The following is a 576,716-nucleotide window of genomic DNA, read 5'->3' as shown; positions in this document are numbered from 1 at the left end:
AGGAGAAGTACTAGCTAAGCACTTCTTTAACAACCTGTTTGTGCTACGCAGTCAGTTTCATTGTCCCCGTTGTGTTGCATGTCAGCTGGCTGGTTGCAGCTCATTACCCTCCTGCAAGTCCACTTGCTCTGTACAGACAAGCCTCTGTGATTTGGGATCCACAATAACTGCCCTATACTTGACATATTTGTGGATGAAGGACCTCGCTAGCCAAGCCCACTCGGGTATTTGAACTACTCAAGCTCTTTTAACTTTCTAAAAACAATCCAGTACTCTTTGAAGCATGCTGCATTTGAGAGCAGGTCTCTCTGAAATTCAGGAGCGTGAAGGGCGAATATAATAGGAAAGAACGAAAACCTAACTTCACAAAACATGTCACAAAAGCTCAGCACCAGCCTATTAGTGCTGATTCTGAGGGAGCTTCTGAACACTCTTTTCTTTCTTTCAACAAAAGGGCATTTTGGCAAACGTACAGGACGTATGAATCAAAAGTGTAAGTTCGCAATGTTCTGAATCTTTTAGCTCACATCTTTTTATGAAACTTTTACAATATGTCAAGAAAAGCAAGTGAGAAAAGATTCCAAATCATAAATCCCCTAAATTTGAATGAATCAAAAGTGTAAGTTCGCAATGTTCTGAATCTTTTAGCTCACATCTTTTTATGAAACTTTTACAATACGTCAAGAAAACCAAGTGAGAAAAGTTTCCACATTATAAATCCCCTAAACTGCCGATTCGAAATCCTCACACCACACAAACACTCTAAACCACAGAAATATATCAACTTAAAAAAATACAGGTGCAGAAAGCAACAGGCAGAAGGCAGGGTACACCCTGGACAGCACACCAGTCCATCACAGGGCACACACTGGCACAAACACACACACAAGGGCCTGTTTCCCCAGAGGCCAATTATCTCACCAGCATGTCTTTGGACTGTGGGAGGAAACCAGAGCACCTGGAGGAAACTCACAGGAATACAGGAAGAACATACAAACTCCATAAAGACAGCACCCAGATCTGGAATTGAACCCAGTGCCCCTGCTCTGGGAGACAGCAATGCTGTGCCACTATGCCACATTTAAGCAAACGTGAAGAAAACACAATTTAGAGGGGAAAAAGGTACCAATATGTCAAAGGCGATGATCGTGATTCCACTGTAAAGGGGATAGCACCCAACATTACTAAATAACTTATGCAAAAATGACCCGTCCAGCAATGCCTGGTCAATCATATGACATCACTGACCAGATCTTTGACCAACAAGTGCTAAAGTCTCCCATTAGTCTACTGCCTGTGACTTCCTTCAGGTTTCTGTCCTGGAAAGGAGCTGCACTAGGAATGCTGGTGGCGTATTCACACTTTATAAGCATATCACTGCCTGGCATAAGGGAAATTCAGCAATCACAGACTGTGAACTCCACACTCATTTTGGGACTGCAATATATTTTGACTAATGCGAAAGGGCACGCATTCATGCATGACTACATTAAATTAATTTTACACTTTGAACTGTCAAAACGTATCATTTAAAGTTACAATAAAACCATGATATTATATGAGACCTTTAAACAGAAAAAGGTCCATTTCCGATTCCTAGCAAGTAGTTTTATTGGTTATGTTATTAGATAACATAATTCTACAGCCTTTTGTCGGTAAAGAGAAAACACAACATATTTGAAAGAATGTGTCTAACTACAGTTATTTTGGGTATGATAAATCAGTAATGTTCAATGATATGTAGGGGATGAAAGAGGTAACAGCGAAGTACAGAGAAGGTTTAAGATGAGTTTGCTTGTGATGAAAAAGAACCTTTCTGGAAAACACTGAAGGAGACATGCACAAGGTGTATCTCCCAAGAGGTATAACCATGTTATTACCATGAATGGGAGTTGAGTATGACCATTCCACTTATGACTCGATGGCTATTCCTGATGATATTATTCCCACCTTTCAGCTATTCCTGAGATGTCATGTACAACAACAGGTGTCTGATGAAAATTCACTCAAGCCAGGTCAAAACTCACTCAAGTCTGGTCAATAGTAATGAACCCACCAGAGTCAGGATTTCTACAGATATTACAACTTCTTCAGTACATTACTAAAAGTCCTAAATCTCCCTTTCGGCACAAACAAATACAACTCTAATGCCAGTGTTCAGTTAATCCACAGATTTAACTTTAATTCCCCATACTATTTTAAACTAAAACCCTCCATTGTAACTAGAAATCCTTCGTTTCCTCTTTTAATCCACAAATCTGCTTCTTCTCTCTGACACAGAGGAACATTTACAAATTTGAATATAATACGCATTGTTAACATCTTTAACAGGTTCCAGGTGCTGAAACCGAAGGTGCTGCCTCGCTTCAATTTTCTTCCTTGCGTTGGACGAGGGCAGGTAGCGAAGGCAGACCTGGGCCTTTGGTTTAGCAGACTTAGCTACTGTCTAGGGAGTGTCTCGTCTAAGCCCACAAAGAGATGGGATGAAATCCCAGAAGAAGCATAGCTGCTTGTCACATATGGGGCATCATATGGAGATGCATATCTTTGGACCACAAGAGGAAGCCATCAGACGGAGAGCTGCAAACTCCCAATATAAAGTGCAATAGACCAGCATCAAACCCTGGACTCAAGAACTTCGACACAGCAACACTGTCTGTCATGCTATGTGCTGCCCTATAAAAATGCTATTATGAAATTACTTACGAAAATGAAAGATACAGTTATTAAAAAAGTGTCTCAGTGCTTTACTGTTTCCATAATAGGTATACAGTACACAAAGATACATTCTTCGCTAAAGCATTCCTGAGTACAACTTTATCATTAGCTCTTGTGTTAATATTGCCTTGCCACAACAGCTGGTGTATTAGAAATATACTGCAAATAGTAATATTTCATTCCTGCGTGCCACTGCTAAATTACTAATCAGCACCTAAGGACTGACAGAAACAAAGACAAATTGCTTAGCAGGCTATTCAGACACAGATGCAATTTGAAACCTGCCTTAATTGGCTACAGCACTCCTTTAAGACATAATTAAGAAGTAAGGACTGCTCTGTAATTACACGATACACCATGAACACAAACTCACCACCCTGCTCAGAATAAATAATGATATAATAAAGAGTCCTGCATAGACAGATACAAGGAATCATAAAATTTACAGTACATCCACAGTGCCAGGTGCACCTCATCACAATTAAATTATTTGTGTTTAGCTATAACTTTGGGTACAGTACATTCTTTCCCATTTATACTGTAGGTTGATTTAATATAAAAGTGTGGAGAATAACAAGGTGCAGAGATGCTATTTATAAGCGTATGCTTTTTAAAGTTTCTTGTTCCTGAAACAGACCTGATGCCATCAAAACAGGAAGGGCTCATACTGTCCAAAAATCTTTCCAAGGTGCTAATAAACTCTGTTTCTGATACTTTTCTTTTACCCCTTCTGGTTCAATCTGCAAACTGCATCTAAAACATCATAATCAAGCCCTTTCGGGAAAGCTTCAACTTGATGACATTTAATTACGAAGGTAAAGGTCCGTGAGCCTTTAGGACAAGGTTCATGGGGTTCATTTAGGTTCACAAGGCTTTTCATCAGGATGAGGCTTCCGTTAAACCCCTCAAACAAAATGTGTTTGAATTTGCTGGTGTGTTTAAATTAATTGTGTACATAATAATGTACATTTATTATGAAGCCAGCAAGAGAACGCCATTTGGCCCACTGTGGTCCTTTTGGCTGCTGAGAGATATGTGATCAACACATCTCATCCAGGCACATATATGAAAAGCAGCAAGAGTTTCATTTTCAACATTTTCACCAAGGAAGCTGGTACAGACTCCTTCACCCATTGGTGTGAAGTCTCTCCTGCGTACTTGTGTCCATTGGTTCGCTTTTCACTGTTGAATAAGAAGTAGCCAACTGGGCTGGCCTTGCCAGGGCCTTTGAGGACACTGAATCCTTAAGTATCCAGGTTTGAGTCTAAACAGATTCAGTGTGTAAAGTCCCTTCAGACTACAATATTCCTTTAAAACCCAGGAACTGATATCACTGTCCTACTCTAATGATTGCAGTGCAACAAAATGTTTTTGTATCGAGATGGCCAAAATTGTACACAGTGTTTTTACAGTGGTATATACAATGCATTGTACTATTTTAATATAGCATTGTAACATTATAATATAACTGACAGTCTTTTTCAGTAGCCCCTTCTAGCTCAGCGTTTCCTGCATTACACCTAAAGTTCACCTGAAAACTTACCTGAATGATGAAAAAACTCTGGCCACCGATTTTTTAGCCTTCAATTGACTTACTCTTGGGATGTGCCTTGGGCAGAATATATTTAAACCTTTTCCAGCCCTCCTCCGCTGATTCTGTATCTATCCAGTCCCATTCCACTTTTCTTAAGCATTGTCTCATGAGCAAGGATCCCATGTGCACAAAAACTAAACAATACACAATCTATAATTTGCTCTTTTTTGTGGAAATTTCCAGTATTCTTTTGTAGGTCAAGAAAACTATCGTTTATGTAATGGGATCAACCTGGGACTTAATTATCATCATTTTCACAGCTGTCCTCTCCAGAAAAGAAGTTCATCAGTCTCTTACTAGCATGCTGACTGGTAAACGTGTGAAAGATAATGTTCTAATTGTTCACCATACCTATTACCAAGTGTTACCAAGCGTTAATGAAAACAGCCCAAGGGCTTCAACAGATAACATATTCCCTATGTTTTTTTTTCATTTACAAGACAATGGAGCCTTTTGAGCGCCACGTTTTTACAACACTACATAATAAAGCAAAATAAAAGCAGACAACAAAAGTTGAGTAACAGCTGCTTCTTTATGACAAGTCTTTAAAGTTTGAAGACGACATTTCATTCCACATCCTGACCACATTCTAGCCTGATGGTGCCAGAACCTGGAAATGCATCCAAAAAGGATATCAAGAGGCGTCTCTTTATGGAAAGGCTCTTGGGATTACTGAACAAGTGACCCAGCAAAGATGTTGAAGTCTATACCTTGGCTTCCATCAATAGTTAGATGAAATCCTTTGGTTTTTGAGACATTCAGGCATTTGACATGAAAGGGTGGCCTTTAATTTCAGGAAGAACTCTCAAGTCTCCCACTCCAACCTGAACCAGAGGTGAATCAGTGGATCTGGGAGATAAATATAATATTTGAGAACTCCTAAATTGTGAGGCAAACCTTGATTTTATTTTCAAAAAAGGGCAACAGCATTTATTTTTCCTAAGGTCAAACGTTTTAAGGTCGATATGTATAAATGGATCATGTTTTAGTGGTCTTCTATTGAATCGGTTTGAACTTGCACCCTGATTTTCTGGTCTGGGAATGTGAAACTGAGGAGAACCAACTGCGGAGGATGGTCAAACCATGTCAGAAAGAAAGATCTTTCGGCCCAATCCCATGTCTGTCACAGGTGAGTTTCAACTGAAGCACATTCTGTTGTAAAGGACCCTTAACATCCTTTGTTTACTGCATTCCAATTACTCCACTTACTGTAGAATGCACTACATATTTCCCAGTTTAAAAACAAATAGGTTTGAGTTATCATTTACACCTGTGGCTATAACCGAGCTGAAATTATTTTATTCCATATGCGTATGTTTATTGTTTCTGGGTCTTCTTTATATTATCTGGTGCTGCAAAACAAACTGCCCCTCTTTTTCTAAGGATCAGTTGGCCACAAATTACCAAAAGGGCTAGATCCCAAAAGGTGTGAAAATCACTATATTAACAAAATTCTATGCATTATACACAGTACAGCATATGCAAAAAACATGTAATGGAAAAAAACAGTGCTAAATTGTGTTTGTCATACACGCAATGCTTCAAATATGTCTGAAAGCTTTCAAAATTAAGAATTATGGATTCAACTTTTGGTGCCATTTTGAGTCTAAGATTTACTAATGAAAATAACGCAGGAAAGGGCATGTGGTTTTCACCATGTTCACACAGACTGGCGCTTGAAGATTTGCTAAAACGTAAAACCAATTCCCTTGCAGAGATGGGTTATCTTTTTTACCTGTCCACAGTTTTCTGTAAAAGAGCCCTATTTCAATATTAATTCAATTAGCTCTACCGACACCCAGCCCTGGGAAGCAACACAGAGGATTTAGTTTGGGAAAATCTGGAAATTATCTCATGTTGATGCTGCTGGTGTTCTGCTGGACATGTGCAGTAATTAGTTAAGAAGAGCTTCGTGATTAATGAGCATTAAAGTTGTGCTGCTGTACTACAGTAGCAAGGCTCATCCTTCTATTTCACATAAAGACATCCCCTCAGCAAAAATATCATCCCTAGTCTGAATCTAAAGCTTTTTCACAAATAAACATGTGTCGGCTACACTTAGATTGGTAAATGAAGAGCTACTAAAGAATGCTGAAAAATTACTGTGACACTTTTCAAAACTAAAACATGCCACTTGTTTCAGCACTTGTTAGTCATTTCTTATCTTCCTAAATGGCATAAGTTTTATAAGCAGATAAAGATAAAGAGCAAACCTGTATGCATAAATGATGATCACACAATATAGCCACACAGAGTTGTCTTAGACCAGTGTCAACACTCGGGCAATGAAAGTGTGTTTGCCTCATGCCTCACAGCACACAGAAGATGTGATAACATCCCTTAGGGTCATCCAAAACATTTTGCCATATTACCCTAGAGTGTAACAGGTCTCATAACGCGAGAACAGAAAGCGACATCACCTCCCAGGAGTCGACACATTTTTATTTGGCTGCCACTTTTAATTCTAAGCGATTTACTTTTGCACCCATTTATAGAGCAGGGAATTTCACTGGAGCACTTTGCCCATGGAGACAACAACAGGATCACTCTGGGATTTGATCCTGCAACCTTCCAGGGAAGAGTCCAGATCCCACATCGCTGCTCCACACTGCTGCAAAGAGGATTTGACTCCACCGGGACATGTGGAGCAGTCAGTCTTTTGGTGCGTCGGGCTTATCTGCTACACAAGTGGGCTGTGGGACTCACAGGCTGGGAGATGCTTCAGAGAGAAAAATCCTTTTTAGGGAAGAGCTCTGCTCTCCACAGCGGTGCCATGACTTAGACCACTGAGTTGTGCCTTTCAGCCTCGGAGGGCGGTGCCGAGTTAAGAAGTTGAGAGGGAGTCAGTGTAACGTGCCTCCTGGCCTTAAAAGAGACTGGCATGGAGACGTCACTCGCCTGGGACTCCCAGCAACATTCGAGCCCTCTGTGATGAGAGGTCGGTCTTTCCGCACAGAGCGTTTATCTACTGCGTTGCTATTGGGCTGTCCTGCTCTGTTCAGACACTTCCAGAGGCCTGACAGACAGCAGAGTTGAGTCAGATACAGGCCAGATACAGGAGGAGCAGTACACAGAACCCGCAAGCATACAACAGACACAGGTATTATAATGATGATTCTAATGATACAAATCAACATCTGATGCATGATGGCGAGTCTTCCAGTTGTTGCACGTTTCTTTTTCAGAAAACGAATATGAAGGAACTTGCCGGATTGACTTAGTTGCATATTAGTGTGTCTAAAGATTTTTTTAACAGTTTGAAAAAGGTAACACGACTTAATGAAGAATACACGGGATCCCCTGGGGCAACAACAGTTTGCATCTCTTCCAACATCTCTGTGCATCACAATAGCTTTACATTTACGGTAAATGGGAGCGGCAAGCGTAAGCAGGACTAAAAAGAAACGCGGCACACCGGTTACTAAAATCAGACTTACCGTGAGCATCCCGGTAGTAGGCATGGGTGACACTGCGAAACCGTTCTTGTCCTGCAGTATCCCAGATCTGCACAAGAAATCAAAATAAAAGTGGAAGTCGTACAGTAACTTCCGAGCTGCAAACCGTAATTTCTTAGGACGCATTTACGGTCTGTAATGAACAGGCAGTGGTTCCCCTACAAAACTACAGAACTCCTGCCCTGCAACATAAGTGGAGCAAGTGCAAACTGACATATTCGGTGTCGTGTTCCATGAACATGTGGAGGGATTGTTTATCACGGGAAGTTACACTATTCTAATTGTTCACTTTCACCAATGACTTCTAAAAGAGTCAAAAGTATGAAATAAACGCACATTCAGCACTCAAGGAGATGCTGAACAGGACAGACGGTCGCCATTAAAGCTTAATATTTTAATTAGCGGGTAACTACATCTGCGTAAACTTGCCACAGGTGTTCCACGTACAGTGCTAACAGAAGGCACGTATTCATCAGCGTGTCTTTAATAAGGTCATTTAAAGGAATGCCAGTGCAATCGAACCCAAGTAACCGCAGATCTAAAGATATGGAAAGAAAAATAAAGATCTAAGCATTCAGATTAAATTGAGACACGTGTGATATGCAAATCCGCGTTTCCCAGTATCAATACACGTTATACATTTATTCAAGATCCATGCTACAGTATAATAACATGCCAAGTCTGAAATCTGAACTAGCGTTGAATATAAAGTAACTGCACGACTACTCCAAGACGCAGAACTACAAATCAGGTCAGCAGGACATTTGATTTAACTGTTTTTCATTTCTTATTTCTCCGGTAAGACACATGATTTTACACATAGGGAAGTGTTGGACGTCTGCAGCCAACTTCTCATTTGTCATTGGGATCCTTTATTTATAGCCCACGGGAGTTTATCTGAGTAAACGTGTATTTGCTTTTTATTTCTAAAAACAACATTTTTAATCGTCTCTCAAAATACTGCAAATACATGTTGCAGTGAAACTGTTTTGTAATAAACAATGTAACGCAATCAACAGCACTTTGGCCAAAAACTGCACAACAGGTGAAAAATATTTATACCAGCAAGATCAAAACACAACACTACTGACTATGACAAAACACGCATCTCCAATCTTATTTAAACACGGCCATTAAATTTGTTTTCACTGCAGTGAAACTGCTTTCTAATAAACAAATAGTGTAATGCTGACAACAGCAGTTGAAACAGAACCTGCACAACCGGTGAATAATATACAGTATATTTTTACCAGCAAAATCAAAACGCAACTCCACAGACTATAAAAATCATGCCGTTTTTTTTTATATTTGTTCAACAACTTCCAAATTGCTATCCAAGGTAGTACACATTTTAGAGAAGACCTAGAAAAAGAATTTCACATCCTGGGTGTGCCACAACGTGCGAAATGGACTTTTGATGAAAGACCATAAAATACACCTGTGTTTTCCTGACGTGTTTGTTCTGAATATTTCTTTCTAATGTGTGTATCCTTTCCAGGATCGCATTGAGCTAGACTTCTATTTGGGATAGGGGATGGATAAGAAATCAGACTGTGGCATACTTGGATCGTTAAGTTTCCAATTAAGGTTTAACAAGATGGGCCATGTAAAGAAAAGCTAGGTTTTAAGAACAATTTCCAAGTCTTCTTCCACAAATGCAGTTTGAGTTTTTTTTCCTGCTCAACTCCAGAACCATAAATACACATTTATCTATTTTTTATAAGTACCCATCCTTTATAAAAATGAATAAAAACCACACAGGCAGTATGTAGGCAGATATTTTGACGTCTGCATTTTTCACCCACTCAAATCAGGTTGGAATAAGCACTACAGATCTCTATGGCAGTGATACTCACACAGCTGATCAGACAGAGGCAACTGCCAGGCAGAACTACCGGGAGTTGAAATTTAATGGGCAAAGACTTGCAAAGAGTATGAATTTAGATCAGCATAAGCAATACTCCAGTCGATTAATAATCAAGAGGAATGCTGGCAATTAAAACTTCCAAACCGGGAGAGAGCCCTACTGCACTCCCCTCATAATTACATGATGCACCATACAGTGGTAAACGAGCAAGATGTCTTTTTGTATAATTTAAGCCTAGAAGGCTGAACTTTCTGCACCTTTGATTGCGATTCAGAATTATTACTTACAGCCATCAGACAACAATGAAGCAGCAGAGTGCCTGCACAAGCAGATTAATTATATGTAGAACTATTTTTGTGAGGCACCATGGACCGGTGACCTACTGTGCCCAGTATTGAATGTCTGATTACATTAATATGGAGTTTAGCTTGTGAGAAATTATGCATCATCTTTAGAAAACAGATTTTAAGTGGGACTCAAGTAAAAACACACTGGGAAGGCCTGAGCTCTTCATCCAGACATGGCAGGCGTGAGTCTGTGTTATGTCTCTGGCTTAATGTCACTGGGTTTGCCCGTGCCAGGTGGTGGCACACTGTTAGGATTAGAATGCCAAGGCACTCTTGAATCCCACTCAAGCAGTGACCCTTGTGCCTTCTGGGCACTTCTGGACACCTGCAGGAGCTCAGCAACACCACTGACCGACACATTTATCCTCTGATCTGTGCTCACCCCCTGATTGGTCATTTCAGAGTTTGCACTGTGACAAAAGATAAGGAGTCAATTAAGAGTCTGTTTGTAATTCCTCGTGGACCCCGTGTGGATAGGAGGGCTGTTACAACATCCCCAGGCATTGAAACACAATTTGTCGATTCTACAAAGAAGAACATGCAAACTCCAGAACTCAGAAACCCACCCATGACCAAACTGAAGAGAAGCAGTTACAATTAATTCAATCCAAAAGCTCACAAAATAAAAAGGTACTGTTCTCAATCGGCCCTAAAAGCCTTAAAAGAGAGTCAATCTAATTCTTGTTGAGCTCATTGTAGTCACTGACTAAATTACTGCTTCTTGAAAACAAAAGAAGTTGTGCAAGTCTTACCTGTAGCTTCACCTTCACCCCATCGATGTTCAACACCTTGTTCTGAAAAATAAAGGTTGAATTAATGCACTGAATGCAAAGGAACCATGAGATTCACGAGGATTCAGCAGTGAGCATACAACCAGACTGGTCTGGTCCCCAAGGACAGGCAGCCTGGTCATTAATAATATAAAAAATGTACATTTTCAAACTTACAATTGCCTATTTGTTTCTACTGGTTTATGAAAGTGTTCAGTAATGTCTGCCTGAAATTACCCACATTCTATAATAATGGCTTTTCCAGTCTCAGTCGTTACCTGTTAATTCCTCAAGGGAACAAGAAATAAATTCTGGGTCAAAAAAGAAAAGGATATGAATGCCCTTACAAAGGAGTCTTTCTGCCAGGATGCGTTTTGTCATGTTACACTGGCCAGCTCAGCTACCTCTGAACAAAAGAAAAAAACTCTAGACATTTGTATCACTACATTAAACTGCAGACTTAGAAATAAAAAGGAACACCTTCACACCATTTCAAGGGGCACATTAAGTTTGTATTTTAAAAAGAAAAATGTATAAGCATCAGTAGACTGCTCACCAGTTTGTGTTAAGTGCATCGTTTTTCACTTGTGTGCTTGACAAAGGACCAGATACTGTGTTATATCCGAGATACTGGGGTGATAATCACTATTGTAACTAATGTGTGAAGATAAATTATACTATTAGGCAAGTTACACATTCAAAATGTACACAACAGTTTCAGTATACTGTGATGAACAGAACAATGGGAGAGCTAGACTTTTGACAACACACAGTTTTGCCATTCCCAGCAAAGAAATTACTATATGCCTGACCTAGACTTCAGCAACATTTTTGCTCAAAGCTGTAATGTACTGCTCCCAAAACATCCTACCCTACCTTTCACTTTCTACCAATAATTTCTCTCTCTCTGGTGCTTTACCCAAGTGTCTAAGTACAATTTTTTTTTGTTTTGAATTCAAGTAAAATTAAAGTGCAAAGCTAGCAAAAGGTCTTAAGTTTTGTCAAGTTCTGCAAATAGAGTATGCTCCGGCTTCCCTGCACACCGTATGGTATAAAGTAGTTTGGCGAATGACATGACTTTAGGTCAGTTGAGAGCAGATCTCTTTCCAGTAAAGTTTTGTAGAGGATCCATTTGTATATCAGGGCATCTAATGATAATTTCTTTATTAGCCCTATACAATTTCTTGCATTAGGAATGCGTCTTTTCGCATACCCCAGCTTTTTTTCTCCATGGAGACACAGACACAGAGACAGGGAGAGAAGCTTGGGGTCAGAGCGCAGGGTCTGCCATTGTACAACGCCCCTGGAGCAGTTAGGGTTAAGGGCCTTGCTCAGGGGCCCAACGGAGTAGGATTCCTCTGCCGGCCGCGGGATTTGAACCGGCAACCTTCCAGTCACAGGCGCAGATCCTTAGCCACAGAGCCACCGCTCCGCCCAAGCGGAGCAATATCTACTGGGGCAATATCAGTTAAGTACTCTACCCCAGGGTACAACAGCAGTGCCCTTCTTGTACACAGGAGCCTCAGCACTCTCTGTGAGGAGTTTGCATACACTGGTTGGGTAACTGGCGTCTAGGAAATTTGGCCCTGGTGTGAGTGTGTGTCTCTGTCTGTCCCATGCGGGGTGTCCCCCACTTTGTGCCCATTGCTTGCCAGGATTAGCTCTGGTTCACTGAACTGGGACCCTGAATTGGAAGAAGCAGCTAGAAAATGGAACGATGAATAATCAACTACAGTAAAAAGTTACTGAAGGTTATTTGAAAAAAAAAACTTTGCATCTAGACTGCTTTTGAACACCATGCCCACACATGCACATCCCACTAAAAATCCAGGTCCATCACACACTAATTTAACCTAGTTCTGACTATGAAATTGATTAATTTAGGAATTTCTGCATTGTCAGCAATGAGTCAGTCCTGAGTTTTCACAACTATTTAGCATCAAAGAATGCTGAATTAAAGGAACACGAGCAAGCCTGTGCTTCTTCACTCTGGGGCTTGCATTGAAGCCAAGCTGTCCGCTTACAGCTTTTATTTTTCTAGAACAAGGAAGAAGCCAAAGTCGCTGTTTCTATGTAGATATTCCCATATTCCCAATTTAGGTTTTTATATTTTTTAGAGATTTCTCAAAAGGCCTGTTTCCGGAAACAAACAAAAGTTATTTTGGAGCCTGAATACCAATAACTAAGAGAACAAAAATGCGTGTGTGACTATTAATCAACACTGTGATGATTGTCGGAGTGCATTGCATCTGATGTAATTACTGCCCAAGACCTGTGTCGAATAAGGTCGTCTCATCTCAAGCAAAAAGTTTCACATGTAATTACCGGGAACATGGTAGGGCTTGCAATAAATAAATGCCTGATAAAAAATAAAATGATAAATGTCAAAAGACAATCAAGCCCAGTTCAAGTAAACAGAGTTTAAATTAGTTCAAAACACTTATACTGCAATGTGTCTAAACACTGGTAGACAAATAGAGATACCTTTTGCAGAGTCAAAATGTATGTTTCACCAATAACCCAGACATTTGTCCATTCATAATTATATACAAACACACCCTGAGATAGGCCTAATATAACTTCATTATTTTAATCAAGCCTGACAATGCACTCTGTGAAAGGAATAAAAATGTCCCATTCCAAATCGAAATAAATGTCCCCATTTGTTTTTGTTTTTCATTTGTTTGCTTACTTCTGGTTTTGTTCTTTATTTTGATGTTATTTGAAATGCAATAGTTCCAGTCTGTCAATGTTCAATAACTGTCTGCAGCTGAGATTCTGCAGTAGGTCTGTGCATTAAAAGAAGAAAACAGGACTGTTTGCTTTCATTTGATACAAGGAAACCCCCCCAAAAAACTTACTTCACATTTTGTACAAATAATTGGCCACATCTGATTCAGGTGATCTTCCCATCTCACTGCCCAGAGATCTGTTTGATTTTTGGTTCTTTTCAAACAAGTGAATAAAAACTTCATACATCCATGTACTGTAAAACCAGAAAGCAACAAGCTGCAAGCAGCATTTGTGCATTTTACATTTCATCACCTTTCATACACTCAAGACGTATTGTGATTAAAAGTTAAGCAATGTTTAAAAACAAGAATCATGACTTAATGACATGAAACACCTCTCAAAATTAAATCTTTAACATCCTATAATTACTAATTACTATACATGTCCATTACAGGCAATGTTTGTATAAAACTGTAAGGAAACAGCCTTAACAATATTCAGCACTTATTCTATCCTTTCTGCCAGACCCATGCATATAACCTGAAAGATAAATATATTAGATATATTAGACCAGCTTTTTTTCCTTTATCAGAGGGTACCTAGTAAATAGATTAATTCCATCCTAAGCCAGTATCTTCTGTCATTTCTGTCCTTTTTTAAAGCTACGATAACAGTGCCATTTTACTGTCCCTGAAGTAGCTGTACTAGCTGCCTTAAGGTACTATCCTTAGAACAGCGAGAGAAAAGACCTTATGCATGACAGGTCTGCAAAACACATTTTCACTATATCGGTTTTACTGCTTATCCCAAAGTTCACCTTCACTGACAAATTGCATCGTGGCATTTTATGACCAGCTTCTACAGTCAAAGACAGAAAGCATCCATTCTCCAGCATAAAATACGTAAAACAGGGAAAATGAGTGCAAGATGGGTTGCATTCAGGTTTTAGAAAAGATCAACGTACAGAAAATGCAAGCCTATGAATATAATGTTCTTCTTGAAAAACTACAATGCTAACCCAAGGCACAAATTCACCACAACCTATAGACTTCAGTAATGAGCTAATACAAGAAGCTAAGCTTATAAGACACACAATACACAAAACAAAAGATGTCACATTCTAGTTGTCAATTATATTTGCATTTATATAGGGAGGAATTTTTGAGTAGGGACTAAAGGCTGTTTTATTCCACAATCAGTTTAGAATGTAAGCGTAGCTGTGAAGGACTCTTTATTTTATCAGTACCTAATGCTTACCACATCAGGGTAGCCCACCATTGGTAATTATGTGTGCCGTGTTGTATAAAATGGTTTGAATTCTGGAACTCATTCCAGCCGTAGTAGTCTGGAAATACTAGTTTGTATGAGCTACTGTACGTCTTGCATGCTTATCCATCCATTTTCTAACCACTTCATCCAATTTAGGGGTATGGGGGAACCAGAGCTTATTTCGGTAAGCATCGGGCACAGGGCAGGGTACACCCTAGGTGAGACACCCCTCCATCACAGGGCAGACACACAGATACACACACTCACGCCAAGGGCCATTCTTCCACAATCTACCAGTGTGCCTTTGGACTGTGGGAGGAAACTGGAGCACCCAGACCAGTCATGACCTGCAGGGTCTCCTGGTCCTGTTATGGTAACTTTCAATGCTCAGTGATTATAAGGTGTATTAAGTCAAAATTGGGTTAAAGTGGATAAGAAATTAACCTTAATTAGTACAAATCTGCATGTCTGTTTTCTAATGTTTAAAAAGGAATGCTTCCTGTAAGGACTAAAGGTTATATCTGCTGGATATGAGCAGGATTTAATATCTGTACAAGTGGATACTTTCTCTCCTCTAGGCGTGGCTGTCCTTGGGGGCTTTAGGGCCCAGGTTATAGAAAAACTCTGAGGCACCCTAACTGAAGAAATTTAAGCAGTTCAGAATTAGAAACCTATAAATTAAGCTGACCTGAGGCCAGGTGAGTTGTTCACTCCTTTTTAGGGTATGTTAATATTCTTTTTAAAACTTGTTGTCAAATTTTAGACCCTATAGTAGCCAACCACCTAATGCTTTTCAAATAACCCATTTTGATAGCTTGAAAGTTTTCAAGACATACCCAACTGACTGGGTCACGTGACACATGTAACCAAAGGGGAACATGTGAATAACACATTTTCACAGTACAGTGTCAGGAGGTTTGAGCAACATGTGTTTTTTATTCTTTTTACCTTTAATAAATATCTACTTTGAGCTCAGAGCAACTCGAATCAATAATGTGCCTCTTCTTCATTTCTTAGAAGCTTGCCCTTATTGATCCTGTAAGGTCTTCTGAGACATTTAACTTTGGTTTTGTCTTCTTCAACACAGAATCTGTCAGCGTGATCTGTCTCCGAGATCACTGCTTGGAGAGCGATGTTAGAATCTGTGCTTGGCAGGGACTTTGATTTAAAGATGCTTGAGGATGTGGCCTCTGTGGGGGTGTGAATTAAGAGGTCTTTATGAAATTAGTACACAACATCATGGCTGCTGGAATGACTATTGACTAACAATCTTCCTTAGAATTAACAGTGCTCATTCATTATTGATAATGTCTGAAGGGGACAGGTCTTATCCAGAATGGAAAAAAAACATTGATTGAGACTAGGAACAAAGGAACTTCATTGATATTTTATATATGTGCATGTAAGGGAAAAGTGCAGGTATTCAGTGTAGCAGATATCCTTACATCAATTACACTAGAAGGACAAATGTCCAATGAGATGCTATATACTGTATAGAATCAGAATTCCTATCCAAACTGCAAATATGTAAGAAAAAGACTTCCACAGCCACAGAAACAATTTAAGAAAGAGGTGTACCAGTAGGCTGCATGGTTTTTTCACTGAACAGTGAAAACCTGGATAACATACTGTTGAGGAAACAAAGGTTAAGCAAAAGGTTTCAGTGGGACAGTCACATGAAATAAGTCCCAAGTCTGTAAAAGGTTCAGATTCATGGGCAGGGGTCTATTCACTGTTCGGTATACCAGCATTTCTAAATTTCCATCACTTTACTGCAACAGGCAGCCTACTGCAAGCAACAGGAGGTTACTTTCCCTGAATAATGTAATCATTCCAATAGCTGCTGCATTCATCACGAGAGGTTTTATCAGGAATGCGGGCACTGAAGTTCTATCACAGGTCTTCAGCAATACAAACGAGAAAGTTAAAATCACTGTATCATAGAAGGCAGGGAATCACTGGAGAAAAGACCACTAGATTTTGTCCTTATTTTGCAACCTGGATGCTGTACCACCTCCAACCAGCAGAGATCGCTCTAGCCATGGTTCCTCCCATCCCTACGGATGAAGCCATGGACAGCTCTCTCTCACAGCAGTCCAGACACACTCCCAAGCACACTCACAACCCACAAAAAAACTTAGGAAACTGTGCGTAAACAATGGGTGCATTCCCAACTTTAGCATAATTTGTCATCAGAATGAAGGCTGAGTCACAATGGCTGAAGTCACTAAGATAAAATATAGAAAAAGTTCAAATAAATGTCACCCCTTGGCTTGAGTCGCACTTGAACAGTTTGGAGCTCAAGCTGTCGTTTTTCTTTTATTTTAGCAATTATTTTTAGCAAGATAGTGCAAGCTCGTATCTGCTGTAAACCACTTCTCTCCGTGAAACAGTCATTGCAGGAGGTAAAATCTAACTGACATCCTGAGCTCATCTGTAGCCTTTTACATTTCTTGCAGCAAACTACAACAGCTACAAAAGCCTCAGATCAAAAAGCGGATAGAGCAGAATAAAGTACAGCTGTGTTACTGCAATGGAAATGCCTATAATCCTATTTACTACACATCTAAGCCTTTCAAACATTTAACGCTCACACAGAGACATGGACACCAGCACAGCAGAAATGCATGTTGCAAACAGCTGAGCTCAGAGGTACTGTACTGCAATCAAAGTACCTGAAAGCATAAAGGCTCAAGCACCTAAAGGAGAGTGATGACCACAATTACAGGAATTTAAAAGGTACAATACCCATATCTCTCTGGGGCTAAAACATCGCGATTCCATTGTAAGCCATGAGTCTCCAACCCTGGTCCTGGAGAGCCCCAGTCCAGCAGGTTTTATAGATAGTCCTTTAAATCATCGATTTCTAAAGGCCTGGAACAATTTAGCTACGAGAAACATGTGGAGTGCTCAACAAAGTATTCTAAAGATCGTTTGGGACAAAACATCAGCATATCCTTCAGATCTCAAAGACCAGTGTTTACCCTTAATTGAAGCATTACTTGTTTATTGATCAATGACACAAAGAACATTCCTAATCTTTAAAGAGCAGCTGATTTAGGGTGACCCATGAGAATGACCAGATTGGTGCTCTCTGTGTCCGGGGCTGCAGTCATAAAACCAGTATGGCGAAAGAGGAAAAAAGAGGGAAAGAGAGAGTGGATTAACTATTAATCGTTCCCAATGGAAAATCACTCCTACCTCCAAAAAGTCAGGACTGGCTATGGAGGTTTTACACTAGCTTGCTATAACAAAACCCACATGCCTGAAAAAACACAGGTGTGTTTGTTAATCCATAGTAATTCCAGGTTTTATTTTTAACTAATACCTGCCCGTGAAATCAGTATTGTGTTTACACACTAATGTTATCACTGCTTTTTAAAAAGGGGGTTTAGGGAACCTAGGGGAAAACTAAGTAATCCCCTCGATATCCAGGGAGACCTCAAAATTTGCTTTAGTTCACACATTGTTTCAGGAGATTTGTCGGGTCAATTTTACTTTTGGGTGACATTGGTAAGGAGGGTAGTGCTCCTGCCCCACCACAGTTCCAGACTGTGGCTCCTTCTGTATGGAGTATGCACATTCTGCCCACAGCAGGCTCTTCCTCCAATTTAAACACGTTGTCTAGGTTTATGGGCCTCTCCTACCATCTCTGCGAACGCGTGCCTTAGCCCTGTCATGAACTGGCATCGCGTCCAGGGTGTAGTCCTGGGCCTTCCAGGTTAGGTCCCACTGTCCTACGAACCTCTGAGAAACGAAATTACGCACGGATTGACTTGCTACCCCTTCTTCAGAATCTTTCAATCTTTCATGCATCATTGACAGCTCCCTCACTTCTCATCCATGACCGAACTGCTGCGATGACCTGACCTTTGAGCACAATAGATATACTGCTTGACAGCTTTAAATGTTACACAGGGACTGTACGTAGAGTGATATGCTTAAACCGCATCGCCTTGGCAGTAAAATACGAAATCTTGATTCAGGAAAGCTGCCATTGTACTTCTTAGCACAGGTAGGTCTAAGAAGAAGAGTGTGCGTGCCCAGCCGCTGGATTTCAGTATTTTAATTAGCTTATCGAACTAATTCTCCACATGACTGTTCCATAAGATATGTCTTCCCATCAACCTATTCAGCTACTAACTAAACATTACCTATAAAACCCACTAATGTGCCCCCTATGGGTTGGAGTTAATAACCATTCACTCATTTACATTCATTAGTTGATACAGTAGGAGGATTCTGATTAGCAGAACTTTTATAAATTACCTCTTTTTGTATACAGAGGTTAAAGATTTCTGCTAGAGCAAGCATCTCTTGGTGTTGGACTCCAATGAGCTGAGGAAGCAAATTTTAGAGGAGGCATTGTTGCAACAACAAAAGACCACAATATTAACTTTCTAATGCTTCTGAGGGGGCATTTTTTTTCTTCGTTTCTGCTGGGAGTTACAGTGTTGCATAAAAACGAATGATCGGGCCAGAAAATGCAAAAAGTGGAAGTGTGTAAGGATACTTAATGAGAGAGAAAAAATCATTTAAAAATGAAGATCCTATAAGCCAGTGCTTTATGGAAATGCAATTTCTGTTGTAATTCATCATGCTTGTATAAGAAGAACAACCAAAAATAAGACCTGTCACAGATATTTCAAGCTCCAGATTAAGTAATCAATGTTCTCACAATCATTAGCCAAACTGCCACATTATAAATAGATAAGGCTGTTTTTCTGAAACTCATCTCTGGTCTTCTTTCTCTTCAGGGTTCAGTTCAGATTCATCTCTCTTTACTTCATAGATATAATTATTTGCTTAATTAGATCTTTCAAATTGTCTTGAGCTCTTTCAACAGTTGTAGACTTCACACTATCTTTCTTTGAACACCCAACTTCTTCAGATCAGACAACAATTAAATTACATCGTTTTAATAAGGAAGAGTAGTAGTTCCATTACGGGTTTAAATAAGTAATTAAGGTTAAATAATTAAGAGAGAACGAATGATCGTTGAGAGCATCCTGAGCACAGTGTTTGAAAAACAATTCACACAGGTTCTCAGCAATATGTAAGCAATTGCATAACTTCTAAACCCAAGCTTCAAAACAAGTAGTAATAATAATAAAATAATAATAATAATAATGCAATTTTTTGAGTGTTTCAATCAACTTGAATGTGTGAAAGAGAGCCCACATTATGTAACAACAAGGTTAGCGGCAAAGCAAGCTGACAACATTCAGGATCTCACACATGTAAAACTAAACTGCACTAGATTGTTGTCCACAATTAAAGGATGGAGGTCCTGATCCTGTTAACTTGCTTATTAACGTCTTTTGTATATGATATTCAACATCCAGGTTATAGACATGCAGAAATCTGGCCTGAAAGAATTTTCAACAGACACCTGCGGTTGTATGTGACACCTCAAAAGTAGCTGAAAAGCAGGATAACATCATCAGGAATAGCCACTGGACCATAAGTAGAATGTGGAATCTTAAACCCACATTCATGGAAATAACATGGCTGGATCCAATGTAACACTCCTGCAATTCAGGGCACTTTGGGAAATACACTTTGTGTCTGTCTCCTTCAGTGTTCTCCGGAAGTGGACATTTTCATGACTATTAAACTCATCTCAAACCTTCACTGGACTGCACTGTGGTTCCTTGCATCCCTACGGGCCGACACCATGCCACGAGATGCCACTTTTTTCCTGAAAACTCTTGTTACTAACTGGCAGATTAATGTCAGCCTTCCAACTTTGACTTAGAACGTTCAGTCCAATAAAAAAGATCTCTGTTTTCACAGGGCCACAGATAAAGGGGGCCTTTTCAGAAAAGTTCTTGCTCCAAATATTAAATGCTTCTGAACCAATGCAATCAACTCACTTCAGCCCTTGAAAGTGCATGGTTTCTGAGCTTAAGCAATTGTCCACACCTGAAGCTTTTGAAAAAGCACAATAAAATTGTCAGACCTGAGCAGTTGGGGTCTAGCTGGGGTGTGGTGAGGTTTGCCGTTATCGCTGGGCTATTCTGTGTGAGGTAACTGGGAGTTGGGTGGTTGTCCAATGAGTAATCTCCATTCTTGTGAAGTCTCCCATGAAGTAAACGCTGGTCCGAGGAGCTTAAAAGCATCTTTTTTTTCTTAAAGCACAACATCTCCAGACATACTGTGGCAATCCCCCAGAGTAGGACTGTCCCTACTACCTCTCCCCTTTCACCCCAAGTTCACACTTTCTTGCCATTTCCCTCTTAAAACCAGGAAAACCTTCCTCTTCTCTGAGTCCAGAAGACGCCTGCTCTCTCTGCCTTCTTAGCTTTACTGGCTCCGTGACCAGCAGACCAGCACTTTCTGCTGTGATGTAAAGGGCAATAAAACTGTCAGTAAGCTTGTGTACGTCTCCAGCCTGTCTTTCCTAATGCCATGAAATGGGAGTAATTTGAAGTGGAGAATCTCTCTTTACAAAACGGAACTTTTTTTTCTGGTAGCGATGAGAATACTTCTTTCGCATCTGTTATCAACAGGGTGATTTTCTTCAATTCAGGCACTGATCTAAAAAAAAACACACCATGACATTCTGCATGATAGATACTGTACCTACTGAGTGTTTCACCATATGACAGCTTCAACCCACAATGAGATGAACAACAGCAGCCTGGGGATGACAAGTAATCAGGTATAGACGGATATTTGCATACAATCAGTCGACAGCTGATTGTGGTGGGCAGAATATTGAATCACCCTTATTTCTTTGGAAGAGCAGGAATCTAAGTCCATCTGAAAGTCACTCATACTTCCTAAAAGACCCCATAAATCCTGAGATGCACATCCTGAAGAGCGCATAAAGGTTGATAACCCAAGATCCCGATGGGAACAAAGCTGAATGTATCTTCCAGGTCTTAAATTAGGAGAGCGCAGGATCTCACCCGATTTCCATATTGATCCTTAAGGCCCCCTTATGCTCTAATTTTCCTGGGACCAGGGCTGTTCTGGAATATATCGACAAAATGACTTTGGCTATCAATAAGATCCATATGTTCCAATTTGGATCTCTTTATCCTAAAAATGCTTATATTCAGACTATTATGATCATCCGGAAAATGTGAATATCTGCAGTATATTCAGTAGAAAAAAATTGTGATTCAAATCATGGCTTGGAGAATATGGGATATGTAAATCATTACAGAAGGTCAAAATGAGTTCATGTGGAAAGAATTTGTTAGCCCTCCCCTTTATTATTAGAGAATCAATATTTAGATGTTTTTATTAGACTTCTGTAACCAGAGCCATACATACTCTGTATTCTACTGTCATATAGCTGAGATATTGTTAATAGGATAAAGTTACTTCTAATTAAATTGCTCCCTGCAGTAAATCAGAGAATACTACATTTTATTTTATTTTTTTATTACAGCATATATGGCCAATTCACATTCACTGAACAGAAGAGGACAACGGATTACTGCTGATTGCCTGCTAATGAAGACCAAATGAAGTAGAGCACTCTACGGAGGAAATATTGACTGGAATTAATGAGTTATTTCCAGCGCTTCAAAATGCCCATCAAATTATATGAAGTTACCTCCTGCACCACAACTGTAAAGGAATCAAAGGTTTGAACGTCCTTTGATTTTACACAAACACAGCGGCCTCCCACAAATATACTGGAATCGTAGTATAAAGACTTTATATTGTGTGTTCTGCAGAGAGCAATACACAGACTCAGCTTGGTATTAGTAAAAGACGTTTTTTCTTTCCACAAAGCAAAGTAATGCAGCTTATTGAGGGGATCTCAAAACAGAAAAGAAAATATTTAGAACATCCCAATAACATACATAGGCAGCGCAGATAGGGATGTGAGGTTTTTGTAAATACGAAACTTGTTTTCTGTATTTATAAAACCACTGCCCCCCCCCAAGAGGCAGTAATACCCATTGTTTCACAGAGCCTTACCATCTGAACTTAATTTGTGACCTGAAACAAAGGTGAGCTGACCAGCAATACCCCTGACTTTTCTGAAACATTAAATAAGACATGGCTGGAATATTCACTAATAGTCCTGCATATAAAATCAATGAAAGCCAACCAAGAGCAGCTCTTGAAAGGACATTTCCTGCTTTAAAGAATCAGTGGAAAGAATTCAAGCACAGAAAGGAAATGATGTCCAAAACGCGACCTAGTTGTGCTTACAACAAAGCCCCCCTGATCCTCCAGGAACTGTTTTTTTTGCTTCAGTCGTCCCTGTGTACCGATCTTCAAAACTAAAACCCTGTGACCTTTAAAGCGACTGTACAGGGGACAAAGTACAGGGCATTAAGCAGATGAGAAAACTCTTCTGCATCCAAAGGAGCAGGAGTAAATCAAAAGAACTGTCCCTCCCCCGCCCAAGAAAATGAAATAGTCACAGCCACACTTCAAGGTTGCACATCCATCATCCTGATGACTTTGAAGCTAAGGTAATATGCTTAACAATAAGTGCTGTTCCGTTAATTAAGAAACATCATCTCTGGTCTTCCCGTTTCAACAGGAAACTGTAACAGTTATGTATTGTTGATGGAAAGACATCATAGAACCCAGTTACCAAACAAAATGATTTCTGATGCGCAATAGAAGATAGCTGGATGCTTTTTTAAAATAAGTACTATATCTTTAATACCAGGCTTTCCTGTCCCTTGTACGGTAGATAAAAGTGGAGTACAGAGGTTCTTTTTTATTCGATTGCTTCTGGAACCCACAGGCATGATGACTCAAGGCAGACAGTGCAATGCCACAGAATGGAGGCTATCATTCTGCTTGAACTCTCAAAGGTACATTGAATAATAAAAGGGAATAGGACCCACTGTAACACTGGCTGCATTCCCAAGGCTATCATAACAAATTGGACCTTGCTTATTAGAGTTCAGTTCGGTCAGCACCGAGAGTGGTCCTCACAGCAGAACTGTGATTTCTGCAGGAACAATGTCTCCCTGGTGCTCTGCCGGTATAGAACTGAATTTGACCCTGGAGTCTCGTGGATGTCCACAGCTTGGGCCCTGCAGTGAAGAGGAGCTTTCAATTGAAACTGATATACCAATGGTTTGTGTTGGCCTGCTGGCTATTTGTATGGAGATGTGGGTGTTTGGATCTAACTGCATGTTGCTAGCTTGGAACGGTCAGAAAGCAAAGCTGTCTGCTGCACTTATAAACTACAGGCAAAGACAATGCCTGCTTTTCATCTGTAAACCTTTCTTGCGTTTAACTGCGAGATTGCAAAAGCAAATATATTAATCATTGACCATCTGTTTTTACGAGATAATACCACTCTCTTGGCCTCCTTAGAGAAAATGCCCTTATAAGAAAGACTACAATACTGCAGTAAAACGTGGGCGAAACTAAAATGTGCTGCAAAAAAGGAGCTGGTTTTTAACACAACAGCAATAACACGTAATCCAATTTGTAAAGATTGAATATTTAATACAACAGGTTGTGCACTGCAACCAGGATGTGCATGTTTTTGTGCTCCATACTGTGGAACAACTGTATGAAGCCAAGAATCCCTTGATCTGACTCATCAGAAATGAGAGTCGATAAAGCTGTGGAACTATTCCTAAAACGATTCATCTGAACTCTTCATAAGCAAGGCTGCTTTTTCGTTGGATACAATGTGCAAATCATACATTTCAATCGTTACCAAACTTCTCCCATCGCTTCTTCTTGCTACCTGTTCTTTGGCCACTCTGCTAAGAATGATGCAATGAATTAGAAAATATGTTCTCTGCGTCGCCCTGAAAAAAAAGCTGCCAAATTACGATGACATGTTTCTTTCTTTCAAAAAAAGAGTATTAGGAGGAAGGCTATCCTAAGAGAAAAATGTTCAGCTGAAAAGAAAAACATTTACACTACAGAGAAGTTATTTTTCTGTTGTATTTCTCCCCATCACCACTACTTCCAATCTCCCTATAAATATTATGAGCTATTCCCCACCCCCAAAACAGCTATTCGAACTCAAGAATGTGATTGGATCCACAGTCAATAGTTTAAGCCCTTGCTTTCATTTTTGGTCCTTATTTTACTTTTAATAGTCCCACTTTAATGACTGGGCAAGGCCAATGCTGGAAAACAGTTTTGTAAGCCTACAGTATGCTGTGAGAGAAAACAAAGGCCTTTTCATTGATTTTTTGTTTTCTTTGAATCAAGCAGAATCCTATTTGAAAGATTCTCATTTTATTGCTCAGGCATTGTGATTTCCTGCTTTAGATCCCGCTGCTTCCAATAGGAATAGAAGTTTATAACACTTTCAAGTAAGGTTGAACACTTTTCAGTCCCTAGTGGCTGCTATCTGAAATCCAGATCATCATCCCCTATGTCTCTTTGAATCGCCAGTTTAAGGTCAGAGTATAAGGCCTGAAATTGGTCTCATTAAACCTAAGATGAACTCATTCAGCAAATGTCCTTGATCTATAGCCATTGAGGATCTAAGCTGAAAAGCCCAGATCTAATTAATTTGTTAAGTGCCCATTTTAACTAATTATTAAATAAAATCTTTTTAAAAATTGTTTTCAGCTTTTAAAGAAAAGATTTTATATAATGAGTGCTTGCATCTGTATAGCATTTTTCCTCCAGTAATATATCAATTTGCTTTACATGTAAACGGGCAGGGACCCAACCGTGGAGCGTGGTACCCACAATGAGTGTAGTACTTCTTCTGCAGCAGACGTTCACCTGACAGCAGGTGAGAAAGTGAGTTCTCCCTTCACCCAATCAAACAAGGGGCAAACCGCTTCCTTATTCTTACAATGTTAAACCAAGGTCCTGACTATTCTAATGCTCGCAGTTAGTAGATTCAATGTCTCATCTGATCTAGGAAGGTGTCCCTATATGTCCCTTATGTTCTGATTTTATGATCCAGAGGGAACCGAACCGAACCACCTACTGGTGCACCACCGGTTCCAGAGGCAGCAACCTGATTTTCCTATAGAAAAACTTGATTATGGAATCTAGTTTTTCAATAATTGAAACAGAAAAACCTATTACCTTTAACTTAATTACTTCAATAATAAGATTCAGTCTGGTTGCTACACACACCCAAGTAGCGACCAGCCTGAGAATTTATTTTTGAACTAATTAAGTTAAAGGTAATAGGAAATCTCCATGCAAAAGCAGACATTTTATAAAACAGTAAATAAGTAGCTTGAGGAACTGAGAAGGAGAGAAGAGGAGGCAAACTCTTCATTCCAGGATTTCCAGGTGGCTTTTCAATTGTCACCTGTTGACGTCCTGGGGGGTAGTATTACAGTAGCCAGTGGAGCAGACAGGAAAGAGAGCTCGGTAATTGTGTGTTGTGAAACACAGCTGGGCATCCCTGGGGTACAGTAAAGCAATTGGCAACACAATCTTCTAAACCTCACTGGTTTCAATATGGTTTTTCCCTGGTTGTTCCTTTCATAAGAATATCGGCCTTGGAAACCAAGCTGCTGCTGTAAATGGGGTTTAGGACAACAGTCCCCTTTCCCGGGACTGTTCTGGTCCAGGCTAGCATAGCTTCTGAGCCCTGACAAGGAGGCAATGAGCCCTGACTGAATCAAGCTCATCTGCCTTGTCTGGAGGTTTTGTAGCTAAGTGATTCTAAACCTTTGTCCAGCAGTATGCTAAACATGTCTCAACCATCCAGGTGGGAAGATTTAGTTCCCTCAACTGTCTCAAACTGAGATCTTTTGTTGCTCATCTATGGGTATAATAAATATAATACATTTATGGCGACCAAATCTAAACACAGTATTTTAGATGATGTCGTATACTTCCTAGGATTTAGTTTACTTTCTTATTGTTTCCTCACATTTCCATTCCATGAGGACAAAATTTGGACAAAATAAATAATATCACATTAAGTACAGAAATGTCTGCTAATTAGCATATGTACCTTTTCTATATACTTTTGGTTTTTAATTGCTTTTTATGAAAAGAGCCCTTAACAGAAATTTAAAAAGTATGAAATAAGCAGGAAAGCACACAGGATAAAGCCTGCTTGATCACGATTTGTAACTAGTTACTACTATGCATTTCTTTCTAACAAATATTGGAGGTATTAAATGAAACAGTCCTGAAAGTTTTCCTAATTAGGGTGCTTTTATGTACATTTTTAAGTGGAACATACTGGATGTATTTTCTAGAGCTTGATTAAGTGGCACTGGCTTCTAGTTTGCCTATAATGGAGTATGGCTCTTGTTAGAGCCCTTCAACTGTGAGATTGCAGCTCTCACTTATGGTCAGTGCCTTTCAATCTCTTGTAAAGTGCACTGACATCCTTTCTCCCGAGGTCAGATTTTAATGCAGTACTTTCATTCAGACCGGTCATGCTGCTCTTTCATGTTGTTTTCGCAGTCTTTAATATGCCTGGCTGGAAACTGCAGGCCGGAAAAAAAGGAAGAAATCTAAATAAGGCTAGTGCTTACACAGTAGGTTTTGAAAGTAAAATTATAGTTGCTGCAGAAAAAAAGGTTCAGGAATGACCTACTTTGAAAGGCCTGCACCTGTTGGCAAAGGCACAGTGATAACTTTAAGGTAAACAGCCACGACTTGGCAGCTAGTAAGTTATAATGAACACACGTCTCTTTACTTGGCAAAGATCCGAAAGATTTCCAGCTACTGTGTGGGTTACTCCTTCAGGCAGTTATTTATTAATGAAATTCTTGGGGTTGGATATATGTCTTCAGCGGTGAAATGCACTTGATACCCATTTGCCCTCTGGGAGGTGAAAAGACAATGGCCTCACATGCTCTTGGACCAGTGTCAAAGCCAGGTGTGGCAACTGTTTGCTTAACACTCTACCAACAGACCCCAAGGAAATAAACAATTACTTCAGTCAGCACATGTAATGTGTCACACACATAAAGAACAGTAAGTACAGCATTACATTATTAGGAAAGATACAACATACTGTCGCATATCCAACTGCTCAAACTAGATGTAAGATTAAAGACAAGCATGGACAATGACTAAATATTTACATCTGTTATATTAAAGATTGAAATTAATAACCGATTTCATCGAATTTAACAAGACGGCTTCTGTAGTGTCCTGTAGTGGGTTCTGGGCTGTTTTTGTAACCTTTCCTCCAGGCAGAACTGATTTTGGATCCTATGGTTTTGATTTGTAGACTCCCGTCTAGAGTTTGAACCACAAATCCTCAATGTGATTGAGACCTGGAGATTTAGCCAGACAGTCGAGAACATTTCTTTTCTGTGCAATCAGCCATGTCTTTGTCCATAGGGATGCATCCTTTGAATCACGGTCACGCTGGAACATCAGTTTTTCACGTTGGAGCTTTTTGATAGAGGGATCCAGGGGTTTGGCCAAAAACGTCCTGGTACATATCTCACGATGGGCACGGGTGTTTTCTCAACATGAGCTTCACGTTTTGAAAAAAAGTCGCCTCTTTTTTAAGGTTGTGTGGGCATACCACCCACGTCATTCAGCAAATCCATCTTAGATGAGGTTGTATTTCGCCAAATCAGTGTTCAACCCAGGAGAACGAAGCTCATGAGAGATTGATGCCTGGACTTGTCAGACCCCAGGGAACCTTCAAATTATTGTCTGGCCTGCGAACCACCTTTGATTCTTCATTCTCTCCAGAATGATGCAGTGTAAGCTGTATATCATCATATGTTCCAATGTTAATCTCAGCAATAATTCGGAACGGGTACCTACTGAAGAGGTAAGATTATCCTGCAGGCAAACAGAATGAAATGCATGGAGCTGTTGATACAGACTACAACAAAACCCAGTTTCAAAGATGGTTAAATTCATTGCTCAAAGCTCGGATTCCCGAAGGTTTTATGGGTTTCCTTAAATAACTCCAGTCTGCAAAAGACATTAAATTTGACAAGTTAAATGAAAAATTAGTTCAATTTAGTAATTACTGTGTCAGCTGGAACATGATCCAGGAGTCTATGGCCTATCAATATCTGCCACCTCTGGCTTACCTGACATAAATATTGTTACAAAATAGAGGGGTCAGGAAATAACTGGATCAAGCGTTAGGTAAAATATGAGGCGCATGTGATATCTTTATTCTCTGACACAGCTCTGGTGAAAGAGCAATTAATCAAACTTAGTCAAGACCAACACATATTCATTAATAACGTTTTAGACGTCTACACCAGACATACTGTTACACATTATGTGCAAATCAGTTTTTTCCAGAAGCCTACAGACCTAGAAAACATTGAAATTTTAGCCTGGGAATCTAAAAACAATATGCAAGACCTCAACAGGCCAAAAAGAGAAACAAAAACCTGCATCCTAATAAATGAGGGCGAGAGAGAACTACATCTGCCTGCCTACAACACGGATGCCAGAAACTGAAGGGCAATCAATCTCCCTGTCCCAACGATTCCTCACCAAACTAGAAGAGAATGATTGAAGACTTCATAATGAAGTTGTGACAACCAGTGCCGCCCCCTAGGAGATGGGGGCGAGGCCATAGGTGTTACAGACCCAAGAGCTAGGGCACAACAGTCCAGGGGTCGGGGGTCAGAGGCCGGCTCACTGAACCCTGGGTGCAAGGCAGGCTGGCGATACGGTCTGCTCACATCTGCATGAGGGTCTGGAAGCAAGGGACGCACGAGGAGTCGGCCCCATCAGGATCGGTCGGGACTCCTGCAGCCAGAGAAGGGGCCGGGTGGGGTGGTGGACAGCCCATCTGGGACGCAGGCAAGGGGGGACTGGACACTGAAACTAAGGAGAGGGAAGAGCCACCAGAGCCGTGCTTACACAGGTTATGCCCAGTGGGGAGGTCATCCTCTTGACTGTCTCTGGGCCGAACGAAGCACTGGCTCATTGGGGGGGGGGCTTCTCTGGAGACTGGGCCGAGGGAGTCGGCTGCTGAGGTCAGCAGCCTGGTGAAGCCCTGGACAGCACAGCCATGGACAGAGCTCCCTGGCAGAGCCCAGGAGAACTGGAAACAAGGGACAAGAAGAGCTCTGCTGGGACACAGGACGGCAGCTCAGGAGGGACATATAGTCGTCAGCGCCGGGTCCGGATTTCAATGCTGGGCAGGGTCTGAATACCCACTGAGCACCTGCTACCGAGAGAGCTCCCACTAGAGCCAAGTGCTCTGTATCCGCCGTCTCCGTGGCGACCAGCGCAGAGCGGATGTCGCGGCCACCAGCCTCTGCGACTGCGACACGCCCTCTACGGGGCAGCTGGGTGAGCATACATGCTTTTGCAGTTTCTTTACCTCCCTGTCTTTCTTTCTTGCCTCTGCATTTACGCTGTGCTCTACGGCTGCTGAATGTTTATGCTTTGTTATGGTTCTAATGATTCACCATGAAGTTAATCAACCGGAGCACATCACCAGAAACACGCTTTGATCGTTTGTGTTTACCTGCCTCTTAAGCCACCTACTCCTAGGAAAACAGCCTACATCTTTTGAGGTTTCTGAGCAAGACCCTGAGCAGTGCAATCAAGATGAGAACTCAAGTAATGCAAATGTTATTAGATTTTACGCCCCCTGGATCATAACAATATTCAACAACAATAATGATAAAGAACACACAAGAGCAGAATATAGCAGAAGCTCATTTTGAATTCTTTGTTCATTTCAACAAACGTTTTTGACTCTACAGAAGAATGAAAAAATAAGCCTGAAAGTATAGAAATGAGATAGTAGAAATGATGAGAGAGTTCTGATGATGCACAGGAGCTCATTAGCACTAATGATTTAATTTTGAGTTGATACAATGGATATGGGGTGCTCACAAATGCATCCATCTGTTATAGTCACAACAAAAGGTAGAAAATGAAAGAGGGTATGAGGATATCTGTTACAGTGCTAAAGATAAATGCCTCACAAAGCAAGATTTGTATCTGTTGTGTCTTGTAGAGATCTGATATTCCTACATAAAACCCCTATTAATTTCATAGTTCACAATATAAAAATATAGCACAAGAAATTGCACAACATGATTAAACTTGTTTAGTACATTTGTTTGTTGTTAAAGTCCAATATTTTATAAATCACATGAAATAAAGCTTTATAGCTGGAGTATAAAGGTGATACACCCAGTGTGACTTCTTTAGCAACTGTGCATTCTCCCACAGTCAATCTTTATTTCTGCAGATCGCAGCATCCTTGATAATATTGACCATAAGGAGAATTTCTTACATACCATTCAGCTGCTGAGCTATTAGAAACTCCATTGATTTACAGTACTCCTGTCCACTCCCTGGATATACTGCATGAGAGAGGTTTTCATTTCTGTGCACTGCAAACACAGCCTGTGATTAGTTTTTTTGAGCACTAATGTTAAGTGGAAGTTACAGGGAGAGTCAAAAAATCTCCTTTTTGAGCGTAGCTGAAAATCGACAGCATTACCAGCAAACCTTTCAGTTTTGGGGCACATCTAGCTGTGTCAATTACCTTTCCAAAGGCACCAAAATAAGGAATTAACCACTTCAACCTAAGACTCAAAAACGAATCCAGGTACTTAGTTACAGACTTGGAAACCACTCATGGAATATGACAGCAGGACTCCCAGTTGTTTGGGAAGCAACACTGGGTGTGAGACGAAAGTGCCTTGTCAAATCAGAGCTGTAAGACAGATCTGAGGGACTGATACCTACAGTATCAGTCACTAAGATTGGTGGGGAGGAGAGGAAGAGAATGTAACGGGGCTCATTAGGCACTTAAGAACATAAGAATGATGAAAAAGGAAGAGACCGTCCGGCCCGTGTACTGTATTCTGTCTGGTAGTTAGAAGTTAATTGATCCAAGGACCTCTACCACAGTACATGAAAGATTATTGAGTATTGGCTAAAACAACATCACTAGGTAGCTTGTTCCATACTCTCAGTACCTCTTGGGTAAAGAAGTGCCTCCAGTTCAATGCAATTTCACGTACAGGTAGGCCCTTTGGTGTAGAGAAGTTCACTGTAGTCCAGGGAAAGACGCAATGAAGGAGATGTACTTGAATTCTGGTGTGTGTGTGTGTGTGTGTGTGTGTGTGTGTGTGTGTGAATTCAAAACTACCCCCGTCGGACCTCTATTGTGATGCCTCTGTGTTTTAAACCACGTGTACCACTAGCATTCCCACTCTGGAAGCACACATTCTTCTGTTCCATCGAGTCAGAGAAACCATTCATCCTCTGTAAACAACACCACTCAAAAGTTTCAGCTTTTCCATCCAACTCCAGTGACACCTTTGCCAGGAACTAAAACTACACCTCCCTGTCACATATTCCTTAAAGGGTGATGCCACTATATCAAAAGTTTATCATATATTATATATAAAATTAACAGCAATAAAAACAGGCTGTGAAAAGTAAAACACTGCCATTCCACTTTCAGACATTTTTTAATATACCAAGGATTCAGAAGTGCTTTTTCCCTCCTGGTGTTAGAGTGGTATAGACGTCAATTAAGAGTTTAAAGCGGTCTTGGCACAAACCTTCTTTATGGACTCTATTAATGAAGTACAGCACATGTCCTGAATACAGAGATACAGTAGTCTCCTGTTAGCAAACTCACAGAACCTATACTGCCATGGGCTTAGACACGTTGATTTACTGCGATACCAACCTACAGTATAGAGCCTATAAATACTGGAGGACTCATCAGGGATCCTATCTGTACCAGGCGAAGGTGAAAAACTGGAATTACTACTCTAAAAACACAACACGTGTCTAAGAACATGGTGTACTGAACAGATGTCTTGGCCACTGGACCATTTTCTACAGTATGCCAATGGCCATCAGTACAGAATAGGTGGATTATCAGCTTAGGCCAAAGATCTACAGTGAATTTCACTGCACAGGGAGGAGACTAAAAAAAAAGAGAACCCAAGAGAAATCGAACATGTCAAGGACCAGGTAATTAAATGCAAGAAAAGAGAATTCATGCCTGCAAACTTTTACTATAACGTAAAATAATCACCTACAGTGTAACAAAGAACCTTGTAATAAATTGCTTATTTTGTTTGCATTCAACCCTTTGAAAGATGCCGAGTTAACACTTTTTAGAACAAGAGGAAAAGAAGCAATGGACAAGTTAATATCCATTATTCAGTTTTCCTCCAGTCAGCAACAAACTTAACTTAACGGACATTGCAAACTTCAGGAGGCATGCACAGGATGTATTCAAGATTATTTCTAGACACAACACAGTGATTGAGCAGACGCACTTAAATGTGTTTTCACCCTTACGCAAGTAAAACAATGGCTAAAAAGATCCATTCAATAAATTGCACAATGTGAGAAATTTTTACAGATTGCAAGAAGCGAGTATGTTACAAGAAACAACTAGAATTCAACACATTAGCAAAATAAATGTATATCATATAAGGAACTGTCCAACAGTTTCTTTCTATGACAGCAAACCTGTGCAATTTGTCACCCCATAACAGATGTATGCACAACAAAAAGGTACAAACGGGAAAATAATATTCCAATAATTGACAATTTTGGGGAAAACATTAATTCTGTACGTCCACACATTTTCATTTAATAATGTTGTGCATGGCTTTTTCTAGTAAATTCCTAATGTTACTAAACACTGAATTTCTCCAGTAATATTTTCAATAAACAATGCTGCTTAATAGGTGATTTTACTTGGTCAGTTCAAACTCGAATAAATTGAGCAGGATTTGTTTTAAATAGCAAAGAGGTTATGATTTGGGGAAAAAAGTGGAAAAAAGTGCAAAGTGGTAGACACAGGAAACAGGCATGAATTGTTGCAGCAATTGCTGCAGATCTCTGTGCTGTACAGGGGCCACCTCAGGTCCATGTGAGCTCGGCACACATGGCCACACCTATGCCATAGGAAACCGCTTATCTGAGGGATATACTGTACAAGCATTCAGCAACAGCCATTACATTGTGCACCACTGGGAACATCTATTTATTTTCCTGCCATGCAATTTCAGTATTTCATAATGCAGGGGTGTCCTGTAGGAAATAAGTTCTTGGTTGCAGGTGTGGTCAATTTGATGTGCCTGGAAAATAAGCTATCGGGCACGAGCAGATAATTGCACTGCCATCTCAGCACAGAACAGCCTCATTCAGGGCTCATGTTCTCACTATACAAACCCGTGCAGCTTTACACTGCGTTTCTGCAGAGCAGCAGTGCACCTCTCCAGTCTACTAGAACCACACAGTCCTCTGCTGTTCATGCCAGCTAAATCCTAAAGGACTTAACTGGATCAATCACTGGGCAAATCAGTACAAATTAACACGTGCTCCAGACCTTTTCTCATTGATCAAATAATCTGTCCATAAACTGGCAAGACAGTGGTTCACTGAGACAACAATAAAACAAAGTGCTAAATCATTGCCTTACAGCACCTTTGTGCCTCCTCCTATTTACCCCATGCCCTGCTTATACACTAGGCTGCTTCCACAATATTTTAGTCTTTGTGAGATACCACACAGCATGTCCTGTAAAGTCACGTCAGCTTCCTGTCAGTATTCCAAATTGTTTTGGAGCTAAGCTACTTACTGTAAATTTATCAAAGAAGAAAAAAAAGCGTTTTTTAAAACACTTTTGGGGATTTTTCATTTTACTACCTAGAATTTCGATTAATTTTGTCCCGTTAGTTAAAAATAATACAATGGTGAAAGGCTCACTGGCGGAAAGGAATTCATCTTTATTGCTAATAGCAGTGCCGTGCATCTCATTTATTCCATAAGCATTGTTTTACAGCTCTCTAATGCTTCTGTTCATCATCTTGCAACAGAGGTTCTTTGCCAAAACCTAACAAAATACCAATGCAAATCCTGCAATTACAGAAGGAAAATAAAGAGTAAGAAAATGCCTGGGGTTAAGATACTAGGAGAAAAACTGAATTTAGCATTTGCAGCTGAACCCAAGAGCTTTCTGAGGCTGGCCACAAAGAAGCTGTCATGCTTATAAAGACTTAAGTTAAATTCCAGCTCTGGGTAAATGCACAGCAGCAAACATTCAGAATAAAGTTAAGTGCAAGAAGAGAAAGAAGCACACATCTAAACTAAAAACGTGCCTAAAATAACACTGTTTCGTGGGTTGCACAAGTGCAAAAAGCTTAATTAGTAATTAGCCATATTAAAGCTGAGGTTTTACTTAAACTGAGCAATTATGATATTTATTTATCAAGAGTCCACATGAGTATAATGTTCCTTGCAAATGAATATACAGTATGTGGTAATGTGTGTGCAGGTTTAATGAATGAGATGCAAACTCTTCAGGTAACAACACGAGGCATTTGTCTTCATTCTTTGAACATATACAGTACTATAAAGAGCAATCATAGGTATCGAGTGTTCTATATGTACAGCTATAAAATAAAAATGGCAGAAGGTTTGATCTGATTCTAACTACTGTCGCATTAGGGAAGGTTAACATATATCCTATTGCAGCCTTTCCTGAAAGCATGACAATAGATCAGCACGTCTGGATAATGCTGGTAGCAATAGTAGTCAAGGTCACTTATTCCTGATTGTTATCAGGCCTTGACTCAGACGTTTACAGTGATTACAGTCTAATCATCACATTCAAATAGAAAATAATTTGAACCATAATAATCAGGGAACATTTTGATTTTAATGTCATATTCACAGTCACAGCTTGTGGTAACTGCCGTGAATCTGAGCACAGTGGCAAACTCCGGCCCTAGGCAAATCCTGACAAGATCTTGGAAAAAGAGCAGCACCATCCAATATATGCAGGAGGCTGGATTAACTAAAGGATGTGAGAAATTTCAGGAGTATTTGGAGATGTGTGGCCAAACAATTAGATGTTATCTCTGCGTACTGTGGTCAATCTGACTGTGACCTTGATGTTTTCCTCCACATTATACATTTAGTGTAATTCTTAGGTTGCTTATTCACTTGTACTCCTATAGATTATCTGATGTATTGTATTTTGTTGCGTTCAGTTGTTTTTACTGCACAGTACGGTCTTGATTTTATTTTAGAGCACAATTCTCAATTCCTGAAATTTGTTGATGAATGACAGTACAAGGTTATTACTGTGGCACAGTGTAATAAGGCACAATGGAATCTTGCTTAAACACTAGTTAAGGAGCTTAGACTGAACTGCGGAAGGAAACGATGGTTAAGGTGTTACATTCTAATCTACTCCACAGTATTCTTTAAAAAAAGGGCACACACATCCTTTAAACTCGTCACTTGGCCAGAGATGGTGCAAAAGCCTCTTCAACCTAATCTTCACACCTTGCATGATCTTTATTTGCCCTAAGTCAGACAGTCCATCAGCCAGAGAGACAGTCGGCATCCGGATCAAAGCCGAGTTTGTTTCCAGTTCCTCAAGAGCGGAAAGCCAGTGGCCAGTATGACCCCCTGGGCACGCCAAGGAGGGGCCAGTCAGGAAGTGCCAGTGACCTGGACGTGGGGTTCAGTCTTACACATCATGCGAGGTGCTTCTTTGTGCAACAAGCAGGGCCTGAAAACTCCAACACTTTACAATCCTTAACGGATTTTAATAAAACACTTGGAGGTCTGTCACTCTCTCTCCTCCACAGGAACCCAGAAAACCTTAAAACTCATTCATACTTTTGTCAGGAGAGATCTAAAGATCTTATCACATGCTTTCACTTTATGATACTGAGCAGTAAACCAACACTTGTGAAGCAGTTTTATTGTAACATTTTGCATAGAAGAAGTGTAATATCATGCATACATGCCTATAGTGCTGACACGGTTTCCTTGTCACAGCAAGCATCTCTCAAGTGTTTAAATGCCAGCAAAACATGTTATGCAGACCACAAAAAAGTACCCAGGGATAAATATGTTTAAGGATACACACCAATGTGTCACAGTTAATTTCTTCTCAAAGTTGATTTGGAAACTAATTCAGACTACATGTATTTTATGTTCAAGATTAAAATAGACACAAACTCTGTGTATAACACCGAATATGAACAAACCACCCACAACATATGCAACACAGTCATGCTCGTTGGAGCCTGAATCCAAGTGAAGAGAGTTTTATGCAATCATCTGTTTAGATTTCTTTATTGGTTTCTTAGTAAAACTGATTTTCCGACAGGAATTTCTCAAGAAGCAGATAAGGTGTGCATGGATATCAGCTAATTAAAGCTTTTTAAAAAATTTTTATATTTTAATTGATTGCTGCTTAAATCCTTCATTTCTAATCTGCATTGTGTGGCAGAAATGCTGTACCTGAGAAATGTTTTCACTAAAACAAAACAATTGCCATAAGAAGAATACATTTCCCAAAGCACTAGAAACAGTAAATTTAGAGATGATAATGTATAGAATGTATAATAGTGCCTTTTTGTAAGATAGATGCATTGGAATGTTTTTATAGATAACTTTGAAGTTTACATTGGACTTGAACAACACTGCAATCCTGTTCAGGATAATATGGAAAAGAATTTCAAATTTTGTGCCCAATTTCTGTCCAATAGTTTCTTAAAAAGAAGATGCAAATAATAGAAAGTATGAATGACAAGAACTGCAATTATTCTGTAGAAATGACTTTTTGTCAGAACGAATCAAAAAATGACTTGTATATAATATAAATCTAATTCAGGTTACATTCAAGGTACACTTCACCTACATAATTAGTACAAAAAGTTGTGGGTTGGTCATATCACAGCAATTATGCACATAACAAACTGGAAAGGTTAATAAGACAAGACCACTTTATCAGCCATATACAATTTCTTGTATTAGGAATTTGTCATTTCACATACTCCAGCTTGCTCTCCATGAGACACACAGACAGGGAGAGAACCTGTGGGTCAGAGCGCAGAGTCAGCCGTTTATATGGCGCCCCTGGAGCAGCTGGGGTTAAGGGCCTTGCTCAGGGGCCCAACAGAGTAGTACATTAAAAATCAAATTTTGACATAATAGTTTCTACACAACAGTAACCCCTTCATGATATAATGGATGTGACCACTGACCATTTACAATAAGTATTATTGTACTGAGAAATTTGGATATTGTATGTAGTAAAATCACACAACAACACACATCATGGCTCAAACTATTTAAAAAATAAATATTTTCCACTTTTTAGCCTTTACAAGCCTTTTAGTTACAGCTGGATAAGTTCTTTTGTTAAGATGAGCACGAGGGATTAAGGCACCGCAAATATTTTCATACCTAAAACTTTCAAGTACTGTACATCAATTTCACTGCTCAATTTGAGCACCCAAACCGAGAAAAGTAATCTTGTGTCAGTGGGGTGAACGATCTCTCATTATTGATCATATCTGTATGGCAAAGACTTCAATAAAAATGGCATTACTACTGAATTACCCCTACTGATAGCCAAGCAATAAAATGACCTCAGCTTAAGTTCTCTAATGTTTCCCAGCAGGTAAATGCTTTTCCATTGTGAAGAGCTGCCTGGGTCCATTGTTAGCTCATCAATCAGTCTTATCGAGGCACTGCACAGCCTCTTGTCATCTGAGCTTCATCGGCTACTTTCATTAGGCAAGACCACCTCGTTTCTTTCTCATTCGTTTTGTTTGGTTGATAAGTGAGCCTTGGCGCTTGGGATAGTCATTAAAACATCCCTTCAAAAGGTTCACAAGTGAAGCAATGCTTAGCTCTGGAATAGCAGTAATTTGGCTAAAAATGGTCGGGCAAAGGGAGGGTTTTTAAAAATAAAGCAAGTCCTCTGCATTTAGACGCTGAGCGTCAAAAGAAACCCATTGCTCTACTGATGTATGCATGGTTGTAAAAAAAAAATCTGGACTTTGGATATTGATGCAGTCCTGACTAATTGATCATTCATGATTGTGATGCACTCGAGGGGCTATTGCACAAGCACAGAATACATTCGGTATAGGTGATTTAACCAAGAAAATCAAGAAAGAAAAACACAGAAAAGAGGGAATGTCCCTCCTTAAATCGAGAGAGCAATACTATGTTGCCATCTCTGTGTTGGAGACAGGATGAAATCAGTACACATGCGGGATACAGCCAGCCAGCAATTTCTAACCTGGCAAAGCATTACAGCTAGACGCAGATTGTCAATGATCAGCCACGATCTGGAGCAAGGACACATCAAGATAAATGGCAATTTCTGTAAAAGTACTGTACAACGTCCTGGCCAAGAGTCCCACAGCTGTAGTGATTGATGTCAGTGCTGGGACTTCACTCGCTGCCCTTCCTGTAGGCTCATCCTGACGTGGCAGCCGTCCAGAAGGGCAACACGTCCTCATGCTGCTTGCGGGACGACCTTCTTGCAAGACCATTCCGCCTAGAATATCACTCATAGTCTATTCGCCTGATTTGAGCATCATTTAACACGTCTAACAAGCTGCAATGAAGTGTGGCGTCCAGGGCTCGGAGACCAGTGAGCAGGCACGCGTTTTGTCCTAGCTGCCTGAGAAGCATGGGACAGAAACGCACAGCACTGCATCTGCAACCTAGTGCAAAGCATTTGTCACAGAGGCACAGCTTGTACTGATTCCAGCAGTGGCCACACCTGGTACCAGCTGGGAGTTTTCACATTGGAGCTCCTGTTGAGGGAAAAAAGTTAACCGGAATAATAACTTTACCTGTGTCACATCTGTCCAATGCAATGTCAGTGCACCCGTTACAAAAGGATTGCCATTTTCTAGATAATGACTTTGTGACTTTGTTGCAGTTTTCAGTGCTAAGCGTCGTTTAACGCTCACTATGCAATGAGGTCAGGTCACAGCATTAAGGTGTGTCACATGTACACAAAGACAACACACAATTAATCAAAGCTTGGCATTCTAGCATGAAAGAAACAGTAGGCTGAATAAAATAAGCTGTTCAAACGAGGCTTGATAAGCTCACCTGGGAAATCTATAAATGCCGAACCTAGAGATTACCGATACAGAACTGAGCAGAACAGGGAGTTCTATCACAGCCACTGAAATTGTAGTGAACTACATATTTTCTCATTTATCAGAAAAAAATGTTGCCTCTTATTTTGCCAGCATCAGAGTACAGTATTTATTGATAAATTGCTTGAATGTACTATGTTTGGGTAAATGAAGAGCCCTCTCTGTCAACATCTTTTAATACACAGACTAATCTTACTAATTTGGAGTTCTGGTTCTGCAACTGAGAAATAAAATCTGGAATAACATAAAACAGGCTTAGATTAAAATGCATCATGGCTTATCACAGAAGCCAGATGCATTACACAGTGAAAACTGACTTGCTATCTTTTAACACCATGCCAGTTACTAAACTGAAAGTTAAAAAAAAATAGTGTCACATTGATAATGCTAATAAATGCACAATATTACATAATAAATGGAATCCCATGGCTCTCGCTAATCTTTGCATTATCTTAAAGTACAGATCAGAAAAAAAACAGCTGTACTGAAACTGTACAGGTCTCAATGCACTGGCGTCCAGCACTGACCATGTGTTCATGAATATGTAAAGACGTTTAGAGCCACTTGCCTGCAGCTAAATTCTTCCTCTTGTCCTGTCTTAGCATGACAGATGCTAAGAACACACAGGAATTAGAAGGCATGGCCAACAGGCCGTTGCACAAATGACAAAATAATAATCAGCACTAACTGTGCCATAATTTAGGGAAAAGGGAATAAAAAGATAGAAGGGCCTTTATTTTTAGTCAAGACTAATGCAGGTCTTACAGTATAGATGTTGGCACAGAAAATAAAGGAATCGGATGCAGAACTTTTTGCACCTTGCTTTGCTTTTTTTTAAATGTAATTTAATTTAGAGGCCTGCTCGAACATGGGAGTGTGTCTGTTCCGTTTATCGTCCCCAAATGTGGATTTCTGCCCAAACAGGATCTACCCAGTTTCTGCAAATCTGTAATTCCATCTTTATCATGAAATAAATTGCAGTAGTACCATCTGTTCCCGTTTCTCCTTGCCATCAAAACACTTTAAAAGGTACATGAAAGTGATCGCAAAAATAGAACAGTTTGAGTGAAAGGTGAACTGCAATCCCATTTTCTCAGACTGGTTATTAGATCGCAGTAACAAATTCATTGACAGTATTGTAAAATTTTAAATACTTTGAATTAGGCACAAAATTGTGAACTTTGCGAAAGTACTGTATGGTCTCTATTTTGTCACAAACCCGTGGTTTCACGCATATTGTGACATGAAACAGCCCTTCTCGCTCACTAGTCACTCTTTTAACTAATGTAGGGGGATGGAGGAGCGAATAACTACAGGTCGTGCAGCAGATACCACAGAAATGTTCCAATGTGATCTGCATGCAGAGTTAACAAGTAGTATTTGTCGGAAAAACCGTCTCAAATTGAGAGCAATATTTCTACTGGATTAAAAGAGATGTCTTCACAAGCCTGCTCATTTAATAAGGCCGCTTCACCTCACTGGAAGTTTGGTTGCCTCCATCTGAATGACAGAATACGGCACTGCACATACCTGGAAATGTAATGTTTTGTGATGTACAGTAAATTGAAGGCTTCACATTTTACTGTGTTCATGACACACGACCTTAATTGTGGTTTGAAATGCACTCATCAATTCTTTCTTACACCAAAATATGAAAAAGCATTGCAGCTCCCCTTAAATTATTTGAAATAAAAATGAACATTTAGCAATACCCCAAAAAGTTCATGAGCAGTGGTGTAATTTATATATATAAAGGAATACAGAAGGAATGTAATTAATCTGCCTGTTGATGTGGGCATAGGAACAGCCACCTAAACTCTGAAGCAGACTTTCTCCTTCATAAAGGGATTTATTTCTACCCTAAGAACATTATGCACTGACGCTGGCGCATTTGATTTTAAATCAAAGCTAGACCACGCAACTGCCCCTCCAATGAGAAAATAAATGAACAAAATTAAACTTAAAAACTATCATCCATCTATTTTAAAGATGAGCATTTGCCAAAATATTTGGCATTGTTTCAGAAAGACAAAGTGTTTGGCAGTCTGAGCTGCAATCCATCTCATCGGGTTGAGAAGGGCTTTTATCTCATCCCTGGTGAAACTAATTTAAAAGCAAAACCCACTATTAAGCATTAGAATTCTAATGTTTTTCCCCCCCTATGTACAGTACGTAACAAATGCCTCATTCTAAAAATTATTACATCCAAATTTAGATCATTCCCAGGAATTGCTTAGACCTTCTATTAAACGCCACTGCTTAAAGAGCAGACCGTCCCGGACTGCAAAAGTTACACGTTTGGATCCAGGCAGTCCACCATCGTGTGTGGGTGCTGGGTCAATTCTGCATCTGGCACAAAAGCTCCCCTGACATACACTCTTGATTGGAAACCAAGCACATTTTAGAGAATGTGTAACTACTTTATAGTAAGCTGCCTTCATTTCTTTCAGGCCAGTGCAGAGACTACTGAAATTAGGTAGAAGAATGATCAACAAAAACACTGGCTTTTGACGAGGTCAACCGTTGTTCACCAACAAACAGGGTGGCACGGTGGTGCTGTGCTTAGCATTCCTGCCTTGTGGCACTGGGGCACTGGGCTCAATTACTGGGGTGCTATCTGTATGGAATTTGTATCTTCTCCCCAGGTTTGCATGGGTTTTCTCTGTGTGCTCCGGTGTCCTCTCACAGTCCAGAGAGCTGCTGGTAGGTTAAATGCTTTCTGAGAAAATGGGCCTTGATGGGACTCTGTGCGTTTGTTTCTGTACGTGCCCTGCGATGGACTGGCATCCCATCCAGAGCGTATCCTGCCTTGTGGCCATTGCCTGCAGGGTTAGGATCCGGCTCCTCGGCGACTCTGTATTAGATAAGGCCGTTAGAAAACGGATGGATGTTCACCAGCATTTTCAGGATACTGGCATGAGACTCCCACCTCACACATCGCCCACAATACCATAGAGGAAGTACTGTAGAAGTCTGAGTAGCAACATTACAAACACACCCTGCTTGTGCAAAGCTTTTGTACACTGAAAACACAATAATCAAATGCCATTCTTTTCTGCTTTTAATGCAGCAAATCTAAATTCTTCTTCCATGTCAAAATCTTTTTTTTTTTTACAAAAGAAAGAAAATGCAACATAACCTCAAAAAGTTGAGCATTGGCAGAACCATTTATGAGAGCAAAACTGTGCCTGAAGGCACATCAAGCATTGTGGAAACTAATTTCCAGATTATCAATCCATTTTTGGTTTATAATCTTCAACGATAATCCCTCATTCGGGGGCCCCACACACAACGTGAAGAATGATTTGGATTGTCTTTTTTTAACCCGAATGTTTTTGTTTTATTTCTGTGGGGGGGAGCAGTACTTTGCGTAAGAGTGGAAAGAAACAGATTTCTTCCAAGCGTCGGCAATCAACTGGTCCACACCATTCCTTTGGGGTTAACAAAGCGTTGTCGAATGAGCACGCGGAAGGGAGAAAAATGTAGAGGCATCATATAGTGTTGAGTAATGACGCACAGCTCCATTGATTCTCCCTTGGTGATCACACAGAATGAATTATCGCACAGCCTGGGGGGAGAGAAGATGGAAGGAAGGGTATCACCGGAGGTCAAGAACGTGTTTGCATTTTAATTTGCTGCATCTTCACCGGAAAGCTTGAGTTTGCACAAAATCGAAATATGCCCCCCCCCAAAAAAAAAGACGTCCAGTCAGAAACCTTGCAGAAAACCATGCTCAGGGAGGGGTAATTGTGTATATTTCCAAGACTGATATACACCTCATACTAATTTAAAAATCTTTCCAGCCTCCAAATCAGAGGTTAGGATGGGAAGGAGACTGAGGGTTTCAGTACTGTCAGGGTGGCTCAATGGAATGGCTGTCACAGATCTGATTAATCCGTGGGATCCTGATGATTGGGGAAAACGGGTGCGATGTTCTTGCTTATTTTCTGATGTTCTGATGCTTTGTTGATCTCCAAACAAAGAAATTGTCAAGGGCACTCCAAACCAACTCCTCAAACACACACAGGTTTGAGACCAGTTAAATAAAGAAGGAGAAACTGAGGCACTTTGCTCAGTGCGGTGAGGACAGAGATACAGCTACCAAATTATATTGTGGACATCAGATCTTTAAGATGAAACATCCCGATTCAAATCCCGGAAATTACATTTTGGAGATCGGAAACAACAGTTCGTGGAACGGATCCGTGATGTATGAGAATTGCAAAGCCCGCTGCAGTGCTTTATAAAATAAAAGATAACTGCAGCAAAGTTCACTACAAATCGATCTCATGTTATAAGCCTAAGACCTGGGGAAGAAAGAATAGGGAGTGTGAAGGATTACACAAGCAACAGCAGCAGAAGTGAGAAAATTACAAAATGTGCATAATGGCATTTAAAAATTTTACATTTGAAACAGGAAATGTGCAGCGGGTTAAATAAAACTGAATTTGAGCTGTGAATGAAAAAAAAAAAACATGACTAAGGATTTTGATGACAGTGTTGTTTTGCAGCCAAGATTATTTCCCATTGTATTTCACTCTCTATCAAGTTAAAACCTAGTTATTGCCAAGGATATTCTATTTTACGGCTATAGAAACAACCAAAACATTTAGTTGGCAGATGATTTAAAAAAATAAATAGAAATAGGATTTGTTGGTTTTTTTTAGATTTGTTTTCGTGATGTAGCAAAAATATAAAAATGAAAATCATGCTACCATCTGCCACTGTGGCTGGATTCGATTGTGAATGGGAAATTAACAAATGTTCAATTCAATGCTGGAAGCAAAGGTCCACAGAAGAAGAAAAAAAACAGTGGCAAATTCAAGACCCACTGACTGCAGTGTCCACAGGTTCAAATCCTGGGAGAGACACAGATATTCTACCCCTGAGCGAGGTAGCTAGGACCAATCATCACCACAGGGCCACAGATTCAAATTTGAATCTGTTCTCTATCGACTTACCTAGCAAAATAAACACATTTTAAAAGAAGCTGAAGTAGTTCAGGTGGGGAGCTGCGTCAGCATGCGTAGGCTATAAAGGAAACAGTAATCGTTTCAGCTGTGGAGCTTTCTTCGGGTGTAAGGAAGAAGGCTCCACAGCTGAAACGTTGTTTTCTTTCTTCTCTTTTCAGCATGGGATAAACCTATTACTTACACATTTTTTCAAATATAAAATATTCTTTTAAGCATGAACTGTAAGAGCAAAAAGGTCTTAGAAGACATTAGAGCTTTTTTTTTTTGTTAAGATGGCTTTTCTGTAGCGAATTCAGACAAGCGTACACCAAATTGTATTCTGGTTCAGATTCCCCTTGGGGAATCTTATTTCGTTATTTAGTTTTTAACTGATCAAAGTGTCTTTTGTCTAAAAAGAAAATATCACTGTGACGGTTTTTAAACCAGGATTTTGACCAGAGTCACTGGAAAACAAGCAGTGCGCGAAAAAGTGTTCAATTGTGATCAAAACATCTGGGGCTTTGCACAGCAGACTGGCATACTGAAAGTTATTGAGATTCTATTCAGGTCTTGAAATGTGAAGTGAATAACATACAGTTTATTTAGATATTCTGCATGATGTACCGTATGATTTCCAGGATTCGTGTCTAGCAGAGGTCTCACTGCAGAGTTAAAGGAACTGATTTTTAGCTGGTTTTTCAGCAGTTTACATTGGCATCCAAACTACAACCATGACCCAGAATTGCGTGAAGCATATAGAGAATGAACGGATGGGAGATAGGTTTTAATACTATGTAAGACGGCGCACAATTTTAGAGGCTGCATTTGTGAATCAATTCATGCAAAAACAATATCGATAAATGGAAATCAATGACTCCCCCCCGTTCAACCCATGAAACAGATTACTCTGCGTCACAATGACCACCAGCACAAAATCACCTTAACAATAGCCTTTGTACAGCACGAAGAAAACCAATACTGCAGATTGCTGCTGGCAGTACATGAATAAGTCATATGAATCATTTGCCAATACTGGTAAATAAAAAGCCCATATGTTGTCTCTGCTGGGGTTCTTCTGTACTATAGCACTTTGCAGACGTCAGCAGGTGCTCAAGTGCTTTTAGTCCACTCTCAGCATTTAGGTTTGCCTATTTTCATTTTGGCCAACTTTATCCCTCATCAATATCTATTAATCCGATTGTGCTGTGAGGATACGTTTGGATTTTGGCGGCCCATACTGCTCAGCAGTTTTTGGGGCAAAGAAAAGACAGCTCCTGCGAAGGAGTCTGAAGAGAAGCCGATACATCTTACTCTTGGGTGGGTGGGGAGGAGGGGTCTTCATTTCACACATGGGCATGCTGAGAGGGCCCAGATTTCTTCAAGATAAAAAAGAAACAGACCCCAGGGAACCGAGACCAAAATTTCTCAAATCCTAAAAGAGGCCAGACAAAGTCAATTGCAAGCCATAAATCAAAACCAGCTGGAACGCGAATCGGGACTCTCAGTCAGAGAAAGTAATCGTCTGCCACATGGAATTCACAAATGATTATCTACCATGGTAAGAGTCAGTCACATGCTAAACGTACAAATTGAATGTTTAGGTAATGATGAAGAAATGAAAAGGGAACATTAAAACAGACCTTTTTGCCCTAACACATTACTGAAGAATACTGTGCACTTACGTTCACCTGCACAATTTTAATCCATTACCTTCTATTTTAGAGCTTTGCTTCTGTAAATGGTATTTAATTTTCTCTGTAACCATTTTTGGTTTTCAAGTGCTGTTTTTGCAACTGGGCTCTGTGAAACAATGCTTCACTGCTTCTGGAATTGTAAGAGGATATTTCTCTAAAAGCGTTTTTCATGCATTTTCTATTAAGAGCCTGGGATCCACATGTACCATTAGCACACTCAAAGTCCTACAGCTCTGATGGCGATAAATGTGTTGCAACAGCAGCAAACCCGTCTGTTCACACTTTACCAGTGAGAGACCACTATAATAATGTACCCAGCCTCAACTGTTCCCTTTACACCTCCTGAATAGAGGAAAAAAAATGTTTTTTCCTTCTATTAAAAGACATCTGTGAGACAATTTCCAGGATCTTGTCCATTTTAAAATCATTGCAAATCACTTTTCAAAGCATGATAAACGTCTGATTGTGCTTTTCATGTGTACGTCACTTGCGAAATGAAATGCCACAAGGAGCTTGTGCATAAATAAAAAAAAATGAATTGTTTACAGGCTCAATTCAAAGCTCTGATTACTTGTCAAATGACACTGGGGTGGCTCAGCCAGTGACCCAGATGCCTTTGTCACATCACTAGTTATATACTGACACACAAATGGCCGAATTCAACCAGGAGGATTGGGAGAAGTCACCCAGGGATCTTTCGACTTTCCAGCAAACAGCAACTCCAGCGACTCGCCAATCACTTGCAGGCTTCAGTGACATGATTCTCCACCAATTGGATTTGATTCTCCTGTCAGGCACTGTGGAGGGCATGGTGTGTCAAACAGTATGTACAGGCCATGATAGTAAAGCAAGCCTACTGTACGTGATTTACTCTCTGCGGAGATTCCAAATTTATTTTAAAAAAAGACAACTGCACGTGTGTGGCGGAGAAGGGGTGGCTGTGATTCATGAACTACTGACATATGCATATGCATAACAATACTCATAAAGAGTATAAATAGATCATAAAAGAAGAGCTTAAACATTGGTAAGATGTTAATCAAGATTACAAAAACCCAAGACAAAAACTAAAAGTCCATGTGTGCAAAATAATTAAAGGAGCTAATGCTAAAACTTGTAATGAATACGTTGAATTATGTTTAGAATGCAGGGTTAAATTCTGGCTGTCACTCTGAGAAAAAGAATATCAATTCGTTATAAATAGATCAAAGACCAGTACAGTTTAGGATGAACAGATGGGCTTCACACTGACAGATTTCTTTCCATTTCAATGGGCTATTGTTCTAAATGCCTCGTGCAAGAGTGATTTATTTTAATTGAACATTCACCTTACCAGAGAATAGTTTAAAAGTTCCCTTTGTTAAAAGTCAAGTGCCCTTCAAACATACGAATAGATTTTTTTTACCCGATTTCTTAGAGATGACAAAAAAGCTCTCAAATTACATAAAAATGTAATTGTAAAATGGCTTGACACATTTTGTGGTTTAGTGACTACTTGCTAATGCTATTCTTTTGCACATTAACAGCTTCAAAAAGAATAAGTGACACATACCCTGCTTTGAATAATGATTTTTTTAAATATATCACAGTGCTGTCAATGTAATCTCAGAGTGTGCTTTAGCCTTCTGGAGGATGTATATATATGTGCATGCCTGCTTCTCTGAATGGACATCCTGGACTCCTGCTGACTGCTAAAGCCACATTACTTTCAAGAAATGCCCTTATTTTAACACATCCCAAAATTACAACAGATAAGAACAATAAAAAGCTATACTATAAACCTGATGATGACTTTCAACGAGTAAAAATATTGAAAATTATTTGTAAAAATGACCACTGATACAGCAGGGTGAATGGATTTGAACCCTCGAACCCACTTTTCCACCCTGTAGCCTAATGTAACTAATGGTAATCAAAGTAGGACGGCGTCTTTTTTACAGAAAGTTTGTTCTTCAATCCAGGCTGTGACACTGCAGTACACAATTAGCTGAATGAAGATCCAAGACAACAAGGGCATTTTGGCTTAGCAGGTGCAAAACTAACCATTGGGCTTTGAAGAGGAAGCAGGTGTATCGCCTTCATCCCTCTTGGGCAGTCGCAAGTGAGAGAGAACTCGGTTTGCGGCGGATTTTGATTAAGAACAAAGCAGAAGTCGTCTATTCATGAGTCAGACTAATCTTGGCGAGACTCCCCTAAGAGTTACCAGCCAGACCAAGGAGGGGGAAAAATACTGGTTTTGTATTTGATTTGTTGCAGCCATAAAATTAAGGGCACTAACAAACATGCTCACCACAAAGAAGTCATTACTGTCCTTCTAGAAGACCCATTGGCCAGCTCCTTCCTTTTCCCACATTCTCCCAGCTTGTGCAACAGTAGCACCACTGTTTGAAAAAGAGGGCACTGCAGATTAGAAGGTGGCAAGTCAAAGGCTGGCAAATAACTGTAATTTTCAGCACTCCTATGAAATCATATCTCAGCAGACAGCTAATGGAGTCATCATAACAGTAAGGTGTTATTACACCCATCCCTCAGCCCATTACGATATTATTCCGCAGCAGTTTGGATGCCTCTGTGAATGTCAGTTGCCTGGGCTATGCTTTCTTCTCATTCGTCTTAAGGAACGGGTGCTTTATTGTACTGGCTAAGGCAGGATTGAGGCCTTATGTAGGAAGTCAATGACCGCATCTTCCTGTGTGCCAGATGCTACACTCGCATTACTGACGGGGTGGATAAGTAACGTCGTTACGATGTTCCAGGGTGGTGGAAATATCTGATTGCATTATCGGAGGACATTCCCCAGCCTACAACAGTTGCAGCTCCATCATCTGTGGTGAGTGTATTCAACAAAATCAAAGTCACACTTTTTTCAAGAAGTGTAGCTATCTGATAGTGAATTAGAAAAAAAAAAACGAATTATAGAGGCTGATATTAAAAGTCGACAAGCTAAAGAATACTTCAAGCAGGTGTTTCATCACCTTTGTTCCACTGTTCTCTTATGCAATAACAACAACATACTGTAAAGCACTCAATAGGTTTAGGTCAACGGCACCAATTTTTCATTTCAAACAACAATCGACAGTACTTTGTAAATGTTGGAGCCATGTGGACAGGCATTATCTTCATCCATTCAGCTGTGACAATCCAGCTGTCAAAGAGGTGTTTACATAGCATCCACAGATAATGGGACTCATCTACAGTATAATCAGGCGCACTTAAGTCTTCTCGTAATGATTTAATATCCAAGGACCCTAGTATGCAAAGAAAAGCTATGCTTCCCTTAAAATGTCCAAAGTAGCTGTTATTTCTTAAGATTCTGTCTATATAGAACAAACAAATTGTTGATGCGTTAATGCACGCAGTTTGAAAGGAAAATTGTAGGTGTTGTCAAATTAAATTTGCAATGCTGCGACGACATCCCAATTTTACGGAATTAAGAGGAGGGATATCAGCACCAAGTTCCTTGCACCAGAATCATCAACACCTAATCAACAGCTTCACTGAGCACACATCGGCTGAAGCTGCAGGAGCGTGCTGCACCATCTTGCTTCCCAGCAAATGAATGCTCCCGGGTATTGAGGATGCACCTGACATATGGCCATCGCATTCCTCTCCAGATCTCCAGGGCGCAGTTTGACAGAAAGCGACAGATCTTTGCCAGGCTTCTGAAAGGCCCGCACCAGGTGGAAGAAACACAAGAGGAACATACTTGATTGTACTGGCTTATTAGTGGCAGTGTGTTCACAGAACCTTTGAAGTTAATGTAATATTAAAAAACACATTTTGCATCTCTTAGTTTAAACCGATGCATGCAAGAGTGGTCTTTGATCGCTTTTGAACCCTGTGTAACCTTGTGCGTTTCCAGAAGTTCAAATCTGGCGTAGAATCAACCTATTAAAGCTGGCCTTTGTGGTTTCCAAGTACAGCTCAAACAGGAGATCTCTTTGTTGGGAGCTCTGATATCACCTTGGCTTGCAAGCTAATTTCTGGGTTACAGAGACGGTGAGTGGAGAGGTCCAGTAACCCAGAGGGCTGTGGAATTAATCAAGTACCTTCATATTCAGTTAGTATTTCCTCCTTTCACCTCAAAACCAGTACTACTGATGACTGCTAGGTACCTGTAGGTAAATTTGGCAGTGCACATTTTGATGGTCCTGCTCTCTGGCAACAACTGTGCTGTTTTCACTCCAAAATGTCCTGCCTTGCCCAGAGTCCACCTGTCACATAATCACGAAATATCTGGCACTCTGGACTGGGGTCCCATCCAGGGAGTACCAGGGCTTCCTCCCATTGCTTGCCAGGATAGGCTCCAGCTCCCCTGCGACTGTGTGTGGGATAAAAAAAGATGGAGAGATCCATCTGCACCCATCAAACCATGATGTCATCAAACAAATGCAGCTTCCCCAGGGAATCCAAGGCAAACACATCTGTCGGGCTTCTGTTCTGTGGTGATGTGTTAATTGCAGAGTTGTTTTTTTTTGCCACATCAGCTCAGCTGTTCTTTGATCTTCTATCATCTCTTTAATCTTTCTCTTTAAGTCTTTACAATTACACCTCACCTTTCTGCAAGCTGAGAACCTCTTAACTACATATTTTTGCCATTTAAACTGTACTTTGCCAACTGAAGAATAAACAACAAATGTTGAGCCCAAAATCCTTACTGGTAACAAAAACAAATTGTTAATGTATAAATGAAGTTCATGATCTACAGACAGAAGAGTGCTTATTTTATTTCGTAATTTTTGTTTGGTATACCCCTTAACGAGTATTTATGCGAGTTGTGTGTTTATTATTGTAGTCTCCATATACATCTTGCGAGGAACACTTCAGGTTTATGGAGCGTTACCAGACCATGCCCTAACTATGAATTATGGGAATGAATATTAATTCGCTCTCATCGTTTCGCACCAGCGAAGAGGGCAGAGCCTTCTGAAGAGACTTAGGATTCTCCCTTCTGCATATATAAAACCAAAATTATCAGTCACAGACAAGTCTTACAGTACATCCTTGTTTTATAACTCAGAGTAAAACAGCAAACTATATATCCATATACAGAATATATACACAAGAAGCCATGCTGGGTCATTAAGAGAATTTGTTGTGGACTATAGCCCCTGTTGCTTGTGTTGATGTACTGAAGGCTAGTGAGGAAAAAGCAATTAATAACGGCACATCTGTGTTTCTGAAACTCTGAGTCCTGAGCTGTCAGTAAGCCCCACCATGTGTGTAATTGTGAATAGCCATGGACTGCCACATTCGTTGTCCTAAAGAGTGAAAAAGGAGATCACTGCTCTTCCTTATCCAAGAGGAAGGATATTTGCTGGGTCCGACTGACCGCTCTCACAGAGCTCAGTCACAGCACACTCTCATACTCATTGTAAAACTGAGTGCCCTGCTTGAGTATGGAGAGGTAATTACAGCGTTTCTGACGCTGAAGTGACTCCTGCATTTTAATATCGCGCCTATGGAAAGTGTTCTTTTCATCTCGGTGCCAGTCAACCATACAAAAGAAAGCATAATTGTTCCAAATCAAACTTTCAGTGCTGGAATGAGCTGCTTTGCCACCACATGCATCAAACCCCATTCAGCATTGTACAGTAGACCTGTCTGTCAACTGTAAAGACATGGCATCAAACCTCTCCTTCTCAAAATACATTTCTGCATTTTCACCTGTCTTAAAACTACCTTGCATGTGCCTTTTATCCTAAAAAGAACAGAATGCTCAAACAATTTTATGCGTGCGTGCCCCAGTGCAAGTCATAAAGACAACGTTGATGTTTTTTAACAGTAGGTTATTTTCACTTCCAAAAAGATTGCCAAAATTTAATGTCACAAAATGTTTGATGAATACTGAGTGTCCTCTGTAGCACAAGGGCATGTGTTGCCAAATTGGAGCTTCCTCTCTAGGACGATGAATTTAAATGTTGGGCATTATCATAGGAGTTTTTTTAAAAAGGTATAATTCACTGTTCCATACTACAAAGCACATGTGGGAATTAAGGGAGGGAGAACTTGGCAAAATCGTTCAAGTTAACACGCAACGCTCATTGACATTCTAACGCAGTTCTAACAGGAATTCTCTCTTCTGCTGTTAAATTGCTCTTCGTCCTCGAAAACAGCCCGAACCAAACATTAGCTGAACATTAAAAGCACAAAGACCGAGAGACGCAGCATATGCAAGGCAAGCCTGCTGCTTTGTTCAGTGTAATGCGCACAGCTGCCGTGAACGGAATGTGGCAATGGGGTTGCCATAGCGACGAACGCCAGGGCAGGCAGAAGGAAGAGTATTAACATCCATTTCTCCGACGGACTCCTATGGCACGCGACAAGGCCGGGTTTTATTAGAGGAAGATGAGGCACACGTTGCTGGGTGGGGGGGAATCCCTAACCCTAACCCCCTAAAAATGTTATCTTCTGTTAAAATATACCAGAGCTTGTGTGCTGTGCCTATTACAGAGGAAAAAACCAACGTGACACACAGCCCTGACAGTTATTGAGGATAACAAGACATATAACTGAGGTACCGCAAAGTAGGCAGCAGTGTCTGCTTTGATTGCCTCTTTATAACTTCAATACACAGCATGACGTGCCCCCTGCTACGTGCTCACTTTCAAAGTTATCTTCTGCATAGCAAACATCCGCCTGCACGAGCGATTCTGGAGACGACGAGCTGGCCCTCGCTCAGAATTGACACAAATATACCACATTAAAATGCAGACCGGATCTCATCGTGGGATCACCCCAAGTGGATACGACCATACCCCAGCCGTCACGGGGTGGGGTCAAATCACAAATTCCTTAGACTTGAACAGTGCTTTGCATCTGAAAGGGCTTCAGAGAGCACTTCACACACTGCTTAAGTTCAGCAGCCATCGGAAAGACACATAGCAGCCATGATGGGCCGAGAGATAACAGAAAAGGTAGAAAAGTGAACAAGGGTCCCATCTAAAGCACACCCCCCCCTACACTCCAGTGTCCCTACTCAAGTGCACCACCTACTGGTCTTTCTGGTGCCAATTATAGCAGCCAGCTGGTCTTCCTTGGAGGTCTGCCATCCCAGCACTGACCAGGCACAGGTGGTAATTCTAGATATCACGTCTTGGGAATGTTTAGGTTTATAAAACCTTTATTAATCACAGCTAGAAGTAAGGATTGAACTGATCCAAAAGATAATGGGTAAGGATCTACTTTAACAGCTCCAGAGACGTTTGCCACCTCTTAATTGGACAAAGATTTACAGTCACTAGCCTTAGTGACTCATATGATTTTAAGTCTCCTCAGCTTGTACATCATTGAGCACTCAGCAATCTCAAAATCCTGTATGTACCTGCCCCTGGATGGGACACAGGATCATTAAAGGTTAATGGTATCCCTTTACAAAGATATGACCTAATCTATGGGATGTAACTGGGTTAAACAGAAACTGAACTGTAGTATGACTTCTGACCATTGCCTAGAGTCTTAATTGCAACTCCACACATCTAAAATCTAGCAAATTGCCTCAAAGCAATTTTTCTTTCTATCAGAGAAATGAAGTTTTGAACTTCAGTTGCAGTGTTAATTTTAGTACTTTCATTTCAATTACAAAATTACCTCCCTCCTATCAAAAACGTACGCAGGTACAGTATGAGGTGAGGAGGCCATAATCTCACCAATAGCCCGGAGGTTCATTTTATTGACTGTTTATCTGAGTGTCAGGAAAATCGCAGCTAGGAGACAGCTCCATCTCGGGCTCCCCCAGGAATACCTCTGAACAAAGTCAAGTGATTGCTGGAATAACACACAGCAGGCACAGACAGTGGTATTGGCAAACAGTGGCATGCTGGTGAGCACAAAACAATTACTGCTGTCTTTCTAAACTGTACTTCCAAATTGTTCTTAATCCTCCCAAGACAAGCCATCTTAACAAGCCTCAGAACGCTATCAATCTAATAAGAGGAACTGTGGAAAACACAAGTGACTGAAAGAGTAAGTTTGGCGTATGTTACCGTCTCCCAGTGGGAGCAACTCAAAGGCTTATTGAAAACAAATTCACTTTCTGCTTTCATTTTTTACTCTGTCCTGAGGGCATGTTGAAAAAAGCCCTACACTTCCATTTGGAGTGTTAACTGTACTGAAAGATTTGTGACAATGGAAAATATATTTACAAGCCCAGAACTCTGGGAGTCTGGCTGATCTTGCAGAACCAAAGTCTTTTTAACAACTAAAATCTAGTCAGAATGCCAGCACTGCTTACTGTATATACACACTGAGAAAGGTTGGTTTTTAAACAAGTCTCACTGCTGATTTAAACAGATAATGGATGCTGCTCCAATTTCTTGGGAACGTGCTAAATGTGAATACAGCATTCAACACTTTTGAAAGGGAAGAAAATGGAACACCATACTTGATGAATTTTCATTTGTTAACATTTGGGACAAGCAAAGGAACACAGCGTACTATATTACTGTGCCACGCAGATGTTTCAATTTCAGCTGACTTTTCAGAGCATTCTTCAAAATGATTAGTTATTAGAAGCTATGTCTTCTGTTGTCACAGCCAGAAACCCAAACCCTTTCTTGTGTGTTGCTGGTCACTGCACAAAATCCAAGACCAGTCCATATGAACATATTTGTCCTGGTCTTTAGTCAAACCATTTCTTGAAGGGTTCCAGAGAACTGGCTTGAACAACGTGGCCGGGCAGTTTCAGACCCCCACAACTCTTCTTCACTTCTTAAGTGTCCCCTTGTGTCCTCAGGTTTTACTTCCATTGATAGCCCTGAATTTGACCTCCGTTTTCACACTGTCGATACCTTTCTGGATTGTGAACACTTCTACCAAACCCATCATAGCCTCCAGCACTCAAGGCTAAAGAGTTTAATTTCCTTTATCCTGTCTCTACACGCCGTACTTTTAAAATTAGGAGTTAACTGACACCAAACTGCAATGTCCTTTTTGTAACATGGGAATTTTAAGAAAAAACAACACCAGGACACCTGTGCACCAGACACATCTTTTTTCTTAGAAATTAAGTTTCTTAGAAACTGATATCCATGTTGAAACGAAAGCTAACAGATGGACTAACCAGAGCCAATCAAGTTAATGCTAATATGTAGTGGACTCTATCACAAGGATGAGGCATTTTTTGGGCAGTCAGAATGTAGGCTGAGCCTTACAGTTCATCACAAGTTGAAGTCAGAGCTAGAGAAAGTCACCGAATGACTCAAGTCCCCAAGCGTCATGCCAACATTGGCAGTGGTATGAGTTGGACAAGCAGGAGTTGGTAAAGGATATCGCTGGCCTGCTGTTTGGGGATGCTGTGAGTTTTCAGAACTGTCTGACAGATCTTTATCACTCCTGAAATCCATGGTTACCGTACTGGGAATGAAAAACGTCCCGGAATGGACGTTTCAGAGGAGAGTGTGCATGGCAATTAACATGTGGAAAATCCAAACTGGGAAAAAGAATGAAGTTTACTCAAAATTTTAAGACAAAAATAAAAAGATAAATACTGCATGACCTTATTTTTCATTTTTTGGGAAGAAAACCTACTGATAATGGATATTAACATAACCAACGTACAATTTACATAACTATTCCCACTGCATCATTAAGGCACACACGAGAACCATTAAACTAAATCCCGTATCTTCAAGCACAAAATGGAAAGAGCACTTCAAAGAGAAGCAAAAGCTGCTTTTTATCTTTTTGTTCTACTGTATGGCACAAAGGGCAGAAAAATAAAATGAAGAAAATATGTTCTTTCTAGGCTTTTAATTCCAACACCAAGGCTGACCCTCAACTGGGACAATCCTCCAAGTTTGTAGGCATATTCCAATAAGAAATGTTTTAAATGAAAAAATACTAACATTTATACATAACATCATAATCATTTGACTGGGCTCTCTATTTTATTTGGTCTACTTTTCAGAAAATAATTTCTCTCAGCCGTTAGAATAACAGGAAGAAAAAACAAGATTGTCCTCCACTTTGATTATGTGCTATGATAACATTTATATTTTAGACCTTAATGTGTCCTTTTTTCAAACATTTTATGGAGCGGAATGAACAGTTTTGGCTTAAAGGGATTGTGGCTGTAAAGATAAAAATCATAGATCAAAGGATAAAATAAATTACAGGTCAAAAGTCAAACACAGGGTGTGGGGGCTTAAGTCTGTGCTTGGTTTATCATGGACTATTAATGCCTTAGTATTTCTGAAAATGCTCATTTTTAAACAGACCATGGAAAAACTTTACAGGAGCAGCTTGGCTCCTGGATGATGTGTGTCTAGTCTGACAAATTAAATTAGGATCCCTGCACATTTCTGAACAGAGAAATCTTTCCTATTTCATGTCACGGAAATGTTTTTAATGAACAATCTGCCTCACAGTATCAAGCCAAAATGCAGTTCACATAAACAATTACCCTTTACATTTCTTATTAAATTTTCTAGATCAAATGCATTGAAAATACTTCCATGAACAAAAAAAATGGCACTGCGACTTTGGCAGACATACCGAAAGAGAGTGAATTTGCCACCTAGTATTACTGCATTGGAACCAAAAGTAGGCTTGAGATTCTGTCTGAATTCTGTGAAAGACTATGCTTTTCTGATAATTCAAACAGCCTGCTCTGTGAAAACAAGATATTTATTGAGCAAGTACTGTTGCCAAAGTTGATTTCTCAGGCAGCATACACACATACACACACACCTTCTGCACGTTTACAGCTTTTCTAGCAAAAGCAGGACATAACAGGGAGGCATATTTTCAGGCAGCTTCCTGGAGATGGGAATCTAGTCATATACGGTCATATCTTAATAAAAATGTTAGAAGATAAACTCACAGAGGGGACATAAGTAAAGTACATCAAGAAGGCTTCCTTGTCAAAACTCAAACCCAGTGCCCAAGAACTAATAGTAAACAGCCCTAACTATGAACAATATCATGCACAGTTAACTGTTAACCTGGGAAATCATATGACATCAAAAGAGCGCACAGGAAGATGAACTTCAAACTACTCATGTCCCTCAGCACAAGGTACTTAAAATGTACAGGATGATTCAGAAGTCCGCATAAAAGACCCCTCAAGAATGAGTGCTAGCAAAAAAATTACTACACTTGCAAATCGATGTATGACGGCTGTCATCAGGCATAAATGAAAGCATTCTGGACAGCATTTCATTTCCAGAACAAAAGGCAGATCTCAGCTCCATCACAGCTGTTCAGCCTGTGACACAGTAGCTACTGCAAAGTTTGGGACATCTCAAAGGCAACATTAGCAATTAAGTCCAATTCATCAATAGCCTGAAATGGCTTCAATCCAAGCCGGGTTACAAATGACAACGACCCCCTTCTCCGGCAAAGTTCTAACTTCAGGATGCTGGCGTGTCAAAAGATTACTGAGATTATTGCCAAAGATTCCTTAAAGTCCTTAAAACCAATCTTCATGTGTATATTTATACACTACAAATGTCATTTAGCATCTTTGGATGGCTACTAGCAATTTTGTTTTAATCAAATGGACCCAAAAAAGTGAAAAGTCCGAGTTGGTCACTGGAAGAAAAGATGACCTTGGGAATGCTGTCTTACCAACCAGCAGCCATCCTCTCATACGTCCGACGTCATAATAGAAGATGACTAAACAAAGTGCTTTATCACTCTCTTATTATTTTATTATTTATTATGTATTATCTATTCACAGCACAGAAACAGCAGACGGGTCATTAAATCTGGGGTATATTCTAACCAAACTAAAGTGCATTAAAAGTGCTGCAAATACATTTTCAAAATTATTATTTGCTGTAGTCTGTTATGGCAGCTGTTTAATTCCTGGTGACTTGAATTCTCTTTAGACATACAGCTATTTCCTCTAATCAGCTGGCCTGATCGCTTATTGGTCATTGCTGCTGGTACTGGTACCACACAGCACCTGATGCTTCCATGCCCTTTCAATACCACAGCTGATGAACATAAAACTGCATTTATTCAAACACAGGGAAAATGAAAGAGGGGGGAGAATGTTTGGAAGTCGTAAAGTCTTGCACATCCGATTGTCGCTGTAACAGGAAAATGGCTGCATGTTGCTGGTTAAGGAGGACAGATGGTTCTTTTTGCAAATGAAAAAAAGTGGATCAACCAAAGCCTAAACGCCCAAACCACAGGGCAAAAATGGCATTTAAGTGCAATCCATTTCAAGACTTATGACTCGTTGCACGCAGGGCAATTAGTACTCAGGAGGTAGCTGAAAGGTCAGGTTGTGGCTGTGACATCACAGGGGTGTCCACAAAAATGGAGTTCAGGGGTCATCAGGCAACTGACAGCCATATAAGCAAGATGGGCTTAACAGTCTGTCATCCCTGCCTTCCTTACGGTCTCCCATGCCAAGACCAGCCTTTTTCTAACATCTTTCGCCAAGGCAGCATCCACATGGATACAGTGTGTCTCAACCATTGTCATTTCTGTGAAGCCAATTAATAGAAATATTTTAATACCTTCCCTCGATGCTGAGAGGAATAATACTGTATATATCCACCAAACGGTCAGGCGTATTATTAAATCCCTTGTGACAGGAGAGTGTCTGAACAGTATTTAACGTGGCTCAATACCACGTTTTGTTAGCCTTCTTATTAGGTCAAAATGTTAAAATAAGCAGTTGCAACTTCACTATTTCATTCTTAAATATGTTCTGTTTGGAAATGCATAGGGGAGCAGTGTTTTTTTATCAAAGCAGCTGAGCAGATAGCAAGTCGCCGTTAAGCTCTTCTTCTCTGAAATTTGATTTTTTCTGAAGTATTCTTGAGCTATGCCATTTGTGCTAAAACACGGTCAGTCGGTCGGTCAGTCAGTCAGTCAGTCAGTCTCAAGCAAGCCCAAATGTGTAATTTCAAAAGCATTTGAGTGATTGAGAGAATGACAGAAGGGTACCCACAGTAGCTGTTTGGTGTGTTCTCAAGTCTGCTTTCCTATGCTCCTATTTTAAGAAACCATTTTGTAACCAAAGTTGGTCATGTGTTGGTTTATAGCATTGTGCTGCTAGCTGGCTAGCACAGTCTTTCAAAGAAGGCTTATACAGCACATCACCGTATACGTCAAATTAAAAAAACACACAAACAGATGGCTAGGTATGTTCAGATCAGACAAGTACAGTAACATTTCTTTAATAAGCACAAAGGTCGCTCAGCTGTCGACGATATCAGAGTGGCTCCGAGCTGAAGCAATTAGATTCGACTGAGTTAGGAGACCCACTTCAAAATAGATCTTGTTAACACGTTGAACTGGCTGATCCTTAAAGTCTGAAATGAAGCAATTAAGCACACCGCAGGAGATATCCAAAATTCGATTATGTGACTCAACTGGCTGCCTGATCTTATTCTGGTGAATACTATAACTCAGTTAAAAAGTGAGAGCTGCACAAGGATCAAGTCAGATTCATTCTTAAAAATTAGGTTGGAAAACAACATCAAATCACAAAAAATGATGAAAATTGGAAAGTTGAATCTTTGAAGAGAGTATTCAGATTAAAACTGTTCTGCTTATAAAGAACTTAGTCCAGTTTCTTGATGAGGGCTAAAGATGTACAAGGACCGTTAAAGATATACCTATAAATAACCATCAAGTCGCTAATTCCTGTTAAAGGTCATGACATTCCAGCTCCTGCCCTGGGGAGTTTATGCTCAAGGAGGGACAAGACCACCAGTTACACCAATTCAATGCAGGACACCCGCATAATTTACAGACGCCAATTAAGCTAGACACACATCCCGTTATTTTTCAGCTCACAAAGCATCCTTCTTTTAAATTGGCAGTCCAGCATACATTTGTTAAAAGTTAATCATAAGAAACAGAACAAGAATTCAGCTTCGACAGAAGCAGTTGGAGACTGAAATTTAATAAGAACCACTCTCTGTGGGTCTAATAAAATGTTTAAGTGCTAGAACTAAATCTGATTAGCACCCTATTTAAAAGTGTTTGAATGTTCATGTTGTGATAATTCCTTTGAAACCCATTACACACAAATGGGGGGAATTCCATGAAATCTAATAAAAAATGACCTGTTTAGTCAGCATAAATTAAGATATCATTGCGGCTAATAAATCACCTCAGATGGATTTTGAGCTCCAGCTTATTCTATCCAATCTACAACTTAATTATCAACAGCAGAGATTCAAAGAGTCTCTTCGGGTAGATCTATATCACATTTAATTTAATCATCATGTCCCCTGTTTCTTCGTTAGATGTTTTGACTCGTTATCATTACATTTTACTTTAGACTTCTGTGATTAAAAGATGCAGGTTGTAGTCAGGAGTTTACACGAAGACAACCCACCCAGTTTTGAGTCTAGTCGTCGAATATCAATAAAACTTATTTTTACACTGGGAATGCCAGTAAAAGATGCAAAAATACAAACCTTCCAGGGAAGGAGGTCAATCTTCCAGATTATACAAAATTTAAAAACAAATGCCACTTTCATTTGACATTCTGGGGCATATTCAATCAAAGTAGTCAGGCCATGGATTGTACAACTAGGTTATAAAGAATAGCGATCAATCAGATCTTTATCCGTTTCCTCAAGAGAGACTTGTTAGGAAGTGAGGCTATAAAAATAAAAGTAGGAATGAAGAAGATTATAGAAGGAGGTCAGATTTTACATGGGCCATTGCTTGCTTGTATCTGATTTAACACCTCGATTTTAACATTTTTACTGGTCTATAAAGGAGCCCACTGAATTACATTCAGCAATGACTTCTCTTACCATTTAAAGTGCATGGTTTTACAAAAGAGTAGACAACGTTTTGTGAGACCTGGCACTTTGAAAATGATCCTGGCCATACTGTGTGGAATTCACAAGACTTTATGAATATTGAGACTGATGCAAAAGCTTTATTTGAAAACACATTAAAGCAATAAAATAGCCCATACAGGCCAGGCCACCTTTAGTTTGGTGTGGTTGAACTACAAGGCTATTTCTGGGGATCAGTATGGTATGATCCTACTTGAATTCTGATTTCATGTCACCACGATCTCTGCAAGTTCCCCAGTTTCTAAAAATCAGTACTTTTTATCATTTCTTTTTTTGACTCCTTTTGGGTCAAAGATTTACAGATAGATCTCATCTCCACAGCCCACATTTTACCCTCACGTGAAATAGAACTTGACATAGCTAAGCAAACAGAACACAAACGTGGAAATACTTCGATTTTAAGCGAGAGAGTGCTGCTGCCCTTTCACTAGGCAACTTAGTTGGAAGGGTCCTAATTTTTTCCGACTTTTTCCCTCTCTGAAAGACGAATTCTCTCGCGCTTTCAAACTGTCTTTGGACATGGACTTCTCAAGGCTGTCTGTAGTAAATTTGCTGCCAGCTAAAACCTGACAGTATTAGATGTTCACAAAAAGAGTAATTCTTTTAATTTGGCGATCTTCTCTTGCCCCTGCAAGTACAATGGATGCCCCACCTCTGGCAAATATTTGCTCAATTAAATTATGTGTTCAATTCTGCAATTAAGGAATCTGAAACCCCTGAGCTCCAAAAAGGTCAACATTTGCCCACTCCCCCTTTAGTGTAACATATTTCTTCAAATTAAATTCAATTGAGAGGAAACTGATAATAGAAAGGTGCTCAATCCTGTGCCTTTCTAAGGTAGTGGATTAAACACTACAAAGAGAGGACTCTGCAAGGTTTAGAGAGATCTTTGCATCAGATGCATGGCAACTCAGGGTTTCAAAGCGACCTAAACGCAAGAAAATGCGTGCAACATAGTTTGATGGATCAAATTTTTCTTCTGAATTCTTCCCTCTCCTTCTTTCTCTGAAAGACAAAATTCTCTTCCTCTTTTCCAGATGTCTTTGGAAATGGACTTTTCAAGGCAGTCCGTGCTGAATTGCTGCCAGCTAAGATCTGATGGTATTAGATATTCTCAAAAAGGGTCATTTTTAATTAGACATATACAGTATTTATAAGAAATATATTGCACTACTATTAATCGTGGAAGTGGACTGGCCTTATAGCACTTTATTACGAGATATTAGCTTTTCATTTTAACAGCTGCAGATGCATAAGGACTTAAGCCTAGACCTGCCAAATTTGAGTGTTTCAATGAGAACAGTGCAAAAAGAAAAAGACACATATATTCCATCTATAATTTCATACATGATTCTCTTTATATAGGAGTGCGGTGCTTCTCTCTCATGAGCACAGCACGTGATTATATTGCTATTCAGGTCCTCAAACTGTTTTAATGAACAACTGCTATTGCCGAACAAAGGGAAAATGAAGAAAACACTCCTTTGAAGTGGATGAGCTAGAAGACTTTCAAATCCCATTTGTGGCAAATTGCTTTCCCGTCCTGAACCCTGATAGAATCAGAATAGTTCTTCCTATAAATGTGCTCACAGCGGGGAGTGGCTACATTGTGGCTATGGTGGCTATACTGCATTCGGACCATCACCTACTAATGGAGTCTCGCTCAACCTCAAAGGCAGCTCCCTGGAAACAGGATTTGACTGACGGACACAATGCTCTTTCTAGATTTCACAGCCTGGCCCTTTCTTTCAACAGCAGAATCTTACTCACCAGGCTCCAAATACAACTGCACCATATACACAGCCTTCACGAGCAGTCTAGTCACTGCTGTTGTTCCCAGTACCAGCTTTCAGAACAGGTTCTGCTGGCTGCAGTCTGGACCACACAGGTCATTTTGGTTAATTTTATGAAAGTGAGGTTGTGGGATCTAAAATGCATTTCAACCTGTACATATTTTGTCGCATGAAGAAATCACAGGGCCTCCAATTCCTGGAACTATACTGTATGGCAGAAGATGAGGCTACACCCATGGATGGGACGCCAGATCACTGCAAGCAGGACACACATATGCCGACACACAAAGACAATTAAGAAACCCCAATTAATCCCTCCAGTTTGTCTTCAGAAGCTGGAGGAGGAAGGCTTGGAGAAAACCAACATGAACATGGTGAGAACATGCAAAATCCACACAGAAGGTGCTCCAGGCCAGAAGTGAATCAAGGACCCAGGAGCTATCTGCCTATACACCATGCTCCCCTGTATACAAAGGTGTCAAAGAAAATCACCAGCATTTTGATGCCACATCTTTAAAAATGTGAAATTGAAAACTACTCTTATTAACCAAGAGACGTTGAGGTTTATTAACACCTGCAGGATGTAAACGTACTAGTTCTGTGCAATCAAAAGGAGGTTTATGGAAAATACTGCGGGGAATTCATTAAGAGGTTCAAACACTTTTCATGTAACAGAAGGGACTGAAACACTACTTAGATACCAGAAACTCCACATACAAAGGCTGAAAAGGCATGTCAATAGAGTACATCTACCACTCAAAATATCCTGAGCTGTCATTCTCTCACTTTATTCTCAACAACCGTCGGCTTTGAGGTCTCCCTCAGTTTGTAGCTCTATTTATGCATCTTTCAGGTTAGAAAAGCAAGGCACACTGCAGTGTGTTTAGACGTCTGTAGGAAATCATTTGCCCTTTATCAGAAAGCCACTTATTCCGGGCAAGAATCACAGCAGCCCAAAATGCTATCTTAGGAGCATATGGGACAAGGGCACTAGTCAGAGGCTCAACAGAGGCTATTTCAAACAGTTAACCGAGTCATCCAAATGATTCAGATTGCAGCATCTGAATTTACAGATCAAACTAATATTTCACTTACTGTACACTTGGATCTCTGCCTTTCAACGAAAAAGCAACCCGGTGGAGCATTTTTTCAGAATATCCAGACTAGACTAAATGAGCACGCTAGTTAGTCCCACTGTAAAGAGCATAATTTTTCAAAACAATCCCCAGACTTGCAAAGAAAGTGTTTAATAGTAGCAAACTCTAAAGATCACAGCTGCCTCTACATGTTACTGATATGGTTGACTACATAAAACCAGCTAACAATTTGGACTGCATACTAGAACGAACTCCACAAGGTTAAAGCACTGAGGCATTACAGTGAGCAAGATACTTGAAGAATATTTTAACATATGCCCGACGGTGTGCAAATGAATGGCACTGCACCAAGTGGAAATTAAGTAAAAAGTTAATCACAATCCCAAGGTCCTTCTAAGGACATATTTTAATATAAAATACACTGAAATTGTTTCAATGCTCATGTGTAGACAATAAAAATCTGTCCTTCACATGGCTTTGCATCTTTTTTGTGTGTCCTCACGATTCTTAACTGTGCCTGCAATCATGTGGTGAAAAGTTAAATTATGTTGTAAGAAGTTAAACTTAGCTTTTTGACAAAGTATATGGTATATCTACAGTATACACAATATTAGTATCCTTATATATATATAGGAAGAAAGTTTTTCAATACCTTGACTGTCTCTTTTTATCAAACCAGAAAGTCTGAAGGATTTTACTCTACAATGTGTACAAGTCTGTTTCCCTCTTGCCGACAGTTGTCCCCTCACGAGCTGTGACAAACGTGGTTTCACAGAGGTGTGTATGTTTAAAATGTCTGCGTGTATCTCCAACAAAAGCAGAAAATGAGGTATTATTCCTGGTATTATTACTGGAGTGAATCCACTCCAGTAATGTCAATGCAGCCAACCTCTTTGATACAAAACAGGTAACTGGAATCAGTCGGGATGTACAGGAGAGGGATCACTGTCCCATCAGCTTTATAATCACAGAGCAAGTATCCATGTGCTATAACACATCCTTCTCACTTGCTACAATACAGACTTCCAGTGGTCTTGCAGATTCTGATTTGGTAGCGGTCTGATCCTGAGGGAGTCAGACGAGCAGAGCAACCAGCACATTTTAATTTGAATTAATGAACAATCCAACAGAGATTGTCTTAGCATTTTTACAGACTTGTTAACAGTAAATTAGTTAACTCAAGCCGTTGCTAAAAATAAATCACTATTCTTAAACGGACTGACCAAGAGATCACGTTTTGGCCTGAACACAGTGCAGTACGCACAAGGAGGGTTGCTACAACCACCACAATGGGACATATCCAAAAACAAAAAGTGGAAAGCAGCTTGTTCCTAAAATGTTGGAAGCTAAAGTACTGTACTACAAAAGGGAGAGGTTGAATTTGATCCGGGTTAGTTCTAAACGTGCTCTTTTAAGGCATTTGTTTTGACATTTCGGAATAATTGGAAGGCAGAGAGGGGAGTCATTGCTCCCAAGCAGCACCAGGGTCCTTGGCTGGTTCCTGGTAACTGGCCTTTGGGAAACCTGGCCTTGGCGTGAGTGTTTGCGTGCGCCTTTGTATGTGTGTGTCCTGGAATGGACTGGCATCTCACCCAGGGTGTATCCTGCCTTGATTCCAATGCTTGCCAAGATAGGCTCTGACTCCCCTGCATCCCTGAACTGGATGAAGCAGTTGGATAAACGGAAGAATAAAAGTCGGAGTAACCACTGTCAGAAACCGCTGTTGTGCCAGAAGTTGAAATCTTTGTATAGGCGCATAAAATTATCACATCTGGACATTTTCACAATAATATCAGAGTGAGACCATTTCTATACTCAGACTATAAGGCCCCTTCAAAATGGCTCAATGCAGAGCATAACAAGAAGACAAAGTTTGTGTGTGTTTCAGTGTGTTCTCTGGAACACGGCCAGTTCAAACCTTTGCTGAAATAGGTTGCAGTGGAGAAGAAAGTACTGAAAGCATATTGTTGTCTATCCATAGGATGTGTAGAACGTGTCCCTAGTGTGCTTTACCCTCTATTCTTCTACTCTTATTAAGTGGAATACTAGTGTGTCTTGTCACTTGGTAGCCAGTTTGTCAGCTGCGGCATTTACATCACCAAAAGTTTGTGGGGTTCTGCCCTGTTCCTTCCTGTGATCCCTTGTAGAGAGGCATTCGATTTAAAGGCAAATTCATCAGGCGCTGCCACTCCAGGCTCACCTCCTGAGCTCCCTCCCCCCCCAGGAAGAAGCGCTGGAGAGAGGAGAATCCGAAATCGGGCCTCCTGGCAATGATACAAATGTTGTGATGGTTGTGTCACTTACCCTGAAGTCGATGCCCACAGTCGAAATGAAGCTCCCCGCCAGAAAGGCGCCATCTTTAAAACGGACCAGCAAGCACGTCTTTCCAACACCAGAGTCCCCAACTAACATCACCTAGAGACAAGTAGAACCAGAACTTTACTGGCTGACTGAACATGCATGGCACACTGCTCACTCTCATGTGTACTGAAATGACCCGGCAGACCACAGAGATATGAACCCATTTTTACCTGAGGAGGGACAGTTTGCAAATGCATACAGTATTTGCAATGCATGCCTTTGTATACAGAGGAATAGCTTGTGAGATATTCAAACACACTTTAGAAATGAAACAGCCTTTGGAATTAACCGGCAGGGTAATTCCCATGTCATTCAATTTTACAAACACAACAGAATTCTCATATTCTGCTATAACAAACTTGGAAAAACAAGGACATTTGCACTTTCAGGACTTTGCTCTAGATGTGATCGGTTTCCTCCTGCTTGCTGGGCAGACAAAGGAAAAGCACATCACAAGTGATAGTTTCTTTAATTGAGTCCCGGTTGAATTTAGTCACATAGAGAGCATCTGGTCTGCGGGCTTGGAGCTGGTATCCCTGCTGTTTGGGGACAGTGCATGATTTGAAGAAGTTAAAAAAAAATGTTGTTTTTTTAACCAAAAGATCAATCCTGGGTTCCATTCATTCGTCTTGTCAAGAGAGTAGTAAGTCTCACTTGCGATGACACAGACTTCCAATGGTTGGGCAAATTCTGATTCAGTACCAGTCTGATCCTGAGGGACCCGGATAAGATGTTCTTCCTGGATCTTTAAAATCGGAATCACTGAACAACCCGAGAATGCTTCACCATGTTTAGGGACTTTGTCGTCATTCTTTGTCGTGCTCAAATATTTTGCCTCAGCAGCCAGGACCAGAGACAGTGCCTCCAAATCTGGGGTCATGGGCCTCTCCTTAAAAACAATCGGCTCGATCTCTCCAGGTAAAAGCGGAGGGGGCGCCCCTTGAGGAGGGGGCTCAAGCACCACGGGGTGTTGCGACAATGACGGGCAGACCTGAGTGGTGGTGCTGTAGAGATGCCCAGGGGAGGTGAAGCAAGAGCTCGACTTTCAGCACAAGCTCTTGGTTCGCAAGTCGTTCTTGCCCCTCGTCCTCACCCGAGGGTTCTGGGTAATCCTGGAATTCTGGGTAACGACCAAGGAAGGACCAGATTATGGGTACAAGCAGGGCAAGAAGCTCAGCTATACAGGAGAGTCTCGGAATAGCTGGCACTTAGCAGAAATCACTTGAGATTCATTTTAGCTGACAATGGACCGAAGTGACTTGACAATCAGTGGTATGTTGTGCCTCTAAACCACAGCTGAGATCTGAAACAGTTCAACTTCAGGTTATTTCTTTACGGGGAAGGTGTGTTGGTAGACTGAATGAAAGTTAAATTTGACACAGATTAACAAGGAAGATTTCAACTAGCTGGAATTCCAAACGCTGCAATAAAACAGGAGTACTGGCGGACAACATCTGCTTAATTGCGAAAATATTGTATTTCACCACACCACACTGCTTAAATAAATCAGTTCATTCCTGTAACAGACTTTACCACACAAGGATGTATGGTATTTACTTTTTTACAAGTCAGTTAACTGAGACTGATTTCATAACTGCATTTCTCAATAGAAGATAACAAGTTAAATGTGAATTCAAAATTGAAGTACGTTGAAATAATCGAAGATTTGTCTCTTAAACTACCAGGATATTTTAAAGTTGTTACAGGTAAAAAAAGGAGATTTAATATACTCCATGGCAAAAGTCAAAGTCGGGTACAGGCATATTAAGTGTTAATATTTGTTGAAATCTATGACGTATGTGTAATGAATTAAGTAAGACCTGGATATTCTCAGTTCTTGCAGTATGTTTTATAAATAGCATTACGAGTGACAAATTGTAAGAGTAAAAGGTAAACAGAATCTAAAGTAGGCCATTCTACCTGACTTGCTTGCCTCACAGCAAAAAGCTTAGTGTTGCAAAACTGACATCAAGGAGCTTTTGAGTGATGCTTGAGAAACAGCACACACAAAAGATCTGGCAGTTTGATCTGTACACCCACAATGGACAAGATCTACCACCTCATCTTCTTTCGAAGTGATTGTGTCGGCTACCCTAGTCAATCCTTTTCAAGACGGAGACAGATGGCAGGTTTCCTCATAGGACGTCTTTACGCCACGTTTAGGAGATCCAATTCTTTCAAACCGTCCCAGGAAAACAAATCCAGTTCCCAAGGAGTGACATTTTGATCCGTTTGCTAGAGGCAGCTCTCGTCCAAATTCTCCTGACAAAATGGAAGAGCGATAACTTTACTTCTTATTTTACCATCATCTGTCCTACCAAGCAAATTGACCTCGGTATATTGTCAAACTTCCAAATTCCAAGAATCAGCTGAAGTAGGAGCCTGAGTGGCGAGAGCAGCTCTGCTTGTTGGGATTCGATCCCGATCTCTCGCGGGCTCCCAGCATGCATAGCACCACTCCCTAGACCAAGGGTGACTCTGCTGCTCCCAACGACCAGTCTACTGCCACCACAGAGTTGTACACTGGCTAGATTTTAGAGGTGGGGGACATCACTGCAGGAATTCCCTCAGAGCACGCCTGCAGCTTATAAGTCACAAGAAAACTGTTGATCTGTCTTCCTCTTCCAGTAAACAAAAAAAGCTAAAGGAGGCCACTCAGCCCTTTTATGTTCATTTGGCAAGCAGCATCTTAAAAAACTAAGGGCACCACAGTGCTGCACTCAAATTCAAGACTTTAAGCAGGACTCAATCTTTTTTTCCTATCCTCCCCAGTTTTTAAACCGACTTGTTGATCCTCACTCTCCCAGAGGGTGGCCTGGGTGGAGGACAAGCAGCCAGCTGGATGCTGCTGAAAGACGCTGAGCCCCTGCCCCCTCAACCTCAGTGATGCTCCTCCAGTTGTGCGCCACCACCTGGAGAAACCCAGTCACGACAGGCCACTGACATGATTCCCCAATTCCTGAATCGACCGGGATCTTTGTCAAGGGGTCCACCAGTACATTCTCTCACCACTTCATCCAATTCAAGGTCACGGGGGAAGTGGAGCAAATTGACAAGCAACAGGCGCAAGGCCAGACACACCCTGGACAGGACACCAGTTCAACACCGGGTACACACAGACACACACTCACACCAGGGCCAGTTTTCCCAGGAGCCAATTAACCTACTAGTACATCTTCGGACAGTGGGAGGCAACAGTTGCACCCAGAGGAAACTCAAGCAAACATGGAAAGACAAACTCCACACAGATAGCACCCCAAAAAGTGAACCTCATAAATCTCAGATTTACAAAGATCTAAACCGTTCCCTTGCCAAGGTATCTGCATTCTTTCTCTGCCCTAGGAAAACAACATCATTGCACAACTTCAACATCCAAGTCAGTTTGTGTTTTGGAATCACACAAAGGGGTAACAGAGTTCTAAAAGTGGCAGTTTCTAGGGGATTTTTTTGTTTAAACACAGATGAAAGGTTATAGCGACCAAGCACTTTTAAAGGCTAAAGCAAACAGATCTCCCCGAAAAATAAACATTTTCATAAGTGCTTGCAAACAGGAACATGACAGATTAGGGCTCATATACCACAAAAGGGGAATGAAGGAGCCTTTTCACTCCATCAAAGAGAAAACAAGAAGAGGTTGGGTAATGATACCATGTTAGAAGGCAGCAGGAAATTTCCTAGGCCCCGAGTAATCTGCTGCCAGCTCCTCACAGGTTTCTAATTCCAAAACAAGCCAAAAAGCCAACTGTTCAGGGCGTCTTTTTTAACCAAAGCCAACAGAGCAGACAATTCACACTGGCAAGAGGGCCGACAACATTAAACCCTGGCAAACCACAGAAAGCAGTGCAGAACGCCTGCAGGCGTCTTGGGAAAAAAAAGCTTCGAACACCATGTCTCCAGCATGGAACCAGCGCTGACCAGTCCTCGACACGTAAACTGGCAGCCACAGACCGCAAAGGGCAGGTTGCGCTGTAGTGCTATGCCAACACCCCTGTAGAGAAACCACAGCTTTCGGTCCAGCTACTGGCACTTTGCAGATAAAGCTGGCGTTTACATACAGTGTTACATAAGAAAGGTTACAAACGACAGGAGGCCATTCAGAGCAACTTGTCTGGCTGCTAGTTAGTAGTTATTCTGATCCAAGAATCTCATCTAACCGTTTCTTGTATGAAACTGACGTACCTAAAAGACGGTGTTCTGCAATCCCACAGTGCTGGGTGAAGAAGTGCCTCCTATTGCTGGTTTAAGATGCAGTTCCAAGTAGTTGGCACTTGTCCGAGTCACGTTTACCTGTTCATTTTGAAGACGTCCTCCTGGTTGACACTGACGATGGCTTCCAGGTCTTCAAAACAAACGAACTGTACAAAAGTTTTGACCGGGTCAAACACAAGCCATGGTAAAATGTTGCCGTCTGTCATGTTGCTAAATATTACTGCTCTTCTGTTGCTGAACTTCTGTTCAGTAAAGGTTGAGGGCATTACAAATGTGCGATAGCTTAATCAAGGGTTTTGTTTCTTGATTAAGCAACCGAACGATCAAAACCAGTTCCTAGTGTTTCTAGTTCAAGAAAGCTTGTCAAGTTTATCAATAACTAAACCCCCCATAACGAAAAGCTTGATAGCTAAAATTCAAAACGACCATTATAACTGTAAATCTGTTATAGATGACCAGAAGGGCATAGAAGACAATACTGTCTTTTATCATCATTCACGATAAATCGCATTATTGTAAATTGAATCATTATTAGATACCATTAGATTAAAGATTCTTTCATCACAACGTAAACATCTGGCCACATCTCCTTTTACATAACCATTTAGAGGCTGTTTAGATTGGTGAATATAACAAGCACGTTGCGTTGAAATCTCTTATCGACATCCTACGACGTTCTCCTGGGGTTAAACGGGGCAGGAAGCGCTTGACATCGTTATGTGCAGGAAATAGTGTATAAACGGACAAAGACAAGTGAAATGGGTCTAAATAAATCATACTGTGGAAGAACAGGACGAAACTCATGTTGAACCTTCAGACGTGGGAATTGCTTCACATACCACTTCGTCATGAGCTGCACCGACAGTACGCAGGTATTTCTCATACACATTTCTCAACTTTATTCGACAAATGCACTAGTATTTTTAGTTCACTCGTTTCCACACCGTGCCGGTAATCTCTTTTCACTTGATTCATACTGCCATTGTTTCTGCGCTACATGTGCTTGCTGCTTGAGACCATCAGATTATTTGCACAGCGGTGCCAGATCCGGCTGTAGTGATACTGTGTTTCGATACAGACTCGCACCTTTGTACGTGTCTGCTGCTATGTATATAAACTTAATTCTACCCGCTTGAATGCAGTATATCCATAATATCAGAGAGCAAATGAATAATTTAAGGGCATTTATAATTAAAAAGAATCACGCGAAGAGTTCAAGCGGAATACCGAGTTTTCTACTATTATCACTACACCGAAATATGATTAATCATGAGACCGCTTTAATAAAAACAACCGAATCAAATTCACGTGAATCAGAAGACTTTTCAAATGCAAGTGCATTACGCTTAAAACGTGCAGAGCACATTTTATTCGTGCATTACAAACAACGTGTCCAGTTGGTTGCACCCGCAATCGTTTATCTGACGTACAGTACATCAGAACAGTGTTTAAACGGAAGTCTTTATCCGTTGTGCCCTATATCATCAATAGGGGGGAAAAAACTGTCTAGTAACTTTACTTGCCGGAAAGCGCAACACTTGTTACTGTTTGCTAAGAGCGCAACAACGCTTTGTTTACAAACAGCAGTATCCGTGCGGTGTAACATACAATATAAAGGGCTCACCTTAAAGGCAATATCATAAAACTCGCTGCTGTTGCTCAAAGAAGGTCTGCTCGGATACACCACGCCGTTTAGGGGAGCGTCCGATCCAGCGGTACCCTTTCCAGCGTTCCCGTTCTCTTTGCTATGCAGGGCGGCTGTTGGGGCGGCGGTGCTAGTCTTGCTTTTTACGGCCCTTTTCCTGGACATGTTTTTTTCAGCCAGGCACACAAGATTAATGCTTGCAGTTTTTGTACCAGTAAACCCCCCCCCCACCCCACCTCCTCCTCCCAGACCGTACGGTACCTTCGGCAGGAAAAAATGTAACAACAATGCAACTAAGTACGGAATCAGCCTTTTCTCCTTGGCAGGTACTTCTTAGTTTTAAATGTCCGACTCAGACGGATGAGTTTTGCATTTGATTTTCACCTGTATGTCAGTATCATGACTGTCAGGGGTTTATTCATTTTGTTTTCCGAGAGCCCTCCACTTTCTTTACGCCTCACAACACCGTCCCTATCGGTTCTCTCTCTTCTCTCCCAGTTGATAATGAGTAGGTTGGGTTGGCGTGCTATTGACAGCTTGCTTGGCTCTTGGAGCAAAAAATGTCTTCCAATCGCCGCGCAGGTTGGGCGCAGGGCAGCCAATACTGAAATAACATTACTAATAAGGGGACGGCGGCAGGCGATAGCTTCAATGCAAAACAAAAGCTACACCTTGCAGCATGAGACCGCTAGCTGGAGAACTGCGAAGAGTCCACTTGTAACGCTGGAAATTAAAGGCGCAGAAATATATTTTTTTTTATTTGGGCTTTCGTTTTTTTTTTTGCGCTTCAGAAATTCGGCATATAAAGTATATGGAGCTTTCCTCAAAGTTCTTTTCTTAAAACTCCAGCTACCACTTAGCTCTGTACGCCGGCAGCAGCAGTCCTGAGATAGCCAACCTGCAAACTCGCTAAGCACGCGGCCGAGGTACAGTACCTGCTAAAATCACTGGAAGATCACGCGGACCGTCGATGAGACAGGACGGACCTCGCTTGTCGCATCGAAATGGGACCACATAAACGTGTACATTAACTAGAATTACACAACTGGTTTATTTTCTTTTGCCACCCAGAGTTTACACCGATGAAATGCTCCGAGCAGCATTCGTGTCTTTGCTAATTAAGAAGATGCGTGACTGGGCAAAAGCAAAAATCATAATACGCGTTACCAACAAAGGTAAGAGTAGCAAATACAACATGATCAAGATACCCTCTTTCTGCCATTCTACAGTGCCGAGTCGCAGTTAGCATTGCTGCTTCACAGCCCGCCAGTCATAAAATCCTTCTGTGTGGAGGCTGCATGTTGTTCTCGTGTTTGTATGGGGTTTTGCCAGATGCTCTGGTTTTCGTCCCTCTTTCCAAAGACGTGCTGGCTAGTTTAACAGCTTCCTCTAAATTGTTTCTGTATGCGTGTGGCCAGCGATGCCATTTGGCTGTTGGCTACCACCTGTGCAAACCAGTTCGGAGACGGTAGAAACACAGAACCACACCGGACAACTGATGGCTGGGATACCACTCCCACAAGGAGGTAAAAGCACCTATTTTACATTCTTCTTGGATAAAGTCCCAACACCCTTCTCACTGGACCAGGATCAATTACAAGTCCCGTCCTATTGTTCATCGACAGTGAACCCTAAACCAAGATTGCTGTCCTATTCTCTACCGGCTCACAATGTCCCCTGCACCAGCTCAGCCAAAGCCAGCTTTCCCCCGCAGCTCTGAGCCCTGGCACTGTGTGATGCTCCTGTATCCCAGACGGGAGTCTGGTCTGATGGTTGTTACGCAGACTGCTGGGTGCCAGTGTGCCGCTGCTGGGGTTCACCCCTTCAACCACGGGGAGATATGTCAAGCTTTCCACAGCTACAGCTCTCTCAGACGCAAGGAAGCACTGTAGCTCCCCAAAGGTGAAAGGTTATTCAGCCCATGTGGTCCATTTGGTAGTGGGGGGGGGGTTCACGCGGCTTTAGATCCGGCAGAGACATTGTGGGTTTTCCATTGCCGTAATTTTCCTGCCATCTTTGGAACACAGGCTTCATCCCCTATTCCGGAATCCTGGATCTTGACCGGTCCTTCCCGTTTTTCCCTTCACAGCCCATCTGTGGGGAAATGGGGGATTGGTGCTGGAGCTGCTAGGGAGGTCTAAACTCCGCAGGACTCCGCTCCCACTGGATCTTGGGTTCTTCGGGTCTCGGGAGCGATATCCCACAGCCGTTCCCAGATTTCCTTTGGCTTTTCCGCGATTGAACTGGTAACTCAGAGAGAGGCGGGTACCTGGTTTCCTTGTGTGGCTTCATGGCAGGTGGTCATTCTCGGTATTGCCATCTTTAACGCCGGGGTGGGGTCAGCCCCCCCACCCACACACACATACAAGGGATCCAGTTCCTCACCAACAGCCCAAGTCAACCATTCCCAGTACTACCATAGACCCCCCCCCTGGGAACTGCCCACAGAGCACTTAAACGCTCACTTTTCTTTCTCAAAGATTCTCATTCGTTTTCATGTTTTAAATTGGACTTCGTTGTATTGTGGAAAACATCTATTAAGAGGACTCTATAATGATCAATCTTACAAAACAGAACATATGAGTCAGACTGGTTCAGAGTGGACAATTTTTTTTGTTTTATTAAACTGCTTTAATGGCCTGACATGAAATGCATTATGTAACTAATGCATTCCACCAGCCCATTATTTTTTTCAAAAGCACTAGAAAATGCACACAGGAATGTTCGCCCTTGAGTGTGATGAGTTTTCAATTTTCTTAGTATTTTAACCTTTTCTAAACCTCAAATAATGAGCTTTCATGGAAAATGAAATAGTCTTGTTCAACAGTTTACTACCTCAATAATTTAATCGAGGTTAAGTAGTTTATAAAGCTGTTTTCTGAGGCAGTGTTTAATTTAAAGGTGGGGGTTGCCACCTTTAAATCTTAAGTGCAGTTTGGTTTTTACTGATAAAAGCTGTTTAAAATATCTTTATATTATATATAATGTGATGTTGAGTTTAAAATTACAAGCTTTGCAAACTTCATCCAGTCTCGACTTAACCCTCAAATGTTTGCAGGTTGGAAAGTTTGTTTTTCCATTTCAACAAATCGTTCAAAAAGTCACTCAAGTACATTTTAATGAATCTATCATCCTGGTCAGCACAACCATCTAAAGAGGACTAAGATTAAGTTTTCTGTAATTGGCAACTAGCATTCTGAATTAAATATTTCTCCCTGCTGTGGTTATGCAACACTGTCACAGTTAGTTAGCCCATTTTATCAGGATTAAATATCTCTGCCCAAGAAGCAGGATCCGAAGATTAAGGTTCAGAGATAAAACAATGGAAAAAAGCAGTGAGTGTTCTGTAGGATGTGAAAAAACTTTCCTGGTACTCTACTAGAGATGAACTACAGTCACACTGTTTTCTAAAAAAATCCTAAAAACGCTCCTGAATCCCTTTCCTTTGTGACAGAAATGATTCTGAGCCAGAGGCTTTGTTCTAAATTAAGCTCTTAGTTAACATCATTAATTATTGAAAATGGATCTCCCTAGAACTTGTAATGTTTTTTTCTTTTTCTGGTTATGATTCCCTGGCATCCAATAGCATTTTGACTTTCTTATAATATCACCCTGCAACTCACAACTAGCACCCCACTGAAGCTCAGCAGGTGTGAGCCTGGCCAGTACCTGGATGGGAGACCTCCTGGTGAAGCTAAGGTTGCAGCTGGAAGAGGTGTTAGTGGGGCCAGCAGGGAGTGCTCACCCTGCTGTTTGTGTGGGTCCTAATGCCCCAGTATAGTGACGGGGACACTTTACTGTAAAAAGGTGCCATCCTTTGGATGAGACATAAAACTGAGGTGCTGACTCTCTGTGATCATCACAAATCCCAGGACGTTTCTCAAAAAGAGTAGGGGTGTTACCTTGGCATCCTGGCCAAATTTCCCTTTACCAATCACAGCCTCCTAATAATCCCCATCTCTGAACTGGCTTCATCACTCTGCTCTCCTCCCCACTAATAGCTGGTGTGTGGGGAGTGTACTGGTGCACTATGGCTGCCGTTGCATCATGCAGGTGGGGCTGCACACTGGTGGTGGTGGAGGGGAATCACCATTACCTGTAAAGCACTTTGAGTGGAGTGTCCAAAAAAGTGCTATATAAGTATGGGCAATTAATATAGTAATAATTATCATTATTAAATATAGTTATTATCAATTATGAGATTTCTATTAAAATATCTGTTTAACCACTTTGGCTAATGTTATTCTTAATATATTCTTAACTGTGGCATTATTTGTATTTCTACAGCCTGTGTTTTTCTCTTGAACTTTCAAACTCCACTTCATAGTTATACACAGCAGGCATACAGTACAGCCCTTGAAGTGGCAAATGTTTTAAATACACACACAGACTATCCAATTAAAGATACTGACAAGCCTTAATAAGCTCAGCAATTGTCATCTCAGGCTGCCAGCCAAAAGTACAAGCAGTAGAGTTAAGCATTGTGTGGTGGACTGTTGCATGGAAAACACTGCAAGAGTACTGGCCACTGCCAAGCTACAGGTCATTGCTAATCCTACCCTACCTCACCAATTTCTAGCCAGTGAGGATAACCCTCATCAAGGCCAGCAATCTCTAAACCAGAGGAGAAAGACCCAGACAAGACTGATGTTTTTCCTTCACAGAGTACAGACCTCTTTCAGGTTAAGAGCAAAGACTGCTCTGGGAGGCCACGTTACCCAAATCCACAGACATCACAACAGTCTCAACACAGCAAGCAGAACCATAGAAAACCTTAAAACAAAAGAGCACATTCATTCCTGACCTAAGAATGGCAAGCACTTATTCACAAAGAGCTGTGGGTGTACAGAGCAAACTACAGAGCAGTGTTATTGAAGCTCCTTCAATGAGCTCTTAGAAGAAACGGTTTAGCAAGGTTATCAGAAAGTTACTAGAATCCAAGAGAGAAGGATGAGCTGGTTAATTTCTTCTTCTTTAAATTCCTTTTTTTTGTTTCATCAGATTTCAAATGATTAATAAAGTGGTTTAGGATAAAGATGCTAAGGAGTTCACACATTGTTTTATGGTGCAATGATGTAGCCTTCACATTCCTGCGAGTGATTTAATTAAAGAATGTTCTATTCAGTATCCAACAAAAGGGACAAAATCATATACAGTGTGACGGTATATTGAAGTTTAAACTTGCAAAATTGAGGAACATCTCTTCATCTTCAAATTTTGCTCTGTCCTTTGAGGATGAGAGAGAGCCCACTGCAGGGTGTGGATACAGGGAATTTCTGCCTATATCAGCCTGAACATTGCGTTAAAGGAAACCTTAAAACATGCAAACTCCACATAGCAGGTGCTCCAGACTAAGACTGACACCAGGACCCCAGAGGAAGCCTCACTAACAGCCAGGCCTTGATGCTGACCAACATCAGGAACAAAGAACTGAACATACACTTTAGAAAATGAAAACTGTTCAAAACTACAAAGCACGCAGTGATATCACATTTGATCATTTTTCTTCTGACTGATCATTCAGTTTACTGCACCAAAAAGAATGACACTGAACTGATGAACTTGTGAATTTCTTGTGTGAAGACAACCGTCCAAAGACGCCTTACGCACAGACAAGTCTTGTTCAGCGATTGTTTTATTCAGGGAATGTCAGGGTGAGGCCAGTGTCGAGCCTCAAAGTACTTCCTAAGCCCGGCTAGACTGACAGGAGGGAAATACGGGCCGATTCTCTTCCGGATCCACCATTTGCCTTGTGCTGCATGGATCCCTCCTGGATCACTAAACTTGTAGCGGAAATGTTCTCCTCTGATCCACCTGAAAAGAACAGAGAAACAAGGAGCTGAATTAGAAGAACATACTTTCCTAGTTATGTGTTGCCAGTAAGGCTGTAAACACAATGAACTTTTGTTGAAAGCCTGCAGAGCAGTGTTCCCCTGTCAATGGTAGGACAATCAATCAACTGTAGCTTAAAAATGACAAAAACACCATTATGTTTCTCTAGCAAGATATGCAGGTTTCCTAAGAACTAACTGTGTAAAATGCTAAATAATCCTATAAGAAATCACAGGTATTCTGCGGCACTCCAGTCATGAAGACTGTGAACAGGTTTGGAGTACGCTTGAGTGTGTCGGTGGTCCATAATAGATAGGAGGCAAAAAAGGGAAAACTGATGAAAGCATGGAAGCACACATTATAATTTTCATTCTACTTTTTGGATTTATATTAACAATATTAGTACATTATTCACAACATGATCATATAATTAGATGTAGCTTTGACCAGGTTCATTTACTGGTGTGATTTAGGAAACAACACATCCTGGAAATGGGTGAGAAAGCAGTAGCCACAAGGGGGAGCTAAAGACCAAGTAAAAATGTTCTTTATAATGAAGGATAAATACAACAGATGTAAAAAAATAATACTCTATTCCTAAGTGCTTTTTGTTTAATCTAATTACTACACAATATTACATGTAACAGAAGAGCAAAAACATAGAGCACAGTAAGTCTCCCTTATAACATAACATCACTTTATTAGCCAAATACAATTTCATGCATTTGGAATTTGTCCTAAATCCATGAGTAAAACTACATTGTATAATAATAACACTGTAAATGATTTATTAATCCGGTCAAATAAGCAGGTTTTAAAGATAACGACAAATGCTGATTATCAGATAGATCTGGACAAGGACTTCTACAGACAGACATGGCTCTACACACGGGAAGGTTTTACAACCCAGTGTGTGCATCCTGTTTGGCAGAGCAAAAAGGCAAACTGTTCATATGTGAGCAGAAGAACCTATAAGTCCACTGTCAATCTCAAAGGGAGCCAGCAAAATTCATAGAGCACAGGAGCTATGTTCTAGTGCAGAGCATTTTTAACATGTGAACAAGCCGAAGAGTTCTGGACATAATGAAGCTTGTTTGGCACCTTAGAAGACACCTCAGTAATAAGGTATTACACTAGAGTCCAATTTGATGGAATTAAGGCATCCATCATTTTTTCATCATCAGATGGGCAGAGGAAGGATTTCACAACTTTACAAAGCTGATGTTTTGCCCTGGGTTCTCCCCAGCTCTCAAAAACCTGCTGGTTAAGCTAATTTGTGTCTTGCGTGGACCCAACTATAGACTGGCGTACCATCCAGGGTGTGGTCCTGACTTGTCCTGACACCTTTAGCTTCTGGGGTAGGTTTGTAGTTGCCGTAATTCTGAACTAACAATAATAAGTGGCTTTCTGATAACTGATAGATGGTTGAAGGTAGCCTATGACCTTGGCCCTCAGTCTTGTCACAGTTTAGCTTAAAGGGGAACTGAAGTCCCAATTTCTCAGACCGGTTATTAAATCGCAGTGAAATAAATTCATTGGCGGCACAGAAAGAAAATTGACAAATTTCAAATTCAGCACAAAATTGTGAACTTTGAGGAAGTACTGTAAGTCACCATGTTGTCGCCATTTATTTTCAAATGAACACAGTAACATGTAAAACCTCCAATTTACATCACAAAATAGATTAAATTTCCAGGTATGCGCAGCTCAATATTCTGCGATTCAGACTGGAGCAACCAAATTTCCAGCTAGGTGAAGCAGCTCTATCACATTGTTAACAAGCAGGCTAGTGAATACATCCCGTCTAATCCAAGAGAAATATTGCTCTAGACTTTGTTTTGCCGGCAAATACAACTTAACTCTGTTAACTCTGCATGCAGATCATGTTGACACATTTCTGTGGTGAAATGTCTGCTGCTGTATGAGTACTGAATTTCTCGTACATCACATTACATTAGTCATTAGAGGGACTATTGAGCAGGAAGGGCCGCTTCACATCACAATTCGGGCAAACTCTCACTCTGCCTGTGGTTTCAGTCTCAGGGGTTTGCAACAACAGGGCGACTTACAGTACTTTCACAAAGTTCACAGTTTTGTGCTGAATTTGGATTTTGTCAAATTTCACAGAGCGTCAATAACTTTATTTTGTTACCGAGATTTAATAACCAGTCTTAGAAATCTGGACCTGTTCCCCCTTAACCTACCAGCATGTCTTTGGACTCTGGAAGGAACCCAGAGCATCTGGAGGAAACCCATACAAACACCGAGAGAACATACAAACTCCACGCAGACAGCAAAACAGGAACAGAACCCAGGGACCCAGTGCTACAGTATATATTACATAAAACTGGGAAAGTGACTGGAACAGGTGTTGTACATGTTGTTCATGTTAATATATTCTACAGCTATATTCTAGTCCTGACCTTAAAATGACAAATTGGACAAATACTAAGGATAATTCCTCACGGGTGTAGCTGACTTCAGGTGCTATGTAATGCCAAACAACAAATCAACAGTTAAGGCCAGAACATTTAGCTGTGGTGCACACAGCCTCTCTCATGAAACAAAAAGTGTGGTGAAAACCAAACTAAAGCACCAAACAATGTCATTTCCAGTAGTGGAAATGCCAAAGTTTATAGGTCTATTATTTTAGAGATACGGCTCTTGAAATTATTGAGCGTTCCCCAATCAAAATAGAATAAATGGATACAACTGCTCTATCTGTGAATGTAAGAAAACAAAATCTTCCAAAACCCTCAGAAAGTTGGAAGAAGTATTTTTAGTTGTAACCACTACCATAAAAGTTATGATAATAAATCTTCATAAGAATGTGGTTTTAATGCATTATTTCTTTTTAGAATGAACCCCTTGACTTGTAGACTAACAGAGGAGCTCAGTTTAATGCCATGCAAGGGATTTCTTTTCTTGCCGCTTCAATCGGCTCTGAATGATCGGCACTTTTAACACCCCTTTTATTTATATCAGAATATTTCATTTTAGCACCAAGATTTTTAAATGCAATACCAACCAATGACACTGAAGCTCCTGGTGAAAACCCACACAAACATGAGAAGAACATGCAACCTCTGCAGTAGATGTTGCCATATTCCTGACCTGAACCGATGAAAATATAAGAGCACAGCTACAAACTTCACTACTGAGGAGAAACCCTCTTCATTCTACACAACATTCTATGTTATTTCTGTGAAAACAATTTTCACCATTGATCAAAATGCTGACACTCTGTAGCATCGAACATGTGTCAGATGAAATATCTGAATATAAATTAGAAACACATTCGTAAGAGCATCATTGAAAATAGAAACCAATATTTTGTGCAAATGAGTTGTGTCAATAGACTCAATCAAAACATTGTTACTGATGGCAAAAAAAACTCAGCGGCAGTATGGAGCAGTAGTTAGGACTCTGGACTCATAACGCGAAGGTTATGGGTTCAAATCCCGAGTGCAACAATACTGCTGAACTGAGCACCCAAATTTCACCATTAAAACTCCCTTTTCCTCCCATTTATCGTGTCATTCTGGATAAAAGCATCGGCCAAATAAATCACAGGTTTGCAAAATTTAAATTAAAACGTCTACTGATTGACCAAGCTGTACAACTACAACTCCCTCTCAGGTACTGCAGGGATGGATCTGAGAGACCGTTCCTCAGAAGATGGGTTCAAGTGCCTTCTTCCATCTGTCACCTATACATGTGCCCCTTTCTACAACCTCTCCTCACCCCAGAATGTCACTGTGAGGCCGTGGACAAAAGAAGTTCATGTTGCCAAATACCTAGTAGCAGCTGACCCCTGACACCTTTCCCATGTTGCTGTGCGTCAGCATATTATGACATCCACAACTGAACGAACCAATACTAAGTAGCTATATTCGTGTCACTGGTTCAAGCCTTAAATCTCCCGGACAGCTGTAATTAGTTCCAGAGGAGAGCAGCTGTCTCCGGGGCAACAGCTGGAAATTTTAGAGGGAAAAACAGGAATTCCTTTTTGTCCAAATTAACAGCCTGTCTGGGAAGCTATATGATATAAGAGCACAACACACAGGCTGGAAAGAGGGTGGGATATTTGTCTCATTACTTCTTGATCAAAAACTATTATATATCTAACCCTGCATGGAAAACCCAGACTTTGTTAAATGGCACCGTTCTACTGCAAGTCAGTGGAATGACCAGTGGAATTATTTCAAAATTTGACTTTGCTTTAAATCTGCCTGTGTTCGGTTTCTCATTAAATCTCCGTATTTTGTGGTGTGAACTGGCCCAGATAACTGTGGCAGTAAGCTTTATTTATTCTTTGCAATATTGTACTTTGTAGAGCTCATAAACTCTCCAGCTCTGCTGTCATTTACTGAACTTTAGAAAGATTTAGTTCCCTTCCTCTGCCACCCAAAGCCATCAGTTCAGGAATGGGTCTAGTTGTCAATCTCTAGACCTTCTCTAAGTTATTTCCTTTTTATGATGTTATAAAAAGAACTGTAAGTAATATCCCAAAGGCCATCTTAGTGAAGCACTGAGCCTCTCTTAGTTACAAGCCTAAGCCCCTATTTTGTCTTGAATTGCTTCTCCCCAGTGCATATACATACCGACAATTATGAAAGCAGCAAATCTGGCTGTCATTGCACCCAAAAATGTAAGTTCCCTGCCACAATAATTCAGCCATCACCATAAATTTCAAGCATGTGAGCACTATTAAGGCTTTTCAGTGGTTATCATATCTACAGGAAGCCTGGGCAGTTTTAGAATCTGTGTGCTACAACCATTGTGGCTCATCATGTGTTCCTGTAGAGTTCATCAAGTGCATGACCCAGTGCGAATGACAGATTGCACATGACAAATCAGATTCAGAGCCTGCAGCAGAAAATGGATTACCAACTAAGCGAGTGAGTTCCGAGGCCTGCTGGTGTTCTGGGATTACAACGCCTCATTCAGCTGTTTTTTAAAGGAAGCCAGGTCTTCAGCAGCACAGCTGGTTCCATGCTCCCACAACCCGTAGGGTAAAGAGGTGCATCTTGTTCTTGTGTTTTAATGTACATGGCTAAGTAGCTTGTTCTATCCTCTCACAAACCCTCTCATACAGCCAATGCAATGTGGGGTAGAAATGAATTATGAGTCATGCACAGTTAAAATGAACATACTATCATTCGTAATGGCGGCTGAAATACCAGGGCGGAGTTCTACACAAAAACATGAAGACGTGAATGAAAAGACGCCCGAGAAAAACACTGTCATTACAGCGGTCTTCGCTTTAAGCCTTCTGGTTCCATGATCTGGCAACACTGCAGCCTTTTCGTCATCAGCTCTTAGTGCAAATGTCGCCCAAACAATCGAAAACCAGTTGGATGGAAGCCTTAGTCACAGAGGATCAATACGTACAATCCTTCCCTGAATAATTCATTACACCAGAGAAAAGGTGCACATTGATCTCACATTTATTTTTTCTTCTTTGTTCCTTTCACTGCTTATATTAATATTTCTTTAAGTATTCCATTAATATTAATATTAAAATACAGAAGACTGTATATAGGTGCATGTTTTGGGGCGATGGACTGGAGAAATTTAATTAAGAAAATAGCCATTCATTTTCTCTATTTTCTACACTGCTATTACACCGAGCTGTTCCTCGTTCCAGTGCTGAGCACCGAGACACAGCCTTTTTAGTTCTACATGAGGATTCTACCAAAGCTTACCTTGGGGGTTTTCTGCCCTCAAATGGATTGTGTGCAAGCAGCGATAAAGCTATGGAGTCATTCGCCAGCAGTCTTCCCGCCAGATGGATCACCCATTCATTCTGCTCGTATGTCTGCAAGGGGAAAGGTGTTGAGATGGTCAGACTCCTGGCTTCGCCTGATGTGACCTCCCCCCTGCAGGACTTCTGTTGGTCAACCTTTTACTCGTATTCCGAAACGGATGAAAAGTGATCGTCTGTATTATACACTTGAAAATTTACAGGAATGGTGCAGTAGTTCCATAACATGAATAATAGATTAACTTATGCCTTTGTTCTGCACAAGTTTAGCTTATGGATGCTTATTTCAATAAAACATACAACAAGCTATAAATACTGTAATATACAGCATTACACTTATGAACAAGACCAAAGATTAGCTCTTACTAGGTTACTGACACTTTGTTAGCACACGTTACAGGTTAAAAACAGCTTATAAAAGACTTTGAGTCCTTACATTGAACAACCTGTAATTTGCACAATTATTGTTGCATCAACTTCAATGAAAATGTACCTTTAATACTGTAACTGTTGCTATAGTTTCTTCTAAAATGTCATAAAATGTTCAATGAGGTTATTATACAGGTATAAACCTGAATACTATTCAATTTTCAAGCGTAATACTAATGGTCTATCATATCTGCAGCCAGTTTCAGGCTACAAGGTGGCAGAATTCACAGCAATTACTGAAGCTCTGTCACCACTGTCAGGTGCTGCTTTGTTTAGGACCTGTGCTTACTTTACTATTTTCTGCATTTCAGTGCCTAAGAGAGTGTCATATTATCTCAGTGATCATTGTAAGCTAATATGTAAGCTTGTGAGGTGCTCCTATAGAAATAAAACTTTATTTTAACAAGAATCTCTGCACGGATGTTCATCTGGCATCCCAGAAACCCATATTTCCAGTTTGACGATATGAAACACAGCACCTTCCTCACGCCTTTATGTTGTAAGCCGAGCATTACCTTTATGAAACCTGGCCAGAGAAGGTACTCAAGAACAGAAATCTGTGATCATCACGGACAGGAAGATATGTGTCATCCACAGTTTGTTTTTATTCCACTCTATCAAGCATATTCAATTTCATGGTCACTTGACGCTTCAGGCATTGGGCATAGGTGCTTGTAACATCACTGTATGATCCAATGAATCATACCTTGACCACTCAGTAACACAAAAGCACCTCCAAAATCAAGTGTTTGCATCTCACTTGAAACTCTAGACCTGCAACTGGCCCCACAGTATATTGTGGCCAAGTTGCTTTGACTAGCTTACAGTGATACTTTATAAATCTTCCTGTATCGTACCCAAACAGGATATATTTTTAGCTTACATTTCTGAATAAAACAGCAGGGGGCAGACCACAACTGCAAAAAGCGTGTAACTGCTTCTTAATTATGCCTTGGAGAGTAATACTCAGGTTTAATTTGAAGTGTTTATAATAATAATTTGCTCATTGGGCTCTTAGAGGAAATTACTTTTGTAAAGGTATTTCTGCTAGTGTTAGCAGCTGAATCATAGTAAAGAATGAGACAATGGAAAACTAGTAATTATGCCGTGACAAGCCCCTTTAAATCTCATTTTTCTTTCCATACTCTGACTTGTGTAATCAAAGCATAAATCAATTTAATTCGTTAGGAGTTTATTTGCCTAACTGCAACATTTTAAATTGGGCTTCATAATGATGATGTTTTGCAATGTGGACAATGAACAGGGACCTAGAACCAGGAGCCTGGAGTATGCACTCTTGTTATCTTAAGTAAGAATTATCATATTACATCGTTGCAATTTTTACTGTGTGAGCTTCCACGCTTTTTAATATTTAAAAAAAAAACAGATGTAGTCTTCATAAGGAAAATATGCCTTTTAATTGTAATTTCTTTCCAACTGTAATTCTGTTAATTATTACATTATTTTTTTACAATAAAATTGAATCGATTAAGTTTTATTTTATAAGCACTGACTAAAATTTAAAATTTTAATGTAGTCCAAACATAAGAGCAGAATTGAATCTCTCTTCACAGCAGATATACAAGAACCTCCTGGAATCTTATGAAACCTGGAGACCACTTTGTCATGACAGCCTTGAATTTCTCTGGGCCAGGAAAATCCAGTGGCGCTGATGGACATCACTAGTCTGAGCATTCATGGCTTGTTTAATAATACTGAATTTAACAAAATGTGTTATACCTCATTTGTTATTCAACAAAATGGGATATGACTGGAAGAAAACGAATACTTTTGCAAGGCACGGTATCTATGGGAAGAGATATTTTGGAGAAACAGGGGCCAAATTCAAGACCCTCCGTATACTATATAAGAACAGAAGACAAGTTCCAAGCAAGTTAGTAGCTCATAGATTCCAGGATCCCATTCAGCTTTTTCTTGAAAATTGACAGGCTTCAAGAACTAGGTACCTTGTTTCCACAACCCTTTGGATTAAGAGCGGTCCTCAGTTTAGGAGGCTGTCATCAGCTATATTAGGCCACTTGCCTGAAAGGCAGCAAACCACATCAGCCAATCCAGCCGATAGTGGTATGGTGAGATTAGACACGGACGCCTCCTCAGATCGCCTGGCTTGCATTTGAACTCGTACTCTTCCCAGATAGCTGTGGGCTCGGCGTGGTCAGGACTATGTGTGCCTTGGAAGACGACTTCTGTCCTTTCTTTCGTAATGCTGGCAAGAGAGAGAGAAGCAATGCAAGGCACATCACGCTTTGTAACTTTTTCAAAACCTACCAGGGACTCATCTAGATGAAATTAAGATGTAAGACGGATGTGTTTCTGACACACTCTGTCTGAAATACAAGTGCAACACTATCAGGTCAATCTATGACCTGAACAGACTTCCATATTATTTCATATCGATTACATTGATGAACAATTGCAATACAACATCCTTCTCTCAATTATCACAGCTCTGGAATCGAACCCAGGGCCCTAGCGTGGCAATCAACCTTCACAATATATCACTGTGTCAGTACAGAATGTCTTGAGAGTAAGTAGTACCTTCCAAACGCGCCGTATGTATTTACTATTCTTAATGGGTTGAAGGAGGTGTTCATAATTTGTCTGGAGCTTAACAGGTTTAGCACCACTGGTAAACTGAGGTAGGCTATCAGGAGGCCCAGAGAGATATTCACCACTCGTCGGACTAGGGTGCCTTGGGAAAACACAAAGAAAAAGTCAGTCAGCAAGACTATGGAACCAGTCATTTAGCAGATGGACGACGGTCTATATGACAACTGGGGGTCTCATTGTTGACTGAGCATTCTTCTAATGTTGCCAAAATCCTGGAAACTTCCAAGTTTTCCTTCTTTTCCAGATGAGGTTCACCAAACACACACTTCATGCATATGCTTTTAATCAGCGCTTAAGACTAGATAAGGCAATGTCTCCTGGGCAAAACAAAACATTTTGGTGAAAACACCTTAAAATAGGATTGTAACAACAGTGGGAAAGAGTGGAAAATTTTTTTATTTAAAAAGACAAAAAAATTCACATCTATTAAGAAATAGCTATTGCTCATTTCTTGGTAGACATCTATGGGCTATTTGAGGCAATAGATCAGCAACTTTCAAGAGTGGGTCTACAGCCCATTTCAGCACTTTTATTATTATTTATTATACTCAATTTGCTGACATATTCATTTCCATATTATGGATGATACAATCACCAAAGTAAAAGGTGATGCATATTCAATACATATACAAAATAGAAGGATTCTGTTCCTCTTTTTCACAAAGAGAAACTATTTCTGTTAGCGCAAAGCCATCTGCAGTTCCAGACTACACAATCAAACTAAGACTCATGTATATAAATATATATTTTGTGTGAAAAAAAAAATCCTCTTTGTCTTTAATTGCCGGTAAGACCCAATGTTTGAGTACCGTAAAAAACAGTCCTGCACAATTTTCATGCCCAGTTAATATAAAGATCCTTCACATAAAACTGAAAGTGTTAGTTGGTCCTCAGAGACCAATTACTGAATGCAAAATAAAACTGGGCTCCTGTTTTACTACATTTTTCAATGCTAAGCACCCATTTAATTTTTAGGGGCTTTGGCCCTGAATGCATTAATAACAAGTGATTAATTTGCACCAGCCTAAAAGCCCTCACTCTGTAACAATGGAAGCTCCTTTGCTCCTTGGCTGCCAAAACTAGGACTGGGTGAAGTCTTCCAGATGTGTGTCTGCTGGCTTAATTATGGGGGAAAATATTGATTTCTTGAGCTCTAATTATCCCTCTTGGCTCTTTTTGTAACAAGGTGTAATGAAGAGATGTGGCCAGCATTGCGAGAGAATATTATGAGAACTCTGGATACAGCTACTACTAGACAGTTAGCCCCTCATAAGTTCTTTGCAATCGTTTTCAATGGTTTCAATTGCAGTTCGGGTCCTAGAGACCCTCAGTTTTCACAGATCACTCTGATCTGGAATACGTGTTAACTTGTACGAGTAAAGAAATTATTAATCCTATCCTGTCATGCAGAATGAGGCTAAAGAAAACAATAAAAACTATGCCTGACTGAAGGTCCCCAGGCTAAAGGCGTGTTCTAGATTGATGTTCTACATTTGTAAAGCAAAACAACAGTACAAGACTTTACTGCCTACAAGTAATAATTGTGTAACAAGTAATAATTACCCTCCAGAGGAACACTCAAAGAGTATCCATCTACATCCAAGTTATTTTTTAAACACTCATAAAACCTACAAAGGGATAGGACGGCACCTAGTAAATGAACTAATGTAAGTGAAAGGTTTTTAATAACTCCCACACACCTTCATAAGAGTTCGAAGAATCAGTTCTGGAAGCTTGATTCACTCCTTTCAAATCCTTTTGTGTAGTGAGTCAGGACTGCTCAGGGGTCTCATGTCAGACGGAGGACAGACACCCTCCACTAAAATTAAAATTACCCCCCCGTCCAAATGTGCAGGCTATGCAACATGGACTGTTGGCATAGGAGAGGTCAAGAATCACTAAGCTCAATCTTCACCTGAGCTATGCTTAGCCTGCTCAGATCACTGGGCCTACAGCTGCCTACTGGCAAAACTCAATTTTCAGGCACCCAGGACCATTTTGCACGTTACCTTCAATTAAGTTACAAATTGGGAGCTTCCCCAATCCGATAAAATCCAGAACAGCACTTTGCACAGCAAGGATTTCAGCTGTAATACCTAAAGTCGGGACTGGCTTCTGCCCAGATGCATCTTGTGCCTGAATCGTGGTCACCAGCTCCTTAGCTCTGCCTCCTCTGGAACTGAAGAAGAAGCCCAAGCTTGCGTCATCAAAACAGGCGATGCTGGGGACAATGGTCAGCCAGTTCAGGAAGCTAAGGTTCCCACTCAGGATAAGCGCCACCTTGAGGAAGACAGTGAATACACAGGTCACAAGAGACCATAAGACGACTAAAAAAGTGCAGAACTCCTGTAGTGTTTTAAATGACATGTGTGCACAGTGATAGGACTGAACTAGCAAAAGTTATCTACAAAACATGCATTCTAGCAAAACAAAAGCAATTTTAATTTCCAATTGTAAACAGGATAATGCTTTGAAAGGGAAAAAATGAAAATGTACAGGCAGGATAGATGACTGAAACACAACTTAACAGCTTACATGAACTGTACAATGTGTACTTAGAACCACAAGATGGTAGTATAACTACAGAGCACCAGATCGTAACCACCTTAATAAATGCCAGATTGATATCATATTCCAAATGTCACACTGGGAAAAGGCTTGGTGTCATAATCTGTGCTGTTTATTTTCACCATTATTTTCCTAAAGTCCAGGTAGACTGGATTGAATTACTTAAACCTTCACATTAAGAAAAATATATTAACAGAGCTATTTATACTAAGGTCTCTTTTTAAATATTAATTTCAACGAGGCGGGCTCTCTTAATGCACAGCTTGGCAAAATTAATCTGTGCCTGTCTGAAAAGCATTCAGAACCACGTGACTGCCTGAGAATGACTGAGTACAATCAAATTCAATGAGCAGTGTCCTCTACCCATGGTAACATTAATATAATTAAATTTGAATCCTGCTCATTAATCCAGTGCAGGTTATGCAACTAACATTTCTAGGCGCTAAAATGAATTAAGAATTGCAGCTATTTTATCACAGATGGCATACTCCACTAAGCTCCATGCCTTAGACTGCTGTTATCACCCCTGCAATAGCCTATGCTTCTACATACGAACCTCCTAAGCTCTCAGAATGGTTTGATATCCAGGGATGGCATCTTTGAAGACGTACGGCACAATAAGCAGCTTCATTGGAAACCACAGGTGCAGAGAAGCATTTTCATACTGTACGAAGGATGTACCCTTTCCATACTTCCTCAAGGCAACAGAAAATACTCTTGATTAAGCAAAACCTGCCATATTTATATATACAGTATGCACATACAGTATATAGTATATTCATGTGCAAATTAATAAAACCGTAACAAATTAAAAATAAACTAAGAATAGCATCTCTTGATTCGCGACTATGTTTATTTACCCAGTGCAGTACAACATATATCTGTGATAGCGTAGCTGCTGTTCTGAATGGATTCGCAATCTACATCTGTATTTGTGTGTAGACACAGACACAAACAGGCCACAGTGAAGCGCATCAATAGAAATGTGTTTATTTGAAGAAAACTGGAGGGCAATAGATTCCAGGAGCCTCAGCTGTGACTTGGTTTGAGGGTGACAGCTTTGCATTTGAAGCGCGATCAGAATGCCAGGCTTTACTCCAATTTATAACCCCAAATTGATCCAATTAATTTACTGTAAATACTGCCCGAACCAGACTTTTGGTATTTCATATTTTTTTAAATCATCAGCTTACAAAGATTTTAAAAGATCATCTTGAGTCAATGCAGTTAGCTATGCAAATATTTTTCTGTGGGCTTGGATTGCAGCATTTGAGTTTTTCAGTGTAACGGCGAAGAAAGAATGAAATAAACCACTTAAGTGTGTGAAGAGTTGGATGTAGTACAAGCAAGAGGAGCCAGCAGCGTTTCAGGAACCCCGTTAATCACCCCTAATTCCGACTGTTGATGACGTTACTTAACGATCACAAGAATTTGACAACATTTCTGTTCTCAGCAAGCTTTAACACAACTTGTGAGTGAATTATTAATGTATTATCAAGTTTTCCCGTCTACTCTGAGCATCTGAGCATAAATTCCCATACAGACAGGCTACTGCTTCTGTGCCATTGCTTTCTCTGGTGATAAAAATCAGTTTTTAACAATCCCAGTCTTACTGGACCCTGGATCTTTATACCAGCTGAACTGTTAATCACCAATTAATTGGTGCCTTCAACTGATCTGCTGTTAGTTAAGACTTTTGTATACTAGTTTCTGCAAGGCAAGCAATACTTGGTTTGACGTATTGTTCTAACAACTTCAGCATTCAATTGTTAATTAAGAGTTTGCTCCGATTTCTGACTAAAAGGCTCCTTAACAGATGACTGATTTCCGATGAACAGACACAAGGCAGGATGATAACGTATCAAATTCTCCCACAGTAAGAACTTTTAACTTGAAAATATGCCTGGAATAGAAAATGTAAATCAATTGTCCTGCAATTAAGAAGTCAGCTGGGACTTCAATCAACAACCAAAATGGCAGATACAGGGGTCACCCAGGTCCCTAGTCGGGACCAGCTAGGATAAAGGACAAGCGATGTGACTACAGTAAGTTAACTGCATGAAGCGCTTCACACGGACAGAACATACCTGGAAGAGAATCTGCAGAACACCATGAATGATGCACATGCGACGTCCCAGAAAAATGAAGAAGGGGACGATGAGCTCGATGAAGTGATTGACCAAGGTTTCAAAGTGATGGAACCACCAGGGGGATCGGTGCACATAGTAAGAGATGGGACTGGGCACCGGCTGGGTCTGGATTAGCAGGAAAGGAATGAACAAATCCGTGGAAAGATTAGAAACAGAATTACTTTGATTCACCAAGTGCACTTCATGCACAAGGGATTTACTCTGGTGTACTTGGTGCTGCACAAACCTTCCACGTGGACCATATGCAAACAAGACAGTAGACATCATTCAGACGTGCACGTTTCACTAGGATGTCTGGCGAAGCATAAAGACAGCCATAAGAAAGAAGCTGTTCAAATACCAGGTGGTCCTGGTTTTAATAGACCAGTAGCATCTTCCTGAGGGAAGTTTATGAAACAGGTGGTAACCTGGGAGGGAGGGGTCATCAGCAATCTTTCCTGCCTGCTTCTTTGTTCTGGAATTGTACACATCATCAACGGAGGGCAGATGACAGCCAATGACCCTCTCAGCAGGGCAAACAACATACTGCAGTTTACACCATATGCTGGCAGTTTTTGGGAAGCCTGTAGATAACCCCCAAAATAAACACAAAGGAGGATACACTAACAGCTGTTGAAACAGTATTCTGTAAAAAAGAGTTCTTTATACCTAATCAGATAAAATGCTTAATACATCCAATTGTAACTGAAAAACACCGCTCTCACTTGACATACACATATTTTCAGGTCAAAGATTCTTAATGACCATTATTGCGCTGTCAGCTTCTACCAATATGGTGATCTGTGTGCAACAACATTGTCACCTCTGGAGCATAATTTTAACATTAGCAATAACCCTTAATCAGAAACAAAAATTAAGACTTTTCAGGAACACAAAACCGTAGTTAAAATAAAAGTAATCCAACGTCAACAGTACAGACTGAACTATTTTCACCTGAATCCAAAATGAATCTTTCCTACTGGCAGAGCCTCAGAGCCTCACTGGACAAACAAAGCCAACACAAGCATCTCTTATTTCTGACCTGGTGTTTTTTTACACCAGGCCATTGATTATTAGAGAACCAGGGGTGCTTATTTTATTAAGGCAGGGCTCCACATGTTGTTATAATTCCCCACACTTATTTGTTGATATGAAGTTCTAGTGAACATTTCGGCTGTTTTTCCATTTATAACTGCATCAGTTTCTTTCAATGACAATATAGAAATAAAGAGAACATCCTGGTAAGAGCTATTCACATAATAGGCATTCTTTAACCAGATAAGACAGGTTTTAGCCATAGAAAAGTTAACCTTTGGTATAGGGGATAAACACTTCCCATTTCGGACAATTGTCTCTCTTTTGTTATTGACAATCATGGCACTCCTCTGTATAAAGGCAATGACATCCCCTTTAACTCTAAAACTGCTCTCTTACATGCATTTAAATACAAGTGCTCCCTGCTAAATTTGTAAAAATAATTGTTCTGTATAAACGCTCAGGATGAGTGGGCTATTTTATAATTTTAAGTCTTTGTCACACAAAATCATTTTTAGCCTTTACTTTGACATATGAACTAACAATTTGCATTAGCATAATTTTAAAATGGCCTATTGTCTTGGCAAAGTGTTCTGCATGAAACAAAGGGCACAAATTCAGACTAACCTGGCCTAATAAAGAATAAAATGATGAATAAATCATATCACTCAAAATCTTCATCACAAATGCTTTTAATCCATAGGCAAATGACAGCTTTTAAAACTGGAAAATATTACACTCAATAGTTTTAACAAATGTGGTGCAATATTGTAAAATAATCTGAAATCCACAGCTTGAGATGCCCTATGTATATGTTGCAACAGACGCACATAAATTTGTTTCCAGCAATTTCTACACATCTATTTTTATCTTCCTAGATTCATGATTAAAAACGTTCACATGCTTCAGATTAGTTACCGACTGCAGTACCTGTTCATCCTCCATTCAACCTTGGAAAGAAAAGAAACAAATAAGATAGAAGCTGCTTTAAGAATCTTCTCTCTGTACATTTAAAAAAACTCAGAAAGACATCTAAACTGTACATGACTCAACATCACTTTGCATTACTTGTAACGAAACAACTAACGCAAAAGAAACAAGATTGTCCCTAAATCCATGGCAAGCAATGATATTGTGGTTGCCAACATCCACAATGTTTTCTTATGTCTCACAAGACGGCCTGGAATTAATAAAGCTGTTTCTTTATTTGGGATGAACTACGGCGCCTGAGGACAGTAAACCGCATCCTTCCTTCCTGTAACACTGGGACAGGAAGAAAAGTACCAAAAGGTCAAACAACCACAGCCGAACGCGTTTCCGCCTGGGACAGGTCACAGGCTAAGTACTTCCGAGGTCAGCAAGGTGCAATCTGTCTCAAATGTTTCCCTCCAGGAATGTGGAGAAATGCAAGCGTCGCTCGATACAGGATCAGGTTACTGTTGAGGATCCCAAGCAGACCGACCTGAACCACTCCGCCTGTATTAAAATACTCATCACAGCAATCCTAGACTGTTATAGTCCCTTTTCTTGGCCCCTAAGAGTTTAATCAGAAAATGTATCACAACCTTTTACTCCATTCTCACTTGAACAAAGTCTCCTTTGTGCCACTTTAACACTGTTGAGATGCAATGACTCTTCAACTGATGCATTGCTGTTCGTAGGCCATAAAAGTACTGTGAATGTGTATTGAAGGGTGCATGGCCAATATTACAGGTGCACAGGGTGTAGTTGTTAGAGTGAATTGGGCTGTATACATCAGCATCCACTGCACATCCCTGACATAATGAGCAATCAAAATCACAGGCCATAATCCTGTACAGTAATCCCTGCGTTTCTGATCTTCAAGCTATATGGTTGCCCATGGTCACACAACATTATTGAAATAATGATCACTATGCCTTAGTATCCACGTTCTTAATCGATTATCCAGTATTCTTTTTCCTGACTCTTTGCAACCACTTCCAATTGACGTAATCATGAAAGAATCTCACAAAGAAAAGGAGAGCATAGCAGTTAGCAGTCCATAATGTGTCCACCATCACGTTTCTCATGTTTCAGTGTCTTTCACTGCTGAGTGGAGGAGCAGTTAAGAGGAATGGACTCATACTAAGAAAGGCTGTGGGTTTAAATCCTGCATGGGGTGATACTATTTTACTCTAATGCGTCGCTTTCATTTCACTGAAACTATCAATGTAAAATGCCCAGCTCTAAAGACAGGTACAAATCTAAGCCGCTTTGCTCAAAAGTGCCAGATCAGACAATTAATAACATCTCTACTCTCTCAGGACATAAAGGCAGAGTGATTGTTTCTGCAGAGGCTTTGATCTGGCTTGTGGAGGGTGTTTTGCTTTTCACTGGTGAACATCCCATAATAGACCTGGCATGAAGTTTGTGTCTGACTGTAATGAGTCTAGACATCAGCCAGTTTTTGACCTTACACTGCCATATTTCTTTACTCTCTGGACAACGCAATGATCTGTTGCACTGCTCATAGCTCCAGGGAATCCTCCTCCTCCTTTTCTGCTAGCAGCAGTCCCCACTGCAATGTCTTTTGCAATTACTCTGCCAGATGATTGGTGCTTCACCAAGGGATCATCAAAGGTTTGTAACATCTGGATGATCAGATTGCTTCTTCTTGGTTTTCCTGTTTCATACTGATTCCAGCAAAACCCAGGGAAGGTTGCCTGTTTAATGTGACAAACTCCAGCGCTCACTCATTCCCTCATAATCTCCCATCAAAACGAATGAGTTGCACATTTTTTAAATAAAAAACGAGAAGAGAACATAAAGAATTATGATATTAATTATATGATACATTCTAAAAGATCTTGTAAAAATCCCAATAGCTCAAGAAAGCATTACCTTAAACAAATTATGGCGACCTGAACATTATGATTGGAAATTTGCCACAACCATGGCTTAAAAGTTGATAGTCTGAGCTATTCAAGAAATACAGGCAGGATTGCTAAGACTTCTAGAAATGAGGCTTTTCTCCAAAATAATAACCATGTACCATTGTTCTTAAAGGAGATGTCAGTAGGTTTTTTTTAATCAGTTACAACTTGTCTCCTGACATTTTCTCATAAAGCTGCCTGTGCAATTACCTTCCCACCAGTGACTTTCATATTTTGACTGCGTAATTACAGTCATGGGGAAAAATACCAAAGTCTGCAATTGCACATGGTTTGAGTAGTGTGGGGTAGTGTCCATGGTTGCAAAACAGGGCTGTCAGCATTAGTTAACTTCGCATAGAACATCCAAATAAAGAGACTGCAATACGGTGCCTTAGGCTCCTCTCCTTTCAGCTCACAAGGCCTCAAAGACAGGCAGTGCCATTTCCTTCTCCTATGATGGCATGACTACAATATTTCACTTCCAAACCTATAGGATCAAGACGGAAGCCCTTTTTCAGTTACGACTCAGACTTACTTTCTAGATCTACAGTACATCTGCATGCAGATGTTATATTTGAATTGGGAAACACCAGATTTTCTTTATTTTATACCCTCTCAGTTTGGATTTGCCTAAAAAGCAGCTGACGAACCCCAGAAACTAAAAAAAAAAACCAAACCAGCTCTGAAACCAGCACAACAAGGGGAAATGAGAGCATGTATACACTTGTTCAATCGGACAAACTATACAATGTTGCCTAAATATCGACTTGCCTGGAGTAACAAAGCATCTGCTACTGATGTCACTATAAGCTCACAAACATTCAACACTTCTCTCCTGTTTTGCTCTTTTGGGCTGGCTTCCGCGCAGGCTATGTTTACAAGTTAGTCGCCGTTTGGAGAATCCCAGTTACAGCTGAAGGCTTAAACCTGATGATGTCCAGACTTTACACAAGAACAGAAGCATTGTTACAAATGAAGGGAGACCATTCAGCTCTACCTGCGCTCAGAGCACGGGTCTTTAATGGCTGAGCCCCTCGTGAGGCCAAAATCTCATGCTTTTCAGAAAAGAATGAAATTGATCTATTTGTGCTAATTAAGAGGTCAGTTTATTAAGAACCTAAGGCTCTAAGGCCCTAGGGTTCAGGTTTGGAAAGCCCCCACTAGTCAATTCAAGTAATAAACTAGTAAGTAATAGTTCAGCACATTATCACTGAGTTCACAGGGCACTGACGATTGTGTGTCATACAGCTGTCAATAAATCAATTGGTCATATAGCAAGCACACACAACTTCTCATATAAAGACATTTTTGCTGACCAAATCTCATGAATATTAGCATTCCTTAAACTTACTGCTGACTGGTGCATTGTTTATCAACTCCTCAACAGACATGAGACTGAAAAATAATATATATATCTACCAGTTTATTTATTCTGTTTTTAGAGGTCTCGTTACAGTATGTCACTAAAACTGTTTAGCCTGTATAAAACACTACAAAGTTCTCAAAGAGAGCCATACCCAATGTGTTGTGTTTTTGACACAATGCCAGGTTAACCATCAAATGCTGGCAATTTACTAGAGACACTGTGCCGCGCCACACTCCCTAGAGAGGTCAAATAAACTTCAGATGTACACTATGTATTTCTGTTGCAGAAAAGCAATTTTTGCCATTTCATTTTTAACTCCTTACTATGTCATCTGTCAAATGCTTCTCTCTTGTTCAAAAGTATAGTTTAAGTGTAGAAAACAGTTAGAAGTCATTGTCCTAAAAGAAATCAATGAACAGAACGTCTATTTACCGTATAAGTGAAAACAGAAAGAGATATTGGGGTTGAAATAGTGCTGAAAGCTACTGTACACCTGCTGTGATATTCCAAAAACCACAGACATCAAAAGTTCTAGTGGTTGTGTTGCAGTGATTGAAGACAAATAGGTAGAAATCTATCAGCCCACCTACATATAATTTCATACTTCAGCCCTAAAACTAATTAAAGGTCTTATATTAAAAGACAATTGCTTGATTCTTAGAGCTCAGGCAGATTTGGTCATTTTTATGCAGTTTACGGTAACAAATACAGGGACTCTACATGACAAATAAAAAAAATACTAATATTAATATCTGCTCAGGGATACAGGGAGTCTGGAACTATACTTTTTTTGCTGCAACTTGTCGTCAATGTGCTCTTCTATATAAAACTCACACACTAAGCTGGACTGAAACAAAATAAAAATATTGACAGGTAAAGCAGAAAGTCTCTCAGTTACTTCATGCCACAAAGTCGTTGCAAAAAATGCTGAGTGTACTTTTTTCCCCCAAATTGAACAGTCTCTCACTGTGCTGTGCTTTTGAATTTAAGGCCACATTGTGATGTACAGGATATTGATCATGAAATGAAACGTTCCAGCTACAATTCAGCAAAAACTAAAAACATAATATGCATAAGATTTGATGATACAATTGACACGATTGTTCATTTAGAATTCATCGCTACATGGAATGAATGATATGATTTACCATAAAAGATACTGTATAAAATTTGGATTATATTATATAGTTTGCTACATATAGAACATTCACTCCCATTGCTTTTGTGTTAATATTGAACATCCGTAAACATGTTGAGCAAATACTCTGTTTATTTGCCTATAAATCATGAACAAAGTATCTTTGGATTGTAATTCATGTGACCGCAAATAAAATTTATGTTTATTGTATTCATGATAAAAGGATGAAGTCAGAGCATTGTGTATTTGTGCATAATGACATTCACCTGGAAGACACATGCAGAAATCCCTCTGCTACACCCCTACTTTACAGTACATGGGACAGATTAGATTTCATTTTTGGTTTGGCTAAAAGGAATTTATTTTCTTAGATAATTCAGAAGAATTATACAAATTGTACATCTATCCAGAAAGCCACTCATTCCAGTTAAGGCTAATCTCAAAGTATAGTCTAATTCAAAAGGACAAGAAGGGCGCAAGGCTGGATTAATTAAAAACGTTTAGCTGGTTTTGAGGCTGAATGTTGTTTGGGCCCAGCTGAGGATAGCATTGTGGACAAATCAAGTCTGCTGTTGATTTGAAGTCAAGTGGCTGTGTACTGAGCCTTCTCTGAACAACTCCAGGGTCTTTTGAAAAACTCCAAGTTTCCCTTCCTAAATGTAAAGTTAGATCCAGCTTTTCTCTGCTCTTCCCGCTACAAGATTACAAAGAAGGCATGATCATATACTCCTAACCTCTGAAACTCGCCACCTTGGGTGCTTTTAAATAATGCAAAAGGTAAATGCACATGTTTAAAATGACATTCTCTAAGACATCATTTCATTTTAGTTTATTATATTTTACTATGCATTTCTGTTTTGTTTTCTACATGCAGCACTTTGTAACGTGGAGTATAAAATACAGTTTCTTACATATTTAGGATCATGGCATTTATCATAATTAAATTTAACTCCATTTTACAGTTAAACGGGAACATTTCAGTTTTCCTTTCATTCTCCTCAAACAGCCTTCTGCACCGTTTTTGGCATTGCTTTGCAAACTCAAAACTGCACCGTTCGATGTTTTCAATTAATCATCTTGAAACTTTCGTAAAAATGAAGATATTAATCTTTCAGATCATATAGTGCATGTGAATTATGTTGGCATGAATTACTTGTTCTCAATTATGTTTTTTTCCCATTTTTATTCTCTTTCAGTAATAATTATAAACACTTTAGGTGGTTTAGGTAGGATGAAATTATAATAAAATAATTATTTAAGAATGACTCCATTATTTGCAGTTTTTATAATAAAATCTGTCTATACTGCACAAAATAAAGACAACTGTTATTTTACTATTAATATTTTCTGAAACAATTATCTATTTCTAATCAAGAGTTCATCCGATAGGAGAAAACCCCAATAAATATTAAAATGAGCAAAGGCATTTTACAAGGACTTTATTTGGAAGCAATTAGAAATGTCCAGAGTAGTTTGATGTATCATGGATTGTAGTTTTTTAGTATAGGTGGGACCTAGTCTCCTGAAACTACCAACATCATATCTGGCGCCACAAATCTAGGTGAGGAATGCAAAAAAAATCTTTTTAAAAACAGTTTCTACTTTCTACAGGCCTAAAAAATCTTTTAACTCTAGAACAAAGAAACTCAAACTCTGTGGGCCTATTTTGCATTTTATCTGAATGGTTGCAGTGTTATGGCTGCTATAGGCAGATCTCAAGAGATTAAAACACAATTCCAGACGTCACAGGGGTGAGGACTGAAGATAACAGAAATCTAGCCTCCAAACAGCTCCCGATTACTCAGCACTGCTGAAGCTGTGTTTTCAGTACTTGAGCTACTGTTTGGCTATAGGGTTTCTGACATACAGTAACAGACTGACATGTTGTGTTCTACTCCTCACTGACAGCTGTGTGGGGAGAGTACTGGTGCACTTTGGCTGCTGTCACATCATCCAGGTCGGGGCTACACATTGGTAGAGGTGGAGGAGAGTCCCCATTAGCTGTCCTTTGAAAAGACTGTCCAGAAAAGTGCCTTATTATTATTATTATTATTATAATAATATGCAAACCCTGATGTTTGATAAATGTGAAGATTTGTCTTCACACCACCATTACAATTGGTGAAACTTTCATTCTTCTGCAGTAGTCAAATTTAACCGAGGGAAACCAAACGTTTATTCCCATAAAACTAAACACTGTGCAGTTCATTAACTGTTATCAGTGAAGCAACAGGAAGAAACCCCCATACTGAGATTTGTGAATAGTAAACATACAGGATTTGAGCAAGACACATCTTAGTCTCTCAACAAAATACTTTCAACATAAAAAAAGCCTTTACTAGTTTAATCACTCAGAATCCGTGTCAAGACTTTTTAAAAATGTGTTAAATTTAGCACTTTACAATAACTCCTGTATTTAATTATTGCAGCGCTTTATACATTTCATATGAAATTACCTGTAATTGTGTGATCAGGTCCATACAAATACCACAACATGACCACAAACACAAGACATCCAGTTATATTCCAGTTAGAGTCTTGTGTAACTTCACCCTGAGCAACAGAGAATTAAAGACCACATGACTGTGTCTGCTGCATTCCTGTAAAGAACAGATACAGCAGGATGCAGAAAAGGAAAAAAAGGACAGAATGGTGCAGAGAAAAGCCACAACTAATGACCGACTGCAGAAACATTCTGCAAGTGTGACTGAGCAGAAAAGCAAAGGGAATCACACTGTAAAGACCACCTTTCCACGGTCTAGCAGGGTACACAGGGAACTGCAGATGAATGACTGATTGATTAGGCAAATATGTATAGGAATCTATAGCTTTAACACTCAAGGAAAACTGATCAATCAATCAAAAATCCCAATGAGCCTTCAAGCTAATGTACCGGGCTGTTCAAAGGATAGGTATTTTCTTTAAAGGGTATTCTATATAATGTGACAGTCACCCATATAAGTGGACAGAAAATGGATAGGTGTATGGGTTTGTGTATAATCAATACAATTAACATGCTAAGAGTGCAATTTTATTGGATATTTTGCAATGAGAAAGCAAGGGAGGGCTTACTTTCAAGCATTACAGCATGTGATCTTTGAGTAAGAATTACAGTTAAACGGTATTATTTCCTTACTATGCTGGTACGGCTTCTTTTGGTCGCACTCTGCAAAGAGTTTATTTCAAATTGCAGGCGGTTTATTTTTTAACGCCTCGGCAAGGTACGACCCGTGGGCTTTTTAGCTTCCTACTTCAGCTGGGATCCAGAAGGCGCTGGCACAGGATCAACTGGTTCCAGATCGGTTGGACTCAATCCCTGGGGGAGGGGTGGGATCTATAAGAGTCAAGTTCTATGCTTCCAGAAGAAAAATTCCACATCAACACCACCAGAAGTCACACGTGGGGGATCCAGTTTTATTAAATCAACATTATAACGACAGCCGCAATGGCACACTGCCTTTTTTCCCCCCAAAACATACATAGGTACTGGCTCTGGGACACGAGGAACAAAGTGCTTATTGAGTACTGCGGTCTGGCACAAAACCAAATGGCTTTCCACACCTAGTACTTGGGGATACTTTATTAAATACAGGCTCAATCCACATTACCGTTGTGATTACACTCAACACATGGGTAACAGTTTTAATAGCTTCCCTGGTACCCAGATCAGCTAATGGAAGCGCTTATATTCAAAACACATTAGTCTTCCGGAAATTAGACTGAATAATAATGGCTATATTCAATATTGTTTTAATTATAAATAGAAATATCAAAAATGATAACTTACTATGTATTTAATGCCTTTCAGGAAGCTATATAATGGAGTCACTTGCACTAGTTCCTTCTGCAAATGCTCATAACACCCTTATCACCTGTAACAAGAACCACCAGCACCCTTCTAACAGCAGACAATCTAGGACAAGTTTAAATGGGTCGTGCAAAGGACATCGGATGACAAACCATGTTTCACGAACACAGGTTTCATATTTTAGGGAGAACCAGCAAGACTGGTGCTATAATCCACACCTGAGCTGACTGATGCTCCTGGAGGCACTTGAAACCACTGGAGCATACCAGCACACATGCTGTTTTTCATACTGACACAGGCCAGCCCTGAAGCCGAATTTGAATGCTACTCGAGGATTTTAATAGCATTACAAAGGAAGGCCATTGAACCATCTTTAGAGCTATATTTGTCAGTAACGGAACAGTTGCTTAGCTGCCGGGCATTTCTGAACCAAATGCTTTAGAGAGGGCAAAAGATTTTTTGTATGTATGGCAGCAAACTGACTGCCAGCAATGTGAAGTCAAACCAATGGCTTTGCAAAGTAAACACACTGAAGCCCAACAATACCATAGTAAATAAACGGAGACTAAGATGTTCTAGTGTTTCCATTTTGCAGTTCATTTAATTATTTTGAGGTATTCTAGGAGAAAAAATCATTTTAGTTATATATTAGGAATGCAATTTTTTTTTGTTTATGGCACACATTAAACAAGGTTAAATTTCCTCTCCCAAGCAATGATTCTATTTGAATCTGATGTGATGAGATTTTTGTTCTGTTTTCCGAACTCAGCCATTTAACCCCAGAGCACTTACGTTAGATACACGAATGTGGTTTCTAAAGACAACTTTAATGATCAAAATAATCACAATTAGGGTAACTGAAATAATAAAAAAGAAAACAGTCTCTCTGAAAAGCACAAAAATTCAGTTTGAAACGTTTATTGTATCTGGGGCACATTTTCATTGTTTTCAAGTATGTTTTCATGTTGTATGAAACATGACAGAAAAAGAAACAGACTAAAATGAAAGAAAGGATGATTTATAGTGTCCCTGTGTCTATATTGCTAATAATCCACCAGTCAGACACTACCCTAAAGGGCCTATTTCCCTTTTTAAAACTTTTACTCTACCTTACTCTATCTGAAAGTAAATAGGGAAAGTATAATTCCACATGGATTAATAGTGCTTGTTCATCTTCTTATTTTGGTATTGTCTGAAAATCTGACTAGTTAACTATACGTATAATGTATAATATAGATCAGGGGTCTCCAAACATTTTCTGGCATATTTTATCAACTGTCTTTAAATCATCAATTTGTAGAGGCCTGAAACAAACAATTGATTAAAAACAGGTGGTGTGTTGGATGAAGTAATATAATGATCATCTGGAACAATTAATCATTTGCTTAAAGTGTGTTTCTAATTTTTAGTACATGGCGATTTAGGAAGACCTATAAGAATAACTGGATTCAGGCTCTGCTGGACTAAGGTTGGAAACCCCTGATCTAGATCATTAATTGAAAGGAAGAACAGTGGTCCTAATACAGATCCCTGTGACTGTACAGATCACTTCTGACCTGTACTGTTTTCTATTTACTAACCAGGTCTCACTCCAAACACACACACAGTTCCTCAAAACCACAAAAGGCTGATTTCCCTCTTAACTAAACTAAAGAACTCATTTGAACTTGATTGGTATTGACAAGGTGGACTTTAAAATCAATCAATCAAGGGAGACATACATGGAGACAAAAAATAAAAACCTTAAAACCCATATATGTCAAGTGCTCAAATTGACACATTTATCACACCTCTGTCCCGTCTGAAATGATTATTCACTTTGCACTTTATTCTAATGGCTATACTATTGGTTTGGCACTCTGATTTCTACAGATAAAGCTCTCCAGCATTTCCAAAACTGAAATAGGTTTCCTGGTCATGTATTTAAATCTGTACCACAGACTTGTGGTACAGTAATTCAAATGTCTCCATTGCTTTTTTCCCCAGTGTTATTCTCTATGGATATTCTGCAACTAAGATGATATCAGAAATACTCACAAGTTCAGAAACACCTGTTATTTCCAACAAGGATGGGTAACGATTTGACTGAGGGGTCCCTTCACCTGAACTATGCCACTAAGCTACTTTATCTGACAAACCCCACTGACAGTCCTTAACTCTTATTATAACATTCCTTGATTTAAGATGATGGCATAACATCGTTGTGGTTGACTTACTTGAGTTCCTAGCTGGGTGTGTTATGAGTGAGTACATTACACTGTTGACATTCTGAACGTGAACTTTTTTCTTGTTAGTTTTTAAATTTAAAAACAACGCTCCGCTCAGGATGATGTTGGGTCCCCATATCCTTTATAAAACATGTGTCAATTAGGAACAGTTCGATCTGAAGCATCGAACAAAAGAATGACCCTCCCTCTGGGACAGTGGAGTGAATTTAAAATAAACTAATTTTACTGCTGGGTGTTTCAGAACGAGAGGTCCGACATCTAATATTTCAGGCCTTCCTGGAGGATTGAGCCATGACCCCCCCCCAGACAGAATTTGACCCCCCAGCAGGAAGTGGAGTGTCTGTCTGAGTGACCACAACAATCCAGAATCTCTTGCAGAGCAAGACACGTGCATGGTGAGAAACAAAGAACAGCACTCATAAATTAAGGAATATAGGATCCATCATTAAACATGTAACTAAAATACATACTGTACGTTCCGCCCCAGCTCAACACCTGATTTGCAAGTACAGTACTTACCAAACCTTCTTAGCTTGCAACACATTTTGTTCCTAAAAAAAATGTTTTGGCAGGATACCGAATGATTCTAAAATAATCAGCCCTAATTTTGCAAGAAGTAACATTCAAACCGAATCACAGTTAACAATTTAATGAGAAAAATTACTTTTTTTTCCTTACTTGAGCGCTCATGTGAGCTTGTTAACTTCATCAGTTTCAATAGTTGGTTTACTGCTAGAAAGAGCTATGAGAAGCTTCTGATCCACAGCTTTTAACACTTTTAAAGCTTGAAAAGAACTAGATTTACAAACTCAAAACCAAACTGTGGACCAGAAGCTTTATGAAGTAGCCTCAAATCCAATCCCTTGCGAAAAAACTTTTTTTTTTAAATCAAGCTTTGAGACCCTTGATTAATGCATTTAAATGTACTTTAACACCCACAGCAAACAAAGACCTCTGTACTTTTATTATCCAAGAGCAGAACACAGAAATTAGAGAGTGGGGGGAAACATTTAATTATGCTAATTAGACTCTCTGAATATAAATCTGACATTATATTTATGTATATGTATTTTCAATATGACAAGGACCGGGTCAGAGACCTGTATTATCCCACTCCATATCTCAACATGCGATATTAATTTAGCCATCCTTATGTTGGTACAGAAATAGAGAGATTTCTGCTGATCTCATCTTTGATGACAAGATTCATACTGTAGAATCTTTAGAAAACCCAGAAAAGGAAAAAGGATTATGAAATGCATCAGATTAAACCTTGGTGAAGCTCTGTTAAACTAAAGTTATAATACATTCAACTGCTATGCACTTTATATAAGTGTATAAATACCTGCTTTTAAACGCATTTAATAAGGTGTTGTGGTTAAGAGCTACTTCATAAAATTAACACAGAGTTAATTTTTATAGTTCATGAATCAGTTGAATAGTTATTCAGCTTGTGCACAAAATATACAACATAATTACTAAGGATTCCTGTGCGATGAAGTGTATGTTCATGCTTACTTGATGATGAAGAAAACCTAACAAATTTCAAGAGAGCAAAATTGAAACATTCTGAAAAATTGAAAAAAAAACTCAAATTTTGTGCAAAATTAAACCAAAAATAATAATAATACTAAACTCTTTCAAACATAGTTGCAAAGGCTTCTGTCAGCAATAGTCAGAGGCTTGCTTATTAATGTGAACATTATTTAGTGCTGAACATTAGGGTGAAAAATGTTTACAAAAACATGAGTATCTCCACCACTGTGAAATGCTTATACAGTGTTCCTGATGTTTTAACATTTCCAATGTTTGCTTTCAGGTACCTTTTTAGCAGTTATCAAATAGATTTTTTAAATCATTGTAAGGATGTGTGCTCTTTGAAAACACTAACTGAAAGTCATAAGATGGCCACAGTATGTTGATGTTTCTAGGACCAAAGCCAGGATTATCTATTTGAAATTCACAGTTAAAGAAGTAGTGGGAACTTGGCTCATTAGGAAATTGCCAGACAAAAACAGCACCATTATAAATGTTGCATTTCAGTTTGACATTTTTTAATGGTGCTCTCAAGTTAAATGATTAGGTTTTTAAGCAAATAATTTAGTCGGACAAAGGAGACTGAAACAATACAATCAAGTTATCTAGCTATTAATTAAAAATGTTTCCTGGCCAAACTGAATTCATTTGAAAAAATCAAAGCAACTTAACAGACACAATCTTCCTGTTTTTTTTTCAGACATGCAAATCTGTATCTGAAACTGTCTTCGTGAAGTACAGTATGATGACATAAATGTGTATTTATCGCCCAGCTGGAGCCCAGTTGTGAAGCACCACTCCTCTCGAATGGCAGTCTGGCTGATCCTTAGACTCAATGATTAAAGTCACATGCTTTTGCAGGATCTGACAGGATCCTACAAGACAGGATCTGGCAATTAATTACTTAACATACCCAGCCGTTCACATCTTTAAAGTACTCTGTGTGGGGGGAAAAAAAAATCCTCTATCTACCCATTCCTAATACCAGATGACTTCAGACATGTTCGTGATGGAGCCTGTAACATCAGAAAACCAACTAAAGAATTTCTTTCAATATCATGTCCTATAACCACTGTAATCTTCATTTTAAAAACGGATGGAGGTTTCTTAACCTCAATGCGTATCATTCACTTTGCATCTTTAGGCAGGGACTTCAACCAATACATATTCATTAGCACCCAAACCTTGAGCTCACTAATAACAGACCTCGATGAAACAGGTGTGCAGCAGTCTACATAAGTGACACTGCGTACCAAATCGTGTTGCTCAGCAGACAGCTTGAGCTGCATTTTCACCAATCTTAACTGTCCCACAATTGTTCCCTAAGTCACTAAGAACCTTCAAGAAATACCTTGGTGAGGTTCTTGAACCCGTGAGTGAACAGCAGTCGCACGAGCGAGCTCCTCCATTAAGATATATCCCCCATGCACGTGACCTCTGCTCTTTCTGTTTAAAACACACCCATCATGCAATTTTAATCATCATGCTTTTGCAAAAGCTTTTGTGATATTTACTGACTTAAATTCCTACCACCATCTTAACTCTCTAACACCTTCCTCCTGGTTTAAGTTCTAGTTTCCCTCTCTTCCTTAGCAAACGTCTTGCTGTTGCATCTTAATTCCATAATCTTTTTGGATTCTTGCATCAGTGACAATGCTTAATAGTACTTGATGGAAAATCTCCCTTACCTCAGTCCCTTTATAACTGCTACAACGTATCCTGCTCTCATGTCCACAGCTGGAGGCTGGACAGTGTTACAGATGGATTGCTTGCTCTGCCAAAAGCCATATGCAAATAAGTCTAACTACTCATGCAAATCTAGAAAAATGATAACAGACATTTCTTATTACTGTACTGGCTTACATCTCCACTGAAAAAACAAACACGCTGCACATTACATGCAGATCCTAACATCAATCCAACATATTGAACAGGAGCAGCCCAAATGAGTTTAACTTGACATGAAAACACGAAAACGATTCAATCATTAGTCATCAGCAATCTCTCAACTGTGCACCCTCAGATTAAATACGATCCTGTAAAGCGCTTTCAGAAGCCACCTTTAAAGGCGCTATATAAAATAAAGTTTATTATTATTATATTATTTGTAAATCAGCAATTTGATATTGCATAAGTAAACAAAAATAAACCGAAGGAAAAAAATAGTGTACAAATGTCAAATAAGGGATGATATTAACAAATAACTGACAAAACATTACTTTAAAACAGAGATATTTTAATAAGCTTGCATTAAAACAAATGTCCAAACAATACTTAAAAATGACTATTTTTTAACTTTATTTCTCTCTTAAGAATGGATTTGTTTTAGAAATGGGCCTGGTCATTGCTTCATATTCTGACTTTCTGCCAGCAATGGACCGCTGCCATATTGGCAAGACATTTTTTCCTTTACATACTACTTAGTGTGATATTTTCCTTTGGCACACTGCAAAATGCATAGAGGAGTGTGCTTTTCAATTTTAAAGCCAATTTAAAAAAGTACCTTTAGTACACAGTGTTTGCATGCAGTTCAAATGATCACATGTCACAGACAAGATAAACCAACAAAATATGACACACTATAGCCTAAGCAATATTTCATTTCCATAACCACCAGCTGCCCTTTAACAGGGCTCCGGGGAGACTGTACTTTTTGGGAAGAATGCAAATACAGTTTATTATTTGTATCTGTGCTAGAACTGAGGTTGCATTTAAGGTAACTGAAACATGTGTCATTTTTTAAAGTCCCCCAGAGTCTGTCTGTATTTTAGACGTGTTCATCATATCTTTTTCCTTGGTATTGTTCCTTGAATACAAACTGAAGGATAAATGTGGAGTACTGTAGGTCTCTGGAGAAACTCCAAGTATCAGTCACTATGTGATTGTATCACCATTTTGTTTTATTTGCACGGCATTCTTTACAGATAAGGTTCATAAAATATCGTTCTTCTTCTTCCGAGGAATGCCATCAGAGGTCTTTTTAAAACTTTCTTTTGGAATACCATGGAATATACAAGGAACTGAACCTTTTCAGTCATGCCCTGAGAAGATTACAGTGAGACCTGATACAAGTATTCAAAATCCTCAGGATTGTGGATTTTTTTTTCAAAATGAGCAGTGAAAAATGAACCAGAGAGCACAAATGGAAACTATGCTGAGGTACATTTAAGACTGAGAACAGTCCATTTCTCAAGCCGATACCCTGGTACCCTGGTTTATTTTAAGAAATATCTGAATGAGTTTCTCGGCTAAACAACCAACTGCCAAACAGGCTAGATGGGTTGGGTGTCTCCTCTTGCTCTTATATTCTTAAATGAAACGAAGCCCTGTGGATTTTAATATTAAGATGCTTTTTAGTCGAATGTGAAATTTTGCACACTTAAAAATAAATAAACTTTTGTTAAGACTTAGCTCTTCAGTGAACTGGAACCACCTCATTAAAATGTCTTTTTGCTCTCAGGACTCCGCTGTCCATAGAGTCATTACAGTGTAATGATCTTAGAACAAGGAAGACATCAGCACATCAATACCTGGCTAATTATAAACCTGTGTCTAAGGACAAAGCCTCACTGCATGAGACGAGAGGAAAACTGTTCTTTTTTTCTCACGTGAAAAAAGAAAAGCTCAGTCCTTTGCTTGCCGTTCATCTCGGAGCCACACGGACGTCTTCCTTAACAAATTCTAGGTGTTGATGAACAGAAGCAAAATACGGCCCCCAAAAAATGGAAATAAAGTTGAAAACACACAAAAGGAATCAGTGCGATGATGTTACCCTGAGAACGGGCACTCTTGACCTCTTGCAAACCACACAGGGGCAATTGGAGGTGGGGGGGTTCTGCCTTGAGGAACTTCATGTGCAATGCTGCAAAACAGCCCCCCCAAGACATCGCAGAACAAAGGGACTCTTCTCCCTCACAAAAGACAGAGCCACGCAAATTCTCCCCATGACCAATGAATTACGGACTGTCAGCTTGCAACCAGAACCTTATGACGGGAACGAAATAAATTCTTGTCATTTCTTTGGCCAAATCAGGCAAAAGACCCATAAGATAGGTTATATTCTTCCCCACACGCCAACTCGGAAGGAATCAGATCGACTGATTAAACTGTTTTCGTTTCAAAACGCAACGAACAACTATTCATTAGTCGAGTGTTAGTCTGCATTTACTGCTTAACAAGACTGATCTAATTCTTACGGGTCCAGTGCACGAATATACTGTTAATATATGTGGTCCAGGCGGGTAAAAGGGATGAAAAAGCAGGATTCATCAAAGCCAAGCATGTAAGAGACTTTGCAACTTGCTAGTAATCATAATTCTATATACAAAGTGCATATTCTATTGTGCAGCAAAACAATTGTTCAAATGGATCAGTATCTACCTCAGAAGATTAGCCATATTTATATATATTAAGATATATTAATATATTCATATATTGTCAGATAAACACAAAGTCCTTTACAACTGCAATGTAAGTGAAGCAACCTTTAGTTCAGATATCATTAAGGACTTGACAGTAAAGTATGGGAAATAAAATTAGATATTAATTTCCTTACATTAACAGTCATAAAACACTGTTAAACAGTTAATATAAGCAGTCTCTCCCCATAAACAGTTTTGCAGTTTAGATCACCACATTGTGTCAAGACTGATTTAATCATAGAGACTGCTTGGGAGACTGTGGTAGAGCTGCCTGAAGGGTGTGAGACCTCAAGCAAAGACAAACACCTTCAAATAAGGAGTCCCACTGAGAGCAACTGCATTTAAACCCAGAGCAGAATTTAGAAAGCTATGGACAGTGCAATGCGATCATCAATTTCCAAGTAGTAAGGACCTCTGCCTGTTTGAAGGAGGGGGCGATTTACCGAACCATTCACTTGTGACGCATTTTTACATGAAACGTTGCTACATCATAAAAAATACTGGCTTTAAAACTGAAACAAAAACCTGGAAGGCAGGTGCAGGAACGGGACGGCGGAGCTATAAAAACCACACAGAACCGTGCCCTGCTGAACACTTCCAACGAGCACCAGACGCACTGGAAAGCAGAATCCCGGGGCGCCGCAGAGCAGATGTGCGCTTGGCCGCGGATGTGTCCGTAACCAGGCGCACCGCAGCTGGGGTCACTGGCGGCCGCAGAGCTAGCAGGGGTGAAATTCTACTTAAGAGCACCTGGGTCACGTGTGCATTGCAGAAGAAAGCGAGGCAAGACGCTCAAAGGGGCAGCAACACACCAGAAGCACAACTGGGCTCTCCAGTGTGTGCCTCGCCATAGATTGCTTATCTTTGGAGGACAGCCTTGCCTGAGCTTAAAAGATGCAAGTCAGACAAAGCATGTGGCCAATCCAAGCACATGGTGATGCAAGCTTTGCCATTATTTTGGCATGGGCTGCTTCTGTCAGAGTTCTCTTACTTCATAGTTTACCCTGTGGACATTGCTGCTTGATTGGGACCAGACCTGAGTAAACGTATGCAGCTTTTCCATTCTCTCCTCCCCCCTCTTCAGGAATATTGCGCAATTAAATTTTAGAACCCCCTTAAAGCCACCCTAATTACTAGTTAAAATGCCAGTATGTTCTGTGAGCCTCTCAGTAAGTGCTAATGATTACAATTTGTTCTGCGTGCTGATTGAGGAAGTAGCCATTATTGCATTACCGTGATGAGACGGAGCTGCTCGCCAAGCTCAAAAGGTTTTATTTGTTAATGGAAGGTGGAAGGTCAGAATGGAAATGCTGTTTTTCCAGCTCTTAAAAAATACATCAGTGTTTTACTGAGGTGGTAGCAGCAGCCCCTGCTTAAAAGTAATACAAACCACAAGGTGCTGCAGTGTAAGCACAGACTCTCAGAAGTCTTGAACTTTTTCATTCCTTTGGAAAAACAGGAAACCAAACCTTGCAGACATATAGCTGAAGAATTGTAAAATGAAAAAGGTTGTGTTATTATCTTCATCGTAAACTAGGGGAAAAGGGTTAATTTGTTACAGATATGTTAGTGGGCTGTGGCAACCATAATTACTCTTGTGATGAGTGCTTTTGCTTATTACGAATCATTCCAGTCACCTGATCGTTCTGGCTCTAAGAAACCCAACACATGAGCTACTTGACGGCTCTTGGCTTAGCAGCTACACCATTATATTTTATGCCATAGAGCTGGTGAAGAGAATATAAAGCCAGGACTGGCTGGTGCCATAAAAGGGAAGGGTGTGCAACTCTGTGGCAGAGAATCTGGACTATCTAATAATCTAACCCTCTTCAGGTACCATGGCAGTGGGCCATCTTGGCTCTACACAACGGAGACTGGGCTCAGAGCCAAGATGGCTGCTACAAGATCAGATACTGAAAAACACCTGAAAACAATTAGCTCAAATTAGCAGGCTTTACAGACACCTTGTGAGTCAGCCACTGAGGAGGAAAAAAGTAAGTAGTCTTAAGTGGTGCTTTTCTGTTTGTTCATTTTGTATTTTGGAAACTGAGTCACAAATTGCAAAACAATTTAGTATTTTCTTTCATTTAGCCTTTAGGCAGGGGGAAGCTCCAAGTATTAAAAGTTTAGAAGTTTTTTTTATATTTTTCTATGGCTTATACACTGGAAAACTGCTCAAAAGACAATTCCAAAACGTAAAGGATAATTTGTTATTACTGAAGCTGCATCATCTGAAGCCCAGGTCCTAAATTCAGATCTCCTTGGTGTGAAATGATGAATGACCCAAACAAGACTTTATTGTTAGGTAACTAAACTTTATGACAGCAGGCTTCATTTCAAGTCATGCCTTGCTAACAGTTCTGTTTTACAACTCAACCAAGACTTCCCTTTCAACCAAGATTAATATTTAACCAGAATAAGATAAGAACCAACAGGTGTGAATGACATTCAAGTTAGCAATAAACAGGATGGAGTGTTTGTCCTCAAGAACCTCTCCTTTCCCTCTGCTACTCAATAGGAGCAAATGGGCTACAATTTACTTTCCTCTTAAAAATAATTAATACCTAATGAATTTTTAATTATACCAAAGGACATGACCAATAAAATGCTCCAGAAGTGCTCTTGGACAGGACCGTAGGCAAGAATAAAGAAAATGGAACTGGGACCTCCCATCTCATCAAGTGTAGGATGAGTCTTCTGTTGTTCAATGTAAGTGTGTGTAATTACAGATGTCAGACTTCAGTTTTATAAGGGTCATCGTATAAATAAGTGTATTATAATGGGAGACTCAAAAGTCTTCCTGAGAAAGAGAAGAGTGATAAATTAAAGATAAGCGAAAAGACTTTAATAAAGACTAATGTATGTATGCAGTATAGTTTCCTCCTTGGTGGCTGCTGCTCAGCAAAACCATATAAAACTTTTCCCAGAACACTTATTGCTCCAAATAAGAAAACTTAGTCTAAAAAGAAAACCTCGCTGTTCCACCTGGCACAAAAAAAATGTTTCCGTTGGCATGCAGGCTACAAAATCCCTGCAGCAAAACAGACTGGCATCTGAATATGCCCTGGTGCCAATCAAATACCCTCGGATATTAACATCTGCATTTGTGGACAGTGCCACGCAGAACTGCAATGTCTGATTTTGTAAGGACGATAGCTTCATTTATAATTAAACAGCTCATATTATACACATACTAATGCCATTCAGAACACGGAGATCTTTCCTGCAGTTTTTAAACAAGTTAATAATATTCATAATGGATATTTTAAAGCATTTCCAAAAGCATTTTATTTTGCTAACAAAGTACCCTGTTGGTTGTCTTGTGTCCTGACAATAATCCAAACTAACAACATACAACAATTAATGGAAAAACTAAAGGTCTATTCAATGCTGAAAAGAGAAGAAATGAAACACAATGTTTTGGCTGTGGAGTCGGATGTCACACAGCTGAAACGTTGTGTTTCCCTTCTTCTCTTTTCAGAAGGGAATAAACCTTGTTCCTTTGCAGCCTGCGCATGCTGATGCAGCTCCCTACTTGAACTACTACAACAGTTCATGTTTTGATGGGTAGTTTTTTGCCTAATTGGCTGGAATAAAAGTGCCTTTTCTGACAGTCAAGTCAAACTGCTCTAAGAGTTATTAGTAACAGATGGCAGAGCAGTTAGCATTACTGCCTCGCAGCACTGGGGCCCACGGTTCAATTGCTAGGGGGCTACCTGGGTGGAGTTTGTATGTCCTCTCCATGTTTTTGTGGGTTTCCTCTGGGTGCTCTGGTTTCCTCCCACAGTCCAAAGACATAGGTGAGTTGGCTTCTGGGAAAACTGGTCCCAGTGTGAGTGTCTGCCCTGTGATGGACCAATGTCCCTCCCAGGGCGTAACTTGCCAGGTCAGCCTCTGGCTCCCCCTGTGTCCCTGTACTGGACAGGTGAATTAGAATATGGATGGGCTTATTGCTAACCTCTAGACCTGATGAATAATCACAAAAGGCATTTTAATACTGAGAGTGCTTTGTTGACAGTCTTCACTCGTAGTTCACATAAAAACTGTAATGTTAAGCTCTGATCACCCCAAAAGAGGTCTACCCAGGTTTACACACTTTCAACCAAGTTCACTGAGACAGAAAGAACTATAGCAAAAGCATATTGGAAGAAAGGAAGCCGTCTGTATCCTTAGGTGCCCACTAAAATCCAGCCTAACCTTTGTTCGCGACTTTCTGTTTATAAGCTGGTCACCAGTACGAAAAAGAGAAATCTCGGGAAATTCAGGTTTTAACGGCTACAGATGCAAGCTTGGCGCAGCCCACACTCCCTGCGGGAACCGAGAAGGAAACACTCCTACCTCTCAGCTGATGAAAGAGCTCCTGTCTACAACTGAGTTTCAGTTCCTACTTTTTCCTGTAACAGATGGACACAACAGCTCCAAAACTCATGCCACAGTCTGGCACAGAGAGGTTATAACCAAGGTTTATCAATAAAATGTTCTAGAATAATTACTGTTTTGACTCATTTATCATTTATCAAGGACTCTTTTGAGATGTACTGGAACAGAACCGTGAACTTCCCTTCGATCTAAGAGTAGACAAACGTGTACAAAATAAAACCTTTACCAATTTTACCAATTACCCTTTACCACTGTAATTTGGATCTTACATTAGTCAAATCCCTCTTACAGCTTAACTGGGCCCCTTTACGTTTTGATATCCGTGCTTAGAAACCACTACAAACGCTCCCACCAAGAGTACATAAAATCCTAGCAATCCCGAAGACAAAATATGAATACAGTGAATCAGAATATTTCAAGAATATTTCATGTTCTCATAATTTTTCTTTGGTTAATTCTTTGTAAAAAAACAGAACACGACCTAGATTATATGGCTCAAGAACAGCCACCAGGGCTAGTAGCAGTTTGCAGCTCCTATTACAAAGAGCTCTGGTCATTAGAGACGCGTAGAAATTCAGGTAAAAAGCGCAGACGCACAGCTCCTTCCCGTGACATTCGGGCCTCCTCTTCCCAATATATGAAATTTATTTTAAGAATATTCATTTACGAGATTTCCCAGACAAATCCATAACACACAATACACATGGGGTCCTTTGCTATGTTACGTAAAGGAAAACTACGCATTCTGCATCGAACAGGGATAAGACTGTCCAAGCAGCACGTGACATACTTACAAATTTAGCATTTCTGACAACGCTTCCCGTACACTTGAGTTGGATCATGCGAAGTACAGTACATTCTAATCTCAGTGTACTGAAGCCTCATTCCCAGTATTGTTGTGGTAAAGCAACAGGGACGGTTCCCAGGATGCATCCAATCTGTTTATGTAAAAAGGCGGCAGCTTTTTTTTTTCATACTTTGCCTGCCCCCTCCAGTGATTAAGATCATGACAATTTAGAGCAATGGCAATGTTTGAAGACAAAAGTATTTAAAAAAAAAAGTGTTTTTGCTTTTTTAAGACAAGCTCAGCATCAGTCCCCAAACCTCTGATAGGAAACCTATATGATCTACTGATTTTCATGCACCTTCTAATTACATCTTAAATCTTTCATTATTTCCTTTGTTAGAACATACCCCACTTTAAAACAGGCTGTGTAATTCTATATGTACGTGATATATGTACTACTAACTAAAATTTTAGTCAAGGTCAAATAACTGAGATAGTTAATAATGCAAACAATATGATTATAATGATTTTTAATCCAACAGTCTTTCCATGAGTGACAAATAATTAGCCACTAAAATACTAATAAACATAGCCTTTCTGAAAAAAGTGAGACAAGTTGCTTGTTGCTTTTGTTTTTAGGCTTGCTTAAGTTTGATCTTTCCGTTGTTAATTCCGTCTTGTAGAAAGCGAATATTATTGCACTTGGCACCTGGTTACATCAAGCTGGTTTGTGAGCTACAGAGGAAAAATTATTCTAGACGTACTGTACGGATGATTAGAAAACAAAATAGAAATAATTGAAAACAAAAAGAAAACCTAAACCGAAAGCTGGGGAACTAGCAACTCCTCATGATTTTAAAAGTCACTGCACTCGGTACAAAGGCAACACATTCTTGGATCACAGGAATACAAAGATCCTAGGATCCTGCATCGATCAATCGACTTGCCTGGACACATGCAGAATCATTCTGTGTAAGTATTCGGGAAGACTTTGTGAATGTTGGATGAAGGTCCAGTTTCCAGCTGCCAGATGTGTTTGGCTCAGATGTGACGGTCCAAGGCTACAATCTATTTGGCAAGGTTTCTTTGCAAAAAAACAATTGTGGATAGACAGAGGAAAAACCGGTGTCGCATGTTGAATCAGCGCTTCACACAGCTCAGTTATTTACCTTATATGGTCAGAGTTAGTGGTAATAAATTCAATCAGATAAAATTTAGGTCTTGATATAATTACATAAACAGGAATTTAGGAAATCCAATCTGCCAATCGGAACACTAAATCCTTTTGTGAGCAGGGATAAGCACTAAATTCTGCAACTTCTCCATAATGATTTAACCCTATTAAAAATATCATATTAGAAAGAATAAAACATGCAAGCTGTCAAAGGTCCCAGTATAATTGAATAAGCTGCAATTCAGGACAATCAGGGAAAAACACATTTTTTTAAACATTATATATAACCTGTATTTGGGGGAGGTTATCATCAGATCTTTATTTTCTTCGCCCAGGCCGGCCTGAATACAGTTTTGTCATTTGCAATTTTCAAATCTGAGAAACAAATTTGAATCATCACAGCGCCGTCTAACCACCAGCAGTGTTATCTATAACATGGACATACAGCTTCTTTCTTCTCAGAAACTTAAAGCAGATTAAGTTTACCTTTCAGATCAGATATGAACAATAATAATGTTCTGGCAAGCTCGTACGCCTCATGTTTCATGGAAGAGCTGTCATCTACTAAGATGTCATTTGGCCAGAATCACGTGTCTCCTTGCTTATGTAAGAAAATTTGAAAACATCCTAGAACCTCATTATGAAGCTCCTTAAAGGACAATGTTTAATGAGGAGCACAACACAATATGGCAGGTTTGTTTGGTAAAAATATAATTCAGAATCCTTGAGACCACTGTATGGAACAGTTTTTATCAATACATTTTTTGGACGTTTATGTGACAGTCTGAATCTTTTCCCTAGGCATTACCATTACATAAATGCTGAGACATAATTATATGATTGCAAGAACATAAGAAATGTTACAAACAAGAGGTGGCCATGTGGTCCATCATCTTGTTTGTGAGTAGATTCTCTGTTAGGAACAAACTGAAGTAGGTTGGAAAGATGTAATTTATATAAACCACTTTAAAATCATGAGTGACACAAACCAGGTTCTCTTGTTGCAAAACAGCACTACATTTGTCAGTTTTCAGACTATTATGATCAATTTCTTTCAGCCCCTATGGAAAAACAGAATTACTGTAGGAGTCTATGTCATGCAACGGCCCGACAGGATCGACCACATTCAGCAGAACAGAGGTGACTCAATCATCAGCCATCTCTATGATTCACCAGAATAAGTTCTCAGAAGGCTTTGGAATCAGAGAGTTTAATTATATTTAATTAATTTAATTACATAAGATAAATTATATGAAGTATGGCTTCTTAGCAGGAATCATTACAAGAGCAAACTGAATTGCACGAGGAACCATGTTATTTCCAGCCACTCAGCTTTAACATAATCTTTAGCCTCTGACTGAAGACACCAGTAAATCTGAAGGCCTGAATGGCGACTGGAAAACATGGAATCAAAAGAAATGTAACTGCGCTGTGCACAACCACTGAACTGAACAAGAATTTAACATAAAATAATTTATCCATGAACACGAATGTAATATCTTAACTTCAGCTGTCATGGAATGAACATCTCTTTGAATTAGCTGGCAAAATGGTTCAGAATGTGTCCATCTGTCCATCTTCAGGCGGGTCAATTCATTTTAAACAATGTTCATCCCATGTCAACAAGTAAAATGAGCTTGTGTTCACAGGTGGTAATCAATGCTTTTTTTTCTTTTGCAATATATCATTTATACTGTATTCTCCATCTATTCTCCATTCTCTCCATATTCACCATAAAAGGCCAAGGGAAACACTAGAGGTCTATATACTCAGAAGTAGAAAGGAGAAATTCTGTTTTGCTCTTCCATATATAAAACTGCAGCTTCCTCGATCCACATCTTTGGAATCCTGTGATTTATTTCAATAAAACTGCTTGAGTCTTGTTTGACCTACAGTTCCACCTTTGAAAATCAGGTTATTTTTGATCATCACTTTATAATATATTTTTTTTTCCTGGACACATGAAATCCTATAGTATAGATCTATCCGAAAGAAACTCTCTAGCATCTCTGACTTGTTTTAGTGGTATCCACAGTGTGACACTGCCTGGAGCAAGAACACAAACAAGCATTTGTTGTAGTGTGGTTCTGCTTCACAGAGCTGATCTCATCAGCAGAGATCAATTGGCCTTTTATGTGTGGAGATCAGGGGGAGGAGGAGACACTTTTTAGCACATTTGACTTTTTTGGTGCAGAACTTTTTGGCAGTTCCCAATTATCAGTGCACACACTACCCAATTCCAGTAATCACAGAGCTTGTAAAACGGAATAACACTAAGCAGTTGATTTTTTGGACATTTACTCTTCACGTTATTTGTTATTTTGTTTAATTTTTTATTTTAATCAAAAGGCGAATCACTCCGCCATCGTGCCACTGAGATGAACCATATTATAAAATTACTATTAAATGCAATTAACAGTGGGAGCACAAATGTTCATTTACATATCTGGGAATCTGAAACAAATGTGGAGATTTAAAATCATGCACGGATACAAAAAAAAACCCACAATTCACTGACAATGAGTCCTTGTGATCATGTGGAGCTCCAGCTAAACTAGGGAAGGGTCACCTACCTCATAATGATAGTCCATACAGGTGAGGTCCCTCCAGCAATGGTCACCTCGTAATTTTATCAGCCCCTGCAGAAAAAGCACAGCCTTTAGTTTTCTGAGCTTGTGAAACATGGACATTAAAAATGTTATTTGTCATATTGTGGCAGACTCCCCTAACCCCGTATCATGGAGTACAGTACCTACACATGTGGACCCCCTGTTAAATGGTTTCTACACTCTGTTTGCTGTAGCTTGAATAATAAATCTGGGATATTGTGCAACCGAGGATGAGGCTGGACCAACCCTAGTGAACAAATGTACCTTTAAACCTTAAATACTGCATATAGGAAAACTGACCATTCTTTGCCCTTTTATATCAATGTGAGAGCAAAGCCCAGTTCTCTCTAAAACACTACTGAAAACATACTGCTTTTCCTGGTCTAACTGAATCCTCACAAGTTCTCGGCAAACGTTTCTTTTTTAGTCGTGCGAATGCCTGCGTATTTGCTCTTTCTGACTGGTCTCTAAACCGCACGTCCGGAGGGGAAACCAGGTCACACTGTTCAGCGAAACAGTTGCTCAGATTTACATATTATCTTAAATAAACGGCATTTAAAAAAATGTGTAAGTGCTGTGGGCAGGAACAAAATGCTTGTGGAAAACAAACACTAAAAAACAATGCAAAAGCTGTTTGAGTGAGAATGAACCTGGATATAAGTCTTTTGCTTGTAGTATTACATATGTACTATAACATGACCTTAGTATACTGTAATATGCCTATTTAAGAAAATTATACATCTATTTTTCAGTGTCACTTAATACCATTTTTTCCCCACAATGTGCCAACTCTTAAATCTAGGTAGGAACTCCACTGTTGAAGAGTGTGCTGCCCCAAAACAGCTATTTTTTTTTATTCTCAGTCTGCAGTTATTATCCTTTTAAAAAAACCTGCTCATTAATTATCAGCCGATATCTAGTTTAACATTTTGGCACAGATTCTATAGCAACCTATTACTACTCAGTTCCTAGTTGCAAATAAGTTGGATGAGCTATTTCAGTCTACATTCCAATTAATTTGAAGTACTAAAACAGCTCTTGTAAGGGTTAGAAACAATTTACTGCCGACTCTTTTTTTCCTCTCATTTTTGTCCTACTGGATCTCAGTGCTGCCCTGATACTATTTATCTCACCATCTTGAACAGATCGGAGTGGGTTGTTGAAATGACTAGAACTTCTTTTGCCATGGTTTCAATTTCTAATTTGCACTGATTGGGAGATGAAAAGATTCAGAATGATTGAGCAAGAATTCTCCGGTCCAGATCTGGTTCACTGTTTCAGTCACTGAAGTATTTTGCAAAATTGAAAATACATAGAGTACAGCAACAAATTGGGTTGACTGCACATTACTGAAATACGCTACCTGAAAGAAACCAAGCGAAAACTATGCATATATACAAAACTGTCAACGTGAAATACAAACAAGGAACATAGGGGGTACTGTGTGATAAGATCACTTTGTTGCATTTCAAAAGTAATATTGGCGTTAGCAGTGCAAAACACCAGGAGGAAGAGCTTTGGGAATTTAGTAGAATTTAGTGTCTACTCTGACAGTTTCTCTGGATTAGATCTCAAGGTTTTGTCAATTGTTTGTGTTTAAAGGAACCTGTCCATTTGCATGAAAAACATCACATACATACAGCATACTTATAAAAAACCCCAACACACACAGTGACATTTTCCCCCATAGTATACATTTTCTCTTGATGTACTGAAAAGCTATCTGCGTAGAAAACCAGCAATTAATTTATTTTTTAACTGAAAACGGCTCTGAAATTCTAACTAGGCCGTGATTTGGAAATTGCAAAATATTTTGTAAGAAAAATAATGTTGACACGTATTTCTGGGACTGCTACAAGTTATATATTTAGATATGCCTTATACATATATGTTTAGATTTGTTTTTTGATTTGTTGTTTTTTTTTGTCCCTATTTTCCCTACTAAACGAAATTTAATAAAGCAATACATTAAAATATGAAATATAACCTTGCATTCCAGAAATACACATCCCGAGGTAACTATGTAGGCTACATTTTGGGGGAAAAAAAATCCTAACATTAGCTAAGATGCACCCGGCAAAAATCTGGAAAGGGAGGAAAGATTGACAATTACTCATAGTGGACGTTAAATAGCAAGACACAGCAAGAGTGAAAAAAATGTCCAATTTTTTGAGACCAACAAACTTAATTTCTGACAAAAGCACAGCAGCTGAGGTGGCCAATGTTCACCACATGGCGTGATACAGCCATTTCTACAGATCATCAGATTGTGGAAGAAAATTGTTCTCTATCGTGTTCCCATATTTGGACATAGCTAGGAAAATGTCACGTGGTCGTGTAAAATGTGAAGCAATCAATACAGACATGCTTGCTCCTGACCCCCCTCAAGATGTATGCGCCTGATTTGAAAACCTAGATGCTTCCAGATGTTAGTGCCATTCAATTCCAACCTTTCAGATGTTTCAAATCACGGCACATCAAACCTTTTTCCACTGGCACTGTAATAATGGACACCTGATCTTGGCTTACAAAATTGTTGGAGCTACCTTCTGTCACTGCGAGATGTGTGGCGCCTGCGATTTCTGTGGAAGTATGTTCAGAATGACAAGGATGGTGAGGGAGCTCAAGGTGTACATCATTCCTACAAACCGCACTGAAGCTCATCAATGTTGAAGGAATGAGCAGAATACCAGTGAACTGTACGACACCGTGTTTACCCTCGGTGTCAAACTCCAGCAGAGAAAAACCGACTCCTTCTCGGAATTTGAGACAAGTGCTTTGCTCAAACAATTTCCTGCTCCCCGGGCAGTAGCAACTGGAGATTACATCTTAGCTTTCTATCAGTCTTCTTCAACTTATTTGCCCAAGTGGTTTGATGTTTCTGAGTAGTATTATATAAAGCGATAAAACTGCTTGGTATTTAAGAAAGAGTTCAGCTTCCCTAAACTGAGCAAAGCTTCCAAAGCCCTCCCGTTGCATGCCAAACAGGCCATGGACACACTTTACAAAATGGGTTTTGTGTCATTTTGCCAAGACTCAGAGTTGTGGCCACAACAACAGACACTGCTGTCACTATGCAACGTTGGAAATTGTACTGAAAAGGACAGGAACGTGAAACGCATCCAGCTCACCAACACTTGCGCTAAAAGACACTGTTCATGTTAAGGACTCAAGCATGGAATTATCTATGGAACATCTTCTCATTGTGAGCAAAGGCAGGAATGTGCTCCATTTTACTCTTCTTGAAATGAGCGAAGGCACAAACACATATGCAGTCCCCTGAAGTGTAAAACCTACCCATTAACCACAGAATGCAGCTTGAAGTTGGCACGTCGCATTAACACTGGCATGTTTGAGCGATCCTGAACTTGTGGACAGAACCCCTCTGGGCTCCACCATGAACTGGTGGTCCCCTTTCGGAGAAGCCTGTACAGTCCACTGTTCAGACTGAACCTTGAAGGGAGTACAATCACTTTATATCCACTTCAACTCTTCAGATGATCTCTTCCGTCTTCACTCAATCTCAGGGAGGCCGTAATGGGTAAACTCCACTACTCGACTTCTCCATGTCTCTCCATGATAAATTCACAAACTTGTCTCTTTCATACCTGGACACCTTCATGCTCTTAGTGACCGACCTCTCAAACACACACGTGTTAAGATGACTTTTAAGCTGCATTTTGCGGTTCGCGGGCTGGTGCTCCCCACACCCTGCCTGTGCGATTTTGTGTTCCGATTTCGATTTCGATTTGTAGGTAAATCAAAAACATTTGTTTTCGGCGCTCACAGGACAGTGCTGAGCCAGCGCACAAGCAGGACAATCATGTGCCCCCTGTGAGTGGAAGCAGGAAACATTTGCAGAGCACGTGCACAGTCAGGAGAGATATTTGGAGAACCAAATCAAATGGACTATCCATACACACAAACCATACATTCCCATTTGCAATTACACAAAAATATATGTAACACAATGAGCAGACTGAAGTCATTATTTTAAAGATGACGGATGGACAGGACAGCCTCTACGTAACCTATTTGTGTTACACATACACAGCTGCTAAAATGAAGGGTTGCCTGCCTTACCCCAACTATAATTCAATTTCTCTCTCTTTAGTGGGAAAAGAGGAAGGTTTTTTTTTTTGCTGCAGGAATGACAGTTATATATTTGACTTTAATCCATATAATCGGATTAACTCTTCATGAAACCTGAGATTGCATAACTTTTCCCAGTGATAAAATAAGTTGCAAAATGATTCAGATGATAATTTAATATTATACTCTTGGAAATGCAAAACATCTTTCAAAAGAGAAGAGATAATTATATTCATCCTATATCATTAATTTTTTAAACTCCAGATGTCAGATTTCCTTCTGATGATTTTTTTCATGCGTTTTGCTGCAGCGATCGAGACACAAAGCTGTCTTTCACTGTGTTTTTTTTCTTTCCTACAGAAAGCGGGTTTAGAATGAAAGTGCAGGCTGACTGGGGGACAGGAGATAAAGGAAGGCCAAAGACCTTCGGGGAAAGCAGTGAAATACTATTCATATCTCCTTGAGAATCAGAAATGTATAGACATGCCACCACCACAACAGGCAAAAATAACTGCAACAGTTAACTGCATTGAATTTATGCACCCCAACACCCACAGGGGAATCAAAGTTTCTAGATTCCTAAATTAATGACTTTGGAACAAAATGAGCCTATTATAATGGAACAGCGCTAATGACGAATCTACTTTGTGAGGAATTAAAGCTTTGCATGCTTAACTGCCATTTTACAAATTTATTGCATAATCACAGCATGCATAGCAATATTTAATACATATTTATATTATACATATACTGTATACAGCATATATATACTGTATATTATGATATACATACATATATCAATATTTATAGCACGTATATAGCATATTATATCTTAATCTCTGAAGTCATTTTATGGTTGGGTAATAAGTAGCGGTAATGCAAAATAACAAAATCACTTATAACCCTCTAATTTTTTAATTTCCTTAACAAAACTGATAAAAGAAAATGAAGGCCTTTGTTCCCAGTGTTCATATGTTGTCTAGTAGTTTATTCCCTTCTGCATGGGAACATGGGGGAATGTTAAAAAAGAATCTATTTTTAATGCTTTTTTTAATTTGTACACATCAACACCTTGGTTCACGCTGCCTGAAAACTCTGCTCTCCTGCACAACAGCAACAGTGTAAATAAACTGAAGCTGAGTGGTTTAAAGGCCAGGGCGTATCAAAACATATTTGAAAATTAAAATTTAAACACTGCACAGAAGTAATCAAAGCATGTCTGAGATTTGGGATTTACCGAGGAACTTAGTGTGAATAGTTTTTTCTTTAATAATAAAGGCTTTGTGCCAGCGTAACCTTTAACACGTCGAGTGCAAATCAAACAGAGAAGTGAAATTGTGTCTGTTTGTTTTAAACAGGTGAACTGTCGATGTATCACAGTATCTCATGGCTGAGGTAAGTTGTCACGCCACAGTCTGAAATGAATAATGGAAATTGGCCTAGTGATAAACTTCCAGTGTTTTTAATGCTGTTAGGCAGAGGCGTCAAAGGTAGCTAAATAAGGAACCTCTTTTGCTTGAGTAAGAACATCTGCACCAATACCTTACACCATCTAAACAGGGCATTAAATATAGAGCACACGGCACACCCGAATAAGGCTCCACAGCCAAAACGGGTTTCTTTTCTTCTCTTTTCAGCATGGAATAGACCTTTACTTGTTCCATTAAATATACATGTTTTAAAAGGAAAAGATTTAGGACTATTTATAGCAAAACTAGCATTAATACTTAGTATATTTACAGCAAACATTCTACAATAATAATTACAGTAAAACAGACTACCCGTTTTTTGAAGCCGTATCCTTTAAGCTTTTCTGTCTCTCACAGAGAGAAACGTTTACAGCACAAAAAGAATGCAAGGCGTACAGTAGCATCTATTTTATAATCTCACAGCTAAACGTTCCTGGAGTGCTTGGGTTCGCCTCTGTGTGACTTCACGTGGCTTTATCTGCGAAAGCTGAAAAGAAGAGCTCTGGGCATTATGCGCAGGGCTTCGACAAACAGGGCAAGCAGTTGGGGGGGAAGATGGATGAAAAGAATGGAAGTAAGGGACCATCATGAAGAAGTGACTGCCAGAGGGAGGTCAAAGATCAGAATGTGGCAGTAGCCCCCTCCACCCCCGTCAACGCCAAGCACCGAGTCACAAGCGAGGAGACTGCGTAAGAGGAAAGCCTGGTTAAGAAAGAGGCCTTGTCTTCCCTTCATCCTACGCTAATGCAATCAGACAAATTAGTATAATTACGATCCATATTCCCCAAAATGGGTGACATATACACTGATGGGAATAAGCCATTCATGATACTTTTGCTATTTATCAGAGGACATTCTTGCATTGATGACATTACAGCTAATCAAATAAGGAGTACCGGAATGCATGTTTTTCCAAATGACATTCTATTAATCTTGTCTTTTTGTGCAAAATGAAATCTTGCAAAGGACCCCATCTGCTTTATCAGACAACATGTTCTGGGCCACATCGTTTAAATGAGAAATTTTTGACAGCTTGGCTGAAGCCAAAGACAAAACACAATTCAAGCAAAATTTAGCCCAAACTGTTTTACTTTTTTTGTCAAGTGCTCAAAGAGAAATAAATAGTGAAATCTGGCCCAAAGTATAGGTGGGTGAAACCAGCTCATTTATGTGTTTGTAATTTAACTTGAATTAAATTAGATGAATCGGCTTTGATAGTATATATCACCTCGAGTTTTACATAGATGTTTAAAGCAAGTAGGATGTTATTTTAAAAGTGAATTTAAAGCAGAAGTATCTCAAAGGGATTACAAACAAAAAAAAACAGATTTATTTTTCTAAATGTTCTTGACACTGTAATTCCATGTGTATTCAGGATTGTGAAGTATTAAAAAAGTACAAAAATAGGATTACTTGTATTGTATGTGAACATTACATATACAGATATAATATTGTATTTCCGCAATGGGAAGAGGAGACAAATTCCAGAATAAGCCCTGAAAGAATTTATAAGTTTATTTTTATTTAAATCTTCAGTATGGCTTTCTGCAAATGGACAAAACAGACATGAGATGATTTTTTAAAGTTAATATATAATGCATACAACAACAGAAATCCTAAAATATTCATAGAAATTTTTAGGGATTTTCTTGCAGATATATAATATTGACATGTAAAGGTAATTTTAAAAAATCTAGTGTTGTCATTCATTGCAATGTGTGTATTCATTCACTGCAACTAAGAGCGTGCAGCCCATATTAGTTTAACCTCTCCATGCACAAATGCAGGAGAAGGGACAGTTACAAGGAAAACCAGAAAAGGAACAATTTGCATTTGATCGTTGGTCTTATTATAAAACAGCAGGCCCAGTGATTCATATCCTGTTTCTCAAACCATCCTTTGGAAAACGATCTGCTCAGCACAGTCCCAGTAGTAACATCAGAATCCAGCAGAAGAAATGTACACATGCTGCTTTCAATTGAAAACGTCCATCCTGTTCTGCATAATTGGCAATTGAAGTGATACTAAACAACAAGCTTTTCCCCCCATTGTTAAAAATTCAGGGTCCAAATTCACAGAGCTCCTGCTCAGCAAAATGAGAAGCGATACAACATGTCAGCCCAGCCACTTCAAATACTTTAATGGCCAATATCTGATTTGTCAGCGTCACATCCATGTAATACATGTCTATGAATTAATAAAAGGTAAGTGGACAGGAAATAGAGAGTACAGATGAGGGGTGAATACTCCAGTGATGTAATTGGTTGCTGAGAACCTCAGGGACCTGTGTTAGAGTTATAAAACGGATTTAAATTCTTGAATAGTTGGCAAACTAGTCAATACACGGGCGGAGTGGTGGCACTGTGGCTATGGATGTGCACCTGTGGCCGGAAGGTTGCCGGTTCAAATCCCGCAGCCGGCAGAGGAATCCTACTCCGTTGGGCCCCTGAGCAAGGCCCTTAACCCCAACTGCTCCAGGGGCGCCATATAAATGGCTGACCCTGCGCTCTGACCCCAAGCTTCTCTCCCTGTCTGTGTCTCATGGAGGGCAAGCTGGGGTATGCGAATAGACAAACTCCTAATGTATGTGGCTAATAAAGTGATCTTATCTCTTATCTTATATTACACAGATGAGCCCAAAATAGGAAGATTAGATTTAGAGATGTGTTATTTTTGTCTTGACACATCACCAGTTTGACAGGCAGAAAGAACTGAGTCCTGATTAGAGAAGATTATGGGTGGGGAAAATGAAGAAGAGGAAGAAGACAAAAGTGAAAACTACTAGGAACCAACAGAGAAAAGAAGGTTCTTTGTTACACAAAGGGATATCTTGGCTTCTTTCAAGCAATGGATGCATCTTCAGAACGTTTTTTGTCTAAAAGTCAATTGAGTTATACGGCCCAAATGGCACCCTCACATGATTCAGCTGTTCTTGTGCTCTCATCGCTGGGAACATCAGGCTTCTCCCCCAGCAGGTTCCAATAGGCATGCATGGGTCTACCTGACTTTACTATCCTATAAAAAATAACTTTCATGCATAGTCACAAACTAAAGATTCATGGTCAAAAGTGTAAAAAATCTGAAAGGGAAATGACACAAACTGAACGGACATGTATGCAGAGAATAACAGGACAAATCCACAGTTCGACAGGAAAAAAAAACAGTCACATAATTGCTTGGGGGAACACACAGTAAATCACTGGCAGAGACGTTGCGTGTTTCAAGCATCAATGGGTTTTCTGCGCCAGTGGACCACCTAGCTTCTCCACATGAACACTGCGGCTGAACTGAAACCTTCCGGTTTGCTTGTGTGTAAAAGCTGGGACAATCTCAGGCCAGCTCAGGTCGGGTCTCCAGGTCTTTTGACTCCAGTTCAGAAGGAAATCTATGCTCTGTTCTGTAACTTTGAGAAATTTGCAGACAACCCTCAACCATTTTTCTTGACTGTAAATGACAATGAGTGATCAATCAGAATGACCGCAGAAGAGAGGATGCCATTTTGTCTATCTTGCTTATTTGGTTCTGTTTTGGTCACTGGGTTTTGAATCGAACCCAGGATCCGGGATCCAGGATCTGTGAAGTAACGTTGCTAACCATAAAATCAACCATCCAAAAGAGGTACCAGCCCTTATACAAACTGATTCCACCTACACTGGTTATGTAAAAAGATACATAGGTAAACTCACTGTCCTTTCACATACTGGATAAGCATCCTATGCATAATTTATGTTGTTAGATGCAGACACAAAAATACTGCAAATTCATTATACTTAATACCATTATTACCCAAAATCAAGACTAAAAAATCTAGGGAAATATAAAAACTTCTTAAAAACATCTGGGGAAAAACATCACAATTCGGGGAGTGTGTCCCCCAAGTTATTCCTCTTATACCCCTTTCAGTCAGAACCAAAAGCAAATTTGATACTGGTTATCAGTCCGGTGCTGCATTTGTCAAACTGAATTGGCCTTCAGGAGGTTTAAAGGAGGGTCATGTGATCAAAAATAATTACTGAAAACGTGACACAACGAAACAAAGAATGTTTCCCCTAAAATTGGCACAAGGAATAAAAATATAAAATATCAAGAAACACAAACTGGAAGCACAGTACTGCATCCGACACTGCCGTTAAAGGGCAATGGAAGTTTCGAAGATAAAGGAAACAAAATCTCACTATAAACTATTGATTTCCTGTTTAGACAGTACTTTCAATTACACTCTCAATTTAATGACAGCCATCAACAGCATGGCTTCATTTGATTATCCTCATTTTCAAGACACAGAAGCACGCAGTCACAATACACCTGTAACTGTTCGAATGTGTCAAATTAATTCAGAGCAGCATCATTTCACAATCCTACAAAAACGTCAAGATGTTGATGGAGTCAGTTTATATATGTTTATAATGAATATTAAACATTTACTAATAACTTAATTTTTGTGAAGATGTTGTGCAATGTGCAATCAAATAAAACATGTATAATGATCAAAATGAAATATCTGAGTTATTTTGATATATTTTGACAAATATTTCTTCACCTAAACCAATTTAAGCTTAAGTTTAACTATTTTTGACTACATGATTAGGGAAAACAGCTTTTTATGTTTGGCTCAATAAGACTTATCTAAATGCGTTTTTGAAACTTCCACATGAAGAACAAGACCTCAGAAATATTCCAACATCTGTTCAGTAGAAAGTCAGGAATGCGTGATAACTGCATTACTCAATTAAGATTATCAAGACTACATTTATAAGTTACATCGTACTGTTTTTGCTCTCAAGCATTCAAGCTAGAAATTATTCCTTGTATGGATCACATCAGCAATTGGTTGTGTAATTGCTTTATGTTAGTGAATTAGATTTTTACAGATGAACGTTTTCATCATTCTCGATTAGTCTCAACGGGCAAAATGCCTTCCCACTTCTTTTAAATTGACTTCGTTTAAAAAAGCGTTTTTAACATCAGGACCTCAAAGAATGGCATGGGATACAAAATGCAGATGATTTACAAGACATTATGCAAGTTCCCAGAGGTTGTATTTCCATCCAAAATGCACATTGTAGGTGACTACCTGCAGGAGTTGCAGTTACGGCTTGCGAGTTACACCACCAATTTTGAATTTTCAATTCACCATGTTATAATAGATACATAAGCAAACTCACCCTCCTATCATATCCTGGATAAGAAACCTACTGTATGCATAACTTATGCTGCTATATGCAGACACCAAAATACCACATTACCATGTCATGGCCCTTTTTAACTTCTTCAACACCTTGGAAGTTCATGCTCTATAGAATCCTGCAAAAGATTGGTTTCATGAAGGAACCTCATTGCACTTATGGGCCATGTTTTGCTTAGGTCTTGTTTCATGATTAGGTGCTGCAAAACATGTGATCTCATATTTGAAAATGTATCTATCTATGACTATCAGCCCCAATGAACTTTCAATCACTTCTTTATTAATTCCTTTAATAATCCTTTTCAGTTATTAAGGGGTATCTGAACTACAATTCGCTTAATTCTGGGTTATCCCTCTTCCCTGGGCACTAGTGACCTCTGAAGTGCTTCTTTTATCTGTTTCTGAATTTATTTTGCCTGCACAACTGACTAGGAATTAGGCAGTTAGCTATTTCGGTTGGAAAACATGCACAGTTTTTTTGTGTGATCCAGACTGATAAGATCCTTACCTGGAGCGTGTCCGTCAGCATGAAAAACTAAGCCTACAAACGTAAATCATTGGTACAGGAGATCAGGAAACAGAAGCATTATAAATCGTAGACTACTGTCCCACAAAACCTACCACCCCAAGGTTAAATTCACTGTAAGCTGTGGTTATAGTAACTGTGTGAAAAAATATACTAATGTTAACTAGAAAATGGTGTGCATGGTTAACCACTAACTTCCTTGACTTACACGCACATTGTTTGTGTCCATTAACAAACATTTAATTCTCATGCGTTAAAGTCCTTGTTTCCCATAGAACAACAATGCCAAATTGACTTATCGCATATTTCTTCACCCAAAGCACTAACATATGCACACATCCGTTGTGTATGGGCACGCGTCATACTGACACCCCATCATTTTTGACAGAACATATGAGACTTATTTAGATTCTCTTATATGGTGGAAAACTGTCTACTTCCATTTTCTTTGTCGTTAGTCAATCATCGAGTAGCTCGGGCCAACATGTTCTCTCAGGAAGTCATTAGTGTGGTTGACTGGCTGTAATAAAACGCTCCAGTGTGGGGAATCATATACTCTGGCAAAAGCTAACAGCCATGAGCAGGAGGGTCAGGGGTCACCGATTTAAATATGTCAGAATGGATCCAGGCTGAAAGATGAAGTGAAGTGCTGAAGTGTGCACAGAATTTTCCTTGGGAGAGTTCCTGGCACTGGTGTCGACTTCCATTTTGGACTAAAGAGCTACCGTAGGGCCAACTGTTGCAAACACTTGTTTCATCAGAAACTACAGGTAAGAAACAAAAAAAGAAAACCCCACAATGATGGAACACCTCACACGCCTGCCTTCACAAGCTCACACCTCCTGGACTTTGCGCAACTAACGCATGCAGCTCTCCCTGCTCCTACAGGGATCCGATCCCAGGTGGGTTCCCACTCCATGGACAGAGGAGAACCCCACACACCACATGCAATCTCCTCCACTCCTGTCAGGACTCAATCTCAGCCGCTAGTGGGCCCAGAGCAACACAGCACCACTCCATAACCAGTGGGGAAACTCCATCATGCCACCAAATGGGCACCATCTTGTGCAACAGCAGAGTTACACCGTCTAGATTTAAGATGGAGGGTGGCATCACCCCTGTAACTACCTCAGTGCATGAGCCCTGTTACACCATGCCCTTTCAAATTCCCTTTGTGCCCACGGGGGGGGAAAAGGAACCCTGGAATTTTTCCCATCTACACAAATGATTGACCCAAGATGGCATCTGGAGTAGTCTCTGCCCCAGAACAATTAAATAACTAATTCATATTCATATTCACCAGGGAGTACATTTTCAGCCTAACTGTGACTATTTCTGCATGCAAAAAGCTGAGGAATTTTACCTTCATCCTGTATCTACAACCCCACCAAATGAGCCAACAAAGTATTACGCAGTGAAGTCCAGAACATTCAGGTCCTGCCTAGAACATGAGGCAGCAATTCATCACAGTGTAAACCATATGAAAGCTCTTAAGCCTTAGCACAAAAGTAATTAATAAAAGAGCTCGAATACCTGTACAATTTGGGATCCAATTAGGCGTTGTCTATTATATGAGGGTTCGGTTTGCTCTGCCATAAATACATTCTTACAGAGCTCTGCACTCCAGGGAGGAAAACGAAAGAGAGTCAGTGCTTTAAACTCGGCTTGACAGCATCACCTGGCTGCTTCTCCCAGAAGCCTTGGCTGGAAAAACACTTTAGTATCGGAAACTCAAACTAAATTAGATCAATATGTTTCTCCCTAATGTAATTAAGGACATGAAAAATGAAAATGTTGCCTTTTTTAAGCCAAATTCTTTCCTGATGGGGCTGCAGCCACTGGTCCACATTGCCTTCTTTTTGAACGTTGTAAAGTGAAAAAAGTACATAAGCGGTTGAAGGTTCTGGAGTCCCAACTTCCACAGCTTGCAAATGTTGTTTTCCCCTCTGTGAGACACAGGAAACTTACAAGAAACAAAAACCTTAAATCAAAGGGCTAGAAACCAAGAAGAAAGTCGAACTGTGGTTTGCATGAAGCAACATTACATTATGTTCTAATCTAACATGCAAATCGGCCAAGGTTGCTGCAGTCATAACAAAATGGGACTGTTAATGATAAAAAAAACAAAATCACCACTTCAAACTCGACAGAGGGAAAAAAAGAATGAGAGGATGCTTAAAGATATCCAGATTCAGAACTGCAAAAAGAACGGACTTGTTTTAATTGAAGGTATGTAGGTCAATACCTTACTTTAGCATTTAGTGTGAGTGTCCAAATTGGTTTTAACATCAAAAACACCTACTGGAATTTTGCTGGGCTCGTTAAGTCAAGACAATGCCCTGTCGTGAATAACTCTAAAAAAATAAGCAAATGAAAGATAATTTTACTGAGTATTTTATTATGCCACCCCTGCAACTAATTTCATATGCCATGGGAAAAAAGAGCCCAAACTCAGAGGCTGAAGAGTATGGGAATCGTGGTGTTGACCTTCCACAGATAATCTTGGGTCAGCATAACTACTACAGCTCTGCATCATGCTATTCCAACTGGGAGGAAGCTGTTTGGGCAGAATCTCATTTTCCAGCAAGTTAAAGACCCCGAAACCCACCTCCCAGAAATTTTGAACTATGGTTTTCATTCTCAATGAGTTTTGTGCCGAATTTGAAAGAGTTACTTTCTGCGGTATATTTCCTGGTACGCCGATACCGAAATTTCCACACTCCTGTATTTGCCTAAAGGTGTTTCAAAACAATAACTGGAAAGGTATGCGAAGGTGGGAGGCTATTTGGTTTACCAATCAAAGCCAGAGTATGAGCAGGCAAAAGGTTTGAAGGCAGGTGTTCACTATTACAAAAAGAGCAACAGGTGTGTTGATAATAGTATCTGAACTAGATTTATGCTTACTCTAGCTGTGTAAAAACCCTTCTACCACTCAAATTCACATATTTTAAATCTAGAATCCAGTCTTTGATTAGATTTAACCCTATATAAACTTAAAGAATATATACTTTCCAGCTTTTGGTAGGTAAGAGTTAAGATTTAAGCTAGGTTTAACTATAAGGTTCATTTTATTTAAAAAAACACAAGGCTGATGCATCTGGTCTTGAACCTTGAATGTCACAACTGGCCTCTCATAAGAACAGTGACAAACAAGACCCATCTAGTCTATAACCAAGGCAGGATATAAGCTTCCACAATGTAGCTGGTTAGCTTGTTCTGGATTCAGAACCCACAACCCAGAACAAAATGCATGTAATCTCACATGCAATGTCCCCATGTGAGAATCAAACCCCAGTCTTCTGCATAACAGACTGGCACTCATGCTACTGTACTATTGAAAAACTTGTTCATCGTCTTTCAGATCGTAGTAGAACGGATTTATTTCATGGGCTTTTTGTCACTTGCCAAAACATTAATGTTTACCACACTTCAAAATTAGATGCAGTAGCCCATCTTAATTTGGAACTGGATCTGATTGAACAAATATGCAAAATAAGGTTGTTTACCACTTAAAATAAAATCACCGAATTAAAAAATTCTGGAATTTCTTGCATCTGAATTATAGAACAGTTAAACCATTAGGGTAGTCACTATCACTCTGTCAGGGGGAATTAATTTAAGCTTTTATTATATTTCGCAGATGACGAGCAAACACTGTCCTACAGTTTTAAATATAGTTTAGAAAGTTGTTTTTGGTTTTTCTTCTGTCACACATATGTATAAAACAGCATAAATTGTAAATCTATCTTATAAAGAAAAGTAAAAGCACACAAAATGGGAACTTCGTGAAAGACGTGCTCCTATATTTAATCAGGGCCTGCCATTGGGAATGCAATATGAAGAAACCCACATTAAAAAAAAAACTATGAAAAGGCAAGAAATATGATCCACAGTCAAAAACAAAAACAAAAATCCAAATGAAATCCATTTAACAAACTGTCTAAAAGTAATCCAGTGCAAAATGTCTTCCATTAGTTCAATTTTAATTAGTAAAGTTCTGAAACACAATATAAAAGAAATTGGATAAGTCAGAATAAACAAGTCTCCAGTTCTGCTGTGTGCTCCCAACTGCTCCCTTTGAAGTTTATTAAAAACGTATTCTTCTGGTAGGATATTGAATATTATGCATACAGTGGTCAGCCACAAATTTGTGCGGTTTTCTCGGGATTCCACATGAAATAAAGAGCCCATTTCTCTTAGAAGCTGAACAGGTTTGACTAAAAGGTATAAGAAACTGAAGTTACGCTGACAACTGCCTAGGGTATTTGACAGAAATTATTTTGCAACAGACATTATTTTGGACAGTACTTGCCCTGCAAAAGACGAACAGTGCCCAAGAATGACTAAAACAATGGACTTAGATCATTTGCAATACTTCTCAAACACAACAGTAAACACTTCAATCAGAGCCTCACTGTGGGCCACAGCACTAAGAACTATTTAGTGCCCTTCTTTAAAAAAGAAAAAACATTTAACTAGCTTCAGGGATTTAACTATGCATACTGAAAGGTCTTTGTGATACTTTGCAACCTGTTGCATTGTTTTCTAAAGAAAAAATGAACTATTCAATTTCATGTGCTGGGAAAAGTGAAAGACAACTGCACCAAACACTGAAAGTGCCGATTAAAACTGTAGTCCGGAGCTCCTGAATATTGCACACTTGTGCAGTTTTTTAGAACAGCACAGAAGTGGGAAGTCAAATCACCTGCTGGTTAAACTTCATTAAACTTCTAAAAACTAACAATATAGAAGAATCACAGTAGTTACTCTCAAAAGCAACTCAGAGACTCTCAGTACTCTAAAGCACTTTCAGAAAGCTGTAATATCTCATTGCCTTTGTGTGCTTGGTATCCAGCTGGGTTTAAAAAAAACTGGCAATTTGTTAGTTTTGCAAAATCTCAAAAGATCCCAAATGTCTTGAGTTTTTAAAAGTTTTGTTTTTAACAAAGATCTCATGACAGAAACTTTAGCCTTTTGCTTTCATGAAATGAACTGAGGTTTGCACAGGACTTGTTAAAGTGAGTGACATGTCTCCTACGCACCTGTTATAAGCATCTGGGGTGCAGGTTTACAAGCTCTTCTTGGTACTAACACGGTTATTTACAACTCTTACAACTCTTAGGAAAACCCTTGAAAAAAACATTAAGTAATTTTTAAACCTTCAAATGTTACCTTTGTTTCCATCCTTTTGCTTTTTGACTATGATTTGAATGAATGCTCTGTAGTGGTCTCAATTTGTTTTGTTAAAATTGAGCATTCGTTGTTGTTTTGAGTGATTCAACTGAGCCATCTGTGGTTATTTAGAGCAGATGGATCTGTAACAGGCTGATAACATTAGCATTTAGTTCAGCAACTTTATGTTTCAAATTGTAATTCAGCACTATATTTAAGTAATCAATACAAACCTGTTATATGGACACTTTTGCAGGCATAATATGTCTAACTTTTTTCTTAACTTGACATCTTTAATACATTTGTAATGTTTTGGTCGATATCAGCTTTTTCTATGACATATTTAAAGTTTTGTTGCCAGGATCTGAAATAATATTATGTTTTGCAGGCTGCTAAACCTTTTACTTGAGCACAGTATGTCAGAAAAGCAGCCTAGCTCTTAAAACCTTAAAGAGTAACTTGGACTCTTTAAGATACAATTGTTGTTACTGATTTGCAAGATTTCTTCAATAAAACACAGCATGCGGACAAATGTAGCTCACTATAACATTTTTAAAGCTTCAAGACCTTATGGTACATAATCTGCTTTTTACGGATATTTTTTCATGATTCAATTTCCTGAAAACCTACATCTTGGTTATGGCTTGCCAAGCCAGTCGTTTTGCAACTATGTAAATTTTCCAAGCCAAGTAGAAATTATGCACAGATGAACACAATTTATGTTTGTTAGCAATAATCTCAACAAAATAAGCATGAAAGGTATGGCTGAAGAAAATATTAAGAACTGTGGCTAACTCTGGATACCTCTTTCCAATGCAGTTTTGTCAGAGAACAGCTAGTTCTGCTCGATGCACACAGGTTCAGAGGATATCTGATAGGAATAAACACTGAAATCAGTGCAAGGAAAAGATGTGATCATTACCAGCATCTCACTGTGATCAATATCCTTGTTTTTCCTATTTTTGCCCCGTTTTGTGTGAGACATTTCGGAATAAAACAGCCAGAATACTGTATTATCAGAAAAACAAGTGGCGAAGTGTGATGTGTGGTCCTGTGAAGAGCCACTGTAGTACTACCCCGCCCTTCGCAAACATGACTACATTTATATGGAATCTTAATGTTCCATGTGAAACAATGAATCATGCTAAATGAGGTATATGATGCAAGTACTTAATACATTTATGAAAGACTGAGTGGGGAAAGGGATCCTTAATGTTGTAGATAAATAAGTGACAGCCTTCCTCGGAATGGATTAAACAAATCTCTCTTCTCATTAAAATAAGCCTTCTCAATGAACTTTCCTTCATTTCAAGAAATAATGCATGCCTTTCTTGCAAATATTGAGGAACTGAAAACTTTTGCAAGATGAGGATATATTATAATTCCTTACACTTATATAATGGGGACTCCCCTCCACCACCACCACCAATGTGCAGCCCCACCTGGATGATGCGACAGCAGCCATAGCGCACACAGTACGCTCACCGATTAGGAAGATCATTGGTCCCAGGACAGATGCTTGTGGTAATTCACCGAATACATCACCCTAATTTGAGCATTTTCTTCTTAACTGTTTGGCTGTAGTATGTAGCCAATGTGATCAAGCATCTCATCCAGCCATTTCGTTAAAGAAGCCAGTTTCCACACATTTCTAAATGAGTCCAAACAGGTTTTCCTGAAAGACTCCCACCAGTAATTTGAAAAGCCATCTAATGAAGAACTTCATCAAAAGTCTTTTGATAGGTTCTGCACATATCCATTTTTGTTGCATATTCAAAGAATGTTTCTAAATCTCTGTTGAACAGGATATAATTTCCATGTAGGTGACTCTTTAGTTTAGTACTAATAATTGTTTCCACAACCTTATACGCAATGAAAGTCCAAACTTTTGGTTTAGAATGACTTGTTTCATTTTTGTCACCCTTCTCTTGGATTTGGACTACATTAGCAATTTTCCAGCCCATAGGTATTACCTGTCTTGAGAAACTGTTGGAAGAGTTACACCAATTGTTTCCGAATTACACCTGGTTTCCCTGAGTACAACTGGTAAGATCCTGTCTGGCCTTGGGGAGGTGTGTATCAGACAAGAAGTTTGATAAGCACAGTATGAAAGGCTTATGGTATCGAAAAACCTCCATGTGCACTGCAATCACAGGGCGCATACCTAACTAAAACGCTAAGAGCTGACCTGAGGGGAGTTCTGAACAAGGTTTTCCTTTCCACCTGCTGGTAATCTCTGTGCAGAAATCTTCCACCCGGCTATCGCCGCTGTAACAGGAAGTCAGCACAAAGAAAGATATTCAAAGCACCATCAAACACCCGAACAAATGGAAGAAGTGAAATTCTGGGGAAAAGCACCAGAGGTGCAGCCAAAATCCATTTAAACAAAAGGAAGTGTGAGAGACATCGGCTCAGGGAGATATTAAGAGTCTTCCGTCTTCATTAAAAACATAATGCCTGCTGTCTTTGCGTATGTTCCTCGTTACCCATGGGATAGCCTCACTGCATCACTCAACACAAATAACAGCCCTCTCTGTGGATTAATGCAATTACCCCAGCCTTACTCCAGAACAGGTGCTCCGTCACGGTCAGAAGACGGGACACTAGAGTCCAGCCTTTGATCATCTGTCTCTGACTGACTCCAACAAGGAAGGATTACGCACTGAATGAAATGCCAACACGCAAGCTTCCATCCGTGTGCTGATGTCAAAATACTTTGCATGTCCCTTGTCTTATTTTGTTTTTGCTTTCTCCACTGTTTTTTTGAGATTCAGGTATTCAGAAAAGAAACCAAAATCCAGAAAAGACAAAGACTGAAATTTTCACCATGCAAGGTCTGAACAAAGCCAAACATCTCATCCCTCCCCCGTGACAGACAAAAATATTCAGATGGGAATTTCATTATTGAGAGCGCTGCATGCTGTCTGAGGCTTTGGACCGCAGACAAAACCAAACGAGCGCTGTTACAGTCAGACATCTCTGGATGATCCTCCCTCTCTGTGGATCTGAATACAAAAAAAGCTTTTTCATCACACACTATAAGTTATTTTATATCACTACACTGAAGAAGTAATAATACCGAAAGACGTAACTCACATGCTGACACAATACACCTTTCGTCCTCTGCAATTTATCCAAAATGGGCAGATGTCCAAGACATCTGTCATCACTGTGTTACTCATCTTCTTCATACACCAACTGAGACCCATAACAACCTATTTCCCCATAGATTAAAAAATAAATAAATAGAAACAAGGGAATCTGTAAAGGCAGATTATCCGTTGTTATAATAATGTATCATTGTGATAACCTAAAAAAGACTAACATTTGCTGTAGGTTATTCTAACATTTGTTCCATACATATTAATCAAGAGTCTATAAAATGCAAACTCCCCATGACCTTAAAATTTGTTATGGATCTAATTCATTGTTTTACTTAACATCTGCTGTGCAAAATCACATTCATGAAACATGTAAATGCAGTGTGAGGGTCACCTGACGGACCGGAATATGAAATAAAAAATAACAGCTAAAAAACACCAATGGGGACTATATAGGGTTCTATCACAAAATTGTAACATTAGGATTTTTATGAGAAAATTATGAATAAAACCTTGCAAATGTGTGTGTTTCTAATATATCTGTTCAGTGCAGTTTATTCTATATTTTTAAAACTGAAACAGAATGACACATTGAATATGCACACCACACAGAATGCATAAAGTGACAGAATACATGTTTTGTTCATCTGATAACTTCACTAACTCAAGCCAATGTCTTACCACATACTGAAAATACAGAGTAAACATACAGTAGAGAATATGAAAATTACAACACTACACTTCATTAAGCAAATCAAACTGCCAGTAGTTGCCCGTTTTGTTTTTTGTTTTTAGTCCTTAGTGTTTAAATACTGTACTTAATACCTTTTTGTTACGTGTAATAAACGAAATAAACTTTGGTTTTTATAGTTGCATTAATAAATGTACACTATGTTATCCAAGCCCCATATAGCCTTAATTGGAAAAAACACTGAGGGCAATGTAGAAACCCTGTTTGGCTGACAACAGAACAAAGTTGGAGTCCCAGCCATAGAAACCATAAAAAAACAACAAAAGACAAACTGTCTAACTTTTTTTTTGTATGATAAAATGTCGATCTCGGTTTGGAACAGTAAAATGAAAAATAAAGTGCCAACAAAGAGAACTGCACACAGGCAGCTACTGTGCATGGAAAAATGACAATCGGGAACAAAGGTGTTTCTCGGAAGCTCAGAGGGCTCGAAAGGCTCGGCAGTCGCCGATGAAGCCCTGCACATCCCAATTCAATCTCTCAGGGGATTCCCTGAAGACACGCTTTTGGGATTTATTTGGGGATTTTCTGAGCCGATATCCTCCCCTGGCTTGATTCGGATCTCAAAGCGTTAACACGTTTTAATAATAATAATAATAATAATAATAATAATAATAATAATAATAATTGCTTACACTTATATAGCGCTTATCTGGACACTCCACTCAAAGCGCTGTACAGGTGATGGGGTCTCCCCTTCACCACCACCAGAATTCCAGATTTTAGCAGAACCAGTTTTAGCAGAACTCCAGATTCTTCAGTTGCTGAAAGAATCAATAGTTTAAAAACCCCTTGCTAAACGAGTTCAGTCTGGGAGAGGAGATGGCACCTGGGTAAAAGAACGTCAAAAGGACATGTGCAAAGAGTGAAGGGGTCTCAGAACGAGGTGCTTGGACGCCCTCTGCAAGATATCTTCTTTACTGAACTTATAATGAGAAGGCAGGTCAGTCTCCCTGGGTATTCCCTGCTGGCTATGATACACAAGCTGTATTATACAGATGAGTAACTTTTATATTTCAACATCTTTTACTGATTTCAGAGACACTGGTAAGTTCCTGGCAGACATTCCCTCTGGCGACAGAAAATAACTCCCTCTTAGGCCAATTAGGTCTCCAGTAGTGGGAATATTTTTGAAAGGCATATGTGGGATGGATGAATCCATATGGAAAGCAGCTTTGTGGAGCCGTCAATTAGTAACAAGTGACTTTTTTTTCATCTCTGCTTCAACTAACAATCAAGTAACAAGAAATAAAACCGACTGGCTCAAGTTGTCGTCCGCATGTGTTTTTAGCTCAGTGTGTGCACAAGGCTGGTGCAGTATTTCATTTGCATTTGCTCACCACAGATAAACGAGATGCCCAAGAGGTAAACAAATCAATAGCTTCTCCTTGGTGCAAGACGGAGTGAATCACTTTGTTTCAGGAAAAGCAGAACTGACATTTAATTAACAACGCTTCTTTGATCGAAGCTACAAATTCATAGCAGGGTAACCCCCCTCTCACCAAAGCCAACCACAAATTAACTTTTAGGAATTACCAAATAAACATCATCCAAAGAAATACTGTGCAATACCTTGAAAAACAGATACCTAATACTGTTCACCCTCACTTAGTTCCAACTCTATCTTGGAAGCACACTGAGCTTGCAGCTCACTGCAAGTCCTTCACACCTACAGTTAATGTCTCAAACAGGTTGCTGCTTTGTTTCAGTTGGGTCACATGATTATGAAAAACAGGGAAGCAACTCCATGATGAGAAACCCCAGCCGGATGAGGATTTAAACTTCATACGAGAACACAAACGTAAAAGTTCAGGATCGCTGAGGACTTGGCCAATATCCTCATCTGATTTCCTCTCTTGTCACTTCATAAATTGAAGCTCCCCTCCGCTGTACATTTTACATTTCAGAAACTGTAGAGGAAAAAGGTAATTGCACAGCAATCCTGCCATGAAATACTAAGGGTAGACGGTATTTTGCAGACTTTTATAATGACCAAAAAGCCACGCGATTTCCTTCATCATCAACATTAAATTAATTCTTAATGACATTCTTTACTACCCTTTTGTAACTTTCAATTTTAAAAACCAGGATCATTCTTAGCACAGAATTACCAACAACAGCTCCTTATGGGCGCCTTTATTCTTGACTCCCATCTGCATTCGTGCTCTTTCTTTTTTCTTAGCGGTGCATCGCGTATTACAGATACAATCGGAAATTTTAACTCCTATTACCCCTCGCTGATCTAGTCACAAAGTTTGATTGCTTTTTGGGGACCAAAACTGACTCAGCCCCGAGGCTGACCAGGTCTCTGTGAACTTCAAGTACTCAGCTGACGTCTGGCTTCTCTTCACAGCTCCGACGGCCCAATCCCAATCTGACATCTTCCCAGGTCGGCACGCCCACGAGGCAGCTACTCACCGCTCCAAGCATGATGCGAAAGATAAGCCACCGAAGGGCCCATATGACAATACGGGAGGGTGGGCTGTCACGGGGCACTTGCTGTAGGCTCCACAGCGGGCACAAGAAAATACCCAGGAATCCCGTTTCAAGTAACTGACTCTCCCAACCTGGAAATGAAAAATACAATTGCTGTAGCAACCTGAATGAATGCCTTTGGAAGACCTTTAGACAGGATCAGCTTCGATTTAGCACCCATCCCCCCATCCCCCCATTCCACCCCCAGAACATTTTTGTTTCTGGAACAAACACAGTTTGTGAGGAGAAGTTATCTTAAATCAGTCTGGTCCTAAAGGTAAAAGATACTAGTGTACCACAGAAAAAACAGCATTATAACACTGTCTTTAAAGCTAATATGCCCCCTTACCATCTTAACAGCCCACCATAAGGATAAGACTCATATTTGTGCATCATTTATGCAGGACATAGTGCTGCTCAGAGAGAAACTTTAACGCAAGCACTGTTCATAATACAGTGTACAACACATATCACCATGTTAGTTTTCCTTCAAAAGCCAGTATCTGCCTATATAAGATGTTAGTTTTGAGTTCAGGTTGGACTGAATATCCAGCATTAGCTCGTGGTGGTGGCATTTGCCCGTCTTTGGGATTAGATTGGGGCCAGGACTGCATTATCATCTTGTGATAATGGCAATATACATGTAAAAGTATGATTCTACACTCCTTGTTCTTATAATAATCATTTAGTTTGACGTCTAATATATACCTTTTACCCTGTACATAAATGTGGTTTAATTGTTTAATATTCTGTTTAAATCTGGCACTATATTAAAAAGTGCAGTGAACCACATTCTTCTCTTTTAAATTACTATATGTCAATTAGGTGTTTTAAATAAATTGCGAAGTATAAGTATTGCATATGCAACAAAAACAAATCGTAGGCTTTCTTCTAAACAATGAAATGCTCAGAGACTTAAAAGAGTCCCTCACCCCTCCAAATGGCGAGGAAAAGCTCAATTTCTCTAATTGAACTCGTGATGTGTTAGAGCTTCAGGACATGCATTTAACAGAGTGTTACCTCACCAGAAGCTATGGTGTTTGGGTCCACTCAGTGTTGTGCTTCGTCTTTTGTTAATGCTGCTTTTTTCACAGGAGACACCTCTGCATACAAACACGTCTAATTTTACATTGGTCTCAGGAAACAGATTTTTTTTCAATCTGAGACTATAAAGTAACAAAGTTTTATGACATCACATCAAATTCACAAGCACATTAGTAGCAATGGGCTAGCACAAAGAAAAAAAATGCAAATAACAGCTTTTGCATTTGACTTTGCATTCAAAATATCCTGGTTGATTATTACTGCAGGAAAGGAGAAGTTACAGGAAAAAGGGAGAGCAGAGGTGTTTTGAATAATCAAATCCACGCTGTTTTCACCAAGGCTTATCTTTTAAAAACGTACCATAGGCTAGAAAATTTGTCAATGCAAACTACTCTAGCTGACACAATCTTTATCGGCGCATATGTTTTTGAGCAAAAGCACAAGTGAGGAAATGGAGCGCACTGGCCTAACAGTTATTTCATGCAGGAGCGTGCTGCCAAACTTCCTCTTACTGTTTCAGCAATTACAAACGCTTCAAAAAAAAAAGAGAGCCTTAACAAACCGTTTGGTCATTTCACGGCAATGGAAAAATAAAACTGCAGTATAGCAGGATCTGGAACTGGCTGGGTTCCAACGAGCTCAATTTCACATTATTCCAGCGGAGAAATGTAAAAATGCGCAACACTCTTCGCCCCCACATAGCGTGTTTCGGATATCTGAAAATAATCCCAATCCTAATCTGGTGAGAGGGGAAGGTTTGAAGACTCCCTTCACTCTTAAAAGAGCATCAGGAGCTGCATCAAATGAAGCTGGTGAGCTATAAAGACCGGACCCTATGGCAACGTCCAAACTTGACACTTTATTTCCATGTATCAGCACAAGTTACTTTACGAAAAAGCATCAAAGATGCTGCACTTCTAAGGGAAGCGCAGCCCCAATTTCTCAGACCTGTTATTACATCTTGCTAACAAAATAAATGCAGCGAAGGTATTGCAAAATCTCAGAAATTCCAAATCAAGCACAAAACCATTTACTTTGTAGACGTACTGCGCGGCCGCTAATGTTGTCACAAATCGCTGGTCCTGCCTCAGGTGAGAGCGAGAGTTTGCAGAAATTGCGATAGAAACTGGCCCGTCCTGCTTACGAGTCACCGTTATGAGCAATGTAATGCGATATACGAGCAAAAAAGTACAGGTTGTGCAACAGAAAATTTACCACAGAAATGTTCCAACGCGATCTACATGCACAGTTAACAAGTAAGTATTATTTGACTGGAAGACGAGACCAATATTTATCTTGGATTAAAAGAAATGTATTCATAAAATCTGCTTGTTTACAGCGTCACAGGGCTGTTTCACTCGAAAGTGTCTGAATCGCAGAATGCGGCGCTTGGCGTAGCTGGAAATGCCTATTTTCGGATGTAAAGCAGAGGTTTTACATGTTACCGTGTACATTTTACTTGCATGGTGGTTTGAAATGCTCTCAATAAAATCCAATTCTTTCTAACCCTGAAATATAAAAATAGCTTTACAGTTTCCCTTTAACCAGAACACAAGCTTCCTACAGTTAAACAGCCGTCGCAGGCTATGCTGCTGTGCAAGCGTAAGTCATTTTAACCACAGACTAGGAAACATTGGTAAGTTATTTTTCTTACATAAAACCAAACATCAAATACAGCCTGTGACAGGTTAATTGCAAAATCCTGCTGTGTTACTTCCATTGACGTAGACCGAGAAACAGGTAAGCAAGGAGTTCACCACTGCAGGAGGAGGAAAGTTACAAATAGCTCAAACAAAGATTAGATGGTAACAGAAGCAGCACGTTTTGCATCCCCCCAGTTCCAAATTTTAAACCAGCCAGCTGGAAGAAGCTGTGGTATTAAAAAAAATTAGCAGGGACCACTGGCTCATGAGCAAATGCAGAAGTGAGGGGCTGGTCAAAGCAATAAACCAGAGAGCGAGAGACCGAATATTTCTAAAATCAAAGATGAAGAAAAAACCCCTTGCTAACATTTTACTGCCACATGAAAGACAGGTTAATATGCGTATTGGTCCTGGTGGACCTGAATGGAGTGGGCATCGTTCATCAATATCTGAAAACGTGCTGATGGATTACAAAGGTCTGATTAAGGGCGATTTATAAAACTTGGGTGATAGCTGGCCAAACATCAGGGAGGTAATTTAAACACAGGCCTTCTCTATTAGCCCAACGCAGCTGAGATGGCATGTTCTGCAGTTCTTTTGAATTTGAATAATGTGATATATTTCCTCCACAACCACTGGCACAACTCCTGTGGATTTTCCCTGTCTCTCCACCCTTCGAAACACGTAGGAAGACTGGAATTTTGACAGAGACACTGACAGCTCTACAACACTTTTGGCAAAGCTTCGTTTCCGTGGATAAGCCTTTTACATAATTCTTGTGGAGAGAATAATAAACTGCCCTTTGCAAACGCATTTTGAAAAAGCTAAATTCCAAATTGAGAAAAACCTAAACTTTTGGGTTTAAAGTCCCCAGCTGCCTTCTTGTTTTTAAAGCTAACCTTTGGCAAGAACTCCGTGAACCTGCAGCAATGTGATAGTTATGCATATCATTAGATAGCGCTGATAACCAGTGTCACCTACACAAGAACGCCTCTGTTGTTGGGCTTTTCATATGGAAATCACACTCCCTTTCTGCGGTCGAAAGCATTGAGCCTTTCATTTTCTGAATTGCTGCATAAAATGCAGACTGAAATACAAATTGAGATGGTTTTTAGGTCTATGGAGATGGGTGAAAAACCACCTTTTTTAACCTAAAATGACTAGAAAATTCACATTTGACTCATTTATTCTTTAATATCTCCAGGATATAAAACAGTATAGTATACAGTACGTGTACAGTACACACAATTCAATTCTCAAATTCCAGTACTCGGGAGAAGCTGAAGGGAATCACTGTGGGGTGTGCTCTAGAAACGACAGATTTCGATCTCAAAGGTAAAATACGACGCATCTTATCGCATCTTCTCTTTCCTAAAAAAATGGCCCAACAATCAGCCCTGAACTTCACTGTTACTACAAAACTGTACTTTTTTCACAAACCAATATTCTTATCAGTATTTTACTTAACAAGTTTTGAAAATTTCAAGATGTACAAAAACTAAGCAACAAAAACAGCAGCCAATGAGCAAAAAGGCCAAACTTGCTTATGCCTTTTTACAGTTTTCATGTTGAGAGAAGAAGACAAATTCTGCTATATAAATTGTAACAAAATGATTAGATGTATAAAACAATCAGGAAAAAGTACAAAGCTCAGTTTTTTGCATTTAAGGATATATACACTGAAAATAGCAATCCAGAGCACATTCATATTTATAGGGTCTTTGAACTTGAAGGACATTCTCTCCATCGGGACATTCTTTGCTGTGAATATTAGCAGATGTTGACTGGAACTTTTGAATATTATTCAAATAGCTAGAAATAATTAATAAAATAGAACACCCCAAAGTGGCAAATTTGTTACGGGCCCCACTAAACTCCCCGCTTTATGCAAGTCTCATGTCATGATTAATAAATGATCTCTAAAAGTTTTCTTTAAAATTCTTTCAAACAAATAATGGCGGGCTTCCAAACACTACGGTGTCCCGCATCGCCACCCATGAATAATTGACACTCCATGATGGTTTCAATTTGCTTTTTTCTTTGTTCACATTCTGAAATGTGTACGTTTGACAAGTCACGTTCCTCTGTCAGTTGGTCAGCTGCAGGTGTACGCGGCGCATTAGAAACACGTTTCTTTAGCAGACTTTGAACAGACAGTATAGTCGGGCCCACATGAAAGCTGACATCCTGGATGGGTTGCACTGGACACACCAAGGGCACATCAGATAAGCACCTGTAGCTCTTTATACAGAGACTATCCTGCAGGCTTCCTCTTTCTTTGCATGGACTTCTTGCATGAAAACTCACATACTGCTGTCAGAACTCAAACACTTTTGGTACGAGATACTATTTCAGTATAATACCTTGCTCTATATCAACTTTATCTAGCCATATATTCAAAATAATGAAAATAATGGGAAGAACAGGTGCAATCACCTTTCTAAGGCTTTGAGAAAATGTTGCGGTTTCAAATGGAATACAGCCTTAGTTGGTTTGCAGTAAATTTCTGTTGCTTTTCAAAAGATGGTCACTAAAAAAAGTAGAAAATAGAGGTTCTGAGTAATTTAGTGCTTTGTTGAATGCTAAAAAGTTTTCCTTTGTGCCAGCAACTAAAAATCCTGGGAGACATATTAACCAACCTGAAAACTACATATTGATACTACCAGCAGTTGCAGAAATTACCAGAGCAAGTGAAACCAACTATTCATCAGTTACGGATCAGAAATACATGAGGGTACTACAAAATGATACCTGGGCTTGTGTCTCCGTCCCTCTGCTGTATCTGGGGTCACAGCCTCCGTTTTTTTAGAATTCAGTCAAACCCCTTATGAAGGACAGAAACAGGAGAATAATCCTGTTAATAATACCTATGCAACAAAAAACCTACTGTTTCACAAATCCAAACTTGGGATAAATGAGCATTTTGTCTAGCTAAAAGGAGGATGTTAGCAAAATATACTGTAGAATCAAAAAAAGACCAATTCAAATTCAGCATTTTAGGTAGAGGTTGTATAAGTGTCCTACTTAGTTTACACTATATGAAAAATAAACTATTTCAAGTGATTTCTCTAATCCCTTAAATCTGCAACTAATGTATGTAGTTTCACAAGGCTTGTTAGCTTTATAATGTGAAGTTGTTCAGGAATACGAATCATGAATATAGCAGGATGCTTCAACATGAATTAGCTAGGCACAAGATCGCATAGTGTCTTACTGAAAGTACTCTAAAAAAATAATCAAAATGGGTCAATTTTCCCCTTGTAGCCATTCCTTGTGTGACCTTAAATATTTTGAGACTATTGGAAAATTTGAACAAAAACTGAGAAACATAAAAACACCACCAAAACAGAAACAAATAAAAACCAACAGCCAAAGAACAAAAATCTCAACCTCGCCTCTTTTAAAGATTTCTTGTTAAAATAAATTTGAAGTCTATTACAGAAGTATTCCAAACGATTGCATGACTAAGATTTACAATACTTTTATGCATACAATAAGTTTCTGATACAGCCAAACTTTCAAATGCAAGTTGAATCTCTATCAAATTGGACTTTGAAGAAAAACCGATAGTCCACAAAAATAATTTTGAATTCAACAGATACCAAAACGCTTTTTATACTGTTGCACTCTGTTACAAAGACTTCCCAAAAGAGCATTTCCAATTCAGAGCCTTTGTCTTTCATTGGCTGCTAAGTTGAAATGTTTAAATAGCTATTTTGATACCCATGCAATCTGTAGCTCATACTGACGTTTGAATCTGAAGTGACACATATTATTGACGATCCACTACAACAACTGTGCTTGTTAGCTGTGCTTTTGTTTTCTTTTTTCAAAAAGTCAGATAAGGGTCAGCTTACTAACATCTCTATTATCGATGCAGAACTGCAGATGGCAACAAACAAGCAGACAGCATCTCTGTTTCACCATGTTCACAGGACCTCCCTTCTCAAAACAACCTGCTACTTAACCCATTTTTGCTCCTCTACATTTCGCAGCTTCCTTTTTTAAAGGAGGTTTGTGTTTAAGGTAATATGAATATACATATACACTACTTCCTCATATGAACCTTATCCCAGCTGTGCTGGACTTATTTTTGTAGCAGTGCAATAGGATGGATCAATATAGATTACTCCCCAGTTCTGATCCCCATAGAATCTGCAATTTACCAGTCAACATACCAGCAGATCTCTGAAAGGAAGGAGGAAACTAGACAGGATAGAGAAAATCAGAGGTTAAATGGGGAGAACATGCAAACTCCACACAGAAGAAAAACTCAAAACCTAACCACGAACATCTATGCCTCCATCACCTGTTTGGAACATCTTTCTGGGGGTTGTCAACTTTGGCACACGGTTTCCAGGCCATTGCAAGTCTTTTCTCCAGATAATGTCTCAGTGTGATCTGCAGCTCCTAGGTCAATTAGGGCGGAGCGGTGGGCCCGTGGCTAAGGATCTGCGCCTGTGGCTGGAAGGTTACCAGCTCGTATCCCGCAGCCGGCACAGGAATCCTACTCCGTCGGGCCCCTGAGCAAGACCCTTAACCCCAATTGCTCCAGGGGCACCGTATAAATGGCTGACCCTGCGCTCTGACCCCAAGCTTCTCTCCCTGTCTGTGTCTCATGGAGAGCAAGCTGGGGTATGTGAAAAGACAAATTCCTAATACAAGAAATTGTATATGACTAATAAAGTGATCTTATCTTATTAAGCATTTAAGGGTCAATTGACCAACCCTGATCTGTACTTTGTACTTTAAAAAAAACAGACTAAGATGCAGAATTCTTTTTCAATTTAGGGCTTACAAAGTGTTCACAATTTTAGGAATGTGAAAAGCCCACACAGGCTGGATGTCCTCTCATTTATAACCACTGCTATGTTCTAAAAGAGAAATAATCTTGTCTCAATTCATGCATTTTCAGAGACTCCTGGTTAGCCGTAAAACAGTCAATTGTGGAATGAATGTGGTACTGTATCCCTGTGCTAGCCTTTTGAGCTGCTTCAACAATGGCTTCAGATTTATGAAAACGCTTGACTGGTATAAAATGCACCTTTGTTTTAATTATTTATTTTCGCTCCAAGGAAGTGTGCAGTGGAAGTCTGCTGTGGCTGGCACATAAAGCAAAGTTAAAATGATACACAAATGCAGTTGTTTGTGATCCCAGTCTGGTGTCCCCCCAACACAAAAGACACTTCTATTCATTTGGAGAAAAAAAAAATTCTGCAAGTGGGCTATTCCTCTGGGCCAGCAGTGCAGTCTGATATTTCTGGGAATGGAACAGTCTTGTTGTTGACCCACCTGCTTCTCTCCTCCTCAGCTGGATCTAGTCAGATTTCAGCAGCTGCATTCCCTGACAAAGCAGGTCTTTGTAATCCTCCCAAGGCGACATGGTGGATAAATACAACCTCGAGAGAGAGAGAGAGAAAAAAAAAGGGCGCCAACAGCTCGTGCTGGCTCTGAATGGGCTCACTTGCACCACATGTCTTTCACCATCGCCCGCTATGATTTACAGTAGCAAACGCTCCTATAAACGTGAAGCCTCAAGGAATGCTCTCGCAGAGCGGCAGGACAGTCGAGGCCGCCTTTCTGACCGCAGAGCAAAAACTGCAACCCGGCTGTGAAGAGCCAAATTGCCTCCGATACTTTCAAAGCAGGAAATAACGGATCAGTTTTAGTCCATGTTATTTTTTTATTTATTTTTTTGCTCAAGCAGAAAATGTTTGTGTATACAAAGGCTGAGCAAGAATTGCGAGGTATGGGGAGGTGGCACGAGTTGTGCCACCTGCATGCCTTTTTTGCTCGCAATTCGGAAATTAAATAATTCTTTAAAAGATTCTCTTCTGGTGCTTGTTACACTTGGGCACTTTCTACATGGAGTCAGCATGGTCTCTGCACATTTCTGTGGGAAAGACTTGCTGGTTATGCTTACCGGTGTCTCTAAACTATGTCTGAATTGACTGTATATGTGAGTGTATGTGTCTTCACCCAGGATGCGCTGTGCTTCTGGGAGAGGTTGTGGAGATCCGCAACCCTGGCTGGGATTAAATGTTTTTTGACTCATGGGTGGACGGATTAGCTCATGCACACATCAGTAGCTGTACAGCACGGACATCAACAGTCAACAGCACAGTGGTCTAGTGGTTAGCACTGCTGCCTCATGACTCTGGGGCCATATATGGGGTTATAATTCCAGGGGTGCGGTCTATGTGGAGTTCGTATGTTCTCCCTGCATTTGCATGGGTTTCCTCCGGGTGATCCAGTTTTCTCCTATAGTGGAAAGACATACTTGTAGGTTAATTGGCTTCTGGGGAAACTGACACTAGGTGTCAAAGGGTGCATTTCTGTGTCTGCCCTGTGATGGACTGGTGTCCAGTCCAAGGTGTTTCCCGCGTTGCACCAGTTACTTACTGGAATAGGTTTCTCCGCCACCCTGAACTGAAAAAAGGAGTTATAATATGGTTGGATGGATGGATAACTAATACCATTCTTTACTGTAATGACGATGCATATTGCTGACCTTGCTATTTTTTGCTAGAAAGCTACTCCAGTGGAGGGCAAGAGCTTAGTGATCAGTGATGTGTGTGCTTGTGCACATAAAGCAAACACCTCTGTCCAGAACAGGAAACACCAGCGATCAATATGACTAAATGTGCATTCATATGCATGAATTAATTGAGTATGTTGGAGATTTATTATTAATGCCAGGAATGACTTGTTAATGCAGAGACACAACGACCACACAGAGTTACAAACAAAAGACTTATTGAATATCAAACAGGATAAAGTGAAAAATTTGGAAATCAGCACTTTGACAAAGCATATTTCATTCAAATGTTTTTACTCTTCTTTATGAAGGTTATATGGGACAGAACTGGGAACCAACCCTAGTCTAGATGGTTTACATTACTCTCAGTGATGTGCCACAGTCAGTAACCGAGCACAGCTGCAGTAGGCTATTAAATTTTCCTTTAATACTACCCAATACCTGCCAACACAGCACCCCAAAACCAGCATTATACAACATATCTGTGCCTTAAAAATACATATATTCCAAAAAGTAAACTCTGCCAATGAGCACTTTTATGCATAGAAACATCTGACATTTGTTTTCTATTCATTTTCCTTTGGCATCGCACTGTGGTAGGACCTCCAATTTAGTAGCTGCTCTGTCTTATGCTAATAAGCCACCATCTCCATCATGAGACCAGGAAAGCCGCAAAAGAAACTCCCAGCATAACTCTGTGACCAGCTAAAAAGAGCACTCAGATTAACAGCAGCATAACACTTCACTGGGCCCATAAATTAAAAAACGCCGGCAGTGGAAAACGGAGCCGGCCACAAAGACGAAACGCCACCAGCTCCCTGTTTTTAATTAAAAATCCGGTTTGCATTGGCTTTGCCTTCCTATGGTGGTGACTGAAAGCAATGGTGCACCTGACAGAAGCTTTCATGCTTTAAGAAAGACTGTACTCCCTGACCCCACCGATAACTAAATCCATGACATTTCACACCAGTTTTCTCATTTGTGGATGAATGTTAGCTGACCTGTGGACTTCACTGGATGTTTAATGTACAACTCTGCGCCCCTTCTCCAACTGTGGGCTGCAAAGCAATGCAATTCAGTACGAGACAATCCAGACGGAGCCTAAGGGTAAACCGTACCCCAGGCACAAAGATTATCTGACAAAAACACCAACTGCTTTAAACACGGGGGAAACCTCTTCTGTAAAAGCAAGCACATGCAATGGAGATCAGTTATACTGTAAATACTGCACATTCCTACATGGTTAACAAACCAAGCAAGCTTTTAACAAGCAGACCGCTCTGCCGAGGCATCGCAAGAAACACGGCAGTTCTCAACAGGATTAGGAAAAGATTTTCTCTTGGACCTGTTTTGTTCTGCCGTTTTAAAAGTAGTGCAATGTATTTGTTGATCAGTTATGTCAACGTACTATGCTATATGACCGTTTTTGGAGTAACGTCATATCAGTGCAGCTTGTTCTTGATCATTTACTGCATGTCTACGAGCTGTGCTGGCAACTTAAATTCTCCCTTGGGGATTAACAAATTGTATCGTATCGTAAAATGCACTTCCACTACATTTCCAACTCAGAAATAAAAAATAGCTTGTGGATCTCTATACAGTAATCGAGTTGTGGTTCTGGCATCATTAACAGTCATATTTAATTCTGGAATATTTCTATGGGCTAAAGTAGTGTGCCTCATTGTTTATATGTTTTCAAAGAGGCCACAGGCCATATGCATATAATCTTCACCATCATGCTAAAATTGAAAATAAATCTTAGTAAGAATAATACAGGAATCTTCGATGGACAACACAACTGGACATGTTTGAGACACATAAAAAGCAACATTTTCAGTAATAAGGGTGGTTTGGAAAAAGAGTTATTCCGACAAAAATTAAAAACAATCAAAAGGTAGCAACAGCATTTAGAACAAAATATGAATAACTTTACAAGGATTTAAAGCGTAAGCCTTTGACAGATTTACTGAAGATATTTAAACTGCCCTTATTCCTCTCTTGGGTTGTCATTAAAAGACACTCTGGTAACAGCAGGGCGGCTTAATGCCATTTATGTGGCATTAAATCAGGCACTGCAATGATGGTAGTAATAAAAAATATAAAGAATGCAAAAACACTTAAAAAACAAGGTTACATTTCAGTAAAGTAGGAAAGTGTGCCTTTTTTCTTGAAGTCAATCCAACAAAACTCCAACAGCCTCTGAGAGGGCAGACATGCTGGAGGAGTGAGGTACTACAGCAGATATACAATGGGACCACGTAGTACAGGTCATTCGTGCTAAGCTAACACAAAGGGCATTAAAATCATCCAAAGGAACGAATGAATCAATTTAAAAGGAGATCACAGATGAACCAAAACAAAAACTAAAGCACAAAATCAGAATGCTAGCCCCAGTACCTCTCAGTGCTGGACATGTCTACATGTAAAGTACCTATATAATCAGAGGGCACCTGCTCAGATTATTGTCTCCAGTCTTTAAAAAAAGGCACTTAAAATGCTGGGGGTATAGTATTGGCAAGAAATCTTGTCGTGGACTTTCGTTCAGGGTAAGAGGAAGTCGCGTTTCCAAATTACTGGGATGGCGTCTTACTGTTTTTCCTAGTGTGCAGCAGCTGTTCTTCCAACATTCTGACAAATGCTCACCCTCACCAGGTTTGGCTCATCGCCGCTTCCTAAAGGACAAACAAACCACCAGGATCGACTGACCTGCAAGGTCACCTCAGGCTAAACCTCAGCCCTGTGCAACATGTGTGGGGTGGTCTTGGAAGACATGGTGCATCCCGCCAACACCCTAACTGAGCCTTTCCACAGCTGTTCGCCTGCGTCACGTTATTATTAGACGCTGCATGGGAGGGAAATAATTTTTTTACAAACAAGTCGGGGGGGGGAAAAAAATCAGGCAAAATTGCATTCCATCATCCACTTCAAGTGCGACAAGCTCCAGATTCCTGTACGAACTGCACGGATGAAGGAACATTTTCAATATTCATCTGAACGTCACTTACTGGCACAGCAGTTTTATTCAAAGTAAAGTGCAGAGTGTGACGCATGCAGCGCCTCTTGATGGTTTAAATGTGAGGATGTAGCTTAAAAAAGCCTGATTAAAGTGTCATGCAATGAGTCTGTATTTGCATGAAAACAGCTTAAGCACTCATGTACATTTCATGCCCTTGCAATATGAACACTGTGCTTACTGAAGAAGCTGTAGCTAATATAATAATGCCACAATTATTATACAATTTATAAAATATAATAATGCCCCAATAATATTTTTATAATAAAAGCTAAACAGGCTGGGTCTTGCTACCTTAGTGTTAAACTACTTAACGTACAAGGCTCAGAATTTTATCTCTAAGCATTGAAAATATGAGCCAAGAGGGGCTTTAAGAACACTTGTTAGCTGATACTGTCCTCACAGCAGCAAAGGATGAGAATGAAGGAACTGAGACCCCAGGCAGATTCCCTGACCTGCAGGAGGATCAAGACTTCCACAGACTCCACACTGACAATCGGACCACAGCTGCCTGACTGCAGGAATCCCAAAAGTTATCAATCTTCTGAGAGCAAAACACCTGCTTTAAACTTCTTCACCACCAGAAGTAACAGAATTGTAAATGGGACTTTTCCTGGTTGACATTCTGCTTCCCTAGTAGGGTTTTGGGTTAACAATAAACACCAGCATTACCCCCCACTTGCTTTATAATACCACATTTTATTATTTTAATATCCACATGCATTGTGATGCTATATACTGAATTACTGACATCTAGTTTTCAGAAAAGCATTACCTTGCAGCTGGCTAGCTTGAAGATACGCTTTATTTACATTCAGTTTATTTGTGTGTAATATTGCAAACAAAGTACAGAATTGTTACGCTACAGTATGTTTTGCTATGTCATGCTATTGTTAAATTAGCCTTTGGGGGACGCATAATTTATTAAACAGATATCTATTAGAATGTGTAAATGGTATTGCCCTCAGAAGATTGGTCCAATACATGGCTGTGGTGAGCTACTCCTGCAACCTAACCTGCCAGACAGAACGCAGAAAGCAGGAAACACCTTGGATGGGACGCCAATCCGTCACAGGGTGTACACACTGAAGAGAGAAACAATTTCATTTAATGCCAATCGTTTTGACGGCATGTAGGAAGACACTGTAGCACCTGGCTAAATGCCACATGACTACAATGAGAACACACAAACTACACACAGAAGGCACCCATGGCTGGAATCATACCTGGGACCAAACGGCTGTGAGGCAGCAACACTGACCACTTTACTACTGAGTCATCAATAAATGGTCTTCATATTCCAGGAATCCCAGCACATTTCTAGGTGTGGCTGCGAAACATTTAAGTCTTAACTACTCAGTTCTTAATTCTATCATTTAACTGTGATAAGATGGCATTACACATGACTAACAGGGAATACACTGCTTATATTTGTCTGTTCTCTCCCTCTCCTAAAAGAATACTCCACAGTTTAAAAGCTTTTTACCCTTTCATTTAAGTTTTCCCATTTGGATTTAACCTCTACATGATGTTAAACAGGGAACATAGAGATATAGATGTCACCATGGACTACCAAAGCACAAAATGAAAATGTGCACATCGCCGAAAAGTAATAAGCAATGACTCTAGAGTCATCAAATTTCAACACAGGCCAAATGCCCTTGCATTTGTAACCTTCTTACATTTATGGCTAATATCACTTATTTTATTGCATGAGTCCCCGATGAATTAACCATACTTTTTTGCGCATTGCTCACAAACATTTACATTTTAATGAAATCCCATACCTCTGAGCTGAAAATGAAAATAAAAACAAAACAGACTTCAAAAACGATGTTTCTGAACTGAGGGCAACCAAAGTGTTTGAACCCCGGGACAAGTTCTTTTTATTATGTTTCAGAAACCCTTACAGAGGTTCTCTGGAGGAAACAGGAAGTGACCTCCATACCCCAGACGCCCACTGACATGACCCTTCCCTGGAAGTGCCTCCTACCGCTGCACCCTAGGTCTATGACAAGCACCCATCCCCCTTCTCACAGATGTCCTCCATTGCCTTAATTTACTCAGGTGTCCCATGCCTAGTCTTTCAGAACTGAGCACCTCTGACATCACCTCGGCCCACCCAGCGCAGGGTTTCCCTGAAATTGGGTTAGCCCTAGAAAGCGGTGATACCAACAAAAGAACATTTCAACTTTTTGAACCACACATATCATGGCTTTTTCTAACAAGAGACGATCTTCGGCTACGGGAAGACAAGTCCTGATCTTTCTTCCGGAAGTCCGCATTGATCTGGGGGCGGGGCAGTGGCTCTCTGGCTAAGAACCTGCGCCTGTGGCTGGAAGGTTGCCGGTTCAAATCCCGCAGCTGGCAGAGGAATCCTACTCTTAAGGGCTCCTGAGCAAGGCCCTTAATCCCAGCTGCTCAATTGGCGCTGTACAATAGCTGACCCTGAGCTCTGACCCCAAGCTTCTCTCCGTCAGCGTGTCTCATGGAGAGCAAGCTGGGGTATGTGAAAAGAGACAAATTCCTAATGCAGAAATTGTATATGGCTAATAAAGAGATCTTATCTCTCATCTTATCTTATCTACAACGATGGCTACAATAGCACTGGGGTAAATCTTCAGTTCGATTGGTCAGGACATGGTGCCTGGACACTCTGATCAACCCTTGTCATCACTATATGTGCTTCAAGGCACCCAATTTTCACCCTACTCCCATGGGATCCATCACTATTATTCCTTCAAACAGGAGATGTTATTGCAGTATTACATTACAGAGGCGCTGCTGTACGAATACAAATTGCTTCTTGCTTGTCAAAGCTTTCCTGGGAATCATATTGCATTCCTTTGTTCTCAGGACGGATAAAGCATGTAAATTCTTACACTTTCCATAAAGAATGAAGTGCAGTCTAAAGGCATAATTTTTTTTTCCAGCACTCATCATTAAAAGGTTTTACTAAGAACAGAAGAAAGATTACAAACGAGAAAAGGACATCTGGCAATTCGTAGTTAACAGATCCAAAGATCTCACCCAGCGATTTCTTGAAAGAAGCCAAGATTTCATGTTCAACAACGTGGCTGGGAAGCTTGTTCCATACTCCCACAAGCCTTAGTGCAGAGAAGCAAGCACTGTTCTCAGACTTAAAAGTGCTCTCACTTAGTTAACACTTGTGATCTGTAGGAAACACCATTTCTTTTTGGTTCACACTTTTGCAATCAATTTAATTTTTTAACAGATTAAACAGAGATTCCTGCAATAGAAATGTCTTGAACAATCTGTTAACAGCTGCTTTCCATAAAAATGTACAAATATGTAAATTCTCATGACAGCATATTCAAATATTCACGTGACACTTTGCAACTTCAATATTTCACTTAAGGTAGAAAAGCTGTTAAATACGTGTGGTGGTAAACGTATAGGGTCACTTTTTTCTCGGGTATAAGCCTGGTAATGGGATAAATGATAAATATTCCCTTGACATAATTTAAACCACAATCTCTGATTAGGTTAAAAAGCCTTATGAAATTAATTTCAAAATTGGTTTCCTAAATTATTTGTGGTTGTCACCATAAATAAGCAAGCACAACAGTCATCAGTCATCTTGCTTTTATATTGTTTTAAAGCTTTCACATTTGGAAGTGATTTCTTTGGTGTTTTTGCTTTGGCACAGTAGGTACAAATTTAATTTAGCAATTTGACATTTTTGGAACAGTCCTTCCAAGAAAGCCACGTCATGCAAATATGGGCTTTGCACTTCATCTTAAAGGGTCTCCGGGAGGGAATTCCCCTTTAATACAGCACACAATTTAAAAGACTGACAGTGGTAGTCTAAAACACTGAAAAGATAACGCACTGCAGAATAGCCTTAGAAATTTGCATACACATTTGCACAGGTTCATGTTCCTACAAAAAAACAGTCTTCTTCAGTCCCCATCTTTTTCCGGGAGTCATCATCCATGAAGATGATTATATTCAGCTGTCTAAAAGGGGCACAAGTGCAAGTCACTTGGATAAAAATAATCAGAGCCATAATAACATCTGACACCCAATTAAAAGGCCTTTCTAAAATAAATTCCAACTCTTAATATTACTGAATTTTACAAGACGTATTACTAAAATCTGCAGCATTCTCACCTTTAAGCCACTCTTTTCTCAGAACTTCTAGAAGATGTGCTGTCAGAAAAACCTACAAAGAATGTTAAGTGTTAACATGACATTTAAATATAGGGCCTCACTTTGAAAAGAAAGTAAGAAAGGTCACTGCAGCCTAGTACATGAAGAATAATATCCTGTAGGTAACTTACCCATCCTATTGACAGCATTATTACCATCTTGTAGCCTTATATAATCTGATCCCAGAAGCTAAGCAAGACCGGGCTTGATCAGTGATGGAATAGCAAATCTCTCAACTCTGCGCTGCTTGTGCAAGAGGTTTGGGTGGACCTGATAGTGGCACTCTCTCTTCTAGACCAGAATTTGCAAATCAATGCCCCCCATATGGTGAGATGCGATCCCCTGGGTGAAGCCATAAATCAAGGAGACGGGTAAAGGTTTATTCCATGCTGAAAAGAAAAAGAGACGCAACGTTCCGGCCGTGGAGCCTTCTTCACACGTCAAGGTCTCCCTTAAGAACCACCCAAATCAAATGGCAAAGTGATTTCTGGTTTCTCACCCTGACCCGCTGGCCCTGACTTTTCTCCCTCGAGTGGTGGGGCTGTTGGCGTAGGGCGGCTGCCGCCCGTCACCCAGGTGGGTGGATGATGGTGGAAGTGGGTCCTCTCGTGTGCAAAGGATCCTTCGGGATGGAGAGCAAAGTGCTTTACACGTAGGAGGGTTCCCACTTCATCCAGCCCCCACCAAGGTGACGCACAGCAATAGCCCTACTACACAGTAGCTCAGATGGAGAAGTGACGATTGCCTCACTAATTAAATTAATCGTCAATCGGTGTGCAATTTCACACTAATTTGTAAACTACTTTGGCATATAAGATGCAATATACATCTTCTGTGTGTGTGTTGTAATTGTGGAATTCATTATGATATTCACAGACCTTAAAGTGAAAAAAGATACTGGGATTTAGAAGCCACATATGTCTTTATGGTGAACACAATTTTCATTAAACTTTCACAAACTATCTATAGTACATATTAATATCATAACATAAAACTATTTACAGCATATAATAATAGTTTAATAGAGGACAAACACCGTTCTTCAAAGAGAGGCCGATTTTAAAATTTCTGTTGCAAAATCATTCCTTTGTCACTACTGAGGTCAGCCTGGAAGGAAAACGTTGACTTCCACTCAGCTGTTTAAAAGATTTAAATGGGAGAAAAACTGTTAAATGTAAAAATCATGTGATCATTAATTACAACAAAGAGAATACAAAAAAAAAGGTTTGGACCTGTTAACTTTGTTGTTATGTTTATGGTACAATCCTTGTCAACAGCTCAAAGTGTCCTTAACCAATAAAGAAACTGATGGCTTTCAACATTTAACACTATTCCTGCAATGCATTCTATTTTTAGGTTTTGGTACTGCTCCTATTAGTTTATGCAATTACTTAGTTTTAGAGAAAATGTTGCACGTCATAAAAAGTTAAAGGCCTTTATTAAATTTCATGTTTTGAGAGAACTTCTACGGCTCTTTCTCAGTTATTGACATGGATTGCTTTAATCTCTCTAGAATTAATTCATTTCATCTTCAAGATCTGCTCATCTGGCATGAAGAGCATTGCAGTCCACACAAAATGTGCGAAACAGGCTAACTCATGCAGCCCTCCGAGTTACTTACGTGATTACTTGACATTAAAAATTGTGCAAAAGCACCACCTGATGCATATTGTCGTCTTGATAAAAGTGTACGGAGAAACACATTCCCCACTCATACACACACGTTAATGTTATGTTAAAATTGTACAATACACAAGTAAGACCTCATTTAGAATACTGCATTTGGGGCTCTACATTACAAAAAAGGTACTGCTGCTCTGGAATAAATACACAGAATAACCAGATATGTTCTCAGGTTTAAAGAAATGTTCTACTCTGGCTGGATGAAAGAAGTGAGCCCTTTTCAGTCTTGAACCAAGAAGACTATGGAGGAAACTGGTCCAAGAATTCACAATTCCCAAAGCCACCGACCACCCAGTGGTCTACAGTGAAACCCAAACCAGAGGACATAAGTGGAAACGTTATAAAAATCAATTTGAATCTGAGAACAGGGCTTGCTTCTTTACACAAAGGGCTGGGGAAGGATGGAACAATCTATGCATGTGCTGAAGCGTTTACTAGGCCTTCTTTGGAGAAACAGCTCGTGAAATCCTCATCCGACCAACTACCCACTGGGTTATAGGGGCTGAATGGCCTCCTCTCGTCTGCGACTTTTCTTATGTTCCAATTTCTTGAAGGAAATTGTCGTTTTAGATAAATACCCATTTGACAGAGTAAAAAAAAACAATCAAAACTCATTCCAGCTAACAGGTAACATTATCTGCCTGCATCATCTAATAAACAGTTTCACCTTTATTTCAATCATTGAGAGATTTAGTGTGTCATGCAATATCAGTTAGGGGAGAAGAAATGATCCAAACGCAATCATTTCGCGATTTGCAAAACCACCCTAAATCCCTCCCGACCCCTTTAATGGCTTTTAAAGAATCAGAAAAACCTCAAAGGTCACATTATCCTTTCAGTTCTGGTTAACGCATCTTTTCGGGTTTGTTTTGTCTGACATTCCAAAATCAACTGAGGATCTCAGATGCATTGTTCTCTGTTGTGTTTTGTTGTTTTTTTTATTACAAAAGGGGCATCCCCTCCAAGAATAAATGGAATGCGAATGCGGCTTTGCGAGAGTTTTGCGTTTTCACACTCTCTCGCAGCCTGTACACCACCCGGCCAGAAGGCACGAGCCCGAACGGCATTTTCTGCGGAGAGAGAACCTGCCACATCTCTCTGGCCTCGGCTTGGGGCGCGGCGTCCGTGTGGGCGGAGGGAGGCAGGAGCGCTGCGGCGCAGCTGCCGTTTGAGGTAATCCCCACAAAACAGTGTGGTGGCTCTGTCTTTTAAGGCTGAAAATGTCGAATCGTTTAACTACATTTGACGTGCATTTGTCTCCTGTGCGGGATGGGTAACCAGCAAATAAAACTGTGAGAGTAACTGAAAGATGAAGTGATTCATCCACATGTACAGTATCGTCTGCTGTCTATTAAATCGTGCTCAGAAGACATTTTCAAATGGCTACATTTTAAATTTCATCTGATGGTCTTTGTTCAACAACTCACGTCGCTGACTAGTGAATTTCTGCCGTTATGCATGTTTCAGCAACCCCAGGTCAATGTCACTTCTAAAACACTCTGTTCATATATTAAAATGAAAAAGTAAATTCAATTCATTTTCTACTCAAAGTAGGAGGTAAAAGGCTTTGATTTATACCGATACTGGGGGAGTGAGGTGGCACTGTGGCTAAAGATCTACGAAAATAAATTCCTAATACAAGAAATTGTATATGGCCAATAAAGTGATCTTATCTTAAATCCCAGCAAAGCTACCAGTCTGGACTCTGTGGAGCCCTCACCAGAGCCCTAACCGATAGGACTCGCTCAGAATCAGCCACGGCCAGCCGCATGTAACATTACATGTTCCTACAACCAATATTAGTCTGACTTGGTTTTTTGTCCAAACGTAGGGCTTGTCTTTTTTTTAGACCCCAGATGAAATAGAGAGGCATACTGAGGCAGTGATGCTTAGAGGGACGTTCAACACAACACCACTAGTGATCGCACCACTGTGCAAAGACACCTCATCTCCAGTGAATGCAGAGCGGTTCTCCAAGAACCTAACTCAAAAGAGTGCCAGGCCATCCTTCCTTTGCAAGGAAATCAGCGACATGAATTACGAACGCTGTGAACGACCTGTCAATGGGGAGCACAGTACAACCGCAACCCATACCGCAGGCTTCAAAGAACTGAACTTTGCCTAGGGTCTACTTCATCTCCAGCTGAGGGATGTGCTGTACACCACAAACAAGAGCTTAACTCGCATCTCAGCCCAGATGCCGAGACTCCGTTGCGACTGTACTTGACATTTGAAAGTTCACGAGTGGTCTTGAAGATTCCTAGGGCAATATGAGCTCCTTCAACTGTGCTTCCTCTTGAGAGTGTAATACTAAACTGATAAAAAAGAAACTTCCTGTGAGATTATAGGAAACATCATGTTCATACAAATACATTACCAAAAGCAGCACTGTCCCCCCGTTATTCCTAATGAGAACACACAGATTTCTGTAACTGTACAAAATTCAGTTCATGCAGTTCCTGCATTTACAATGTGTTGGCCTGTCTGAATTTACTTAATTATTTATAAATTATACATTTTTAATAAGTTGCTACATCTTCCTTTGGTGTCATTTTATTTTTTTCTTAGTAGTTTACATTGCTTCCTCTATCATTCACCTATATTTCACAGTTTTGCTAAGTTTCTGGAACACCAATAACTACAGAAATCTCAGCAGCAACATAACCTTAGCACATTATTCATTAACATTGCTAGCATTAATATTTACTTTTAACTGTGGTTCCTCTTTGCTAAGCTTCCCACTACAATCCTTTAAAATTAGACCATAAGAAACACTTTAATTCACTCAATTGTCATTATAATGATGATTCAACAGGCTATTAAACCATTTGTTGAAAAGTCTCTGCAATTCTCTATGATTCATCTCTACATCTAAAGTGCCTCCTAATATTCATACTGAACAGATTTCTACTTAACTCTACTTGCATCCTCGAGTCATGGTTTCAGTTTGAAGCTGAACAACATTTTTTGGGCATATGTGGCAGGTCCATCATTTATCAAATGTCTAATTTCTAACTGCACTTACTACTAAAATTAACAGGCTTCTCTGATCAATTGGGTTCACACTGAAATACATTAATGGCCTAGTTTACCTTTTCTCCTACTAGCATCTAAAACAGGCAGCTTCCTTTCCAGCACATTACCTACAAAAATGCATCTAAACAATAGTTTGGATAAGTCTTACTTTACCTAGATGAAGAAATCATTGAACTGTCTAGCGCTGTTACATGAAACATCTCCATTAAGTAACTGTTTTATATTTACAAAGCACTTTGCCTTTGATCCTTCACTTACAATACATACCTTCAGTGCCTATATCCTAATATCTCTCTTCTACTTCGCCAGAACCTATAAAAGGGATATTAAAGGCCACTGATCTAGCACCCCCGGACAGTTCACCGAGTTTCTTTGCTAAAGATGTTTTGGCAGCTACAAGCCTGGTTGTCTGCAATACAATATCCGATCCAGAACAGAACTTGTCTTTGACTTCCTCTTGTGAACATATTGTGACCAGTTTCATCTTGAACATTGAGTCCCAGAGCTTAATTTGATATAAAATCAGCTGAAAAAAAAAAGATATCTCGGCATATGGCAATTAAAGTTATTTTTAGTTAACATCGATAAGGCTAGCAAGCTTTCCCTCGGTAGGAAGGGGATTTTTTGTGAGGGCAGAGTTCGAAGAAAGGATGTGAGAATCAGTGCAGAGGAGGACCCTTGAGTGAGGACATGTGACATATACATTTGCTACACAGCCAGCAGCTGTTTGAAGGCACGCTTCCGAAGGGCCACACAGACAAAAACCACAGAGCGTATCTGCAGGATTACAGCACAGGAACGTCCCGCTGAAAGGAAGACTGTACACTCCCATTCAGGCCTGTGGTGCTTTCTTTAAAACTAAATCATAAGGCAAAGCAAGAAATTCTGCTTCTCCATTTCATTACTTTACACAGAATCGTGTCACAATGAAAAACAAGCCAAAGACACAACATGACCCAAAAGGGTTGTACACCTGTTGCAGGACACGGACACAGATATTTCAGACTTTGCAGGTGGATCCAACTTCTTCTTCCCGATCTCGGACTGAGAAACCTGGCAGGTATGATGCTCCATTTGTGTTCAAACCAATCCATCTCGTCCACTGACAACTGAAATGACTGCAGCCTTTCTTTTCCAGGGTCAACCCACAAAGCAGATCCTTTGGCAGGTTTGCAAACTGCCTGTAATTAATGTCGGTCTTCATTCTTGTCTATTTTCCCTGACCCTTCGGGAACAGAGATCGAGCACGCTCTTTAAATCTACAAGCTACCAGCCATGGCACATGGGCACCCCTCTTTCTTTACATTTCTACCACAGCAGAACAATAGCCTTGCTGAGCTCAGGCAGGCAAAAATACTTACTAACAGGACAACTACGTGTCAGGGTGAAAACACAATAGAATCTGGAAATACTTTATTTTTAAATGACATGGCTCAGGGCCAGCTAAACTCAAAGTCATTTGTACTAATTGTTTCCTTTAGTCAAAATACCCAACTCCCTACATCCCCTGTTCCTCCCCCTACCTCCACCGTCACTACCTTCTCCCAAAGCCCACTAATAGGTTTTAATAAAACTTCCAATTGGGCTAGTAAACCCCTCATTAAGCTGTTTTTACAGAATGAATTTAAGAGGAACAGGGTGAAAGGTCCGAACGAGAGCTTAATGCAGACCAGCTGTTTGGAGGCGTTGTTGTGATTAGAAACATCAGAGTTCAAATGGCAGGCCCACATGAACATCTGAGTGCTACACCAACCTGACAACCTGGAAAATAGATTTAGCATGGCTTAAGAGGGGGGAGGGACATCTACCGCAATCCCAAGAGGAAAAGCCTGAACCTGATAGAATTTCTTTGAATCCACCAGCATCCCCCCCAAAAAAGTAATGTGTCCCTCCTCATGTTCAACATGCTTTTCGAGAGAACAGTTTCAAAAATGCATTTTCCTGTTGTGTAGTTTCGGACTTTGGTTTATTGTTAAACCAGCAATGAAAAGCAGGAGATATTTTCAAATATGTCATGCCCAATGGCTCTTAATCCAAAGTAGTAAGCCCAGGACAGGTCAAGAACAAACAGTTTCAGGGCTCATGGGCGGGTCAAATGCCAAAAGTGCTAACTCGGACACTTGAAGTGCAGAAGGAGCTTTATGAGCCTTGTGCCAGGCTCGCTCAGAGCTGGCTGGTGACATCACCCAGGCTCAGAGCTGGCTGGTGACATCACCCAGGCTCAGAGCTGGCTGGTGACATCACCCAGGCTCAGAGCTGGCTGGTGACATCACCCAGGCTCAGAGCTGGGATTCTTCAGCCAAGCTTCTCTCAGTTTTGAGACTCCTGTGATTCCTGAGCACCTGCAGGCTTGCGTTCACGTCACTGAGAAGTGGTCCACTCCCCCACGCCGCACAAACTCTCCTCTCAGACACATTATTAATATTAACAATACCACAACCAGGATTAATGGACACAAGTGGACAAGCTTAGGAACACTCAGTACAGTAACCTTGCACACGGTTACAGGAATCTGTGATTTGACTCCTATTCCTATTCTCTTCTCCAAGTCTCTGTTTTTCTTAGACTCTCTCACCACACAGACTCCAGGGCATCTTTTAAATAAACTGCTGGAATTCTTGAATCGTTAACACCATTACTAACCAAAGACGGAAGATGGTAAGAAGGCTCAATGGCCGTAACACCGCTTCTTCTTTCTACCTTTCAATGGAAAATTAAACTTTACTTGTTCCCTAACAAACAAGAGGGCCTGAATGACCTCCCTTCAATCACCTGTCCTCTTCTTTTACATTGCCAAGCGAGCAGCCAAATTGGTACAATCCAACCATCCCTTCCAGGGTTGACACCTCCTGCCCAGACCAGCAGGCTGCCTCATGTGCCTGAAGAGTGGCCTTCCGCAGTTGGGTGACTGGACTCCAGCCTCTTGAATCTTCAGTTACCAAAACCAGCACACCTTCCAACAGCGCCCCCTGGGCTACTCCAAGGCCTCCTGCTTGTCTGGCTATGGATGTCACCCTGTTTCCCTGAAAGGGTGCTTTAGTAAACCCAGAAACAATGCCAGATTTCCCATTAGGCACTGGAGGCATGGTATTTAAGGCTTACGAAATTATTAGGGCCTACGAAGGAGGGAACCACTCACGAATGAAAAACAAGCTGAAACAACGTGCTTGCGATCGACTCTAGGTGCTCCCAATCAATAATCACACGCTATCGAGCGGCTGTTCTAGAAGCTAGAATTATCAGAGTGATGGTCGCTCGACTCGCTCCCTCAATCACGTGGTCTAGCAACAGAATAGTTTAAGGTGCATCATGTCAATCGACGCAATTCAATTGGCATTTACCCCTCTTTTCGCACATTTCAGAGTGAAAGTGCCCAGGGCCTATGAAAACCAAAATCCGTCCCTGCCCAGAACGGCTCACCAACGAAAGCAGCCATTCTGAGGTAAATGGCATTATCATATTCTCATACAAGGCATTCAATTGTTAAGTCATTTCTCACAGATGCCTTTGGCGGCTCAGATATACAAGCTCAGTCTACTCAATGGAGTGATCACTTATGTTCAGGGAACCAAGGCGGCATTTGTAACATGTTTGCACAGCAGGAGAGTTATTTAAATCTTTTCTACAGATTCTCTCATGTTTGCAGTAGACTCAACAACATGACCACCCATATTTTTATTTGGTCTGTATTTGAAGCATAAATTGCTTCCAAGTCCTTGATGAGCAGGCCGATGCCTTGGTGTAGCAACTGAGACATTTGGATCTCTAAATTTTTCAGCCTACAGAAAGATACATTGTGACACTACGATATTTGCTTCTTGTTGTCCATGAACCCTTCTAACTATAATATTCTAGGTAATTATTTTTACGCTTGATTTCTATTCACCGGTTTAAAGTAATTTTGTTTTCCCAATAAGAGAAAGGTGAAGAATATTCAGAAAAAAAGGTTCACTTACCAAAAGAATACCTGAAAAAAGAAAGAAAAAAAATACATATCAGAACAACATATGAAGAAATCTTAACTACATTTTCTTTAATTATCTTCTGATGAAAATAATTGGCTGATCTTATATCTTAGAAAAGACCTGTATAACTGAAACGTTACAAAAACCAAGAATTTGACCAGTCTGTCAAAACACTTGCTCAGAGCAGAGGTTAATATCAACAGTGCGAGTCTAGGACTGGTCACTAGCTGCCTTCATGTAGGTTTCCCCAATTGGTAGCTCACAGTTGGCAGAGCATCACTAGGGCCAGTGCAGGTGTAAGTCACCCAGAGTCCTTTCCACAACTGGCACAACTCCTGCCATTTGCCTGGCTTCTGCTGGCTTGCAGTGACACCACTAAAAGAAGATCTGAACCTCCAATAAGAGTTAAGTCTTCTAAATGGCACTGTGGTGCTTAAAGCACATCAAAGGGTGAATGCAGTGAATATCTGTGTGTCTCCTTCCCCTTTGAGTGGGTGCAAGAGTTAATGGTGGAAAACTGAACCTTACAAGAGCTGGCAAGTCCAAATTGGATGGGTACGCAATAAAGGTATGAAAGGCTATTTGTAAGCTCTGCATGCAGATCACACTGGGACATTACGGAGGTGAAATGTATGCTGCGCAACTATTCACAGCACTTTCACAAAGTTCACAATTTTGGGCTGAATTTGAAATGAGTAAAACTGTTCTATAACATCAATGGGCAGTGCTGACACATAGACCTGATCAGCCTTTGGACAGACTGCTGTGGGATGTCTTGCTGCTTGTCTTGTGCATCTGCAGCTAGCTGGAAAAGGTTGACCTGAATAACATGCTCACCATGATGTCTCTATTCTGCTTGTATTCTCTCAAGTCTCATATGGGCATTCTTCAATGAATAAAACTCTGCCACTAGCGCATATGTTCTTTGGTTGACAAAGCATCAACATTTCCTCTCTGAGCTTTCAGCACATTTCAGAACAGCCTCCAAGCATGCAGATGCTGAGCTACAACCATTCTGCTGATGTGCTATTTATTGCTTCCTGAGGTTTAGTGAGCTGTGGCCACTGCTGTGTGGAAACGATTCCATTGGTGGATCTGACAGTCGTGGGTCAGAGGGGTCATGCGCAGTCTTCTAGGTCATGTCCTGTCCCTCACAAAACTAGTCTCCTGTTGTCTCTGCTGTTTGTTGAAGCATGACATCTCATTCTCTCAGGAACCAGCTGAAAACAACCAGGCAATCTTCAGTATCAAACACTGATTGAAAAGACATGATGTGAGCCGAATGATTTTGTGCTCTTGATGAAAAGCCTAGGTTATTGCATTTTCTTTGCAGAATATTTGGAAAGATCTGTAAAACATGAATGACTTAATTTTTGACTATTAAGCTGCCAAATGCCTCTTTCAACTCCTTTGTTCCAAACAAAGGCGTTTTGGGAAGAATCAGTAAACAAGCACAAAGCCATAAATCAACACAACAGTGGATGATAGATAGGCTTCAGTCATGGCCTTTACACCAACACAGGCCATAGACAGACCACGCTTTCCTTTCAAACCAGTGCTAGTAAGTGCCACTTGCTACTTTTCATGCTGTAAGGTGCACAGCAGTAGAAGAAACTGCTTTATTTGGAAGAGCTATGTGACTGCCGCTGACAATTTCACATCCATCACATCAAGGATCAACTGCAGTTCCTATAACTCTGTGCCACGATATTGCAGTCTCAGTTAGTTAATAGCAAAACACAGACTTAACTTGCAAATCCAAACAATTGCCCTCCCTTGCTGAGTCACATAGGAATCCCACAGGTGTGCCTTCTTAACCATTGATGTAACTGACAAGACTAATGTTAAGAGAATATTGACAACTGGTCTTTGGATAAACAATTTCTATGTTACAAATCAATTTCATGCCAATAATTTTGTCTAATACCATACATTTGTTTATCATTCATGAAAAGTCCTGTATTTAATTTAAAGTACAAACTGTGCTGAAAAGCAATACATCTCCTATTACCAAGGAAGCCGACACTACTGAAGTGAAACAAAAAAGCAGCCCTTTGTGTCAAAAGTCCAAATGAGGAAAAAGCCCTCCAAGTTCATAACTTTCTTTTTTTTCCTTCTTTAGGAGTCAGTGTTGTAATCACAAAGCCTAGGACCCTGCTTTCTAGAACCCCAACCACAACAGAGGGAGTCATGAAAGCCAGCGTTTGGTTTCACTTACCACCGTTCTAACTCATTTCCTTCCTCACTGACCACTGCAAAATACCAAGGTTTGGCAGCAACTAAAAACAGCTGTCAAATGACCTTACGTTTTTTTTGCCTCCTTTGAATAATGATACTTCCTGAAATTAACGACAGTCCGAAACTGAGCTTTTCATAATTTGCTGAGCAAGAATTGTATATTACAAATCCACTGCTACATGTCTCGCCATCTGTAACGCAGAATCTCCTGTAAATAATTCTCCTTTCTGACTTGATGTTTTTAAGTAACATATTTCGATAAATGCACAGCAAAATGAAGCCCAGGACTAACTAGAATGGTTTATTTAATTCAAAGTGTTGATTAAATTAGCTTAAATTCTGAGAAAACACACATCAATACATTAAGGATTCTAGCGTTATGTTCCTCAGATAAGCATTCTTAATATTTGTCTCATGTGGCATTTTATACTTGACAGTTATGACAACCAGTACTCTTTGAAATCAATACTTGCAATTGTCAGGACAGGAAGATCCAAGTTGACTTCCTCAACAGGAAGGAAGGCCCCCTACATCTTGCTTCTGAAATATTTCTTTAAAGCAGTGTGATGTAAATTACTTAAATTCAACTTTTCACCTCTAATTTAAATTTTCAGCACGTACTGACCGATCCTTTGCACATTCAGTTGCAATTGTAAGTTTTTTTGGGGACGTCTGAAAAGCAGATGATTCCAAATCTAAATCTATAAAACAGTAAAGATAGAAACAAAAAAAGCCAAACTGCTGGTCCTGACTTCATTCCTACTTTTTTGTCTTTTCGTCCATTAGTCACAGTAATGAATTGCTGTGCCGATGAGATGATTGTGCCATCATCACTACGCATTACTGGTATTACTAGTAAAAACTCAACTGGACCCTGTAATCCTAACTACAGGCCAATTTAGGATAATCTTTTTTTCAAACAAACATCTATATATTGAAGGTTTACTTTATTTACTTTATTACTTCAGATATAGTTGAGTTATCTGTTCTTGTTTCATTGAATCTCAGTACTGCTTTTCACACTGTTAACCATGCAATCCTCCAAAACTGATTGGAGGCATATGTCGATATATTGAGACAACAGGATGCACAATTTTGATCGCAAGTCATGTGTAAAACTATAAACAAATTCAGTCTTAAAAACATGAACAAACAAAATAAGTGAAATTAAAGCCCAGAGCTCTACTATGACACTCACTACTAGACTCATAAAATAACATATCAACTGCTACGGCCTTTAACCAAGGTAGAAAACACATATTTACAAGGGACAATAAGGCACTTCAGCTGGGCTGTGCCACAGCAGCCACAGTGTTATAATGAACAATTTTAAAACACCTTGAAGATCTCCTTTTTATTCAATATAACCGAGTAAGATCATCTGCTATGCAAGGAAATCATAACCTCTATTCGGAGAGTTATCCAGAAAGGAAAGAACAAATGGAACGAGAAATAATCAAATCCAGTGCCCAAGAGTAAAGCTGCAGTTGCTGTCTACTCTTTCATCTTGGCTGGATAAAGCACAAAACCCTTTGTACCATTAAATCAGAACAGGAGAGAACCTCCTGCAATGCCAATGTAGTCAATATAATTTTATGGCCACCTGAAGGATAACCTGCTACCCAGTATAGTGGAGAAGTTTCAAGATTAATGAAAGAGGTCTGGGATTTTAGGTGAGTTATCTTCATCTCCAGCTCTCTAATGCTGTTTCAGTTCTGCCTCTGTGCAACCTGGAGGAACATCCAGCCTCTTTCATTCCTTGTGCTTGGATGATAGAACAGCTGCAAACCTCTCTTCCAGCTGCTGAAAATGAGATTGGATGGTCCTCAGAGCGGTGCAGGAAGCTTTGTCATCTGCAAAAAGATCAGTTTTCAGAGATACCTAAAGCAACCCTCAACTAATTCCGTCAGGGAGCGAAGATGCATCAGACAGCCAGGACAGCACTTGCTCTGGTAAGACTTCACACAAGAAGTCAGTGCCTGAAGCCTGTGCCTGGGTGGGGGGTAACCCAGGTCAATGACCGATGAATCACGCTTCTCTGATAGCTAGGTCATGAAAACCGTAACTGAAGATTAGTGTAACAAAAAAACTGATGGTATGTGAAGTCCTAAGATACGCCAAATTCTTTGTCAGGAGCCACCTGAACTTCTATTTGCAAAAAGCTGTACACTATGTTCATCGCATTTGTGCTAGACATTTATGTTTTCAGATACTTAACAATCACACAAAAAAACATCTTAAATATATGTGCAACAATCTAAAAACAACTTTCTTCACTTACCAGATTTGCCCCACACTGACAAGTGAGTGGTACAGAATCCACAGAAGTGTCATGATAATCATGTTTCCTCTTCCTGTCAGCAGTACAAAGGTGGAGAGGCCCAGTCCCACTAAGGCGATATTGTCTAAGTTCCTATCCATGTCAGTCCAGTCAAGGAACCACAGGATAGTAGGGGTGTAACTCAAGGCATCCAAGTTGATCTTTCCACCAACATATCGTTTCACATCGTTCAAGTACTGCTTGCATGGCAGCAATCCCTTCTTGCCGATTAACTGCTTGTTTTGGTTGTAGGCAACGCAGAAAGCTACAACTGTGGAAAGAGAAAATAAAAGTAATGGAATTAATTATTTCTAAGACTGATTAAAAATACTAAAGATCAGGATGGGGGTGATTTCTCAGTTCAAGGTTCCACTAAGGTGATTTCAAGTGGTTCTGTTTGGAGCAAACAATAAGGTTGGAGATCTTCACAAGCCTCCTAGCTCATAGGACCACTGCTTATCTTGATTGATGTACTGTAGTGTGAAATGTGGTTAGTGTAGATGTCGTTTGTCAGCAGCTATATCACCCTGCAACTCACAACTGCCAACCCACTGATGCTAAGCAGGTGTGAATCTAGCCAGTACCTAGATGGGACACCTCCTGGGAAAGCTAAGATTACTGCTGGAAGTGGTATTAGCAAGACAAGTAGGGAGCACTCACCCTGCAGTCTGTCTGCGTCCTAATGCTCAAGTACAGTGATGGTGAAACTATACTGGTAATAAAGGTGCCATCCTTTAGATGAGATGTAATACCAAGGTCCTAACTCTCCATGGTCATCAAAAATCCTAGGGCATTTCTCAAAAAGAATAGGGGTGATGCCCTGGGGTCCAGGTGTCTGCAAGTCTGAGTAGTGTCAGTAAGTTCTCTCTAGGAAATGAAAACTCTGTTATTAGCTTGAGGACTGCAGTGGGGTAGCTATTAGAGCAATTAGTTAAGTAACTGCTACTTCTCATTTCAAATTTATACAATGGTGAAAACCTCTGGTAATTCTACTCTGACTATTACTAACACAAGAGATACAAATTCTACACCCTACTGCATAGCATAACTAAAATGAAGATACAGATGGAAGGAAAAGACTATTTTAAAGGATGTGCCGGTGCAGAAGGAGAACAGGCAAGTGAAAAAGCACTGAGATAATATCTGCAATTTAAAACTCCCTTCTCTGACCTCTAATTCGGCCTTGGGCACAAAGGTGTAAAATTACTTTAACAAACATGTTGAAAGACATAATCATTGAATAATACACTTTTAAAGTACAATTACAAGACATGCCAAATAAATAACAAAACATTTAACAAATAAGTAAACTCCGTTTAACTTGGGCATTGTTTAAAAAAACAAAAAACATACATTTGAATGCATATAAAATAGAACTAAAAAAGCAGCTTCCACTTGATACAAGTATACCGGGAAGCTGCAATTTAACTTCATGCTTAATTTCACTTCATTTAAATGATGCCATATGTGTAGAGCTCATCCTAAATCCCTAGCCTAGTCTAATCCAATTTTGAAGTATAGTCATTGGAATCCCTACGTTTTATAGGCCCATATTTTTAACATTGTATTTCAATAGTCACCCTTCCATCTCCCCTCCCCATTCTTAAAAAAAGAATTTCCTATTATCAGAATAATTCATGCTAATCTGTAAATAGACAGGCAGCTTTTGCACTACACCAATTTATTGTGCAGCTCTCAACATATTGAAAGAAAAAAAAACTCTTACCTACTGCTCTTCCTTATCACTGAAGCACAAAACCATGTTATGTTGCAGTAAAATACAAAAACGGAAGGGATAAAAATAAAGGCTTTGAATTATCCGAGCAGGCATAGCAATAATTTAGAGTCCCTCTCCCAGTGCCTACCCCTTCAGCACTGCTTCAGCTAACTGGCAGCCAAAAAGAAACATACCTTTTCTTTCATAGGAATCATTTTGATTAAAATCAGCCTACAATAAATGCATACAAAGACATCCTAACAAAGACAGCGATTTAATCTCTCTTCATATCTCTCTCTCCCCTGTGTCTCCCATTAATAGGGCTATTTTATTTAAGTGAACATGCATTGTTTTTTGTCCAAACAAACAGCCTACTGTCAGGGGTGAACTTCCTTTTCGCTGGTAAACCTGTGGCTAGCACTTAACAAAAGAGCCATTACATGGGCCGTATTTTTGGAACGCATATTGTGCCCGCATCAAATCTAACAAGAACAAGAGCTCTTTTGTTGCATTATAATGAGAGCATTCTCACTCATTCCTTTCAAAATTTCCGCGCACTGACTCGAGACAGCTTCACTGAAATACCTGAGATAACTACAAATCCCAATCTTTTGGAAGTACAGGCTATGGTGTCTTTTTTCAGTATGCCTCAATGCAGAGGCTGGAAACAAAGCTCTTAACCTATTATGCTAATTCTGGCTTCGCTTCACATCCAAAGGGCTTCCAGTGGATACATTTTAAGGCTTCAGTTTGGGCAAATTGAAAAAAAAACTTCTTATGCATTGTAATGAAGTTCAAAATTATTGTATGTGAATATTAATGGAGCAAAGAACAATATCTGCGTTTCAATTAAAGCACAGAAACTGAGGCCATGAATGGAAAAAGGATTCACACTTAGTTTCTACTAAGTGGGACCTTTCTTTGGCTTTCAAAAAAATATTCCAGAATCTTTTTGTAAGTTTGCATAACTTTGGGGAACTGGCAATTTAAAATATTTTGTTTTCTTCAATGCAAGCTACTTTGACTGCATTCAAATAGCTGGGTTTCTCTGCAAACATGATTTCTTTCTCATTTGCTCATAACATTTCAATATTACTGAGGTCAGTCGAATGCAATGACCTATCCTGCTATTTGATCCTTCTCCACTGAGCAAATTTACTCAGCTCTGTGTTTTAGATGGGTTCTGTGGTGACTTTGAAGCTATGCACAATGACCTCACAACTATTAGTTAATTATTTGAGCAAGCAGTGCATCTTGGTATTTGGCAAAATTAATTTTTGGCTCAAACTAATTTTTGAATTCACAAAGCCAAGACCCAGAGGGCTGAGACTGGAACTGGTTTGGTGAACTGAACCACTGAGGAAATGGGTTTCAAAATGAAAAAGTCACTGCACTCCTGTTGATTCTCATTGTAAGAAATAAAGGACATTATCTAAAAAGCTTTGTTTTTTTACAAACAGGAGATGTTTAAACTAAATCTCACTTCTTTAAATCTGTAAATCATGGCAAATCCTTGAATTGCTGATTGAGACAATCTCCAGTACTATTGACATCTAAAAAAATTGTAATTGTAATTAGATTTTTTTTCCATAATGCTAATCCAAATGTTATCATTCTAAAACCCTATTAGTTTGCAAAAGCCGCAAGTACATATTAATCCAGATCTTGCTGGAGACTATTTGAGGTGATGGATCTGATGACTTCTGAAATCCCACTTTAGCTTGTCAATAACATGGGCACCATGCTAGGACCTAGCTTTTAAATGAATGGTGAAACACCACCTCCAAACTCTGGAATCATAACAAAGAAATATTCACTCGAAGGGCCCCATATTAACACCAAGGCCTTAAATCCCCAATCTGAACATCTATGCGTTTTGTGCATTATGGATTTGAGAAGCTAGTTTTCCAGCCACTGATACCTTGCCTATGTAGGTATTTCTGTACTGTTCCCTTGCAATCTTGTTTACAGAACCTTCCAGATTAAGCTACATTGATAACTGAGGGGTTTACAGGCTCCTCAAACAATACGTCTTTATGCCTTTACAGAAATTATACTCGGTCTAAGAAACAAGCCTAACAGACTGCAGGACCTAGCCATAAATGAGAAACCGCTTAATTCACCTGTCCGTAAGTTAAGAAATACCACACATCTCCTGCTGGTACTGAATAAACTTCTCAGTGCATCACATCTTCAATGTCCCCCACTAGCAAAATACCGAAAATGTTTATCTTGAAGAGTATTCATGTCATGTTGTAGTAGACCTGCAAACACACTTCATGTGTTCATTTTCAGTCATCTTTCATAATATTTGTGTAGGCTGGGAATTCTTGGTCAGTGCTTGCAAAAGGCACAGCCTGAACTCAAACCCCTTTAACGTTTTGTCTTGAAGAATTCATTCTACATTGGATGGAGAATGCATTCACTGTGACTCACTTTAATGACGACAATTAAAGTGAGTAATTGGGACAAGTTTATTACCATTTTATTAACTGTGAAAGTGTCCATGAAGATCCTACAAGATCTGTTTAAGATGTTAGCATCCATCACTGACCAATGTATCTTTTTTTGCCTCTTTATACTTTCTATGCAAAATCTCTTTTTTAAGATGGAAGTTAGGCTTTTCAAAGTTCTTAGCTAGTCAGAAAAGTGCAGGGTTGACAAAGACAACTGTGTAAATTTTTATTTCACCACTGTGTATTTTAGCATTGTGTGGAATACCAAATAAACTGTGATCTCACAGTCCAATGCTACTCCTTCCTTTAATTTGTATAAGATGGAAATGCAATACTACTTAAACTCAATCAAAAATATGGAAAATAACAAAGCAGAATACACAATTGATGTATATAAAAATATTAACTTGTTGTTTTAAGATTTGTAATTACCTCGGTTTGTTTTCTTCACTTTTCTTTTTTGGATACCTTTTCTCCTATACTTGTATTATTTAATGTTAAACAAAACATGAGGAAAAAAAAGAAAGGAAAAAATAAACTGATCTCCTCCAACAATCGCCAAAGCCAAAGTAAAGCTATTACAGCAAGACGTTAGTGAGGATGTGTTATGCTGTGTTTAATGTTATTACACAGTAGTTATGTTTCACAAGTTTTGTTTTTTGTACACACAGCACACTGTGCTTGTATTGTTGAGAGTTTTGCATTAGATCCTCTTCCGGTTGAAAGGGGAGAGGAGACAGTCTGGGGGAAGGTCAACCAACCGAGCTGTTGCCATTTGTTGTTTATTATATTAATTTAATATTTATATTAATTTAGTCTGTTCCCGGGCAAAATAAAAACTCAATCCGTGATATGTGGATCTCGTCGCCTTTATCAACACCCACGCTTAAACCAGTTTAGGACAAAACACTCACCTACCGACAAGACTGTACAGTGTCTAATGCACTGAGCACACAAACATCACTTTCCAACCGACCTACACGCTGCCTTCTACAGAAGTTAGAGAAGTTAGCATGTACATTATTCCCTTAAATCATAATAAATAATCCACTGTACACCTCTATGCAATGTAAAAAAACAGACAGCAAAGTGCAAAGGACAGCGCTGTTTAATAAAATCTTCCCAAATTAATGTGTTGCCACTGTACATGTCACTTTGAATTAATAAAACCGCAAAGAAAACAGGTGTATGAGAAGCCAATGAGAGTAAATAAACCCAACTCACAGTAAATAAAAGCAATGGATCTAAGCAAAGCGATCCGTGTCAGCCAATACGTCCCGGGTTGTAACGGAAAAGCCCCGCTCTGTTCGTTTTTAACTTCTTCCCCTTCACCGTCGGTCTGATTTTTACTCAAACCAAACTCTGGCTTGGACGAGGCAGCTCTCCTTTTTCTTACTCCAGTCTCTTCACCTGGCGTGTTGCTGGAGGCTGCCATGTTTGCTGCTCTCACTGCGCAGGCGCGGGACTCGAGCCCGTGCACGGGTCTCGCTGCTATTGGTGGAAGCCGCAGTTCGGAGCCGCGAGCGCAATTACGAAATCGGGTCCAACTCCGAGACGCGCATCTCCCGCTGATGAGAGTGATTTTGGATCCCAGAATATACAGTACATACATGCAACTGTTTCAAAAATTAAATTAATAGATTTGTTCAGCTTTTTAAAATTGCATCATCATTTCACGGTTTGCATAATTACAGTATGTCTACACTGCAGATTATTGGAGTTTACAGTTAGTTTATTAGAGGCATAAACTAATATAACAGCTGTAAATCGATTATATGTCCAGCGATATACATAGCTGTGTTTTGTTTGAACTAAGATATTATGTGATCGTCTTTGTTTTAAGATGGGCTTTTCGTTTCAGTGTATGTGAGGACAAGGTATACAAATCCGACAAAGAGTGGATAATATCTTTAAAACGATTGTATCATAACATTAGGATCGAAACAGACACATCTGCGTTCCGTTCTTAAGCCGATATCTGGCGGCGTAACTGCAGAGAGAATGACCCAGGACTTTGCAGATCAAGTGCTCGCTGTCTCTTGGCCGAAGGGAAAACACATTCTTGTACCCGGGCACTTTCTAAAATGAAAGCCGTCTCCTCAGGAATCACGTGTAACTGGGGTTGTGTTATCATATAAACAGTCTTGAGTGATGAGCGTCCTGACATTCCAAGTAGGAGACTGTCAGTTTTATGACCGTGCGAATTAGACAAACGAGGCTGTAAATCATAATAACAGTCCTATTTTATTGGTAATTATACATACATATATCTGACACTTATTGGATTTACGCGACTAAATTAAGAGACCCCTCACCACATAATCAAAAACACATTGATTTGAATTGGTGAAGTGGTCCCACCGTGCTTTAGATAGCTTATACCTTTACAATTGTGTATCTCCATATCAAAAGGGGTTTGATTTTATGTTAAAAATAATTCACAAATGAGAACATGAGCTCTGCAAAGCTGTTCAAAATAAAGCTAATTTGTTTGAATTTCTAAAATATATACAAATTATAATTAAGTAAATTAATTACTTTGTCGCCTAAATGAATTATGTGCTGCCAGTGGTCTATTATGTTAATTAAATGTAATTAATTCATATTTTATATGTGAAATTCTAGATGCTCTTCATTTCATATATTACACATCCAATATTTTTGTTGATCATAATCGTGAGGAAAGAAAGATTATTTATGGAAATAGGTAAAAACAGCATCCTAAATAATACTTTATTTGTCTAATATATGATTTTTTACTATTATAGACCAACCACTATTGTTTCAAAGTGTTAAAACTATTATGAAGAAACTCACAAAATTATTTAAAACCTTCTGACATCACCACGAAAAACTTTAGAATGCCAAATAACATTTTACCGGTGTCACATAATGTAACTTTAAACTCGTTTTTAATATATTTAATATCCGAGTAAAATACTTTCAGAAACAAAAAAAATAACCTATGCGAAACTCCTGTGTAGCTTTTAAAACGTCTTTTTCCAGGTCCCGTGCGCTATGAACTTGCTGGAATTCGATCAGCTGTTGCAATGAAGATTCTAGGCCTCCCCTAAGAAACATCTTACAAGGTAGAACTAAAAAACGAAGTTACAATGTAGGAAACAGACTGAAATCAGCATATTTTCATTCTGTGCTAGGGATTAAAAATATACTCAATTACAAAATATATCAGTATTCGTACAGATACTGTCCGTGAACGTGTTTGTGACTATTTCATACTTTGATCATTGATCTACATTAATTGATTCAATGGGTATAAACCGGTCAATCGTCGGACTTGAACACGTTGGTAACTCAATTGACAACTATGGTGATTATTGTTAAGGTTATTCAACAGTACTGTATCGAGTTATCGATTAAAACCTACGTGTACCTCTAGGGATAGAATCATAATATCGTCTTCGACTTTTCCCTGTGAAATATTTCACACCGAAGTGTTCAAGAGCGCAGCCAGTGGGTTGTGTGGTGGTATACACTCTTACTAAACCTTCATGAAACGTGATATTCAGTAAGATCTTTCAAAACCATTGTTTTTTTTTTCAGTTCGTGAATGATTATTGATTGTTAATCGATCAAAGAAATAAAAAACGTTGGTCCTCATTTTATAATGTCAACAGGATTAATAACTTTGCTTATCTGTTACAAGTGAGAAAACTAATAAAATCGTATTAAGCACTTGTCAAATCCTAGTTGTCACTTGTCAAAGCGAGCGCCCTCGTAGTAATTTGAGACAAACCATTTCTTGCAATCCGGAGACATTTTCATCGAGTTTAGTTTCGTTCAGCGATTTAATATTTCCTCTCGTTTTATTTGGTGGTTTTAAGAGCGGATTTTAACTCGTTTAACTTTCGGTATTCTATACACTAACGCTTTAATAAAAGTGTGTGCGATTCTATACATCCTACTTTATGTCGCAGTTTAGGAGAAAAAAACGAGAGAGACGTAGAACACACAAAAAAAGTTTTTTTTTAGATTTTGTCAGCAAGCTGTTTCTTTGTTGTTTTATCAACGACAAATCGATTTTGCGTCTCTACATATCTATAATCTAAATTAAGCCCTTAAATTTAGTTTATTTTTAACTCCTAAAACCAACGTAACAAAATAAAGCGTTTGCTTTCTAGAGCAAAGACAAAATGTTTATGGTTTAAACGTGTTTAAACTATGTTCCAGATTTTGTTTTTTTATTATTCCTTATATAAGGATAAAGTGGATATGGTAATACATAAATATAAAGTCATTAAAATAAATATTACCGCTAACATATTTCCGATTTCAATTCTTGTTTTATAAATATAACAATATAACTATAAATAATACGCTGGATGTTTGCAAAACGTGTTTCAAATTGTTACCGTGTGTTGCTTTTGACTTACTGGGTAAATCGATGGGTAAATAATACCGGGAGTCAGAGTACAGCCCAAAGTAAAGCCCAGTTATAACTAAGGACGGCAGTCTTATTGCAGCGCTAGGAGTCGGAGAAGAAATCAGGAAGCCTCAATCAACACTTTTCTTGATTCATTCCTACATTCTCTGTATTTACCAAGTGAAATGGTTCATCTTCAGCCTCAGCAACAGCGTAGCGATATCCAGCATCAGGAAGCTAACTGTTCAACGTGGCCTGAGTGGTACTTTATGAAAATCATTTAGCTTGAACAGACAGTCTCCTAATGGTGATTAAGATGCTTTTTTAAAATGTTTGAAGTACCGAACGGAAGGGCACTGGAATTTACACATACACAAATAATTAAAAAGGAAATAATAGAATTAAAGGTTTTTTAAGGGCGTTTCAAAAACACCTCTCGGGAAGGAAACGGTTCTAGGGTTCTTCTTCTGGTATCTCTTCAGATCTCACATCTGGACTGCACGGTGGCGACGCAGCAGGGCCTCGCCTGCCCGTGACCCTGAATCACTGGTCCTGATGCGAGTGACGTCACGACGATAGCCCCAAGCCGGTGGCACTCTTGCACGGAGAGACGGCGCCCAGATTTCCGTTAAGTCCTATGCGTGTTGTGTAATTGGTTTAATTAATCATTTCTCTAGCTTGCAATCATTAGGATGTTGCAATCATTAAGATTAGGATGATAATCGTGTTTATGGTATCGGGTATATAACATGTATCTATGGGTTTGCGTGTATGTGAGGCACATTGTCAGTGTCTTAAGAACAGTTACAAACGACAGGACCCATTTAGTCCGTTTGGTCGTTAGTAGTTAATCGATCCAAGGATATCGGCTTCAACAGCATGGCTTGCTCCACACTCCCACAACACTTCGGACAAAGTAGTGTCTCCTGTTCTTGCTTTTTAATGCGCTTCCTCGGAGTTTCCACTCGTGCCCTTTGGTTAGTACCGGCCTGTGAAAGTCTTTCTGTGTTTTTGAACCCGTATTCGGAGCGCAAAAGGGGGACTCGCACTGGCTAATCTCGGAAATATTTTTTTTTAATTAAATCGTTTAATGTGTGATGTAGCTTTCTTCTTCGATTCGCTCGCTCAGTTTGCTCGATTTTTTTTTTTCGTTCGCTTTCTTGTTGCTTTTGTCGGGTATTGTGTTGTGCTCGCAAAGCCCTTTGACTTTCTCGACAAGGGCTCATAAATGACATTATTCTTCAGGACACACGTCTTCACCGGCTTGTCCTGTATGTGCAACAAGAAGATACATTTCAAGTCGAATGATTGCATGATTATTATTATAATTATAATTATTACTGGTCTTGTTAGTAGAAGGCCAAGTTAATAGTTAATAAGTTGTAGTGGGTTCATTGTAATAGGCTCAGACTTTAATCATTAGTATTCCTATTCACGGTGCATTTGGTTTTGGTATAATGAAAACATGAATAATACAGCTAATATATCAATGCCTTCAGATACGTCAGGTCTCCTGAAAAAATCGGCCTTTAAAACAGTCGAGCCAATCACTATACAAAATGGTGATATCGAGCGTCCAATCACAGCGAGGAAGGTGGGGTGAACTGGGAAAAGCTCAGACAAAGTTCCCCAAACTAGTCGCCAAAGGGACAGACTGGACAGACTGCAGCGAGGAGGAGTAAGGGAGCAAGTGTCCAGTAGAGGAAGGAAAAAGGAAATTGCCAAGTCGCCTACCAAGAGGCTTTTATTTCTATTCCAAAGATTATCACTTAAAATGAGAGACTGTGCGTTAAACAGGCTACATATGCAGCGTTATTTCTACTAAAACTAGAAGTGGCATCTCATGAGAGATTTTGTTAACGCGCTGCATATAACCTACAGTTAGTCGTCAGAGAAGGACACGGTGTAACAGCCAGGTTCGGGATTTTTTACAGCCAGATGTTAAAAATGACGGAAGAGCACGACAAGTCCCTCGCCGATCCCCCCTGCAGCCCCGCGGGGACGACCAGCTCCATGTCCCAGGAGGACTCCGACTCCGACGCCCCCCTGTCGCCGACTGGATCGGACGGACCCGGGTCCCAGCACAGGCTGGGGAAGAAACTGGAGGGCGAGGAAGACGAGCGCTTCCCCGCTTGCATCCGCGACGCCGTGTCCCAGGTCCTCAAAGGTTACGACTGGTCGCTCGTCCCGATGCCGGTGCGGGGAAGCGGCTCGTTGAAGAACAAGCCGCACGTCAAGAGACCCATGAACGCCTTCATGGTCTGGGCGCAGGCGGCGCGCAGGAAACTCGCGGACCAGTACCCACACCTGCATAATGCCGAACTTAGCAAGACCTTGGGCAAACTGTGGCGGTAAGTCCCACCGCAAAGCTGACTTTCCTGCATGTGCTCTGTCCTGCTTCCGAGTGGATTTCAACGTGCTTTCGCGAAATTCTCAATGGGCTGAGCAACACTAGTTGCGTTTCTTAAATCTGCGTTTTAACGGTACAAGGTCTCCTGTGTTTATGGTAGTAGACAATACTTAAAAATAACCCTTTTAGTCTTTGCTGTTGTACACACGCCAGATATACTATATATGATTTTACATTTTCGTTGTATGGTTTTCAATTGCATAGATGTTACTTTAATATAGCCTCTATATTAAAGTAGCGTCTATAATATATGATACTAAAATATTTTTTCACTTGGAAATAATACATTTATTTCCCATGAATGCAAAAGGTAAAAACTGCACGACTAGAACTACATTTTTGTAAAAATCTGTATCTGTTGGTTGTCTCAAGATTAGAACAACGCGTTAACCCCGTAAAATGTAAAATGCGGGTTTAAATGGTTATTTTGTACTTCGAAGACTTGAGAGGTGATTCGAACAATAAGAATATTATGCATAGATCCCCATACTTTATGTCTTTTTACATAAAGGCCCGTGTAAGTCATGTAGTTGAAACGTATCTTTCAAATGTAGATGTATCGGTACAGATGCCACTCGTTGATTTTAAGATTTGTATTTTTTCTGTTACTTTAATTTAATAAACTTTTCCCGCTGATGCAACTCAGACTCACATGCAAACTGATAATAAAGGTTTGTAAAGCGGTCATGGTTTGAGATGAAGCGAGAGCTGAGAGTCTTCTGCAAAATATGAAATATTATCCCGTCTATTTCAGTGAACGGTGCTGGGAAAATACATTGTATAATGTCTTTAACTGATTGAAATAAAAGGCATAATGCTATCAACTGTTGTTAAAACCAGATTGTTATCCGAGAGCGAGAAACGACCCTTCGTGGAGGAAGCGGAGCGGCTGCGAGTCCAGCACAAGAAAGATCACCCGGACTACAAGTACCAACCCCGCAGGCGGAAAAGCGTTAAAACTGGACAAAGCGACTCCGACTCCGGGGCCGAACTGAGCCACCACCCCTCCAGCCAGATCTACAAGTCGGAGCCCCTGGGGGGGCTGGCCGACGGTCACCATCACTCCGACCACGCAGGTACGCTAACACTTTGAAACCTGGCTCAGAAATACTGCAAACGCGAAGTCCGCCTGGAGATTTTAGACTTAAAAAGAGGCAGAAAAACGTGTAAAATGGACCACGCGTTTCTTTTCTTACTTTAATTCTCTCCGCTGTTCAAGACAATTGAAAACGGAACTCAAGGTCCCCAACTATTGAGTGTAAACGTTTATGACGTTTCAAGTGCGTTTTGTGCTTTTCAAAACTCAATTTTCAAGTTTCAAAACAAAACTAAACTAAAGGTAGGAGCTTCAGAAGCATGGCGTGTAGTACACACTTTTTAAGCCCTCCTGCTAACTGGAAATAACGCCTCTCAAAAGTTTCAAATCACGATTGTTGCCTAGTTTAGAGTCCCCCCCACGGGCGAGATTAATTTAGCAAGTCTAACATTTTGTGTTGGTTAGGCCAATGTCCATCAGGCTTCGTGTCTCAACTTCCTTCTGTTTTTCTCGCTCGTTGCCAAACAGGGCAGCCCCACGGCCCCCCGACGCCCCCCACCACCCCCAAAACGGACCTCCACCAGGTCAGCAAGCAGGACCTGAAGCACGAAGGCCGGCGCCTGCTGGACAGCGGCCGGCAGAACATCGACTTCAGCAACGTGGACATCACGGAGCTCAGCACCGACGTCATCGGCAACATCGAGGCCTTCGACGTGCACGAGTTCGACCAGTACCTGCCGCCCAACGGCCACGCCGCCCCGCCCCCGGAGCACGGCCACGGGCAGGGCCCCTACGGCCCCGCCTACGGCCCCCCGGCCTGGAGCCACAAGGGCGGCGCCGCCGGGCCGGCCCCGTCGCCCGCGGCCGGCGAGGGGGGCCCCCAGCGGCCGCACATCAAGACGGAGCAGCTGAGCCCGAGCCACTACAGCGAGCACTCGCACGGCTCGCCGGCCCCGGCCGAATACAGCTCCTACGGGGCCCAGACATCTGCCGCCTCGCCGACCGTCGCCACTTCCTTCTCCAGCTCCCAGTGTGACTATACAGACCTCCAGAGCTCGAATTACTATAACCCCTATTCTGGGTACCCCTCCAGTCTTTATCAGTACCCCTACTTTCATTCCTCTCGGCGCCCCTACGCCACCCCCCTCCTCAACAGCCTGTCCATTCCGCCGTCACACAGCCCGACGGCCAACTGGGACCAGCCCGTGTACACCACCCTCACCAGGCCCTAAAGCCGCGCGCGGGGGACCACCGCCGGACAGCTCTCCCCTTCCTCACGAAGTCTCGAGGACCTCCGAAAGCTGCCCAGGGCTTTCTGCACTAATGAAGGAATAGAGTACAGTAGGGTGGAGCACCGTGCCAACCAGGTTTGAAAATAAAGAAGTGCCTGCTGATCTCAAAACATGGTGGAGGGAAAAACGGAACTGTTGCCTAGGCCAAGCTTGTAATGTAACGCAAACTGAAACGGTTCCTTTTGTGCGAGGAAGCCGCGGTTATGGAACTGTGTGTGTTAAATGGACTAATGTATGAATCCTCTGTGAGGACCATCTTAAGCCCACGTACGTGTAGGTACACGTGCGCGTTTGTGAGTGTATGGAATAATATACGTGTCTGCCTTTTCGTATTCTGAAATACTGACTAGGGGGGTAAGGCGATTGGCGTTAAAACGGGCAGTTTTTCCGAAGCGCACTGGGACCAAGTCTGTGAACTTCCTCTGAAACAATCCTCAACGCAGCAAAGCCGGAAAACACATCTGAAGGTTGGACCGATTATAACGAGTCAGTTCCGCAACGCAAGGTTTAACTCTCTGGATGTAGAGGGTGTTTTACTTTTCCGTGTTTATTTTATTCGTGCGACGTATTTATGTTTGCAACCAGTGGAATTATTGTATTGTGATTTGTGTGTGGAAAATTAAATTCTAATATTCCGTAGTGGAGAATTGTCTGTAACCTCTAACCACTTCTCGCTTAATTAAGATGCGCCGCGCACCCCTCCTTTCGGGATTATAAAACACAAAGAAAGAGGAAAAAAAAAATAAGTGACAGTTATTTTATATGGTTTTTGAATGGCAGTTATTGATTTACATATGGCAGTGAAAGGGTTAAAGGAAACGGCTAAAATAATACAACACCTGTTTTGACTGGCAGAGCAACTGCTGTCTGAATGCTAAATCAAATCGGAAGACATGCACTGCTGAGCTGTTACACATTTTAAGCACCGTGAATACTTTCCCTAAGGTTGCCAGTGTTTTTGAAAGAAGAAACCCACTTTTATGGTTCAACAATATCAGCTCCTGAGGATTGTATGTTCGTAGTGTTAACTCTGCAGCTCCGCCCTAGGTACGAAGACTCCTGAGATTATGTTCGTAAGCGGAAAACTAGTAATTGTAAAGGGCTGAAAGCAAAAAATGATGAAAAACAGCCTTTTTTGTTACTAATTTGTGTGTTGTTTTTCCACTGTTCTTATTGTATGCCGGGCATATGATAACTTTTTTACACATTCAATACTAACTTGTGCCTTCAAAATTCTTTTTTTTTCCTGTCTCTCCGTTAAAAAAAAATATATATATTTTTGAATGTCTTTTTCAGAAAAGTGTTTCCACTGCATGTTTTATTCAAGTCTATTTTCTCTATTTTCCATTGGAAAAAAAAATACTCTGTAAATTATTTTTTCTCGTTTTACTAGAAGATTCTCACAAGCACTGCTAACCTTTTGTGCAGGCCCTTTTTATGAAAAAATTAAAAAAAGTTTTTTTTTTAAATGTAAAGTGTCCTCTTGTTTGTCTTTGCAAAACAGTAACAGCAGTGGCAGTATTACTCATAGTAAAGGAACAAGTAATAGGTTTATTCCATCCTGAAAAGAGAAGAAAGAAAAACAACGTTTCGGCCGTGGAGCCTTCTTCAGGTGTGAGTAATAACCGTTGAATGGATTTATTCTTTCCAGTTGCAAATGACAGTTTTAATGCAGTTGAGAGAAGAAAGCTGCAGAAGACTTAATTACATTCCACTCCGTTTGAATTTTGATTCTCAGTTTTCTTTAACTAGTGGTCATAGTTTTTACAAATATGAAACCCTTTTCTGACTTTCAGCATTCCTCAGAAATAATTAGGAACCGCACCATTTTAAAAGCAACAGAGGCCAGCCAGAGTTTGGATAAGCTTATTTAATGTTAAGACATTTAAGGATGTAGGCAGTCCCCCTCCCTCTGCTAAGAGTATGAGCTGCTAAAGACATTAACATCCTTGTGTAGTGCAATCACTTCCCCTCAACAGAAGGCAGATGTCACAGGGTTAATTCAGAGGCAGGAGACTTCCGAGAGCAGTGTGACACTTAAACAGGTGACAACAAGATCAAATATGAACTTTGATTGCATCCTGCTTCGTGTGTCTATATCTGAATTTACCAAAAATGATTTGAAGCAGCCAATGCTGAAACATTGACAGCAGTAATAGCACTCATAGCAGGAAGTATCTGCACCACATCAAATGTGGTCAGAGTAGTGACCTATTAAATTTAAACGATGAAGAAATGGAGATGAGTAATTGAAAAGCATTATGTTTCAAGGATGGTAAAATATTATTTCTTAAATACTACCTGTGGTGATTAATCTCCAGATTAACACAGATGTATTGCTTATGCAATTAAGTTAATGTACATACAATATATACTGTAGATGGCTCACTTAACAGTCCTTTATTTCTCTGTCAGGAAAACATTGTTTTTAACTTTCTATCCTTCATCCAGATCCAAAATATTTCATATAAAACCTTTTTTTTAATTAAAGTATCAAAAAGCTGTCAAGAAAAATGTGAGTTCAACCTTTTTTTTTGTAGTGCGCTCGACTGAAAGTAAATGATGATTTCTCCACAATGTTCAACATGTGTTATTTCTGCAATGGTTACCAAAATAACAGCTGCATCATTTTTCTTTTTTTTTTTGCCTTGTGTGAGCCTACAAAGGACAGCTGTCTGGAATTTTAGGAAGATAATCTGGTTCTTGGAAGTAGAAACTCAATTATTTAAGAGGCTTGAATATGACAACTGCAAGATTAAGCTGATGTCCCTGTGTTGTGCGTCATTTATTAGTTTAACAGTTACATCGGTATGATGCATATGCAAATATCACAGAGATCATTCGGTCTGCTTCTGTTGCAAAGATATAACCCTTTGGAGCCTGAAAGGCCCAGCAGATCTTCTGGATCAAATAATCAGTCTTTGAGCGTAAGATTGTTCTGCCAGACTGCACATGGCAGTGTTTCAGGGGTTGGAGGACAAGCCTGAGAAGGGGTGGCACAACTCCCATCGACAACCACTGATGAAGCAAAAATCTTGTTTTAACTTTTGGATTAATGTGCTTTTGTGCATTATTCCCCCCAGTTTGTTCATCTTGAGAGGAAAGCAACCTGGTGTATACCGTATGTCTCCCTGAGACGTCTGCTCTCAGGCCAATCATCTCTTTTATCAACTGCCAGTCTGCAGCGCCAACACCAGGTCTCTGTGTTTTGTGAGGGGAAGGATGTGATGATTACTGACCCCACTTACAACTCACAGACTACTCATTCCGAGTATGAATGTGAGGCAGATCCGAGATTCAGCATCAGAAGCCCTGCTTCACTGGTGTGGTGCAGTGTGTGCAGTCTCAGCACCAATTAGCCAACGGTATAATACAAAGTTGAACCAGTAATCTTTGGTCTTTGGTCTAAGTCCCAGCTTTACTGGTTGTGTCACTTTGGAGTGCTGTATATTTTGTTTTTGAATCAAATGCTCTCTCCTCAGTTGAGAAGAGTTCACGTTTTCTTCTGACTTTGAGCCTATTTTCAAAATACAATGGGGTATTGTTTTGAAACTGCAGGTAATCTGGCTCCTTCAGGGCAGTAGCTGTAAGGGTGCGATCAGGGGAGTGCTTAATCCTTTGACACAGAGCAAGACATCGAATCAATCAATTTTTAGATATTTGCATCTCAGTCTTCACTGAACCAGTTTTCCTATTTGTAATATCCTCTTCAGTGATTTTATTCTTCACATAATACGGGATTAAATTATATTTAATTTGCAGATTCTGTGGAGGTATAAAGTGAAATTGACGTTTTTTGTTATACAGTACCATTTCATTATCAAAAAGCATACATTATATATATATATTATATCTTAATTATATGAGTCCAGTCCACTGTATTCCTTTTGGCAAGATGAGCTTGAGGGATAACTTTTTTATAATTATTAGGTTCACGGGATTTACAGAATAAACAACATCAATGCATTCTTGGAAACCAGTAACTCAGACTACAGATGAGCCAAAGGGGTCTCATAAGGTCTGTGCTTTGCCGTCCAGCGAACCTGTCCGCGGGAAGAGAAGACACGTCGGCAGGTGTCTTGGGGGAGATTCCAGTACCACGTCCAAACCATATCTCCAGAGGAAGGAGGAGTCGAGCTTCCCCGAGTAGATCCATCACCTACTTCAAGAAACATCGAACCTCCGGCCAGTCTGGAGGGAGTTTGCACGTGCTGAGTTAATCCCTCATGAGCCGTTTCGGCAAATTCTACAGAGCTCGATGTGATGGTGGGGCAGCACCACCACGAGGTAAGGCTTTTTGTCCACTTGGAATGGGACTGCGCTGCTTGGTAAAGCAGGTTTCCTCATGTAATGTGGTCTTTAAGTGGGCCCAGAATCAAGGCTGACAACAGCCTGTTTACTTGGACCTCAGAGAGTTAAAGTGACTCGGAACCCATTGGCCGTATATCCGCAGGGCAGGATTTTAAACGCTGCTCACATACGAATGCAAAGTAGCCCCAACTGCTGGGGGAGAAGCCAAGTACCCCGGCAAGGAGCTCCTGAATTTTAATGATTCATTATTTTGTGGAAAGGCCTTTGTCTCCTTTTATCCGGAGCGCAAGAAAAGAATTAATTGGACAGAAAATGGAAGGGCAAAGAACTGACAAGTCATTAAGGAGTTCTGAATGGATGATTAGACGCACATGGGGGTGGAATTCCAACTCATCTGTTTCAGCAATACTCCATAAAATGCAGAAATGCTAAAAACCAAAAAAAAACTAAATGGGACAGGAAGTATATGTTTTGTATGCAGTGCTACTCTGATGGGTAGTGCTGTTGTCTTTTAAACACAATGATCTGTTTTCCATTGTTCAGCGAGTTTTCGTTTCATTTGGAAGTTTTTCAAGGCACATGAACTGCCTCCAACAAGGTAAAACCCTTCACACCATCACAGCTAGATGACAACCTTTAATCACAGTGATCCGAATGCAGTATCTAACTGGTTCTTGGCAGACGACATAATCTTTGACTCAGATGCAATTCCATTCCAATTTGCTCCATGTGAGAAAAGAGTAACATGGTTACAGCTGTACATCTGTACCATTTGGACTATTTCATTCTGAGAGCAGTTGAAAATAAATGCAGGAGCAAAGTTAAAACTTTCTTTTAAACCACTTGAATACATCAGTCAAGTCTTCTCTCAGCTGTTGTCCGATTATCATGCAAACTTTAATTTCAAAACAGCACTCTATTTTCAGATGAACCCTTCAGGTTTTGGTAAGGAATAGCTATCATGCTCAGAAGGCAGTGAACATTTCTTATTATCTTGTAATTCTTGATATCTACAGTAGCAACGTATTATCCACACTGTCTCATATAGTAGGACCCACATCTATGCCTAATGGCAGTGATGACAGTGTGCTTTAGCAGGAGTCTGTGAATCTGAAAATACGCCTCTGTCTTGAAAAGGTTTTAAACATAGTTCACAATGTAAATCAAGTCCAACCAAATCCATTTGCTTAACATTTTAAAAGTTTTTTTTTTTAAATACATTTTTGATTTGATATCCACTCGGTTGGAAATTAACTTGTTTTTTTCCCTCTTAACGTACAGCAACAAGACCTGGATTGCACAGAACAAAACTAATATAAACTGACGCACTGTTTAAAACCACATACCTACTGTATCTGAGCCATTCGTCTCCACTGCAATCTTCTCAGCACTTAACAGAAGACGTAGAGACAGCGGGAGGATATCCTTGGCAGACCGGCAGGGTCCCAGAACAGCCACAGGAGGCGCTGTTTCACTGAGAGCTCATTTTCTGGAAAATGCGCCGTGGAGATGTGGAGAATCACAGAGCTTAGCATGAGAACCACAGTTCTTTTCGAATTGACCACCAGAACCTTGGCTAGAATAATGAAGAAACTTGTAAAATTAAGGAAACTGATGAGGGAAATGAAGGGAAAAATAGCCACAGTGAAAGCAACAAAAGAAATTTCTAAGATCATGACTTGAAGCAGCAGGCAGATACCTGAAAAAAGAAATGACCACTTCAACACAAGACGGTCGAGAGATCCTACTGTGTCCACTTTCAAACACAGCAGACTGCGGCGGACAGCTGAGATTTCCCAGAATTCCAGAAGTCTAGAAAGACGTCTACTTTAAGGGAGGGAGGGAGACAAAAATGAAAAGCTGAAACTTCAATGCCTTCAAACAAGTGGTGTTTTTCTGTGGAAAATCTGTATGAAACACATTTCACCCTTTTCACGAATAGGGATGTTCTCCTACTTTATCCCCTGTGTTGACTGTCACCTAGTCCTCAGATGTAGTCCTCAGATGTACTCTTGTGAAACAGGCAAGTCTTCATGGCTGCTGTTTGCCTGATGTCACTCACAGCTGCTAGAGAAGAGCTGGTTAGGAAAAAGGCTTTTAGTGCAGGAGCCAGAACTGACATCAGGCACGCCTCCTGGATGAATGCAAGCTGACATCTTGAAACTGAAGAAACTGGACACAACAGTGTAAGTTTTAAAATAGATAAAAAATGCACAACACTTACTTGAGCCTGGCTCTTGTCATCCACCAGCTGTGTGTGAGATGTCCTAAGTGGCAGAACATAACTGGCAGGGCGCTGTTGATGTGGTCAGGGTATTAGTTAGCCAAAACAACCAAAGCTCTCCGTACACCAGCAACACCTGTGACTTGCCCAGGTGCCTGGAGCTTACAGTGGCTTTAGTGAGCAATGCACCACTCTCCCAATCAGAACTAGTAGTTACTGTAGAGCTTGCAGCCTCTTAAGAGGCAAATGGCAGGTGGATGCATCAGAGGAACATGCTTACCTGTCCTTATTCTTCTCCTGGGCACTACTGGGGTCACAGCTGTGAGACAGTCAGAATACACTTAGAATTCTGGCTAATTACAAAGTGGGGAAGAGATATATAGGGTGGCACAGTAGTGCAGTGGTTGGCATTGCTGTCTCAGGCCCTGGGTGCAATTCCAGGCCTGGGGTGCTCTCAGCATGGAGTTTGGACGTTCTCCCCCTGTTTTTGTGGGTTTCTTCCCATTTTCCCAAAGACGTGCTGGCAGGAAAATCAGCTAATGTGGAAATTGGCTCTGGGGAGAGTGCGTGTCTGTGTGTGCCCTGTGATGGACAGGTGTCCTGTCCAGGAAACATCCTACCTTGTGTCCATTTCTTGCTAGGATAGGCTTTGGCTCCCCCATGAAGCAGATGAAGCAGTTAGAAAATGGAAGGGATAATGAAAATATATAAATGCAGAACAATGCAGTATACTGTGCATGACTCCATGGAGTGCAAGAAAATGACTGTAATGTTTTGGCCAACGTAGCCTTTATTTCTCTTTGATGAGTGATGAGTATTTTTTGTACGTCTTGTTTCACCTCATAGTATTTAGTGACAATCGCCACAATTACAGCACTGCTTTCCCGGCTTCAAAACGTAGTCCTATTACTTAAAGAGCACATGCAATAGATGGGAAAGCAACATTATACTGTATAATGTTCAGATCCTTACACCAGTCTTTAAAATCATGAATCGAACCCACACAGCTTGAAGAGGACTGGTTGTTTAAGGACAATGAACAGACATCACCATATTCTTTAAAATGGATCTTTACAGAGCACAGGAAAGTATGATATCCCCGACTGATTCAGGAAACACTTTGTTGATGGATGAAAAATTCTGCAAAGTCATAGTGCTGACCTGAACAGAATTGTACTCTGGGATCTTTTATGAATCAGCTAGATCAGTCAGGATTACCAGCACTGCTGGACATACGCCAGCTGCCTTCTCAACGGTTCAAATATCCACAGTCAGAAACGGAGAGCTAAAGAGGCATGAAATACTTGGGGGCACAGTCCATGCTTTTGAAATCACGGCATTACATAATAAAATTGGAGACACAGAGAGTAGTGCTAGCTATCCCGATGCCTCATTGTTTGAAATAAAGCAGTATTTGAGTAACAGTCTCATCACTTTTAATGAGAGCCTGGCTTTTTAGAAAGGGGCTCTGGGAACCTCAGCTGATTTGCAAGTGAGATGAAGTGTAAATAATTCTCATTACCGACAACTGAACTGGCCTCATCTCGGATTCACTTAGTCTGTTGATTTCTTGATAAGTTTGTCCCGTTTACCCTTATGCCCTGTAAATTCATTGGCATCTTGTTTTAATTATTTCAGCTATGCACAGTGCTGAAATGAGCCATTTGGGCATACATACTATTTTGTCACAGAATAGTTGCTATTCTCCATTGTAAGCTCATCATTATGCAGTAGATCTTTATCGAAAGAAGACGTCCAACATTAGCTCAGTTCTTCCTTGTTTTAGTGAAGGAGTCTTGATAACAATTCTGTTTTGCTCACAAAAATCTCTTCTAACAAATCTTCTTTAGATTTAGCTTTAATAATTACTTGCATCTGTGTAGCTCTGTATAGATCCAAAACACGTACGTAGAAGTACTCTCTTTTCGTAGAAGAGAGAACTCACTTCCTCCACCACTGAAGTACAGCACCCACCTGGATGAGAAATTGCTTCACCAGTTGAATTAAAGGTGATCTTTAGGAAGGTTAGATTGTACAAAGTCAGGGTAGAATTTCTTAGTGAGAACACTGGGGTTAATACTCCTAGTCCTTTTAAAAGTGACATGGAACCTCTTACATGTATCCCTGGTCTCTATTCTGAAGTATCAGGAAACAGTGTGTTTATAGTCCTCCACACAGAAAACAATTTCTCTGCTTCTATGAATCCTATTTCAAAAGTGCCTTTTGTTTATAACCTTTCTGTGAGGTATTCCAAATTGAACTGTAGCCTATTGCTGTTCCACCCTATTTTAATGATTTCCTGCACAAGACGTTTTTGAAAAGCCAACCACCGTGTTGAGCTTTACTGTTTCCCCAGCCACTGAGCCCTGAAGGCCAACAAACACAGCCAACCAGACAGAACCAACATTTACTCAGCAAGCTCTACAGGAGTGGGTATGAACAGGAAAAATGTAGTGTGGCATTATGGGACTGCTTTGTGAGCACTTAGAAACTACATCTCCCTGCCTACATCTGAATCTTAAACGTATATCAGTATTATCTTTTGTTTACACATGAGGGCCAATTTCAGCTGTATTGTCAGCTGCAGTCTTTCCATCACAAGAAGGTAACAATAGTTAAACCTCCATGAATATCTAGCTCATTATACTTGGATTCAATTTATTAATACGTCCAAGTCCAAAGAAAACTTCAGAAGGGAATGACTGGTTGTTCTCACAACTCTGGTTCCCTAGAAAAAAAAACAAAAACAGTCATCATCCTTTCCAGAACTCTCAGTCAATCAACTTAATCTTCAACTCAATGGCATAAACCCTCACCTTTTAAGGCATAACTAGCTACTGGTGGAAGAGTTCTGAATTTATCTGTGAGTCATCTAGAGACAGTGCAAGGTGATGGAAAACATCAGCAAAGTAAAGCCAATGATATGCAAAGAGATGGAAACATATATATGAAGTTTCAATAAAGGGTAACCAGACCTCTTATGGTTAAAAACAAGTTAAGCGAGCTGGTTTAGACAGAGTTGCACCACAGCTTCATTATGAGTGCAGAGCACCTTGACTTGCTTTTATATATGTGTGCAGAAGGCATGTTCACATTTCAGAAAAATCTGGGTTTTGCACAGAGCCCCATGCTCTCAGATAGAAGCATGAGTGAGTGTGGTTCAACACCAATGGTAGAAGCAGAACAGTTCAAGATGAGCCATGACTTGGGCATCTAAGACACCTCTGGAGAATATCTGTCACATTGGAGGAAGATGTAAGTCCCTGACATTCTCACTACATGAAAATAATTGAATTAATGTAACAGCAGTAAGTATACTGTCACATCATTTCCTAGTGAATAAAGCTGTTTATTTTCTGGAACAGCTTACTAAGACTAATTAGGGTGCCAGTCTACAAAGGTTTAAAATCATACCTAAAGGCATTTTGCTACCCAGTGGTGACATTCTATTCTTTTTGTTGATTTTAACTGCCTTCAGTTGGTACCATGTAGATATAGAAATAGAAAATAACAGGTTTTGCAAATCTTTATGGCCACTATAGTATAGTATTGGCCACTATACCAGTGTACTTAAATTACAATAAGCTGCAATTGTAGATCACCAAAGATGGATGCATTTCTATAGAGCATCCCTGCAGGAGCATTCTTGAATGTGTCTTCCTTGACATTTCAAACATTAGTGGACATTTCCATCACAGCTAAACACAGAGCCCTGCCATGTTACATCATGTACACCACCCACCCCCAACATCCAAGGATAGGAATTGTTCCCTCGGTCCTTCCCTTTTCAAGTTGTATACATCAAGGCCAGACAAATCAACATGGATGCGTTTGCATTGAGTATTGGTCCCTGTGTGTTGCACAAGCCCAGACTAATCGATACGGATGTGTTTGAATTTGGCATTGAGCCTGTGTGTTACACAAGACCAAGATACTCAAAACAGATTTGTTTGCGAGTGTCCGATTTTCGTCTGGGTGTTGTCCGACTATGCAAGGGCAGTCCATTTTTATTGCACTAGTGCTCTCTTCCACAAGCCACGCCAGACTGACTCTGTGAAGGACTGTTCTGGAAGTTGTCCCGATCTGCAGGCTCTGGGACTTTAATCAACCAGATCACACAGCTACTGCCGGCAACAGCTGTAGCCTTTGAGCTGCTCCAACATCTAGAAAGCAGTTTATCCAGGGCTTCAGATCAAGAAAACGCATAAAAACAGAAAAAGGTGTCCAATAAAGCCTAGTCTGCAAAATACAATTTTTATTTTTTGTCTAGTGTTCAGTCTCAAGCCTAGCTGAAAAATGATTTTTTTCACATATCCAGTTAACTCGTAGGTCTTCTTATTTTCTTTTTATTTCTACCATTCAGTCAACATAACTATTGTTGGAAGATTGAGATAATTAGGTTCAGAAAGACCACATTAGTTAGGTTGCCGGAGTTCCATTTTGTTTTAATCAATGTTGTTGGACTATATTTCTATAGAGACAAATTGATGAATATAAAATCTAATGGGCAACCTTCATTTTGTAATAGACCATAGGGAATAATTTGCTTGCAAACATTTCAACTAGTTATCGATAAATCAAACAGTGAAAGAGTTGGTTGAATACTACAGCTTTACAATAGATTGTATCAGCAGAGACAGGTTTTTTTTATCCGTGCTGTAAAATCATTTTAGACTGAAAGTAAGGAAAGAGAAGAAAAGTATCCCAGGTCCTTTCTTTTTGTAAAATGATGGTCAGAGATGGGTTAGCGTTGCTGCCTTGCATTGCTGAGGCCCTGGGTTCAATTCCTGGGGGTGCTGTCTGTGTGGAGTTTGCATGTTCTCCCTGGGTTTGTGTGGGTTTCCCTTAGGTGCTCTGTCTATCCCACAGTCCAAAGAGACTCGTAGGTAAATAGGCTTTTGGGAAAATTGGTGCTGGTGTATGTGTTTGTCTCTGTGCGATTCCTGCGATGGACCGGTGTCCCATCCAGAGTGTACCCTGCCTTGTGCCCGTTGCTTACCAGGATAGGTTCTGGCTCCTCCTAGACCCTATATTGGATAAAAATGGATGGATATTTGGAAACAGATTTACACAGCTGTAACTCAAAAGTATGTGTGCTGTGACATCCAAAAAACCTCAAGAAAAATACTATTATGATTTTTAATTTGTGTTTACATTTCTGACATGTGAATAAGCATGAGAACACATGGTTCTGATTCATTAAAAGTCCAATTTTTAAAAAGAGGATTACAAATGATCGCAGTACATTCTGAGATTTCCCTTTCAGAAAAAACATGAATTGGCACCATCTTCGGTTATACATTTAGAGGGTGTCAGTAGGCTTGTTTTCCATTTTTTTTCCTGTCCAATCTGGCAGCCTTCCAGAGGTCAGTCAGGGATTCTGTTCTGAGAGAGAGAGACGTCGCCACTCAACACCATCGCTCTCCAACCCCTCCCTTTGTCAAATGCAGATCACATCACAGCCAGAAAGAAAAAGGGGACTTCAATACGTACAATGGAATTTTCTGATGTAACCCCTTCATCCCTAAACTACAGTTAAGACTCCTCTGGTGCTCTCCTTGTTACTTGAACTTCTAGATTTTCACCTTCATCCTTGCCTATTGATGTAAGTAGATCCCTTCATCTTAAAGGATTCCAAAGCAGGAAGGATTCCAAACCTCTTCACCCACCAACGATTAACGATTACCGATTCACCCACCAACGATTGGCCTTTAAATTCAGCCCTTAGCCGACATATGCTCCAAACACAAGACTACAAATCTGCTTTGGTACTGCTGGGTCAGTGATAACCAATCAAATGGCAAAAAAAATTGAGCAAAAAGCTTAATGCATCTATTTCAATGACCAGCCACCTGTTTAAATGCCAAAAGCAGTCATGAACACTGAGGTCAAAAGATGACTTAGGCAGCTCTGTCACTGAAGGAGGAGAAGTACATATTTCAGAGTGACCATTAGTTTCCAGGTCTCGTTTCTTTGTAAAGTACGCATAATCAGAGAGACACCCAGCTCTGCCGTTTCCAATAAATGGGACACTAGGCAGAAATGAATTAGAGCACTTTCTTGACCCTGGAGTAAGCTTGTCTGCCCCAGGGCTTTCTTTATTTAGCAAGTCTGTGAGGAGTTAAAGGGAAGAGGAAACATTTGCCTTTTAGTGGTCTGCTGAGCCTCATTACAGAAGAAAAACCCCAACCGCTCAATCCCATGTGGTTAGAGAGGTCATCAACAGCACATCGAACTGGCGCCACTTTTGAGAATGCATCTTACTTTAATTTGGCAAACAGGAATGTGAATGCTGGTAACAACTGTCCTCCCCACCCCCAGAAGAAAGCCTGGGATCTCTTCACACAGAAGAACACACTCTCAACAGCTCTGAGCTTGAAAAAACAAGTACATGTATTTATTGACAAAGACAGCCTGGAGTTTTTATTTGGGCTGAGTTTTAGTTTGTGTTGAGATAGACGTGCGTCAAAGTGTTTAAAGTAGTTAAGAAATAATAAAATGATATGACATAACAAGCAAATAAGACATCACATTGGTTAATGGCACAAGGTCAGGCAACTTCAAGCATCATATCTCTTACTAGTATAATGAAACAAAATGTTCCCTATTCGGTTATTTCATATTTACAAAGACTCACAAAAAAGATTGACCTCTTGGGCAGCACATGACAGAAGGCAGACTGTGACTGCCTAATTCATTTGAACTTTAAGTTCCGAGACCAGATAGGCAACGGCTTCGCTCACTCGTGCGAGCTGTAACTTTGGGTGGAGAGCAATCGAGAAGAGTCAGGGACCCCCTGAAGAATAGAAATGGGCAATTTATTTGGAACCCCGTAAGCTGATGTACCAACAAGGCCATGCCATATGTTGGTCTGGACACTGTTCTTAGCTGTATCCGTTGCATCATTAAATTCTGGACAGTGATCAATGCAGTTATACAGCACCGTCATGATTCGTGCTCTTAAAACCTCTCCTACAGCCTCTCAAATATGTAAACAGCGCAACACAGTAACTGTAGCTTAAAACCTGACCAAAGTAAACCCATGATACATGCTCTATGACTTGGGATAGAATATGATATAAATATCTGCTACTGGATAGCTTTCCATCATTTGTATCAAGGATATACATGGGGTGGATCAGCAATATGTTCAGGAAACTGGCAGCTGGTGCTGAACACAAACAGCAAATATTTTTATGGGATGATTGGTCAGTAATAAAAATCACCAGTTTTGAATCATCATAATTTGTAGTGCTTTGTCTTGCAATCAAGAATAAAACTAACAATTCTTTATACATAATCCTCTAGCTAAACTGGGGCTTCCTCATACTGGTCTTGAGTACCTACTGTCATCTGTTTTACATTCAGCCCTCTATTATTTAAATGCAATATTCAATTAAATAAATTGCACATCAGATCTTTAACTGCAGAAGAAATAAAAGAAGCCACAGGAGAGAGTTTTCCCATCCTGTTTCTGGAGGGTTACTGTGTTGCCATTTGTTCTAGGTCCCTAAAAGACTTGAAAAGCTCAGGACAACTGTTAAATCGATCTAATTAAGCCTGATGTAAACCTGTAAAGATGTTGGTCCTCCAGAGCCAGGACATTGGTCCATGTTAAAAACAATTATCCCGCTTGGTTTTAATGCTTTCCCCAGTTTTTAGAACATTTACATATATTTCAGGTCATCCCTTAGTTTTCAATGAAGAAAGGCTGAAAATTGCATTCATGATAAATCTGAAAACTGTCAAATGAAGCTTATTTATTCAATCCCAAGTTTTAACTCACATCAACATCTCCGGTCGCCTTACTCCTTAAGAGACAATATAAGAAATAGTCTATGGACATTTACAAGCATCAAATGCTTTGGCTATGTTTTATGCAAATGACTTTACTCAGAAACCAAGTTCTAAACTAACCATAGACAGACATTGGGAGGATTTAACAGAAACCAGCAGCAAGGAAGATTATGAGCTATTATCACATGCATTTTACTAGATGCTTTTAAGTAATGATTTATGGCAGTATGCTTTGTTGCAGTATTTTTAGAACTCATTGTAAGCCCCCTGTAGTGAAAAGGGTTTCATTATAAGTCGACAACAGGCTAGAAATCGACAGTTCAAATTGCAGGCAGTTAGCCACAGCTATGAAGACAGAAGCTGTCATGGAGTCAGTGGTTTCTTTTGGGTAAAGCTTTGAGCTCAAGGGTTAATTTTGGTTGCATCTTGTAAAAAGAAATCTTGTGTCGTTTTTACATACAATGATTTAAGGTAAAATTATTAGAAGTTCTGAAACATCCCTGTCTGGTGGTGGTCTCAATGTTTCAAATTTCTCTAAATGCCTTGGAGATAACAAGAACCTAAAAAGGTCTCCGAGCAGACAACAGAAACTAAACTTCCATCTAGCCGTTTCTTAAAAATGCCTCGAGTTTTGGACCTCAATCACCTGTCTGAAAAGTAAATTCCAGTTGTCCATGACTCTTTGTATAAAGAAACATTTCCTATTCTCAATCAAAAACAAATTCCCTTTTAGTATGCGATTGTGATCTCTTGTCCTTGTTTCATTATTGAGTGTGAAATATTCCCCCTGGGTTAATCCTTTCTTTACCCCTTAGGAGCTAATATATTTAACTAAAATCTCCACTTACTCCTAGACCTGTGTCCTAGATTGAAGAGATTTATATCCCCTAACATTTGTATAATGGCAATCCTTGAGTCCAGGAATCATTTTACTGCTGTTCTTTGAACCTCTTCCTAAGGCTATAACATCCTTCTGTGGTATGATGACTAAAACTAAACACAGTATGCTAAAAAAAGCTATCACTAGTGCACTGTAAAGCACAAGTTGAATTCCCTAGATTTTAAATTACAATTTTTGCCTCCCTACAGTGTCGAGATGAAGACATTGTCATCTAATTAAATGGCCGACACTTTAATCCCAAGCAATCTACATTTATTTCTGTATACTGTATATGGCAAGAGATTTTGTTAAAGCAATCTTTGCTTAAGGTAATGATGGCAATGCCCTACCCACGATTTGGGCCCACAATCTTGCAGTTACGAATCCAGAGCCCTCACCACTGCTCCCTTAGAAAAACACATAGAAGGACGCTGGACATAACCTGATCTAATATATCCACATAAACACACATAACCTTACTATGTTTCAGTTCCTGCTGTTTCACTTAGGGTGTATTGCTCATGTTCCTGCTACCACTCCCAATCACACTCCTCTTATCAATGTTAAAATTCACTTGGCACGCTGTTTGCCCAATCTACGACTTTTGTGATTCCCCATTGCGACTGTTTCTGGCTTGATCAATCCCCCTGTTTTGGATCATCAGTAAGTTTTACTGGTTACGTGAATTATATCTGAATAGAAATCATTGATATAAAACATGAAGAGTGACAGTACTAAAATGGATCCTTGTGGCACACCACTGCTTACATCAGCCCAGTTTGCAGTTTTGCCCATTAAGATGCGTTTTATTCGTTAACCAGTTCTCAAATTACTTTCCTATGACTTTTAACTTGAGAAACAACCTTTTATGAGGGATCTCAACAAAAGCCATTTGAAAGTCTAAATATATCGAGCCCTTGTGCGTTACTGCACTAGGGACAGTTTGACAGCTCACGCCATTTTGCGTCGACTCTGTTAGCTCTGTTATAAAAGACAGTCGTCTTGTCTGTCTGCTGCCGTCTCGGCCTTCCTGTGATGCAATAGTCCTGCTTCTACTATAGTTACTTCTTGGAAGAAGTATAAAAGGTTATTTAAACTGGACTGTCCCTTTTTAATCTATGTTGGCTGCCTCTTGAAATGACCCTGTTTTTAAAGTATTCTTCTGTTTGAGCTCTATCAATTCCAGAATTGTACTTGTCATGGAGGAAACCTGGTCACCAAAGGCGGTTTTGTTACTTATCAACCAGCAGTTAAAAATCTCTTATGTCAGGTGATTGGCGACTCCTATCCTCAGGGAGTCCCTTCTGCCTGGTCAAAATACTTCCCTCGAAATGTTTGGCAAAGCAGATTCCCAGCTTTTGTGCTTCCAACAGGACATGAACATGAACGGGGTGGTGGAAATAAATACCATTAAAGACCTACGTACTGATTATGTAGAACAAATAGGACAAAGCTGAAAGGAAAAGCCTTTACAGAGTGAAAATATACAACTATAACAGATTACCAAATATAAGAAAACAGTTGGCTTCCCCAGTTTGTGGATGAGTTCATTTTAAAATGGCAGGGCACTTGATATAAGCAGTATGGATGCCTCGTGCTTAAAAAGCCTTTGTAAAAGAGGCGGATAGGAGACATAAGAGTTGAGTAGCGGAAACGCCGTACTTTGCTCCCCCTGATTAATGCGCTAGACAGGAGACTTCAATTTCAAATATCCACGAAAAGTACGGGCAGTTTTACTTTGCCTTTGGCAGAGACGTGGACAGGGAATTATCAGGAGAGGGCCCAAGGCCTACCCCCTCCTCCACACACCTGCATAGCAACCACTGACGCCAAGGACACCAGAGGAGGCCAGAAACTGACAGTGAACATGAATGATGTCATTGGTGGTGATGTCACCTCGTGGGCTGTTTAAAGCCTTCCTTTGGACGATGGCAAGGGGGTGAAAATAAACAGGCCCTCGCGGGCCATGCACTTCCTGTCTGGATGAGCGGGCATTCATGAAGTGCTAATGAGCGCGACCTCTCACCCCCGGGAGTGGGTTACATGTCATCCTGTCCCCAGTACGGCCTGGCTCTGCCTGTGTCATCGGAGGCCGGGAGGAGCCTTTCCTCCCCGTTAGGATCTGTGCTGCAGCTGGCCAGTACAATGCGCTGCACTGTCCGACGTCTCTGAAAGGAGCGTGATTGCAGCCGACGCTGCCTGAATAGCTTCAAGGAAAGAGGGGGTTCACGGCAGCGCATCGTGTGGCTTTGTGCAGCTCGGTGTGAATACAGCCAGGATGTCTAGATAACTCGCACTATCAGAAACCAAAACCAGAAGGTCCCCTTTGAATAAAAGGCACTGTAAATGCTTACAGAGCATCTCTATTTTATGCAGGAAAACAGAAAACTTTTAAGCGTGACCAACAACAAAGCAGAGTCCTGCTTCTGCTGTAAGCTTTTGTGGTTCCTCTATACACCCCCAAAGCCCGCACCCCATGCAGTCTGAGTACAGGGCAGCGTCTCTCGGGCAAAGTGTCCCACTTTATGCTTCAGTCACTAACCTTCTGAATCTTAAGCAAGCAACAGTAAAAATGTTTCCACGGCAGATAATTCAACTCATTTTGGGAGCGAGCGGCGTCTCTCCCCAGCCTTTCGAAGCCTAAAATTGTGCCTGTCAAGTGCAGAATGAAACAAGCCACCAAGGAAGCAGAAAGTGTAGCAACAATAAATATTGCTAGAAATAATTTAAAAAATGAATTTGGAAAAAGTGGGCTTTTGCCTTCATTGCATTAGCTGGAAACAGAGACGAGGACTCTAAAGAAAAGATGTAATGTGTCCTTATTAATGATAGTTCCTTTGACTTGCTGAGCAATATTTCAGGCAATCATGCTCACTGCGTTATGTTAGGCAATATGCTTAAAGGCATTCGTGGTGCAAATTCACTCAACCAAAAAGTAAAATTAAAGAAATGATCTATATCCACACTTCTTTTAAGAAGTATAAAACCCTTTTGATTTGGAAATACCTTTTATTCATTTATGACTGAAATTGCATTAAATTTATTAGGTGCAATCCAACAAAACAGGATGTTTGGGTTAAGCTTTCTTAAGTTAAAAAAATAACTAAATACATTTGTGGCTACTGCTAAGTTTCCCACACTGACATCTTGTCAGCGATCTACCTGCTATCTGTCTCCAGCAAATGACCAAGACTGGCGTTTCCCCTCCCCAGGTGGAGCATTAAGGAATTATGTTTACATGAATGTCGCGACCTCAGATCTGGACAGACATGTTGTTGCACTGTAAAACGTTTCCAGGCTGCCTGGTTCGAGACAGCGCGTTTCCTTTCTGATAACCATCCACCTGGGAAACACGGCCTGTGCTGAGCAATAAAAGGGGCTGAGGATGGCTGTGATGAGCTCAGGGATAGTTCATTGTCCCTGCCCGTGTTGGAAAGAAAGGTTCTCCTTCAATAACTGAACCGCTACCTCAGGTCAGTAGAGTTAGCACAAATGAAACAAATATATAAAACCTTTTTAAAGGCTACCTCGTTCGCGCTTGTCTCCAGGCTAAGCTCAACTTTACAGCTGATGTTTTCCATCCTTATTTTCACATTAGGGCACAAGGTAATTCGAGAACCACAGTTAAATGCATCCGATTGCATATCCTGGCTGAAGATGCATCCGCCATTGAAAAGGTTTTTGTCCTGTAGTGCAAACTGTAAATAGCCTCAGACATCGAACTGAAGTGCTACCGATGCTTTGTTTTTGTTTTGTTTTTTTGCCCTTTAATGCCTGCTCTCGGTGCTGGGCTTGTAAATGTAGGTGTTTCCTACATTACACCACTTTTTCTTCGTGACAAATCTATCAAATCTCCCAGCCTTCATCTGCCGAAGAAGCCGTCTCTTCAGGCGTACCTGCGCGAGTCGCAGTTACTGTTTCATTTCCTGCCGGGCCCATTGCAGCCAGGGGATTATGTGACCTGATATGTAAAGCGATCCTGTCAGAGGTAAGGTTTTTAATAAAAAGGCTTTCAGAGGAGCTGGCGTGTGATATCCCTGAGAAGACCAAACTCATTCTGGAGGACTTTATTCAGTAAAAAAAAACGGACAGTTGCTATGGAATCCAATGCAAAACCCAGGAGGACAAAACCCAACTTTGAATATTTTTTTTTTTATGCTGCTTCAAACAAGAGGGCAAGAAGGCGAGGGCTGCGGCATTTTCTTGGCCCAAGAGGTGAAACAGTGGGGGCTGATCTTGGGAATTAAAGATTAACTGACTAATACTACCATAGCAACTGTATGTGGAGCAGGGCAAGAGGCACAGGGTGTGCGATTACTTAAGAAAAGCCTTTCTCGGCTAACACTTTTAAGAGGTGGCAGTCGCATGAAAACGGATATAATCTTGAGGTCGAAAAACCATCTATTTCTCAAAGTAGTTTCCAACAGCTTTTGAAGGCCAAGTGGAACACATTGTTTCTGTATCATCCTTGCGATTTTCACAAGTCTTTTATAATTGTCAAGTGTTGTTTTTTTCCACGTCTTAGACTGTTCTTCAAAGGATAGACAATAAGGGCGTAAAATAGGGTTAAAATAAGAGGCTATTCGGCCCTTAGGGGTCATTTGATGATTTTTATTTTGTTGATCCTAGTATTCCGCTGGAATGCTTTTTGAAGGCAGCTTCCGCAAGGTTGGAGCCTGAAACACCCACAACTTTTCATGTGAAGTGTTGTCTCCCGTTTTCTTTCCTAAATAAACTTCCAGCAGCTTCCTTTAGCATCCTCTGATCCTGGTCTCCTTGCTGAGCTTGAAGCAGTTGTTTGGGTTAACTTTTGCCTGTCCTCTTTTGAAAGCTTAACACAAATCACCATGCAGTCCCCTCTGTTCTAGGCTTAAGAGAAAGAGGTCTTTTAACCTCTCCCTATATGATTTTCCTTTCAATCTGGGGGGGGGGGGGGGGGGGGGGGGGGATTATTCTTATTGGTCTTCTTTGAACTCCTTCCAGGGCAGCATGATGGTGACAGTGATACAATGAACTTCAAAAATAGCAGAGGAACGTAGGAGGCCGGTTATACTTTTCTGCCCTGAACGAAGGTGCTTGTGTAGCCTTTTCTCTGCTATATTTGCATCTGACAAATTCACACATTTGAATTGTAAGATATAAAAATGAAAGATTAAAGGATTCTATCACAGGGGTGGGGTGGGAGATTCTCTTACGAGGCATCCATAAGCTGTTCAGTTTGACAAGGAGGAAGTGGGCCTGCGGTGTCCTCTGCTGGAAGCAAGTGACAGTGCAGCCTCCAGAGGGAGTGATAGAAAAACCCCATACTATACATCTTATTTCCATGAGACTACATACATGTGAACAAATACCTGCTAAAACATTCCCCTGCCAGTCCCCTTTACAGCTTTAAACCTGTTTTGTTTGATGGCTTGAATATACACAATCTAATCATTTTAAAATGTACTAGAACCCATAAGAACAATTAATCAACTACCAAATCAGGCTGGAGCAGCAGAATGGTCTCATTTCATTTACAACGTTTTTAAAACATCAGGTGCTTGTCAAGCACATTTCGTGACCTCCTCGCTGATCACAATCATGGATCTAACACAGGACTCAGAGACCGATGTTGGCAATCACGGATAAAAGGATTAACAAGAACACAAGATGGATCAAACATGTTACAGGGGCCAAACCTGGTCCTTTAAAACATCAGTTCTGCAAGGACTTGGAATGATTACATTTGTCATTTCAGCAGGCGATGTGGTCAATTAAGTAAAGCGCAAATAATTTGAAAAGAAAAGACCAGCAAGCTGCAGCTCCGAAGGACAGTTGTCGGAGTTAAATGAACCAATTAACCCCTAAACAGACTGAAGTCTTTAAAACTTGATCTACAAGAGCTGCTGGATTGTGGCTTTGTGGGGCAATGGCTAGAGTCTGTATATTTTCAAGCAGGGGTTCCTAAACCTTTTCCCTGAGAGTTACATTCCTGCAGGATTCCATGCCAGCACAATCCTGAATGATCTAATGGGGAAAATGATTATCTGTCTGACTCTGTTTAAGTTTCATTGGAACAGTGTCACAGATATTCCCAGGTCTGAAGGTACTGCTGATTTTAACATACTCATATCTTCTGTGGGTACACTGTCCTCTGGAATTGGGAACACCTCTCAATGTCATAGGAAGGCTAAATAAAATGTAGATCCCCTTTGCATTTCCTAAGCAGTGCCCTGGGACTATTCGGGGTTCTTATGCAATATCCTAGGCTCTGTTCTGGAATGCTCACATGTTTGTGCCCAAGAACAGAGGGTGCAAATACCATCTCCAAGCAAGATATTCTGTCCCTTTATCGGACCTGTCCTGTATATGGACCTTTACAGTCTTTTTCTTTCCATTCCACCCTGTTTCATTCCTGTTCCATCCTTGAGCTGTTACTTTTTAAAATTGGATTACTGTTGCTACTGTAGTTTTGTAAGAGATACTGCATTCTATATCTGTATTACTAGTGTTAGCAGGTCGGTCCTCATTGAGGACTACCAGTTACCAATAATCTGCAATTCCTCGCATGCTGAAAATTAGCATTGTAATTATCGTATTTGAGTTTGACTGTCAGTCTGACTGGAATGGGATTCTTATTTGAAAAGTGCTTAAAGTGTTTTGCTTGCCCTGCCCTATGAGGGTAATAGCTGCAACATTAAGTGACCCGGTTTTTCCAAATACATCCTCTGGTGCACACACTATGTCATAGGAGAGCAAAATCAAAGCCCATCTATAAAATTGTATGAATCAACAATTACAGAAACAAATGCTTTTTTATTCCATTTCCTCATTTTAAGTTTTACCCTCACGAACGTTTAGAGGTGTATGAGAGCAGCCTGTACAAGGTTAAGTGCCCGTCTTAAAGTATCAGGGAAACAAGAGCTATCAAGGCTGCAAGAAAAGATGAATAAAAACGGTGCCGGAGAGAGATCTGAATGCCACAAAACTCTGAAGTCCTCCCCTCCCTGTTGCATGAAAAATTCAGTCATAAACCCCAGTCAAACTTAATCTCCCAGTGGAATAAAAGTGCACCACATGCAAAGATCTTTCAGCTGCCATTATGATGTTTAGTCTTGCTCTGTCAGCAGTTTTTGAACCTGTTCCAGAAAAGCTTTTAATCCCAATAATTCTTAGCTCCTTTTCCATTCTGAATGTTACTCAATCTCAGGTCGGCAGGCTGTCGGTGCAGCGACAATGGATCCAAAAAAAAAAGTGATTAAAAAGGGCCTGTGAATTTCAAGGGATACCGAATAATATCCAGGTAAAGAGATATACAGTTTAAGGCTCAGGCACTGAACCGCAGGATCAATTTACTTGGTATTTAATTGCACAGCCAAAGTGACCAGAGATTTAAAAAATTTAGTTTATTTAGGAATAAATACCTGAAGAACTGTCATAAATTCTAATGGAAGATAAGAAAACTTTTTTTTAAGCCAAGTCTTGAAAATAAAACAGTATTTTAAGAATAATTACAACCCTAACAAGGGCTATTCTACATGTCTGTAACAACACCTGTGTCCATACATACTGTATATACAGTATACACTGCATGTGTACTGATTTATTAAATTACTGCAGAATGATATGTACCAAAGCACTGACCCAGTAGTGGGCACTGAGCATCACAATGCAAGTTTCATGATTCCCAAGAGCTGCAAAGTAGCAGCAGACCAGCCCTTTTCTACAGTGTGGTGTTCTATGAAAAGAAGATTTATATACAGTATGTGACACCACAAGAGGTGTGACAGCTGGGGCACCTGCCATTGGTGTATTACTGAAAGCAACAGCAGACCTGGCTAATGTATTGGATCAGACAGACTCAGTTGTTTAAAATTCTCTGACAGCTTGCTACTGAAAAAATATCCGTATTTCATGCAAAACTGCTTCAGCTAGTGAATGGTCCCACAACTCTAGAACATCTACTGGAAGCGGTAGAGTTATTGCAGCTAAAAGTAATTTTATACAAAGTATATCATTTACTTGGTGACATAAGTGGTCCATCCAAAGAAATCAGAGGATGGTGTTGCTATGATAGCAGAGTGATAGTGTTAAAAAAAACTCATCTTAGATATCAATATATTGAGGTTAAAGCACCCAGATAAATATTAGCCATTTGATGTCAATATGTTGTTTACTATGTCAAAGGTGCTCAATATGATTTTTTCCCATAGTTACCATGTCACTGCCAACATCCTTACCAACTGAAGGCATTATTTTTGGAATTTCCCTTGGCTATCCCCCATCTGAGTTCAGAAAATCTAATACAACAAAATAAGTTGCTTAAGTGTAGAACTGTAAATCTCTTCACAGATCCTAGCATTTGGGAAAACTACTGGACTCAATACAGATAAGGAAAGAAATATCAAAATTTGCCAAATGGGGAAAATTATATACCATATCAAAGGTAACATTTTCACTTTTCTAAGATTATGCTTTAGATACTCAAAAATACACTTACATATTCTGAATTATAAGAAAATCAGTCTAGAATATGAACAGAATATGTTTTGAATTTAGATTTTATTATGAGCCTTCTCAGCACCACATGTATTGGACTGTAGTAGTGTATTAATCTCAACAACAACTTTTTCAGACACTGTCTGCACTTTTAGGTACAGTACTATCCTTCTTGAGATCTATATTTACTTGTATTACTGCATGTTCCATTCTAACACCCAGCTTTCCCATTTGATTATTGATGATGTTGCAGCAGTACAGTACAGAACAAAAACTATTTTGATCGGTTGAGACAAATCCAATGTTCCAGGTGTTTAAAGAAGATTAGGTCACCCATGGTTTTGGTGAACACTAGTGATATGAAACACCAACACTTCCTCATTGTCAAAAAATGTTTTTCAGAGCTTTCCCACTTCCACTTTTCTGCCTCAGGTGGGACCAGAATTGTCAAGCGAAATGAGCTCTGCCACTAGGCAGGGAGATTTTTGGGACTTTCCAACCTTGGAGCAGCATTTGTTTGGAATAAATGATGTGTAACACCTGTTCACGAAGAGCCGTACCCAACAGAAACATGAGATCACTGCTGAGGATTTTCAAAATAAACAACAAAAAAAAGTGGTTTGCTTTTTGAGAAATGCGTTTCGTATACGAAGGGGCTCTTTTTCCTTTGTGCATTTAGTTGCGGTGGCTTCATTTTATTTCATTATTATTATCACCCACTGACATATATAAAAATCTCTCTCAGATCAAACATCCGAATGCATGTTAGTTCTGGAAATCTACCTCCATTGGAATGGTTATCCCCTGTCAGAGGATTAACACATTTCTGGGTTGCGTCTTGGTGCTGATTTTCCTAAAGCTTTGCTAATCCTTTCTTCAGGGTGGTCACTGTGGCGTAGTCCTAACATCAGTTCCCAAATGAGGTCTTCCCATTTCTCTTTTCTGGGGTTCACCTCCAGGCTGCAGGACAGATGTAGATCACTGTTTTTGTCATCACTGGGAAGTAGTGTCCATCTCCCACTCAAGACAGACTCCATCAGAGGAACATCAGCAAAGGTTTCAAACAAGATGAACCAGGCTGTATTTGTTGTCTGGCTTCTTTTACCAAACTGGTTCAAGAACCTCTTTAGCCCTGTGTCTGAAGGATCCCCGAGAATGAGCTTCTCCAATACATTCTTGTGGCCTGGAAGAGCAACACCTACCTGAAACACACTTCCATTTCTCAGTCTTGAACCCACCTGGGTCACATTTTGATTCATGTCTTAGGATTATAGCTTTGCTGCTCAATTTAAGCAGATTCGTACCATAGTCTTCTCTATCTTATTAGGAAACTGTCCATCACAGCAATGTCCTTCTGTAGCGCTGAGGCCAAATCTGATCACAATCTCATCATAACATGACGGGCGGAGTGGTGGCTCTGTGGCTCAGGATCTGCGTCCGTGGCTGGAAGGTTGCCAATTTGTATCCCTCCGCCAACAGAGGAAACCTACTCTGCTGGGCCCCTGAGCAAGGCCCTTAACCCCAACTGCTCCAGGTGCACCCTATAAATAGCTGACCCTGGGCTCTGACCCAAAGCTTCTCTCCCTGTTTGTGTGTCTCATTGAGAGACAGTTGGGGTACGCGAAAAGACAAATTCCTAATACAAAAATTAAATATGGCCAATACTTTAGATGATAAAATTATCTTATCTTATAACAAGTAGGATTTGAAAAATACCATCAATTAATTAACTGAGGAAGCTTTTTGTCCCTTTAAGGCTTCAATTTCAGGTTTTGCCTAGTCAATTGAGACTGAATTTACAATATCCTAAAGACTCACATCTACAGTGTGGCCCTTGTACTTGTAGCAGCCACCTCACTATGGGGCATCTGGGATTCAAACCCACAAACCTCAGCTATGGAGCCCTAACCACCAATCCACACCTAATGTGAAATCTATAATGTGAAGCTTGCTGTCCCGTGTAATCATATGTATGGCAGTACTGAGTGTTTTCTTGGAAAAAGACTCATATAAGAAACAAAACAGTAAAAATCCAAAGCACTTGTTTTTTTTGGAGAGAAGACAACTAACACCTCTATTATTGCTTTAAAAAGGAAGCCCGTCATTAACTAGACCACAGCTTCTGAGAACTAGTCCTGAAGGACCATATTCTTGGAGGTCTTATATACCTTAGGTCAGCAGCACCTGAACAGTTGAGAAAATCTGTTAAGCCATTCAAATGAGATCTAGACTATCATTACTGACTGTTACTTATTATTTTGTTAAACTCATCTTATTCACTATTCTGTAAACGTGCTCTGACTCGGAGTCAGTGAATCTCCATATGCCCTGTAGTCCTTGAAAAAGAACCTGATTGTTCCCTTACAGTCACTGTTTGGTATGCTTTCCTTCTCATAATTTCACATGAATACCTGCTTCCCGCCATTCCAGTGTTCAAACACTATCTTGATTGCAGGAAAGCAAATGTTGATGAAGCCGATACTATGGCCTCTTTCAAGAAATGTCTGGATGAGACCCTCAGATCAATTAGTTACTTGCAACCACACAAGCTAGACAGGCAGAATGACCTCCTTCTGTTTGTAATTTGTTCCTATGCTCCTTTTCTTGATAGATCTGTGATGAAGACATCTCCCCCCCCATCACACATTTAATCCATTTTCTAAGATATGGGTGCTGATTTTATTCTGACTGAACACTGCGTATGCGGCCTGTTCCTATATATGCCACCATATTTTCTTATGGCTTTTCTTTTATTTTGCAAATTGTGGTTAGGTCTCTAACATGGGATAAACCCCCAGGATTCCCAGAGACGTTTTAAGGAATACTGAATTGGAATTACACAGTGAGTTTTCATCTCCAGTATTGTGTTACACTGCGTGGTCTACAGTTGTTGGCAAGGGTTTTGAGTTAGAAAATCTTCCTTCCAAATTGCAAAAAAAAAAAAAGCTGAAATCACTTCAGGCCTTCTGCACAATCCTGACCTGGTTCCAAACATTTACATTTGGTTCATTAAGAAATGATCAGCGACAGGTGAAATCGGTTAAACAAGGCAGCAGACGGATTTATCTCTGAGAAACCTAATCGCAAATGCACGTGGCTGCCAAAGCAGAAACTTCTTAGTTATGTCTCAAAATGTAAAAAAAAAAAGAATCGGAAATGCTATAATACATTTGTTTTTTATATTTGAGTCTGTGTTCGGAGATTGGGAGAGGTCAGAATCATACTTCTCATTGCCAAGTTTATCTTTTGTTTTGTGTGTTTAAGGTAAGCAGTAAAATTAAATTAAGTTTTAGAAGCTGCGATCAAACCTCAGAAGTTTATTATTGCTGTAAGATATAAGAAAACAAATTACATGTGGACTCTCAGCAAATACTGACAGAATTTTCCTTATGGGCAAACTGCTAGAAAGAGGATCACTGCACCTTCTCCTACAGCAGGAACTCGAGGAAGAACAGAACTGACAGAAGAAAAGGCAGGGCTCTAAAAGGCAATGGTCCCATCTACCTCACTGACCATCTTCCTTTTGAAACTTCACCCCAGTCTTTAAGATCAGGTCAATTTGATCTGCTGCAGGTTCTCAGGACCAAACTAGGTGCTATGGATGGCTTTGCTTCTACATCTCTGCTCCTCACCTGTAGAACAGCCTTTCTGATCATCTCAGACAAGCAGCTTCAACCGAGACCTTTAACAGATCTTACAACCCTCCTCTGCCAACACGCCCGTCAACCTCCAGCACTATAAATTGTTTGATTACCTATCTTTTTCCTTCTTAGTCATTTTTAGGTTCCTTGACTTTCCCTTTAACCTTTTTTCCCCACATGAAGCACATTGAGGTCAACTGCAATGAAATGCACTACATAAATTAAATGTACTTTTACGAATTATCATATGTCCCCAAGTGATGAAAACAGGTGTGAGGCAGACTCGGAGCTAGGCTGATTTACTCTTCTGTTACGTTTGAGCACGAGATCTGTTTGTGTGATTGCCGTATTTTTGAGCATGCAGTCCACTTCCTTAGGACTTCCTAACCTGCGTACTGCTCCTCACTGGCGATGTTAAACCCTAGCTCATGTGGCCAGCAGCTGAGGAGCGGACTGGCTGTTCACTCATCCAATCAGGAGAGGGGAACTCAGCAGACAGCTAGCCAAGGACAGGGGGAAGGGGCGAGAACCGTCTGGAGGCTGTGGCGAGAATTGGATACTTGGGTTGGTCCACCCAGGAAAAGGGAAGAAGCTAGAAAGATACCAAGGGTTTGTTTTTTGGCCTGTTTGGTTAGGATCACTTACCAAGAGAGGATAGAGAGGGCAGTATCTCGGAAGATGGTGCCTGGTGACCAGTCTGAGAGACAGCTTGTGTGGGGAGAGACATCCCTTGAGCCCTCAAGGTGGAGCCACAGGCAGCTATCGTCTTGTATGGCTTGGAATGACGCACCAGTCCAGGAATGGCCTCTAGGATGGGAGGGTACTCACTGGCCTGGACGTACTGCCTAGTTGTTGCTTTGTCTCCTTTGTCCCAGATCTAGCTATGGTGTCCTGGCTCTCCCTTTGACACTGACGGCGGTGCCTTCCAGAGCATGTTGGGATGGCAAAAGCTCGGACAGTGCAAGTGACAGAGACAGAACTACACTAGGCGGTGTGGTTGGCTACATTTCTTGCCAATTGTGACCCATATACAGTTGGACATCAGAGTTCAAAATACGTTCAGTACTTAGGCAAGATGTCCTCATCTATACTCACACTTCTCCGCTGGAAGCAAAAGCTGATTATGGGGAAAACAGGGCAAGAGGTTGTGCAGACAACGTGCTAAGTGTTATATTTTCTTGTCTTCATTGTCCTAAGAAAAAGAGAGTTGGCCTGGATCAAAAGAAACCAAAGACCTTTGAAGAATTTTAACTGAGAAGTTGCATCTTAAGGAAAAAACCCCCCCGCAAACAACACACCATAACTGAAATGTCATTAAAGGAGGTGACTTTAAATTCAAACACTAATTGGGAGAGCATAGCCGAAACTTTCAGCAGCTCTTAACAGCACACAGTTAATACTGCCACATGGGAACAGGCCACACTAATATTTTTGAAGTTTACTTGTCTTATTTTATGGATCATTCATTTGTCCTAAGACGTGGCAGCCAGTGAATGAACTCGTAAGATACAGGATGCATGTCCTTTTAACTACTGCCGTTTACTGACCTAGATATTAGATCAACCTCCACACCAATAAGAGCAGGGCAGCCGCTGGGATGCAGAAGATGCAGAACATGCTTTTCTTCCAACAATATTTTAAAAAAACAGTGTATTTTAAAAAATAAAAGTAGCAGACCTAAGAGTGCGTCTGTTTCATGCAATTTGTCCTGAAGTAACCCTATCACGAGGATACCACGTTTAAAAGTTCTTCTGCTAGTCTATGCAAATACATTAGTTCCTGATTAGGTCAGAGGCACACCGTACAGTTGGAATAGCTTCCACCTGTTCCAAAACGCTGCTGGATGTATCTACATACCTCTTCCTTATACCAACATTTTAAGTCCACTTGCACTTTGCTTTAAAATAATATTTCTCTACAGAGCGCAGGCAACTGGCTAGGAGTGCAATACTTTTTCTTTCCTGCCCTTTGCAGCTGTTGATTCACCCGGGCTTTCCTCCATAACAACAGCTGTGATCCTCGCCCCCCCCCCACTCCTGCTCCCCCCAAACAAGAAAGGAATACCAGTGGGGCTTCTAATAACGAGTTACGAAACGTCTTGCAGTATCTGTTACACACCCTGCAGATGCCTCCTACTTCCGTTTAAACAGATGGAATAATTATCTAGATTGAAATGGGAATTTCATTTGTCAAGCTCCGCTGCCCCTTTAAGACATATGCGTCACAGGTGGAGGGAAAAAAAAATACAGGACACACAGCTCTCCCTATTCCACCTGTTGCCCCTGAAAGCTTTGGCCTGCAAGGAGATTTAAAAAAAAGGACCCCAGAGAAACCTTTTTTGTTTTCCGTGAGGCAAACAGTGGTCTTGCTGAACACTTGAGCAGAGTGGTTTCGCTTTCACTGTCAAACAATATTTCGCTTTAAACTTTAACCCTCCCTGCCAGTAAATACTCTTGCCCGACATGAGAGATGTCTCCCTGGAGCACACAGGTTAGAAGAAATCACAAGGAGAGCTGCTATTCCAAATTATGTTCATGCGATACTGTACAGGACTGCCTTTGCGCTGGACAGCTGATTTGGCAGAGGAGAGTACTGCATCATACTGTACTTGAATGTAGTCTTAATGTTGGCAGCATACCACCATCCTAGCATTTCTAGAGATTTAATAACATTCAAATGTTTTCTTTATGATTGTTCTGAAGAAGATCCATCCATCCACTGTCTAACTGCTCCTTCCAATTCAGGGTTGCAGGGCAGCCGGAGCCTATGTAGGCAAGCAATGAGAGCAGGGCAGTGTGAGCCCTTGATGGGACGCCAGTCTATCACAGGGAACAGGCACAGAAAAGCACACCCTCACACCAGGGCCAGGAAACCGGAGCCCCCAGAGGAAACCCATACATAAACATATAAGCTCCACACAGAGAGCACCCCAGGCCAGGAACCTGACCCAGGATCATAGTGCTGCAAGGCAGTAATGCTAACCACTGCGCCATCCTCTGAAGAACATGGACATGTGCAGTTCCAATAATTAAAAGTGTTTGTCACTGCTGAGGCCATAGAATGTGTTAGGATTTGGGCAGAGATTAGGGGCATCACGAAGACTTCTGCCTCTTTTATGGCTTTTGGAGAAAAAATGAACTAGAAAATGACTCTGAAGGTTATGACATGTAGTCTGTGTGAAGATTCTGTCTGTATTAGACAGCTCTGTAATTAAACAAGGGCTCTCAGCAGTCACTCCCAAAGACCTCCAACTATTCATCACCCAGGCAAGAGATTCTCACACCTCCTAGTGTTGGAGCAATGGCCTTCACTTATTATGCTGAAAGCTCGGTAACCAGTCATTTTTGTTCTTCAATCTAACTACTACTTAATCACTTCCAAAAGTATCTGAAAGCTTTGTGAATCAACACAGATACTGGAAACGAAATCTAGCATTGAGACAGTTCCTTTTGACTGCAATTTACTGAGAAACTAGAGGCTGATTTTTGAGATAAACTTGGAGGTTATTTTAAAACCTTGGATGAGAAAGCACTACTGTACAGCAGAGAAGAGATTTACTGGACTTCAGCACCCTCTAGAGTTGGAAAAGGTTCAAACATCTGATCAAGCAAATTATCTCTTACATTGAGATTGAATAGATTCTATGTTCCCCAGGCCAGAGTATACTTGTTTCCATAAACCTTCCTAAAGATACAGCAGAAAAAAAGGTAGCTGAACACATCTTAAGAGGTCTCTTTAATGACTTTTTTGTTAGATATTTTTGGTTTATAATGTACTTGATAACAGAGTTCGTAATGTACCTTTATTATCATAATAATTATCAGAACTCTATTACATGGAAAGCAGGAATATTGTGGAGTACTGATGAGAGCTCTAGATTCATGACTGACAGGATGCAGTTGTACCTGTGAGTAAGGTACTTCACTTACTGTAGAGTGCTCTAGCAAAATGACCAGATATATTAATGGGTACAAATGTTCTGTAAGTGACTTTAGATAAACATGTTGTGCAATTAAAGTAATTAACAATAATTACATGCAAAGGTAATTACATGCAGTTTGTGTAGAATTCCATTACATAATGACAAATGTAGCAATAATACAAAATGTCTTGAAAAACTGTTACTTTGGATATTTTGAGTGTTTGCTCAAACTTTGTGTAGTTATATGTAAAAAAAACTCTGGGACAAATCCAGTGCAAAGCCAGGAAAAAGCCTCAATTACGTTTTGAATTTTAATTTCACCTTTTTAAATTTTTAAAACGTTATGCACCAGAGACTCTGGTCTTTCTAAATTATGCATTACATAATCCTTTTATCCTTTTTAATGTGTGATAAACTGACAGAGAGATGAAGCCTTTTAAACCAATATCACTATTCGAGTTGCATGCCTCATTTGCACAGGATAGTGGTGGATTACAAAAAATGGTACAATATAACTATATAATTATATTGTATTATACTAATATATTGGTATGCAGATTCTAAATATATTAGCATCTGATGGCACAGAATCAAAATTCTGACCCACCTGTCAACTTCAGGTTCCAGTCCTGATTCTCCTGAACTATTTCTACTGAGTTTCACAAAGATTATTCTGGCACAAAGAACCTAAACTGTACTTTTACCCTAACCCTATCCCCAGATCAAGTAGTGCCCATGTTTGGACATTGCAATGGAAGTTCAGATTTACTCCACCAGCATAATGTTGCAACAAACTATGGCAGTTTTACATAGCAATAGCATTTACGTCCTTATTTTTTCCATCAGAACTTATGTTGGAAACCAGTGCTTTAGAATGTACCTGAAAAAAGGTTTTATGTTGGTCAGTATTTGCTTTTAAGACAAAATACAGGATTCATGGGCTGTGATACACATTTTATTAGGTGTATTTCAGACTTAGGACTTTTGTGAATGTCATTATAAACTTGTATCTCTCAGGTTTTATTTCTGGCAACTATAGCTTTGATTTGACATTAGAAGAGCCTCTTTCAAAATGTAGATACACAATTGTAGCTGCAGTAGGGGCTCTCTCGTTAATTTACTCTGTATAAATTTATACAACATTAAAAATTGATTTCTGTTCTATTATGTATTGTTTTAATGAGAATAAATCTGGGATACTCACATAAAACGTTTTCATGTCACTGTGACCCTGAAAGATGTTTTTAAATTGGTTTTCTTTAAACATATCTTGCAGGTACTCATCACTGATAACACAAAATGTTATTTCTAAACTCTTTGATCAGTATATCTGTTATGATTACAAGTGCTCACAGACACCAATGTTAAAAAAAATGTCAAGTGTGTCATGTTCTTTTCAAAACATTGCTTCTGGAGAAAATTCCACTTAACTTGTTTATGGATCAAGCTGGTCATCATTGACACTGACCCTTCCAGTTCTTATTAGTCAAAGCATCTTCCCAGCTGGGATAACATGGAGAAGGACTAGAATTCTGTTATTTTACCTCAGGAATTTATTAATTTTGTGAAAATGAAAATGGCCAGTGTGCAGTTATTATTTTCAATGCACGCAATCAGTTTGTCCTGAGTTTTCTTTTTCAGTTCTTACACAGGTAACAAACTGTAATTGTAGACAACTGTAAAAGCTGTGGGGGACTCAAATTACTATACGTGCCAGTTTAACTTCAAACACAGAGAAAAATGAATACATCTAAAGGCACTGTGTAAAAAAGAGCCTCATTCGTTGCCTTATTTTCATGGTCTAATGTTAAATGAAAACAAACTACAGTACATAGTAAATATTCTATTTAGGTCATTAAAAGTCTTAAGCCCTTATAAGTAGCCTTCAAGACTTCAATGGAGGAGGAAGGTGTCTACTCAAAAATGTAAATCTTTAACACCTTTAACAAATGTAAACCATCTTTTTATGCGTGAAAATATCACATTTGTAAGCATACTGTACATACTTTGTTCCAGGGTTACCTTTAATGTAGATATTTTAATGTTCTAATGGCTGTAGTATTTGAGATTCTATTGTATTTGATCTTTCTTCCATGGTTCCATTTGTTCCTCTAAATACCTTGGCTTTATCAACCTATAAAAGTGGTTGTCAGAACAATATTTGATTAGTACAAGATGGGGGTGTGCTGTGACAAATGGTTTCACACTCTGTCACAGTCTAATTGCATCAATTGAGGATTTGAAAATGGTTTTAAAAACGCCTTTGCACATGTCATTTCGAAAATGTTTTCCTCCACCGTTCAGATTAGAACAGAAAAAAAACAGAAATAGGACAAAAGAGCCATTTCCTCCTCTTTACGTGTTTGAGTGTTTACTATGTGACCCCCAGACAAATCACGACAAAGAAATGTAGTGATGACAGCAGCTTTCATTTTGTTTCAAGTTATGGGTTTTATTTGAGGGTTCAGTTTAAACTTGTAAAGATACAGATATCTCCTTTTTAAAACCTTCTTGGAGATGAGAATTGACCAGAGATGTTGAGCTCTTTTAAAACACCTATGCGTTGGGTATTTGCAGTGGGTATGTTGAGACCTTATTTTTTCCCTTTAGACGATGAGGAGACGCGATAAAGAGGGAAGCAGAATGTTTTGATGTACAGTTTAAAGTGTAGAATTTAAATCTCGTACCCATTTCTTGCCGGGATAGCCACCAGCTCCCCAGCGACCCTGAACTGGATAAAGTGGTTAGAAAAGGGATGGATTTTAAGTCTGAGTAAAATTGCACAACACACTAGGCCTCATAAAAGGCCCACCTTGTAAAAAGATAGTACTGCCCTGCAATCAGGTCAAAGAAGAGCTGCCAGATGCATTCTGGGTGTCCTAGACTGACAAGAACTGAATTCTGAACTGAGAAGAAAATAACTTTATTGGAATATTCAGTACTGTCAAAGGACGTCACCTGCGCAACAACAGCTGGGGCTCAATTTGTCTGTTATCTGGATTGACTGTGGGACTCCAGGCTCTAATGCAGGAAAGTGGGAGAGGTGTGCAACCCTATTTCCTCGAGCCGCAGTTGCAATAAACCGCTCATCCTGACTCACCGATTAGTCCCTAGGCTGAGGTTGCACTTATTCTGGTAAATTCAATTCGCTCATCTGCTGACCCCCGACCTTTTTTTTTTATTTCCCTTGAGAAGAAACCGCATCAGAGCCCCCTTAGGCTCACAGCTTTGTGCTTCGTCACTATCGACAGCTCAATCAATTGCTGCGTGCGCTCTGCCAAGCACCGTGACATCAGATCATTCACAGCTCTTACACCTGATAAGTAATCGTCAATGGCGGTCCGCATGCAACCTAAATAAAGGCCAGATGATCCATAAACTATACTGACTAATGTTCCTGTAACGTCGTTTGCTGGATAAGTCACCAAGCGAAAACTGACAAGACTGACAGCAAGAACTGTCTTGCTCAAAAACAAGCCTGTGAGACTCATTCATGGCTCATGGCTTATGTTTCCACTCTGTGGGCCTCCTCATTTGACAATATTTCAGGTTGTACCTCTCCAGGTAATCTCTGCTTTGTTGCTCATTATGGCCCAGATGCCAATACCTTGTTAATCCATGAAAGTGGGGCTCTTTCTATGTCCACCAGCAGTAAAATACTCAGAAGAACTCACCTCCTAGTCCTTACCCTGCCGTTTCTCAGTATATGATCAGTATATGATCAAACCTGGACTTGGTATGAAGACTAAAGCTTGTGAACGTAATATTCCGTGAAACTGAATCTCGCTGTCCTGTATTGGAGAGGACTAAAATCTTCCGCAGATCAATTCGATTTCCTGCATGGATATCCAGTGGATTCTCTGTGTGATACCAATGGAAGTTATTAACTGAAGTGCAGGTGGGGTAAGTCAGTCTCAATCAAAGCCACTCCTAATCACCATCACTATCAAAGTAGATGCATAAACGGAACTCAAACACTTTGCATTTGCCCTAGGTTTTCCTCCTCTGCCCCATTTCATTGCAAAATGATCAGGGTAAGGTAGTTCATGAGTAAGTCTTTTTTTTTAAAACGGAAAACATTTAATCATCTACTGAGCCTTTAGAACAGTTCATCAGTTTGTCGCATTAAAACCTAACTATTACGGCATGGGATCTGTTGATGTGTATGTATATATACAATTAAGATCTTGCTAATTACATAATAGTACTTTAACTAGCAATTTAGCATCACCTTGTATGCTGCAATTGACAGTGACTGAGTGGCATTAATAAGAAAGTGCAGTGGAGTGAATATCCTGCCTAAGTATATACAGTACACAGAAATACGATTAAGGATTAAGAACAGTTATTTTAGCCAACTGTTCCTTCTGGTAACAATGAGTTATGATGGGCAGAACTGTTCTGGATAGGATCACTAAGACTAAGTTCCTAGGCAAAAATGTCTTTTGTTCAAATTACACAATCAATACAGCAGAGGGCAAACTTGCATAGCTGTAACTCATTCTGATTAAAAAACGCACGTGTCACCTTTAATATAACTGAATTGACAGCCTGGACTGTATTAAGAGAAATATTTAGTCAACTTTACATACTATAGCAACTCACTTGCAGTCTTTATTCATGTAAGATAAAAACAGGCATGGTCCAGTCTGTGAGCCTGATGTTTAAAAGTTATGCAGGGGAGTTAATAAAACATCAAACAGCTTTTTAGACGAAGTAGGGATGTGTGGAGGATGTGATTTTTTCATATGCAGACATGTCCCCTAATATAGCAATGGAAAATCCATAAAAATATAATCAGAAATGTGATCAAAATGATACTGTTTTGGATGTGTTTTTTCATGCATACAAGGATTAATCTTGTATATTAAAGCACATCTGTCCAAGACAAATCGACCACTCTGAGTGGACTTTTACTGCCGAGGACTGCTTCTTAACAGGAAAACTGGTTTTCACTGAATATTCACACTGTTATCACTTGCTGTGGTTTACAGAGCAGTATTGTGTTAAAACGATGCTGCACGTCTGTTGCAACCCATTTGTCCTCTAACAGCCTGTCCATAGTCTGAGCCATTAAATGTATTAACTGTCTTCTTTGTGACAAATTAGGCCAATAGTAATGGGACCAGTCGTTCACCTTCAAGAGGCTTTTGTGAAACCACACTTAGATGCTGTTAAGTAACAACGTCCTAAAACCATTAGTAGCAGAGAGCCTTGCTTCTTGTTTGGCTTCAGAGGCATTTCAGATGCTCTCAGGAAGGGGCAGGTTTTCCAGAACATGTGCTCGGTGGAGCAGTAAAAACGCTGGCTGGCCTCTATTTGTGCTCCTGAAGTAAACCGGAGAGATTGTGTTTCCCCAGGACTGGAAGCACTCAAAGACTCTTGCCTCTTACCAGTGAGCTGCGGATTTGACCAGACGCAGCTGAACGGGATAAGATGAGGCCCAGCAATTAAAAACGCACTCGGTGACTTTTCTATTCCTGCGCACCCATTAACCTTAAAGGATATTGGGATCCCCAAAATTGCAGGCAACACTTTCTGACATGTTCAATCTGTAATATGGAAAGAATATATTGTTAGTCTGCTGTCTTTAAGATAAGATGCCTGCACTTTTTACATAGAGTCACACAGAAAGCTTTAGATTCACAATTCTGGTCCATATATGGCCAGCAGCCATATCACCCTGCAACTCACAACTGGCAACCCACTGAAGCTAAGCAGTTGTGAGCCTGATCACAACCTGGATAAGGACCCCCTGTGGAAAACTAAGGTTGCTGATGGAAGAGGTGTTAGTGGGGCCAGCAGGGGGCGCTCACCCTGCAGTCCATGTGGGTCCTAATGCCCCAGTATAGTAATAGGGACACTACACTGTAAACAGGCGCCGTCCTTCGGATGAGACGTAAAACCGAGGTCCTGACTCTCTGTGGTCGTTATAAATCCCAGGGCGTTTCTCGAAAAGAGTAGGGGTGTAACCCCGGCGTCCCGGCCAAATTTCCCATTGGCCCTTACCAATCATGGCCTCCTAATAATTCCCATCTATGAATTGACTTCATTACTCTGCTTTCCTCCCCACTGATAGCTGGTGTGTGGGGAGCGTTCTGGCACACTATGGCTGCCGTCGCATCATCCAGGTGGGGCTGCACACTGGTGGTGGTGGAGGGGAGACCCCACTACCTGTAAAGCGCTTTAAGTGGAGTGTCCAGAAAAGCGCTATATAAGTGTAAGCAATTATTATTATATAAATAGTCTAATACCTAATCAAGGTTGTGTCATGGCCTATGACTGTGCAGTAGATAGAATAGCCCTGTAATTCAGGATTAAGCCAATTTAACCTCCGTCGAAGGTCATTTTTAAAACTGATGAACACGACCTCACTGAATTGCCATTTTATTTTTCAGTTCAGAGATTTCTCCGGCTCTGACCTTACGAGCCCGAGACCTCTTTAGTCAAGTCTTCCAGATTATATTAGCTGTCTGCTGTCCCTTTCTGTTGCTGTTTCCATTTCCCAGTCACAGGACTCCGCCACACCTGTTCTGTTTCTGGAAACAGGAATTGCTCACAAACAGACCTGTCAGAGGCTCCTCCAAGCGGTGTTTGTGCTCCACTCTCCCAGAAAATTGGACGTTTCCAGTCTCTCACGGCCGACGGCTCTCCACACAAGCAGAGGAACACTGTCTTTAGATAGGTACACAAATGCTGGGCTATCTGGACTAAATTATATTTAAAGAGCTCATTCCCCCTTTTTAAAGAAGAACAGCAAAATGTTTACCTAAAATTTGTTTAAATAAAAATAATCCATTCAGACAACAGTTTGCCTTTCCATGGAGAGGGTGTGCCCTGTTCCGTATGAAAAGAGCTTTTCCTACCAAGCAATAACAAGGCACATCTATAGTGATCTTTGTCCGGTTTTAGAAACAAAATCATATCCAGTCTAGTAGAGGGTGTTATAGACTACATTTATGTAAGCCTTGTTGTACAACGGGCTCATTCAATTTCATTGTTATGCAAGTGTTTAATTAGATTATAGTCAGAAAAGTCAATCGCACCAGGGAAAGGTGACAAACGCACATTACCGTGATCATCTTAAGAAACATGAGAAAGGCTCGAGAGTGAATTAGAGTAGCTCAGAGATCAGGGCTTGTAAGTGAAGAGTTGTAGGTTCCAGTTACAGGTGCGACACTGCTGTTGTGCCTTTGAGCAAGATGTTTCACCTGAACTGGTCCAGTAAAACACCCAGCTGTGGAAATGGGTGCAAACATAAGTTCCTTTGGATAAAACTCCCAACTTAATAAACTGGGGCATTAAGTAGCGGGATCTTGGCTTCCCATGATTACTGGGCCAATGTACTTCAGTAGGGTGGAGGGAATTTTGGACCATGGCCTAACAGTTTGGACCATGGAGCATGGAATAAACCTATTACTTGTTCCTAATAGAAGTGTTTGTATATATATTATGTAGAATTATGTTATGGACACTATATATGGGATTATAGGGATGGACCAAATCATTTTCTTTTATCTCCAATATCTTTTCTTAATTTAAAACACCCTATACAATTATTTGTTCTTATAGACTTAAATAGCTTGAACACTTGCTGTTTAGGTCCAGTTGGTGGTAGGCTATCTCCACATTTTAGTATTTCTGCTCCCTGTAGATATTGCACTACATGGTAATCTTTTCTGCCGTGGATGCTTACCCAAAGCAGGAAAAAACAAAGCAGCAGATTTAAAAACTGCTTTTTTTTCCCCTTCAGAACTTATGTCCTTCACAACTCTGCATTTTTTAATCTTAAGCATTTGAAATGAATTTACTATGAGCAAAGACACAACAAAGCCTACCGAAAATGTCTCAGTTTTCCTTAAGCTTTTTTTTTTTAAGTTCCCCAAAGTTAAAAACCCCAATAAAACTGGCAAATTGTACCACAGTGTTAGACTAATTGAAATAAAAAAAGATCAATCTGTCTTTTCTATCCTTTTTGCCTGTTTTAAAAAGCAAGCTGGCAAAAATGACCAGAAAACTGAAACGAAATGGCACACAGTACTCTTTAATATAAGATGTGCTGATGAAATGGAAGAAAAGAGAAAATCAGTGCAGCATTAAACTTGGGCTGAAAAGCAGCCAAGGTCACTGCCATTATCTCCATTTTTGTTTGGGTGCTTCATACAGATACTCTAGCATAAACTGTGCAAACACAAGCCAGCTGCTTCTTGGAGTATTCTGTAAATAATTTTGTCAATATCATACTGTACAGTGTAAATGGAAATCTGGGTTTTAACCATGACACCGTTCTTCAGTGATAGTTCTGCTGAGAGACCTTGAAGGGGGTGGGATTAAAAATCTAAACCGACATCACTGGTGTATAAACTGCCGAGGGGCGAGAGCAGTTTGAGGGTCTAAATGTGAACCTGTGCTTGTTTTCCAAGGACCAAGGTCAAATACGGTAAAACAGTAAAAACTTTTGGGGAAACAAAGGTCAGACTGACAAAAGATTCTTCAGAGTGGTCAATTTGATATCCGTTATACACTTTTTGCAACTTACAATTCATTGAGAAGAGTACCTGGAAAGAGGAGTTGATGCAGATGCATTTTAAACATGATATACCTGTACAGTAGTTCTTTCATGCTGTGGTGTTTAGATTGTGCTCAAAGTGAAAATGATCAAGAGATACATTTGCCACAAGAATGTTCCTGATCATGTCAGTGCTGTTCTGTTCTTATCGAACATGACCTACAAGACCAGATCATTTTTCTTCCTGTGTTGTGTTACTCTAAATTAAGTCATTTAAGCAAGCTCTGCAAAGTTGTGATTGTCAGTGCTTCATAAGAGTCTTTTTTTAAATACTATAAATCCACAGAATTTATCGGAGTGCTTGAAAAAAGTGGTCTTATCATGCAGATTTTTTTAATTCAGAGTAGAACTTGGTTTAAAGACATATTCTATTTTATAAACATCTTCTATTTTGTGGTGATACAAGGCTTATAAAAACCTGCATTTGATAAATTAAATCTTATTATAATTGCAATTGGTATCAATCAATTAATTAATAAATTGTTCCATGAGGCGTAAGGTAGTACATGGACTCTGCAGTATGCTTTTCCTATTTTCATATTACTCAATGATACAGTTTCTCTATAATATTGGATTTCAGAATGGGATGCATTACATGCAGAGGTGTTCAATAGCAGCAAAACTGTCCCTAGGTTCTGTGGAGATTTTATTTTGTTAAAGAATCATAAAACAAGATGCTGATACTGATGAACAAGCAAGGCTAAGTGTGCTTACTTCAGTGTTTCTTGTTGGAAGGCCAATGAGGGCACCAGACCTCTCTTAAGTTCTGAAACCAGTCTGGGCTAGACAGGGCAGACAGAGACCATGCAGCAATAGACCTAATTAAAATCTCAAGAGGACTTTTTGTTCAGCACTAGTACATTTGAATATGAACAGCTGCAACTTAACCAGTGATATCAATACAATGCATCAGAAAGCTTAATTCCACTGCTGAATGCCCTAGCTGGGTTATATTATTCAATATGCACACCCCACCAAATGAAGAGAAGAACAATTTTCATATTCTACAATAGTATTATGGAGCCTGAGCAGTGTGATGTACGAGTTCTGTGAAATTACTGTGAAGTTGTCATGTAGCAGATATACACATTCAGAATAATCAATTCAAAACACAAAGGAACGTGCTTAAAAACGCTCTTACTACTTTGAGGTTTCACACTGGCTTTATGAATGATCATCAGTACATTCAAAACATCGCACTGTGTGAAAAAGAATTGGTATTCCTTCTTTACAGTAAAGAATATCAATTTTAGAAAGGTTTAACATTTGGTTGCTTTATTCTGACGATGGAGTGATATTCTGTAGTTTGGTCCACAGCATTATCTATCTCTGAATTAACCTCATTAATACAGGTTAGATGGCCTGCAATTTAAAAATCATGAGTTTACAGTCCAGATAAGAAGGAAAAAGGCGATATGTGCTACTGCTTGTTGTCAGTCACTAGGCTGTTGCGTCATTATAACGTTTTGTGTGCTTAAGAAGACGTTACCCATGGTTACAGAGACATAATGGAAATCCAATTTAAGACAACATCTCCATGGTAACCCTGGCAATACTCTATGGTGCCAACTGTTTCACCTTAAATTCCCATGCTGTCAATTCCTGATTCAGCTCGTGACACCTGAAACATTGTCAAGATGATTTAAAAAAAGGGTCAGTGTCTTATCTACCCATAAGGAGGCAATCTACATAATGGAGTACCTAACACTAGTGTAAAAGGAAATTATGAAGTTGGCATCTAAAATCATTGGCTGTTGTTTCCTGGCTCTCTGCTTACTGAATGGACCTGGTCAGGTCTATTGGTAATAACCATTTTCAACCTATCCGCCGTCTGTTACAGGCCTCTTACTTGTCAGGCTCTACAGATGTTTAAGGAAAATAGTCATTTTATACATAATTGTTATCCTACAGCTATTCAGATACTGTCATGTTAGAACTATCCTCTCCAATGCTGGTCCTGGAGAGCCTCAGTTCAGCAGATACTGAGCCCCCCAGATCTTACTTTATAGAGGCCTGGAACAATTTAACTATGATTAAACTGAATTAAACAGGGGGTACTTCCAAAGAAGTAATGTAGAGATCATTTTGAACAAAAATCAGCATATCCTTTTGCTCTCTAGGACCAGTGTTTCATCCATTGAAGCATAACTTGTTTATTGATCAATTGCTCAAACGAGAGTTCCCAATCGCTACATAAGTGACGAATTAGGGTGACGCACAAGACTTATTGGATTGGGCGTTGCTAGACCCGGGTTGGAGACCCTTGTGGTACATTAGATCTTATATAATTCTATCTACTGTATAACAGTCCGTTCAGAATTTCTTTGTGTGATGTAATACAAAGTTTGTTCATGGCGGTAATATTGAATTTATTATCTTATCTTCAAAGCAAATTCCTGGTGCTGTCTGCATCACTTGATGTTAATATGATAATATGATTTGAACGGGAATGAAGGAGTAAATGAAAATCCAGTTCCAGGAGAGGGATGTATACAAGTCATATGCTGCCAGGTACTAGCAACAAAAACAAAATTGCTGCACAGCATCACTGTAGCAACAAAGACATTCTTCAGTTATTTCACTAACAATCTCAATGTATGCAGATTGGGATAAATAGATTTGTATTTTGGATTTCTTGGGATGAAGCTGGAAATAAAGCCCCATTAGATCATCTTGTTGAAATATAAAAAATCATCTTAGGTTTGTGTGTTGAATCAGTGACAAATGACTTAATATACAATAAGTGCATTGTGTGGAGACATATTGGTTGCAAGAGCACTTCAATTCCATGTTACCTCTCTCCTTGGCTTAAAAGCCGACATAATACCTCTCTGCTTTAGAATTCCCCCAAGACTTTGGACATCATCAGGAGAGGATTACACAGCTCGAACATTTGATCCAATTTGCAAGATGCTAGGGTGTGTATCACCTGCAAAACCTACTGAGTGCTAATGAACAGGAAATTTAGGAAGGGTTTCAAAATCACTTTAAAAAAAACCTTTAATCTGAGTGACATAATACTGATGCTCCTATACAGTGGTACCAGGCAGGATCCATTTAGTTGCTTACCCTATCACATGGATTGATTATAGGAACACATACATTGTATAAACACATTTTTCATTTGTTGCAGGCTGCAGTTGACTCCAGCCTTATAATCCTTCGGCTCTTAAGATATGGAGTCTGACATGTTACGTTGGAGATTTAGTGGGTTTCTGTTAGAGAAATGAGTGCGAGGTGCATGACTTGCTGTTAACAGCCACGTACCAGGATAGAGACAGGCATCAGGAGCATAGAGCTTAGAGCGCAGCACAAACAGTCTCAAGTTTTGAAAGAGAACCACAGTTGACTGAGGAGCCCCCAGTTCTGGTGCGAGCTACGGTACAGTCTCGATTATCCAACCTTTAATTATCTGACATTGCAATCAACATGCTAGATACAAATATGCAATGTACTGTCTATGTGCGCATGCATAATATTTTGTCCAATCCCATGCTGCTTTGTCTGTCAGTGTGTCTAAAGCTGCCATTGACGTAGCTTTGCGAGTTCGTTTGCGCTCGTTTATGGAATTTTATTTGAGAAGCATGACCAGTGCTAAGAGAAAGAGCAGTTCTTTCAAAGGAACAAAAGCTTGAAGCGTTAAAAAAGACCAGCCAAAGGCGAGGCCATGCAAAAACCTGCATCTGAATTCGGCGTGAGACGAGGAGCAGTTGGTGACTGGACGAGGAAAAGAAAAGAGATGGGGCCTCAATTGAAGGACTGAGGGACAGAAAGACGAAGAAATGTGAACGTGAAAGGGTCAGTGAGGCTCTGGTCTTGTGGTTCACACGGCAAAGGGATAAGGCCATGCCTACCACAGGCCCGCTACTTCAAGAGAAAGCTCTGATTTACAGTAGATTAATAAACATGAAATATAATTGTATAACTTCATACTTATACTGCACTTCCATTAATCTGTGATTTGTCTACTCGGTTTCTGGATTATCTGACAATTCTCACTCGCACGACATACTATCGGTCCCGTTTAGGTCAGATAATCAGGACTCTAGCGTATATCCTTCACTATCCCTCAATGTTTTCAGCTGTGGAGCTGGCTGCTGTAGTACAACAAATTCCACTCTTTTCCCCTCGTTGCAAGGTCCTGACCGTCACTGTGCTGGAGTAAGCACAAGCAGCTAAAAACAGCACGAGCACATCTCCACCTTGACTAAATATAGAAATAAGTACAGAGAAATGGGTGAAAGTAGCCGCCGAGCAAGCAAATCTAAGTGGTTATGTAACCCTGCCTGATCAATAGCTCCATTTCCCACCTCCTTTTTTGCAGTTCTGTGAAACAGTCTGTGCGCCATGACATTTCAGGTTCTGATTCTCATTTGGTGGCTGTTACCTTTACTGTATATCTACATACTCGGGTTTGTTATTGACTATACTGATGTACAGATGCACAGAATTAACCTAGTACTCAGGCCTAACCAATGTTATAATAAAAGTAAACGTCAAATCAAGCAGAATCACAGAAGACATGAACAAAAGTCATGAACCATGATGGGTCTTCTGCTGCACTGTAGTTTAGGAGTTGCAAAATTACACAAATGGATAACGTGTCAGTTGTTACTACACTGTCAAGATTAGCGATTTGTCACTTACAGGAAATTAATTTATAATATGGTACAGGCTGGTTATCATCACATTTGTCTTTTATTCCTTTAGCAATATACTTCATTTAAAATCTATTTCTAAATTGCATTTGAAACATGTAATTCTAAAGTATTACCAAGTTTTCATTATGAAACATAAAAAATTAAGGTATTGAGTACAACCTCTCTGAGCCATTAAGACATTATTGGCAGCAAAGATGCATACACCTGATCAGACCCTGGACAGACTGCTGTGGGTTGTCCCAGCAGACTTCCCATTCAGGTCCAGCCAGGTGGTCTCCTGTTGAGGCCACTGGTGAGCGGGTCACTCAGATGTTCTTCTGGACTCAGATTAGGGGGAAAACTGACCCCTACACTAAACTGTCAAAATTGCTTTTTGAAGTCTTGATATGGGAATTCTAACAGTGAGTGGTCTTGAATTACCCAAGCTGGAAACTTCCCCTGGAACGTCTAGAACATTCTGTATACCACAAACCTCGCCTTAAGTAATCTTGTGGTATTCTACCTCACGTGGATTCACCCCTCCTCCCAGTCTATACTTGTTTTATTGGATCTGTCCAAAGGAGTAGTGGCAGTAACTGGTCCCTTGCCTACCAACTGTTGCCAGACAGGTATGTTAATGTAAAGGGGCTGCTTTGAGTCAGGGGTTCCTCAAAGGACCTGGAGTTTTGGATACATTGACTAAAGGCAAAACTTTAGATGACCAAAGTACATTTCCAAAATGAACAGTGAAACACGAGCCAGAGGACAGAAGTGGAAAATAAGTGGGTGGGCATTTACAAGTGATAAGGGAGGTGTAACGAACAGTTCTTTCCGGACCCTATGCGGACGACACAATCCGAAGAAGTGGGGAAACGTCATGCAGGAATACGGGGGGCTGAAGACAGGGGGGCGTGTCCAAGGTGCGCTGGTGCACGGGGGAGGTGTGGCCGAGGCGAACAATCCAAAAGAATAATCCTTAGAGAGTATCCAAACAAATGGGTAAGTCCAATACCAGGAGATCCATCAAAACAAGGAATTAAAACCAGAGGCCGGGTCGGAACCGGCAGACAGGGAACAGGAACGGGAACAGGGATTAAAACCTTAACGGGACCAGGCGCTTCCAGGTCCTGGACTCGCACGGTACGGAAACCAGATGCAGAGACCGGATGAGCGTCAGCGCCTGGCTTTTAAGGTGGGCTGGGAATAGGAATCAGGTGCACAGAATAAATTCTCAAGTGAAAGGGCTGGAGCACCCTTAAGGAGGGGGGACTATAATCGCGACAGGAGGCTGTTCTTTAATCAAAGGGGGATGGGAGTCTGGAAGCAGCTAGCCAGCCACGTGGTAGAAGCTGATACCTGAGGTCCTTTCTGGATCTGCTGGATTAGATTCACTGTGAAGATAACCAGTAAACTACCCATTCCCAAGTCTGATAGATGGGTCAGGTCTCCTCTCAATGGAATCATTGCTTATTCTCAAATATGCAATTGAACCACTCTTGATTTGCAAGAAAAAGGTTCTCTTCACTGAGATAAATATTTATTAGGCTCAGATTGCCCCTGAGGAAACCAGCAAAAAGCAATGCATGCTGAGTCGATATTATGCCCAACCTGGATTTTTAATCAGGGGCTCAATATTATTCTGATATCAGGCCAGTCACATCGTTTGTGGAGCCGTCATTAAGTTATTGGTTCTCGCAAGGGAATTAATTAAAAATATGAAATCAAAACAGTCCACTTTGAATGAAAACCATTAAACCTAGTTTTGTTAGAGAGTCAGTTGAGGATTCGTGGTCTTTATTTTTCCACTGCCAAATGTATAGATTTTTTTAAACTGAAACCAAAAAGTGTGTTATTTAACCGCAGTATGGGAGAAGGTCAAACTCTAATGTCGAACTTGCCCTCCCCTACATGCAAATACTCCCTGGATGCATCTTCCCTGCTTCACTCCTCAGAACTGCGGGGGGTTGTAACAATCCTGTTTTTCGGTCAGAGATATAATTTCCTTAGCCAGGTGAATGCCAAAATATTAAATACGTTCTTGGAAGATGACCTACTGTAACTACTGAAATTCAGAGCTGAACGAAATGGACCAAAAGCATCTCTTGTATCCCACTGTTTTACAATCACAGACAAACACGGGTCGGCTGATATAATTTCTGCCAGTCTGGGCCTCTTGTTGTAAATGTTGTACTTGTTTTAGCACTACTCGGAACACAAGCATGATCTGGCATGCAAACAAAGGAGATTTAGTTTCAGCGAAAACATGTCATTGTTTTTTTTTTGTATATTCTCTCTTGCCTGATGTAATTTGTCAAAGCCTCTGCAGCTCTACCGAGGAAGTCGGCCAAGGGTTAGTCTTCCAAGTCTTCGTCTTCAAAGAAGCCGGATCAAATGATTTCGGCGAAGTGCCGGTTTTGCCAGCAAAGGGATGACAAGCGATCTTTGTGAATATGTCGGATTTTAGTTTTTAAAAGTCCACTATGGTTGCCCTGGAAATGGACTTCTTCCATTTTAGAAGAAAACAGTTTACGGTTATATACACATTTCCAAAGGTTCTTCACCTTGACACAAAAAATTGTTTAGAAAGGAAGGCCGAGCAAATATCCAAATAAAGCCTTGTTATTTCGGTTTACCTCTCAGGGATGAACAAAAAAGGCGTGATAAGCATCCATTTGAAAAGGCTTTTTCACGTGTAAAAAGTACTGCCTGGTAAAAAGACAGCCAAAGAGAAAAGCCTGCTCATCTTTTGCAAAATAATTGAAGTGATTTCATGTGATTTATTTGCCAGGCAGTGATGCACAGAATGCATCAGCCAAAAGAATACAATTACAACAAAAAGTAACAAACCTGTCAATAATATGAATTTGGTTCAATTGATCAAATGTCAACATTTCAATTGGAAGGTGTTATCTTACCATTTAATTGCAGGTGTTCAAAAACAATTTACATGTAAGTATGTGGCATAAAACCAAAATTCTTATCATGCTTGAAAAGGAGACCTGTTCAAAATGTGTCACTGTAGTGATGCGGATGAGATAAGGCTTGTTTCTTGATAAGTATGGTCCCTTACCTGGGTGCATATTTTTCTGTTCCTGTTAACCCAGCTGTTGTGCAGTAATTGTCTGGGTTCAATTTAAAGGTTTGAAGGTTGACAGGGTTAGGTTAAGATGAATGACAAAAGATGAGGCATCAGTCATCTCCTCTGGGAACACAACCAGTGTGGGGGGTCACTCACAACTAACTAGCCTATAGCAAAATCAATAGGACATGTTCCATGAGCCAAACTGGGAGAGAGTAACCTCCTGCTTTGTATTTAACCTCATTATTTATTTTTTTTCAATATTTAAGGTGTTCCTGACATTAAATAACCTTTTTCATCCAGGTCATTTTTTTTCTTGCAAACTCAAGCTGCCACAAGCTGTCTAGAAATACACGTTTCCTTCCAATACAGGGGGAAAAAAGAATCCAAAGGGCAAAGAAATGCACACAGCAAAAGAATTGCAACTTTTCGGGATCAGTTTCTTCTCCTGATTTTTACTACCACAGCCAAAGTAATGGGTGGGTGGGGCCTGTGTCAAAACATATAACTATCAAATAATACCAATATCCAACATATAATATCGCACCCAGAGAAGGCTTCACAGCTGAAACGTTGTGTTTCTTTTCTTCTCTTCTCAGCAAGGAATAAAGCTTTACTTATTTGTTTACTTTGCAACAGTATCAAATAGCAGGGTATGAGCAGATGTTTACCAACTTCAGCACGTTACGCTCATAAATTAAATGAAGCGAAATGCACAATATGCACTGAGTGAAACGGGGCATTGCCTCCTTAATTGGTGTGCTTGTGGGGTAACTTAGTTGGCACGGGACTGCCAGATACAGGAAGCAAAGAAGTGAATCACCAGGTTGATTTCAAGATCTTCGAACCTGTGAACATTCACTCTTTCATTGTGAAGCCTGACCTATATGGGACATACTGTACATGTCTGGAAGGAACAGATGTCTTTACACATGAGAACCAGCAAATGTTGGGAATAACCTATTGAGCCCAGTTTTTGAAAGCCAGCAACCTGGTTTCTTTCAAAATAATTTCTTTTAGTTCTTCCAAACCGAGGATCAAGTAGCTACTATCTGGGACAGAGGGGCTGAATGACCTCCTCTCATTTGTAACCGTTTTCCTTAGTGTTTGTTTTTCGTAGTATTTTGCTCTGGGCAGGACATGAGACAGAAATTTTAATACTGCAAATCTTGGCTTCTCCCTTGGACAGCATCTGGAAAGTTCGTTTTATGTCTCCTGCAGAGTGAATGTTCTTTGTTGTGCTTTCTGGGGAACGGCTCTTCTTTCTCGAGGCCACTATCGAATTTAAAGTGAAATGTTTGCGTTGCTGATGCTGCTGGTGCTTTAAAATGCGTACGTTTTAATTGCGTTTTGTGTGGCTCGCTGAATGAGGCCCATTGTTCTGCATCCTGTTTGGATCATGAAGGCTAGCTCATGAGCTCCTCAGATTGGTGCCAAGACTTAACTTCACTTCTTCCTGGTAACTGGGACACTTGCAGTAAGTGCTAGAAAAGCAGAGGCAAGGGCCTAATTGTTCGGTGCCCAGAATGTTATTATAGACGGAAAACAGTGGACAATCGATGTTGAAAAAAGCCCAGCATTCATAGGGGAAGGGAAAAAGGACGGGATGCCGAATCAGATTAAAAATGAAGGTAATTTATTTTATGGAAACTTCAGAGTAAAACCAATGAAGAGAATCCTAGAGAAAGGTCAACTTCTCAGAAAAATGGCGACTGTGCTGCATGGACCCTATGGAAGTACTAGAATGCAATAAAGGAATTCTTTATCTCAGATTGAGATGTATGAACCAAGTGCATCTTAGGATCTAACTAGGTAGCTATGAGTGGAGAAGCTGATTCTTGGTTATGTGATGAGTTTAAGTATCAGCTCTGACCCTATGGAGATCTGTCTACCAGCAAACTGATATATTGACAACGGAGGATGTACAGTATGTGGTGTTGGAATGTCACAATTAACTTTCATTATTAATTTAACCCAGTTTGCTTGTTCACCGTAGCCAGAGATACAAGTCGATTTTGAACTATTCACAACTTATTTAATTACTCAGATCTTTCGCTAAGCAGCTTGCAAACTAGAAAAATGCTATAGTGCTATACTGCATCACTTAAACCCTGAAATCTAAGCCAGGATGATGTGCAGCTGCAGAGTGGAAGCAATGCCGTAAATCATAAAAAGTTGCCTTTGTGTGGGCACGCTGATAACCCAGGATTTAGCTTTCTGTAGAAGAGAGTTGTGCACGTTGTATACTGCAAAATGAAACAAAGTCATCCCTTTTGGTTTTAAGATGCTTAATATGCCTAAATCTGTCTTCAGAATGCCATTAGAAAGCATGGCATTGAATCAGCCAGAGGGGATAGGGTGTGTGTTTGTGGGATGGTGGGCCAGTCACCTGATAAATGTACTGTTTCCTGCCACACACAGGTTGTTCAATCTTAACTTCAAAAGATAAATCTCGATAAATCATTTGCACAGATCGAAAGTGTGCACGAGTCTCGCACAGCCCTCTTTTCCCAGCCTCAATAAAACACCAAGCTCAGAGCCATGTGAACACAGTGGGAATAATGCCACAGGATCACAGGCTGAACCGCTGGTGCTGATTGAAAACTCAGCCAGCTCTCAATGGTGTTGATTGCACATACAATGGCAAGAGAACAAGATTACAACTGGTCTTAAATAAAAAAAGTCCCTTATTTTCATTTTATAGATTAACAACTGATGACAGTAATAATTAGCGATCACAGTTATTACTATTTCAAGGAGTAGTACTTAAATACAAACTATTTATGAGAACCATTCTGTGTTTTTTCTCTGAATGCAAACAGATATTCACAAGAAAAAACACCCCGGAATCAAATATGCTTGAGATGTCTATTGAGTATATAGAGATAATAAAATTTGGCCTAATCCAAAGTCCAGCCCCCTGGCCTTGCTGTAGGAAGGAGGCTCCCAAAAACAAATATTCCATATTGCCCTCTTGCTTATTTCCACTTTGCTGTTTACAGTTAAACTTTAAATGTGCAGTTCATAAAAGAAATTTGATCGCAATGCAATCATGGAAATATTAACTCTGTCTCCAATCATCATTGGCATTTCGCATCAGAAAAGGATATATAATGGACAGGCCTCAAAGACATTTCCAATCATTTGATTGCTTGATCAGACGGACTCTTGCTCATCTTATTATAAACTTGACCATGTGTCCTGACTGTGATGTCCCTGGAGCTGTCCCTTGCTCATTTGATCAACATTGAAACCTAGGCTTTTCCCCTTCATTGCACACAGGCAAGGTTTGAGAACTTACAGGGTAGAAGCAGCTTGTAACTTGACTACCTGATAGAAGGTGGTGAATAGATACTGTCAGCAACAAACATTCAAAGACAATAGCGTAGACCATGAAATGTTTAACATGACCTTGTAATTTTGCCTTTTACTTGTATATTACTGCAATATTTGTATTGTGTATAACTGCTCTTGTGATCTTTATAAGGAGGCACTGCAAATTGCTTTCGTGGTTGTACAAAACTGTCACAGAGCTACAGTTCAATCTGAGAGCATGATATGTGATACACCTTCACCTAGTGCTCTCGCTCATTAGAACCATTTTTTAAAAACCCAACAAATACTCAAGTAAAACAGACAAGGCTTTGCCATTTCTGTCCAAAAGATGTCTGCCTTGAGTCATCCCCTGAGATTCCCAGATGGATCATTACCTCACTCCCTGAAGCAAATGGGAAGTTGGGTAGATTTACAAGTGAAAATTAAAATCAGATGCTTGTTTTAGAAGAAGGCACATGTCTGCGATCCTGAATTCAGTTTTCCCCTCTTTAACTGGTCAGCAACTCTGCTAGCTTTGACGCCAACACCGGCACCATTTTTACATTCACCACAAAGTTGTACAGAACTTTGATTTGTGGACCGCTGAGCTCTTCTTTATCAATCCTTATACTACGAGTATCGAAACAGCTCTTCCCTTGACTTTCACAGTGATTCGGCAATCAGCCAATCGTGTGCATTCCAGGACAAACAACACATCAGAAACACTGTAGCTAATAATGATATCAGAAGAAATGTAATGGAGACAAAAAGAAATTGCCTTCTTCTGAGTGAGAAGTTTGCAAAAAAAGTTTTGAAAGCTAAAAATTTAGAATATATATTGTAGAAACGGACAAAACACTTTAGATCCCAAACTATGTATTTGTATTTAACTAAACATCCCCAAAACAAGTGCCATTATCCAGTGTTCCTACAGTAGTTCTACACAGAAATTCTACAGTACATCTACTAATGTAAAAGGACAAACGTGACTTCAGACACGAACACAGAATGTAAATTCACAAATGTCACATGCTTCCCATGGGCCCTTGTCGGCTAAATAAAGATTCCTCACTGTCACAAAACCAAAACAGGCAGTGTAAACTAAAGGGAAATTAAATTCAGATCACACTCTACACTGTACAATTCACAAGGCAGGGCCTGTATAGGCAAGTCTTACAGGTGAGGCTGGGCCTTCACAAATTAATTCTTAAATTTTGCCATTTGCCATTTCTAGGCAAAGTCATGCATACAGGTAACTAGGTATGTAATCTATTAGTTTCTTCATCCTAAAAATTAAATGAACAGCACTGGAAGTCTGGTTGACTAAATGTGTACAGTATTGTAAAGCATTTTTGAATATGGGCTGAAGAATAAGGCTGAAAACATAATTGAATACATTTGTCAGAGGTAGAAGAGTCGATGCCTAAAAGATGCTTTTAACAAATCCCTGCACCCATTTCAATCTCTGCTATGAAAACTGCATGTTTAGACTGGATACAGTATATAATATATGCACAATATTTTCAACAAGGACCATAACAGTGATAGCATTTGTTACCTCTTGAGAATAGATTAATTCTATCTCTGAAACAGAATTCAGTGTCAGTAGTATAAAGAATCTCATTGTCACATGAAGATTGCATCTCCTAAAGCACTCAATACACCCCCCCTTCTCTTTCAAGTGTCTACGAACAAGTGTCTGATTTCAAATAGAAAGCTACAACAAACGCTTCTGTTCCATTGGCATGAATAAAGACATTGGGTTCAGTTTGCAAAACAGGCAAAATATCAGGGAAGGAGAAAGCTCGGTGGGAATCAATTTATCGGCTTTGTTCACTAAGATAATTATCCATCCATCCATTTTCGAACCACTTCTTCCAATTCAAGGTTGCAAACAAAAGGCATATGGCAGGGTACATGCTGGCCAAGACACCCTCCAACACAGGGAAGACAGAAACACAGACACAAACTCACACCAGAACCCAATTTTTAAACCACTTTTTCCATAGGCCAGATCACCTACCAGTATGTTTATGGACTGTGGGAGAGAACCAGTGTGAACACAGGGAGAACATACAAACTCCACACGGACATGATCCCAGGTCCAGAAGTGAACCAGAAAGGCCCCAAGACTGTAAGACAGCAATGCTGACCACTGTGCTACTATGTTCAGTAGTCTCAAAAACTACAATGATGTGCAGTATGTCACAGGTTTAATTTAACAACAGGACAATGCATGTCCTGCAGTGCCTCACTTACACTAAATAAGTGCCTTGTGCCATTTGCTAGAGACAACGGCTGAGTATAAAGAGAAAGTTAGAGAATATTGAACCAGGAATAAGAGGGAAGAGAGCCCTAAAACCCAGCCCACAGTCTGCTACTGTAGATCCCATCTTAAAAAATCTACCTTTGTTCTTCAAATCTATGCCTTCATCCTGAATCTTATATACAACATAGGGTGTGCTTCTCGTGTTTTATTTTTAAACCTTTTGTTATGATTGCAGAGATTGGAGGAGATCGGAGTACAGTGGAAATTGAACTCTCAGCCCTTCTGTGTTGTTGAAGTTTATAGAAGTTGATAGACGGACTATCCTGCCTCAGCAAACAACCTACTTCCTTATTGCCGTAGATCGGAAATTTACTTTGTAGGCACATAAAGGTCATCACACAAAATAGTACAATATCAAATAAGAAACATGCACAAATAGGACGAGAAAAATGAAGTTAGACGTTTTAAGTAATAGGGACAATTTAGAATGAAAAGTAAACAAATGGGTTATTGTTCTGCGAGACAGAAACATAAGGATATATGCATGATGAAGTAAAAAAACAAATAAAAATAACTGATAGTTATTATGTTGCCTTGAAGTTTAATCCAGTCTCAGCTACCCAAAACCCTAAGTGTTTAAGAAATTATTATTAACCAGATCATCTTAAGATCTAAGCTCGAATAAGTGGATGGCTCATTCATCATAATCCTTTACGTGTTCATTATAATCCTTTACCTATTTAGCATAATGCTGTGTTTTGGAAGTAAGCTTTTCCACTGCTAGTGAATGTTCGACAATGTAAAAAAAGCTTGCCTGCAGCTTTGTTTGCAAAGACAGTTGTGTAAGATGTTTTCATTAAATATCCCATCATTTACAGTGGCCGAAGTTGCATAATTTCAAAGAGCCTTTTGTTCTAAACAGACTGCATGTGCGCGATTTTCTTACATAATCTAACTGCTATAATGTTTGGGGAGTTTCCATTAAAAGTTGAAACGGGACCCGGGAGTTCTTTTATAAATGATTTGATAAAGTGGCATATATAAACCTGATAAAAAAATTGGAAGAAATGAAAACAGTGTTGGCTACACATCTGATGATTATTATTCATTACTGAACAAGGAAGAGAAAGTAAACAATGCAGAATATACTGCACACATTTATAAAGCATAGCATTTATCTGCAGCTTCAAGATGCAGCATGTGTCTGTGGAGGACTGGAGGCTGTATAAATGTGTATTCCGTGGCAGTAATTGCACATAATTATCTAAGGACTTTTGCAAAATTAATGAGAACAAATGTCGATCAGTGGTGACTCATCAGTCCTGTGTGAGACACTTGGTGTTAATGGCAGTGGAGGTCATTCATCGCCAGTTCATTGATGAAATAGGTGTTTCAATAAGTGCCTGAAGCATCTGATTTCAATCCTGAAGGGAAAACCACCTGGTTGCTGCAAAATAAATTAAAAAAAAAAACATTGGCAAATGATGCTGTTAAAAGTCTATGTGCATGTCAGACCCACAGGTTGCTGGTCAAAGCCTTGCAAGTTCAAAAGATTGCCTAGTGAGGTCCTGGAAAGTGGTGATGTCCCGCTGTGCGGAAAAGGCGCTTTGTGAAAAAGGTGCTTGCTGTAAGAGTGCTGGCCTTTTGACATGCCTTTGCTGAGACCACATTCATGGATATTTGGTGCAGTGAACTTGTTGAGTATATTGTTAGTTTCCCTTTGGTTTACCATGAACATACCATAAATTCACCATGCTTTGCCCTAGCGGATAAAATTTGTCAGGCTTTAAGATACTTACAGTATGTGCTATTACATTTTTCACAGAGCTTTGTTACCCTTTGTATGATGGTAAACCTTGGTAATGATGGCCTAAGACTAACATAGGCTTCTACTGTTTTTGTTTGACTTTGCAAAGTCCCCCACAACAAAAGAGCAGTTTTTTACAAGTTGCTCCAGATAGCCTGCATGAACAGATGAGATCACACGAAAAAATCCTGTACTTGTTCCATGTGGCACAGGTGCCAGTCTCCCTGTGAGGCCACGCCAAACAATACAGGATCTTCTAAAGAGGAGGCTTTGTGACAGCAGGATTTCCAAGTGGTCTTTCAGCTGATGTACAGTAGGTCAAGGCATAAATGGAGCATAATAAATAATGAGGCCTGTTAACTTTTAAGCTGATGAATGCTTCCATCAGACAGACCCTCAAAGAGCTGATGAGCTTTAGACATCATATGGGAAAGAATCTGCACAATTGTAGGTGATATATTAATGTACAGGAGATCAGGGGAAAACTCCACTTGAATGTACAGTAACTGCAATAAGTAAAGAAAAAAATGATAATCTAAAACACAAGTTTTTACTCTGTTATGGAAAAATTCAAAGTTTCCTTGTGGCAGTCAAATAACGATGACAACACAACCAAGGATAATAACCCCGTTTACATTTTGATGTGGTTTAGGAAAGGAAGCCTCCTACTTCTAACCACTTTTGGTTAATCTGGGACAACTGACAACCCAAACCCAGTAAAGGCCTATTAGTGTGGCATTTAAACTCAGTTATGGACAGTGTTACAACACAGGATAACAAAACAAAAAAAAAAACAATATAAGAGATTGTTCATCTTTTAAGGGTGGCTGAAGTGATCAAAAATATTCAACTCTATGCTGAATATAGTCACCACAATAACTCCCATGCTATAGAGAGAGAGTAAAGTAACTATTTGTTTAATAAAAGGCCATTGCAGAAACTACACCTGCACACTGAAGTGGACCCCATACTGCACTTTTATGTTTAAAATGTTTAGAATATTTTTTTGTCTAGTCCTGCAATGTGGTGCAGCACATTGTGGGTAAAATAGTGGACCTTTGGGTCCAGAATTCATTACGAAATGTTGAAGCAAGAATTGCTTGACAAACTGTTTAGATTTCTTATTTTTGAAATTCAGTGTTTGAAGGGATTGAAAAAAACCCCAATCAGACTATCTCTTTTACGCTATGGGTCTATCGCACAATCACTCACTCATTTCTGTAGTGCAAATGATTGGCCATGATTTCCTTGTCCCTTACACTATCCATCCATCCATTTTCTAACTGCTTTTTCCAATACAGGGTGGCAGGGGAGCTGGGACCTATCCCAGCAGCCAATGGGCACAAGGCAGGGTACACCCTGGACAGGATGCCAGTACATACAATCACAAAAATGCGCACACTCTCACTAGGGCCGATGTTCCCAGAAGCTTATAAACCTGCCAGCATGTTGGGAACCTGGGGAGAACACACAAACACAGACAGCACTCCAGGAATTGAACCCAGGGCCCCAGCGCTGTGAAGCAGCGATGCTGACCACTACACTAATTCACCTTGATTTATATTTTCTCTATGCTCCTTGTGTATCACTAACCCCAGCTATAATAACACCTTGATTAATCACTGTAGACATTCATATTGTATTGTATCACCCAACCATCAAAAGTATAGCAAATCATGGACTTCTGACTGTCTAGTGAAGTAACCCCAGCAAGCAAAGACTGCAGCAGGAAAACAGGGAAGCATCAGTGAACACAAGGGTAGACGGTGCACCATGTCAGAAGAAAGTCAAAAGCGGACTTTTGTAAGTTCACTGGTAATAGATCACAACCCAAAAACATAGCTATGGCCACCCCCTGATCTTCCTGGAGATGCTAACGTGAGCTCTGTGTGCTTCGGAAATAATTAACTTATTTTTCTGGCTGAAGCCTCATCTGTCCAACGTCATAGGTGGATACAAAGACATGCCATGAAGTGGAGGTGACAAGGCAGCCAGCAAAAACATTAGCAGGCGTCTCTTCCCAGACCCAGAGTGCTCCAGCCTTGTAATGGGCTCTTCAGGGGCTGTTTTGTTGTGACTGTGTGCAAGACACAAAGAGAGGGGCTATCTTACTGTACAAACAATGTGCGCTTGTTTTTGAGAGGGAGAGCAGAGACACAGCCATTTTTAGCACCAACTTCCTACGCTGTTTGAGATTTCCCAAACAGTTGGAATTCACTGAAATCGTCGGCCTGTATATTTGCTCAGCTGCCCATGGTTGGAGGACAGAGATGAGAAAACATTATGAAAGAAAACACTCCATTTAAGGAAACATTTGGAAGTGGGGAATAGAGCTAGAGAGGATTTCTTCAGAACGAACAACGAAGAAACGAGCCAGAGGGCGTAAGTAGAAACTACATGAAAGTGCAATGAAAACTGAGAACAGGAGGCACTTCTTTACACAAAGGGTGGTGGGAGCATGGAACAAACTACCCAACCTCATTGTTAAAGCCACTGCCCTGGCTTTGGGCTTGATTAGCTAATAAAACACAGACAAGGCAGATGGGCTGAATGGCCTCTCCCTGTTTGCACTCTTTTGCATGTTCTTAAAATAAAATGGAGAATCTTTTACAGTACGGTAGTCACTACTTAGGTTTTACATTTAGAAACGTGAAGGAATATTCCGTTTCCCCCATTGATCTGATGTTGTTGACCGGTTATATTGAGCTCAAAAGTCTGAGGTCAGTGTTCTCAGCTGACAATAGGCTACTGCCTCATGCTGTTCCGGCACATTCAGAAAGAACATAAAACTCATTTCAGGCATCATTAAAATGTCAGGTGATTTTGCATTGTTTTCTCAGTTGTTGGTTCACCTTTACAGAGAGCGAGGTGCTTAATTGCCTGGAAAGTGTCAGGATGGAACAAGGCTGGTTTACTGATTTTGGACAAATTCCAGCAGGGCAAAAAAAAAAAAACAAACCAGTGTCTCATCTGTCACCCAAACAGTGTGTTTGTTTTTCTTTGATTTTTTTCCCTGTTCTGTTGTTTTTCTGCAAGTCATTTGTGTCATCGTAGCCGTTAGGAGGAGGGTCTGTTTACCCAGGTGCTAATGCTTGCGATCCCAGTGCTACCAACTCAGCTGTGAAACCTGTTATTGCAACTTCCACTTTGGACACAATCGGCCAGAGCTCCCATCTCAATTCGCACTGCTCTAACACAGGATGACAGGCCCTGGGCGCCCAGTGCCAACAAAAACGTAATTGGGAAAATGGAAAAGCAACAAACATAACAGCAGGACGGTGTTCCGTTTCAGCAAAAAAAAATAAAATAAAACTGTTGCACAGATTCAAGAAAGTCAGAAAAAGGTGTGTTTGTATCCCAAGCTACAGTCAATTTTCTGTACTTAGAACACAAAATTAAAAAACAACTTACCCATTTCTGATTCTTTAATTCTGCTATTGGTTTCCCAGTTATCTTTCTGAATGTCTAAATATTATCTACAAATGATGATTAACAGTCTTCTCAATACAACAATACAAAATTGGGCTTCACTCTTTTCAATACCCAAGGAACATCCATTGAAACCATTGTAATGTGTTATTAATACTACATAACATTGTCACTAGATTAAAATATTAAATATTTTTGAAACAAGACTAATTACATGAAATATCACCATATCATCTTAGGCAACTATCACATTGCTCAATGTAGATCTCTCCACTCTCTCTCCAGGGGCACCTGAACATGCATTATCTCCTGCAGTCGGTACATACAGTACCAGCTGTGCAAGAATGATCATTATAGCTGAGATAGTGGCTGAGGGAATTAATCCAGGTCTGCTTCAGGCTGTGGCTCTTGTGAAGGGATGTGTGGATATTTGAAGAGCTTCACCTTCAGAATTTAGAAAATAGCAAACTGAAAGAATGCAGCAGGACTGAAATACTATCATATCTAAACCCCAATATTGTACATCTCCAAAGTCTAACAAAAAATGACTATTTTCTACTAAGAGTAACGACATTAAAATGTCGCTTTTTAGTTCTGGTAGCAAGAACTGCTCAATTACATCAGATTATTGTAGCCGTGAGACGTTCATGCGCGATTTCCAGATGTGAGAGATGAGTATAGCTAAGCACCATAAGCGAGCTTAATGGGTCAGAACGCATGTCATATCATGAATGGCCACGATGGTTCCGCTGAAGGTTCCTCTTCACAAGATTTGTAAATAGCAGTTGTTGAATTCACTGGAAATGGTTTGCTGTCCTCCAGGTTCAAATAATGTCACTGAAAGCCACAAGTCAAATATTATTTTCCTTTTATCAACATGTGTTCTATTTGCGCATGTAGATGTGGTTCCTTGAATAGACATAATTAAAACACTAAAAGGGTAATAAACAAATATCAGCGCCTACATCAACATGCCTGTGTTGGGAAATACAATACTGGCATGTTGATGTAGGCGCTGATATTTCCACCGATATTGGTTTTTCTTGCTATTTGTGTGGAGTGCCTATTTTACATTCATCTACAGTATATTTTTGGTTATTACATTCGGCTTAGCTCTGCTTACTCTTCACAGGACACTGACACAGGCGGAAGGGAAGTACAGCTCTGGGGGCCTCAGGGACACCTGAATGTTTGCCTGATGGTTCTCCAGACTTCTGCTGAATGGTCCTGTGGGAACACTGTCACCCCACACTTGCTTGCAATGTCTCCGGTCCCGTTCCCAGTCGGGGGAGAGCAGGGGTCAGTTTCGCTTTGTTTTCCAACGCTCCGTTTTCCAGGTGTCACAGCTCGTGCACGTGTGCAGGCCGCACGACTCCAGGCAGCAACGTTCAGCGGCTCACGGTCTTTTCTTTAAGCCCCTTTGTTTATTGAGTGCTGGAGACGGCAGCGTATCAAAAAACTCACAAATGGCTCGCAAATGACTGGAACATGCTTTTGTTTTTATCTAGACCTAACGGCTGGGCACCGCACTAAGCAATGAATGGCTCTACGACGCCACGCTACATAGTACCGAGTGTGTGCAAATGATAAAAATAATGAAAAAATGGCTGCCCTCATCAGAGTCCTCTTTACCGATTAGGTTTTGCCCACTCTCATTGAAAACACATCACGTTTACACATGCTTATTTTTGGTTAGGAAACAGCGTGCACTAGGTTAATTGGCACTCAGACATGCAATGCAATAGACACCAAATGCAGGTCATGTACAGCACATTCAGAATTACATATGCCTTTTTTACTTTACAGCTCATGCCCTGTAATCTCAGGTGGGCATTCAGTAGTAAACACAAGTATCCAACATGAATGCCAGAGCATTTATTTCATAATTAATAGAATTCATATACTAAAATGGTTCAACCCTAAACCAAACCCTTGTGCTTAGCCTCACCCATACCCAAACTCTTGGGTAAGAAATCATTACATCCTTAGGTACATACATTAAGGGTCCTGGGTGAAAAACATCTTTGTGCATCCATCTTCTAAACGCTTAATCCTATACAGGGTCACAGGGCACCCAGAGCCTATCCCAGAAAGCAACAGGCATAAGGCAGGACACACCCTGGATGGGACACCAGCCCATCGCAGGGCAGGAAGACATACAGTAACTATGCACATAATCAAACCAGGACCAATTACCCCAGAAGTCAATTAACCAGTATGTCTTTGGACTGCAGGAGGAAAGAAGCTGGAGCTGAAGAAGAAAATGCATGTGAACAGGGAGAGAACCTACCACAGATAGCACCCCAAAAATGGAATCTAGGGTCCTAAGGACAATCCTAACTACTACACCACCATGCGGCCCAAACTATTATGCGTCTCCATTATGATTTCAAAAGGGACAAATAAAGGAACAACGCTTGAAAAGAACTGCTTTGTGGCAGTCGATAAGAACAAAAAGCTGTGGAAGGCCTACCAAAATAAAAACCACAACTCAAGAGTCTAAAGGCTCTGAAACGGAGAACTCTTTTTGACGTTTCGTCACAATCGCCAGGAGGACAACACTGCGTAAGAGCACGGAAGCTCGAATGATATTCAGCATTTCCGGCCCGAGACGTGACGCATGCTCATATATATATTTAGCGGCGCCAGCTGCCTGCCTTGGACTTTCAGAAATTTAATACAAGTTTGTGCCTGCATCATCTATGTTCTATTTAAAGCAGGGAAGCCGAGTTGTATTTTTCCTCACACACAATGCTGTCAATTTCCGGGTGCTTTCTGTAGTAATTTTGTTGTCAGCCATGGTTCTGCATTGTGTGATTGTCTATTCCCCATGCTTTCATATAGTCTTCCGTTTGGATTGCCTGTTTCGTCATCTAGTACATTATGTTTCTGCACTCTCACTGTCCTTCCTCCTACAAGAATACTTCACCAAATGGCATTCCTCCTAGATTACTGCTTGGGTTATTCAAGTTCAGTTCTTACCAGTATTTGACTTGGGCGCCAGTTTTATTTATAATAGTTCCATATTATGCTCAATCAGCATACTTCCATTCCTCGGTGCTGAGGATTTACATGCATCTCATGGGCCAAAATGAGAGGACGGAGGGGGACCCTGAGTGGCTTAACTGAGTGAAAGACATTCCTGAGGAGCTGCGGGTTCGAACCCGGGCTGTGGCACTAGCAGAATGTTAGTGAATGTTCGAAATGCACATTTTGTTTATAATGTACCTGTCTGGAAATGTATTTTCTTCTGTAGGTAGTAGGCCCTAAGCCTGCTTCTGGAAAATATTTATTTAGCAAATATTCAGATTTTTACACGGCCATAAAAATAAAGGGCAGAATAGGCAAGAGCCATCCCCGCAAGCATGGCAGGATAGACCCTGGACAGGAAGCTAGTCTATCACAGCATGCACGTACATACACCAGGGACATTATTCCAGAAGCCAATTAACCTACCAGCATGTCCTCAGACTATGAAAGGAAACTAATCACCTGGTAAAAAAGCATGCAAATGTGGAGAACATGCAAACTCCACACAGATAACACCCCAGGCTTTGAACCCAGGAATCCAGTGCCACCAGGCAGTAGATGTAACCACTTTGCCTCCCATATGCACACATATCCATCCATTATTAGAGAGCTGTTTATTTTTGGTAAGGATGTTGACAACCAAGATCCTATTCTGGAATCATCAGAGGCAATGCAGGACTACGCCTTAAATGGATTTCCAGTGCTCCCTTGCAGAGCACTCACATATATATAGTAAAAGCACATCCCTGTTAGGACCACACTCCCCAGAATCCTCTGGGGGAATATGAGCCGCTGCTCTCAGTCACCTGACCAGCTGCAGGATGTGAAAAGGTCATGTGACTATTTAAAAAGCAGAATGCTTTTTGGCTGAGGGGGGCCAGGCAGAATTCCTGTGTCCGTCACCTGCCGGTGGTAGAAGGACTGACCGAAGAGCAAAAGCAATTTGTGAGCGTTCACTGGTGACAGTTTTTGTGAATGTCTGGAGGTTTTGTTTTGAAGAGTTGGAGACTGCTTGGAGGCCAGTAAGCTGGGGAGCTGCTCGGCCATAATAGGGAGGGAACTTCAAGAGGAAGTGTAGTTAGAGCTGGAAAAAGAGCTAGGGTTTTTGTTTTGGTAGTTTGATTTTTCCATGCTCTGTAAAATATAAATTGATCTGGAGATTGTAAGCCTTACAGCACACACAGTATGATGCACTGTATGTAGAAGAGGGATAAAGCAAACTAAAAGAAATTATATGTACAGGTACTTGATAAGGAGATGAGTTTAAAAGCATAAAGCTGTTCTCATGTCCATCAACCCCTGCTTTTAGGAAGAGAACAAAGCTCCTGCTATTTCCTGCACTAGATGGAGAAGGGAGTCAAGTCAGTCCCACGGGGTTTTGGAAAGAGTTATGGGGAAAATACTTGTGATGGAGCCAGTAAGCAACTTCATCGCCTGGCTACTTAGGGAGAACATAAGACGTGCAGCTAGCATTCAGAAAGAGTGTGATCTTTTTTACAAGTGGAGTTACAAGCATTGTGTATAAAAGAGCATTGTGTTATTTTTACTTTTATGGCTGTTTCTATGTCCCAAGATCTGCTTATAAAAAGTTCAATGCCTCAGCACACAGCCCTGTGGGCATCATGGCCCTTAAACACAAAAGCCAACCCTAACCTGGAGAGATTCGTATCGCAGTGAGTCATTGCTAAGGGGTAGCTTTCCACTTAAATCAGACATCCAAGAAGATTCTTTTTTCAATACTTCCCTGCCATTAAAGAGGGTTTTAATGCTGACTTAGTCAGAACTTCATTTGTAGATACACAGCATAAATTATCCTCTTCACTTGGCTGATTTAATGGGGGAATTCAGAGCTGTCCTCATTCTTTACCCTCAATGTAAGCCAACGAGGAATTCAGTTGAGGACTTCATACAGTAGTTGCTTCTACATACAGTAGCTTTCCTCCTTTACAAGCTGTTCTTTTAAAGCACAGTGCTTTTATGTGCAGCATTGGCTACATCAGCTTGACAAGGTCCAGTCAAGTTCCAGCCTCAAAGGCAGTCAGATCTCTCTAACAGTATCTCTGCTCAAGCATTAGGACTCCATCAGCGCCTCCAGATCTCAACGTATGAAGAGGGACAACACACCTGAAGAAGACTCCGCAGCAGAAACGTTGTTTCTTTTCTTCTCTTTTCAGCATGGAATAAACCTTTACTTGTTCCCATCTCCATCCACATCTTTGCAACTCCAGTCATTCACATTGACCTTTCCAATAGTTTTCCAGTTTGAACTGGACAGAATATCCTAAGGACTGAAAGAAGCGTTTTGCTCGACTTCACTGTGAGGTATTCTGTCTGGATCCTTGTTTTTAATATTTCATTCTAATATGAGCCCCAGCTGCATTTTCCTCTGATTTATTTCAGCCCTTGCAAAGATTTGATGTACCTGAAATCACAGTTTGGTTATTTGTTGGTTTTGTTTTACAATAGCACTACATGTGCAGTAGTATTAATAGTTATATCTATTCTTCAATTATGCATTGAGCACGTAGTTGTACAGGTGGAAGTACCTGTAACCAACAGGAGATATCTTGTTATTCATCTGTGTAAAGTAAATGAAGGCCTAAGCTGAACTGTATTGGAATATTCACACGAGAATTGCAGTGAACAAAATTCATAGGGAGCCTTGAGGGTTGAGAGAAGCTTATCTGTAGAGAGATCTCAAAAGGATTTGAGCTTAACATTTCATCTTTTTTAATTATTCCTCATCTGCCTATGCCTATTCATAATCCTAAGACACAAGAGAAAGGGTATAAGTATATGCAGATGAAAAACAAGGCTATTTTTAAATGTAAGTAGCTGCATGCACGACCTGTTTTCTATTCCATTTTTGAGTCAAAATGCAGTCAAAGGATTCTGTAAACAACATACAGTAGAAGGTAAGGATCCCTGTATTTAAAACAGAGTGCAAAGGTATGAATAACGCCTTTTATCCTGCTAAAAAAGCCTTTAATGAAAAGAACTCAAAGCATTAAAAGGTTGGATGAAACCGACAACTCAAACAGATAAAAGAAAAGAAAACCCCCAACAAGATTTACACAAGTAAGGACAAAAAGCACAAAACTCAGGTACTACAAATTAAACAACTGCCCGTATGTGATGGTTGTCCATTAGAGGACTATCAGTGCCCCTGTCCGTGCTGGTCCTCAATGCCCTGGACTGGAGCAGCTGGAGTAAAGCACTTCACCCAAGCTACTGTACAACAGCAGTGTCTACGCACGACCCAATTCCACAGCCTGTCCACCCATTGTGATGTGTTACCCCTGTGTTTTGAAAATCTTTGCCAATATACAGTGAAACGTATTGAAGGCATTTCTGTTTTCCAATAGGTTTGTGAGCTTCTGCACTTTCTGGACTGCCGTTTAACAGTGAGGGGGAAGTATAATTAAATGCTGTCATCGCTGAGGAGAACTAGTTTTTATCACAATGAGAGTGTTACATGACATTACATTAGAAAAGCAGGCTGTGGTAAATTACTTTAAATTGCAAACACAGTCGTCCTCATCAAACACCTACAAGAGGAAAGTACAAAGCTCAGAAGGAACTACTTTGCAAGACCTGGTTTCAACGCTCCATTTGTTTTATATTCTGAATCATTTTTGGCACAGGATTGATCTTCTACAGCAGGTAAGCAATGCAGAAATTATGAAACCTTACATTTTGAACAGATAAGGCTAAAAAAAAGGCAGAAAAACTTTGTTACGGCCACGTATCTGTACTGTACTCTGACAAAAATTTCACTTGGTGATTGGACTTTAGAGGCTGGAGAAAGTAACTTATTAGTACGACACCAACTCAAAAGAACACATGTTCAATTGACCCAATTCAGAATTTTGTGATTTACTGTTAAGTTAGCTTCTCTCTTAGTTTAGTCCTTTCCCAGACAGATTATTATAAATTATGATCACCTAGATTTTCCAACAGATCCAGTTCAGTAGATACTTGGCAAGACTGACCACCTGTTGATCTGATATGCTGATCTTCATTACTTTGGCTTCTGTAGCTGTGTAACATCAAATGTTTGCTTCATTGCATCAAATGGGAGTGGTGAACAGAAGAGAGCTCAGATACTCAGAGAAGCTGCTCGGATGTGTATTGTAATATTAAATGACACTAAATGAAAACGAGATACAGTACATTTAAGTACAAGATGTTTTTTCCAGGTGCACAAATTTATTATAAAAGTATAAAAGCTATTGGAAAGGCATATTTAGCTGTAAGCAGAGCGCATAAAGTTTTTTTTTTTCAATTGAGTTTCAACACAAAATGTGCTTAATGTGACCTTCAACAATATTGGTGACATTGTGGTAATAAGTAAGCCAGCTAGTTCTGACAGGAACCTTAAGGGGTTTTCGCTGCGTACTCCACATGTTGACAATGAATGTCTTTAGGATCTGCTGCAATATATCTGTGTTGCTAACTGCACTATTTGTACTTGTACTTACTAACTGTAAGACTTCAGATTGTTGTTTGACGCGTTGAGAAACCCACTCTCTGCCTGGTGAATGACAAAATAATCGCAGTGTTTTTACTCCACCCTGTAATGTGGACTCAGGTATCACATTCATTAGGTCAAGATAGGGGTACCTTTGAAGCATTGAAGAGCTCTTTGTGTGGTGGTGCTGTAAATGTATGCTGTAAATCATGATAGCTTTGGTACATCAGAAGTTAGTTTCGAAAAGCTGCAGAATTTTGGAAAAAAGAAGCCTGTGTGTAAAACCACAATTTTACACTCAAACTGAATGCTCAGATTTTAAAAGCAGTGTCCAACATAGAAGAATGAATAAGAAGGAACGGTTTTACTCTTGTACACAAGGTATAAATGGATTAAGAAGTCCTGTTTCTTGGGACATTTTGGTCTTTCTTTACTTATGTGGTATAGGTTTGTTGTGCAATGTTGCCCCAGTTCCCCTTAATGTCATGCATAATTATGGCTTCTGTGTTGTCTTTTAAGTTTACAAAATCATTTCTTGGCCTCTATTGCTGCTTTGTAAAAACAAACTTCTTCCGGCTTTGTACCCAGACTTTTGCCACATCAAAAACATTTCTGAATGGATCATGTGGTAAACAAATCTAATATTTACTCCTTATTCGGCATAATGGGTAAGCATTGCACTGACACTCAAATTCTATTAATTATGCTTCAGGAAATCAGGAAAGGATTCAAAAACATGATAAGCAGTCAGGACAAACAGTAACTGATAAGATTATGTAACAGCAAGGTAATTGATCATACAAAGATACTAGTTTTCCCCACAGATCAGTTATCTCTTGGTATGAACTGCATTACTTATTCAAAAGAGTAACAATGACATATCCTTCTAAAACTATCCTTATCCCTGTAGTGTTGATTTTATAAGACCTACATTTCCAAGTACAATGAAACAGTAATGCTTCGGAGTTAACAGACCTTGAAAAGGCAATCAGTCTGGAACCTTAAAATGCTAATTGACCTTTAATAATATCTGCAATTGTTTTTCTAAGCACTGTTACATAATACTTATTCTGCGACAAAAGGTTCCAGTTGAAATTGCACTACTTAATGTTTAGAAATATCATGAAAGGAGTGGTAAAAGAGGTACTGTAAATTTGTTCTTTTCTGAAAAAATTAAGCATGTTTCTTTTCATTTTATTCCTGCCCAGTTGACAATCAGGCTTTACAAATGTGGCCTGCCTGTAAGAGTCATGTATCATTTGACTTGCTGTGAGCTCCGCAGCGTGTGACAGGAGAGTTATTGCTAATTGGAGGAGCGGCACGTCTGTTACTCGCATCACTGCAAACCTGCAGAGAGACCAGGAGGCCACAGCACTCATTGCTGTGCCAAAAGCCAAGAAAACCCTCTCTGAGTGAAGGCAAACCAGCCCTGGGGGGCACGCAGACAACTGCATCCATACCTGGAGACCCCCAGTCACACCTGGTCCAAGGTTCGAACCATCAAGACCTGAACAGTAGGGCTCAGCTCATATTCTGATCACACAGGAACTCCTAGAGGAAAGAATGTTTCACTAAACTTTACCCACCTGAGAACTGCATGAGTGCTGTGCCTGTGTTCCAGTCACCTTTAGATCTAATGTCTATAGAAAAGGAATTTTAATATCTAAAAAGAGCTGTAGAGACTGAGTAAAGTGTGGTGGGATGGGAATAGTTTGATTTTTGCCCAACACAAACATCATATTGCCAACCCACATCTAGTACAGTCAATGTTTCTCTTTCCTGAGACAGCAGAAACTATTTTAAAAGCCAAACATTGCATTTAAACCTGACTATAAAGGGAAATTAGCAGAAACTAGATTTATAGTGTATCTCCAGAGCTGCAATAATGAGGGAGTCGATTGTCGATTCTTTTCACTAACAGAATTTTGTTTTGTTTGATCATTGTAACGTCACTTATGGCATGGCACAGTTTATTGACATATCATTTAATTAACCAAGTCATCAAACCTTTCTCTGAACTGGTATCTCTCCATGAAATATTCCGTTTGATTGAAGACTCCATAAAAAGAACATCATACTGACCTTAAAAGCTTAGACATAGGTCAAGCAGTAATATAAATTGAGTTCACAGGATACAGACACTGTTTTGACTCATGGGAAAGAAAGCTTTAAATACCAACCAGCAAGGGAAAAAGTCTCACCACTTGTTTTCAATCTAGTTAAAAGTGAATATTTCATTATTTTTAACACAAACTGACTCTGACAACCCATGGGATGCCAAAGTTATGAGAGAGAGCACCTTTAATTTTCCCCACAGCTTGCTGCTGTTTCCATAACAACTGTATTGTGTGTGTTATTTTCTTTTGGTAAGTGCAGATACTGCAAATGGGTAGTGAATTAAACACCTTTTCAGTAGCGCACTGCAGGCTCAGATTGATTTATTTTTCCCCTCCTTCACGTCTGAAAAGTTCATGGGCTGTGGCTGCGCTGTCTTTGTGCTGCAGCTGTTTGAGTAATAGATGTGTGCTCTTAAAAGGAATTAAGGCAAATCACTGCTGTTTTCAGCCATTATAGAGACTGGATTCTTTAGTCAAAAATATTCACCACAAAAAGCAAATATTACATGCCAGTCAAAGCAAGTGGCATCTGTCAGGACAGAAACAATACGAGGCACAGACAGTACCCTTGAAAAAGCAAGCGAAGGCCTTTTCATAGATTTTTCGTCAATATCCAAGGTTGTCTGCTGCCTAATCTGAATGAGTGCCGAGTTCTTTGGGAAATTATAATGAGAGGGTAATTATTTATATGTTTAATTTCACAGAACATCAAAAAACATTTTTGTGCCAAGATATCATTAGCACGTCTTTACTAACCTGTGCTTAATGCCCTGTGTAAAACAGGCAGGACACAGTGAAGACTGCACAGCTGGGATCAGGGACTGGGATCTAAAGAAGTCCTGCAGGGCTTTGGGAAGTAAGAGGAAACCACAGTCCCTGTGCATAACCCACAAGGACATGAGGAGAACATGCACACTTGACACAGGCAGACGCTCAAGGCCACAGTCAAACCCAGGAGACAGAAACTATAAGACCGCAGTGGTAACCACCTTGCCAATCCTAGAATATTTTCATTTAAAGAACGTTTTAGGAATGGAAACAAAACAATCCTTATGGGGAATGATGACATAAAAATGCTTCCTGAGCATTAATGACCCAAATGCCTCTCATCTGTCCTGTCTGAAGACCACTGTATAGAGGGACTGATATGTCCAAAACAGGGAAAAAAAAAAAACTCAGAGCAATCAGTTTAGAGCTTATAAATGAATTTCAGCCTCGTCCTTTCAGAAAGGAGGAATGATGATTTCCTTTCATTGACCTTTGGTCTGACGTGTACCTCAGAATACACAAGCTAATTGGATTGATTCATCCCGCAAAGCCTCAGTCCTTCAGCTGCGTCCTTTTGGGGAAACGGCAGAAGAGCGGTTGTAACTGAAGCAGTAATTGAAGACGCCTCACCTTTAGAATCACCCCGAGCTGTATTATTTTCTAACAAACTGGGACTGTCAGTCTAGCTTCATGGCCCAGAATACAGAAATTATAATCAAAGAGCAGGGCTGCCACTTCCTAATTAGACACTTTCCCCTTTTTCTTGATGCCCTGCGTTCAGAGAAGCATGTTGGCTGAGGGCAGAAAGTGGCAGAATGAGTGGCCTTCTAATGAGGTATTCTCAATATCTTCACACCCAGAAGCTTCTTGTGTAACATTTAACACGTTGAAGCCTGCTGATACAGTAGCTGCTTAGAGAAGCTGTCACCTAGAACGTCTTGCTGTGAATTTAGATTTAGATATAAAGTTAAAATAGAAAGAGTGAACACATTCATGTAGCACTACAATTAACACCTGATGTTGCTCTGATCTCATGCTGAAAGGGGTTAAGGGAGATGTGACGTCTAGACCTTTGCCAGGATATATACCACATGCATTTATTTTAGGCATTTTATATGTATTAGTTCTATTACAGGAGGCTGGTTTTTATGTCTGACGAGAGTATACATTACTCAGTGGCGAATATATTCAAAAGTTCTTTATATCATGATTGCTCGTAACGTATCAAATGGCTTCCTGCCTATTATGTAATGTTTTTAGAAGTGTACTGCATGTTCCTTAAAAATATTTCCAATAGAGAAGGAACAGAGGGAATTCCCAGAAAGACTGCTGGTAACAGAGAGGAAAATGGTCATTCTGCTGTAATGCTACATTTGGTTAAAACCATTTTCCTTCTGAGCTAGGTACCCAGATCTGCACTAAAATGGCTTTACATTTTTCTGCTATAACTAGGATTCATTCTTCCATAAGACATTAATTAACACCACCTTTGGAAATTAATTGACAACCATGATTTAGAGTACAGCTGTAGGAAAGGGCACTTCTACTATAAAAAGAATACTTTGACAGGATACAGGATATTTGAAAAGGACATTCACAGTAATTGCCATGGAGCCACCATACATGTTGAAAATGAACAGCATTTACCTCCCTAATGAGGAAGATTGTTCCTGTAGTTAAATGATATGTGTTTTACAGATGCAATGCTTGTCACAATCGTAATCCCTCCTCTTCAAGGTGCTCCGGCTCTTTCACATTTTAGTTGATTTTGTGCACTTGCCTCCTATCCTGCCCCTCCTTATTTAACCAAGAAGTTTTTACCATTCTGGGCTCAGCTTTTGGGAGATGGATGCCCGGAGAGACCTGGTGGCATCAGCTTCACCACGGCGTCCTGACCGTCTGGGTCCGGGGCTCGGAGCGACCTGGCCTCGTTAACCCACTTTTATTTCCCATCCCTGCACCAGATCCCGCTTGGTTTTTTAAACCTTATCTTGTCTGTCCTGGATGGATCACCCGGCTCTGGACTCTTGGACTTCGACCTGGATTTTCCCTTCGGTCTCCCTTGGACTAGTTTGCCTTGTATATATGATAACACATTAAACTACTTTTAATGAAGGGAATTGGAAAATTTGCATTGTTTGTACAATGGCCTTGCCAGTACTAAAGTCTCAGTACCATAGCCATAACCAATATAAGGCTGTTTTAAAAGACTTGACCCTAGAAATCAAACATCCTTAGAGCATTAATATGATTAACCCCCAACAAAACTGCAAATGATGAAAGAAAACATTCAGCATGAATGCTCTTTAATTCTTTCTGATATGATGTAATATAAGGAGTTTGTGTTGTGTTTGTCTTCCACAAAGAGCAATTAAAAAGATGCGGTAATTTCCACAGAGGGTGAAATACCTCATGAATATGTTCCAGAATGTCTTTTAAAAAAATATTCAGGCAAGAGAGAACAATTTTGCTCAAGATCCACCTGATCCTACAGCACGCAGCAAAAGAACAACCCAAGTTCCTGCTACGCTGATCTCTCTATTATTGTATCCAGGTCACACTGACCCTCTTGAGATTGGATAGAGGATAAGAAAACATTGCTCCTTCAGTTTAATAACTGTGCTCAATATCACGTTATTTTCTGATCGTTCACAAAAAAACTATGACTGAAACTGTGTCTGCAGTGGCGAGATCAGTTTACTTCTTTTTGTCCGTAAAAAACAGTGAGGTATTTAACACAACCATTTTATGAAACGCGTGGACAAACATGATGAATATTTTGATGCTGTTTTTGTAAGGAGAAGCAATTAAATCCTCCAAGTCATATAGTAGTTTACAGTGCTCCACTCAAATAGTACTACGACAGGAGTAATCATGCTTGAACACAGAAGTCGATTTGTACTGTATATACGGCCTATTCTTGTAAAAGTGTCTTGTATTGTATAGCTACACCACTGAACATACTTACAGTACATTGGAAATCTTAAAGGGGTGTTTGGTTTGTCGTTTGCCGCTGTTACTGCACTTGATCCTGGACTGTAAATAAATGATACAAACTGAAACCATTTCACTGTAAATGGCCAAATGGGGCCTATACCACAGAAGCCAACCCTGTTGATTAAGACATTGCAGGTTTTGGTCTGGGCTGTCTTTAAGCCAGTCATGATACAGCAGCAGTGTTGCAGAATTTGTGGAAACAGTGGCACAGAATGAGCTCAGCGTCACTGGGATTGAGTTTGCTGGAGCTCGCAAGGTCAGCCAGAGCCTGCAGCACTGTCAGCGAGAGAGACGTCACTCCTCCGGAGGTGAACTGCTTTTTACGGGCAGTTTGGGGCACTCAGTGTGAAGAAGAGTCAGATAAAATCACATGTGTGGTTTGCTTGTTCGGGAACCTTTTGCGACAGCGAATGGATTGAAAGCCAAATATCGCACCTTTGGGGACTGGCTGATGGCAGGTCATTAAAAGAAAACAAGCATCTCAACATTGAAATTCTGAAATAAAGTCAATGTCAGTGCGGGTGGTGCAGTATGATCATGGCATTTTTTTAATATAAAATATTTTGATATATCAAATAATCTTTATGAGTCAAGACTTCAAATTGAAAATCTACTTTTTATGTCTAGATCGGACAGATGCTCTTTGTTATTTGTGCCCGCAGTTTTGGATACACTCTGCTTATCTGCTTACCGAACTCTTTTCTTTGTAAGCTTTCTTTTCTTAAATTCCTACTCTCACGTCTCCTCTTCCTGTCGGAGACCGAGCAGGTGGAATATCGTGCTTGTTTTAGGCCATCTTAGCTGTTCTGTTTGAAGTGCTTCATGGACTCTGCTATAGTCTTTGTTAATCTGGAGATTTGGAATATTTTTGAATTCCTCACACAGCCTGGCAGGCCACGTAGCTTAAACATTCACTTAAAAAAAGTAAAAACATGAACTAGGGAGCACAAGTGGTTTCTTTCAAGAAATGGCTGCATGAGGTCATCAGGTCAATTAACTAGATGGGCCAAACAGACTCCTCTTGTTCTGTCATAGCAAAAAAATGAACACCATCACACCGTTTTCATCCTCGTGCTTCATTTTGTGTTTAGAAGACTGTGTATCGTGGTGAGGCTCTTTGGTACTCCTCTGCTACATTTCTGAAGAAACATTTTCATAACCCGACAAATTTTAATGACCAGATATGAGCCATAAGGTTATGGTTGGGGCAGATATGAAAAACAATTCTCCCTGCCCCTGGCCTGATACTGGTCACTTGTGGGCTCTAAACAGACATGGGCTACTCCCTCAACCGCAGATAGCTCTGCCACATCAAAAGACTCTATCTACTGCTGCAGCAGCATTTTACACTGTCTAGATTGCACTTCAGAGCACAGAGCCCTGTCACACAGCAACAATGGGAAGGTAGTTGTGGGAGAGTTTTTCAGCAGATGAATCAAGGCCTCTCAGCTGTACAGAGGTGGAGGGACGACTAAAGGAAGCAAATGTAATTTCCGAGGACAAGCAATTATGCATGCATACAAACCTAAAAAAACATACAGGGTCTTGGTGTGAAAGCTGTGCAAGTCTTCTGAATCCCAACACTGGCTGGGGGTTACATCTCAATTTCAAACTCTGAATCATGTGGCTCTGGTGTTACAAAAGATTAGTTGTTGTCATGTAAACAGAATTTCTTACAGGGAGCAAACCACAAATCAAACCCTCTCATCTGTGACCTACACATCTCTGCATGTGATAAATGTACGCAAGTAAATGTCTCATTTATTTAGTGCAAATTTTCACCAGTTAATTTAGTTTTCGCTGTTTTATCCCTTCTGTTTTGAAAAATCTTCAAAACCAAGGCATAATCAGTGCTGGATCTCCCATTAGGCACAGTGCCTAGGGCCTACGAAATTTTAAGGGCCTACAAAGGAGGGAAACACTAGTGACTAAGAAAACGAGCTGAAACAACAGGCTTGCGATCGACTCTAGGTGCTCCCAATCAATAATCACACGCTATCTAGCGGCTCTTCTAGAAACTAGAAGTATCGAAGTGATGGTTGCTCGACTCGCTCCATCAATCACGTGGTTTAGCATGAGAAGAGTTTAAAGCGCATCACGTCAATCGACGTCATTCAATTGGCGTTTACCCCTCGTTTTACACATTTCAGAGTGACAGTGCCTGGAGCCTACGAACACCAAAATCCAGCCCTGGGCATAGCGCAGTCTTTAAAAGGTTGTGAAAATGGGAAAAAAAGACATTCTCTCAGAAGTCTGATTCACTGGAGTGATTCCAGGTGTGATTTAGGATATAGCTTTTTAAATAAAATTACACTTTGCACATCTAGATTGTAGTACTGGTGATAATGGATTCTCATGGATCAATAGAAAATGTAAGAAAATATATTTTATAAAGTTCAGGTGGGGAGCTGCGTCAGCATGCGTAGGCTGCAAAGGAAAAAGTAATAGGTTTATTCCATGCTGAAAAAAAGAAGAAAGAAAACAACGTATCGGCCGTGGAGCTTTCTTCAGGTGTGAGGGTGTGATATGTAGGGTCAGATGTACTGTGATGGCCATGAGTCCAGCTCACTGCCACCCAATACTGGAGTAAGCAGTAAATGAACAGTCAGGCACAAGCTTCTGTTCATGTAGAAAGAATAATACAATTTTTACTTATGGGCACTTTTCAAGAAACAGGAAATTTGGACTTGCCCCTGTTTTTCAGTAGTTAGTTTTGCGTAAATGTACCCGTTTTGGTATTTTATGCATTTTACACAGCTCCTTGGTATTCTATCGGTCCTGACTTTTATTTATTTTATGACCGGTGTGTTAAGGATGGTTTGTGAATGTGTTGGGTGGATGTTATCCCTTATTGGCATAAAAGTGTGCATTTTTATGTCTTTAATTGTATGAGCAAATTAGTTCCGTGCAACTGGTTGTTGTAGCAATAAACTTGATTTTCTGTAATCTGTCTTGAATAACACATTTCCTCTGGACTAATATTAAATATTGCCACTAATATTATATTAACGTTTTTTTCCATATTTATAAGTCACAAACGCTTTTTTTACAACTTTTTAATGACAGTTTTGTTTTTACATTTGATATCCTTAATATAATGAGCCTTACCACCACTCATTCATCAAGATGCTCTTTGCCCACTAAGTCAAATGATGCAATTGCAAAATGTATCTAGAGGACAGGTGTCAGGCTAGATACACGCAGACAAATTACGTTTTTTATATCGATTCCGATTTGCAGAAATGAAAACTGCCGCCATCTATATTTATACGTAACACATCTATACAACATTTTTAAAAGTGTAAGCACGATTCTCGTAATTATTTTGTCATGGTAATAAAAACGGCGTCCATGTGCTGGAGCTGTCAGGTGGAGATTCACCGATTTACCTGGAGCAAAATAAAAAAAAAAGTTAATTTTAATTTCAGTTTAGCTATAATTGTAAGAACAGAGGTAACAAGAGCAAACTATAATGTCTGCATTGCAGATTCTTCAGTGTGAAAACCGCATTGGCATATCCTGTCCCGATTGCCAAATTTTTTAATAGATCACTTATCAGAATTTTATAAGGTGAGAACGAAGAGAAAATACAAGGAGATGCAATGGATCCTGGGAGTTTGAGGAAATCAGTCAATGGCCCTCAAAGTCAACTACATTACCCATAATACATACATGCTGATATGCAGGAGGAGTTTGAGTGTGATGTCAGTTGTAGTATGAAGTGTTTTTTTTTTAAATTAGGAAGTTGATAAATGTCATTACATTAGACATATATAAACCTGCTTTTGTTCTAGATATTTCTTTTCTCTTTGTTAGTTGTTTGCACGTAATAATCTTGTATGAACGGTGCGTCTGCGTTTCAGACAGAAACATCCCTGTTGGATTGCTGTGGAGGGCTAAATAACCTGGATTACAACAAGGTACACGTTTGCGTGCAATCGATATATCGCTATTTTAATAAAAAATGAATGAAAATAAACTTCATTCCCGGCGCATCTTTGAATGCATCATTCAATCCGCTATAAGAAATGTATAAAAACGCATTATTGTTAAATGGGAATATGTGGTTTAAACCCCATTTTAACTCCTACCACTTCTTTTTCCAGTGTTTACGCAGTTCCCAATATGCATTTTAGACTTCAGGCTAATGTCTTCTATGCAAATGCCATATTCACGTCGTTTGTTATTAAAACTTGAAGATGATTGCATACCCACCAAAGAAAAAAAACACAACAGGAAGTTAATCTTGCGCAGGTAAATAATGTGAGCAATAGGGCAAGAAAAGAGCATGTTGACGGTATCTGCGACTGTAGCCGATCACTGAAGATGAAGTAATTACAGCCGGTGCCTAGCAACGATCTAGCAAGGAGTCTTTTTAGGGCACTGATGTTGACACGCTTCCCCAGCTAGGCACTGGTGTCCCGAGATTAATAATATCCTTTCGATTTCAGAGGAAGCAGATAGATTTATTATAATTTTAAATCATGCTTGCATAATTTCTTATACTTCTTGCACGTATAAGAAAGTGCAATACACAGTCTGTCAAGTTGCACAGTTATATTTGATATTGAGTGCAAGAAGAGTGCATTGCATTGCACTTAGAAACCTCCGTCTTCAGTAATGCGTTGTTAACTGCAATCATATGTACGAGCTTTTATAAATATCTTGTAATGGGAAAACACATGAACAACCATTACATTATCCAAGTCTATCGCTATGATAGTTTCCCAACTCCACACATACTGTATGTAGGTCTGCATGAATAACATGATTTGGATCCCATTTTGTGTTCTGAATCTACATGCTTCTGCTGGTTCAAATTCCAGATTAATGATGTGGGACTTGCAACGTCTGTTTTTCAATTTTGTAATCAACATTTTGCTGCAGAATGTAAGATACAATCATGGTGAGCAAAGGCAGACTGGGATTTCATTTGATTATTGCTGTGGTATTGTCATGTACAGTAACTGGGACTCCAGTCTCTTCACAATACAAATATGCTACAGTATCTCAGCATGAAGGTATAACAGAGGCATTCTGCCATCTGAGATCATTTTGCTACTCAAGTACAAAGCCCTCAATCTTAAGAACAATCTCAACATGCCTGAATTATGGCCTGGATTTTTCTTTATGTGGTAAAAAAAATTAAGAAGTGCTCATGTATTGGAGGCCAGTATTCACATCTTGCTCTTTCCAGTGTAGTGTCACTGCTCACTGAAAATCTTCTCTTCCTCCTCTTTGAAGCCCAGATAGTTTACAGACATTTCATATGTACTTACAAACTCAAATTCCATCTTTTGAAACTAAATTCTTTATGTTCTTCAGAAGCTTAGGATTCTAGTACTCTTTAGTGTCTGGCATGACGACTCTGAATTTCTTAAGCAGATGTGTTAAGTATGATCGATTCTGCCTTCTTAAATGCAGTTTTGGCTGCAAGTCATTAAACTGTGTAAATACATATGAATAATTCATTATTTTTATTGCTGGACCAATAACATTCTGATCCTTTCTGTGGATTCAGCAAATTAAAACCCCTTTCCGATGCGTGTGTATGTATGCACACCAATGGTCTTGAAAAAGAGCACAGAATGGTCGACTGCAGTCTGGATCTTCTCCGTTACATGTACAGCTCCTCAGAAGTGCACTGTAGTGTCACTCCTTTAGGGTTTTCCACATTGTAGGCCTGTGGTTGAACTGAAATGGTGGCATGTGTCATTAATTAATGAAAGGGAAAGAAAACAGTCTGGGCTGGCTCAGTGGTTGGCAATGCTGCCTCGTGGCGCTGTCTGTGTGGAGTTTGTCTGTTCTCCCTGCGTTTCCTCCACATGCTTCGGTTTTCATCTGCACGTTGTGCGTTTGATAAATCGTGATGCTGTTTGCCTGGTAATTGCATATCTGCCTAGTAATTACACATCTAGAGGATGTGTCTCAGGCTAGATATACACTCAGGTACAGATCTCTACCTAAAGGAACATCCCATTCTATAAATTGATATTAACACTGATCTGCAGAAACCAAAACTATGCAGAAAGTCATGTGTGTCATGTCGGACATAACACCAGTCTATCCTGTCTCATTCCCCTTGCTTGCTGGGATAGGCTCCAGATCCCCCATGCCCCTCTATTGGGAGAAGCGGTTCAAAAATGGTTGGATGGGTGAAAAACAAAAGACTCTGAGGTCATTGAATGGGCTGCAGACAATTGTTCAGAATGAATTGATGCTACTCAAAAGCAGTGACGCATGTCACTGTTTTTGTTTGTCAAGATGCAATTTCTCAGACCAAATATTTGGGTATGAATTATTCCATCTTAACCCATCTGTCTGTGTAGCAAAGAATACTAAATAAAATAGGATGGTAAGGTTCAGCTAATGCAGACTAATGATACAATTTGGAATAGCTCAACCTGCTATGCACAGCTGGCCTGTTATCTTCCATGTGGTGTTACTTTTTAATACGCTAGAGCTTTTCACAGTTGGGTTTTCTTTTCAGATAGACATGTCAGTGATGGCAGAAGTCCTCCACTACGTCGATGTGACAGATGCTCAATTTTCTGTAGCTGTTCTTGCCATTATTTTCAATCCATTCTTCTGGAATGTCGTAAGTAGTCCTTTTCTTTGTATATGTATGTATACTGATACCTTATCTAAACTTGCACTAGCCCCTGCTAGTGACAGAGTTGGTTTGAAATGTGGAGCAGGGAAATTAGAGATGTCAAATTTAGACTTCAGGTGGTGTTTTGAATAACTTCAGAGTATTCAATCTCTAGTGAGAATAACACAGGAACATATGAGCAACAGCCAATGTGGTATTTTGTTCTTTGTTATTAAATTGTTAGGTTTGTTATTCTTTGATAAAACAAGGGATTGGAGATAATGAACTGCATTATTAGCTCATTGGAGCTCAGTACTCCTGAGTCTTAAGGCTACATGTCTGTAAGCTCTTAGAGATCTGCTCTTAATCTCTCTACATGTTTATCACGGTGTTCTCTTCCAATTTAACTTCTGTTATGAAAAATAAAGATTCTAATACACCTTAAGAATAGCGACATCTAGGTGTCAGCTCCAAAGCTTACACGACATGTGATTCAGATATTTTCTAAGTCAATATCTGTGCAGGCTGGCAAGAAACAAATAACTGTTAATAACTAAAACAACTGCTCTCCAGCATCTCTTCAATGTGGATAATTTAAGGGAGAGATACCTCCTATGTGTTCATTATGTAGTCTGAATAAAGACACTAATTTTTGGCATATTCAGAAGAACACCCGTGCCCTGTAGTTGTTGATACAATCCCTGTTTTGTTCCTCTCTTGCTATCGGCTTGAAAAGTAAGAGGTAGATGCTTAAATTAAATCTGTCTAAGCATCAAGCATATTTTCTGAATAGTAATAGTGTGTCTGCAGAGGCTGCAATGTGGGTGGCTTCGGTATAGTTTCTCTTACATATGTCCATGCTGGGCCTTTCAGTGAGGACGCCACACAGTACTTGACTAAGACCAAGGCAGGCTTAGGAAACGTCCACTTCTCTGACCGTCATTACAGTGACCGTATAAAATACACAGGCATCACTCAGTCCTCACTGAAGGACAGCGCACAAGCTGCTTTTGAAATTTGTGTTAAAACATTAATTTCGTTTTCAAATACTGGGGCACGTCCATTTCTTAGAATACACCATTAGCAGGGGAGATTAAAAAAAATTGAAGGGGAACCAAACCAGATACAATATGTAGCAGGATGGTTTTCTTTACTTCCACATGGTGTGTTTTAACAGAGCTATTAAAGGACATTTTGAACTATTTTGTTTTTACAAAAAATAATACATTTTGCATTGGGGGGAAAAATGACAAAAAAAGCCCTGTTTGGTTTATACTAGGACAGGTCTGAGTACTCAGGAGGAGTGAGAAGCATAGTACATGGCTCTCTGAGGACCAGAGGACCAGTGGGTGGTTACAGTTGTTGCCGATATGAAGAAGACAAAAAAAATAAAATGGAAATCTCTGCCTTCATCAACACGGTTTTTAATTAATTAAGGTTCGCAGAATGTTTGGAAAAATTCTTTTTTCACCCCTCTGCCTGAACTGAAATGAGGCTAAAAGTTCCCTTTTAATTACCAGGCACAGTCAAGCCCACAGCACTGTGGTAAATTAAGTTAGTAAGGAGACACACGGGAAGGCCACCTACAATAAAGCGTTTTGCATGAGAAACAAAGCACAGCAGGAAACACACTTTAAACCCATTAGGTACAATTCAGAAACACTTCAGAATGTATTTTAATGCATTAGTGTTCAGCGCACTGCATGAATCACCCCCAATTTCTGCATTTGCAGTGAGGAGCCCATTTTGTCATTGCAAAACCACAACATTCAATTAGTTGCAAGGAAGGGATTTGTCAAGTTCCTCCAGACTGCCACATCTTGCTGGAAGTTTGAATACTCTCCCCTCCTCCCCACCCGCTGTTGGCTTTTTTCTCTCCCATTTTCTCTCTATTTTCCTTCATGCAACTCCCAACTGGCAACACCTTGAAGCTCAGCAGGTGTGAGCCTGGTCAGTACCTGGATGGGAGACCTCCTGGGAAAAATGAGGAGGTCTGGGAGGGCCAGCAGGGGGTGCTCATCCTGCAGTCTGTGTGGGTCCTTAAGCCCCAGTATAGTTACGGGGACACTATACTGTAAAAAGCTGCCATCATTTGGACTCTCTGGTGATCATTAAAAATCCCAGGGTGTTTTTTTGAAAAGAGTAGGTGTGTTAGCAGGTGGGGCTGCACATTGGTGCTGGTGGAGGGGAGTCCCCATTACCCGTAAAGGAGAGAACTCTCTGGAGCCCTGCATCAGAGATTACAGCCCTCACAAACAGCTCTGCAAGCATGCATGTACCTAGGTAGCCATAGGGGTCACACTGACACTGAAAACTGAAAGAGCCCTGGTCAGCTAATCACATCACATCCTATTCCCCAACACCGCCCAGCCAATAACAGTCCGCTAGTGACATAACCCAGGCTTGAACCCGCGATCACAGAGCTCAGTCAGTGCTCTGTTTACCCATTGAGCCACTCATTAGACCCCTCTGTCGGCATTCTGGTTCTGTTAAACTGGCTTGACCATCTGCCCTGGGCTTGCCATGGGTTTGGCAACCTAGAAGTCAGGGGGTTACTTTAAAGGTATGTGATGCCGTGTGACATTGACACAGCAAAGAGTGGCGGGAAGAACTACAGTATACGTGCCAAGTCTGCATTTCTGTAAATAAACTACATGGGTTCTCCAGTCTTGAATTCATACATAAGCAAGTACATCCAGTGTACATCTCTGCTTCTTGCTCTTTAAGAATATATTTTTCTGCATTTTATTAAATTCTAGCTTGCATACTGTATGATTGACAGAGGTGCTTGATTCAAGACCCAGAAAGCCCAAATGATCATTTTCTGTGCAAAACAGTCTGCCTTGTCAGTATAATGGTCCTGAGGCTCTGTGCATATTAATAAGTACAAAGTTCTAAGGAAGAGGTTGGTTCCCCCAAAGAACATTTTTTTCTTTCCATATTCTAGTAACATGCCTGCAGGGAAATGCAAAACATTTTCAAACACCCACTGATCACATCTGAAGCTGAAAGTATTGGGGGGATGCTGTGAGGTTTATTAATGGTACAGCATGTTCTAATAAACACACTAGAATACTGAATTCTCTTGTCTCATTTTCATATAATTAATAAACTGGAAATGCTGTGGTTGCGTTATTACATAATCCGCCCATCTTTAATTTCTGCAGTTCAAAACATACACCTAACGGTATCAGCATCCTGGTGTGGATATTCGGCATCTTCAAAAGATTAACCGTTTAGATGTGGATTTTGTGTGAAGCGCAGGAATCTAATTGCCCAGCCACGCACCAACACCTCTCCAGAAGTAATTCCTTCAAACTGCTTATGACAGCAGATCTGAGATTCTTCTCCAGTCGATGACTTGTGCGTGAGAAAATTATTTTTCTCGTCTTACAAAGGGCTTGCTCCGTGCTCCAACACTTGGTCACCAAAGCGTTTCCAGACAATGAAGAAAATTGGCTTTGTGTCTGTTGTGCCCAATTAAGCACGTTGCGGCTTTCGAACTGCACTCGCGACGTTTCTGCAGTTCTAATTGCTGGGTGTAGAGTATCTAACAACCGTCCAGACGAAGCATTTGAAAGTGGTCATGTCTTAGGGTGGCATTCCGAGATTAAGAGGTGCTTCTGTGTACTCAAGCACCCCGTTTGTCAAACTTAGCATCTGAATTTTGTCTCTCAACTTGCCAGCCATGAACTTAACCCGATCCAGCTGCTACAGGCCTTACTTTGGCACAGATATTAAAATCACTCACGTCCTCATTTAACCCGGCCACCGTGTCACCTCGCTCTTAACCGAAATCAGGGCAGGGAGGAGTGACGCAGCTCTGGTAATTAACCCCTAGCAAGCCCACGGGGAGCTGATGGAGCAGATAGGGTTTTAGGAAGGGAGAAACTGGGAACCTTTTGTCATCTTGCAGGTTCTGTACCGTCATCTAGGATCTTCTTGGGTCATTTCTTTACAATTTGCAAAGTTGGAAACAAGCATGGCAGATGTGACATAAGCCAAGGTGGTCTTCCACAGCCACCCCCACTTTGACTTTTGCCCATGTAGCCACTCAGCATTCTTCCACTTGCCTACCAGGCACAGTTAGGAGTGGGTCAATATGTGCGGTTGTTTTGTTTTCTCGTTGAACTCGTTGATAAGCCGGGTAAATGCGCATTTGACATGTTTTGCATCTTGCCGTGCTCTGTTGCGCCAGCCCCGAGAAGAGCCATTACCGTTTACAACGCAGGGATGACGCAAGAGAAAACCCAACGTTGCTCTGTGGAGTTGTAAATGAACTCGGCTTTTGGCTATGTTGATCTTTGGTTTGGCAAAAAAAAAAAATGGTACAAAGGCTTGTTTTGACAGATCACCAGCTGTGCTGGCAACTCGTTTTAAGCTTTCCACCCATCTGGTTTGTAACTGATTTATGCAGTACAGGGTTACTGGGGGCCAGAGCCTATCCTGGCAAGCAATGGGTACAAGTCAGATGAGTTGTGGAGCAGTTAACAGTCCATCACAGAGCGCACACACTCACACCAAGGACAGTTCTCCCCCAAACCTACCAATATGTCTTATGACTGTGAGAGGAAACTCACACCAACACGAACGTACAAACTCCGTGCTGAGCTCACGTTTTTGCATCTCTAGGATTCTCTTTCCATTTTTACCATCTGCCATAATTTGTGTCGATTTCCAGGTGAATCAGAAATGTTTTGAAAAGACTCAGACTGAAGCTAGAGTGCATCTAATTGCTCTGTTGCTTTAAGTAAATAAAACTGAAAATGTATTGAAACAGAGGTTTTTCGCAGACTGTGCCTGACCTCACTATAAAACAACAGAAAAGAAGAGTGGTTTGATGATGTAGCTGTAAAAACACAAGCAAAGCAAAACCTTCACTCCTGTTTCTCAAATAACATGGTCTTCAGCTGGCGTTGTTATATCTCTGAGGTTTATTTTAGCAGTAACTCATAGTTTACCATTTCCGGTGTTTTACAGTAGCTTATTTAGCATGTGCAATTTATTTTAGACAGGAATATTTTGGGAGGTGATTGTTCCCCTTGTTCTAAAATGCTGAATGCATCAGTAGACATTTATCGGTATACCACTGGAAATTTAGATGCTGCGAAAGTGGATATGGGTCAGGAAGTAGAGGGAGATATTTATATATTATTATATATAATGTATTATTTATTTAATTAGAAATTAATATCTCTGTACCTGCAAGGTAGTGCATTCAATATTCAGATGCGATGCAGAACTTTGTGCCCTGTTGACTGTCAGCAGGTAATTTCTGTTGTTTTTGAACTGCTAATTTACCAGACATTTTTAAAAGTGATGCAGAAAATAAATGAGTATGTATTTGATACTGTTAACTCAAACAGTGTAATATACCAGCACAGCATCAATCACAAATCCTTCTTTTGTGACTAGAGCCTGTTCTGGACAAGTTGAGACACTATGGTTATGTTGTAGGAACACACTAATCACTAATGTAGTAGTACATTCACAGGACAATATAGTGCTTAATCACAAAAAAGTTTGTCTCAGCTTTCCTCTATATCTAGCAGTGGAAGCCAGCACACACTGTTCCCATTGTGGGAATGGAGCCATAGTGCCAGAATTAGATGAAGATCAATCTGTACCTGACTATTATTGTCTAACCTTTTAATATTATGAGTACACGGCTTATAAAAGCATATGGGAAAATGTTCTTGCCTTTTAATTAAAAACTGCATGTGATATTCTGAACTGCAGGTGTACTTATTACACTGTTAAGTCCAGCACGGCTGTACATTTGTTTGTCATTGCTTTCTTATCACTTACATGCAAGATGGTTTAAATTACTAAGACTCAGTCAGAGAGCACCCTTTGATTGCTTTCATGGTGTGGTTCCTTGAGCATGTCCATGGACGTTGGTGAATATGGGCAGCTGTGGAAGATTCGTGTTTCAGCAGCAGATGGTGTATGGGTTCCAATGTGTTGAAAACCCGAAACGTTTCAGTCTTTGATGTTGTGTTAGATCAATCTATATCAATATCTTGCACAAGGTAGCACAGTTCTGAGGTTGGCACACTGGCAGGAGATGTTCAGGCTTATGCATTAGAACGTTTTGTTTTTTTAAAAAAAACATTCATACAGTGAAAAGAAAAAGTTTCGGGATAGTGAAGTGGAATCTGTCGTTTTTGCCATGTACTACTGAAATGTGTATTTCAGATCAAGTGATTAATAAGAGGCAGATTGGTGATGTCTAGGGGTTGCTGTCTTGAAGCGGTCATTGCAAGTAAGGAGTATGCAACCAAAATTAACTTTACAATAGTTTCATGTACTTCAAGCTAATTGATCCCAGTACTAATGCTCTTCTCAAATCAGGGGGATAGAGAACACAAATGACATTGTTCTAATATGGGAAAACACGAATGCAAAATAGTACCCAGAAGCAAAAGCTGAAATTCTGTCCTTTTGCTTCAAATTAATCTTTAGATCTGAAATACATATTTCACAAATACACAACAAAAGTGACACGTTTTGTCTCCATAGGTTTCTTTTTCCCTGTATATACCTGTCAATATAATACTGAGTTACTTGTTTGGATCCCCGAAGTGTTTAATGTGATTCGGTCATTTAACTCCAAGTTGTATTCTGGAGGGCAATTTTAAATCATTTAGAAGTGTAACATGTGCATTTCATTCTAGAAGAGAAACACTTGCTCTACTTCAGGGGGACCAACCACATCAGGAAATGTGACCTTGTAACCTCTAGTGTAAACACACCCAATCAAATTACACAGCCGTTCAGAAAGTCACCCCTTTCTCAGGATGGAAGACAAGTCACAGCCACAGAGTACTGATCTGATCACATCACTTCAGTAGATGGGCTGTGAAAAAATCTTGTTTTCCTTCACTGTTGTTTGCTCAACGTTAGGTCTGTTTGGAATCTACTCCAGGTCCTATTCTGTGGCAAGCTGGGGTATCTCTGGGTGGGCAAGTGAATAAAATCATTTAAAATTCTTGGAAAATTGATAAAATCACCTTAAACTAGTTAGGGATCCTGGAAAGTAATTAAAACCATGTAATTGTGCGTGTTTATGACCCCATGATTCTCTTCTATGTGAACTAAGCATTTTCACCACAATCCTGTCCTGCATTTTATGTTTTCTGTTCATGTTTTTTTTAAGTAAAGACTGGAATATTGACTTTTAGCAGCTCAGTGACTCACAAACCTTATCTTGCTTTTTCATACATTATCCACAACAACATGTCTTTTCTTCTATAGCAGCTACCTTGCAATTAAATTTGAAAGATCTCACACAATTTCTTTGACGTCTCCACGTCTCCATAACACGTCACTGCACATTCACAGCATTCCAGCAGGTTTACAGTTGCACCACAGCAAATGAAGGATGGCTTAGTCAGCATTAACCCAACCGGTTCTGGGTTTCAAAACCCCAGATCCTGGGTTTTGTTTTAATTGCAATGACTCCATTTGGAAAAAAAAAGCAAAACAGCTAATGACATTCTCCAGGTTTGAATGAGCCATTTCTGGACCACAAAGAGCAACTATTCCCTCTGAACTAGAGCCTTACAGGTGACCCCATTTAGATGCTGTTTCCCTGTATGAACTGGTTGCATACTAACATCAGCAGAAGCTGAAAGAAATTGTGACATGTTCCAAGAGTCAAGTAGATATGTTTTAGTTCAGTCAAAGATGACAAAAGCAACAACATACTGTAACAACAGTATAACAGGTAAACTCAAATTGTGACTAAGCCCCTAGTGCATGAATGGACCAAGTTCTTGGAATACTTTGTTGATGTTTTCGGTATTGTTGATTTGAGTATCTGCGGCAAACAACCAGAAATATCAGTTGATTTGTTTAGAGTCGAATAGAGGAGTCGCTCAGAGACTTAGAACAGATTTCGCTTTGCTAAAAGTATGCTTGTACATTGTGTTTCAACCTCTGTTCTCAGAATGCAGACATGCTCTACATGAGGTGCCGACACAAGACAATTGCTTGACATGAAAATGAGCAGAAATGAAATGGATACAATAGATACCATAGTTGTACAGATAGACCGTAGCGATAAACAACTTGCTGCACTGTAACTGGATTTTTTATTTGCCGTTCTCTCAATTTACATATCAAAATTGAGAAGGCTACGCCCGGAGATGTGGTTCTCTGGGTGCTACATTGGAATATCTCCCATGCTCTTTGCAGTCACACTCTACTTAGTCATAAGATGCTTCTGGGCTCTCAAGATTAGATACTTAAGTTGCGATAATATCTTAGTAATGTGACAATCTTGAGCAGGCAGCAAGATTCACTCAATGATTGTACTGTTTCTTGTAGAGGGAGACTGGAGATGCACGTCACTCCTGTTTGCAAAACTGCTGTTGTAATAAATCAGGGATACCAGTTGTCTATTGCATAACTCATCAGACAAGACAGATGCTGACCAGAAGGACAGAGCATTGGAAGACTTCAACATGAAAATCAGGTAGTTCATGATTCTGCATGGGCACAAAGTAGAATCCTTATTTGACAAAAAGGAATTTGCATGGAAATTTAATAGGAAAGTAGAGTTGCATAATTGACAGATTTTTGTGAGATGAGATTAGGATACGTGAGGGGTCTCAATTTCAGAACACAAGAGAGGTTTAATAATCAATTGTACAAAACAAGATGTCCCAGAGACCTATGTTTTTCAGACCCAGAAAACTCAGACTGCAAACTCTCTAACCTGAAACACAGTATAATACTTAAACAGGGCAACAAGAGAAATACCCTGCATCCTATATTTAAAGTATATGACCAAGTGCAAAATCTCCCTTCCTATAAGCTGGATGCACAAAAGTCAATAGGAATCTCTCCCTATTCTAGAAATCCATCAACAAATTAGCAGAGTGTTTTAGCCCAAGGATTCAACAGTTCAGGAAATCAGAATGTCCTAAAATAGAGGACAGCATGCTCTCTTAAACAAGGTTCAAATTACTTACTCAGAATCTGGTCCCCAAGACTGATCAGAACAAGGTTGTCTTCCCAGGCACAAACTTCGGTCTGCCACTCTCTCCAGTCTCCCTTCTCCCTTCTCCCACGTCTTCCTTTATGTCTCTCTGTTGAGTCTTCTTATGCCGTCTTTCAGTGGCTTTGCTGTGCTTAACCATAGTAATTCACCAGAAGATCCACTTCGATCATTTGTGTTTACCTGGTTAGCATCTTGGCCAAACACCTGCCATCCACTACTTGTTTAAATTTTGTGACCTCTTAAGCTGTAACAGGATGTAATTTAAATTGTGTGTGAACTTAACAGGCGACCGCGTAGTTCGGGCAAAGAGAAATGTTTTTTCAGTCTAGTATTGTTTTGAAAAATTGAAAGCCGGAGTACTGTGTTTTTGAGTGATGCAATTCCAAGCAAAAAGGTTTGAAAGTGTATATTTATATAACCGACTAACTGATTTTGTGGTGAGTCTCCACCACTCTGGCAGGGTTGTGTGCAAGTCTGAGATTGTTAAGTCATCAGTAGCCTTTAAGAAGCGGGTAATGATATAAATTAAGTGTTCTGTAAAAGGTTTTTACTTGATGTATATACCGGAAAATAACCATTTGAAACCCACCATAACATATCTTAACTATATTAAAGAATAATGTTATGAGTTTCTATATTATTTTCTTGATTTTCATTTTAGTCTGTCACAAGGAACAATATCACTAAAAGGTATTTGTTATGTGAACACATGTATATTAGTGTAAGAGTGGTGGACATCAGGTGCCATCTCCTGAAATTGAGACAAACATGCTAACTGCTGTAACACCCTTGAGCCTCATGTTGCAAATAAATCACTCCCAAATTAAATTGGGTCTTAAGGACAGAAGACCAATTACAAATAAAAGAGGTGCCCATTGTGCTACTGTAGCCTTTTACTCAGGGGAATATTTGGCATAAACTAAAGTTCACAAATCACACTTAACAGGTCAAGTAGGAATACTTGTACCAGGTAGGATTTTGCTACTTAAAATCAACATAACTATTTTGCAACAGCTATTGTTTTATCCTTACAAAAGGCTGCTTTCTGTTAAGGATCCATAACTTGCCAGGAAAGTTGTGCCCCATCTGTAAACAGTGCAATGAATGCCAAGTGTGAACCCTCAAGCCAGAGTGTGAACCAAATCCAACATGTCAGATGACACATGGGCATTTGGGTAGTCCATCACTCTGTTTAGCATGTAGAACCCCTATGGTCCCTAAAGCTGTACCAGTAGTCCCCTTGTGGGGAAGCCTGCACACCCTGAGATCAGTTCATTTCTTTCCCAAGGTTATTGACACACTCACTCCAGGTCCCCTTCTTCTCCTGTTGCAATATCAGGAGAGGCCTCAACAGCTGAATTCCTCTAAAAAACTCCATTACAAAAATTCAATTACAAAAAAATGGAAATACACACAACCTGGCTTATGCATTTGCAATCAGTTTTCCCCTTTAAAAGGGAAGTTCATGTTCAGTACCTCCTCGGAGACCTTCTGGGGCACCTTACCTAGCTTAGTCTTTTTACACCAACATTCAAACTACACTACACAATCAATGTAGCTTTAAAACTAATTTCAGGAATATATACACCTTTGAGCAATATTCTCCTCATGATTCTGTTTTCCTTAATAACAAATCCTTAAACAAAATCCTTACAAGTTTTTCCCCCTTAACATCCTTCAAACCTTTACAGACACAGACTGCAAGACTAAATGCTAATGAGAATCAGACTACTACCCTCCCCATGCAAGCTAAACTCACTGCAATCCATACTGCTACTTCTATGCACTGAGCTTAACCATAAACTCCCAACCCACCTACACCTGGCTACTGATATACAACGATCATTAATCCTGTGGAATGTGCAATTACTGACTGGGCCAATCATGTGAGCTCTTTCCCTCCTGTGGCATTCTGGTCACACAGGACACTAATCAGACAATCAAGCCAGCTGTGTCCAATTTTCACTCCAGTTTCAAACAATGCTTGGAGAATTCATGTGTGTGAGAGCAACTGTCCATCCATCCTCTTTCAGTAATGATGTTATTCTGAGATGGTCATGGTGAAATATACTGTATTCTAACCTTATCAGCACTGGGCACAAAGCCATACCCTTAACAATAATACGTTTCCTTTAATATAGCGCCTTTAAAACTAGCATCTCAAAGTGTTTTACTGAAAGTGTAAATAAAGTTATAAGCATACCTTATATTTGAAAAAAATAATCATATAAAAAACATAAGTGGGTAAAGGTGCCGCAGAAGATCCAAGGTCATTAGAAAATGCAGCAGGCACAGATACTAATTAAAGTCTTTCTGAAAAGAAAGGTTTTGAGTCGAGATTTAAATGCACTCAGGGTAGAAGACTCTCTGATATCTTTGGGGATAGAATTCCAGAGTTTTGGGGCGTAGCAGGAGAAAACCGTCACCCAGAGCATGTAAATGAGCTTGGCGGACATGTAGTGTTGTGTTGTGTGGTGAGGAGTAGACAGATTATTAATCAGACAGGTACTGAGGTGCCAAGCCATGTACAGCCCTATAGGTGAGCTTGAGGGTTTTGAAGTCGAATTGAAACATAATAGGAAGCTAGTGCAAGGGCTCCAAAACAGACACAGTTCTCCTCACTCTGTTATCCTCCCCACTGATAGCTGATGTGTGGGGAGCGTTCTGGTGCACTATGGCTGCTGTCGCATCATCCAGGTGGGGCTGCACACTGGTGGTGGTGGGGGACAGTCCCCATTACCTGGAAAGCGCTTTGAGTAGAGTGTCCAGAAAGGATATATATAAGTGTAAGGAATTATTATTAATTATTATTAAAACAGGCGTAATGTGATCACTTGCACACAACCTGATCAGGATTCCCTGTCAAACAAACCCTTGACAGGGTGTCAGTCTGTGAACAGAATGCCATGTGAGGATACTGCCTGTTAGTGAGCAAAAGCCTTTCATATCCTTATGGATTATAAGTAAACCAATCTTGATACACTACCTGCCTCTAAATGGCGTGTAATTATGTGAAATGGTACTCGTGAAATCATTATCTCGGTCCGTAGTTAGTGAATTAAGCCAGCAATCTACAAATCTCCTCTCAGTGGGCAGAGAATACTGTAAGCATTCATTTGATAATTACAGCTGCTGAGCTGCCTTGAAAAAGGTTGTGATAACCAGCTAATATCCAACTGAGTCTTCACCGAGACTACACTTGGTTTTGCTTTTTGTCTGTCTTTACCTGTTCAGAGTAAATGTACAATTACCTTCTAATAACTGAATGATTGGTAATGTTTTTTTTTTTAATCTATATAGTTTTCAACTATAATGACTTTACTTTAAGAGTGGTAAGGAGCAGTACCACCGAAAGCCACTACAACTGCAGTTTCAACTTCAATGTTTAGCGAGGGGCAGTAAAAGGACAGTAGGTTGACACTTTCAAACTAGTAACTGCTCAGCTTTTCAGTAAGCCCTGTATAGACAGATTGTGTGGTGTGCTTACAGTTGACTTCATCAAAACTATTAATCAGTCAGTGCTCTCAGTGGATACATGTGTTTTCTGCTTGTGCTTATATCGTGCTGTATAAATTGTGTGTACTTTGATTTGGCCCCAGTCACGTACAATGGCATGACCAGTGGCATTACCAGTAAGGTCAAGGCAGACTCAGACTGTTCTCATTTTATCTCGCTGCGGTTAAAATGTAGCGTGGCAACTTGGAACACATTCGAAGCTTCACCTGAGGCAATGATTGGCTGCCTCTCTCAGATTTAACAATATTGAAATCGTTTTCCTTTTTTTTTCTCCCAGTAGGCAAACAGAACATTTACCAGCACCTTCTGTACATAAACTATTTGCTCAGAAATATTTATATTGGTTTAGTCTTGATAAATCTCCTTTTCACACTTGAAGGAGTTGACATGTGTCTCCCTTGTCAGTTTATACCTGTGCGGGTAGTTTCGAAATTTCTGTTGTGTCCTTAATGATAGGTATGCACTCACATGTTGGTTAGGTTTTTGCACCAGCAGATTTTTATTTTGTCAGTGCAATTATGAACAGACGTAATATGCTGTGAGATCAAAACAAATCAATTTACTGTAGTTGATGTTATCACTCCTAACAAATAAGACAAAGGTGTTTGTTTAATACAGATAAAGAAAAAGGCATGTGGCCCATAGCCTACTTATCAAATCCATTAGTCTTGTATTAGTCCTGCATTTGCACTGCTGATGTCACAAACAAGCACAATTTATTTGCAAAGTGTCAAAGGCTGATCATATGTATATCGTAAATGTACAGCTCTCCCACTGCCTGTGTTACAAAATCCAATAAATTCTAATATTGAGAAGTACAAAAACACAACATTTATATGATGAAATACTGTACTGTTACTTTTCTGATTCCTATACAGCCCCGAGTTGACGCTGCTCTCCACTCAGATGTGTTTTAGTACTTGTGTTTTTCTGTGTACAGTCAAAAAAAGATTCTGATTATTCATATCAGAGTGCAATGGAATAACTGTGTTATTTTGGTGCTTTTCAGACTACAGTTCCATTTCCTTAAATTACACTGGCAGAAAACAGGCCACACAAGAAAGCACACATGATCAACGGTGTTTTAATGCAGCTGTTTAAATATAACCAGGGTTTTAGTCTGAATGACAATAGCTGGAAGATTATGCGTTTATCTATTAGAAACCCAGGTAAACAGAATGATATAGTAAAGTATAGGATATTAATTGCATTTAATATTTCTCATTTGGGTTCACTGCTGTGGAGGCTTGTTTGCAGTTCAGCTAATTCTTAAACAGAGGTTTATAATCGGTCCACACAGTACAAGACAAATACCTATTTGACCTCAACTAGCTCTCCAGTCCAGCCTTCCCATGATTCTTATCTTCTACCTTGGTAACCCAGTGCTGTGGCTCCTATTGGCTGTGTACCAAGAGAGTACACACTGTTCTGGACGCTGCTTTCCTCTCTTTCCATGTAATCCTCGTCACTCTTCCTCAGTTTCCAAATACACTTCTCCTTGTTTTTGTTCTCCTTTCTTCCCTGTGCACACTGATGACCCACCTGAAGAGAGTTTCACTTTTTCGTGTTATCACGTTCAAACTCAAAGAGAAAAAAAACTGTCTGTTTAGTTTAATTTTTTTCAGTGTTGAGGTACATGGGATTGAATTCCATACAGTATCTACAAGCATGTATAGCCTTGTCTTTGGACTAGACTTTCATATGTAGAGTCTATGTCTTTGGGACTTAATTACATTTGTAGAGCCAGTACAGGACAGGCATGTAGAGTCTGTGTCTTTAGGATTCATTCCAAGTGTAGTGCAACTTGTGGGCATGTACTGTATGTAGAACAGAAGTTCTCTGTATTGGCTTCAACTATCCTGTCTTTCATACTGTAAGTTTTAAACAAAGCAAGGTGTGCCAGGAAAAAATATTTTAGGGAGGTAAAATCCCTTTAACTTTTAAAAGATAGGCCAAAGATGTTCATGCTGGAGTGTGATCTATTAGATGTTTCAAGAAACTGAAGTTAATGAGAATTATTTATTTTTTCTTGTTAATATCAATTTAATTAAATGGTAAGAAAGAACTCTTGGTGTAATCTTAGATTGATTATAATACTGAAATACGAAAGGATCATTGAAATGGATGTTTTTATTAACTAATAAATATCAGTTTTACTTGAAGCACTACAGATTGAATAAGCCTGCTGTAGTTCAAGATGCTTTGCCTCGGTGAACTCAATCAAATATGTATGTTGCCTAGTGTGGCTTTTCTTCTTAAAGGTTTCCATTTCAGGGTTATCAGGGATAATGGGTTGTTAATATGGATTATTGATAGTTAAAGCTGGCCTAGTTTCCAGCAATAACAACATAATGTTATTGCAGTCTTGCTTATTCATCAATATAGATTTGTTTTTAACCTTTACAGAAAACATTTGTTCCTATCTTTAGTTCCTGACTGAAGTATTTTTTGAGAAATTGAATCTTAACTCTCCAAACCCATGGTGTATTTAGGTTCCATGTCACATCTGAGATTTTGCAATAATGTGTAATCAAGATTTTAAAAAGCAAATTGCAGATTTTCTTTTTAGTAAATGTAGTCTTAATGTATTGTTTTTATTTTCACATGATGACAAGCTTTTAACCAGGACTGAAGGTTTTCTAGGTCAGTTCAAGGAGTGAGCACCTAAAGAGCTGGGAAGAGTTGCTAAATTGGTCCAGTGAACTACAGTACCAATGAGGCAATTTAGGTCATTAAGAGCCGCAATGAAATGAGAATCTGCAGACACTGACAAGATCTCCAGGTTCTAGATTGCACATCCCTGTTCTGAGATGTCAGCTTGTGTGTAGTACTGAATGTCAGGCCTCGCATCCAAATGGACGTAGCATGTGTCAACAGAATTCAGTCATGACACGTACATAACATAACATCACTTTATTAGCCCTATACAATTTCTTGCATTAGGAATTCGTCTTTTCGCATACCCCAGCTTGCTCTCTATGAGACACATAGACAGGGAGAGAAGCCTTGGGTCAGAGCGCAGCGTCAGCCATTGTACAGTCCAAGGGCTTGCAGTGACATCATTAAGGGATGCAAGTGTCTTCCAATCAGAGATGACCCTCCTGTCAGACACTATAGAGCTTGCAAAGTGTCCCCATATCCTGATTCCTGATAAGGATATGAAGAGCAGGCGTAGTCATTCAGTGAGCTGAGATGGAACTATTCAGTGGGAAACAAATGAAACAAAATAATGGAAAAAATGCCTACAAACACTATATATCTTAACAGAGCTTATCGTCATTGCTGTTTAAATATTATTGCAAGAGCGGCAGCAAAGAAGAAAGTAAAAAATGTCTATAAAAATGTATATTTGAAGAACTGTACCATTAATTACACCCACAAAGGCTGTTAAAGTGGATCCATTAAACTGTAAACATGCACCGTCCTAGATATGCAATCACATTGGGCTCTGCAAACACAGGCGTCACAAGACTGAGGTCAGAGGTTGACGTGTCATCTTCAAAGCATAGGGTAGGAAGCAGTGGTTCAGCCAGGGAATTCTGCTAGGGCAGCTTAAGAGCGCTAAAAGTCATGCCTGCTTCATGAGGTGTCTTTCTTAGGATAGGAGGCACTCTTGGATTTCTGTAACAAAGAAAGTTGTTGAAGCCATCTGTGTTGGATCCTCCTTGAATTAGCTAGATAAGATTCTGGATTGATTAGACAACTGGAGTTGCTTTTTTTTACTTGTAATGCAGGAATTCTTTAGTGTGAAATGGAATACTTCATATTAAATACCACCTTTCCTTCATTCCTGTATCTCTATTTAATTTCATGCTCGTTGGATACTATGTTACTGCTTTTGGATAAATTATTTGAATTCGAAACTGAATACTATATAGTTTAGTAAATTCTTTGCATTCTACATTCTAAGAATTTGCTGCAGTTGCTTTCAATTTGTGCTGCAGTGAGACTCTACTTTCCAATTTATAACAATATGCTTTTGAAAGAAAGCAGGTACACTCCTACCTCCAGAGATATAATTTACATATACCTCTGTGCACTGATTGTTGCTATAGACTGAAAAAACAAGACATACAAGCACCTACAGAACCTAGTTCATAATTATTAAATATTTGAAAGGTATTTTTAACTTTTATGTTTTATAGCCTTTTAATTTTTTACGGTAGCAGCTCTTTAAAAAGTCTCTTTTCCTTCCTCTCAACAAATACATAAACCCACCTCAGTGCTCACAAGACGTACAGTAGTTATGCGTCTTCAATGGGATATAGAGGCATCAGTCTGGACTCAGAAGATCATACAATATACACTACGTTTGCTGTATATACGAGTGCAACATGTTTTCTTCATAGATTGTTCATAGACTCACCCTTTATAGTTTTATGGCTAATTTGGAGAATCTATCCCCCATCATTATATACATTTTCGTTTTAATGTTCTGGGTTGGTGATTAGTGAATAAACTGAAATTTCTTTGAGTACACTTGGTCACTTTGCATGTAGGTATACAAATTTCCATGCACCACATTTTGTGAAAGTATATTGTATTAGTTTTGCAACCATTTATATACATTTATTGTTCTTTTATTTATGTTTTAAGCAATTTTAATTTGTTTTTTTTTGCATTAAACTGCATTTTATGTACAGCATGTGTTCCTTGAAAGGTGGTATACAAAATAAGTGGGCTTGACTTCAGAATTTCTGCTCCACCACCTTATCTCGTTTCTTTAACTGTGTCAAAACCGTGAGCATTTAAATGCCAACTTGAAAAAAGAAAAAAAAACCTGCAAAATTATGGCTCGATTAGGCACAGCACGTAAATGACCACTGCATGTTCTGTTCCTTTTTCATAATGCTCTGAGCTCACGGTTCGCATTAATCTCTGCAAATATATGCAGTTTGTGATTAAGCAATGCAGCCTTGCCAGATTGCCACATGAGAACGGAACCGCAGGAATAATAAAAAAAGCTGTTCATATGAGCTAGGCTTTGTTACATGAACAAGAGAAATAACAGTCTATGGAGAGCCCAGGAAAACGTACATTTCATTCAATTGTTATCACCTTGAAGTACAGATGATATCACAAGGGGAAGATTAGGACATGAGAAGGAAAATGGCTTTTAGATGAATGTGGCAATTAGCTGCATTTCCAGACTCACACTTAAGTTCAAACACTGTAGCGTACATGAGACCAATTCTTGTTTAAGATAAAAGGATCCCAGCGTTCATCAAGTTTCCGTGCTTGTAGGTACATTGGTATAATTGCAATACCTTCTTTTTGTCAACAGATGTTGTTGATGTAATGTTTAGGTTTAAACATACATGATAATTAGGGACAGGAAGAACTGCAATAGAAACATTCAAGGTAATGGATTTAAAATGCTTTTCAGTGGGATTGTACAGCATGTAGCAAAAGATCATCTGTGTTTTTGTTGTGGTATATGAACAGCTGGACTCTTGAGAAAGGGGTTTTTCACCTGTGTTGTACTGCAATTAACTTTGATTGTGTTAATAATGTAAGTGTTTCTAGTATGTTGATTTTGTGAAAAATACATTTTAGGTTTTTAACAGCATTTTTATACTAATTGTCTTAGTATATAAGTTATGCAGTAAATAGTCCAAAAAGTATTACATATCTCCTTTTCTTAGTAACAGCATTTCACTTCTGCAATTTAGAAATCTTTCAAAACTGTCTGCTGTAAAAAAACGACATGCCATTGTGTTATTCTGCTTTTTTTTACAGTATGTATACAAGAGAAGACATTGTACTGCTTGCCCTAGTTTCTGTATTACACTTATTTGCAATTACGTAATCATAACAGTGCAACAGATGAGAACTATACTCATGGACACTGAGGAGAAAAAATAATTTGATCCTTCAGAGTCCTTCAGAGACCTAGAACTTACCTGTACAGCTTCTATTCAGGCACTTTATTTGAGATCTAAACTCTTCTGGTAATAATAATGAACTTTTTTGTTTTTTTCACGGCAACAGATGGGCATCTATGCTTCTGAATTACTGTTCTACACAGATAAAGGGTTTTAGGGTGAATCCATTCATTAGAGCAGCTGGTGATTGTCTGTTTGTTTAGGTATTAATTTTGTAACAATACAGCCAGACAACTGTATTGGAGATTAATCTAATTCATAATACACAACTTCTCCAAATCTTTTGGAGAATAAGTAAACCCCAAAAGTACTTGGTGTGTCTAAATAGACTTTAGTAATGGGGTGTGAAACCAATCAGAAAACCAACACATTATACAGATTATCCAGGTGACTTCTGATACAACCAGTTCACAGCTTCATAAAGACTTATGAAATACAATTTATTTAGTGGAGTACCTTACTTAATTCCAATGAGCATTGCATATCAGTGCATGGCTCACTTTTGCTTTGACTTTATTTAAAAATATCCCGCTGTGCTGGACTGAGGCAGAGCTCTCACAGCGTGGCAGCTTGACCCGTTCCAGCAGGTTTTTCAGTGTACCCTGTTCTGTCATCTCTGTGATTTTCCATCTTAGAAAAACAAAATATCTGAAGAAACTGTTTTCATACTGACTGACAATTTCTAATACAGTCGACTCATAACTTACGCAGGGGTTAGGGATTTTGAATAGTGTGTAGTCAAATGTTTTCTTATAACCCTAATAAAAAACCCTACTAATCTCTTAGGGTAATTCAATATATTAAATAGAAATATAAAAACAGTAAATAAAAGACTGTATAAGCACATTAGTTAGCTCTCATAGGCGTGTGTGAGGTGTGTTCGCTGTTTATTCAGAGAATAAAGAGTTTTTTCAAAATGTTTTATTTTCCAGAGCCGACCACATAAATTGAGAGTCGACTGTACTGAGTTGTCATTACTGTTGTGGGAAATAAATGGGATTTCATTTTTGGATCTTAAATGTACATGCCTTACAAACAAACAGCATGACAAATTATGCCGTCCTTTTGGATAGTATATAAAAAATATTTTACTTTCTAGAGGTCCAGACCTGGAAATGTACTGGCTGCTCATTCCTATGGAATTAACCTTTACGTGTTCCTCCTTATTATATTACAGTATTATATTCATATTGTCCATAAAAAAACTTTTTTCATATGATGAAGTTGGTCCCTGTTTATTCTGTTTTTCCAAACCTGTGTCGGGGTCAGACTGGGGTCAAGTCTAGACCCCGATGTTCCGGTCTCATGCTGTTTGATAATGATGATGATGTCATCGCTGTGCTTTACAGGTGGCCAGATGGGAACACAGAACCAAGGGTCTCACGAGAGTCTTTGGATGCCCTTACGCCGCCTGCTACTGTCTGGCTCTTCTCATCATTCTGCTTAACGTCTATCGCAGTCACAGGTGAGACTGGTTGGCCGAGCCCACAGAGCAACACGTGCAGCACAAAGAGGGAAAGGGGACTTGTCTCATTGAAACAGCTGTATTTCTCTTGGGATCGGTAAGGGTGGCAGTGTGTTAATACCATATGTTCTTCTGAATGCGTGCTGTAGTGTAGGGGACTGTGTGACAAGAACTGGAAGAACTTGATCAGCAGTATCAGGCAGTTTGGGGTCTGGATCTGCCAGGCTTCAGTGTCTTAATTCCTCTGAGGCTGACAAGCGAGACTATAGCTTACGCTTTCTCCCAAAACAAAATATTATGTGTTGATCAACAGGAGAAAAAATGTAGGACACCAAAGTATAAAGTTAAATGATTTCGAATTTGTTCTGGTAGACAGAATAATACAAGGCAGGAGAAAGACTCAACACACCAAACAACACAAACATAAATGCTCTCTCTGTCCCCCTCCGAGGCTAAATACACTAAGCCCCATCCCAGGTCCCACACTACTAATAGGTGAACCCCATTAAACAGGGAGAGGCTGCAGAGAGAGGTAGCCTGATCCAAGAAGGTGGAACACACAGCACAAGACACGTTTGTGGATCCGCATTAGGCAACACATTAAACACACAGAACAACTCCACATACAGTAAATATTTAAAACAAATGAACTTTCAAAATACAGTACCTAATGCCAGGCCACACAGGCCAGACGGGCAGGGCAGTAACACAGCCTTTCGACTCATGGCTTCCTTCCTTTAACAAGACAAAGAAAAATCAGGTTAGAATCAGACTTCTGTGAGAATCCATCAGTTAGTGGCCTTAATATACATTACCTGAAGTAATGCTTTACCTGAAGAAGGCTCCACGGGCGAAATGTTGTGTTTTCTTTTTTTCAGCATGGAATAAACCTATTACTTGTTCCTTATTATATATTATTTGCCAAATCTATTGTTCAATCTATTTGTGTCTTAGCTCAGGATTCGAGACTGGGTGCCTCAGAAAAAGGTCTGCACCATTACTGGTAACACTGGGACAATGGGTAATCTTGAAATGGAAAGGTTGTAAGGACAAAGCCCAGTATATCAAATGATGGTTCTTGTCCTTCATAGATTTTAACCATTTTAAAGCTATCATTTAAAGATGATAGGTTTCCAAGGTAAATAGTCTCACCAGCAAATATAATGGAGACTTTCCGATCTCTGTGTGATGGCTAAACATTGTGTTTCAAGGGCTGAGTACCAAGTCTCACTAGGTAGTAATGTAGGTAGGAATACAATGGGATATTCTTGTCCTCCACAATCCTGGAATAATACTGCCCCAGTGCTGTGTTTAGAGGCGTTTAAATGATTTTGCAAAGTCGTTTTCAAAGGGAGTCATAACCTGAGCAAAATCAGGTTTGAAGCAATACAGTCGATGCAATACAATGCCACTAAGCCAAGAAATGATCAAACTACTTTTCTGGTTGCTGGCATTTCTTAGGAAGTAATGGCAGCGATCTTATTGACTTGTGGTTTAGTAAGACCATTTTCAAGTGGTCCCCAGTAATAGAACTGGGTGGACTGAACCAACATACATTGCTCTAAGTACAACAGCAGTATCTGTAACAGGGACTCGAACCCACAACTTTACAGTTATGAGTCCAAAGGCCTACCCATTGCACTACAGTACCATGTACAACTGGTGATCGATTGTTGGCAAATCTCAGTCCGTCTTGCTAGATTTGACAACGAATTTGACAGATTTGCAACTATAGCTGGAAGAATAGCGTGCATTTAAATTCCTTTCCTTTGTGCAGGAACTTTACAACATCATTTGAAAATGTGTTTTAGAAATAGCCATCGCTATAAGGAAATAACACAAACGTATGTTTTGAGCTGTCACGTTAAATAATGAGTGGTATTCTGAGAGATCTGAGATTCGAAAATAAAGTACAAGTCATAAAATATTCTTTGAATCCAATTTCCACCAAGCTGGACAAAAAAGGAAAGTAATAATAACTCTATATTTCATTGTTGTGACTCACTCGTCTCTCTCATTCTGTATATACTGCCAGTGTAGCTTATAATAAGCAAGTCAATGGTAAGATAAATTGGATTTTTGGCCTAGCGGTGTTATTTACAGTGAGAAATCTATGGGACTTCCTTATGAATTCTAATCACAGCTCAGATCCGGCTGCCAGCTTCAAAAATTGCTCAATGACAAATCCACCAAGTGGGCAGGCCCCCTTTCTTCAAGTAAATCCACAGTTGCGTGCGTCACATACGAAGACTGCATGTACAAGTAGACCCAGAAAGTTGCAAAACCTAACTATACATTGCGAGACTACATTAACAAAGGTTACGCAGAGTGCCACTACACCACTACAACATCCATGTTATATTTTATTGATGAACAGCATCAGAATTAAACATTAACGTATTCATGTAAGCGTGTTGAATGTAGTACTTTTGTTAAACAGCCAACTTTGGATTCAAGTTGAATCTAATCCCTGGAGTGACCCGGACAGTTTGCTTAAACTATCCAGCTTTGTATCTGAGAGCATTTTCAATCTTTCCTTCCCAACGACTGGTCTTGTTAACACTGCCAAGTCCTGTTAAGTGTTAATATACTATAGTATGCTGTAGTAGTTCAGGTGGGGAGCTGCGTCAGCATGCGTAGGCTGCAAAGGAACAAGTAATAGGTTTATTTCATGCTGAAAAGAGAAGAGAGAAAACACGTTTCGGCCGGGGAGCCTTCTGCAGGTGTGGGCTGCAGGTAGTATGCTGTGTCATGTTCTCTTATTTACTTTCCTGTGATCGTTCTTTTCTTTCTTACACTGCTAGGTCTTCTGAGCAACAGCAGTATGAGCCTTTTTGCTCATTTCAGATGAGAACGGATTATTCATGTTGGTCTAGCATGTACTGTAAGTGGTAGGAAAAATGTCCAATGACTCAGATGAGTCAGTATCGTGTCAAGTGGGGATCGAGTCCGAGTGCCTGCACGCCTCTCGGTCAGACTCCGCTCCTCTGTTGTTTTCCAAGCAGCGGCTGCTCCCGCCTCTTGAGAAGTTTTTGTTTTCGCTTTGATATTTCATTCAGGCGTCGCAGTGGCTTGTGATTGCATCCTTCTGTGCAGAGAGGCTGACAATCCATGGATCATTAAAGCTTGAGGCAGGGAAGGACAACAGAACAAGAATGTTTCATTCTAGGCTGTTACATTACTAGGCCCACTTCACACTTTTGATGGCCTTCAGAAAAACTATATAAATCCCTTATAAGGTCTCACTGTAACTGGGATCCCCCTGGCACTGTTCATCACTCTCCATCACAAATTTGTATAAGAGCATTCTAACCTTTGGTATTCAGAGCTGGGGAGGTGCCTTGTCCTTGCAGAACAAAAATAAGTTGAAGGAGGTGATCAGAACTGGTGGCAAGATTACCAGTGCACCCTTGGACTCAAAAACATGGCTCACGGAGAGCCATACAGTATACAGTAATTAATCTCATTATTATTATTGTTGCTTTGGACACTTTACCAGCTAATTGTCTGTTTTCAATCTTGTGATACTGGAATGAGTTCTGACTTAGCAATGTTAAGTGTTGTTTGTATCATGGTATTCTGCTGTTGCTGTATTACTGTGATATATGTTATGCTGTATGTTATGAGCTCTCGACGTGCAAGACAGTTTCCTTAGGGGCAATAAAAGGTTAATTCAATTCAATTGCTTGAAATGCTGTTCCCATTTTGTATGTATTTTTAAAAAATATTTAGTCATACAATAACTAAGAAATTAAATATGTTGCCCACAGAAACAGCAGGTCTACGCATGCAACACCAGCTGATCTCTTTGAGGTGTGATGAGTGACATTAAAGTGTTTTAAATCTTAAACTCTAAGCTCTTTATGGGTTCTTTAAGCGTGCCGTAACAAGGGCTAGAGGTGTACATGACCTCTTATGGAAAGTTAAATCAATGATATCAAAAGTAAAAATAGAAGAACAAAGCAGGTCATGTCACGTTTTTGCTTTAAGAGTGATTGACTATGGACCCGGAGTTTCACTCACTTTCAGTTTCCTTGAAAAGAGCTGAACCTACACAACAGTTACGTTCTATTCCCAGTACGTGAAATAGCCTGAAACGTACTGTCCGAACACCAGGAGGCAAACAGGCTCAGACAAGCCTCTCACGAAGCAGAATTGATTGGGGTCGTGAGGCAGAGAGCTGGTGATTGCATTAAGGAGGACCGAATTCAAGGGGGTGGACTGCAGTGATGATTGGAGTGAGGCAGAAGCTCTTGACTAATAAGCGGGTCAAAACCACCATTTTTTGAGAGCTCAACTGTGAGTTGAAGAGTGTACTTTTTAAGAGTGTCAATTAAAACCATGCCTGTTAAGTGGAAGACAGCTCATTGCAAAGCGGTCTCGATCTATGATGGAAGTCGTGGAATGAGAGACTCATTCAGTGCACACAGTGGGTAAAACCCCTTTTTTTTAAGATTTCCAAGGACCCTGCTGGGAGGGGGGTGAATTCTAGGAAATGCAAAGATCTATTTTTGGAAAAGCGAGTCTACAATTATAATTCATGCTGTACAGTCACAAGCTATATTGCCTTTAGGAGAAAAGTCTTGATTCCGAATTCCGGAGAGAACTTTAGGAGAATTAGAATATGTTTTCCAATCAGTATCTTTAAAATAATTTGTTTTGGGGGAATTTTAAGTAATGCTGTTATTTGGACCATTATACTGTAATACTGGACCATTATACCACAGAGGTCCAACAGGACTGAGCATGAGAGAAAAGCCCATTGCACATGATCAGAGGATTCAGCGAGCGATAAATGCAGTGATGCAAAGGACTTGTTAATATGTCGTGATCAAGCCTTTTTTTCCATGCAGTTGGTTCCATGCAGGTGGCCTCAACCACCTATTTTCAAAGCATTGTCGAGTTTTGCAGACCGAAGTTCACTACGTTTTGTTTAAAAATCCCTTATTGCCACAGCTGTTGTTGGTTTATCATGTGTTTGTTACAAAAATGGTACATTTTGAAAATGTCCACATCGGTTATAATGGGTGCAAAGGACACTGGCCCTCCAGGTTCACAGAGATCCATTCTCCAAACCAACCTTATGAAGTAAGCAAAAAGATCACAGTAGGGAAACCTACTGTGTGGAGTTTGCATGTTATTCGCAGGTTTGAATGAGTTTCCTACAGGTGCTCAGGTTTTGGCTCACCTCCAAAAGCATGCTGAGCAGGTGTTTATTGGCTTTTATTTTTTAATTGTCCCTCTCTCTGTGGCATGAGACAGACTGGCATCCTGTCCAGGACAAAAGCAATATACAGTATATGCTCCTAGACACTCCTTGTTTCCCATAACTCAGGGGTATAATTCTGGGTCACATCAGGACAAGGAACATTTTGATAATGGACAGACAGAAATGTTATATTGAAAATAAAGAACAGAAGATACAGTAGATTCAGAAAGAAACAGTGATTTTTTAAAATCAAATTTTGTTGGATCAATCAGCATATTTACATGTATTGTCCAGGTGGATGCACATAACCCATCTTTCTCAGAAGTCTCTTTGTTATATTTTCATTGAATTAAACTATTCAGACTGTGGTCTGAATTCAACACAATTACTGAACATGCTGAAATACACAAGAGAAATACTCTGCCTCAAAATACTATAATTGGCTTGATGTATTCTGCTAAATAGATCTCTCTGCTGTGAATATTTCAGCTACTTCTACATCCATGGTCTTTTACTGATGTCATTGCTCTCCTGAAAATGTTTAATGAATACTTCCATCAGTTTCCATGACATCAAATGCAGCAGAAGTTATTTCTGTGCCTTTTTGTTGCGATTTCGTGTCACCACCTCTGAGAAGGGGATTTTAAGCCTAACGCCAACCAATTAAGGGCTTGAAAGGCTGTTGTATTGTATTATGAAAAGAAGAACATCTCAAACCATTAGATACAGTTCAAAACCTTTTGAAATTAATGTATCAGTAGCGAGTGAGCTCATGATAACTGCAGAGGACCTAAAATAATCTCATGTCCAGTTCTCAGCTGTGTGCAATCTTGCAAAGAACTTTTTTAAAATAAACTAATTTGAGAGTAGAGCTTTTCACATGCTCTTAAATGTTTAGGCACCATGATTGCAGATGGCATTAGGAAAAATCTAGGTTCCTTTTTAAATCTGTAGAGTGATTTAGATAATTTTGATCTAAGTTGATGGCTAAGAGCTACACTGACACTGGTCAATTCACCATTTATCTAAGACTAAAATGTATTGATTTTTTTTACTCATTACTAATAATATTACTCATCTGACTCAAAACACAAAGCATTTTGATAGCATTATGCATACATTGCACAGGTGTTAAGGTACAAACATTTTCATTGTAACATCCTCTAGATGTTTTGAAAACATCTTGTAAATGTTTTACACATGTTTTCATGATAATGTTGCCTCTATTGTGATTATTGCTAGTGCATTTAGCTAGTGTAAGTGTTGTGCAAATTTACTAACACAATTTGAATTGTAACTCTTAATTTCATGGGTTTACCTTGGCTATTGGGAATCAATCAACAGAATAACAAGCAGTCTGCATGCAGATTCACAACACACAGAATACATGTATTAATACATAGAAATTGTACATGACAGCATTCAAAGTAAAGATATGAAACTGCGTGGATACAAATGGCAGCTTGTTATGCAAGGGCAATCAAGCTATAGATATCAGGAAGAAAACAAACAAAACAAAAACAAGGGTTATGCATTTAGTATACCATCGGTTACTTTAACTCGTGAATCAGTCTCTAGTTGATACTAGTTACTAGATACTAGTGGGTATCAATGTCCTTTGAGATAAAACTTATCAAGAACAGCTTTATCTCCCTACATTCCAGTACACAGATTATTAGCTATTCTGTGGCTGTGACCACAGAAAGGGTCCTCACTGGGGAATCTACAGCAACACTTAATGTGGCCAATGAGGGTTGCTGCTAAACTAGTATCAACAGTTGCAGTTCTCTGGCGCTTCAAAACAAGAAAGGAACTGAAGTGTTTGCTGAGTTGTACTGGGTCTGAGACACATTGATCCAAGGAGTTGTCTGTTAAGTTCTCGGTAGATCATTGAGAGGCATCGATAGTCCAGGAACACAAGATCAAACGACAGAGAGGAAGACAGGAGACACTGGAAGGACAGAACGACACACGGAGCATGAAGAGACAGTGCCAGGCAGGAGCTCCTTGTTCCTTAAAGAGCAGATTCTAGTTAAGTATTTGAACCTTGTTTAGAGAGCTTCCCATTCTGTTGTTTTAGGAAACTCAGATTTCCTGCATAGACAATCCCTAGGTTAAAAATGCCTGGTTTGTAGAGGCATTTTTAGAATAAGAAGATAGGTTACCGATTTACTTTGTAGCATCCAGATTTATAGAAAGATTTAATTGTAGGTCATATTCTGTTTGGTTTAGAAGGCAGTTTTCTCTCTTTCTGGCCTGTTTGGATTTGAATGCTTGGTAGCACTTTGGGGTTTTTCTAGTTGGTCAGGACTAGGCAAGACACTCAGAGACATTTTGTTTGTAAATAGAGTAACTTGTAGGTCTATGTTGTATGTTGTTGTGTTTGTGTAGTTGCCACTGTTAATAAATATTTATTTATCCCAATGTCCATGGATTTCTTATTCATTTGCCAAACCTGTGCCAGAAAACAATGATCTAATATTGCAATCATCTTGTGACGTTATTATTGTAATAACATTTCAGGAGTCGAGGCAACCCCAAAAGAGACAGGGTGAAAGAAGTAATCAGGTTTTCGGGTATGGCTTAGCCCAGCTGGCTGAGGAAACCGTGGCCTTGCCGTGATGTGCCATAGGAGCCTACAGCTGGAGGCTGTGCTGTGGGGGCACAGGGATCCTGCTGGCGTGGTGTCATCAGAATGGGCTGAGGCAGAGGGGAGGGCAGTGCGGTGCAGTGAAAACAGCTTTAGGTCTAACGTGCCGAATGTTGGGCGTACCGGACTCAGAGCTGGAGTGGTGGGATGCAGGGAGGCTCGGGGGTGGAAAACCAGAGATCGGGGGATTTGTCAAGTCTGTCCATCGCGGGGCAAAAAGAACAGGCGCACGGAGGTTCGCTGGCAGCCCTGACTGGCAAAGGGGCCAGAAGCATTACATCTTAAGGAACGTCAGTGCAAATCAGAGTTTCAGAATTAAAACCGGAAAAAAAACGAATGACAGTTTTACTTCCTGCTATTTTTGCAGTACAGAAGCCTCATTAGATCAGCCGCTTGCCAAGAGGCAAGGCAAGGAGAGGAGAGCGGCGGGGCTTGTTTTCCGGCGATTCTCAGGTTTCTGCGTCGGGGGCCAGATGGTGGAGAACTGAAAATGCTGGGAGAGATTATGGATGAGAGAAGGCCCCAGGAGGTGGAACGTAAGCAGAGCTCCCGCGTAAGGCAGGTAGCAAGCTTGGGACGCAGGGAAGAGCATACGCACAGATCCATGGGTTGCAAGGTGACGAACGCTGGGCAGGCGTGTCAGATATCTGATACCTGTGCACAGGTGGGAGGAAAACTAGGCGAGGTTGACTCGAACCCCCAAACAAAAGTGTCGTTATAAAAGCATGTTTCCCTGATAGAGTTCCAGAGGAGACCAGATGCAAAGTCAGGTTGTTCTGCACATGGTATTAAAATGAGACCCTGCCTTTTCATCCTGCTGTGCTATTTGTGTAAATGTTTGTTAAGGTTATTGTGTTGTGAGTGGATTTCCTGGGTTACTACTTGATTGACTGACAGTCTACAGCCCCCAAGCATTCAGCCTCCACCTCCTCATGCTTTCGTCCCTCCCTCCCAGGCGTGCAGGTCCTTCTGCGGAAGTGCAAGCACCTTGAGCGCTCGAGCCTTGCTCTGCATGACTGACACGGCTGTCAGCAAAAGATGTGACATTTCCCCATGAGATCCTTAAAAATCAAATCTATTGGGAATTAGAATGAAAAAAAGGAAGCCTGCTGGGATGCAGTATCGATTGACATTTGTCCCCCACCTCCCCCAGTTTGAGGAAGAGTCTTACTGCCGTCGAAAGTTTCCAGCATGAGTGTTGCATGAAACGGTGTTGTTACTCAGAAGGGCCAGTAGAGGGCGCTAGTGTGATGTCATTGGTAATGGACACAGGGACACCCACCAGCACCACCGTATATACTGTACTTGGCATTCAACGTGAACTTAATAACACAGTCATCCGCTATACTGTAACCCTTGCTTTTTGAAGCCAAAGTTATGCTTTTAATATCTGTACAGCGAACACGGTGCATTAAAAATTAAAACTAAAGTTTTTTTTTTTCCTATTCCCCTTCTTTAATTTGGCTTGCCAAGCTGTTGGCAGGCTCACTGCTCAACAACAATCAATGCAATAACAAAAGCATCTTTCTGTTTCTCTATAGATCATTGAAAATTGTTCTCATAAAGAAGGAGACTGGGTATAGAGTAAGCTGGAACAGTGTTTTCATAGGATACCTGACGTGCATTAGTTTAACTGGGAAGCAATACTGACTACAAGTAACACTTATTTCCATTTGAGATCGGTTTCACCTGCATTTCCTGACATGCTGTTTCTGTCTTTTGGTGTCAAGCTTTGTTTAATGTTTGGTGAACAAGGATCCCAGGGCAGGTAAAAGAAAAAAGCTCAATTTCTGCTCACTAATCCTTGACTAACTGTCCTCAGTGAAGTGCTGAATGGGGGATATCTCTTGAGTAATATAAAGTAAAATCCTTTGCCAAGGTTCTCTCATGGCCAAATGCATTCAAATTAAAGGCTGTACATATTTAAATATTTTCTCTCTTCATTGGTTACAGTATGTCAACAGGCATTCCTTTTAGTGCTCACTGAATTGCTACTTTACAGCCAGTCCTGTGGTATTATCTGTGAACGAGTCAAAATAATTGCTGTCTCCTTTTATGCAGAGAATTAGTCACCCTGATGCCCGGTTGCTGCTGATACTGTATAGTAATACCATGTTTAAAATCACCATATCATAACTGTCCTCAGGCAATCACTGCAGATGTAATGGGAGGTTGGACAGAGTGCGCTGAGGTGGGAGGTTATTAAACCAGTCACTTGATAATTATACTGAACTTTGGTATTAAAAAAAAACATGCCATTAATTTGACTTCATTTAACAAACACAAGGTATTTTTTGACTGTGACTCATGATATTAAAAGATATAGGAACCATAGGAACCTTTTTTGCAACTCATTTGTCTAACAGGGTAAGTCAATGGAAAAAAAATCTCATTTACAGTGATGACCTAGGGACCTGTTTATACAGAAGTGCATTGATTATTTCCTATTAACTATTTAGTGAGTGTTATTTTGTTAATTTAGAGAAGTGTATTTTGCTCAAGGACTGAACAGCTAAGATTGTTAACCCTTGACTTTTTGGTCTACATGCCTAACCACAGCTCAGTGCTGTCACCCCTGTATTGTTCAGTCGTTGTTTTTCCACTCAAAAAGCATTCAGAAAACTGCCTTTCCTGACAGCCATCGAAACGTACTATGCATAGAAACAACAGATATGGAAATTTTAAAATGGAAAAGGTAAAAAGAAATTAAACTCCTTAAGAAATTAAGAGAAAAAAAACATTCTTTAGGAATTTAGAGTGTGTTTAATTGGAAACTCTTCCATTTATGTTTTCTGTGTGTACATCTGTGAAGATCAATTGACTTTATTTTGATAATTGACTTTATTTTACATTACATTTTCTAAAATAATGCGTATCAGTGTTCTGAATGCAAATACTGCTCATTTTTCCTCTCGACAGGCACGTTCAGTCTCTGTACATTATGGGAATTGCTCATAAGAATGTGTGTTTTGAAATCAAGGGGAAGCAGTCCAGATTGTGCTGAATGCAAAAGAGGCTGGCGCTCAGGCCTTCCTTTATCGAATAGATATACTGTAACTGAAGGCTGAGGAAATGTCCTGACTAATTCAGACATGGGGAGGAGGATGTATGCAAGTGCTTAGGAGCTTAACTCACAACAAGCTTTTTATTACACTGCAGCCATTTGTACACGACTGCTCAGGGAATCATGATCAGTATTGGCTAGCAACATGACCCAGGTTCGAACCAGCAGCATCGGGGCAGTAGAACTCGACTCGCTCACCGGACAGCCAAAACATTCCTGCACGAGTTAAACAAGATGTTTTGGAAAGGAACTGATCACATTCCTGGGCCGCTATTGTTAAGAAATGGATACCTGTCCAGGCTGCAGATCTGCGTGCGTGGCTGGAAGATATGCTAAAAAAAAAGTCATATTATTATCCAGCTCAACGCCATCACCTCATAATTCATTCAGGCAGTTGTCAACTATTTTCCTGCTTGTGTTTCATAGATACATTGTTATACCCCCTATGTGATGATGTTTAAATGGTATATGCAATCCATGATACATGTCTCAGACCACAATGTCAGCAGGTCCTGCTTGCTTGCAGACATGAATGAATGCTGACTGCTCCTTCTGCGGATCTTGTACTGGAGTGCTCATGTTTCAGATTCAGCAGCAGATTCCTGCTGGGGTTTCTCCTAGTTACACGTGTGATGCATGCTACTGTACGTCTTCCACTTTCAGGAGGAGCTGAAATGGCTGGTATTGGCTTAAGCTAGATCTTTTTCCGAGATCTTTTTGTTTTCTCTCTCCCATCTGTTTTTGACAAGTCGCACACACAAGGGTGAAAGGACCTTCCATTCCAGAATGTGCCTTAACTGAAAACTCTATGTTGCAGGGGAGAGCAGAAACAAATTGTTTTTAAAAATGACAGCTTAACATACTCGAGGGGGAAAAAAACAGCAGAGACCTTTGTTGGATGTCTCTAAGTGCTGATATTTGCAGCCAACTAAAATGGCATTACAATTGAGCCTCAGAGGCAAGACTGCTGGCAGCAGAGGGAAGAGTACACAGTTGCAAATGTCATTCTTTAAACTTGCAGAATTCTTGCTCCTTGTTCAGAGAGTGGATACATCTGTTCTGTGAGCTATTTTAAACCTTTGGCAGCATCGCTGGTGTCTTTTCTGAATTTAGCTCCATTCGTAGGCTGAAAAATCGGTTGTTATGCTCCTGATTCCATTGTCAGGAGTATTACTTATTTTGCCCAAAATGTGATTCATTTCTTCACAAGGGGAAACGATAAAAAACACAGAACAGAAGAATTGAATGCACCTTCTTCTCTGCGCCTACCAATGTGATCAACGTGACCGCCTTTTAGTTTACACTTACTTCTGTTTTAAGGATTTTTGTCTGGTATTTCCTTGCATTTTCTGTTGATGTTCACTATTCCTACCCCACCCAGGCTTTTCTGAAGGCTTTATCATAATACAATAAGATCCTATCTTAATTGAACAGAAATGTGTTCAGTAAAAAATCAGGGAGCTCTTCATGGAAAACAAATATATGAAATGAAAGCCTCTGTAAGTTAAGACTGGTGAGCCCAGGGCTTGAAGTGTTGAGGGGGCTACATGAGGTTGCAGCAGGAGGTGCATGGAAATACATTTTTTCTTAGGCCAACATGTTGGCTTTTGGGGTTTTGTCAACATTGATCCAATGCTCTTGGTGGAAAGAGCTAAGTCACGCGTTTGTTTCTCACTTGGCTGTCAGTTATTGGTTCAGTGGAAAAGTACATTTTTTATGCCATGTATAGACATCTATATGTCTATGTACTTACATCTGTGATGTAAAAAGGTTGCAATGTAAGTGGATGAGCCCGATTAAGGGCAAAACAGCCATCTGCAGCTGCTAACTTCAACTTTGCATGTGCAGCAAGCTGAAGGAGTAGTAACACAATGGAGAAGTAACACAATGATATCTAATGATAATTCGGACCCAGGACTCATTTCTGCTGATGCTCTTAACTCACACCTCGTCAATGGCTATCGACTCATTTCACTCACTCAGTCTCTTTGCTTTCCAGGAATAGTCTTTGAGCTTTCAGATGGTCACTAAACACTTAAAAAAAGGTCAGAGACAAGCTTTAGAAGCATTTTGTTTCCTGCTGTATATGTAAAACACAGTTTCTCAGTGCTTCTGAAACAGAAACAATTTCTGGAGTATTTTGTGAGTTGCAGAAAAATGTCACTGTTAGCAAAGAAGAGAAAATTGCACAGTGGCTGATATGCCTTCGTATTGACTGATAATGTAAGGTTTTCTTTTTCCTTGAAAGAACCACATTGAGCCTTCTAAGAAACAGTTAATCTCATGTAGAAAGGTGGACTGCTAGTTAAGGTGATTCATTAATTCATTTGCACTTTCAGTACCTTACTGGAATGTTCTGAAAATCAGTGACACTCCCAAAAGAAAAATTAAAATATTTGAGTGTAGTGAGCCTCAGCAAACACATCGAGGAATCATGGAGTCAACTTTATGATCACTTAATTATGAGTCACTATTAAATTAGTAAACCTGAATAAGTGTTTTCCACCTCCATAGACCCATACAGATGCCTTGTTAGCTGCATTTGTATTGACCTGAATAGACGTGTCTTGTTATTGAAAGTTTCACATTTTCTGCAGACAGCCTTATCACTTAGTGACATCTCAAGTCTCGAATATTACTTTTTCATTTTTCTACCTGCCACATAGATGGGTTAGTCATAAGGTCAGGTCACAAGTAAGTAGGTCAAAATATAAATCTATTGTTGTGAGCTCAACACATCTGTTTTTTTTTATATAACTGCTGCTCATTTTTCTGATCTTTTCCTCTTTATTTACAGTCCTAGTGTGAGAATGAACAGAAATAATGCCTTGTAGTACAAATGACTAATGTGTGTATCAGAAATCTGATATTGTTATTACTGTAAGTGCACTAACTAATGCTTTATTTCCACCCTGTTTATGGGAGTTAGCTAAAGTGAAGTTGCCCCAGTTTGTTCCAGTGGATCCGGGTGAGAGGAAGTGGAGGATTATGAAAGGTGTCCCACTTTCAGCTTGAGAGAGCTGAGAGAAATAGGTCACTTCCAGTACTATGTTGGTACCTGGTGAAGAAGGCACAAATCTCCAAAGGGTGGGAAAACATAAGCAAAGTAAGGGTTTTATTTGGTGTTGATTTTTATCACCTCAAGAATGGCGTTTCCATCTGTTAAAGTGTAGTTGTGTTTGTGTCCTTTGTTGAAAATGCCCACAACTAGATACGGCATTAGTCAGCTCTATTCCCATTAACAAGGGACCTGCTGTCCCAGTTTCTCAGACCAGTTATTCAATCTCAGTCTCAAAATAAATTATTTGACGTGCTAGAAACATTTGACAAATTTCAAATTAAGCACAAAATCATGACCTTTGTGAAAGTACTGTCAGCTGCCATGTTGTCGCAAACTCCTGGTCTCACCACGGGTGCGAGCGAGACTTTGCCCAAATTGCGACGTGAGGCAGCCCTTCCTACTCACAAGTCACTGTAGGGACCAATGTAACACGATGTATGAGAGAATAACTACAGGTTGTCAGAAGATATTTCACTGCAGAAATTTGGCCAAAGTCATCTGCGTGCAGTGTTAAAAAGTAAGTTGTATTTGTCGGCAAAACCGTCTCGAAGTTGAGAGCAATATTTCTATTGGACTAAAAGAGATGTATTCACAAGCCCGCTTGTCTACAATGTCACAGGGCCACTTCACATCACTGTAAGTTTTGTTGCCTCATTCTGAATCTCAGAACATGGCGCATAGCTGGAAATTGAGTCTATTTTGTGATGTAAAGTGGAGGTTATACACATTCCTAGCATTTTACTTTCACTGTGGTTTGAAATGCACTTGTCAATGCTGATTCTAACCCCCAAATACAAAAAAAATTGCACTGCAGTTCCCCTTTAAGTACTTCTCAGAGCCAGCTGATATTTCGCGCTCACAGATATTACTGAAAACTGCAGGATAACCAAAATTTTATTTTCCATACCATAGCTTGAAATAACATCGCAAAGCATTGGAGTTAATAAATTGACTCTTGTCCACACAGGCAGCACAAGACAGGCTATCTCAATTGTCTGCCGCCGATAGCTGTTGCCTTGTAACGATGACAGTTATCAGCTGATAACCTTTCAGTTTAAGCCTGGAGACATTTTGTTTTGCAAACTTTATCTCAAGTAAAGTTTTTTGTGACCTCCACAACAAGGCATTTTTTAAACAGTGTGATGTCAGTGTGACTAGAGGAAGGATGTTTTTTTTTCTCCCAGGAGTGGTCTCACAAAACAGAATGTCTCAAGTGCTCTTCACGGGAACGAGTTTTGTTTCAAGCTTGTGAAATATTTCTCGACTTCACCATAAATACTGTAAATTGTTACTCTAATGCCGGTAATTGAAATTGTGATTGTACGTATCCTTGGTTCATCACCGTGCTGCTCTAAAGACATCTCAGACAGTTCTCTTTTCATGCTTACTGTATGAGGTTACAATACAAAACTGTATTCTCCTTCCCCTTGCTTTTAGTCTCTCAGCAAAATAAAAATAAAATGTATTTCTAAGTCGCACACCTGTATTATGAAGTCAGAAATGCAGGGTAATATTTCTGGCAACTTCAAATGTGTCACTATCTCTGTCTAAAATTATTTTGGAGAACTGAATGAACACATTTTATTTTTTCGGAATTTACCACTGACTGACGACATACAGTACCGTATTCTCAGATTCTGTGCTTTAAGTTTGGATGAACTGACATAATGACCTCTTATGACTCTGAGAACCTATGTTGAGCTGGAAGTATACATTGGTGTTGCCTAAATCAGTGTCTGGTTATATCTTGCCTTGTCATCCATTTTGTATCCAGCAACAGCTTTTCTTCAGATGAAAAGGCCAGCGTTTACTGTAATCTAGTTGTGGGTGTCAAAGTCAAATCATCTTGAGGCCAGAGATGTAAAAGAAAAAGAAAATTGATTCATAATTTTTTGCAGTTGTGCCAGAAAATACAGCCACATTAAGCCTTTTTTATAGACGGATTTTGATCATAATCGTGAAGGGCCGGGACCGGCATTCAAGCCTCGTCAGGCACAGATCTTGTTTCGAGAGCGTTGGTTTTTAACGAGCTGACGTAAGGAAGTGACATCACAGAGCCACGTTGCTTGTTTATAAGAGAGGGGTTGGAAATGGCACAGAAAGTAAAAAACCAACAACCTTGCTTATTGAGCTACTTCATTTTTACACAGATTGAACTTTTGAAGTTCAATTCTATCCCCAACACCTTTTCTGTCTTTATGAAGATATCAAGTGTGAAATTAAAAACCTCTGGTCTCACTGTCATCCAACTAAATCCCATTGCCCACTTAATCACTGTCATCTCATATTTAATATGCAGAAATAAAGTGTAATGGAAAATATTTATTAGATTTTGTTCACTGCTTTTTAGCCCTGTGCCTAGGGAATCTACGTGTCTGCTGGTTTTCTTTCTAGCAGAATTCTTAATCACTGATGCTAATTAATGCCTTTAATTGATCTAATTGCTCAGCTTAAGTGTTTCCAATAACTTTAACATACAGCTCCTTATGTATTCTCTCTTCACTGGGTGTAGTGAGAGTTTTCTCCCTTATGTAAGAAGTCTTTTTTTTCCTTCTTTCTGCTGAAGTGCAGCAGGTTACATTTCAGGCATCACACCTGAATGAGGCCAGTTCCAAATCCCATTCTCTGTTTAAGGACTCCAAATCAAATTTAAAGACATGCCTCAAAGAGAATACTGAAATCAGGAACTCGGCTGGTGCAACCACATATAATCTAGGGTTAGGTTTCAGTATTGCCTGTTTATTTAAAGTGATGTACAATATAGGCAAATCTCTCATGAATCATTTGTTCATCATACAACCTGTACTTATAATAATTATCTTCCCACCAGGAGACATGGAGTGAGTTGGATGTTCAGCTCTTCTTTATATATCCTTGTAGCACAAACTGTAAGCAAAAACATTCAGAAACAGGTGAACTGAATTAACATCAGAGCAGAGCTTCTTGTTTCCTACCAGCATGCCTAAATACCTTTTACATGAATTAAAGTATAACTGATCTCAGCAGAACAAGAACATGTCCAGGAGAAGGCTATAGGTGAAAGAGTTAAAACAGGTAATTGTGCAGCTTTGAACTTTTTCTGTGTCCGCTTCAAGAAAAGCCTTTATAATCACTCCGAATCGCTGCGTCACCACAGGAAATTCAGGCGTCTTCTCAGAAGGGGTGTGTTTTGCTTTATTTTCTTTTTGCTGCAAGATTTAATGGAATGTCATCTAAGCACAAAACCTCAACAGATAATCATAGAACAGAGAAGGTTTGTGTTAGCATGAGCATCAAATAAGATAAGCAACATAGCAGCAAGAGTCACATTAAATAAAGTAATCCATTAATTTTGTTCAGCGTTCAGAAAAAACTGTCTGAAAGGAGGTTTTCAGTGTTCAGGGGTCAGAATTTTATAGGGATCCTTATAAAAGTGAGAGTGGAAAATGTTCATTTCAGGAAACAGATAAGTAATATATTTTAAAGCTCAGTGAAACCCAAACAAGAACAACTTGCTGCACAAAGCAAGGGGTGTGATGTGCTGCTTGTAGGCCTATCTTTCCATCCTAATTTTTGTGGTGATCTTCTTTTATGCTTTCAGTTTTACCATGGCTATGAATTCACAGCCTAAGGCCGAGCTGATGGAGAGGTCAGAGATGTTTTATGCTGGTGCCATCCTGGTGTTTATCGGCTCTGTCTTTGTCCTCAGCAGCTTCTACGCCCTCGGATTCACCGGAACCTTCTTAGGTAAGGGTCTGATTTCGGAGTCTGGTGACATGACCAGCGTTGCGTAAAGTAATCCATTAACTCTTAAAAAAAATACCCCTTGCTTCTTATTAATTTACAAAGTAGTCCCCTTACTCAAGTAACTGTGAAGGATCACTTTTTAAAAGCAACTTTCCCCCAAACTGATTACAGCATAGGTCATCTTTTTGCTCGCGTCTTCCCCACAGGTGAACTGCCCCATGGAGACTCTTTGCACAATTTTGTTTTTCAACAGCAGTAAAGTGCAGTGAAGTGCTTGTGATCAGGCTTTAAGGTTATGAGGTTGTGTCGGATGATTTGCAGAATCTCTTTTCTCACCTATGGACATGCAGCTGTGTTTTATGATGGATGACGGGATATACTGCGGGATTTACAGGTAGTTCTTAATTAGCAACTGATACAGATCTGAAAGAAGTCAGTTTATTAACACCTGTGATCCAAGTAATTAGATGAGTAATAATTTTGATCACACCTGGAATCCAGACTAGAGGAGTTGCCTGTCCATAATATCTGTAATCTAAAGTACTTTGTTTGACTTTATATGTTATTAAAAAGTAAGGTTTGTCTGAGCACAGATTGAGCTCTACGATCGCAGGTTCAAACCTGAGTCATATCACTAGTTTAACTGTGACCAGGACTCCCCAAGTGGCAGCGATCAATTAGGTAATTGTTTGTGGTGACATGTTAAAAGAAGAGTGGCTTGAAAGTGGAAGAATTTGGAGCCTACACTTCGTCATTTTCCCCTGTGTGCGGTCGCAGCGTTTGAAAGATATCCCACCAAGATGTGTGAAAAATAAAGCAAAAAATCAAGTGGCTATGTGAAACAAAAGAGGTGATTCCAAATTTTGAAATAAAATCAGGAAAAGGACCTTTTACGGTGTGAAAAAAGGTGAAAGTGGACCTTTTCTGTCTGGAGAAGTTTACTTTAAATTAAGATTGATGAAGACGTATCGAAAAGGCCAGTGTATTACATTCCGGCAGTCAGGAGGAAAAAAACCTCATGTGCAACATCTTTTGAGAGGAGTAATAAGGAACAGCAGGCACTTAGCAATGATGCACTTACAGTATGGTGAGTTACTTTGAACAAGTGTAGTTTCCTAATGGCATCTTCAGTCATTTTAACCCCCTATCATCTTCCCTTGTTGTGTTAATCTGTAGCATGGACCTGGTGCTTTTTGAAGGGGCAGTGATGGCACTGGTCACAACTTACAGCTATGTATTTAGAGGTTACGTGCAGTTATTCAATGGAACCCTATAAAGCATTTTGCGTTTGTTATCTTATAAGTATAAAGGAAGTCTTTTGATGTATAGTACATACATGATATAAGTAGGTCCTGGAAAGCTGAAGATCTGTAGGAAACGTTAATGCATAATTTAGACAAGGAAAGACTCAAGAGGTCGAACTAAGCCATGTTTTAGCCAGTGGAGCCTTAAATTTTACCTTGAAATCTAAAGCCTCTGATGATACCACACTGAGAGAGGAGCGTGACCAACAGTTCAGTCACGTGGTAAGGACTGAAAACTGCAAAATAAACCACGGACTGGAGTTTGTACTGAGTCCCTTGTACACATTCCACCCTGTCTTGTGTGTGCATCGTCAGTGCTAGATACAGTTCTCGTTTAAACAGTACTGGGGTGTAAACTGTTTCTGCCCACTGTGTCTTCTGCTGAAAACGAGTGTTTTATTTTCTGTCTAGATACGAACACGAAAGGAACAGGAAGCTACAAATAAAAGAATTGCCACCCTCTATATTGGAACTTGCATTATTCATCTGGGATCTTTCCTGTTAAGTACCAGAATGAGTCAGGTGTTAAATCACTTTTTAAAATATACCATACCAAACTTCAAATATTAATAATGATGAATTACATATGAAGGACACCCACGCTTTTGTTTGCATATGTTCTTGCATTCTTTTTTTCCTGTGAACATTTCAGCCCTATTAAATTACAACACTTACAGAGCCTAAATCATAAACATTGATCATGTGCATCGTTGGCTGAAAAGCTTTTTTTTCTTTCTGAATAACACTAGTAGAGTAATACAGCCCGCCTGTGGAAATTCACACTGAACAGGCAGTGAGGCAGTTTGAACACCGTAAGGCAGATACAATTATCACGCGTTATTGCTGCACGTACACCCTGCATTTGCGTCGTTCAAGTGTAGTCCAGCCCCGCTGTCCCAAAGCTGCAAACTGTTTGTCGTAGATCTTGTTTCTTTCATCAGCACCCAGGCATTGTACAATCTCTCCACCACTCCCTCATCCTGCATCCCTGACTGAAGCTCCCTCTGACAGCATAACAGGCCACCCGAGAGTGACCACAGACAGCAGAGCTCGTTAGCGCAATGCCTACATGGAAACTGAATCAGAAAGAAAACATTCCATCAAAGTTTAATGAGTCACCGGGCTGCTTCTGATAGATACCACTGTGAAAAGGATTAACACCGTTAGCATGGAATAGACTTTAGAGACTCAGTGAATGAAGAGGGTTATTATTATTTTTAATAATAATATTAAACAGTAACAGAAGCAGAAATAATTCTCGTTTTAGAGGACCGAAATTTGCAGCTAGCTTTTTTGTTTCTGGCACATTGATTCACCTTCTTGTGGTATAGGTCCAGTATAATGAATAACTTTCAGTGAAGTTGAGCGCGTGCTGTAACTATAACATAGATAGATAACGTGGCAGTGACCAGAAAGATCGCTTTTAGACCTTGCCACAGAACAAAAATACTTGGGGGAAAAAAGAATGTAAGAATAATAATAATAGAATTACTTAAACTGAAACACAGCTTGTTTTCTGAAATGTTTATCACAGTATTCATAAACAGCACAGTTTCCTGTGAGAACAGGGCCCTTCACGTAAGGACCACCCCTGAAAAAGGGGGGTCAGTCGGTTTTATCACGCCTGTATTGTATAGAAAAGGTTGAAAGCCCAGAGCTGGGGGTGGAGGGGTTGGTTTTTAAGGAAAGAGGTCAAGCTGCACCGATAAAGCAGTAACAGATTTTGACGTGAAAGAAATCCACATACAGTATGTGGGTGGATATCTGTTGGTAATCTTGTACAGTGCCACTATAGATAAATGCACTGCTTTTTCGTATTCGTACATGTGAATCCACTAGTGCTTTATTGTAACGTGTTGCAGCTTTGGAGAGCCACTTAATTTTATTGTGTTTTGCAGGCCAAGGACAGATCTTACGCACTGAAAAATGGATATGGTAACCCAGATTTTATTCAAAGTAACCCTATAGAAACATGTATGAATCCGGCACCCGGCTCTAATCCTGTTTTTGTTCTTGTTCTTCTGTTGGCCTGTTCATTAATGGATTGTAATACACATTACAAAATAAAGAGCCTTCACCCTATGAGCTTGGCTTTGGACTCAGAAGCAAGAGGGGAAAACGCTGTTGGCATCTGACATTATCCAGCCTGGGGTGAAGGATTTTTGCCTGACTTTGTAATTTCCTCAGAGGTTTCTTGTACAGTGTCCCAGAGAGGGCAAACTAATGCCCTTGCTACGCAGACACATTTTTCCTTTATTATTGGGTCAATCTCATGTGTATTTGTTTTTAGTTTTGTAAATTCTTTTGCACATAACCGTATTTAAGAGCTTAAAGTCTTGACCTCTCACATGCCTTCTTTAAAATCTCAGGATCAGATGCCCTGCCTCATACGGACCAACGTTTGAAACTCGATCTCCTTTGAGACTGCTGATCGTAATTCAGTTTTGACATTGCATCATATCTTGAGTGTTTTTGTACACAGTGTAGTCCTTTAGCGTTCTAGCAGGCTGGGTAACCCATCTTTGCTTGAGATCTAAAAGTGAGATCTTATTATAAAGTTCCATGTACAGTAACAGCAGATTTTGATGCGTAGTTAACCTCCTACTCTCTGACAGTCTCTTTGGATGGAGAGTAATTTTACAGAGTAATATTACATTTTCCAAGCGTCAATTATCTTCCATATTTAGACCTGGAGATTTTTGGCAGTTATTTTTCCCCATATGAGTTAATAATTAGTATTCTTTATTCATTATGAATGTATCTGTGCTGATAAACGCAGATAGTAGGATATCCAATAACTCCTTCCTAAGATACTAAGAATTTCTCAGATTGTTTTAACAATGCACTTCAACACTACCTGTTTGCATCAACACATGATGCTCAAAGTGGCTATTTAAAGGGGTTGTGCGTAGACATATAGTGTGGGTTATTAAGTGCTATAGGGTAAGCTTGGAGGATGCAGCTGTTATTTTGTCTGTGTGTGACCAAGCAGTCATCAAACTCTTCAGCGATAATAGAATGCAAACTCGCGTTTGGAAAAACATTTATCCTAGTGAACCACTGACCTAGATTGCATTTTTCTGGGTCCCTTTCTTTTGACCATGCTATTTTGCGCTATTTTAAGATAAAATGAGCTTTACAATGTTCCGGCTGTAGAGCTTTCTCACTCCTGACAATAGGTACCTGAGTTGTTACAGGAAGATAATTCGTTGAGAGGACCCTCTTCACCACAAGTGCAAGGTGGATATGTTGTTAATAAAAGATTTGAAATTGCGACTTGGCTTTTCGGCTACAACCTCTGGAAATTCACGGAGGGGATGAGGAGCTGAGGGTGTCCCGAGAAACCATGTTACGCGCTATAGAAAACAAAGGAGGTAATCAAGTAAAATAAAGGTTCCTCGTGTGGTTTTTAAAGCCATTTTTAGTCGACATGTCGCACAAGTCCCACCAGAGAGTTGGCCTGACCTGGAGGAGTAGTGTCTTCCCTTCACTTTGGAATGTGGGCTGAGGACAGGAGCCACGCGCTGGACTGTAACAAGCTATTACACAGTGGAAAAGGGCAGTGACCCCTCTCAGCCTGCCCACGATCACACAGAGTGGATCTCCAGTTCACCTGGTGATTAGTTGAGCAGCAGTGGACATTTAGTACAAAATGGCTTACGTAATCTAATTAAATAAGTCTGTCTCTGACAACCTCTGCTTTTGGCAAATAATGTCAGTACATTCCTTTTAGCCATTGAGAATTTACTAAATGCAGTCTCTAAGTTTAAATCTGGCTTATTGTGTATATAATAGAATAGAGTGAATTTTGCACTTTCACAGCTGCAGTTCTTGATTTGTGGCTGCGGTGACGTGTGCCACAGAAATGAAAGGAGAATTTCAGTGCCTTGTGCTGCAGAGCCGAGCTTTGCTTTTGTACTTCTTTGGCAGCTTTTGTAAGTCAAAATCTGAAATGACAGAGAATGGGTCTTGAAAAGAGAAAGAGTTGTGGTTGTGGAAAAACATTATTAAAAATTAACCAGAGTATCAGATAATCAGATATGAATAGATACAATAGGAATAGTCAGAATGGATTCAGAAGAGTTACAGTAGGTCTTGGTCTAACCACCTTGTTAGAGATCTTTGAACAAGCAACAACAGAAGTAGATAGACACAAAGTATATGATATGGTGTACTTAGATTTTCAGCAGGCCTTTGAACCACCAATGAAGAATCAATGAAGGTGTTAAAAATTAATGTTCTCATGAATAGTCCAGAGATTTCACTGCTTCTTGTACATTTTGAAACAGCCAACTAATATTTGACTGCTTTTTACTGCTGTTTTGGGTTTTTTTTTACTTAGCTTTTCAACATCGTGTTGCCAGGTTTTCAGTTCAGTTTATACAGACAGTCTTTATGTAAATGAAAGCAAACGTTTGAAATATAGTTCTTCTCCCATTAAACCTTCCATTTTGCTTTAAAATGCCTAATTTGCACAGTTCCGAACAAGCCCACATTGGGTTTGTAGTTGTAATAACTATCCCTCTGGGAACAAATTGCTGTCTAATAACAGTAGGTTATTTTGGGGGCAGAGCTTACACATTATGCTTCTGTTGAATCTCAGGTGCTCTGAAAAGATATGTTAAGTAAAATCAATAGGTAACATGATTATGATGGAGCACTTTTTCTCTGAAAGTAAGGAGGCCTTTTTATAACGAACACAATCCACCTAAAGCACATCCTGTATCTATGCTAGCCTGCTAAGGCTCCTCATCACAAACGTCAACGTCAAGTAACACATTTCAGAAGTTATATTGTACCAGCAGGGTATATCACTTTAAGGTTGGCAACATCTTGATTTATTTCAAACAGCACAGATATGCACTTAAACTCTGCCTAGCGGATTGGTAGTCCACAACCTTCAAGGCAAAAATAGTCCATATAATTTATTAAGTGCAACCAGTCTTGCCCTTAATTATACTGGCCTTGCTTATTACGTAAATGTACTTATGCGTCTCCCTAGCTATTTAACACAAGGGAGGAAGACTTTTTAAAAGTCTACGAAGAGGAAAGAAAGTCAATATCCAGGGCAGCTCATCTTGAGGCTTGAATTTGTGGATTAATTTTTGGTTCATTATGAAATTTGTCTTTGGGTATTTTTTCAAGAAAACAAAACATCTCCAGTGTGCTGTGTTTCTTTGCAGAAACAAGTAAACTTGTTTGGTTGACAAAATAGTTTTTTTTCTTACTTGTGCTCTGAAATGGCTTTAGGAAAGATGGATGTGGTTTTTGTAACTAGATTTAGCTAGTAAAGATATACAGTATAAAGGACAGTGTTTATTGAGAGTAATATTATGCATTGCATTAATGCCTCAAATTTAATTATGTATGCTACTGCCATAAGGCATGTTCTTTTGGTACTATGACGGTTACTTTATGTTGCATGAAAGATATAATAGTTTAAATTTTCTTGGATGTGATTAATTGCTCTCTGCAATGCTCTGGTGCACAATGTGAATGTTTTACAGTAGTGATACCTCTACTACTGGAGAGCTGCTTTCGGTTCCCCTTGATGTCTTAATTACTTCATTGAACTTGTTATTGCACTAATTGGTTCTCCCACATAAAATCTACTAAACTGAAGCTCTTCAGGGCAGGGACTGCAAATCTCTGCTTTATACTGTAGCGTTCACATTAGGGTTTGAAATACAAGAAAGATGAGCAAGCAATACTGGGCAATTGTCTCGTACCTCACAATTACTAAAGGAGAGACGTCACTGAGAGCTTAATGCCACCTTGCTCAAGGCAAACTCCAACTTTCATCTCTTTGAAAGAACATATTGTTTAAACTGTGATTAACAAACAAACTCTATTAAGAAAAAGTGGGCCAGGCATAATTTAAGTGCGTAAATACCTTCAGCCTTTAGCCGGTCTGGATGAGAATTATTATCTTAAAAAACAGCAGAATCTTGTGGATTTTATTGATCGAAGAGTACTGTTGCTAATATTTTTTATTAGAAATGTCCTTAGTTGTCCATCTTAGCAATCAACAATTTTTAGATACATGGAGTCCCAAAATCTGCTGAATTTATTTAGTTTTGTGCTGTCACCCCTGCAGTGGGATAGTGGGGAAAAATGTTACCAGAATTCAAAAGATCCATAATTGAGTTTAGAATATGTGTTGTATAACCAAATAAAACTACACACTAACCTACATTTTTTTCTAAAAACCTGCTGTGTGTCTGTGTGGCTTTAATTTCCCAATTTATACTACAATAGGAGAGAGCTGAATTTTGCGACAGAAGGCTCTGCTTATCTAATGCAATTGCATAACTACTTTGTTCATAACTACCTGTTCTGAGGTCTCCTAATTCTTTAACAAAACTGGAGTGTCAGAGTGTCTTTCAGAGCCCTTTGTTAAGTAGCATTAGCAAAGTGGGTCAGAGCTAAATAGACAAGAAAAGTTTTGAGACAACTGTGAAGGGTTACATGGACACAGCGTTTTCAGATATAACAGTCCTGAGCAGTGTTCTTTTAGAACAGTGCATCAGGGAAAGCCCTCAGTACATCGCTTGCTGTTACAAGATGGCACAGAGAAAAAGAAAATAACATCCTACTTCATATCATACTGTACACGGATGGGCATGCATATTATTTTAGCAAGGAAGTGTTTTTTTTATTTCCATATGTGCAATGAGGACAATCTCCCATAGTTAGTCACTATATTGTAACGCTCTTTTTAACACTAAGAAATGGTTTGTAATAAGTAAATGCACATCCCAAATTACAAACACTTCCTTCTCTCTGAGGACTTGTTGTAGTGGGGCCTGAGCAGTATTGTGCACTGTGCGAATCCTTGAATTGAATTTATTGCATGATGAACCTTACTACAGCTGTCCTGTAATTCCTTAGTAGCAACTTGTTACCCATGCATTTATATTATTTTCATTTTATATAACACAGGTCGATTATTAAAATTCACAGAGGATTAAGCCATTACCCAGTTTTAATACTACTAACAATTTACCCTCCACTAGAAATACATTTTTTCCCATTTATGTCGCAATCACTGCCACTGAAATCCATGCTTGTTATCTGGATTGTAATGAAACATTGTCTTAATGCCATTCCCACACAGGGTGCAGTGGTTTCCTGTTGCCTTTCCAAGTTGGTCTAACTGTACAGAGGTCGGCTCCTTCAATATTCCTGTGTCAGTTTTTGTTGGTAGAATGATGGTTGATGGCTAGCTAAAGAAATGGATTCAGTGTTCATCTTTAGTGGCAAAGATTCTTATTGTGTCTGAAACTATGGGCATAAAAAGTCCCTTGGGACTTGGAGGCTGATATCTTTGCTTGGGGTCATTCAGTCAATTTGCCATAATGCAGTTCTCCAAAAGTTATACCACCTGCGGAGTATGAAAGCTCAGTCCCAAAATGTGAAGATAGATAGATAATACTTTATTAATCCTGTAGGGAAATTGATGAAAAAGATAATGAATGACTTATAGACTTGCGTACATAGCAAGTCGCTTGAGCCTTTTCAGCATACTGTTGCAAAGTACATGCCTCTGTAACAATGCAAGGATCAAATGAAAAGGGATTTGATAAAGGTGAAAATAAACTGTGGGCTATATGAATCTGTAGATCTGATGCCCGCTCCAGTTTCTGGGCCCCTTGCCAAGCTTTGCGGTTTCAATGGAGCATAAAACAATTGTTGAAAACAAAAGAATTGTTGCTTTGATGTGTGCTTCTGTGAGTGCAATTATATAAAAGGAGCTTTCATCTGCATATTTAAATTGTCAGGCCTGTGCTCTTCATTGCAGTCATTTATATTTCCAGACAGACTGAAAGTATAAAGATCAAGGGAGGAAACTTGTTTTTCCAACTTTTCGTTTCTAGGGTGCCTTTGAGCACTCGAAGATATGTTCACAACCCTGCTCTTGCCTTCTCTTGTCTCCTCCAGTATTCAGCCACTGTTGGGTTGTTGCTGTTGTCTATAAACTGAAGAAAAATGACAGGTCCGACAGCGATCCATCACCTCCTCTCTTCAAAAGAACATGAAATCACATGACTCATACCTCACAGGGCATGGAGACACAAAGGCTGACACTGCTACCTTGTAGCACTGAAGCCCTGGGTTCAGTTCTGGATCAGGGGTTTTATTTGCATGGGGTTTGTGTTTGCCCCATGTTTGGGTGGGATTCCTCCAGATGCTCTGGTTTCCTCTCACAATTCAAAGACATACTGGTAGGTGAATTGGCTTCTGGGAAAACTGGCCCTGGTGTGAGTGTGTGCATATCTCTGTCTGCGTTTGCCATAGACTAGACATCAATCCAGACTCCTGCACCCTGTGCTTGCCAGGATAGGCGGTGGCTCCCCTGTGACCCGGTACTGGGAGAATGGATGATAAACTCGCACCTCTTTACGAACACATTTCATTTTACTTGACTTTCGTCTGCTTTTGTAATGTTTTACAAAATAGGCAAGAGCCTTTCTTTCCGAGAACATTTCTTGAAACCTCCTTAAAGATGTTCTGCCTTGAGCTTTACCACCGAACGGTGTGAGTAAAGCTTGTGTAACAACCCCGTCTACCCCTTACAAGAAAGACACGGTGTCAGAGGGTGTAATAATGGCGAACCATTGAAAGTTGCTCTTCAATTGTGAATGTGGACACGTTAATAATAATGTTATTTAGTAACATTAAATATTTATAGATGTTCTAGAGGGTACACAAATCATTTCAACCTAAAAGTGTGAGGATTAATTTCCAAGTGACGCACGGCAGAAATCTGTTTCAAACCTCATAGTCCTACTGCAATGAGTATGTTTAAAATTATGTTATTTTTAGAAGAGAAGGGAGAATTCTATCATGGGACAGATGACGCACTAAAAATGAAAGCCATAAGTAAATCTAAGTGTTCCCAAGGCATATATAGGTACATATATTTATGAAAGCTGAAAGCACAGAAGTAATTTCCTTGTTATTTTTCATAGCCTCATAGAACAAGCATTCAAGACATGAACATTAGCAGCTACAGACCTGATGCTGCCCTTGGCTATGATTTTTTCCCCTATTTTGAAATGATGGCTCCTAGTATTATAATAATTCCATTCATCCATCCATTTTCTAAGTCCTTTATTCAATACAGGATTGCAGGATTGCAAACACACACACACTCACGAGGGACAATTTTCCTAGAAGCCCGTTAACCTTCCAGTACAGTATGTGTTTGGGCTGTGGGAGGAAACGTATGAGAACAAGGGAACTCAATACAAACTCTGGGAATTGAACCCAAAGCCCCAACACTGCAAGGCACCAATGCTAACGTGTACATCACGCACCATTGTTAATGGCAAAGACATCCACGAAGTTGTTACTGGGTTGCTGCTGGAAGCGGTGTTAGAGGTGTTAGTGGGGCCAGCAGGGGGCGCCCACCCTGTGGTCCACGTGGGTCCTAATGCCCCAGTATAGTGACGGGGACACTATACTGTAAACAGATGCCGTCCTTTGGATAAGACGTAAAACCGAGGTCCTGACTCTCTGTGGTCATTAAAAATCCCAGGGCGTTTCTCGAAAAGAGTAGGGGTGTAACCCCGGCGTCCTGGCCAAATTTCCCATTGGCCCTCACCAATCATGGCCTCCTAATAATCCCCATTTATGAATTGGCTTCATCACTCTGCTCTCCTCCCCACTGATAGCTGATGTGTGGTGAGTGTTCTGGCGCACTATGGCTGCTGTCGCATCATCCAGGTGGGGCTGCGCATTGGTGGTGGTGGAGGGGAGACCACATTACCTGTAAAGTGCTTTGAGTGGAGTGTCCAGAAAAGCACTATATAAGTGTAAGCAATTATTATTATTATTATTATTATTATTTATGGAAGCTTATTAGCTCCACGATGAAAAACATTTTTTTTTACAGAGGCAGCATATCACAACCTGCAATACTCCCAATTGTCTGGATGAAATCCATTATATATGTGCAAAAATCAGAAAAGGACATCTGAAATTGTTGGTTTGCAACATTCCTTTTGATTAGCTGTGAAGATACGGTTTTAACGATACAGTATGTGGCTTAGAATAACCCGTCCAGATAGAGGTGGATTTACAGACTCCAGCAATCTGCTGTCTTTTCACAGGTGACTATTTCGGAATCCTGCAGGAGGAGAAAGTGAATGGATTCCCTTTCAACGTCATGGAAAATCCAATGTACTGGGGCAGCACAGCCATTTACCTTGGACTGGCTTTGATGTGAGTTAATCCAGAGCTGTAACATCCTGAGAAATACAAGGACAACCTTTGACATCTTGTAATATTGTCATCACCTAGAACTGCTCCTCTATTTCTTTCTAAATTGTCACTTGTTTTGTTTTTTTTCTCTCCTACTTTATTGATTTAGAGTTCAAAGATTGTTGTGAACAACTGAGGGCAACTAACAGAAGGTTCTGTGCTTTCAGGCTGACAGTCTCTGAAATCCTATCCCTTATATGGCCCTGGTATCTACAACAGCTGAATTGTTCCAGGTTAAGTGTAGTAAAATGTAATCAGCCCATTTTTTCTGGGTTATCAGGAAGAGTGTTTTCTTGGAATCAAGTGATTTGTTCACATTAGGTGAGAAAGACTATTAAAAACAGAGAATTAAGGATTAATAAACCACAACCTGCAAAACAGAGGACAACATTTCTCTTCAAAGTAGCTGTTGTGATGCTTCCACGCAATAGGTTACTTCTCATACAGTACATACCATCTCTTCTGGGTGTTTGGGTTGAAGCAGTTCTGCTTTGCCATTCTGTTGCATACTTCAGCAATGCTGAGATTTGGTTGATAAAGGTTATTTGTGAATGTTTTATTTATATAGGTTGTCTTGTTACTACAATGTTTGGAACACAAGTGGCCCTTATCTTCAAAACACTTAAGCACTTAAATTCCCAGAAGATGCAATAAACATCAAAGTGTTTTACATAAGAACTTTAGAGAAGTTACAAACAGGAGGAGAACATTCATCCCATCTAGCTTGTTTGGTTACTAGAAGCTAATTGATCAAAGGTGCTCATCCAGATGTTTCTTTAAAGAATCAGCTTCAACAAAATGTTGGATACCTTGATACAGATTTTGTGAAAAAACGTTCTTCTAGGGTTCAGTTACAAATTCAGTTCCCAGGTGTTTTTACTTGTTTCACTGTTCAATCTGTTGGGGCTGAATTTGTTAAGGCCTTTGAGAATTTTCAATACTTGAAATTTTGTAATTTTCTCAATTCAAGACTGAAATGATTCAGTTTTGAATATATCTGGTTCAAGAGCTTTTTAGACCAGTTCAAAAGAGGTCATAGCCTTCAGTGTTCTACTTTTTAGTAGACCAAATAGTATCGATGATATTGTTGGTGAACTTTGGAAAAGTCACAACTCTAACATTGTTACTGTTTGAATGACTATAAAAAATTATGAGCCAGGATCATAATTAATTTTTTTCCCATTTTGAATGGACTCACTTTTAAAGTTGCTGTTGCATTTTAAAAAATAAAGACACCCAGAACTAGTTTTACAGAGATGTCCATTACTCGATTGTATTACCAGAGAAATGGGCAAAAGCATTACTTTTTTTGATGTTTTAATGATTTTACGAATGAAAGAACGTAAAATAACGTCAAACGTTTAGAAAAAGCAAGGAATGCAAGATAAACACAAATATGTTTCCCTTTAGAGTTTCAAATTAGTATTAAATCAAAGCTTGTGTGCTTGGTTTGTTTCCATAGTGATTGCCTTAGTAACGCCCGAGATTCAGAATGCTATGATGCTGTTGCCTAGCAATAGCATAACTGCTTTCATCACTTTCTCTGTATGTGTTTCAGAACTTTTACATTTTAGCTCTTTTAACTATTATGTAGAACAATCATGATGCAGAAACAAATCTGCTGCTGTAAACAAGTAGCCAATAAATTAACTGTCTGCAGGAGCAACTTTTTTGTTATTGTATAGGCTAACACTGCTATCCCAAGACAAATGTGACCAAGATCTGCGTTTCTCAACCAGTGTTCCGAAGGACATTAGTGGGTGCACCGCAGCATTTTGGAAAAAGACGCATGGGAGAAGAATAAAAAAAACGAATCACTTAGTTTTGTGGGGCGGTGTTGCTCGTTTTGGCGTCTAGGCGCTCAAGCTCGAGACAGGAGACAGGTGGGAACGGTGTGCAAAGTACGAGTTCAGTTTTTCATGTCTGACAGACGTAATGGACAAAAACGGAGGACGCCTGAGAGCGCCGAGGAAGAGCTCTGTGTGTCACCCTCAGCAGCTCCTGCCAGGATAAAGCCACTCTTCGCTTCGAGGCCAGATCAGATTAAACACTGAAATTGTTGTTATAATATGATTGAGAATGTGTTCAGGCCCCGATGATGTGTGTGAGTAGGGTGGCAGCCAGGGACGGATTTTGGCGTTCATAGGCCCTGGGCACTTTCACTCCGAAATGTGCAAAACGAGGGGTAAACGCCAATTGAATGACGTCGATTGACGTGATGCGCTTTAAACTCTTCTCATGCTAAACCACGTGATTGATGGAGCGAGTCGCGCGACCATCACTCTGATAATTCTAGTTTCTACAACAGCCGCTAGATAGCGTGTGATTATTGATTGGGAGCACCTAGAGTCGATCGCAAGCCTGTTGTTTCAGCTAATTTTTCGCTAGTCACTAGAGTTTCCCTCCTTCGTAGGCCCTAAAAAGTCCCTAGCCCCTAGGCACTGTGCCTACGGTGCCTAATGGGGAAATCTGGCACTGGTGGCAGTGTGCTGCAAAACATCTTTATTTTTGTAAGCATGCATATGCTCCACCTAGCTCTGTACATTTTAACATCCTCCACAGTATTCCTAACATTCAAACACAAATCACAACATACAGTAAATTCACCATGATGAAATGCCCCAATACTGACTGCCCTGGGGTGGAAAAGGTTGAGGAACACAGGTCTAGATCATGGCTAAGGTTCAAGAAAAAATGGAATATACCATGTTCTGTTCTGTTAGGCTATGACTGGGTTAGGCCCACACATAGTGTATTTTCACAAAGTCTGTATGTACAGTCTGTAAGATCAGAAGCAGAAGTTTTCCCTCCCGGTCCTTTGCTGCTCCAATTAACTTGATAAACACAGTCTGAGAAGAAGAGGACTTTCTAAAATAATCACCTCAATAAGGGAAAAGACAGTACAGGGATCCCACGGCATTTTCCAGTGACTTAAAAAGCCGCAGAACAGTAGAACCTTACTTAGGATTGAATCCTGCTGAGAAGAGATATGCTGCATAGTCCTCTGTGGGGCTTTTTTCTCCTTCTGGGGCTTCATCCCTTTTTTAAAAGAACGATTTCTCACAAACAAAAACACAGAACATTTGTTTGCCTGCTGCTCTCTATCGCTCTCTCGCACACACGCTTGCGGGCTGTATACAGGTCCAGCCGTGTGCATCTCATTTCCTAGCCCAGTGGAAAGCTTGTCTAAGTGATGGAACATGCTGCACGAGGCTTCATCATGAGATTCGGAGGAATAGTCAATTATCGATAACATACTCTTCATAAAGCATTTTGCGTTGAAATATATTAATTCGGCAGTCATGTGGAATAGTTCAGTGTTATTCATCTCATCTCTGGAGGTTTCCCATGTTTGGTGTCCGTGTACCCTGAGTTTCTGGTACCGACAGCTTTACAGTTGTCAGTCAAAAGTAACTGAACAATATTACAATTAGATTACATACAGTAATTGTGACAGTGGCCCAGAGCTACAGGGTTTTAAAATACCCTATGAAGACAACAGATACAGGACTATCTATTATCAGGCGCTGGGCTATGTGCACTCCAAAAACATTGTGTCAAAAAGCCAGATAATATTATTTTCTTCAGTCGTGCCCTAGGTCATGAATCACCGTGGTTACTGTGATAACACTGAATCACATGTAATTTCTGCTGTGAATCGTGATAACAAGGTGTGTCATGGAAACGTCCTGTGACTGCGACACTAATTCAGGTTTTGGAGATCCTAGCTTGTGTAGATGGGTTTGTACGCGAGGCGTTTTTAGAAAAATGTTGCCTGAAACACAGCAGCGTTATCACCTTGTAACGGGTCTAGTCAGATCACGGGCCAGTGGGGGTGGCACCCCACTGAAGACCATGAAGTCACTCCTGTAAATGGAGCTGATGGACCTGTAGGCGGCAATCTTCCCAATGCGCCAGAATTTCCCAAACTAATGCCCTTGTATGATGGCGGGAAACAGTCTGCTGTAGAAGGTGTCCTTCAAATGAAACATGAAAACCAAGGTGCTGGACGCTTATGATTCCTGTTTCACTGGTGTTTCCGAAGAAGTACACTGGGATTACTTTGTCAGTGCCTTTGAGGATTTTGAATGCCCAGATAGTGTTCCAATCTTAATACAGAGTCACAGGGGAGCCAGAGCCTATCCCAGCAAGCAATGTTTGCAGGCAGGATACAAACCGGATGGGGCGCCGGTCCAATCGCAGGGCGAACACAGATACAGACATGCACGCACTCCCACCATGGCCAGTTTACCCAGAAGCCAGTTAACCTTTTTGGACTGTGGAAGGAAACCCACACGACACTGGGGAGAACATACAGACTCCACACAGACAGCACCCCAGGTCTGGAATCGAAACCCGAGCCTGCAAGCCCGCAGTGCCACCGTGACACTCCAAGTAAATACCAGGCTGTATTGCGTCTTGCGTCAGCATTGTGTCAGTCCTTTATCAAAATAAAGGAATAAAAAAAGGACAGCATTTTTTATGAATAGCACAGGCTGTCTTGTAATCCCTGAAAATAACTCTTGCTTACTTATTAGAACATAAGAAGATTTGTGTGGCATTTTGAACCTCTGTTGGGTACTCAGTAGCTCCTATAATTAATCTGCAAGTCACGGCAAGTTATCCATTAGTTTAAAAGATGTTTATTTCCTCCTTTTATTTTGTTTTCTTTCTTCTCACACTAGACTTCAGTGGCATCTTGATTGAGCTGACTGTTGTTCATATTAATCATTGTGGAAGCTTTATTTTTAGGCATTGTTTTGTGTTTGGAAAATGTCAGCAAGTGTACGAGAGAGTCCTTAGAGGTTTTGTGATATTAGATACGTGCCTGAAACGTTGCATGCTGTCCAGTATGCAACCATGGCAACCACACCCAAACTGTTGTCATTACTTATGAAATGACATCTAAGTGAGACTTAGTTCGTAGTTTGTGGAAAAACACACCTTAAAGCTCAATTTAAAGTTAAAGGGAAACCATCCTGTTTTTAAGAAAAAACAAGTACACGTGTGTTTTCTCAACAGTGGTGCCAAATTGGTTTGGTACATGGAGCCAGTCACTTTAACTTCATATTTTTCCATGTATTTTCTTTTAACTCTGTTTTCCAAAGTAAATATATCTGACAACTGGACAGGCCTAGATTTAGATCTGCTAATATGTAAGGTGGATGTACAGACTAGTTCTCAGTTTGTAGACTGAAATGCACAACTGTTTGAACATAGTATCCTACCTTTTATTTCACAGTAGGTTATTAATAGAGTGTGTCCAGTCAGTACGTCATACCTTATGTTGTAGTGTGGTAGCTGTCCATCTGCAGGGTCTGATGCATTACAGAGGGAGGTGTGATGTGACAAAGGTGGACAATTCCACTATTTTTCAGCCTGGCAGGGTGCTGTTGCATTTTTGCAACTTTTGCCTCTCCGCGCACTGTGCAGACGTGAGACGGGGCTTACTTTCCCTTTCATCGCCTTGTTCGTGCACATTGTTTTCCACTGCTGTGGCAGAAGACATTTTGGATTTTCCCGGATCAGTCAATCAGATCAATAATGAAATATAACGTCTAGGATGGTTTGGGACAGCATCAGATTCCAGTGCAAGCAGGTGCTGCTGAAGAAGCGCTGTTTGTATGGGCAAAACCCAGTCTTGTGATGATTGAAAGTGCTAAAAAGTAATTATGAAGGTCTGTAATCAGTGCAATAGAACTATGAACTGAATAAGGGATTGGTTACAGTCTTGCCTTTCACCTTGCAATAAATAAGACCTTTAGAAATGTATCACTTCAAAAAAAGTCTCATCACTATAAGCTGCCACAAGCAGGTTATTTTTCAGTGTTGCAAAGAAGACAGTTTTTCATGTACTGTAAATGTCCAGCTCCTGAAGGACTGTTACTTGTCACTGACTTGTCACAACGAAAAAATGACCAAGAATTACATAAGTACAGTGACAGTACAACTGAGAGGAGGCCTTTTAGCCCATCTAACCGATTTGTTGCTGTAGTTTGAAGTCGTTAATATTTAATTGCTTCAGACTTTACCTATTACCTTTGATTTCGCTCCAGAAAATGACATTCACATTCAGCAACACTATGAGTTCTTGGTCAGACTGACAAACATATAGCAGTAAGAAATAAAAGCACCTCTGAGAATGTATTTTAAAAAGAGAAATATCTGAGGAAAGATTTATGTTTAGCTTTTAAGTTTAGGCACTGAAAATAACTTCATAAATGTGTAACAAGCAAGTCAATAACAATTAAATATGTATAATAAAGCGTTTGTATGTGAGAAAAATCTGACTTTTCTTGCAATTAGTAGTAGAAGCCAGGTTACTTGCTTCAGGTTCAGCTCTGACCTAAAGTGATACCATTTTTTGTCTCTGTTTTAAAATACTATTAAAACAACTATTACTGTCAAAACAATGTTTCAAGGTCAGTTTTCTTCAACTGTATTTTTTGAGAAGGCTAAGGCTGGTTGAAAGGATGAAATTGGCATCGATGGACAGGTGTATTTTTAAAACATGAGAGTTTTCCCTCAAATATCAGTTTTAACTCAGAACGAGATAATAGAAATTGAACCTTTATTCAGAGGTTAACAATTCAGGCCGGGCTGTGTGTTATGGTTTCTCCTTGATTTCATTACTTTAACTAGTTACTGCTCCGCTGCAAAAATTTAGAATTAAATTGATTTCCGCCTCCTACTACGTTGAATTAACCCAGTTTCTTCAAAAAGGTCTGAAAATAATCTAATTTGGCCTTGCTCAAGTTAACCACTTCTTCAGTGTCTTTCGGGAACAAAGGAGATGGCAATGACCTACATTTTGTTTAATTTTATTTATCAGAAGTACATGATCCCATAGTATTTCCTAGTTCTTTGATTTGGTTTTAAAGCTAAAGGCGGTGTAGTACAAAATAAGGTCACAAACACCGTGTTTGCCTTTTCTCAGAACTGACCCAAGGTCAGCATCTCTACCTCAATATGTGAATTAACATCCAGCCTTACAGTTATACAAGACTGAAATGGTGACATGACTGGTTTAGAAAATGAACTTTTGCAAGCTGAGCCCAGAATTATACAGGGGAAGAGAGCTGATAAACCGTTATGTACCAGAGGAAAGGTGGACAATATTCGTACAATATGAACAATGTCTTTTTCCCAGCTGAGGGAGAGTGCCGTTAAGATTTAATTGAAGGCATATATAGTCCAGAAAGGGGGGCGGGGGAGGGTGGCTTTATTCAGGGTGTTTTGAAATAAACATTTGGGAAAAATGATGTCAACCAAATTGGCCTCCATCTCTGCTGGACCTACATTTAATCTTCCATGATGTCACTTCCTGAAATACTATTTTAAAAAATCAGTCAGGCCCTCTCTTCCACACCTTCATTTTCTCCTCATTCACCTCATCTCCACTTGTGTAGCTGCCCATTGCTTAATTTTACCCCACATGGGGGTCCTGCCTTCCTCATACAGCCAGCGGGTTAAGTCAGAGCTCTTTATGCCTGACTTTTGCAATGACGTTTACCATAAAGCAAAGTGTCATTATTCTTCCTGAAGTGTAGATTCTCTGACTGAGAAAACTTAAAAGATTTGGGATATGAGCTGTAGTTAGGCTGGATTTTGGAAAGCTCCAAATCTCACTGAGCTTTGTTTGTCTTTGTACCCATTTGTACAGGAACGCAAGTCCAGCTGGAGTTGTGCTAACATCTGTGGTAGCTGCAGCCTACAAGATTGCCATTATGTTTGAAGGGTAAGTGTGTTCCCTTGTTTTGATGGCATTAATGCTTTTTTTAATGCCATTTCAGACATGTTGTACCACCTTCTGTAACAAGTAGCTTAGAGCACCACAGAAGTACAACACTGGCAAAACTGCAGACATCTGCAGTGAGGTTGAGGTACGCACTGTTCGCAATCCACCTGGAAATTGCAGTTACACATCTTTTTGTACGAGGTAACCTGGTTTATTTATGGGTTAAAGCTTCTTGCTCCCTGATATGTCACATCCCTTGGGGGGAAAATGAAATGTTGCCTTAATAATCGACTTGCACTGCATGCGCCAGAAAATTCTGATGGGAAAACTTTCAAAGAATGGTCATTATGTTTATTTTACAGTTTTTGTTTCGGAAAGAAAATAGCAATAAAGTTATATATTGGCCCGTTTTGAACAACACAGAAGAGCAATTTACTGCCTAATGATTATGCCGCTAAATGTTGTTTAGTTTCACAGAAAAACAGCAATTTTTAAAACTGGAAAGGCGTGGTTTAACGTTAAAAGACATTTCACTTCTTGTGACCTAGTGATGGACGCTGAGTTTCATTTAGACTGTTGTCTGCATCAGTAATATCACATCTTAACATGGTATAGGATGTTATATCTGTGTTGTGTGGCACGGCTATTTATTTTAGAGCTCTAGACTTAGCAGAGGACGTTTGAAGATGTCTCAAGACATCGCTGTTTCGTATTCCTACAGGATGAATGAAAGCACGCTGAGCTACTGCCTACTGGCTCTGATTCTATAATTGTGTTTGAAAAATGACCTACTTCCATATTTCACAAAAAGAATTGAAGAATTGCAACTCTTTTACCACAACAATAACAAAAAAAATAGCCTTCATCTCAGGTTAACAATATACTCGTGACTCAGCAAAATAATTGGTAGAAATTTCATTTTGGAAGTACAGTGTGATGAAACAAAGCAGACACAAACAGATGTGCGTCTCATACCTTGGCCTTTTTCATTAGCTGGGTCTGTTGCTACCACTCATGCAGGATCCTGTTCCATTTTCTACACTGCCTTATGCAATTCAGGGTTGCTGGGGAGCTGGAGCTCATCCCCGTAAACAACAAGTGCAAGTCAGGATGCACCCTGGTCCCAAGTCCATCGCAGGCCCCACATAGACACACTCACACCAGGGCCAATTTTACGAAAGCCAAAAGACCTACCAGTATGTCTTTGGACTGTGGGAGGAAGCTAAAGAACTTCCCACCCAAACACAGGGAGAACATACACATTCTCCACGAATTGAACCCAGGGTCCGAGCACTGTGAGGCAGCAGTGCTAACCCACTGCTCCACTGTGAATGATTAGGGTTAGATCAGTAGGTGAATGATTGAGAAATTGCTTCATAGTAAGGAGGAAGTTTGAGAGGGCCAAAGTTTACCATCCCTGAATGGAATGGTTTTGCCATACTGTGGAAGACTGATTTTCTTGGATGAGATCCTTGGATCAATGAACTGCTTCACCAAATGGGCTAGATGCGTATGGTCTCCTCTTTTCTAAGTTTGGGCAGGAAACATCTTCTGTATTCTCACTGTCAGTGCTAGGTGGTGTTTTATGACAGAGCAGTCAAGACTACAGCTTAATGTCTCATCCAAAAGATGCCACCTCCTATACTCCTGCCATCGTGAGGCATTGATTTGGAAATGATGGTCCAAACAGAAAAGCGCCACCTACTGGTCCACAAATACCCACATACAACAGCAACCTGGTTGTCGTTGGAGGTCTCCCTTCTCAGTACTGACCAGAACCGATCTTCTGATGGTCCTCTGAGGTCAGGCTACAAGATGCTTGCAGGTCTTATTGACAATACCTTTTGTGATGCAGTCTGGAAGCAAGTATAATAAATACAGTAAATAAATTGTATGCTCCGTTTACCTCCATTTTGTGGGAGAGACTTCCTTTTACTGTCAAATTGAGGAATGGACTCTGACCGCCAATCGATAGCCTATTGATAATGGTGCAGGTACACTCACACAGGGACCAACCCCCCTGCGGTTCTGGGCCTGGTAAATATTGGATTTGTCAAACAAGCACTCCACTGGGATAAAAAAACGGTCCTCCTCAGAACTGGTGACTGGTACAGGCTGGTCCACTGAGGCCTCAGCTGCTTTATGGTGCCTATTTGTCTGTTTATTTTCTTGTATTTGCAGACCTTTCACGGAAGAGATCTATCGGCAGAGAATCTCATCCGAGAAGAACAAATGAGTACATCTGTGTTTGTGCAAGGATTAGGGAAGTCTCACTGAACAAATGACCCAGGACCCATGAGATAGGAAGATGGCTCTGGACTGAACACTTCACTGACTTAACTGGGGTGCATTGCATCTGATATCCTCCTCCCTGTGGACCACAGTATACCAGCATGAAAGTATTGATAAATAAAAACATATGGATAACAGATGAGGTTGAAAAATATTTCCAACCCCCCTTTTAATTCTTTTTTTCTCATGCTGTTTAGGGTAAAAATGTAAATTTGATGAGACCATAAGAATATTTCTGTCTATACTGCCAGGATGATGTACTGTAATTACATATCCCATAGAGGTTTGTAATCTACTGTATATACAATTTTGTCCATGTTAAACTTTACAGAGTTAAATATGGAGCCTACTGTATTAAAATTAATATCCCTATGGTGGGAGTTTCACCTTACACTTGGTGTAGGTAGCATCCTTCCCTGTAAGTGTTGTTTCGGGCTCTGCGTTAAGCATCACACCAAGCCTCCAGCATGTTTGTGACTGCTCCTTTTTTGTGCTTGGTATTGTGTTTCATTCCTCTCTGTCGGGACTCGGGATTTAAGACAGAATGGCTTTGTTTGCTCGTGTGTGTCCAACCTGAATCCTCTATCTACACGTTATGATTTGTTTTTTAAAGAGACAAAGGGAAAAGTAAGAAGCAGGTCTGTGAATGTGTGATTTGAAAATGCGATTGTACATTGTGCTTTGGGAATTTGTCATTTTGTTTTTCATTCAAATTAAAAAAATAATGACTTATTGTTAAGAATGTGGCAGCACATGTCTAAGTACTGTATGTGTTGTATTCCTTTGATTTGCTTTTAGGTATAACTTATGTCTTTGCTGTAGCTAGCTTGCATATGCAAGTCTGTAAAAAAGACATGTGTACAGACAAGATAATGATGACTTTGCACCAGAGTCTGTATTTTTAAGGGCAGAGGTATGTGCCTTATTGAGCCCATCAAAACTGAATCAGTTTAGCCTGTCTTTCTTGTCAAATCCTGTTTACTACCATGATTCTGCTGACATTGCTGAAAGCTGTCAGTATTCAGATCCACGATGGGTAGGTTAAGGTTACTCAAGAACTATACATTATAGCAGGATAAATAACTTCTGCTTAGAAGAATTTCTGCTAAACTGTGTGTGACATGACAGCAATTTTTAGCCTTGACCTCGCGTCACTGAAATTAATAGGAACCAATTAGGAAAACTACAAATTACAAGTACAATACTTGGGGTTAAACAGAACACTACCCCAGAGTGATGAACAAACTCAGCATTCTTTATACAGGTTATTAAATCATGGTCTCCTAAATCAAATTGTGGTTTCAGAAAACAGTGCAATTAAGTTTATTGGGTCAGTACATTATAGAATGATCTGCTGATGGCTTAGCACACCAAAGGTATTTTAAAAAATCACAGTGATTTCTGTTTTATACTGTTAAGCAGAGCTATGATCCAAAATACTACTGTATATCAAGAAATCTGTATTCTGGAGTTTGCATTTATGCTGCAGGTCAGATGTTGTCTGCAGTAGTAGCTGAAATCAAGCCTTTCTAACAGGTCTTTATGGTTGACATGTTCAAAGTCAGTTTTGGCTTGAACAATGAGATAAATAAGTTGAAAGCGGTCGTATGCTCTCAGTTCTCCCCTTTTACACCCAATGACCCTCACTAAGATGGATGGAGATAAATTATTTGTTCAATCTCTGCTGCTACTGTAAACTTGTGAAACATTTAGATAATGCCACCTCACTTTAGGTTTACAGTCATGAATTCTATTTTGTATTCCGGCAATGAAGAGCTGAGAAAATATATATTCTTAAAAAAACAAACACGTGTAAAATATTAACCCCAGACGTTTATTCTGCAACCTTGAATGTTTCTGATCTGTATATAGTGATTCAGATAGCCATTATCTATGATAAAACTGTCTCTGATACTAGGAGGTACCTGACTGGTACATTTCTCTTCATCTTGATGTTCCACTGTTACTGCCAAAATGTGGTTATTACTGTATCAGGTAACTGCATGTTGTTTGAAATCATACTGTCAAATTACTGTATGATTTATACAATTTTAAATTATTGTTAAGCCAACAAAAAACCCAATTGCCAATTATGTTGCTAATTGAAAACAGCTTGTTCCATACTCCTGCTACACTTTGTGTAAGGAAATGGCCCTTGCACTTCACTCGGATGGATGGAAATCACCATTTGTAACTACTGTATCTGAAATGAATTTAGATGTAATTAGCTCCTCCATCATCATCAATCCACAGTTGCGAAGACATCTTGACATATTTCTCCTCAGTAGTCCTAAACGAGACAGTTTATCCTCCTGTTTAATGGCTGGTGTTTGTTCGTAAGTGCTGATCTGGGCTTTGGTTGAGCTGGGCCCCTTGTGCCATTTCATTTCTAAATATATGTCATGTACGTGACCTTTAATTTTGTTCACCTGCTGTGCTGCTTTTTCTTTCCATTTAAAAAGCCTTCTTGATTTTTTTCAGTTCTTTTATTTCACATTCAATCCTAAAATGCATTACGTCACTGAATCTAAATCTGAATCTTGCTGATCTATTTTTTGAATACTTTTTTTTCCCCGCCATAGCAACCAGATAAAGTTGACTCAAAGAAAAATGTTAAGAATGATTAGAAAGGAGGCCTAGATGTCATTCAGATGTTTTGATAAAATGATTGTTGGTGGGGGAATCTTCTTTACTAGTTGTTCTTTCCCTCCCTTCTATTTCAAAATCTTCTAGGTCAAACTCTTAAAAATAGTACTGTTAAAAATATAAATCTAAACAAGATCTTTCAGATTCTTGAAAAAATAAAACCATGCCTTCATTTGAGTTCAACATTTGTAGTTTTATCTCAGATTTTCAGCCTTCGTTAGACCCAAACCTTCCCATGCAGGTGCCATTGTGACAGACTGCTAATATGTGAAATGACTTTTTTCTGATGGGGACTGACCATTCAGTTCATCTAGGCTGACCACCACCGATCAGTACTGTGTCTGATGCCGTAACAGCTCTATTTAAGCATGTGGGCCACCTGAACGTTTTTTTCAATGCACTTAGTGCTTTAATGATCCTCTGCCTGAAGGAAGTGTTTCCTATATTCAATGCAAGATCTGTGCGTGTTTGTGCGTGTTGGTGTCTGTGTGTGCCCTGTGATGGACTAGTGTCCCATCCCCTCCTGCCTTGAGCCTGTTGCTTGCCAGGATAGGCTCCATCTCCTCCACAACTCTCTACTGGATAAAGCAGTGAGGAAATGGATGGATGGGAAGATCTGCTCAACAGGTTTCCATTTGCCTCATGCCTGCTGATCTTGGCAAATCTCCACTGATTGTATCAATAAAAAAAAACAAGTGTACATATATTAATGAAGTTGCAGGGGAAGCCACACTGTGTGTTTTGGATTACTCATAATTATATTTCCGTTGTTTGTCAAGCCCAGTTTAAGGAGGAGAAGAGGTGTGATTTGAATAGCTGGCTTTATTGGGGTAGCGCACTTGGCCGAGGAGAACGACAACCCAGTCTGTCAGAACACCCACCCCCATTTAATGAGGAATGAGCCAGGGAGCTGCTGCAAGGGTGCAAATGGGGTGTAGGGAGGGATGCGAAACCACATTGCATGCAGGTGATGAAGAACCAGGATGTATTACGTTTAGTTAGGCAGAAGTGGGCGAGATTAGGGTTTTGGCCTCCTGAACTTTTCTTTGAAACACCATCAGGCTGCTAGATAGAATTAGATCACACGCTTGTTGCTGGCTTAGACTTATCATGGACAGAGTCCAGTTCTGGTTCTGTAACATGGAGAGCAAGGTCCCAGGGCTAAAAACACAACCATTCCATGTCATTCTCCCATGTTTTCAAAGCATTTTGTTCTGCTGCTAGACAGGAGGACCACCGCCTAGTCTCATTTCTGGCTTTGGCATTACGAGAAGTATTATTTTACTAGCAAGGTAGACTTTGTTAGTTAATAAGCATACGTTGGGATGCTGGAAATCCATTGTGTATTTATTAGGCATTCATTTGGTTGATGCCTTTGTCCAAAGTGGCCTACCGTGAACACATTTGCGTAATGGTAAGAACAATTATTACAAACATTTGGATGAGTGCTGTACTAATTACTGTATATAGCATGATAAATTACAGAACAATCCTAATGCAATGAATGATATAATAAAGTAAAACTTGCAAGGATCGTCACAATCACAGTACAGATGTATGTAGATGAATAGGATGATGTGCACTGACAACATCTCCCTTTTTGTCTAGCAGATGTTCCACCGTTTTTCGCAGTGCAACGTGTTTCATTCAACCTCTTGTTTGTTACAGAAAGCACGAAGCACCTGAGTGATGCACCAACACAGCCTATGCACCACATCTACTTAACATCTGTGCACAGCCAGAATACTTGCTTGAATCGACTGCTTTCTACTCCCGAGAATACAGGAAGCCACAACCAGTGAAAACTTTCTTTTGGTGCTGTGCTGAGATAAGCAGCCAGAGATTACGAAGGAAATATCACGCTATGTTTTTCAGTCGTGCTTGTGATAAGCACCGTGTGGTTTCAGACTTGAGAACCGAAGCAAGGGGAAAGATCGATGCGCGCGCTGGACGTTGCACCGTGAATTTGCTTGAACTGATATAAAAGTCGGCCACATTCGGGTTGTCAGAGGTCATTGAACGGCTGGTTTTGACCTTAAAATGACCTTGTTTCTCTCCTGGCTACTCTTATTCCTGGATAATGCACAGCGACCTACAGAAGCTGCTTATGACTGCCCAGCTTGACTAAGCACAAGTGCAAAACGTACGGTTACCTCATGAGCTTGTTTCACTCGGCATGTTAGACTGACAAAACAAGTTGGGAAACTAAAATTTCAAGGTCATTTTTTTTTCTGCTTGTTTGATTAGGCAGCTACTCGCACCCCTTGCAAGACCCCAAGGTTCCACTTAATTTCTTTGTTTAACTCTTGTTGTATTTAAAAATTTTAAATAATAATAATAATAATAATAATAACCGGGGTTAACAGCAGTTAAATTACTCAAAATCAAATATAATGTCATGTTGTTAATAAGGTTACTATTGTACAGTAGGTGATAAAGAGAGATGCTAAATATTATTTTTTATACATGGAATATGTATCCATAATAATAATTATAATTATTTGTAACAGCTGATTAAGATCATTGGGTCAATTAGATACTAAAGACTAAAACTGCAACTAAATTACCATCTTCTGCTTGTCACTTTTCTGAATTTATTCTAAGTAAATAGTTTTACTACTGTATCTGGTTATTGTCAGTCTTTTCAAAGGCTCTTAATGAACAAATTCTAATAGAGCTGGATTCAAATTCAAGATGTTGGAAAAGGTCAAGAAGAAGGATGTAATCTGCTAAAATTATGAGATTTTTTCCCCTAATGTGATCTAAGCAATTTTTCCCAACTGCTTGTTTTGTGAAGACTATGCAAGATATAATAACAGTTTTTGTTATTTCTCATACTTTTTGGCTCTCTATTTGATTCAATAAACACCTCCTAGGCTGTTTTACAGGCATTTTTGCAATAATTAAGTTAGAGTTATGTGAAAGGCTCCATTTTTCTTCCTGTTAAATTCAGGAAACTGGTCAATGGGTTTTGATCGTTCAGTAATCATGACAGTGTGGTAGAAATCATTTTGACCTTTCTTATATTAACATCTTCCTAACTTTATCAACTGTATGTTGAAGACTTGTTGAATTGTATTTTACATAACTTAAATTCAAGTTCTGCCAGGGTTATAAATTACTTAAATCAATGTCTATTCGTAATATATAATTATTATATTATATCTAAAATAAAGATACACATCAGTTTTCATTGACATTGGAGTGATTTCAGAGCCAAATCCAAGCGTGACAATTTTACTTTCTTTTTCTTTTTTTCCCTGCAATTTAACTCCATGGAATTCAGCATGGATCAAGATCCACAGTTTAGGTTCTGCATTTTTACCTGCCAAGATGCAAGTCAAATTAACAAAATAGATTTTTTTTTACCAGTCAGTAATCCAGTGCTTTTAATTCTAACAATCAAGTCCGAAATATTTTTGCTCCAGAGGAAGTTAATGATTGCTCAAATAAAAGTGTGGGCTCAAACCTCACTGGATTTGGATTCGGTAGAATTTCTTTACACCCGTAAACCAGAAAGCTGAGAACACACTCCTCTTTTGTTATCTTTAATGAATACACTTTAATGATGTGAAAGACGGTAATCGGTAACAAGGCACTTGTGCCAGATGATTCTTTGTAATTGACTAGAAAGTGAAACGCTTTGAAAATCTTAATCGAGTGCTAATGATCAAAGGTACAGTATTAAAAAATAATAGCAATTGGTAATTGTAGGCAATGGATTTAAATGTTTGTTCACTGCAGTAACTGATGAAACGAGTGGAATTTTGTAATTGACCCTGTGTTCCATAATGTATCTGTCACATGCTTTACTTAATAACATCCTTTCTGCTTAAGTATCATTTGATTTTTTTGTCCCCAGCAATAGAGTTAAACTAGACGCCAATTGCTAAGGGGAGTGTAACAGTCAACAGCCTCAATTTATCTATTCATATTTTCAGTGATAAATGGCTGAATTCCAGACAATGAATCTATAAAAACGTTATTTTTAGATTTTCCTCACCAGAAAATGAATGGGGATGTAATAAAAGAGAAAAGTAATGAAACAGTATTGTTTTAAAGAAAAGATACAGGACGTGCTACCGAGCTCAGTAGTAATATCAATCATCTTTATTGCCGTTTTCCTCCAGACTCTAATAATAACTTCACTAATTGGATCATGTTCTGCTATTTTAAGCCCATTATCCTTTACACTGAATCATCTCACTGTAAAAGCCATTTTGTAAAGTAAAAAGAAAAAGCAAGGAGAATAAGGCATTACATCTCTGGATGCCTTCATTTCATTAAGGTCAGCAGCTTCTTCTAGTAGTTTTTTTTGCAGCTCTTAAAGGACTGTCCTAATATGACATAGTGGTACACTGACTACTATTGGCACTGCTGTTATTCTTGCATGGCCAGAAGTTTAGACTTCTCCATTTTGTTGGCCTCTGTGTGGTATTAACCTATCCGACACACACATGGAGATCTGGCTCAAGAAATTCAGGACTAGGTCATCTTTTGTCTCAGGTGAAATTCGCTTTGACCTCAGTATATTAAGCTCCATGTAGTTGTGCTGCAGGCACAAATATGGTCAGATAGCAGCTCCATTGCTACAGAGGCATATAATAATAATAATAACAATAATAATTGCTCACACTTACTCGATATAGCGCTTTTCTGGACACTCCACTCAAAGAGCTATACGGGTAATGGGAACACATCTGACACATTTGCCCCAGAATTCTTAGCGAGCGGCGGGTTTCGACTGTGCACATTTTAAGCACCGTTTTAACCAACTGAGGTCAACATTTTTAAACAATATGTTCTCAATGGCTCCTGTTTGCTCTCACAGTTCAAAAACATACTGGCCGATTAATCTAGGGTGTGGTGGATCGGCTTCGGGGAGAAAACTAGCCCTAGGTGTGAATCTATCCACGTCTGTGTGCACCCTGCAATGGACTGGCATCCAGTCCAGGGTTCAGTTAAGCTTATATGTCATATGCACAAGGGCAATGAAATACTTATAGTGCAAGGCAGGCATACCCTGCCTTGTGCCAGTTGCTTGCCAGAATAGGCTCTGGCTTAATCACAACCCTGTGCTGGAAGAAGCTGATAGAAAATGAATGGGTGACCTCTTAGGCGGCTAGCAGTGGTTAGCCGCACAGCTCTGGGGCTTGGGTTCAACTCCAGATCCGGGTGTTAACGGTGTAGATGTTAGATCTGTGTAGATTGGGTAAAAGGCTAGGAAATGGAAAGACGGATTCAGTCCTCTCTTTGCCATGAATACCTTTGAATTGGATAGAGGGGTAAAATATGTTTTTTTTTGCTTGCAGTATCAGTGGAGAAAATGCCTGTCATTTCTTATTACTGTTAAATGATCACACTTCAGCTCTTAAATGTTCTGCCAGCAAGTGAGGCAACACACCCTATCTTTTATAACAGACTCGTTTGTCTCTTTATTTTGGGTGGAGACAACTAATCAATCAGAGTAATTCATGTCAAATGATTGCACATGGATCTGTTTTAATTTCGCATTTATCAATTCCAATGAGAAGACAAAGTGTCCATGAAAAGTAGATTCCTTCTTAAAGGGACACTAATTGTGTTTTCGTAAGGTTCTTATTTTAATAAGCTCAAGTTTGACTAGAGATCTTTCAAATCAAAAGATACGCAGTGTTACATAATCCAGCCATTAAAAGTCGTATTTTTTTCCACATCTCAAAAGGTTCTAGTATGTTACCTGCCATGCAACCCAAGAAACATTCATTTAAATCATGCTGGCTAATACAAAATTGAGAAAATGCTTTCAGCGCTTTCAGAAAAATAATGAGCTAGTTAGACCATAAACAAGCTGAGCACAGTGATTCTTCTATTGGCTGAAGGATTTTGCATTAAGTTAAATCTAGGATACCACTGGTTACAGGCAGCTGTGCTTATCCATCTTTCTTTTGATTAATGAGATTATATACCCAGGTGAGTGAAGAGAACCTGCTCACCTGTTGAATGTGTACATCTGGCACCAAAATGTAGTAGACAACTATACTTTATTTGCAGGGACATTACTGCAGTTTTTGTGGTGCACTCGTCAAGTTCTGCTTTCTTTCATTACTGTATTCCTGAGCCCAAGCTACAGCTGTCCTTCACCTTCCACACAGCTCATTCTCATCAACAATGGAGACACCGACGAATCTGCCCACAGAGTAATAAACCAGTTTATGACAATTAAATAAACCTTTTGTGCTTTCATGTCCATAAACTGATTAGCAAACCATGCGCAGAAGGACATAACAGAACTAATACCATTTGGCATCTGAGTATGAAGCCATAAATCCGCAGTATATCTGACTGAGCAAATTGAATCCACTCTTTTATTAGTTTTGTGTTTTTGTCTTGTTGCTTTGAAGCCTTCCAATGTCAGCTAGATAGATGTAAGCCTTAATTTTACTGTTGCATTGCTCGATTTGTTCCCTGGTTCCGTGGAAAGTGATCTTGTATAACTTACAGTAGCGGCAAGCTTGGGACAGCAGTGAGCATTTATGTCCAAGTTGTTCTGGAAAAAAAACACCTAAAATCCACCACTTCTATCGGGGCGCATTTAACGGCAAAGGTTTCACAAAACACTTCATAGGAAATAGGATGAAAAAGCATTTAAAAAATACATTATGTGCAATGGAAGATGGCCATCACAGTGGCACAGTAGTTAGCATGGCTGCCTCTCAATGCTGGGGCCACGGTTCGGTTCCTGGGGTGGAGTTTGCATGTTCTCCCCGGATTCGCATCGGTTTCCTCTGGGTGCTCCGGTTTTCCCCCACAGTCCAAAAACATGCTGGCAGGTTAATTGGCTTCTGGGGAAATTGGCCCTGGTGTGAGTGTGTGTGAGCTTGTGTGTGTGTCTGCGTGTGCCCTGAGATGGACTGACGTCACAGCCAGAGTGTATCCTGCCTTGCGCCCCTTGCTTGCTGGGATAGCTCCAGCTCCCAGATTGGATAAAGTGGTTATAAAACGGAGGGGTACAGAAAATCAATCTGCATCCTGCTTTTTAAGAAAAAGCTTTGCGGAATAGTAAACAGATACAAACGTATTGCAGAAAGCTCTTCAGGGGTAGTTGGAATCAAGATTTCAAAAACAAATACTGTTTGTTACACTGAACAAGAGAGAGAACCGGTCTGTGCAGTTTCACTGCGCTTAAGAAACGCCGTGGTTAGTACACAGGCCATACCGCGAATGGCCATTTAAAAGAAAGGCAATACAAAACCAATCACTGATTTAAGCTTAATTTTGTATTTTAATTTAAAAATGGTAACGCCAGAGTGAAATGAAATACCGCTAAACAGACTTTCACATACAATACTCCAGAATGCATTTGCGCACCTGGAGCTGGTAACCACTCCTCAATACTTATGTATTTTGAACAGGAGCAACGCGATTAAATGCGCATCTCTGGGTGAGTTACTAGGTTTGCGTGTGCGAAACAGGCGAACAAAGCGACTATGATTTTGAATGTGCATTCTCAATCCAGGTACTGAGCACATGCATCGATAAGTAGGACTAAGAATCGCGTCCTTTGGTTTCTTCTTAAAACTTGCTAAATAATTAATGAAATGTCTCCTAGCCACTGTTCCGTTTTTTCCAACATTACATGCGGTCTACCTTACACCCCCTTGAACGAGTACAGTAATAGGTATATCTGCCCGGTTTCCTATCAGATGCTAATACACAGAGGATAACCAATTACTGAAAGGACAGAGGCAGATGATGGTACTGCAGCTTCTGTTGTAAAGTAAAAACCATCCAGGCATAAGAAATCAGCCTGTAACGGTCAGGGCAAAAGCGTCCTACAGCGTCACTGTTTCTGCATAACAGACTATGGCCTCATTCTGACACTTTTATGTGTGGTTACAGAGGATCTGTGTCCCTTTGTGTAATGAACGACAACAAGTCACATACGGAACATGCATTACTGAAATATTCGTAGTGTTTTGCGCTTTTGTGTTCACAAAAGAAAAAATGCAAGCGACACTCATTGCGTCTTCACTGAATCTTAATTCAACTTACTGCAAATATATGCCGTGTCCTATACGTTTGGGAAGCATTTATCATTCATTACATTTTTTTGTAAATATTAAAGGCGTCAATACTGCGCACTACATACAGTTAATCTCTGTTCACTTCGGACGGGATACGGTCAGACGTCTCACTTTCACAACTGGCGAAAAGAGACGCGCAACCCCAGGCAAACATCAGCGCGCATCAGAACTGAAACGCAAGCTCTTTCTAATTAGTGATCAGCAGCGTCACCTGTGAACTCCGCCGGAGGGACTGAGGAGGCTGTGGCGCTGAAAAGCAGGCTTACATTTCCGTACTTTTACCTGGGTAACATAAATGGCTAAAGTCAAGTTTAATAACGTCTGTGCACGAAAAATGCCACAAAACGCGGAGACATTACATATTCACTTTAATTGAATGAGTGCGCGGGCAGCAATCAAAAACAGTAGATTTTCACTATTTCCATTGAATTAATATACGCGTATTATTGTAAACATCGCTGTGCTAATTGCTACATTTTTGCAGATTAACTTTTGACCGAAAGTAACTCTGCAACAACTATTTTTTTTCCCAATACTCAAATCACGAGCGCCCTCTGTTGGGAAAATTTAAAACCGAGACGCACGCCTGGCTGTTTCGACCTCAATACTGAGTCTTAACTGCTCACAAGAACAGCAACTGTCTTTGCCAAAATCCTAGCGCATCATACATACTGTATGTTGTGTCAGTTCATGCTTTTTCACTGAGCTATCGAGGATTTCGAACTGACATGAACCATTAGATCTGTACTAATGATTTCCTAAAATCATAAAGGGAAGGGAAAATGTAATCCCTTTTCTCTCAAGACAGTTGTGTACAAAATGACAAAGTAATAATGATTCAGAAATCGTAAGATCTGGGAAGTTCAAAGTTTTTCTGGAGTCCTGCAAGTATCCTGCTGGATGTTTCAGAAATCATTCTACTTCTGCTTTAAAATATGTGCTATAGAGGCTGTATGACGTTTTAACAGATGTAGACTTTTTTTTAAATTGTTGCTGTGCGTTTGCGGGGGCGTATCGTCTTTAAAATGCAACAGTATAGCAAAGTATCAAAACGAAAGCAGGGTTCGCTTTAAAAAGCTAAGAGTGTAATTAATGTTGGTCAATGAAATGCATACATTCTTTTTATGCTATACAAAACGAGAAAATGTGCTTCACTATCCTTACTGTTAACGACACAGTTCTTGATGGGGAGTGGGCACGTTTATTGGCACAAATTATGTCGGTCAAGTATTACTACCAACCGAGCCCTGCCTGTCGCAAGTAGCATAAGCATTTCGGAAAACAAAAGGGATCTTTTGGCGATATCCAAAACAGAAACAGGACATTTCACTACAAGATTCCTCTGCAGTTTCAGAAAAGAATTGCGTAAAAAAGCGAACCGAACACTGCAAAAGGAGAATAACAAGATCGTTCCCGAATGCTGGGTTTCCCGACTTCTGTGGAAGCGGTTCAGCGAGCATGAGACCTGAACTTGCAAAGTCTGACTTTGCAAAAACAGATCTTCGTTTCTCGCAAGCCCATCCTCTAGCCTCTGATTTCCCGATCTTCGTTTAGTCGTTAACCACGCGTATAGACAGGCAAACCATATTTGAAATATCTATTGTTGTCATTTTCGCAGTTCTGATGATTTATAAACTAGTTCACTATGTAATTACATGTGGAGTACGTGTCTGTGGATTCGCCTTTGCCTTTCCGAAGCGAAATATTCCATGAGTCTTTGCATTTCCTAAACATGGAAAGCTGCGCTTTTCTCCTGCGTTGTAGCGCACTACATTAAATCTTGTAAAGTGAGAGATATGGAGTCATTGTTATTACATGAATATCGGCGGTAGTCTTTGCATTTATTATGCCATACATCGGAACTAATTTTAAAGTGCCTAAATGTTTTAAAGAACCCGTTTCATACCATTTTTCCAAACCTAAACCTTCGTTATGCGCGAGGCGAACTAAAGAGGATGAATTTACGATGGTTTAGCTTTTGTTTTGAAGCGATTTTTGTTTTAAAAAACCAACTAAATCCACGTCATTTCTCAGCAGCCGACCTCAATTAATGCACAACTAAAGTTTCGGAAGGCGCTGCTGAACGCAACGTTTCTGCTCTCTCTGCGTACATGAGCAGTCCAAAGTTCAAGCTTTGGAAACAATATTACAAATATTAACGAAATGGCACGCCTCCCCGTTTGTGCGTTTTAAAGAAATATAGAGTTGCGGTAATTTTAAAGAAAATTAAGAAAAAGCGACAACTTGTCTTCGGCTCCCGTTTCTGCTCGTGTTCCTTTAGGAACGAAGATCTCATGTTCCCAGTATTTCAGAGACTGACGCAAAATCAGGCACCTGCTAGTTTTCTTTTTTCGCTTTGCTTTTCGAGGCGCTGCGTAGGTGATGACGACTCGTAGAGGAGGGGTCGCCTTTTCCCAATATAAAGGCGGCAGCTCAAGGCTTCGAACTCAGAACAGCTACAGTGCTGAACCGGGTTTGACGAGAAGTCCACAAGGCAAGACGGTGCTTTGGTCTAGCCGCTGAAAACGACCTGGGCGAAAACCTCGCAACCATGATTAAGAAAATGACACCCTCAGAGAACGAGTTTGACATCCCGGCCAAGAACTGCTACAGGATGGTGATTCTGGGCTCCACTAAAGTTGGTAAAACGTCCATCATCTCCCGTTTTCTGAACGGGAGGTTTGATGACCAGTACACGCCGACCATTGAAGACTTTCACAGGAAATTTTACAGCATCAGGGGAGACGCTTATCAGCTGGATATTTTAGACACCTCTGGAAATCATCCTTTCCCGGCTATGAGGCGCCTGTCCATACTCACAGGTAAATTGAATTTTATTTGTGCGTTAGTGCGTTAACCATTTAGAATTGGGGAGGTAGCTGATTGACTGAAAGGGATATTTGCAAGCAGCTTTTCTCTTCCCGTCTGTGCAAACGCGAGGGGAAAAAACCCAACTTTTTAACAAGTTATCAGATGCAAAAGTTACTTTTGCTAGCCAAAGCACATCCTGGTAAAACGCCCAGAACTAGATGCAAACTGCTGTGTTGCACAGTTGGCTCCCAGCGAATGAGACTTAAATCTTGTGTGTCTGTTTTCCTCAGGTGACGTCTTCATCCTGGTGTTCAGCCTGGACAACAAGGACTCCTTCGAGGAAGTCCAGCGTCTGAAACAGCAAATATTTGAGACCAAGTCCTGCTTGAAAAACAAGACCAAGGAGAACGTGGACGTGCCGCTGGTCATCTGCGGAAACAAAGGTGACCGGGAGCTGTACCGGGAGGTGCAACGGGAAGACATCGACCAGCTCATTGCCGGGGACGACAAATGCGCCTACTTCGAGATCTCGGCCAAGAAGAACACCAACGTGGACAAAATGTTCCGGACTCTCTTCGTCATGGCCAAGCTGCCGCACGAAATGAGCCCCGACCTCCACCGCAAGGTCTCGGTGCAGTACTGCGACATGCTCCACCGCAAGTCCATCAAAAACAAGAAGTTCAAAGACGGGGACGTCTACGGCATAGTCGCTCCCTTTGCCCGGCGCCCAAGCGTGCACAGTGACTTGATGTACATTAAAGAGAAAGCTATCGGCGGCGGCCAGGGGAAGGATAAAGAAAGGTGCATCATCAGCTAAGTACTGCCACCGAAAGAACGGGAGAACCCGAGACGAAGTTAAACTCACACCGAGTGGGTCCGATAACCGGTGTAAGAGGTGGCGCTCAGAGAGCGGGGCTCATCCAGGTAGTTTCCAGTTTCTCTCGGCGGCAACCTGTCCTCAATTGTGACACTTGTAAGAGACTCGGAGTGCTTGTGTTGTATGAGCTGGGCAGACTTCTATACAGAACACCTCCCCCCCCCCACATGAGTGTCAGGGCGCTAAATGTGATGTGGTCAACAAAAACCCTGAGATTTCTTTAAGAGAAAACACAACAATGCGCTGTTATACACGTGTTCATCTTTTAAATCTTACCGTACTGGTTCAGCAGGTAAAAAAAAAAACTTCAGGGTGGTGTGCAATTTGTAAAAAAAAAAACGATTGTTTACAGTTTGTTATAAATGATTTATAACTTAAAACAGCACTTGAATGTTGCAACAAGAACAAATTTTGTGAATGTCTATTTATTCTTATATGTCAATGTAATTTTATAAAGAAAAATAAAAGATCTTAAACTATTTGTTATCTTCTGGCTCTTTCCCCTCTCCTCCACCCTTGCAGTACTTTTACTTCTCAACTACAAAACTATATGGTGCTCACATGTACTCAAATGAGTATTCCTTACAATGCACCAAAAACAGGGCAGCAGAGTGGCACAGTGGCCTTGCAGCACTAGCGCTCTGGGTTCAATTCTGGACTTGGGGTGCTGTCTGTGGTCACATGGGTTTCCCCCCCCAGAGGTAAATTTGTAATTGGCTTCTGGTGCGAGTGTGCGCGTGCTCACGTCTGTGTGTGTCTGGGGATGCGCCCACTGTTTGCCAAGATAGGCTCCAACTGGAAAATGGATGGGCGCATTGAACCCCAGATACGAAAAGGTCAAATCTGTTAGGTCTCTCAACTCTTACCTGTAAAGTTACAGATTCATACTCTAGGTAGGGCACAGGTGATGTTGCCTTGAGCGAAGTAGTTTATACAGGTGCGTCAAACTGTCCTGCCGCATTCTGAATTATGTACAAATACAAGCCATTCAAAGGAAACGGATAATACTGACTGCTATTAACACAACCCTTTTGAATCATATGGACTTCCCAACTGTTTCACCCTACGGAAACAGAATACACTGGCATTCGTTTTATCTTGCTAGCAGTACAAGTTCAGAATCGAAGTCGGGTGAATTTTGACTTTAAATGCCTCAGACCTCAACAGGGACAGCAAGTAGCCTCTTATTCGACTGAAGAGTGCAGCAGATTTCAGCTCCAGCCATCACATATGTCTGATAGAACAGGGTTTACAGTTAATTACATTTACAAGTTTATGAAGAATATCAAACAATTATCCTATCCTAACAAGGGGCACCCATGTTGTGAAAGGCGCTATATACTAATACGCTGAATTGAACAATAAACTATTTTGAAAATAATCCAATTGGTCCAGGCACACATCTGTTAAAGGTATCAAGAGTGATTTAAATGAAGCAATTGACAAGTTATCCTCGATTAACACAAATTGTATTTTCAATATGCTCGGGACAGGCAAATAAATCATGTAAATGTTAACGTGCAACAAATTTAAAAAAAATGCTACAATGCAAACTACCTCTATCAAATGAAATAAACTACAGGAGTGGCCAAGTGAAAGAAATCGGAATTCTGTTGCTGAGTGTGAAGAACTGAATACTTCATCAAAACTGCATTAGTGAATCTAAACTTGCGGTCTTATCAAGTACAGTATGTTCGATATCCCGAAGAGACCGTAGGCTTTGCTAACATAAGTAGGGTACTGAATATGTATCTTATAGAGTAAAAATTACTCAATACGCGTGAATAAAAACCTGCAGACACACCAACCTGTTACAGAGTATACTTTTCTCAGACATGTGATATTTTGGCTTTTTTATAATACTTAGCCCATGCTATCTTTAAAACCTCATAGATGAATTGCAGCCAGATTTCAGACAATAGGTACAGTATGTACAAAAGCAACATGAAGATAGTTAAACCTCTTCTCTTCCTGTGGACTGCTGAAGATACAAGGAATGGTTCCCTCTGGTTGAAGCTCTCTTTGAAATTACAAATATACGTCTTACACCTCCTGCCTAAACTTTGATTTACATGAAACCTTTAACAAGATATTACTGATAAGCAGAATTTAATAAACTGCCTTATTAAACAAAGTTTGAATCAGTTACCCGATGAGTAATTATCTGAAAACGCTGCATATGAAAATGAATCAAATGTGCAAACATTGTAAATCAGTCTTTCTTGTTCAAATATACTCAGCAATAAATACAAAAGTAAAAAAAAGAAGTTAAACATCACCACGTGTTGTAGATGAAAAACATAAACCGAAGGCCTATCCCTCCTAAATATTATAACAGCTCATCCGACAACTTATTTAACTAATAAAAATGCATCTCAACCGAACAATTCGAGAACAGCAGTCTTTTGCTCGAGCCTCTTCCCAACCCAATCACTTCCAGATCGCTGCAGAGCTGTGTCCAAGTCAAGCGAGTTACCTTTAAAAAACAAGTCTGTCTTTCTCCATGTGATTTTGAAACGGGTCTTTCCACAAGCATCCCTCACAGGCAGCATCTACAGTGGAGGTCTTTAAAGGCGACCAGCCCTCTCTAGGGTTTGGGGATGTCAAACATACACAGGCTCTTGTACTTCTGCAGCAGCTGGTTCTTGGTGCGTACCTGCTCCCTAAGGTTCTGCAGTTGCTGTTGCTGCTGTTCGGGACTCAGGCTGATTCCAGGCATAGCCAAAATCTGCTCCCTGGCCTCCTGGATCTTCATCTTGAGTTTGTTCAGTTCCTGGTGGACATCTTGGCTGTCCTTGTCCATACTATCAAACATAAAGACAAGAATACCATAATGCCCAATTATTTCAAACCCTATTATGTCACTGTTTGAAATAATAATAATAATAACAATGATAATAATAATAATAAAAAATTGTTATAAGAGCAATAAAAACAATGCAATACAACACACTTAAAACACAACAGAAGCAATACCAAAAAATGCCCAATAAATTGACCCAGTAAAAGCAAGAGTAAAATTCTACATTTTAAAGTGAGTTTAAGAATGTCACCTGCCACAGGATCTCTAATGGATTTGGGCAAGGAGTGTTGTACATTAGGATAAGGCTCTTTCACCTGGTGTGTTGTCTTTGGTAGTAAAAAGGCTCAAATCGGCACATCTTAGATGAACTTTTAGACTACACATGTGGAATAAGACATCAAGAAACTTTGGAAGTAGATCATTCAGTGCGGTACAGCTGAACAGGCAAATCTCAATCTCTTTGAATTCTGCTCTGAACCAGTGCAATTTACAGAGCACTCTGAAACCATATTCTGATGCAGAGTTGTGTGGTTGAGGTGAAAAAATCGACTTCTCAAAACAAAATAATGCTGAATATTACGATGTGCCTTAAAGTAGCTATTAGTGCGTTACAGGGTCACTATAGTCTCTATAGTTTCCTATTTGTCATTCATAATAGATAAGTAACTCCTAAACGAGATATATAAAACACAACGGGTTTTGTGTGACAATGGTAAAACAAAACAAACACATGTGCTTCCTTACATATCCTCGTAAATAAATAAAGACCTTTGTTTTTTTATAGGAAGCCCATGTGTACAGCCACAAATATCCGAGCGTTTGTTACTGATGGGAGAAATCACCTGCCCCAGCTACAGTGTACTGTGGGAGGTGTTAAGGCACTGTAGCTCATGTAAGGGCAAGTTCAAGCTTTCGTCTGCTATTCACACCCCTTCAGAATAAGCTTGAATCAAAAAAGTGCACATTTGCAGCAAATGTTTCTTTGTTTCTTGCAATCAAAGATCATCAATACCATTCACAACTGCTTAAAAAAGGAAAAACAATAAGAAACTGCCGATAGGAATGACACGATGCATCAATTAGGTTTCAACGTTTGTGTTTGTTCCTGCGGTTACAACTAGATTCACAAACGTTAAAACACCCAAGGTCAGACGATACATGCAGGCAAAGAAAAGCTGTCTTTAACACGTTGCTTTTTACCATTTAATGATGTCATGAACAAGGGGAAGCAAAGAACAATCCTCATCTTCTGCCTCCTGCTTCGGAATCACCGCCGCCATCTCTGCCATTTCTAATCTGGCGCACAAAATACGCGTCATCAATCTGGCGTGTTTCTTCTCTGTAGAAGGATACAGCCTTTCGAGTCTACGTCAGGTTTCATGCTTAGCATCGTGATGACGTCTGATTACCAGTTTCAGTGCACTCGCATGAACGATACAGCTATGCAAAGATATTTTAATTATTTTTCTTTAAAAATAAAATGAGAAATACCGTATGTTCGTAATAAGGAATTTTATACAATCGCGAAACAATTCTGTAATTTCTGAATTTATCTTCACAACAGTTTTTAATAAACCATACAGTATATAATTTAGCATTTTTTTAGGTTGAAATGTTATTGACTGTATACACAGTGAAGTCTGTTACATGTTACAGCAGCAGATGTAACAGATTGTGGACCGAGATATGCGATAACGTATGGATTGAATTATATAGGAACATATTTTGCTGAAAAAAATCGGACTGATTAATTTGTCTTCATTAGCTAGTTATTCTACATCAGGAGTCCCCAGTCCTGGACGTGAAGGGCTGGTGTCTCCGTGGGGTTTCAGTCCAGCTGGGGTGTTAACAGCCTCAGTCAGGGTTTTGTCCTAGTTTGACCAATGTAACAGCTTCTCCCAGTTCTTCAGATCCATGTGCTTTAAAGAGGCCAGAGAAACCTGAAACAATGTAAAGCATACAAGTCGCTGTTAAGGACAAAGCCATTCATCTTGGCATTAAAGCAATATCAACATTGTCCTTTCCAGATTTGTTTCCCTCAGATAGCGTGCCATGTGTAACACTTCAAAGGTTTTGTGACCTTTCCTGCGCTCATGGATGATGCCCTCATCACATTTCCAAGTGTTCACCTCTCTGTCTCTGTTGGCTCTCATGGCTGGGCTTCAGCAATCTTCATGCTGCTTACGCCCATGAGCTCTGTAGCCCTACCTTTCATCTTTCATTATATATGTTCTGCCTTGATGCCAGTGCAGCTCACAGCCGGCATCATCGGTGTGGTCCTTAACACCAAAGATTGTCATTTACATCAAATCCACTTGGACTGACGTCTTCTCACATGGGTTTTTTTACGTATCTTGGCTATTTCATGTTTCCCTCCACTTGCATCGCACATGTCCATACTTCTGTGTATTATTATTAATATTCTGTCTGTGTCTGAGCAAGCTTTCAGTCTGCCCTTCCAATATTATTTCAGTAGAAGAACTAACTTTAAAAGAGACAACTGTCTGCCCATTTTCCAGCCCATCGTCCTCTCTGAACTTTGTGGCACCCTTCTTTGGAGAACAATAAAATCTTTTTTTTAACCAATTAAAAAGTGCTTCCTGTCAAAATGTGATTTCTCTCCATTTACAAGATTAGAAAACAAGATGGAACAGCAGCTAAAGAGCTAGGCCAGTTGATATCAGATGTAGCATTTCCCCCTGATAGTAGTAATTGTTACAGGGACACAGTGATGCAGTATTTCTATTTATAAAAAAATAATAAATATGCACCATGTGTTACTCCAGTGTCCTGGTCAAGTTGCCCTTTGATAAAGAAATTATAATTATTATTATGTGCATCCCACAGTATCCAAGAAGCAGATTTTACTGTCCCCCATTTAAGCTTAGTATACAAAACGCTATGTGCTAGGGAGCTGAAAATCAAACCACTATTATTAGCGGTTTAGATTTTAGCTGATATTCAAAGAGAAGGGACACCAGCTGTTTGCTGCCTACCAATTAGCCAGCCCACTTACAACATTCTCTCATGAAGAGGCAGTCTTAGATAGCTTGCCATGCCATATGATACACAGCCCCTCATTTTACTTCCATGATCTTTATACTGATTACTTGATTCTGTTGCAGTGATGTCTACTTGCTCAGCAGATTGGGATGGGGAAATGTTTTATTTTATGGGGCCCTTTGCTTGGGAGCATACGAACATTACTTCTTTTGACTTAAAATATTATTGGAATAAATTAGAATCATGGCACGGAGTTGTAACCATAAAGATAACAGATTTAAATTATTAACCTTATCATAAAACTGGATAATGTTTCAGGGTGGGAGGGGTTTAATACTGGCAATTAGTCACTTGCTGGAGCTAAAGACTGAGAACAGTGTCAATAACAGTGACCTGGTGTGGACACTGTTACAAAGTGAGCCTGAAGAGCTCTTCAGATAAGAAAGGTATTTCTGTATTTATACTGCATCCAAACATGAGCTTTAGAATGAAAAAAGGAGAACATATTAAGCAATATAATTAATGGAAATTTTTAACTGGAGTTCGGGAGGGATAATAATGAACAATCCAATCTCACCCAGCTGTTTAAACTCACCATCAATACTGACTCTTGTCATACAATGGATATGTCTTTTGCACACACCTCCTTTTGCATTTTTCTGCCTCCAACCCATCTCCTCCTTTGCAGCTGCCCCTGAATGGGGTTCTTCCTTGTGAAAGGGCATTTGTGTAGCACTTCCTCCCCCAATAGATCCCAATGTGCCTTACAAACGGGGCGGGTGGGGGCCAGTCCCCACCTGGGTGATGTGCAGCAGCTCCACAGTTCACCAGATCAGGTACAAAAATTAACAGAGTGTAGCCAGGACACCCTGACTCCTGAACAAAGAGGAAGTGATCATTGGATGGATGAAGAAATCTTTTAGAATATTTAACAGAGTCTGGAATCATGAACCTAGGCAGTGCCGAACCATTCAAAATGACCAAGAGTATTGACACAGCATGCTTGCTTGCCCTTTGTAATGCTGAGACTTGTGCAAGTACATCCTTTCATTCAGAAATATATACCCTATCTGATGTGCAGTCACAGAGTGTTGTTTTGTTTGGCTACAGACCCCAGCCTATTACTGCTAACTGGCTTTTCCGAATGCACTTCAGACTCTCCCATGAGGTAGAATCAGCCAGCCATGGCATCCGTATTGAGCACTTCTTGATGACCGAGGCAGGTTCTTTGTTATTGTTTCTTTGGAGATATTTCTTTTTTCTCTGAAGAAGTCCTTACCACTTCCTCCGCTGTCATTTATTATCCAGGCTATGGCCCCTCAGTTTAAAATCAGATCATGGCTATACAGACTGGGATTTAACTCATTTACTTTGGATTCTTTTGACTGTTTCTAGAAGTCATGCTTCAGGGGAGTTAAGCGTTGCATCTGAAATATATGTTGGACCTTTTAATTTCTTTACTTATTCCTTCCTAGTCTACTTGTCTTGAAGACAGCCATTAAGCAACAACAGAGGAATGCCTGAGGAGTTGTATGCTACCTGGCATTAAAGCTGATCTGTTGGAGCTCTTACCTCCAACACCTTTATAACCTAGCTTTTGCACTCTCAGATTCTTATCAGCCTAGCTCAGGACTTCCAGGAAAATAATGTTCAAGTGGCGTTGCAAGACTATTGTGGAGATCAGCAAATATCTCAATACAATAGGAGAGGATAAGTTTGTCGATTTCAGAGAGTCTTGCGAAACACAAACAGAAATGTGTGGATGTGCAAGAGAAATATGAAAAATTACACCTATGAAACATATTTGGTACTGCAGGTAATTCACTTTATGCATTGATTTAACCCAGGATGAATACACAGTATTTTTATATTACCCTACATGAGACCGGACAGAAAGCATATTCTCATTTTTCTCAAGTTTTGCTTGAAAACAAAGAGATCACAGCTGTTATATAACCATCATGTTTCAAGAACAAATGAAATCACACTATCCCTAGTATCGCAGGATGATAAAAGTGTCACAGTGATGTGAATACAAAAATCCCTTATAATGAGCAGATCCACAGCAAATCCTTCCTGTGTTTTCTTTGTATATCCTGTATTATCACCTCTTGGCCTACTAATCGCCCATGACCTAAATTTCATTTATAGCTTGTACCAATTTTCTCTTTTATCTGATTAAGTAACCTTGTTATGCTTACTGTTCCTCACTGTACTCACACATTGGAGAAGAGATGCATGAACTACCCAATCACCACCTGATGTTAGACTCCTGAATTTTCCAGAAGGTTTGAGACTTCCGTTTGTGTTCATCCGTCCTCCCATATTTTCAGATGGAGGCTTGATGGTTGTATTGTGAAGAGAATCTTTTTTTTTTACTCATTAAAACAGCAGGCTTATTCGTAAAAGTGTTTTGAAAAAGAACGTTTCCCCCAGATGAAACAGCCAAAAGGAGGTTTCAGGAACTGTGCAGCTAAGCCTGTCACAAGCAGCCTCTGGGCTAAAAACTATTTCTGTTGGCAGAACAATGCTGGGGGATTTCTTCTTTTAGAAAATAAAGTAAAAAAACAACATCGTAAATTAATGCTCTATGAATACAGCCTGGAGTGAGTTTCCATTAGACTTAAGCCTGGCATTAAAGGTTTATTTTCCCAGTATTTCATTCAAACGTACCTAACCTCAAAGGTAAATGTAATACCCTGATTAAAAGTGGCTTCTTCTAGAATCAAGAAAGTGATACTCTAATATTTACCTTTTCTAAACATCACCTTTGTTGTACCTGTGGACATAAACTCCTTTTAGGCATTGCTGTCATTCCAGGAAGCCACCAAGTAAAACATTTGTGTGTCACATGAGGGCTATGAAGAAGTCCAATTTAAGAATCAAGTCACTGAAATAATAAATTCATGTATCTATGGAGAACATTCTGGAACCTGGAACATTCTCAGACTCAAAGGACTATCCTTTTGCTGCCCAACTAAAAGAACTGAATTTAAAATCCTCAAAGGTTTTGACAATGTCAGCCCCATAGACGTCTTCAGAATCAACAATGAAACACTAACGGTAAGGCATAAACGGAAACTAAGGTGAAGCACATTCTAAAATGGAGAATGGGAGTTTCACAACGTGCTGCAGGAATCTGGAAGCAGCTCCTCGGTCATGTTTTTAACACACATCAGATGCAGCTGAACAGCGTCATCTCATTTGCATTTTTGTTTGCAAACATTATCTGACCCAGCTGTGTTATGTTTGCTGAAAACACAAGAGCAAGTAGGTAGGCAAAGACATAACTCCCCCAGAAAACACATTTATTTGTTGGAAGCTTTTAGGTCTCCTCATTTAGTTAGAACGTTCGAAACATCACTCAGACGTTTTTCTCCTTTTTTGAAGAGGACCTTTTAGATACACACACACACAAGAAAAGGTGAATGTTAATTGATAAAAGTCAAAACCATAACCACAGAGCCAAATACAAATACCTTCAAATTCTCACAAGTCTTATCAGCTAGGTCACAGATATATAAAGAGACCTGGGTTTCCCCAAATATTAAGTAGTATGATTGGAATGAGAAATCAATTTAAATATATATTCAAAACGGCTTTAAATAATGATGCACTTGATTTTAAAACAGCTACCTCTAGTCATTTACAAAGCAAAATAGACCTAGTTACTGGAAAGCGTTTTGCTTTTCTATCCACATAAACACAGGGAACTGACCCCTCCTAATCTACAATCTACAATAATCTGTACATGAATATGTGCCAGGTAATATCTCAAAGGTCTTGACATTTACTGACTTATCATTCTCCTTACTGGATATAATGGGAGTTAAGCCAACTGCACATGGGAATCTGATACATCATTTTTCATCAGAAGAGGTGTCCTTCGTTCTGATTGCACATGGATGCGTTAACACCACACAGGAAGGAAAAAATGGCAGAGACATCTTCAGCTGGTTGGTAATCGTTGGTTATTGTAACGTAATTCACGTGTCGAATCAAACTCAATTGTTCAGGTTGTACTGTGTTTATATTGTAAACTGAAATGCATTCCATCTTCAAATATTGATGTTGCACTGTTATACAACATTTCCGGACACGATCTGCAACATGCAAAAGAGAATGCACCTGGCTGTTTTGTCATTCATCCCCTTCATGTGACAGTTCTGCACATTAAGACAGGGTGATAATATGCAGCACACAGCAGCATTCTAGAATGCTCTGTCTGGAAATGACTCATTTGGCTCACACCTCTATCCCAAGCTGGGTAGTTTACTGGAACAAACTGGATAAAGTACGTCCTGCAGCAGCAGCAACTCATAGCCTTCCAGCTAGAGTGTACAACTCTGGCCACTGCTCTGGACTGCTGCCTTCACAGGCCTTGGCTATGACCTCCCAGAAAACTGCGATTTACTTACTGAACTGCTGCTTCATGAGCCAGGAATATTGGCCTGTGTACCTGTCTTTAGAGGCCAATGCATGCAATCAAAAGATGCCACACAGTCCCATGAGGACACAAGAATGACAGTAAGATAAAAGGTAACTGCTTTCCCAGTGTCACATGGCTCACATTTATTTAATTCACAACTGCAACCAAATTGTCTGCACTTCAACCGAGATATGAGAGCTTGATCTCTCAGACAAAGGGCTTGTTCATCCCGTACTGGTCTAGCCGGCTATCGTGCTGCACGCTAAATGGGAATGTAGCACAAACTGTCCCAGCACAACATCATGCCATCACTCGCAACGTTGCCCTGAGTCACATGTTGTTAAGCTTTGAGTAACAATCTCCAGCTTTGATCTTGAGCTTGTAATGCTTGAAAAAGCATTATAACGACCCACCACGTCCAATTAACAGAGCAGGTAACGATATTAAGCAGAGGAAAGGAAAAAGGATGTGTATCTAAGATTTATTCTGTGATCAGCATCAGAATACACCATAATCAGAATACTGAACGCGTTTAATTGCCACTATAATGTTGTTGTTGTCATCCTGTAAAGCGCTTTGAGAAGCCACCTTTAAAGGCGCTATATAAAATAAAGATTATTATTACTATTATTATTATTATTATTATTATTATTATAAATTCCTCTCTTTTAGAGCCACAGCACTGGAGTCTTTTCGTTTTTTTGTTGTTTTATATTGTAAGACCTGGCAGTCATTGGAACGATCTTATTAAAATACCATTAACCTAAGAAAGGAATAATCAGCATGAACTATAGCAGACAGAAAATTCACCAACCTGCTTGAAAAAGAAGATATTATGAATTTTTTTTACAATTTTACTTTCTAATACGGCAGATAGAGCACCATCTATAATTTTACATCTATAAGGAGCCAATTTTGACAGGAGTCGAGCAGAGCAGAGGTTCCCTCACAAAGCCAAGCTTAAGTGAAAAATCTTGACAAGTGCCTTCACCATCAACCAAAGAACCCCTGGCCTTCAGAGCAGCAACACAATTGTTAGTTATTACATTTGCACATACTCTGGACATTATGTCCATAGTGTATCACAGTCTTTTTTATCATTCTGCCCTAATCATCTTCTGGGACATATTTAACAACATAACATCACTTTACCAGCCATATACAATTTCTTGCATTAGGAATTCGTCTTTTCGCATACCCCAGCTTGCTCTCCATGAGACACAGACAGGGAGAGAAGCTTGGGGTCAGAGCACAGGATCAGCCATTTATACAGCGCCCCTGGAGCAGCTGGGGTTAAGGGCCTTGCTCAGGGGCCCAACAGAGTAGGATTCCTCTGCCAGCTGCAGGATTTGAACCAGCAACAGGCGCAGATCCTTAGCCACAGAGCCATCGCTCCGACCAATATATTTATATTGGTTGCACTGTTTTTTTAATTGTCCTGTCTGTTTCCCATAAAAAATCTCTTTTAATCAGCATCACCTACATACACCCACAGTATATGCAACTCTGGCATCCTTCATCGGAAAGGAGTCTTGAAAAGATTGCATAGTGCTCTCCAGTTTATCTGCCTTAGACGGAAGTTATCAACTGAAGTTCAGGAGGGATAACATTGACAAGTCAATCTCGCCTGCTATTCCTAATATATATTATATATATAATATACTGTATATATAATCTCACACTTCCAATTGCATTTGTCTCATGCATCCCTCCTCTGCTCCATCTTCACCTAGCAGCTGCCCCTGTGTTCACTCCTCTCTGAATGGGGTCAAGGCCTCCCGGTCTTCTGGCCAGGAGGCTACCCATTAACCAGGTCGACTGAGCCAAATCTATCCAACCAAAATAAGTCAAACATTCACAAAGCATCTTGTCCTTGGATGTAGCTGTCTCTCGTGATCCGATTTTCATGCGCTTTCACGGTGCAGTTCATAGTGGGATTTTCTGTTCAACAGACTGTTATTAAAAGGAAACATTGCTCAATAAAAGCGCATGTGCAGAAAGACCCATTTAAACAAATACTTATTTATGAGCTCGCATTTGGTCTCTAATTTCAACTGCACTTACTACAGATGTCCTCTATGTTTTCTGATAAAGCAGCAGATGTTTTTCAAAAGCACAATTCTGGCTAAGGAGCAGTCAGAGGAGTATCATGCTACTGCCTTCTTAATAGAATGATTTTGGAATAAAAGGCTGGTGTATTCGAATATTTTCAGCTATGGTGAACTGTTGTAAATTGAGCTTTTTAGTGGCAAAGGTCTTTCCAGAAATGGATAACTACGTTTTGTTTTACAATCAAGTTGCTTTAGACGGGAAGTCATCTAATAATGAAAGTGCATGCCACTGAAGTCCAGCAAGCCCTGTGATGCTAACAGATCCTGCACTATAAAATTAATCACTTATTGCTATTTGTAGTTTTCCACAAAAAATCCTCTGGAAGTTCAGCTCTTGGGCCAGATGCGAAGCAATAAAACAACATCTACAGATGAGTAATGTTTAATGTCCTGGTGTATACTGCACTGAAATGTGCCTCTTAGTAACATAAACCTTTTAATACAAAAACATTTAAACACTGGCAATTAAAATGCTGTATCTCCCATGCAAATCAGTATTATTGTAATGGTTACTGAACAGAAAGCACCAAGCTTAACTTACTGTACATCTGCTTCCTGATAGCTATCTTTCTTGGGTTGTTGTCTGCAGTCCTGCGATGATTCCTTTTTACCATATTATCTATCCTAGAACATTTTGCAAATGTTACCAGCAATGTACTGATAAAACAAATTAGCACTGTACAGTGCTAAAGCCTTTTGGTGAAATAAAGTTGACACCTCAGTTTATATTCCCCCAAATCTCTAGGTCAATTTCTCTCTCTCCTTATTGACAGGAAGCTGTGGTCACTGGAATGTGCCGAAATCAGAGCAAATAGCCATCTAAGCAGGACCAATTTGCAAGAATTCATATAGTTCATATTCAGGCTGGGGATGCAGTACCTTATTAGTTTTATATCATATACCTTATATCTTATTTACGTTTGGAGCATTTGGGGGTGGAGTGGTGGCACTGTGGCTAAGGAGCTGTGCCTGTGGCTGGAAGGTTGCCAGTTCAAATCCCATGACTAGCAGAGGAATCCTACTCCCTTGGGCCCCTGAGCAAGGCCCTTAACCCCAGCTGCTCTCCGGGTGCTGTATGAATGGTTGATCCTGTGCTCTGACCCCAAGCTTCTCTCCTTGTCTGTGTATCTCATGGAGAGCAAGTGGGGGTATCTGAAGAGACAAATTCCTAATGCAAGAAATTGTATATGGCTAATGATCTTATCTTAAATACAGGTAAGCTGAACTTTGCTAAAGAGAGGCAGCAGGTTGGTAGATAGTACTGGTAGAGACATATTCTGTACCTTTCCTGGACATTAGATCTTTCTCACACACTTTACCCACTGTAAGTAAACTGATCCCTGAACAACAGAACTGATTCTCTCAGAATGGCTGTGATAAGCAATGATTTCAGAGCCAGTAAGAGGATTTAAACCTCCAGTACAGAAATACTGGTACTTGATGCATTTAAAATCCTGCAAAGCATAGACAATGCTGAGGCAAATATGTATCATTTTGAATTCACAACACGAGGACAGTAGACATTATATGCCTATTATAGGTCACTTTGGATTGAGGAAAGAAGAGTTTTGGGGCATCTGGACAATCTGCCACACCGAGATATTAAAAATGATTCCCTGGGATCCTTCAATAAAAGACTTGAGGATAAGCTGAGACATAAATGTGGCAAGCAGGCCAGCTAGCTTCTCTATTTTGGCCAATGTTCAAATGTTATGTTTCTAATCTCTTGATGATAAAGATCATCCATGCAATGAAAATAACCTTTTACGAGATTATGTAATGTTAAGCTGGTTAAGGAAACATATGGTGCTTTAACACAGTTCTACAATAAATGTGGCATCTGAGGAGACATAATGGGTAAAAATGCTAAAGACCCCAAAGTGTAGATGTTTCATGATGACATGATGACATGATGTGATTTCATGACAATTCACATGCAACACGCCATAGAACACACAGGAAATTGAGGAAATTAAAGAACAATCCGCAGCTTCAAGCACAATACAATATGTCACACTGATATGAAAATGTTTAGAATCCACAAGTGCAAATGATGGAGATGAATCAATTGGAATACAAACAAAAGTGGAGAGAAAATAAATCCTAAGCATGCACACTGTGCAGACATACTGTATACACACTGATAAATGGGTCTGTGTGGAGCTGTGGTAGCTCAGATGACAAGGGTGTCTGGCTGCTGACGGGAAGGTCCTGGGTTCAATCCCAGGTAGGGGGCAAGTAATGTAGCTTTAATTCCTTCTAGATGGCTCCTAGGTCCACTCAGCCTGCTTTCCAAATGAGTTCCAGGGGTTAATCCTTCTGGAGGTAACAGGCTGGTTGGAGCATGATATTAACCACATTACCCACACCTCCAGTGTTGGATGGGTAAGAAAAATGGTGGCTCATCCCCCCCCCCCCCCCCCCAGGGGCCGTTATGGCCTGAAAAGGGGCACCTAACCTCAAGGTGTCTTTGTATCCCTCTGTACTGTAAATGCAGATTTTACTGGACTGTTGTCTCTCCAAAGAAAAACACTTGGTTAAAAGGAAGGTTATTAAATCACAGGCCAAATCTTTGATTTTTAAAGTGCTGCTTTTACCACTTTTGCCAGGCTTCTTGGCTGCCAAAGCTGCTGAGCCCAGCTGCTAGTGGACTTGCCTGCTGCAGTCTGAATAAACAACAGTGTACGTCAAGCTTATTCAAGTAAGGCAAGCTGCCCCTCGCTTCTAGTTAAATATCTCCAAGAACAGTGACTGCCGGGAACATGCCTGTTAATTTGTCAATCAAACAGGAAGCTTTTGTTGAACAGTTCTAAACAGAAAAGCTTAAAATTAATCACAAACTATACATTCTAAATTCCTTAAGACATCTCAAATGCCCACATTTTACTGCTACTTAATATTTTTGAACTCCTAGTTATGTAACTGAGCCTGACTAGAGATATCTGGAGAATTCCCCCTAGAGCTGCTCTAAAAAAAACAAACAAACAGGCTAATATTGAATCTTATTTCACTATACCCTTCATCTTTTTCTCACACAGCTATTGGTTCACCTTTCAAATAATTCAAAAGTAATTTGTTTCCAAAATAATGTTGCACAGAGGACAAAATAGCGAAAGAAAGATACAAATAAATTCCAGAAACATATTCAATAAAACGTGAATAACTTAGCAGGCTGTGGCACAGTTCATGAGTGCAAGTGTCAGACAGCTCGGATTATACTGTATCACAACTGAAGACACTCTCTGAAACAAGGTGGATAATTTCAATTGCTCTGCCAATAGCTCCAGCTATTGGCACTGGCAAACTGAAATGGCCTGCACTCAGACATATCAAATCACACAGTCCACAGCTTTCTTGCTCAGTAGTTTTCCAGACAAATTACCTCTAACACAAAGACATACCTGTTAGTGAGACAACATGAAGTCAATGCTGACATACAGTACAGGTTGCATCAAGGCGTTTTTTCTAATGAACACCTATCATCTTCAAAGAAAAAGTCAGGTATGAAAGACATTCATGCACAAATGTATAGATAATCATTCGTATTCACTTAACAATTATATTTCTGTTTGCTAATATGGCAATGCAAATCTGAAAAGTCCTTTCAGGACACGCCTGCAGAGGTCTGACGTCAAAAACGAAAAACAAAATTCTCTTTCTGTAGTCGAGCTCAGAGCCACGAGAACTGAGATTCAGACAGTTTGAAGGAAGAGTTATAACAAACACCATACATGTTAGTGCCAGTGCAAACAACTGAAGTACAGCAGCCAATCCTCAGATAGAACCAACAGAATGTCCAGAAATATTCTGTGTTTAAGTAAAACCGCAGACCTGTTTGCAATCAAATAGAATAAAAGAAGAGACATGCGGTGGGTTGAAGAATAGGAGATTTCAAGCTGGAATAAAAATGAACTGGAGGGGAGTTCAGGAGCAGAAAGACAACAGTCTGATTACCGAAAACCAGTGCTACAGCAAGGAGCTTTGAACACTGACATAGTAAAGCTATTGGGCTACATCTTACTGTGCGGGTTTTGATCGCATTAACTCGTGACTGGGGTGATGGTTTGGAGATTGAACCCTAAGGGCAGCCTGCTCTTTGAGTACATAGCCAGAACTCTCTCATGGCAGCTACAGTAAGCGATTAGGCAGCGATTGTGGAATTAAAGGTTCTTTGATGATTTGTACAAGCATGTCCTGTTTGATGCAACTGAGCATCTCCAGAGCCTACAGTATTCTTTTACCTCAGTGAACACTGTGAGCCCATTGTGTGTTCATGTGTGTGCACGGTAGTTTAAGAATCACAACAAAGATGTTTAACGTCCTCTTATTTATTACTCAAAATTCTAGTGCAGTCGAGGAACAACCACAGGAATATTGGACAGTAAACGCAATTGCAAAGAAATGCATCTTTTTAAAATGTCTGTATTTCACATCCAGTAAATTAAAGCACGGCTTGGTATTGGAGGTTTTTTTTTTTGTCCTTTTAGAAGACGTGCTGCGATCCACTGTTTCCTACATGGGTGACTCACGCTACTTACTGGCTGACAACATAATTAAATCTACCCAGTAAGTCCAGATTGATGACGGACACTGTTTGTGCCTCCCCCCTCATTCACCAGTACGATACACTTGTTTACAGAGACGGTGATCGGGTGAAAAAAAGCAAAGCCTTCAGCCTTTGTTCCAGGGATACGTGCATCTGTGCGTTCTGCGGATTCCTGCATTGCTGTGAGCTTGAAGAGCTGGTCTTACAATGTTGCACAAGTCACGTCTTCAGCTCTCCCAATTAGCCTGCGTTGCCGAGTTACAGGGCCGTGCATGCAAAGCTCAGCTGAACCAATTCATGACAACAATGGCACCAGTTTCAGTCAGTTTACAATAATTATATCAAGGCCCCATGTTACGGTATAGCTTGGACAGTTTGACAACAATTTCACCCCTCTGGCAGGACATGACAATTGTGGGAAAGGCTGTAAATTGGATTGCAAGCTTTATATATTTGTAATGGCTGCATATTTATACCCTTTTAGCAGAGTGTGAAAGTAATCTTGGAATCCGTGAGTATCAGCACATATTTCTCAGTTTGTGACGTATAACTCAATGTTTGATAAAAAAAGAACTCCATTTGCCCATTGGGCTCACTCATCTTAGTGCACCTCTTTCCCTTTGGGGAAATATGTACTTAGCATTGTCCTCCAAACAGCGAAAGCTGCATCTTTCAGCAACCCTCCCGTTAAGAAGGCCTTGTTGTTTGTCCGAAGCCTCAGAATCAACTGTTCAATGGACTTTGTTTCCATGATGTGCATCCTACTCTGCCACAACAGGTTAGAACAGGAGAAAGCAGAAAAACAGAATCCCTTTTGGGTTGAGCAAAGAGGCTTGTGAAGTGAATCAATTCATGTGTAATTGATTCATGGGATGACCCCATGTCCACAGATTTTCATTGCATGTGATCTCTCTTTTATCTATAGCACAGTTGGACTGACATAAAGCTAGCGTGCTTAACAAGACCATTTCACCATCCTTAGCATTCAATCATGACGTATTTAATTAAACATTTCTAACAAACATTGGATGAGATCAGAGTTCAGAAGTCCTGCTCAAAGATATGGACAAAATCAATACATGTTGCAATTGTTGAATGATAAACCAAGCTCACAGGCCCTAGAGATTTACATCCCTTTTTTTGATACAATTTAGCAGAATTTCTGTTTGTTTGCTTTTCAACCTAAAATTGACATAAGGAATAAAATGGACCTATAAGCAATAAATGGAAGTTAAGGGGGAGGTCAAACCCTAAACTCAGCCACTTAGGTCTCCCCATGTGTAAATAGCACTCTTGCTTGAACACATTTAACTCTGGCATCCCTCCTTCCACCTCATGTTTGCTCATGCAGGAGGTCCCAGATTTCCCTGACTCAACCCCCATTTCAGCAGTTCCGTGAAATCCTAACGAATGCAATAGAGAGACGAAATATGGCTAACGTATTTGATGTGACTTGCCTATCTCAGGGAATGGCAGCCTAGCCGTGAGCCTTCCTCACTATTAGGAGGAATGAGCCAGGGAGCTGCTGCAAGGGTGTAGATTGGGAGGCAGGAGGGGGTGCAAGAGAAATACATGAAGAGAAGACCTGGGTGAAAGACATATATACAGTACATAGATGGGCAGAAGTGTGCAAAAGGTCTTCCAAAGGTCTGTTATAAACTCCATTGATAAATGGGATGGGATTCCAACAGCCTAGTTCTTGCTGTTGGGTTGAGATTGTTCTCAGCCAGGCGAGTTACCCCAGCAAAGCTCAATATTCAAAAAACACATTTCTTCTCCACTTTAATTAGGGTCTGACTGCACTTTAAAAAAAAAAACGATCAGAAGACTGAATACATCAAAATACTGACCTTCTGAATTTGCTGTGGTTGTATCATGCGTCTTGCCAACAGCAGTGGGAACTGCCCTTATTTCACTTATGCTCAGTGAGTTCAGCAGTCCCTAGACATGAGAAATAGTTTCTAGGAGTGGCAGAGGACATTGACATAACACAATTGCCCTGGGGCAATTACATTACATGAAATGCTTAAGTACATTATTGAATCTTTTACTTACAGCTGCTTCTAGCCACATATTGTATTTGTGGATCTTGCACACATTTCTACATACAATAAACCTAACCCTAACTATACTCCAGCCCCTAACAGCAACCCAACCCTCCCCCTAGGACCGACAAGGACCATAGTTTAAATTCTCACATTTCTAAACAGCTGCTAATTGATTTTCATCAATTGGAGCCCATCCATAATAAACATTCATGGTGATATGTAGACTGATTAATTAAATTCCACCTGGTATAAACATTTTGAAACTTACAGTAGCATCTGGCAGAGGGAGTATGCAAATCTCTCACTCTGTACTCCTTTGTAGGAGCTGGAACAATAAAAAATTAACATATTGTGGTGCAATAGTGCAACCATACAGTAGGTCCACAAAGCTTACTTCAGCTGAAATAAAATGCAGACAACACAGGGGCACTCCAGTACCAGGATAAAGAAACTCTAGACGATGATGGGAATCAATAAAAAGGCAGAAAGATAACATCACTTTATTAGCCCTATACAATTTCTTGCATTAAGAATAGTGTTTTTGCATACCCCAGCTTGCTCTCCATGAGACACAGACAGGGAGAGAAGCTTGAAGTCAGAGTGCAGGGTCAGCCATTGTACAGTGCCCCTGGAGCAGTTGGGGTTAAGGGCCTTGCTCAGGGGCCCAACAGAGTAGGATTGCTCTGCTAGCTGTGGGATTTGAACCTGCAACCTTCCAACCACAGATCCTTAGCTACAGAGCCACTGCTCCACCCAATTAAGGATCTTAAGGTTAAAAGTGAAACTCAAATTTTAATCAAGTGATGTATTAAAACTGAACCATGATATAGTAAGAGCCCTTGTATTATATACAATTGTGGTCACCCCTTTACAAGAAACTCTATTCCCGTGGTAGAGCAGATACACTCCTTTTGCTTAAAGAAATGTCCCACTCTAACAGTCTAAAAGAATCCAAATCTTTTTTCACCTTCTGCAGAGAAAACTACTAAGGAATCTGATTCAGAAAGTCAAAACCCACAAAGGCTGTAGCAAAACACAATCCTAAAGTCTTTTTAAGAAAAATTGAAAAACTAACCAGTGGGCACAAGTAAAAACATAAGGGAGGAACAAATAAGACTGATAATAGGAAAGGGCTAGGAGAGTTTGGAACAGGCTACCAGTTGCCACGTTATCAAAGCTGACACTGACATCTTTCAAGAAATAGCTGGATCCTCAGATCAAATACAGCAGCTTATAGCAGCTGCCACACCAACTAGCTGGGCTAAACATGTAAGTAATATTTCTTATGTTCTCAGGACACAAAACTTATCACCCCACAGCATCTTTTGTCAGTGAAAGAAAAGAAGATGGAATCTCCAGATATACTCTACAGCAAGAATCAACTGACAGCAATGAAGGATAATGACAGCAATTCCATAGGTAATCATCAAAGGGAATATACAGCTCACCGAGAGTTCCAAACTTTCAATTTTGACTTTTGGCAGTACAATTTCTATTTTTTTCTTAGAAAGCCTATACTCGGAACACAAGGGAATTTCTAATGGATTTCAAGTAAGGATGATTTTTGAAACGTTCATCCTGTTAGTACAGGATGACTAATCTGTATGCCGAGACATGATACGTCCATCTTACTTTATTCTTCAGTTTCCAGTTTACATTTGAGTGTAGCACTTTGTAGTATTTCTTGGAACATTTAATTTCTGTTTCCTACTCATAAAGATAGAAATGAAAAGTTCTCCAGCTGGTGAAACTTTAGCCTTAATCAAAGTCTTGTCTAAAAGTACATTATCTGATACAAGTGTCTCTTGCTTTAATAATAAAAGCTGATTTCGATGGATTTGTTCATTATTCCATAAGAATGAGCTGCTTAGCTGTTCAATCATCTTAGTACTAATTTCACTCATGTTGCCTATTCACCCTTGGATCTTGTTGGTATGTCTAATCTGTCTGCCCCTTCCCACCAACATCTGCTGCTGGTCCTGTGAAATGTTCTCCCAATCTCTCTATTCAGGCGCTGTGCCCAGACATCTTATTGTGTCCATTACCGACACGAATCTGTCGTGATGAGCCCAGCTTGTGGGAGAAAAGGAAATGCTCGGGCAGGGGGACGAACTGCACCCTTGGGAGAGCCCTTGGTTAAGTTTAGACAACCATGTGACTACTATAAGAGTAGCAGAGCCTAAAATGGCTTTTTTCGTTCACAAAGGGAGCTTTAACATGTAACAGAACCAAGATCACAGTTTTCAAATATACACAATTTTTTCTTTTGTAAATATATTTTTTCTTGCCGTCCCATCAGATGCCTTACTGTGATTTCTTCAGGTTCCGATGTTTCTTTTTTTGACAGGTTAAGTGGTATCTCTAAATTGTCACTGTGTGTTTTTATGTGTGTTACTGGGTGCCCTGAGATGGTTAGCATCCCAAATTGGAACAATGCCACCTTATGCCCTATGCTTCCGGGAGAGGCTCTGAGTCGCCCTACCCGGGAGGAAGCAGTTTTCCGAGAACGGATAAGTGGTTCAAAAGCTGGGTGTTGTAAATAGTGTGAATGGGGGGAAAAGGTACTTTTTTTCTTAACACATAAGTGATAACACCTGGGCTGTCTGCCCAGTCAGTCCTTTCAGCCAGAACCAAGATTTTGTTGTGTTAACAGAACAGAGGTTCTTTCGGTAACGTCCAAATGACCAGCTCCCTTGTTTCGGTTTTGAAAAGCCTCGGAGCCGAGTGTCTAGTTAATCGTTGACGTGAGGACAGATGGGCGATGAGTCGCAGGGGGCTGGCAGCTGTGGTTCGAGGCCTACCCGTGCCAATAATAGCTCCTGGGCAAAGACACCGTGTGAAAGAAAAGAGAAAAAAAAGAGCACAAAAAGCAGGAAAAAAAAAGGGAAAAAGAACAAAAGGTTCCACAAATTTGGAATACAGAGACGCATTTACAAAATGGAATGTGGTTATACTTTCTGACAGTTTTGCCACCCACTAAAGCAGTACTGCAGAACACTTTGACCACCTGTATCCCTGTTCCCTGTCTGCTAAACCCCACAACTTGACAGGAGGGCATTTTCCTAAACATGTACTGTACATTTACATTTCTCTCTTTTCTAGTTTTAAGAAAAAGGAGTTAATAAAATGGTATGGTGTTATTTTTCCTTTTGTAGCATTTATTAGTGTCGGATTTATACCACTATGTCAAGTAGAGCATAAATAAGGATGCCATTTAGATACATAAGTCTATAGCTCCGCAAACCTTGATATGTGATTGTGTTCTATGTAACTCTAGTAATCTTTGATATATATATATATTTCAACGGAAAATAAATGCCATAAGTGTTGTTTTGTTCTCTCTTTTTGAATGTGCACTTTATAATTCTGTGATATTGTCTTTAAAAATCTATTGCTGTTGTCTTGTATCTTGTTGGTTGTGTCCTGCTCACGGACTACAGATATAAATAAGCTTTTCAGCAAATTCTGTTGTGGCTTAAAACTGCGCGTTAAACTAAACCATAAAACAAATTTAAAGACATTCTAAGGTATTTATTTTTACATCTTCTATTTGTGCATGATTAAATCACAAACACAGACTCATGAAACCCCCCCAGAATGCTCATTGTTCTGAATCTGGTTCTTAATGCCTCTTGCTACTGTAGAAGCACATCTCTTTATAAGCATGCTGGTATTTACACGCCTGACAAAGCTTCAGCTGCTTGCACTACGTTTGGCGTTGAGCAATGTACTTGACAACAGGCTGGTATGTCCATCTCTACAAGACAAAACATGTCTTAGTATGACAAGTCCAATGTCCATGACGCATTGGACGATGTCCATGAGGCAAAATAGAACGTGAGGAAAGAAAACTCACATTTACTGCAAACAAAAAGCTACTGTGGGACACATCCTCCTGGCTGGCAGGAACATGACAGCAGTGACAGGGAGAGAGGTCTCCCTTTGCCCGATCAAAGGAAGCTCTGGCTACACAGCTGAGGCGGTGGCTGTGGCTGCTAAAATCTGCTAAATGAAAACAACTCTGAGAACTGCAAAGGTTCATACACATCAGTGCAGTGCTATGTTTTTTAAACACTTCTCAATGCATTTATGTTATACATATACACTTATGTTGCACAAATAGATAGATTTAATGTGGATTAGCTGTGTTTGCCTTTCATCCGCTGTTGGTAGATTTGTTGCATTTTTAGGGAAAAACACACTTTTTATTAGTGGCCATGGAAACATGTTTGAGATTGACTTGTGCTCCTTTGACTGAGCCCCAAAGCCTAAGAAATGCCACCTTTGCCAATGGTTTTTGCCATGTGAGTAAGTATGACACATATGACTTCCAACAGAGAACAGTAAATTACTGCTGAAACAGACACAGGTCCATTAGAAATATGTCTGAATAAAAAACAAACTCAGTTTTGTGGGGAAACTTTAAGCAAACAGTTTCAAAATGAAGTACCTAATGTACACAGAGCACAAAAATGGGACCTTGCAGTCTCTCACACACATTTTAGGCATTACCCAATGCCTGGCTGGCCTTCAGGGAGCAGACATTAACCTTCGCAAAGTCCAAGGCCATGAAAAGACCGTACTGGGAGCTCATCTGTGCACTGCATGATCACGTAACATGGGCAGCTGGTGGCGTCAGGGGAGACCGAGACACAGTTGAATGTACAACACATCTCCCTCTAGCTGTTTTGATAGAGAACATCTGGAGGAGGAAATGTTTTTTTTTTTCCCCTCCTACATTTCAATCTTCTGCCGAGATCCGAACAGAGGGAGGCTTAAGACGACAGCGGGCTTATTATCTCGGACGTCACTCTTACAAAGACAGGGCAGTGGCTCACCACAGGCAGAACTAGTGAAGACGCAGAACAGGAAGACAATCTTTGAATGTGCAAAGCAGAGTGAGCAAAGCAGTCCCTTAACTCAGGGCTACCCAGAGCCAGGGTCCAAAAAAATGAAAAAGCACTTCCCCAGTGGATCTGAACTGACGGTGATAACAGTGGGTTCTGTTGACCCGCAGTTTCAATTTGCACTTTTCTCCCAGCAAATAATTGCCATTGTCATTGTTTTCATAATGGTAATTATCTTTTCAAATTTGACTTGATATTTAAATGAGAGGGTCCTTAGAGTGTCAGCAAAAGACACGGGCTGAAATGAACCCAGATCATGCAATTAGCATGATTAGAAAGCTGACATTTGCCCAGTTTGTGTTTTTATTAATTCATCCAAACATAATGGATCTTCGTAACACACGATTCAGAATGCGTTAACCTTTCGCGTTAATGGGTTAAACTGTGGTCCATTTCTTACCATCTTACCATCCTCAAAAAATTTACCCTTTTCTGCTAGCATTCACATCTTTTCTTCAATAATATTTTACTGACTTTGCTTCTTTAAATGTCCACCCCCACGTGCCAACGAGACACATGTTCAGAATCTCTGCTGTATTTCTTCACCATATGGGAGAGTTGAAGTACATTTCAGAATACTCAAAGAGAAGATATTTTTACAAAGTCTAAATCCCTAGTTAAAAGGATGCTCAGAAAATAACAGCTTTACAGATGACCTCATTTTTTTGACAAAGTAAACAGTAACTTAACTTACAGGTAAAATGAAGTAACTTATATGTTAACTATTAACATAGTAGCACATCGTTTGCATTTAGACATATCTGGCCCAGTGTAGGTGGTAAGCCAGTTATTAATTCACTTTAAAAAAATAAACAATTAATTTTTAGGAATGAATATGTTCTTAGCTCTACATACTGTATAGGCAGGCATCGTAGTGAATAAACAATATAAATACGTTTATATTAGCCTTCTGTGGATGTGGACTAAGGTCTGTCTAACAAGGAGGTGTAGTGAGTCACTTATGCTTAACTCAGGCTCTCGACAAAAACATGCTGAGTAGTCATGAACAATGCGTACAGACCAGCAGGACCCACAATCTGGTGATAAAAGATCCCTACTTAGAAGATATCAAGACGTTTATAAATGTGACATTTCCGAGACAGCAGCCGAGCTTCACAAGCAGCTGTGTCCAGCTGGAAGCATGGAAGATTTCAGGTTATAAATGTCGCTGAAGTCAAGTCAGATCAATATTCACCCCCCTTCCATTTGGAGTGATCAGCGTACTGTATTTGACCACAAGGGGCTGAGTTTCAACCCTATTCTATCGAATTAAAATGTGGTAGAGCATCATCCTTAAAATTTCCTTTTTAATAGCAGCTTTAAAAACAATTCCAAAGCACAGAGAAACACTATGAAAATACTGAAGATCACTAAATGCACAGATGTAAAAGATCTAAATCATGCAGGGATGTACAATGGTGAGTTTGTATACAGATGTTGTACCTGCATTTTATACCCTGAGCTGTGCAATTGCCTTTCAATTCATGCCATAGCTACTCTGCTCTTATGTGCTACTCAAGGGATCCAAGTTGAACTTGTGAGGAACAAATATCCAATAACAGAAATATTAGTGATCATGAATTGCTCAAGATGCTCTGGGTTTATTTCAGCCCATGTCTTTTACTGACTTTCTAAGGACCCTCTTATTTAAATAAAAAGTCCAACTTGAATAGATAATTACCAAGATTCTAAAAAAATAATGTGCACAGTAAAGAATGAACAGTCATTGTGGGGGGGTTTCCTTTCAAAATTATTCACAGTCAAGTGGGGTTTTGGGGTTCAAGCTGGTGCATGAAAGACAGATGTGAAAAGAGGCTTGAACTTATCACTAGAGGATGCAGAGTTTATGATGAGAAACCTTCTAGTAGGCTGCTTTTTATTGAAAGATGAGCAGTGCATGCAAAAAACACACCATGTGAATATACTGTACCGTCCCACACAGTTTCAGTTGGTCAGTGTGTGTGTTTTCATTTTAGTGCGCAACATACACTAGCTGCGATCTGATCAGGGGCATGGGGATCTGCATTTTTATATTGCTATTCTGAAGCCGTGTAGTCGAAAAATAAGTTAGTGATTTTCCTTAATTACTAGTATGGGGACCTGCAAAGCAATGCTTTGTGCAGAGATATAATCAGCCTTTTTTTAGAATCTCATTTATAACAGTTAGAAGCTGAAAATAGCTCTGCCTAGACTAAAGGGCACCTGTGGAAGGCATCTCACTGTGCACGCACAGGGTTGTCAAGGGAGTTTCATCACACTTTCCATTTATAGTTTTGATTAACATTTTACAACCATCATAATGAAATTTGTTGTTTTTTTGGTCTCTCTTTAAATGTATTTCGTGAACAGCACTCCAGAGCCAGTTCAAATAATTTCAGTGGAAAGATTGTTCTCGTCTGTTCTTCCAAATCCAGATTTAACCTCCCCCACCCATTACTTTGAATAACATAGTGAAACTGAAGATTTGGAGGAGTGATGACTGCTGGCCTCCTGCACTATGCCTTATTTGCAGCTAGGTGTTTCAAAACAGTTACATCTGGCTACATCATTTTGACGTCCGGGACAATCTTTCTGCCTTCTTGAGCCCCATCCTCACAGGATTGTCCTGATTTTCAAGGCAAAGCTAACACTAAAGCCAGCCAACACCAATGGTAGACCAGCAATGGAGCTTCGAATGTATTCCATCCATCCATTCATCCATCTTCTAACCACTTTTTCCAATTCAGGGTCGTGGAGGAAGCCAAAGCCTATCCCGACAAGCAACGGATGCAAGGCAGGGCAGGACACACCCTGGACAGGACACCAGGTCATCCCGGGAAAGACAGACACAGACAGAGACACTCACACCAGGCCAGTTTGCCCAGATGCCAATTAACCTGCCAGTATGTCTTTAGGCTGCGAGAGGAAATCCATGCAAACACGGGGAGAACATACAAGCTCTACCCCTTATCCAGAATTGGACCCTAATGTACTGTTCAAAATCTAGAATAAAGCAATAATTCATTATTTAGCAGGCAATTGGTGAGAACTGAATGATACATAGAGTAGCATAGAGAGTCACTGGAACAGCCAGCACATGAACTGGGAACCTTTCTAGCAGCAGGTTGTTTTTATTACCCACTGCATCACTTAGCCATTTCTCTACAGGGAAATGTTTCCCCACGGTTAAAGAACTGCACTTTTGCAAGAATTGACTCTTGCTCCAGTGTTACCGTCTCTCTTCCAGCAGAACCACTACACACGATCCTATACGGTAGCAGTACATGTATTAAAGAGGGAAACACCTCCCTCTGGCAAGGAAGAAAAACAAACTAAATTATATCACAGCTCCACACATCAACGTGAACGTTCCCAAGTACTGCGAAAAGCTGCACAGACCAGAAAGACTTTGAAAAAATGTGCAAAATCATCCCTAGTGCCAAACATCCTGACAGTTCCAAGTAGCAAATGAAGCCTGTAATTTCAATCCAGATGACATCGGGAGATAACTGAAGTTACCTCACCCAGAATAATGCTCATTTCATGAATTTCTTCTTGGAATTTCTCATAACTACCACCCATGCATGATCAAATCAAGACATGTTGATCTAGATTATTGAAAGAATGGTATTTTTTGTCAAAACTGAAGATGAAAGTAGGATGTCATACCAGGTTTGGAACAGAATGTCAAACTGGTCTGTTATCCAGAATAAGGTTGTATAACATACAGAAAAACACATTCAGTATTGTCATAAGATACACAGGTGGTTTCCCCCTTATTTTTAAAAGATAAATTAGGGCAGGTCCCCTTTTCAGGCCATAAAGGCCCATGGGGGAATGGGGTCACCATTTTTCTCAACCTTCCAACAGTGGAGGTGGAGGTGATGTGGTCAGCATCATGCTCCAGCCAGCCTATTAACCCCAGAAGAATTATTTCCCAGTACTCATTTGGAAAGCAGGCTGAGTAGACCTGGAAACCATCTGGAAGGAACTAGAGCACACAACATCCCTTGCCCCTACCTGGGATTGAACCCAGGACCTTCCAGTAAGGAGTAAGGAGTGTAGGTAAATTTGATCTCATGGTTTTGGGTGAAGAGATAGTTCGAGTTTTCTACATACAGTAGAGTGGAAATGTGTCTTATTTTAGGTAGGAATCTGCCTACCATTTTCAAGAAGAAACACCAACCCTACAGAAAGTGATATTGTCCACCCTTCATGGATTGTGACTCCAATTCACTATACTTCTGCTGGGAAAGCTAATTATATATTTGTTGTGAGCTCACTGCAGGATCATTGAGATCTCATGTTACCCACATGGGTAATACTGTATACCACTCCTTCTTTTATCTTCCAGACTGAGATTCTCTAGAAGACATGTCGATTCTGCTCAGTATGAGTTAGTCACTGTCTTCACCCATCCATTTTTATTTTAACCGCTTCATCCAATTCAGGGCCGCAGGCAAGCAGGAGCCTATCCCAGCAAGCAATGGGCAGAGGGCAGGACACACTCTTGATGGGATATCAGTCTATTGCGGTGCCGACAGACGCACACACTCACACCAGGGCCAATTTTACCAGGAGCCAGTTAACCTACCAGTCTGTTTTTAGACTGTGGGAGGCAGCCAGAGCTTCCGGAGGAAACCCCCATGCGCAAGGGGAGAACATGCAAACTCCACACAGACAGCACCCCAGGCACAGAATTGAATCCAGGGCCCCAGCGCTACGAGCAGAAATGCTGACTGCTGCACCACTGTGCTGCCCATTTAGAAACCATACCTCACAGAATACAAGGGGATCTGCAAGACACTCAATCTGTCTTCTCCAGACGTCAGGAAGAAAACATAAGAGCTCTGACTGAATCGTTCTGAGAATTTGACATGTGAAACCTGGAGCTAGGAAAATATTATACAAACTAGAATGTATCCTGTTCTATGAGGATTAGAAAGCACTGAATATTACATTGTGCTTTGTTCAGCTTCTTTAGCCTGTCTCAGTTACTGATCCTTTTTCCTCCTGCGACTAACTTCTGAGCCCCAAACCTAAGCTTTGTCACAAAGAAGGAATATTTCCTTTTCGCAGTTTTCTAAATATAAACCGAGGCTGATATTTGATAAGTGTGAGCAGAAATATGGCAGTAGGTGGAATTGCACTAACAATATGGTTATATAACCTTCAGAGTCCGATCAGATTTCAGCCTCATTCGAAGGAGCGGGAACCATCGACTAATCTACAAATCATAATCTGTCAGTTGAGCTACAGGAAACTGGCAAAATAAAGGAAACCCTCGACTAAATGAGGGATACAAAGTTTATTGAATGCAGGTGTTTCCATACAGGAGCGGGTCCTGAGGTAATTAAGCAATTAACACCCCATCATGCTTGGGGTCATGTATAAAAACACACTCGTGAGGAGGACCCCTTACACCAGCCCTCGTTCTTCCTAGGAGGCACAGAGGCGGCGACAGGGGCGGGGCGAGTCGGGGCGAGTCGAGTCGATTAAAAACGGGTCATTTGAAAATGGGAGAAAACCGGAAACAACCTGTGGATCCAAATGAAAGAAACTGAAATTGTGTGGTCCTGGCCTTCATTTCATTTTGCCAGAAGTGATTTTTGCCCAGATTCATGGTGTGAGACACAGCCCGGCAATATGGCAGGTCAGCTTGTGTCTGTATTTCTGTACAGAAGGGAGTTAGGGAGATAATCAGGGCGGGGAAAGGAATATTAAAGTCTGTGCACTGCTCAGACAGACTGTCATAGCCTCTCCTTGCACAGTGAATGTCCTTCCTTCCTTTAGAGCATCAATTTAGACTCTTAAGATTCAGGTGCAATAGAACCAAGTTATCCTTTACTCCCACATCTCTTACCCTGCTTATTTAAAAAAAAAACAGATTGTTATATTTTATTTTCCATCATGAATGTATCTTATGTACAGTATCTATCTTACACACTGATGATCCAATTGAATTTTTTCTGAAGTGTGAACATGAGCTTCTGATTGGATTTGTTTCTCGTCTATGTCTTTTACCTGCCTGCACAGCAAACTCCCCATTGGGGACAAGAAAAGAGGGGTTTAGGTATGAGCTACCACTCAGGAAAATCGTAATTACCTGGTCTGAAGCCACATACAGAGCTTCACCACGAAACAACAGAACAAAATTATTCCTTTCATGAGAGAGTCCTATCCTCAAAATTCAAAAGTGTGAAACATAGCAGTGGGGAAACGAAAGCTCTCGAACCCCTAAGAATTGTGGTGCAATATAACAAGCACACTCTCAATATGGACAAAACATAGCCAAGCAGTTTTAAGTAAAATTAAATACACATTATTTTCTCCTTTTCCGTGCAGAATTAACTTGTTCCTTTGCAGCCAACACACTAATACAGCTCCCCACTCGAACCTACGGTATAGCAAAAGGTCACGCTGCATTTCTGTGTTCTTGCGTTCTCCTAACCCTAACAAAGGCTATTTTTGTGCCACCGCTACGTAATCTAAATGAAGCTTTTAGAAAAGTTAAGCAAGTGTTTTATGTAACCCTGTGACTATTAAACTATTAAAAGGACAACCAAAAGAAATTCAGCTGTAACGCTTCATTCATTCAACTTTGCATCACTACTTATCAAGGACATACAAAGTAACACAAAGCAACACAAAGCATACGAATTTACCAGAAATCGATCTGATAAAGAGTAAACCTTATGGTATTATTTGTAAGGTTGTGGTTATGTGATAAGAACAGACCAATAGTAGGCACAGTTTCACTGTGTCAACAAGCACCAAATGCCCATTTTCCTTTCCCAGACCAGCAAGTTCACATTGGTTTTTAACTAGACATCCTCTTTTTTTCTATGGAGGGATTTTCCCCTGCAGCAGATAAAAAGACTGGTTGTGTGATGTTAAGTTAAGGATATATAATCTACGTTACTGTACATGCACTCTCGTATTAGGTGGTTATCTCCCTGGCAATACAAACAGATTCCCACACAAACCGGCAATTTCCCTTCCTGTAAAAGGCAGTCTCTTTACAATACTGAAAATGCCAGGCGATAGCATTACTGAGCTTAATAAGACAGATTTCCCCAAATTTAGATATAATTAACTTCAAAATCGATTTTCTCTTGGATACCTTTTGACCTTAAACCACCTTGGGGGTAAAAACAAATCCCTATACTGTTTTTTAAATAGGATGAATCCATTTGGTTCTAAGCATCTGTAAAGAAAACAATTCCAGTCAGTGCCACAACTGGGATCTCATTTATGATTCAATGAAAAGCTCAAAAGTTTACTCAATTAAGACTGCAGCGTCGTTCCAAATCGTAAAGCGAACTCAAAGCGAGCCGATGTTTATTCTGGGAACAGAAGAATCTAAATGATCTGAGTTAGGACATTATTCCATTCTGCACACAACAGGGTTTCCACTAGATTTCTCTTGTATTACTGTCCGTCTTGTTTTTTTTAAAGCAGCATTTGGCAGCTCAGTACTGTACTGTATGTATAATGCTGTTGCTTTTCCAAATAAAGAATGCAAAATGATCCGGATCTATTCTTAGGAACCTAATGTAATTTGGCAAGCAGCTGGCAAGACAATGCACAGGAAAGCTAATGACACAACCATTCAGTTTGCTTGTTTGACATTTTTACCCTGAGCCTATGAATCACTGCCATGGCAGATGTCAGAGGAGCCTGCTTTGCATGCAGCCAGGTGTAGGAGCTGCTTCCCATGAATGTGGAAATAACGTTATTTATTCATTTATTTATTCGACGAATTCTTGTGCAAGGCGTGCTGTCTGTGAGTCACAATGTCGAGTTTGACAAGGGCGATTTCTGTCCATTTGCTCCGAGATCCTGCCACCGTGGGCGGCCGGACCTTCAATTCCAGGAATGTCTTCTCTTGGAGAAAAAAATAAAAAAGTTACTGTTATAGTTTAACTGGAGTCTGTATTTATGGCGCATTAATGACCATTTGCTCGGATAAAGCTGTCTGAGCCTGGACAAACCCATTGCTCTGCAGGTCTCTGGTCAGAGGTCTTCAGAGCTCTGGACACTGTGTGCTGTTTAATACAGTCGCTGTGAAAAAGACAGGCTCACATTGCAGAAGCTGTGGCTCATGCATTTCACTTTCACCAGAACGTCAGCTAACACCGAAACGCTGCCTACTTTTGTCCTCCTGGTGGATTCGTTACTTCAAGCTTCTTGTTCAATCACTGGGACCTTAAAGACTAAGAATCACACATAATAACAAGTCAAAGTGCACTATGTGTATAAACTACCACAGCTATGGGACTCCTGTGTTGCTTACAGCAGAGCCAATTCTTACAAACTGATTTTCTTTTTTCAAAATCAACGATTGTCACTTAGTGACTCTACTGCTGTGATCCGCAAATCCCTCTGGGTTGGTTAGGACCTAACCAACTTTAATTTAGCATTTACACACTTAACCGCTGCAAGTAAAAGAGTCTTCTCATGATTTAAACATTAGCTTATTACATGAAATATGATGTAAACACTGCTTACGTGTTTCAAGACGCTGGTCTTTCGTCAGAGTTCTTAACCAGGAGGGACAAGGCCGCATGCCTCCTCCAGGATTCTGAGGGAGTTCCTTTCTTATCTGCCTGTGTGGGTTACTCACACAGTGTGTCAAGAGTGCCAAGAGGAAAGAATGGGAGCTTAGAGAAAAAGTTATGAGCTTTTTCAGAGTCATAAGGGCGGTTTTACAGCCTCTACGATGCAATTTGTCACTTTCTGCTTTCTCCGGGCAAGATCACAAAACCCCACAACCAATGACTTTTGATTGAGTTTCCCGCCGGCACAGGGCTTGGTGATTTTCCAGGTTGCAGAGCATGGCAGTTTGCCGCGCAGCAACAACCTTGGAAAAAAAAAAAAGGTACAACAAAATACACGTCAGAAAATGTCAACAAACTGAAATTCTGGGTTGCTACAGAAATTTTCATGTGCAAAGTCTGATTTGCATAGAAACCACAACCCCCTCTGCTCCCACCGTGACAAGGTGATAGCTAAAAATGGTGGTCAGTCTGGGGTACTGGTGTAACCAGGACTGTAAATCCTCAGAATTACATTTTTTTTTCACAACAAAGAACCGTATTAGTTTATTCCTCTTGGAGCAAAAAGCTAAAGTTCCTCTATATTTCAAGCCAGTTAGAGGTGCCATTCTTTTTCTTAATAATATTTATTTAAAAGTAATTGCTTTGCAAGACTAATACACAGAGGTATTATCTGTTTCCTTGGCTTAGAGTGTTAGCCAAAATGATTCAGAATAACTTTTTTTTGACATACAAATCTTGGTAACTTTTTAGTGAGTTGGGATGACAGGAAACACATATAGATGAAGTACCATGCTCAGATGTGCAGCAGTAGCACCCCGCCAATTGACATTTAAACCCACAAAGAAATGACTCCTTGGCTACTTACTTCCAAATGGGCCCAATGAGCTGAATGGTCTTCTCTTGCTTGTAACTGTTGTAAGTGTATGTTCCAAAATCCTCGTCTTGTTATTAATAATAATAATTGCTTACACTTATATGGCATGTTTCCGGATTCAAAGCGCTTTACAGATAACAGGGACTCCCCTCCACCAGCACCAATGTGCAGCCCCACCTGGATGATGCAACGACAGCCATAGTGCACCATTACACTTCCCACACACCAGCATCAGTGGGGAGGAGAACCGAATTATGAAGCCAATTCATAGCTGGGGATTATTAGGAGGCCATGATTGGTAAGGGCCAATGGGAAAGTTGGCCACGATACCGGAGTTACACCCCTACTCTTTTCGAGAAATGAGCCCCACTAACACCTTCCCAGGAGGTCTCCCATTCAGGTCCTCGTCAGGCTCACACCTGCTGAACTTCAGTGGGCTGCCAGAGGTATGCTGCAGGGTGATATGGCCGCTGGCACAATTTTATTACCTAATCTCGCATTTCAATTATTGTTTAGTCTTTTTTTTCCCCTTGGAAATGAATCCAGTTTGCAAGCCTGTGTTCAGCTCTCAAAACCAAAACCTGTCAGAGTCTTGTCTCACAGCACAGATTCCTTATGTATGTACACTTTGTGTGAGACAGATTTCTGCTGCTGACAGCTGCTCTCCACTATACTGTATATTAAATCACTTGCCTTCTATCTTCCCGATATTTTACTAGGTAAAACCACAGCAATTGACACCTGCTTTCCTTGGTTAGACCAATGAACTACTACTTTAGCTCCTGATTTTGCAGATGAGGCTGTATCACTGAGTAACAGCTGATGTTTAGATAAGCTACTGAGATTTACATTATGAAATTTACATCCAGCAACACAGCCAACAAAACAGAAGCACTATTATGAAGAAAAAAGATTTAGAATATTCTTTCATTTTTGGAATAGAGTTCATAGTTCCACAACAAACCCAGACAAAATTTACAACACAACTCACTCAGTTACACCGAAATACATGCTTGAACGTGCACAAGACGGCCTATAACCTGATTCATAATGTGGAAACTTCAGTTCAGACATAACAAATATTGACATCATGAAGCTCCACATCCTTAACTTATATTGTTGCATTTTAGTTAGTCGTTAATCATTAAAGTTACAGTAAATGTTAATCTGGACAGACATGTATTTTGTCCTGACAAAAACGACCCTTTCAGCTTCAAAGATGTTAAATGATGTTAAAGATGAGGAGCACCTGACGATAGGTCAGGTTGATCTGATTGGATTGACTACAGTACTTTATATTGGGTGCTCAGGTACTGTATAAGTAGCTGAGTTATGATAAAAGTTCAAAGAGAAATCTAAAGAGATCTAAACAGAACGTCTTGGCTTCTCATCATACAAATTAAACTTTACCAATAACAGTCAATGGTTATAATCTTAGACAATGCTAGTGGAGACTTTCAGGAAATTGTTGATATTCATAATATACATACATTATATTGTAAACCCTAACTGTGTCTAAGATAACTTTCTCACAGCTGAGTTTATAGAATTTCTAAATTAGGCACATGGTGTACATTTAAAAGCATTTTTGTATTTTCCCATCTATATTTTTATCCAATGAATGATCTTGTCTAAAAAAATCCTAGTCTAAATGATGTATTTGGATTATCTCTCCAGGATACTTATACGGATCTACAGTAAAAGATACTAATTCTGGTGATTAATAATCTGGTGATAAAAACTTGTCAGCAGTGTTGCTCAGAATCTGTACTGAGGCCGTAGCAACATCAAATAATAAAAGGACTTCATGGTGCAAAAGGCATGAAAATTAATGTTCTCTTGGTTTTTGCGATGAAAGAATAATTCCGTCATGTTTAGAAATGCTAAGTACCACTTAGCTCTGACGCAGGAAATTTTCAGTTCATTTGGGACTTTCTTAGTATTTCCATTCTTTTTCCTAGTATTACACAAGACAGTTATCGGGCATGTATCCAGTCCCTTCAATCTAGTCACCTCTACTTCTGAAGAGTCACTGTACATTCCTTCGAGTTTTACAGGCACCTCGTGTACAGTAAGTCACTGAGCAGAGCCTTCGAAAGCATGTTACAATGCTGTAATTAAGAAGACAACTGGGCTGACAGGGTCATTCTGAGATCTGTTGTGAAAAAAACCAGTAGGCCCCATAACTACTCCAATTATTCAAACAGATGGGGACACTGGACAACAACAGTCTTGCTTGCAATGTATAATATATGGAGTTAATTCAAATGCCTGTCAGCAAATAATGGGTATGGAAATTTATCCCATCTCTTACAATTCGAAAGTGTGCCCTGTATTTTTAACTGTGGGAGAATTCCCAGTCTCCTACCAAATATAGGAAAACCAAACTGGTCTCTTTTTAAAAAGATGTATAAAATTAAGTGTATTTTATTAAAAGATTTACAGGTAACATCTGGTTGTTCTTTGCAAATCATATGAATAGCCCCAGTACAAACCACAATACTATAAACATTTGTATAGCATTTTCCGTTCAAGAGCGTCTTGGGATGCATTCCGTAAGAAAAAAAAATCCCAAAAGGAGCAGCCTTTTTGTGGCCAAAGGAAATTCACATATTAATACATAGAACTGCACACGTTCAATTTTAAGTTAGATAAGGAAGTATCTGTTTTTTTTATTACCGATAACCACTGTATTTGAAATGTAATTACAGCTACAGCAATAATAGCTCATTTTAAGAGATGTTTCTGAGATCATTCAAGAGCATATAAGAGGATATTATGAACAAGGAAATTCTGAACATAAACAGACTCAGACCATACAGTACCTAGAAAGCACTCCAATCTCTTTTTCTAAGCCTGTGCTTAGAAATCATGCTACGTACAGTAGGTAATGCAAACTCCAGTCAACAGGCAAAGCTGCTTAATATGTGAAGTGACAGCTTTACCACAAAAGGCTTATGGAGTGAGAAGGATGATGCAGACACATTTATTCACAAAACAATTATTGATCATTAAATTCATAACTATATTTAGGGGGCAATACTCATTTCTCTGGAAATGCACATTAACGCCTTTTATTACAGCAGACAACCAATGACGGTTTTAATTAAGCGCTGCTAAGAATGGAAAGCTTGTGTGTGATTAGCCCCAGAGATTGGCAAAATAATAACCTTAATTTATTAGGCCACACTGTTCAAGCATATGACTTTTATGAGCTGTAAACTGGAGCTAGGACAACAGAGTTAACATCCTTACTTGTCAAAACAGTGCCTTGGGATTTTTACTAAGCAAGTGGTCTGGATCTCAGTTAAACATCATACCTGAAGGGTGGCGGCTCCTACAGCAAAGGCCCTGGCCACCATAATGGGGCATCGGTTGGTAATTTGTGGTCCAGACAGAAGTGAGCGACCTACTGGTCCACCAACACCACATTCGGGAGCTTCTTGATTTTTCTTTGAATATCCTGATCCTGAATCCAAGCTCAACCTCACTTAAGCTACTGACATCTGACAAGGTCGGGCTACAAGGTGGTACACGTGCGGTCTAATCGGAGTGTTTCTTCGAAAGCTGTCCACAAAAACCAGCTCTCCGCCCATCCATTTTCCAACCACTTCTGTCGGTTGGCTTACAGTCATCCTGTAAAGCGCTTTGAGAAGCCACCTTTAAAGGCGCTATATAAAATAAAGTTATTTATTATTATATTCTTCCAATTCAGGGTCGCAAAGGGACCGGAGCCCATCCCTGCAAGCAACAGGAGCATGGCGGGATACACCCTGGATGGGACGCCAGTCCTTCACAAGGCAAACACAGACACACAGTCACAGCACGACCAATTGTACCAGAAGCCAATTAACCTGCTACAGTAGTGCGTCTGTGGACTGTGAGAGGGAACCGGAGCACCTGGAGGAAACCCGCGTGAACATGGGGAGAACATACAAGCTCCACACAGACAGCACCCCGAAACAGGGCCCGGGGGCTGTGAGGTAGCAATGCTAACCACTGTGCCTTCCCCCGAAAATATATGTCAAACAGGTCCAGCAAAGACCACAATTACGCAAGTGAAAAGGCGGATCGGACTGTAATGAAAGGCCCAAAAACTGGTAGCCTCTGAGTGATGGCCTTGTTGTTTGGGTGTTACAAAATTTGGAGGAAAAAAAAATAGAACAGCTGGGGCTTGAAACTTTGAGACTCTGCCCCACTGCCTCCACCTCCCACCCCAACTCTCCAGGGCAGGCATGCATACTGAACCTTAACCCCTTGCCCTTTGCTTGACCCTCACAAATTCCCTTTACCATAGATCACACGGAGGGGCTGCTGAGCCGACGTCGTCAGACGACACGTCAGACTCCCAAGAACTGCTGTTTGTTTGGCTGTTTTCCTTTTATTTTAATCAGTTTGTTATTCTGGAGGCAAGACAGAAAAAACAAGATCAGAGAGCAACTGTTGTTTGCTGACCCCTCGGGGAAATGACACCTTCTAACCACTGAGGAATAGACTGAGACTGCCTGAAACCAATAGTTTCTCTTTGTCCAACAGATTTCACATGACATGATTTTCACATAGCAGTATTAACTGCTAAGGGGAATGTTTATGCTAGCTTGTGCCTCAAACGTGACACAGATCTAAAACTCTGCCCATAGCGTACTATGGTCTATCCCTATATGAATGTGAAGAAAGGATCTTTCAGTTTGCATTCTGTCTAAGGTCTCATTTAATTATTTGGTCTACTTATATTTAATCATCCAGAATAAACAGATCATTTCTATTCCAGGCCTACCCCAGTTTTGTAGCTATGGTACCATAATTTGAATGCAGAATTTCATGCATCAGTTTTAAACGTTTTGAAATCATATGTCAGCTGAAAAGTGGATCTTAATACAGTATCTTTGTTTCATTCTCTCTGACTGTTCTAGTCAGAACCAGCTGAGGATGTAAACAAGGCTTTTTACAAGACATTCTGTCTCAGCATCAGGCTGAAGGAGGGGATTACCTCATAGAAATGTTCCCCAAACTACAGAATTGTTTACCCCTTACACAAGATGGGGACTGAGGGACTGAAGTTCTGTTAATCAGAGCCCAAGAAAGAAGAGCATTTCAAGTAAGGAGAGACCAAGTGTTGATTTTACAATTATTTATCACCCATCACCTAGAACTACATCTTGGGTAATAAATTGAAAATGCTTCTTCATAAATGTACAGCATTCATATACACCATAATAAGACAAATTAAATTATTTCCATTTCAGTCACAGCTGGAGAAGAATTCACTCCCTTCAAGTTTTTTTCAATTCCGAGCTGCAGAGCTGGAGCCTATCCCTGCAACCAACCGGGAGGATATACCCTGGACAGGAAGCCAGTCCATCGCAGGGCACATGCAGACACAGACATGCACCCAACCACATCAGGGCCAGTTTTCCCAGAAGCCATTTAACCTACCAGCATGTCTATGGTCTGAGATACAGTATGTCTTTGCTACGATGAATGTTTAGTAAAGATATAAGTAACAATAGTGTGAGCAAACAGAGCAACAGCATCAGACTTTCAGATCTGTATTCCCTCAATGACTAATTGCTTTACTCTACTCAGCATTCAAAACCTGAAAGCATTGAAACTTGCAGGCTACTATATCATAATGGTGCCAGCTGTCTGTCATGAAGGTATTGACCAGGGTTTTCAAACCAACCTCGTGGAATTGTCTTGGTTTTTGTTCCAACTCAAGTAGTCAATTAAACAATTCAACTAATTATTTCCCAAATGAGCAATATATAAGATTTTTTTTAGGTCATCTACAATTGATTACACAAGATAATCACTACATTTAATGCGTGACTACCTTATAAATATTTTACCTAGTAATCTGGCTAGAAGTATTGAAACAATTCAACAAATTAAATCATTAGACCAACTGCATGTATGTAATAATGAGAATGTGGATGAAAGAAAAACCAATTTGAGACTCCTGATCAATACCTTCATCACAGACAAGGTATCAATGTACACATTCATTCATGAAGAACCTTCTGCCACCTCAGCAGATTGATACTATCTCAAGAAGTAGCTCTTTCAAGAAAGGCAGTGTGATCCACATGTAGTGTAAGTACACATTGTTCTCCATCAACACACAGGGATGCATGGGATATTAAAAAGTCCCTTTTCAATGGTTGATCTTTCAAGTCTGCAAGGCAAAAGAAAGCACGTGAAGATCATCAAAGTGTCCATAGAGTGAAAGTCTGCTTATTAAAGTCCAACAATAGCACGCCCAATTGTGTATCACAACAGTTTTGTCCACCTAAGAGAACAAGCAAACGGTTTGATTTCATCAAAAATAATTTTGCCCTTAGTACATTTTGGAATACCACTTATAGATCTTAAGCTGGAATCTGGCCTTGGGGTGAAAAACGTTTTGATTCAAAACAAGACATAATAATCATAAATTGCATTTCATCCCCTAGATGTAATTCTAGTCTGGTCTGTAAATCTGAAAAAGACAAAAACATAAAGGTTGTTTGATTTATCATGTGTGCCCTGACCTGTTTGTGCCAGCACAGCAGATTCGCAGTTAAAGAGTCTACTGTTATGCCCGACAGTGTAAAATGTACACACAGCACTTGCAGGTTATTCATCAGCTGTTTCACTGTTACTCTTCACCTTGCTCTGTGTTTAATAGTCTCTGCCGGTCTGCTCTATTGGCCTGCCCATTTGCATGAACAAGAGCCTGAGCCAATCGTTAGCAAAATTTTCTGACAAAGGCAAAATCATGAAGCTTGTTTATCATTGCTTTAGCCATTTACATGTTCTACATGTTAAGCATGTTAAATATTCTAACAAGTACATGAAATCTGTCTCATAAAGAGAATAATCTATCCATCATTTATCAAATACAGGATTGTGGAACCTGGAGCCTATCCCAGCAAGCAATAAGCAGAATGCACTCTTGATGGGACATCAGTCCATCACAGGGCACACACAGACACAGACACACACTAGTGCTAGTTTCCCAAGAAGCCATTTAACCTGCCAGCATGTCTTTGGACCATGGAAGAAAACCAGAGCACCCAGAGGAGACCCACATGAACACTAGGAGAAAATACAACCTCCATGCAGACAGCACCTCAGGAACTGAAGCAAGGGCCCCAGCTCTGCTTGGCAACAATGCTAACCACTGTATCATTATACTGCTCAGGAGAAGGACTGTAAACCTCAAACATGAAGCAGTAGCACCCTCTTCAGACCACATGTTAGAATTACAAGTGCCACGAAGGCTACATAGATTACTCCTCATTTTTTCTGCTAAAGTTCACTTGAAGTTTATTTGTCTCTCCTTTCAATTTTAATCAGAAGTAATAACTGGTGCTGGGATAAAAGAAGGAGAGACTCTGTAGGTCTTCTAAATTATTGGAAAAGCAGTTTAAAAACCAGTCAAATAACCATCACCACTATTATCATTTAACTTCTTTCTGCGAGACCTTGAATTTAGGTGCCTCAATGGATGCTTGATGATTAACTCACATGCTTTGTCCATTGAAGCAGTTATTATTTAAAGGTAGGCTGTGCATTGACTTAAACTAGCTTCTTATCTGGGAGGATAAAAAGTACTTTATAATAAAGCTTTAAGTGGCAATGATGCCATAGCTCATGTCTATTGTGGTAAATACAGAAGTGAGTTTATAAGACTTTGATACACAGAATATTAAAATCACAAAGAGATGACTGGATAATCATAATCAAATAAATAAAAGTATGGTCACCGTATTATTTAAAATATATTGCCACAATGAAGCCCATCCAGAGAAATGCAAAGAAACGCACCCATATGCGTTCCAGGACTTAAACATCCTACAGTGAGTGGCTGAAGGGCGTTTTGCTTTTTCATGGAGAAAAGACTGCAAAGGGATTTGAGTGAAGTCTTCAAAATCCTCAAGGACACTGACAAGGGCAATCCAGTGAACTTCTTCAGACCCACCATGAAACACAAAACAGAGCACAAAGGTGGGCAGTACTGTACACAGAAGTGCTTTACAACCAAGAACAGGAGGCACTTCTTCAGACAAAGGGGGGTGGGAATGTATTTCAAACTACCGAGCCACGTTGTTTAAGCAGATACCCCATCTTCTTTCAGAGTACAACTGGACGAGAACATTGGATCAATTAGCTAATTACCAAATGGGCTGAAAGGCTTTCTCTTCTTCGCAACCTCTTTTGTTGGCAAGAGTGAATATGCTGGATTTATACATTGGTCTTATAGCAGGAATGGCTCTTTCAAAAAATACTGTATAATTCATTTTCTGAGAGTACTTTTATATAAACCATGGGCAGGAAAGTTAAAAATCTTTTAACTTTAATAAGAGTCCAAACACCATTGATTTGTGGCCTTCTTTATTATATATGTTTAATTATTTAATTTTTACAATATACTGTATATGTTCTTAAAGCACCAAAAATAAAACATCCCTCTGCTACTCCATTGTAAAATATTTTAAGTGTCTAACATTGCACAGGTCCAAATAACATTTCCCCTTTGAGACCACATACTATAAGCATTTGTTTTAAATGTTCAGCATGCTCAAGATTTAACATTCACTTAGGGATCTACATGAAAGTCTGGTGATGATGTTTCTCTCGGATTTATCCTAATCACTTTTCTTTTCCAGAAGCGTACATCTCATTTTGGGAAACTCCAAGCTAATCTGGAGTTAAGATAAGTTCATAAATTGCATCGACTTCACTTCACATTGGCTATAGATCAAACAGAAGAATCAAGACCTCAGGCACATGAAAGTGTCCAAAGACTTGCTTACCAAATCAACCAAAACAAAATGAAAGAAAAGAAAAGCAAGCTCTTTCTGAGAGCCACACTTGTCTGTGGATGCCCTATGTTAAAAGAGGAACATGCAGATGTGTTGGGAGTCGTCTGATTATTGGCACAGCATTACACAGGTTTAAAAATGGCTCAGAAGATGAATAAATGGTGTATGACAAGAAACATCAATAGCATTCCAACCATGTAAAAATAAATCTTACATACGTACAATACATTTACCGCAAAGCCTTGATAATTGCCATGTTAATAATAACCTTGATGATAAATCAACCAAAGAAATTGGAGTTACAAGTGTCTGTGTACGAAACAGGCTCGACAACATGGACGGTGGCTAATTCGATGACAATCAGTAGGTCTTTGTGCTTCTCTCTTCAATTGTCTGGCCTCCAGATGTCACGTTATTACACGCCAGTAAAACGAACAAATAAGAAATCAACACTGGAGGCTCAGACTAAATCGAGAAAGGAACCTTGACTTTGAGGTCCTGCAATTAACTGATTCAATCAACACTCTGAAGAAAAACTATAAATGGACGAAGCATTTCACTGCACCAACACACACCTCAAGACCCACCTGGTCAATGGGCAAAGTGTAATGTTATTTATCTTCCAACCTCATTCAAAAGGCAGCAATGGGCTGAGATTAAATGTCACAAAAACATACAGGACAAAAAGGTTGACTTGAGCCACAAGTCCACCAGAAAATAAATTTTCATTGCTCAGTTAGAGGAGCATTGAAAAGTTAGGTCACCATCTCAAGGCTGGAGGACTAAAAATAGTTTTCAAAACCATGTTAAAACACAAGACTCCAGCTATAAGTACAGATCTATCCCTCCGCACTTTATCAAAACTAGGTTTATGGATAAAAAAAATATTTTATCACTGTTAGTTCAAATTTTCTTATTCTGAGTTGGACACATACAAATGCAAATGTCAGGCTTACATACATGAATACACACTGGAAAGTAGAGACAGTTTAGCTGTTAAACTATGACTCCATAGTACAAAAGATATTCTGCACTTTTACACTAGAGAACAGCACATGGTAAAAAAACCTGTATAGGCACACATCAATACAGAACAACAAAGGAAAACAAGCAAGATGAGGAACATCCTGTAATTAAGAGACTAAATGGTATCTCGAGAGAATTCAAGCTTTTCAGTTGTGTTCTGGTGATTAACTGAAAACCATGCATTCTAGTGCAACCACAAAGTATGGTACATTTATGTGAAAGCTGTGTGATTTCTGTGCAATGTTCTTCTTTAAAAACCAGGATGCACCATGTCTGATAAATCACTGAACAGCAAACCTACTGAAATACCATACCTGATACCTGAGAGACAGTGCTGGGCAGACTCTCGCCCACACACACACCCTGTTGGTCCAGAAAGGATTAATCAAATGTAATAAAACAAGCAGTGTAATTAAATGCGGACAAAATCAAATGAACCAATTAAGGGAGCAAATACATTTTGCAGAGGGGTATTTCTTACATCGAAAAACAAAGCCCAGTTTATTCCTGAGCTTCCCAACAAATTGCATCTAAGAAATCACATTTTGTGCCTTTTTTTAAAGTCAATAAAATGCAACCTTGTGGAATGCACCTTCCCGAGTTCTCCGATAGGGCCCAACTAACACACTCCTCTGTTAAAACGACTCTCTTTCAGGACCAAGTACAACTCCTAGTTTAAAATAACTGGAAGGAAAATGATCAAAGAAGGATCATGTTTAAGTACTGTACAGTACATGAAATTAAATGATGTGAAATTCCAATATTTATGGCCAACTTGTTTATGGTCATTACATAACCTTGTGGCATTTTTATAACGCATCTTTTAAATATAATTACTGTGCTGTTCCAGCAAGTGGGTGTAGATGGAAAAGTACTTTGCATTTTCAAACAGAGTGTTGGGTAACGGCAGATAAGAAACAAGGGGGAAAAACACAAAACAAAAAAGTTCTGATTTTACACGGACTGCCACCTCAGTACGCTTTGCTGTAAAACACAAACCTAATTTTTTTATGAAGAACTGCCACAAGCAAAACATTAAATTTAAATGTAATAAAAGGGCATCTTTTCCTTCAACACACCTGCGACCTTTCAAATTAGACCACTAGGTTGGGAAGATTTCGCACTAATGGAAAACAAATCATTCATTCAGTCAGGGGTCTTGTTTAGAATTTTGTTCACCGTGTGTCTTTATCGTGTTCGCTGGCCTTGATAGTATGAATTTAAAAACCCATGGGCTATGGGTCTGGAAGTCCCTTTTATTAAAGGGAAGTAAAGATGACTGCCAGATTTTTCATTTCTCAATTTTAAAAGCCTTTCTTATCAAAATCACACACCGCACAAAGAGATTCGTTACAGTGACAACTGTGTGAATGTCACGCAAGACAATTGAGGGAATTGAAACAAAGAAGCTAATACAATACTAAAACATTTAAGTGAACTTAACTTTCTCCACTGTTGTGTCGAATATAAAATGTCATGTAACAGCTGGTTGAAATCTTAATTGTTTTTAATTATCTAATAGAGATAACTTGAAATTAACATTTTAAAACCAAATGCATCTATAGACAAAATTAGAAGTCCATAGTAAAACAGTAAAAAAAGATATTAAAGGTTTATTACTACTTTCAATGTTTCATTTATTTATACTCCAGCAAATGATATTTTTCAAATGAATACTATTTCACAAAATATCACATGTACCCAAGTGTCAAATGTCATGTTTGCTACATTACCTAGTTAATTCCAATCAAAGTATTTAGGTTTACATAGAACATCCATATTATATGCAAGTTTAGTGCACTTTAACAGCACAGGCTCAAAATGGTACAGTTTTGGTCAAAACCTAAAAGCAATGTAGACCAAAGGTTCAAGTTGAGCCCAGATTTGTAGATTCTGTTAACCACTCTGTCTACTTCAGTCAGACGAATTTAAAGAAAAATCAGCAAACAAACTCCATGAATTTGTCCAGTTTTGTTCTTGATTAACAACTGTGATACTACAAGGGTTTAACAAATGCACAGTGAACAATAAACTAGATAATCAAAAATCATTCAAAAAGGGCACGAGTTACCTCATTTAAAAGGCTTCTCTTGCTAAAATATGGCTTCGAGCCAAAGCACCAACCACCATGTTCCCTAAATAACTGAAAACCCGATAAGAATCACCGTTAAAGTCAAGATGAGGTAGTTCTTTGAAAACCCCTACAGATACACACAGTAATCTAGCAAGATGCTTCTTTTTTTCTTAGAAAAGCAGCGATTCTGTCCACTGCTTGCTGAAATGCATTTTCACCTTGTTCACTTCAAGATTCCTTCTTTCCAGATATGCAGACAATAAGGGGACAAAAGCATCGCAATGGTTTTGACAAAATCACCTTCAGCTTTTGGTTCCTATTGCGAATTTATTCCTGTAGTGAGAGAAAGCTATTTACGCAACAGTTTTTCTAGGGTTTCAAACCACTCATACTGCTTTTTTCTGAATTAAAAAGCCAACTCAGGGACCTCCTCAGTGGCTCAAATGGGGAAAAAAAAACTGTTGAGTGCAGGCTTAGCTGTATTACTGCGGATTCGAGACAGGTTACTAGCCAACTGCAACCAGGATTCTGGAAATTGCAGGAGAGGCAGGTAGAGCAGGATTAGTCAGCTAGGTCTCTCTTGGCTCTTGGTGACACAGCACCCCTGGTGGCCTCCCAGGCACATACAGTGCTGCTAGTGAGGGATGCGTTTCTCCTCCAATCAGCATCATTGTTAAATGCCGAATGGCAGAAAGGTGGGCGTGTCTGGATAATCAGCCTACACCTTCTCATTCATCCCTGTGTGCCATCCCTGGTATCTGGAGAGAGGAACATTAAACAACACACTAATACTAACCTAAAACCAAGAAAGTCCACTGCCAGGACATGTGTGCTCTTGAGGAATCTACACCACCAGTCTCTGAAATGACCATTAATACACAAACTGTCACTGTCGATTTCGGATTAGGGTGCTAGTAACATCTGGAGTGCAGCCGTTTGTTATTCTCTTTCACGGAGGCTGTAAGGCAGTGAAGATCAAATTTAAAATCCAATGTCATCAATTAAAAGAAAAACCGGGAGCTAAAGGAAAGGCTCTTGTGCGTCTGCAGCGGACATCACCCCCATGCGCGATTTCTCACTGCCGCTTGCTGTCCAGCAGGGCTCTCCAGTCGTCCTGCCAGGAGTGGAGCCTCCTCCGCCAGCGGCAGGCCGGCAGGTGCTCGTTGTGGCAGGCCGTGAACAGGACGTGCTCCCAGGCCGGGTGGGGCTCGGCGCCTGCGCGGACGACAGTTTCAGACAGACGTTTCGCCGCCTTCGGGCCAAGCAGCCCGGGAAATTCAAAACCGTCAAAGGTCGCTTGAAACTACCAACTCGCAGGGAGCTGCTTTACACTTCGTCCTGCCTGGATAACGTCACGGGCATTAGTACCGTCATGGCTGTATATGGAAAATTAAGGCTTACACGACAACAAAATCCATGATGGACTGGAAGACTGTTCCAAAATGTTTCACATATGTTGGTGAAACAAGCTGAGTGATTTCTCAATGACACAGGCCGTGGAGTGCCTGCCTTTCAGAACAATCCCCTCATATTTTGACCGGTTAAGCGATACATTAAAAAAGGAGACCTTCTGTATTGTATGAGAGGGTTATTTAGAGTTCTGAGCTAATCCACAACAAAATATGTGTCCATTTAATAAGCTTCGTGTAGTTGAAAACCCAAGGAACAAAAGCTCAACACCTGAAAAATTGATTTCAGATAAAAAAGCACCGCTAGTTAAAGAGGAACAGAAATATTAAAAAGTTCTTAATTACATATTCTGTGCGTGACTTTATACACAAGAACAGTGCAGGTAGGAAAGAATACACTCTACCTTCATGAGGGCATTACTGTTTGAAGGCAAACAGCCAGATTCGCAATGTTTATCAAAACAAAGCAGCTGTTCTGTGGTGTAGAATGGAAATATTGTGGGATACAGCCACAGAGAAACTCCACAGGCTCCAAGGTGGCTATTTGCACAAGGTTTTAGATGCAAAAGCAAATAATCAGGTTTAAGGGTCTGCACATCTGAACCAAAGACTGCGGTAATCAAAACCGCAGGAGACATCCATTCACGTTAAGTTTCCCGGCTTTTCAAAAAACCTTTTTTTTCCAGTTTACCTGAGATATCTGGCTTGTCGTCTATGAGAAGATCTGCGCACACCACCGTTTTATCTCTTGTTAGTATGACCTTCTCCAGAAACTCGCACCCTAGATGCTTCTCTATCCAGGCATACTGAAGGAAAATGAAGTTATCCATCTTAACAGAGTACGTGCATGGTCGTGCAATTCTATTCAAGCAGAATTAGTGTCCAGCCAACAAATTAAGTTGAATGAGAATTAACATTATTAAACATTTGAGTACTAGTTCATTTCCTTTTTGTGCTAGTACAACTATCATAAATACTACAATAAAGCACATATAAATAAAGAAAACATAAAAAAATGTTATAACATTGAATAGATATAATTACTAATCTTGGATACACCAATAATGCAATTAACAAGGCATTAGTAGATTCTTATTTTGTGTGGCTTACAGTAATGCACCTAAAAAGGAAGAATTACAATAAATTTTATGCTGAAAAAATAAGGATGAGCATGCTTGATAGTACTAAAGGTGGAATACATACAAGGGTAAACGTACCTTTTCATAAGGACAGTGGTTGTAATTGTTAATTGGACTGGTGCAAATAAAAACATCTGTGCTGAAAAAGAATAAAATATACAATGTGTAAGAAATGAAACATCTGTCATCACTCTATGTGTTAAAATTAATTCAGCTACAAGAAAGAGAACCACTGCTTATAAGTTGGATGTCAGCTGTCCTGGAACAGACTTTTTTGGCTCAGAAACCCTGCTTACGTCATGATAATTAATGTCGCCGTCGAAAAAAAAACGAAACAAGGAACAATCGGGGCAGACAGGAAAGGACTGGAATTGACTTGGACCACCAGGACCACAACCCTCAACCCAACCCACACTTGGGCAAGGTACTTCACTGGTGGAGCCACTCATTGGGGCTTTGGGTAGCACACTTTGTGTAAAGGCAAATGCATGCCTAGGGTGTACAAGAGGAAAGGGACAGAGTTCCAAAAGAAAACACCTGCAACTTAATAAAAAACACACTTCACCATTTGACAGTTTGCAGGGCTTCAAACAGAGACCACACACGTTACTAGCCTGTAACAGACCTGACTTTCTTGGTACTGTAAGTGTCAGTGTACCTGCTGGAAGAAAAAACATCTTTCCTGATGATAGCTTAATAAATCTGTAGCAAGGACAAGTGATCCTTTCTTTTGACTTTCAGTGGATTTATGTATAGGGATCAAAAGCTTCATTAAAAAAAAGACTTACTTTTCAAGCTTGGACATCTCCTTCACAGCTACCACAGCACCGGGAAGAGGCTCCAGGTCTATAAAGAAGTTCTTAGTTTCCCATATGCTGATAGCCTTCTCCTGCAAACAATGAGGTCAACTCAGTGTCTATTTGCTAAATGTGACTGGCAGTATACAGGGCCCCTGTGGAAACCCTGTGAAACCCAGTACAAAATCTCAGGAGTTGACTTCTTAAAAAAACAAAACGCTAATGATTAAAAACCTGAGAAATTCCTAGGACGTCTCAAAAACAATCATTATTGCTGTGAAATAAATGTTTCAGGCCTGGAAACCTATTGATGCACAAAGCTTAAAAGAGAAATCAGATTCTAAACTGGTTTATTCATTGTTTCGGTTGTATCAAATGACACTAATTTAAACTCCCACCGAGACAACCTTGAAGATTGTTAATTGTTGCTACAGTATGTCCGTTAACTCTGTACGCCTTTCAAGTGCTAAGTACACTGAGGTATAAAACATCAAATCCCATGCGAGAGTCAGGATCTGTATTTAAAAATACACCTTTTTCCCCATAATAAAAACTAAATCGATGACCCTGTATAAACAAGGCTAATTTGTATTATCTGCTCACTTTCACTAAAAATCACATTTACCATGTCTTGATTTTTTTCATTCTAAATGAAACATATCATTAATGGGCCTACTGACTTTCACAGACACTACTGTACATCTGTTTACTAATAATGATAGTGATGGACGGATATTAACAGGACATTCCTGGTGCTGTTAATATCATTTTAGTACCAAACCAGAGACTGACAAGTCAGCTGTTCTGTCATAGAAGTATGATAATGACTTCTGTTATCAATTAAGATGTTCCTGATCTTTAATATTGAGGATTTGTGCAGCTGTTTTTTCTTCATAACAGAGACCTCTGCTGACTTAGGAAATAGCAGAGCAACTCCATTATTAGCACTGAGAAGACAGGCTAGGTTAATACTGTTGGCAGAGCTCTAAAGCAAAAGTCTCTTGATTATCACAAAGGACAACTTCTGATTTTTTCTCGGAATTAGTTGCCGAAACAGGTCAATACAACAAGACATCAGATTTTGTGCAGTTTTCTTTGTACAGTAAGTTTATTTCCCTCCCCCCCATCACCAAGATGGGTAGAAGGGATTCCTATTCCTGTATTTCACGTTTTACCATTGATATGCAACTATTTTTGTTCAAATATAATCTTGATTAAAAAGATACCATGGAGATGAAGATCACAGCAGAAGCGATACCTGTACAGTAAGAGGAACCAACCCTGGTCCTGAAGAGCTCTAGTCCAGCAAGGTTCCTAGGTAGCCATCAAACTAGCAGTTAAAAGATAGTTGTACGAAAAGGTTAATTTTGAAGTCCTTAGTCAGCTGCTTAGGGAGCTTGCTTGTTGAGAGTAGGCACAGCATCCTGAGAGGTTAGAGGGGTCAGAGGATTAACTCTGGGAGTGTATTCACCTGGCTTCATTTAAGGCCTAATGAGTCCATCGCGTTTTCTGGCCTTAAAAAAAAAAGTATTAAAGAATCAAACTTTTGCACATGCCTCATTACTCGTTTTATTTTTTTTTCGACCTGATAAAAGTAAGCAAACAAAAGAGTAATTGTGCATTAAAATGTGCAGAAATTGGTCACGTTTAGGTTTGTACCCTGCAGAGGTTGAAACATGCAATTTGATCAAAAACTTCGGCATACAACTATTTAAGTTACGCAGGTGATTTATTAAATTAGGTAATTTAGTGATCATTTTGGGCTGCGGTCCAAATATTCTTCAATCCTCAAAGCCCAGATATCTCAATTTAGCAGAATACTTTTTAAATTGATCACTGTGGATAACACTTGTTAATTCCTCTTTAGAAACTGCCGGTCCGTAAAATTAACTGGACTGGTGTTCTCCGGGACCAGGGTGTGGAGATTCCCGCTGTACAGCATAGAGCAAAACGACATTCAATGGAAGATAAGAATTGAGATCTCACATTAAGCACGTAATGTGTTGAAACTCAAATTAATCCTACCCATGCAGGTGACATGTAATCGCACACCTGTCTCTTATGTAAAACCCTTACTTAATTACTTCTGAAATACTTCACACTTTGCTTAAAGGAATGCTTAAGCGTGTTCTTTTTTTTATTATTTCGCCCTGAAAGACCTAAGAGACATTTTTAACACGAGACATTTTCTAAGGAGACTTTTTAGGGGAAGTAAGGTAAACAGAAATGAATTTCGAATAAAAAGCACTGCAGAAACACCAGGCGTGAGTTCACCAGTGCATGTCGTCACCTGCAGGAAATTCTTTGAACAAAGTTTCGGATTTCTTAGCCTGCTGAAATTTCACTTACCGAGTACCGATTTTAGCTCCGACTGCCAAGCTGAAACTGCCTCAGGCGTCTCATATACATGCTCAAAATATATATTTTTTTATTTTACGAAAATATATTCCATATATTTTCCTCCTGGTGCAAGCGTAACGACGTGTTAGTAATAAAAATACGAAATGATTTGGAAATACGTTACAAAACGTGCATTTATTCACACTTACGCAGAGATCGCTCCTCAGGTGTCCGTACTGGGTTGAGACCCAAAATCCCCTGCGATCCTCTAAAGTAATGTAAGGCTCGTTAGGATACCTGGCCCTGAATTTCTTTAAAAACCCTCCTTCGAAGTCTGCAATGACTCCATCCATATCCACTAAAACACGCAGCCTTTTAGGAAAGGAAACCGGCATCTTTTCTGCAGGACCAGCAAGCCACCTGAGCTGCGTAGGTTTCAGAACATGTTCCACCTTTCGCAAGGGTAAAATTCGAGGCAATAAAATCATGTTAATTATATATGTAAGGGGCAACGACAAGAGTGTCCAAAGGTCCACCTGGAGCCAACAAGCAAACCGCACAACTGCAAACACAATTGAGTTGCATTTAAATTGGGGGGTATACCTAAAACTTAAAAACCGAATGCAAAATATAGAAGGGCATAAACAGGTGTCGGTCTTTTTTCTTATGCGCAGCCCAGCGTTTTACACCTGCCTCCGGGACCTCTGCCAGCCCCGCTTGCATGTCTTCAAGGGGTGCTTGATTCGTACAAATACTTCAACTGGGCAAAATGGAGTTAATCTCGGCTAGTTCCCCACTGCCTGTCCGTGCCCCTCTCTGCACATGTGGCCTTCTTCACAACAGTGCAATTTATCTCTGGTAGCTAAGCAACTATTTCAAAGAGCCAGGCCCGCAGTAGTAAAATGCCATGCCGCCCACACACCCCGGACTGCAAACCAGTCCTGCCGCAGATCACTCCCTTTTGGGAAAAACAAACCCCACCTATAACCCGGTAGTACTAGCCTTCCCGTGTTTTGGCCTCCTTTCACTCTTAAAGGAAAACGTGACCGAAGAGAGATTAAAAAAAATAAATAAAACACGCCATAATGTCTCGGGCAGTAAAATAAGACATATAATGGAAATGTGTAAAAAAATTAATTGTTCAGCTTTTATAATTGTGAATTCCTCTGGTTGCGCAGTGTCTATTTCTGTATCAGTTTTAATATCTTGTCTCCTTTTTTTGTATTTCTGAGGTTTAAATAAAAATTTAAATCTAAGCAATAGATGTTGTCTATTTTGAACATTTATTCAATGCAGCTATAGAGGTTAAACAGGGTATTTACCTATTAAAAGCGCAACGTTAGCATTTCCCCAGGCCTTTCTGTATTGTGCTTTGCAACCGATAAGAAATGTTTTTACAGCAATTAAAAAAACACCCACACAGCCTCTGGGAACCTTCAATCCCCCAGCTAACTATGATTTTCCCAGGACAACATGATTTTCGCCACCATGGACCTGTAAAGACTTTCAAGATAAGGGAGTTCCAAGCTTTTGAAAAAGTTCTGTAAAGGAAATACTTTATTTGGGGAAATTTGACTTCCCAGATTTCAACAGCATTCGTGGTGCTGCTTGACTGTCATTGCGTTTCAATGCACAGACTTAAAAACAAAAGTTTTAACGAAAACGGTCGGCCGGTAAGGCTGGAGGGGAGCGACCGTTGGAGACGGAACGCGCTGGCGCCTGTACTGTAGCTTTAAGGGCGCGAGCGGCTCGTGCCCTGAAATCCCGGCAGCAGCGGCAGTCCTCGAGCCTCTCGCGATATTTCCCGTCAGTGGCGGCTCTGTGGGCCCCCTCACGCTGGGCTACTCCTGACATTTGAATGAGAACAGATTGAGAACGACAACCCCGAAAACGGCAGAAGGCAAGAATGGCTTCAGCTCTGGAGCAGTTCGTGAATAACGTTCGGCAGCTTTCGGCTCAGGGTAGGTACAGCGGCTGGCCTCCCACCCCCAGAAGCTGTTAGTAATTATTAATCCTTCAGCTGCAGCACGGAGCCTGCATTTTTTTTTTTAAAAAAATGCTTTATCATGTAAACAAGTCTGGCTTTTACGCGAGTCTCGCAGTCCTTTCCGTTTTCAGCTCTTGGCAAAGCTGTATTTTGAACGGGTGCATTAAAGCAAAGATAGACGCTTAACGACAAAACATGAAAAGGCAGTTTTGTTCCCCTTTTTCCTTGAGAAAATGTTTCTAACCGTATGTCGACAGGTAGTTCCTCCCAAGTGGGCTTTTATTGGATTAGCTGTCGAAAGCGCTGCTGTGATTGGTTGCTTGTCCTGTCACTTACCCGGTGGGGGGTTACTTCCGGTGATAAATGTGTGCAGGCCTCATGCTGGTTAATGTCATAACATACAGTACCTGTAACGCAGCTAAGGAGCAGCACTACAAATCGTACGTTTCTTTATAATTAAGATGATGAGGCGACCATTAAATACGCTATTTCCCGGTTACTAGGTTTATGTAAATGGTAACCTGTCCATCACAACCAGTGACAACCCAGTAAAACTAATTTACCAGTTTCAGGTCTGTACATGCAGGCATGTCATGTCATCAAACCTGCGCTATAAACAGATGCCATGTACCCATTTCTAGATGGCAGTTGTGTGTGTCTGAAAAAAATGAATCTGTGCTTTCTGTCTTCAAGAGGTTTTATTTGAAAGTGTCTCTAAATGTCACTAGAGAATGGTGCTGCGTTGATTAACAGGGGGTTTGATAAAGCCAGCACGTCCCCTGTTCTCTGTGATTTCGCTGTTGTGAAAGTAAAGCTGTCAGCATGTTCAGCACCTGCCGTAATGTTTAATTAAGATCACAATAAAAGGGAGTGTAAAATTTAGACAGGATTTTAAATCTAATTACCCGTGCTACTAAACCGCTATGAAGAAATGGGTACCTTATTTTGATTTGAATCTGGTATTAGCAGATGAGGCTGTGTTTTATCCTTTTCAGTACGTCCTGCAGTCGTTCACAGCTTTAAAACGGAGTGACATTTTCTCAAATTCTCTACATAAAAAAATCCGTAGCTTCTATATTAAGAGGCCGTAGCGTAGTTGGGAAGTGAGCAGAAATATTGTGCGATAACTAATTTCAAATCAAGAGGCTCTGTCCTTTCAACGTCCCCAAGCTCATGAATCGTGACCTGTCAATTGCACCCGGGAAGCATTTCATTTTGATTCGAGTTCCAACACAAATGTTAGAGCAAGCAAAACTGGCGCAAAGGTAAAAGTTCTGAAATTGATCCTATTTTTACAACAAGCACAAAACACCCCACGTCGTGCACTGAGCCCAAACGTGCTTTTCTGTGTAGAGTAATTTGGCGAATGTCGTGGATGTTTTTCAGGTCAGATGACACAACTGTGCGAATTGATAAATAAGAGCGGGGAGCTGCTGGCGAAAAACCTGTCCCATTTAGACACAGTTCTTGGGGCGCTGGACATACAGGAGCACTCGCTCGGTGTTCTTGCAGTCCTGTAAGTTTGCACTTCGACAATGACGCAGAGACGGGAATATTTTGTTTGATTTTCCTTTAAACGCCAATAGGACAATAAGTCCAAAAGGGAATAATTATCTGGGCAATAAGTGAGTTAGTTTAGAACCGGGATCTCAAATAGAAGAGTGTTCCAGGAGGGCCTAGTGCATTTTAGTTTTTGTTCCAATCGTCTCCACAGTTACATAGATGATCAAATTATTCAATTAGCTGCATAATTGTAATATAGTACTTCTAATCAGGCTGTGAGCTGATTTCTAGGTAACTATACCTGTAAGGACAGTAAAATATTTTGTGTATGTCTAATACACAATACACAATAGAAAATAATGAGGTTAATTGACTATATATTTTGGAACAAGAATAATAAGACGCAAGACCTTTGATGAACTTGGTTTGAGAGCACTGGCTGAAACTGAGTATTGACGATATTACGAAGACAAGTCTGTCTATGAAAGCAGCTCTGTGGGATTCAACAGGTCCCCAAGATGTGAATTGAAATTGATTCCAGTTTTGGATTTCTTTCATTTTAACTCCTAACAAGTCACACCTAAGGTATAGAATCTATTAGATGGCTTGCCTTTTTAATTGGCCCAGGTTCAATGTGAAGGCGGCTGAAACAGCCTTCAAACACGTTTTCCTGGTTTTGTGATTTTTCTTTTCCCTACGTGTTGCAGATTTGTCAAGTTTTCCATGCCAAACATCCCCGATTTTGAAACGCTATTCTCGCAGGTTCAGCTCTTCATCAGCACCTGCAATGGAGAGCACATCAGATATGCAACAGACACTTGTAAGTCTCTACATGTGCTTTAGATTAAGTGTTAGTCAGACTCTTCTAATTTTGTTCTAGTATGAGCCACGTTGTTCCTTTGTTTTTGTCTTGCAGTTGCTGGCCTCTGCCATCAGTTAACAAATGCTCTCGTAGAACGGAAACAGGTAAATCAGAAACGGATGAAGATGTATACAAAATATCACAAATGAGACAGCTTCATTAACATTGAAATTGAGCAACCTTTCTACAGGGCTGTTTATCCAGATATTAAAGCATGTATTAAACGCTTTTCGATATTATCACATTAGTACAAATTTATTTTAGATCATCTGTCCAAATGTTATTGCTCTTATGTGTTGTCCAAGTATACTGAAACTTTATTTAACACTTCTAACTTCATCTGTTTATTTCACCACAGCCACTAAGGGGAGTTGGCATTCTAAAGCAGGCAATAGATAAAATGCAGATGAACACAAACCAGCTTACCTCAATTCATGCAGACCTCTGTCAGGTAGGTAAGCTCCTACAGTGTGACAGATTTGCACCAGATTCACAAATTATGTCCTTTTGTTTTGTTTTTCAAATACATATACTGTAATAACGTTTCTACTTCCAAAGAAAGAAACGACCGAAACTCATGTTGTTCGCTACCACTGATTGCTAGAAGAATATTTTTTAACACATGCCTCTATCAGGTGATCAGTCATTTCTCCTACAGATCTTTACGATTTAAATTATAATGTCTAGATCTAAATACCATTAGGAAGAGAAGTTGCCTATGGGGTCCAATAGCTGGAGGGATTTTGTGTTGAAAGTGATGAGCTCATTTGAGTTGCAGGCTACACTAACCTGTGGTTTTCCTCCGGTGCCCTTTGCTTCACAGCTGTGCTTGTTGGCGAAGTGTTTCAAGCCTGCCCTTCCATACCTTGAACTGGATATGATGGATATCTGTAAAGAGAATGGTGCCTATGACGCAAAGCACTTTCTATGTTACTACTATTATGGTGGCATGATCTACACGGGACTGAAAAACTTTGAAAGGGCTCTCTATTTTTATGAACAGGTAACTCCCCTTCAAGCACCCAGAATAGCTTTATTATTGTCAATGTGAAGAGACGGAGGTCTGTGTGTTTTTTTTTTTCTGATGACAAAAGAAATTTGATTTGAGGAAATGAGTGAATTAACCACTCAAATCATAAACTGAAAACCGCAAGAATTCTGTGAGGCAATGGACATGGGTGGCATTAATTTGACAAAAGGTTGACAAAAGATGTCAAAAGCTGACAGTCATAATGTTATGTTGTCTTCACAGAGGGTTTTAGTTCTTTCTTTTTACAAGCTCTAACAGCATACTTGGAAAAGGTCAGAAATATTTGTCTATGAGCATGATAAAGGTAGAGAAGGGCCCCGATTGTATTTATGGCATCGCTGTAATGTGTACATGCACCTACCCTGTGTTTTTGTTCAGGCTATAACCACTCCGGCCATGGCAGTCAGTCACATTATGTTGGAGGCTTACAAAAAGTATATTCTGGTTTCCCTCATTCTCCATGGCAAAGTTCAGCAGCTGCCCAAATACACGTCACAGATAGTAGGCCGGTTCATCAAGGTAAGAAATACATTTGTAAGCTTTGTATCGCAGCGCTGGCGAAGTAATGCAAAGATTAACGCTGTCATAATAAGTTGTAAAAAGTATAAAATTCAAATACTTAAGATGATACAGTGCATTGGTAAAACCTTATTTAGAATATAGATATGAAAAGCCTGACAAATACTGGGAATATATATATATAATACATAATTCTGGGAAGGTTTTTGGTTCCCACATTACAAAATAGGATATTGCTCCGGATTCTGTTCAAAGATGGGCAAAGTTAATATATGGCTTTAATGTAATATGTTACACAAATAGGTTAAAAATGAATATCTTTAGTCTTGAACAGATGAGAGTTTGGTGTCACTTGAAAGAAGTGTTTATAATGCCGGAAGATCGTGGTAATTTGAAAATGAACAATCTTAAGAAGGATCCCATTATAATCCCATAATGCCCCACTCAAGGGGACAAATAGCAATGCACAATCACTTAAAAAAGAAATAAGATTTGACAGTTCCTATAAATTTCCTATTAATGTTAAAATATGACTATTTGGGACTATAACAGTCATTCTTCCTAGTTCAGTGTGAAAACTGATAGGATTTTAATAGAGAGTAGATAAATCCTTTGCGGATGGCATAACTTTACCTGATTTTTTTTCTTTTAGCCTCTGAGCAACGCCTACCACGAACTTGCACAAGTGTATTCAACTAACAATCCAGCCGAGCTTCGGAACCTTGTGAACAAGCACGGTGAAACATTTACACGAGATAACAACATGGGCCTCGTCAAACAGTGCCTGTCGTCCCTGTACAAGAAGAACATTCAGAGGCTAACAAAGGTAAGAGACTGAACCAAGGCTGACATGCGGGAAATTCACTGTTTCTGCCAACCAGAACTAAACTAAAATGTAAAACTGGAGGCCGTGAAAAAAGCTCAATAAATCTCACTTGCTGTACCTACCTTTCATCCTGCAGACCTTTCTGACCTTGTCTTTACAAGACATGGCAAGCAGAGTACAACTGTCTGGTCCACAGGAGGCTGAGAAGTACGTTCTTCACATGGTAAGAACATGATACGTGTAGGTGGGATTTTAATATGAGTCTTTTGGGTGTGTGGCTTTTTTTCCCCAAGATGGGAGGTTAAGAAGTCGCGTTTGTGCTTGTTGATATCCTTTGAATGTCAGTCCTGCAATCTGTTTTAGTTCTTTCAGTGGAACTAGAAAAATAGAAATAGAAATTTTAGTGGTCAGATGCTTCCCTGAAGTTCTGCCAGGTGTTGGACAGCATAATGATAACAACCATATCAGTTACCTGGGCTGTATATGTTGGATCAGGTGGATCACTTATAATTTAAACTATTGGATTCTCAATGTTTTACTGTACAGGCAGTAATACACAGTCAATTTTGATGCGTACACATGAATAATTTTTTACATGCTTTATTACTGTCTGTTACCTGTGTAGCAAAATGTGAGTTTGTGTTATATACATTTAAATGCTCTCCTGCTTACAGATAGAAGATGGTGAGATTTATGCCAGTATTAACCAGAAAGACGGAATGGTCAGCTTCCATGACAACCCAGAGAAGTACAATAACCCTGCGATGCTTCACAAAATTGATCAAGAGGTACGAATAACTGAGTGGTGAACAGTCAAGGTCATCTTAATGAATACAATCATTCAAACAAAAACATTGTTTGAATTTGGGAACTTGAAGAGGGTCTGCAGCAATGTCAGTATTTGAAAATCAACATTTTATGATGCCAATTCTGCAAGTAAGGCAGTGACGTTCAGAGTAAGTTGAATGTTAGTAACTGACTTTTAAAGTCGGTTTTCACACTTGAAACTTGTTTTCATTTTAGATGCTGAAGTGTATAGAACTGGATGAGAAGCTAAAATCCATGGATCAGGAGATCACAGTTAACCCTCAGTTTGTACAGAAGGTATGAAAACTGTTTACCATACTGTGTACACTTGAATTCAGAATGATCTCCTCTTAGGTGCAGATTGCCAGTGAAGTCGTCATTCAAAATGTATGCTTAACCATAGAGAGTTTTACATCTCATGCTGGCAGAGGTTTCTCTGGCAAAGCCAAAGACAAACCAGAGTTTTGCATATGTGGATTCTTCCTCTTCATAAAGGATTATTCCTGCTTTTAAGAAATATAGAGTAAAATATAGAAAAACCAAGACTTTGAGCAAAAGCTGAGCTTGAGAATTTACATCACTGTTTGCAACATACAGTACATGTTTGAATTGGAAAATTTAAATTTCTAGGCATTGAACTGTCTGGCCAAGACTTGTAGGGGGGTCACCCACCATTCTTTTTGTAAAGAAGCACCCCCCTGTTAACAATATGTCTCATGATCTGTTCTGGCAAGTCATGAATGTCATTTATTATCATTTTGTTTCATTTGTTTTTTGAGTGGCTGATGTTAAATTTGACCTCAAAAGCACATAATCACAAAGACCAGCCTTGCAGTCATTGAGTCATGTTGAATATTAAACTGCTGAGAAAAAAGGCAAGATTATTAGAGAACAGTGTTTTGGGTTAACTGCACACTTACCTGATGTTTAACAAACAGGCCTAATTCCTGATAAACAAGTAAAGAAACAGTATTTATTCCACAAGTCTAAGAATGCTATGATCATATTGGTATTTTTCAGAGCATGGGGTCACAGGATGATGATGTAGGAAGCAAGACGTCCAGTTACTCCTGAAGCAGTTAATCAGCACGGGAGCAGAACTAAATCCCACAACATCAGGTTCTTTTCAGAAGACATTTTTAAAAATGGAGGAAAACATATTGAGCCTGGACATCGTTCAAGAAAACATAAACATTTGAATAATTCATTTATGCTTTCATACAATGTCTGGGGAAGGGAAAAAAAGGAAGGGTTTTGTCAGTGTTTTATTTATCAATGTTCAGATGGAAGCACCATTGCTGCGTTAACAACAAAAAATAAAAACTGGACTTCCTGTTCAAATCAATCCCATGTAGTTATTTCAGAACCTTGTATGAAACGCAAGGTCCTACTAATTTGCTTCTTTTTTTTCTGATCCAATGTTCTAGAATTGAGTAATGAGCTGGGGGAGTTTAAAGTACCTCATGCTACACATAGTTATTGAAACGTCAGAATCTAAAGATAGAATTTCTCCCAGACAACAGGAGACAGTTGAAGTATTGATCATGCACTTCACGCAGACATAAAACAGTCATTTCAAATGTAAACATAATAACAAATTTAAACCCCGAGCTGTCATTTAAAAATATTACTTGGGGACTTTGAGCTTTATCCTGTAAATGTTTGTGTTAAACACCCAGGGGATGATGTAAAGAATCTTGTTTTTTTTTAACTTAATGCTCCTGTATTTCATAACCTGTGAAGGTGTGATGACCTGAAGTGTCCTCAAGATAAAATTCAAATATTTCCTGGAATTAAGTGTCTCTTGTACACCACTGAGCTAAATGTATTTTTAATTGTTGACATTTTCTTACTTTTTCCATTTTGTAACTTGCTTCCGAGAGTAAGGATTACATGAACTAAAATAATTTGACACGATTCATTAACATTATGGCAGAGTTAGTTCAATGTAAATGACCTGGCCCGAAATAGGAAAAGCTGTTCTAGTTTAGTTCAATACAGGAATTATTGGAAAATAAGCTAGAAACTCCTGATTCCAGTGCATCACCAAGCCCATAATTTAACAGATGATCAGGTGGTAGCAGGTGGGCGGACCTTTGTTACAAGTTATATAATGAGAGTAGGAATGTTCATTTGGCTTTGCCACCTTTTCAGATCACTGGATTTCTGTTCTTTTAACGGTAAAGTCATTACTGCAAGGATAGATCTTGGTTTAAGTGCTATTAACACATCAGGTTTGAAGCAGCTAACAGTTTTCAATAGCCAAAAGGCAAAATTAATCTTGCTTTCCTGCATTTGCTTATGAGCCTAGTGGTTGTTATTTACCACCAGGCAATCTGACTAAGCCAATTATTTTTAAATTAGACTTTTTACCTGAACATAAACAGTATACAATTACATAAACATTAGTTACAATAAAGCATAATGCTATGACTTGTTTTCCCTATTTCATTCCCCAACCTTTTTTAAACTACACAAACTACAAGGCTAGAGTTGCAATACTAAAGCCATCGTATTTGCTCAAGAAACTGAAACAAAATACTGTGATACCGCACAATAAGTTGCCCACTTCCCCAAGAAATGTGACGTGGGCATCTGCTTTTTACCTGAAAGCAATCAAAAACATTCAGATGGTGCAAAAATATTTTATTACTGTTATATAGATTATATAAAGTAGGGTTTTCATATTTACATAAAATGACAACTAAAACCACAAGAATCTAATAAAAAGCCACAGTTCAGTAATAAATATTGTGATGAATGATGTTCCAATCATAATTAACAATTGGCATCAAATAACATAATGAGTGGGCAGGACGAGACTATTACAGAACCATTTTTATAGTGAGAATGGCACGTCCAACATCCGATCGTTTCCTCAACTCAAAATGTATCTTGGGAGCCAGTACACTTTAAACACCAAGATGAAAAATAATACATTAAACACTCTTCTGGATAAGAGGTTATCATTGAGCAGTAACAGACTCGACCAAATGATTCCAGCAGACCAAGTTCCCCATTCCAGTGAAATCTTCTGCCTTTACATCCAACACAGAAAAAAACAAAAACTTGCAAATGGGAACCTAAGCAAATAACCGAAAAACATCTACATATTGGTACAGAAATAAGAATAAGTAACGCAAATGTGTAATTAACCCTTTAATATGAAAAGACTGCATGATTTGAATCTTTGTTTCCTAAAGGTCAAAGTTCAAATGAGTGAAGCACTAAATAGGTCTGAGCATCAAAATACCGAAGTTTTAACAGTTTTGTTTTTCTAGGTTCTGATGTTTTTGTTTCAATAGTGCCAAGCTTCCATGTTTGTGGAATAATGTATGATTATTAACCAACAACTAGAGAAAGAGAGAACCTCATCTCAGGGATTCAGGTTCAATTTATGCATGATTTTGATCCAGCGGCCCATAATTAATACAGAAAAACAGCCACGTGTGCACTTGCAGGAAATGTAAACTGATGAATCTTAGCCATTCCCATTCCCCGACATCATACAGTACTTCAATATACTGTAACATGCAGACAGTGGAGGGTTTTAAACGGACTAAACTAATGGCAAAGGAGGTCTTAAATTCAATTGTATAAAGGCAAATTCCAAACACAAAACTGCATTCTGCATTGAGCAGGCTTGTAAAGAGCACATCATAACAGGTTTGTTGGCTCATGACATTTTAAACAGTCCTAAAACCTCAAAGGATGCAGGTTAAGTAGTTCAGCAAGGCTTGTGATAAGGGGCCTAAAAAATAACCAGAAGGGATAAGATCAATCTGCATACTCTGAATCAAAACACTTATTTTCTGCACTGGCACAGCCTCAAACATTGCCATATAAAGGAAACGTGTTCCAGTGGGTCTTAGGAAGAAATCTATCTTTTGGTAGTAGACGGTTATTCTTTTAAAATAGTTAAATCAGCTTATTGATATTAGCAGCTTATTAAAAATCAGGTGCATGTAATTTATCATTTTATTGGGCTGATATTTACAGTACATCCAATGCAACCCAAATGTGGACCCAGTTATACTGGGCATTTCACAGATTCATTTGCTCGGGGTGCAGCAGCTGTGCCTCACTCAAGATTCGAACCCGCAACCTTTCATTCCTGCGTGCAGAGCCCTAAACTTTTATAAATGTATTCATTAACTTGATTTACCTTTTAAAAGGATGAGATTTCTGTTTGAATTTGTATTTCTTTTGAAATGTGTGGTTCTGCGGTGCAAATTGCAAAGCAAGAACATCCGGGAACAGAGTTTGACCTTTTGATTTCGAGCATCATTGAGGGCTGGAGACTCTTCAGTTTATTCCCAATAACTTGTGTGTACAGTCAAACTAAAAATATATATAGATATTTATAGTGCTAGTAGCAAGGATATAGATTTAAAACGGATAAAATCACAAAAACTAAATTCTGTGTAACAAATATTTACATGGCGTGCTTTGAATACTATACAGTTGTTTTTTCCGCTTGAAAGCGAGACAAAACATCTCATAACCAAGAAGCCAAGAGCCTCATGTAAGCTGAGCTGCAGTCTATACAACACCAAGTGTTCCGAAACACAGCCTTGCCATTGGTGGGATCGCTGTTGAGGCTCATTCAGCCTGTCAAGAGAGGGTGTGGGAACACAAATCTCAGTGGCTCGTGCTACTCGGGAACAGCTTCACAAAGGGACATCGGCCGCGCTAGTTTCAATCACGTTAATACCGTTTTGGTTCAACCTGATTGCACCTCACCTGGGTAATGTTGTGTTCCAGCGACACCGCAGAGAAAGTATAATCAGAATAAAACAAAAAGGAAATCATCCTTTTGGAGTTTCACAATTTCTGCCAGAGATTTCTTCCGCGGTGAGTAGCTTAATTTAGAATTTAGTTCACCAGACATTATTTTGTAGAACTACTTTTTAGTTTTATCAGCGTTAATATTATCACATTTATTTTTAAATTCATTTTTAAACATTCTACTGTAGCAATTGTTAATCATTTGATCTATTCACCTACTTTTAATGATCAAATTACTCTTTTAATATGTTTGAACAAATCTTAATTTGTTAAATCATTTCTTGGGGACAGGCCTAAATTTGACTCGACTTTATTTTTGGCATAACAGTGTATTTGTAACCCTGCAATAAAAAAAAGGCAAAATAAAGACATTTTAAGCCGCCTATGTTAATACACAGCTTTTTTGGACAGCTGAGACTCCAAAAATAATTCTGCTTCAATTCTTCTGTGTAGAAGTTAAACAGAACTCACCATAGGTGTATACTGTAGGTCACTTAAAAAAATTCGACTATGTTCACTACCATCCTTCTACACAGTACTGTGATAATTTGTTTTATTCTTCAACAAGTTGGAAAATGGGTTTTAAGAAAATTAAATGTTTTCAAAAGGTTCTGGAACATAGGAAAATGCTTTCAGGGAATACTGAGACATCCTTACTTTTCAACATATTACTTGTGTCAGTGTAATGTGAGTACTTGGCTTCTTTTGTCTGCTAGAGATATAAGTGTGTGGATATTAAATATTAAATCAATAAAAAATGGGGGAAAAGACATCCTAAAGATGGTATTCCTAGGTTTCAAGGACAAAAAAGGACATGTATCTCAGCATCTGTGATATGTTCTGGTGAGAGAGGCATGTTTGGAAATCTTTTTTGAAATTGTCAAAATATTCCCTGAAAGAAAATAAAAAGAGGAAAATGAAGGACTGCTTTTTAATCAAGGAACTGCAATCCTCACGTGGTAAGTGGGAAATATCATCTGTGTATTGCAGAAGGAAACCTTAATTTGAAAGGTAGCATCTTCCACACTGGTGATGTGTGTGAGAGAGCATGGATACAACTATCTCTGCTCTGCTAAAATGACAACCAGGGAACAGATTATTCACTCTCCTATCTTCCCAATCCAGAATGAATAGTTCACGGCAATATTGCTACTACTTCCAAAATACACATACTTATGTACTAAATATTTGAAATTCTTCCCAGCACCCCTGTTATCAGTTAAACTATGTGACATTATAACCCAAAATATGGTCACAAAATACTTCCACAACTTCTCAAATCTTTTAATTACCTACTTAATTTTGTTTTTAGAATTATAGAAAACATCTGAATGCAATAAGCCTTTATTTTTAACTTTTAATGGCTGCACGCTGAGTTTCAGAACTATATAATTGTTCTTAGCACAATGTACACAAGGTGGTGAAAAAAACCCACATATTCAATGCATAGGTCTCCTCATTTCCAAAGAAGTAGTAAAATAAGTCGAGGGCGATTTAGAGTGAAACGACAGGAGGGATTGGAGATAATTGACTTTACGGTTGTGCCCCTCAAAAATGACAGATGACTAATTGGATTTTTAGCGCTTTCCCTCGGCTGCTGGTTTTCACACGTCAGACATTTATCCGAAATAAATCACTAGAGGGTTTTGCGAATTCTGTCCGCGCCGCCCACAGCCCAGCTCGGTCGAGTACAGTGTGACCACTGTGGCATGTCGGGTGTGGGGTCAGATCTTCTTCGAGTCTCTTGCCTCAAACAGTTTCAGGCGCTCTTGCACTGTCAGCCCCTCCTTCAGGCTCTGTTGGGGGAGAAGCGAGAGAGGGAGAGGCACCGTTAACTCAAGCCCCGGCTGCTGGGGAGGCACACTCTTGTCTCAGTGATTCCCAGAGCTGTTCACCGTGTGACTGCCAGCACTCCACCGCACAACATGGGAAGAGAAACTCGGTGTGGGGGTCAACGGTAGAGCCCTGCCGTTTTAAAATGAGCGCCGCCGCTGCGCTGGCCACCAAAGCCTATGAAATTATTGTCCCAACGTTTCTTTCAAAGCTGAATGCAAGCATGGCAGCGTTGTGAATCACTGCCGGCATTGCACCACGTGGAAAACACAAGCCCCCAGCTGCCACACAGGCGTGGGTTTGTATATTAAGCTGTTTTATCACCATTGCATTGCATCACCTTGTGTTAAGGAGTGCCCATTTTAAAGTGGCAGGGTGCAAACTATCCCCCCCCGGAGCTGTCAGATATTTTTCCCGCCCTCAACAAAGAGTGCAGAGGCCTCCTTAAGGAACACCAGACCAAATAAAATCCATGGGGCTATGTCCCCCTCCATGACAAGTACTAGCTACAAGTTCAAGGAGAAATTTACAGTATGTTATAAATTTTCATCATTTCATTTCCTGCATGTATCATATCCTTTTCATGAGTTTTTAAAGCCTCATTTCTTGATGAAACTGAAATGTTTCTCTGCCATCATTAATGCCTGCAAAAGCCCAAATGGCTTCATTTCTACCAGCTAGAAGCAAATTAACATTTCAGCCGTCGTGCAGACTGACTAATATCCTGTGCAAGAATAAACTGGGGCCTTTCTCTCATTTGGCTGATGCAGGTCTTCAGAAACGTGTCATTCTGGATAGCAAAAACAAACGAATAAATAAGGAAACGGGAGGATATGAACACATATAAAAAATGAAACAATGAAAACAAAAATAGGCTGTTCCTTAATAAAGGTCGGATTTTCAATTGACATTTTGAAAATGGATAGAATTTATTTCAGCTGTGTAGTCAGAGGTGCTTAAATTCTGGTTATAAATTAGCATTGGTACAATGTATAATTTTTACATGACTGAATGCTGGTTATTTAGGAAGCCTGAAAACCTGGGTTTTGAATGTGATACTGGAGGCATGATACTGGACAACCTGATAGAGTGAGATACATTGGGAACCACTGGAGTGCTTTAACATGAAATACTGCCGACACTGACAGGGCATGCTGAGGGGTTAGTCTTGAGTGCTGTAGAAAATGGAAGATATTAATACACACTTCTTATGGGAATACCTGTTTTTCCTAGCATGACATCTAAATTCATTTCTAATAACCAGCAAACTTTCTGACACACTGCATTATTAACACCTCTTCTCAATGGATGTAAAGATGAACAAAATACACACAGGTTATTTAACCTGGTTAATGGGAATTCATTTAAGCTTTACTGCCTTGCTGAAAGCTTGCAGCCTGAATAAGAGCAGATACTGCCAAGCATTATGTAGTATTGTTGCTGAGTGTTGTACTGTCTGAAAATCGTGTCATGTCCCTGTGACAATGTATTAATTCCAATTACATTTGAAAGGGAACATGTATGTAGCAATGCGAGATCTTTGATGGGGGTTGTACAGAACAGATATTTGCCGTTAAACGGTCAGAGCAAGCAGAGTTAAAAAAAAGTGGTTTGCTCACATTCAAATTTCGTTCAACATTTTTGTGCTCAGACATGATCAGAAACATGCACATCCCATAACCCTGTCTGTATTCAGGAGTTACAATGAGAGCTATACACCAAAATGGGAAGGTCTTGGCAATATCCTCAGCATATCAAGAGTGAATGAAAAAGGGGCACTGTCCAAGATAAGACTTTGAATTAAAAAGTCAGTGAAGCTGTCTCTGTAATAATAATAACCATAGTACACAACTGTTAAATCGCCCGTTTCTTAACAGTGTGCACAAAAATATGCAACCATTTAAACTAATAAAACCCTACCAAGGACAGGGAAGGACCATACATACTTTGTCAGAACCAACCATCAGAAATTATCTCTGATGGGCACAATACTGCAAGTTGTCAGACTCTGCAAATCCCAGTGGTCACTGCATGACATGAGACACCCTTAATCTGGGCCTATTACACACTTAAGCCTGATCAGAGTCAGCTAATGACACAGATCAGACCCTTGATATTTACTATAAGGTAAGAGCCACGCATTAGAAACAATTCATCAGTCTATATGTACAAGGATGTACTGAAGCTGGCAGTCACACCTCTACTGATGTTCACCAGAAGAAGGAGGATTCAAATTACATCAATATAATCTAATTTAAAAGTATCTATAGAAGTTCACCCTTCTTTACAACTTCTCTCAGATGAAACTGATACACCTTGGAAGCCAGACTAAATGTACAGGGAATCCTTTTTGTGTGCATGCTAATTGTTTCAAGTTTCTGCTCAGATAATAAAGAATCTAACCACATTTTCCTGGAAATAAACAGAACCGATATGCTATGATTCCATAATAGGGAAGGATTTGAGATTTGCAGTGGTCAGTCAGCTCATTGTAGACTTGCAAAATATGTTATTCCTCCTTGTACCTCAGAAATCTCCGATATATTACATGACATGCCAGTCCCCAGAATAATCTATTTTTTTATCTGTTGCTGTTAGGATCTCATTGCTTTTGTTTGACTGACCCAGTTGTCAACTTATAATCAGTTCAGACTCACTAAACCAATTCAAAAGCTCAACTATGAATTATTTTAATAATTAAGGCAGAATACACTTCACAAGTGCTGTGAAAAGGTGGCCCTAATTTAAGAGGACTTGCAGAGTGAGAACATTTTATTGTGCATTTTTGTAAAGATCCACTCCATATATCTCTTGTGTTGGGAGAGCAGGAAACAATTTGAAGAGCATGTTAAATGATGTCATTTATAATTTACTGGATTTTTTACTTGATCTTCAAGAGTGGTTTTGAGGTGCCTTCTAGGGAATCCTACTGTCCCAAATGAAACATTACTGGCGATAGTGACCATATGCCATTTGTACAGTTTCTATTTGGAATGAAGAGATCAAAACGGAAAGATAATTCTAAAAATGCATTGTGACACATGCACACAATACCAGGAGCTGGAAAAACATGTGAAAGGATATCACGATAGTTTGTTCCCAGGGGAAAATCCCCAAATAGGATGAAGTCACTGTGCTACAGCAGGGGCAGGAAATCTTGACTTTTCCATTCAGTTAGAAGTATTGTATCTCTATCTAATATTTAATTAAGCTTAAGTAGTCTGCAAGGATTATGCAATAATGTTTAATAATGTGCACAACGGACTTGGTTAGGCTGGAGTCCTATGTTGCAATGTAATGGAAAGACCAAGGTTTGCCCTTCCCTGTTAGAAACAACCAAGCCTGAGAGCAGTCTTGGAGACAGATGGACGTGTGGCATGCAGGATGGGTCACGCTCTATGAAGTTACCTAGATCACAGGCATACCCACTCCCTGGCAGTCATCAGCTGTCCCATGAGACCTGCTCAATTACAGACTGTCAGGGCAAAAGATGAAGGACAAGCTTAGACACACACACAGTTACTGCACATGTGCAAACGAGAAACAGTGCATAAGGCTGATTTCTGACATCTCCACACAGAGGCACTGAACATCTTGTACTGTACCCCCAACGCAGGCACTGGTCTAGTCAACTGCTTAGTAATGTAATCAAATCAATAATCAATTGTGAAAAGATCAATCACAGATAAAAAGGCTGGATCTTGTCACCATCCCCCAGAAAAAAAAAAGGTATGAAGGTGTGGAGATTGACTATCTCAGCCGATTATCTTCTGTAAACAAATTTCTATTGCTCCACATTACTAGGCAACAAGGGTAGCAGATCAAGTGCCTGAGAGTTTACACAGGAAAATATTTTCTAGGTTATTCTAGGTTATGTATTGTGGTTATCGTCATTGTAAAAAGTTGATTGGGTATTTCCAATTAAAGTTTTTCCAGAGATGCTACTTAATTCAGCAGTCATTGCCTTTAATTGCAAGTGATACTGCTTTTTTGAGACAATTTTGAATGTGCTTTAATTCAGAAATTGCTTTGAAAAACAGTTGCCAGAGGCATTCATTTCAGCATTTGGGATGGTTCTGTTCTGATACCGGATGTGTCGGCCTCTTACGCTATTGACATCTTGTACAAACACAAGTTCTGGGACACAGAAATGGGATATCACCACTCTCTTGTACAAAAGTAGTTAGTGGCTGAGGTGCTATAAAATTTAATACAAAGTAATGTACGCCAAATTTATACTCTCTCTGTGGTCCTTCTCTACATAGTCACCAAAAAGAAGAGCTAATCTACTGTGGTCACACTAATTCAGGTAGAAATAAGACTAAGACTCACCTTAGACCGCACCCCTCGAATTTGTCGGCTAACACTTGACCTCTCCTTCTTGAGAAAATCAGGATTACTTTTAGATTTCATTATATCTGCGATGCAAAACAAGACATGATCAAACAGTCAAAGAAGCACTGAAAAACCACATAAAGATCCTCAGGTCTTCACTCTGGGCTTTTTCAAGGTTACGTTCTCTTTAAACACCCAGGGGGGTCACTTGGATCCCCAACAGAAAAAAAAGTCTAAATGATAATAGAGTGGCTTTTGTAAGGATTCACAATTGGAGTCAACTATAGATTTACAGTCAAGAACTTTGTTATTGAGAGAATGTCCCACACAGGGGTTCACAATTCTGGTCCTGAAGGCTCACTCACTTGTTGGTTTCTGCTCTTCTTTATAATAATAATAATAATAATAATAATAATAATAATAATAATAATAATAAACGGTTTGATAGATTTTAACTTCTGAAGATCCTGTTTTGACGATTGCATTTAAAAGGCGAATAAAATCTCAAACGTCTGTGTAGTAAAAAGAACTGCAACCATTCCAGTCAAGTTACTTATTAGTGTCTCGTCATCCTCCAGGACCAGCAAAGACTACCACTGCTTGAGAAAACTCGAGCTTTGGGGACACAGGACGTGAAAGCTCACAAAACCTCGGGCAATAAGCATTGGTTTTTCTTTGGGCGGCTAAAACACTGCATCTTTTCACATGCCGCACACAATTACTCTTAATGACCTCATTTTTACATCAGGACATCAACCATCAGATATCCAAAAACCTCAACCAAGGCAAAAGTCTGTGTCCAGTTTTTAAAACTCGGTGTTTCATTAACTAAGAAAACAGTTCTTGTAAAGGACCAGCACAAACGCGGTGCTTCGTTTTACACTCTACAGTAGGTGATAGGAGGTAGGTGTTCTGTACCAAGCAAAGAAAGCGTCAGAGAGTGGGCGGACGGTTTGCCTGGGAGCGTGTGGGTCACACTGGAAAGAGGAGCTCACCATATCCAGACACAGGGGTGCTCTCCGCCGTCTTCTCCCCCAGCGCCTCTGTGGCCGCCATCAGCTGCTCCTTCAGCTTCATGATGTCACACTCCGCCTTCGCTCGCACGATGCTCAGCTCCGTGTAGATGTCCTTGTACTTGTCCGTGGCGTACTTCTTGTCCTGACAGAAGGGAAAGGAAAAACCAACTTCAGTTAACCCGTGCGGGCGACGTCGGAGACGGATCTTCCTTGTGTGACCGTCGCGGTTCCACGCGGGCTCGCGCCCTCCGCCACTGAAACTGAATTTGACCCCTGAAAGGAGATCATTAGTCTCCATGGCAAATAATCAAAGATGGAAACAATAAATGAAAAACATGCAGAACTAGCAATAAAGAACACAAAATGCTAACATCAAAAACTCTTTTTCAAAAGCCTTGGTACCATTCAATAGACCCGTGAAACTTTGATATACCCTTAGTGCAGACTGGAGTTCGTCCTTCAGTGAGTGGATTTCTTGTTTTAGATATTGGATTTCCGATTCCTTGACCCGCAGTAAAACCTGTAAAAAAAAAAATAAAGGCAGATGAAATCACAAAGAGTTACTTTTATATCCCCGGTGAATTTGCGCAAACCTGAACCGAGAGAGAAAATAACTTTCTGTCACTCCGTTTCTCACAAGGAACCAAACTTTTACACAAACACGGCTGTACATGATCACTGGGTGGTAGACAGCGCATTTAAAGGTTTGACATGACGTCAAAGCTAAATTAAATCAAGGGAGATTAATTAGATTATTATGAATTTGACAATAACAGATACCATCCTTGCAGACTATAGTGGCTTCATGTTTTTTTTAATATACTAGTATGTATTCCTGTTTTTCCAAAAATAATCTATTTTTTTTCTCCCAAACTACGTGATCAATGACGTGCCATTTCAAAGCACCGAGTAAGAGGCATCGGAGAAATTTGATCTCTTCTCAGGGCCTCTTTTTCTAACATTACTTTACGTTTTAAGAACAAAAAAGTTGCAAACACGAGGAGGTCGTTTGACCCATCTAGCCTGTCTGGTGGTTAATATTTAATCAATCCAAAGACCTCGAGATTTCAAGATCAGGCTGCCGGTTTCAGCAGTATGACACGGTGGCTTGATCCATACTCCCACAGACCATTGCATAAAGATGTGCCTCCTGTTTTCGGTTTTAAATGCATTTCACCGTGGTTTTCAGTTGTGCCCACTTGGTTATTGAAGCGATAAGCTCCTGTCGCAGTGATGAAGAGGAACGGAGCCCATACCTCAAGCTCGTAGATGTCCTTGCCATGAGTGAGAGGTGAGCCAGCCTCCTCTCCGGTGATACTGGACCGCAATCGGGTGATCTCCGCTGCCAGGCGGTTATTCAGCTCCTGCAAGACAACCGCCACTGCAAAGACTCTCAAAGCGCAAAAAGAATAAAACAGGAAAGGAGAAACGATACTTTGGAGGGCTTAAATCTTTAAGTATTTTGCAGCTGTGACTCGCCGGGGTCTGTAAACATCGCGTTTTACAAAGGGATCAAAACTGTAATGTAACACGATCACCTGTGCAGCACAAACATTGAAAGATCTATTTTTTAGCATTGAAAGATCTAAGTTTAGCTTCCCCAGCAAAAGCACAAGGGAGGCTTTTTAAGAAACGCGTTTTGGGCATTTCTCTGTTCACGTGAGAGCCTGTCTACCATGCACATAAAACAAGGCCCGTGTTTTCAAACTATAATCCCCGGTGAACCTGCTGAGGAATTTTCCAGGTTTCGACCTTTGTCGTGCCAACTTGTGCCGACCTCCACTTGTTTTTTGTTTCTTTTTAACCAGCTCCGGGAGGTCAGGTCTCGTGTCCCGGGATACGGACTCCCAGGTCGCCCGGCGGCGCTCACCTGATTGTGCGCATTGAGCTCCTGGTTCTCACGCTGGCACTGTCGCAGGGCCTGCCTCTCGGCCTCCAGGGCCTGTGCCAGGTGGGCGTTCTCCAGACACTTCTGGGAATACTGCTCTGAAAGCACCTCCAGCTCCCGGTGGATGGACTGTAGCTCTTCTCTGGCGGCGGGGAGACCAGAGACAAGAAGAAATTCCTATTTCTGCACTGCTGTCATCATCATGGAATAAGCTGAAGCCATTTTTCTTTTGGGTTAGGGCAGTAACACACCATTTCAAAAGTAACGCCTTCATTAGCTCATCTGAAGATGACATGGGGCGAACCTGAAGTATTCCGTTACCAAGCGAAGATTCACTTTGCAAAGACCTATCGGTGAAGAAACACCTTTCTTTTCCCCTCAACACAGACTTGGCTACACGAAAGCAAAATCCCAAAATGAGCTGTCCGTTCACCACCACCTGCACCTGCTGGATTGCTCTGAAACGGACATTCTCAGGTCACTGCCCAGCAGACAAAGGGTTGCCCACTTACTTGTACTGCTTTCGGAGCTCTTCGATGTCCGAGTTCATCCCGGTGATTTGGGAGCGCTGGGTCTTCTCCAGCTCTTCTCGGTGTGCATTCTTCATGGCTTCAATAGCTAACAGGGGAGGGAAGCCAATGACCATGTTAACCAAGGTAAGGACTGCCGTGGTGAGCTGAGACGCCAAGCTGGGTGCTGTCGTAACAGTGCGGGAGTGGGGGAGCTGCGGGGAGCACCGGAAAAAGTCAACGCCCCGTGTGAGGGGGCAGAGGCACCGGTGTGAGGTTAGTGAAAACCAGAAAAAAAAAAACACAAAAGGGAAAAGCAAAAAGAAAAATGCACCACTTTGCACAGCGGTGTCCAGCCTGGACTGTTCCCTGCTTAACGGGGTTCAGCCTGGGGGAAAAGGACCACTTGGAATCCAGACTCGGTTATCCCTAGTCAGTGGGATCCAGACTGGATGAAAACAAAAAAAGCACTCAAACTCCAGCCCGGTGGGAGATACAAGGTGGGACAGGAGACAAGGAAAAGAAAATGAAGGAAAAATACGGCCTTAAGCTCCCGTCACAATCCCCTCCGGGGCTGTGGATGGAAGGTTCTCCCCTTGCGGGGATCTGCTCATCCCTCCGGGGAGGTGTTCAGTGTGTCTTAAAGGGCTCCCACAGCTGTGGTTGCCCTTAATCCAGTGCTCCACCTCCACACTGAACATCCCCCCCCCCGTGTAATGCCACAGTTTATATTTATTGGGGGAATGCAAGCCCCTTTGAATTAAAACGGAAGATTTAATAAACCTTTCTCTTAGATATCGCAATTGTACGGTCTAGCTCCACCACACTCTGTAACAGCTTTTTCCTGCAGGCCGTCAGGCTCCTCAACAGCCTGGAATCTATTTGCACCCGGTTCCAATTCCAGAGACAGGGTTCAAATTCCCCCAGTGTTTAGTGTATGATGTACTTCCTTGTACTATTCTGTAATAGTCAAATTACACTATGTGTATATCCCGTGTACGCTGCCTTAGTAATTTGCACGTTGCGTATCCTTTCTACAGCGTCTATCCCAGTGTCCCGTCTGTAATTGCACTGCATCGTTCCATTGAAACTTGTATATGGCTGGAATGACAAGTAAATGTGAACTTGATATAAACACTAGCCTTCTGCATGAGTGTCTGCGTCAGACCCTGCATGAAGCGCAGTTTCTATACGCTGGCTTTTTGGGGGGGGGGGGGGGGGGGGAGGGGTCCCCTTCCATTTTGTGCTTGGTGTCGCGTCCCACGCCACACACGGTAACCCCGATGTCACGTGTGAGGGCTCCACGCTGGCATCGGGGGTTCGGTGGGGGGGAAAAAGGCAACCAGAGGACCAAACGGGGGCCTCACCGGCAATTGTGGCAGCCGTCTCCTCGGCCAGCAGCCTCTCCCGCTCTTCCAACAGCTTGCAGATCTCCCTCTGGTGCTGCCTCTGGATGTCCTCTATCACCTTCTGGTGCGTCTCCTCCATGGCCGCAAAGCCCCTCTCGCACGTCGCCTGGGGAAACGGGAAGAATCCGCACCAGAGGGCCGGTCAAACGCTTTGTCCACCCCTGCTCACGGGCCTCCGCTCAGGGGTCAGCCCCGAGAGCAGCCGAGACCGGCGCGGCTGCTGCTCCCAGGCTGCCTGCCGTGGCTCGCGATGGTCATGTGAATCTAGGTTGACATCTACGGAAAGGGAGCGGTGCCCAGTCACTGGTTATTGGCAGTTAAGGATCATCGAGAAAGATGACGAAGCGAGGCATCAGGCCATGGAGGCGGGGAAGGAGGGGAGGGGGTGTCACAGGGAAGAAATGAAGTGGGGGTGGAAAAATATTTTTTTAAAAGGCCTTCAGAAATAAACTAGAGAGGAAAGCTTCCTTTCAAAACCAAAGCATGTCCTACCTGCAGCGTGTCGTTATGACTTCCGTGACGCATTTGATATAAGTTAATAAAGGTCGGCCGCAGCGCCGCGATTTTTATTGTATTTTATTTTTCACTTCTCAGATTTTTCCCCCCAAGCATTAGGTTTCCTGTCTGCGTGAAAACTGAAACTCTACAAAACGCCGCTGAGTCTAGTACACATGCTTTGCATACACCAGCTCTGTTGCACTGGAGTTACAGTCATTCCAAAGCCCACAGGAGGTGTGTGGAGAACTCGGCAGGCTGGTGCTCTTAACAGTACAGCACTGTCTGTTCCTCTAATGTCAAGGTTATTATCCAACTCACCACAAAGGGAGCAAATGCAAGCCTCAAAGCAAGATGCAACCCACTGCAGCAGCTCTAGATGCTAGAGGTAGTGAACAGCTGGGACATATTCCATCCAGTACTAAAATCTCCAGCAGCAAACGACGTTTGTCTGACAGTAAAAGCACATCATAAAGAGCTGCTAAAAAGGAGGATGTTTCCGGTAGCCTACAGTATGAACCATTGAATTCTCTCACTACTTTACAAGAAACCTCAGTGTTTTCATATCATCTGTGGTTAGTGCCAATGTGTATAAAGTTTACACTTGCCTTTGTGCCCCGTGTACATCTTGAAGAAAGCAAAAACAAGCTTCACCACAATTTCAATGCCATGCAATACCACTGCTTTACAGGGAGTTAGCTACAATGCAAAGCTTTGAACAGGGCACAGAAGATGCGATGTGGGCATAATCTCAGGTGAAAGTAAATCCTGGATTTTGGTCATTCTGGGTAAAGCACCAGGTCTGAGGGGTTTGAGGAAGATACAATTTCATTCATTGCTGATAGCAGGAAGCTGTTTCATGTTTGGTTCAACATAACATCGGGAGGGTAACGATACAAAAACTGGCTTTAGTTGAAGACGAATGATGAAATCTAGTTGGTGGAGATTTGACCTCAAAATCAAGAATTGTTAAACACCCTGTCCGAACAAGGTTCTGTGTTCTGAAAATTGAAAGAGAAATGCCAATCACTTTGAAGGCAATGAATCTGGTGATTACGTTCTAATTCAAGGATATAGGACAATAAAAGTGTCACAATGTACTCTGCACTAGCCCTTGCAATGTTGTTTTTAAATAAGTGTTTTTAATACCATCCAGTCCTTAGGAAAATGAAGCTGCTTCTGTAACAAATGTCCTTTGCTATTTTATTTTTAAATTTGCATGAAAGCTTATTAAACTTGCAGTAAGAATGACATTTCTTTTTTATGTGGCCAAACCCAAATGATTTCAGCTGGCTTACTGTATTGTGTTCTGATGTTGCTCTGGAAACAATCATATAAATCATGGCTGACAGAAAATTAAAGGCGCCTGCTAAATATTCTCCCTGCCGCCTTCACTTAAATGAAAGCACAGAGCACAGGAGTACAGTTCCTGACAGGACAGAAGCCCAGAGATGTGGATAACTTCAGCTAACTACGCTGTAATCACTGGGCTATGACCAAAGTAGTTTATGCTTGTTTTCTCCACAACAGCAATACATTGTTAGAATCGCACTTGTAAGAATTGAATTACTTTAAAATAAGGTATGTTCTCCACTGACATACTTACGACACTGCTGTGCTAATGTTTTTATGCTACTGATTCATTAACCATTTTCATTTGACCAGAAGTTACTGAAGGTTTCAGAGAAAAACAAATGAAAGGAAGAACCAGTCATGCACGATGGCCTCAGATCCAGAAAAGGTGGAAGACTTTCAGAGGTAAAACTTTCCATTGGCTTGCCATACAGTGCTTAGACTTCGAAGCAGTGATGGCTGCACTGTCTCTGCATTTCAAGCCACCTATGTTAAACAGCTTCCATGATGCAACACAGTATGTCAGTGGTGTGTTTATCATGGAGAGCAACAGCATGGGATGTGAGATGGGAATATGGGAGTGGAAGGTATGTAAAGGATTTATTTGGTTTATTAACAAGGACATGGATTTAAAGTTGCAATGGCATCCTTAAACAAATGTCATTTTTCAGGAGCTTCTCAGCTCTGAATTTGGAACAATCCAAAACAGCAGACTCAGCTCACTGTAACATAACTAGAGAAGAGCACTGACTGTTTCAATACAGAAGCTCACAATAGCAAATCAAGCCATTGTTAGCTCACCTGTTATTTCAAACAAAAGTGACTGAAACCTCAAACACTTAAGCCCCTGGGATGATGCACTTTCTGAATTTTACAGACTGTACAAGATGAAAAGGTTAAGCCTTAAAGAAACTGCTTCCATGTTGTTATCATCAAATTCCTGGGAAAAATTCAGACTGAAAATGTTGTGCACGTTTCTGAGGGCACTTTGCGCGACATTTAAAATAACATTTGACACAAAAAAATCACTTTTGACCCTGGAAACTTTCAGTAAACAAAGGCCTAAATTTTAAGAAGCTCATTCATTCATGGAGCAAATAGGTAAATATCAACAAGGCTTTTGGCAAGTCCATTTTTCTGTTTGCGGCACAAACAGAGCTGTAATGAGCCATTGCAACCTGAAATCCACAGATAAAGCCTAGAAGACTAGAACAAAACATCTAGAAACCTTTAAGTTTTCAAAGTCTTTCTGGTATTTCTCCCTCAGGCTGGACACATCTCCCTCCAGGTGCTTGTGCTCCAGCTCGTCCTTCATTGCATTCATCTGTGTCTCCAGCTCCTGGATCCTCTCCCTCAAAACAGTCATAGAATCCAACTCCGTCTTTGCCTCTTGGGATTGCGTCCCATCAACCTCCTCTGCTGGCCAGGAGTTTCTGGGAGGTGAGCAGACCTCTGCGGGCGAGTCCTCTGGATGCTTGGACTTCAGCTTCTCCACCGTCTCCTGCATGGCTTTGATGGTCTGAGTGTAGTGGCTGTGCAAGTGCTGCATCTCTTCCTCGTGGATTCGTTGCAGTTCCTGTATTTTGCTATGAAAGTTGTCCTCCAGCTTTTGGATGTGCGCCTCGTGCCTGTCCTCCATGTTCTCGATATCTAGCAACACGACTTCCAGCTTCCTCTGGCTTTCGGCCGTGCTGTCCTTCACCGCCGCCTCCGCCGTCTTCCGTTTCCCCTCCGCGCGGTGCAGCTCTTGCTCATACCTGTCCTTCAGCTCTTCCATTTCCTGTCGGAAACGTTCCTCCATCTGCACGAGGCGTTCCTGCTGCAGAGAGAGCTCTGCCATGTGTTGGGAGACCTCTCCTTTCAGGGCTTCGTTCTCCTCCTCGAGGTTGGAAACGGTCTGAGCAAAGCTCCGCCGCTCGTCTTGCAGGGAGCTTTCGTACCGCTCGCGGATGGCGTTCACGTTTTTCGCATGCTCTTGACACAAGACATCCATGCTTTTGCAGGCGTCCCTACATTCCTTTAAGTCTCTTTCATGGTCTGCTCTTAGCTTGCAGGCCACATAAGCTATCTGAGCCTGAACCATGGCTTCTCGCATGAAAAGGGAACTGCTGTCGCTGATATGTCTGTGAGAAGGAGGAACACAGGAAATGTCCATTAACCTGTGGTGGCCAAAGCCTTTGTCTGTGTTGCAGGTAGTCTCCATCTCTTGAGACAAATGCTGAAGAATGCCTGCCTGCCTTTTCAGTTCATCAGCTAGCTTATCTCGCCCCACAAGCGGGGGTTCTATTGCATCTATGCTACAGGACGGCAAACCTCTCTGAAGGTGCTTGTCGACAATCTGTTCGGCCAAGTTGTGGGCCTCCTCCATCTTAATTTGCTCTAAGTAAGGAGCAAGCTCAGGAGGGCTGATGTCAGCCAAAGTTCTCCCTTGTTCACCACTAAACTCATCACTAACCTCCCGAATGACCCGGTCAAACTCTGGCATCTTGTAAGCTTTTACGATTGCTTTCAATGTATGATCTCTATGTTCAAGATTCCTGTGAGCTTCAAGGAGATCCTCCTTAACCTTTTGAAGTTTCCGCTCATAAAATTGCTTCAGATTTTGCACTGCAAAAGCAAGCTCCGCTTTAATGCATGCATTGCTCATTACTACGCTATCAGTTTTCCCTGCAAGGTCGTCCCCTGATGACTGAACACCTTGACTAACCTCTTCCTTCTCCTTAAACTGCATCTTGAGCTTCTCCACTTCGTCCCAAAACTCACTCTCCAACATTAGCTTTTGGGTTAAGACATCTGCATAGGCAATTGCAACATATGACTCGTCACTCCTTTTCAATTTCTCAGCTTCCTGACACACTGTGCTAAGTCCCTGCAAAAGGTCTAAATTTGGATTTTGTATAGAGAATGCCATCTTGTTTAAAACCAGTGCCTCAAACGCTAATGTTTTGGCAAACAGTTTGATCTTGTCCTCATCCGATAGCTCATGTACTGTTACCTCCTTGTTTAGACTTTCCTGGTATTGCAGCTGTTGTTCTTCTAAACCACTTCCTCCCTGCTGAATATAAATAGTGGCATTGACCAGCTCTGTCTCAATTTCTGACAATGTGTGTAGCTGTTTATCTGTGCTATCATCTTTGTGGCTCTTAAGGATGGACTGGACTTTTTCCCTGCTTAATTCTACACAAGCTAAGGCCTTTTCATATTTAGCATTCACTGCTTTGATACAGCATCTGGTTTGTTGAGCAAATGTGCATCTCTTGTTCATTTCCTCCTGGAGCTGAGCTGTTAGCTTGTCTACTTTGGACAGGCTTTCCGTCAGCTGTTCTTTGAGCTCTGTCTCGGTTTTCGACCATTGGCTATGGTGTTCCATCATGGACTCGAGTTGTCTACTCTGTTGCGCTTCCAACTTCAACGTGATGTCTTTGAGTTTCTCTTCTGTCACATAGAGTTTGGTTTCTAGCGAGTGGATAATTGAAATAAACTTATCTGGATCACCACTTGTGGAAGAGATAGTACACTGGTAGGGTGGATCAGAGGATCCACTCTCCTCTGAAAGGGATCGATCCTGGCTGGTATCAGAGGATGTGCTACTCATCCACATTTTCTCTGTGCCATCTGGATGGACATACTTTTGGCAGTGTATACTTGAAAATCGTATCCTCTGTCTTTTAGCAAGTGAAACGCCAAAGTCAGTGTTTGCTTTAACTTTCGGTCTAACATCAGCAATTAGTGCAGTTTCACCTACAGGTGAAGACGAATCCTCTTTTTTCTGCATGCTTTCAAGGACATCACAGTCTTCTTGAAGCTTGCTGTTCTCCATTTGAAGGTCGGCATAGCCCAGCTGCAGATCACTGAGATGTTGTTCAAGCTCTGTTATGCGATCCTCTGCCATTTCTAACTTAGCTTGCAAATCTCTCTCAGTGCCGCTTGCCTCTACCTGGACGTGACCCATTTTTGAGAGCAGTTCTTCTTTTGCTCGAAGTCTGAATTCCGTTTCTTCCAAGCTGCTCCCCAGAGCAGCCATTTTTACCAGGGCTTCATTGAGGTCCTGCTCTTTCTTCTCTACCAGCTTCTCATACATCTCCTTTGCTTCCCTGATTTCCTCTTCCTTTTCTCTGAGAACTCTGTTGATCTTCTGGAATTCCTCTGACACCTTCTCAAAGGAATGCTCCAGGTTGTAGTAGTCAGTCTCCTCCGTTTTTAGCCGAGATTGCAGCTTGGCCACTTCATTGTCGGCTTCCGTTATCTGGTTGATCAGTTCCTGGCACCTGCAGGTCAGCTGATCTTTCTCCTCTTCCAGCTCATGGATATTTTCAGTGAGCTTATGGATGGTGGCCGTCTTGAAAGCCAACTGCTCTTCAAGCTGGTGGACCACCTCGCTGCTCTCTAGACCAGTGGTCCGTTTCTCCTTCAGCAGGTCTTCAACTTGCAGTTCTGCCTCCTGAAGTCTGTCCTCCAGCTCCCGTGCCTTCCCCTCTGCTTCTGCCAAGCTCCGAGACAGAGACTGCTTCTCCTTCTCCAGGCTTTCCTTCAGAATCTCGCAGTTTCTCGAAAGCCTCTCCTCCTTCAAGGCCTGGGCCTGTTCTGTAGCTGTCAGCTGACTGGTGACGTCTTTCAGCCTATCTTGCAGCCTCTGCACCTCCTTAAGATAGTCCTTCTGCAAGGCCTGCTGTCTCTCCAGGTCTCGCAAAGCTTGGGTCTTTTCCAAAAGAAGAGCCTCCACATCCTTCAGCCTGTCCTCACTGTCTTTCAGCTGAGTCTGAAGAGTCTGCTCGTTGTGCTCCCACTCCTCCATGCGCTCTTTAAACTTCTCCTGTTCCATTTTCAGCTCGCTCCTCATCTTGGCTACAGTTTGCTCACTGATTAGAATCTCTGCCATGGCGTTATTGAGTTTGGTCTGCAGGATCTGGATTTCCGACTCATGGTGTCTGATGACGTCCTTGGCCTCACTGTAGCTGCGCTTCAAAGCTTGGACCTGCTGGCTTGTGAGGTCATGACGCTGCCGTTGAGCCTCCAGCTCGTTTTGAAGGTCTTGGTTGAGCTTATGGAGCCTTTGCCAGGCTCCTGTCGGTGAGGTTGAAGAGTCATTCTTTAAGAAACCGATTAGACATGAGGTTAGTCACACTCTTTTTCTCCTGACACTGAGCGTCACACCTCTGGAGAGAAGGTACAAAACTTTTTATCCACCCCCCCCCCCCCCATAAACTCAGAAAGCCTACTGATGCTTCAAAGCTTTCCACTGTGCTTTTTCAGGGAGGTGTCTGCAAGATGCTTGCAAAGCCAACAACTAAAAAACAAAGGGGACAAAACCAGAAGTGCTCAATTTCTGCATACACTGCAAGCCACAAAGTCATAGAAGACAGCAGATGATATTCTGCTGCCAACTACAGTGGTACAGTATGCGGCATTTGATAAACAGAACAGTACTGTATGTATGTAAAAATTTAATTATATTTACAGCTATAACCGCGCCTGTGCCAAGCATAAAAAATATCCAATCACATACAATCCTACTACAGGAAAAACGTCTCCTCAATAAGGGAGTTTGGCACAACCATAAATAAATATTATACTATACTGTAGATAGGTAATACATATAAAAGGGTGTCTTGGTACTGCTATACTGTATATCATTATATATAGTATATAGCTGGGATGTACAGTCAGGATTCTATTTTATATTACGAAGGACATCATATGCAAACATTGAACAGAGTGAATCCAAATTAAAATGTGACCATGCATTTTGTCCCACAAACCCAAAGGCATGCAAACAGAAGCCAGAAAGGAAGAAATCACACAAAAAAGAGGAAAAAGCACAGCCCAAAGCTTCTCTGAATTCCTCTCTTACCTTATTTTCGTTCACGCCAATGATATCCCAAAGATGTGATGCTCAGTCAAAAAAATCATTAGTCAGAATTCATGCTTCAACACCACAACCATGCAAACTTGATTCCATTCCCAGTCTTGTTAGTGAAGATCAAATAAGGCTACAAAAACATTTGTGTCAACACGTTCCTATATGCACAACTCAAGGTGACGTTTGAAGTCATAAACAGTTTAGACAACCAGCACATTTCACTTTGCCCTTTGCGTTAAGTCGTACGTTCTGTGAGCAATAAATAGAATAAGGTGTGAGTTCTCCTACTGTGGAGATGAGTGAATGCCAACTTACAAAACGAAAAAAAGAGATCCCGTAAAAGTATATCATTAAAAGAAGTTGGTGTTTTTATATTTGCAGCTAATCAATATTAAAAACAATTGACATCCGAATAAAGCTTTGAGACTGAAGATCAGGAGGAAAGAGATCTAGAGTGCCGTCTCTATCTCGTTTTGTCTTTGCCCCACCCCCCGGTTTTCTACCCGACAGTGTTGAGGTGCTCTCTGTGAATCAGACTGTGTACCTGCAGCACATAGCCCTCCCGCGCACTCTGCTCTCTTCCCCGGGCCTCCTTGAGCTGTTCCTGGAGCAGGCTGTTCTGGTCCTGCAGCTTGGCCAGCACCTTCTGCGTCTGCTCCAGCTGCACAAGAACACCACCCCTGACATCATGCCACTCCACCGCTCGGGACATTCATGCTCGTCACCTGGGTGCTTTTAAAGGGCTCCAACACCACAAACATTTGTAGGACTGTAACTGATGCTTACTACTATTTCATGTATTTTGAGGTGTTTCATGTGCTTTCATGTATACGTGTCTGTGGAAACTGTGCTTTTGTTTTCGACATGTGACAAGATGACGTATCGAAGGTATTTAGTGTCGTCCCAGCATTTGCGTCTGTAGGGTGTAAGCAGGGTCAAACTTCCGCGTGACGGCGGAGCACGACTATAGCATTTACCATTATTTTAAATAAGAAAAATTCATTTAAATTAGGCGAAATTGACAAATTGGGAACCCTCTGTATTTTTGCATTCGGGGGTCAACGTCAGTGTCACCCACCTCTTTATCCAGCAGAGCCGCGAGCTCCTGAGGGGGCAGGCGGTCGGCCCCGGGTTCGCAGGTGTGCAGGGTGGCGATGGGCACCTGCTTCTCCTCCCGCAGCGGGGTGGTCTCCACCTGGTGCCAGCGCTGCTCGATCTCTACCTGGACGTTGGGGGGCTTGGCGTCGGGGCCCGGGGGGGTGGGCGGCGAGGCGGGCGACTGGTCCACCTCCATGCGACTGCCCTCTTCCAGCCCCCCGTCCGCCGCCTCGAACCGCCGCCTCCTCTCCTCCCGCCGGCGCGCCCGCTCCCTCTCCAGCTCGGCCGCCTCGCCCGGGTCCCCGAGGGCCGCGCCGGAGGAGGAGCTGGGAGAGGACGCGGAGGAGGGGGAGCGGGACGGGGAGGAAGGGGAGGTAGTGGCTGTGGCGCTGGAGGGGGAGGTGGTGGTGTCCGCTGGCTCGTCCACCTTGTCCTGCGCGGGGCGGAATTCGGCCCAGTCGAAGGTCTTGGAGCGCCCCTCTCGCCGGCGCTCCCGGACCCGGCTTCGGCGCTGCTCCGCGCCGCCCCCGTCCGCCTCGGGCCCGGCCGGGCCCTGCTGGATCTCGGCCGCAGCCTTGGCTTTCTCCTCGGGCAGCGAGCTGGGGGGAAACAGCGGCCCTGTCAGATCCACTCGGCCCACCCACCGGAATACAAACGACATCTCCCGACGGGACACCGTCCTGACATTTGAAAAGGGAGTGTACCTTACTCAAAGCCCCTCGCGCATTTCCGTGGACGGGGGGGGGGGGTCTGTGAACGGTATTGATGGGGTTCAAGATTCAGACTTAAAGAAGAAAAGGTTTGCCATTCACAAGTAAACTCTACAGTGCAGGCAATGATAAAAGCAGGCAGGCCAGTGCCGCTGCAAAACTTTACGTCGGTCAGACTAGATATAATGATAAACTATATTTTATATAGCCCTTTAAAGGTCAAAGCGCTTAATATGTTTTCAACAGTCCCTTTTAAAAACTGAACGTTAACCACGCAGCATAACAGTCGTTCCCTAAATGGACATTACTCTTCTTGAAGCAATATCTCTAAACAAACACGGAAACACTACTTTTTTTACACACCGATCTAGCCCTCTTATAAAACGGCCTCGATATACTGGTTAAAAGTCTCCCTTATATTAACTAATGTCATTTCATTTCAAAACATAGCAAGAAGACGAGTGGAAGACAATGATAAATACCCTTCAGGCTGTGGTTCTGCGTGTGTTTTCCTGAGGGGCAGGGGAATGTGTCCACAGCGCGTTATTAATAATCGACTGTTGGGGGAAGAGACGCTTAAAAAAAACGGCTGACGAAAGGGTCTATTTCGATCGGTCTGGGGGGGGGTGAAGCCAGAAAAAGTAAGGTGTCTGAGAGGTGTCTGTGGGAGGGAAGCACCAGAAATATCAGACATTTCATCACTCCGAGCCGGCAGGAGGGAAACCGCATACCGGTACAGTATATCTGTGTGTTAAACAAACAGAGTGATGGATGGCTCCCATGAGCTCTTCAACCTCGAGAGGAAAAAAAACCATGAGGGGTTTTTCCTTTCCACTGCCTAAAAAACATTTGGGCCTGTGTTTATAAACCGTTTATCCCATAGTTCGCTTGCGTTTGTACCGCCTACTGAGAAAACAAAGTATTTAAAACCATGAGATGCGATTCTTACAAGGTTAATTTCCTAGAGGTATTTTAATGTTTTGTTCAATTATTTTCAAATGTTTTTTGTCAATGGGCTCATTTTTCTTTTCATTATAAAGTTGTAAAGGTTGGTTTTTCAGTGGTCCTGGACAAAAATCCAACGACCAGCCTTTCTAGGCCAAACCTGTGTTGTTCAAGTGGTATTTATGAGGAAAATTACTATCCACATTTTTTTTGTTACACCCATCCGACAGGGCCGGATTTTGGTGTTCGTAGGCCCTCCGAAACGTGGAAAAAGAGGGGCAAACGCCAATTGAATTACATAACTCGACATGATGCAGTTTAAACTATTCTAATGATAAACCGCGTGATTGACCATCAGTCTTTTTCCAGAGAAACTCAACATCGCTACATAAAATGCTCCATGAAGGTATCACTTACAGAGGCAGAAAGGTTACAAACTGCCTCACCTTACAATAAAAATATCTAACATTATTTTTAGCCAGCACCCTTATACTTCCATTGATAGCCACTTGTATCAAGACTCTTATTTGATGTAATGCAACACCTTGATCAGAAATAAGATTCTCATTTTTTTCTTAACCAATAAATTGATGTTTAGCATTCATCACCATTTGTGAAGATGGTGGTTTTAAAAAGATGCTCCACTGTGAAGATGGGCATTAGAAACATAGGCTTATGTCAACTCATTTTAACTACAGTATGTGTCTTTATTACACTTGGAAACTTGTTTCAGGTTTTGGGCAGGGTTTAAAATTGAGCAGCTGCATTTGTAGGTAAAGCTAATATCTGCCAAATACTGAGATTAATCCGGAATTCTCACACAGAAAACATTTTTGCCTTTTTTTTCCTGTTCTTTTGCCACTTTGTAAAAGAATGAACATAAATGAGAAAAAAAAGTAAACAAATATTACAGTACACTAGCAATGCCTGACTACATATGATGAAATGAAAGAATATCAAGTGTCATTTGTTTACACACGCACGACAGACAGATACAGAAGCTGGACAATCACAAAGGACAGAAAGAAGCTTTCCAACCTGGATTTGAGAACGGACAGTTTCAAAGAGAAGTTTTTCCTGGGACAGCATGGAAGCCAAGAGAAACAGTAGGACAGAGGTTGAGAAAACAATGCAGCCAAAGCGTATCATTGTAACAGATACAACACAGAAAAAGGAAGGACACAAGAAATAGCAGGACGAGACTGGAGAACGTGAAGTAGACAGTACCTTAAAACAGTAACCCTTTTACCAATGAAATAGTCTATTTGAATGATAAAGTTTTCAAATCAAACTAAACAAGCCAGCTGGCACTTCTCAATTCTTTCAGTTGAAGCCTCACAACTGGGGAGTACTCAAGTTAAAAAGCTGAAATGTCGCTCCTTTGAGTGCAGAAGGAACTGCTTGAAAACAGGATGTCATCTGTATCTTGTAGTGGGATCTTCAGATCAATTTGTAATGAGGGGTTACTGTGAGTGTGGGAACTGAAATGCACTGTCCCACTGGTCCCATCAGGTTTCAACAGGATTGGGATTTGGGACAGTCTGCCTGTCCTTAAGCCCGACTACACATTGAGAGGAAAAAGGTTTGTCCTGTTGCTTCTGAAGAAGTCGAGTTTTTGGTTCTTAGCTACAGGGTTGGGAATCACGTTCCAGACACCCGCCACTCTTAATCATAAAAAAAAACATCAAACTTTCAAAAGCTAAAGCTGACCGACTCAGATATATTACTACACCTATTGAAAGGCAATAGTCAGGAAAAAAAATTCTCTCCATACTTGAAACAATGTTGATCCCAGACAACAATGATTTTTTGCCAGGAAACAGTAACAACAGTCTGTATTAGACAGCAAGATTTATTTGGATGGGATGTATTTGAACTAACTTTCTCCATCAATCAACACTTTACTGAATACTGCTGACCGTAAGACCTTCAGAAATCTAAGCGATGCTGTCATTATTCACAAATGTTGCCTTCTTAATTAAGACAGTACCCTTGGAAGATTTTCTTGACTAGCAATGTTCTTGTCCTCTTCATGCTGCGTCATTTCATTGGCCGCCGGTTTACCGAACAAAAACCTGATGCGCTCTTAGCCAAACAAATTCTGCATTTCATTTCCTGCTCTGCTTTTAAAACCGTGACAAATGCTTACCTTTGAAGACCGTTGTTGAATATCTGTCTTGACAAAGAACCAATAGTCACGTAGACTGGAAAAGTTACACAGTGGGATAGTCCTGCTTTCTCCAGAAATGCCTCCCTCCAACTTGAGCATCTACTGTGTCTCAGACCCTCCATTTGCAAGACAAAGCTACCAAACACCGCTGTGTTTCTGCCTCCTCTGTTTTAAGCTCGGTCTTCAGCATTGCCTGAATGCCTTACTTGTCTCACCTGGTGACGTCAGGAGCTGTCGTGGGACGCACGTTCTTCATGATGGCCTGGATCCAATTGCGCCGAATCCCGGAGGTCATGGCGGACAGCGTGAAGGCGCCTTCTTTCGTCTGTCAGAGGAAACACAGCATTGGCAAAGAGCGGTACGTCCGTGGTCAAAGCGGCGAAAAAAAAGGACTTTCCGTATATCAGACAATACTTTCACGTCCCAGGTAAATTCCTGCAATGATAAGAGAGAATTTTCCGGAACTGGAAAATGAGTGGGGGGGAGGACGTTCTCCCTTGCTCTGTAGAGATTCATCTGAGAAGGTAGTGAGATTTGCTCTTCTGAGGTGAAGGATTTGTTAATATTACCGAGTCCGCTATATTCTGAGCTCAGTTTTGCAGTGTTTTAAACGCACCACTTGATGCTACAACCCGCCATGATGCAGCTTCAGGAACGCTACTCGATTTTATCCCAGTATCAATGTCACTCGTATTTCCCGTCAAGAAACATGTTATAAGTTTGAATTTTTATGCTATGCCCAGTAACATATAATTATTTATGAATAATTGAGAATTCTCAATTGAGAATCCTCTTAGTGGAGCTTAAATCCATTATTACATTTTCTAAAATAGAGGACCACCATTGTTTTCCAGGAAGTGGAAATGAGATTATGATCAAAAAACACAAATATATAGGGAAAAAAAACTGTCAGATTTGACACTGTTTTTGTTCTGCACAGGCTGTAGCATTGAGGCGATTAAATACACACATTATTAATTTCCTGATGTAAAACTCATGTACAGGTACATTATTATTAGCTAAGGGAAGGAGAAGGTGTCCAGTTCTATTTTTACACCAGTTCTAGGGGCTAACAGCTGGTAAAGAAACAACATTATTGTTAATCACTAATCATTTTCTAACCACTTTTTTGTAATACAGGGCCATGGGGGAGCTGGAGCCTATCCCAGCAAGCAACAGGCAGAAAGCAGGATAGAGCCAGGATGGAAGGAGAGTACACACCGATACACACCAGGGCCACTTTTCCCAGAAGCCAATTATCCTACAAGTATGTCTTTGGACTGTGGGAGGAAACCGGAGCACCTGGAGGAAACCCACATAAACATACAAACTCCACGCAGATAGCACTCCAGGAAACAAACCTAGGGTCCAGCGGTTTGAGAAGCAATGCTAACTACTGCACTATTGTGCTGCCCTTAGTTAAAGTGATATTACTCATTTTGGAGTCTTCCAGAAACCTAAGTACTGAAGTTAAAAAACAAATTCAGATCCAAAAATGGTTAAATTAAACAGAATGTCCTGGGTTAACGTCGCCTTTCAATGACTAATGGCTACGTTTCAGGTTATGGTTGGTCCCTTTATTAGTTTTCTGTTGCAGATTTAAGTAAACAAGGTTTATTTTTAATGTGAATGAAGTCAGGAGGTCTCCACGGGAGATTCTCACCAGTCTGAGGGCAGACAGTCGCTGAGGCAGAACTGAATTAGCTCCAGTGAAGTGACACACAATGACATTAGAAGTCAGATGAATCTTTATTCTGGTGCCAAGGCCAATTTTCTTTAAAAATGTTAGCAGTTTACAAGCATGTACAGAAAATTCACATACAATCTTTGCCAGTTCTCACTCACTAATGCTTTGTTTTTGCTTTTCATTAAACAGAGAATCGTTCCATTCATTTCTGAAGTGAATCGCCAGTTAATTACTTTTCTTCATGAATAGACTAAAACGTGATGCCGAGGAACTGCAAGGATTTCCTCGTTATTAAGAAAACTGAGCAACAGCGTAACAGCCAGGCAACATCTGACAATTATAATTAGTAAAAAAACGGACCAATCATGTTGAAAGGCATACTTAAAGTCTGAAAACTAGTTTGTGAATGTTAAAGGCTCTGCTACAACTCGAGAGCTCTTCTTGAATTGTCTGACCTGCGGTAAAACCATGCCAGATACTAATGTGTTTATGCTCGGCTGTTTTGTGCCTGGTGTTGCACCGATTCTTCATTTGTCACACTGCAAATCAGCAGGGTTTGTCTTTGCTACTGAAGGCTATTAACATTTAGATAACACTGCATTATACATTATACAGAACTCCAGCACAGCGTGTGACACAATGTACACCTCCAGTGCTCAGTAAGCATATTTTTTTTCCCCACACTATAAAGTCATTTATTCATGCACATTCCACTTACATGAATTTGAAATCCATAGTTTCTCTGCACTGCGAATTCTGTGACATCAAAGCAAGTGGCAAGGTCTATTTCTCCATCTAGATCTGCCGCCTAGAGTCGTCAATAGAGAAAAAAACGTAAGGGGCACATCTGCATAATATCCACTTTACGCCATCTTCACTTCTTAAATGTGCTTTGAAATAAAACGACCTCCTGCTTTTTCTCGAATTTATAGCATATTCTAAGATGACATGAACTAAGAGAAACTGGTAACACTATCTAAGTTTCAAGTATAATTGTATAATTATCTGAAAGAGAAGTTAGAGCAGAAGCAACTAATTTATGCTTCTTACTCATTTACCCCATAGTAAAAAAAAATGATTTCTTCTTTGGAAAAAAAGATATTGCATTGCTGTTGTTTTATCTTCTGTCCTTAATCACTCATTTCGATACATACTTTTTTTTCTATAAACTGAGTGTGATTCCTCAACACTGAAGAAACTTCATTGTAAATTGTAAATCTCAGCACCTAAAAGCCCGTCTGTTCAAGCCATATGATAAAACCTGACCTACCTCCTCAGCAACTGAGTCCCTGTAGTACCTCAGACTCTGATCTGTTAGGACAAACCAGTGCTTCTTCCACTAGAAATAAGACAATGGCTCAGAGTCAGGACAATACTGTAACAAATCCAAGTCTCTTCCACATTTTTAAGATTAGGTAGCACTTACCAGCCCATCTTCATACAATTTGGTCATCCATCCTTTCTTGAAATTCAATAAGTCAGGCTGAAAAAAGCAACATCAAGAAACTGTTAAAAAATGCTTCAATTGCCCACAAAAACATGACAACCTTCGGATTACTGTTATCACACAATTTCTCCAGCAGTCAATTATAGATCTTTAACACTACATTGTCTTTACCTTGGCCATTTCTATGCCCCATGATCCTCAGAGTAAGTCAAGGTCTTAAAAACAAGAGAGTCAGGCTCCCTGACGTTCCTCAGCAACTCTTTGAGAAGCCAGATACTAATAGTTCAGAATTAACAGCCATTTCCAACAGTGACCGTATATTTCAGAATAGAAATTTCTGCATATAAAATTCATCACCATTCAGTAGATTGAGGAGTTAAATATGGGCTTACTAACAGAACAGTTTATCCTTTGAAATCACTAAAGTTGTATTTTTTTCACCATATCTTAAGTATAACCAACTCCACACTGCCCTGTAGGGCAACCAGTGCCAACACAGTAAGATAGGAACCAAACACACAGCATAATCAATCTCTGTTATTTTTCTGGATATTTAACTTTGATGTGAATTAAACTTAGCAACCTTTTTTCAGATTTATAATGGTGAAATCACAGCTGCAGAGAATGGCATATATTCCTACTTTAAGAGAAGTGGTCGCATGAGCTCCAAAAATGAGTACACAAAAATGAGTTGGGACGCACTCTGTGATGGGTCATTTACTTTGTCCTGTGCCGTAAGATACTCTTATACACAGCATTGACATCCTTGATTGAAAACGCCTTGCAATATCATTCCTGTTCACTGCTTTCACACTCAAACCGACAGTCTCTACAACAATTAGAAACATTCAGCAGACTGAACTTGCTTAAAAACAGGGTTTTGAGCGATTTGATCGTTAACTATAGCATTTATCCTCCGAGAACCTTTTTTTCTGGTCCCTCTCAGCTCAAAGGACAAGACAGAAACAGACTAACTGCAAATGACCCACAAATACAAAGCTCCACGTGCTGCTTGCTGTGGTTGCACATAAAAAAGATTTTGGTCTGCAGTCGCGTCAGCCTACAGTTTGAATGAATGCCGGCGCTCTGTATGAATAGGAAAGCATTTATTCTCTCTTCTGCTCCGCTTGGTTGTTACTGCACTGGAACTCTACCAAGATACAGGAGCAAGAGGAGCACAACCAATTACCGCAAACGTGCAGGACTGAGCCAAGAGGCCTACCTTGGTTCTGTTCAGCTTCATTGGTCACACTGACTAGAAAGACACCGTCTCCCCCTTTTTCTCTCACAACACAGCCCCCAGTGGCTTAAATGTCTCCTCACTCTATTTATAGCCCAGGGCAATTCTGACAGCTGCAGTTCACGTGGTGTGAGGGGGCTCCTTAAACTTTAATAACAGCCAGGGATGGGAACTCAACTTCCCAGGAGAGTGCAATCCTCCAGGATACAGTTTCCCTGGGCTATAACGGCCCCATGCAACTAGGAAGATTAAACCATGTGACTGCACGGGAGGCACTGCCCGTGGTAATAAACAACAACAGTGAATAACCCAAATCTAAAAGAAGACAGCAGTCCATTATTGCAAAGGATATTACTACCAATAATAATCATCATCTCAAAAATTTGGTTGAGACATTGAGCAACATTGTCGAACACAGCAGGAAATGACAGAACCTTACTTAATCCTCACAGCAATGATATGCTGAGAATCCTTGCTTGTTCCCTTCATACTGTAAAAACATCTAGTAAAGCTTGATTTGAATGTAGCAGCATAATGGCTTCATAATCCCTTAAGAACTCATACACAAGACATTATAAACATATACATGCTTTATAAAGCTTTTAGTAACGCCATGTATAGTATTTGGTATGACGTGCTGCTACAACAAATAGCATGTTCCCCCTTCATATGATTACAATGTCTTGCGTAGCCATTATGAAGGGATTATGAAGCCATTATACATGTCTACCTCTATAACAAACACAATTTCAAGAAATATCAATGTATGATACTGTAGGATGAAACAATGTTAGACTTTTACAAGTCCACCTTTTTTACCCTGGCTATAATAAGATCTACAGTGTCTACTAAATGTTTAAGTCAAAGCATTAGCCTGGGGGTTAACCTATTATCGTCTTTCTTGTATCAGTTCAAGCTGCCCGTCAGTTTTCCACTGATCTGAGCACTAGAACCAGCTGTATTAGGAATGTCAAGGGCCGGCCTGTGTTCCCCGTGTTCAGTTGCTCAGCCTGTATTTTTGTATCCTGCCGATGTCTTACTGTCATGTTGGACTCAGTCGCTCTCCTGTCCAAGGACTTAGCTCGGCGGTAGGGGGAGATGGCAGAGGTGGACACATCAGGAACGGATCTTTCCTTCGGCGCGTCCAGAGAAAATTCCTGAAAAACAGCCAGGGGACACAGGACTGCATCAGGACATCCCAGAATAAAAGGAAGGTTACTGCAATGAAGGCTAGTTGAGCTCACTGCATGACTTTTACAGCACAAAGATCCAGACCCCTGAAACTTGAAATCTGGTTCCCAGTGTTGCAAGGCTGCATGTCATTGCTTTACAGTTGGGACTGTTGTGCTTGCAAGGTGCGTATCTGGCATTATCACTGCTTCAGCCCAGCAGAGGGCACTCCAGCCCCTCTGGAGAAGTGATGTCAGGCTAGGTGGCAACAGCATTCATGGCCATACACTACAATACTGATACTGCTTCTGTTACAAGCAGAATCAGATTGCCAAGCACAACGTTAAACGCAACCAAATGGACAACTTTCACTTCATGCACCTATATCACTTTGTCAAAAGAAAAAAAACAAGTTCTCATAACCAGATCAGTGTTTTGCTACAGGACAAGTTCCTGTTTTGTTGGAGAAAGTTGTCCATGGTGGAGTTTTGCATTTATGTAAAAATACAACGGCAACAGGTAACAAAAAAACTACACAATCAGATACATCATGGGCAAAGAGCTCCCTTCGCCAACTCTCCCAGAAGTGCTGTGGATATTTCCGCAGTACTTTCACAACAGTGGTAGGAAATACCTGCCTTAAACCTGGCCTGATGTTTGTGCAGTTGTGTTTGTTACTTTCTGACTGCTGGGTGTTGTGACTCACTATACTGCATGTTCTTCCAGTTCATTAGGCCAGGGCTCTGCAGTGTAAAGAGTCACATGGGAGCGGATGCCCAGGTGCACACTAGTGGTTCTTCCAGTTCGTTAGCCCAGGGCTCTGCAGTGTAAAGAGACACACGGGAACGGACGCCCAGGTGCACACTAGTGGTTCTTCCACTACATAAACCCAGGGCTCTGCAGTGTAAAGAGACACACGGGAGCGGATGCCCAGGTGCACACTAGTGGTTCTTCCAGAACATAAGCCCAGGGCTCTGCAATGTAAAGAGACACACGGGAGTGGACGCCCAGGCACACACGCTGGCGGTACCTGTTTCCTGGGGCAGGGCCGCCTCTCGCTGCGGCTTTGCCGAGGGGCGCTGGCTGATGAGAGGAGTTCCGAGGAGGAGCTGGTCTCCATGCGCTCCGCATTCTCTGCCTCCAGTGTCTCGAACCTGTCGATCACCTGGGACCGCCTGTGTGGAGACCAGAGTTGCACCATCAGCGCGGCACACAGCGGCAGGAAAACACACACTCATAACACCTGTTGCCCATTTCCTACAGATGGGATTCTCAGTACGGATCGCACAAGACACTGCCTTGGGTAATGAGACTTTCAATATTTTCACTCCAGCCAAAATATATAGGTCATGAAACGTTACAGTGGTTGAACTTTCCAAAACAGTATTTCTCTTTTCTGTTCCTCAAGTACAGCTCTGTCTGCTGGTTTTAATTAATCCTCAGTGCTAATTGCTACAATTAGCTGATTTGCTGGCTTGTTTAAGCTCTTTCTCCTGCTCCTCCAAGCCTTTGTTTCAAGAATACCCCAGTACAGTGGATCTCTGTCCTGGTTCTGACATAACACTGCTTCTTTTGCTTTTTGCTCCGGTCCGCTTCTTCATCACAGGGTAATGTATTTCAATTTTCTATTTGAGGTCTTTGTTTCTATTTGCTTCCAGTTCTTTTAATGTTGAATGAGAATCCAAATCAATATGAACGCTCTAGTTAGCGAGTTTTAGGGCTACACTCATTGAGGAGTCGGACTGAAGCAGAAGTCAAATTGTTTGGGAAAGACTGCGAGTGTGGCTGTTGACTGATAACAGTGTAATTCCTACCCTCTGTCCGTTCATAATCAACTGGTCACCTGTGAAGATGTGTTCAGTCAAGAAAAGCAAGCAACATCTTAATTTTCAGGGTGTGGAGTGACTGCATGATAGTCTTTGTGCTGACGTTGTTGGAAATAATGCATTTTAATCAATATATTTTTAAACCAAGGCCTGAGTGCAGAAAAAAAGTGAAAACCTGCAAGCAGATCCGTTAAGAGACACCAATGAGCACTGATGATAAAGGGCCTGGTTGGAGCAAAATCCAGGAGCCAAAGGTGTCCTCCAGGATCAGGACTCAGAACCTCGACTCAAAGCATCCATTAACCCAACTCCCTTCTTGGGGGTTTCTTACTGTAGGTCTCTTTCAATCAGCAGCAACATCTCCAAATCAGCAAATAATTATTTAAATTAGATTGTTGAGGTTGAACAAGTAAGAGATCTGACGGACTGCATTTGGGAACCCTGCTCTAATCTGTGTTCTTGCTGAGCAATAAGCATGATACAGTAGTTGGCACTACACTGCCAGGTACTTAACAACATAAGAATGGTGAGTCCCAAATGAGACGATTCAGTCCAGCCTGTTATCCGTTAATTAATCAGAGGATGTCATCCAGCTGGTTCTTCAAAGAAGTCAGAGTATCTACTTGAAGAACATGTCAGTGTAGCTTGTTCCACATTCCTATAACGCGTTGGATAAAAGTGGATTGTGCCCTGTGATTCAACTTGTGCACTCTGGTTGTGGTATAACTCATAGTCCGAAAACTTATTTAACAGTACAAAAAAACAACAACAATCCAATCTCCTTTTGCTCTTTCGGGGTTTGTGGTAAAAAAAAAACTTTAAACTAACTTGTTTTTACCTGTTCTTTAAAGTTTAAAGCAAATATGAGTACATTAAATTCAGTGCTTTAATCAAACATGAGCGTAGTCTTCTTCGGTACTGGGTCAAACTGCTACAGTACATTCCTAAATTGACTATACACTTACTCCATTTGCACAGGGTCTAGGCTCATTGTAAAAGAATACAGTTAAACATTTCTGTATGCGAGTCTTGAATTTCCACACATATGACTGGCAAAGTCTCATGTCATGAGACCAGGTTGCCAATGGATCTCCTCACTCATTAAATAATAAGCATCATTTCAGTGACAGAAAGCATACCACCAGCCTAAATTTAACATGTTTCCCACTAAGCATATTTTACTTTTGTACTCCTGTTCTTCAGACACTTTCCTTTGAACAGCCTAACACTCACAAAGGTTGTAGGCTCTCCCTAATTCAGCCTTCTGTCTCAAGACACACCTGTAAGTACAGTACCTGTCAAACATCTGTACAGAAATTACGACCAAGCAGTCACATTGCATCCTTCATTAACTAGGGCATCTTAATGTAGAATGAGTGAGTATTCAATGAGCATTTGCAATTACTAACATCTCAAATAACATGTTTTAGGATAAATAAACCCAGTTAATTAGTTAAGTGAGCCAATTATCTAACTAAGAGTTTGCACGGACAAGAAACTACAGTTGAGGAATACCTGCCGAAGTTCCTTCAGAACCGAAAAACTTGAGAAATAACTGCCTCACAGATCCAAGCCCTTGAAAAGTGTTGATCACCAGCTCATTCAGGTTAGGAAGAGGAAGGGGATGTGCTTGAACAATCATTGATGAAGTGCAGTGATGTGTGGGGGGTTTTTTTGGTAGAAGGGGAGGCATACAGTAGGTAAATGGTTTCGAATCCAAATAAGTTCCGTGCAGCTCCCAAATAACGATGAGTCAGGAGTTTGAGTGCGCTCAGAATGGAAAAATAAGATGGGAGGGCAGAGAAAGGGGAGCAAAAGACAACATTGTTCACAGCAGGTGGACTGGAGACCACGCAGAGAAACGATTCTGAGAAATAAAAATCGAACGAAGAGGAGGAAAGGCATCGAGCGGCGGTGGGGCGGCAGCAGCAGAGAGTTTGGTCAATGAGAGGAGTGTGGGGCCCCTCGTGGCCCCTGGGCTCAGCACAGGGGCACAGATTCGAGATGGAATGGAAGCAAGCGGGGCGCAGCGCCAACAGCCGGAGAGCGCAGAGTGGGAAGGCAGCGCAGCTCCTGGAAAAAACAAAAACAAAACAACAGAGAGACCAAGCTGTAGGGCGGAAGCTGAGAAAGCCAAAGGGAGAGAAGACACATTGCGCCCGGTGGGAAGGACCCACTTTTAAAATGACTTCGACATGAAAGGAGAAGAGCTGTGATAACATTTGGCTGTCCTCACTTCCTCTCCCGCCGGGTGACGCACATGCCAACAGCCCCACTACACGGCTGGACAGGTGGAGACGTGAGAAACCGGTTCACCAAGTCAATTAAGGGGGAATTCTTGGCAATTGCGGAGTGGACACTGGTGGGGTAAAACCCCTGGACACTTCTGGACAGTGCCACGCAATCTTGAATGGGCAAGTAGTCAGGACCTCCGCTTAATGTTTCATCTGAACGACAGCACAGTGACTGTGGTTAACATCATAGGGAAGCGATCGAGACCTCCTGGGCCATCAACACCACTTATAACTGCAACCTAATTTTCTAAACCTGAAATCTAAATTCCTTAGATTTGGCCCTGGATATCTCAGTGCTGCCTAGTCCCAGCTTTGCTTTGCTTAACTTGCTAAAAGCAGTTTACTATACGCCACATTTATACGAAAGATCAGATTACAGTTCTTGATCAGTTGGACGTTCCACAATGACACCCCGCCTTCAGCCTCCTCTGGCAAAGATTTATTTAAAGATGAGTGCTTTCTTTTGCTTAATCTGTCTAAAGCATTTTCCAACCCATTTGCAAGCAGAAACAAAAGATTTTAGTTCCCACTGTCTGTACATTACAATCCGCTAGTGTCACACACTTGCAGAGATAATCCTCAGTATATTTAAGAACCCTAATTCACACAAACGTAAGACAATGCTAACCCCTCCATGCATACAGACACAAAAGCATTACAAACGCTCCTGTTCATCACATGAATGTCTTAGTTACGGGGAAAAAAAAGTTACACGTGTTCCTTAAAATCGAATGAGAGAAACCTTTAAACGAGCATTTTGAAAGGTCCTGTAAATGAGCTGCGCAGAGAAAGGCATTTTTGTCAAGAGACTGTTATGTCAAATGCAGTTTCAACACAGGCACCTTCAAAGGGTTCAGGTTCTGCTTAGAATACCCTTCTCAAAGCTCTGTTCTGTTAACCTGCTGCTTTGATGCACCCCACTCTTACTGCCACTAGATGGGGACAAAGGAAGGAAGGTTTTCAATGGCTGTCCTACAGGAGATACAGTACAGTATACCGGGCTACTGTGGTTTGAGGAAGTGCCACTGTACTGTAGGTCTATATGGCTGTAACAGCAACGCCTGCACATACAGTACATGTGTGTCTTCAGCAGTGCATGACCACTAGAGAACGGTTTATCCACAGCCCTCCGGAAGGTGAGGAATTTGGCACATTGAAAAGACACCTGAGCTGACACCTGAGCTGTTAACTACATTCAGTGATGATATCCATGGGCACAAAGAAGGGATCTATGGTCAGCAACATATCGGAAACTCAGCCATACACCTCTACTGCGGGTTTAAAAATAAGATTCTTACATCTAAACCTTTTATGTTATTATTTACTATTTAGAACAGTTTGTTTTAAAATGACCTGAATAGTCTAGAAGCTATTCAGTTATCGTTCTATTAGATCACGTTTTTGTCCCATTATATTTTAAACCATAAGTGTAATATCTTCATTTTTCATCACTGAGCTTTAAGATACCAAAATGTCACACAAGTGTTCAACTTCAAATAACTAATTTAATAATAGTAAATATTACTGATCTACAAGGTACTTAACCTGAAACTAAGATGCAATCTTAGCAATGGGGCCCTGGGTTCATTTCCTGGGGTGCTGTCTGTGTGGAGTTTGTATGTTCTCCCTGTGTTCCCGTGGCTTTCCTCTGGGTGCTCCCATTTCCTCCCACAGTCCAAAAACATACGTTAAGTTACAATAAGTTCATTGGATTCTGGGAAAATTGGCCCTGGTGAGAGAGCGCGTGTTTGTGTCTGTGTGTGCCCTGCGCTGGACTTTCAAATCCAATCTGTAATTGCTCCGCCGAAGTGTAACAATAAAGAGATACAATAAGGAATCAAGAAAAGGAAAGAAGAACACCCCTTCAGTAAATAAGATGTCTTCTGTTTCTTTTTTATCTACCTAAGGAAGGAAGAGCCTGACTGATTCCTCGAAAGAAATAGCAGCGAGTTCAAAGAGCTATTAGCTCCTTGCTTTCATGCCAATCAGATACCATCACACGCGGCAATAAAGCCTCAAGTTGTCTTTGAAAACACCCGAACTCCATACTAATGAGGAAAGAAACCCTTCAGCAAAAAAAACATTCACAATTTATTCAGGAATGGGCGCAATTTCTCTTCTCTACATCTTACTTACTATTAATCTCATCTCTGCTCATTGTACCTATTGATCCCTAACACTGAGCATCACAGCGGGAACAATTTAGTTTAGAAAGAATAATACTTTGCCAGCAGGGTTACAATACAGTACAAATACACTACAAAGACAGCTATTTTCAGTAAAAAGACAGCTATTTTCTCTTTTCCTACATTCAATGTAAAGGATACATTTTACTGTAGTTTGCTCAATCTTGAATCACAAGACTATTACACCATTTTTTTTCACAGGATATTTTAAACTTCTGTAAATTGAGTTGTTTTTATTCTCTTTTCTGACTTTAATACTATCATACAGTATATCCCTGTGCTCCTTAGGTTCCATTTTACCAAGTCCATGGGCACTAGTCACAGCATAAAGTATTTAAGCACACAAGGCCAAGGAAGAAAAACAACTATAAATGGCAAAAGAGGTATGTTCCTTTCCCTGTAACAATTTCATAGCAAGCACTCACACCAGGAGTATCATAATTAAAGAATTTATGATAAGATATGGACCTTTATAAACTTTGAAATGGAACATGTATTTCGAGATGACAGCATAAGGCTTTGGTAAGTGGACAAAATATCCTCTCTGACAGCCGGTGAGGAGAGAGTGATGATGTACAATGAACACACATCTTTCTCTCTTCATAATTAACTTCATGACATGGACTCACAGAACCAGCTTCTGTAGTAAAAACCCTGAGTGTATGAACTAAATGCGTAAACCAGAAATCTTGTGAAAAACAGTTCACACGATCAGACAGTTCCACTCGACCTCAAACAGCCAAAGCCGTGATCCTGCCTGCTCTTTTTAACGAACGTTGAAGTCCTGAGATTAAAACTACGACTACGACTACGACTACTCAATATAGCCTTAATTCCAGGTTCTCTCAAGGTCCGAGCTTCAGTTTTAAAATCACAGCTGATTTTAGCCCCACTGGGCTAAAACCACGCTTAAAACCCGTGACAGTCATTTTGTGGAACACACTACCGATAACAGCTTCTAAAAGAATGAATCCTAAAATCCTAACTGGCTCTTTTTTCACTGCTTGCTGAAAGTCCGGAAGCTTATTAGCACCAAGGAGAAAAAAAAAATTTTGCTTTTAAACAAGATAATAGTGCATTCAAACGAGATACCTTTGCTCTCGGAGAAATAACTTTTCTATTTTGTGCCAGACTGATATACTCATACCAGTATATTTAAGAGAAATCTCAAGACAACATTGCAGACTCACCTAAACCTTTTTCAGAACATAAATTTCACAAGAGAGAATTCTAGAACCAGTCGGGTTGACTGCAGCTGCATTTCCAATAAGACAATCAAACCCTAGATTTCCTTTCCAAACTGAAAAAATAAGAAATCTCTGAAAGGACATAAATGTGATTTGTGCCAGTTGTTTTGGCATAGTTCCTTAAAGCCAAAAATGTGGACAACGTGATATAATTGTGAAATTCCAAACTTTTTCCGTCCTTCAATAAACATCAGAAGAAGAGGTCTACAGAACAGGACAGAAGGGGTCAGGATTAATCCTCTAGCAGGATAAGAGAAGGTCTCAGAAGACAGACAGTGTTTACTACTGTATCTTCACCCAGGAAGAAAAAAGTGCCGTACGTGGCCAGGAACCAGAATGTCAATTAGCCACCGGAACGGGTAACAACAGGATTTTTTTTCATGCTTGAGATGGCGTGCTAAAGGAATGCTGGTTCTTGGGTAAAATATCAGTAGGGAACAGGGCCTGTCACCATGGAAACTAGAGACACTGGGTAACCAGCATTGGGCTTGTTCTGGGCCACTGTTTGTACACGTGAGGGAATGACCGTGGTCTCAGGGCTATCCCGCCCTTTGATGAGAACGTAGCTAATCTCTGTTAGACACTGACAGCCCTGCCTGAACCCATTTTCAGATTAGCTCCTGCAGCCTGGTTTGTCCAGCAGTGCTAGAGGCACTAATCTGCAGACGCTTGCTCTGGCCTGAAAAGTGTGGGGAATGATGTCTGCCTACAACTCACGTGGGTGAAATGGCTTGTTTAATAATGGCAGAAAATATGGACCTGCATATCAGGCAGGTCAAAATGCAGAATACAACAGGGTTGGGAAGTGGTCTTTTAGATTTCTAAAACCACAAGTGGTTTTGAGCTCTGATCTGACCCATGCTTGGTTTCAGACATTTTGAATTTATACACAGTTAAAAACAATCCTGTTGCTGTCTTGTATAATAGTTCTGGAAACTCGACAACTTTTAACTAATTCAAGGAGCAACGCCACCCAATAATTAGGGCAACAAAACAAAGAGATGCATATTATTCTGGGTTTTGAAAGACTGAAAACAGTATTTTGCATAGTCTTTTTTTTCTTAAATCAACACTACTAAACAAGAAGGAACTGCAAGACAGCTGATGTCATAGTACAGATTTCTAATGAAAGCACATGAATGTAACAAGCTTAGGCAACTGATCCTTGAAAACAGAAACGAATGATTCTTTACCAGCTGGGCCTTTCAAAAAATAAGATTTTACGGCTAGGCATTGCTACCTCACAAACACAACAGCAAGCAAGTCCTTTTCAAAAGCACTGATAATCCTTCCACGGTATTACAGATTGTAATTGAAAAATGTGGTTTGGACAAAAAAAAACACGGAAATTAATTTTGTGCATAAGAGTGGATTTTCTGTGGGACTGCAGGAGATTTCGAAGTGGGTGATAGCTTCTAAACTAAAATAGGTTTCAGCTCGTCAAAGAGACTTTTTTAACACAGCACCAAGTACTGGCTAGATTTTTCTAATGAGCAACTATAACAGGTAACCACAGATACCAGCAAACTGAAGAATGCCTTACTTAACACTGCCTCCACTGGCCAGGCAGGGCAAGAACTAAATAAAATAATAATTGGTAATGCAGCTGACAGTTGTTAACTTAGCATAAAATATCACCTTATGGTACCACAGGGAAAGGAAAGGCCTTGGTCATTTTAAAATAAAAATAAACTCAAGGGAGTCACCTGCGCATTATCATTAAGTACTGTACCTTCCTTTGCAGTACTACATAAGTTCTGAAATACATGCGCAATACTGTTTCCAGCAAAAGCTAAATACCATGTATCTTAGTTTGGATGTTTTGCTTTGCATTGCCCAATATCTGCCAAATGATTTGAGCAGTGTAACACAAGCACAGACAAAAGCCTGGTTTACGTAAAGTGAAATAGTCCTTGAAGGCAGAATAAAGCAGTGCTTGCGACTACGAGTTTTGCTGTTGATCACAACGGAAAAAAAAACAACAGGAAAAAAAAAAGGAGTACAGCAAGTCCTGAAAACTTTGTGAGCATAAGACGTGAACAGATTTTCTAAACCAATAAAATTCAGTTAAAATTGAAACCAATTTTCTAAACCAAAATGTGGCACTTGCACTGGAGATAAACTTCAGTGCCTAAAAGACAAACTCTGCACAGAGCACAAGAGCATGAATGTTTGGTAGTCAAAACATTTTCACACTGAGTTTTGTCATAGTTTAACTGAACTGAAACCCTCTACTAAACAAGGCTCTGCATCAGTGGCACCTTGACCTCAAATGAGGAGGACATGTTATTTTTAGCTCTTAAAGAACTAATTTGTTTAAAACAAAAATCAATAACAACTATATAGCTTATGTGTTCTTATGTAGTTCTTTTCAACAATTATAAATGAATCAGGTGAAAGGGGAACTGCAGTCCCAATTTCTCAGACTGGTTATTAAATCTCGGTAACAAAATAAATTCACTGACGTGCTAGGCAAAAAATCTCACAAATTTTGAATTAAGCACAAAATCGTAAACCTTGTGAAATCACTGTGACGTGATGCGGCCCTTCCTGCTCACTAGTCACTGTAATGACTTATATAATGTGACGTACGAGCGAATAAGAACAGGCTGTACCGTACCGGAGAAATGTTCCAACGTGATCTGCATGCAGAGTTAACAAGCAAGTTGTATTCGTCGTCTTGAAATCAAGAGCAACATTTCTACGGGATTAAAATATTCACAAGCCTGCTGGCTCTACAATCTGATAGGGGCCGCGGCACGTCACTGGAAGTTTTGTTGGCTCATTCCGAATCACGGACAACGACAGAAATATGGCGTCTTGCCCACAGTACCTGGAAATTGCGGCTATTTCCGCGATGGAAAGTTACGGCGCACATTCGACTTCTCCTGCCGTTTGAAATGCACTCGTCGGTGCCGATTCTTTCTAACCCCGAAGTCTAAAAATGGCGTCGCAGTTCCCCTTTAAATCGTGTAAATATGACACCCCCCCCGAACGGGAGACCCGGTCGCACCTTCGCTCCTGGCCGAACAGCCGGACCACCTCCTCGCGGCCGGGGCTGCGGGTTCGGGACCTCTGCTCCAGCCGCTTCTTCTCCACGCGGAAGGCCTCGCGGTGGCTGATCCTCCTGGCTTTGGGCACGTCGGCCAGGCAGGCGTACTCCCGGCCGCCTCTGCCCGGCCGCCCCGCCGGCTCCCCCCTGCCTCGCCCCTCCCAGCTGGCCCCGCTGGTCTGCGTGGTGCTGCTGGCCTCCGAGTCCAGGGAGCTCTGGGAGGAGCTGATGGTGGAGGAGCCGTTGGAGTAGAGGGGACCTGGGGAGAGGAGAGGGTCGCTGCACTCCGGAGAGCGGCAGGGGGGGGTGGCCAGGGGGTCCGCGTCTGGGGAACTATACCTGTGGGGGCCGCCGGGGCTGGTGGGGGCCGCCAGGGGCAGCTGCTGAGGGGGCTGGGTCTTCTCCGGCTTGGGCTTCTCCAGGGAGAAGTAACCACTTTCTACACGTGCCTTCCGCCCGCTGGGCGCCGCGCCTCGGTCTGCTTCGGGGCAGAGGGAGAAAAGAGGAGTGGGCCAAGGTGAGAAAGGGTGACCGGTTGGAAAGCGCCTACTCTATCTGAAAGAGCCTTCACTTCCGCCCTGCCCTCTGTCCACCACCGCCTCCCTAACCTCAGCTGTCCCAGACACCAGAAGTACAGCAGCAGAGAACGTGTGTGAGACATTACTCTAGAAAACCAGGTGTGTGAACGTACACCGCCGATGTACCCATCAGCGGATTTCGGATTCCAAACCGCCAGTTCGGCGATGTGTTTCAGAAACGAAACTGTTGCAGAAGAATGTGACCCCCGTTCTATAGACCTTCAAAGAATCCTGGAGGCGAATGCAAACACCATTAATCAGGGATTTGAAAGGCCCCCTGTCACTGAGGTGATCCTTCAGGTCAAACACACCTGACTCCAGCTAATCTCATCATGGGAAACTTTCCCTTTTCAACAGGAAGTAACATCCCGCAAGGTCACGGCTCTGAACATTTTAGAGCTTTTATTCAATCACAGTCTTTTCAACCTTCATGTATAAAACAGGTCAGAATAATTGAGAGTATCTTAGAACCTGGAGAGTAGAAAGGAACAGGCCTTCTGAGGAAGCCTGTAACATTAAAACAAGGTCTCGCACTCCAGAAAAAAGTAAACATAAATTTAATTCCAAATAATCTTACAGGAATTAATGTGTGATACTCTGCTGGGCATTGCTGCATACAGTGAAGTATCCTATAGAAGTCAAACAGTAAATTACTTTTTGAACCTCAGCTGTTGTGAGTATAAAAATGAAAGATGGCTACATAAAAACAGTTCCCAGGATTTTTTTGTAGGAAAATCGTGCTTCAACATTGAATCACTTAGATGGGCAATTTCTTCCGTTATCTGTCCTTTAGAATATAGTATATATTTTATCCCGAAAGAGGTGTTTAGCAATTTACATCACACCAAAAGCCCTGGATAACCACTGGTTTACTGCTGAATGATGACAGAAGTGGATACGCTGAATACCTTGAACTGACCTCATGGAGCTCTATTTTGTGGGAGGTGATTTCCTTATTTAAAAATTATAGCTATCCATCTGCCTCATCAGGAACAAGGCGGGAATACACTCTGGATGGGACAGCAGTCTATTGCAGGACACACAAAGACACAAACACGGACATGCAGATACACACATCAGATACCAATTAACCTACCAGTATGTGTTTAGACTGTGGGGAAAAAACCGGGGCACCCAGAGGAAACCCCCATAAACAAGGGAAGAACATACAAACTCCACACGTTAGCACCCCAGGAACTGAACCCAGGGCACCAGCCATGTAAGGTAGCAATGTTAACCACTGTGCCATAATGCCGCCCATCATAACTACTATTTCAGACAAAATCTTTGCAGATGTGACTTAATAAAGCAACATACTGTAAAATGCCATGATAAACAACTAAACTTTTGGTTGTGCAGACATCTTCAGAATCATCGCATTTTTTACTTTTCAGCGCCAATTCATCATTACTTACTGTAGCACATGCTGATGCAGCTCTCCACTTGAACCTGATTAATTCAGGACATGTAGAACTCGCCTGAAAAAAAATCTATGCCTAAGAAGGAGCCTCATTAAATCTGGTTTAGGATAGGCCATGCGTAATACTGTACTTAACATTCCTCATATGCCTCTCTTATTTATCTACTGTTTTCCCTTAAAGACTATGCAGGATGCAGATAGAATGGAAAGACAACAGGACACAATGCACTTAACCATTTTGTAAAACATGCTGGGAGAAAAGACCCATTCCTTCTGTTGTAATCACCACTTCTTTCATAAAAAATAGAAAATAATCTCCAGTCATTTATAAAAGCTGCAAGACAACGGATGATTTCTCTGTTGCTGTGCCTATAAACCGACAGAAATTACTACCGTATATTGACATCTTAGTTCCATGCAGGGGCTCCTTATTTAGAAGAAAAAAAAGAAGAATCCTATGATGAAAACTTTTGGACACAGATTTAAAGAAAATAGGTGTTTTAAGATCCCGCTGAGCTCCAAATCTAAGAGTCTTTGCTGACATCTAATTGGGATTATCCTGGAGTCCTAAAGCCTTGAGCAGGTGTTTTATCCTGGGTTTGAGAAAGCAGAGCTGCCTGTTTTCTAGCTAATAGCAGACAGGTGTGAGCATTAGCCACCTTCACAACTGATTAGCAGTTCTCTGTTCAGCCAGAATCATGATTGAAACTGTGTGTTATTTCAATCGACTAGCTGTGACCCTGCCTAAGCCTTCAGTCCTGTTGCCACAGACTTTGGGTCAAGTTTAACTACCATTATAATTACAGCTACTTCAGTAACATATGCTAAAATGACAACTACTGTACAGCGACAATGTGTTCAATTACAGCTGCAGATACAGTAGCTGATTTTCCTATTACCCAGGGACATGGGTAATTTTTTTTATTGCATTAACTTTATTTAATTTACTTAATTAAAATGTAGGAGCATAAAAAAATAAGAACCAAAGGAGGCCATATGGCCCATCTAATCCATTTGATAGATAGTAGTTAATTGATCCAAGAATCACCTGTACTTAAAAGAAAGCAAGGTAACATAAGCTAAAAGATGTGCTCAGGATCATCTACAGTACCATGCATTGTAACTGCAATTTCAGGTAATTATATTCCAAACTTTTTAAACTGCAGATTTTTTTTCCTTTCCTTTATTTCCAGTTTGTACTGCTACCATACATCTTTTACAATTACTTTTGGATAATGAGAAAATTAGCAACGGAATGTATTTCTTTCAGAAGGAATATGGTTCTGAATCCTTGAATCGCTTAAAAATCACTAGCAAATACGGCACTTAAAAAAAACGTTCAAACGTTTGTGCCAGTGAAAAGCTTCCTAAATGCAAAGGCTTGAAGAACTCTCAAGACAGTTGGATGGTTTTCAATTACAGCTGCCACCCACTTTTAAGCACAATGAATTCCATTATTGTTTTTTCCACTTGTGAAAAAAGTTAAAACTGTGACTTCTGAAGCACCTGTCAGCCATCTGGTTTTTCCCCAATCACTTTGGCTTCGACCAAAGAAAGCTCAACATAAACAACTCAACAACACTTGCAAGGCTTGTATTATCGCCTGGGACACAACTGGGATATGAACCTGACGGTGTCATGTCCTCATTAGCACCACCAGGCTGAACAACCAGTCTAGACTGTTCTGCGCAATGAGGATGTTAGGTTTTTTTTTTATTGAGCATGAAGGCACCACAAAGCAGTCCCGGGGTCAGCTAAGACTGCCCAGTTTTAGACGCCAAATTTCGCCAAAAAGAAAACTTTTTTCAGAAGTTAAACATTTCATTTAGAACTGGATGAGAACGAAGCGGCCCACAAAGAATTAACAAGAAACCCGACACCCGTTTTTTGTGCTAATGTCCCATCCGGAGTGAGTTTTTGAACACGACAGAAACCCAGGATAAATTCCAACTTGCCAGTAACTTCAGCTACAAGATGACTATAATCTTCAGCGGGTTTTTCTTTTTTAAGGAGTGTATGTTTTCTAATTTAACGCACCCGTCGCGTCTTATTTAAAAAAAGAAAATATCGGCACGACGCATAGCGACCCAGTATGAAAACAAAACGGGGCTCATTCACAAAGCATGTGAAGCACTTTCCTGCCTTCCTTGTGTGCGTCAGCCTCCTTTTAAGATTCAAGACAATGGTTCTTTTTATTATTTGTGTTTCTGTTTTTCCGAGAACAAGAAGATATTATTCCATACTGGGATTCTAGATTTCCGGATAGTTGGAATAAGCTGATACTCTTCCTTGTCAGGGGCTCAGTTCTGCTGCTGGTGGAATTCGAGCGAGTCGAGTCGGATCGGAACCGTGCGAGGCTCAATGCCATTCGGCGGTCTTGACGCCTCTTACCTTCTCTGGCCGCGGCTGAAGGGGCGCTCTGGGAGGGGCAGGCCTGGCTCAGCTGGCTGAGGCAGGAGGCACTCCGGCTGCAGGGGATGACCCTCATGTCGCCCCTCCTCTCCTCCTGCCAGAGGGTGGACTTGCTGGCCGGCACCTTCTCCACGGAGGGGATGCTGGGAATGGCGCTGTTGCTGGTCACCGCCACCTTGGCCGGCCCGGGCTCCTGTGAGGGGATGAGAAGTGGGAAACTGCTCAGCACATGGACTTTTGGGAATCTGGGGGGCCAGACAGACAGGCTAAGCAATCCTATTGGGTTGTGGGCAAAGCACCCTCTAAGCTGCACAAACAGCTTCTTGCTATTCCTCAGGTGTCGCTCTGATCCCCTGTAAAGCTGTGTGTATGTGCTGCAATCCCGCTAAGAACACTTATGGTAATTCGACTGATTCACCATCTGACACAGGGCTCTTAATCAGGCTTGTGAAGAGGGATTATACCTTACAGTAAGACAACAGTTGCTACTACACTGGGAAGAAGGAGACATCATTTCAGCATTTAAACAAAAAATCGTGTTGTTTTTAAAAGTTTCTTTTGGCCACTCTGTACTGAATACATCAGGCCTGATTAGGGTCCTGTCCATGTCGATATGTGCTCTCCTTACAGAATAAGCAGAAGGTAACCTGGTTTGGGTTCATCACAGAGGATTCTTTTCCAAACTTTTTACAGCACGAAGACTCACAGTAAAGAGCGGCTGTTTGCAAATAAAAACACTAAGGCTTATATCTAAATATGACTTTTTAGATAAAGTTAAAAGCAGTTCAGTGTGTGCTCGTCAACATTCATCTGCTTTGTAAACTTAATTATAAAAATGTTTTTTTATAATGCATTGGTCTCCTTCAGAGTGCAATAAAGATTAAGTGTCTGCGCCTGATTTCGATGTCACCTAACATCCACAAAATTAATTACTCTGAGCTCAGCTTTACTCCTCTGTTTTATTTGCTAATTAAATTAACTTGGGAGACCAGGTATTTGACTCCCATTTAGAACGGGTAATTACAGCATGACAGTTCTGGGGATTATGACTTCTCGGATGAATAAGGAGTCACAAATCACAGGCCCCATACTGTCTATTTTAAATTTTCAGGATAAATCACAAGAACGTTCATCCTGGATGGAGTTGAGGTGCGTTCAAGATGCCTGGAGGCGTCTGATGAGGCACAGAGAGGAGAAACAATGCTCTTCTCAAGCAGGTAACACAAAACCTTATGATTACATTTCAGTTAAAATGTGAAGGATGAATGAAGCATTTATTAGCTTTTGAACTATCAGATGCAAATGTTTAGGAATAACAGAAGACACGCTGGTAAGAATATAAAATGTAGAGTTTATTATATAGAGTTTATCTCTGATGCCATTGTTCATTATCTGATCTGTTAAGAAAGCAGAGACAGCAGAGAATACTCCTTTAATGTCACCTATATCACGTATCCGATATGAATCTCAAAATCCACCCCGTTTTACCATTTTACTATTTACTATAGGGTTTAGTTTGCATTAAAAACTATAATATTAGACTATGCTAATTATTTTTTTCCTATACATATGTACCTTTTACTTTTACAATGTATAAGTCTACAAACTTTCACATCGCCTTCAAAGCTAACCAAAGATAATTCGAAGACCCGTACAACTGTTGGCTAATTGTTATGATCCACATACCAGAATTTCCTGGATGTCAACAGACCTACACCTTTTAACAAACTCAATTAAAAATATCCAATTTTCACTACTTATTTCCAACAAACACTGAACTCTTCAGGTATCAGGTTTTTCCAATTAAACAGATGTTAATTTGAAATTTTCATTTGGACGTTTCAGAAGAAAAAAAAAAACAGGAGTGTGCTGGTCTCCTAAACAAGATTTTGTTCCTAAATCAATCTACAGTCAAAAGTCTGTCAATCAAATCTTATAAATCAAATTGTTAATTAAAGACCACATACAGCAACATTTTATGAAACAAATACAAGTAAAAGGTAAGAATCAACTTGAAAACCAAACCTGTATGCTCCTCTGTTCAGAAATGCTTTATTAAGTGAAGGATCTCCAACACAAATTCAGGGTCAAATGACAGTAATCCTGGCACGCTAGGTGAGGACAAACACACTGCGTCTTTGGCCTCTGAAAGGCTTGAGTACAGACTCCCTCAGGCCAATTAGACAATGCCGAACACTGTCCCTATGGCAACCAGCTGTTTCACCGCTGTACAAAAGGCCGACATGTCAATGATGTACCTCCTGAAGAGAAACTCAAGACAAGAATCTGCTACAACATAGACAGTGAGCCTGGAAGAATGCAGCTTCTCAGCAAGTGAGGGATAAGAAATGAGAGAAGCATGTGCAGTTAATTAAACTCCTTTTCCCTGGAGTTGCAAGTCGCCCACACATCTTGCCTGTCCTCTTCTAACAGAATTCCCTCTTGACACCCTAGAATAATGGCTCTTCAAATACTACTGCAACAGAAAACACTTTGAGGTTTTCCTTTAGGAGTAACATATTAAAGCACAGCTCGTTTGAGCTGGCCAGTTAATATGAACTGAGGACAGGACAGGAGCCTAAACCTGTCAGACCTTCTCTCCCTTCTTAAAACTTGTACAACGTTCGCTTAAAAAAAGTAATTCCACTTATCTGGGGATCAGAAGCAACTGTTTATATTTCTGTGAACTGAACAAAAGATAAATGCTTTGAATGTACCGTAAGCGACCACAGTGTGGGGAAGGGAACACTAAAATGGTTCAAACTGGTGGTGAGTAATTCCATTTTAGTGTCAAAGGTGGACAAGCTCTTTACACAATTAAATTCGCATTAATGGCCAAACACAAAAAACCATCTCGCAGGGCATGTAGCCAATCCAAACAGTCAGCACACGCTCAAAAAGTGGAAGAACAAATCGGCTCAGAATCCGCCAGGCCTTCTTTCTTCCTTTACTTCGAGTCAATGTGTGCGTCTCGCGCAGCGCCTCACTCATCATAAATGTGATTTTTTTCTCCCTGGTGTCAAAGGCAATCGTTTACCGCTCTCACAGACAGATGCCTGAATGAACCTTTTTTTTCATGTGGCGTAGCACGTTTTCACCGGTCATTCCCCTTCGACTCCCATGATCCTCCAGCGCGTCTGCTGCGATTCCCTCCATTTCCCACTCTAACCTCAACGTGACGTACCAATTAGGCATCTAACGATCTCAAGGAAAACAAAATCCCTTCAGTGGGAAATCGACAATGACTCTGAGAATGTAATTTTCTTTCCACAAGCCAAACAATATAATTACATGTACAATATTGAGTTCATTATTTAAAAATATTTTCACTTCTATGTCAGTTATGATTCATTAGTTGCATTAAGCTATTATAATTATGCTTTAATTTAAGATCATGATTGTAATTTGTTCACCAAAGCTGCAACAGCATTGGTAATTACCCAAGCATAACAATTCAATGATAACTTTTGAATTATTACTCCCAAAACAAATTTAAAGTGCCTGACGTACAGGGGATCCAGTTCCTCCCTCACTGAAGTGCAGCCCCACCTGGGTGATGCACGGCAGCCATTCTTTGAGTTCAATCAAGGAAAACATTAAGGAAGGCCAAATATTCAAACCTAAAACGGGAATTAGCCAGGACTCAAAGTTTAACGCCCCTACTGGTGTGAAGAGGGTTATGGGATGTTTAAAAACCAGGCAGCCTGGTCTCCCATTTTATTTCTCATCCGAAAGAAGCAGTGTCCCAGCAGTGTCCCGGGACACCATACTGCCTGAAAGTTCAGGTCAAGTTGGCAGAGTCCCACCTGCTGTTCCACCAACACAGCTTATAACATCAGCCTTGAATTCTCAAGACTGCTGAGCAGGCCCGGCCTTGCTTCTGAGATCTGACAAGATCAGGCTACAAGAAAACAAATGCACTGCAACAGCTGTTATCAAGCCAACTTAAAATAAGTCTAAATGTGAATAGTTTTAAACTTAAGTGAAAAAATCTGAGGGCTCAAAACAGGCACTTGTGATAGTGGATAATCTCGGGTTGATCGCACGCCCTCCATGACAGTGACAACTCATTCGAATGTCTGCCCTATCAACTTTCGATGGTACCATCTGTGCCTACCACTGTGACCACAGGTAACGGGGAATCAGGGTTCGAATCCAGAGAGAGAGCCCAAGAAACGGGGACCACATCCAAGGAAGGCAGCAGGGGTGCCAATTTCCTACCACCGGGTCAGGGAGGTCGGGACGAAAAATAACAATACAGGGCTCTTTCCAGTGACTCCAGCTCCAACAGGGTATATTAAAATGGCTGCAGTTAAAAAGCTCGTAGTCAGATCTTGGGATTGAGCTGGAGGTCCGCCACAAGTCGAGTTATCGCCCGTCCTAGCCCCTCTTAGCTGAGTGTCCCGTGGGGTCTGAAGCGTTAAGTTTGAAAAAATTAATCTATATCAGGACATTCAGCAATGATGCTACAGCTCTTGCTCACAAGTTTTTAACCCATCTTGCTATGAACCAGAATGTCATCTGGGCTTTTCCCCAAGGACACCAGAGTTGGTTGCAATGACAGAGCTGGGTACTGTAGCTGCTTCCAGGAACCCCAGAGCTCTTTGTGCAAAGATCACCAACTCTTCTTCTCTCCCATTGAGGTTCCAAATGCTCTTTATTTGCTTTGATTTAATGAAGCAGACTTTGGATTTACTGTACGGCGATCCTACATGCAACAGGCGCCCCAACTTTCAACACCTTCAAGCCCTTCAAGGGACTGCAGGTTTGAAAGTGTTCCTGTCTTGTTGAGTTGAATTCTACTAGTTCATTAGCAGCTTGCGGAAACTCTCTGCTTATATTAACCATATGAATAATCATTTCATTACTGGACAGCAAAATATTAAAGCTTTCTGAAGAACTAGAAACTAAATTCACCACATCAAGATTTTTATTTTGTGGGTGGGGGGGGGTTGTGTTCACATTTTTTCTGTAGTGATTTAGAGATTTAGCCATCATGATCATTTTTATTAGTTGACTCAAAAATTAGTCATGCAAGGTCTAGTAAGTATAACAAAGCAGAGCAAAATAAAAGGGAAGAAAAATGATGGAAAGGAGTTTTATAAAAGGCAATATTAAATCGCATATTAGAATTGCTTTTTTTTTTGCTCGTGTCAGAAGTCCAGATGTTCCTGTCTATCTAGGCCTAACGTGTTTTTGCTCTGCTGCAAATTCTTGACAATACTGTTTCACAAAGCGAGATAAGCTGCCACCTGGAGTACAAAGTCTTTGTAAACAGAGACTGTTGTTTAATAACATACTTTCAAAAATGTCAATGAAAAGCTCAATACTCTTGACAATGGCTTTCAAACGCCTGAGTTCTATGTTTTCCCCTGGAGCAAACCCAACAAAGACCACCTGATAAACGAGTGTCTCAACTTGCCCTTTCATTCAAAGCTTCAAAGTAGATGAGTCATCTCAAGCCTTTAAATTTATTTTTAAATGATTTTGATAACTTTGGCCAACGTGAGCTATTTCTTTACGTGTTATCCATATTTCAAGCTTTTCCCACTCCTACCAAAATCTTTTTCTAGCTGACATGTTTTCTTGACTGTACTTCAGAAGAAATCCCAAGCCACAAAGGTACTTTGTCGTAATACTATCTTGAATTACTTCAGAGTGTGTAGGCTTAATAGCAGGTACAGTATGTCACTGTTTCCATCTAATTATATTAGGTGTTTCTTTTCCACAGTTGTAAAAGTCATCTTATACGATGTGAAGGTTTTTGGTTCCCAGTTAAAGGACAATCTGGAGTTGTAGCTGCAGGCACAATATTGCAATAGCTTTTGCAATGAAGGAGAGTTATCTCCACTACATAGACTGGACCAGTGCATTACAAAGCCCCTTAAATTAGTGTCACAAGCACCCTAAGGAAGTGTAAGCAAATGTCACCCCAAATCACCGGGCGCACAGCAGAGTGTCCCATCAAAACACATTAGAAAAACCGCAGAAAAAATCAATACAGAAGTGCATGCCAAGAAGTGATTAATATTGTTTTTAACGGGATAAACAAGCAAAGCTATGCATTTGGCACACTATTCATTTCCACCCAAACACCAGTTGAAAATCAGCACAAAAAAAACAATATTTTTTTTGCTTTCAAAGAGTTGCACTTACGAGATGCCCGTTCATTTTTTCCGGCGACAGCGGAGCAGTGGTGTGCGGACCCTGTCGATGACAACGAAGATCAGCCTCCTGCGCCAGAATCGACTCTCAGAAATCAAGCAGGAGCCACTTACTGAGTGCCGTTGGTGTTCTATTCCAGATTATTTACATTAAAGTATGGGCCCTGTTTGTATTTATACCTTGAGATACATTTTATTTTTGTGAAACACACAGCACTGCTGTTTTCTGACAGTACGTACAGTACGTGGGACCAGCAGCCAAATGTAGCAATACTGAAGCCTGCAGAGACCGTAGAAACAAAAAATTTAAAACGGAGGTACATATGTAACTGAACCTATTACAGACGTTGTATGTGAAATCTGCTATTCATGGGGTAACCTTCTCTAAAGAATGACCCCTCCAAACACATTGCACTACAGGCAATTTGCTTAAGTTCCCTCCAGCAGTTCAACAAGAGAAAGATCCAAATGAGATATAAGGGCTGGGGGTAGGAAAATGAAAGATTCATGGCTTCAAACCAATCAGGATTGACAATAACAGAATATACAAGTTTTCATGAACTCCGGTAAAGTTTGCTGCTAAATACTATCAAAGCAGTAAACTTCATTCTACGAAATCAAATTTCAGTGTGTATGAAGTCAAGCTTACAGAAATATTTATGCTGCACTTGAATATGCACTTTTCTTTCTGTACGAGTTGGCCCACTTTAATCTGATTGGCACCTATGCCTTCTCCAAAATCAAATGAGCTGTCAAACACGAATGCACTTCTTGCACACTGCAGGGTTATCTTGTACTGCATAAAAAACTTTCCATGGTGTTTCACCTACTGCAGTAATGTGGTGGGATTCATACTCCACGTTTTGGGGTTCTAACACATAATTACTGTGTTTTAACCTCCTTTCACAGTGCTTTCTGAACAAGATATCATGCAGCTGATCTGTCCCACTGTGTGTACTTGCATTAATGAGGAGAGAATGGAGGATTAAGAAATGAAGTGGTTTCTTATGCAGAAGTGTTAAATAATGTTTTTTTCAGTATTAAGCTCAATTTAAAGGGAAACTGCAGTGATATTTTTATGTTTTAGGGTTAGAAAGAATCAGCACTGATGTGTGCATTTCAAACCACAAGGAAAGAAAAACAGACAGTAACTTGTAAAACCTCCAATATACATCACAAAATAAGACATGATTTCCAGATAAGTGCAGCGTCATATTCTGAGATTCAATACAAGGCACCAAAACGTCTGGTGATGTGATGCAGTCTTATTACACTGTAAAGAAGAAGGCTTGTGAATGCAACTCTTCCAATAGAATACTACTTGTTAACTCTACATGCAGATCACATTGGAACATTTCTGAGGCAAGATGTCTGCTGCACAACCTGTACTTATTCACTTGTAGTACATTGTATTACATTAGTCATGACAGGAACTAGTGAGCAGGAAGGGCCACTCCATGTCGCAATTCGTGGGAAATCGCCTTCTCGCCCGTGGAGAGACCAAGGATTTGTGACATGGTGACCTTCAGTACTTTTACAAAGTTCACAATTTTGTGCTTAAATCAAAATTTGTCATTTTTTTCTATACTTTCAATGACTATTTTGTGACTGAGGTTTAATAACTGGTCTGCGAAATTCCCCTTTAATCCAAAAATGAAGAGCCTTTATGTTAGCAATAGTGTGCGTGACCATGAGTAGAAATTTCCACGTTTTCTTAAAAAGACGTACCTGGAAGCTTGAGGAGCAATTCTCTACTTTATCTCTCCAACACAATAAGAGACTTTGAAGAGATTGAAAGAGAGCACCGACTGCACCCATTGATAGCCTAACGCATAACATTTTTCTGAAGCTGAAGAATGAAAAGAGGTGATAATAAGCAAACAATAAACCTGATAAATAGTATGCTGTGAGTTTGATTTAGTAGAATAGAAGTCACAGCTTTGAAAAGGGAGAAGAGATGGACTTTGTTTCCTAATTTAATACAATTCAATACGACAGGGAGGTGCTCTAAGAAAATCTCAATCCTTTTCTGTCTTTCACATGTCCATTTATTCCGGTTGTGCTGTGTTAGGTTTGGTGCTGGAAGTCCAGGTCTGCACGCTCTTCCTGCACCCATTTGCTAAAGCAATATTTCAGCGGCCGTCGACAGATTAAAAGTGACAAACTGCAGAGAGAGCCTTTTGAAGTGCGAGCCAGCCTCCCCCAATCAGGAAGTGTGATCGGAGTAGCTAATGTTTTAATACAATAACAGACAGTCTCTGCTGCCCCGTCCCTGGTTTCCCTGGAAACGCAAGGAAATGGCCAGGCCTGTCTACTCTTGTGTCCACTCAGGAATAATCATCCCTGGCAAACCCAGGTTCACGACAACAGGTGGTCTCGATACTGCACTCAACTAAAAATTCCCGAATAACATCAACTTTCCAATACACACCCCATTTAATTGATTTTAAAGTGAAAAGGGAAATGAGTCATATATATACAGTATATACACAAGTATTTTACCACTTACATTTGTGAATCAGGGTTCACCCTGAATATTTGGTCAAGGATTAAACTCTGTTAGATGGGAATGTTCTCTTCAGCAAAAGTACTTTGCAACTTCGAGAAGTTTGAAAATACGGATGGGTTTTCTATCTAAATAAATCTTATGCTGCTCCTGTTTCTTCCTCATTTGTCTTATAGACGATAGAAATGACAAATCTCATCAATAGTAACCTGAATGCATGACAATACCGCCTACACTATACAGTGCATTAGCTGTTGAGTTGTCACTGTTGTCAAGATGTTAATTTGAAGATTCAACACAAGATTACAGGAGCACAGCTGAAGCCCAAACTGACAATCACTTGCTAGACATTTGCTTTAAGATATATAGAAATCTGGAAAACAAGAGACTGTCTATATTGGGAAATGTGTGGTACTAAAGGTGTTACAAAACAGAAATAGCATTCACAGCTGAGAACAACTCCCACTGCATAAACCATTCTCAAGAAAAGCTTAATTAGATGTCTACACTTGAGGGAATTCATTGAGTGCAATGGCTTCTGGCAGTGTGCAAGGGACACTGGAGACAACCTTCTTCTGGTGCTCAGAACCTCTTTCTATAGTGTGTAGTGAAGCTAGCTGCTCAAAAAAGGCATGAGCTTGGAGAAAACAGCAGCCTCACTGAGGAAACCAAGTTCCAACACTGCAACCACCACAGTTAAAGGGAGACCTTTGGCTTCGACTTCATGCCATTTTTAGCTCCAAAAGTCATGATGTTAATTGGAAGACCTGGGGTCAGGTCCGCAGTGGAATTTTCTTTAATACATCAACCATCCTAGCAGGTCTTCATTAGGCACAACTGTCTGCAGAGGCTACAGGAGCACACCAATCTGACCAGCGATCTGGCCTTCAGCGGGGTTTCTGGACAAAGTGACAGAATGCACACATGCAGTCTCTGCAGAACTAGTACACTGTAAACCATACAGATAACACCTTAATACAAATACTAGCTGATATGTGTCAGCTGTTTCTTTACATGCTTGGAAGTCTTTTCATCCAGAGACGTCTCTTGGACTCCTCTCACCCCTTTTGCCACCCTTAATTAGATTGTTGCAAAGGTCATTTTTCTAGATAGATGAGCTAAATGGGTCTCCGCCCATCTGCAAAGTTAATTTGACAACATAAGAAACATTTGTGAGTCCTTAAGCAATGAAATAGCAAAACTGATGGAAAAAGTTGGAAAGCTTCCCTTATTGTGATATTGCATTTTTTACACATGATGCATGCAGATCAGTGCCATCTGTTAAGTTACTATTAAGTTATGACTTCTACTCTGGCGATCAGCTACTGTATGTGCATTTGACTATAGTCTACATATTAAAATATGAACTCTGTGCTAAAGGCCAGATTGTAACCTATCGGGGCAGCAATCTTATTTGCTGTTTATTACAGTTCCTTAAGGAATTGCAAAAACAGCATTTTAATATGAATTAATATGAGAGGCAAGAGAGGCAAATGACTTGAAATTAACCAGCGTTTTTGAAAATAGAATACAGTATCAATGTTGAGAGACTGGACTCCATATTACAGTGCCCAACAGGAGAACCATCCCCCATATAGGGCTAACAGTGAGTGAGCTTATTTTAGGGAAGTCAGGAGTCGTGCACCGAGAGCAGAAGAATAGATATCTTCAAGAAATGAAATGATCTCTCGTTACTAGGTGGGTGGTCAGCTAACATGAAACATAAAACCAATGTGAAACAAAACAACATAAATCAATGATGTTCATCCTCTTTCTGTTCTAGCTCTGATTTAAAAGGTATTTTCAGCAAAACCCTAGTAGCAACACAATTTATTTTTCATTAAGCTTCCACAGGGCACCGGCGTGGAGCTCTGGAGGTTTGGTGGTTAAGACTGGGCTGCCAAGTTCCTGTCATCACTAGTCAACAGGCCTGTGAGAAGGCTGTGAATAACTGTTTTGTTTGGCTTGGCACTGAAAAGAATGCCTTTTCTTGTGCTTAAAAAAAGCGTTTTTCTCTTCTCAGTTTAACCCTTTAAACGCTGTGGTCTGGTGACCAACAGAATAGACTTTGCTGAGATTCTTGGAATAGAAGACCACTTCTAAATTGTAAAGGAAAGAAATGTTGACTTGCTTATTTACTTTGACTTCCCTAATCACTCTTCCACTGTAAGCACTGCGCATGAAACACTTGACCTAGTGCAAAAAGCAGCCTTGCAGAGTAAGGTCTTAATCCTCCCCACTTAAGACACATATTTTGCTTCTTTGAGAACCATAAGAAAAAAAATCAAAATTCGTAACCAAGCACCTTTGCAGAGTTTAAACATGAGGCATGTTTTTTTTTTGGGGGGGTGGGGGGATCATTTTGTTTTTTTGCTTGGCGGCGTGGTCTCGCATTAGGAAAGGAAAACTTTACAGCCGAATCCTGGAAATGAGGACAACTGCTGGAGTGCAGACGTGGAAACACAGTTTCCCCTTTCAAATAAAAGAGGAAATAATGGAGAGGTGACTAATACAGAGCCACGGCAATATTTTCCTAACCCTATTTCATTTCAAAAGGGAAAGAAGGGTTCTGCACATACATGGGAAATTGAACCTGAACAGTCCCTTATGCTTAGTTTATACTTGCCTCTTCATACCAATACAACACTCTGGCACTGATCAAAGAAGGAAGCTTTTGCTCTGGAAAGCAAAGCCTGGGAAAACAGCCACCTGCTCTGTTTCTTTTTTCCTTTTTCCTGGACCATCAAGTTCCAGAATGTTTCCCAGGGTTTCAACTTTGCGTTCCAAGGAGTCATTACCTCATCACAGAACAGATCCGTTGCAGAAAACGGAGTAAACTGGCATTTTGCTCGGGCAGATAATACAAAAGTTTCATTTTTGATTCAGTATACGTTTAACTGTATACCATCACCTTCCACAGTCTTGGGAGACGGATTTTTTTCCATCCCGCCTCTTTCACTTAATACTTGATCCTTCGAGGGTGGCTTTGAGATCCTAAACCAGCAGGCAGAGGGAGCCTGGGGCACTCCCAACTGGAGCGCCCTGAGAAAAGCCCTAGAAGCCTGTGGAGAACATGCAAACTCCACACAAACAGAGCCAGAGTTAAACCCAGGATCCAGGAAAAGTGAAGTGACACTTTACGCCCACTCCACCACTGTGCTGCACCCTTCAAAGGATGCTAGATTAGCTATACATACAAAGCTGACACTTCCTATACAAGCATATGGAAATAATTACAATATATATGCATAACAATGCACACTACATAAAGAACCTCTTAAGTGAGTCTGACACAGACAATATCCAGGCCACAAAACCTAGGTCTTGCCTGTTCTACTTCAACCCACCTTCTGGTAGAGGAAAGAAGGGAAGGGGCTCAGGCTCCTTCCACACGTGTTCAGGACAGTGATTGAAAAGAAACCTCATCCAAATTAGTGAAAGCTTATTATCTTTCATCTGCGTGGGGCAATGGGGGTAAGAGATAATTCTTCTTCTACTTCAATTATTTTCTAAACCAGTGGATCTGACCCACCCCAAGCCAAGTTTTAAACTCTGAGAATCTCCCACATTTCCTCGTTCCCAGATCCTGAAAACTGTTCCATCAGAACAGTACGCTGTTCTAGTAATGTGCCCCATGACAAGTGTTGCACGTACACATCGAAAGAGCCAAAGGAAAAGGCTTCTGTCCACCATCAGGTTCAAATTTTGCCTCAGTTGTTTTATAACCTCATAAAAAAGACTAAACCCAGTTTCACAATATTAAAAACAAACACAAGTTATAAGTTCACTTCAGGTTTTTTTTTTAGTTTTTTTATGATAACAAAAATATAGTTTTCTAAACATTTATGTCACTTTGGCACTAAAACAATGTGGGTCTTAGTTATTAAAGTTGGTTAAATGTGCAGTGTTTGTTCAATTTTGACCTCCCGTCTAGAAACCAACATCTGTAAACTGGGTACCTAGGTAGTGTAATTTCAGAAAACACTTTTAATTTCTTGCTTTGTGACAAGTTGTGCCCTTCCATGCAATTTTTAACATAAAAGAGCTAGATCACTCAGACAACCTATTTCTCTGAGACCAAGAAGGAGAAACCAGTGTGAGACCAAAATGACCTAGGAACAAGATGGCAGTAGTTTAAAGAAAAAAATAAATTTTACTCGTGTTAACAAACTACTGTATATGTAGCCTTATAAAGATCTATTAAGGAGATTCATTTCACTGTGCATGAGACTTGGCTTTGAATAAATACAGATGGCATTAATCATCTGCATTTCCTAGCACTGTCAGATAATCCTACCTGTATTTGTAGCTTGTATCTGTAGCACTGGAAGTACAGTACTTCACAGGAAAAAAACACATATAAGTAGCCAGTTAAATAAAAGCTGGCCAGCCTCACAGATGTTAATGGAAAAATAAGAAAAAATAGTGGAAGCATCTATAATAAAAAAACATTTTATAAGACAATTCACACTGTGGTATGTATGCATCCCCAACACCAGCCAAAAAAGAACAAGAACTTTTGAAGTTGAAAATTACATTTCCCAATTGATTGAAAAAATATTCACAACACTGAAAAATCATGTCATGAAAATCTTTGGATCCTGAAGCCAGTAGTTAGGGTCACACTGTGGCTCTGCAATAGCCTCCAGATTGCATGCAGTCACATTTCGAATTGTATCTTTAGCATTTATTGATTTTGTATTGTTTTTTAAAATATAAAGAAATAAATCTACTTGGTGCATAGCCTCTGAAAAATAACTCTCTCCTTTGGTGAAAAGAGAGAGTACCTTCATTCAGGCAGCAGTATGTTACAGCAGAATGAACCCTTGATTACAGATGTCAATCTAAAACTGGAAAACCTGGTCCCACACAGATACTGTGGCACGGGTGTTTTCCCTCAGGGTGGTGGCAAAACAGAATCTAACCGCGCAACTGAAAGCCCAATATTGTGGTGAGACAACAGGACTGCACAAACCGAATAAACACAATCATGTGACTGGCTGAACTGCATCATTGGCACTGTAGGCCATTATCATGAGACTATCGTTATGTCTGACATCTACACAGATTTCGGATGATAAACTGGAATGTACAGTAGCTGCTGTACCAGACCTGACAGTGTTGAAGGACTGTAACACTGCAGCAGTACTGAGACGCAAGTTTCCACAGGGACAATAAATCACCGAAAGGATCAGTGACACCAGGACTAGTATTAGGCTAGACTTTGCTGTAGTCCAAGAGCTACTGAGGATCTGTGCCTGTGGCTGAAAGGTTGCTGGTTCATATTCCGTGGCCGGCACAGGAATCCTACTCTGTCGGGTCCCTGAGTGAGACCCTTAACCCCAACTTCTCCAGGGGCGCCGTATAAATGGCTGACCCTGTGCTCTGACACCAAGCTTCTCTCCACGTCTGTGTCTCATGGAGAGCAAGATGGGATACGTGAAAAGACAAATTCCTAATACAAGAAATTGAATATGGCTAATAAAGTGATCTGATCTTAATGAGCTTTTGGGTGTGATTAAAGTTAAGGACACGTTAAATACTTTAGATGACACACAGAGACAGGGCTCCACAGCTGATAAATTATTTGACACATCAACTACATAGCAGGACAGATGTGTAACAAAAAATGCAGTGCAGCTTTTTCCACTTTCCTCTCTTCAGATTCAGTTCCAGACATCCAACACGCACCTGCGCGTGTCCGGAAGGAAAACCTGCTTTGTTTCTGGATCTCTGAAGGCGCCACGGCCCAGGATCCAGCCAACAGTAACTCAGACATGAACACCTAATTTCCAGGTCATCCCAGGCATGATTTCAAGGACTGGTCTGGCGTCATGCTTAAGTACAGTTGGCCAGCTGGTTAGCTTTCTTTAAGAAAAATGAAAGAAAGGTCGAAAACTGTACCTGTGGAGTGGGAGGCTCAACTTTTCTCTTCTTTTTAAGGTTTTGCTTGTTAGTCCTGGGGTACACAATCAGGGTCTCTAACCATCTGCAAAAAAGAAAGAACTCAGTGACAGGCAAGGTAATGCTTCTTTTTGCATTAGGCTTCACCTAACATGTGAGAGTCCAGACGTACTGTATCAGAATGAACGGCACTGGACATTGAGAGATGTAAGCAATATTGAGGCAATCTGGCTGATAAAGGGGTATTCATTTTAATAAGTGGGGCTTTATTAACACTATGTAAATACTGTACATTGTTTAAAACCAAAATTCCCCCTATGAAGTCCTCTCTTTCCCTAACCAAAACTGATAAAACTAACATACAGCATGTGACCATGGCATAGACGATATGATAAGGCCTAAATTCTTCATTCATCCTTAGCTCTGAAACTCCATCCTATGCAATTCACAATAAACCTCGTTTTAGAACATAGTTTCACATAGCATGAGCCAGGAACAACAAGGAGAATAAAAATCTTCCCAAAGCACATTTCTTTGGTATGTATGGCATTAAAACTGATACCTCTGCTCTCTGCAATGCATCTAAGATTTAGTCTACCAAAAGAGTCCAGAGTCAAGCAGTTTTAACAGTTTGTGGCTGTTCTGCTCAGTACTGAGGTCTTCTGAGATATTCACATTTTTCATAGATTCTAATTCTTTTTCAGCGGTCCTCTCGAGCTACAAGTTAAAAAACCACACAGCTCAAGACATGAGCATGCGCGCCTTCTTGATCGCTCGTCAAGAACATCACCGGTCTCAACGGAAATTGGGCAGAAATCCGGCAGGAACTGAAGATGGCAATGGCAGAAGAAAGAAAACAGAAAAAATAAACGCCATTTCTGAAAATGGTATATTAACATTTTGTCCCAGAACCACTCAAGGAAGTATCCAAGCAACAACATTTTAATGAGGAATTAAGTAATAAATGTTACAAACAAAAGGAGGCTGTTTGACTTATCCTGTCATGCTTAAACCCCCATCTTGGTGGAACACCACATCTCTTGTATTTTAACTCCTGGCTGACCTCTTCATTTCTCTGTTCCACTTGCTTTTTCTAGGAGGACAGGTTCTCCAACACTGAAAACACCGCCAACACAGCACTGAACTTTTACTCTGTGAAATACTGGGCTGTCGACGCTGCTTTTTAGATTCTTTTTAATGGCTATCCTAAACACCATCACTCCCCCACCTCAATCAGACTTGGAAATAACATTGCTGACAAAGAAGCTTCTTCTTGCTTATGGAACTATTTTTGGCAAAACCTTTCCTTCTCTTTGATTCCCTTAACAAACGCCTTCTTCTGAACCATCCGATCACTGAAAGCCTTATTTGTCATTCCAGTCTGTGCCTACACCACTAACACTATATTCTTCAACAAGCTCCAGTCTTTTCTTTTGTCAGGCTAGGTTATCTATTTCTGTATAAATAATGGTTCAACTACATCAAGCACAAAAGCTTTAAAAGCTTTGATTTAAAACCATAGCATAGGAAAAAAAAATCATTAAACACACAAAACCTTTCCTTTGCAAAACTTGCAATCCATATTGAAAGCACAAGGAGATAAGACATGTAGCATTGTTTGACTAATTGCTGCAAACTCTAAAAAGGGTCAGCGGTTGAGCTTAAGAAGATATTTGTCTAGTAATACAATCTTAAAAGTGAAGCTGAAAAAAAGATGTTGTCTTTAACCAAAAAAAAGGAGTAAACGTTCACATTACAGTACATCAAATAAACCAGCATGGACAAACGTGACCTGTTTTCGAGCAAACAATCTGCAACTCCTGTAGAACACGAAGCATTTTCCACCAAACAACGCTGAATCATTATTGTAGACTTTGCTCTGATCCAGCTGTAAGAAAACATTTCCTCCATGAACTATAGATGCCAAAAAGCAAATTTTAAAAAGTAATTGAAATTGCCGCTGGAGAGTCGCAGCAAGAAAAACATATCAAACAGACTGTCTCTGTTCATCGCGATCTATTAATGTGTCCTTGCCACTCACCCAAATTAAAAATCCCAATGTACAGTAGAATCCTCACTTGCTCCTGCTGACAAATACTGTAGCTCTTGCAAAGGCATATGCTGAGATCCCATATGGCACTGTGACACTTGGGCCCACTTTCCCCACTAATGATATTAGGTAAACCGCCATCAGGAATGACAGCATTCCCTTTTATAGACTGTCCACCCAGCTGGTGGTAAAGGGCGATTTCATTACAGCCTTACTGGATTAGCAGAAGGTCGCTTCTTGAGAATTACAGGATTACAACACATTGCAGAAGAAGCAACAGGCTAGGGTCTCATGGTTTTGAGAGGTGGTAGTGCAATGGCAACATTTTGAAAATTGAGAAATGTATTGTTTAGGTGTCAGGAAATTTGTAAAAAAGTGAATGGTGAAGGGCAAACTTGAAGACGAATAGGAAAAGTCTGAGATTCAATGCGAGTCTTTCAGACTGATGATCATTTCAGTCAATGCCTTTATTCTTACAGGGACAGGGGATTCCCAGCGCTTGCTGCCCAGCTCTGTTGATCTCTCCTAAGCCTTATCTGCAAGCAGGGGGTCACAATCCCGTAGCAAAGCTACAATACGTTCCTTGTCCAGGAGGACAGTGCTTTGTAAAAAAGCACAAAAAAACCTTTGTAAAAAAAAGCTCAATTCCGATTTATAACTTTTGAGTTCTGCAAAAAAAAAGCAAAATGAAGTAAATGACAAGACAACATTTTGGGTCAGGGAGAAAAAACACAAGTTGTGTAATTCTGCCAAGTCGCATGTTAACACAGAAAGCAAAGGAAACTTCTAGGAAAGTTAAAGATCTTGACTTAAGATTACTTAAGTTAAGATCTTCGCCAGTTTTAACTGAGCTTTCCACATATCTCATTGGGAAGCTAAAGCTCAGGTGCTGAGTAAAAAAATATTTTCTAACCTGGGTTAGCACCCCCAAGTGCTCTGAAACAAATGCATGCATGCCTATACAGTTGCCAACAGCAGAATTTTGTGGTAAGAACAAGATCTCCTACAGAGCAGATAAAATATAAATAAAAAACAATTAATTCAGCGTTTCCTCAGAAATATAACAATATATAAATAAACAATATCATCACTCTAAATTATTGTGCTTTTAAGCAAGAGTTAATACTGGAGTTTCACACTGAAGATGACAGGGTCTTTTCGGATTTGCTTAATTGAATTTAGCAAGTTCATTTAACTAGCTATTCATTTTACTGAACCAATTCCAAAAGACTTACAAAACTTGATGATGAACACTGCCAAAGCCATTAACTTTGAAAAGTTAACATGAATTCAGCATGCAATATCTCCAACTTGTTCATCAATGAACTGTGCCTTTTGTTTTCAATGAACAACCTGACACGGCTGCTTGTGATTTCTTCTACTCTTGTTTACAGCCTAATGAGAAGAGTTTTTCCATTCACTGCATGTACAATAAAAATGGACCCAAGCCACAGTATGAATGAACTACCTGAATGGGCATCTATCAATAGCCATTTCACTGACACATATCCTCCAGGCAGCCCTTCCAAATAACACATCCTTCAGTCAGGTGTCTGGAACATACAATTGCACTGTACGGTATTTGACACAGCTGAAAACAACTGAAAAAAGGCACATTTCTTCTTATGGTGCTCACTGGTTAATGGTTTTTGTTACCAGATAACCGAAGATGTTTTACAAAACCCTAAAGGGTAAAAACTCCTACTATTCCTGCTGGACAAGACTGTGGAACAGTTAGGATACTTTTATTTAAGTACTCTTTCATTTCTCCATATAGCTAGGTAGTTGACTAAGAGTTTTACTATTGTTTTTTAAAAAAGCCAATGGAATTCACTGCATTTTAAGCAGAACTGCTGTCACATGAAAAGAATGAAAAAAAAAGATTGATTACATGTGAGCTTTTTGCACGGATATCCCACTGGATTAAATCAAAACTTCAACCTACCTGCTAACAAATTCCTAGCCCAGTCGTCGATGAAATCCAGAGTCCAGCAAACAAGAGAGTACAAGTGAAGGGTAATTCCAAGTTTTGATTTCATAAAGACTTCATATTTGTCGAAGACAGTTTAAGCACAATTAGACCAGCCTTAACCTAAGAGGATTAAGGTGACAAGCCGTTACCAGAAACGTTTTGATCGGTCTTATGAAATAAGCATGGGAGAAGGAACATTCACCTTTGACGGAGGCTGAATAATGGCAGATGGAAGGTAAATCATTAATGCATCTGGAAGTGAGCAGAAATGGTCAGTGTGATAAAAAAAGCGAGGAAAGGAAAGATTTCTACTTAATTTCGTAGAAACTATTACATGAATTGAATCCGAAATTCAAGGAGAATTCATTACGAGAGATATTCAGGATTTATTTCTAAGCTATTCAGCTTCTTAGCAATTAAGAAATTCTGTCTATTTTTTTAAACCATTACTAATCAAGCTCTGATGAAACTTTCAGCTCTGGTCAATATTTTTCCCCCCTAATACCTTATTGTTATGTCCTGCTTAAAATGCTTCAGTTATCGTAAAAGAAATAAATAATCGACCCTTGATGAATGGTCTTAAGATGTATCTTTTAATAGGGTGCAGTAATTATCAGGTATTCAGGGAGTTATTTAACTGAGAGTGACCTTGATCAATGCCAGGTTCACTGCTATGAGACCCTGGCCTGTTGAGCAACAAAGTTCAGCAAATTCCATTAATTTGTGTCGAAACAATACTAAGAGAAACAAGGAAAACAAACAAAAAAAAGTTCAGTTAAATGGAGACTTCCCCGTTTTTCCCCTTTCAGGAAAATCACCTGGGTAAAATTAGAAAAAGGCGTCTCCTTGACACTGCCGGCCACAATAACAACCAGATTTCAAAATAAAACTCCTGTGTGATTTATAATGACTGTGGTCTGTTTAGTCACAGCCTGCTGCGTAATTCCACACCGGCACTTTTCAGAAATGAATGCTCACATCCAAAGGCTTTGTCACACAACTTAGTTTTAACAATTCGCTTTCCACTCCAGTAAATGTGTTTAGAACAATGACTCCATTTGCCTTCAGGTGTAGTTGGGCACATCACCTCATGTTTACAGGGAGACCGCTTGGAAGAAGGTTTCAATATCAGACAGGACCCTGCAGTTCTTTGGATCTTGTCAACGCTCTGGGGATGAGTTTTCAGAAACCACTATGGACGGCACCTGCACACGCTAGGATCATCACATTCGCTGTGATGATGGGAAGGCCTGAGGCATTCATTTGCTTTTCATTGACGAACCCAACCAGAGAGCACCCACCAAAAACGCGCCACCAGGGTTTTACACTGGTCAAAATGGCACTGTAGTTCAGGAGAGGGATGAGCCGCCAAGGAAGGAACCCACTGTGGTGGAGGCAACATCTGGGTTCAGTCTCAGAGCGCAAGACAGCAAATGACCTGGGGCTTTGAGGAAGCATGTTCCAACATCCATTAGAGGGAAAGATCTGCTAATGTTATAAATGTTACATGTTGTTATGTGTTATACTGGACATGTGCAATAAAAGGACGTGCAATATTTTCTTATTTTTTTGTAATAGTACAATGTGCAATGTTTTTTCTTCTCTTCTCTTTTTTTTTGCATTCTATTTAAATGTACAGGAGCACTGGGTGTCCATAAAAACATTTCCCTCAGGGGACAATAAAAATGTTATCTAATGGCTGCCAGTGAGGTTAGAAAGCTGCATGGAGCTTCTATTTACTTTCTATTTTAAAAAAGCACACAGTCTAAAAGTTCTTTCCTTCTCTTTAGTGCTGTACAACATGCTAGCATTTAATTAATGCTCAACTTTATTGTGGTTTTATTGTTTTATGCTATAGTCATCTGTACCCTGTGCATCTTGACCGGATGCAATAAGTCAAATTATAAATGTTAATGGTGAATCGCAATTAATACTCAGAATTTGGATATTACAGTTTCTTGTACTGGATTTGGCAGACGCAAGCCTTAATTCATCACTTTGAAACTGTGACAGAGCATCTATACGCTTGTTTCGGGTGCACAGCAAAAAAAAAAATCTTATGTTCTGGCGCAACTGCTCCTAGATTGGGCCATTGAAATCTCATTTTCTCTCTTGCAAAATTCAGATGACAAAAAAGTCCAACTACATGACCACGGCTAAGGTGTGTTAACAGCTATTGAGGGGAACTGCTTTTCTAGGAGGCAAAAGAAAGGTTCAGATCAATTTAGCTCACTTCTACAGGTTGATTTTTTAAAAAGATTTAATATACTTCTGGGCACACGTTTCCCCTTCAACTCAATAGCTGGAAGTGTACAATATTTCCAATAATCATCAACAGCTACTTTAAAACAATTCATCCCAGATGTCGAGAGCCAGCAGCTGGATGTGTGTGCAGTAAGTCAGCATGTGCTTGAAATATTGGCACTGCAGTTGTGCCGATGGGTCCTTGCACTCAATCTGAGCTTGGCAGGCCCTCAATTTAGGTAGGAGCTGCCAAAGCACAAGGCTCTTTTCAAAGTACCTCTTTTTTTATTTCTGCTGTGGCAGAGGGATTAAAAAGAAACTACTGTCTCATTCCGGGCCTCATACTAAACAACAGTTTGGCTGGCAACAGGCCTAGAGGCTGGGGCTACATGAGCTACAGTAGGAAAGAAGATTTGAAAAGGAGACAGTTCATAGAGCAGAGCTTTATTGAGTTTGCTCATAAAGCCAGACCTCTAACAGTCTTTCTCTTGTCTTCTATGACAAACCGTTTTTCTCCCCAAAAAAAACAGAGAGAGCAAAGATAGATGTTTCTTGAGGTTGTTTTCATAAGAACACCACAACAAACTACACAGGATGTCAAAAAGATGTAAGGAGAAAAGTGTGGTTATGAAGAAGAGCTTCAGTATAGATGTGCTCTCTTCCTGCCCTGTGTAAAGGGAGACAACACCAGCAAAGATACTGGAACTTCAAAGATATTGGAAACTCTAGCAAAACAGAAATGTGATCCTTAAGTTCTGAAAACACTCAGGATAACGGACTTCTTGGACAATGTTAACTGAAGGGTGCAAGCTTCTTTTTTATTATTCGGAATAATAGAGAAGTCTTTTCTGGCAGGAAAAGAGTTAAAGGTCTCACAACCCCCCCACCCCGCAAGCCAAACTGGAAGTCTGATATCTGCCAAGCAATGGGGTCCTTCATCAGGGTAAGATGATGGATCTTTGACTGCAGAATGAGGATTTCAAAAGTGCTGGCTCAGAGTGTGCAAACTCCTTCTCTTATCCTCAGCCACAGTGGCCTCACACTGTGCTTAATTGAGATTGATCCTGAAAAAACAGCCCTCTGGAGAATTAACCACCGACAGCAGCTGTGAGCAGCAGTAAGAAACACATTCTGTACCCCTGTCAGCAGACGCTTTTGTGGAGGGATGCCTGTTGCCTTTCCGAAGAATGATGTAACAGAATATCCCCCGAGTGATTCACAGGCTGAGACTGCTCTACCTGTGTATATGTGGGTCAGGGTGCCTGACAGACAAAATTACACAGGTGGGTATGCTGAGCTGTGCAATGTGTAGGAGGTCTGGAAACCCACAAACATCTGTTAGCCCTCACTGGGACTCAGTAGCTGAGCACTAGCAAAGTAACAAATCAGACAATGAAACAACCTTCTCCAAAAGTGCTTTTAAAAAAGCCAGGAAAGGCCAGGAAATTCTCATGTCTGTTAATCTGTTTGGTATACGGCAACAAATCAAAATACAGGTGAAAGAACAGTGACAATACATCATAAGCACAATAGCTGCAGAAAGCCCCAGGAACAGTAGGTATTGTACAGCACACCACATACAAACACAGAAGGCAGCAGCCTGCCTTGAACACTGGAGAGGAATCCTGTACAGAAGGAGAGTGAGCACATGCAACAGTGAAATATTACCAGACGAGCAATGCAATGTAATGATAGGGACAACAGAAAGCCAAAAATCAACATTTGTGTAAAATGTACAAGGGACAATATATATAAAACCTGAAGAGAGAATTATTTCAAATTATTTCATAAAAAGGATTATTATAAAAGATCATATGATAAAGTATGCAATTTCCCCACCCACAACAATTAGCACTAGCAATGTACTGTACTTTCTCTAGTTTGAAATGCTGCACATCAGCATAAACACAACAAGCAGCAGTCACAGAAGTGCTTTAACTCACAGTCTCCTTCAAAATGGGTGTAGTCTGCAGCTCAGAACTCTATTAAATATAACAAATCAATTTTTTTACATCCACAGAGATAGGAAAGAAAACCTGACTTCATAAATGCAAAGGGAAAAGCTTGTCCAGTGTATTGCTTGGGCACGTGGAGAGCACGTCAGGTAAGACTGAGGATTTCTAGGAGGAGGATACACCAATGACCAAACTGCTGCCAGGAAAAGGGATGAGTTTTATGTGGTGATTAGCTTTACTGCCTGCATGTAAAGCTAATCTTATCACAACAGTTGGAATCGAGACTGCAATTACATTAAATGAACTCATCCCCTTTACTTAAATACTTGCTTGTACTGTGCCAGGGTGTCTCAAAAGCACTCTCAGCTGACGCAGTATCACTCAAGGAGGGAAGCATCTTCAAAAAGTCTCCACCTACACTGTACAGAACCCTTTTTCCAAGGAGTGAACATTAAACAGATATTCACAATCCTGGAGACCGTGTCTTGGGTAAAATCCCATTTCCAGGGAAACTGAAGCCAAGTGTGTTACCTTTAAATAAAGAGCGCCTCAGAGCAATCTAAGACAATCTTCACCTGTAAGTGCTGATAACACAGGTGTTGCACAGGGCTTTAAAATGAAGGCCACACACCTCCTCGTCAGACCACATCGCCAGTATCGCTCTAGGAGCAGCAGAGGAAAGGTCCCCCACAATGTCGTGCAACAAGAAGACGGAAACTTTCATGTGGCATGCCAGACGCATATACACGCCATATTACTCTAGGACTGATGAAATACAGCCACAGGCCATAAATACAAACCCTACATGGATTAGTGATAGTTGTGCTTTAAAAAGACAGGTAAAAACACAAGGGTGTGAGAGTAAAAGTTTAAAATGCTAAAAGATACCACCTTTTGAATACTGTGAATTTTGGTAGGTTCCTTTATCTTTGCAACCACAACTTAACTTATCAGGCAGTGGGGTGTGAACTGGTCTGTACTCTGATTTTCCATCTTATCTAAAAGACAGATCACACAAAAGATATGCACCCTTTGCTTGCTTAAAAGCGGTAGCCAGCTCTTTTCAGACCACAAACCACTGGGATCCTCAGGCTTACTTATAATGGAAATGGTTTTTGTGCTGCAGACAAACTCTGCAGCACCAGGGGCACACACTTGAATTGAACTGGAGCTCAGACATCGTGCGACCGGCCGCACACCGAAGTGGAGTTAGCAAACGTCTCCCGTGTCCTAGCCCTCCAACAGCATGAGCATGACTCATGCCCTCATCACCAGCCCAGCTGCTCTTTGTGCGTGATACTGTTTTTCCCCTGTTAACTAGCAAAATGGACATGCTGACGAGAGGAGGTTTTTAGAAATGATCCACACCAATCTTACTTGCCCTCCTGCAGTCTAACAATTCCCATGCATTTAGTGATCTGAACTTTGTCTTAAACACAGCCATAACCACTGTCAAGGGTTAAACATTGCCTTGAAAAAAATTAATGCAATCAGAAGGTTAATAGAGCATTGAAGCTGTTACTGTATGCCACTGAAGCCAATCAATTTGCTGTCACCCACTTCGAGGAGTGGGATTGACGAATTTTCGAATTCATTTGAGAACACCTAAGTAATCAATCAATCACACAGATTGCTTTATACAGTCCCAGTGAGAAATGAAGAGCACTCTGTGTGTACATCACCAATCAACCAGTGGGTGTCAGGCTTGTACAGACCGCCACTGCTAACTTCTAGAATAGCACCTACAGTATATACAGCACGTGACAAACAGAATAACCAGTGTTTATTTGCAGCTCCTTAAGTACAAATAGCAATTGCATAAGATTTTGGAATCCTCGATTGTGTGGCTTGGAAAACAAACTGAAATTAGGATGAGTAAATTTCAGCTCAGTGCACTGCTTCATCAGCCTTTCCAGGCACACAGCTGGACGCAGTATGGCAAAGTCATTATCTGGGACGGACAGGTAATAATCTTCTCTGACAAATTTCACAAGGTGCTTTGCAGGATCATATACAGTGTCAGTTCAAGACCAATTTAATTATATATAGTATATATAAAGTATATTTTCCAGAATGTTTTTTTTGTGATGCAGGTGGAGATCAGTGGCTTCATCCATATAATTTCTGGACAACAACTTACTCACAGATGACCTTTATACAAAGACATGCGATTTGTACAAGAGGGAATCTTTGTCATGTACTGAACTAACAGCACACTAAATGCAGATTATAAAACAACAAGTAATAATGCTCACCAATGCACTTGGGAAACCTTGAGTAAAAGATCTTTGCATTTTTAGACCAAAAATGTTTTCAAGTAAAATGCATCACTGTATATTCTGAAACAAGCTACACAGCTATGGTGACAAAGCTTATGTCCCAATTTCTTTCTGGATGAGATCCTTGGATCAGTTAGCTACCAACTGAGCCAGACTGGCCTCCTCTAGAGGTTTTGAAACCTCTCTTATATTCTAGAGTCCAGAGTTGTGGTTGTGGAGAAAACATACTAATGCATTTGTGTGTGTTCCAAAAACAAGAACCCCGCCGGACAGTGCCGTAATCCGAGACGAGCCACGACGCAGTCCTCCAGAGCACAGTCATCCAAAAATCAAAAGCTGAACACATCGGCACTTTTCTCAGGAGTTTTTAATGACTTTCAAGTGCGAGCTGCGACAGCTCCACATCATTTCTGTCAAGCAAAATATTTTTTAAAAAATCAGAGAGAGCCGGAGACGACATGGCATAAAAGAGTGGTCTGTGTCGAGTTCCAAAAGGATTATGGGACACAAGACGGGATGAAACCCTGCATTACGGAATGTCATCAACTGTAACCACATAAAGCATAAACAGCACATATATTTCTATTGTTCACGCATATGCAACAGCTAAGGGCACTGCTCACATGTCTGTGGGTTCCAGTCAGAGAAGAGCTCAGTGGTTCATTTGTGAAGAAATGTAGAAAATGCAGATGGAGACAGAGACATTTTGGTTACACGGGGGCACACACAAGAGTGAAAGTATCTGATACACAGGCATCTGGAAGCTGATATCAAGTCTTTATGCTGAAGAGCGACTTGGCCTTGGGCAGCCATCTCCTGAGAAGCACTCTAATTTGATGAAAGCCTAAGGGGAACCCACTGATTATCCTGCCTCCTGAAGGGAGTTTTAATTGAAAGGCTGTGCCATTAGATCAGGGTGGCAGATGGGGAGGAAAAAAAAAAGAATCAAAACTTTCAAGAGCTCTCGTAAAAATACAGTGGGTAACACAGTCTGTGGCCTTTCTGCAGCAAAAGGATATGCAATAATGCTGCTCCTTGCCTCCAGCCTACTGAGAAACAGATGTGCTCAGGCAGCACACGGCTGTTCCCTTCATAACCAAACTGGAGCAGCGCGGACCGTAGAGGTCTCCACTATAGAAAGCCAGGAGGTGTCTCACAGCAGCACCAATATTCCAGAACAAGTGGACATGAGGGAAATTTCCAATATATTTCTGTAGCACAAACTATTGTTGACACAATAGTCAGTGGTCAGCACCGCTGCCTCACAGAGCTGGGGCCCTGGATTTCATTTCAGACCTGGGGTCCTTTCCCCATGGATTCTGTATGTGCTCCCTGGGTTCACCGGCATTCCCCCACAGTCCAAAGACATGCTGCTAGGTTAATTGGCTTCTGGAAAAACTGGTATAAGCGCGTGCGCGTTTGTGTCTAGGTGTGCCCTATGATGGACTAGCGTCCCATCCAGGGTGTGTCCTACTTTGCGCCCGTTGCTTGCTGGGATAGCTCTCCCATGACCATAAACTGAATGAAGCAGTTAGAAAATGGATGGATGGAAACATGTTGCACTTCGGGAGCTTTAGAAAACTGTGTACAAGATATATTCCGACGTGTATTGAGCTGATCCTTTCTGGTCCAGAGCAGAGGAGACTCCGAAGGGAAAGCATTTAAGGCATTCAAAATCCTCAAGAGCATTAACAGTGTCAACCCATTGGACCACAAGGGATTGTGGGTGTCTGTAACAAGCTGCTCAGCTATGCAGTTGGTGCCGATACCCCTGCTTCTTTCAAGAAATGGGAGGAAAAGGCCATCAGACTACCTACTAGCAGCCAAAACTAGTTCGATAAGACAAATGGTTCTCTAGTAACCAAAATATTTCCGTGAGTATGAAGTATTCCAGCAGGCACTACAAGCCATGACAAAATTCATCACACTGCTGCCCTCCCATAATTCATCATGCTATTTAAATCTGAAAGACTAATATGACAGGAAAAAAAGCTTCCACGAATTAAGGGTAACGTATTTAATACCAAAATTCTTTACACTCGTACTGTGAAACCACACAATATTTAATTTTACACTGCAACCACAAAATACCACAATATTGTGAAACACACTGTTCTGAAACAGAATGTCCTGCCATCCCAGTGGAATGTTTTAGGAAAGCATCGAAAGATTGGCCCAAGTAAACTAAAGAGGAGTTATTGGTCTTCAAAATTACAAACAGATTCTTGAAGGCAGCAATAATGAATCTTTCCAAACCTTTCTCAGTCCAACTCCAAAGAACCAGTCTAATGACCGAGAGAGCACAGGCTTCTTGTTGAAGAACAGTAGTTGTTGCAGGGTGGCTATATACAGTACGGTACTGTAGGATTTCTTAGTCCTAGAGAGCTTATGAAGATGTTTTCAGTGACCGTGACAGTTTGTGGTCTCAGGATGCAATTTAGAGAAACTGTGAAGTCTATGAGCAGACTGGTGCTTCCTGAAGAACACAAAGGTAATGGTTTGTATTGAGCAAAAGCAAAAATACACTTTGACACTGAATTGTAAAAAAAAAAGCATAATTTTCAGGAAAATTGTAAATACAGGGTAAACAAGGAAAGTGCAGCTGAACAGGTGTGATTCTCAGCACCGACAGCATGCCTGATTTGAGATCTAATCTGAGATAACATATCTTCTCAAATTTGCATTAGGTGCATTATTATTCCACTCAAACCTGCTTGGTAAAAGAATACGCCCTGGCCACAGGTGTGGTGAACACCTAAGAGCAAAGGTAGTCAAGAAGCGTTGCAGAATGTATGCAGAATACTAGACGATGTACTGTAAATTAGGTTGGAGGTACAGTATGAAGGGTAATATATATGTTCAAGTGAGTAGGCACTAATGAAACACATGTATAATGCACACTGTATAGGTACAGAGATTCTGTAATCCCTTGAGAGGAAACTTTATAACAGGAAGAAGTATCTGGGTCATGTGTTATATGTCTATTGTCTGGCAGCTGTGCGTCGGATTTTCATTTTTTCAGCACACTGATTCACAGCTCTGCCGATTCCACCCATACTGTACTGTATAAGTACAACACAAAGTGCATGCATTCCCTAAAGCTGTAAAGCAGGAAAAAGGAAATGGGGACAAGAAATGTGAGATTCGAATTCCTCATTTGTACACAAACGAAGCGTAAAATCCAGGTTTGTACTTTGTTAGAAATTCGCTATATAGAAGCAAAGTGGTTAACAATGCCACGACCAAAACCTCCCAGAAACAACTTTCTCCTCATCTACGTCTTCTCTTCTGACAGCACGTCCGGGGTCAAAGAGCTTATGTTACATCATATAAATATCATAGATATGGGTAAGGTGTGTCTAAATATATACAGAAGAATTGTTAAAAACAACCGATTCAACAAGTGAAGTCTTGGCAAAGGCCATGGGGTAGATTGCTTCACACCTTCATCTTGATTCACAAACACTGGTTTTCACAATTTTCGTTACGATACCCATTATTTTGCAATTACAAAGAGATGTTTGCGACCACCAAGGTGCTTATTTCACTGCCAGATGGAAGACTCCATCCTCATAGCGTGACCACTACAGACTCCCTCAGCGCAGGCCTTCAGTGAGTCTGCGTTCAGAAAACTTTCTCGCCTTTCACTAATCTTGTCTATTTATCATATTTACTACTGCAACAGAGTTAAGAGGGTAATTATCAGAAACAAAAAAGAGTGCTTGTTCTGTTAAGATTCAGTGCTGTGTTATGGAAAAAAATAAGCAATATTTGGCGATTGGAAACCAGTCAGCTTTTCCATTCAACAAGCAATGGGGTTATGCATTTTCACCCCACGAACAGTTTTTGGGGAACTAATTCCATTTTTTAAATCTAGAGGTGGGTGAATATTTGCCTGCTGCCACTAGCAGAGCTCTGGGTTTCCGTGATACGCTGTTCAAACATCAAATCCCCAGAGTTGACCGTCTGGGATAGATTACAGAGAATCTCTGCGTCCAGAGAGTCCCCAGTTTCTCCCTGAAGGGATCTGGAAGAAAAGCCTGCATCGGCGATTGCTGCATGATCGGACAGGATTTCTTACCCGTTTATGATCTCTTTGTTTTCTGCGCGGATGAAATGCTCCTTGTCAGGTGTCAGGATGCACAGGGAGTTCTTCTGGCCCGTCCTGGCCTCTCCATCAATCACATCCGAGCACTGGTTCATGTTGATGGTGCCCTGAGGCAATGTGCTGGGCTGTAGGCAGGGAGAGGACAGAAAAGAAACCCCTTAGTTTTCTTTTATACTGAATACACTCTTTGACAAGGGCTGTTTTGCAGGGTGGATACATTGGAAGGACTAGCATTTGAGTGCACTAGTGCTACAACTTTGCTTAAATCATCCTTACTGCAAGGGATCAATTCTTTTTTTTTTTGTCTATGAAGTTGGCTAGTGTTAAATTGAAACCAATTCCCTATAAATGTTTTGTGCACAGCTTAATTATTTATATATATTTTTTGTCAGATAACAGTTTCTCCTGACCCTAATTAAACAGACATTTAAAATCACCAGCTTAGCGATGCCACTTGTCTTCTGCAAAACTGCCATCCAGTCTTGCAGAAGACAAGTGGTCTCTGTGACTGAGACCATTCTAACCTACAGGTATTGCCCATACAATTCAGTCATTTAAACATTTTCATGAGGGCTGGCCTTTACGAAGCTACTTTCTTTGGCATGAATTCATTGCAAAGCATTAGTCGCCAAGGTGTGTAATTTTGGAAAAAGCAAGTGACAATTGCAATACCTTTTGTGTTTAACCCACACATTTTAAGCCAGTTAGAATTCCAACTTCCAGAACTAACTAGGAGGATACCAGATTGAGGCTGACAGTCACAGACACAGCTCATTTACTCCAATGCTTTATCTCAGAAAAGATAAGTGTTGCCTTGGCTCTAGACAAACAATAACTCTTCAACGCCTTCGCTGAAGTTCACTGTCACCCTCAGGCAAGTCCAAGTGGCAGACTGTCACACTAGCATGGCTCTCTCCTGTAAAAGGGCGTGCCCCCTCCCACAAAACAACCCTTTTACTATCTACAAATAAACCTGGCATTGTTGCTTTATGAAGTATCGCTTGGCACAGCAAACTCTCTTTCTCATCCCATAATGCACGGCAGAAATGTTTATACATACTTCACTGACGTACAGGGAGTAAATGCAGCAAATGTTCGAAGAGGAGGGAGTGAAGATGGGTACTTTTGCAAAGAAAAAAACAGCTTTGCTTTATACACAGATCACATTTTCCTCCAACTTGGAAAGTGACTACGCAGCCAAGAGAACATTGTACTTAGGAAAAAAGTTCTTTACTTCTCTGGATGGAAGGCACAATGCATTTCTTCCAAATTTCACTACAAAAGCTGCTGTAACAAACAGAACCATGGATCATTCTTATTCTTTGAAGTTCTCAACATTTAAGAAACCTATGACGATCTTACGGGTGCTTACTTTTATTATTCTGACTCAGTTTGTTTTTCAGCATTCCAGTTCATTGACCTATTGATTAAAAAGCTCTTGAATGCAAATTGCAGTCTTTTTCTCAAAAAATCTTCATCATTGGGCAGGCAGGACAGTGGCTACACTTAATAGCCCTGCCAATACAAAAGTAGATTGCAAAGACAAGAGCAAATTGACTTAGGAACTGAAATTAGCAAACAAAAATAAAGTCACAAATGTTTTGAACTAAAGCTGATTTTATTTGCTATTCTGTCTTCAGGCACCCTGCCTGGTACGGATATCTAGATGCAGATTATTTTTTATTCTGTCTTTCCTGGGAATCTATGAGCAGCCAGCTTGCCTGATGTTCACTTTCTTTGGTACACAGTGTTCCAAACGAATTCTGTTCTACGGTATTAAACACCAAACTAACAGGATAGAGTGCTGGAAACAAACTTGTGTATGATAATCAATACTAGTGACTTCAAACCCACAGCCTTGAATCTAATGTTTTGAGTTGCTGCAGTGCGATTATGTGATTAGGCATCTAGCAGGTAATTAACACTGGTTTTTGGATGTCTTTTTTTCCCCATTTGTCCCATCAAGAGTAGAACCTTCAGCCAAAGTATAGTCTTCTAATACTGAATTGTTATGTACCTCAAGGAGAAAACAGTTGATTTTCAAACATGTGGTCATTCTGTAGACCACATACTGATTCCAGTTCGAGACAAGGTGATCTGTAACCAAGATAAAAGCCAAGTGCTTGCAGCAGAGCTTTTATTCGCTCAGATACTGTGTGAGGTTCTGTTGCATTAGGAGGTTGGCTGTTTGTTTAACTCTCACCCCTCCCTGGCTACTGCCAGCAGAGATAAAGATCCATCTGTTTCTCCTATACAGACTTGTGTCTGCTTCCTCTCTTCCATGTGCTTGGGGCTGAACATTGCAAGGTCAAATGTCTGACCTACAGTGTAGAGCGCAGTGACCTACTTCTCTTCACAGCTGTGGGGTATGCAGGCATCTGTTCTATCTCTTCAACCAGGTGTGTGACCCAACTGTACACTGTACACTGTACACTGCACAGACACAGCGCGAATCAGTCTGCTCCTTCTGCACATTGCATGAGCTAACTCCACTAATAACCCCAGACACGGAATCTTTACTGCATGCTTTAAGTCATGCAGAAACACGCTGGGGAACAGACCAGGGCACTTTCTGCGAACTAGACAGTGCTTCTCTAATTCTTCTCAATCTGAGAAAAAAATGGTAAAAAAAGCTCTTTACAGACTGATTGCACAATAGCCTTTTAAACCCATCAAACGTAATGCTGCTGTTCTTAGATATTAATACACTTACATTGAAAATAGCCAGTTATTAGACTTCACTGTGGGAGGTATAACAATGGACTCTGGTTCACTTTGCGTATTAATATAGCTACTAACAATTATTTGTAGGCTGTGTGTTATTAAATTTGTGCACAATAGCTCCCAGGTCAAATGTGAACAGAATATGTAATGGTAGCATTTAAGTCAGTTAACCTTACCTAATTTCTGAATCACACCATTGTGTCACAAACAAGTGACAATTGGCACTTTACACTGCTTTATCGACCTTTATTGACCTTTCAGGACTTCAAAACGTCTCTGACGCATCATCTGATAAACACACAACCCACTTACTATCAGTAAAATATTTTCCTGAGGTAGTAACTGCTCCGCATTCTGCCACAGTTCTGGGAGCAATTATCACGTACAACCTTCCGAAAGCCAGTTTTTCTCAATATACAAATGTAACATTTCATGCATGCTCTCAGGAGAAGCCGTTCTTAACTTCAACTGGTTAGATGCGCCATCACTGCCATTCCTGTTCTGGTTTCATGGATCTCTGTTATATACATTCTGTCAATAGTGCACTAAGGAAAGGGAAACCAACAACAGGTTTACAGTCGAAATTGCTACAGACACATCAACTGTACACCTGTACAGAATCATATACTGTAGCTCTATATAGAAAAAAAAATTAAGATATACAGAATCAGAGCTCAGTCTAACCCTCCACTGCTGTACCAATGTACAGTAGTACAAACACCTATACTCTACAGTTCAGACAGCAGAAACACCCCAACTGGCCTCATTGTGCCTCAGCACACAATGCAGTCGACTAATCTGCACTCATCCGATTTAAACCAGGGGCTTATGACAGACCGCCGCAGTGAACCCGCTGTTAGGTCAGAAACATGTCTACTTCGGGATTGACAATGTTATTTTCAGTGTGGCAGTGTAATAAAAGGTGAGTTTTGTACAGAACAACTTTACTTCACTGCTGCAAAACAGCAGACAGTCTTTGGCAAACAAGGGCTTGCATTTCTGCGAACCTGTGTAATGCTGCAGTGAACTTTTCAAACCACAAACTCTTTGTAGATCCAGCACGCCGGGGCCAATACGCATTTTTCAACATTTCAGATTAGAAACTAGCTACGTTACACTAGATTTTGGCAGAAACTCACACCTGCGCTCGGTGCCAAAACATTTTATGTAAGAGATAAAAGTTGTACTGTACTAACAAAACAATTCCACTACATGAAACACAATGACGTCTCAGACTAGGTTTAGCCATGAAATAGACAAATTTTAATTGTTAAACAGAGAAATGGGCACCAAAACTTCCCATCAAATATATACTACGATAAAGGATTGCATGTGTAACTTTTAGTTTTACTTCCAAAAGGAATCCTATGACTACTCCATAATCTAGTCATTATTATATGACTATATGCACACCTGAAGAAGGCTCCACAGCCAAAACATTGTGTTTCTTTTCTTCTCTTTTCAGCAGGGAATAACCCTGTACTTCTTCCTTTGCAGCCTACGCATGCTGACGCAGCTCCCTACTTGAACTACTGTACATCATTATTATATGACTATTTTATTATACAGTATGTCACATGGGCAGCATGGTGGGGTGGGGGTTAGCATCACTGACTTGCAGTGCTGGGACCCTGGGTTCTGCTCCTGGAGTGCTATGTGTATGGAGCTTGTATGTTCTCCATGGGTTTTCATGGGTTCGCAACCCTGTAGTCGATAAAGCAGTGAGAAAATGAATAAACTGACAGATCAGACAGCCTTGGTGCAGCGCAGGGCTACAGAAGACAGTTGATCACGTCACTGCAAACAAGACAGCCATCAGACACCAATCTGCCACCTAGCCTTCTGAGACACTGGGAAGACCCACAGTAACAGCTGGCCGTCATTTGATAGGACACCAGCTCAGTGACGTTTTGGACAAAATGACCTACTTCGTAGTCACAGAGGCTGAGACGACTGCTAACAAACTGTGCTTAAAGCGCAAGAATTTCACCCTTGGTGGCGACTCAAAATTGCTTTCAGACCGGGTCCTCACAGCTCTGAAAACCCACAGACAGTGAAATGAGAGGGCGCGTGCCACCGCAGAGCGTCACGGGGGAGGGCCAGTGCCAGTCATGGGAGCAAAAGAATCCTGAAAAGGCTAAAGCAGCAGAAAATGAAAAGACGCCGGGCTGATGACGTCGATCTTTACGGGCACCATAAAAAGGAACGCGTGCGTTCGTAACAAATGACCAAATCACAGTGTTTCGTATTCCTTGGATGCGGTTGAGCTGGAGCGGCGTTCTACAAATCCTTTGATGAAAGGATTCCGATCCCGAACCCCCCCACTGATCGCAGGCCATCAAGGACAACTTAGCAATTTGGTGCAGCAGCTGATTATTACTTGCATACTTAAGATGGTTTATTAACACGGAGCACATGTGAACGCTGAGCCATTTTCCCCCTCTGCAGTGGAAAAAACCTAGAGCCGAAGCTTTATTCCAAACCAAACTTTTTTTTTTAAAAACTGAGTTATACTGGGCGTGTTGCTGGAGGCTGGAGTTTTGTTTTGTTTTGTTTGGAAAACACACGTTTTCGCGAAAAGACTGGCGATATCCGTTTCTCGACCCAGGCCTGGTATTCGGCTGCGTACGCTAACAGACGCTGCTGACTGCTGTGACTTGTGCTTGTGTTTAAATGTCCTCCCGACGGCAGTGCGTCAGCTTTTCCTGAAAATCCGGCCTTTTACCGAGTCTCCATACTGACAGCATCCGGGCTGCACTTGACAGAGAGCGCCACATGTCACATGCAGCAGTCACAGGTGCCTCAGCTCGGGCCATCTGTGCCAATCCTTCTAAGGAATAACTGGAACTGAATCTACAGTAAGTTAATTCAATCATGGGACGCATGCCGTCTGTGACTGCTCCAGCTTCAACTGTCCGTGATCTGAACCTCATTCGAACTACATCCTCCTTGGATGCTCTCCTTTTCATCTTACGCGATGCAGTCACTGTTAGTCACGGCACTAATAAATACAATCTGAATTTCTTTACTCCTAGACTCAAAGACTCAAATGTCATTTTTAGCGACCCTCACCCCCTGCTTTCAACCGTGACACAAACCCTGGGAACGGCCTTTCTGCTTTTTTTAAAGAAATAAATGTGGGTGTGCAGGATGTCATCTTTGTCTCAGCAGGAGACCGAGCGGCTGGGAACGGCCATGCATTTCTGGCCTGGATCCTTGTCCGTGAGAGAGCTGCTTATGGAAAACAACGTGACCAGAGCAAATGATTCCCAAACTGCGGCTGACGGTTCACCTCGGCCACTCAAGAAATTGGCCTTTCCAATTTTCTCAAATGTCAGAGGTACAGAGGGGACATGATTTACAAGGCCCTGCCAATATGGAAATGTACGTGAAATGTGGGGTGTTATGTCAGTAGATCTAGTCCTCTAGTGCGATGCGATCACAATCCTGTTTCATATTAGCAAGACAAGGAATGTTGTTTCTTCAGCCAAAGAAGAACTGTTAAGCCACCGTCTCTGTTGTTATGCCTTCTCTAAATGTGTAACACATTTGCTGTGCTTACACCAAGATACTTAAAACAAATCTAGGCATGAATTATTGGAGGAAAATGTGCACCTTATGATTATGCACAAGAGCTGTTCGACTAGAAGCCACAAATCTCTGAGGATCCCTACATACAATGCTGAATCTAAACGAAGCAAAGTTCTTTTATTGCTGGGCTGTCCAAACAAACCTCAATGGTTCAGGCCCTCAAACCTGACTGGATGTCGGTGAAAAGTTGCTTAAAAAAGAGCTGCATGAATCTAACTTTCCCAGCAAAGCAGGTGCTGTAACTTCTGCAGTGTGACAGAAGAAAAGCATTCGTGTCTCGAGTGGTAGGGGGGATCCCTTGTGTTCACCTTCTTTCCGATAAATGGGAAACAAACTCTTTTATTCCATGACTGAAAATGGTTCCTCTTGCGCTGTAATGTTGCCCATCTGATTCAATGAGTCTGTGGGGTTTTATTCTCCTGTCTGAACTGACAGCTGTGGGGGGGGGTTAATTCAGCCAGTGAATGTGGGCATACACATCGTCTCCTGTGCTCTCAATGCAGCGCGACCTCCAGGTTCTGCCTTCACTCATCAGCACGACGGGGCTGAAACCACCAGCTCCTGCATCCCTCTGTGAACAGGCATCAATCAGTGCTGAGCAATAACACAGCCAGGGGTCCACAGAGACCTTCCAGGTCCCCAGGGACTGGCCACACAGCAGCAGTGCGCACAGTCTGGAGATTTAAACCTGGCTGAAATACAGTGCTGACGTAATTACACTGTCACAGGCAGACGGGGGAAATATGGTTGAGGCTGGGGGCAGGCTTTGCTAGTCAAAGCTCATTTTCCAGCCCCCAAACCCCTGTGCTTGGCAAGATTGAGATCTCGTATTGGAACCATGGTTGAAAATGTTAGATCCCTGTCTTATCAACTTATCAAGAGTGGCTTTGACATACTGTAGAGATGACAGGTTTCCCACACGGCGTGGAGGCTTACCAGAGACGTCACAAACATAACCACGGGAAATGCACCGTGCAAGACCTGACACAGACCCTCAGGCAGGAGGTGGATATTTAATTCACATGTGCGCAAGCATGGTGGGGGGACTCATCATGTTTGGGGGTGCTCATTTAATTGTCCCAGGCTCTTGAGGTTTCACAGTGGACATATGATTTACACTGAATAATCTAAATACTATCAGCACTCTTTTTAGAAGCTGTTCGTGACTTGCCTTAAAATGTTAAACTATTTTTCAGAGACTAGCTTCTGTTGCATCAATGTGAAAAGGGGATCTTCTCAGAAATGTTCCTGACATTATTCTCACAGGTGAGAGCCAACACAAAGGACAAACCAATGTAAAGTAAGGAGCCTAAACAAATATCTGGGGTTTAGTACACATTGGACATGCAGGACTTAGCAATTAATACAGAATGTTTAAACTTTCTTTGGTAATGGGTTTCTCACTTTCTCACTTGGATAAGCGTGAATAAGGTTCTACAATTCTGTTATTCTGTTTTTTCTAGTCTATAACCCAAGATTCACTCACAGTGCCGCCTGATTTCTTATCTTCCCTGAACACATATTCTTTCCACTCATGCCTGCAGGACTGGCACCTCAGTTCATAGCCACTTCCCCTTGCTGGTCGACTGAACCCTTGAATTTATCATTTGTAATCCAGGCAGAAGCTGTCACATCTTACTGAAACTTACTTCAATTCCTTTGAGTGACACGATAATATCCTCTGTGCCCGTTTTAGCACCATAGCTGGAATAGTCATTCTAAAATTCTACAAGCACTCCGTTTATCCCAAATTCTGGAAGGAAGGACTCATGGATGGTGGATTTAGCACGGGGAGCTGTAGGAAGTCATTTATTTTTCCTTTACCAAATAACCAAATACCAGTAAGGCATATAACAGAGGGGCACACCCCAGTGTAGGTTAAGTTCTATGGTCTAGATGTGACAGGTTCAAGCCTCGGTCATGTCAGTACGCCCTAGGACTGCTGAGTCTGGGGTAGGATTAGTCTACCGGGGCTCTTAGCTCTCAGCGACTCCTGTAGCCTCCTGAGTAGTTGCAGGTTAGCAGTGCTGTCGGCGAGTCTGTTTTCACTTTCTCATTCTCCTCCCTTGTAAGAGTGCAGGGTTGGTGAGGGATAAATGCTCTTTTTCCAGTTCCTAATGAGGGCGCTTTTTTACAAAAAAGTAATTGGCGATTCTGAATTCAAGAAAAGAAGTATGAAGAGAAAAACAAAAGAGAAAGACGAGAGCTTAGGAAGTATAAATAGCAGTTGGGGGGGGGACTTCCTCCGGCCTAAATCAAAACAAGGTCCTGTAACCGGGACAAAGAAAAGGGGGCAATTGAGCAGCTGCAAAAGGCAACAGGGGAGAGGTTAAATTTGTCAAGTGGAGCAGGGGGCTGTGGCCGGGGCCAGAGGCAGGCCTCTGTGGAGAAAGAAGTCTGCACGGGACTCTGCTAACACATGTTGACAGCGGACCCAAACCTGTCAGCTCCGATTCCTGCCCGGCTGACTGAAACATGGAGAAAAATAAAGCTTTTCCTTAAAAAAAAAAGCCCCCTTCCACCACCACCATCCACCCCCTTCCCCTCCCGGCCTAGAGCACACAATGAGGCCTTTGTTGGCCACCAGCATCAACACAATGTGGAGTGGTCACCCGATCATGAGCAGGAAAAAAAAAGGACCACAAACCTGCACTGAACTGCATCAGCAATGACAAACTAGACATCACAGACACAAATACAAGTGCCTCTGCGCCACTGAAGCCCACAGGTCAAACATGTAGAGCACAGACGCTGATGAAACTGAGCTTTAGATGCACAAACAGGATTAGTGCAAAGCTACTAAAATACTAGATTATGTCAACATTTGGTTGTCCATGCTACAGTACTTTGTATCACAGCATATAGCATAATTGAGATAATTTTTATGTTCTGCTCCAGAGACAAAAGTCGGGTCACAAGGAACACACATTTTTGTGCATTTCCAGCCAGAGATACTGAATTTCGCCTGATTTATGAACGACAAAGGAAAAAGGTGAGACCCGACTTTGTACTGGAGCAAAATGCTGCAAAAGTCAATCCTACCAGGAGTTTTCATGGGCTCTGGGACCACATAAGAGTTTTTTTTTAGATATTTCTCAGTATTTCATCATTTCAAGAGTTGAATACTGTACAGAAATCCAAATAAATCCAAATAGAAGATAACACAGTCTGCATGTCAATATCACTGTTTAAATATGTGTTTATTCAATGCATGTAACAGGAACTGACTTCTTGCTTTATTGATTCTCCTGACAGGACTGTTTCACTTCTCCATAGAGAAGGTTATCATCTCAGTGACTCAGGTGAACAGTGAACTGAAACATCCCACTCTCCCGACAGAATTCACTGAAGACAGCAAATATTAGAACTGTCTTCTGTACCTGTCTACAGCTGCTGTTCTATTAACGCTGGGCTAGTTTTCAGAGCACTCTCGGCTTGTGAATATCAATTAGGGAAAAACATAATAAGCCACCAGCACTGTGGGCAGCTCCAGACTTTTTCTAATGGCATCTTGAGAACAGATTAACTTTTGGCAGGTCTAGTATATTTTCTAGTTGGACATACACCAACCTTTCTCTTTGTCTAAGGGCTGCAGACCCACTCCCACCTATGAAACTGGAAACTTAATTAACTCAAGAGACTTTGAATAGAAACGGGCTAGAAATTTGGCAGCTAGTTCTCAGCTCAAAATAAACTGTTTAGCGTATTATATTTGGGAAGCCAGGAACCAATCAATAACAAAAAAAAAAGACACATGTGAGCTGTGATCATGCACTCTATTTGATGAAGTTAAGAGCCTTCTTAAAACTATGACCTTGCAAAGAAAAAATTTCAAGTGCACTTTTGAAAGTGCAGGGAGGTCAATTTAAAGGCTTTCAACATGAAAAAGTTTTTTTTAATCTAAATTTCAGTTTGTCCCAACTTGTTTATAGTTTCATATCTGAGTATACTCAAAGTGAAATCTCATTTTAAAAACCATAAACAAAAACAGAGAAAAGGTAATGGTAGATTAAGGTCGATAATGTGAAATTACAGTTATAACAATCGAGGTCTGTTTGGGGAAAGTGATTAATAATATAAAACCAGGAGGAACACTACTTGTTCTGTAAAAAAAAGAAGTAACACCTATTTCAGAAGTGCTGATATTTACACACACTGACAGTAACAGATGGCTTTTTAAAAACTGCAAACCACTGTACCAAAAAATTCAGCGTAGCAGAATGCTAAAGACAAGGTTTGTTTCAGTGCTACAAAATAGCTCTTTCAGTGTTTATTTCATTTACAAAAAGGCTAATCGTATTTAAAATGTGTTGAAGTGATACTGAGAGTTCGATAAAGATAGAAATTCAGACAACCCTTTCTAGATTATAACACACAGAAAACACTAACAGGATCACATATCCAAATAAAAGGCTAGTACACAACAAATCAGCCCTAAAGGACTGGAATCACCTTGTAACAGATAGAAATGTTACAAAAGGCATAGGCAAGGAGCAAACAGAGATACAAGCCTTCTGGAATCATTTAATCTCCTTTTTCAGCAAATCAAGGCTAACTGGGGATACAAATTAGGGACGGCGCGGTGGCTCTCTGGCTCAGGATCTGCACCGGTGGCTGGAAGCTTGCCAGTTCAAATCCCCCAGCTGGCAGAGGAATCCTACTCCTGAGCAAGGCCCTTAACCCCAACTGCTCCAGGGGCGCTGTACAATGGCTACCCCTGTGCTCTGACCCCAAGCTTCTCTCCCTGTCTGTGTGTTTCATGGAGAGCAAGCTGGGGTATGTGAAAAGACAAATTCCTAATGCAAGAAATTGTATACGGCCAATAAAGTGATCTTATCTTAAACTGTTCTGTAACAGCTCTCATGGAATTAATCATGTGCCACTTTTTGATAACAAACATTGTCTGGATATTTTGGGACTTTCAAAGGCAGTTAGAAGGGATTAAAAATCACAGCTGTGTGAAATGATTGTTAGAGTATTTGTGATTGGAACTACGGGGATCAATACTTGGCGAAGCTGAGGCACGGCCGTAAAATTGTGAATGCGGCAATCACCATTCAGGTGAACGAAATGATATAAAACCGATCCGACCAGACAGGATAGAAAAGACATTTTTCAAATACCGTGAAGGTTTCCGGTTTGTTGACCTAAACCAACCTCTAGACTATTTAATAAAATGTAGAATTTATTAAGATTGCATGTGAACAACAATAATGTGCCAACTAATACAAAGAATAGATCAAATCAATGCATGTACTACCCAGCAAACAAGTTCTTAACCTCCTTGTAAACCCTATCCAAGCCACTGAATAATCGTTACATGTAGCGTGAGTGAAGATCCAGCTGTTCCATTCCAAGATGAACTGCTGCTGTCAGTGTTGATCAAATCCAGAGTTCATTGAGCAACACAGCTAAGGTTCTACGGGACATATGCCAAACAATTCAGTCTGATCCTGTATGTTTTACTCCAGTCAGCTGCCAATGATGAGCAGGAGAAGACATGACTTCTGCTCAACCATTTCCACCAGATTTTGATGGGGGGTTCAGCTCCACTCAGACTCTGGAAGTACCAGGCCCGACTGCCAAATGTAGATGGAGGCTACTGTCAATCTACTAACATGCAAAAAAAAAAGAAGACAGGAGGCCTTTCACACCAACTGCTGCAAATCCAGCTGCTTTCTGAAACACTCCAATCGTCAGGATTGAATTGAGCAACAAGGGTGGTGAGATCTGAAGGAACTTTGTGCCGACACAGAAACAGTATGTTTCTATGGATACTAAAGATGACCTCACATTAAAAGCACAGTGAAATATTAATGGTGAGACTGAGTGGCAGGGCACTTGTGCAATCACTGTAACTGAAAGAAAAGAATAATTGTTCCAGAGCCAGCAAAAAAAAAAGAGGAGTTGCTCTTAACTTGTGACATTCCTAAAACACTCACCTTCCTGTGGTATTCCTATGCTTATACACTCAGTGCTATTCCGGCTCTGTGTAAATATTGAATTTTTTTATGGTTTGGAAATGAAGGAAATCTGCACCTTGATCTAACTTATATGGAATGATCAACTGACTTGCCCTTTGCGATAAAAATGCAATTATTGTTGATTAGTTCATTTTCCAGCCTTTTTTATTGGATTACCATTAAGACCATTGTTATATAAGTTCAGGTCATTAAGTAATTGATACTGTTGCAACATTACCTTCCTAGTGTTACTATACACACTGTATAGCAAGGCTGTTCATATACTGTACATTTAGAGGCAAAAGAGAAAAGCTTTTTTTTAAAATTGAAGTTTATAACAGTTAGGGGGTTATTAACCTGGTAGGTTATGGCCAGCTATTTGTTATAGTAAACCTGGTGAGGGGGGGGGTACCTCTTTCAGTATATCTACTTTAATTTTAAGACTTTATGTTCTTCCATGGGCATGAGATTCCCACTAACAAAGTTAAGCTTTCCAATCTGTTTAGATTGCACTTTGAGCAAAGGCTGTTTCTCACCAACAAGCCAGCAAACCAGATCCAAAGCACAGCTGGAGGATATGACATTCCCTTCATCAAACCCTTGAAGATTTCTTTCCATTATGTCACAAAAGCAAGTTCAAAGCACCTGGTTCAGTACTCTCTGCTGTGGCAGAAATCAGTGAATTACCTCCTCCTGATTATAAGACATCATATATATATAACCTGCATACTGCACCTTGATTAGATGCATCTCTGCTTGGAATGAGTATGTTCTTCCATGTGTTTGACTGTGAAATATGATTGGGGCCAATCTACACTACCTGGGCCACAGAAATCCCACCTTAATCGGTTACAACATTGTTGCCTGTCTGCCAGGTGCAAAAGATACCCACCCAACTAAACACTCATTTGGATAAGACTGTGGTTTATAAAGATACGTCATCAGTATTTGTGGTATCTGTAAAGACAAGCAACTGTCACTAAGTGTCTGCTGCATGGAGCCCATTCAAGAACAAATCTCGTTTGATGACATCACTAGCATAATAGGTGTCCGCTGGGTACCATCGGCAGGTGTTTTGAACCACAAAATGGGATTTACTCAACATCACACAGACAATTCAAAACACGTAAATTCACCGTTACTTCAACAAGTGCTGGAAAATGGAGCAAAACCATACAGTCCAAAACCTGAGTCTACAGCTGGGATCCTTAACATGATCAATTATTCATTTAAAACACTCTTTTATAGACAAATGTCTTTGTGGTTAAAAAATACACATTTCAGATGTCTTTTATGAATCACAATTGCCTTTTTAAGACTCACAACGCAGGGTTTGGTTTTAAAGAGACATCCTTTTCCCCCCCTAGCTATGTCATTGTTTGGACATGCATGGGTTTTGGAAGTATTGGTTATTCACATATTAAGTGCAAAATATATTATGAAAGGTGCAGTCATTTATTATTATTTATAGTTAAAGTATCCCTTTTACTATGTTAACTAGTTTCTGATGCAACAGACTTTATTCATAAAGGGGTTAACAGGACAACACAGGAGTATATGATCACATTTTGGTGTTAACCACTTATAATAATAATAATGTATAATGTTTCTTTATTAGCCCTATACAATTTATTATTGCTGTTACATTATTGCTGCACTGTAAGGGTACAGTGGCAAGATAAATTCCTGAGTTCACAGGAAAGACCTGCTCTCACCGGCTAACCGGTAATTCCAATGGAAGTGTAGATATGGCAATAAACTAATCTACTCTAACAGAAATTAATACTTTTCAGCCTCCAATGGAGAGCAGTACCCAGAATCAAGAGTTCCAGATATTTCAAGGCACTGAAAAAGTCATCCCAGTGGGCTTCTTCGGAATCAAGACAAACACACACCAGGGGGACAAACAGAATCTGGGGAGGGGTTGGGAGCTGCAGTTCTGGTGTCAAGCGCTGAGGGATGAAAACCAATATACAAACACAATTATTATTACTGAGTACATGAAGTTAGCACACTAAGACCATTAGCTGAGAGTTTCTGCATGGATTAGCAAGTCCCTTATGGGTTGAGAATACTATTGTTGGCCAATGTGTCACAAGGCTTGTATAAACATTTCCTGAGACCAATAAGGGCCAATTTTTGTGTTTATTGAAAATCCATGAACAAATGGGTGGTTTATGCAGGTTTAAATATTTACTACTGGAGGAGGCTAGGTGCAATAAAAGCGACAGAACTTGCTCTGCATTCAGTGTCTTAACTGTGAGTCAGCAAAGGATTCCAGTGTGTCAGTTGCTGACATATTTGTATAATTAGAAGACAACTCATATTATTATAAGAACTGCTGTGGCATTTCTCCTCAGGATAACCTGAAACCTGAATCAGGTTTCCTGTTGCTTGAAATGTCATCTGCATGTTGTTTCACAAAATACCAACATAAACTGGTCACCTTGGCCATTTTAGGGATGGAGATATTTAATTATGTGCTTCACTTGTACCAGAGCTCCTGTCTGTATTAACTCATAACAAATAAAAATGACAAAAGTAAGATCTGTATTACCTGTGAAACAGAGTAACCTGATAGGTTTTGCTGTTGCCAAAATGATTCCAAGTGCTTGCTGTCAAATTACCAATAGAGGACTTTCAATTTCCCCATTTTAAAATAAATAAAAATACTACAAAAGTAAGAGGCCTTTTTCAAAAGGGAAAAGGGGAGACAGAGTCTGACAATCTGATATCAAACAGTAACAGCAATTGAGTTCAAACGGGCACAAACGTGACTCTAAATTACAAAACATGAACAGAGGTGCCTCACCTGAATTCAAAGGCATCAGCCTGCTGGGAAGCAATATCAATTACCTGAGAGAAGATCACACATCTTCAGCCCAAATCGCTCAACTGCACATCATGCCTGAAAACTGCACATACACAATCCCTTAGCCAGTTCTCATACAGCAGGCTGAATTTAGCAATCCCCAAAGCAGGGAAGAAAGCAAAGTCATGCAATGCAAAGTAGCTAGATCTGTTTCAAGTTTCACAGGTTGCAGTCTCTAATACTGTCAGATACCAGGTCCTGGATAGCTCTGTCTAGTTTCTTTTATTTGAGTACATTTGCATCTACAGAAGATAATATTGCTCTTCTGCCTAATGAGTAGTTCATGGTGCCTAAGATATTCTAAACCTGTTTCACTGGTAGTTTCCTCTGCAAAAGTGAGAACCTAGAGGTTGACTTTTCTTCAAACAGTCATTGTTTCTCTGCTTTTCAGATAGGAACAAAGCCTATTTGCTCAACCGCACTTGTCTAATTTAGTTTAGAAAACATCAGTGGACCTAAGAAGATGGTTACAAATGAAAGCCTTAGATCTAGCTTCGAGAAAACGTTCTTCTGTCTCGTGAGAGGCAACCGGTACTGAGATATAGTCCACACAATTGGCGGTAACATGAGAAATTTTAATGAAAGAAACTGAGCCTTTGGATTTTCATTTGAATACAAAAACCAGAATTGAAGACTGTACCAATTTTATCGTGCTAGAGAAATTACACTATTTAGGATACTGTAGGTCAATCATGACTTTTCGGGAGACTTGAGAACATGTACTGTATATAGGCATTAGGAATTCCAAATCTGCATTTCACTAGAAGACTTTATCCGCTTCAGATCTGTATCACAACATTTATTTGCAAATGCGGCCCATTAACTTCAGATACAGGCTTTATTAACCTTGCGTTCCATGAAGGCCAAAGATCCAGCTCTATGAAGGAGATGAAGCACAGCATCTAGCATGGAGAATATAGAACTGGAGGAAACGAAGACTTCATAGTCTTATATTCATAACACTCCTTACTCTGCAGCACCACTACAAATGTAGCCTAACCAACCATCTCCAGAGATACATAATTGAACTCTTTCTGATAAGCAAGACGAGCTGCAAACTTAAAACAGCACTATGCCAACTTTTCAAAACCCATCCGAGTTGCCATGTTATTGTCACCTACAGCTACCACTGTACTACTAAAACAAATAAAAGCAAATGATTTATGGATTGAATTAGTTTGACATCCCACTTCCCCATGCTATTTCCAGATATATCCTTCAAATATTGTCCTTTTTTTTTCTCTGGTGTATATTAGGAGTGGCACAGTGGCTGAGTGGTTAACATTGCTGCCTCACAGCACTAGGGTCCTAGGTTCAACTCCAGACCTGGAGTACTGTCTGTGCGGCGTTTGCATTGCAGTTTTCTCCGGTTTCCTCACATAGTTCAAAAACATACTTGTAGGTTAGTTGGGTTCTTGGAAAACTGGCCCTGGTGTGAGTGTCTGTGTCTGGGCGTGTCCAGAGATGGACTGGCATCCTGTCCAGGGTGTACCCTGTCTTGTGTACAGTTCTTGCTGAGATAAGCTTCTGCCACAACCCTGAATTGGAAGAATTACATAGAAAATAGATGGATAGAAGTTTTTTAAGCAATGAACAACAAGCAGAGGCTGCAAGAAGCATTTACACACAGTGCATTCCATTGCAATCTCAACAGAAATCTTGAGGCCTGTGAGCAGACCAGGGCAAGGACTACTGCACATTGTAGAGTTAGAAAATGAAATGCAATGCTAAAGCCTAGCACGTACAGTACATGGGACATTCTGCATTGTATGTCCAGAACGATGCATTTGCAGGATGCACATTGACCTAAAAACCAATTTAAATGTGCTGCAGCCTTACAGAAAACCAGAGCAAAGAACAGTCACTTAATTTTTTTAAATATTAAAAGCACAGTTTAGTTTATGCGATACAATAAGTCTGTACCAGTGGAGTCCAGCCTTGGTGCATAAGCTCTACAAGATGATTTAAGCTTTCAATTTTCAAGCTTAACATTGATCCTTAGTCCCTGACTGAAGAAAAACCTAAAACCTTAGGACCTTAAAACCGTTGACAGCTAAACCAGGACTGGATATTAACCTGCCTTTGTTAATCCCATCGGACTTTAAAGGTTTACTGAAGACAGCACACAAGATCTCACAGGGCTTAACAGCAAATGGCTGTCTTTGCGTTTGCCACCTGTCTGCTAATTTTGCTCTAACTCAAAACAGCTTATTCATCTATTAACCTTTAGTTTCACATTATTTCTGCAGGTACTGAGACTAATTATTTGACATGCAGGGATACTAGGAAGCTATAAAGCAAGCCCATTAAAGAAAGCGCAAAGTCCTTGTCGCTTTCCAATACTACTGCAGTGAGCAAAGTGCTGAGAGAGGGGATTCCTTTCAGCAAAGCTCTGCATCTTAATGAAGGACTGGAAAGCCTCATCATAATAGAAATAACACTTATCTTTATTGACATATTGTCAGTACAAGAGCCACAAACCTACAGTAAGGCCACTGCAGCTCACAGTCCATGAATTTCCCCTCTCTTGTATCTGGTGCTACAGCTTAACCACATCACGGATTCCATGAAGATATTTTTATAGACCATTACTCATCTATATTTAATCGCTGCGTCCAAGGATCAGATAAATATATGCCGTTTGGTACCACAGATATAATCAAACCCCCCTTTTTTTCCATTACATGCTTTTATTGCAGGGAGGGCCTCTCTGTCTCCAGTACAAAGGGGAGGCTGGTAATCTTGAGCCTGGCTTTCACCTGTCAAGGGGTTCATTTTTCACGTCCCACGAGAAAGCGGTGATTCATCGGAGCCATTTTTTATGCTCTGTTCAGCCTTCGCCTGTCCTGTGAAAGGCAGCCTTGGCCCCTTCCACATTCCTCGCACATTGGACGGATTTTGAAATTGACAGAGGGATATTTTATTCCAGGCTCGAGCTTACCAGACGCTGCCGGGGAGAGAAATCGTGAAGGGCTGAGCGACGTTGTGGCCACTACGGAGAAGGCAAGCACCCGTGCTCTGATGAAACACCGCAAAAAATCCCCAGTTTATTTTGCCCAGAAGCCAAGTAACACTACCATGGCCAATCGTACATACTGCGTCCTCATGACATCACCAGTTTGTCGGTGTTTTTGCCAAGATGAAGTTTGTTAATAGAGCAAAAAAAGTGTGAAATGGTGTCTCCGAGATACAGCACCATAGTTTGATGAAACAAGTTCCACAAATGACTTAGTTCATTTTAAGAAAGGAAACTTTAAGCCTGCCTAGGTAAAGGAATCGGTGAACACAGACAGGAGATTAAAAGGGCCTCGTGCTAAATAAAAAACAAAAGCAATTGGATCCAGCAGATCGTTAGGAGGTTTCTTTCATAAGCACCTTCACCTGGATATACTGTGAAAACAACTTCAGATACCGAAGTGCACCAGGTGCATTCTCCACATGACAGGTCATCTTTCACTACCACAGTTTCAGAAATGTTGGTCATGCCCCGTATCTTAAGGTTGCCAAGAAATCATTTTTACCCAAAAGAAACCATGTTATTCTAATGCCGTTTTGAAAACTCAGTACTTTTATATTGGACTGTTGGTTTGTAGTTGCCATTAATATCTTTTCAAGTCTCGCTTCATCTTATTTTCCACATTCTCACATCCTTAAAGTTAGCCAAACAGCTCTCAAGATTGAATGTTTCAAATTATTTACGCTGGGATACAGGTGGGAATTTCCCTACATAAAACATACCCAAATGTCCTTCCTTATCTTCCATTATGTTTTACTCAGCTGTTGGGCATCCTATGAAGCAATTGTTTTTTAATGCTATCTGGCGTGCTTGTTAAAAAGGAAGTTAACATGTAGATTCTTTTAAAAGCAGCCAGAATGTGCTTTGAAGGAATGTGGGCTGTGCAGAAAATAAAGTCCAGGCTACAGCGAAGTGTTTTGTGCATCGAGCAGAGTCCAACACTTGCTGTAGGTAGTGTGTGTAGTGGCATAAGGCTGAAGTATTGTGAAAAACATCCCCCAAAAAAGCAATTGCTCAATGGAACAATAACATTAAAACGACCCTGCCAGTAAAAAGAACTGGAAGAGACCCACAGGTGAAATCAGAAGAGGGCTACAATTCATATCTGAATCACTTCAGAAACAGCAGGGCTTAGGGAGGCCTGAACTAGAGTCTTTACAGTACACAATATGTCACTCAGTACATGACAGATGGAAATTCCTAGCTACAGGAATGAGGTGTTCAGATGGACCTCCACTGTGACAGCTGTGACCTTCTATTATTAACCATCTAACCAGAATTTCTCATTTATTTTGTATACACATCATCTGGCTGGATCTGCAGCTACCCCCAAGCAATCCAGTCTAATTTTAGTCCACTTTCCTGTATGAAGTGCTATCTGGGGAAATCTGCCATTGATAGACTAACATCTTTATTCAGCAGTGCAAGACGGGACATTTCAGCAGCAGCTGATCTTGGTTTCGAGCAGAATGGAATGGCAAGATTGATAAATGCACGCTGAATGAGAGACCTGCTCAGCACCGGAGTCTACTTTTGCAAAAAGAAATGGGTTTCTGCATGACTGATGTCCAAACGATTTGGGCATGGTCGCTTTTGCATCCCTTCAGATAGAAATAAAATGATTAAAATAATACTGCAAATCCTGATGACATCTCGAGCTGCGAGGACAAAGGGCGAAGAAACATAGTTGCACTCTTTTTTTAAAATCTACACAACTTGTAAAAGTCTACACTTCATTTCTAGGTAATATTAACACTCTTTCATACAGTATAACATACAGCACTCAGGAGATGCTAACACGGCAGTACAAAATCTTCTGAGACGCTTATCAACTACCACGGAAGAAACTGTAAAAAATCGGGACTTTTATATTTATATTGATGCGACTCGCACGCTTTTCTGGAAAAGAAAGCCTACCTGATCAATATACACTGTAGATTAAAAAGTACACTAGGTACAGCTGGACGAGCTTCAGTTGCTTTTAGCGATTATACACAATCATTCCAACAAGTTCAAAAGCTATTCATCCAAAAGTCTGACCCAACAGCACAGGGATTTCTGTTTCCTGTTGCAGTGCTGATGAGAAGCCCTTTGCGATATCCAACATATTGTTTTTAAGCATTCATGACAGCAGCATCCAGGAATCTGCTAAGAAGTGTCCACACAACCGATTCCAATGCTTAGTTAGTGATGCGGGCAATTGTTTGATATCCCAGAGTCCGCTTGGGCTACAAAGAATGGATTTTCATATAATTCTCTCCTTGTTCTTATTCCCGCTGAGCTCTCAATTCGTGATACCTTCACCTCAACGGGCAAAGGGTTAAAACGGGAGCAGGAGTCCGATTGTTTAAAAGCCCTCGTTTTAAGTGCTAAGCAAAGCTAAATTTCAGTGTAACTTGAAATCACAAGTCTGAATCACCAGTGTTTCCATTTTGTCTTTCAGTAATTGTCAACACCAAAAGGGGATGGATTCTGGTACAGTTCTTATGCAGATTATATCAAAACTCAATGGGGAACCTGCCAGGTGTTCTGTGAAACTTTGTTGATCAATGCAGAAAGATGCAGACTGTTGCATGCAGGTCAACCGGACATACACTGACGCTAAAAACAGGGAAAACTACTAAGAGGACCCGATTTGTGCACTGAAAATCCTCAAGGGCACTGGGCAAAGTCAACCCTGGGCACTCCTTCAGAATCAACAGCGAAGCACCAAAAGTGAATCAGAGGACAAAAATGGAAATTGCATAAGTGGATTAAACACAGAGAACAGGAGGCACGTCTTTATGCACAGGGCTGCAGGAGTATAGAACAAACCTCCCAGACATGCCTACTTGCAGAAACAGACAAACGAGATTCTAGGATCATTTAAGTACCAGCAAAAAATACGATGGCTAAACAGTTCCTTCGCGTTTGCTACCTTCCTTATGCTTTTGCCCACCTGCTCAGATTCAAGAGGTCTGGGTTTGCTTGTTGGGTTTAAATACATTGCCATGTCTTCACACCCAGGGGGTTCCCAGACTAATTCAGCCCCCGTCTTTATATGTTGATTCATTACCAGCCATATGAACAGGAATCAAACACAGGGCTTACTGTTGGTTATGATGTACAAAACAATATTAGACTGATGGAAAAACAACAAGAGCATAATCCTAAACCGAGTGTTCCTTTCTGTAAGGAACTAAAGCTCATTTACCTGAGGTAAATGGAAGCCCCATTTAGAACAATATTTTTCTATATTTGTTCAATAATGTTCTAGAATAGGTTCTAGAAAAGGTGAATATTCCTAAAAGAGCAGCACAAAGGTAACATTAGGTTACTTAAGATAGCCTAGACGACTCTTGAGGGCAGCTGAGCAGGAGGAGTTTAAAATGGTTAGGTAGGGAGAGTTTGGTCATTGAACTTTGCCGCCTGCTAGCTGCGTGGTTCTTCTAATTATGCAATCAAGTGGAAATTCCTGCTTTAATTAAAAACAGTTACACATGTGATTCCAACTAATAAAAACCATGGATAGGGGAAAAATTCCTTTTCCATCCCTTTGCCAGGTTCAGACATTTCTTTCATTCCTGCCCAAAAGAGTACAGAAGCGCAAAGTCTTTCCGTCTTTTAAGAATTAGTCACCCCAGTTAGTGTCATTCTATTTAATTCAGTCATTCAGCTTAAATTCATTAGAAAAGAGGTATACTTGATCATAGCTCTGGCATTACCATCATTTTAGGAAGTAATGTTTATAGCAGACGCTCGTCTCCTGAAGTGTGGATCTGATGGGTTCGATGATTCGGCTGGACCGAGGGGCATTTCTGTAACGGAAGCATCAGCTCTCTGCTTCCTTAGTGACGCACGAGTAAAAACACAACCCCAAGTGCTTGGCAGGCTCGAGGCAGGGTTTCAGGCCAGTTCCGAAGACGCAAACAGCAATAATGCGTTGCCACACTTCTGTCAGCATTCCTCCCCAATTATGGTTCAAAACCCCACCAAGAGCTTTTGTTTCTTACGGGCACTCTAGTTCTCCCACCAGCTGCAGACACAGCCACCTCGCGATCAAGAGCTGCTGATGTCTCTGTGAATTCCCCTCACCCCGTGCTGCTGTCTGCTGTGTACTGCCGCCCTCATTAAAAGCAGCCAAATTTTGATGCGTTTCCTTGGCTGTCTATCCAGGGGTGATTTGAGAGCCCAAGCCAGGGTTGCACCACTGTGAGCACAGCCTCGTTACTGGCATGTGTTTCTTAAGAGCACTGTGCTTCTGTTATTTTTATCCCCCTGGACACAGAGGTGCCAAGAGACTAAGGAGACGAGCAAAGAAATACAGAAGTCGAAGGTTTGAGCAGAAACCTCCTTTTAGAAGCACTACTACTGTTCCCCATTTGCTCCAGTCCACCCAGCTGTTTAAGTGGAGACAGGTAATGCTATAAGAGGAGTAGGCCCTGGGATAGATGCCAGGATAAGCTTTTTCCCCAATGAACCAATGCAAAATTAAAGGGGAACTGCAATGCTGCTTTTATTTTTCATGGTGAGAAAGAATCGGCATTGATGTGTGCATTTCAAACCACAATAAAAGTCAAATGTACACGGTAACTTGTAAAACCTCCAATTTACATCACAAAACAGACAAAATTTCCAGGTAGGCACAGAACCATATCGCCGTCATCTTCTGTGAGTCAGAATGACGCAACAAAACTTCTGGTGACATATTGCGGCCCTATGACATGGTAGACAAGCAGGCACGTGAATACAGTACATCTCTTTTGGTCCAGTAGAACTACTGCTCTTGAATTCAAGATGGTTTTGTCAACCTAATACTACTTACTTGTTAACTCTGCATGCAGATCACATTGGAATATTTCTGCAGTGAAATGTTGGCTGCACAGCCTGTACAACATATGCGTTTGTACCTCACATTACATTTGTCATGTCAGTGACTAGTGAGCAGGAAGGGCAGCTTCACACGTTGGAATTCATGAGAACTCTTGCTCTCGCCCATGGCAAGACCCGTGGTTTGTAACAACAATGGCAACCATGTTTTACTTCGACAAAGCTCACAGCTTTGTGCTTAATATGAAATTTGTTAACTTTTTCTATAAAGCCAAAGAATTTATTTTGTTACTGAGATTTAATAACCGGTCTGAGAAATTATGAAGTTCCCCTTTAACAACAATGACTTTAGCTTGAAAGTGATGAAGGTGGGGAATAAATTACTGAAAATTATTTGTAAATCTACTTGTAGTAATACCATCAGTAATAGCAAGAAACAAGAGCTACCAAAACTACTGCAGTTTACGGGATCTTTACTGGAGAGCACTCCATGGGAAAGAGTTGCAGACACTGTCCTGCTACAACCTCAAAGCCCATATCTAGTTGGTCTCGAGGTCACTCTAGTGGAACCACTGAAATGTCATTGCTTGGCAAAGGAGGGACACTTGACCACTGACTACAAGGGGATTTCAGCCAAAGAATATCAAAGACTTTATTCTTTTAACTAGTTTAAAGACAACTTTAAATAAAGAAATAAACACAGCTAGCCTGGCTTGGCAGAGGATGCATGTTGAGATGTTTAGACACAGTCAGTCACAGTATTTCATACATACATTACATCCAGCATCGTTAGGTAAAGCCATAATAGGCATGTACTCAAATCAAAAGCCACTGCCAGTCAACAAAGCAAACTTCTTCAGATTCGTTCACACACAAACCACTGATTACAAGTGGAAACTATGTGGAAGTGTATTTAAATTTAAGGACAGAAGGAACTCGTTTCACCACAGGGCTGAGGGAATCCGATGCCGAGAGCAGCCAAACAGGCGAGATGGACAGATTGGCTCTCTAGCTTGTAACCTTTTGTTATGTTCTTACGCACATTAAATCTGCAATGCAATTCCACAGCTCCTTCCACATAAGAGAATTTCCTTCAAATCGATTTGTTAAACTACAGAAATCAGCCAATTTTAAAGAGGGAAAATACAAGATACATCATTATAATTGTCACAACCCCCCACATACCACTCTCCCATCTCAACTCAGCAGCAAAGAATCAGCTTGAAGGCAGCACTCTTTTTTAACAAAGAGAAACAGAGGCAAAGGCAAGTTTGCTACCAGCTTTCAGAAATGAAGACACATGACAGCTAGATTCAAATACAGAAGAATATTGCTTCTAATGCCAAGTATGTTTACCAAAACCACGGGCTGCATAATGACATTAAGGGTAGACTGATACCATTGTCACCACAGACAGAAATCGCAGTAGTGTACATTTTGTAGTGGGTGACTGTGGATATGTGCCAGCTGAGGACAGTTTACATTGGCACAGAAGCTGTGGGCTAAAGATCCACAGAACAAACTCAATCTGACTGAGCATGTTTCAGATAAAACAATACAATCAGTCCTCTGCCACTTTCCAACAGCCCTAGATCTTAACGCAGTTTTTCCATGGTTATCTCAACAGAGCCTTTGTACCTGCAATTTCCATACACCTCCCAAAATCCACAATTAACAGCTATGTTAACCCCATCATCCCTCGTAATCCAAGACTGACTTGCCTAGTCAGGTACAAGCTTGTTGGCAGGGTAACTATGCAGCATGTTCACCGTACATATACTGTGAAGAATAAGCAGTATTGAAACGTGCACTGAAAGTAACTGAGTAAACACTCAGCAACATTGGAAGATTACATTCTAGACAAAGAAAAAGAAAACCCGGATTCATATTACCATGTAAATATGGTGACCAAGCAGTTTAAAATCCCAAACTCTAGTTTCATGTTTGCTGTCATAGCCTGACCTATCATCTTTCAACCACAACCGACACGTCTAAGCTAGAAGATGTGTGTAACTGAACTTGATCAAACATGATCTATCACATCGGTCCACTGGCTGACATACTGCAGTGTCTCTGCCAGCACAGGTTTAAACCACACCACTCATACAAACTCACAAAACTGGAATGTAAGCCAGGGAATCTGTTGATATGGGAATGTTTAGAGCCTACAATGGGTTTAAACTAACAAATCATTTCTGACAAGCATTCTATCGCATCCAAAATGTGGTCCATTTTTTCTTAAACAGGTCTTGAGGTTCAAAACATATCCAAACATTACCTGACAAACAAGACAGCCATCAATCCAGAATGAATGATACTTACTGTCTTGCAAAAAAAACTACAGAGCACACTGAGTGGGTCATTTAAATGGTCTGTTTGGAGCACCAGTCCATCCAGGTTAGAATTTCCTGGTTCAGACCCAAGCTGTGACAGTAAATGCACAGGATTCCCCAAAAAGCAGTGCACAACAGAAGGGCTACCCCTGGCTTATCTCCCAAATGCAACTCCTGAGGCTTTCTGGGTGTCTGCGGGTTTGCAGAGCGAATTAACAAGAGCTGCATCTGTCCTCCATCTGACGCTAGATCAGCCCTAACTTTAGCTCGATTGGGCCTGCAGTCCAAAGAGAAGCCACTGAATTAAAAGACGTACACTCATCGCCTTCGTGTGCTGTCACGAAAGGCTGCATCGACAACTAGAGACTCCAAAAACCAGGGTACATAAAAAATAAATGACACATCTAAATGGATGAACAAAAGTCTTATTTATCTTGTGCTGCTGCTTTTAATGTGAGCGCAAAAGGCACCGTTTTTCCCGTTTATTTTTTCTGTTTATTTTTTCTTTCTGTTTATTTCCCAAGCTTAGGCTTTTGGCATTTTGTGCAAATCCGAAATCGCCCCCCCCAAAAAAAAAACAGAGGGTGAAAAGGAGAGAGGGAAAGCTTTTGTTTTTTACACTGTCAAAAGCCACAGCTATGTTGAAAGACAACAAATCAAAACCTTGGGCTGGCCTCAGCCCAAACAGCTCCCACAACGAATGACAGAATAATATCATTTCTATAGGAGTCAGGAAATTTACACAGACGATATATCTTTTATCGGTGGACTGTTTGGATAAAACCTGGTTGCTCTTGGCAGGACATTGAACAATCAACATATTACTTCATTGGAAAACATCCCCTGGGATGGTGAGAACTGTTAGGATGCTTTCCAAATGAGTGGAGGTATGAAAAAGCACCCCTCATCCCTTTCTTTTACAAATAAGTCTCGGGACGGGATCACAAAAGACAAAGTCAGCTCAAGCTCAGGATGATTTTTAAATCAATTATACCATATTATCTGTGAACGGCATGTCCTTGTATTAATGTTCTGAAGGTCAGTGTCTGACTGGCTTCTTGCTTCTAAGTGGAGGTTCAGCAGCATGTTACACTGCCATGCCCATCACACAAATTTCAAGCAATATTAAATGTTGCTAGAGAGTATACAAATCTCCCTTATGTCAAGCAAATGTATTTGTATTTCGAGTTTAATTAACACCCAGTGCTTTGAAACAAAAGATTGACTTTTCATAGATGACTATAAGCTCACAAAGTAAGTGGAGGCTACACGGACCTCTCTGTGAAAAACCTGCAGTTGTTTTTAACAAACGTGCCAGACTGTCAGATGAAAGATCTTTCATGTGCCGAGACAATACATTGAGGGTATTATACACTTAATTACCTAAGCCCCTGAAAAAATAATTTCCTGCACTAATCATCACATCTGCCATACAGTATAACACGGTGGTTCATAACAATGTTATCCTGAAAAAATGATGCAGTGTGTAAGTTTATTTTCAGAAGACTGAGTATTTAAAAAAAATGTTTGTCTGTTCTTATTTCTGGCGTCATGTAGGACTGCCGCAGTTCAAAAACAAGGCTTCATGACTCAGTGGTTTTAGCAGAGAGACCAAAGGTATGACAAGAAACAGCCATGCAGGAGAGCTTGCTCCAGACAACAGTATGTAAAGGTCAATAATAGGGGTAAAGGAATCATAAAATAAAAAAAATATATGCTTCCATTTTATAAAAGCAACAAGAAATGTATTGAGTATCTTTTCTTGTATTAAAATTGACTCAATACACAATAGCTCAAAAATGTAACTTTTCTTTTGTCAGCTCTGGAAAAATAACAGCTGTTAGCTTTGTGTGATTCATACAGTAAATGGTTTATTTATTTACGCCTTTATTTATGATCTATGTCCAAATGGTACAGGTGAGGAGAAAAGCTCATTCATAAGCCAGTTTGTTCTTTGTTGGGAACAGCATTCCCCAAATGCCTGTTTGCTTGACATTACGGATGAACCCAGAGAGCATAATGTCAAGCAAGACAACCCCACATCCCACTGAAACGTTCAGCTGTTCCCAGGGCAACATCTTACATCACCTTTTTTTGCTAACATGGGAGTCATCATAAAGCATACCACATTAAACAGACGTGTTACCACGGTGAAACCACAGATGCAGCCTGTTCCCCACCCCATCTCACAAATTGACGTAATCTATAATACGGCATTTCCCAATTGTACAGTATGTGCAAGGTGTTCATAACTCAAAACTGCTTCCACAAGAATTGTGTGTCAAGGCAAGATCTCTCCAAGCCATTACCTCATAAGCTTTGAGGTATCTGACCAAGGACAGGCCACAGCACAACTTGAGTTCTCCTCTGCCTTCCAATTGCCTTATTTACTGTATAACTTCTAATGATTACCTTTGGGATTTGCTGTACTCACACTTTATACCTAGGACTGTACTTTAAACAGATCTTAAAAGATTTTTCACAAAACTATTGCTTTTGCTTATCATGTATGGGAGATAACTATGTCTCATTCTACATGTGTACAACATCTAGGAAGCTTTAATTTACTGTTGTGCCCTGGTTTAAAAAATGTTAGGGCTTCTCGCTGCCAAACAACTTATTGTTATACGTTGATATGCACACTCAAAAGCACAACTCCTGAGATTTGATTTGAGGAGGTGCAGATGAACAATGTGTACAGGGAATTTGGGAAGAGAAGGTTATGAGCACTGTAAATAGCCAGGAATCAAAGATGCATCATTGATTCTAACAGCTGCACTGCATTTCCAACATATTACTACTAAATAATTTTCACATTTCAAACACCATCATACAGGCTATAATGTAATACCCCAAACAGGACTGTCTATGAAACAACAGGATTCTCCGTTTAATAACAGAGAATCCTCTCGTTGGCACTGCACATGAAAACATCATTTACAAGCAGTGTTCTGCACATTAGTCCACACCGCACTCAAGAGCGTTCGCCTAAAAAGTGTCCAGGAAATGAGTGACTCCTCAATGCCATGTGACGTGCAACATAGAGAGAGAAAAAAATGTGCCCGGCCAAGTCCTCCAAGAGATAAGGGCGTTTAAACGTAGTTGCTGCCAAAGCAGCGAGATTCATCGTGGTTGTCGCCTTGCACCTTCAATGACGGCACAGTAAAAAGTAGCACTGAAATCTCCTCACCCTAATGAGCATTCAGATCTGTCCTGCTACTGTATATCAGGCATGTAAAGCTATTTACTTTATACAGAAACCACACTGTCCGAAAGTCATCTAGAAGGAGGACAGTCAGATAATCTGGAAATTGCAGAAGAGCTACCTGGCAAAGAAGCACAAGAGGCATCAGTATGTCAATAGCAGGCAGACTCATTGGCTTTGGCTGTGATCTCTAAACCTCACAAAAGAATTCATACATACTATTTCCCTCCTGGGTGCTCTGCCCCACTCCAGTACAGTTGAGATAAAAGCCTGCGATTGGTGATTGTCAAGCTGGAGGAATCCTTTCAGCCTTTGTGTACATTTAAGAAAGGAGGCAATAGATCAGAGGGCGTCATACGCAATTACTGGATGGCTGCAGGGGTCTTCCGTCCTAAGCTACTCAGTTAATTTAATGAGAAGTTAATTAATGGATTGCGTTACTGAATAGGTCTGGAGCAGGGATCACTTTCCTGCCTGAACCACAAGTTAAGGGTCTGTCTTACTGGATGCTTCAGATAGTCCAGAGCATTACTGAATCAACGGGGGTGATGGAATGGCTCTGCGGCTAAGGATCAGTGTAATTCTGGGACTGGAAGGTTGCCGGTTCATGCCCCAGAGGAATCCTACTCCGTCGGGCCCCTGAGCAAGGCCCTTAATCCCAACTGCTCCAGGGGTGCCGTATAAATGGCTGACCCTTTGCCCTGACCCCCAGCTTCTCTCCCTGTCTGTGTGTCACATGGAGAGCAAGTTGGGGTATGCAAAAAGACAAACTCCTAATACAAGAAATTGTATATGGCCAATAAACGTGATCTTATCTTAAACTACTCAAACTGATGACGCCGACTATAAAATAATCCCACCAAGAATTCACAGCGTACCTCACATAAGCTATGTGCAAGAGCTGCATTAGAGAAAAAAATGTTAAACAACTGTGCAATGTAATCATCGATATTCAGAGCTCCACAAATGAAAATGAACATCACTCAAGAAGAAAAGAACTCAATTAGGTTATGAACACAGTATGTCCATGACGATAGTAGAGGCTAAATGCTGCATCAGCCTTCAGTGTCATTCTCCCAATTCTAAAATAATTGTATTTTATTATTGTAATATTAGTATTATACACACACTCCAACAATTCATTAGCTACCAAAGACTTCCAGCTGCCCAATGCACTTGCTGCTTGAGAACAAGGAAAGTGCATGAGATGATTTAATGTGTGAAACAGATGGCTGGTACAGAAACCAGCCCCGAAACCTGGCAATAAAACCGCTGAGTAAACCAAACATGGACAGCACGATGCCGTCACCGTCTTAAATCACACCGGCAAGCGTCTTTAGTGCAGAGAAACAGGCTGAAGAGGAATTTATCTCCCGACAAAAACCAGTTTGCATGGGTTTTCCCATGCTAACTTTTAAGAAGCTTAGTGCAATCTAGGCAGTAAAAGAACAAAAGCCCAGAAGCCTTACGGTGCAAGAAATGTCTTGACTGTAATTTTAGAAAGCTTGTATTTTATTCGTAGCAGAGTAAAGAAGGATAATGATAAAGGAGCATCTTAACTTTCACTAATTACAGTGGGAATCTGATGCATAAACCTTTAAACCTTAGTTACTTGTACATCCCTGTTTATGTTCACATACTGCATAAATTGACATTTTATTGGATACTTGAATGGGAAGCTTTTCATTATACTATACAGGATTTTTCACTTGTTGCCTCAATTCCAAACTAAAAAAAAAAACTCAAAGATCTCCTGACTCGCAGACACTGGCTGTGCTAATGACACCAGAGCCTGGCAGAGTGTCTGGCACAGTTGGGGGGGGGGGGGTGGGTTATGTTCCACATTAGCTGCAAAGCCCCTTTAACGCACATGACAAATAAACTCGCTCCTATCACACAATGCTGGAAAAGGGAGGGGAGGCCGGTCCAAAGAGGGTGTTTGTTTTTCTTTAATCAGACACTCAGGTCACATTAGATGCTTGTTCCAATGGTTACAGGAAAGACTGCTTATCTAATAAGGTGGTTTCAAAATGAGCTTCACTTGGGTTTACAGCAAGCAGTTGAGCAGCCCAAAAAGCACCCTCCCTCCCCACACCTTAAACAAAGACAACAAGCAAAAGGACTCTGCAGGCTTTCCACTGGGCAACTTATCTGCCTGAACCCTTTGTGCACGCAGATGAAAAGGTTATGGTATGTTTTTTTTCCCCTCCCCCACAGTCAAAGAACCCTAAAAATGAAAGAAAAAAACAGGACTGCAAATTCTTCAGCTATTGCCCAAAAGGTATTAAAAATCTTCCAAGAAAATAAATGCAAATGCAAAAACCTCAAGGATATCAAAGGCCTAATGGGGTACATGTCCACCAGCTAAAAGTCATCATATGTATTTGCCTCCTACTTTGTAAATGAATTACTTTGTCAGTGCAGGTTAAGCATAGAATGAAATTAAAAATAAAACAGCTGTCTGTTTTAATCAGTCCTTTTGCCCCGACTACTCTTCCACTCCAATTACCTTTTCAGCTTTGAAGGTATCTGACGCGTGTCTCACATCGACCCACTGCCCGATGCTACCTAGAAGCCTCTCTGCCTGCCTGGGCAAGAGAAAGCTGACAGGAGCCTTGGGGTGATACAGGGTATGTTTTGCAAGAAATCAGAGGCTTGTGTGTAAAACAAAAAGCTGAAAATGGGTAACCAGGCCAAGCTGGGAGATGGGAGACTCCAGTCAAATTTTTCAAATTCGATGAATCTCTCCCTAGGCTACGAAAACAGCTGACGTGTGCTTTCTGCAGCCAGTATCAATATTGGCTGGGAGCTACTCTGCTATGTCTGCTACTGTACATCAATACTACTCTGCTGCAGCTGTCACTGTTCGAGGCATCGTAAGGTTTATTTCGATACCAGTAGCGGCTGCACCGCACACTCCAAACAGATCGTTCGAGGTAACAGATCTGAGTGGAGGCGGTCTGCTTTGATGCACTTTGGTGCAGAATCTTAGAAACACCAGGCGAGTTTCATTTGTGAGGTACAGGCAAGCGATACATGGTACAGTACATAGAAAATCAGAACTTTAACTCTCCTCTCAAATGCAGATCACATACCCAGTAACTGACGGCGGGTTTTCACTAGGCAGGAACAAGGAGCTATTAAGTTTGCGTCAGTGTTTTTTTTTAAATCTGCAATTGGAAGAACATTTTGTAACCTGGGCCTGAGCCCTGAATCTAAGCGTGCGGCAAGTAGACTTGGAGCTGTTTTCTTTCCATTTTCATGGGGGGGAGGGAGGGTGGGCTGCATCACCTTGTAAAAAGGGCGATGCACCTAATTTATTGCGCACATTTCCAGCGTCTGCAGAAGAGGAACAGCCGCGTGACCCTTCTTCTAAAGGTCTTCCTGCCAGACACAGAGCTCTGGACACAATTTATAGCCATCGCCCACTGTGCACCAAAATCACTCCCACCTGAGCTTTGAGATAAGGGCTAACAAGGTTAATATTGCAGGTCTTTCATTACCTGGGGTGGGGAGGGGATGTGATCTTCTATGGTACATAGCAGCAGAGGAAGACCAAGAAGGCCGTTCAGCTTGACTGCAGATGAGCCTGGCAGCTGCTGAGCTCTTGCAGCTCTGACAGCTCTGTCTGTGCCTGTACTGACCCACATGAACTGTACCCAGCTTTTCCGCGTCCGAAAGCAAATCCCGAGCACAAATCATCTACAGGGTCACGGAGGGTGCACATGCGGAAATACAAAGGGCGAAGGGACATTTAGAGTGGCGTTCCACATCCTGATGCATGGCTGGATCACCAATATCATTGCTGTTGTAATTCCAGGCTTAAAGGAATCAGAGTAACACAATAATACCGGCGGCGCAAATATGTTTCTTTCGCTATTGCCAGGTTCAAACACTAAAAACACTCCACAAGTGGAAAGAACACCAGTACTATTTAAGGGTGCTTTGGTTCTGAAAGCTAAAATTAGTTTCTAATTTTCTACAGTGTACAGTCCCACCATGCCACAGGAGAACATTTCTCTGTCGGCGAGAGGGAGCAGGCATGCAAAAAAAAAAAACCTTTTACGATCGCGCGCGTTTCTCGACATGTTCCAGAGCAGAAGGAGGAATTAGCAGACAAAATCCTTTTCCCCTTGACCCTGCCCAGCATCCATTTTTGGCTTTTCACTCTTTGAACCCCTGACCTCACAGCTAGCTGCACTGTGGAGGTATCCATGAAATTTCTAGGGTCGAGCACGCAGCAGAGCTCTGGCCAGTTAACGCAGACTTATCCACCTGCGAAACAAGCCTGGAGATGTACTGCAGCCTGTGACTCAGCTTTGCAGTGGATAACACTGAGGTGATGTATTAAAGATATCCCATCTCTATCTCAGATATGCAAACCATTCCATTTTCCCATCTAAACACACTGGAGACAGTACCAGAACCCATTTCATAGCAAAAGCCTCAGCACCAGAAAAAAAAAAACACCAATACAGAATGATCAGAAGAAAACGCTTCTTATTGACGAGAGAAGCAGATGTGTAGTCCCAGCCATTTTTGTATTTTTAAAATATTCAGCTAAAACGTTCTTTACATTGTGTTTGAGCTTCTGGAGTGTTACGATACATTTAAGGCATCTTGCAATTCAGAGAAGGATTGCTATAATAAGAAGGATGCCATTTTAACACCATATACAGTTAACATGTATTTCAAAAGGCCTTACAATTAAAAGAAAAAATAACTGAAGCACGAATCCAGCTTGGACAAGTTTGGACAATATTAGTGTCCTTTAATAATATTTATTACAGATCAAACATGGCCAGGAGGTTCTTCTAGTTTTCTTCCTTACCTCTTATGCTTTTAGGTTTATGTGTAATTCTTTTGCATCTGTTCCAATTAGTATTTTATCATGAGCTGATGTAATGGTTACAGGTTCTGACTAGACAGTGAGGCAACATCACGCAGAAAGGAGCAATAAATCAAATGTCCTGTCAGAAATGAGAAACGAAGCAAAAATGACTTCAAATGTATTCCTCACCCCCTCATCGAAACAGGGGAGGAAGTTCAGAAGTGCTAGACACCCATAACTAAACGTGTCTTTTCATTTAAAGAATGAAAGGAATTCAATCCTATTCTATCAAACATTGTTAATTTAACTCTGCCTCAGCGGCATTCGAGACTCCCTCACGAGAGTATAAAAGCACATCCGTATTTAAAGGTGTAAACTACCTGCAGCCATTCGAGAGACGATTATGCTGTAGTTAAACATTACAAATGAAACGTGGGAAAGCACACTTACTGTACTCATTACCTCTCATCACCTGCTGTAAGACACACTGGTTTCATAGAAAGCTATCAATAGCCCGTCATGTGTAGTTACCTTTTGTGCAGTTCCAGCAAAGACCAGGTGAAGCTAGGCCACTGAATCGCCCATTATTTTTATTATACACTCCCCCGATTTGGATTCGGCAGTTCTGTTTAAAGGCTTGATTCCCTGACACGTGGAATTACCGACAAGCACTACGGCAGAATCCTTCGTCATTTCCAATGGTGCGACATCCACAGTGCCAAACAGCAGGAGTTTCCTGTCCTAGAGGCTTCAGAACAGCTAGCAAGGCCAGTTTGGGTCTTCCGCCCCCTTTTTGAAAGTGCAGGATTTTAAGTCTGAAACTTCTGAAACTCACAAAACTTTCAACTTACAAAACGTTTTAAGGAATGTAAACAATGGAAGAAATCAAATGGATCTTTTTGCTTGGTGATTTGAGGGCTCAACATTGTAACTGGGGGCTCTGGCGGAACAAATGCCAACAGGTGTGGGGGGGTTCCCAGATCCGAGCTTGGGAACCCCAGTCCTACAGGACCGGCAGCATTGATTGGGGGAGTGGAAAGACTGCCATCACTGAGGTCATTGCTGCCGCAAGACTAGAGAGAGCTGAGAGGTCCCAGGCTGAGTCATCACCAACCTATCATGTTGAAGTTCTGCCAAATGTGCACTTGGGTACTTGGAGAAATCCAATCCATAAATGGGCAGCAATGGGACCCGGGTTCGACCCTGCCTTGGGCGGATCCCAATCCTACTTTTAGCCCAGGATGCATCGGCAATTCACGAGAGATTTTGCACTGTGCCACCACTTAAAAGAAATGGAAAACGATTACCACAGAATACAAAAATGTCTTAGGAAATTGTCTGTCCTGGGTCTGAATTCTTGTGCTGGCTTTGCTTCTAGCTCAGCACTTGGAACTTCTGCTTTTCTCCCCTTCCAAGAGGGTGGTTTCCTGAAGGCATAATTGTGCTCCCCCAAAACCATTACATTTTATTGTCTCTCTCCTAAAAAAGCTTGACTGACTTCCTATCTTTTCCTTTTTAGTGTGCCTAAACACTCACCTTCAAAAGAAGCCCTAAATCTTGCAAGATTACAAAGACACATCAAGCAGGTAATTAAACATAAGAACAAAAAAAGAACCCCTTCCCCAAGCATAGACTGTAGTCTATATAAATGCAACTGTGTCATCTTTAATGCCTTTTGTGCGTTGTAAAACCCTTTAGAGCACATTTAGGCAGGGGTTGTAAATTTTCATATCAAACAGTACACACAATTGTTTTGGTTTTTTTTTTAATCGCTGGAGAGACGCTATCCATATTCATTGTCGGTGCGGGACAACCCCAGACACGCCAGGTTCAAAGACAAAGATGAGAAGGAAGAGGGATGAAGCTGATTACAGAGAGAGAACTCGCTTCAGCTGGAAGTTTAAGTCAACTTAATCCCCCCGCCCCACCCAGAAAAAAGGAAATAGATAGGGGGTGGGACATGAGAGTAGTTATTTTGTTCTAATTTGCCTCATCTATCACCAAAAATATACTGACAAATGTCTAATGTACAGCAGCACACAGCAACCAGTAATTGGGGAGCAGATTTCAAAGAAAAATGATAAAGGCCATTGTTGAATTCATCACAGAGTGAACCACCTCTGATATGTTAATCCCGAAAGTGTAGAGTATTACCATTATGGAGCTCTCAGGCTCTTCTGAGGCCCTGAGCCTTTCCTGGCAGTTCTGTCCTTAACATATTGCCATCTTCCGAGCGAGTGAGAAGGCTTCAAAAGATCTGGTTTTGTTTCCAACTTTCCAACGCAAATGGACCAATTTCAAAGTTTCTCCCTGCTCTTCAGGTATTGCAGCTTTTAAGAGACCTTGAAAAGCTGAAGCAACATTCGAGAACAGGAAACGAAATTAAAACTTACAGTGTTCTTTTAGTTTTAGTCCTTAGAGAACAATTTCTACAGTAATATTCCATTATGAAGGAGATAAGGACACTTACAGTGCCTTGCGAAAGTATTCGGCCCCCTTGAACTTTTCAACCTTTTGCCACATTTCAGGCTTCAAACATAAAGATATAAATTTTTTATTTTATGTGAAGAATCACCAACAAGTGGGACACAATTGTGAAGTGGAACGAAATCTATTGGATTTTTGAAACTTTTTTAACTAATAAAAAAATGAAAAGTGGGGCGTGCAAAATTATTCGGCCCCCTTGCGTTAATACTTTGTAGAGCCACCTTTTGCTGCGATTACAGCTGCAAGTCGCTTGGGGTATGTCTCTATCAGTTTTGCACATCGAGAGACTGAAATTCTTGCCCATTCTTCCTTGCAAAACAGCTCGAGCTCAGTGAGGTTGGATGGAGAGCGTTTGTGAACAGCAGTTTTCAGCTCTTTCCACAGATTCTCGATTGGATTCAGGTCTGGACTTTGACTTGGCCATTCAAACACCTGGATACGTTTATTTGTGAACCATTCCTTTGTAGATTTTGCTGTATGTTTGGGATCATTGTCTTGTTGGAAGATAAATCTCCGTCCCAGTTTCAGGTCTTTTGCAGACTCCAACAGGTTTTCATCCAGAATGGTCCTGTATTTGGCTGCATCCATCTTCCCCTCAATTTTAACCATCTTCCCTGTCCCTGCTGAAGAAAAGCAGGCCCAAACCATGATGCTGCCACCACCATGTTTGACAGTGGGGATGGTGTGTTGAGGGTGATGAGCTGTGTCGCTTTTACGCCAAACATATCATTTTGCATTGTGGCCAAAAAGTTCGATTTTGGTTTCATCTGACCAGAGCACCTTCTTCCACATGTTTGGGGTGTCTCCCAGGTGGCTTGTGGCAAACTTTAGACGAGACTTTTTATGGATATCTTTGAGAAATGGCTTTCTTCTTGCCACTCTTCCATAAAGGCCAGATTTGTGCAGTGTAAGACTGATTGTTGTCCTATGGACAGACTCTCCCACCTCAGCTGTAGTTCTCTGCAGTTCATCCAGAGTGATCATGGGCCTCTTGGCTGCATCTCTGATCAGTCTTCTCCGTGTCTGAGCTGAAAGTTTAGAGGGACGGCCAGGTCTTGGTAGATTTGCAGTGGTCTGATACTCCTTCCATTTCAAGATGATCGCTTGCACAGTGCTCCTTGGGATGTTTGAAGCTTGGGAAATCTTTTTGTATCCAAATCCGGCTTTAAACTTCTCCACAACAGTATTACGGACCTGCCTGGTGTGTTCCTTGGTCTTCATGATGCTCTCTGCGCTTTCAACAGAACCTTGAGACTATCACAGAGCAGGTGCATTTATACAGAGACTTGATTACACACAGGTGGATTCTATTTATCACCATCAGTCATTTAGGACAACATTGGATCATTCAGAGATCCTCGCTGAACTTCTGGAGTGAGTTTGCTGCACTGAAAGTAAAGGGGCCGAATAATTTTGCACGCCCCACTTTTCATTTTTTTATTAGTTAAAAAAGTTTCAAAAATCCAATAGATTTCGTTCCACTTCACAATTGTGTCCCACTTGTTGGTGATTCTTCACATAAAATAAAAAATGTATATCTTTATGTTTGAAGCCTGAAATGTGGCAAAAGGTTGAAAAGTTCAAGGGGGCCGAATACTTTCGCAAGGCACTGTAATCACTAGGTTAACAGATCAGGTGAAAACAAAACAAAAGATACTGTAGGAACAGATAAAAAGAAATAAGTTCCAACAGACAGCACCAGGATACTGGGCAAGGAGTCCTGGATTCTGCAAGTTTGTTCAATTTTCGAGCATTTGACTATTTTGGTAATGTTCTCAAGGAGCTCTCAAGAGTAGCACATGAAAATCTTGGAGATTTTCCCAATGACTTTTGGAGCAGTCAAACCCAGAAATAGAAAGCATGTTATCATCCCATTCCATATTTAAAGAAGGAGATGCCAGGAACACTATGATCACTGCTTAAAGGAAATGATGACATCACCTCAGTGATGCTGCTGTCTTTTTATCCTTCTTGCCTTTTCTATCAGTTTTGTTTATCCCCCTTTTTCATCCACGGTTGTTGTGTTTAGCTTCAGTTAATTGCTGTACTGACGCTGTGTCAGGAAAAAGCACTCTTTGGAAAAAAACTCCTGAACATAGGCACGACACAACAGCACCATAAACTTGAGTTTGTAACAGTTTATACAAGCAAGCCTTGCCTGCTTGTTTACTGTTGATTACAATTCCAGGCAATTACCTCTAAACGGTTCCTGAAGTCCCTTTTTTCTTTATTTTTCTGAAAAAGTTGGCTAAAAACCAGGGAAAAATCTCTCAAACTAAGCAAAAGTACAGCACACAATAAAGGCCAATTGCCCACAGCTGACAATCGACAGCCACAGAGGGTACAGATTCAAACTGCTCACGGTGATCTGGAATGTTTCTGCAGTCCTTCAAAGTCTAAAGATCATCACTGATAATAAAGAATATAAATAAAGAAAATAAACAGTCTAAAGATTATTGCTTAAGACCTTCACCGCATCTACATTTTTGGGTTACCTGTTCCTGGACCTCCATCTTAAAAGTAGCCCCCTTTTGTTTCTGCACCTGCTGCTCTGTATTCATGTTTAACCCAGTAAATCTAGCAATCTAGGGTTCTGAGAACTGTTAGGTTAAACATCTTTTTATAGATATTTGGGCCAGAGCTTGTCCTAGTTTCTGTAGTGTGGTTAGGTGAAGACCTACTGCGGTGCCCCTGAATGGGAGGCCAGTCTATCCCAGGCCAATCCCCATCAATACTGGTACATACTTACAGCCAGCTGGACTGCAGCATAGTAACATACCTTGTTCTTGAACCCATTAACCCTCAATCAGTCCAGAGTCCTCCACCTCAAACGGCCAATTGTTAACCCATGCTTTTGGTCTGCCTGGCACAGTCTAGCAGTTTCTTTCACGGAGTGAACCCATAAGCCTTCCACTGTTAAATCCATAAGGCTTGACAACTGGGCTGGTGGTGATCCTAACTGTTCAAGTGCTAGTGACAAGTTTGCATAAAATGACGGCTCACTGCACAATGCTGTTTAAATAGTTATTGCCCTTTGCTCGTCTGCATTACACAGGTGGACAAAACATCGGGCTCTTATTTAGTAGTAGTTGGATCCATTTCAGGGTTTACTCACTGCAGGCTTTTGCGCATCCGAGCCAACCCCAAGGGCTGAATGCTTCACGTTACAACTGCGCAGCCTGCCACTGAACACAAGCCCATAGGGCAGGAGGCCTGAAACACGCAACAGGGTTGGGATTTCTGTCCCCGAACCTCCATTTTTGTTCTTGCGCGTGAACCCAATCCAGACGTTAAACCTCCCGTGTGTGGATCACAAAACAAAAGTCAGAACAAATCAAACGAGCGAACCCTAAGAGGCTTTCCGTTCTCATCCCTTGCAGAAACGGGAACTTCCGCTGCACTGCATCGCATCACGAGAATGAAGATATGCCTGCGTCGCCATCTCGACGCAGGGAGACCTGTGCAGGCGGTGGTGAATGGCGTGCCGACTCTCCACGTCTAATTCCAGGCCGGCGTCTCGGCCGATGCACTCACAGCCTCGCCAAGAGGTGCACATCTCAAGGTGTTGAGACAGCGGGATTCACACAGCTCTTTGTACCTGGGTTTGGCCCAAAGTCCAGGCAGAACATCTGAGTCGCAACACAACCTCCTCCACCCCCCCAACAGTACATATACTGTACGTATTCTCGTTTCTCAAGCTGCTCACAGGCAGTCTAACCCCCTGCGGGATGACTGTGTGGCTCTTTACCAAAGTCTATAAATCTTCTGGGATTATATCAGACATTAACCATAAAAGCTGTAAATAACAGTACTGCTAGATCTTTTTAGTGTAGATGCTCAGAGTCCCCATACTGATTCATCTACAGTGTATAGATGCGCATAGTCTCCGTACCGCACCAGTGTGGAGGCTGTTTCGAATTACGAAAGGAATGAAGCCAGACTTAAGACCATGTTAATCAGAGAGCTGCAATTAACTCCACCCCCCCCTCTGACCGCAGTCGGTTTGGAGGCAATATTCTGTCCTTGAAGCACAAGAACAGCACAAAGAAGTCCAAAACAACGCCTGTGCACTGCTCTCGGCAGAGATTTTAATTCTGCGGCCGGTGCAAAAGGCCAGACCACTCCTCCATAGTCACTGTAAACAAGAATAATAACTGTGCCATTGGCTATACTGGTCTTCCTGATTCAGATCGCTGTACAAACCCCATTCAGAAAAGAGTCACTGCTTGTTGGGTTCCAGTTCCCACTGCAGACACTGCTGTTGTACCTTGAATGAGGATCTTTATCCCAGTTTCTCCAGTCCACCCAGCCGTATAAGTGGGGACCAGTGTTTGGCTCTGAGATGGACTGGTATCCCATCCAGGGGTGGAGTCATGGTCACTTCACCAAATGAAAACCAGGATAAACTGTTGGCCCAATGAGACACTGAGGCTCAAACACAAAAATGACCTACTGTACTTACCCTCCGTGTTAAAAAATGCTTAACAGCAGTGCCGACTGGTAGTCAGCAAACAAGATCATACTTAACTGCATAGGAATGAACAGGACCTGTGAAGGAATGCCCAATCCAATCATATTCAAAAAAACTGTTTCATACAACACGTTTGTAATTAAAGCCAATTCTATTTTATTCGCAGACAATCCCTCTTGTACTGAATCTCTTTCCTTACATTTCTTCAAAAGTAGCGCACAGCCCCCTGCAAAGGAAGTAGACTTTAAATAAAAAAAAATACATTGAAGGCAGGGTATACAAGCATGGCACGCAAATGATGAATTCATCCCCTGCCTAACAGAGTTTTAAGCTTGAAACTACGAAACCGCTTGCGATGGAACCCCTGTGCTTCATCGCAAACTATCTATAAAAATGAAATGTTCATGTTTCGCATTTAATCACCCTCAAGAGACTTGTCATCTTACAGTCAACATCCTCCCACCTCATAAACTTTTGACAAAAGCCCCTACAAAACCTAAAAACCACCTCTCTATGCTCCATAAGCACTACCGCATAACCGAGTAGTTCCCACACTTCTGTACAGAGAAGGCCTAAGCCTGTCGTGCCTCTTCATTCCAATAAATGCTACGCAGGAGAATTTTTTTTTAAAGAGTGAAAATCTGATTATGTACAAAGCTTTGGACACCTGCCACCCTCTACCAGATGGTCCTATTTAGATTGGTCCAGGTCCTGAAGAATCTCCTGCAGTCAAATGTGATTACAGCCCAGGGTTTTGGAAAACACTGGAAACCCAACCAAACAAAAAGCATCAATGAACAGACTTATCATTAAGTTCGATTCTGAGCAACCAGAAGGTCACGCTGGTTCACCCTGGAAATAATGGCTTAAAACTCTCATAGGGCCTCAACTTGAGTTGGTACAGGTATGGATTACACACAGGCCACTGCATATTTTATTACAGAGGCCTTTGTAGGTGGCCCGCATTGTGGGTTTGCTGATCCAGCCACGGCCACTTCTGAGATCCTTGCTGCGATTAAACTTTGCTTATTTCTTTAAAGTCGCCTCGTGATGGTGTAAACTTTGGCTTTTGAAAAACAAAAAGTTGATTATGTGACTTGGATTCCCCAATCAGCAGTAGGATATACTGTAGGTCTGGGTTTAGTCAGCCAGGAAGCTCTCAGCTCTCACCCAAGCAACACTCCTGTACAATACTGGGGTGCCCGAGGCTCTGCATTGATGCACCCCTCACACAGAGCTCACTGCAGGACATCCGAGTCTTAAAAGCAACTGGCAAGTCCAGTGTGGGTGTGGCATGGAATAATTTAAACGAAAAACAAATGTAGCACTCGGCAGCGCAATTTTCCCAACAACGGGACTGTGAAGTCTGTTTTCAATGAGATGTTCAGAAGCCAGATGCATGCAGTAACAGTTCTTTAACCGAGACTTTAACTCCAATACTCATTAACCTCATTAATATTTTGCATGTTCTGAATGTTTTTAATCGGTTAATGAATGAGATGGTGGGCTTTCACTATGATGATTTTCAAGGGTCCAAAGATCTAACAGTTACTTCATCGGAGCGGCTGTGTCTAACACTTGTTGTGCCCTGGGTGCCAGTCTACAGGAAGCAAAGCTCCGAAACAGGAAAGAGAACTTACCCCCAGGTCCTAACAAAACTGGGCACAAATGTGTCTATGGCTCCCAGTACCAGGCCACCAGGCTATACAGACTGACGCATAATGCCAGTTTTCAATCTTTCACAGCCAACATCACACGGGGCAAACTTTAACCCATTCAGAAAGCCCTCCCACAAAAAAAAAACGACAAAACAAAACACTCCAAATTTAAAATCGGCTTCCTCCTTTCATCCAGCAAGTGAATCCAAGCATTAACTTTGGTTAAAACCCGCATTGAAAATGGGCTTGGAGCGCTCTGTAAGGAATTCTTGAATCAAGCAAGACAACGACACTGCCAAAGACAGCATGAAAGTAACTCTAAACAGGCAAAATTTCATTCGCTTTGCAGGTTCTGCACAATCCTTTCTACTGTGCCAGCATGGTTTTTGATATAAAAATTTCTCAGGGCCCCCTTCACAAGTACAGTTTCGTTTGATAAAAAAAGCCACTCATCTGATAAAATTACACTTGTCAACAACAACAACAAAAGATATGTGAACTACACTTTCCCAGATGACACACAGTATCTTTTGTGGGAATTTTATTTTCAGAAACCCCAGGATATCCACATTCACGTTTTTTCCCATTTGTGAAATGCAACCTTCATCGAAATGATTCTTTTCCCCCGATTTAAATGAGAGCTTTTGACTTTTTGTCAATTTCGTGAAGGAGACAGAACAGCTGCTCTCGGATGTTTTATATCATGAGGCGCCTCCTAAGAAAACGCCAAAGCAGGACATCATTCTGGAACGGCACCCTTTTTATTGGAGACGTGGAGACACTTTAATGGGAACTGTAAAATTAACACCACGAGAGTGTAAACTCATTCAGCTGGTCTCCAAAGAGCTCATTCACTTTGGAATGAATGGCTAGAAAACCCGAATGCCAAAAAAATAGGCTTTTTGTGCGATTGGGCATTTTAGAGATGGTTGTTTTGAGATCGCACCACGAGGCTCCGTTGAAATGCAGCAGGGCTTTTGTCATTTTTGGAAAAATCTCTTCTAAAGAAAAAGGCAAAGTGAAGGTCAAGGTATTTAAAGAGAATTCAGTGCTAAATTGGAAATTACTAATGACAGTAACTATGTCCTTCACTTAGAGGCAAAAAGCATACAGGGCAGACTTGAAAAGTACAGCATTTGTAAAACTACAGTGTCACTGTACTACAAAAGGTGTTCCAATGCTGACTTTTAAAACTTCTGCCAGGTCAGAGAGGCCTTCAAAAGCCTTAATGAAAATCTGCTTTAAAGTCTGGGTGAGTAACAATTTAGCAGCCTAAAGACTGGGGTTTAAATGTTTGATTCCTTTCTGCACAATCCAAATGGTTTTACCCATCAGGCTTATTAAACATTTTCTGAAAAAGTGAACTTTACAGCACAAAGAACACCCACGTTTTTCAGGGGGGCACCCAGCTTGGAAACCAGTGTGGATTTTTGCAGGGGAAAAACAGTCCAGAGTAGACCTTTCCCCCAACACTAAGCACCAGAAAGCTCTTTACAGTAATACCCAAGCTGAACTAATAACGAAACTTTGATGTCTCGCCAGCTCTTGAGCCACAGGACCTCAACGCAAATCCAGACAAGAGAACTAAGGGTTTAAAACAACTCTTTATGGAGAAGGAGAAACATTTGTAAAACAATAACGGTCAGAATTTTAAGCAGTGGCCACATATTCATATTGAATTCCAACTGCATACCGCAGGAATACTGTACGTCACCACAACGAATGCGCCATGTTCTAGGGTTGGAGTCAGGGTCGAGTGTGAAGGTTAGAGCGAGGGTAGGGACATCTGCTCAGAACATGGAGAAAGATGGATTATTCCTATAGGACAGGTGAAAATAAAGAGGATCCCATTATGAATTCGCAGGCTTTATTTATCACAACATTAGCTCCAAAAACCAAACGATGCATTTTCTTTCTTCTCTTTTCAGCATGGAATTAACCTATTACTTGTTCCTTTGCAGCCTACGCATGCTGACGCAGCTGCCCACCTTAGCTCCTATTAATGTCAATAAACACTGCTTTCATGGAACAAGTACAGCTAAATCCTACACCAAAAAGTAGAAAGAAGAAAAACATGTCACATATCAGCACCACAGGCGATACACTGTGATTTTGTTTCTTTTCCAATGTTGTATTTGCCGCTACTTATTCCTCTGCCACTTTCATGTTGCAGCTCCCTAACCAATCTTTGAGCTATAGTCAGTGTATTCCAACCTTGCAAATCCTGTAATTGAGAGCATACTTCTTTTTGTGTAAATCGCAAGTTCAAATGGTGCTATTAAAGCTTATACCCATGTTAAAATTTCCCCTTTGGGTGCGAACTCTTTAATGTCAAAAGCAACACTTTGTTTCCCCACTGCTGTAAGGCAACTCGAAGTTTAAAACCTGAAAAGAGAGAAGCCATCGCAATTCAAGAGATTAAAATTGAATTTCAAACTGAAATAACAGTTTTGCCACAAGACAGAATTTGAAATTCCCATCCATTCCTAATGAGATGGCCCCTAATTCGCAATGTCAGCTGCACCTGTCTGGAGCCTGGTAGCATAAGCCGCAAGGAAGGACTACATCTTGAACAGGACTTGAATCCACAGGGCGCCGAGAACATGCAGACTCCACACAGAAGGTTTCCCTATCCAAATTTCGAAACCCAGGACACAAGAGTTGTGAACAGGAACAGTGCTAACCCCACAGCCACCCCAAGATAAATCTTTTCTCCTTGAGCACATTATTACACTGAGATATTTGACAGGGCAAAAAAGCTAAAACAATGTTAAAGGCAGGAAACACCTATATTTTTACATCTGAGCAGGAACACATCACAGAGTCTAAATGTGCAGAAAGCTAATCCGCAAGAGACACACCAAGGCATCGACACCAGGTTCTTTTTGCGTCTCAGTGAGCATATAGGACTCTGCAGCAAGGATGACACAGCGTTTTTATTTTTATTCATAAACATCATTCCGGAGGTTAAAAAAAAAAAGAAGTGAGTAAAATAATTTGTTGTGCGTCTAAATCAAGCCCGGCCAGAGTTTCTCACACTTGTCATTTTTGATAACCACCCTCAATTCTAAAAGGAAGGGAGACTGTCCTCCGCTCCGAAAACCCTGCCTTCAATCAAGCAAGAACATTTTAGGATCGCACATTCCCACAGTCTCCCAGACGACTTCAGGAAACACAAGACACCTGGGGCAAGATTCTTGAAAAACCACTGCGTGTCTACCAGCGCCTTTAAACCTGTTTCCTCAAGCAAAGAGAAAGCAAAACTAAGACAAAGTGTCACATCAATATTTCCGGAAAGCTAACACAAGAGTCCCCGCAAAAAGGCCAGATCTTTGTTTTGTAATACTAGCTGACTTTCCTTCCTTGTATAAGTTACAATAGTATCTTGAGGTGAACCACACAAGCTAATCTGCAGTGAGATGCACGGGTTTGCATACAGAAGGCAAAATTCCCCAGATCCTCTTTTTCACAGTCCGATAAGGAATCTGGGTAGGGCCCTGAAGGAAGAGAAGGTAGACGGACAAAACAGAACAGGAGGTACAGGAGGAGAAACTGTGAGGAAGTCGATTTTAAGGAAGGAGGGCACATGTAGAAGATGCAAATAGAGAAGATGGAGGAAAGGCAACAAGTCAACTGCTCCTCCCTGTTTACAGGGCCTTGCTGTGTCACTGGTGCCTTTCCCAGCAAACCTGTGTAGCTGTGTACATATTTTTAAATGTAAAAATGAGTAAATGTAATTAAATATCTTAGCATGTTTCCTAAGAGTTTTTTTTTATAAGATCATCAACAGCTGAATAATGGATACTATAAAAGCTGAAGGGGGGTGGGGGAGACTGGTGGAGGGAACCAGCAGACAAGGAAGGATGAGAAATCATCTAATTAGATGCAGTCAGTATCGTGTGACTGATCAACAGGCAGTCGGTGCCAGTCACTTCAGAAAAGCTGAATGCCCAGGGGGCATTACTCAACTGCTTGGCAGGACACCGTGGCTGACATGAGCCCTCTCAACCAGCTACAGCCCAGGGCAGTTTGTCTAAAAAGAACCCAGGGCCCATCGACGTCTGCGACCGTGCCAGCAGCCTGAAAGAAAAGCACTGCTCCGATTCAAAACCGCATTGAGCTGGGAAACAAAATCAGAAGGGAAACTTGGGGGGGAAAAAAAAACACAAAACCTCCAGTCGAGCTTTAGCTGGGGCTCATATCGGTTGCTACAGGAAAGAGACCAGTGTGCACAAAATTCCTTCTGCCCAAAACTAGCCCCAAGCTTTCGCAAGCTGCACTGTCACTTTCTTTGAGTTAAATCTTCGCACAGGCCAGTGAATCTGACACATTACAGACTTAGTAATGCAGGATGCCTTAGTGCCAGCACTCTACTGTTCTTTCTGCCTGAACCTCCACCTCTCATCTCTCCCCCCACAATTAACTTCAGCTGTTACAGTGATTATCCTTCCTGAAGAACTCCTCATATGCAACCTATCCTTTTGAGATCAATAATCCAGATTAGGTTTTTGATGATGGCAATTGTGGTTGCTTTGGAAAACAAAAATCCTCCGATATGATTTGTTTGTTGAGCAGACTCCCTTACCCAGAGTGACTTATTCTGCAAATTTACATAGAGCATAATTACAAGGAACAATTACACAGGGCCATATGTGCAAAACTGCTTAAAGATCAAAAAACATTGCGTAACGCCATCTTTAAACCTCACTGTTAGACAGTCGACAAGATTAATTGCAATTATGGAAAGACAGCCTCAAAGCCTGGGTTTGGGGGAGCAGATCATGTGTTATCACTGCATCTGACAAGAACATTTCCAGGGTTTTCACTGGGATGCATGGCAAAAAAGAAGATGTCTCTTTTTAACGCAGCATTTAGGAGTCCGATTGTAGGCACAGAAAATAAGATACTCAATCTCTCCTTTTTTTGAAGATTTGACAGCCAGGGTACCCCCAGTTAACTGCACGAATCTGGAAAAGTGTCATCAGGCTCCCAATTATACTTTTGAGAGAAAAAAACAAAATACCTACCTTGGAATGTACAGCATTTATCGATACTATCACGGTACTGTAAACATTCAGTGAGATCTTTACTTGCCTGCCATGTATTTGTTTTTAGATTTGACTCAGTACATTAGGAACAAGTTGATTCTGTGCGGAAATATAAAAACGATGAAACACAAGGATTAGTCTGGGAAGTTTCTTCAGGTGTGTAACCTCTCAGTTCACTCAGAGATGCAGCTCCACACTCTTAACCTTGACATTTAGCCTTCTGGAGTGCTGTGCTGTACAACAGCAAACACTAACCCCTGATGCCTAGGACCCCTGGGTCTCATCAAGGCCTCAGGATGTAAACTACTCCATTTTTGATGCAGGCTTTGAGACAGTGTAGGCCTCGCTCTTTTCTCAGCCCTCACCCCCCTTCTCCCTTCCATTCCTCCCTCTCCGCAATTTTGGAGGCATAAATAAAAGCTCAATTAGGCAGACCTCCAGAACTCAGGGAGAATAAAAAGAAAGAAAAGAAAAGAAAACCGACTGTGTGTCCAAATTTGGGCATGGTTGAGAAACAGTGAGGCCTACACACACACACACATGCCAAAAAAAAAAAACATCCTTAGTTTTGTGGGCTTTCTTCTGAGGCCAGCACCATGGATCTGCTAGGAAATCTCCATTCCCATAGAGAGAGAGAGGAAAGAAAAAACATTAAAACCAGTGCATCATAGCCTGAAGCAGTGAAGTTTAAAAACATCAGGTCATGGTTAGAACGGAAAGCCTGCATGAGGCAAAGTGAGGCCATGGGCCTTGAACTGTTTCTAGCGCTGTGACCTGTCACAAGGACAAAGGAGCTACAGTATGTTAAAACAGATGAATAATGTGTGTTAACCTTTGCCACAGGCAACGTTCTCTGCCAATATGGTCTGTGTCCAGAGCAAAGGAGACTCAATGCCATTTTTTTTTAAATCAACCAGGATGCCCTTGGATTTTGGCATATTTCTCCACTATTAAAATTAACTTTGTGTCACATAATGATTTCGTTGGGGAGCAATCTCACCCTGATTTTTACAGTGACCAGGGAAAGTCCAAATATATGGATATTCTGGGTCACATGTCTATTCATTAAAGGACAAAAACAAATTCAAGTCCCAGTGGCAACACAATGAGAGACTTAGCGCACCAAAAACGAAACACAGAAGAGAACGGTCTCTGAACAGTCAGTCCCAACCTCACCCAGACCTCGACAAAGGCTTATATGTGGGCATGAAAAAACATGAAAACAGAAATTCTGTGAGTCACGCAAAATGAGCCAATGGGAATCACTGACCACACACACTTTCTGTTAAGGGAGGCCAATGATGGTCAGCCAGAGTAGTCATCGGTCAGATACAATCCCTATGTGTAAGGTTCCAATGAAAAGCTGAAGGTCCTGTGGCTCTCCAGGGCCAATTATTGGGACAGCAGCTCTAAAAACAGTTGGCTATCATTTTTACTTTTTTAATGAAAGGAATATTGTAGAGTAACGTGTACCGAAAATATGAGAGAAATTAATCCAGTGAATGATTCATTTCAAATGTCAGGCATATATTCTCAAGACATTCAAGTTTATCTTATGATGCTAACGGGGAATGTTTCCTTTTTTGGAAATGATTACAAGAATTTGGAATAAACGCCTCTAACTGAAACCCTGGAATGAGTTCACTCTGCACGTTCGAAAGCCTAAAAGCATCTAGGCTGCATCAGCTTAGGCCTTATATAAAAGGAGTTTGGCAGGTCTTTTGGAAGCCCACTACGAAAACATTTTGTTGGGAAACAGACATGATGGAAAAGAAAACGAAAAGCGAACTGAAAAGCTACCAGAAAACAAACCCATCTGTACTGCCGAAGCATGACTTTTTTTTTTAGCCATCTGAACGGTACTTTTGCTCTTGTCTTGGAGGAAAATACTACCAGCTTCAATGCCGCGTAAGGGTGCAAAGGAAACATTCGTGTGGGTTCTTTCCTTCTGGTATGCTAGGGCAACTTGTTAAAAGGAAAAAAAAAAACTGTCAGCTAAAATAATAAAAACAGAAGTATTTTGTTGAAACTAAAATATTCCAGGAATGGATCATATTCTTATTGAAAAGAGATGCAGGCCTCATAGCTGTTGTCAGGTAAGATAGGCAAATCTGTGTCCTAGCACCAACGGAGTTCACTTGACATTTACAGCACCCATAAGATCTTCCTCTCATTGACTGTGCTGAGGGGGTAAACAAACAGATAAACATTCCCAGGTCTCCCCAGTGTTTGTGGTACTCAACGACCACAGGCTCGAGTCTGGGTCATTTACCTACCCTACCTAACCATGACAAGAGTAGTCTGGGATTGGTTGGTGGGACATACCTCTCCTCCAAACAGCACGGATACTGTGATGTTTTAAAAGATAATTGGCTGGAATGTAGGCGGGTCAGAGGAGTGAGACTGCACTTCCTCCTCCTCCTCCTGTGTGTGGTTGCAGTGTTTGTGAAGCGGGCCAGGAGGTGAAAACGTCTTGCTAGTATGTACGTCTCACTACTCCAAAATACGGGGGTAGAACAAAAAAACAAACAGCTATTCTAAAATGGCTTTGTGTATTTCTCTGGGGTAGTGATTTCCTCTCTAAGTGAATTCTCACAATAAACGTTAGATTTAAAATAATATACACTTCCCTCATGTCCATATTTAAGTACAAAAATGAAGAGATCTGTTTATACCAATCTTGCATAGCATACATAAAGATGGGTGATAAAAAATGTAAGAATTTCCAAGGTTATCTACCACTTTTTTGCCCTGAAAATCTTACCGGTGAACAAATAGTATTTATTGACAAATTCAAGGAAAGAAAAGGGGTTTAACATATTGATTTAAACACTCTGGATAATTACATTATCTAACACAAGTTTACCGTTAGAAAGCATAATGTCTTTCATACGTTTACACAATACACTTTGAAATGCATTAGCAAATAGGTATTTATGTAGCTAAGGTTACATCAAGAACTAAGAAAAAAGTCATGTAAAGGGATAACTTGGCAGTACTTTATAGAAATCACTGGTAATCACTGGTAAGTATTGCCAAGCTACAACACAAACGCAGGAGTAATCGCTGGGCAACAATCGTGGCTTTCAGAAAAGAGATAAGTGTCCAAATGGCATGGGGAAATAAGATCCCAATCAGCTGGCTTGTATCCAAAGCCATGTTCATTTTACTGTAACATTGTTTGGCTGAAAATGCAGAACAATACCACAACCAGAAGAACATGCTGCTCGCATAAGTTGATGCTTAGGGCTACCCGAGCAATGACAGTGGTCAGAAAAGTACCTAGCTGCCTCAACATAATATCTGCAGTCAATCTTCACTTGTTGCACTACTGTATGAACAGGTACAGTGCATCAGCATCTGGGATACCATCCCACAACTTAAAATTCAGAATCTGTGTTTCTTCTAGTGAATTCTTCTAGTCGGCAGGAGATCATGCAGAGACGCGGGACAGAATTAGGTGGGAACTTTAGCGAGACCAGATTGTACCAGGCCAGAGTGGAATTTAGTCAGAACTGTTACAAACTGCACCAGGCGACCTTTAAAAACCAAGTAGTCAGGACCTCAGGTTAGTATCTCATCCTAAGGATGGCACCCTCTAGAGACTCTGTACTGGGGCACTGGGTTAAAACATGCTGGTGCAGAGGAAGAGTGCCACCTACTGTTCCACAAACACCACTTAGAGACTTTCCTCCGAGTCCTCCCAATACTGCCCAGGGCCCGGTTTGCTAAAGATCAGACTCGAAAGGCTGCCATCCAAGGTCTTGAAATCCAACCAGGGAAGGTCACTACATTGTGAGCAGCCCTAACAATACCCCACACCCTTCTCCTGGAAGGAGGAGCAGAAGAGTCCTGTCCTCCTCCTCTATTGCACATCAGTACTCTTTTATGACAGTCTGACCATTTATTATGGGATTCTCCCCCTTTTGTGAAGTTCGTTTCAGCCAAGCCTGTGCAGCAGGTGGAAACCTACTTCCTAAGACCTACCCTCTTTTTGACTTCAGACTCTGTTCTACTACCAGTCCATTCATGCCTCAGTGAGAGAATGCTTTGCACTGACTTTGAAGGACATCCTGGGAGAACAGGTATAGTCCACATAAAGCCATTTGAGATAATGGCCTTGCAAATACACTTTAGCTCATTTTGCTTTTCACAGCTGTTAAGGAAGCTGTATTCTATTGGCCTGAGAGGAAATGAGCCTATCAGTGCAGTCTGTCCGCTTTATTACTTTTGAAAACACACACGGACCGCAACATTGCGCTGACAAATGTTTCAATGGGTTCAAGAAAGCCTACCTGGTATCTCATAAAATAGATAAAAATGACTTGCCATGGGAGACTGAACGTCACAACTGTAAAGCCATTGTGTTTTTGTGTGGAATAACTTTGTGGTTTGGAGAGAAATGAAATAGCTATTAGATCTTATATATCCCCAAGCTATCAGAAGCTCAAAGGCGGATATACTGTAACTGGGGAATTGAGGGTAAAAAAATGTAGCATTAAAATCAGTTCCAGATTTTCACACAATGAAAATAAATTTGGGCTTTTGTTAGCAAGTCTACAAGGAGTTTATAGGGGCCCCTTCAATTTCCAAAGCCATTTGTGATTAATAAGCTTTGATGTTTATTAAAACTTCACAAGTGTTCTGGGGCTACTGTAACAAACACTGTGAAGTTCATTAATGCACACTGTCTCTTGTACTAGCTATTGAGTAATTCAGATTGAAATCTCTTTATGTGGTTAAACTACGGTGGCTGGAGGCAATTTAGTGCTTTAATTTAAGAACATCTGGTGAAGTCCATACTGCCATGCAGAAGGACCGAGATAGTCAAAAACTTCCGCAAGTACGAACCAAAACATTACTATGAATGGCCGTTCCAATACTGTTTTTGAACATTTTAGCAGAGAGGAATCAGTAATCATTTAAGTTTGTTTAATGAGTGACTTTGTGGAAGAAAGTGGAGATCCACTAGTGATGTATCACCACTTTCCCGTCTTAAAAGAGCTTCTCAGTACAAATGTAAGCAGCTGTTTTGCTGTTGAAACCGCTGAATCAGAATCTTTTTGCTTCTCCTAGACAGCACAAAACTGACAGAATCAGCACTACATTTAATTAAATGTATCCTTTTGGATACCAAGATCTGTTGTTTATCATCTCTCCGGTATCACCTGTAATATTCCAAGCGTTTTATAGAATATTACAGCCAGTGATAACATCTGACATACGCATTTCCTTCACAACTGATCTTCTGACCAGTTCCATGTCCAGCTGAATCCGGACTGAGGTCAGGGGAACTCTCTGTGTCCCCAGAAGAGCTTAAACGCGTCATCACCCCCGAACTAGCGAAAGAGTAGAGCAAGAAAAGCCTTAGTCGCCCATATTCTTCTCAGTTCTGGAAAGATTTCGAGTGAGATTACTGAAGATTAGTGAAGGATTGGAACGTGAAGATTTAATTATTCACATTTGAGATTTGAAATGGGTTACTTCAAAGCATTGATTCAAGGGTTACCTATTGAGAGGGATGACTTGAAAAGAAATCACCCACCACCCCACCAGAAGAAAGGGGCTTAGCAAACTCCAAAATGAACACTTTAAAACATCACCAGTACAGAATCATTTTTTTCCCCTTTGATTACTTTCAGTGATCAACTTTCTGTACCCCCAGAACACTTTCTCCTGGACCTCTCCAGTCAGAGCTTTCTGCCTGAAAGTTGACTTAATTGTAGGGGAACCACTGCCAACTGTTCCTGTCAGAGAACGCCTTAAGACAATCAACACAAGATTACAGTATTCCCCGTCTGCGCAACGAGAAGAACAAAGCAACTCTGTGAGGGGATAAAAATAGCCCGCTTTGTTGTTTTGTGGACGCCAGCTTTTCTTTTCACATGTGCTCTGTGGGAGCTATCAGCTACAGTCACAGACTGGAGAAAGCCTGTGGTTCTCCACTCAGGAGGGCTGGACAGTGGGAGAGACTACACTTTGCTGCTGACAGTAACCTGCAAAAGACTTTGCGAAGACGGAGCAGCAGAGTCTCACGGCTCAACATTTCACACTGGCACCAGAGTCCAAAGATAGGATGGAGGTACTTAGAGTCAAACCTAATCTCAATTTTCCTTACTGTACACATTTTCCAGTCTTGATCTCTTAACTGAATTTGGCATGCACTGTACTATAGTAAGAGTAGGCTTCTGTTTCTTCTATGTATCTGCTTAACTTACAAACAACAGGATCCGCATCTTATGTCAACCATCCTTGCAAAGGAGGTGGAGCAAAAATCCAAGATAACCTAATACAAGGGCTAACTCGTCATCAGTGCAAGATCATAAATGCAGACAAAAACACACATTTATTTTCTCAATTAGTGCTCTTTGGTCACACATGTTCAATAACTCAACACAGGCATCACAAAATCGCATACCAGGCAGGAAAGGGTGGTGCTGAGAGCTTCCTCTTCACAGCTCTTGGGTCCCAGGTTCAATTCCTAGCCCGAAGCACTATCTCTGTTGAGTCTGCATGGCCCAGCTGCATTCGCATGTAAGGTGCTCACTGGATGAATGTCAAGAATGACTGGAAAGAACATTGTAAGAACTTCTGGGTGCGTGTGAATGTGCGTGCCCTGTAGTGGACTGGTTTCCCATTCAAGCTGTGGTCCCACAGCACCCCTTGTGCTTCCTTTACATCACAAAAGTAACATGAATCCATCAGCTCCCATCCTAAAAAACATTTCAAGGCTACCATTTACAGCAAGTTGTTTAAACATGAAAGGATGTTCACTAATGCTATTGTGAGAGTCTGGCTGTTTTCAATCTGCAAAATGTGATGCAGTCTAATATTCTGTTCCACTTAATTATGACTTGTGCTTCCAAACAAAACGGATACCACTTTCATGCAGAAACCATGTAGGCTAAATTCCCTGGTTTCCACAACATACGATAACCCCAAAGTTGGCAGGCACATTTATTTCAATACATCAACTCAGGCAGCTCAGAGAAGCCAAGCAAGGCAAGAAGAAACCTGAGAACAATAAATCAGGTACAGGAACTTGGCAGAGCGTAGACTGTTTGGATAACATCATTATACATTTTTGCTATGTTAGACAAAACAAACAACTGCCCAAAGCAAATCGATGAGTGTGAAACGTGGGAGCTCAGCTAGCAATGGCCTCAAAGCAGAGGTAACATTTATTAGCCTGTGCCATGCTGGGGCTTGCACTACTGCATGAAGTACTGGTTTTCTTGATGATCTTAAAGAGTCCCAGGACAAACTGACAGTGTATCCAGCCCCTCCTCACAGTAGTGCCTTACATCTTAGTTCCTAATCATGCACAGTTTTCAACTCTTCTGCAGTGACATTTCCAGGGTACGTTCTGTTTTTACAGGAGACGGCTCCAGTATTGAAAAAGGATGTTGTGCTCAACGAGCATCAGGCGAAAACCAGCAATAAGCTCACAGACAGCAACTGCTTCCTACCTGAGGACAAAAGATCAGTTTCGCACCCTGAGTTAAATGATCACTCCCAAAACAGAATTAACTGTTCCAGTTTTTCTTGACCAACGAGTGTCTCCATTAGGCCCTGAACAAGGCCAAGCTATACAACAGGTGTTTGGGTCTCCTCCATTCTGGGGTTGCTCTTTTGTCACAGCTGTGCTGGCTGTGTCAAGGCTGATCATCTTCAGGTGGAAGGTGCTCTATACAGGCATGGCCGACCGTAAATGCCTTCACAATACTCCATAAGTATGTCCCAACCCGTCTGACCCTTATAAAAGAAATCCAGAGATTCCCAGAGAGGAGTCCAGAGAAGAATGACTAGACACATTCTTCGGGCTCAAATAAATACTCCAACAGGCTAAAACAAACAGATATCTTCCGTCTTGAACTCAAAGGATTACAAGCCACCCTGGTAAAAGTGTTCAAAATCCTAATGAGGCACTGTCAAATGTATTCCTATTGATCCATTGCAGTAAACCAAGACCCAGAGCATATAAGTTTAAGTTTAAACTATGAGGAAGTGCATTTAAAACTGAGAACGGGAGGCACTTTCAATGCAAAGGTAACAAGCCGTGTCGTTGAAGCTGACACCCCGGCCTCTTTCAAGACACAGCTTGGACAAATGAGCTCCCGACGACCAAATGTAGCTGGATGGAAGAAATGGCCTCTCGTGCACAACCTTCCTTATTTTCTCACGACCTTTACAAAAGCGAAGCTATTTCCAAACCACAGTCGCTGCCGACTGCTAGGCAGGAGCACGCGCAAAGAGACGACCAAGAAAACGCTACGCCCTCTAAAGAGGCTTTAAAATAAACCCGCCTTTTCAGGCGACATTGACCGCTGCTCCCTGTGGTCTTTTCTAACATTGTAAGAGCATTTATTGTTACTGTCTTTGCTGCACCTACTGTAGATTACAGGGTCCTGGTTGCAGAGCAGCTCTTCACTTGTCTGTTTTCTTGAAGTGGGAAAAAAAAGTATTTGTGCACACAGAGGGGAAAACATGACTCCAGACACGTGCTTCTTGACTTTCTATGCTGATTTATTCATCTACCCACAAGTCAGGGTCACAGCCCGTTTTAAAACGCAAATTAAAATACCCAAGATGTGACAGCTGGACAGGTGGCTGTTTTCTTATTTCATATCATCAACTTTTCTGACAATATATTAATATATTCATTCCCTCTCTTGATGACACTGGGGGGGGGCTGCTTAACAGAGACTTGTTTTTTCTTCCGAACCACAGAAGCCATGACTGAGAGCTGGAAATTAACGATGAAACGCAGAAGAGATGGCGCCAGCCGATCTGAACAAAAAGGGTGCTTGGGCCAGTTCTTTTTTTAACCAAATAGGCCAAAATGTTTAACTTATATTGGAACTAGACGGAAAGCACAAGACTCCCATTTTTTTAAAAACTGATTTATGTGACAACATAATAAGGGAGTGGCTAATTACTCAGAAGTAAAAAAAAAAAGAGTTGAAAGAGAGGGCTTACAAATTGCTTCTCATCAATGAAAACCAGATTTAGATTGGCGTTTGAAATACAGTTATAACAAAATGAAACTGGCAGTTCATCAGGTCTTTCTGTGGCTGTGGCGATACAAGTCAATACTGTGGCAAGGGTTTTTAAGGAAGGGGAGAGGCTGTAGGTGTAGGTCTGGAAACCACAAAATGCTGTCACTAAGCAGGGCAAACAAATGGCTTTGCTTTTAGTCTTCAGTCGAAATTGCTAGGTTTTGGGACCAGTTTCCTCGCTTCACCACCTTTTGTGCGTAGACCGTAAATGTGTTCTTTCCTAGAATACCCATTTATTTTAAAAAAATGTTTTCTTGTTCATGAGAGTGGAAGGACGTCTTGAGCTTGGTATGGAGACGAAATTAAACTAAAACATCAGCCAAAAGAGTTAGAGAGTAGCTTTCGAGTCTCCCAAACATTTGCTCAGCAGCAGGCAGAGACAATGATAGGCTGAAAGACAAATGTTAGTATAGTTTCGTAAGTGAAGGAGCGTTGCGGAACATGTCTAACTGCAGGCTGCGAAAGTCTGGTCCCTCAGTACTGAGGCTGGCATGTGAGCAAATGAAAGTGTTTTAAAAGGGCCACTGGGTCAACTAAAAACCATTACTGCCAGTGTCTCAGGAATAAACCTATTTTAGTTTCTGAAAGAATGGAACACTCAGGAGCCCTTTCATCACAAGGGCATCAGTGGAAACATTATCAATCCCAGCCCACAGTCAGTGTATGAGCGTATAGGAAGCCAGAGCCGTGGAGTCGTTGAATGCTGATTCAGCAGTGAACTAGCTAAAGTGGGGGAGTGTTTTTATATAGAAAAGGCCAAAACTGTCCATACTGTGTAAACAAAAACAAAGCTGAACAAGCAAACCTCAGCAACTGTAAGAATACACAACATCAGGGCCTTCTGGCACGGAAAGAGAATACACTGGACTCAGATAAGACTCATATCATCAGTGTTCTAAAAAGCACTATTTCCCTGTACCTTTTCATGTCAAAGCAAATAACATTAGGCCAGCTTGCCAGTGTAGACTCATTAGAGAAGGCCTCTTCTCATGTTGAATCTTTATCAGTTGATTTGGAAGATCCCACACACACACACACACCAAGGAGCCCAGTCTCAATCCTTCTACCCAGTTTCTCCTCCTTTGGCACCCCACTAAAAGAGCAGACATGGAGAAATAAAGATCAGCTCTCGCCGCCGCCCCAACTTCTGCTGTCTGGGAATCAGTGATACCCCGATATCCGTGATATCGTGATACTTACGATCACTGAGAGCAACACTCAAATTGGGCCCTCTTTTGGCCGAAAGCAACCCAGGGTGTCAACTGTGTTGAGAACAGGTGACAAAAAATTGAGGCCATATGGCCATTTGTTGGCTGGGTTTCTAATTGTTTATTAATACATGAATCTCATCAAGCGTATGTTTGAAGCCCCCCCTCTGAATAAGGTTTGATAACTTGGCTGTACTAGTCACCAGTACACACATACTGCACTTCCAATTTGGTGGGTCTGTTTGAAATTTCTTAGCACAAATATGTTAACAATAAAGATTAGCCTGTCAACTGACACACTGAGCAATGAATGTAGTCAGAGCTTTCTCACAGTCCACCCCAGCTCAACTCCCTGTTACAGCTGGTGAATTCTGAAAACACTAACCGCTGAACACATTGCAGAGCCCATAAATCTCTGAGAAAGGTCAAAACAATAATATCGTGAGGCATTCAGGTAGTGCCTGAGGAGGGAAAATGACACAAGGCTATTAATAACTTGCAAAAGAATTTACCAATTAAGACAACCTGTCCAAAATCGGTACTCCATTCGTTCACTGAATGTCTTTTGAAGAGGACAACTCAAACAGACAATGAAAACCGAGGCAAGAAAACACTTAAAAGCTGCAAACAGATTGTCAGTCGCATTAAATTCGGATCTTATTATTCAGACGTGGGCACATTTGATAAAATTTGTGAATCAAAAAGGCAGCTTTCAGAAAGGCTATTCTGGACTCCTTTGTTTCTCTTAACACTCATTCATAAACTACACAGCCCTTGATGTTAAATTGAAACCAGCGGTCAGTCAATTTGATCTTTGTTCCCCCTGAACACTTCACTCTTTCAGTTTCACCTCACCCGGCACAACAGCCAGGCCTTGCTATGGAAAAAATACACCTCACCTGTTTTGCTCAATGGTCCCGATTGTCATTTCATTAAGAAAACTACAGACAGTACTTTAAATAGCCTGCAACAATTATACCTTTCTGCAAAACGTCTCTCAGCAATGTTGAATAACAACAGTGAGTCTCCTATGTAACTCAGATAATTAATAGTTAGCTTTGCACAGTGATATTAAAAGGAAAAGAATGATTGCTCCTGTTCCCTCCCCAACAGATTTAGCTCCAGTCTCTGCAATTGAGTCTATAACTCAACACCATCTGTTCCTGACTGTTCTTTAGACATCATCAGCTCCTAAGGGCTGCAGAGACTGTAGGGGAGGGAGCACCAATGATACAGTACAGTAGCAAAACAAAAAGAACTACTGAACAAATCAGTCAAAAACACATTTCTCCTATGCTCCAACCATCGCTGAAAGAAAACAAAAACTTTTGCTTCTCTTGCTGATGCTGCAGCAAAGTAAGACAATCTTACCCCTGTCTTGCAGAAACCTACAACTTCTTGCCCTAAAAATCTTCCAGGGATAGAAACTTTGCTTTTCTGCACTGACCTGCTTGGGAAAAGCCTGTAATGATGAGGTTTGAATCTTGAGGTCAGGCTGGTTGAACAAAAACCATTACAAAGCACCAAGAATGATATACTAGATGGCATCCTATCTTTCTAAAAACAGTTCTTGAAGCACCATCTGTGCTGACCTGTTGCTTTAGTTGCTGGTGGTAAGAATTTTTGTCAGAAAACAAAATAGAATGTAAGAAAAAAAGAGGGAAACATCCACGGACAAGAAGCACAAAGCATCACATCATCTGAGACACTTAATCAACAGCTGTATCCCAAAAGAAAAAATGATATTTCCAATGTTCTCTAATTTAGTGAAGTCACAACATTGTGTAATACACAGGGATTTTAGAAAACATTCTGTAATCCATATTCTGCAGTGAACTAAAAGTCATTATTCAGGCAGATACTGCAGATGCTTATCTTTAAACAGTTGTCTTTTAAAATAAGTGAAAATCATTCTGCAGACTCATAACAGACTGCACCGTGTCAGTCCAGTATTACTCTGAGGGCTTCGGCTCCTTATACAGAACTGATCAAATATTTCTGATGACATGTAACAATGTACCGTAGCTCAAAATAAGCATTTCCCCTCTGAAAACAAAGGCACATGATAATCAAATGTTTGGCCTGATCAAACTGGAAACTTCTCTAGTCTAGCTTATTTGTTTATCGATTTTCCAGCTTCACTGTAAATTATCCACCAGCTTTACGAGTTGCTTCTTCCTGGTTTGCAAGGTTTCAAGTTTATTCAGGGGTGATTCCCTGACACACTGACACACTTTTGAACTAAATGCGCATCAGGAGAAGGCCTCTTATCATTAGAACTACAGTCTTCATTTTACTCATGTCTGAATTTATACCAGGGAGTTTTGAATCCGCTTTTTAACCTGAATTCCTACTGTTAAACTTTACATTGCTGTTGAAAAGCTGAATTAGTCTTGCATTTTTTGTTCTTCAAACGCAAGGATTACAAATGAACTTGCATTTTAATAATAAAGTATCTTGCTACATGAAACTGAAAAACTGATCGGCTCATCAAATATTACATCTTAAGACAGCAGAGGAACACAGAACACAGCTGGACTCTGACACATTAAACGGAGTCATTATCGCTGGAGCAGTTTGTGAGGGTCAGATGTCCCAAAGAAAGACTGTCATTTTCCAATCAGCAGGTTGTGTGGGAGTGTGTACTGAATGCGTGCCCAGGGAATTGCAGGGTAAAAATAGTTTGAGCTAAAAGCACAATAACAACTAAAAAATAACAACAAACCGGTGTTTGAAGCTAAAAATGGAAAAATGCTGTGCTAAACTAACCCAGATGATGGAAAGGAATTGTGAACAAGCAAGCAAGAAATCCCCCCAATGTGCTACAGTATCTGGGCACTCCACCCAAGACAACATCTTTCATTCAAAATGTTTTTATGGCTCGAGCTTTTGAAAACGTAATCCACTGCAAAGGTATTGAAGAAATCGTGTTTCGTTTAGCAACTTTCACAAAGATCATAAAGGTTTATGTAATGCATTCCTAAGCTTATTATTGAATATCCATTCACCTATCTTCTAACTGTTTTATCCAGTATAGGGTCACAGGGGAGCCAGAACACACTCAAACATGTACACTCTCATGTTTTTCCCTGAAGCCAATTAACCCACCAGCATGTCTTTAGACTGTGGGAGGAAACCCACGCAAAATACGAAGCTCACTCAGACTGCACCCCAGGAACTGAACCCAGGAACTCAGCGCAGCAAGGCAACAATGCTAACCACTGCGTTCACTGTGCTGTTTTTTATTAACTATCACAAAGGAAAAGATTTAACCTGGACATGAGGAGATTTGTAATGTTTAAACTGCATTGGCCATGAACACCACAGCTCAACATACCCTGAAGCAGGTATTCCAGGGTCAAAGGTGTAACAGCACAGTCCCCAGACTCAAGTTCAACTATCCCTAGGGGTTTATTATTTTTTTTTAAATGTTGGCTCTTAGGCTTCACTGCAGTGGTCCAAGATAAAGACATCTGGAAAAAATACATTCCTAAGGTACAGAAATATGGACAAAATTGTTTTAGTTATTAATACCTTCAGCTGGCATCAATAGCTGACAGCAGAGATCCACAGAAAGTGAAGTACATTCTTCAGAAATGTGGCAAAGTTCCCCTAAACTCCTAAACTGGTCTGGGGCTACAAACAGTGCTGGATCATAAATCTAGTGCCCAATTTAGGAGGATACCAATAGACACAAGGCCCATTTCAAAGTTTGGTTTCAAGGCAAATTGCTCCAAGTAGTTAAACATTCATCATCCCAAGTACAGTGAGCAAACACAGAAGCTATGGCAACAAGCTTTTCTACTGCTTTTTCAGGAAAACCTCACCCTCCTTGATAACCAAGACTCTTGGGGTAGTAGAAGACCTTTTCACCGGTCAAGACTCATTGTCATCTGTGACCTCCTCCAATAACCACATTTACGGGACTTCTTCACTTTCTCATAACTTTCACCCTCCCCAAACAAACAAAAAAGCACGTGTCTTGGAGAAACAGTAGTTATCAGTCCCTTCACAATTTACATGTGCCATTTCTGCTCATAAAACACACGTAAACCTTTGTTTATACCACATCTTACTCATGATCACGAGGCCAAATAAAAAGTCACACAACTACTTTGACTATTCCATTGACATACCTTCCCCTTCACATTAAACAAAGTACAAAAGAAGAATATACCAAATATAACAGGCACCTAACTGCGATTAATATTACTATCGTATTCAGTAGCTCAAGTGGAATTTGGGTTTTCTTTTGGCAGTACTTTTTATTGCTTGGAAGTGTGACATGGTTCAGCAATACAAGGCATATAAGCAGCTTTGCTGAAATGGCAAAGCTTTGAGACATTTGGTTGTGTTGGACTTAAGCGTTCCATTTATGAGATTCAAAACGATCACTAAAGATTAGCCCGGAGACATGCATAACACATATAATCATGCAGAAAATATCCCTTGTAAATTTTAACAGCAGAAACAACAAGAAAACACCTTCGTTAGCAACATTCCAAGTTGACGGCGTAATTCCTACAATTGTTTTCTGGAGGATTGCCATGGATATCTACACGTAGGTCAAGAGCTCAACTGTAATTGAAGGTGTCAAAAATACTCTCAATCTGCACCAACCAACAGATTATGACATTAACTTGTCTGCTTCCTCTAAAGAATGACTCAGCGTGGCTCCAGCAGGATTCAAATCAGTGTCAGAAAGGAATTAGTCCGCATCACAGTCGGGTCTGGTTTTTGTAGTAGGGCACCGAAAAAACCCTAGAGTTTCTTTTTTTAAGAAAATAAGAAAAAAGGGTCGCCAGCCAATCTCAAATACGAGAAAACCGCAATTACAGTTTGGGCTGCCCTAAATCAGGACTTGCAGAAGGCCCAAAGTCAATATTAACCCGCTCTTCCACCCTCTTCTGTGAAATTAAAAGGTGGGACGGGGATTTACCAATGAGCCAAAAATACAGAGAGAAAAACAGGCAGGCCACATAATGAGGTAACACTTTTGCCCTGAAGACAGGCTGCGATAATTACAGAGAGAGGCCTTTCATTCTGCCAGCCAGTTCGCAGTCAGGCTTGGTACAAAAACACATGGTTGCCTCCTAGGAGCAGGAGATGAAGGACAAGCCCCGAGGGACATCCGAGTGGCTCTAAACAACCGCTAATCTGAACAACGCCTACCAGGCAGAGAACGCAAACCTGGCTCTTAAAAAGCCTGACCTACACAGGCGCCCAGCTGGACCATCTGGTTTCACTTTTGCTTGAGCAGTTCCGTCCCCGTGCCCACCACACTGAGACATCTTGGACTGAAGCGGAGAGCTGGGCTTCTGACGTGGAGCCCTCTCCTTGTTGAGGAGAATCGGAGACTTGGTTTCGGACTCGAAGCGGTTCCTAACTCGGATGGCCTCCGGAAGAAAACGCCCTTTTGCTTTCCACCGACCTCGCTTGTCGAGGCAAACGATCTTGCCGTTCTGTTAAATTGTTACTTTTCTTTTTCTCCTGTTTTAATTGTTTAGAATTAGGCCTGCAGTGTACAGAGAATATCCCATAGGATGGAAGGGGAAAAAAGTGCCAAAAGAACCACATTTTAAACATTGTTTTTAAACCTGTGCGATTTAAATGAACTCATTAAATCCAAATAGCACTTTTAATGCATGATTTAAGAAACAAGGGGGAAATGAGCTTTAGTGACTCTCACCAATAACCCTTTCACAGTGGTATAATGTAAAGAATGTGTGCTTTTGATAAGGCTTATTTTTATTTCACCGTAGGGCTGGGCGATATGGCCAAAAACATTATCACGCCAAAAAAATTCCTATCAGTCGATATCGATAATTATCCCAAGAAATTATTTCTTTCAAGTTTCAAGGCAGATTTTTTCTCCTGAGTGAAAGTTGAAGAAACCAGACAGTTCATTGGTAAATCAAATGACTTTTTATTTTAAGAACACAACAATCACTTGCCAAACAGCAGAAACATTAAACAAATCTGTTAGCTGCAACACGCACTCGCACAAAGCATAAACATATATATTGAACATTTATCGAACTTTTGTTAAAATTATATCGAGGAAAATTACAACACGATAATTATCGTTATCGAATTATCGCCCAGCTCTATTTCACCATCTGCAAACTGTTTTAATTAAGACTCCTGAGTGATTTCACCCGATAGGCCCTGTGGGAGTCAGAACAGGCCAGACTTGCCCGATGATCAGTAACTGTGTCCACACTGAGAGCAGCAGAACCTACCTATCCTCATCTTGCACTGACTCCCACCAGAGGAGAATCAGTAGCTCCACCAGCCCCCAGACACAAGACACATGTAACCAACCCACCCCTGCATGAACAGCACCACAAAATGTCTGACAGAATAATACATCAGAAAAAATCAGGAGCCACCCATGCAATCATCTGACCTTTCTGGCTAACTCCGGAAGTTCATTAAGAGCAATGACAGCCTTTTAATAGTGTGCGTCATTTATTAGCCCCCGTGTATGATGGAGGCCTGTACCTACAGGTTACCCACCAGGCACACAATAAGCTCTAACGATTTATTGAAATAGAAAAAGTGACTCTCCCTGTTGCATTAGTGGGATTGGCCCACTAATAAGTTCCTATGAGGTAAAAAAAAAACACATTTCATAAAACAATGGTGAAAAGAGGTATTAATGGGAGGTTGCGACCTATACCCAGCCTTTGAAATCTGTCCTTATTTTCAGACAGATTCTAAAAAACCCTTTTGATCATAATAAATGGAGAAACACACCAATGGTTCTGCAAAAAGACATATTCTGAAAGTCAGCTAACCACAAAGGTGCAATGCTAAGCAGAGGCAAAAGCTATTCTTATCCGGTAGCTGGGACAAATGCACTGCAAAGGGCTCGATTCTCAAAATCATGTAGGCAGCCAAAAATAACAGAGGCGTAGGGATGTACTAACTTGAAAACTGTAGAACGGACAGTGCAAAATGATGCACTGGATGAGGGAACATCATTCTGATATGATCCATAATATTGTGGTCTGTCACAGCTGTATTCAAAGTGCCGTTCTGAAAACGTTCAATAAACAGTCAAATACAAAATAAAGTAGGAGCATACAGCACAGAACCAGGGGCAATCAGATAGTCCCCTGTAAAATGGGGACTTTTTAATTATATATCCTAGATTTGAACGCCACTGACCGGCAAAACCAAATGAATGAAATAGCAGCCCAGTCTGTTTTATATAACGTACTACTTTTTCACACATACTGCATTCAGCCTGTAATTACATCTAATACGCAGGCTTTCACTGGGCCAGATCTAGGCCTGCACCCGCCAGAAAGCCTCTCTATCTCTAATTACTGATATTACCTTTAATCCCCCTGGCTGGTGATCACCACCTGTCAAAGCGACTATGCCGAACCCAAAGGCCCTCCTGCAGCAGGAGAGCAGCAAAAGGCTGGAAAACAGAACTACCCACCACAGAGAACTTCACACAGCTCTGGGATTTAATCAGAGATCGTGCTTCACAAAGCAACAAGACACCTCTCGTAAGTGTTACTGCTGCTTCAGCTGGACGGCTTGGAAACTCTCCTGCTGAACTGTGACGTTCCAAACCCAGATCAAAGGAAAACTTGAACGATCTCTAATGATGGTTATTTAAAAGGTCTTCAGCTACTTAAGACTGACAACCTTTGCCAATTAATTTGACCCTAATTACTGCATTGCATGATGTGACGTGTGCTTTTCCACTTTGGCTGTTTAAAAGTATTAACAGATGAGCGACTGTGGTTGTGACTGCAGGGAAAGGACCAGCAAGCAAAAGGGATCCCCCCCACACCACGCACACTGCTTTCTGAACCTAAAAATCCCACTCAATTCATTTAGGGTGCTTTCTACAAGCTCAGTGGAGAAAACCCTGCACCATGCCAGAACCTTTTTTTCCCTGCAGCTCAGCCATGTGCACCTTTTTGTGTGCTAAGTGCTTGTTGAGACCACTCCTGAGAAGACCTGTATTTAAACCCAAACGACCACAGAAGCCGACTCTCCTTAATTAACAGCCCTGACCTCGGGGAACATTTATAAAACTGCTTCTGGTGTACTAAATTGAGGACAGGTGTGCTTCATTATGTCTGCTGCAAAATGGCACACTGAGGAAAAGAGAGTCACAGTACTTTCAAGCTTCTTAAGTTAAGGAGGCATTTTAAATAGAGACCAAGAGTGGGGACAGCATCATTTTAGTCTCTTTCCAAATAAATTTGTTCTGAGGAAAAATGAAGCACTGTAGTTCATTCACCATGAACTCCTGCAGAAACTCCTATGATCTCACGGCCAATAAGGCAACAGACATATGAACTACAGTTCAGATCGTCTGGAGTTAATTGGCTTGGCTCCTGATGCTAATTATGTGAATCCATGAGAAAGAAGATCATTTATCAGTAGTTTCCGTATCAGTTGCAACAGTGAGATGAGAAGCTGTTTAAATTCAGTCCCTAGTGCAAAGGCCTACAGTATGTGGGCACTGTCACCAGACTGTAGAGTAACAGGATGACAAAATATGACAATATTTGGACATATATTGTCATCCTGTAACTCTACAGGTGGAGGTGGAAACTCATGCAGTCCTAAAAGTTGTCCCAAATGTAAGATTTTCTTTTCTGAAACGCAAACTGGAATTTAATTCATGCCAACATTAAAAAAAATGAAGATCCAGATACTGGAGATGTCGACATTCATCCATCCATCCATTTTTTAACCGATTCGGGGTTGCGGGAGAGCGGGAGCCTATCCCAGAAAACAGCTCCCACAAGGCGGGATACACTCTGGATGGGACACCAGCCCATCGCAGGACACACACAGATACAAACGCTCATACTCACACCACGGCCAGAAGACAATCAACCTGCCAGCATGTCTTTGCACAGTGAGAGGAAACCGGAGTACCCAGAGGAAACCCACAGAAACACGGGGAGAACATGCAAACTCCACCCAGATAGCACCCCAGGACTAGAATCAAACTCATGACCCCCAGTACTAGAAGGCAGCAATGCTACCCACTGCACCACTGTGCCACTGTGCCACCCCTGACCTCATTCACGCAGGCTCTAAATCAGTGTCTACACTCCTACAATACCTCCATTTCAGGCGTCACAAAAGGTGCCACAGTTCCATACAGAAAACGGAAAAGGCAGCCCAGAAAAGGATTAATGTGCATCAGGATACAATTGTTCATTTTCTCTGAAAATGAGAATCTTACTCTCTCCTATCTTTATTCCAGGTCATGTAAATCTTTATCTTGCATCAGCTGATCAATAATATCGAATACAAGAAAGTTCACAGGAGGGTGCACACAATTCGCAGCAGGCTGGTGTTCCTAGCTGTGCAGAAAATGTTTTGACAAGCCAGTGTCCATTGAATCCCCTTTTGAACTCTCCCCCGGGTTGTGGCATAAGACAATCTGCTCACAGAACGATAATGCAATACATCCAGTATATGGTACCAAGCTTAATTTTGCATCTCGGAAGGCAAATTAAAACAAGTTGGGTTTTTTCCCCACATTCTGGGCAACGTCAGCCAAACGTCCCTGAAGAGATGACTCCAACGGCAGTGTTGAATGATGCGAAGGGAACCTGAGAGTCCCATTAGGGCTTTGGTTATTATGGAGTCCTCCAGCCAAGATCTGCCCAAGCTGGGACAGGAAGTGGTGCTGCCCTCCACAAAGATATGTCAAGCTGGGCCCCTGTACAGACTGGATTTCCAAACGAAAAAAGAAGTCAGCTCCCTTTTCTTGTACGGCAGGATGCAACTGAGTTCAAACTGCTGAACGTCCTTTTTTCACAAATGGGGGGTATTCAAGCCACTGTGCTTCAAAACTCTCGTCCCTTCGGTCACGTCACCCTGGGAAAGATCGCCTGAGGAGCTCAGGAGGCGTAGGCAGAGCAAAAACCTCCGGGAGTATCCACATGTCTAAAAGCCACGCTACCTCGCCATTGAATTATTTCCTTAAAGCTATTCCAGACGTTATAGCTACTCTCTTGGAGTGAACAGCCTGGGAGAGCTGAGCTAGCTCCGCTGCTGGAGAGTATTTAAGGTGACGGATCAGCAGGCTTCCTGCATCTCCCTTACAGCCAGCATCCGGACACTGAATACAGTACGGGCCCCACGCACAGCTTTCACTTATCAGGAGGATGTCGATGGGCCCGGTGGGCCAGGATCTCGCAACGCCAGAGGAGACAACACGCCCGGATTCTGGACTTCTGAGTGGGTGAAGCCAAGCAAAGCAAAGCTCGACTTTAGCAATCACCTCATTTTATTTTTTCACCCTTGCCATCTGGTGAGCATCAACCAAGCTTTTTCTTTGCCTGTGGCCACCTACTTTACTACTTCGACAGGAAAAAAAAACAACTGAAGCCCAAACCTTAAAAAAAACAAACTCTGTAGTGATACTATACTGTATGAACTAAACAGTACGCAAGTACGAAACTGTCAAGCAATGGATGTGCTGAAGGGCTCGAGATGGGGCTTCACAAGCTTGCGCATGCCCATACTTCAGCCACCATAAATCACTGACCTTTTCCCCACTATTGTGCAAAGCATTAAAAAGAGTTTATAAGCTGCTTCATTAAGTTGCTGCGGAGCACATTTTCCAACAGACCTGCCAAACACTGGATCACAACTTGATTCAAACATGCTTTGAATAAAACAATTTTATCTGGCACCGGACAAAAGTCACTTGAACCAAACATTCCATATTCATCATCCTCCACTAATCCTGTGCACTGAGTGATGGCACATTTGTAGTCAGAATCACAGCTACAGTACTTCTCTCTCTTTATACTCTAACCCCTTGCTCACTGAAGGACGCTTAACCCTAACCCAGTTGTATTTTGGAGTCTTCATTGTCTTTTATCCTTGAAGAAAATTAATGTTACCAGAAGAGTCAACCAAAGAATGATACTACAGTCCAGCATTAACAGTTTTAATTCCTTTTTCTAACATTCTTTAGCTGTATTCATGTGTGGGAGGCAATGTTTCATGTTGAAGCAACTGCATTTGGAGGTTACCGTATATGTATTAAAACACTAATTTCTTGCATTCATGTAGAACTTTTCTTCAAGGACACTAAAGCTCTTCACGTAGAGAAAGACCCATTTCTGAGGTGCAGCCCCACCAGGCAGACATGCATGTCTTATACTCTTGTAACAGCAGCCCCACTGCACAGCAAAGCAGGTGCCGAAGTGAGAACTTACTTCATTTTCATTAAGAGAGAATTTTCAGAAGACCTTACTTTACCAGCCTAAGTAGATTTTAGCCAATATAATGCGATTAATACCTCCCAAACTGTCAAGAAGTGCCATGGGACTTGAAATGACCAAGCACTCGGGAACCCAATTTAATATCGCATCCGAAGGACAGAACAGTGTTCCTGACCACTATATTGGGACGCTGGTTTGCCACCTATGGCACTTGCAGCAGCAACATGATTTTAGTTCGAATTGCACAATAAAACAATAAGAAATATATTTGTAAGAAGGCAAATGTTTTCAAATAGGGAAAGTTCTGAAAAAGCATAAAAACCCTTGTGAATCCTTTTACTCCAGTTTGCCCACCATTACCTGAAAATGTGAAGTATTTGTTGGCAGGGAAAGTTCATTGGAATCATTGGTGGCTGTTCTTGAACTGCATGAACATATAGTAACAAAACGTACTGCTTGCTATTTTAAATAGTAATAAGACAGATCAATTAAAGAGCAATCCTGGATTGGATTAATCCTTGGCCATGGTTGCTGTTGCAAGGGGACACAGTTTCACCAACATGCAAACCCTTGACATATACAGTATATTATGCCTCAGGTCTTGGTTCTTCACTCATCCATGAGAAAAGCAAGTAATACCTGCAGTTATCTGGCCTGATAGACCTGTTACCATACCGCATCTCAAACACAGGACTTCTCTCTACTGCACAGTACTCTTACCAGGTGTCTGTAGCCTACTGGAACACCACAAAAAATCAGTTTATACAACACTTTTTTCCCTTATAGTGACTTCATACATTTTTTAAAGGTATCCCTTTTCTCCATCCGAAAATAGGTTTTATTTAAACACAGGGCCTGAAAGAGACTAAGACAGACATTCTAGGACTGTGCCAGCTTCTCCCCGGCCCTGCGTTTTCATCCAGTGCTTGAGGGTGATCTGAGGCATCAGCACTGGACCAGCTCCATCAGAGATGGGAAAAACTCTGTTTTCAGCTTAAACGCCCCATCAAGAAGACTTGCTGTGTAGTGCCACAGATAAGGCTACATGGTTTTTCTAATTAACAAGGCAAAATGACGTGCTGCACAGAGTGGGGCGATTCAAGCAGATCTCCATCTGTTCGCAGGATCGCTTGTGATTGTGCCCACCAACATGTAAGCTGTTAACTATTTATTGAATCACTCTACTTTTAGATGAAACTACCTTAAAAACAGTAGAGTTGTGGTCTTAGCAGAATATGGTTAATATTCATTTAAAAAAAAAGATTATTCCTGATGGAAGGGCCCTACTGTTGCAGCGAATAGTACTGGTTATTCTTACAATGTACGTTTTTAGAAGAGGGTATATATTGGAGTCTAGGTGCTTTCAGAAAGTACAGTACGTACTATTTGCTACCTAGTAAATTAACACAGTGCCACCTTCCATGTTATGTTACTGTATATATCACAGTGCCACTTAAATTGCATTGCAGGGCTTCAAGAGCAATCAGATGAATTCCAAAGGAGAGTCATGAGTGAATATCAGATTATCTATGACTGCTGCACAGCCAAACAACCCATTAGTGCTGGCATTCTCAGGGTTTCAGCTGTTAAATGCCACTGGAATCAATATGGCCAAGGAGAGGCCTGACCCCCTCCCCCCTCTGTGAGGGGATTTGTGTTTGCAGTTGAGATGGGAGGCACGCAGAAGGAAAACACTGTCCAACCTCGATGCAGCACATTTCTACCATATCAAAATGAGCATTCAAAACTAAAGACTGTCTGTGTAGGGCCCTGCATAAAGCACTGCTAGGCCCTCTTGTACTTGTGCCTTCTCTGGTACTGTGCATGGTCCTGTGACACACGTACACGTCACTGTCTCCCGTATTGTCACTTCTCAAGGGTATACTAAAGGAAAGAGTTCGCAGCCTCATAAAACTAGAACAAGTGATTAACATCCAAAGGCCAGTTCTTCCAAGGCAGTTTTACAACATGATAAATGGATCCTGTACCTCACTGCAAGCAGGGTACTCATTGCAAGCAGCTTGGAAATGTAGTCAATCCAGCTACAGTGCTGATGTATACTTTGTTTAACAGGTTCTCAGGCTTTCAGGTCTTACCTAAACAAATGAACCTGAGCAAGCATACAGGTCAGAGAATGACCACTGTATTCAAGGGATTTGAAGTGACACAGGCACCTGAAAGGACAAATAAAGGACTGTTCCATTGGAACAAATGTTTTATACTCCTATTATTACAGATTCAATGTTTAACACTCAGTCCCCACAACTTGTTATCTTCAATGTCTGTCTCCTAATGAGCCATTAACAAGCAGCTGAGCCTTGGAAAGCTATTTGGCTATCACGTCAACAACTATTGATACTATTGGCATTCACTTCAACAAAACTTTCAGATTTGCTACTGAAGTTCTCACTGATGTCTCAAAGACCTAAGTCACTGTTTTTGACCACTGCACCTTGAAAAAGTAACAAGCATCTTCAGGCAAAGTTTTAATCTCATTTTTACCGATTACAAAAATGGCATTAAGCTAGCAAAATGAAAATGTAGAATTTGACAACTGGCTGCTTAATTAGATCTTGAGTGTTGTTATGTTTATTAATTCTGACACCATCAGTCTTGCCCTGTTCTTGTTTTATCATCTTCTTGTTTCAGCATTGTACAGTGAAATCCTATGTGGTCACATTTATACATGTGACCCCAGAGCACTCATCCTAATGGGGTGTTGCAAAAGCCACCATGGCATAAACCTTCTCCATCCAGCAACAAAAACACCAGCCAAAATCCAAGACCCTGGTAGACTGGACTGGTAGCTCAATGGACTCTATCACACTGCACAAGACAGTAACACAAGGACCCAAAACATGTCTATTTCTTGCCCTCATCATGCGTAAGAGAAAAGACATTTAGTCAGTGCAGTTGATACAACTGTCTTGCAGAGTGACAAAATGTGCAATACCTCATGGGTTCAGAGTAACGATAAATACCTGACTATTTATGGACCTTAGAGCACCTTCGCAAACTCCTCTCCTACTACTGCCAAATTGTAGCACGTAGTTCAGAATTAAACTCATGCCCGAGTGAATGAAGACAATCAGCTGACAGCTATTTTAAATTTAATTCCCTTGAGCAGCCACAGCGATTCCATGGCAAGATAAATGATGCAGCTTCTTCCAGCAGTACAATGCTGCCTCAGCAGTGGCTGGGTAGAGGGCTTAAGTAAATCTCTACACCCAGCCCAGACTTTCACAGTCTCACTCTGCCAGAATGACTAAGGGGATGAGAAAACTTACCAGCAGGTAACGCATCACAAGACAAGGCGGTGGATTTACACAGGTGAGAACTGGGCTTCCACTACAGCAATAACTCTCAATGGTGGAAGAGACACCCCAAAGACCCTTGAGAATACGTCGCAAAGAAACGTAGATTTACAGACTTCCCTCCCTTCACCTCGATTGTTTTCCCCCTCTCTTTCCACCTCCAGTTAACCAGATCAAGGTCGATCAAGGGAAGTGTGGTACATCCCCTCTGCCTTTTGCACTTCCACATGTATGGAGCAATGGCATGCTCTCTCACTAATAGAATCTTAACTCCATGTTAGGCAGGGCACTTTACCTCAGTGAAGACAAAGGCGATGTTCATCTCTAATGCCACACTGCCTGAAAAAACACCCCAGCTGGGCCTCATTGGGAAATACAGAAAGGTGCAATGGGAAGACACACCACAGTATTCAAATGGAAATCAAAAGCTGATCAGACACAGGACAAAACACCAAAGCAGGCCCTTTCTCCTTGTAGCCATGCCTCTTGTCATGCTGGCAACCTTGATATCCTAACTGGAATGATACAGGCATCTTGACCGCTGAACTGCCTTGCGATTCCATTACAGTTTTCTTACTGATCCTCAATTTCTTAGCCATAAATTCAGCAGCTGGATAAATTCAGTAAAAAAAAACAGTGGCTGGATCAAAGTCCTGCAGAGAAATCAATGGAAGGTAACACCCATGGAGACCAGTTTCCGTACAGTATCATTTTAGCATACCAATCTAGTAGAATTCATTCAGTTCATGCAGTTACAGGGATATACAAACCTAAAAGAAACAAAATAACAAATATTACAAATGAGAGGAGGCCATCTTGCTCATTTGATTACTAGTTGCTGAATGGTCTTCAGTAAGAAACCCATTATTTCCCGCAAAAACCTTCAATTCAGGATGCCATGTTGTATTTGCATAATAAAATAGGAAGTTGGTCCACTTTTCTAACTCGCATTTTGCTTGCGAGACAGAGCTTACTATTCCAACAAACGGACTGACAACAGCTGCCTCAGATCCTGCGAGGCTCAGTAGACGTGATATTTCTGACATGCTACAGCAATATGTGCATTTGGATACTGCCACACTGCAGGCACTTACAAAATTCTACAGCTGGGTAATTCTGTAAGGCAAAATGACTCCAAAATTTCAGGAAGAATCTACCTTTTTTGTTCACAGATACAGTAGGAAAAACCGACTGGACGAAGTGAGACATTAACGTGCAGTGTCAAAGTGCAGAATGGGTAGCAGATAATGAATATAGAGATTCAAAATAGAGAAGACAGAATAATCTTTATTCTGCTAGTTTGACCTTATCTGTCCTGCGAGATTGTTATAAAATCTAGATCGGTTGAATGGACTCCTCATTTGTAACCATTATGTTAAAATGCAAATATTTACAGTATGTTCTCATTACCAACATCTACATGAGAGAACAGAAGCAAGGCAACTCACTAGTTAACGTGACTATCATTGCTATTTTAAAGCTCATAGATCTCATTTTCATTATTTGGATATCTAATAAACCTCAAATTAAATGCATCAGTACAACTAATAAGATGTTCAGTCTACAAGTTAATACCATTAATCCAAATTACAAAAAAAGTGCTATCATGTCCAAATTAAACATCCAAATAAAACAGATGAATTAGGTATTCAATGTGTACCGAAAAGTGGTTCTACAATTCAAGTTAAATGGATTAAAAAAATATATCCTCACAATAACAGCGGGGCTATAAACTGAAGTGGCCTTTATTACACTATAAAAGTAAAGACAATTGGTCCAAAATGAAACAGCACAGGAACAGAAACTGGATTTCCAATGTCAAAAGCAATTCTTCTAAAATTGGAGAGAGATTAGATTTAAGAAAAACAAAAGCTTGTTGGAGTCTGAGAATAATTTCTACTGCAAGAAACAGTAGGCCAATGACAAACCTTCATTGCCAAGCCTGTCATTTTGTGTTCTAGTGGATTGATGATTTGAAAGTTGATACCACACTGCTCAAAGACAAAAAAAAGAGACTCTTCAAAAACAGTTGCCTGATTACTTTCTATCCCTGTTTTAAGAAGCTGCTGACTCAGGTTAACTGTTAGTGTCTAATGTATCTCTCCTCACATCCTTTTCCATGTGAATCCTGGGATTGTTACCCAGGAGAATTGCTAATGCATGGGGACATCTATATGGCATTGTCCATAACTTCAGAGGAAAAACTAGAAATTGCACCACAGCCTCTTTCAGGAAGCCTCCTGGGTTTTTACACAGGACTTGTAAGGGAAGAATCACATTACAACAACCTTCTCAGCCTAATTGCACAGCACTAAAGTCCCAAATCAAAGGCTCTTAGTATGTAATTAGACTGAAAAAAAAGAACAGCCTTTCAACATTAACATGTTTTGTTAAAGGCATTCAAATAACAATCCTTTAATGTTATATTATCGGCCACATGTTTGACGGGTTTAGGAATATGGAGATGTGTCTCAGGTTATAAGAAAGAACTCTAGTGTCACTTCTGTTGTGGGTAGGATTTTTGTGAGAGGGTGTGTGAATAAACAGCAGGCATCTCCAATGACTCTCGGTGAAAAGCGATGGTTTCCAAAGGGTTGAGTCAGTAGCAACACTCTTCGCAATACCTCTGCAGACCGATGTCCAGGCAAATATTATCAGCAGCAATTCTGCAAAGCAAAACCTGCTAAATGCCACATTTGCTGAGCAACAAGTAATGAGATTTAGAATTTCTGACTGGATCTTCATTTGATCGTCAACATCATCTGGATCATCATCACATAGAATCTTTGTTTTTAAGTGTAGAAATCTATACTGGCTTTCAGAGTAGAGCATTAAAGGAGGTCTTCAAGTGCCAAGACACAAGCCAGCCCATGTCGCTCATTTGATTTCTAGTAGTTAAGTGTTGATCTGGTCGATGTGCAAATTTCATGTGCAGTCTTTCCACAACAGATAAAGTAGCCATTACATTAACAGTGCTGGAGATATGCCAGTCCCAGGAGCCATTCATTTAGAGACACTTAATATGTTCTCTTATCTTTCACACTACAGCAAGATGGAATAGGAAAAAAAAAGTAATTTAAGACTTCATGTCTACATTGGCAAGGCCCCTAGGTAATATGGTTTCGTTCAGACTCGCATAGTATATTTGTTAGCATAGAATTAGTATATTTTGTTCATGAGTTTGAGTAGGACTATTACTCTAGAATGTGAAAACAGGACTTTTGGATAGCTAATGTAATATGGAGGGCAAACTATTTTAATTTTAATCAATCTCTAATGTCCTTACTAAGTTGTGTCCTGTGCAGGAGGTCCAGAATTCAGCCGCCCTGTTTCTAATGAAACCTGTATACCGGTAGCAATCCCCTATCTAACTTCACTGCATTGGTTCCCTGGTGAATCTCAATGTCTTCTGCTCCAGTTCACCTTACTGGCTTGCTTTTCCCCCCTTCTTGCACTACCCTCTGCTATGTAGACTATGATGGCAGAAGTACAATTGCCGTCCACTCCCATTTCAAAAACCTCAAACCTGCATGGGTGGTTTCTGTTGCTTCACATTAAAATCGCAACATGTTTCTCCCCTAGCCCCGGAGGGACTATGAGCACCTCTAGCCTGACAGACCATTTTTTCCTTGTTAGAATTATTTTGCTATCTGCAGACCTTTTCTCAAGGTTTACTTGTATATTTACAGCAAGTGTATTGGCCCAGAGTAGACGCGCATTTTCACCTGGTGTACACTGGTACCACTAAAGTACTGCCAGGCGTGTCTCTGGAGTAGTCCTGTACCTCTTCAGGAGTACGGCCAGGCAGAGTAATTCTGTACTGCCTCAGGAGTATGGCCAGGAGGGTCTCTGGAGTAATTCTGTACTGCTTCAGGAGTAGGGCCGGGAGGTTTCTGGAGTAATCCACTATTCCTTCAGGAGTATAGCCAGGAGGTTTCTGGAGTCATCCACTATTGCTTCAGGAGTATGGCCAGGAGGTTTCTGGAGTTATCCACTATTGCTTCAGGAGTATGGCCAGGAGGTTTCTGGAGTTATCCACTATTGCTTCAGGAGTATGGCCGGGAGGTTTCTGGAGTCATCCACTATTGCTTCAGGAGTATGGCCAGGAGGTTTCTGGAGTCATCCACTATTGCTTCAGGAGTATGGCCAGGAGGTTTCTGGAGTTATCCACTATTGCTTCAGGAGTGTGGCCAGGAGGTTTCTGGAGTTATCCACTACTGCTTCAGGAGTATGGCCAGGAGGGTTTCTGAAGCAGTACAGGATTACTTAGAAATAGCTTACTTAGAAATAGCTTAGAAATTCGGCTTCGGCTTAAAAAAGAGCCTGATTCACGAAGCCCTCTGGTTCAGCGGTCGTCTCCTGGCTTCATCTCATCTATCTCCATATTGTCCCATTGGCTCCCTGCTTGCAGTGTGTGGGTGAAGCGCATGTTGCTTTTTCCATCCATTCATTTCTCAGCTGGTGCTGTGATAGCTTGCTTGCTTGCTTTTGTGTTGTCTGTCTTTTATCATTACAGATAAATTAGATGAAATTAGTTAAATTGTTCCCCTGGTCTTACTTGAATTATTTTAGCAGTATTACAGCCTCTTTTCTGACTGAAAAACGTATTTTACGTTCATGTCACGCTTGATAACTGCCTGCAGAAGGTCACTTTTCTTCTTCTTGGAGATAAAAGAGTACAGTGGTTACAGCACTGCTTGTTTTTAAGTTGTATTTTCTTCCTTCTCTCAACTGTAATGTAAAGACCTCATATGTCAGCTCTGGGATGGTGGGCGAGGTGCCATGTTATAAACTTTCTTTTTATTTGCAGCTCTGGCACTGTTCAGTTTACGTCACTGCAGCAATGGCAAGTGTAGAGATGGGTGTGTTCTTGGAGAGGGTTGAGAACCGTGAGGTGTAGAGGATTGAGCCCATGCCCCAGAAGCATGCTTGCCTGTAATACTTCTTTCTTATGGATTCCATTCACTCCTAGTTGTATAGCTCTTGCATGCGCAAAGTCTTTGATAGTAGAGTGCAATGTGTTGCTGTGGGACCATTTTCCTTGTTTGAACACAGACTTCCCATTCCTTGTGAATTGTGACAGTGTGGAAATGGGTATCAAGCTGGTCACCATTTTTTTGCAGACAATTCAAAATGTATAGTCACTGTATAGTCACATTCCGTTTAATTCAGTCATGTTGAGAATGAGTCTCCCTTGAGCATGTCACATCCAATCCTACTGTTGCAACTGAATGTCCCTCCTGCTTGATTATGAATAAGCCACATTTCTTCCCCACGTTTCCACTGTTCTTCCCACAACCTGGGCCAACTTACAGACCGTAAAGATTCAGGAGTGGGGGAAAACTGTTGAAGTCTGTCAATCCATGCTGTGCTAAGATGTTTATAAAAGACGACATGCAGTAACACTGCCATCACCAATTGTTGAAGACAGCAACATGGTAGCAGCTATTATATTAAGCAGCATTGAGATAACAGCAGTGTGCACAATTCACCAGCTTCATCCTATTGAATAGAAACAGGTCTTTACAGGCACGGGATCCTCTGCAGCATTTCTCTCCTGGGGGGCAAAGCTTGTTTATTTCCAGGACAAGTCTATAGTGTGTTTTATGTTTTGGAAGCCTCTGTCACAGAGAGTGGTTGACACTCTGCTGTTTCTATTCTTTGGCAGGAGATGATTCCAGTGGTGAGGCATTCTGGTGTCCTCTAGGGGCGTACCTCTAGGAAACCAATGTCTTTGCACAGCTCATTGTGGATTGAGGTTAAATTCTTGAGACATCAATTTGAGGTTTGCCAGTTAATTGTCACACTTATGAATTTTTATCATTTCTATTATTATTAACCATTTCCTCAGCTGTGATCTCAAGTCATTCTTTCTGTTTCAGGTTGTGATCTCCCCCCCCCACCCAACAGTCCATTTAACTTTCTCACTAGGCCTTCCCATTCTCCCAGATTGCGGCACCTCTCCATCTCCTCCCGGGTTGGGTACCTGCTGTATCTTGAGGTTTTTCTTTCCAAACTCTCTGTCTTTTGGTATGACTTTGACCTGACTTGCTTTCTGCGCTTTTCACCTGCGGGTGAAACCGGGTTGAGCTCCTACTTTTACGTCTTTCCCGACAGCATTTTTACTTTTGTGTTGTCTGAGGATTGTGATGCTGAGATCCACCATTTCTGGGGAGTTTCTTTTGTATGCCTCTTATTGCTTCTTCCCCTTGTTTCTTTCTTTCAAATCTTGCCTCCACATCCAGATGTGACATCATACCTCATATAAGAGGTTACTGGCATCTGTGATGTCTCATCTCACGTGTTTCTGTTTCATAGTCATAAGAGATCTTTGGCCTTTCCTTAATCTAAATGTTTAGAAACTTAAAGCATGTCTAACAAAACCAGTGCCAATACAGTAGAAATCCACACCTTCTGCCACTTTTAGAGTTCTTTAGAAGCCTTGCATCTTTCTAACCAATTCAAATTTTACTAACGGAGAACTCCGGAGAACTGGTCACATTATGGTAAGGGTGTAGAAGACTTCACCTTTATTTAGCAAACTGTGAATATGCATCATTTTGGAGGTGTTTTCACAAATTAACACTGCAATATCATAAACACTTTAGTACCCTTATCCCTGCAGTTTTTGCAAAACTATAACAAAAAAACACATTAAAAACTGAAAAGTGCTCTTTAATATGCACATGAAGATTAGACAGGGCAGGGATACTGAGATATACACCAATACTGGTGTAATGCATCAATTAATCCATAAGAAGAGAGTCTACGCTCAATATTAATCACTTTGGCTGCTCAGAGTATGCACTGTTTATGGACTGACAGGCACCCAGTTTTGACCTCTCTCAATGGTGGCCACTACCGCCAAGTGGAACATGTTGCCAGGGCCCCTTGTGAAGAGGAACAGACACACAAGAGCCACCCTCTGTTTACAATTCCTTTCGCTGAAATCATCTGATCCAGCTGGAGATTTATGACAATTAACACATTAACAGGATAAACACTTCCCAAGTGCCGGCTATGGGTTCAATCACCTTTGCGAGATGGTAACTCTGAGCCTGGTTTATATACCTGGGGGATCCTATGAGCACCTTTTTCACTTTGTGCGTTTACAGCCAGCTGCAGACAGAGTGTTTACTGAACACAGGAAAAGAGGGCTGTAAAACCATCTGTGTTAAAAAGCCCAATTACAAGGAGACATTGAACGTCTTGGGGGTATTTTTTTTGCACATAATGAGACCTATGCTGCCTAGAAGGACAAAAGCAAGACTTAAAAGGTGGAAATGCACCAGTTACATACCTGTGAGTAATTTCAGGATTGTGTCTGAAAGCTTGCACTGTGTCCTCTTAAATCAGTTTTGTTTTTTATCCCTTTTATTTTTTTCCTTCACCCTACCCAAAGCTAACTGTATTCCGCAGCTTAATGAAACTCCTGGGCTCTCCTTCTCTCCACATGCTTTTCTTAATCAGTTTTGAATTTATTCAAATGTTACGTGTACAAAAAAATAATAAAAGGGGCAATTCTACAAAACACAGATCACAATATCTCAAAAACTGTTTCCTAGCATTATTGAGGAGTACTTGTGGATGAAAACAGGATTGTTCAGTATGGCTTAAGAGACATCTTTCTTAAACTCTGTATTATAATGACACCTTTCGTGCCAATACATGACGTAGCTGCATAACGTTATATAATTTAGACTTAATTAGAAAGAAATCAACAATATTTGGAAGAAAAACTGAAATTGACTGTTTTTTTTCCCCTCCCGACTCATACAGAATCTTACAGGTTCCCCTCGAGAGACGTGTGGAGCCGTTACAGTGTGGAAATATTGTGAGGCCGGCGCTGGTAGGAGGATTCCACTGTCCAAGAGCAACAATAAAAAATTAATTGTGGCACCACAAAGCCAGTCAGCGAGGGAGTTGGGATTAGGAATGTGTGAAATGGCTCATGAAAAGCAAAACAACTCCCCTTCACTGGAAGGCTCTGCCAACGAGAGGCCAAAACTGCGGGAAGAAACTTCAACTTCAACACGGGTCCTCTCTTAAAGAAAATGCCCATTTCTACTGGCTCGACATTTTATTACAGCCTATTGTTTAAAAACACAGACGCTTTGTGCGACGGCCTTTCTCTGCTAATCTTGACACAGAGCTCACTCCCAACGTCAGGTTCGAAACGTACTGATGATCCCCCTTTTCTCCAACTGTGCAAGTTGAAAAGGTGCAGGCCACAGAATTTAGATATGGGAAGGAGTCAAGAATTCCACGTCATCTCAGTTCTATGGAGATAGACACTGCACTACAGTTTCAGTAGTTTAGCAAGTCTAATTCTGAAAACTTGAAGCAAAAATGTTCGAAAAATGAAATCGTCCCAAGATGAAAATGCGGTCTGTGATCATTTGCTCCTTGTTAAAAGGGCCAGGAGCTGGAAGGAAATTAGGTTTAATCAAGCTGGTCTGCTTCATATTCAAATACATTCTGTATAGTGTCTTGCAAAAGCATTAAACGCCCTGAAAAGTTCTGATACCCGAGTTTAAAACCATGACCCTTTCAAAACGGGACTTTATCTTTAAGAATCTGTACACAGTCGACACCAAAATAAGAAAGCTAAAAAATGCAGATAGTTTAAAATAATACAACAGATTTTTAAAGACAGCTGAAAATTCTCAATTGGATACATACACGGTACAGCCCCTTTTCCACAGCAAACCTTAATTAGTTCAGAAGCAAAGTCAGCCGAGGTCACAAAATTAGTATAATTATCTGTGTCAGTTCTTCTCAGAGCGATTAAACTTGATTTCAGAGTAAATACTTCTGTCTCATCAGGTTCCTTCAGATAGACACTGAATTTCAAGCCACATTGTCCAGTATGGGCGAGTGGCAAGAAAGTCTTCTTTACTGAATAAGAATTCTTTTGAATCCTGTATCAGATATACTGAGCACATGTCTCAAACTAGACAAAACTGAGCTCTGGTGTACGTCCATCACAGCCTATCACAGCATTGAGTCAACCACCCCTTCCGTCTGAGATGGTGGTGGCAGCATCCTGTTATAGGAATAGGTCTTATCACTACTGAGGGGAAATACATCTATCACTACTGAGTGGAAATAATTTAGTAAAATAAGGCCACCCTGAGCAACAAGAGAGTTAATGTCCTTGAATGGCCCAGTCAAAGTCCTGACTTGAACCCCTTAAAAATTAAATGGTGAGGAGTAATATATCAGAAGTGGAGCAATACTGTCAGGAAGAATGGACAAATTTATACTTTGGAACCTTGCAAAGCTACTATAGACATATCCAAATAGTCTGACACCAGTCATTTCTGCCTGCAAAAGGTGCTTCTACAAAGTACTGACTTACAGAGAAGAATGCTTATGCAATCAATAGACTTCACTTTGATCATCTTTGTAGGCTGTGCTGATACGTGTTGCCATTCATACAGTACAGTATATAACCCTGCTCAGTTTGATTGTGAGAGTTTTGAAGAAAGTTCTTTTGGAAAAAACAGAAATTGCATTACACGTGATTCTTCATAATATGATATTACTCACCAACGTATTCACACCCCGTAAGGCAAGGTAGATAAAAAATAGAGAACGGAGAACATGAGTACAGGCCCACAAAACACTATCCCAGGCAAGACCAGGCTTATTCACACAGAACACCTCCAAATATACAACAGCCCTAACTAAAGAAAGCCAAGGTAAATTTTGAAGCAACAATCAAACTTTAAATACTACAGTGTTGTAACTAAGACACTGCTTTCCATTTTAGGATACACAAGCTGGATAACCTCATGCAAATCAGCCCAAGGAAAAACTAGGGCACAGACACATGCCATTTTGTTTTTAACTCCACATCTGTCCTTTGAGACTCCCTCAAAACAAAGCAACATCCATGAAATACTCAGCTCTTGGCAATGGTTTAACAAGAGCCCACAACTTGTGAAACCATAGCCTCAAATGGGTTTCGGCAATAGCAACAGGAAAACCTTAAAGGAACTTCAAGTATTTTGTTTACTAACCACTCCATTGAGCAGAAGGACCGTATTCAAAGCTACCCTTCTGGAAACAACGTTCTTGCTGTGTGTATTGTTGCCAGGCGAGTTGTTATTATATGTGTCTTTGTGAGTTGTGTGTGTGTGTCCCTACCCAGATAGGAAAAGCAACACCTGACTCTCCTTGAGAACACAAGATCATTTCTTGTTCTTTTTCACTAGCTTATTCAGAAACCAGATCTTATCAACACAGACCAGTTTTGCCTCAAGCATTTCTGAAAGAAAAGTGAGGGAAACATGTGCTGGAGGAAACTTCTAGGTGCCAAAATACCTTTGCCTGCTATTTCCTTTGACTTTTAATCACATTGGAACAAGTATGGCCTGCCTGGGGAAAAATTATAAGCACGCTGTTATCTACACCTGTACAGAATATTTCCCCTCTAAACTTTGCTATTTAAATAATCAAAACTCATTCTCCAGTCTGCCGAATCTAACATCTGAAAGAGTTACGCAAACAAATTACTGAAATTCTTTGGTGTTCAGCACTTCAGGAAAAATGCCTAGACTAGGCCATTTCAGAAGCATAAATGAGTACTGCTGCAGGCAAGAAGACAGGAGAAATTCACTATACTTAATGACAAACAATTCATGGCTTTCAAAATTAACAGCATTGCTCTGAAGTAATTTCCCATATTCACCAAAGCTCGATGGGCTAACATTTTTGGCAGTTTCACATGGCCACTGTCCATTTTCAGCACCTAGTAATTTATAAATCAATTTATCAATCTCATTTGTCAATACATAATGCGTTCAATTGAACAGCGGAGATAAGCAACAGAAAATACTAAATACATTTTCACTCCTCTGATGTGTCAACTTGACCAATGAGACACATTACACGGTTTAACCGAAAGAGCTAAAAAAAAGGGTCACTCACCATCTCATCCAAGGCGTAGCGCAGTAATCCATGTTCATACAGAATGAAGAACCTCCTCTGCCATTTCTGTGAGGAACAGGAAAGTCATTAAAAACTCGGCAAGCCAGAAGCCTGGTTAACTTTCTTACACCTACAGCAGAGTCCTGCCATTTGAAAAATGAGCAGTTAGGAGAAAAAAAAAAGTGGATTTGTCTAACTAATGTCTTTTTTTCCCCACTGAATCACTGAATCTTAAACTCCAGGCCAAGGAACCAGATACAGATGTGTTTGTACTGTAGATCCTCAGCATTTTGCTCCCCGTTAATTTATCTGTACAGTAAAGACACCTGTACTTCTTTAACTGTAAAGCTCTTATTTTGTTAAGGATGTTAAGGAGTTTTAATGTAGAAAACACAATGTTGACACTTTTTTATAAGATTTCATTTCAGTGAATTCTAACCTTTTGTGTTCAGAGCTGGGGAGGTGCCTTGTCCTTATACAAGACAATTGTTTTTTTAAATCTTGTGGTACTGGAAGCGACTGAGCGATGTTGTTGAATGTTTTTTTGCAGCACAGTATTGTACAGCTGTTGTATGGCATTATTGTCATGTACGTCACATCCTAATAAGCAAGACAATTTCCCTTAGGGGCAATAAAGGTTCATTCAATTCAATCTGACCTCAGCATGGCTTTAAGAGTGGTGAGGATTCTGCATTTAGATCCAACAAGAAGATCACTAGTGCCCATCACTTTCTGTCCGTTCCATTAGCCAGCAGTGTACCTTATACCTAGGAACTCTGGAAAGCATTTGTTGAATGTATTGCCAAATAACTGTAATCCGTGTCTGGCTGTTTGCGTGTCTGTGTGTGTTTGGCATGTCTGCGTTCGGCGGAGAGGAGTGTGGTTAACTGGATAGACAGAGCAGGATCTAGATTTGAACTGTTTAGACTCAAAGACCGCTTGACCATTTTCTTCTTGCTTCTGTTCTGAAATGAAACCGAAAAGGACTGTGGGCCGAAAAAAGCTCCATGGACAGCAGATCTGCAGATTCAATGCATTTCAGATCTTGTTGCCTATAGGGCCTTGTCCTGATTTTATAATGATTGTATAATATTATTTCAACTCCACACATCAAAACAGGGAACCTGGGTGGAAACACCGGATGTGGCAGCCGATACTGGCCTCTTTATAGCTATATACTGTATATGCAGTGAAAAGCGTTAAGTACCGGGACTGCAAAGTGAAAATTGGTCATTTTGGCTATGCACTAATGAAATCTTTATTTCTGATCAAAAGATAAATTATAGACTTTTGCCTTACCTTAAACTTTTGATCTGAAATACAATTTTCTTTAGTACAAAGCAAAAATGACCAGTTTAACTTCACTATCCCAATACTTCTGCTTTCCACTGTACATATACTTTGAACGCTGTCCAGCTCTAAAACAGCCAAACTGCAACGCAGTGGAGACTGTTATCAGCTTCCCTGTATTGCTACTGCAGTGCAAAGCCTGGACCTAAAGAGTACAATGCAAAATATTCCACGTTTTCCATCTGTTTAAGCCTTAGGCAACCTGCAACAGGTGATCTTCATCCAGCAAACTGGGCCAGTTTGGCCCCAGTCCAGATTTCTACATTATTAAAATTGGCCCCGTGAATTTTTAAAGACCTTTTTCATCTCCTCAGGCTGCTTAATGTTCCACCATTAACCCATTATCTTCCAGTGCATCACATTTCACTCTCCTCTTAATTTGAGCTTGCGTATTCTAATTCGTATCCATTTAATTTTTACTGGGTTCATGCCAATTAATTCTAAATTAGCAACAGAAAGGGTCAATTCAATCTAAGTTACAGCAGCCACACTAAGAAAAGGAATTAAACAGAGAAACTGCAATTGTAGGTGGCCTTCTAATTAGGAATAAAAAGCTAACTCCACAGATCCTACCACTAGAGTGTGCGGTGTTTAATGAAATAAACTACTCGCCCTGCATAATCCAGGATTCTCCAATAAGCCTCTTAGAAAGATACAGAATTATCTAAAGGATGCTAACTCATCGCTTCCTTTTCTTGCCCCAAGCTGTGTTGTCAGTAGCATCACACATGGACATCCTCACTCGACTGGTCTGTTGTAAATGACCACTTTATTGTCCTGCATGTCTGTCACACTAAAACACTACTGAGGTGGTTGATTTATTTCTGCTGGAGAGCCCACCTGAGACCAACCCAGTCCAACATACCCCTCTCCAGACAAAAAACAGCTCGTGTGCCCACTGGACCACAAAAACAGCCATCAGTACCAAAGCTTGATATTCAACAGGTTAAATCACCTTATTGCTCCACTAACAGGGCAATCCAGTGCTGATGCAAGAGTCAAAATCACTCGACTGCATCGTGGTCAACCATGAAAGATCAATTAAGATGCATTTTTCCAAACCTATTTTTAAAACTCATTTCAAAAACCTAAATAGGTTCTTCTAAAACCATACCTGCCGAACCAGAGAGCTAGGTTTCTCTTGATGCTCAAAATACTACACGTTTATGCCCACGAGTACGTTTCTTGCTCTTACGACAACAAAACTGCTTTTACATATATCATGCCAATAAAAGCAATGAAAATGTATATATTCCAAATGTACTACTGGGCTCAAAGCCAGCACCACATCCTAAAAGGAAAAGAAAAACGACTTTTCCAGCAGCAGGATTGTGGGAATCTTCGTCTTTGGCAGGCAGACTCAATTGTGTCTTTGCGCCCACCCCCAGAACCGATATCTCGTTCCCATAACTAAACATCTTTTTTATCTTCTAATAAAACCCAAGAGAGTTCCTCCCCAACCACTGACAAGCCAAGGACATGGGAATTAAAGATAGGAAAGGCATAGGAAGTGGATTAGAAAAATGTTCAGTTGCCAGACCTAATTTAACAAGTCGGAAAACAAAAAAAAAAGCAAAAGTTGTGTTTTTTATTATTATTATTATAGAGCCCACAGTGTCAGACAACCACAAGGCTGAGTCAGCTGACAATTTGACTCAGGGCCCCTGAGTGACAACACATGTGGCTGTTGAAGGTTACATTCAGGCTTTCACGAGCCCTGTGTGAATCAGCATTACATTTGTTCCACATTTTCAAAAACTTGCACAGAGCCGTGAATCATTAAACGCTCCAACGGCACAGGACATTCCTTTATAACCGGACGACAAGGGCTCTCGAACCCTTGGCTCAGACTGAGCCAGAGCACAGGAATAAAACCGCTGGGCCTCCGAGTACAACGCCAGATCAGGGGCCTCGTACTGGAGTCGCAGGGGTTATCAATGTCGGCCTGAATCAGCCACCCCTGAAACACGTCTGTCCAGGAGGAAGAATTTTCTTGCCTCTGGGTTTCACTGATTACAGAAAGTGTCATTTGAAGTCAGTCACCGCACCACCAAACATTCCTCGAGTCCGAGATTGCGGAAGCAAGGGCTGAAGGTGGGAAGGTGCACTGCGTTAGAGGAGCATCTTGTGGTTTCGAGCGCCATATGTTTCCTTAACTTTAATTTAAGTTAAATTAAAACCCGGACACCCTGCACCCTATTTAACCAAAATGGGCCTTTTTTTTGTACGACACCTCTTCAACTTTTATACGAATGGAAGGGCAGGCCCGATGTAGCACTGGGTTCCAAAACGGAGGGCCTTGCATTATTTTGGTTTATTCTTCGGTTTTGACGTCTACAAGTAAATATTGACTGAATGCTCAACTGCACTCAGTGAAGTTTACTCATTGCATTATACTGTATGCTCCTAAAACTGCTCTTGTCGTGCAGGCTGTAGTTTTGTTTTCTGTGGATTGTGTGGTTGGACGGCAGGGGTTGCTCAGTCCCTCTGTCGGGAAAAGCTTTCCAGCCACGCCACAGAATCCGGTCTGCATCCCGGAAGAGTTCAAATCCGGGACTACATGAAACCAGGACTAGGATGGGGTGGAGACGGAGGGACATTGCGTTGGGGGGCGGGATTGTGATCACAAGGCATTATGGGTTTTAAGAACTACAGTATATGCTTTTAAACCAATTGGGCGAACAAGCAGATCAATTGTTTTATCCTGTCTGTTCAAATTCGGTCAAAATCACATCAAAATCTCCCATCACCTTCCACTGGCTCATTCAGAAGGCCCTGCAGCTTGTATAACCCAAGATGCTTAACCGTGTTTCTGCCTGAGGTACGAATGAGGACAAACACCCCCAACTTCCCAAACAACAGTGCGCACCACACACATGAACTCTTGTAAGGGACACTCTTTATATTTCAAACTGTATCTGGCTACACCTGTTGTAGAAGTGTTCAGAAAAGTGCGATAAAAGTGTAAGCAATTATTAATTATTACACTCGTACCCCCTCAGCAAGGCACTACATGCAGAGTCGCTCAGGGAAATCCAGCCATATAATTCTGTGTAATTCTGTATGTAGAATAATTATGAAATTGTAATCCATGCAAGTTGCTTTGAATAAGAGCCAACAGACAAAATAATATAATATGTGGGGCCCGGCAGCTCTGTCATAACACTACACACACAGTATGTACCACTAACCATGAGCAGTTAAATACCACTGCACTCCACTGTTTTGACAGCAGCAGAGAAAATATTCGATAACAAGCCATGCATTCATTTGTCATACGAGCGTGTGTTCATTGTTTCACGTTCAACCAAAACCATCAACATGCACATATATCAGAAGACAGAGCTGGGGTAACACGCCTTCAGAAAGCCGATGCACGAATGCCAGAGAAAAGCAAACGACACAAACCTGAAAAAGAAATATGTCCGTGCAAAAGGCAGCACAGACTGAGCAGACGGGAATTCTTCCAACTCCACTTGTATGAAGACCACACATTTAAGGAACGTCAGTGAAAATCAGAGTTTCAGAATTAAAACTGGAAAAAAACTGAATGACAGTTTTACTTCATTCGATTTTTGCAGTACAGAAGCGCTGAACTTAACAGTCATTCCCTGCATCATCCCTTGGACAGGCCTACTGTACGTGTCCTAAGAAACTGCCTATAAACACAAACCTACATTCTATGCCTACTCTAGTTAAACAGGGCTTTAGTTAACTACCTGTCATTTACAATGGTTTCCACAGAGCTCATTGGGACTTTGCAGTGTAGTAAGTGTTTTCCCCATGTACATTCCTCATTCCACACTTGGCATGTAAATCCCAAACAACATATCTGGATATGTGCTAAATAATTTCTTCGATTATTGTGAAACTAACTGGAGCCCTCTGACAAACTAACATCAGTTTAACATCTATAGATCTATATGACAATCTGCCTCCTTAAATATTTGTCCTAAATTAGCCTTAAATAAACAGAAGGGTACTGCTACATCCTCACATTTGCCATTTATTTTATTAGACTTAGAATGTGCTCCTCCTGACCCAAGGGCAAATTCAGACATACAGTATTTCTACATTCAATTTATTCACATGCATCTACATTGTAGATACCAGTTTCTGTTGGTATCCAAGAGCCACAGGAAAAATGAATTAAGAGAACTCATCAGCAACCATTCCTGTCACAGAGTTATTAGTTGGTGTTGCGTTTCTAGCCACAGTTTACAGAGAAGACCATCAATAAAAGATGAAGAAGTCCTTTTGTGCTCTAAAAGGCATCAGGGATTTTGAATGCAGTGCCAACAGGAATCATTCAGAGGGTCAGGACCCTGTGAAACATAATATACTTACACCATGAGGCCATTAAACATTCAGAGTAGGCTCCTGAGGGCTGGATGATAAAGCAATTATATTTTTGTTGAATCTATAAAAAGGAGAAACCGCTGTCTTGTAAAGAGATTACTTTGTGCATCTGGTTTGTACCTCTCGTCTACCGTAGATTGCAAGGCACACACAACGAGGTCGGCTCAGCAAAAATGAACTACAATGCTTATAGCAGATTGCAGGCAACATTAGAGATAGAAATTTATCTTCACCTGTAACATGCAAAGAAAATATCACTTTTTTTTTCCTTGCACAGGCCTCAGTATCATTTCTGGGCCCGATATTTGTACATTGTAAATGATAAGACTGAATACTGAAGCCAGCCCAGATGGGCACTGCTCTGTGTTTTCTCATGAGCCTGGGGTGCTGGTGGCACTGACCCCAGCCTTCCAGAAGAGTGGCAGCCCACTTACTGTTTCTGCAGGGCTTGTGCTTGCTCAGATTTGTGACTGGTGCTGTGCCCTTCAGAAATGATCCATTTTAACAGAGCAGGGCCTTGGGCTACCTGTCTGCAGGAACCTTGAGGCATAAAAGTACTGCAATCTTTCAATAATCTTATTATAAATTTTTGTTAACATTAATTTGTCCGATACTTCTCTTCCCCCCCGCCCCCCAAAGTCAAATTTGTTTATATCCATTTATACAGCTGGACATTTTTACTGATCAAAAAATTCAATCAAAGTGAAGTACTTTGCTCAAGGGTACAACAGCAGTGCTCTAGCTGGTACTTGAGCCCACATGTACTTGAGTCCAGAGCCTTTAACCCTTGCTGCAGGTGATTCAAGAGGAGGAACGGGGCTTCTTATCTGAAAGGATCAACCCCTTGGGTGAATCCAGGGGCACTCCTGTCGGGCAAACTCGTTTTTTTTATTTCTAAATTATTTGTTGAAAAAGGCCCATAGACTAGGGAGGTCAACAATAAATTAATAGCTATATACAGTGGGCCCATTTCCTTGAAATGCCTTGACTTAGACTTATATGAAAATGGAACAAACCGAAGATCCATACCCATCGACAAGAGCTAGGGAAAAAAATCTCCATCTTCCCACCAGAAACAGTTGCTGGTCCAAAAGGCTTCCTATAACAAGATTTGGCGAATGCTTCTGAGAAATTACCTTCTTTTTTGAGAAATGAAAAGAATTCAAGCCATTCTGTAACACAGCTGAGCTGCAGTTTGTTTTCACTTCTGAACTGTTTCATCTGCAGAAGGAGCTGTCGTTTGTATTGAACGCAGGTCGAAGCCTTAAGAGACTAAAATAACAGCTGCAGCCCATGGCTGGCAATAACAAGAGCACTGCATCGCACACACAAAATGTTTGCATCAACAAGCTTAACCAACATTTGTATTTGTGTTTGGGCTTACCTACGAGAAAACTATTTTAAGAGGGATCAACAACTCAGTTTTGAAGTGGTGATACATTAATCCAGTATTTAGTTCCAAAATGGCACCCAAAACAATGGATTACTTAATTAGTTCAATAATTATCAATACATTTAAGGATAATTAAGTGGATTAAGCATAAACACAGCACAGAAAACCTTACCAGACTCACCAAATTACGTACACAAAAATTTAATACTGCCTTTATCTCATATTCAAATTGGATGGATAGACTTTTGCAGAAGTAAACATATATAAATAAATAGCATAGTTCTCGCAATGTCCCAGTCAATTTAAAGGGTAGAAATTTTAAGAGCTTAAGTCTAGCAGGCAAGTGTAAAAACTGAGACCTTAAAAGGAGCCATTTCTTGATCCTGAGCTGCAGATATTCAATCACCAGATTCAGACTGGCAAAGGAAATTTAACTTTTGAGACAGTCAACCAAACAATCTGAACACACACACCACACCACCTACCCACACACCTCACTCTTAATCGTCAGCCTATATCTTGATCCTAAAGTCTGTATTTTATGGCAGATTCTGTGCTTGAGACTCAATGCAAACTCAACCTGAAACGCAATTCAATCCGAGTTACTAAGAGTGGACTTATACAAATTGTAGGACGGAAGATCTTTTCCATTTATTCCTGAGTATTTCAGCCATTAGGGGTTGTATTGTCATGCACTATGGTAACAAAGGCATGCTGACGTGAGGAACAAGACTTTTGCTGGAGCAGATGGGCTGTGAAAGGTGTTCTCTGTGAATCTGTCCCCCAAGCAGGAAACGGGCAAGGTGATGTTCGGTAGGACGGGCCTGACACGATGGGCTGAGCAAGCAAAAGATAAAAGATACAACTCCTTCTTACCCTGGATCTGTGCACAGGATTGTCAAAGTCTGTTCCCTCTGGAGCTAGAAGAAGCCATCCTCCATAAATAGGCTTTGCCTACACGAAAGAAAAAGTGCACATTAAAACTTGACACTTGGAGAAAAAAGACAGGGTAAAAACTTAGAGCATTACTTAGAGTTGCAACTATCTGTCCTATGGTCTCTTTTCATAATGTATGTTCATGCAGGTTTAGGACCAACTCTTTCATGACTCCCCAATTAAAAAATATGGATGTTTCAGGTCCGAGAAACTGACACTTACTGAAATTATACCGACCTTTAAAAGAATCGCAAAAACCTCTCTGTTAAATGGAGCCACTGGTCTGAAGTTGTAAACCTCTGGTTTAACATGAAATTCCATGCATGAAATTCAGGTTTAACATGAAATTTGATATCCGAGTGTATACCGATGGGTCTGCACCATTTCTTTCTAAATGGTTATTAAAACGGATGCTTTCATTGAAATCAGAAAGTTAGGTTTCTGAACACTTTGAGCATTGAGCCTGCTGAGGTTCATCTTGAGCCTCACAGAAATGCAGAGAGAACACTGACAAGAAAACTGAGCAGCCGACTCTCAGGTGAATTTTATTTTTAAATCCATCTCTTTTACTCCCCCTGCTTTAAATAGATGTTCAGTGCTGCACTCCATTTCTAGCAGAGATAATGATGACGGAGTCAAACGAACAGCTGAAGCTGATGGCTGAGATCAGGGTTTTTCAAAAAGAAAATCAGATGAGCACCGGGTTAAAACTGCTGCATTATACTGCACAGGATTACGCTGACTGGGGTGTGCATGAGAAACACCAACATTAACACTTGATAACTGGCAAAAAAAGAGGAGAAAACAACCCTAGATTCTCAAGTCTGTGTTTTTAAAGAAAGGGGGCCTTCACATGGGTCTCATCTGACAAAAGCACAGAGCACCTGCCGATAAGACACTGAATGACAGCACTTACTACAATCAAACAATATTCGGAAAAAACAAGACTGTAACAGGAGCTTTAATGCATCAAACACCGGAAAAGATTAATAATCGGAAAGCATATGGGGAGACATTAATAATATTATATTAAACTGTTATGTCCAGATCTAAATCAAGGGGCAAAAGTCCTCCCTCATAGCGATTCACCTGGACATGTCAGTAAATGCCAATGAGTGGACTGTGACACAAGACTTCCTTTTAACAGCAAAAGGACTGACTTGAATTGCTTAGGACTGTGGATATCTTTCAGTGCTTTTTATTGACACAACAGTCTGCAGGAAAATGCCAACAGGCTTATGCAATAACATGCATGGCAGAAAGGCAAGCCAGATAGCATATTGTGAAAAGGACAATGCAAAACATACACTTTGGTCAAGAATATCATGAACCCTCACCCAAAAACATATGTAAAAAATGTCTTGAGTGGGCTGCAGAGTGTTTTCCACAAAGTCTAGAAATATCTGTAGTCCAACCAAATTTCTTCATTTGAAGCTGTGAAATGAACCTCTTTCCACCACTTTTCAATAGGATAGAGATCTGGGCTCTGCTCTGGCCAGGTACAGTAATGAAAGTTAGTCCAACGTTCCTCAAACCAACCATGCAATTCCTGACAGTGAGATAGTCTATTCGTAGCATGGGGGTGTACCCAATATTTGGTTATTCCTGTGCTGATCTATGCCTCTTTTAGCATGTACAACAGGTCTGCAAACCAAGGTCCTGAAAACCCTCAGACGTTCAGGGTTCAGAGGCTGCTTGTGATGGTCACTTGAGGAAGAAGCACGGTCATTTGCCATTCTTTAACCAATTAACCACAGCTGCTCCTGTTCAGTCATTCAGAGCTCAAAGAAAAACTAGAAAAAGAATCTCTATACCTGCTGTCAGCTATACAGTATATCTCCTGGCCTTTATAAATTAATCTAGTTAAACTAGACCATCGCAAAAAACAAAATATCAAACCGGGGAAGAAACGCACCAGGAATAAACCAAAACTATGACCTACCTCACTGCCAACAGAGAATTTTAAACTCGTTGTCACTTTGGTAAGGGCAGCACAGTGACACAGTGGCCAGCATTGCGGCCTCACTGTTGCTGGAGCCCTGGGTTCATTTCCTGCTGTGTTATCTACATGGAGTTTGTGTGTCCTCCCCAGATTTGCATGGATTTCCTCCCCCAGTCCAGAGCTATACTGGTAGGTTTATTTGCTTCTAGTGTGTGCGTGTTTACGTCTCTATGTGCCCGGCAATGGACTGGCGTCCCATCCAGGGTGTATCCCGCCCTGTGCCACAGCTTGCTGGGATAAGCTCCAGGTCCCCCGCGACCCTATACTGGATAAAGCGGTTATGTTAGTTAGTCATAAATTTTGGATGGATGAACATTGTCACTTGGAAGAGGTCTCCTGCTTCTGCTCAGTGGAAATGCACCTGTACATATTGGTTTATAACATGTAACTGAGCCCCAGTCTTCACAAAATGTGCTAAGAATCTAGGCAGGTTGGGCTGTCAGCCATTGCTCTCTCTCAGCATCACTTATTTGTTTAGATCATTGTTATCATATACAAAATTATTAAGTTTCAGAATTTTGTTCAGCACTCTAAGGCAAACTGTTGTGATTAGCCCTACAAAAAAAAAACAGAAGATTGACTGATTGTGATGAAAAATACCTACAACCTCCTGTATCATCAGGGGAACTGGGTCACTCTTCTGGAATCATGCAATGGTGTGATTAACTTTAATAATGGCATGAATCTGTCTTGATCAAGGTGGCCAATGGGGCAATTCTGAGACTGTGCACAGTTCACATTCTGAAAGGCGGTTCGAAGGAGGTTCCTGTATTGATGAATCAGCATTCAGTGGCAAGACATTGAAGCAACAAGGTTACCCAAAGAGTATAGAAAACAAAACTGTTCAAGTGTGAGACTACTCATGTTTGGGTGGTTTATCGGTTAGTCTTCATCGTCAGGATGCTAACCACTTCCAATTTATTTTATTTGGACAGGATCTCTAACTATGGATGCGTGTTCTTTTTTGTCCAAGCTTTCAAGAACAATAAAAAAATGTTCTCGAATCATAACCGCACATAATTACAACAGCCTGCCATATAATATATTTTAACACTTTCTTTCCTCAGTAAATAACTTCTGCACAAAGTAGGAAAAAAAACAGTTTCTAACTGAGGAATAACTTCATGTAGTCCTGTGTGGCTCAAGTCTGCAGTAGGAGGAGTATTTATGAAGACTGATTTACAGGTTTCAACAACTTGTTGAGCACATTGCATGACAAGAGAGAGAAAAACAGGAACCTCGCAGCTCCAGGAGGTCAGAGCAGTTCAGGATCCCAGTAGCTGGTGGCCATGTGCAGGCTGTATTATACAGGAAGGCACAAAACCAGTGTAGAACTGGACAAGTGATAAGTGCTTCCTCCAATTTCCAGGAATGTGCGTGCTCCCTGAAAGCTGTGCTCAGATGTCGAAGACAACAACTTTCATTTTCAGACCAGACTCTCTCCCTACATGGCTGAGCTTTGGAGAATTATGCACGCGTGGTGAAGCTTCTTGATAGATACAGCTTCATACCCCACAGTCTCCAGTAAGGGTAAGAAAATACTGTCCTGCTCTAAAAAGGCTTTTCATCATTCACCCCCCTCTTGACCTTTCTAAAGCCCTTGTCAATGAGGATAATGCTGACCGGGATTTAAAAGGAAAATATCCTCAAGAGTTCTTGGGAAAATGAAAAGGTTGAGGATTTCCAGGTTTGCTGAACTGTTCCTGAGACTTAGCTTGTGCAGTAACCAACAGCATGCGGGTTAATGTCAAAAGAGCCTTAGAAAGCAATACATTAAAAAGGATGAACCCAGCAGAAGAAAATGCACCAGACTGTGTGGCCCAGCACAGAGAACGGAATTTCAAAGTGCATTTCTGACAGGCTGGTTTATGGGCCAAAAAGGCTTACTTGAACATTCCACAGAGAGAACCACTTTTGCCCTTACCAAATATGTACAGGCCACAAAATCAGATACTTGCCCAGTTCACATTTTCTCCGAGTTAAGCCTACCAGACCAAATATACAGAGGAGTCGTGTTTTTCTCCGGTTGCCGAGGACTAGACGTGAAAGTGATGGCAGAGAGAAGAGAGGAGAAAAGACTTTCAAGCGCAGGAAACCTGTTTATCTGAAGTGTGGGAACATGCAAGACCACACAGGGACTCCAGGAGATGTGGTGGTGCTCTCTTCCAAAGACGAAGTCCTCTCCTGTCTCCTGTGGTATCTAACTCCAACCCTCCACTTGGGCACAACTAACTGCTTCTTCTAATTCGGGGTCGTGAGGGAGCCAGGACCTATCCTGGCAAGCAATGGGCACAAGGCAGGATACACCCTGGACAGCACGCCAGTCCATTGAAGGGCACACAGACACAAACACACTCTCGCACCAGGGCCATGTCTTTGGACTGCAGTAGCAAATCAGAGTACCAGGGGGAAAGGCACACAAACACAAAGAGAACATACAGACTCTCCTTTCAGTATCCCCTCTACACAACAACACTCTTCTACAACAACCAGTTAGTAAACAAGATACATGTGCCGGATGGCCTATTCAAGTTAGTCTCCAGTCCGGTGTTCTATCGCCTGCTGAACTCTGTAATAGCAGGCGACGACAGAACTTAAAGCAGCAACTCCAGCAAGCCGGCTACGGAGGCTACTTGTGCAGTCCCAGCTGCAGCTGCTAGATTATTTCAAAAAATCAGTTGACATCCACAGTTTTTTTTTTGAGGATCCGCTACTGTGGAATGCTGTAATGCACAACATTCCAAGTGTTAATTAAATGACCGTTCCAGAAAGTATAAGCACAATAAGAGGGGAGAAAAGCGACCTACGGGATATTTCTCTTACCAACAAATAATATAAACTCCCAGATTTCGACTGGTCTTCGTAAACCTACATTGCAAATGTAGCGCTAGAACTAATTTAGCCTGGGGGGGTCCGCTAACATGTGTATATCGTATTGTCGCAGGGGCAACTACCTTTATTAGCCCGTTAAAGCAGTAAATTACTCTCCTGTCTCCTGTGTTCACTTGTTAAACGGGTTATTTGATAGATCATATTAAAAAGTGATGCAGCCACTTAAATATACAGTAAGAAACAGTTCAAAAAGACATTGTATCATTATAGCATTCTTGAAGCCAAAAAGTCAATCCCGGAGAAACGTGTTTGCTATATTGTTATATGTTAGTCATATAAGCTACTTTGAGGAACCCAACATCCGTTCCTGGGGAGTGTAGCTTGTTAGTCTTATGATAACAGCTCTAGCGTAACAGTGTAGCAGCTGAAAAAGATGCCGTATACAACAGTCCAGCTGCGTAATCGCTTGCTTTGCGGATAATATATGTATATATCGCTGCTGTTGCATTAAAGTATAATTGCATTTAACCGAAGTTCAAGGAAAGGGAAACCTGTCCTATTAAGTGGTAGGCCTGTATGACCGTAATGTCTAATATATACATGAGTCAGCGGCATGTCAGAATTTGTATTATTTGTGATGGGTCGGCAAAGCATACAGGATTTTGTATGATTTCCGACACAAGTTCGGCTTCGTTTCAACTTTTTGATGTTCGACTGCAAGTTCTTGGGAAGGGTCCCACTGAGATCCATTTCTCAATGTAATCTTTGTGTATATAACAAACGTTGGAGGTTCTCTGTGCTCATTATCAAGAGCTGCTTAGGACTATAACTTTGACTGGAGTTCGGGTATCAGTTTATTCATGACGTAGCATTTTTCTTTCCTGCGCTTTCTCCTCCTATTTACTTGAATTTGCCCGATGGGATGCCCCAAGGTTGAACTGGGCAGAACTGGGACCCACTCAGAAATAAACAAAAATGTCGCACACTATTTGAATTGGGATGCCCGTTGAGATGTTAAAAAAGGAGAACAGAACCTTTTAATAAGAACGCCACTTGCGATTCCTCGTGACAAAATTCTGCCACCTGCAAACCCCAAACGAAGGACATAAATGTATTGAACAAACGCTATAATAAACGTAGTGAATCAATAATTCCACATGCCTGTATTGTGGGCTACACGGCTCATTTAAGGAATAAAGCCTTTCCATTTTAAGTCACATATTTCCGTTTTACAGTACCATTTTAAAAGCCCAAGACTCGTCTGCGTATTAGCCACAGCCCAGAGTTTATAACCTTCCCATCCCAAAATTCAGCTCCTCTAGGCAATACCCTCAGAAAGCAGGAGTTGCTGTTACATCAATAGGTAACACTACCTGGATGTGTCCTTTATTATAATGGTAACATAATATTTTGACACAGTATAGTTAGCCAACAGACCCGCTAAAACACACTCTGTGCAAACACTTCTGGATGCATGTTTCTAAATGTGCATTCTAAATGTCTAAAACAAATCCTAAACTGACACACACACACACACAAATAAATGTTACCTGGTTTAAATCCTCGTCGTTCAACAAATGCGATTCCCGGGGTTTAAAACAGTTCTGACATTTACTTTTGTTAAAAATATTGGCTTGAAACTTCCGACAAGGGTTGTCCTTAGAAGACATCGTCGAAAACGGGATCCGAGGGGATTTGATGCGGCGAATAATAAACTTTGAGATCCGAAAATAAAAATAAACACGGACACAAAATCGCTCCAAGTGATCCTTTTAAGAACGGCGGTGGATTCCCACGGGACTGCAGCAGAGTTACCACAAGCCTCCTTTCCAATAAACTCCCAAAGCTCTCCCAAGCTGATATGAAGGCATGCCAGATTCCGTCGCACAACCCCAAAGCACACGGGAATTATAAAACCGGCAAGGCGCAAGCAGAATAATAAAGTTCCGGCTAGCACAGATCATATACATACTATGCACTCTTTAAACTGCTGCTGTTTGGAAACAACTTTATGTGTTATCTTCTACATAGAGCTGGGTACATACTGTAGATGATAAACCAAATGCTGTAGGGTTGAGCTAACTAAATGTCATTCCGGTCAGTTTGGTGCCTTGTCCGCAAAGTGGACAAAACCACACACAAAAAAAAACACCCCACGCAGGTGAGTGTCGGGATGGCAATCAATCCACGCAAACTCCCCCAGTGACAGTATTCCACAACTGCATTAATCAGAATAATAAAAACGGGAAAATACGGCCCGGGGATCTCTCATGGGCAGCTCCTATGAATCAAGTGCCGTCTGTAAGATTCTCCAGGCATGCCAACTTCCACAGCGTTAGCAACCCAGAAGGAAAACGAAAAAGAACAAGTTTCTGATTTTTCTCTTCGCTCTCGGCGAGGAGGTGAACTAGATATTGTCAAGGTCCAGCCACATCACGTGCGCAGTCCTCGCAGGCCGTGCTTTCTTTCTCCTCTCTAGTCCATGTTAACTTCTTTAGACGTTTCACACGCTCATGCACAACAAATGGTCGTTTTGTCCTGCGCTCAGTATTTTCTGCTATCCAGCGCAGAGCTGGAACAACTCCGCAGGGATAGCGGGGGAGGAGCCGGGGGGGGGGAGGGGGCGTTGATTGTCGCTTGTGTCAGCGAATAGCAAAAATCGCTGAAGCTACGTAACTGGGAAGGTTTTAAAATGTTCTCCAATAGGAATAGAGAAATGTGGAAGGGGGAGGGGCTACTCCTTTCAGGTTTGGTGGACTGTCCAAGGACTCCAGTCTGTCTTTCAGACGACTGAATGACAGGGCAGTCGCTGTGATATTGCAATCGGTTTTACATAACAGCCAGGGAAACCAGTAACAGACTTAAACCCTCACTCTTTTTTTAAGTCTTAATAATTAATCATTTTAATAAAATGTGCCTTTTGTTAACCTGTTTTTTTAACTTGTTAATTACTGTTTATGGTACGGCCCCACGAGTTTGAAATGATTTGGACAGAATTAAGCAACTGGTCTTTATGAGGGTATTTCATACTGAACGTCGTAAATACCGGCACAGTGCAAAGTTTAGATATTTTTTCTTGAAGTCACTTCACGCAATGACGCAACGATCATCCAGGTTGTTGCAATTTCTAATTTAAAATCTAAAATGACTCATATGCAATTTCTTCGGCAAAACTACGGAAGAGTATGAACGTCCTACCGGGTGTCATTGTCGGTTAGCTTTAGCTATGTGAATGTTTAATTATCCATTTAAAAACGCTTCAAAAACATATTCCCATGTCCATATTAGATCTTTGTCTGTTTTTCACGTTTGTGATTTCTTTAGTCACATAAATGCCCCGTAGAAATGAAAAATTCTAACTGTAATGTCAAATTGCAGCTGTTAACTACTTACAGCACAAGGCGTCTTGGTATTTGTAGTTCGGTAAGGCTATTTGTTTAAAGTGACAAGAGACTTTGTGTAAATCGAAAGGGAAATATTTCATGGCTGTCTTTTTTTGCAGAGGAAGTTTTTGCTGAACGTTGCGCTGAAGTCACCCGACTTAACCCCCCCCAAAAAATACACTTTCTTCAAGATCGCGGTTGGAGTGACCAGCTGCAGCGGCTGACGCACCGCTTGGCTGTGCGTAAAGACGCGCAGCATGGAGGAGAGAAGAGAGAAAGGAAGTTCAAACCTGGCTCTTTATTGGTTTCTTCCCGAACAGTGCGTTTAATGAAACTGCATCATCATCGTCAGCCTTGCGTTCAAAGACCATTGCGCCGGATAAAAACGCACTCATTTTATGACTGAGGGGTGTTGACAAAGGGTGGTGCGGTGGTTCCTATCGCTGTTTCACAGTGCTGGGTTCAATTCCAGATCTGGCGTCCAGTGTCCTCCCACAGTCCAAAGGCACTTAGGTGGGTTTGTGGGCTCCTAGGAAGACAGCCGTGCTGTGTGTCAAGTGTGTGCTTGTTTGTGTCCTCCGATAGACCGACATTTGTATCTTGCCTTGAACCTGTTGCTAGCTCAGATAGGCTCCGGCTCCCCTGTATTCCTGAATTGGACAAAGCGGTTGGGAAACAGATGAATGGTGTACTGACAAAGAGGGGCCGCACTGATACCGAATGCCGCCTCTGTTCATTTCCCTGCTCAGCACGGACACGTCGGTATCATCGATCTGCTATGGAGCAAGCGCAAGAAGAGTAAACTGGAAAACTACACAAAGAGCATGCCAGCCCAGTTTCTTTTCACTCAGGTCACAACATTAAAATGCCCTTTTGATGTGAAACGCTCAATGGCCGTTACGTAGCAGAGCATTACTAATAATCCAGACGCTCTCCACACTTGATCCCCAGTGTTCACGTGTGAAGTCTGTGCTTTCATTACCCATGTTGCACTGCCTTCTCAAAAACACACCTGTACTGTATCTTTGTACACTGCTGTCACCAGCACAACTCTGTGTGCCAGTACCCCCTGAAGGGCATCAGATCACAGGCATCTTTGTTGCACTTGCTGTTCTTGCCATGTGCATGTAGTCCTAGTGTATTGTATGGTAATTCTACACCTTGTTGGGCAGGGTTTCCTATGATATATCTTCTGTTTGAGGTTTCCTTCACTGTGTAACATATTACATTAGCATTATGCCATGCGATACGTTTTTCTTAACACACTCCACCTACTATTGTACTTTGTGACTGTTACTGCCTGTAAGTTTACAATGGTCATTGATGAATAGTGTATTGTAATCGTGCTAATCGGCATAAGTGGATAAAGGCGTCGAGCAAATAACTTGCACTAAGACAACGGTTTACATTAACGTTCAAGATGAAGACTTATTTGCAGGGACATCACTGGATCAAACATTCAAGACGGGACAAGCTGCAGTTTCTTCTGAGACCTTCCGGCCTTTCAAAGTGAATCACACAGTACTGTCGATGAGGTGAAGATGCCAGAGTCCTGCTTATGTGATTGTGAGCCCTTATTGCATGGCACTATGTATCAATCCATTTTCTAACCACTTTATCCAAAACAGGATTGTGGCAGAATGGGAACCTTTCCTGGCAAACGCCAAGCACAAGACGGGATGCACCCTGGACAGGACACCGATCACAGGGCACAAACAGACACACCCTCGCGCACACTCCCACCGGGGCCCGCTTTCCCAGAAGCCAATTGATCTACCAGTATGTCTTTAAACCGGGGAGGAAACCCACACAGACGCATGAAAAACATGCAAACTCCACACAGACAGCACCCCAGAAATTGAACCCAGGGCCCAAGCGTTGTAATGCTGACCACTACACCACTGTGCCGCCCACATTCCTTTACTTCTTTTGTCGCTTGTTTCTTCAGTAACACTTTAAATTTGCTGTTGTAAATAGTATACTGCATATAGTCCATAGAGCGACATAACTGTGATGATGGCCAACCTGTGCTGCTGCTGAATTAAATGTCGGACGCAAAACCCAAATCCAATCAGTAGGCTGAACCATACCCGTATGTTCACAACCTTATTAATAACATGATAAGTGAGTGTTTTTAGACCGAACAAGGACCTCAACTAAAGTGTGACCAGTTCTTCCTTGAAAGTCCACAATCAGAAATACTGATACTGAAGGTCAACCGCACCACATGCAAGTAACTGAATAACAGGGTGGGGGGAGTCTGAGTGGAGTTAGAAAGGAAGCAAATCATTCTAGCAGGCAAAAAATATTTTTCATATGCCTACGAATACGTGAATGATGAATGGAATGTCTCAGTTGTTTACAGTGGTGATTTCCTGCAACATGTATACAGTAGCTGCAGACGTCTAGGTGCGACACATAGCTGTCCGATCTATAGCCCATGCTTTGAAGGAACGTCTGCATGGATTCAGCTCAGATTGCAGTGGAAAATCGGCAGTGTGCTCAGGTGACAGGCATATCTCCAGACGTGAGTTATACTGGCATATAAGCAAGTCCTTTCCCATGTCTCCTGAGCCATGCAAAGGTAAAATAGTTATCCATCGATCCATTTTTTTGCCGCTGTATTCGGTACTGGGTTGCAAGGGAGCTGGAGCCTATCCCAGCAAGCAACAGGCACAAGGCAGGACACACCCTGGAGGGGACGCCAGTCCATCACAGAATAGCAAATCAATTCAATTCAATTGAATTCCCTGTAAAAGCAAGTCCAAACAAATAAAGTTCCCTAGGGTGCAAATCAGTGGGCAGTTAACGCACAACAAAAATCTGTCCAAAACCAGGTTATTATAATGCCAGTCATGTTTACCACAAAATACCTTCATAAGGGCTCGGGCCACTGTTCTCATTTTGCAAGCTGAGGCTGGTGTGGTGCAGCACTAACCTGCCATGCTCACCCCGTTAAATAATACACATCTCTCGGTGTGCAACACCAGCAGGAGTGACTGCGTTTTAAATCCCTTCAATGCACAATGGAGTCAACTGCACTTTGGTGCAAAATGCCATATTGGACAGGAGCCAGCCACAGCCTCCACAGCTTGAAAGCTGTTTTCATCCCGCGCTCTTCAGTATTTACCTGCCTGCAGAGGAGAAAAAAAAACACTTGGCACCTCGCTTTGTCTAGTGGCACGTGAAACATAAACCTGCATGCGCCAATATTTACAGAGGCACCGGGAGCAGGTGTGTGCTGGGTAAGTCACAGGAAGAGGCAGAACTGCTGTCAAAGTCCAAAGGATCTTTTTTTGGCCCTTGAGTGTTTGTACAGCTATTTTGTGATAAACGCTGGAGACATACAGTCCTTCAAGAATAAGTCTGGCACGCATCCAGCCGGCAAAGCAATTTTGCGAGTATAATTTATGTGATATGTGCATTGGAATTTTTCAATGCTTTCGGCGGTGATTCGGAAAGGCTTTTGTGTCAGTTTCAAAGAACAAAAGGTCCTGGCATTGGAGATGTGTTTGTGTCCATCATCCCTGAGACAACCAGATGTGTGCTGTTGTGTGATTTTTCTCCTCTGCCAGCGCAGAGGCAACTGGTTAACAGACCCCCTTTAAAGGCAGTGTGAAACAGACAAAAGCCTGTTAGCTCTTCAGTTTCCACATAAGGAAACATCTTGAAGTTCAGCAGTCCAGTGATTTAAACAGAACCCTAGAATAAAGAGTGGATTGCCATCAATCACTGTTAATAAAAACAAGACGTTGTCCTGTTATCTTCTTACAGCTCACTTTCAAACATTCGCTGAAAAACATTCAGTACAAGTAGTGACTGTTAGCTCTTATCACAGATTACTTAATCTGAGGAGAGAATGCACCCGGAACAGTTGAGAATTTGATATGGTAACAGCAAGGTAGGCTGTAAAAGATCAATAACACTGCCTACTGGCATGCCTCTTGTTTAATATAGAATTGACAATTACCTTTAATTTCTACCTCACCCCTTAAATACATAGTTTTTTGACAGACTCTGGATATACGCCAGAGTTGAAGGGCTATTTAGAAATGATAAGATTTTCACAATTCTATCAAAATCAAAAGCACAAATACAGTATTTTGTATGATGTTCCTGTATTTCTTATGCAATATGCACACCTTGTATATTTTCCTTTATATGACACCAGTGGCTTAGTGAGCTCATGTTTGCTTACTTTTTGCTACCAATTTATTTTTCTCTTTTGTCTCCAGTGTTTGCCTGCATTGTAGCAGTTTGTGACAGTTACTGCCACCTGACACTTAACACTTCAAAGTTCTTCTATGGTTTGTTCAGTGATTAAGGAAACTGAACTAAGGAAATAAATATTGCTATGAAAAGTTTATAGAATGTAATGCAGGGCATGTCACCTTCAATTTGAATTGAAAAAGAACTACAAAAGAACTCACAACACAAAGTTAATATTTAACTTTCGGATCTATGAATTGGCCTTCATGTAGCTCAGGCAAAGGCATTAATCACTGATTATCTGGTGGCAGCAGGTTATGTTGATAAACTTTAAAGGTTTGCAAGAATCACATTTTATGCAGTGATATCAAACAGAGATTTTAACACAATTTTCAGTATTTCGGACTAAAAAAACAGCAACGAATTCCCCAAGGTATTCTTAATTGTTTCACAGTAACAGGATGACAACTCTTCTTACTTTATGAAGAAGAGGGCTATGC

At 40.6% G+C, this 576,716-nt stretch overlaps 8 protein-coding genes across 30 annotated transcripts in view; 4 read left to right on the top strand and 4 right to left on the bottom strand.

Moving 5' to 3' along the window:
* LOC102687293 (ras-related protein Rab-26) overlaps positions 1 to 73,101 on the bottom strand; it is a 142,477-nt gene extending 69,376 nt beyond the window's left edge. The window contains exons 1-4 of one of the 2 annotated variants that reach the window (XM_015359934.2): positions 73,029 to 73,101; positions 66,183 to 66,293; positions 10,734 to 10,775; positions 7,750 to 7,816 (exon numbers count right to left, since the gene is read on the bottom strand). In XM_015359934.2, the coding sequence (XP_015215420.1) occupies positions 7,750 to 7,816; positions 10,734 to 10,775; positions 66,183 to 66,290 (217 nt within the window). In that variant the 5' untranslated portion in view covers positions 66,291 to 66,293; positions 73,029 to 73,101. Of the gene's footprint in view, positions 1 to 7,749; positions 7,817 to 10,733; positions 10,776 to 66,182; positions 66,294 to 72,072; positions 72,709 to 73,028 lie in introns of those variants that run through there. The other variant, XM_006636996.3, reaches the window with a different exon arrangement.
* Positions 73,102 to 77,180: 4,079 nt separating this feature from the next.
* lmf1 (lipase maturation factor 1) lies at positions 77,181 to 176,868 on the bottom strand. Of its 5 annotated transcripts, none has more exons than XM_069180721.1 (10): positions 176,647 to 176,868; positions 171,211 to 171,520; positions 141,540 to 141,688; positions 118,790 to 118,855; positions 91,408 to 91,575; positions 88,849 to 89,032; positions 86,681 to 86,834; positions 86,165 to 86,348; positions 83,634 to 83,746; positions 77,181 to 77,907 (listed from the first exon to the last, which is right to left on the bottom strand). In XM_069180721.1, exons 3-10 carry the CDS (start codon positions 141,549 to 141,551, stop codon positions 77,733 to 77,735), a joined length of 1,056 nt encoding a protein of 351 aa, XP_069036822.1. In that variant the 5' UTR covers positions 141,552 to 141,688; positions 171,211 to 171,520; positions 176,647 to 176,868; the 3' UTR covers positions 77,181 to 77,732. The 5 variants fall into 5 exon arrangements, with proteins under 5 accessions (XP_069036822.1, XP_069036823.1, XP_069036824.1 ...); XM_069180722.1 differs by lacking the exon at positions 176,647 to 176,868 and adding an exon at positions 172,976 to 173,183; XM_069180723.1 differs by lacking the exons at positions 171,211 to 171,520; positions 176,647 to 176,868 and adding exons at positions 147,035 to 147,107; positions 149,576 to 149,871.
* A 4,578-nt stretch (positions 176,869 to 181,446) lies between these two features.
* On the top strand, positions 181,447 to 186,019 carry sox8a (SRY-box transcription factor 8a). Its single transcript, XM_069180873.1, is given in 4 exon segments — positions 181,447 to 182,157; positions 183,057 to 183,292; positions 183,781 to 184,444; positions 184,446 to 186,019. Coding segments are annotated over 4 exon segments (1,455 nt in total). The 5' UTR covers positions 181,447 to 181,744; the 3' UTR covers positions 184,588 to 186,019.
* Positions 186,020 to 249,438: 63,419 nt separating this feature from the next.
* Positions 249,439 to 328,182, top strand: pemt (phosphatidylethanolamine N-methyltransferase). Of its 6 annotated transcripts, none has more exons than XM_015359925.2 (7): positions 259,970 to 260,208; positions 262,779 to 262,886; positions 282,638 to 282,753; positions 300,318 to 300,463; positions 311,883 to 311,994; positions 312,201 to 312,266; positions 326,378 to 328,182. In XM_015359925.2, exons 1-7 carry the CDS (start codon positions 260,128 to 260,130, stop codon positions 326,397 to 326,399), a joined length of 651 nt encoding a protein of 216 aa, XP_015215411.2. In that variant the 5' UTR covers positions 259,970 to 260,127; the 3' UTR covers positions 326,400 to 328,182. The 6 variants fall into 6 exon arrangements, with proteins under 6 accessions (XP_069037102.1, XP_015215411.2, XP_006637060.2 ...); XM_006636997.3 differs by lacking the exons at positions 312,201 to 312,266; positions 326,378 to 328,182 and adding exons at positions 319,697 to 319,771; positions 321,953 to 322,805; XM_069181001.1 differs by lacking the exons at positions 259,970 to 260,208; positions 326,378 to 328,182 and adding an exon at positions 249,439 to 249,598 and having other exon boundaries at positions 312,201 to 312,354.
* LOC102691152 (5'(3')-deoxyribonucleotidase, mitochondrial) lies at positions 278,302 to 388,319 on the bottom strand. Of its 3 annotated transcripts, none has more exons than XM_069181003.1 (9): positions 387,526 to 388,319; positions 384,968 to 385,068; positions 384,258 to 384,318; positions 383,732 to 383,846; positions 382,711 to 382,846; positions 340,467 to 341,206; positions 339,120 to 339,267; positions 283,421 to 283,488; positions 278,302 to 278,601 (listed from the first exon to the last, which is right to left on the bottom strand). In XM_069181003.1, exons 1-6 carry the CDS (start codon positions 387,802 to 387,804, stop codon positions 341,188 to 341,190), a joined length of 711 nt encoding a protein of 236 aa, XP_069037104.1. In that variant the 5' UTR covers positions 387,805 to 388,319; the 3' UTR covers positions 278,302 to 278,601; positions 283,421 to 283,488; positions 339,120 to 339,267; positions 340,467 to 341,187. The 3 variants fall into 3 exon arrangements, with proteins under 3 accessions (XP_069037104.1, XP_069037106.1, XP_069037105.1); XM_069181005.1 differs by having other exon boundaries at positions 278,302 to 278,550; XM_069181004.1 differs by lacking the exon at positions 278,302 to 278,601 and adding an exon at positions 278,624 to 279,024.
* Positions 335,216 to 336,942, top strand: rasd1 (RAS, dexamethasone-induced 1). The gene is made up of 2 exons (XM_006636998.3): positions 335,216 to 335,597; positions 335,877 to 336,942. Exons 1-2 carry the CDS (start codon positions 335,327 to 335,329, stop codon positions 336,401 to 336,403), a joined length of 798 nt encoding a protein of 265 aa, XP_006637061.1. The 5' UTR covers positions 335,216 to 335,326; the 3' UTR covers positions 336,404 to 336,942.
* Positions 388,320 to 389,106: 787 nt separating the features above from the next.
* Positions 389,107 to 396,191, top strand: cops3 (COP9 signalosome subunit 3). The gene is made up of 12 exons (XM_006637000.3): positions 389,107 to 389,277; positions 390,690 to 390,819; positions 391,514 to 391,626; positions 391,723 to 391,772; positions 392,027 to 392,119; positions 392,492 to 392,671; positions 393,077 to 393,217; positions 393,870 to 394,043; positions 394,180 to 394,266; positions 394,718 to 394,831; positions 395,067 to 395,147; positions 395,871 to 396,191. Exons 1-12 carry the CDS (start codon positions 389,223 to 389,225, stop codon positions 395,922 to 395,924), a joined length of 1,272 nt encoding a protein of 423 aa, XP_006637063.1. The 5' UTR covers positions 389,107 to 389,222; the 3' UTR covers positions 395,925 to 396,191.
* A 1,288-nt stretch (positions 396,192 to 397,479) lies between these two features.
* si:ch73-103b11.2 (myosin phosphatase Rho-interacting protein) lies at positions 397,480 to 571,199 on the bottom strand. 11 transcript variants are annotated; one of them, XM_015359910.2, is made up of 27 exons: positions 570,175 to 571,199; positions 563,731 to 563,808; positions 555,753 to 555,818; positions 472,974 to 473,125; positions 458,393 to 458,477; positions 449,975 to 450,025; positions 443,798 to 444,011; positions 439,370 to 439,889; positions 429,834 to 429,978; positions 428,674 to 428,790; positions 426,373 to 426,429; positions 426,217 to 426,285; positions 425,665 to 425,754; positions 423,475 to 423,584; positions 422,128 to 422,166; positions 419,415 to 420,033; positions 418,881 to 418,997; positions 413,705 to 417,565; positions 410,587 to 410,734; positions 409,223 to 409,328; positions 408,693 to 408,852; positions 408,079 to 408,186; positions 407,256 to 407,342; positions 406,802 to 406,964; positions 405,804 to 405,889; positions 404,880 to 404,946; positions 397,480 to 401,434 (listed from the first exon to the last, which is right to left on the bottom strand). In XM_015359910.2, the coding sequence occupies exons 1-26, from the start codon at positions 570,292 to 570,294 to the stop codon at positions 404,914 to 404,916; spliced, it is 7,401 nt and encodes a 2,466-aa protein (XP_015215396.2). In that variant the 5' UTR covers positions 570,295 to 571,199; the 3' UTR covers positions 397,480 to 401,434; positions 404,880 to 404,913. The 11 variants fall into 11 exon arrangements, with proteins under 11 accessions (XP_015215396.2, XP_015215394.2, XP_015215395.2 ...); XM_015359908.2 differs by lacking the exon at positions 404,880 to 404,946; XM_015359909.2 differs by lacking the exon at positions 404,880 to 404,946 and having other exon boundaries at positions 439,370 to 439,886.
* Between the last annotated feature and the right edge of the window lie 5,517 nt (positions 571,200 to 576,716).

Source organism: Lepisosteus oculatus, chromosome 19 (genome assembly GCF_040954835.1).
Source record: "Lepisosteus oculatus isolate fLepOcu1 chromosome 19, fLepOcu1.hap2, whole genome shotgun sequence".
NCBI classification, from domain to species: domain Eukaryota; kingdom Metazoa; phylum Chordata; class Actinopteri; order Semionotiformes; family Lepisosteidae; genus Lepisosteus; species Lepisosteus oculatus.
This window is presented reverse-complemented; position numbering and strand designations above follow the sequence as displayed.

What these genes read in the sequence shown, in the direction of transcription:
- rasd1 (XM_006636998.3), top strand. Translation starts at nt 335,327, where the DNA reads ATGATTAAGAAAATGACACCCTCAGAGAACGAGTTTGACATCCCGGCC. An exon ending in GCGCCTGTCCATACTCACAG is followed by an intron (nt 335,598 to 335,876) that starts GTAAATTGAATT and finishes TGTTTTCCTCAG; the next exon opens with GTGACGTCTTCATCCTGGTG.
- si:ch73-103b11.2 (XM_015359908.2), bottom strand. Translation starts at nt 570,294, where the DNA reads ATGTCTTCTAAGGACAACCCTTGTCGGAAGTTTCAAGCCAATATTTTT. An exon ending in GACGGCTGCCACAATTGCCG is followed by an intron (nt 409,329 to 410,586) that starts GTGAGGCCCCCG and finishes CTCCCCTGTTAG; the next exon opens with CTATTGAAGCCATGAAGAAT. An exon ending in AACTCCAGTCTGCACTAAGG is followed by an intron (nt 406,965 to 407,255) that starts GTATATCAAAGT and finishes CCCTTCTGTCAG; the next exon opens with GACAAGAAGTACGCCACGGA.
- lmf1 (XM_069180721.1), bottom strand. An exon ending in TTCTGCAGATTCTCTTCCAG is followed by an intron (nt 89,033 to 91,407) that starts GTATGTTCTGTC and finishes GTCTTCCTCAAG; the next exon opens with GTGGCGCTTATCCTGAGTGG. An exon ending in GAGGGCAGAAAACCCCCAAG is followed by an intron (nt 77,908 to 83,633) that starts GTAAGCTTTGGT and finishes TGTTCTTTTCAG; the next exon opens with GTGGATCAGAGGAGAACATT.
- cops3 (XM_006637000.3), top strand. Translation starts at nt 389,223, where the DNA reads ATGGCTTCAGCTCTGGAGCAGTTCGTGAATAACGTTCGGCAGCTTTCG. An exon ending in TCGGCAGCTTTCGGCTCAGG is followed by an intron (nt 389,278 to 390,689) that starts GTAGGTACAGCG and finishes GATGTTTTTCAG; the next exon opens with GTCAGATGACACAACTGTGC. An exon ending in ACCCTCAGTTTGTACAGAAG is followed by an intron (nt 395,148 to 395,870) that starts GTATGAAAACTG and finishes GGTATTTTTCAG; the next exon opens with AGCATGGGGTCACAGGATGA.
- LOC102691152 (XM_069181003.1), bottom strand. Translation starts at nt 387,804, where the DNA reads ATGATTTTATTGCCTCGAATTTTACCCTTGCGAAAGGTGGAACATGTT. An exon ending in ACCTGAGGAGCGATCTCTGC is followed by an intron (nt 385,069 to 387,525) that starts GTAAGTGTGAAT and finishes CATTGTTTGCAG; the next exon opens with GAGAAGGCTATCAGCATATG. An exon ending in GAGATGTCCAAGCTTGAAAA is followed by an intron (nt 384,319 to 384,967) that starts GTAAGTCTTTTT and finishes ATTCTTTTTCAG; the next exon opens with CACAGATGTTTTTATTTGCA.
- pemt (XM_069181000.1), top strand. Translation starts at nt 260,128, where the DNA reads ATGAACGGTGCGTCTGCGTTTCAGACAGAAACATCCCTGTTGGATTGC. An exon ending in ATAACCTGGATTACAACAAG is followed by an intron (nt 260,209 to 262,778) that starts GTACACGTTTGC and finishes TTTTCTTTTCAG; the next exon opens with ATAGACATGTCAGTGATGGC. An exon ending in ATTCACCGGAACCTTCTTAG is followed by an intron (nt 300,464 to 311,882) that starts GTAAGGGTCTGA and finishes GTCTTTTCACAG; the next exon opens with GTGACTATTTCGGAATCCTG.